The 566,728-nt window shown below is 40.7% G+C and overlaps 21 protein-coding genes, 1 long non-coding RNA gene and 1 pseudogene across 32 annotated transcripts; 11 read left to right on the top strand and 12 right to left on the bottom strand.

Moving 5' to 3' along the window:
- Positions 1-9,975: 9,975 nt before the first annotated feature.
- On the bottom strand, positions 9,976-12,510 carry LOC135705280 (putative polypeptide N-acetylgalactosaminyltransferase 9). Its single transcript, XM_065226907.1, has 5 exons — positions 12,472-12,510; positions 11,948-12,098; positions 11,319-11,874; positions 10,449-11,263; positions 9,976-10,388 (listed from the first exon to the last, which is right to left on the bottom strand). Exons 2-5 carry the CDS (start codon positions 11,948-11,950, stop codon positions 10,026-10,028), a joined length of 1,737 nt encoding a protein of 578 aa, XP_065082979.1. The 5' UTR covers positions 11,951-12,098; positions 12,472-12,510; the 3' UTR covers positions 9,976-10,025.
- Positions 12,511-31,994: 19,484 nt separating this feature from the next.
- Positions 31,995-34,091, bottom strand: LOC135705281 (putative polypeptide N-acetylgalactosaminyltransferase 9). 2 transcript variants are annotated; one of them, XM_065226908.1, is made up of 4 exons: positions 33,970-34,091; positions 33,218-33,899; positions 32,744-33,153; positions 31,995-32,685 (listed from the first exon to the last, which is right to left on the bottom strand). In XM_065226908.1, the coding sequence occupies exons 1-4, from the start codon at positions 33,973-33,975 to the stop codon at positions 32,071-32,073; spliced, it is 1,713 nt and encodes a 570-aa protein (XP_065082980.1). In that variant the 5' UTR covers positions 33,976-34,091; the 3' UTR covers positions 31,995-32,070. The 2 variants fall into 2 exon arrangements, with proteins under 2 accessions (XP_065082980.1, XP_065082981.1); XM_065226909.1 differs by having other exon boundaries at positions 31,996-32,685; positions 33,966-34,090.
- A 3,517-nt stretch (positions 34,092-37,608) lies between these two features.
- On the bottom strand, positions 37,609-55,900 carry gprs. Of its 2 annotated transcripts, none has more exons than XM_065226964.1 (7): positions 55,847-55,900; positions 55,174-55,511; positions 54,497-54,843; positions 43,627-43,902; positions 43,253-43,567; positions 43,121-43,188; positions 37,609-42,961 (listed from the first exon to the last, which is right to left on the bottom strand). In XM_065226964.1, the coding sequence occupies exons 3-7, from the start codon at positions 54,824-54,826 to the stop codon at positions 40,276-40,278; spliced, it is 3,675 nt and encodes a 1,224-aa protein (XP_065083036.1). In that variant the 5' UTR covers positions 54,827-54,843; positions 55,174-55,511; positions 55,847-55,900; the 3' UTR covers positions 37,609-40,275. The 2 variants fall into 2 exon arrangements, with proteins under 2 accessions (XP_065083036.1, XP_065083035.1); XM_065226963.1 differs by adding an exon at positions 53,994-54,032 and having other exon boundaries at positions 42,901-43,188.
- A 5,280-nt stretch (positions 55,901-61,180) lies between these two features.
- LOC135705274 (alpha-amylase 4N-like) lies at positions 61,181-62,754 on the top strand. Its single transcript, XM_065226897.1, has 2 exons — positions 61,181-61,840; positions 61,912-62,754. Exons 1-2 carry the CDS (start codon positions 61,181-61,183, stop codon positions 62,752-62,754), a joined length of 1,503 nt encoding a protein of 500 aa, XP_065082969.1.
- A 12,660-nt stretch (positions 62,755-75,414) lies between these two features.
- Positions 75,415-75,807, top strand: LOC135705273 (uncharacterized). The gene has a single exon (XM_065226896.1). The coding sequence runs from the start codon at positions 75,415-75,417 to the stop codon at positions 75,805-75,807; it is 393 nt and encodes a 130-aa protein (XP_065082968.1).
- A 4,537-nt stretch (positions 75,808-80,344) lies between these two features.
- Pgant9 (polypeptide N-acetylgalactosaminyltransferase 9) lies at positions 80,345-221,084 on the bottom strand. Of its 3 annotated transcripts, none has more exons than XM_065226959.1 (9): positions 220,836-221,084; positions 219,188-219,619; positions 97,507-98,600; positions 97,282-97,446; positions 97,020-97,213; positions 96,738-96,956; positions 96,442-96,675; positions 95,917-96,021; positions 80,345-82,324 (listed from the first exon to the last, which is right to left on the bottom strand). In XM_065226959.1, the coding sequence occupies exons 3-9, from the start codon at positions 98,279-98,281 to the stop codon at positions 82,055-82,057; spliced, it is 1,962 nt and encodes a 653-aa protein (XP_065083031.1). In that variant the 5' UTR covers positions 98,282-98,600; positions 219,188-219,619; positions 220,836-221,084; the 3' UTR covers positions 80,345-82,054. The 3 variants fall into 3 exon arrangements, with proteins under 3 accessions (XP_065083031.1, XP_065083028.1, XP_065083030.1); XM_065226956.1 differs by lacking the exon at positions 95,917-96,021 and adding an exon at positions 96,252-96,362 and having other exon boundaries at positions 220,836-221,081; XM_065226958.1 differs by lacking the exon at positions 95,917-96,021 and adding an exon at positions 96,252-96,362 and having other exon boundaries at positions 219,188-219,420; positions 220,836-221,081.
- Positions 221,085-227,506: 6,422 nt separating this feature from the next.
- Positions 227,507-330,802, bottom strand: SerT (Serotonin transporter). Of its 3 annotated transcripts, none has more exons than XM_065226943.1 (9): positions 330,274-330,802; positions 280,284-280,760; positions 274,302-274,872; positions 270,403-270,739; positions 269,941-270,214; positions 269,408-269,881; positions 229,065-229,265; positions 228,832-228,999; positions 227,507-228,762 (listed from the first exon to the last, which is right to left on the bottom strand). In XM_065226943.1, exons 3-9 carry the CDS (start codon positions 274,786-274,788, stop codon positions 228,682-228,684), a joined length of 2,022 nt encoding a protein of 673 aa, XP_065083015.1. In that variant the 5' UTR covers positions 274,789-274,872; positions 280,284-280,760; positions 330,274-330,802; the 3' UTR covers positions 227,507-228,681. The 3 variants fall into 3 exon arrangements, with proteins under 3 accessions (XP_065083015.1, XP_065083017.1, XP_065083016.1); XM_065226945.1 differs by having other exon boundaries at positions 280,710-280,760; XM_065226944.1 differs by lacking the exon at positions 280,284-280,760.
- Positions 284,590-287,752, top strand: LOC135705361 (uncharacterized). The gene is made up of 2 exons (XM_065227054.1): positions 284,590-285,776; positions 285,910-287,752. Exon 2 carries the CDS (start codon positions 285,933-285,935, stop codon positions 287,526-287,528), a length of 1,596 nt encoding a protein of 531 aa, XP_065083126.1. The 5' UTR covers positions 284,590-285,776; positions 285,910-285,932; the 3' UTR covers positions 287,529-287,752.
- LOC135705257 (coiled-coil domain-containing protein 34-like) lies at positions 298,367-299,160 on the top strand. Its single transcript, XM_065226881.1, has 4 exons — positions 298,367-298,374; positions 298,453-298,536; positions 298,597-298,859; positions 298,922-299,160. Exons 1-4 carry the CDS (start codon positions 298,367-298,369, stop codon positions 299,131-299,133), a joined length of 567 nt encoding a protein of 188 aa, XP_065082953.1. The 3' UTR covers positions 299,134-299,160.
- A 6,219-nt stretch (positions 330,803-337,021) lies between the features above and the next one.
- LOC135705360 (GTPase Era, mitochondrial) lies at positions 337,022-338,340 on the bottom strand. Its single transcript, XM_065227053.1, has 2 exons — positions 338,023-338,340; positions 337,022-337,964 (listed from the first exon to the last, which is right to left on the bottom strand). The coding sequence occupies exons 1-2, from the start codon at positions 338,227-338,229 to the stop codon at positions 337,083-337,085; spliced, it is 1,089 nt and encodes a 362-aa protein (XP_065083125.1). The 5' UTR covers positions 338,230-338,340; the 3' UTR covers positions 337,022-337,082.
- Positions 338,341-339,915: 1,575 nt separating this feature from the next.
- Xbp1 (X box binding protein 1) lies at positions 339,916-341,977 on the top strand. Its single transcript, XM_065226906.1, is given in 3 exon segments — positions 339,916-340,383; positions 340,611-340,848; positions 340,851-341,977. Coding segments are annotated over 3 exon segments (1,338 nt in total). The 5' UTR covers positions 339,916-340,186; the 3' UTR covers positions 341,754-341,977.
- A 5,569-nt stretch (positions 341,978-347,546) lies between these two features.
- LOC135705272 (cysteine desulfurase-like) lies at positions 347,547-348,233 on the top strand. The gene has a single exon (XM_065226895.1). It carries the CDS (start codon positions 347,547-347,549, stop codon positions 348,135-348,137), a length of 591 nt encoding a protein of 196 aa, XP_065082967.1. The 3' UTR covers positions 348,138-348,233.
- An 844-nt stretch (positions 348,234-349,077) lies between these two features.
- LOC135705271 (probable pre-mRNA-splicing factor ATP-dependent RNA helicase mog-4) lies at positions 349,078-351,501 on the bottom strand (annotated as a pseudogene).
- Positions 351,502-359,421: 7,920 nt separating this feature from the next.
- Positions 359,422-360,435, top strand: LOC135705359 (salivary glue protein Sgs-3-like). The gene has a single exon (XM_065227052.1). It carries the CDS (start codon positions 359,422-359,424, stop codon positions 360,409-360,411), a length of 990 nt encoding a protein of 329 aa, XP_065083124.1. The 3' UTR covers positions 360,412-360,435.
- A 31-nt stretch (positions 360,436-360,466) lies between these two features.
- 128up (GTP-binding protein 128up) lies at positions 360,467-362,010 on the bottom strand. The gene is made up of 4 exons (XM_065227051.1): positions 361,812-362,010; positions 360,908-361,743; positions 360,715-360,837; positions 360,467-360,652 (listed from the first exon to the last, which is right to left on the bottom strand). Exons 1-4 carry the CDS (start codon positions 361,851-361,853, stop codon positions 360,550-360,552), a joined length of 1,104 nt encoding a protein of 367 aa, XP_065083123.1. The 5' UTR covers positions 361,854-362,010; the 3' UTR covers positions 360,467-360,549.
- A 2,832-nt stretch (positions 362,011-364,842) lies between these two features.
- Positions 364,843-365,676, bottom strand: LOC135705357 (uncharacterized). The gene is made up of 3 exons (XR_010517837.1): positions 365,333-365,676; positions 365,113-365,278; positions 364,843-365,048 (listed from the first exon to the last, which is right to left on the bottom strand). It is a non-coding gene; the product is annotated as an uncharacterized LOC135705357 (long non-coding RNA).
- Positions 365,677-368,930: 3,254 nt separating this feature from the next.
- On the top strand, positions 368,931-370,296 carry LOC135705356 (uncharacterized). The gene is made up of 3 exons (XM_065227049.1): positions 368,931-369,031; positions 369,102-369,388; positions 369,451-370,296. Exons 1-3 carry the CDS (start codon positions 369,019-369,021, stop codon positions 370,117-370,119), a joined length of 969 nt encoding a protein of 322 aa, XP_065083121.1. The 5' UTR covers positions 368,931-369,018; the 3' UTR covers positions 370,120-370,296.
- A 633-nt stretch (positions 370,297-370,929) lies between these two features.
- On the bottom strand, positions 370,930-379,931 carry LOC135705304 (uncharacterized). 2 transcript variants are annotated; one of them, XM_065226969.1, is made up of 3 exons: positions 379,664-379,931; positions 371,449-371,719; positions 370,930-371,385 (listed from the first exon to the last, which is right to left on the bottom strand). In XM_065226969.1, the coding sequence occupies exons 1-3, from the start codon at positions 379,929-379,931 to the stop codon at positions 371,289-371,291; spliced, it is 636 nt and encodes a 211-aa protein (XP_065083041.1). In that variant the 3' UTR covers positions 370,930-371,288. The 2 variants fall into 2 exon arrangements, with proteins under 2 accessions (XP_065083041.1, XP_065083042.1); XM_065226970.1 differs by having other exon boundaries at positions 371,300-371,382; positions 371,445-371,719.
- LOC135705301 (uncharacterized) lies at positions 379,908-393,943 on the top strand. The gene is made up of 2 exons (XM_065226965.1): positions 379,908-379,985; positions 390,540-393,943. Exon 2 carries the CDS (start codon positions 390,724-390,726, stop codon positions 391,729-391,731), a length of 1,008 nt encoding a protein of 335 aa, XP_065083037.1. The 5' UTR covers positions 379,908-379,985; positions 390,540-390,723; the 3' UTR covers positions 391,732-393,943.
- A 9,133-nt stretch (positions 393,944-403,076) lies between these two features.
- On the bottom strand, positions 403,077-412,282 carry PAN2 (PAN2-PAN3 deadenylation complex catalytic subunit PAN2). The gene is made up of 5 exons (XM_065226905.1): positions 412,129-412,282; positions 410,052-412,067; positions 408,923-409,478; positions 408,698-408,870; positions 403,077-404,464 (listed from the first exon to the last, which is right to left on the bottom strand). The coding sequence occupies exons 1-5, from the start codon at positions 412,190-412,192 to the stop codon at positions 403,407-403,409; spliced, it is 3,867 nt and encodes a 1,288-aa protein (XP_065082977.1). The 5' UTR covers positions 412,193-412,282; the 3' UTR covers positions 403,077-403,406.
- A 45,251-nt stretch (positions 412,283-457,533) lies between these two features.
- Positions 457,534-480,112, top strand: dap (dacapo). Its single transcript, XM_065226968.1, has 3 exons — positions 457,534-458,422; positions 460,423-460,898; positions 477,964-480,112. Exons 1-3 carry the CDS (start codon positions 458,280-458,282, stop codon positions 478,110-478,112), a joined length of 768 nt encoding a protein of 255 aa, XP_065083040.1. The 5' UTR covers positions 457,534-458,279; the 3' UTR covers positions 478,113-480,112.
- A 6,683-nt stretch (positions 480,113-486,795) lies between these two features.
- sqa (spaghetti-squash activator) lies at positions 486,796-525,875 on the bottom strand. Of its 4 annotated transcripts, none has more exons than XM_065226902.1 (10): positions 525,562-525,875; positions 524,235-524,505; positions 504,361-504,451; positions 497,448-497,651; positions 497,046-497,387; positions 496,829-496,981; positions 496,619-496,757; positions 496,353-496,527; positions 488,437-488,912; positions 486,796-488,373 (listed from the first exon to the last, which is right to left on the bottom strand). In XM_065226902.1, exons 2-10 carry the CDS (start codon positions 524,266-524,268, stop codon positions 487,342-487,344), a joined length of 2,646 nt encoding a protein of 881 aa, XP_065082974.1. In that variant the 5' UTR covers positions 524,269-524,505; positions 525,562-525,875; the 3' UTR covers positions 486,796-487,341. The 4 variants fall into 4 exon arrangements, with proteins under 4 accessions (XP_065082974.1, XP_065082975.1, XP_065082972.1 ...); XM_065226903.1 differs by having other exon boundaries at positions 486,796-488,528; positions 488,658-488,912; XM_065226900.1 differs by having other exon boundaries at positions 486,796-488,912.
- Positions 525,876-532,636: 6,761 nt separating this feature from the next.
- Positions 532,637-561,749, top strand: trpl (transient receptor potential-like). The gene is made up of 10 exons (XM_065226917.1): positions 532,637-532,773; positions 543,666-543,900; positions 543,969-544,120; positions 557,280-557,517; positions 557,582-557,724; positions 557,783-558,933; positions 558,995-559,118; positions 559,184-559,547; positions 559,613-559,835; positions 559,940-561,749. The coding sequence occupies exons 2-10, from the start codon at positions 543,871-543,873 to the stop codon at positions 561,448-561,450; spliced, it is 3,936 nt and encodes a 1,311-aa protein (XP_065082989.1). The 5' UTR covers positions 532,637-532,773; positions 543,666-543,870; the 3' UTR covers positions 561,451-561,749.
- Positions 561,750-566,728: the final 4,979 nt, after the last annotated feature.

Genomic DNA, 566,728 nt, shown 5'->3' with positions numbered 1-566,728 from the left:
TGCCCTTGCTAATAATTCGGTCAACTCATTCGCGCTTAGGCCCGGGACGCTGTTGTCTACCCTTAGAGCTTCGATGAAGAGATCCTTATTGAATGCCTTCGTCTTCCACTTCCGCTCGCTTACTTTCGTCCTCCGCATTTCCACCGGTGTTCGTTCGCCGATACTGTACCGGATCGCCTGATGGTCACTATGGGTGTACTCCTCGCACACTGTCCAGTTCATATTTGCCATTAGCGACGTACTGCAGAAAGTAACGTCGATAATGGATTCCCTACCATCTTTGCGGAAGGTGCTGATGGTTCCTTCGTTGGCCAGACTGACGTTCAACTTTGCCAGAGCTTCCAGCAGGCTATACCCTCTTGCGTTGGTACATCTGCTCCCCCAATCCACTGCCCAAGCATTGAAGTCTCCTGCGATGACGACTGGTCTCCGTCCAATGAGCTCTTCGGTGAGCCCATCTAGCATCTGGTGGAACTGCTCAATTGTCCATCTCGGGGGTGCGTAGCAACTACATACAAAGATTCCATTGATTTTGGCGATCACGAAACCTTCATATGAGCTTGCCACCACTTGTTGTATGGGATACCTGCCCATGACTTGTATGGCCGCCATTCCTGCTCTATCCGCCACCCAGTTACCATTATCGAGAGGGACTCGGTATGGCTCTGCAATGATTGCAACGTCGCACTTTGTTTCCGTTGTTGACTGCCACAACAGTTGCTGTGCTGTGTTACAATGATTGAGATTTATTTGGGTTACCTTCATTATTGCTGGCCCACCATCGCCTTCTTGAACTCAGGGCACCTGAAACTTCCCGTCACATGGCCATTTCCGTCCTCCTTTTTGCAGAGCATGCACCTCGGTTGCTTTGTACAGTCTTTTGCAACGTGCCCCTTCTCTCCGCATTTCCTGCACAGATCAGATCTGTCAGGGCCTTTGCAGTGTCTCGCCTGGTGACCGAAGCCCATGCATTTGTAGCATCTCTCCATTTTCTTAGATACCCGAGGAATAGCTTTCAACGGGCACACTGACCACCCAACCTTGATTCGGCCAGTCTTCAGCAGCTCGTTAGCTGCGTCCGAAGAAAGTCGTATCGACGCCGTCTGCGTGCCACCATACGCCTTTCTCAACCGAATTGCCATCGGTACGTCTCCCAGGTTGCATTGCACCTTTAGCGCACTTTTCAACTCGTCTTCTGTTGTGATCTCGTCCAGATCCCTGCACTCGACCACTGACTCCTGGGATAAGGCTCTTACGTTCGCCGTCTCGCCAAGAGATTTTTCGACGAGCTCCTTAAAAGCTGAGCTCTTAACCGTAGGGTCCCTTTTCAGCTCGAATAGCATCTCGCCTTTCTGGGTTCGCCTGGTTTTCACCACATTCTCGCCTAAGTGTTTCAACTCCGGATCATCTCTCACTTTCCGGAGGAGTGCTGCGTAGGACGTTTTGTCCTTCGCCTCAACAACCAGAGCGTCACCCTTGCTTCTCTCCCTACGAGGCCTAGGATTCTCCTTATTCTTCCTGTCTTCCTTCTTCTTCTCTTCCTTCTTCCTCGCTTCTTCTTCCTTCCTCCTCGCTTCCTCTTCCTTCTTCCTCACTTCATCTTCCTTCTGTTTTTTCTTCCTCTCCTTCTGGTTCTCGACTTTACGCCACGCACCATTTTCTCCCATCTCCTTGATGCCTTCCTCGTCGTCCCTGCGTTTTTTGGGCTCCTCCTCATCTCCTGGCGTGTCCCTATCTCTCTTTTCAGGACGTGGATTTGTGGGTCCCTTCGGAGTCTCATGTGCTTGAGCCAGTCTTATGCTCTCCTTGGCCTCCAGCAGAGCCTTTTCGGCATTTTCGGCCCTTTTTCTCCACTCTTGACATTCCCGATCTGCCACTGTTATGCCGGATTTGATACCGGTCACAAGTTGCTTGATCTCTTTGTGTACGTTGTTTTTATCCTTCACGAACACATAGAGATCATCGATCTTCCTCCTGACCTCCGTCATTTTGGTTCTCCCAAGCTGCAGTTCTTGGGATTTGCTACTACTGGATATTGGTGTGAATATCTGGCTTAGCCCAACGCCTGGCTGCTCTTCTTGAAACTTACTGCTGCTGCTGGAACTCGCAGTGACCCCCAGGTTCGACACTGGTGATCTCTGCAATATCCCACTCCTTGCGAACACGTTTGCTCCTCCGTTTTCACTGTCTGGCGTATTGCCGTCGTTCTTCATATTTTTTTTGGTTTTTTCTTTTTCTTCATTTTTATTTTTTTCTCCAATTTTATCGCGTGTGTGTGTGTGTGTGTGTGTGTGTGTGTGTGTGTGTGTGTGTGTGTGTGTGTGTGTGTGTGTGCGTGTGTGTGTGTGTGTGTGTGTGTGTGTGTGTGTGTGTGTGAGTGTGTGTGTGTGTGTGTGTGTGTGTGTGTGTGTGTGTGTGTGTGTGTGTGTGTGTGTGTGTGTGTGTGTTGTGTTTGTGTATTATAATCGCTTTACCAAAACACGATCCCTGCGTGTGCGTGCAACCTTTCCCCACATCCAACATCCCAGTGATTTCTCGTGGAAGCGCAGAGGATTTCTCGGTTTCCTTCACAGCGAGTACCACGTCAACACATTCCTTCCCATTCCCTAGTTCAAGAGCCACATGTGAAAAGGGGATACAAGCTTTTTGTAAACAAAGCTTTGTAGGCCCTTTTCTCATCAACCGAGGGTCACCCACGCAAACCATCAACATCACCGATAAGGGAAGCTTTCTCCTTCCCGGCGATGTTGTTGGTTTGCGTGGGTGATCCTCGGTTGGCGAGAAAAGGGCCTACAAAGCTTTGTTTACAAAAAGCTTGTATGCCCTTTTCACATGTGGCTCTTGAGTTGACCTGCATTCGGACACGGCCGGCGCTGGTATTGCTAAATATTAGATCTCCAGTTCTTACACATTGAGGATGAATGTTAGTCCCAACATCATCTGTTGGTTCTCTGTGTAATTGCAGCTGATCTGGTAATAACAGAGCAGCAACCGTGGGCGGTCAATCTGATTTTTTTTTTTTGATTTTTTATATTAACATTAAAATATCAAAAGTTTTAGTTCACTCCGGTTGCTTTGATTTGTTTTTAGTTCCTAAAAGCTCCTAATTGAGGATTGAAATTCCATAAAAGTTTTCTTATTATGAATTGTAAATTCATTATAAGATGTATCGCAAATTGATCGAACACCCTTTAATTTTTAAATGATATTTACTACAGAACAGTCCCAGAATCCTTATAAATTTCTCTATCAGGAAGCAAGAGCGAAAGCTCTTATAAACCAATTCATTCAAGGGGCCATCAACTCTGCACACTGTACCGAACCACAGCATGATACACTGTTCGGCACATTAAGGCACACTTTGACAAGTAGGATACAAGCAATATAATATACATAAAACGGCATCACTGTTGAGTATTGAAGTTTCGCCGTTGTTTACTGCCAAATGAAGCTAGTGAGAGAGTGTCATACATAAAACTGGTGATACAAGGATTCAATCAAGAATTTAAAAACAACAAACGGATACCCACCGGGTGTTGAAGATCGTTCGAAAAATTATGTAAGTTTTGTCTGAATCATAAATCTCTTCAAACCTAGCAAAACTAGGTCCGTCTCTTCCGAATCACAGCAAAAATGCCAGCGGATCATGTTTTCATCTAGAACAGCTTCTATTCGAGCCTCACTTCAGTCGAGTTCATCTACACCATGACCGGTCCAGAGCGTCGGGTCGATACGGCAGTCAAGACGGCTAAAACGGGTTACCTCTAGACTCTAGAGACGATTCGTTTTCGATTGAGGATGAAATCATTGCGAAAAATTTCTGACGATTGCCTTTGATGATAAATTCGGAAGGCCACTTTCATCAACATCAAGCAAACGGATCCCAACTATACGACAGGGATGGCGGAACACCTACACTATGATTCGTTATGTTATTCGTACGAAAAGAAGAGTATTCCTGCGCAGATCGGATTTAATTTTGGAACGATGAGTATCGAGCATCTATGGCTTGATGAATACTCACATTCAGTATTAGAAAGTTCACCCAAAATTCACTACGAATCACAATTTTTTTCAATGATGAATGTCGTGCAATATCGCGAACTTTTCCAACGCTGCTCGCCCAAATGCCTTATTTCAAAATACAATTCTAAGTTTTTAACTCAATATTTTATACTGTCGTGGGTATTCTATCTTGAAGCGTACAACGAAGGATCACGGCAGGATCTTCCTCGAGAGTTGATGTACTTTAACAATTTTGTTATGCAGAATGATCAATAAGCAAGAAAACAAACTTATCATACGGGGCGACCAGATTTGAATCCCGATCTTGATGAGTATCTTCGGGACGGAAATCTACACATTTTCTCCTGCCTGTTTCCTCGGAAGTTCTTCCCAGTAATTTGGTATGGACTTCGATGGGGTAACCACAGGACTTTATAGGAATTTCCATAAAATTATGAAAGATTTATAAGTACTGCTATAAGCTCTTGAATCGTGAATCGCCCACGTTTGTCATCTGTGAGGAGCTGAGTGGATTAGGCGGAAACTTCTCTAGTTCTATACAGACCTACATGCGCCGGATAAAGCGCTTCCGCTGAAGTCTACGGTGGATGAGGATCCTATTTTCGAAGCATGATAGATCTTCTGGGGGAGCTGTTTAATAGTTTTCATCGGTGATTGGAAGGTACCCCAACTTAATCAGATCGTAGTTTGGTAGGCTTGAAAGGTAGGCATTACGATAGGCTTGGATTATATCTTTGAGGACACGTACTTCTGAGTCGATCAGATGATTTAAAACTGGTTCGATGGTGTTGCTCGTAGCGTGTGATTGAACTATCGCCCGTTCGAGTTATGGGTTTACTTTAGTCGGGGAAGGATTTCATTCATCATCGATCGGATTTCTCTTTTGTTTCTGAACACCTGCAAGGCGTAAAAAATTCAAAAAGACATCGCGTCAGAATATCTCGCAGAATATTATGGACGTGTTGAATTTGCATGATCCGTATTGGTATTTGTTTGATCGTTTCCAGTTCCTCTTCCACCTCCCGACCCGCTAACGTTCTAATGAGAATGAAGGTGAATGCTTGCCATGATCCATCAGATAAATTGAGATTGTAAACACAACCATAGAAGTCAAAACTTTCGGGGTTTCCAAACTCATGGAATATTGATACCTTGATAGGCATACTTTGATTGTCCTTGATAGGCACGTTCGTCACAACGCTTGGCACAGCTTTCGGCACAACTCAATCACTCGGTACGAATTAAGGTGTGCAAAGTTGAATTCCCCTTACTCGTTTTTTTAGTTTGGCAGTTAAAGAGAATTGAAAACGTTTCAGGTTGTAATATTGTAGGAAGACCTTAAAATTTAAATAAATGTTTATTGTACCTCAATTAATTTATAAGTTGATTATTTCCCTTTCCCGCAGTCGGCCTAATGACCCATCCCGCCTAAAGGAAAAAAGGTGTTTGGCCTAAATGGAATGAAATAGCTTTTTACAAGGTGGCCACTGAACCGGGAGAGTCGGGAAGAAACCGGGCATTTGATTTGAACTATAAGGTAAGTTGTTTTGTATAAGCATTTATTATTTGAATTCTGCTAATGAAGTTTCAAAACCTGACATCACATTGTTCTATTAAGTTCCCAAAATTTCTACTACGTTTCCTAAATTTCTATGATATTCCCTTAGAAGTGCTTGAATTTGGATTGCGTGTAGAAAAATATCAATATTATTTAACAGCGATACACTTCACATCCAGTGACCTATTTTAGAAACTGTAAACTAGCACTAACCTCGCAGTTTCAAACATCCAACGGCAACCGGTAGTACTATTTAGCATGTTTCATTTTCTTTTATGAGCAAACTGAAATAGGCCGTGATATGTCTCTGTCACACCCAGTTGATAACGTCTCCTATGATCGCGAGACATTCACACTCACCCACAACTTCAACTCCTGACCTTGAGTTTCAAAGTACGTGAGCAGAACCAATCGTCCGCAAAAACAGAAATCTATATTATTTGCAAATATTTTACTTACCAACTGTACATTCGACGTGCGCATCAAGAAAGGTGATAACTTCAGCCGTTGCCATCTTAAGACCCAGTATTCGCGCCCTGATGAGTCCCAGTCGCATGGGAGCTCTTACTATTCTCACTTTGGAGTACGATTGGAAGTAGTCATCCAGCTGGGTTTTTGTGTGTGCTAAATTCGAAAAAAGTTAAACATCATGACATTCAACACCACGGCATGCACTCACGAAGGTAGGAATAGTCATCAACCAGAACGATTTCCTTCACCAATTTGGGCGGACTCCTTTCCAAAATTGAATGCACCGTACGCACCAACACCGACCAGGCTTCGTTGTAGAACACAATCACGACGGAAGTTTCCGGAAGGTCTTGGAGGAATAGACCCGGCTGTTTGCACCACTCATTACGAACGTCGGGAAGTCGCCGCCGTACGGACATCAGATCCGACGCAAACTGATTCAGTCCCTGCATGTCGAAGCCCTGTTTGATGAGTTTAGGTATTTCCGAGTTGATGACATCGATCACTACAGCATTTCCCATGTCTCCCGGAGGGGGTGGAATATCGAGATCCAACGTTTGAGAGACATTTTCAAAGTCGGTGAAATTTGTCGTCGATTTCGTTGTGATTATCGATAGATCCGATTCGTTGTGGCTCTGAACGTGCCTCAATTGTATAATTTCTCCAATTAACACAGATTGATGTCTCGAATTGAGAATATTGACCACATTCAACGCAATCAGTGCTAGAAGCAGAACTCCCAGCAGCCGTTTACTGGTATTTGCCTGTTCAAAATTGAAGTTTTCAATATATTTATAAACCAAGTTGAACAATTTTCCAATCACTTATTACCCGAATCATACTGCTCACCAGAACAGTTCACGAAAAACTGCTGGGAATTGGTTCCGTATGATACAACTATCGGAAACTGATACCGTTACATTCAATATTTAGAATCTCTAGCGGATTTGCACTACTGGAGGTGTCAATTAACTTTATCGAAAATCCCATAACAAGCGGTGTTTATGCATTTAAGATTCTCAAACGAGCAAAGTTGAAGATTCGCCAATTAACACGAAGGTGTGATATTAGTACGGTTGCGGGAGCATAGTTTTAAATAAGGTTTTTCGGGTGTCTTCAGTGCATTTCTCTGTACAAATATCAATGATCTATTGATGACTGCTTTTAAATTCATTAAACTCAAACCAATCATCTATAGGGGTTAAATTTTTATACAAATGGGGATGCCATAGAATTTCCTGTATTTGTCACACGATCCTATTGCCTTCACAATTTCCAACAAATTCTTAAGCCAGTTAAATCTGGACGCAGATTTTAATTTATAGCAGCGCTCCTGGAGATCGATTCTGAATTGTTTTGACAACAATCATAGAACTAAAGGGCAGTGCAAATAATTTCAAGGAAATCGCAGAAATTCAGGGAAGTTCCGGAAAATTACTAGAACCTAAGGGAAGTTATATTAACATCAGAAGAAGACAAAATGAGCGTAATTAAAAATGATTATTATGGGAATTTCAAGAACTTCAAAACTTGGCGAAAATTCAACTAAGTTGATTAGAGAACTTCAAAGCAGTCTCATTAATTAAAAAAGCGATATCTTCAAAGGAATTTAGAAATTTTCAGATAGTTTCATGACATTCAGCAAAGTCAAGAGTACATTTAGCACTATCAGATAGCTTCAGAGCAATTCAGAGCAAAAAAATTAATTTAATAGGGAATTTGCAGAGACAGAGACAAAAAGTTCCGTGAAATTATGGGATATTGCTAGAATTCTATTTTGGAGGCGAACCAGCCCAAGGCTGAAAGCCTCCCTAATAAAGTTAAATAATAATAATAGAATTCTATTTATCCAAAAACATCATATGGGTACTATAAATATTTAGGGAAAAGTATAGAGTTTAAATATTCTAAATCGCGTTGAATTTAAATGTTCCCACATTCCACATCCGTTGAACCATTCTGAATGGCCATCCCGTAAAAGTGAAAGAAGAGCAGTAAAATAGAGCACATGCGATACGACAATGGAGTGATGCTCGATAAGAAAATACACGGAGATGGGCACTGTTTATTTTCCGCGCTGGTGTTACACTCTTATAAGACACCACTAGGAGCTCAAGATCATCATAGAATTACGTTGAAACGTCGTGGAACACATCAGAAATAACATGGGAGACTTTCGGGAGACTTTCGGGGGACTAGTAGTTATTCTGACTGGACAAATATGAAGCGTTAGAGAGATAAAGTACAAGGGTTTCCAAAAGAAGCAATTAATGGCGGCTGAAGAGCAGAAATGGTGAAGACTGTTCAACTATACTTTACCAATTAAGTATCAAAATTAAACTAAATACGTGTCCGGTTTGAAAGGAATGTTTTTGAATCTGGAAGTGTGAATGTTATACCAATATCCATTTGATAACGGTGATGCATGCATGTGGGGCTTATTCTGAGTGAAAGTGACCTCGGAATGGGCGTGACTCTCTAGACATACTGAAATAGGCAGCTGGATCTGCAATAAAGTTATCACCTTTTAACTCCCGGACTAAAGCTGTCTACAATTACCGCGAACAAGAAATTGTAACTGGCCTTTTTTTCTATAATACCACACAATGTATACATTGATTTAAGGAATGTTCCGTAAGTGTTTATAAAGTTTACAAAACTTTAGAAAAATTCAGAGCAGTCTAGAGAATTTTTAGAAAATTTTCAAATCTTTTGGATAGCTTTAATAACATCACGAAAGTCTAAACTATTGGAAAAGTTATGAACTAGTGCCGATAATTTAAAGCCACTTCCATGAACAACTTCAGGAAAGCCTCGACAACTTCAGTGAAAATAATTGATTTTAAATTTAAATTTTTGAGACAGAATGGGGTCTTAAGTACACAGACCACACCTCAGAAAGCAAGTCGAACATGGTGATCGACATGAAAACTTCGTTGAAAATCTTAGATTAATATTAATTATTTCGTTTGTATTTCAGAAAAAAAAATAAGAAAAGTTTCAGAACTTTCAAGGAAGGAAAGACATTTCAGAAAACATCAAAAGCTTCACAGAAGCCCAGACATCTTCAGAAAAAAACTTCGAGAGCTTAATTTAAGTCCATGAAACACTAAGGTAGACTCAAGATCTCCACGTATGTTTCATGAACAGGAAAATGTAGGAACATTTCAAAGAAGTTTCATAAGATACAAAAATTCTGGAACTCTGGATTCCCAAACTTAGAGGGAACTTTTGAGAAGTTCCTAAATTGTCAGGAAAATTCCCTAATTTGCAGAGACGTTAAGATATTTTTGAGATCTTCACGTAAGTTCAGTGAACTTCAAGGAAGCTTACACATTTTTGGACAGTTTGATTAAATTCATGACAGTAGAACAAGTTTCACGAGAACAGCAAAAACGTTAAAGAAGTTTCAAGAAATTCAGGAAGGAACAGAGATCTTAGCAGTTCGATAAACTTTAGAGAAATAACATAATTAAACAAAAAAGTTTCGTGAATTTCAGCGAATTGTTAAAACATCACGAGCTTCCCACATTCTAGAAAAAAAATTCGGAAACTTTACGGTCGTGAAATGAGAAAGCGCCGTAAGCGTTACCATGTTCAATTTTCACTTCTCACCATTTTAAACATTCTATTCTGCTTCGAAGCCATCACTTTAAGCTGCTCCAAAATCCTATTACCAACTTTACCATTGACTACCCATTTTAAATTAAAATTGTGGGATATGATAATATCTGTACTTGATAGTATTGATCTTCCTAACATTATGTCTAACGAGATACCCAGAATGCACATATTTTCCCCAACAAAAATAATCTTCTCAGGGTGCCCATTTTACCCCCACAACGGCTAATCAGTCAGTGACTTTGTTTGAAGACCCCCAACCTAACTTACCACGAGGAGGATAACCTTTCTCTTTTATATATGTTTATTTCCGCATCATTCCGTATTCATATATTTAAAATTTCGTCAATCAATCCAGGTTCAAAAACGGAAACTCCCACTTTTGAGATTCATTCGAAGAGTTGCACTCTTCTACAGTAAGATTCATTGATGGACCACTGCCAACAGATAAGCATTTTTTATGCTTTACACTAGAGAACTGCTTGCTACTTTTCGAATACCGCCACTCCTGATTTCCTCGACTCTTATGGCAACCAAACATTTGCAGCATATTTCCATCATAGTCGAGGCATACGTTGTTGGTACTGATTTCTCCCAACATGTTGTAAACCCAATGTTGGTAGTCTTGGTAACTACATGGCTCCAATTTGAATGTGTATCCGGCTTTTCGATACCGAGGACAATAACTGGGTCCAGCTCCGAGGTTCACGAACTAAAATAGAAGGCCTTGGTTAACCATTGATTTGGAAATTCTACACAAAATGATATTAACCTTTCCATGGCCTGCTCCGGCTGCAACAGGATCCGCCAGCTCAGGGAAGGCATTTTCGATATACCACTTGAACGATTTACAATTGAGACTTTCGCGTAGCTTAATTCTATCGGAGACATCCCCAAAGTCCCCACGAAACTCTGGACCGCCAAACATGTCGTACACCACCTGAGAGTACTGATCCAACCAGACTTCCGCCACTCGAACCGAGTTCACTCGAACCCAGTCGGTCTTCATGCCATTCAGATACGGATGCCCAGCCTTCTGGATATGACCGACCCTCGAGCAAGGTACCGTTTCCAATCGTCCACCACACATCCACGCTTTTAACGAAAGTTCCACATTTTCTCCTCCGTAGATACCGAGGCCCTCATCGTACCATCCCAAATGAGCGAAAAATTTCTGGTTGATCGAAAACAGTCCACCGGCCATGATGGGAGTAGGAAAAGGTTCGAATTTATTTGTCGGTTGAACCATCCGGTCCCATCGTCCACGCCAACCGAATTGCAGTCCCCAATCACAGGCACCGTAGAACATGTGTGATTTATTTGAAATGTAGGCCAGATTGTGCTCATCGATCCAATCGATTGCTGGGAGAGCGATGGTTGTAGGATTCCTTGCTACTCGGTCTATTTGAGGCTCGAGCCATCCAGTTGTACACTCACAGTGAGCGTCCAAGAAGGTAAGGATCTCTGTAGTGGCATTCTTAGCACCAAGTAGGCGTGCCCTGATTAACCCCAACCGCTCAGTTGATCGAAGTATGCGAACTTTTTGTTCGGTAGCAAAATAGTCCTCCAATTGAGTTTTTGTGTGTGCTGCAAGAAAATGTTCGATCAAGTTAAGAAATCAACTAACGTGATTAAAACTCACGCATAAAGGAAAAATCATCCACTAACAGCACTTCCTTGACCAACTGCGGTGGTGATCGATCCAGCACAGAGTGAACCGTTCTCACCAACACTGACCAAGGTTCGTTGTAGAACACAATAACAACTGTAGTCGGTGGCAGGTGAGTCAGTATTCTTCCCGTTTCTTTGCACCAAGCGTCTCGGTAGTCGGGCAGTCTGCGATGCACGGATATCAGAGCACTGGCATATTCATTCAGAGCGAATATTTTGAACTGTCGATCCATCACTTCCCGAACACCCATGGGCGCGTCAACCGGAACGAAAACCGGTTCACCCATATCACCGGGAGGATTCGACAAATTTTCATCCAACGGGTTCGCCGTGTAGTTGTGTAGTACTGAAGCTGTTACGGAATCTACCAAAACGTGGTGAGGATGTTCCTTCTGTTCCAATTGAAGTTGTAAGCTTTCGATACGTGCACTCATTGTCCGATGATAATAGATAAACAGCATAGTGACACTCAATACAGCAATACAGATAAGCGCTGATTGGTTATGTTTCAGGAAGCGAGTTAAATGCTACAAAAATACGATAAACATGATGCAATGGCAGTAAGCCGCAAATCACATTGCGCTGATTAATTGTACTTACCATTTTGTGTATACGACAAAAAAATCGTTTGTTGACGTTTTGTAACCGCAGCAGGCGTTTGTATCACTTTTATGGTTGAACAACGAATAATGCCGGTCGAGTAGAGTGACATCAAAACAGAAAAGATACCTTTATCATCGGCTCTTCTTATCTATACAAAGACTATAGCTCCTCAAAGCATGGTGAGCGCGAGTGGTTCCATTGATAAATTCACGCTTTTCGCTCCGGACGACGGAGAGTGAGATAAGTTTTAAATATGGTGCAATTTTGTTTATGTTTGTGTATTTTCGACTTGTGCGGTACAGAAACAGTTCGATTTCTTAGACTTAGATAAATCCCTAGTGCAACACCTGTTGCTATCTGATAGAAGTCAAAAGAGGTATTCAAGCATCTATCAACTTGGATGGTGCAGGCGAGCTCGTGCGTGAATTATGACGGTTGATATAAAGTTTACAAACTTTTTTCTTCATGATCAACGCTGTTGTTTTCTGAGAATGGTTTACAACTTTAAACCTTGCATGTACCTGTTTTTCTATAACAAACATGAGACATTGTTATGAGCTGTAGAGCAGTACGTTTGAAACAATGAAACTTTTAACTGCGTGTTTTCTTCTTGCCAGATGATGCATTTTATACATTTCTAGATAAACATTTCAAAAGGTCCTATCTGCATTCATCGATTCTCTTAATAGACTATCTCTTTCGTTAAAAACTCAATTTCAAAAGCATTCCTTACTGTGTTCAAAGTTCTAAGCGCAAGACAATAACTTCTGCTATCAAACTGTGTGGCCAAAAGAGCACGAAATATGTTTGCGTAGGCGTGGTTATCATAGAAAGTCGATGAAGAGGATCGATCAAAGCAGATAGGACCTTTTGAAATGTTCATCGAGATATAGGAATCTCAGCTAAATTTTTGTTGGTGAGTAGGCTGTGGAATTTCGACATAAGGAGTTGATTATTGTTTTGAGATGGACAGTGTTGGTGAGAACTCTATAGAATGATGTTATGAGTAAAAAGTTAGATTTTGGGGTCATCTATCCGCATTTTCCAGTTTTAGATAATAACAAAGTGATCCGATTAGAGTCATCATTCGTAAAACACTCTAGAAAAAGCATAGATGACTGTCACCACAAAACTGAAAAAAAGATGTTCCAATCGAGCAAAACAGTGCATTTTGGCTGTACGATTGGATACTTTTACTTAGAGGACTTTAATCATTCGTTGGAACTTAGCTTCATCCCATCTACCGAGTGCTGGGACGGTTTTGTCGCTATTGAACTGTAGCTTTATGATCAAAACAACTCGCAAGAAATGGGAATTAGCAATTAAATTTTCAACTATAGATTGACTCCATTTTCTGAAGAGATAAATTGCTTTTTAGTGGGGGTCTGTTCACATTCCATGTGGACATATTTTGAGAGGGATTTGACCGTGCCACCCCATGCGTGGACAATCATCCATACAAAAAAAATATATGGACTGTGGGCGTTTCCTGAGCAAAGATTTATACCAAATTGATTCAAATACCCGGTAATCATGGTTTGATATCATTTTGGTCGAATAAACAGCCAATCTAAAAGAGCAATTGCACGCCAAATTGACGAATCGGAAAATCTCGACCTTCTCCTATTTGCATGAAACTTTGCATAATTGTTTGTTCTGGGCAATGATTAACATTTTTGCTAAAGTTCGACAATTTTAGATCTTGTAAAATTTTCAAAATGGCGCCTTTGAAATTAAAAAAAAAAATTGTAGCATATAAACGGTACTTCTGATTGAAATGACGTCCTCCATTGTAAGACTCCCTCTCAAATCTTTGTAATGTTTTTCATCGAATATGTGGATGGTCTGTTTATGCTGACGTAAGATATTTTTGAGACAACGTACTCCCCCCCCCCCCTTTTTAATGTTTCTGTAATTATTGAGTGGTCTTATAAATGATAATATTGAAAATATTATAACATTACTAAACAAAAGGCAATTAATTTATGACCTATTCAACTCTGAAGTTTGTTCTTATTAGCTAATATGGTTCTAAAGCTATCGTACAACATTGCCCAAGTAACATTTTACGTTTTATGAAATACTATAAGGCTACTATAAAACAACCTTCATAAAACCCTGGTCAAGACCAGTGATGGAATTCTCACCAAAATATCATTTTCGCTTGCGATACGTTTTCTCTTGGGAACTTTCCCTCACTAGTTTCACACTCCAATATTTCCTGAGCGAACTTTCTGGGATGAGAGAATGCGATATCGCGAACTTTTTTAACTCGAATCACCAACGTGAGGATACGAAAAATATCAGATCATTTTTTCTCTCTATCTCTTTACACCACATTCGTTCTTGAAAATTGCACTGCACATTTCACAAGGGAAAGATTATAGACAGAAAGCTATCCAACGGCGCCGGTGGTGTAGTGGTAAGCGTGATTACCTCTCACCCCAGAAGGCCTGGGTTCAATCCCAGTCGGCGCCGCCGGGATGTTCTGAGGCATAACATCTCTGATCACGCCTTCCTTCGGATGGGAAGTAAAGCCGTTGGTCCCCGGTTCATGAGTTGATGGGTCGATAGGTAGGGTCCAGGTGTGGGAGCTGCCTTCCTGGCACGTCGGTAGCATTGGTGCTCAGCACGGAAAACAAGATCGACGGAAAAAACAAACCAAAGGAAAAAAAAAAGAAAGCTATCCCGAGTAAATCAATACAATCTCTAAAGACTGATAAGTCTGATACCTGGCTGTCTACTGGCGCCTGTTGTTTAAAGTAGCCGTTATCAGGATGATGTGAACAGTTTTGTGCAACTGATTGATTGGTGCATTGGTTTCTGGCAAAAAAAATGAATTAATCAGCACAAGTGTCAACGCGACATTAACGAGGAACGGGGAAGGTAGTGTAAGATTTTGTGACTAGCAATTTTTATATTAAAACCGTTCCTCAGGATAGGGGGTTGCGGAAGGAGGAGCCTAATGTATCCTCATTTTCACGAAATACAGTTAATGCATGGCTCCTCTCATCACTAGTGTTCGTAATATCGTTCCTGTAAGCTCTTATGCAATAATTATATGCAGGGGATGGTTGGGAATATAGGTGGCGGTGAACTTTTTCACTGTGCTATTACCAGTGCTGTAAATTCTCAAAATCATTTGAACATTTTTGATGAAAATTAGAAAAGTAGCTATTCGCTATCAAAGGGGACCTCCTCCGAATGGGTGATATCAGTTGGTTAGTCATTTGACGAAGGCATGGATCATTCTCATTTGAGAAACGCTATATATCATTCGATTGAGTGTAACCTACACACAAACGGAGCTCTGGTCGACATTCCGGCGAAAAAGCTAAGCCAACCCGACACCAACCTGACTTCTATCAAACCCCAACCCGATGTTGACCCGACATTCACCCGACATAAACCCAAAATTGACCCGACATTAACACGACATTGGGTCGACATCGACCTTAAATTAGCCTTACATTGATCCGACATCGGGTCGACTTGTCTGTTCGGGACCATTTTCCTGGATTTCTTCCATACTCCACTGTCGTATATCAAATGATACTGAGTGACTCAATTGACAGTGACAATGAGCTTCGAATGAGAAAGGGGCTCTTCAAATTATGGTCATGTGAGAATTCGTTTACACAATTCTGTGAATGGTTGTAGTGGTTCATCTTCAATCGAATGATATGAAAATTTACAGCACTGGTTACAAGTATCTATTATTAGCAGGTTGCATTGAGAACTAAAACTATAAATAAATCCGGAAAGCTTTGAGATTAGGGCGTAATTTCTTTTGTAAACACACACTTAATTCGCCGATTTCTCGTGAATTAAAGTTCAATCTAAAAAACTAACAACACAGACAGGTAGAGGAATGATTCATTTGGTATAGTATAGTTCGCTAGATTGTGCTTTGATTCGTGAGAAATCGCTGAATGACGTGTTTGTTTACAAAAGCAATTACGCCCAAATCTCAAAGTTCTCTGGAAATGGTATTTAATGTGAAGGATGCGAAAAATATCGGAGAACGAGAAGAAAACAAACAGACACTCTCGCATGATCATCGCCTACCTTTACTCGCTGGAAAAAAAAGAACAAAGCTGAGGGGATATTTGGTTGGTTCGAATCACGAGTACGTGTGAAATGATGTGAGATGGAGAGACGAAAGATCTTTCGCGATACGAAATGAAAATTTCTCTCGCTCTACGCTTTCATGAACTTTTTATCATCTCTCGTTCGCGAACTTTTTGTGAGAAGTTCCTTTGGGATTTATCTCTGCAATGAGCTGTGATAGAACTTTTTTTGAAAATGATTTTTCCAACACTGGTCAAGATGGTTTTGCCTTTATTACATCCACCAAAACCTCATTAAGACTAGAATCTGTCTAGTTGGCCCACCCCGAAGAAGGTTTTGAAGGGCATATTTTCGAGGCACTTCAAGATTGATTTGCTGCAAAAAGGTAATACGATGAAAGCATTGAAAACCATATGAAATCCTTATCAAAACTACAATAAAAGCCGTTTAGCATCAATACTTGTACCATTTGCCTTTGGCGCTTGCCAACCGCACTTAAAATAAAGCATCAATCAAGATAAAAAGGGATACATAAATATCATCAGATCTTGCCAAATTCATTGTTCAAAAATGAATCTTTCAAAAATCTTCTTAAATTTCCTCATCTAATGTGAAAGAATTACCAAAATTATCAAAGCAGTTCTCATTTTGTGGTCTATTTTTAGGTGACAGATTAAATCTAATGTGAAATGTACTTCGAAAGATCGAAAAAAATAAGTCCGCCTTCAGAAGTCGTTGATTAAACTTATTATTTTTTTTTAAATTTATGAAACAACGTATAGTTATGTTTTATATCAATCATTGCGTCCAGCCGAGATAATTTAATGATTTTCGGAATCTCTATTACTGCTCATTGTTGAATTTATGAGATTAAAGTTATTTTTATGGAAAAAACTTCTTGAAGAACGAAGATAGTAGAAAAACAAAACAAATGTACACGCAAATCAGAAATCTATTACAATGATTGTTAGTTCCGTTTCCTATCATCCTCTGTTCATGAACATCGCAACGAATGTTAGGAATTAACCATGCAGGCGATGTAATGGTTTTTTGTCTTTTTTTTATTTCGTGTTCTATCTACGCTCTCAACTATACCAGTAAGCTTGTAGATCGACGCACATTGTAGAACATTGTAGAACAACGCACACACTTGCCTCGAATCTCTCCAGCAGAAAAAGCATACGAAGTCGAGTATGCGAGAAAATGAGCGCTTCATGTTTGCTTTTAGCGAAGACAACAAATCAAGAAGACTGGCAACTCTTCCAATTTCTCATACGAACGCTATGAGACATGTACAATCGCGTCATCTACCGCTCAAAGGTAAATGCTTCGAACGAATTTGATAGCAAAGATTACATCCTCAGACGAAGGGTTTGTGTATTTGCTCATTTTTCTATGCGTTGCTTCCACCTTCACTCAAGCGCAGCGCTACTGTATCTGTCGCTTGGATTTTGGCAAAGTTGCCAGTCTTCTTGATTTGTTGTCTTCGTTTTTAGGCTATCCATCTTCAGAAGCATGGAGAGAGCAGTGGAGAAAGCACAGGTCTGATAATCGTAACGTTCGTGGTTCGAGTCCAGCCGACAGTCTGTTTCCAGTTTTTTTTCGACATAACTAATTTACCTCACTAATACACTCTACATTTTTCGGTCTCCAATTTTCTTGCATTGGACCGCAGCTAGGTATATCGCATCCTCGGTTCATGCGGTCTCCACTTACATCCTCTGATGATGAATCCCACATAATTGTAAGCGAATCTTACATCCACCGGTTGGGTGTAATAATAGTAATATGGCGGTGGCTTAAAAATGGATTTTCCATAGGCTAATTGTGAAAAAGCTATTTTGCTTTCATGAAATCGCGAACAAATACAAAATGTTTTAATTTTACTTTAATAAAGATAATTTACAGACTGAATTGTAATTATCTGAGGCTTGATTCTATTCCGTTTAGTTGTATGACGGCATTAATGGTGCCTGGAAAAAGTTAAACGACAAAATTTGTTTACATTTCGATAGTTTTGTTCCGCGATCATTGCCCCGAGCTTCTACTCCTGCGTTGGATCAAAAAGTTGCGTGGCATCCTTGATAAGGGCGATTATCATCCATTGGAAGCAGTTCATCAGGAAGTGTATCTGCATAACTTGGAACAGGTGGAAGCTCAATCGTTCCCAAAAAGGTTCCCTTCACCCGGACGATCCGAAGAAGTTTATGTGCGCTTGCTTGGATTTTTTGGGACAGTTGACCCTTTCGCCGAATGAAGCCACTGCAATGGTTCGGTACGCAGTCAGTTTCCAGCTGACTGACAGTTTCTGAAGTTTCCTGTCGGCAGTTTTCCTCAGTCTCAGTTTGGCACTGATGCATGTTATTTGAATCATCATCGATACCCGATTTCTCGAGAAGGTTCCCAAGTAAAATTGCATGTTTTATCGAGGTTTTAAAGCGTTCTACAAGTCTAAAACACGGTCTACAGAACCCTCATAAAACCCAAATTGTTACTTGGGTTGGTCTGTGTTTATTCATATCGTATCATAAACGCCATTGATAATATTTTGGGTATTCCCATCAATTGTAAGCGTCTAATTTGACGGCTTCCAGTGTTTCGTGAACCGAATTCACTCACTCTTCTCAGTCCGCTGTTGACCGGTTCATTCAGAGCTGCTGGGGCTCCCAGGAAGTTCTGGAATTGGAGTCCTTTTCACAGCATCGCTACAATTATTCTTCCTACTATCGCTAGTATTATTAAAAGCTCCAATCGATTTATACTTTCTCTGTCTCTAGGCGGATCCATAGTTTTAGTTTAATTTGTAAACAGTAGGGTGTTTTAAGATACACTTTATTGACACCGAAAAGCAGCAATATACATGTATGCTATTTGTTCCCGTTTGAAACCGAACGGTTTTATAATTGCTTATATAATGATAAAATACCTTTATGGAGTATTTTGTCACGGCATCAATAAAACAATACCGAGCAGGTTTATGATTGACTAACTGAACAGTTTTATACAGGGATAGATGGCTGCTTTATATTCATTTTTAAAACCAGACCCGTTTTGACTTTGTCGTCAGACTTTAAAAGGTTTTTAAAACAGCAAAATGCTGAACTATTGACCAAGAGTGTGTTGCACTTTTAAATGCTGTATTTAAACTAAAAAAAAATGCTTATTGCCATTATAAAACAACAATAAATCAGTGTGAAAGCCAAAAGGCTGCCAAATCGTTACTTGGGTGGGTATCACTGTAGATCATTTGAGAGTGCATACGTTGATCTTTTAGCTAGGTAACATTTCCTATTATTTCTTTGTTTCATACAGTATTATTCAATTTGGCTGAAATTTGTTCAATAAATTAATGAGCTATAGTTCTAATGTTGGCCTATGGATCTAACATTGGGCCCATCGCTAAAAATCTGCTATTGATCCATTTTATCTATATGATCATTGGGACGGTGTTAATGGCTATTTTTGGTCGCTATTGAAAATTTAGTCGATTGCTGAATTTATGTATGGGCCCAAATTAGGGGCATTTAGGCCAACATTACATCCATTTTCCCTATATACAAGTTGGTTTCCTGGACTCTTCGAAAAGATATCGGACTTTTTTTTCACGGGTATCATAATATTTTAGAAGTAAGTATCTAGTAAATACGAAAATTCTGCAAATTTTTGATCTGTGACTTAATGAATCTAGCGAAGGGTGCGACACATCAAAATTTCGATTTTAAATGGTCAAAAAATCTCACACAAGCGAATCAATCTACGAAAAATCTTTTTTCATCTCTTGCATCTAAACCCATCTACTTGCATCACTCTCCACCTTTTTGCAGGAAATCTTAAAAATCATTATTAATCGTGCTTCTATCTACTAAGCGCGAGTGCATCTCACAACAGCAAAGCAAAAAAATTCCTGCATCTTAGATAGAGTCGTCCCCCTCGGAATCTAGATATAAATTATATGACGGTTAACGTTTTTACGATTCATGGGCCGATTTAGCTGAAATATGACACGTTTAGAAAAATTGAATAAATTCCTGGAAGTAAAATATGCATACTTTAATAAATTTTATTTCAATATAAATTCGACCTTATTTTAAAATAAAAAAAAAAATACAATAATACAATACAATACATAATTTTGTAGCTTCCTCAATGTATGAAAATTAAAAATTATGTTCAAAATGAATGCCCGCAAAAATAATCAATCAGAGCATACTTCGTTGGTCGGATGTGTAAAACTTTAAAGATTTCTAGCAAAGAAAGGAACAGCAACTTCATGCAAACGTTGATCCAGAAAGTGTTTACTTTGATGATTGAAAATTCAACTTCGATTTGTTCTTCTTCTAATCAGTTTTATATTTGGCGTGTTTATGCCAGTTTAATCTGGTATAAAATAGTATCATTTCTGACCACGTTTTTAAATGACCTTTAGCTTAACAGTTCATCCTGCTTAATACGAACATGCTATTTGCGGCAAATGGTTAAAAGAGAAAAGGCAATCTTCTTCTTTTTCTCCTTTGGCTATTATTCCCCAACTAGAACTTTTCGCTTGCTCTCAACTGAGGGGATTAGAGGCAAAGCGATACAAGTGATTCTGATTGATTCTCTTCATAGACTTTGTCTTTCGTTAATAACTCAGCGGTCAACATATTCCTTGATCCGGTTGCTATCCTGCATGGCAGATGATAACCTCCTTTATTTAGCAGCAACAGTGTGAAATCGGTTGGTACGGCCGTGATTATGAAAAGAGAAAGTCGATGAAGAGAATCGATCAAAACAACTTGTACCTCTTTGCCTCCAACCCCCTCAACATAGTGTTCTTTGAGCACTTCCACTGTTGTTAATGGAAAGCTATCTTATTGTTTGGTAAGCGCAATCGTTTCCTAATTCCAAAGCGGTCGAGAGTTTTTCCAACCCGAACAATTCTTTGACTGCACGGCGAATGAGAACGACCCAAATTTGAGTTTAGTTTACTCATAATCGCCAAAAGTGCAGGAGCTCAGCGATTAGTAAATTTGCCTCATGTTTTCCCAGGTATTTCCAGGATTTTGAGAAAAGTAAAGATTGTATTCACTCAGTCTATTGGTACTACTCCGAGACTGAATAAAATTTTCGGGAATTTCCTCAGGTTTTCCACAGAAAAACCTTTGAGACAAATTTACTCATCGCTGAGCTCCTGCACTTTTGGCGATTATGAGTGAACTAAACTCAAATTTGGGTAGTTCTCATTCGCCGTGTGGACAAATGAGGATGAGAACACAGCCATCTCCAGCATAGTCTCCACAAATCTAAGGTACGCTCTGAAAGAGAAAATAATAAATGTTTAGAACCGAGTCTAGAAATGTAATCGTTTTCTTTGTGCAGCAAGATGTCTGTGTTCATTGTGCTTTCTTTTCATTGATGGACTGTCAGCTGCAGGGTCAGGAACCAAAACTATATGCCCAGTTATTGGTATTCTCGCAGCAAACCAGAGTAATCCAAGGAAACTATGAGTAAATTTTAGTACAAGAGACACTCTCAGGAAAGCTGACTTTCCCTCGGTAAGATCCATTAAAAATTTCACACGGAAATGGAAAATTATCAACTCAGAAAATTGTGTATGGATCGTCACAGTTTTCCACCCCGTCCTCCTCCCTAAACGTTGGACATAAATAATGTACGTTTTCAAACAGAATAATTAAATTTGATCGCATTGTAAAAAAAATCGTAACAAATCGTATAAGTTCAGAAAACTTCGCAGAAGTGAACGCAACTTTCCATCAATTCGCAGAATTTTAGTGAACTTCATAGAACCTTTGGGATAAATTAAATGGGTTGGGAATCAGGGAGCTATAAGACCACTTTTCGGCCCCGGAACCGCTGTGTCCCAGAAGGAGACCAGCCAAGACACCAAGCTACTGGTCTAGAGCCGACGGTAGCTTCCAGGGTGGGCACACAAAGCCACAAAGGTTCCGGGTCTCAGGGCGTTCGGGCGAGGGAGACCTTTCGGATGTGAGGTGACCTAGAAGAATTTTGTTACCTTACGCTTTATTCGGTCAGTGATGACAGTGGGGGCGGTGCAGAAATCGAGTGATGGTTAGATCTCGGCCCAACGTGGCTGAAGAATACCGAGGTTGGCAGCTCGGGCGGGATGACGGGCGGTAGTGCCGCTCTAGACGGTGATCGGGCGGTCGCCAGGAAGGAAATCGATTCTTGCAGCGTTGGTGGCAGTGATGGATGCGACGATGGTGGCGGCTATGGACCCAGCGCTCAACTGTGCCTGTTCACTATTCGGCGTCGTTGACCGCCGACGCTGTACCATGAGTGATGATAGCTTGGTGGATAGCGGACCAGCAGGGCGTGTTCTTGAACCGCCGGGAAGCCTGGCTATGGCAATGTGACCTTGGTTGTGGGGTCGCCCGGAGCCAGCAGAGGCCGACGTTGTCCGATGGTGTGACGAGGGACTAGCGGACCGCGCTATGGCGTCGGTGGAAGGCCGTCGGGAGGGCGACCGCGTAACGGGCAATCCGTGGAACTAGAACCGGGGATGATCGCTGTACATGGCCGGTACGTGAACGGCTTGGCCTGGTAATAGCGATGGTTGGCGGCCACAATGGTCGACTTGCTGCTGGAACTAACAGTCCGCGCTTTCACGGCAACGAGAGGCCAATCCTTACTAGGCGCTTTGGTGACGACCCGTACTGATACCGGACAGTTCACAAACCGCGTGGGTCGAAACGGGGGTCTTGATCCCGAAAACGTCTGTTTTAACTCCAAATTTCATTCGTCCTCGGCAGAGGCTCGCCACTTACTGATCCCGTCGCTCAGTCGGGATCTCTCTCCTCCGTTCTGCTTCGGCCAGTCGTTTGCGATCCTCTCCATCCGCCCACGATCGTACGTAGCGTAGAGCGCTATCAGCTACCTACTGCTATCAGACGGCACACGCGATCCACACCGTCGGGCGTTGATCGCCCCCACTTCAAATCGACCGTTAGCTACACTAACAATTTTATTTGCCCTACTTCCCACATCTAATGATGGAAAACAAAATGTTACCCACCGGTAACAGAGCTTTATTTGAGTTCATGGGATTCAATTCAAGAAACTTTGTAGAAGTACTGGCACTTTCGTTTCAGTTTTATAGGACTCAGTTGATATCTATGGATTTTCTTTATGATATCAACAATTTCTGGATGTTTTTTTTTTCCAAATCATAGCGTAACTGAATATTGAATATATTAAGCCGCTCCATTTGTGTGCATCTGATTAATCGTAAATTTACATGATTTTTTGTTGGTGTGCAGTATTATTCTAAAGATCAGAAGCACTTCTTCACAGAATTTTAAATGTTTTCAAAATTAAGACATACCTTCAATAGTAACGACCGGGTTTTGTGTGGAGTCACCTTACTGTGCACTGTACGGCGTTTGATATCAAGATAATCTATATCTTGCCATATAGACTGTTGGGAAACTGTGAGACTTATTCAGGGTTGCTGTTTTTCATTTGCTATGAAAAAATGTTTTTTGAATTATAAAATCATTATAAGTTGTGAGTAAGTTACAATAAGAGGTATGCTTAAACACACATGAAATCCGTCAATTTTGCATTTCTAGAGTCACAATGAGCGATTTTATGATCGGTCAATATTCACCCTTCACGAAGAGTGAGTATCAATTCAATATCGGTGAATATCACCGATATTGAATTCATACTCCCTGAATGTGAAATTGACAGGTTTTATGTGTTAAACACATACTTTGCTAACTGTTCTTGTAACTTTCACGTGCAAAATGTCATCATGACACTTAATGGTTTCATAATTCCAAAGAACATTTTTGTACAGCAAATGAACGACAGCAACCCTGCTTATGATAGTTCCTTAGTAACCGTACATAGCAGGCCGTTCTCTGATGTTTGTATAGTCAAGGTACAGGAAAACAAACAACGTTGTGTTAAATCGGTTCATGTCATATACAACATTTGCGCAACAGGTTTAATTCTCGTACGCACGTAATTAGACGAATGAGCTGAATGTTTGAATTACTTCTTTGTAGCTATAACATATGTTAGACTAGTCAGCATCTTGATCACAGAAGATCGTAACAAACTCTAAACCAGATGCTACTTATCCAACTTATGTTTGTTAAGTTTATTTCGTCATTGTCAATGTCAGTCAAAACAATTGTGTTCACAATTTGTTTTGTACAAAGAACCTTATTTATAGCGAATTCGTTTATTATCGGGGTTGGAACCAGTTCCAACCCAGTGCGAAACCGAACTTTTTGTCAGTGCGAACCTCAACCTGAGCAGGGTTTTTAAAACGAACGATTGAACTGACGTTTGTCAGAAAACAAGCAGGCCCAATTTTGATACCCGATCCAGGTTGGAACTGAATAATAAACGAATTCGCTATTAAATTGAGATTCAGAGATGTCTTGCAGTAAGTAGAGGGGAATGGACGTATTTGATTCCCTGTTATTATTTCAGCAAAAAATCTGTTTTCGCGTTGTCTTACGTCAGAGGGTGAATGTCGGCTTCAGCAACCATTGACAGTTTTCGGATACTAAAATTTAAACATTTATTTCACTGTTTTTTCCCATAAAACCACTGCGCTAAATGTATTCAAACAATTCAATCTGATTACATGATTACGACTGATCAGGGTACTTTGTCGCCACATCCAGCGGTAGCTCTTCGGGATGGATTTCAACGGTCACAGGAGTGGAAACGCTGGATCAACGAGTACGTTACGTCGTTGAACCACTAAATGGTTTGGTGAGACTAGACCTCTGAAAGCGGGAAATCTGGTGTACATCGTCGAGGGCTACAACCGGAAGTGCTTGGTCCGCGGAGTAGTGAAGGAACCCATCGTGGCCAGTGATGGCCGAATTCGCTAGGCATGGGTGGTTAACAATTTGTAGTGGAAGGAAAAGGCGGGCGACTGCACAGCTGGCCGTGCTTGAGATTGACGAGAGTAGTGAGCCGGTAGTGACCTCCGGAACTGGGTTACGGGCCGGGGAATGTTGCGGTCAACTGTGGCAGCCCCCATCGGGATCGTTTGTAAAATGATCGATAGGGCCGCAGCATAACTGCCATAACAATGTATGTAATGTCGGCCTAAGTGTCCCTAATTTGGGCCCATACATAAATTCAGCAATCGACTAAATTTTCAATAGCAACCAAAAATATCCATTAGAACCGTCCCAATGACGCGTTCATCTAGATACAATTGAAAAATAGCAGATTTTTAGCGATGAGCCCAATCTTAGATCCATAGGCCAACATTAGAGCCTTTTCCCCTAATAGGTAGAAACGGAAACGTTAGATTGGATTGTCATCGACAAGAATAAATGTGTGAAAAGACGGTCGTATGGTTAATGGACTTGCTAAAAATTAAAGTGATTAATTTGTTGGTAATCTAAATTAAATCTACATTATCAACTAAAAGATCAGGACTTCACAACATTGAGGTTATTTTTACGATTCGTGCACTAGGAAAAGATCCATTTGATCTAGTTTCCGGAATCAAGCAGTCGTAAGCTTACATATTTGAGGTAAAATTAGGGAGCGGAAAATCCAGGAGGAAAGAGGAAACTAAAATTGTGAGAAATGATAAAATGTAATGTTAAAACTACTGTTACAGTTTGATCTGCCGCGCCTGAACGCAGGTCAAGAAAGGAATGGGTAGGAATGTGTTGACGTGACACTCGCTTTGATGGAAGCCGAGGAGTCCTCTGCACTTCCACGAGGAATCACAGGGATGTTGGGTAAGAGGGTTGGGTTTTTAGCAGGGTTCGTTTTGGTAAACGATAAGCTGAATTGATGTCCTAACAATCGTATAACGCGAAGGAGGTTGGGATTGAACCCACGGTCTTCTGCTCAGTAAGCAAAAACGTTTGCTACTAGGCAAACGAGCTCCTTTTTAATCATCGAGTTGCTGTTATTACCATGTAGTCATATTAACAAATAAAACGATTGACGAATCTTGATGTCGATGGGATTGAGATTAGACTCAGGATGTTCTGCTCAGTAAGCAAAAACGGTTGCTCTGAGACCACCGAGCCCCTCATATCACATCATACCGTTACTCAAGTTGTTATAACTATTCAAACCCAGCACCGACGACAACGAAAGGTTTAGCAAAATACACGATAAACAAGCGATCTTACCATACATTTTTAATATGAAAGGACCTGGGACCACGTTTTTCTGCTCAGTAAGCAAGCCACTGCAACCGACGATCTTTCAAATCCGAAAACAAAAGGCTACGAAAAAGTATTTAGGCCTTGATTAAATTCCACTATCACGCGACGTTCAATGTTTTGATTTGCACTTTACGCATTGTTCAGGCAATCATAACAAGCTATGACCGACGTGACGATTGTTTAAAGTAATATGAGTAATATGAGTATTATTGTACAAATTACATTACATTGTAGAGGTTACCTCATTATTCTGCAGCGCCATTGCTTTTATTTCTGGATCTTGAGTTGTTTTGGTGATATACTTACTATGATGAGTTTTACTCGTTTGAGGTTGGAATTATTCGGAAATATTTCCGGAACCGGTTGACCGATTCCAAAAAAAAATCCTAAAGTGCTTTATGTGACCATAATACCTTTCACTCAACCTTTGATTTGGCGGCTGTTGCGTCCAATTCGGTTTAGTGGTTTCCGAGAAACATGTGTTAATAATTGTTTCGTTAAACATACGCACGCACACACCACACACACATACATACACACACGGATACCAAGACATTTCCCGATGTCGTCAAACTGTGTCGATTGGTTTATGACACCCGACCCTGCAGGCTCCCAAGCGTGCAAATGTTACTTTAAATAATAGATCCAACCATGATTCAAATTCATTGCTAAATAAAAACGTTCAATAACATCCTATTTTGAGTAAATTATTCGTTCTGTTGTATTATTAGAAACTAGAAAGGTAGACTTATTCACCAAACACATTTTCCATGTCCATATGTTTCATTCATAAAAAACACGGCATTAATTTATACCCCGTACGAACTATGGCTTATATCATGTAATATAGGCTGTCTTGCAATGAGCACTCATACATCTAGTTATAACTGGAAATCCTATGTATGAGTGCTCATTACAAGACAGCCTATATTACATGACGGGGTATTAGACGCAGTGTGAAAATTACATAATATTGATATATCCAACCAAAATCCATTACCCTACGTGTACACATTCACTGCATCGTGAGAGATAGGACCTTTTCAGGAGTGCGCAGTAGGCTCTTCCAGTGAACGGTTGACTTTTCTTTCGCCGTCTGCAAATCTTGTGTTTTACGCGTGGTTTTTAACTTTTACTAAAGCAGTATCCAATTTAGATAGTATTAACCTTCCAGCAGTCGCGATGGTGGACTGAGTAAAGCCCGATTCAAAGTAAATTTGGACGCATTCAAGTGATCATAACTCAAGAATTAAACAACATACACGGTTGGTCAATACGTCAAACAAAAGAGTATTTATTCAGCTTTCAAACGATATATAACAAGTTATTACATTTCACCGTTTCGAACAAACTGTCGCACTTTACTTGTGATCGATGGCATCATGATCTGCGCAGTCGCTGGTGACACTGTACCGGGAACTTATTCCACTTTAAACGCATTTGTTGTGCATTTGTCACTTCTTTTCTGCATCCTCGAAGTTTTCGCTTGACAATTGCCCAATATTTTTCGATCGGTCTGAACTCAGGGCAATTCGGAGGATTAATCTCTTTGGCGACGAAATTAACATTGTTTGCAGCATACCATTCTAGTACCTCCTTAGAGTAGTGGCAGCTGGCTAGATCCGGCCAAAACATAACGTTGGTCTTGTGCTGCCGAATGAAGGGTAAAATCCGCTTTTTCAGATACTCTTTAATGTAAACCTTCGACGTCATTGTGTGAGATGTGATGAAAACCTTGGTTTTAAGGCCACAACTGCAGATTCCTTGCCAAATCATTAGTTTCCGAGCAAACTTATCAGCAAAAACAAAATTATACCTGGAAGAGACATCCCCACGACCAGTTACCAGGTAAAATGTTCGTCTGGGGATTTTTTTATAATCCATTTTGACATATGTTTCGTCATCCATTAAAAAACAGCCATCAAATTTCGTCCACACTCGTTCGTATAGTAATCGTGCTCGCTTTTTGGCCACTAAATTTTGTTTTAGGGAGCGATTCGGATGTTTAGTGGCACAAAAAGACTTATATCCTTCTCTTTAAAGGATGTTACGCATGGTGGTAAAGTTGGAATCATATTTCTTTGCCAAATCACGTATGGATACACCTGGGTTACTTTACACGTACCTCAACACCTTTCTCCTCAGCTCTTTGTCCCTAGTGCCACTTTTATGATAGATGCGCTGTGCTCTATCCACACTCAGAGTATCGTTATAACGTTTGATTACAAGACTCGCCGTTGACTTTGGGAATTTTAACACTTTTGCTATTTTTGAGGCAGACCCCGAAGGGTTCTCTTGATGTTTGTGCACAATTAATTTTCTTTTCTCAAGTTCCATGATCCGTTATTTCGGGATGCGTCGATCAATCGAGAAAAACTTTTCACCAATTTCTTCGTCAATGAAACATCAACAAATGCCTGTCAAACGTTTTTTGTGCCAACCACCAGGAGCGCGGTGGTGTATTAAACCGTGCGTCCAGATTTACTTTTAATCGAGTTTTACACACGCAAAAAATATACTATTTTATCAACCATTTCCTTGAATATTTTTAAAATGTTTATATATAACAGTGTTGGCAAAATCATCAATCAAATGATATGTTTACGCTCTCAATATCACGCGTGATATTGGAACAAAATATCATGCTTGATATTGATTTTACAAGCTCCTTTGATATTGCGAGACTATTCACAACGTGCAAAAATCAAGCTGAGAGCTGACTCGACACAAAAATGATTCCGTTGCACATCGTTTTCTTAGAAGGAGAAAGTATAGTTTGCTATCTCTTTTTACTCTTCACCGATGGTAGACACAAAGTGACTGCTGCCAGCTGTTATGGAAGCTTTGGTTGCGTTCGGGTGTCAAGCCATAATCATGAAACTCAATCTCACCACAGTTTGTTGAGATTTACAGCTGGTGAATTTTGTTAGCTTGATATTCCGAGCTGCAATATCACAGCTTGCAAAATCAACCGCAGTTGTTTGCTTGCTGATTTTTGTCTACGAAAATCTTGGGCATTTACGAGATTTAATTTTTCGATATTTTCTCACCACAGATCACTAGAAAGAGGAAGATTTGGCCATGAAATACAATTAAAACACCAATCAATTAGAGCGAAAATTTCTATTTTATTCACTAGCAAAAATACCACTTATTTTTTGGTGATTTATCTGGACACATGAAAATCGATGCGTCGAATTTTATGAGTGTGGGTTATCGGACAGAAGATAGGATATGAGTTAATTGAACTTAATTTTGGGTTGTTTTATATTTCTGTGCAGGCGCGTCCCGCGTCCCACGTTGATGTTTTAATTCAGTGTTGCCATTTTTTATGCGGACCATCACTCTAAAGTTCATCAGACTCTTCTGAAGTTCTCCGGACTTCTTTGAAATATAACTTTGTATTAGACTGGCCCAAAAAAATAAAAGTTCTAACATTCCACGGGCCAACCTCTAGATTTGTGCCTTTAGGTTAAAAAACCATTCTCTGAAAGTTTTAGCTCATTTGGTTGTAGGATGATCTGGCGCAATTAGTTTGAATTTTGTATGGGGATATAAGATAAAATACATGAAAAAATAACACTCCTACACTCTATCGATCATAAAAAAGTTTCCTTACTCACGATTTGATTCAGATTTTCAAAACCTGTAGTTCAGTTAATGAGTAACAACTTTGCTGAAGATTGCATCATGAATCCAGTTAGTTTTATTGAGATATTCGTTTTTGAATGTATATGAGCATTTTGTATATGAAAATTTCAACCAAATCTCCTATATAAACAATAAACCAAAAGCATCAGTCCGTGTTACATCAAAAACAGCTGAAACATTCAGAGAGTGGTTATCGCATCTACTGACATGAGTCTGAATATTGGCATGTGGAAATATAAACTTTTATTTTAATGGTAATCTAGTTGATACGTTGTATAATCTGCCTGTATTTTGTTGCAATATACGAGCAGAATGCACATAATTAATTAATATATCCATAATACTAACTTGAATCGTGTTGATGTCTTGAGCAAAGTTGTTCCTTATGATCTACGTTCGCTGAAATTCTGAGCTTCATCGAGATTGCTGAACCAGTTCTATGCACGGAAGAGTGAAAAAATATTATTTCTCCATACATTTCAACCAATATGCCCATATGAATTTTAAATCAAAAGCGCCAGCTCGTGTTACATCCGAATGAGCTGAAATTTTCAGAAAGTGGTTTTCTCACCTAATGGCACAAACCAAGGGGTTGGATTTTTTCCCCCATATAAATGTGGGATAGTCTACTATGTATTGTGAACCAGCCTGAATATTTCACCGTTCCAAAAATACTTTTTTTTTTTAATTTGCGCTACTTCGTCGCAATCGCCTTTTTCCGTTCTATCGAGTAGATAACACCAATTATCTCAATGATTTCACTGCACACAAATCAAAAATACATTTGATCCGATACTTTAGTTCGAAAGTTACAACTTAAAGCCTATAAAAGCACAAAATAAGAGCATTAACACAAATTTTTCTCGAAAACTAACGAAGGTCTCCAAGCGCATCCATTGCTCTATCATCCGTACGACGAAGAAAATCCAATGGCATTTCAATGCGATTGGAAGGAATTGAAACCCGTATGAAGGATTTGGAATCAAGAAAATATAAGCCATGTGATATTTTTACAAATCAATATGGAAATAAAAATGGATTTAATAGTCATCTAGAGTAGAAACATTCTATTTTTTGGTCAAATCCGTTTGTATCGTGCTAAGTAGAAAGTAAATTATATCAAAACGCTTGAACTACCAGGTTTCCTTTGAAAAAATTAGTGTGGTTTATTATAGATTTTGCTCCACCAAGCTCAATCGATTTCAAATCAGGTCCTGGTAATTCTCCCAAAATTTGAGCTCATTTGATGTGAAGTTTATATGGGAATTACTATGGGCCTTCGCTGTAAAGATCTACGGCAAAGTTTACTATCTGTACTAATGAGAAATTTTCTCAGCTGCAACTTTACTGAAGACTGCATTTGAATTGAACGTTAGGATAATTAGTTACTAATTATTCAAGAAGATGATATTCTTCCGACATGCTCCATAAACTTCTCAGATAAGGCGATATGGAAAACAAAATTCAGGCTGCTATGTCATAATAGCAAGATGAAAACAGTTGATTAATCATATCAGACAATTATCGGCTTCGGAATCAATTAATAACCAATTACATTACAGCGAAGACAACATATCAACTCTTCCATTTTCTCGTACGACCGCTATGAGGAAGGCACAATCGCGTCATCTGCCGCTCAAACGGCTTCGAACGAATTTGATAACAAAGATTACATCCTCAGAAGAAAGCTTTGTGTATTTGCTCATTTTTCTATGCGTTGCTTCCACCTTCGCTCAAGTGCAGTGCTACTGTATCTGTAGCTTGGATTCTGGCAAAGTTGCCATTCTTCTTGATATGATGTCTTCGATTGTGATCTCCAGCAAATTTGTATCTGCTAAAATTTTACATAAGAGCAGGTAGCAAGATTTTCGGTAAATCATTATAGCGAAGTGCTAGCACGTTGAGAACAAAAAAAAACACTTTTCCCTCAGTAATTCCCACATAAACTATAGAAGGTCAGTGCAGTATGAGATCGCATCCAAACAAACTCAAATTTTGATCTGATTTAGAATCGATTGAGCCTGGTGGAGCAAAATCGATATTTTGAACCACTCTTGTAGACATGCAGGGCTTATTGCATGTAAAATTGGTAGAAAGATGGTTGTTAGTTTCCAAGAAATCTTGAAAATATTCTGAATTCTATAAACAATGCTCAGGTCCAAATTTTATTGCGTCTTCTTATTCAAAAAATTGTTTGTGACAGCCCTGCACTGACTTTCACGTTGCTTTCAAATTACTTGCATTATAGTACTGAATCAACCACTTCTGCTGTACTTTGGAATCACTACATTCAATAACCTTCAGCTTTTCATCACTCCACTCCAAGCATCGGTTGGTGTTTATGTGACGAAAGTGAGTCTCCTTCTCGTGATACACCCACAGTTGGTTACCACGCATCTTGTGGCACCGAATCATTTCCAGCTTACTTCCATCGTAATCCAAGCAATGATCCTCCCGAGTAACCTCTCCGTCAGCTGTGAAAAACCACAACTGATGTCCACCATGGCCATGACAATCACCAACCCCACGTTCATTTAAAGGAGGTGGCCACTCCAGGCATTGCTTGCCACCATGAAGCGCGCTTCGGAATGCCCCACGACCCACCGCTTTCGACGGATCAAACTGTTCCGGAAAGACGTTCTCCATGTACCATCGAAATGATTTACAATTCAATCGCTGCCGAAGCTTCTTCCTCGAGGACACATCTCCAAATTCTCCGCGATTCTTTGGTCCTCCGAAGGATTCGTAATAGAATAGAGCGTACTCGTCCATCCATACTTCGGCAAGGCGAACCGTGTTCCGTTTGATCGAGTTGTATCCGCCTGGAGTTTGCTGAAAAGGGAAGGGATAATTCAGTTGGCACTCAGCTAGCTCTGTAAGAATTATTTACAGATAAGTAGGGATGACCCCGCTTTTGGATATGTGCCACTCTCGAGCAGGGAACAATCTGCATCGAACCACCACACATCCACGTTTTAAAGGAGAGCTCCATATTTTCAGCCCCGTAGGTTTCAAACCCCTCGTCGTACCATCCCAAATGGGCGAAGAACGTTTTATTGATGGTAAACAAACCGCCGGCCATTATGGGAGTATCGAACGGTTCCAGAGGGTTTTCCACCTGCTTCTTCTTCTCGTGCCGTGATTTCCACTGAAAGTTGACCGTCCAGTCGAACGAGCCAAAGTACAACAGCGAGTTTTGCGCATTCAAAGCCATCGTGTCCTCGTGGATCCAGTCAATCGATGGGATCGCAATGGTTGTTGGATCACGGGTGACTCGATCCAGTTGAGCTTCCAACCAACCTTTGATGTTTTTTTTTTTTTAAATTATCTTCACATTAAATTATACATGTATTTAGTGACTTACCGACAATCACCTCGCAGTGCGCATCAAGAAATGTCACAATCTCTGCTTTTGCACTTTTTGCACCCAGAATTCTTGCACGTATCAATCCCTGCCGATGCTTTGCTCTAATTATCCGCACCTTCTGAAGCGGGCGAAAGTAATCATACAGCTGTGTTTTCAAATGTGCCAGCGTCGAGCAGTCATCCACCAGGATAATCTCTTCAACTAGCTCCGGAGGAGTTCGATTCAGAATCGAGTGTACTGTTCGCACAAGCACTGACCACGCTTCGTTATAGAATATAATGACAATCGAAGCAGGCGGTAGCTTGGGCAGAAACCGATCTGGCTCCTTACACCACTGATCTCGAATGTCTGGAAGTTTTCGGTAGACCGACACCAAATCTGAAGCATACTGATTCAATCCCTGCATGGCCCAACCGTCATTGATCTGTCTTTGAACGTCCACACTGATTGGTTTTTTCAGTTCTACAGCCTGACCCATATCGCCTGGTAGTAGCGTATCGTTTTCCTCCTTCAGTAGGCCTTGCATTTTGTTATCATCCACTGGGAGGTACCCTACAAGCTGGCTACGGGCAGATTGTACCATTGCGTGAGTTGCAGCGGAATCATAGTAGACCACGAATAATGCCACGCTCGCTAGGATCAACAGCACAACAAATACTGCTTTAATGAAACGTGGCCTCTGACATGGGGTAAAAACGATCAAATTTAATATTTAGTCTACTGTAATAGGCTTGTTTTCGCTTACTCACGCGCATTTTGCTTCTATTAATGAAGAGGTGTCACCGGTTAATAGCGATGTCAACAGGTGCGAACAGTGGAAGCATTGTGGATAGACTGATAAGCGCATTTCGTGCCGCTATCGGTGGGATATAACGCGTTGCCGTGAAGTAGTACTAGAATTCTATATAAAAAAAAAACATTCGTACCACCACCAACGGCTTACTGATTACGTAGCTTAACACACATTTTATTGTATTGAATCTGTATTATAAGGTTCTGTTTTTGTTTTCATATTTCTGCCTAATTGGTTACCCATTTCGGCAATCACCTTTACCTTTTATTGTCAGCGGGGCAAATTTGGCCAATTTGGATGCTCTGAAACATAATGTATCCTAATGCTAAAAATGAGCGCTCAGCCATCAGTTACCCTTTACATGTCAAAGTGAGCTTACCACGTAATGCGCCCATCACGTAGCTGTCTTATGGCGACTGGCGTTGGCAATGATAAATCGATCCAGTAAGTACAATTTGCGCGGTGTTGAATATAGAGCACCTTTGGCAGTATTTGTAGCTCACAGATAACGTTCCAATGGACATCGACAGTGACAGCTAAATCAATCAAATGAGTAGGGCATCGGTTCTTAATTGGTCAGGCTCGCTCAACATCGCTTCTTTTCATGTGCTTTCCGCTTAGTGGGAGTTCGCGAACCCCATTTTAAGAATTGTGGAGCCGGGGAAACAACGGCTTCGGCACTTCTTTACCTATTTTCGTCAGGGGGTAGTTGAAGAAGGCTGATCTATTGCATATAGGTCTCGATATAGGTACATCATATTCCAGAGTATCGTTTTGCTGAAAAAATATCACTCTGAGACTTCATTTATCTTCCAGACGATATAGCATTTAGATAAAAAAAAAAACTAATAGGTTGTATCCAAGACACGACCGTAGGTTTGACGTACACAGTTCGAAAAAGTAGTGTAAATTTCTGTTCAACATGATGTACATAAATGGAGCGTCACATATCATATAAGTCTACATTATATATCATGTAAAGTTCTGAGACATTTCATGCAATTTAGCAAATATAGCAAATATAATTGTATCCAAAAGCCCATTGTTGTAAACAACATTGTATACAAGTTGCTTGGTAGCGTAAAATTAAATACAAGTTGACGTGAATGAATGTTTACATCACTATTAAAATTCAGAATTTTTATCTGTGTAGGATCATTTTTTTTTGCAGAAAACCGGAGATAATTTTGATCACCATTGCAACAGTTGAACTTTTGTGTAATTTTCAATAGTGACGCTACTGGCTTTACTGAAAAAGAAACTTAAAAAAATAAAAAAAAAAATAAAAAAAACAACAACAACAACAGCAACAACAATAACAACAACAACAACAACAACAACAACAACAACAACAACAACAACTATAACAACAACAACAACAACAACTACAACAACAACAACAACAACAACAACAACAACAACAACAACAACAACAACAACAACAACAACAACAACAACAACAACAACAACAACAACAACAACAACAACAACAACAACAACAACAACAACAACAACAACAACAACAACAACAACAACAACAACAACAACAACAACAACAACAACAACAACAACAACAACAACAACAACAACAACAACAACAACAACAACAACAACAACAACAACAACAACAACAACAACAACAACAACAACAACAACAACAACAACAACAACAACAACAACAACAACAACAACAACAACAACAACAACAACAACAACAACAACAACAACAACAACAACAACAACAACAACAACAACAACAACAACAACAACAACAACAACAACAACAACAACAACAACAACAACAACAACAACAACAACAACAACAACAACAACAACAACAACAACAACAACAACAACAACAACAACAACAACAACAACAACAACAACAACAACAACAACAACAACAACAACAACAACAACAACAACAACAACAACAACAACAACAACAACAACAACAACAACAACAACAACAACAACAACAACAACAACAACAACAACAACAACAACAACAACAACAACAACAACAACAACAACAACAACAACAACAACAACAACAACAACAACAACAACAACAACAACAACAACAACAACAACAACAACAACAACAACAACAACAACAACAACAACAACAACAACAACAACAACAACAACAACAACAACAACAACAACAACAACAACAACAACAACAACAACAACAACAACAACAACAACAACAACAACAACAACAACAACAACAACAACAACAACAACAACAACAACAACAACAACAACAACAACAACAACAACAACAACAACAACAACAACAACAACAACAACAACAACAACAACAACAACAACAACAACAACAACAACAACAACAACAACAACAACAACAACAACAACAACAACAACAACAACAACAACAACAACAACAACAACAACAACAACAACAACAACAACAACAACAACAACAACAACAACAACAACAACAACAACAACAACAACAACAACAACAACAACAACAACAACAACAACAACAACAACAACAACAACAACAACAACAACAACAACAACAACAACAACAACAACAACAACAACAACAACAACAACAACAACAACAACAACAACAACAACAACAACAACAACAACAACAACAACAACAACAACAACAACAAGTGCAGGATTTCATGACCGAATTAAGGATGATTACAGGTACATTTTCAACGGAATTACGGTCGTTTGAACTATGGTTAGGGTTTCCGATATTTTCGGTTCCTTGAGAAGTGTAGTATTTTCTCCTGTATGAGCGGACAGTTTTTCATCATGTTTATGATGGTGCGTTAGATGGCCATATGATGTTCTCGATCATTCTATTACCCATGTTCAAAGAAAATTTTACTCACTCAATGAGTACCCTCACTTTCTACGATTTTGAGTAAAATCCATCTAAATTTTTAGTTAGATCGTTCATGTACTGTGTCAGTGCCCGGGGTATTTTACATTTGTCAACCCCTTATGCTTAGTATGAATCCAACATGTATTCGGTTTTGATATTCTGGTACCTACACGGTAAGAAAAAAGTACCCAACGGCCAGTTCACTTTTACCTACTTTTGACTAGTTTGTCTCGTTTTCTCCTTCTAATGTTGTCAAAAACGGAGGAGCAAAACCACCCAACAGGGGTAGTAAAGTGTGGGAACCCAACGTTGAGTATAATCATATTTACCTACTGTTGGGTACAACTAACTTACTTTTGCGTTGAAAGCTAGTGGAAAATTCCATACGAATTGCACACAAGTAAATGAAAACTACTTTGACCCGCTTTACCTATTTTTGGGTTCCTGCACTATAGTGCCGAGATGAGTGAAAATAACTTACTTTTGGGTACTTTTTTCTAACCGTGTATGGGATTTGACGTTTTAGTACAGTGGCATATTATGATTCAATGACAAAATTAACAGGTTGCTTCGATACTGCATCAACATGAAGGTTTCAAAATGTGGCTGGTAATATCCCCATGGTCGCTACAAGACTGTCAACCAAAGAACCAAGGCTTTCTCAAATAAAATAACATAATTAATAAATTAACAAACAAATAAAACTTAATCAACTGTTCCTTTTAAAGTTTTTATTCAATCAACATACACCGAATAATGGATGTGTGTGTGAGCGGAATAATAATTTTATTGATTTTCTGGAAATAATTTGATTATGTTTTGGTTTATCATCTCTCACCAAGTTCAGAATCTCTCCACTGGTAGTTTTATATCCGTTGATAAATTTTCACTTTTTATTTGTGTACTTCATGTGTAGAATAAACGTCACTTTAACGGTACATTAGTCAGTTTAGCGTTCGCTTTGCTTTCATTCTCTCGTATTCGTTTTACGTTGTAAATAAGGTTCAAGTTCGGTTCAACAACAATATATTGTAAGTTCATAGCGGTTTGCTTGAGAGTCAGGAGTATATGTTTGTAATAATACGGACTAACTGCGTCCTTGACAAATTCGAGATGACGTTCTCAAAATTGTGTATAGCTGATTTTGATTAATGGAGTTTCACCTTTCTGAGAGATAACGGAACATCAATCAATGGATTCAGTTTGGTTTTTGGCACATATGGGTTTGATTGGAGAAGGCTTTGCATTTGACTTGATGCTTTGCGTTTGGGGATTTTTTTTTTCACTATCGGACAAAATAGGCTGATAGATCTCAGAATTTTCTGAAATTTTGCCCACAGAGTAGAGTTTATGGTTATACGGGGCGATTTATTCCGGGCATCACGTACTTTGAAAGTTAATAACTCATGAACCAAGCATCGTACAAAGAATACTGTGCAGAGAACTGAAATTATTTTCACGTTCTGGTACTTATGGGATTTGACGTTTTGGTACACTGGCACATTCTGATTCAATGGAAAAATTAACGCGTTGCTTCGATATTCCATCTACATAAATGTTTCAAAATGTGGCCCCCAGGGAAAAATCTTTGTCGGATTAAGGAAATCTGTGGTCAAAATTTCATAACATTATGAGACCCTTCGGCCAAAACCTGCCGTAATTTAAAAAAAAAAACTCCATGTGTCTTGTTTATGATTGGGAAAGGAGTGAGATTTCGTAGCAACAGATAGTGTTTATAGATACTTAGATTATTGATAGACATTGAAAACAAACATCACCCCATTGCGTTGCGCATTTTGGTTATTTAAATTATGTTCTAGCCTTTATAGAAAGGGTTATATGGGTGGGTATGCGTGTTTGACATGATTTTTTTTATTATTATTTAAACTGTAGGCTACTAAAGTTAGCTATTTTTTCAATACGGCCCCATTGTCCAGCATTTTTGTTCGACGAAAATACTACCACGATCACCCACTGTCGTGTGGGTGGGTGGTATATTTCCGTGCGAATCGAAATCAGAGTGTAGACTTTTTTGATTGATTAAGGTTTGATATTTGTGTTTACCGTTTGACAGTTTTGCTTGATTTGATTGTTAGTGGTTCCGATGAAAGCTTGCTTTCAATTTTGATCCCTTGCATTTTCTCCACTGAATAGAAACGAAACTATATATAGAAACCATCAAAGTAGCTCTCTTGTAATTTTTTGAGCCAGAGTAACACGTGCCTGACGCCTATGTCATCTGTCAGCGTTTGAAAGAAAGTGTGAACAAAGTGATATAAGAATCTCCTTCCTTCCCTATGTTGCTATTTTCACACCTCAACTGGTCCGCCATTAACTAATAAAATACAATATCCATAATAATTGTGTCAAAGATTGAATCTTCATAGATGAAACTATTCCACTTTCACAACTCGGTGCACTCTTTCTATTCAACATTTCGTTTAAAATCTTGTAAATTCAATTGTTTATTTTTTAACCTCAGAGAACAGCCGTTTTGTTTGTATTTGTGTATTACTTTTTGGGGAAAATAACTAATGTTTGCTTCGCTTAAGTAAAGTACATTGATTCATGAATTCATTATTTCACTATTGTTTTTCTTACCGGTATTTATGAGTGTAATTTGAACACGATGCCTTTAAGGCTTTTGTTTGTGAGTGCATGAATTAATTTAAAACTGTTATTTGCATATGCATTCTTTTGCCGAAATTTCTAGTTTTAGAATGTTTATATTGTTTATCGTAAGGGAATTTATTTTTTAGGATAAAACTGTGTCATTATTCTGGTAGGTACTAGGACTGAAGTGAGCTTTATATGGCTAGAGCTGTTATAATATTGATTTCTGTCCAGATTTGGAACTTTTCATATTTTTCTAGGGTGAATCGAGTACTCACTACTCATTTATATTGAAGATTATGTTGAAATTGTCTTACAGTTACCAAAGTGTTATATTGATTGTTCATAAATAAGGGGAATTTGATGCTTTGCAGAAATAAGCTGGAAGGGCTGCGGATGGTGGATTCCTTTCGGCCTTACTATTAACTTCCTCAAACCACTTCCCTTACCAACTTACCCAATGCTAGCATATGTAATTGAGTATTTGTGAAGGAAATGACTGAAGAGACACAATGAATAACGATTGTTGCACTTGTACAAATAGAACTATGAAAAACGCCTCTTGATAAGTATTGTAAATCCATCCAAACATTCGAATGTAAACAATGCGCGACACAAAGAAGCATCAGAATAATCTCCCGACGCACCTTGCTACAGTGTCTGCTTCGATCCTATCTATAACTCTTCTCACAGCGTGCACTGTTTCCAGTGTCTCCTACGCTTTGTTTATTCACTCCTCCATTATTTTCTCTTCGTTCGAACGCCGCCGCCTACTTAGAAACTCTTGCCAATTTCCAGCAGCTTCTTACGGCGGCTGTCACGTCGTTTGTTTTTGTCCACCTTCTCCCGATTGCGTCGTTCAGCCGACGGGCAGATGGCATCCGGCGAGCTGTCCACCTTCTTCAACACGATCCGGAAGGTGAAGGTATGCTTGGGCGAAGCGCTGGCCGCCCGTCGAGGAGAGGGAGGCTCGAACTCGCTACCGCTGGACGTGTCCAGATGCGTGGAGGAGAGGCGAGCCGGGCGAGGTTCAAAGATTGAGGCACAACGTTTATCGGTACAGAGAAAGCGCGAGGAAGACTCGTTGGAGGTCTTGCGTGGCAGCTGAAAATGTTGCTTAGAGTCTCGTTCCGAGAACGGACTGCGAACATCGCAATGAGGCATCGATTCGAAGATCGAATCGTAACTATCCCGGGAACTGTAGTTGGACGACGTCTGATTCGAGAGGGGTGACTTGGCACGGTGAGGAGCGGAGTAGTGGGTCTTCATGCCTCCTTTGTAATCACGATTGCGACCAGGTTCGGATATTTGCTTACGAGCCTTGGGAATAACCGTGAACGCACTGCGTGGACTGGTCGGTTGGTAACCTTCAGCTAAATCAAAGTGAGTCTCCAGTGATGACTTACGACCATCCGGATACGGTCTCTGAAAAGTCTCCGCATCAACTAGTTCGATCGAGGATTTCCTGATATCAAATGGAGAAATCTTATCATCCTTCACCGATGTCCGTTGCGAGTTATCCAACTCAACTAGCTCGAAACTCGAATTCTGATCCTCATAGCTAGTGCTCTGGTATCGACTGATATCAAAACTCGTATCCATTGACGAGTGGCGATCGCTGACGCTACTCTCTCCTCGTCGATCGGTGGTATCGACCAGTTCAAAACTATCCCCACCGGAATCCAGCCGGCTGTGATGAGTTCCTTCGTGATCGGTTTCGCTCAAACTTCTCAGATTCTCTAGATACGGTGAACGAGGTGGGTCGAACGATGCCCGCCTCGATGGTGGTTCTATTTCAAACGTCGGGCACTGAATCGCCTCCGAATCTTTTCGCACATCTTCCGCCGCTTCATCGATCGGTTCCTGCCTGGTAAAGAGTGCTTCCAGTGACTTCTTGATTTCACTTACCGGCGTAATCTTCAACTTTCCATCATCGGTTTCCTCACTTTCCTGTGATCCACGAGGACTTTCTTCCTCCGTGATCTGATCGTGCTTGATATACGACTCGCCAACCTTTTCAAATTTCACATTGTCCAGCTCGAATGGAATCTCCAACGGATTGCTGACTTCAGATGAGATTTTTCCTCCATCGCTACTCTCAACATCACTGATCTCATCGCCACTCGATTTTTTATCCTTTTTATCACTGCTGAATTTTCGCAGCGATCTCAACGAAATCCTCGAGCCCATACCCTTCAGCTTCAGTGAGGTCATAATTGGTTCAAATCCTATCTCCGACATTTGCTTAGTTATTGCGTTGCGGCCAGCGCAACTCGACGAATTCTGGATGCTGGAAAATGTGCTCTGTCGCAGCAGTGGAGCTCCCGTGTTGGAATCGGCCCTGGAGAAGGCAGCTGCAAACTTGCTCGTTCTCGTGGTAACCTTCTTGGAGGGTTTCCTTACGAACGCTAGGATTTCCTTCATAACGCTTGTCTTCTCCTTTTTCTCCGGAGCAGTCGTACTCGAAGTGGCCGATCCAGGTGTAGTGGCCCCGGCACCTTGTAACTTTTGGGAAGAGGTAGACATTGGTATTGCTGGAGCATCCGGTTTCAGCGGACTACGCTCCGATTCCATCGACTTCTGTACGATCTCGTAAGTTTCCGATGGATTTGAGATGGTTATTGGAGGAATACTGCTAAGTGCTGTTGGACTGGTACGTGCTGAGCGGTCGCCGTAGAAACTTCCACTGTAGCGAGAGTGGAAACCGATCGGGCTACGGCTACGCTCTGGTGGAAGGTGCATAGTGGGACTTCGACGATCCTGAGCGGAATGACTGCTGAGTGAATTTGGACTGAACCGCTCCGTCTGGCCCTGCAGCACGTTAGAATACTCGGATTGTAGAGTGAAACCTAGTGGACTGCGCCGTCCGGAAGGGCTGCACAGGCCAGAAGGGCTTCGAAGTCCTGATGGACTACGCAATCCGGATGGACTACGCAACCCAGAAGGACTACGTAGCCCGGATGGACTTCGTAGACCCGATGGACTTCGTCGTCCGGAGAATGACATGGCAGTTGGAGACTTGCGGTCCATATGGACCTGGAAGCTTTGAGTGTACATTTGGTCGGTAATGAGAAGATTAGGGCTCTTACGTCCCTGTGGACTACGGTCGTTTAACATACTGTTTGGACTGCGGCGTCCCTGATTCAGATTCAGCGACGCACCCAAACTGCTCTTCCGGCGATGGGATGATCGCAGCGTTCCTTGGCGTGATAGAGCTGGACTTTTCTGCGAACTAATAGAACTTCGGTGCTCGAGATGAGCTGAAGCACTTCCGGGTGACCTGGGTACATGCTGCTGGATCTGCTGTTGTAAACTGTTGACGGGACTTTTGCGCTGTTCGGCATTGAAATTCCACGGCGATGGTGAACCGTGGCCTTTACGTTCCGATGGACTGCGTCGGGTACGGAAACTCTGGGACTTGGCTTTGCGTATCTTTGGGAGAGATTTTGAATGGTGGGATCTGGATGACTCTGGATTTGGAGAGGAGGGGCCGTTTAGCCTTTGTTAGTTGCTATGAGGTGGTCCACTAGCTGGATCACTGCTGCCACTAGAACTAAGCGTAGTGTTGGAACCATATGGGTCCAACGAACTCTGTACGGACATCGAACGACCATGTGACTGACGTGCCCTCCTTACTCGACTGGAGTTGGGGGAGAGCTTTCCGGGGTCCACACTTGTTGGGTCTGCCTGCAACAAAATCCGACTACTGAGAAACAGGAAGCCCACCGTACAACTACAAGCATTCACCCACCTGGAACGCCAATGCATTCATAATGATCGAATACGGCACAATCCCTAACGGGTGGACCTCTCTCATCAGCACATTCGCCGGAATCTTGTGGAATTGGATGTACTCCAAAAAGTTCCCAATCACCTCCTTCAGGGGAGTGTTCTGATTCGTGTCACAATACTTCTTGCTCCACATTAGTGCAGCTTGGAATTTGGTAAACTCATCCGCCCGAAGCTCCTCCCGAGCCAGTATCAAACGAACCACGTGCTGTGGCAGTAGAGTGAAGCTGCCCAAATTCAGCACCTCGTTGCCATGTTCGTCCACAAATTCCAGAACCTGAAAAACACGTTTCCCATCATTATTCCATATTCACATCTTGCCAACGTGCAACTCACCTTCTGCACCAAGCTCTTGGTGCATTTATACTGGATATATCGCTCGGCCGAGGCCAACAGAGCGCAAACCGTGTCCACGTTGATGCAACATTGGACGAATCCACCACAAGCACGCCGAAGCTCTTCCAACCCGTAGTAGTCGGCGGCATTCATCACCCCGAGAAGGGTACGCGGTTGCAGCGTGACACATCCCGTATGGATGTACTCGATCAACTGACGGAAAACGTCTGGTTCAAATTCTTCAATGATGAGCGTCTGGTGCTGCTGTCCCGCAGGCTGTGGAATGGATTTCGATTAGTACGTGAGGAGAAGGCAGAATCCGTTTCCGTTAAGCTAGTCTATTTTGAGAATAGATTATAGTGCTCTAGTACTATGATCAAAGTAACCTCTGTGGAAAATAGACGACATATGCAGTGTGCAGTCGCATTTGCGGGTGGCTGAAAGGTGAAGTAGCTATAGCAACAGCGGCAGTAGGCGTCGTATGAGAATGGGGAAAATAGGCGTTGAAGGTGTCTGTGATTGAGTTAGGTGAGCAAAACTACTAGTAGATTTGTTTGAAAATGCTAATTAATAGTTACGATACATTCAATAAAACTGGTTTAAGTGGCATGCATTAGAATAAGGGCACCGAGCCATTAATTTGTATTATTTATGAATTTGTCACACATCCAAAATCCCTAGATCCGTTGACTATGACTGGAGAAACAAATGTTTATTGTTTTGAATTAGCATCTCAGTAAAAATGAGCACTACGGATTCAAACCGGAATGATACTAAAATCATGATTTCAGAATATTTTCATTGAAATTTCAAAGTGACTAAAAAGGGCAATATTTATGAATATATTCTTACAGGTTGCACTTTCCAAGAAGTACGTACCATCGCGTACATGGCTCGGACTTTGTACAGAGAAATGCATAACGAATATTTGAATTTGTAATCATGAAAATGTTTGAAAGCTCTGGTAATAGAGTGCAAGCATTTTATGTAATTTAAATTTTATAGTACCGCAGCTTTCTGAATATTGTGAGACTCAGTATTTTAGATTAGAGATTCCAAAAGCTCCATGAGTTCAAAGTAATTCTGAGAGTTCTTGAAGTTCTGTGAGTCTTTGAACTTAATAGAGTTCTTGTTGGATACCACATAGCAAGAACAAATGGTAACACTCCGTAGTATGTACCACCTAATAGAAATATTAAAAAAATGTGATTCAAGAAAATATCCTAGATTCTGAGGCTTTAACATTTGTGTTGAGTCTTAGATAGCAAATCCAAACACGTAAAGCAACCAACGATACAGACAAAACGCTTGCTACTATTACCACGACAAGCTCTTTCTGCAACACAGCTCGATCGGTGTGATAGAAGAATAATGATTGTTTGCTTGCCTACTTTGTTGAAATATACATGGTTGAGGACATAGCTTGATCGGAATCGAGAAAAGACATAACAAAAAAATCCCATTAATACACGTGTATCCCCTAATATAGTAAAAATACCATAAACGAACTCTATCCCGGATGAAAGTTCAATAATAATTTTAAGTAGAATTTAAAGGATATTCTGAGTGTGGCTAGTTAGTTTTCTTTATAAAAAAGACTTTCAGCCGTGGGCTAGTTTATTTCATACTTACTAGAGTGGGAGCCCTCCCTAAAATCAGAGCTGCTTCTGTCGTGGTTGCTGTCATAACTATTCACCGGCTGTTGTTATAATAATTCGTGTGGTGTTGTCGTATAAATCATTCGTTTGTACAAGACATTATATAATTATATAATTATATAAGAAATATAAAGTAGGTCAGATATTGTCGGTCATCCATGTTCGTTTTCAGGTGCGAAGCTAAGGTTGGTCTTTGTGAGGTTGTACAAAATTCGATCGGACTCAATGGGTTAGGTGTTTTCCAGTAGTCCAACTTCTCGGATAAAATCGATTAATGCCGCGGTTCTGGTCGGATTCTCACTAAAGGCATCTCTGATACTTTCCGGTATGTCATAAAATTCGTGGGGCCTCTCATATTGTAGACAGTGGCATATGATGTGCTCTATCCTGTGTGAGACATGGCAGATGTCGCATATCCTGCGGAAAGGTCAGTTCCCGGAGAAGTTATGGGAAATGTTGGTGTGCCAGTTCTTAGGCGAGACAACACGATTAGACCTATGTGTGTCTCGCTTGATCTTTCGGATGAAAGTATCCCCTGAGCGAAGCCAATCGGCCTACCAGGAGTCCCAGATCACCTTTGAAACCCGATGGGACCTCCCGGGTGTACATAAGAACTTCTCGTCCGGAAGCTGCCAGGGTGTCGGCCTCTATATTCCCGCGGACACCGCAGTGTCCAGGGATCAAGATAAAAACGGTGTTCTTGTGTGTTTATTTCTGAATACCCTGGATCCAGGGATACTTGGAAACTTCCAGCCCGGGGGCTGCGACCACACTGACGGAATTTGTGAAAACCACGATTGGTCTGTGGGAAAGACGGAGTACTGGTCCGGTAGCAGGTGGTATACAAACATTTAAGAGTCTGTAATTCCTATAACAATACGCCCACGGGCTGCGGAGCCATTCCGACGGCTCGGAATACGGAATACGGAATACGGTTCGTTTAAGTTCTGCTACCGATTTCACTGGTGCGGGGGAATTCGGTCCTGCCCTAAACTTCTACTTAATTGCCACGTCAATTAAGAGTCTGGGCCGGTCCCAACCCCCGGCTCCTGTCTTCTCGGTGAAACTTATTACATATAATATGTGTGGTCAGTTGGTCAAATGGAAGCTTTCCGCTCTCGGATGGAGTGGACGGAAGATGACCAAAACAAATCCGGATAGCTGCTCGATACGTGTTTGGAGATTAGCAGATTGCGGGAGAGACACATGATTTCGATGCCATAGAAAAGACGTGACTCGAGAATTGCTCTGACAAAGCGGAGCCGGTGGATCGGTTACTATCTGGGGAGGCCGTCCAGCGATAGAATGGAGAAGATTCAGTATGGTTTTGCAAGCGCATTTGCCGTTGTCGAAATGTGCAGTGAAAGTCAGGTGTTGATCAAGACGAAAGGGTATTCTGAAGATAATTTTAAAGGAATACTGAGGTAGATTCAGAAAGGAATTCCGAGAAGGATATTGAAGAAATCGTATTCTGGAGATAATTCCAAAAAACAATTAAGATAAGATGAAGAGAAAAGAATATTTAGAAGAAAATTCCATGGCCACTGCTGGTAAATATCACGGCCATCATGTGACCATGAGAAAAAAAGGTTCTCTCACCTATATATCACCAATGATCAAGCACTCATTAGAATAATTTTCATCACCACCACACATTTTGACATCAAAATTATAAACTGATATAGATAAATGTATGCAAGCACAAGTATGTAATCGGTAGAGTGAATGCTCCTTAAAACTTGAAAAAATCTTACAGATGTACTGTCCTGCCCGAGATCGCAGTAAGCCGTGCTTGAAATCTAACGTGCATATTTTTGCTGCGTGTTTTTCTTCCTCGGATTTGGCATTTTTTCCATTAAAAATCATTTGTTGGTGCTGTAGTTGAGTTTTAAGTGTTCATTAAATTGTGCTATAGTGGATTGCCCCCCAGAGCCCGGTAATCCGAATTCGGATGCCAAACTTTCGGCGTGTAGTCGATAGTCTCGTCACTGTGGGCGAGTTTGAACCCGGTCCGGTTGGCGAATCAGCCCGGGAAAGTGCTGTTAATGTGTCCGTCGCGAGTTTTGGTGATGATTCGGTGTCCGACGTTGCCGGGAACCAGCAAGTTTTCCGCTTGCAAAAGTGGAAAGTGGTCTCTCGCCGGTGTCGGAGATTGCGAACAATTTGAAGGATGCCTCGCTTGATACGCCCAAGCTTAGAGGGCGGAAGCTAGTGGCCACGAATGGTTCCTGGGAAAGCACTAGACGCGAACCTCCTTACAGATGACAATTCCAAAGCAAGAAAATTTGTTTATGTTAAAAAGTCAAATTTTACTGGACAAGGCTTTGGACCGTACACAGCAAAAAAATAATTTTAATGGCACATCAATGTGGATGCACTTCAATCGCGTCGAAAATATGGTTCAATATTACTTGTCAAAAAGGAAAAAAATATCATAAATACAGTGCATGAACTGACATTACGCTGCTTTTACTGTATTTGTTTATTTTTGTGGCCATATAAATTACATGAGATTTTCGACTCGAGATTTTACATCCTCTTGGATGTAATATTAAAATTTATTTTTCGCCGTGCAGAAAGTGTAAATATTGAAGAGCTTTTGAGTGGGGTGAGTTACAGGAATCTTTCGAACAGCTCGTTTTCTGTAGGTGCACGGAGAAACGAAAGAACCCCAAATTTACATAGAGAAAGTACTTAAAAATAAGTTCTCCTCTAACAATACTGTTTTGGATACAATTCTATTATCATTGATAAGTACATTCAACTTAATCTTGAAGTAAAACCAAAACAGTTACTTTTACTTTGATGCTCGATTTTGAGTTGTTTAGTTTTCTGAGCTTTGACAGTATCTGAAATCATGATTTTAGATGAAAATTTGTAACGTGCGCCTAGAGATGAACTAACCTATGGCTAAAAATCTCTTAAATAAAGATTTAAAAAAAAAATGTAACGTGCGCCATGTTAGTTCGGCTTCGTCGGCTGCTGTAGAACGTTTTAATTAGTGAAATTCGAAGTTAAAGCCGTACGGAAGAAAGTGTATAGTAAATTAAAAAAAAAGAAGTAAAATAATTTGATAAGTAATATTAAACTTTAATTCTTCCTAGGTCTATGCAAGCATGTCTGCACCATTCACGATTCTCGGGATTTTCCCCCACATTTCCCGTGAAATGCAAGTTATCGCTCTAATAAACGAGGACCATACATCAACGATACCACAAATTGATCTACATTACCACATATCAAGCTGAACATTGCATTAGGTCCTAAGTAACATTTATCGCTTCTCTTCACCGACTTTATCTTTCGTTAATAACTTGAGCGCATAACCTTTTTTGTTGTGTTTGTCATATTAGATGCTTCTTTTATCGTTCTGTGTGCTGAAAATACCTGAGAATGTCTTTACATGGTCGTGGGGATACAAAGAGAAAGTCGACGAAGAGAATCTGTCAATGTTACTTAGGACCTAATGCAATGTTCAGTTTAATATTGTTGGGATGATAACCCGAATAGGTTGTTATGCACTCTTTTTGATTATTTTCTATGCGGGCGCTTATAATTTTAATTTGTTTGATAATTGTTATAATTTACCACATAACCGGATTAAACAGACTCTACGTTAAATATTGATTCAAATTGGAGAGGTTCTACTATCAGCTCTGTCATTATAGTTTGTTGATGTCCCAACTAACAATTTTCACGACGTAAACGCTTTACTCATTTCATTTATTCAGTCTCAAGCTGTATTCAAATGTTATACAATATGAGGAAACCTTTACTCAACCTCTATACAAGCAAATCTGGCGAACTTAGTCAGCTACTTATGACTGTTGTGACGGTTGGGACAAGCTCTTATTGCATATCTATTTACACTTCTATACAGCTTTTATCCTGCTGTTTAGTTGCGTGTGAACTTGAAATGCGCTTACCCGATTATCCAATAATCACTACACAGTTGCTTCTTGACAAACTATTATATATGTATATTATATATTAATATTGTTTACGATTTTTTTTTTGTTGAGGGAATTTATCAAGTTTATTTTACTGCGAATCAAATAAATCGAAATTAGTTATAAGCACACCACCAAATCATTTACACTGTACCGGAACCTGGAATCGAACTCGAGACCAGTCTTGTAAGCGGTCACGGTAGTCGACACATTTTCTGTGATAATTGACTGCCTTTGTCTCCGACACTTGCAAAACAAGCTATCATAGTACAGTACCAAACTAAAATGTCGTATGACAGGCTCTGTCATACGACACTGTCGCCGAAGACCGTCACGAATGTATGTATTTTAGTTTTTCTCATAATACGAGCTGCTGATGGTGTGCTTGTGTGAATTCTGAAAATAGCAAGCAATGATGTCCTAGTAATAATATTTCTGATCAGAAATGGTTTGATTTACACCAAATTGAGGAATTACAACGAAATCACACATGTCATATGATAGCTATTTTGATTATTTTCTTTTAGCTCGAATGTTATTCTACCGCTCGTGTTGTGTGAGAGAGACGACGGTAGAGCACGAGTGTTCGAATACAAACAGACTGTCGCGTACGACAACGAAGCGAGTGTAGTAAAAAACGTCAACTGTTTCAACCCCTGCTCGAGACGACACCATTGGCGAACCTTGATGCTACCAACTTCGCTACGCCAACACTATGAACTGACGTACGCCAAAATAGATGCCCTTCTTCAACAAGATCGCTGAGTAGAGGCTTTAAAATAGTGCACATTAATCACTTTTCTCGACTAGTTAATTCAGCTTTGTAAAGAAAAACTGCACACGTCTAAAAATAAACCTATTTAGTTGACAGTAAAATGGCTTCCGAAGTAGCGCTAACACAGTTTATTAGGGCAGCCCTACTTTTGCTCAATAAAACAGATGAAATTATCCTTAATAAGTAAAAAAAATCTCCTTAAAATAGATCGAATTGCTCCTTAAATGATTGACCAAAATACGTTAAAAATCTTAAAATGCTCAGTAAATATTTAAAGTACGCTCCCTAAAATAGAGCTGAAATGTTCAGTAAAAATGCACAAATGCACTCAATGATTTACTGAACATTTCAGCTGATTTCATGGTACTTATTAACCTTTCTACAGCAGCTTTTCCGATGATATATGTTACAATTACACTTCAAAATGGTGCAAAGCGGTGCATACTAAGGAGCATTTTCAAATGCTTAATGTGCAGTTGTCTCTATTTTAGGGAGCGTACTTTAAATATTTATTGAGCATTTTAAGATTTTTAACGTATTTTGATCAATCATTTAAGGAGCAACCCGATCTATTTTAAGGAGATTTTTTTTACTTTTTAAGGAACATCGTCATTGTTTAATGATTCATTTACATTTTTACCGTTTATTAGTTGAGTACAGGTTGTTAAGTTGTTGAAAAGGCACTTTTGATGTTTATGTTATTCAGCAAGAGTGGTTGGTTTAATTGAAGCCACCAAATAAGTAATATATTTGCTTTATTAGCTTTGTTTTGCAGCCAAAAGTTGCATCTTGCATCTTGCATATAAGCGACATAAGCGTTTATAAGTTGAGTAAACGCTCTCCAAAAATATTTTTCTAGCTTCTGTTTGTACAGCAAAACGCTGGCAAAGTTGGCTTATAAAGCTGAAAATATTAGTTGGGTCATTGTCACTGGGAATATTTCATTTCAAAACCTAATCAATGCTCGAAGTTATTTACGTGTTAATGGAGGAATTCTTCAACTTGCTGCTATAACAATGCAAATTTTCGAAAATAGGGTCGATAAAATCGTAAGTTTTGCAGATTTCATCTAGTAAGAGAAAAGATTTTAATTCCTTAGAAGGTTTGAAGCATTTTACCACGGCAGACAAGGCAATGTGTTTTCGTTGTGTGAAGGAGCTGAATTGCAAGGGATGCAGTTAATCCGGACTGAATCGACATCTCGAATCAACTCATAACATAAACTTGAAACGACCATCAGAATCCCAGCATCAACCGAGCTCTTTGAAAGACTTGAAAACAAGCAAAACAATCAAGTTTTGTCAGGCTACCTAAAACGCATAGAACAATCTGAGATAGTTGCGAGGCTCGCTGCTGTTGATGAATTCTCGATCGCTGGGGTCGATAAAAGTACTTTCATTCGTTAATCGCCCACTGGTAGGAAAAACGTGATGAATCTGATTCGGAACTTCCATGAAGATGCCAAAAAGCACGTAAAATGTAACAGTGTTTTAAATAAATACAATGATCAATATGTTTGTTTTGATTTGAAAACAGGTTATCGAGCAGATTGAAACTCGCCGTGCTTATAAGTTCAGTCTCACTCTATACGAGTGGACTAGTCTCAAAAACAGGAGATATCTGAATGTTAACTTACATTGTGCAGATGGAAGGACTTTCAATCTTGGATTGGCTCGAATAGAGGGGTCTTGAACGTATGGTTGATTTGATTCAGGAGAAATTGGCAGAATTCAATTTGACCAGCGCAGATGTCATTGGGTCAACCACAGATGATGCGAAAGTGATGCTCGAGTTTGGTTCTCCAACAGATTACCTGCAACAACCTTTATATGGCTGTTTCCAACGTCCTTTATAAATATGCAGTATACTGATTTCAGTTCTGATGAATTTTGCTAGTACACTCATGTGTCCAAATAACTCTCGGTGAGCAAAATCTCAAGTATCTCTCGGTCAAAGAGGATGACATAGAAGCAGTACAATCAACAATCAATACGAAACTAACGATTTTAAATTGGCTCACTACTTGACTAGCCTATTGGTCCCAAGCAAATCGATTAATGTATCCCATTCTAGTATAAATTCCAGTACTACACTATGTTTGTTTTGATTCGCTATGAAAGTTTGACAGATAAAATGAGGGGTTCGTGGATTTTATTATGTTTCGAGGGGTGCACCGATTAGCTTGGGACCGAAGATAGTACCAGAGCTGAGCCAAAAAGTTGAGCTCGTTTCTGCGGGACCTTCTAGTCTTAGAGTTACCTCTATGGTACAATCACAGTTCGTTTTGCTTCTTTATCAAGCCGTAACGCAGATCTCCTCCAAGCTGAAGGAACCCTACATTTCCTCATCAGTACTCTCAAGGACCAAACAAATCACATCGGAAAACGGTTTTTCAAGCGGTGGTCACGCGAATCTCTGAAAGACGCAACGTTGAACTTGTATCTTTGCTTCGTTTTCTGCGGAACAAGGATTGTACCGGAACAAATGAACTTCTACTGGCATCTCGGACTCAAATTCTGAAAATGGCCAAATCGGTAGCATCAAGAGTAATCGACTTGACAAGTGATGAGAATAACTTATCTTCATCGAATCATCCCGTTCCGGAGACATCTTTCTAACGGACAGAAGAAGTTTTTTTTTATTAAGGAGCCGTTGGCTGGCTCGTCTCCGAATAACAGAAGAAGTGCACACAGAGTCAAAAGTGAAGGTTGATGTACTTAGAGAAAAATTTACTCAGTGCATTGATGAACACACTTCTAAACGCAAGGTACCTAGTACAAGTAACACTGACATTGCCAGAAATAATCCAAAAAGAATTTGCATTGAATGAGCTACATGTAAAACTTTCTCCCAACATCGAGAAGCTTTTCAAAGCTTTGAAAAGCGTTAGGCCAACTTCGACCGAAAGTGAGCGAGTTTTCTCATCATCATCAAAATGTTGTGTTTCCTTAAGTCGCATTTCATGAATTAAAATTAGCCAAAGTGATATCAGCAAAAGTCAACAGACATATTTAACTTGAAGCAAGGATTAAAAGTTCATCTTGTAGTTGTTATCTGATATGCGATAAAATAATAATTAAATTAAATCGTTGTTTAGTTTGTACTACTTCAATCGGAAATTCCCGAATCCCGAGAAGTCCCGAGAAATCCTAATGTTGTATTCCCGAATCCCGGGATTCATAAAATTTCAGGAATCCTCTCTCCTTGCTCCATACATCGAGTCAACCAAGGAGGTCATATACAAGCGGAATAGCCTCCACTAGCCAGATGATAATTCCAAAGCTAGTGAAGTGTTATTCGTGCTGAATGATTTATTGTTCTCTTTTGTGTTCCTACCACATAATTTCAATGTGATTCGGATGAGAAGATCAGCTGCAGTCTGAGGAGAGAAGAGTGGAACCAACGGGATATTTGTATACATCGCAAAGAACTCTATTTCGACTAGTTGTGAGTACAAAAGACTTAATTTTGAGTTCTTCCGATTCTCCGCGTGACAAGTTTATGGTTGATTTTAATCATATTCGAAAAAATCAGTTCAATTTGATGAAAGATAGTCCAGTGGGTGGACGGGAGATTCCTGTATTTCCTTTTAAATCCGTTATAATTCGAAAAAAATCTCTACATAAGGGCTTCCGTTAAGAGGTGCGACAAAATTAAAATGTTTGTAAATATTGCCTTCATTCATTACGATTTTTCTCATTCAAACTTTGTGCTCATAGCGTGCAACAAACATTCAAGAAGAGAGGTGAAATTCAAAGAATCTAAGAAGTAACTGTTTTGGAGTTATTTTTGATCAGAATAGTAATAACAAATATAAGTATTTATCTACACAATAAATAAGAATACAGCGCATACAATCAACCACAGAATAGTGTTAGAAGTAAGTATGTCAGTCCCTTTAAATAGTATCACACCATCGACTAGGAGGAAAGCAAAGCACTACATAGGACAGTCCGGATTTTCCGTTTTCAAGGTTCTCTTTACCTCAGCGATTGGCGCCAGCTGCTGATTGAAGCCACTTCGCTAGTGTTTTTGGCGACGGTGAATTATTTGTGACAAAAGTGACAGTGGTTTTTAATTTTTTGATTTATTGACAACAATTATTTCGTGATTCGTTGCACCAAAAAAGATATGGAAAGAAGGGGGAATTGGAAAAGTGGACAATGATGAAATTTTTTCAAACACTACACTCACAACACGTACGTAGCTTTGAATGATTTTATGTACAGGATCAAATGGATGCGTTCTTGGTATGCATTTTTTTTTGCTGGATAAAAAGCTTTAAGTTTTAGCAAATCCTGACTTCGTTTATGTACAATCGCACAGTTAAATTAAAATTCGAAATTTGTTTAATCCTTTTTTTAATCTACTCTTAAAATCATATTCAAGTTTTCATTCGATGATTAGTGCATAAACTTTTCATGATTTAAAAGACATCTGCTCAAATAATAACATGTTTTAAGTTTGATAAACTTATCAAAACTTACCTGCTGGGCAGCATTCTGTAAGTTCAGCAACGGTTCCGAGGATCGTTTCAAAAACAGACGCAACTTGTTCTCCCTTGGAGGTGGTTCTTTCTTGCGCTGAGGAGACGGTGCCTGGTAGAGCATCTTTTGAAAGACACGGGACCGTGCTGCCAGGACGGCTTTTACCGCGCAAACCGGCTCCCGGGTTTCGCCCACCAGAAATGTGACATCGCATAGCTCCGGCATCGAGGCGAGGAACTTCATGTCCTCCGCCAGACCGGACTTGTTCTCGAACGTCGACAGGTCCGGCTCGGCATCAGCCATGCCAGAAAGTGGCAACACTTCAGGCATAGCTGTTATTTCTATTGCTACGAACAACAAAAAAAAAGAAGATATTATAATTGAATCTATTAAAGAGCCATCGAGCAATTTTCCATCCGACCGAATGAGGCCGATTGGTGTCTGGTTCCATCAATTTCTCATTACGTCGTCTGAGTAGGCTACGGATAAAACAGTTTCCCTTTTTCGATTCGGGTCAAACAGAAGGGTAAAAAAAAAGAAAATGGGATTTCCAGGTAGCCATGCCAACAACGCAACGAACGCTAAGAACTGATGAACTGAATGACATCATAACGCCATTTATTGGGTTATTTTTAGCGTCCACTCTCACCGAGAGTTGCAGGCAAACATAAACAAACCTGTTGCAATCTTAGTAGCTTTTCTGCGAACTGGTTACTCAGGAAAGGGGGTGGTGGATATGGTGGTGGAGTTGTTGTTTTGGATAGTTTTGCCTACTGATATTGTCGGGGCTTTCTTATCACGCGCTGTCACCCCGGGGGAGGAAATATTTGTGCTCTTGGCTTGCTCCCGTCACCGGAGAGGTGAGAGAACCAAGTGTTGCGCTTCCACACTCACACAGCTAGCGAGCGAAGCTTTCCACACGCACACTCACGCACCAACGCAGCTCCCACTGCTTTTCCAATGGCCTCCGAATTTTCCACTTTTCCACCTGGATCACTTGGATTCAAAAACTGGCCTGTAAGCGAATGAAAACGGTTGCTATGATCAAGATTTGATTTTAATCGATGGAACAGTGTTCGTTTTAGGATTGTAAGCCAACAAATTATCCCATTTCAGACGGATGCGTCCGCTTGGCATGCTAATCCCTTGAATTAGGATCCAGTGTTTCAATCAGCTAACAAATTGAAATTTCCACAAATTTCCACCAACTTCCACAAATATTACAAACTAACCCAGAACGGACAGACGTTAAAGTTAAAAAACGGACAATTTTCACAACGGAAAGTACTGCAAAAGTCCAGAAATTTTCCACTTTTGGTCCCAGCCCAAAAGCTGGTGAAAATGACCTACCTCAGCTGGTAAAGAATTTGCTGCTAACAATCCGCTGGTGATAAGAGAACTGATGGTCAGCTTTGCATCATCGATGCCTTGCAACCTCAGGGAATCGGTGGAGATAGAGGAGAGCCTTGAAATATGCACGAAAAAGCGCATGTCCGCTCAGCAACCTTCGACAGGAATCCTCTCTGTTGTCACGCTTTTTGCCTAATGTTCCATGTGATTTGTGTTCCCAGCATGAGGTATGAGGACCTAGTTGCTGCTGAGATCCTAATAAAGTGGAGCTTCAGAAATGTCAATCGTAGGAAGCGATGACGGATGCAGACGCAGACATGCTCACGTTGTTGCGAGTCAAGCGAACATGCTTTGAGAAGGGTTGCTGCACGTGTTGCATAATTTTAAGAGAGATGGGATAGTCGTTACGATCTTAGTGAAGGACGATTGGACATTTTATTATAACAGGACCTGCTTTGGGAAAATATTCATTTAAAAACTTGAATTTATTCACAACTATTATAAAGCGAGATCTGCTGATTTTTCCATCAGGTGGTATGTGAGATAGGGAATATCTAGGTAGGCTATGATTTCATACATTGCATTTCTTAACAGCTTACAAGCAGAGGTTTATGTGAAAGTGCAGATTTTTTGTTTTTAATTTTGACGCTAACATTTACAGATTTTGGAAGTTATAGATGATGATGATGATGATGATGATGGTCTCACCTCTTACCCCCACAAAGGTTTGAGCTGGACGATTTATCTTTAAGATAATTGAATATGACATTTTAACCAGGTTGGCAAACAAAATCGAACTGGTTTCAGTTACAGATATAAATTCCCTCTAGAGTTTACAGTTGCTTCACAGCGATATAAATGTGGAAAAGCTCAGGCGTCTACCTCTTAGTTCGCCTTTTTGTCCACCTAAAATATTCATAAGTATTACAAGCAATCAAGAGTTAATGAACAATCCTCAAAGCATCCTATTACACTAGCAACTCCGCAATCTGATGCTATCATAATTTTCAGCAATGTCAGGAATGCTCACGAACCCCCAACATTTGCCAGAAAACTTACTACTAACTTATGGTATCTTCCAAATAAGCTTCAAAATTGCATTTTTTTTTTATCAAATGTTAAATTCAGTCCTCTATATCCGTAATACGCGCGCTAGGCTCAAACCTTTGTAGACTACTGTTTTTTTTACTACTACTACTAATATAAAAAATCCATCATCATCCTCGTGGCGAACAAAATTTTTTGCAGTGCTACAATAATTATTAAAAAGTCGTTATAACAGCTATCCATACAAAATAATCCGTTAAAAATAACTTCGTCAAGATAGGGGAATTTACGTATTCTCGACAAACTAAGCAGTGACCTTCTTTCTATAGCCTTTTTCTCTAAGGAACGCACACATATGCAGTATTGGTTTGTTTACAATCTTTTGCTGCCAGCTGCTCTAACAATTTCAGTCGAAAGAATTGTCAAAAACTGTTTTGAAACGCTTTCACAAAGCTCCAATCTTCTCTAATGAGAGCGAGTATTGTCGGCAACCAGTTGTTCTTCGGCAACCGTTCCATTTGAACTGCATGTAAATCTGCTGTTCTATTATCGGCAACTCGAAATCAGCTACAATTTGTAGTGCGTGTGTTGCATTTCAAGAAAACCTTGCTAGATTGCTTTTTCTCAGTGATAAAAATATAGTCAAATTGAAGCTGAAAGCATAAAGAATCGTTTGCATGCATTCAGCGAAGTGTTCTCGTAAGCAAATCCAGTGAACATAGTGTTTCAATTTGGGTTGCCGAAAATAGTCTGTCATGCCGAAGCCATCATTTCCCCTACATAATTTGTCAATTCATAAAAAAAAATCACTGGATAACCGTTCAAAAGACAGTTTTAACGTGTGAAATGCAGTGTCTTTTAAATTCTGTAAGTGTTGCTAAACGTTTGATATCTCTAGGCATCGAATTGAAAACATTTATTCCTTTATAATATAATGAATTTTGTGAAGCACAAGTCAAGAAATGTAGTGTTCTTATTTCAACCGCGTTTCTAGTATTATATCTATGAAAGTCACTTCCTCTATCAATTCGATTACACAAATATCGAGGCAGCAAACCGTTAACTACTTTAAAAATGAACACCATAGTCAAATATACAATTCTTTGCTTCACCGACAACCATTGTAAGGCGTCTAACATCAAAGTTGAGGAAGTGAATCTATTACATCTCAAAATCAAACGCATTATTTTATTCTGCAAGCGCTGTAATCTCGATATTTGTGTTGCATTGGCCAAAAATAAAATGGAAGGGCAAAAATCAAGATGAGGAGAGATGATTGATTTGTATAGTTGTATTTTACTGGCAATAGTTAAATCGTTTTTCAATCGACATAGAATTCCATACTTCTTGGCAATTTTCTTGATGACATTGTCAATGTGAGAGTTGAACTTAAGTGTGTCATCAATAATCACGCCAAGATATTTAATCTCCCAAACGCGATCAATAGTCGCATCATCAATTACAACAGAGACGTTCTCATTTACTCGATTCCGCGAAATTACCATAAATTTAGTTTTACTTGTATTCAATTTTAACTGCTTATACTTCAACCATCTACTTAGAGAACGCAAATCTTCATTCAAGTGTAAAACGGCATCATCTAAATCCTTAGCTGCAATGAATAACACAGTATCATCTGCAAAAAGATCAATGTCGCAAAATCGTAAAACACGTCGCAAGTCATTAATATACATAATAAATAACAGGGGCCCTAATACACTTCACTGGGGCACTCCAAGGTTATTCCCCACGGGACTGGAAACAGAATCATTAAAAACAGTCCGTTGAGTTCTGTCAGACAAATAGCTTTCAAACCATTTATATGCAGTACTCGTAATTCCAAAGCGCTTGATTGATCTTAACAATAAGGGCCTAGAAATTGTTTCAAAAGCGCGTTTAAGATCCAAAAAAAACAGCAACAATCGTATCTTTACACTCCAAGTCATTTTTCCATTTCGCTTATACCAAATTCAACGCGGTTTCACAAGAATGACCTTCCCGATATCCCGATTGTTCTGGTATCAACAAAGAGTTGCTATTCAAATACTCCAACAGCTGGCCTTTAACAAAAAGTTCTAAGATTTTCTCTAATGTGTGCAACATGTTGATGGGACGAAACTCTTGGGCTTTAATCGTTCCAGCAACTTTTTGAATAGGAACCACTAAGGATTCCTTCCAAATTTGTGGCACATGTCCAGTTTGTAATGATTCATTAATAAGGTCCAGCAAGATGTGGCCAATGACATGAAAGCAATCTTGAATAACTCTAGCATTAACATTATTTACTCCAGCCGATTTTCCTAATGAAAAACAAATAACTCTAAGTTCATCTAATGTGATTGGGTGAAAAACTTCAAATCTACAACTATAACTGGCTGTTTTATTTCGTCAGGTTCATCGACCAATTCAATGGATTGATTAATCAATGAAACACTGTCTACAAAATAATCATTAAACTTAGCTGCAATTACTTGTTCTGACTGTTCTAATGTGCCATTAAAAGTTATGGACCGCGGTTTGCAATTACTACGTTTTAATAAAGATTTCAAAATTTTCCATAACTCTTTGCTGTTGTTTTGATTTTTGATGCTGATCAATCTTCCTTTGAACATATTCACAACGAGTTTTCTTTATCGATTGTGAATACTGATTACGCGTGATTGTGTACCTATTTTAATGATTGTCATTATTTGATCTACAAAATTTTTTGTATCATTTGTCCCTTTTCCGTTTAAGACGCAAAAGATCCAAATTGTACCAGCTGTTCGAGTTCTTCAAAGAAACAAACTTTTGCTCAACTAGTTGATTGGTACACGTTTTCAAAGCGTTATTAAGAACAGCTGTAGATTCATCTAAGTTACCGGCCGCGAATGGAAAATCCAGGCTTCTCTCAACAAGATTCGAAACAGCTTGCTTCGAATATTTCCTCCAGCACTTCAATTTTACAAAATTATAGTTATCGTTAACATGGTCTAAGACATTAATCACTAAAGTCTCATGATCGGTTATTTTCAAATCAGTATCCGTAACTGAACAAATGCAATCAAAATTGGAATAAACGTGGTCAATTAAAGTTCTACTGTGCCTGGAAATACGCGTATATTCATTTACTGTTTGCTTTAAATTAAAAAACTCAGCTAAACGCTTCAAATGATTCGAATTATGGTTATCACGCCAATTAATATTAAAATCACCAGCCAATATATTTAATTTACTAGAATCAAGGAATGTCTCGAGCCAGTTCTGTAAAACTTCAACAAAACGCTGGTCACTAGAACTGGGAGAATGATACAAAACACCATAATTACCCATCTTCATGCCACGTACAACTGTAATGCCCAAGAACCAGTTGCCATCAATAACTTCGTTGGTACGAAGGTTGAATTGAACTGATTCTTTGACATAAATAGTAACACCGCCAGTGTGTCTAGAATGTGATAAACAAGCAGTAACAATATATCCCGGAATACTATACTGATCAAAAGCTTCAGTTTCTACAATATGAGTTTCAGATAATAAAACTAAAAGAGGACGTTTTTCCTCAACAATCTGACGTAATGCTACGTAGTTTGTTGACAACCCCGCAATATTCAAGTCACACTTAATCTACTTTTTTAATAAGCATGCTTTCTAGCTGAACAATGCATTAGGTCCAAAGTATCATCGATCGACTTTCTTTTTTCTTTTTTGAAGCGAATGACGACGGATCTGAAAAATCATCTTCTCGCAGTGGCAAGCCCACAGGAACCCACCGCATAAAAGGAGGGATCACTGTATCCCCAAACCTACGATCAACACACGGCCAATCAACCCAAATTTGAGTTCAGTTTACTCATAAATCGCAAAAAGTGCAGGAACTCAGCGATGAGTAAATTAGCCAGGTTTTTCCAGGAAAAAATCCCGAATATGAAAAAAAGTGTAGATTGGATTTTCTCAGTCTATTCGTACTACTCCTAGATTGAATAAAATTTACATCAATTTTCTATTAGATTTTTAAACTTTTTCACAGGAAAACATAAGGCAAATTTGCTCATCGCTGAGTTCCACACTTTTTGCGATTTATGAGTAAACCTATCTCAAATTTGGGTTGATCCCATTGGTCGTGCACGGTTTCATTGCAATAATGCAGTTACTATTTTTTTTAAACTGTACAACGAAACAGATAATTCCATTTGTGAATGAACAGTACTTTACGCTCATTGCAGATCAAACGGAAGCGGAACATGATCTAGTCACCTTCGCCATGAAATGGCAAAACAAGCATTAGTTTCCAACGTCATTCTCGCGATGCACAGCCTACTGTTCTGTTGGCTGATACAACTTGTACTGTCACTGTCGACTCTATTGGCTCAATTTAATCCATACTTTGAGGACGGCAGTAGCGGTGCCATAGTGCAACTTTTCGAAAGGACCTTCGAGGACATCGAGACAGAGTGCGCCCTCTATCTGGGCCCGAAGGGGTTCGGTGCGGTGCAGGTGTCTCCTGTGAACGAAGTTCGCGTCATGCCAAACCGCTCCTGGCGCGAACGGTACGAGCCCATTTCGTACAAAATAGCGGGTCGTTCGGGTGATGAATCACAGCTCCGTTCGATGGTGCGGGCTTGTAACGATGCTGGTGTTCGGGTTTACGTGGAAGTGGTGCTAAATCATATGGCTGGAGGAAGCGGATCGGTGAAGGGTACCGGGGGATCAGTAGCGAATCCTGGTTATCGGGAGTATCCAGAAGTACCTTATGGTGCAGGGGATTTCAACGAAGCTTGTACGATTTTGGACGAAAGTGATCCACACGAGGTGCGAAATTGCCTGTTGGACGATTTACCTGATTTGAATCAGGGTTTGGCGAGAGTTAGACAGAGGATGATTGATTTTCTAAACAAGTTGATCCGGATAGGGGTAACAGGATTCTACATTCATGCTGCGAAGAATATTTGGCCACATGATTTGAGGGTGAGTTTTGGGTTTTATTTTGGCCTGTAGCAAATCGAACACAATAAGGTGTCAAGCTTTTATAATTTTAGGCAATTTATACGAATCTGGAGAATTTGACTACTACGGGAATTTCCCCCGGGAGCCGACCGTTCATTTACCACGATATTGCAGATTTCGATGAGGGAGGCTCACGGAAGAACGAATACACCTTAATGGGCATGGCAACAGAGTATCGCTTCGCATATGATATCGCAGATGTCATGTTCAAGCGAAGGCCTTTCCATTACATGGTCAATCTCGGTACAAGGCTTGGCTATATACCGAGGGAGCGATCGATTGTATTTCTAGATTCCCCCGCTTTACAAAGGGTTCCTGATTTGGATGAAGCACCGGCAATAGTCACTTTTAAAAATCAACGCCTTTATAAAATTGCCATGATTTTTATGTTGGCGCATCGTTATGGAACTCCGAGAATCATGAGCTCCTTTCTGTTTTTGGACATTGACGATGGACCTCCAAGCGATGGACGTGGAAAGATCACCAAAATCGCATTGGATGATAAAGATCAGTGCACTGGTGGGTGGATTTGCGAGCATCGATGGAGCGTAGTGCAGCAGATGATGAGGTTTAGAAAGGAAGTATCCGGGCAGGCTGTGATCAACTGGGTAGACAACGGACAAAACCAGGTTGCTTTTTGCCGAGGAAAAGTTGGATTCGTTGCATTCAATGCGGAAATTTCGCTTGCTTTGAAAGCGAATCTGTTTACCTGCCTCGCACCGGGAATGTATTGTGATATTATTAGTGGAAAAGCAGAAGACGGGGCCTGTACGGGAACGGCAGTGCTAGTAGATGACGATGGAAGAGCAGATATTTACGTTGGGAGTACGGTTGAAGAACCGTTTGTTGTACTGTTGGCAAGTGAAAAGGCTTAGAAGAATAAAGTTTAACTTGACCAAACAGCATTGCGTTGGAATGCAATGATCTCTCCTAGTGTCCCGCCCTCTTGGGAAATGTTCTTTAAATAATATAAAATATAAAATCGCACCGACATCTCAAAAATGTACCTGTACCGCTGACTGTCTGCATCCTCCTTTCTTTTCAGCTCAGAAACGGAAATACGCTGGAACTGATGCTGGTTTTCTAATCTCCGCAAACCAAGAGGCACACAAAATCTTTAAAAACACCACTACACATCACAAACCGTCAATTTTCCTAGTGAACCGTGCACTGAACATAGTTTTAATCCTTCAAAAATCTATTAAACGTCCACCGCGATCTTTTACCGGTCCTTGCATGGCCAATGAGAGTCACTTCTTCCCTATTGTATGAGAACTTTATAAAAACTGCAGGTACTCGGCGCTGAGTTCCTGCAGTTTTTAGAAATTTCTCCATTCTTTTGAGTAGAAGTGACTGAGTTATTTTTATTGGCAGTGTGGTCTCTGATCTCAGTAGCCTTCTTGTCGGTTACAGTAGCTCACATGTCATCGTGATCCACCTTCGGCGAATCCAGTGACTTGCTCTTCGACTTTTCCTTACGTTGACTCGTGTGTTGTGCTGCTTCTACAGGTTTGATATAAATTCACTAGGTTACTCAATTCGTTTATTTTGGTAATTCAAGACCAAGAATTTCCCCTACCTGTTCATTTTTTTGGTTTGCGTTGGCGAACTTCGGTTCGTGACAAAATGGCCTTACAAGGTTTGTTTACAAAATGGAGTTGAGGCCTTTCAGTTGTTAGTTTTGAATTTTAAATCCTCCAATTCCAGATGATGGAGGAGCTTTTTTCGAAAAGTCGCCACTGCGGTACATCTTGTCAAATTGGAATAGCTGCTCACCGAAGAGATCCTTGGCCTTCCTCTCACCTTTTTTTTCTGTTTTCTGCGACGTAGAAGGAGAATCATACTAAGTCTTGTGTGACTTCTCAGTAAATTTTGAATCCATGCGAGGCTTTTCCTTCATTACCGGAGAAAAACGTCACTCTTTCGGCGTGAAAAACTTCGTCGGTCAACTGCTTGATTCTTGCTCGGAATCATTTCTACAGTAATATTGATTTCCTCGCTTTGCTTGAGCTCCTTACTGCCCTGTTTTGGATATCCTTATCAACTTTTTCTGGACCACGATTTTTCGATTTGTTTTGATCTTTGTGGTGTTTCAGGTTGATCTATTTCTTGCGGTGGTACTCTAGGAAGGTGAGCAGTCCAGATTGTGCGTGCTGAAGTGGATTTTCATGTATTCAGTCCCAGGTGGCAAGTGCTTCCGTTGTGGATCTCTTTTAGCCGCCGAAGAAGCTTCGATGGATTGGGGAGTGACTAGGACTGGAACAGGCTGCTGAGTAGGTAGCATGGGATGTTCCGGATGCGGTGGAGGTAGCATGGGTAGTGGCATACACTGTGCAACTGGTACCGATAAGAATGGTGTTCCATGAAAAGGTTAATTATTCAGATAGATTCTCTGCTTGATCGTCAAGCAGTACAGTTCGGTTTTTGCTCGCTCTGACGAGTTGTTCGAAAGTTTCTTTTTTTTTCTTTTATTAAACGTCGGTCTCTGTTCCGCAATCTAGTGCCAATCACCGACGGACATCGATTGCCATCCATTGACGGCAATCGAATGTGCAGGAAGGCAGCTTCCACACCTGCGTAGGATCTCGCACCCATTCAACACACATGGGGCCGGGACCAACGGCTTTACTTCCCTTCCGAAGGAAGACGTGACCAGAGATTTTTATGCCTCAGAAAAATCCCACCGACCTCGGCTGGGATTGAACCCAGACCCATTGGGGTGTTAGAAAGCAGTCCCGCTTACCACTACACCACCGGCGCCGGCGTTCGAAAGTTTCTAGTTTGTTCCAAACGTTCGCAGTTTAATCGCGTCGTCAGTAGTGTCGGTCGCTTCGTGTGATGAGAAGACAGCGTTCCCGGAGCAGGCTCCGAGAGAAAGCGGAGAAGAAGAACAGCGGTAGGGTAGCTTGAGTGTACCTACTTCGAAGAGGTATGCTACTCTTCCCACCAGTGTAGGGAATCCCACCTCACCGTCAAGAAAGGAATAAAATACCACACTCTGTCCCATATCCGCACCTCTATCATCGAGGCCCTTGGTGTGGAGGTGGAGTCGTCGACTGGATTCGTCCAGTTCATCGCCGTCTACTGCCCTCGACAGTGTGCCACCAGCAGTGAACTAGCGGCTAAATTCAAGAAGGACCTGTCCACCATCACCCGTAACGGTTCCCGCTTCGTGCTCCCGCGTAGTAGGAGGAGATCTAAACGCTCGCCATGAGGCCTGGCGGAACTACCTGTTCCTGACAAATATCGGCTTGTCCAAGCCGATAGCCTTGAACGAACTCAGCTCCGACCACCAACCGCAACGTGGTTCCTGCTTCAAGCCTGCGCAAGGACTATCATCGCGTAAACTGGGCCCAGTTTGGACGCGTGGTAGACAGGCCCTTCATCGACAATCCGCCGCTTGACTCCGTGGAAGACATCGACCGAGCGTTGGAGGGACTCCACCAAGCCATAACCGTGGCTGACGAGGCGTGCGTTCGACGAGTTCCTGTGAGGGGTAAGTTTATTGCCATTAATTCCCACACCCAACTCTTGATTCATCTGAGAAATGTTCGTAGACGCCAATTTCAGAGGACTGGAGATCTAGCGAGGAAACGTGAAATGGCCGATCTGGACAAGGAGATTGCTGCCAGAATGGTCTCACTCCGGAACGAAAGTTTCGGGCGGCTTGTCCAGAATCTGGACGACCGCTGCAGACCATTCTGGAAAGTTGCCAAGGTCTTAAAGACGCACCCTAAACCCATTCCAACACGCAAAGATGAAAATGCTTGGCTCCAACATCGAAAGTCCGCTCGAATTCAGGTTGAGCAATGCGTACTCAACCTTGATTCCTTCCCTTGTGCCATCCCTCCGGAGGATAGAATCACAGTGGAACAGATTTGCTCAGCGCTGAAATGCACCAAAAACATGAAGGCCCCGAGTTTGACGGAATATTCAACCTAGTGTTGAAAAATCTCAGCATGAAGGTTCACTGCTCATTTGCTCAAGTTTGTCGAGAAGCACAACATTGTCCTACCGGAACAGTTCGGGTTCAGGAAGGGGCACTCCACAAATCATCAGCTAGTACGGAATAACATCCGAGGTAACAAAGCTGTATCCAAGTCCACAGCCATGGCATTGTTAGATGTTGAGAAAGCGTTTGACAATGTCTGGCACATTGGGCTTGTATACAAGCTTTGTAACTTCAACTTTCCTTTGCATCTTGTTAAAATCACCCGTAACTACCTTTAGCAAAGGTCGTTTAAGGTATCGTTGAATGGCTGCCTTTCAAACACTTTCTCCATCCCAGCAGGAGTTCCGCAAGGAAGTCTGTTGGGCCCTTTGCTTTACAGCATCTACACTTCAACCCTCGGAGACAGTTGCGTATACTTCCTGTTCGCAGATGATACCGCAATAACCGTCAAGGGTAAGATGCCTTCGGAAATAACAAACAAGCTCCAACGATGCCTTGACGCCTTTGCTGATTATGCAACCACGTGGAAAATCAAAATCAATGCCTCCAAAACACAAACAATCAAGTTCCTCCATCGGCAATCACCCAAACTAAAACCGGCTCCCTCTTGTACTGTAATCATGGATGGCACAAGGGTGGATTGGTCCGCCGAAGTAACCTATCTCGGGATGTTGTTTGACGAAAAGCTCCTATTCCGCTCGCATGTGGAGAAAACCGTAATCAAGTGTTCCCCCTTGGTTACGTGTCTGTATCCGCTCAAGGGTGAACAAACTGGCTGTCTACAAACAAATAATAGCACCTGCGATCCTCTACGCAGCTGCGGTGTGGGAATCATGTGCACAGACTCACAGGAAAAAAATTCAGATCGCTCAGAATAGAGTGCTGAGGATAGTACTTGATCGTCCATTCGACACTAGAATAACAAATTTACACGAAGAGGCAGGCATTGCCAAGATAGATTCCAGAATTATCGAAATTAAAACTAAATTTGCACAAAAATGTAATTTATCAGAACATCCTTTGATAAGCAATTTCTATATAGTAGATTAGGTGTATATAGTAGTTGTAGGTTAGTTGTTGTTGTAAATAGTAGTTATAAGTAGTCTCCTTTTTCCAATTCAAATCAAACCAATCCCACCAAGGTGGTCATACTTTAAAACAGGCCTGATAGGACTAGGAACTGCAAATAATAATTAAAATCTCAAATGTACTAAAGTTGAAAAGACGCATCTGTGTCATTTGAAAATTCATACACAAGAAATAAAGATCATTTAAAGTAAAAAATAAAAAAAAGTTTGATTATTTCGATTGACGTTACAATCCCCACAAATGCTCTAGCGTCGAGCCAGAAACGACCTGGGTAGCAGCATAACAGGTTCTGAAGGTAGCTTCTCGATAATTACCTGATTTGCACAAATGCTCACATGCCGTTTTGGGGCATCTTTTTGCGTAAGTCAAGGGGCAGATTCGGGCTTGGAACTACACACCGTGGCAACTTATGCGGCGAAGATTCCGGAGGAATTGGTACATTTTCACGATTCAGTAGAGAATAATTGTTTCGAGCTCAGGAGAAAGCACGTGCATGCTTTCGACGGCTTTTCTGATTTGGGGATCCTTCATGTTTACAGCTGAAGCTGCCCTACTAGGTGCTCGGTTGTCTGAAGGTGAAGAATATGTCGGAGAGATATCCAAACGATAACCATCTCTGCGACGGTACAATGGAGGCGACTGTGAAGACACCAAATGCGCACCATCGTTTGCAGAGATACGGTGGATTTTAAGGAAAATTCAGATTCCGACATTTATGTGAGTACTTGTATGGTGATGACGAATTACGAGCATGTTTGTCGAATGTAAACTTTTGGAAAATGTTTACAGTATCGTTGATAACCTTGGACAAGTTGTTACTGTTGCTGCGGCTTATCTATTCACTCGTTATCAGTCTAGTAATTTCGCCTAACGACAATGGTGGCTTGTTAGCAATACTGTTGCTATTTTTTGGTTGCAGCTCATCCCAGAGTTCATCATTTTCCGTTTCCGGACTTAGTCAAAATCGAATCAGAATTAGCAAGGTAGTCTGATTAAACCGGGGTGTCCGGTTCAGCTGATGTGTCTGATTCTGCTAGAGAAACCAGTTCAAATGAGGAAACGGGCTTTGTTGAAGTACCCTGTTCAGCTTGAAAATCCGATGGTAAGGGAGTTTCCTCTTCAGTTCGGCCAAATAGCATGTCCGATCCAGGATGTGCGTCTGGATCACCAGGAGATGCCGGACTTTCTCCTGCACTTTGATTTGTTTCATACAATTTAATCAACACCTTTTCACACTTACATAAAGATAGTTAATTTAAGCTTCGGTTGATTGGTGCATACTATTTTCCATATCTGGGACTTAAATTAAACAAACTATGCAGAACAAACAGAAAATTGACTCCGTGCAAATAGTTTTTAATCTTTTACTTTAAGAAAAGTGCTCGACGCATACCTTCAGGCGTATATATGAGCTCTCCATATTTCGATGGACCTGTGGCATCGCCCGGCAACACTGGTCAGCCTGGCTTCCATCGGGTCGTCGTCGAAGAAAAAAGTAGAAGGGTCTGTGTCTAGGGGCACGAACGGAAGCTTGACGTAGGACCACTAGTGGACGGAATAAATGTGAAGAGCATTTAGTTCTTTTATTTGATCAATTATCTATTATCTCAACTCTTTCCGTTTTTGAATTGTAGGCGTACCAAATTTGTAGTAATTTTTTTCAAAGAGAAAGTTGATGAAGAGAATCAATCAAAATCACTTGCACCCCTGCTTCCAAGTTTGGTTACAAGATGACAACTCTGGAGAGCATTTTGTGTGGTCGTTGGGGCTTGTGGTTCTGAATATGGACAAACAGGCACAGATAAATTCTATTCCAACTTTTTACTGATGTAAGCTTGATGGCCCTGAAAAGGGCCGTTTTATTGAAGAAGACATCCATGGCCACTTACGCTTGGCGTATTTGTAGGTGACAGCATCACGGACCTCATTTTCCAGGAACACCTTCAGCACACCTCGTAGATCAGACCGGAGATACGTTTCACACCACCACGGCGAGCCAGACGACCGATGGCGGTTATCTCGAAGAACTTTGCGATGACGTTTGGCGCCTCCTTTACCAGACTTTTTCCCCCTTTGCCACGAACAATCAATTGTTGCTTGTAAGGTGTGAAAGAGTGGACTAGCCACCACCTTCCTACTGCTGCTATTGCTGTTCTCCACGCCGTCCGAAGCGAAAATGAGCTAATGCCATTAGTTTAGTTTAAATGATCTTTATTTTAGTTTAACTTGGACGATTACCATATAAATTTTTTACTAAGTGATTTAATTGCTTTCTTCATCTTTAGGTATGGGCAAAATTGAAAATTTGTTTTACAGAATTAGTCCTAGACTTAGTACACGGTCGACCACCTTGGTGGGATTGGTTTGTTTTGTTTTTAGAATTTGAAGAGAAACTACTTAATACTACTATTTACAGCTTAAAACCTACTCTACTATATACACTTAACCTACTATGTACAAATTGCTTATTAAAGCATGTTCAGAAAGATTGCATTTTTGAATAAATTTAGTTGTCATATCATCAATTTTGGTATCTACTTTGGGAATTTCTGCCTCTTGATGGAGGTCTGCTATTCTTGTGTCGAATGGACGATCTAGGATCATCCTCAACACTCTATTCTGTGCAACCTGGATTTTGTTCCTGTGGGTCTGAGCGCACGATTCCCACACCGGGGCGGCATAGAAGATCGCGGGGGCTATGATCTGTTTGTAAACAGCCAGTTTGTTTTGCCTTGAGAGGCGGGATCTGCGGCAAATGAGCGGATACAAACACCTAACCAAGGCGGAGCACTTAACTAGGGTTTTCTCTATGTGCGAGCGGAACAGGAGCTTCTCATCGAACAACATCCCGAGATAAGTAACATCAGTGGACCACTCGACCCTTGTACCATCCATTTTTACGGTACAGGAGGGAGACGGTTTAAGTTTTAATGATTGTCTGTGAAGGAACATGATCGCTTGGGTTTTCGAGGCGTTGATTTTGATTTTCCACGTGGTGGCATAATCAGTAAAGGTGTCAAGGCATCGTTGGAGCTTGTTCGTAATTTCACGAGGCATCCTACCCTTGACAGCTATCGCGGTGTCATCTGCAAACAGAAAGAACACGCAACCGTCTCCTAGAGGAGGGATGTCCGACGTGTAGATACTGTAAAGCAGTGGTCCCAGCAGACTCCCTTGCGGAACACCTGCTGGGATCGGAAACTGTCCCGAAAGGGAACTATTCAACGACACCCTGAACGACCTTTGCTGGAGATAGTTACGGGTGATTTTCACAAGGTATGGTGGAAAGTTGGAGTTACAAAGCTTGTATATAAGTCCGTCGTGCCAGACATTGTCAAACGCCTTTTCGACGTCTAACAAGGCCATGGCTGTGGACTTGGATACAGCTTTGTTACTCCGGATGTTATTCATCACCCGCACTAGCTGATGATTGGTGGAATGCCCCTTACGGAACCCGAACTGTTCCGGAAGAAGAATGTCATGTTCCTCCACAAACTTGTTTAGTCGGCTGAGGATCAATTTTTCGAACAGCTTGCTCAGCGCTGAGAGCAGGCTAATCGGTCTGTAGCTTGACGGTAGTGAAGGGTCTTTCCCAGGTTTGCGGATCGGGATGATTTTTGCCACCTTCCAGATGCTTGGAAAGTAGTGCAGCTCCAAGCATCTGTTGAAACTCGCAGCTAGCAGCGAGTGCACCCTCGGGCTGAGATTTTTCAACGCTAGGTTGAAAATTCCGTCAAACCCGGGAGCCTTCATGTTCTTACTGTATTTCAGCGCTGAGCAAATTTGTTCCTCTGTAATCCGTTCTTCTGGAGGGACGGCACAAGGGGAGGCATCTAACGTCAGGACGCACTGCGCAACCTGGTTCTCGAGTGGACTTGGGATTTTAGAGCCAAGCAAATGCGACTGGGCAATGTGCTCCCCAATCGCATTGGCCTTCTCTTCGTTGGTGATAAGCCGTTCGTCATTGACTCTAAGTGGTGGAATGGGCTTGGGGTGAGACTTCAGCACCTTGGCAACCTTCCAGAATGGTCTGGAACGGTCGTCCAGGTTCTGAACGAGCCGCCCGAAACTCTCGTTCCGGATTGAGACCATTCTGGAAGCGATCTGCCGATTCAGATCGACCATTTCGTATTTACGCTGCAGATCCCCAGTCCGCTGAAACTGGCGTCTACGAACATTTCTGAGCCGAATCAAGAGTTTGGTGTGGGAATCAATTGCTTGAAACTTACCCCTCACAGGAACTCGTCGAACGCACTCTTCGTCAGCCACGGATATGGCTTGATGGAGACCCTCCAGGGCCCGGTCGATGTCATCCACTGTGTCGAGCGGTGGGTTGTCGTCGATGTGGCGGTCGACCACGCGTCGAAACTGGACCCAGTTGACTCGATGGTAGTCCTTCCGCTGGCACGGTGCAGGGGCCACGTTGTAGCCCAGCTCGGTCAGCACCGGTTGGTGGTCCGAACTCAGCTCGTTGACGGCAACCGGCTTGGCTAATCTGGTGTTTGCCAAGAACAGGTCCAGCGTCGATGGGTTGCCCGTCGGTGATGTGAAGGTTGGTTCGTCCGGAAACCAGACGGAATAGAGACCATGCTGGGAATGGTCGAATAGCAGGCGGCCGTTCTGGTTCTGCTGGTAGTTCCGCCAGGCCTCGTGCCGGGCGTTCAGGTCCCCTCCGATTACGAAGCGGGCATTGGTGCGGGTTATGATGGCAAGGTCGTTCTTGAACTGCTGTGCTGTACCATTGCTAACGGTACATTGCCGGGGACAGTAGGCGGCGATGAACCGGATGTTTCCGGTCGATGTTTCCACCTCTACGCCGACGGCCTCGATGATGGAAGTGCGGTAGTGGGGTAGGGTGCAGTACTTGATGCCTTTCTTGATGATGACCGCGACACCGCCCCCCCTGGAGCTGGTGCGATCAAGCCGGACAATGCTGTGGTCGGGCAGCCAGAAGCTGTCACCGGTCTTGAGGTGGGTCTCGGTGAGGAGGCCCACGTCGATGTCGTGCTTGCGGAGGAAGTCTGCAAGCTCAATGTTTTTCGCCCCTACGGAGCGAGCGTTCCAGTTGGCGATCTTTATGGGTTCACGGTCCATAATTAGCGACGAAGGAGATGATAGCTTGGAGCTGTTGTGTTCTTGTTGCGCAGGTGCGCTTGATGATGATGGCCTGGGCCAACAGTGTGACGATCTCATCCGTTGACAGCGGAGAATCGTCTGTAGCTTCACCGGTTGTACCGGCCAATCCCGGAGCAGGGGGATCCGTCGATGGGCCGGAGGCTTGACTAGGTACTGCAGCGGCAGCCGACTGGGCAGCAGCCAACTGTTGGTTGAGCGGGAGCGGCGCCAACACTGGAATTGGCCGTGGTTGGACCGGTGATAACGGAGGAAAGTTCTGCGCGTTGTTTTCCGGGACCTTCTTGCGACCGGGCTGGTTGTTGGACGAGGCCTTCTTCCGGATCTCGGCGTATTCGGCCCGCTTCGGACAGGCCTTACTCGTGGCCTTGTGGGCAGCACCGCAGTTGGCGCATGTGGGAGCGGCTTCCTCGATGCTGTCGCAGTCGTCGATCTTGTGGTTTTTGCCGCATTTGATGCAGCGGCTGGCCATGCGGCAGTTCCTGGTGCCGTGCCCGAACAATAGGCAGTTCGAGCACTGAGTGACGCCACGGTGGGTTGGCTTATACCGCTCCCACTTCACTACGATGTGGAACAGTGTGCGTGTCGTATGGAGATCCTTCACGGTTGTGGAGTTCTTCTGCAGATGGACCAAGTAGAGCTGGTCACGATACTTGATGGCCTTGCTGCGGGTCATCTTGTGGATTTCGACCGGCTTGAGGCCGTTCGCCTTAATCTCGTCCATTAAGGTGGTGGTGTCCATGTCGTGGAGCCCGCGCAGCACCACTTTCAGCGGCTTGGTGGCCTCGACGTCGTGGGAGAAGTACTCCAGCTTCATCCTGTCCAAGAGGGCCTGGACTGCGTTGTAGTGATTTTCGGCCGAGACCATCAGTTTGTAGCCTTCCGTGCACCGTTGAATGGTGCAGCGAAGGCCCTGCTTAATGTAGAAATCCAGCTGCTCCCATAGCCCGGGAGGGAAGCCCTTCACATAGAAGGGTGGCAACTTAACTTTTTTAGGCACCGTCTCAGGGTCCGACTGCGGCTGGGCTCCGTTCTGCAGGGCGGAGAACGGATTGTTGCTCAGCAGCTTTTTTGCTGCCGATGCGGTGGCGCTGATGTCTTCAGGTCTGGGTCGTTTAGTTCCGGGAGGCCCCGGCTGCGGGTCCGCAACGCCTGTCGGGACGGGCAATGGGGTTTTCTTCTGCTTCTTCTGAGCTGGCTCGGTGGTCGCGCCGTCTCCTGGGAGAGTCTGTTTTCCCGGTAAGCCGGCACTCGCGTTACCGCGCGATTTCTTACCCATGGCTGGGTCAGCGAGAGCGTCACTATACAACGCGGAGCTAATTCGACTTGCGAACGAACGAACGAAACTAGAGAGAATTCAAATCGACTGAACTGCTCAACAGTCTGGCAGCGAATGAGAGCTAATGCCATACAGCAGCGCTCTTTTATATCTTTTCAGATTAAAGCAGAATAATGTGCAACCAAGTGTAAAAAAAGGTACAAAGACTCCTCCCATTATGAGTAGTTTGCTATCAAGTAGCGACACTGGCTCTTTTCCTTTTGTGTACACGGCGAATGAGAACGACCCAAATTTGAGTTTAGTTCACTCGCCAAAAGTACAGGAACTCAGCGATGAGTAAATTTGTCTCATGGTTTCCTGTGGAAAACTTAAAAAATCTGCCAGAAATGAGGAAATTGACGAAAATTTTATTCAATCCCGGAGTAGTACCAATAGACTGAGTGAATCCAATCTTTACTTTTCTCAAATTCGGGAATTTTTCCCTGGGAAATCCTGGAAAAACCTGTAAAACATGAGGCAAATTTACTCATCGCTGAGTTCCTGCACTTTATTTCTTATTTCTGAGATAACTAAACTCAAATTTGGGTCGTTCTCATTCGCCGTGATATCACCTTGAAAGATATCGGCGCCGGTGGTTAGCGTGATTTCCTCTCACCCCAGCAGGCCTGGGTCCAATCTCAGTCGGTGCCACCAGCATGTTCTAAGGTATAACATCTCTGATCACGCCTTCCTCCGGGAAGTAAAGCCGTTGGTCCCCGGTTGAGTTGATGGGTCGATTGGTAGGGTCCAGGTGTGGAAGCTGCCTACCTGGCGTCGGTAGCATTAATTGGAGCTCAGTACGGAAAACAAATCTCGCATCACTTTTCAATAGGTCCTATCTTCATAGATCGATTCTCTTCATCGACACTCTCTTTCGTAAATAATTCGGCTTCACAAATGTTTCCTACCGTCTTCGTCGAATTAGATGATAGATTGTTGCTTCTTCCATCGAAAATATCCGGCCGTGGCGATTAAAAATTGATCCAAATAATTTGTACCCCTGCTTCCAGTTTGATTACATGAGCAAAAATGCTCAAAAAAAGTGTGATCGTTGGTTCTGAATATGGACAAACAGGCAGATGAATTCTATTCCTACTCTTTACTGTAAATAATAAGCTTGGTGGCTCTGAAAAGAGCCGTTTTGTTGCCAAAGTTGGTGATGATTTAACCTCCGAAACCAAACAGAGTGCGTCTCTGTCAATTCAAAACGTAGATGGCATCCATGGCCGCTTACGCTTGGCGTGTTTAGTTTAGGTGACAGCATAACGGATCTCATTTTTCATGAACACCTTCAGCACACCTCGTAAATAAGACCGGAGATACGTCAGACACCGCCACGGCGAGCTAGACGACATATGGTGGTTATTATCTTGAAGAATTTGCGTTTGGTTCTGAATATGGCGATGAGTGTGCAAAATATTACGCAATTCCATCCTCCCTATTTGCACGCGCCCGAGGATCGGAGGCGAATGCCACTTCGACTTGTTTCGTCTACTTACTAATCTCTGACGACTGTGCTGGGGAAGCAGCATATGCATGTAGGTAATTGGTGGATTTTTTAGTTGATTCGATGCTTTTGGACAATGCTGGACATTTACCAGTTTTTCAATAGTTTCTTGCTGAAAATCAACATTCGAAAGCATTGTTATCGATGCGTAGCCATATTTCTGATCGATTAGTGATAAAATTATTGAAATTGGACCAGGGGCAGCTAAGTTATTAACGTTCAAAATCTTTCTTAATTTGTTACATGTTCTATTTTCGGTTTTCACAAAGTGTACCCCCATATAGAAATCAAAGACGTAGTCCTACGTCAAAAGAACTCAAGCTGTCAATCTTTGCTACGCAGCTATCAACGCGCGAACGTGGTTGTTTTTCTATTGAAAGTAAAAATAAAGATTTTAAGTATTTCGTAACTAATCGTTCTTTATTCCGTGTCCTATCGTTACATTGGTGACCCGCGACGTCGCGAATCTAAAAGTTTCGGTCCGATTTCACGGTTATTCGCCGATATTCGATCTCAAAGCCGAAACTAACCTCAAAATGCCGGACGATTACGGGAGCAACGCAGCAGCATCTGTCGCGGTAAAACTACCGGATTTTTGGAAAACTGATCCGGCTATGTGGTTTGCGCAATCGGAAGCGCAATTCCACCTTGCGAAAATCGTCAATGATGAAACCAAGTTTTACCACATGGCCAAAGTGGATCAATCGGTTATATGTCACATAGCCGATTTGGTAGCTGTTCCTCCAGCAGAAAATAAATACAAAACAGTGAAAGATCGCCTAATTGCTCGCTTCGCCCTGTCTGCTGAAAGCCGCTTCGAACAGCTGCTGGGGGCCCACGATCTTGGCGATATGCGCCCAACGCATCTGTTAGCAAAGATGAGAGAGTTGTCGACGGGTTGGGCGTGGATAACAATCTGCTCAAAATGATTTTCATTCAACGCCTCCCGGCAAACATTCGACCAATTCTCACATGCCACGATGGTACCATCGAGAAGTTGGCTGAAATGGCAGACAAGATCACCGACGCCTCCAACGGTCAGTCCTCCGCAGTTGCCATGGTGCACAACGAACCAACGTACAGCAACAGTGGTGAAAGGAAGCTAGCAGAGCAGATCGAACTTCTCACAGCGGAAATCCGACGCCTGAAGGCTCCCAACCCTGAGCGAGGCCGTTCGTTTTCGCGAAACCGAAGTGATTCTCGTTCGTCATCACGATCCGGACTGTGCTGGTACCATAGGAAATATGGAAACGATGCTCAGCGGTGCCGAGAACCGTGTTCATGGAGCTCAAAAAACTAGCATCCTCCCCACCATCATCGGCGGTGGTGGCCGGAGTGTCGGAAAGTCGCCGAATGGTAATTTTTGACAGGACGAACAATACACGTTTTCTAATCGACACTGGATCGGACGTCACAATATTGCCTGCCTCCAGGAGAGATCGATTGAACGGTACCGTTATACAACAGCTCCACGCAGCCAACGGAAGTAGAATTCGGACATTTGGAAAGAAATTTATTCCTGTTGACCTAGGATTGAGACGAAGATTCACCTGGAATTTCCTCGTTGCTGAAGTGACGATGCCAATAATCGGTGCTGATTTTTTGGCGCACTTCGGCATACTCGTCGATTTGAAAAACCAAAAACTGATAGATGGCCAGACAGGATTGAAGTCTTCTGGAGGTATGATGACTGCTGCTCTGCACAGTGTAACACTTGTTGGTGCCGATCATCCGTTCCACGATTTGTTAATGGAGTACCGGGAAATAACTCTGCCATCGACGCTTCGTTCTGTCACGCAGTGTGACGTAACCCATCACATAGTTACTCGTGGACCACCCGTGGCGTCTAAAGTTCGACGAATGCATCCGGACAAAGTTAAAGCTGCTAAGGAAGAGTTTCGCCTTATGTGTGACCTAGGAATATGCAGACCATCGAGTAGCAGTTGGGCAAGTCCTTTGCATTGTATGCTGAAAAAGAACGGAAAATGGCGTTTCGTTGGTGACTACCGTCGCTTAAATCATATCACTACACCTGACCGTTATCCGGTACCGCACATCCACGATTTGCTGCATTCGCTTCATGGTAAGTCCGTTTTCACAACTCTTGATCTGGAGCGAGCGTATCATCAGGTTGCGGTGGAGGAAGCAAACATTCCCAAAACGGCGGTCATCACATCGTTTGGCTTGTTTGAGTTCACCCGCATGCAGTTTGGGTTATGTAACGCAAGTCAGACGTGCCAGCGCTACATGAACCGAATCTTTGGTGATCTTGATTTCGTTGTTGTCTTTATAGATGACATATGCATCGCTTCTGAATCCCTTGCTCAACAACAGGAGCATCTACGCATAGTGTTTGACCGCCTACGCCAGCACGGACTCGTTCTAAATTTGGGTAAGAGCGTGTTTGCCCAAAAGGAAGTGGAATTTTTAGGATACCTGATCAGCAGTGATGGAGTGCGGCCGCTTCCGTCACGCGTCCAAGCCATTATGGACTACGAGAAACCGACAACAGTCAAGGAACTCCGTCGCTTTCTGGCACTCGCCAACGGCTACAAACGCTTCGTTCGTCATGCATCCGACATCCAAGCTGAGTTGCAGAAGCTTATTCCCGGGAACAGGAAAAACGACATACGTAAACTACAGTGGACAGATGCAGCTTCATCAAGCTTCGAGCGTTGTAAAAAATCATTAGCGGAGACAGCACTGCTTCACTATCCTGACTCGTCGAAACCATTAGCTCTGATGATCGATGCCTCAAATATTGCTGCGGGGGCTGTCTTGCAGCAGCTAAATGGTCAGAATTGGGAACCACTCGGATTTTATTCCGAAAAATTTTCGATGTCCCAAACGAAATACTCTACTTTTGGCCGTGAGCTGACTGCGATGAAAATGTCTGTGAAATATTTTCGGCACTTCCTTGAAGGACGCAACTTCACGATCTTCACTGACCATCGCCCACTAACATACGCGCTAACAACCGATTCCAGCTCTCGGCTACCGCATGAAGAACGATACCTACGTTTCATCTCGGAATTTACTACGGATATACAACATGTCAGTGGAAGTGAAAATTACGTCGCCTGCATTGTGGAGAGTATACTAGCGCCTACTTCGGTGGACTATGAAGAAATCGGACGAAAGCAGAAAAACGACGCGGAGCTTCAGCAGTTGATGCAATCCAAATCTACTTCGCTGAAATTTGAAGCAAAACGGATGAGTGGTTGTTCTCAACCGATCTACTGTGACGTCTCGACCGGAAAACCACGACCTTTCGTTCCAAGTACTCAATGGAGAACCATCATGGAATGCCTACACGGAATTTCTCACCCAGGAGCACGAGGCAGCAGGAAGTTAATCTCCGAGCGATTCGTTTGGCCAGCTATGAACCGTGAAATAAATGAGTTTGTCAAACACTGCGTCGACTGCCAACGGTCGAAGGTGCATCGACATACCGTCTCTCCGTTGGGAAAATTTGATCTACCGAAGGCTCGTTTCCAACACCTTCATATTGATCTGGTTGGTCCTTTGCCGCCGTCACAAGTATACCGCTACCTACTGACCATGATTGACCGTTTTACCAGATGGCCCGAAGCGGTTCCACTTGTCGATATTACTGCAGCATCTGTGGCTCAAGCACTGTACTCAACATGGATAGCAAGATTTGGAGTCCCAGAAAACCTGACAACCGACCAGGGACGGCAATTTGAGTCCGATCTCTTTCGGGAGTTAACGCGAATGTTAGGTGTTCACCATATTCGTACGAATGCCTATCACCCACAAGCGAACGGCATCGTAGAACGTTTTCACCGAACATTGAAAGCATCGATAATGTGTGTAAACTCTAAGAATTGGTACGACGAACTTCCAATGATTCTTCTGGGACTAAGGGTGGCATTTAGGGACGACCTGCAGTGCTCGGTTGCGGATATGGTTTACGGTCAGGCTTTACGGATTCCTGGTGAATTCTTTCAGTCTGCACCTGGAGATATCGACCGATCGGAGTTTGCCCAAATGCTTCACCGTACGTTCGACAATATAAAACCGCACGATACTAAACGTCATGGAGAACGACAAGTTTTTGTCAACGCCAATTTGAAAACATGTGCACATGTATTTGTACGAGTGGATTCTGTGAAGCGACCGTTGCAGCATCCTTATGAAGGTTATAAGACGAGATGATAAGTTCTTCGACGTACTTATTTCTGGAAAACAGCAGCGCATTTCAGTCGACCGAATAAAAGCGGCTTTCACTTGTAATCCGGATTTGCAGAAATATCCTCAAGATGATCATCGTACGAAAGTTACACAATCTGGACATCGCGTAAGATTTTTGGTGTAAGTGGAGGGGCCCTGTGGCATCGCCCGGCAACACTGGTCAGCCTGGCTTCCATCGGGTCGTCGTCGAAGAAAAAGAACTCAAGCTGTCAATCTTTGCTACGCAGCTATCAACGCGCGAACGTGGTTGTTTTTCTATTGAAAGTAAAAATAAAGATTTTAAGTATTTCGTAACTAATCGTTCTTTATTCCGTGTCCGATCGTTACAGACCCTTCAATATCGAGAAGTGAAGAGTAGGCTGTATTCACACTTTCAGAATAAACAATTTTACACCTTTGATTTTGGCACCAAGGGGAAATGGATGTAATGTCGGCCTAAATGCCCCTTATTTGGGCCCATGCATAAATTCAGCAATCGAATAAATTTTGAATAGCGACCAAAACTATCCATTAGTACCGTCCCAATGACGCGTTCATCTAGATAAAATTGATAAATAGCAGATTTTTAGCGATGGGCCCAATCTTAGATCCATAGGCCAACATTGGAGCAATTTTCCCTATTTAGTATAAGCATAACTGGTAGGCTAAATATGAATATTCATTTTAATTTGAGACTGTCAACAACTATTTCCCTTCGCTTAGATTGAGACGACACTACCCACCAGCTAATGTTCTAGTCGTAATAATAGCGCCACTTGATTTGTGAACCTCCTCGCCTTCACTACCTACCTACGCACAAGATCCAGCATCAGCAAAATTCCGTATGAAAACTATACCATCTCCATTGCATTGTTAAAGTACCACAAATCAATTCATGTTGAAAACTTCTCGCAGTGCTTCCACAGTTGTATGCAATCGTTCAGCAACTTGTATGCAATTTTTCCACCATGCTCATAGTGGTATAATTTTTTCGAATCCTATGCAAATCTTCCATTCAACGAACATCACCATGGAGACGCACGGTCAACTACGTCGAGTGAGCGACGACGAACAGGCTTTCACAGTTAAATCACATGCACCGTTTGCTTCAATCTTTCATCGTAATTTTTATTCCATAATTGTATCATTATCCACTATGTTGTTTGTTTTCATATGTATGTGTAAGTTTTTTTTATTGCAGCGAAGAGTTCGTAGAGTTAATTTGTTTCTTTTCTTTTCACTTACTTAACCGAGGATATGTATTTACAAGTATCTTGCATTTTTCGCGCTCAAGATATAGGAGGAGTTTTAATAATGTTTATACCGTTTTTTTTTGCATCACTTTGTATAACTACAGTAAGAACAACTTGTTACAAACTACTTGTGTTTCTTGCATTTTTTTTTCTGCGTTGATATCATTTTATTATTAAAACAACTTTCTTTTCTTTTTTTCTTGTAGTCAGTTTAATTAATTGATAGACTTTTGTTGTCACTTGCATGTTTGTTTTCTCATTTTAAGATCATCAATTGTTTATGATAATATTAATAATAATAATAATTTACAAGGCACATGTAGAAATACGCTCATCCACTCTATCCATCTAACATCCGCGAACTGTTTCGTTTTTCTCTCGATCCACGATCGGATTTTCCTCCACTCACACATTCTCATTCGCATCCCTATTTTTTTTAATAAGGAAGTTTTCAACTGTTATCATCTCCTTGTGATAGTTTTGTATTAATGTTTGAGTTGTCCAGGGAAAAAAGCAGAGATAATGAATCACATTTCTACCGTTTTCAACTACTTAAAATAAAACGATTTTCATTACATAAGTAAACAGTTGTTCAATAGTCTCTTGTGGGGAGTTTTACGGTATATTTTTGATTTGTGTAAAAATTAATAACGGGAAGAATTGTATTCTCTTTCATTTGCTCTCGGATATGTCAGTTAGTTTTGTGTATGCTTGTTACGATAAGATTAAGAAAAGTCAACGAAAACATAGAGAAAAATCAGTTCATCTATATGGCAAACTTCTTCTTCGTCATTCTGAATGTCTTAATTTGATATGTTTGAACAGTACAGCTGAACGACAGCTGGCATCTTTATATACCCTACAGCTTTCGACTCAAGTTTGGCTTTACACTTTAATAAGTAATGTTAGGTAGTACATAATTGGAATGTAGATATTTTGTGGGGGAGTTTTGATCCTTCTTGTTTGAGCAACTGTATCTATATCCATTCCAGGGGGGGAAATAAAGAGAGAAAATTATCTAATTGACAAATGATAAGGGTAACGAACATCTAGGAAGGCGTGGGAGTTAAATCAGTTTCGAACCGTAGCAGGCGTAGATCTCTGATTGTTTGTGCTAACGAGCGCACAAAAATAGAAATCGACGGAAGAACGAAAACAACGCGTTTTGTTGTTGTTGTTGTTATTGTTAATGATGACGTTGACGATTGTCATTTTGTGCGAAAACGCAAGTTCGTAAGCGAAACTTGAAATCTTTCGTTTTGTTTCCAGGGATTAGGTACAAAAAAAAGAAGATAAAACAGTAGGAAGATTGTGGTCCAGATGGTCAGGAAGATATGGCAGTTTGCATGTTTGTTTTTTTTGTATTGTCTACTTGGAATGGAGCGAAAAATAATTTCTATCCTCGTTTCTTTTTGGTTCAAAATCGTTAGTAACAGGAAACCTTCACGAGGAGCATTCTTAATTTCATTGTGTCTAATAATAAATTAACGCGAAAATCACATTAAAATCATTCAACTAACTAGGACTCTTGATTTGACCTTGCGCGGGAGAAATAAGAACGATAAAAATCGGTTATTCTACCTTTTGTTTCTTGATTGCATCACTCTGAATTACTTTCTTTATACACGGTGTTTGCTTCACCAAACTCCACCAAATCAGGTTGGCAAATTGTTGCTGTTTGTTTCGATCACCAAACCGTTGACATGGCGATCAAAGAAGTAGTGGAAACTCAAAGTTTACTAGGATCGTAATTCTGGAACTGCCACTTGTGTGCCTCATTCGACGAGTCGCAGTCTACCATGATAAGCTTCTGTTTGCTCTCGTTGATGGCGAGACACTTGTCCGAGGATCCGTGCCGCAGTAGGTTCGAGTCCGGTGTGTAGTTCCAATACTGATTGCCTTTGGAGCCGTGGCATGGATACAGTATCACATCCTGGCCGGCGTAGTCCAGGCAGGCCTCATCTCGACGGATTTCACCCGTTTTGCTCAGCATCCAGTACTTTTTGGCATGGGAAAAAGAACGAAGTTAGTAAGCCGTTGGTTCATTGCTACTACAGTTAGTTTGAATACTGAAAACTCAACAAAACACGCAATTATCAGTGACATCTGTCAGTACGGTGTGTGGAAATTGCAATCTGATACGTACTTGTGTGCTCATAACGTTTAGTGTGTGTGAACCAGCCTGTAAGTGTAAGGGCAATTTGGTAGTAGATTTGTGGTAAGTGTCCAATGTTTCTCTAATAAGAATGGTTTTTGTGACATGAACAGAGCAACGACAACAATTTCACTTCCACACAGACGGACACCAACAGACGTCACCGATTTTTGTATTACAGATAGAAGCATCGTCTACTTGGGAACTTAAAAACTAAAAAAGAACATATTTACAGGAATCTGTTACCAATCATCACCACAGTTGGCTTCCGACTTTACCGAGAAAAAAAAACTCGCTCTGCAAAAAGGGTAGTAGAAAGCGGTTATCAGTTTGTAAAATTTATACAGATGATTTGTTGCCTAATCCAAGGAACCCATTACCAGATTTGTTGCTGACGGTTTATTTTTGCTGTCCGCGTCACATCGAGGACATGCATTTTGAATCAATTTGTTGTCTTTCCGATGTCCTCGGTGAATGATGGGTCTATGTCGGTCTGTTGTCCAAAGGGTATGTACGAAATTGAAGGTAATTTGCTTCGTTAGGATTAGTACCAGCACCAAAATCAGCGACTACTTCGATGAGGGAAATATCACATATGGGTTATGGTTAGTAGCAGGGGCCTACCTTGATGGTGGCGAATGCTTGTTTATGTTGTGGATTGTGATATTCTAGAAGCTTTTTTTTTACAAGAATTTGATTCAAGCTCAATCCCAAAAAAATGCTCAAAAAGGAAGCAAGTTTACTGGAACCTACATTTTAATTTTGAATTTTTTTTATCTAAAATCAGCATTTACAAGAGCATGGAATGCATCAAACAAGATCATCTAGGCGGAGATATCCATTTTATAAAACTAATTTTAAAACTGATTACTGTGCCATTACTGACGTACGACTGAATTTATCAAATTTGTAATTGTTAGTACCAGTTCTACCATGGTAAATTAAGGCATGAATACTCATTTCTTAGATTAGCACCCTGCGCTTTGGTCAGAGAGCGTATAGGGCGTCGTTGTGCCAATTTGGTCGTGGCACATTTCGAGTATGAGAGAGTGATTGCAGTTTGCTCAAAAGTGCCTGAGTAAAATGCAAGTATTTTCGATGATTACCCGTAGTTGTTACAGTGAAGATATACACACATATTCTCGTTTATGTCTGGACGTGTTTGCCATACAGAAATATTTTTATTTGATTTTGTGTGGTGGATGGGTTTCGGGCGTGGACAGGCATATGGCCGATAATATTAAGTTTACGTTAGGATAACGTTGAAACATTGAGAAATGTATCGCTTCAGTTTAAGAAGCACTTCACTTCGCAACCGATGAACCATTCTGACGGCCCACATTGCCGTGCAGGCGCCGTGTGTTGGCAGGGTCCAATATTGGACAGTTTGACGTTTATAAAGTACCATCAGTTAAAACTGTATTTTTGAACTTTATGATGTTTCTTAGTAGATTATCATGTTGGTGTAAGCTGATTCAAAGAGTAAATGGTATTAACATTGAGCTGTCCATAGTTGGGCGTTGTTGAACTTCTGGTACTTGCACAACATTTCATCTGAATACCAAAGTAACCATATAATCACAAAATAGCTTTAGGTGTGGGTTCAGAGTGGTAGAATGTCACTGAGATATGGTTAGTTGGGTATTCAGATGAAACTATTACTTTAAAAAACTAATCCTGGTTGTATCTCTTTTTCGTTTTTTCGTTTGCATGTAACACTGTTTGATATTACTAACCGCACCGAGCCTTCATTCCGGGTGGTGAGCGAACCTGACGAAGAAGAAGAAGACCATAAACCCCTTCTCGGAACGAGTGTTTTGTTAGTGGACCTGGTCTGCTATTCAAGGTTGGACTCTGTGATGATAAGTATCACATAACAGGTAAAGTAGGCAGCACCATCTTTATCGAAATGTAAGTATTATTGACAATAATCATAACTAGATTATATACAATACAATAATACAATAAGTATTATTGATAATCATTATAACTAAATGAAACATAAATGCATATTCATCAGCACTCATTCTCTACCAATTCTGTTTTTCAATACCTTTTTCTCTCCTTTCTCTTATCCTTCATCTATGCATCTACGCTTCTATGTTAAGGATCACCTAAACCCTCATTCAATATTCGGCTGATTTCAATCGACTCGCATAAGTCATTATCTAAGAGCCATCTCATCTTTATCTATCTGATTGCTGCATGGAAGGTGTATAATTGGTCACCAAAATTACACTGGCGACCAGGCTCAATGCCCCCTCCAGCATGACACAATAACAATAACAATACTCATTTCTTAGATGAGCACGCCCCGCCCACTTTAAAGCCATGCACCCCCATTCAGAAACGGAATTTATGTATATCTACACGTACATACAATTTAGTTCCCTCAAACTGACATTGAGATTAAAACTTTAACCCTTAAATACATGATTTTTTATTTTGGAATGATTTTTTTTCTTGTGATATATATTGCGCTTACTATTAAAATGTTGTTTCACTATGTTTAAAGACAAACATAGGTATGTTGCCAATTGGCAACACTATGCATTTATGGGTTAAGTAAAAGTTGTCTGCATTCAGCTCATCAAAAATTGAGACGTAGTTCGTTACTGCCCGTAAAATCTGTAAAGATTTGTGAAATTCTCTAGACTTCCTCGAAGTGCTACATTATCTGGGTTGTCTTGAAGTTCACTGGAAGTCCCTAGAACTTCTTTAAAGCTACACAATTTTCCTGAAGTTAATGGAACTGCCATGAAATTCTTCCCAAGTTTTCGAAAAAATTGGTGGGGTTGTGAACAAGACACGACCGTATGGTTGACGTAGACTACGTTAAGCTGTTTAGTGAAATTCTCGTGCATTTATCTAGAAATTGGTTTTAAATACAGTAGAAGTAACCCATGATTTCGATCGTATAAACATATTTTGGATTTCTTACTGAGTAAAACTTGATTAAATTCAGGACTTTTAAAAATGCGAATAGGGAAGAGCGCTACTTCGTCGTAATCGCCCATTTCCGTTCTATCGAGCAGAAATCATCAATAATATCAATGATTTATATGAATAATAGGTTTGTTCCGATGCGTTAGTTCATTAGCTACGACATAAATCCTATTAGAGCGCATTGTATGCATATTTACGCTTATTGTTCTCAAAACAAAAGAAGCGCTCCTAGCGCATCCCCTTTTTCTCCGTTTATCCGTAGGACGAAGAAAATCTAATGGCGTTTCAATGCGTTTGGACGGAATTGAAACGCGTAGGACGAATTTAGATTTTTAATAATATCTCAACATTGTTTGACTCTTTATCAAATCCAATGGTACGTATGGAAAGGCGGATAAATTTAGAAGTTATCTTTGATGAAAACATTCCATGTTTTGTTCAAAAGCTTTCCAAAAAGCGTGGTAAAGTGCGAGATGTCCTTAGTAGGACGGAAATTAGATCAAAAACCCTACATATTCAGTTCCATTTTGTTTCTAAATTACAAATTACAAATTGGCTAGTTAAAAGTGACGGATGGAAAGTTATCGAATAATCCTGTTGTCCGACCGTGGTTATTTCCGACCGACTAGAAGTTAAATTTTTGCAACCGTGGCTGAGTTCTGTTTGAAAACCGATCGATCGAAGTCACCGGAATTTTCTAACATGGAAAATATCTTTCGATGTTACTTCTAACCAATTACGTAGCCATTTCGAGCTAGGGAGGGGCGAAAAAAAATTTACTATGGATAATTTGTCCGAATGCCATTTGACCGCATGTCATTTCACCGAAAGCCTTTGTGTTTCTGAGTTTAGAGAGGGACAGTTGCCCCCCCCCCCTCTGCCCCCATCTGGCTACGCTTATACTTCTAACCACGAGTTAAATTTAACTCGACAATTGGGACACAGCCCAACAAGTATTTGTGAAACGCGGGATCATTATCACATCACTCAGGAAAGGTCGATCCACTTCGGAGTGCTTGCACCATCGAGGCGACGGGGTTCGCTGCCAGGCCAGTGATCTCGTCTTATCCGTCGCGCAAGGTTCGGAGTTCAAACTTGTGAACGCTGCGGTTGACAAGAACCGCTACCTTCCTACTGCTGCTATCTTCTCCCACGCCGTCCGAAGCAACAATGAGTCGAACCACGACAGCAGCGCTGTTTTATAACTTTTCAGGTTCAATCAGAACGATGTGCAACCAAGTGGTACTCGATTATGATGACTGGGTTTGGGGAGAACGTTAATTTTATGAAAATAGTGATAAAAATATAACTTTTTATTTGTACATTTTCAACGGTGTTTGTATTGAAATTTTAAGAAGCATTTATTGTGACAGATTTGAGAGTTATTTCCTATCGATTGGTGTATTTGGATTTTTGTTTCATCTATAAATGACAAAGTTATAAGCGTTCAAAGCCTTACACCTTTTCGTGACGGTCGCAATTTTAGATTTTCGATTTAGCCCCAGTACCTTCCCGTAAGACGTAGTCTACGTCAAAAAACGTTGATGCTCATGGTATTTCCCTTGACATCTTTAAATTTCCTTGGATTTCTCTGGTCTTTTCTAAACATCCCTCAAACATCCCAAACGATTTTTTTTTTCTTTAATTTTAGGAACGTCCTGAAGTGTTAAGCATTTCCATGATGTTCTCAAAACTTACATAAAATGTTTTTTATTTCCTTGAAATCAATGGAACTGTTCTAAGTGTCGGATTTCTCAAAATTTCACTTCCACAGTCGCGAGATACAACTACAATCCGTCTAACAACTGAAACTCGCTCTATGATCAGGAGACGCGGAGACTCAACTGATTCGTTCTTTTCTCCTCTTTCTTTCGAACGAGAGCTATTCATTCCTAATCTGCCCCATAATCCAAACATGCTCACCGAACGCACCGTGCTACCATTTGTCTTGCTTTTCTACTCTCGCAAGATTGCACGGATCGCGCTCAATAGAAAACACGAACAGCACCGACCGTTTGTAGTGCTATCTTTCTCCCTGCTCTCGCAAGACCGCACGGCACGATGCGCTCAATAGAAAAACCGAACAGATAAATGAGAAGTGTAGTAAAGCCGATTCCGAAACCGAATGCTAGTTCTCGCTTCAGACACTGTTCCAAACCACCGTCCTGTGTTCGAATGAAACCTCAGACCATTCAAATCGAAACATCGAAATCGCCTTTTCGAATGATAGCTGCAACCGGATGACGGTTGTTTTGAAATCAGATGATTACTCGAATACAGGATTAACATTGTTATGAAAAAGGATATGGTCCTCAATTGGAATGCGTAATGCTCTCTGCAGAATGATAGTCATCTTAAATTGAAATGCATTTGATAATGGTTCAGCCCCTTAACGCAAATCATTCAAAACCATGATGTAAATAATTCTGTCGAACGTCATTTGATGCTCTGAGTAGACAAACGAGGGTGAAGCATAGCCATCGCTATCAGAGGTGTTACGAACATTGGTAAAGCGTGGAAACCGTAAATTGTCTATTTCGCCACATTCGCTGCCAGACTGTTGAGCAGTTCAGTCGATTTGAATTCTCTCTAGTTTCGTTCGTTCGTTCGCAAGTCGAATTAGCTCCGCGTTGTGTAGTGACGCTCTCGCTGACCCAGCCATGGGTAAGAAATCGCGCGGTAACGCGAGTGCCGGTTTACCGGGAAAACAGACTCTCCCAGGAGACGGCGCGACCACCGAGCCAGCCCAGAAGAAGCAGAAGAAAACCCCATTGCCCATCCCGACAGGCGTTGCGGACCCGCAGCCGGGGCCTCCCGGAACTAAACGACCCAGACCTGAAGACAGCAGCGCCACCGTATCAGCAGCAAAAAAGCTGCTGAGCAACAATCCGTTCTCCGCCCTGCAGAACGGAGCCCAGCCGCAGTCGGACCCTGAGACGGTGCCGAAAAAAGTTAAGTTGCCACCCTTCTATGTGAAGGGCTTCCCTCCCGGGCTATGGGAGCAGCTGGATTTCTACATTAAGCAGGGCCTTCGCTGCACCATTCAACGGTGCACGGAAGGCTACAAACTGATGGTCTCAGCCGAAAAACACTTCAACGCAGTTCAGGCCCTCTTGGACAGAATGAAGCTGGAGTACTTCTCCCACGACATCGAGGCCACCAAGCCGCTGAAAGTGGTGCTGCGCGGGCTCCACGACATGGACACCACCACCTTAATGGACGAAATTAAGGCGAACGGCCTCAAGCCGGTCGAAGTCCACAAGATGACCCGCAGCAAGGCCATCAAGTATCGTGACCAGCTCTACCTGGTCCATCTGGAGAAGAACTCCACAACCGTGAAGGATCTCCAGACGACACGCACACTGTTCCACATCGTAGTGAAGTGGGAGCGGTATAAGCCCACCCACCGTGGCGTCACTCAGTGCTCGAACTGCCTATTGTTCGGGCACGGCACCAGGAATTGCCGCATGGCCAGCCGCTGCATCAAATGCGGCAAAAACCACAAGATCGACAACTGCGACAGCATCGAGGAAACCACTCCCACATGCGCCAACTGCGGTGCCGCCCACAAGGCCACGAGTAAGGCCTGTCCGAAGCGGGCCGAATACGCCGAGATCCGGAAGAAGGCCTCGTCCAACAGCCAGCCCGGTCGCAAGAAGGTTCCAGAAAACAACGCGCAGAACTTTCCTCCGTTATCACCGGTCCAATCACGGCCAATTCCAGTGTTGCCGCCGCTCCCGCTCAACCAACAGTTGGCTGCCGCTGCAGTACCCGGTCAAGCCTCCGGGCCATCGACGGATCCCCCTGCTCCGGGATTGGCCGGTACAACCGGTGAAGCTACAGACGATTCTCCGCTGTCAACGGATGAGATCGTCACACTGTTGGCCCAGGCCATCATCATCAAGCGCACCTGCGCAACAAGAACACAACAGCTCCAAGCTATCATCTCCTTCGTCGCTAATTATGGACCGTGAACCCATAAAGATCGCCAACTGGAACGCTCGCTCCGTAGGGGCGAAAAACATTGAGCTTGCAGACTTCCTCCGCAAGCACGACATCGACGTGGGCCTTCTCACCGAGACCCACCTCAAGACCGGTGACAGCTTCTGGCTACCCGACCACAGCATTGTCCGGCTTGATCGCACCAGCTCCAGGGGGGGCGGTGTCGCGGTCATCATCAAGAAAGGCATCAAGTACTGCACCCTACCCCACTACCGCACTTCCATCATCGAGGCCGTCGGCGTAGAGGTGGAAACATCGACCGGAAACGTCCGGTTCATCGCCGCCTACTGCCCCCGGCAATGTACCGTTAGCAATGGTACAGCACAGCAGTTCAAGAACGACCTTGCCATCATAACCCACACCAATGCCCGCTTTGTAATCGGAGGGGACCTGAACGCCCGGCACGAGGCCTGGCGGAACTACCAGCAGAACCAGAACGGCCGCCTGCTATTCGACCATTCCCAGCATGGTCTCTATTCCGTCTGGTTTCCGGACGAACCAACCTTCACATCACCGACGGGCAACCCATCGACGCTGGACCTGTTCTTGGCAAACACCAGATTAGCCAAGCCGGTTGCCGTCAACGACCTGAGTTCGGACCACCAACCGGTGCTGACCGAGCTGGGCTACAACGTGGCCCCTGCACCGTGCCAGCGGAAGGACTACCATCGAGTCAACTGGGTCCAGTTTCGACGCGTGGTCGACCGCCACATCGACGACAACCCACCGCTCGACACAGTGGATGACATCGACCGGGCCCTGGAGGGTCTCCATCAAGCCATATCCGTGGCTGACGAAGAGTGCGTTCGACGAGTTCCTGTGAGGGGTAAGTTTCAAGCAATTGATTCCCACACCAAACTCTTGATTCGGCTCAGAAATGTTCGTAGACGCCAGTTTCAGCGGACTGGGGATCTGCAGCGTAAATACGAAATGGTCGATCTGAATCGGCAGATCGCTTCCAGAATGGTCTCAATCCGGAACGAGAGTTTCGGGCGGCTCGTTCAGAACCTGGACGACCGTTCCAGACCATTCTGGAAGGTTGCCAAGGTGCTGAAGTCTCACCCCAAGCCCATTCCACCACTTAGAGTCAATGACGAACGGCTTATCACCAACGAAGAGAAGGCCAATGCAATTGGGGAGCACATTGCCCAGTCGCATTTGCTTGGCTCTACAATCCCAAGTCCACTCGAGAACCAGGTTGTGCAGTGCGTCCAGACGTTAGATGCCTCCCCTTGTGCCGTCCCTCCAGAAGAACGGATTACAGAGGAACAAATTTGCTCAGCGCTGAAATACAATAAGAACATGAAGGCTCCCGGGTTTGACGGAATATTCAACCTAGAGTTGAAAAATCTCAGCGCGAGGGTGCACTCGCTGCTGGCTGCCATCCTCAACAGATGCTTGGAGCTGCACTACTTTCCAAGCATCTGGAAGGTGGCAAAAATCATCCCGATCCGCAAACCTGGGAAAGACCCTTCACTACCGTCAAGCTACAGACCGATTAGCCTGCTCTCAGCGCTGAGCAAGCTGTTCGAAAAATTGATCCTCAGCCGACTAAACAAGTTTGTGGAGGAACATGACATTCTTCTTCCGGAACAGTTCGGGTTCCGTAAGGGGCATTCCACCAATCATCAGCTAGTGCGGGTGATGAATAACATCCGGAGTAACAAAGCTGTATCCAAGTCCACAGCCATGGCCTTGTTAGACGTCGAAAAGGCGTTTGACAATGTCTGGCACGACGGACTTATATACAAGCTTTGTAACTCCAACTTTCCACCATACCTTGTGAAAATCACCCGTAACTATCTCCAGCAAAGGTCGTTCAGGGTGTCGTTGAATAGTTCCCTTTCGGGACAATTTCCGATCCCAGCAGGTGTTCCGCAAGGGAGTCTGCTGGGACCACTGCTTTACAGCATCTACACGTCGGACATCCCTCCTCTAGGAGACGGTTGCGTGTTCTTTCTGTTTGCAGATGACACCGCGATAGCCGTCAAGGGTAGGATGCCTCGTGAAATTACGAACAAGCTCCAACGATGCCTTGACACCTTTACTGATTATGCCACCACGTGGAAAATCAAAATCAACGCCTCGAAAACCCAAGCGATCATGTTCCTTCACAGACAATCATTAAAACTTAAACCGTCTCCCTCCTGTACCGTAATAATGGATGGTACAAGGGTCGAGTGGTCCACTGATGTTACTTATCTCGGGATGTTGTTCGATGAGAAGCTCCTGTTCCGCTCGCACATAGAGAAAACCCTAGTTAAGTGCTCCGCCTTGGTTAGGTGTTTGTATCCGCTCATTTGCCGCAGATCCCGCCTCTCAAGGCAAAACAAACTGGCTGTCTACAAACAGATCATAGCCCCCGCGATCTTCTATGCCGCCCCGGTGTGGGAATCGTGCGCTCAGACCCACAGGAACAAAATCCAGGTTGCACAGAATAGAGTGTTGAGGATGATCCTAGATCCATTCGACATAAGGATAGCAGACCTCCATCAAGAGGCAGAAATTCCCAAAGTAGATTCCAAAATTGATGATATGACAACTAAATTTATTCAAAAATGCAATCTTTCTGAACATGCTTTAATAAGCAATTTGTACATAGTAGGTTAAGTGTATATAGTAGAGTAGGTTAGTTTTAAGCTGTAAATAGTAGTATTAAGTAGTTTCTCTTCAAATTCTAAAAACAAAACAAACCAATCCCACCAAGGTGGTCGACCGTGTACTAAGTCTAGGACTAATTCTGTAAAACAAATTTTAAATTTTGCCCATACCTAAAGATGAAGAAAGCAATTAAATCACTTAGTAAAAATTTATATGGTAATCGTCCAAGTTAAACTAAAATAAAGATCATTTAAACTAACTAACTAATTGTCTATTTCGTGGTGGAGGAAGTTTCCTCTTCCAACACTACATTTTTGTATCCATGATGAATGGCTGTTCATGGCTATTCAATATGGAAATCTATACAATCAAATAAATAATCTAATCTATAGCATTTGCAAGTCATCCTATCCTTAAATTGTTGTCCTCAAAGCCCAGTATATTTTATAGCCAATTTTCAAATAAACATCATCCTTTATTTGGAGGACAGTCATATGGATGCTCATCAGTTGATAAAGAATTCAACCATAAGGAAATCATCCGAAATTCGACAGCATATTGTTAAAGGGCCCGAGCAATACAATAATCTGTCGAAGTATTGCGGGTGTTTTCGTTAAGTGATACTAATAGCGAATTTGTTTGTTTATCAGTGTGAGACCGAACTTTTTGTCAGTGCGAACTTCAACCTGCGATAGATTTTAAAAACAAACGATCAAACTGACGTTTGCCAGAAAACAAGCAGAGCCGATCCAGGTTGGAACTGAATAATAAACAAATTCGCTATAACTTTTCATTTTTTTTAACCAAGGCGCAATGGTCCCAAAGCCGTATTTAGCCGTATATTTACCGTCTGTTTTAATTATATAGTGTCTTCGGAAAAGTTTATTCATATTTTTTGGCCGATCTTTTTATCTTAGTGAAATTAGGGTTTTTCTTAAAATTGATGTATTGAAAATAAACCTGTTCTAAAAAGTTGTAGAACAATCAATTTGAGGGAACTTTGCTTGAGGGATATTTGACATCAAGGGTACCATAGAGGTAATTCTAAGACTAGTAGGCCCTGAAGAAACGTGCTCAACTTTTTGGCTCAGCTCTGGTACTATCTTCGGTCCCAAGCTAATCGATTCACCCCTCGAAACATAGGAAAATCCACTAACCCTTCATTTTATCTGTCAAACTTTCATAGCGAATCAAAACAAACATAGTGTAGTACTAGAATTTTGACTAGAATGGGGTACGTTAATCGATTTGCTTGGGCTAGTCAAGTAGTGAACCAATTTAAAATCGTTAGTTTCGTATTGATTGTTGGTAGTACCATTTCTATCACTTATGGTTCATGAGTTATGATTGTTTTAAACTAGCTGGTTAGGGGGGCCCCTTGCAAATCAGCTTTCTTTTAATATCTTTTTTATATCTAGATAGAGCTGGAATTAGAGCCTAACAGCTTTTGTAAACAATGACTTCTCTTGATGATTTCTAGAAATTTAAGGCTCGCCCACGCAAACCAACATCCTCATCGGGTAGGGAAATACTTCTCCTATCCGATTGTTAGGTTGGTTTGCGTGAACGTGCCTTGAATTCCTAGAAATCATTGATAGAAGTCATTGTTTACAAAAGCTGTTACGCTCTAATTCCAGCTCTATCTAGATATGTTCATTTCTCGTAAAAACTTTGTTCTAGGCACTTTTAGAACTTTTTATGACGCATATTTTTGCTGCAGCAACTAAGTTGTTATATTTTTTATTTAAAAAGTTACGGCTAGTTTTTGCTGATAATTATTACTTTTTTAAATAATATTATATGCCAAAAATAAAGAAAAAACCATCTTTCAAATGAAACTAAAAGTTATAAAATCGGTTTACTCTATTTAAAAATATGGATAATTGAAAAGAGCTATTTTTTCGAAGAAAATCGCCCTTAACTTTCTAATAAAAAAGAAAGCAATCTGGTTGTTGCAGCAAAAATATGCGGGATCAAAAGTTCTAAAACTCTCTACAACAACGTTTTTGTGAGAAATTAACGTTTGAAAAGATATTCATGAACTCATGAACCATAAGAAATAAAAATTTGGTGTCTTAAGCAAAGTTGCTTCGAATTGATTGTTCTAAAACTTTTTAAAACATTGCATTGGGCTATCTCAAATAATAAAAAGGTTTGTATTTTCAATTCACCAATTCTATGGACCACCCTAATTTCACTAACATAAAAATATTGACCAAAAAATATGAAGAAACTTTCCCCAAGACACTAAAAACCTAAAAGTGGTGGTTTGGACGCAAATATTTTTGTGATCTTAAAAACGACTTTGGGACCATTGTGCAAGGAGTGTGTCAATAGGAAAACCAGCTGTCCAGCTATTGAACTCTCAATTTTATCAAATATGTAAACTCAATTTCTTGATGTTCATGTATCTTTCCAAAAAAAAATAATGAAACTATCGAACTTTATAAATTCCCTGAGCATCCCGGAAATTCTTTGAAGTTCTGCACTTAACTGCTAACATAATGATCTCTCTGCGAGCATCTCTAAAATACTTTGAATTCCCCTGAACTTCTTGGCACTGCTCTAAAATAAATGGAACTGTCCTAAAAATTCTTTAAACTTTCCTAATGATCTCTGGGCTTTTTGAAGTTCACAAATTATCAATGAACGTTTCCTAAGTTCTCTGGAAATGTCTGTACTATTTTGAAAATCACGGAACTTTTTTAGAGCTCTACACATATTCTTGAAGTTCATGGAACTTATGCTTAAAATTTCCGCGAAAGTCTGGACCTTCCTACAGTTCTCGGAAGTTCCCTGAAGTTATTGGAACTACCCATAAGATCTTTGTAGTTTCCTAAAAATCTATAGACCTAGCTTCTCTAAGGTGTTTGGAATCCATGATTTCCTTTAAGTTCACTCTACATCTGTGGAGTTCTCTTGACTTCCCTGAAGTTCTCTGGATATTTCAAAAGCCCTCAGAACTTCTCAAAAGTTTCTGCAGTTTTTTTTTGGTCTGCCTTTGCTCAGTCGGTCAAGGCGCAGCTACAAAGCAAGACCATGCTGGAGGTGGCTGGGTTCGATTCCCGATCCAGTCTAGGATTTTTTCAGATTGGGAAATATCTCGATTTTCCTGGGCATAGAGTATGACTTTACTTGAAACATAATTATACTAATGCAAAAGTGGTACAGACATCGAAAGCTCTTAATTAATAGCTGTGAAAGTGCATCTAGAACACTTGAGTTATGAGCACGCAAACGATAGTTTTTCCGAAGCAAATGGATCCACCCTAAAGTTCTTTAAGCTCCCTGAAGTTTCCAAAATATTTTAGAATTTTTCGGAACTTCCCTTATGTTCTCGCAGTTTGTTTATAAACCGTCATTAAAATTATCAGCACTTCTTCAAAGTTTCAACAATTTTTTTGAAGTTAATGGGACTGCCCTGAAAGTCTCTAGTCTCTTTCTTGAAGTTCACGAAGCATCCCTGAAGTTCTCATTAATTGCATCCGACTTAATTGGGTTTACTTATGAAATAAAAAAATTTATATATAATTGAGAAAGTTCCTACTGACGGTACGGGCAAGTTTTAGTTTTATATAAGAATCATAAAAGCTCAATTTCCTACGGATACGTTGAATTAAGCGCATGGCTGCATGTGTTTGCAGTTTATCAAACATCTGTTAGTTTGTTAGAGTGAACGATTCAATGTCTTACTGTAGCGTTTGGCCGATTGTAATGAAGCGTATCTATCCTGTGAGTTGGCAAAATCAAAACAATCTTCTAAAGGGATTTCCTCCGATCCAAACTCCCACGTCACCTTAAACGGAAAACACAACCCAAAGCGCCCGGTCACCTTTGTAAATGTCGCTAAAGTCGTCCCAACGGGGTACTGATAAGAGACTAAATACCTGATTGCCGCCTGCCTGATGGCAAGGCCAAACGCCAAGCGGAGTATGCATGTCCTCGGGCTTTGCGGCCGAATCAATACACAAACCTGACCACGGATTCGCTACCTGGATGAGATTTTCCCCAGCAAGGAAAATGAGAAGAGAAAAGAAGCGTGAAGAAGAAAGAGAAAGAAGTAAGTACTTTTCGCTGTTCCAGACAGAGTAGGCTTTGCCGAATTGAAATTCAAAACAAAAGGCCTCCAGTAGGCACGGCGACGGCGGCGGTGATGACAGCTAACAGACTCCTGCGATTGTTCTCGCTTAAGCGCTAGGGAAGAAACGCTAATTTTATTTACTTGATTTCCGCCTTGATTATGGCAAGGATAGAGTCCCACTGGTTTGCGTAGATTCTTCTTGCCTCCAGGAGCATCCAAACACGTACGATTTCCGTATCCCATGTTTCTTACCTTGATTGTAGCATTAGTTTCAAGTTGTTTCAAAATGTAAAGAAAATGTATAAACGATAAATTTTAAGCAATAATTTACCTCTCCAGAAGCAACCGCCTCGCCAGGAATGAACAGTTCCGGGAAGATGTTATCCAGATACCATCGGAAGGATTTGCAGCCCAGGTTCTCTCGAAGTTGCTTCCTTTCGGACACGTCTCCGTAGTCTCCCTTGTCGTTGCCAATCCGCTGGTAGTAGTACTTGGCATACTCATCCAACCACACTTCCGCTAACCGTACCGAGTTCCGTTTGATCACATTGACTCCCGTTCGCCACTGAAATTTTACTCATATATCCAAATACTGAATGCTTCAGAAAAAACCTGTGACATCCTCACCTTATAAGGCGAACGTTTTCGGAATATATGACCCACGTGGGAGCACGGTACGATTTCCAGCGTACCTCCGCACATCCACGATTTGAAGGAAAGCTCCAAATTTTCTCCACCCCAAATGTCAAACCCAGAGTCGTACGTTCCGAGCCGTTCGAAGAACTCTTTGTCAATCGAAAATAGACCTCCCGCCATCGTTGGGGACCACACGGGTTCAGCAGTGCTCTGCAAATATATTAAAATTTGTAAAGAATTCCATACGGCAAAAACCTGTTTTCTACTATGCACCTTGTGCCGTTTCTTTTCCCGCTCGGGCACGGCATGCCAGTTGAACTGAAGATTCCAATCGAAGCCACCTACGTTGACACCGCCCGAGTCCCGGTAATGGTACTCCATCGTGTTGTCGTCGATCACGTCGATGACGGGGCAAACGACGGTCGTAGAATTCCTTGCGATTCGATCCAACAGCGGTTCCAACCAACCTAAAAATGTACGAAGAATACGATTGACCACCAAATCACAAGAAATAATTGCTCTTCCAAAATCTTACCAGTCGTGCACTCGCAGTGTGAATCCAAGTAGGTCAGCACAGGAGCCGTTGCGTAGCGAGCACCTAGCAACCGTGCACGAATCAATCCCTCTCGCTTTGGTGCCCTGATGATCTTCACCTTCGGGTACGCCTCGAAGTAGTCTTCCAGTTGTTTTTGTGTGTGTGCTGAAGTTACGAAAATTGATTACAACCTTTCCTGTCCAGCGATTACGCTAACGAACTTACGCATATCGGAAAAGTCATCCACCAGAATCACGTCCTTCACCAAATGTTCCGGCGAGCGATCGAGCACTGAGTGAACTGTTCGCAACAGCACCGACCAGGCCTCGTTGTGGAAGCAAATGATTACCGACGTGGCCGGCAGATCCGTCATGTACCGTCCCGGTTCCTTGCACCAGGCATCACGTGGATCCGGAAGACTTCGTCGAATCGAGATCAAATCAGCCGCATACTGATTGAACGCATTCTTGGCCCAACCGTCATCGACGGTTTTCTTCATCTCCGGTGACATATCCTTCGGCAAAACAACAGGTTTTCCCATGGCACCCGGTGAATCGGGACTATCCTCGTGCGGTGGGGCTATTACACCTTCAAATTCCTGGGCATTTTCGTTACGTTTTCTACTCTTGGGAGGAATCTTCTTTTTCGTTTCCATCGTCTTGTACGCGACATCCACTCCCCGATCAATATTGTTGTCTACATAGTCTACAACACCGCCTAAACCTTCTCCATCTTGAACTAAATCGTCCTTGTTAGCGTCTTCCCGGGCATTGATGATAAACTGACTAAATCTATCCCTGATGCCCTGCAGGGGCAACCTCCTTGGCACTTCAAACGCACTCTCTCCAGCTCCTCCTCCTGCACTGGGGCCACCCACTCTACTACTGCTTCCTCCGCTGCCATCATCGGTGTACAGCACGAACACTACCATGAACCAAACTACCGCCAACAGAGCGATAATCTTCAGGAACGACGATCTCCGCCTACCTATCAGTCCCATTTTGCTATTTTTGTAAGTATATCCTTGCTGCCAGTACGTCAAGTGACTAAAACTTAAATCCTAAAATATTGCTAAAATTAATCGCAGCTCCAATGCAATCCAAGAGGGCCGCGGCTTTGCTTGTCAGAATTCATGCGCAATCTCATGGAGCACTGCTCATTTTGATCGCTTCTTCAGTTCAACTCACGACGACCACGCAGCGACGGCGCTAATGATATGACCTAATCGTGTTGCATCGCAGTCATCCAGTCAGTCGGCGCTAGGCGGTTTGTTTTCTCATCTAATCAGCCGTGTGATATGTGCGTTGTTTCTTCAATTTCTGAAATTGAAAGTGAGAAAGAATGGAAATTACAATTAATTACGTGATCACCGTTACAAATTTAATTGTTTGATTCTGCTTTTGATGCCGGGCAAAAGATCATAATTCCCTTCGTTCGTTATCGCGCAATAATATCGCTGGTGCTCTTTCTCTTTCTCGGATTGCGCATTGGTATCTGTCGGAATGGCATCACAACGCCATCCAGCACGCCGACATATCCACAACAGCAGTAGGTAGTAGGCGAGCGATGGCTGTATCAAAGGAGGCGCAAAAGTCATCACAAATGATATATGTAGGTGCGAAAACAAGCAAGAAAATGTGGTTATAGCAGAAAACGGAAAATCTTTCATTACGTCTGTAGGGTGTTGTTTTCACACTTCACTACTTTGCGGACTGTTGCGCGTGGTAAGTGGCAAAGGTTGATTAATTTCTTGATTATAAGAAGGCGAGTTCGTCGCTGAGGGTGCTAACAGTCTTCTTTGAAAACTATGACGCATTAAATATATAAATTTTAAATTTGTGCTTAACGATGCCGAATTCTGAGTTGGTTGGAAATGCTAACATGAAGCTTTAGTGTGATAATTTATTAGCTAGAGAATGATCTTTTTAGAAGAGAGTAGGTGGATAGTTCCGTTAGAGTACGGCAGCATGAAAATTGAATAGAAGTTGAAAATGAGCGAAGGGCCATTAATGCGACAGTTTTTAAAGATAGACGCACATCTTTTGCCTAACCCGTACGATGTACGCGGAGACTTGAAGTATGTATCCAAGTCTACAGGCAAAAAATGTGCGTCCCTCTTTTGCTCATAAACTGACTGCGGCTGTGGAATAGTTCTAGCGACTTTTCATCACTACCTAAAGCCCCACGTTGCGAGAGCATTTCCAGTCGATGGTGTGTTATAATGCAATTCTTCTTTACCCAACTATTGTGTTGCGAATTCTGCCTTACTCGATCTCTCCCTAACTTGATGCAAATCCAGGAATTTTCCCACCACTTTTTCCATACAAATTTCCTAAATATCTCCCTAACTTAATATCCTCCCTATCTGGATGGTCCCTTCAATACAGTGAACTCTCTACAACTCGATATTGAAGGGACCATCGAGTTATAGAACATCAATCCCATAAGAAATCGTTATCACAGTAGCCATGAAAATATTTTTTGCTATGGTTCTATAACTCGATATCGAGCTAGTGGACATCGAGTTGTGGAGAGTTGACTATCAAGTTAGGGAGAGTTAACTGTAACATATTTTTTTTTATTAGGATGATATTTAGCCACTTCTGGGTTAGTTCATCACCAAAAACTGTTACATGTTATATAGCTATCTTGATGACATTTTTCTTGTCGATAATTATTAGCTTTGCAGTCTAAACAAGGCAATACTCCCAGTTTGATTAACACTGCAGGATGGCATGACATACCAAAATCGAGAAGTGCCGAGAAATAGTCGAAAATTACCGTGCAAAATACATTTCATATGAATGCCGTGGACTTGACTTATAATATTGAATAACGGCTTATAAATGTGTATGGACCTAACCACCTATATCGGTGCTTAAACATTCTATTAAAATGCCTTAAAACTTGCACAACAGACCCAATGATCCCCAAGTCTTATGCAGATATTTTACATTTTATATTACCTTTGAATGTTTCACGAATCAACTTATTACCCAGCAATCAATTTGAAGCTTAACAAGTGTTCTTTCAACGATTTTAATTCAGTCTTAGTTTGAATAATTGTTGCACTTAATTTTGTGTCGAAGATGGATTCAGACACGTACCTAATTATTTACTTCAAAGTGTGTAATATATGTCTGATGTGGTTCTGCAAAGTCCATACTCTCCCCGATAAAACGCTACAAAAGGTTTTATCTAAGTTCACATTGATTGAATTTTATAGTACGCTACTCTTAAAGCTTTGCAAACTACTAATCTAAGGATAGTGATTTATTAGTAATACAGCTAATCATAAGCCATACCACGAAACAAATCATCCCATCCATGCAAGTTATCCAATAATTTGCGGCTACAATAGCTTAAGTAACCTCCTCACCCTACAGAGACCCTATCATCATCCATTCAATATTATTTCCAGCATTGAAAGTGAATGCAATCATCCATTCAATGGTACCTGCCTTTTGATAATAATTTCGAACCTCCAATGAAGCAAACCAACCCCGAGGAACGTCCACTCCACCCCAAAGGCACCTAATAACCTACAAAGAGAACCCCCGTTCCCCTCTCGAATCTCATTTGTTATCTATTGAATGGGTGTGTTGAAACAAAGAGACGATAGATGACTGCCTACATAGCCTACTGCCGTCCGTAGCGTCGTCGCCAGGCGCAGCTTACTGAGTTACCGACTGTGCCTGTGATCTTCATAATAATGTTGTAACTTCTTTGGCGTGGGAAAAGTTTGTCGCGTGCACGTGGATCGGGTTGCTATGATGGTATGCAGTAATAGCAGTAGCAACGAGAAAGCACTGCAAAAGGCGTCGAAGGGAAAAGTGTCAGTGGGTAATGCGAATGAAATCGAAAGGAGGAAGAACGGCCAGACTGCAGCAGAAAAAGAAACACGGGAGGGAAAACATAAGATGATGAGATAGTATAACAATTAGTCTTGCTATAGCTACCACGAAGGCGGTAGGTGTGTATGAAGGCCTATCTTTTGTCTTCGCTGTGCTAAACTGGGTAGCATTTTTACGCTCATTGCACGGATTGATGAGCGGCTTCTGTGGGTGAGAAGTATCATCTTCCGACAAATGTTGAATTATTATGGCACTGTTCGCTGACACAATGTAATTATTCAATAAGCAAGCGATTATGTCGAATTGTGACGCGATGAAATTAAGCCGGAAATGTGAGCCAATGCTCAGTTCGGCGCCCGCCACTACCTACTAGGTCAAAGGAAATCGTGGATTGCGTGTTCAACATTGACATTGAACTGGTAAATGGCTATGGTAGTTAGCCGAGTTTTCCATCCACTCATTGGATGCTGATCACCGATCGATAATTTAAAGATATATACAGTACGGGACAAAATTATATAGTATCGTAATTTTTGCAACTCTCTGAAAAAGTTTCAGGATGTGCGATTTCTCAAAGTTTGGCTGCTAGTTGAACAACTATTCATGGTTTATTTGATTTTGGTATAGCTTGGGCTTGATTGGATGTGTCTACAAAAAGTTTGAGCAAGTCTAGTAAAATGCTTCTTATTTAACTGCCCTTTTTCAAACTGTTACAATGATTCCCCAATTATGATAGCCCCTTCATAAATTTTAGGCTGAAACTGACAAAATCGGGGAATAAAATTCCCGTTGTTTTATTTTCGATCATAATTATTACAGAATAATGAAATTTTATAAAGCATAGCCCACTTAGTAATGGAACAACATCGTTTGGGTCTATTTTGGATTTGAATTAACGGATTTCAAAACGATTTTCACTCAACTGCATACTATTCCTTATATTTTAAGAACAAAATACGAAACGAACTATTCGTCGCGGTTTCGAAGAAATTCTCGAACTTTTCCCTTAATACGACTCATCAAGCGGTGCACAACGGTCTCCTCCACAGTTTTATCCCGCCCATTTTTATATGAGCTGCCGTTTTGATGACTGTACCTTTTACCTTCGATTTCCTCTTCAAAATTGCCCAGTAGTTTACAATGGGCCTGAGCTGGGGACAGTTGGGCGGATTGAGGATTTTGGAACAAATTGACTCCGCGTTGCCATTGTACCATTGTTGTATTTCCCGGCTGTAGTGACAACTCACAAGATCCGGCCAAAATTTCAGGAGACATTCGGTTTAGTCTTCTGGCCGCAGCTGTAAATTCACTGCCAAATCATATATTTGCGTGAATTTATCCACAAAACTAATTTAAATCTGCCAGGGAAAACTCCTCGAGCCTTCGTCTTGTAAAATTTTGGTCCGAAGTCGGCCTTTACATAGGTCATCCATAAGTAGGACTTGGTCAGCAAGTTGCCATACAGCATTTCGAGCACGGGTTCTAGCCTACGTGTGTCATCATACTTTTTACTCAAATCACGATCGGAAATACCTGGGTTCCTTCTGATGGTCCTCACGACCTTTCCATGGAGCTGACGGTTGGCAGTTCCACTCCTGCGTTTACTTTGAAGCTTCCGAGTCGTCGTCAAGGTTTCCCTGTACCTTTTGAGCACGCGTTATACAATGTTTCAGGAAAATTCAACACTTTAGCCAGCTTGGACGTGGACCACGATGGATTTTCCAGATGACTGTGCATGATTTTTTTTCTACGCTCCTCTTGCATGGTGACTATCTTCAAAACAAGAGCGTTTTATGAACTGAAAATACACTGTTATTGTTATTGTTGTCAACAAATAGACGTCAAAAGCTTCTGAAATCGTCCACTAGAAGCGCTGTAATCAGTAAAAGAGTTTGATCCATTACTAAGTGGACCATGGTTTAGATAATTGCGGAACTGCAAGTAAATTCGTTCGGATGTTCAGTAAATTTCATTAAAGTTCAGGAAACTTTCTTAAAGTGCTGTACATTCCGAAGAAGTTCTGGAAACATAGTAAAAGCACAGACAAACAGACATAACTCTCGCAAGTTGTTCATCGAACAATCATTTAACGGACAATTTAAAAGTATCGTAGTTAGTAGTACCACCACCTGTGGCGCGCATAGTCAATTCCCTTGCGTTTGACGTTTACACACTACCGCCATCTGTTCAGTGTAGTGCCCACCACAGTGTACTCAACAGATGGCGGTAATGTTTTAGCAACGATGTTTTACAGTAAGAAATATTAATGTGTTATGTCTGTTTGTCTGTGGTAAAAGTATATTGAACATTAAAATTTCAATTGAATTTGTAAAACTTCAGCGTAGAAGTGCTGAGAACTGCTCAGTGCATTTTGTAAAAGTTCAGTAAATTTTGTAAAAGTTCTGTAAATTTTGTAAAAGTTAAAGGATCTTTGTAAAGCTCCATAAGACTTTGTTGTAAAATAGCGGATTTTAGTTAATTTTGAAAAAAAAGTAGAAGGGTCTGTGCCTAGGGGCACGAACGGAAGCTTGACGTAGGACCGCTAGTGGACGGAACAAATGTAAACATTTAGTTCTTTTAATTGATCAATCATCAATTATCTTAACTCTATCCGTTTTTTTATTTGTAAGCGTATCAAATTTGTAGTATTTATTTCAAAGAGAAAGTTGATGAAGAGAATCCAAGGGACTATCAACTTGAGTATTTTCTAATCATCTACCCGACTTTAAAAGGTGTATTTTGAATTTTTTGTTATTTATTATTTTTTAAGTTTTGTGCATTTTGGTATTAAAGTGTATTCAATTCACCCCTCACAGGATTTCCTTCCGAATTATATGAATGGGGCTGGGCGGAAAGTATCATTTGTGCAGAATATGTAAAAAAGGAGGGACTTCGAGAGATTGAACTCGTGAGAGCTAATTTTCTCACAAATTTGATTTTGTTGGCTTTCTGGGGACTGAATATATGTACACCCAAAGCGAATTATTCCCACTTCTCTCAAATTCTATATGGATTTTTGAATTCCACACCTTATATAGAGACCAGGTTGAGCTGCCTGCGGGAACTGATGACCTTGACAAATGTTCAAATAATACTCTTAACAAATTTATGGTGGTCGTGAAAAGGACCATTTTGTAGTGATGGTTGAGTAATGCTGAGCTGAGCACGACGAGCTACTGATTCCTATCCTAGCCTAGCGGTGGGACTTCTTCCTCCTTCTCTATGGTTGCTCATATGAGCTCTTGCAGGCAACCTTTCGTTGTTGTTGTTGTTGAAAGCACTCCTGCTGCTGCTGCTGCTACTACTGCTGCTGCTGGACTGGACACCACCACTTACGGTGATTGAATGAGCACCGTTCAGTGGGACCGCATCGAGTTCGATTTTTAAGTCTGTGTTAGGGAATGCGCTGTTTTCAGACAGTCGGTGATAATTTTGATCACCATTGCAACAGTTGGACATTTGGTATTTTTCAATAGTGACCTATTGAAAATTAACTAAGTGTTCATTTTAGCAGATTGGTAGATAAATTTCCAATCGTTTGGCTTGTTTAGAATTAAAATCTTTCTGCTATTGGTCGAAACCTGCCCTCTTTTAGTAATGCTGTGCATTTTGGTTTTTTGAAATTGCGTGGATTCTATAGATCCTGTGGAGATTTATCTAGCCCTGATGTATGTGTTGGTAGAGGGAAAATGTAAGCTTTGCGGGAGACGATGTCTTAACACTCGAAAGCAATTTTGTGAAATATTCTAGTTAGTTCTGCATGATGATTTTGTTTGATTTTATTTATTTGTAAAGTCGCCGGGAAATACCCGCTTGCGATTTGTTTTTTTTTATGATAACTCCTTAATTGAAAACAGGCAAAAACTCACAAACAGGCTGGTTTTTCATGGTATACAGTGTGATAATTCAATAATCAATAAATTATCTCAACATTTAGTGGCAAACCATTCATAAATTTTGGTAACATACAAAAAATTCTATAAACCACATTAAATTTAATATGTAAGCGTCGATTGAAAGAATCTTTTCGACGTCACTACAAGGGTGATTCATTAAACGAAAGAAACGAATCGTGCGGAATGAAAGCCGAGGAAAAACTAATTGCACCAATATATTCAGGCCTACAATTCCACACCTTCTATAGACAGGTTGCGCCTTGATAGCTAGCTGCTTGCGGGAACTGATGACCTTGACCAATGTCCAAATAATACTATTTAACAAATTTTTGGTGGCCCTGAAAAGGACCGTTTTGTATTTTTTTTTCTTTATTAGAGAGATTTTTAGCCATAGGCTATTTAGTTCATCTCTTAGAACCGTTTTGTAGTGATGGTTGAGTAATTCTGAGCTGGGTGTTCAACACGGAATAGGCTGTCGAGCTGTATGTCGTTTTGAGCGAGGGTGACACGCTTGGCATAGATGACCGACCCGCAGCGACTCACGAAGAGCACAGAGAACAGACATGGAGGCTCGAACAAAATTTCTCTAAAAACTTGTGTAAAGATTCCTATTCGACTTAAGCGCCACTAACGGCGACTTCCCACTTAAAAACCCTCTTTGACAACATGATAGCGCTGGCGTTGCAAAAATTACACTAGACACTAAGTGCTAGTAGAGCCAAGTGGCAATTTTCAACAGAAAATTTATCGATACTAGCGCCAAATTGGTCGAAAGTGGAAAATTTATAGAGAAAATCAGGAGATGCTAACACCACGTAACGGCGACGTTCCCACTTATTTTACACAAGTTTCTGACCGAACTTGAACGTCTGTTCTCTGTGCGAAGAGCTACTGATTCCGATCCATAGCATAGCGGTGTAGCTTCTTCCTCCTTTGTTGGTTGCTTATGTGGGCTCTGCAGCTCGCTGCTTGCAGGCAGCCTTTCGTTGTTACTGGAGAACAATTTTCAACGCCACACGCCGAAAGCACTGCTACTGCTTCTACTAATTTCGACGACCGAAAACCATCACACAGTGGTGTGGTTGTTGGGAGCGTGTGGATCTGAGTATGGCGATGAGTGTGCAAAATATTACGCAATTCTATCTTCCCTATTCGCACGCGCCCGAGGATCGGAGGCGAATGCCACTTCGACTTGTTTCATGCCACTACTACTCTCTGATGACTGTGCTGGGGAAGCAGCATATGCATGTAGGTAATTGGTGGATTTGTAAGTTAATTCGACGCTTTTGGACAAAGCTGGACATTTACCAGTTTTTCAATAGTTTCTTGCATCGATGCGTAGCCATATTTCTGATCGATTGATGGTAAAATTATTGAAATTGGACCAGGGGCAGCTGAGTTATTAACGTTCAAAATCTTTCTTAATTTGTTACATGTTCCATTTTCGGTTTTCACAAAGTGTACCCCCATATAGAAATCAAAGACGTAGTCCTACGTCAAAAAAATCAAGGAACGTCGAAGATCACAGATATTTTATTTGATTTCAGGAAATTTCGTAAACATCGTAGAAGTTCTGGAAGCATCACTTGGTAGATATTCTGGAAAATTCATAGAGCTTCAAAAAACTTTAAAAAATGCCCGCGGCTGAAAGTCTCGAAATAATATAGAAAATTATTCTGCGAAGAAGTGGAATCTTTGTACAAGTGTAGGGAGCTTCATACAAGATCAGAAAAAATTATTTAATTTCGCGAAAACTAAAAAAAATCAGAGATCTTCTTTTAAGTTCATTTAAATTCCTTACATTTAAATGTATTAGTACTGCTTCAGGTAAATAGTGGGACTTAAAAAAAAAATCAAACCAAATTGTAGAAGAACAGTGAAATTTGTATTAGGGCAAAGAACTTAGTAGCAATCCCAGAAACTGCATATAACATCGAAAAAGTGCAGATTTTCGTAAAAGTTTATCTAACTTCGTAGTAGTTCGTCATACTGATTAGAATCTCACTAAACTTCATATAAGCTCAAAAATTTTTGGATTAGTTCAGATAACTTCTAAGGACTTCAGAAACTTCGTATTAGTTGTTCAGAGATCTTACTCTTTCTGAACTCTTCGAATAATCTTAAGCTTTCTGAATTTCTTGGAAGTTTAGAAAAAAAATCCGTTTGATTTCAGGAACGTACCCAGATGTTCAGAATATTCGTACACAATATTGAGGGTCTCTCGTATGTTTGAAGAAGCTCATAGATGTTCTGAAATCTTGTTAGAATTAAGAGAGCGTAGCAACATATGTAAGTAGAGGGAAGTAGAGAGAAAATAATGTTCTTTGTTACGTTGGTTTTCCTTTTAATTCTACAGCTATTGTATCACTTTCATTTTCACTAATTCACAATTCGTTTTCACTATTTACTTTCACTACCACTTAAAACAAAAAAAAATATAACAGATACGTATTTCGTTTACTACTTGCAAACTCCTTCAAAGTCTAGTCCTAGACTGTATAGTTTTTTAAAAGTGATAGTGAAAAGAGAAAATGAATAGTGAATTTTTGAAACTGAATGTGATACACACTTAGTTTTTTTTCTATCGAGCTCGGCTGTGCAAATCTCGGCAAAAAAAGTTTCACTGAGATCTCAGCAAAAGTAACATTTGTTGTTTGTAACAACAGTCTCGGATAATGCTTAACTGAATCTCAGCAAACAAATGAAATGCCGAGATTTGCACAGCCGAGCTCGGTAGGAAAAACTAAGTGTGTACAATAGTAGAAGAATTAAAAGGAAAAACAATATAATAAGATATACAATAGACCTGTTCATTTTAAACGAAATGTTCGGAATGTAACGGGTCAACCATGATTACTGTTCGTCATGTTAATTTGTACTTCTGTGTAAATTTTCAGCAAAATCGGTGATGATTTTGAGGTGCTTCAAGTTAATTTTATGTTTTTAAGGTAATTTACGGCTTACAATATTTGTATCTCAAGACTGAAATAACAAAAACTGCTGTAACAACTTTCATAGCAAAGTTTAATGTGTCATGTATCAACTTTGTGACCAAAGGTTGACTATTAGAAGTGATTTTATTGAATTTTCACTTAGTTTCATGCTCGAAGATATCTTAAAATGTGAAGAATTTTAAAGTATTTGTTCTACGAATTTTCCACCCGTATGATATAAAAATGTGTAGTGTACGGCATAATGTTCCTCATATTGTTCTAGAAGTTTCATTCCAACATAGTTTTCGTGTTTATTTCATAGATTGAGAGATAAAAATCAGAAAAGAGGCCGTTTTAGCTAAAATTCACAAGACAACAGAACCAATAAAAGTCAATTAGATTGACAGAACATAGTTGCATTGCTTTTCAATGACGACCGATGACTGTTTCATTGATATATGATTTTTTCATAAATATGAATCCTCAGTAGACGTGTTTTTTATCAAAGGCAAGTGTCACTCGAACCATAACAGCAATTTATAAAATAACGAATATTTTGAATGGCTCGAGTGACACTTGCCTTTGATAAAAAACACGTCTACTGAGGATTCATATTTATGAAAAAATCATATATCAATGAAACAGTCATCGGTCGTCATTGAAAAGCAATGCAACTATGTTCTGTCAATCTAATTGACTTTTATTGGCTCTGTTGTCTTGTGAATTTTAGCTAAACGGCCTCTTTTCTGATTTTTATTTCTCAATCTATGAAATATACACGAAAACTATGTTTGAACCAAACTTCTAGAACAATATGAGAAACATTATGCCGTACACTACACATTTTTATATCATACGGGTGGAAAATTCGTAGAACAAATACTTTAAAATTCTTCACTTTTTAAGATATCTTCGAGCATGAAACTAAGTCAAACTTCAATAAAATCACTTCTAATAGTCAACCTTTGGTCACAAAGTTGATACATGACACATTAAACTTTGCTATGAAAGTTGTTACAGCAGTTTTCGTTATTTCAGTCTCGAGATACAAATATTGTAAGCCGTAAATTACCTTAAAAACATAAAATTAACTTGAAGCACCTCTAAATCAACACCGATTTTGCTGAAAATTTGCACAAAAGTTCAAATTAACATGACGAACAGTAATCACGGTTGACCCGTTACATTCCGAACATTTCAATTAAAATGAACAGGTCTAATATACAATAATTCTACTAAAAGTTCATCAACCAATTTAGGGAAAAATATCTCCACAGAATTCCAAAAGTCTTCAATATGAAGACATGTCTTCAAATTTGGCATCCAAGGGGAAACTACAAGGACTTGAACTTGTAATTACCATTTGAAAGACATTGGTTTACAAGTTACAGGATCTTGTAGAATTCATTATGCTATAGACCACTGATTGTACCAGAATAGAGCACGGCCCATAACTTAGTATTATTATCAGGCTGCTAACAGTTTTGCCATCCCCATTCCGAAAATACCCATATCATAGTGGATTTGAACCTATTTTGACTAATCGATTTAGAATTGATGTTATAAATTAAATATGTTTTCAATTAAATCGCGAACAAATTTCAGTCAAATTAGATTATACACTTTAGATCAATATTTTGACTACAAATTAGCAAATTTTCAGTTAATTTGGTTCACTGTACTTCAAGAAGTAACTGTTTGAAAAAGAGCAGTCTAAACTGTAACGATTAACCCTGAGCAGTTGATCAATGAAGAGCCAAAACTTGAGAAATGTTAATGCACATCCTGAAATGTTAAGGCTTAATGAACTTTTTCAGAGCGAGAAAAAAAAAATCACGATATTATATACTTTTGTACGGTACTGTAAAAAAGCAATACAAAGTGTGATTGTACAAAACAAAATAAATCAAATTCATGAGCAGGCCGAAAATGTGAAAATATTGAACCAACATCCGCATTTCAACCATCTGTCCCGGCTATCCTGCGATTCGAATTCAAAACTAGATCAACAACGATTGCATAACTTGCGGATCCACATCGTAATTTTTTGCGATGGAGTTCAGATTTTAAAACGTTGCGTGAAAATTTACATACATATTCAGAGCAGAAGAGCGGGTGTAGGAGAGAAAACCAAAAACTCAAATGTCACATATTAGCATAAAAGCTTTTTGGTTCAGTGCATTGAACCAATTTCGGATTGATGCCACGGTTAGCTGTTGGTTGCTTTGTTTTCAAACCAAACCAAAACGTCAAAATCATCGTCACCTACTTTGATCCAACAGAGATCGACTCAGGAACAACGGGAAACGGAACGATCTCGCTTTCATTTACGTGCATGCATTTGTGATTATTTTAATTCAAAATCGTGGCCGGCGGGTTTCACATTCAATATCGCACCTGATCTCGCGGCCTAGTGTTGCTTTCTGTCTGACTAACCGATTGGCAGACATATGTATTGGCAACCTGTTGGTGGTCGGTTGGACGTTATCGAATGGCGAGATCTCGTGCTGTGTGGAACCATTTTACACGTGCTGTGAGCTGTGAGGTGAAACGCATATTGTTTTGAGACAGAGGGACAAAAAATGCTGCTAACAAGCGGATGTTCCCCAGCAGCACCGAAGCTGGTTTCATGCCGCTTCCAATGTGCGAATGACACACAAAACCGGTCAGTCCGTATCTGTCGCGAATCGAGTAGCCACAAGTTTCGCTTTTTATAACGAATCAGCGGTCGTTGGTTTGGAGTTTTGTTTTGCTAATCGCCCACTTCACCTGCGAGTGAGCGAGCGAGAGTTGCTTGGGTACGCAAAAAACATTGTACATTTTTTGTTATTTTCAGTAACATCTTTTGTTCTTCCGGTCGATGCTCACAGGTCAAACAACTGGAGCACATCGGTGTCCTTCAAAGCCAATTAAATCCAGCAAACTGGTGTGCATTGTAGTTTTGCTTTCCACCATGGCAATCGACAATTGTACAGCAGACTTTTAAAATCTATAGCAGAGAGTGAAATTCGTCATTACGTTGAGATGAATTGAACCTAGAATCGCTTCCACTTCCAGTTCCACTTTACAAAATCCTTCCGAACACAAGTAATCGGTAATCATATTAATAGGTTTCCCGTTATGAGCAGCCAATTACCCTGTTCATCTCATTCCTGGCGTTCGACCTTTTCCATCAGATTTATCATCTTCGCAGACGGTTCCCATACCCGAAAGAGAAATGGCAAAAGCAACACTCCAGTCCGGATCCAATAGGCTTCCGCCATCACGTTCGCGACGTGCAACACCAGAAGTACCCATTTATTGTTATAAGTCATCGTTTATTGCGTAACATCTTCCCCCAACAGTAAGGAGCTCTTCTCTTCTGGTGATCGTCTTTTTCGTTTCACATAACGATTCGTGACTAAAATTTCCGTATCCATAGCAAGCCAGAAATTTAATCTTCCGCTTTCGGTTCATTCGCTTCCCTCTAATAAAGCATTGAATTATAGTAGGCGGCGACGTCGTCATCTCCATCGCGTGCTTAGTTGCATTTCATAAGCCTGTTGCGATGGCTCCCAATCCCAACAGCCAGCATCCACCAGAAAACTGTCTTCTCCATGGCGGTTGGTAAAAAAACAGCGACTCACCAGCAAAGCAAATATTGAAATATGTGTAACCATAAAACACAATCGGGAATAACTCCGCTTGCGTCGCCATCCTCGTCGCCATTATTTATACGCTTTAAACAGCAGCCAACAGCTCCGAGCGTCAACACCACCTTTCACAATTTGCGGTAGACCGCAAATAAAGCTCGAGCCTCAGGACTCAGTGAAGATGATTCCAAGTTGTGGAAAGGATTACGAAATGCTCGCAACTGTCTTTCTCTTCATATGGAACCTGCTTTCGAGCTTAACGATAGTTCATTTTGTGGTTTGAAATGTCAACTGTCAATTTTGCCATTTCAGAGAACCAACTCTGTGAGACCAGGAAGTACCCATTTCACACGCCTACTATGATTGATCGGCAGTGCAGAATTCATCTCTTACTTTGAATCAACTGAAAGTGATTCTCTACTATTGTGCTATGAATAGTTAAGCACAATTTCCCAGAAAATCCGTATACCAAATCGACGAGCCACGGTCCGCATCTTGACATCAAACCATTGTAATTAATCAGTCTTTTTTGTCGTTTCTGAAGGCTCTTCCGTCCGACTCTCATTGCCTACTTGAAAAACGCTCTCCGGTTGAGCGGGAGAAGAAGCGAAGAAATACGCCAAATTTAATCACATTATAAGAAATTACACACTAAATTGCGAATCGCGTAACGAGACCACCGAATCGACGACGGCTGAAGATGGAAGTTTGCGCACAGATTCACATCATCAAAACGCAATTAATCAATTAATCGGCAAATTTGATCATCACGCCGACGGCTTCACACAAAGTTGCAGCCATTGGCTCAGGAAAACAACAACGTAGGTAATGACGGGGATAATGAAAAGCAATATAAAAAATAATAATCAAAGAAATGTGGCAGTACGCGCAAACACGCTCCTTCAATTATACGCATTGCATTGATTGCAATAAATGTGGTTGAACTTGGCCTTGGACGGTGGAGAAGTCATATTGATTGAGAAAAAATAACCCATTTTCGAGACGTTTCAAATGAGAGTGTAGTTTGCAGTGTGATTGACCTAAGCCAACGGCATATCCTTGGAAACGAATAACACGATGCATGTGGGGATAAAACGAAATAATTTCCGCCGTTTTATTAGTCAGCGATTCATCAATGCTAAGTCTGTGCGGTGCACAGGTGTGGCTCTGCCTCGCCTGTCTTTTCTCAGGTTTGTAAGCAACATCACGTCATCTTTTCGCGAGTTAAAGAGTCGTCACACGGTGTTTATAATTTGCCGATAGCCACAGGAAATGGAAAAAAATATTGACTTGATTGACTGACGTTTAAGGGAGCTAGGGGACATGTTTAAGGCGTTTTTCCCTTGTACTTGAAGCGCATTTGACATTGACTCAGTGGTGGTTCTTCGTTGATGTGAACTAAAGCGCAAAGGTCTTGAGTTCTGAGCTTTCTCAGTCTTTTTGTCATAGGTTGAGAGTGAAGAGCTGTTGGCACACAGTAAGCCTTGGATTGTGTTCTGGAATATATCTATTTAGCGCTGAAAATCATAAGGGCCTAACTTTAATGAGCGTTTTTCTTCATCAATTTTCAGCGTGAATAACATTTTTCGGTGCGTTTGACGTTGCTTTTGCTAGCTAATACAGTCAACTCTAATATAAATTGATATTTTCTATAAATTGATAGATTATGCGGTCCCTTAATTTTTCCATGAGTTTTGAAAGATTCAATCATTTGGGATTATTTTGAATGCACATGCAACTTTTTTTTGCTGACAACCTTGGGGCAAATGGCAAAATCTTATCATGAACCAGAACTTTGCATGGGACAAATTAAATTTCAAGAACTGTTCTTGTTCATGTTGGCTTAACATTATGAATTAACCACTCATAAATTCTTGAACCATTTTTCGATGGCCAAATAGGGTCAAATATTACAGTAGAATGAAGAAATCGAGATTATTCTTAATATAGATGAACTAGCCTATGGCTAAAAATCTCTTTAATAAAAAAAAAAAAAAAGATTATTCTTAAATAAATCTTATAAAATCGTCGTTTAACTGGAGATCTTTTGGAGACTTTTTCTTGTTCTTATTCGCACCTCAAGCTTATTGCTCAATGCATATTAGCTTATTGCGTGATCTCAACTTAGTGTTCTAAATGCACTTCCACAGTTATTAATTGAGAGCTTTCGATGCCAATACCAATGCATGAATTTGTATATTGAGTGGCAAGCACAATGATACCAACAATCAATACGAAACTAACGATTTTAAATTGGCTCACACTTGCCTAGCCTATTGGTCCCAAGCAAATCGACTAACGTACCCCATTCTAGTATAAATTCCAGTACTACACTATGTTTTTTTTTGATTCGCTATGAAAGTTTGACAGATAAAATGAGGGGTTAGTGGATTTTCCTATGTTTCGAGGGGCGAATCGATTAGCTTGGGACCGAAGATAATACCAGAGCTGAACCAAAAAGTTGAGCACGTTTCTTCGGGACCTTCTGGTCTATGATGATGCTCTATGCCCAGGGAATTTCAAACCGAAAAGGATTTCATGTCTTCATTAGACTGAAGAAAAATTTGACATTTTTGCTTCACAGTGCTACAACAGTTCCAAATCGGATGAAATTTGAACTCAGTTATTGAGAATCTGACTTTGCACCAACCATTTGAAGTTTACTTGTAAATTACTATCAAATCAAATAATGATTCAAGTCACTGATGTCTTATAATTATGCTCAATCAACTGTTCAGTAGGCAACATTGGTGTTTCTGGCGCGTAGAATAGAGCACAACAATCATGGCTACTATGTAGCACTGCATAATACAGTGTTGCCCACAAAACTGCTGCTTGATCGTGCCATAAGATTATCAATCTCTCAAACAATTAATTGGCTGTAAAACGATATGTATTTATTTATTGATCTATTGTTTACTGTCTTCGCTGGCACGTATAGATAATTTTAAGCTTATCCTATGAAATCTTATCGTAGTTTTAAAACAGTATTTAGTGATATTAAAATCAAATTGTTCACAGACAGAACAGAACACAGACAGCTCAAAGGCAGGAACTTAATGGACTATTGAACCCATAACTTGTTCTGTGTCCGGGACGATGAGAGTGGGATACCGTAGTTGGCGATGAGGCGTGCTTGGTGTTACTTCTTGCAGCCGGTTTAGACAGTCAATGTTGTACATCAAGATGTCGAATATAACCAGCTGTTGCAATGCCCCAGGCGTCTTGTCGAGAGTAGATCTAAATTGATCAGTTTGCATCGTGCCTGTAGTCTGGAAGATGCAAGGGATCGTTCCATGGGAGGTTGCGAAATGCGAAGCGTATGAATATTTTTTTAACTAGCTCGATGCGGATGACCTGGGACACGTGATAAGGTGCCCAAACCGGAACAGCATATTCCAGAATACTGCAACCAGAGCACAATATAGCAATTTTAACGCGTATACATCAGTAAAGTTCGATTGATACCGTGTTCTCTCGACTAGAACAAAACAACCTAGCTCTGGTATTTGGTGACTACAATCAGTCTGGGCTCTCATGGAACGTTCCTGCAAACGATCTTCCTAGCATTGATGTTCTTCTCTCGAACATACCCGCATTCTGCTGTGCTCTCCTCGATGGTTTTAACCTGCATGGCTTAAGGTGATACTCTAAGGAAGCCTTAGCGTGAAACTTTAAAGGCACAAATGTCAGCTTCCACAAAACATACAAATTTGAAATTGCTACTCTCTGTTTGTAGTAGCACAGCAAACAAGGAGTAGCAATTTCAAATTTGTATGTTTTGTGGAAGCTGACATTTGTGCCTTTAAAGTTTCACGCTAAGGCTTCCTTAGAGTATCACCTTAACGCAAATCAACTCGATACTGAATAGCAACTCTCGGCTGCTTGATCTCGTTCTGGCGAACGAAGCTGCAGGACTGGAATTTTCTATCCTAGAAGCCCCAGAGCCTTTGATTGGCATCGACACCAATCATCCTGCGTTGGAAGTTTCCATCAACCTATCTGTTCCTGTTCGCTACGATAACCTTGATGTACATGAGCTCGACTTTCGTAGAGCAGATTTCGACGCGCTGAGTCACTCGCTTGCCCAGGCAGGTCGTACTCGTAACCCATTCACCAAACGATTATTTTCAACAGCGAGCTACGAATATCGCACATATTACCGCATTCTTTACAAGAGCTACACAAGGCGTGTGCAGGCTAATTTACGGCTTAATCCAAAGCATTCTGGTCATTCGTGAATACCAAACGAAACGAGGAGGGGCTACTAGTCGAAATTCACCTGGGTGATAGAATCTCCAGCAATTCCCTTGAGAAATGTAATCTTCTGGCAGAACATTTCAAAGGCATTTTCAATGACATTACGGCTTCGTTGTCCCAAGTTGCTGAAGCGTTTGTTGCGCAGGGCACGCAGCTCAGCCGTCCACCTAGGTTTCCTGTAAATAATGCTTTCAGTATTTCGTTCAGATTGTCATAGAACACGAAAACATTTGCATCAACAGAGTGTTCGCTCAAGAATGACTCCCAATCGACAGATGAAAAAGCGTCGACCAGTGCAGCACTTGAAATCCAAGTCGATAGCATCCGGATGAGATTCTATTTGATGGAAGGCGCGACTGTGCAGATCGACTAGCAATGTAAACGGTGGATGATGATTGTCGATGGGCATGATCGGGACCGGTGGTTACGATGTTTCAATTTCATCTGGAACATTTGTGAATGCTAGATCGAGTAGTCTGCCGTTGGCTTTGCATGGGAATTCATTTGAACTAAGTCACACGCAGAGATAGAGTCGGTGAGAAGTCGGAATTCGGGAAAAGATAAATGCCAAAGATTTACAGCGATCGTTCGGGAAATATCGCCACCTCTCGTGATGTAGCTGTTAGTATCACTACGATCACATTGGAATATAGAATAGTCCGAGGTCAGTTCCGCGCTACTTATATCGGACTGGAGCCACGTCTCTGTAAAAACTACAATATCGTAATCACAGCTTGATAAACTTAATTTCAAAGCAGTCGTCTTAGTACGAAGGCCCCTGACATTCTGGTAATAGATTGATAGCAGATGATGTACTGGTTGCGCTGTGCCGTTGTTGCTATTGATCGCGTGAAGATTGGATACAGGACTAGAACCGGAAACTGATCAGAAGAAGAACTGCTCATAACTGGATTGTGCTTGTCATTTTTTTTTTTTTTTTTTTTTCCTTTATTATAGAGATTTTTAGCCATAGGCTAGTTCATCTCTTTTTAAGAGATGAACTAGCCTCAGGCTAAAAATCTCTAAAATAAAGATTTAAAAAAAAAAAAAAAAGTTCATCTCTTAGTTTGTGCTTGTCGTGAATAGCGAGTTGGAAGCACCCCACACACAGGGCCAGCACGACTGATGCACGGCGACGAGAAAAGCTCGACTGTGGTGGGGGGATTAGGGGCTTCCATGATGCCAACATCGTTGCGTCCTAGAGTTGAAGCACACTGAGTTGATAGACTTGGAAAAAGTGGGCTGAACGCAGAAACTCTGGAACCGTGGAGTGAATCAGGAATGGTACTTGCCTATATCATCGGGTTGGAAGATCACTTCTCCAGACTCACACAGGGCCGGGACGACTGTTCAACGAAGACAACAATGGCACGACTGTGGCGAGAGGATCAGTGACTTCCATAGTGCGAACGTCGATGCATCCCAGAGCAGCTAACTGTGAAGAGACAGTTGAGTTTCAATTCGTTCCACAGGACTTATCGGAGATGCGGCGTTTTTTGGCGAACGTTTACTCCATCAGGTCAGTAGAATGAATGACCTACAACTGATTCCAAGTTCGGTGATACTCACACTTTGAATGAAACAAAAGTTATCTCGCTGAGTTAAAGCTGTCACGAAGGTATTCCAGAACATCTTCCTCGGTTTTTTCAACGTGGAAAGGGGTAATGTAGAACGAATCAAGTTCTTCCGTAGGATCTGGATCTAGATTACTGGTGGTGGTGGTCGTAGTAGTAGGCATGCCAACGGAACAGGTGGATGATGAATCTGGTGCCATTGCAACGGAAGTGGTGCTAACGTTGGGTCTACTGGCGGCACTGGCATTAGGGATTGGCCATTGTGGTGGTATTTAAGGCTGCAGCTCGGCTCATCTTGATCACCGAAAATGTTCCCAAAATTAGAATGCAGTGAACTATTCATCCTATCTATGCCGAGGAGAAAGTCTGCAGGAGCATTCATTGATGCTCTGAACGACAGCTGATGTAGTCTTGCATCCACGTTTGATTCCCTTCTCACGTGAGGAAATAATAATAAACTGTTCATGGTATTCATGTTTTCAGCATAAAGTCAAATTCGAAGATCCATGGAGCACATTCGGATCATGAGATCGCGCAATGCTTTCAGATCCATGACTATTGGGTTAAAATTAACCCTACATGCATCACAGAACCAAAGCAGTCCAACATTTGACGACCAAGCCGTGAAGTTTGTAACGTTAAGTCCAGCACAATTTACGTGAAGCAGTCTGTTGCAGGCTTCGCAGTGAAGCACATATTTGTAGTTGTTATCAAATGGCTCCGCACAAGTTCTGCATGCGTTCATTTTGATTCAAACCTCTGCAACTCTAACTGATGTTCCAAAGTTGTACAAAAATACGATGATAACCAGTTACGATGAATGCACCAAGATATTTGCAAGACTTGTATGACCGTAATGTCCAAGCTTACCAAATTTGCTTCCAGATGGCACTTCAGGCGAGAGATAGCCTGCGGGTAGGAGTGAGCGATGACAATCCAGCTTTCCATGCTTCACTGTGCTTTTGCCACTAACTGGAGGGCGTATGTTGTTCCATTTTCTTCTGTTCCTGGGAGAGGGAAAGGGAGGGGTCAAAATCTGAACCTCCAGATAGCGTCAAAAATCACAGTGAAGGATAGATTTATTCATACAAACAGGCCGTAATTACCGAGCATGGAAAGCTGGATAGTCAATATGATGCCACGCGTAAATCACTCACAAGCCACTACGACACCACAGTCCGAACGAATAACATATGAATCAAGAAATAATTGTCCAAATAACGCACTCCCGACTGTGTTTGATAATTAAAAAAAAAACACAAAAACAATAATAAACAGTTATTCAAAAATGCGGCGAAAACAAAGCAGATAGTGATGATGCGGCTGTGTTGCCAATATTCCGCAAAGTTTCAGCTAAAAAAATCCCATAGGAATTTGTTGACAGAAAATGATTTTAAATGTTTCAAAAACATATTTCTGAGTATTCATTGTTGTATTACGATTTTTATCAATTTTTAAGTGTCCATAATTCTAAGCATTTCAAAAGTTTCGAATTTTTCATGAACATGTTTTATACTTTTTCAAAAATAGGACCGGGACATTTTGAGATATTTAGGTTTAAATATTTTTTTTAAACTAGCTGAGTGTGCCCGGCCTTGCTCGGGATTCAATATTAGCTTGAGTTTATGCGGGAAAAAAAGAGTGCTATATTGTACGTAGCCCCCCCCCCCCCTCTTATCTAAGGGGCTACCCCCTATGACCTACGTATGCCAAATTTGATTCCATTTGCTTGATTAGTTCTCGAGTTATGCATAAATTTATGTTTCAGTTGTGTGAGAGCCCCTCTTACAGAGGTGGGAGGGATCATAAGAACCTTTCCCTGCCGCAAAAACCCCTGCATACAAATTTTCACGCCGATCGGTACAGTACTTTCCGAGTTTATAAGGGTCAGACAGACAGACAGACAGACAGACAGACAGACAGACAGACAGACAGACAGACAGACAGACAGACAGAAATTCATTTTTATGTATATAGATTACTAAACATATTTAAATTGATTTGCTTTGCTTGCTACTCTATCCATTCCAATCGACAAATTGTCCGAAACTGTTTTGAAAACGTTCTTACAACGCTCCAAACTTCTCAAGTGAAAGGGTTTAATGTCGGCAACCTATTTTTGATCGGCAAACTTTCAATTTGAAGGCGTGCTAACCTGCTGTTCTATTATCGTGTGTATGTTCCATTTCTAATCTAATATAATCTCTAATCTAACACCTCCATCCTTTTTCTTGTCTATTTGGTATATTTTATACATCAGAGATGCGCAAAATATATCAAAACGGCCAGGCCTACTGTGCAGCATTTAAGGGGCAAGATGATTCAGAAATATCGGCCTGTTTAAATCTTTGATGACGATGCTTCAGAATCCAATAAATGGATGAAAGGTGGACATCTCGTACCGTACGTTCCGTTGTTATAAATGATTGGTCGTTGGGAGCATCTAATCTAAAAAAGTTAAATGATGCTCCATTTTCCTCGAGTGGTTGGGACATGAGCACTATATGGCTTATGGTTATAGCGCCATTACTCGCTTTCTGAAAAGAAAATGTGTATGAACTTTAAAAAAACGGGTCTCTAATCAATCTACAGGAAAAGTTCGATAAAACTCACAATGACTCGCGAACTTTTCTTTTTGTGTGCCTATATCTACCGTAGCTAGGGATAGGAACGGAAATGTTGATGTAGTACTTACTCAACGAGAGGTCACCGAATTAGTGACACCCTCATAAGTACTACGGAGTTGGGGTACGGTATTAGGTCAGGATACGCTTCAACCAGGCGATACAACCGAAAGCATATGATTGTTTTTTTTAGGAATTTGATAATAACCCCACGATCTTATGCACAGTAAGCAAACCATATATATAATTTATATGCAACATAATGTTACGAGCTAAATAAATAAAAAGGAAGGATCTCACCCGAATTATCCTTGAAGCTCCCAAATAAAGTTCAGAAAAGTTTCTTGGATCTTGATTTTGGAAAACCGCTACTCGTTGCCAGCCCTCGGAAAGAGATGTATTAAATACAACAGTCCAGCATCTCTCGGTATCACTATAAGCCTGCTGGATTCACACCATCGTGATCATCTTGGGATCTTCGTTGCCCATCAGCTAAGACAGCTCCCAACAAACACCACTCCTGGATTTTCCTTTTTCACTTATCATCCGCCATGGTCTGATCTATTTCGATCCCGTCCATGAGATTTTGAACAATTGAACAATCGGAAGTTTGTTAACATGATTAAAATGGTTAAAATCACCAAATGAAAATCAGCAGCTAAATTAAAAACGTGTCAACTTTCCAGCGCGACCTACTGCGATCTTCTATCATGTGTATGTTCAATTTCAAGAAAAACTTGGCAAAATGCATTTGCTCAGTCGTAAAAATCTAATCAGATTGATGCTGAAAGACTACGGAATCGTTATATTACATAAAAACGAAGAATTTTGGTGAGAAAATGCAGTGAAATTACCGTTTAAATATTGGTTGCCAAAAACAGTCAATGGGTGCTGAAAAAACAATGATGAGTATCTAAAAAACATAAATCAAACAAACATGCAATTGCATAATATGGTAGGGGTTTTTTTTATTGCCATTCAGAATTGAGATTTCTTTTATAATTTCTAGATCTGTTCAGAATTCTTTTAGAGGTTTCGAATCCAAGAGTTGCCTTGGAGTTCGACGTAGATTTAATCACGTCTCCGAAATTGATGATTGCTTTTCACATCAGGGGATTTTTGTTTTTACAATTCATTTATTTATCAACGCTCATCAGGGCAGTGTTAACACCTTTGCTGAATATATCAAAAGATGTTTTGAAATTTTTATTTTATAGATTTAAACTTAAAACCAAAAGTAGCCGTAAAACCAAAAATTCCATCTGTTACAAGTACATATTATTTTTTGAAAACACTTAAATATTTTCGATTATATTTAGATATGTTTGACGATATTTACAAAAGTATCCAAGTTATCTTTCCCCTTGGTATAAGCTTCACTAATGAGGGTCATGTCCCCCATTCAGTTACGCTTATTTCGCTGAGTCCAAACAAAACAGTCAAAGCCAGAACCAATCGCAGCCATCGCAACAGCCATCAAGTAGGCTCTGATGGCTCTGATTGCTGCCTTTGCGTGATCATACACATTGTCATCTTCCCGTCCATCATCGTCGAGCCCTCCGGCGGCATCAAAGTAGTCAAAGCGTAAGCCAAACGCGCTATTGGCCTGCTTCGTTGTTCCATCGAGGCGTAAAATAAATGCGAACCTATACGTGAATAATGAAATGGGAATTGATGACACTGATTATAGACTGCGGATGCGTTTATGTAAATACACCGTGCCACCTCGGTCCCGGTCCCGATTTCCCATGCATAAGTAGCATCGTAATTGCACTCATCGAGCGAATCGAACGGTATAATTGATTGCCGCTTTGGTATTAACAAGAATTGCGATACGAATGCGATGTGATGCGATGAATGTCCCTCGCAGTTACAAATTATGAGTTATGAACAACCCGGGAGCAATGATGGCAAGTTCGAACGATGCCGATTAGAATGGGAGTCGGACGATGGCGGGTGCACTGCAGTAAAGGAAAGGGTCATCATTTTGATTCGTCCAACTCTAGGTTGAAATGGAGAAGGCACGGGGCGCATAATTGGCGGTAATCATTCCAAACGGTCCTTGTTTGGGAACCAGCTCCGTGAAGAAGAGAGTCAATTAAGACAAACACCGGTACTGACCCCGGGGGTCATTAAATCCGGCAGTGTGATCTCTTGACATGCTCCTTTCGCTTCGCTAGAGTTTGGTTTGCTTTACTCTAAAGCATGATGGGAAAACAGTATTGCATTCGAAAGATGACTGCGAGTACGATACGATCTTACACATCTTGACTGCCGGTGCAGGTAAACGATTGATTGGATCGATAAAAATGACAAACAACAATTAGTGGTTCGGTTCATCAATAGCAATCGATGGCAGGTGGCTGTGGTGCGAATAAAACGACGGCGCCTGCTTTGGTTCGACTACGAAACTTGCTCTGCCAAAAATATACATAATATGCATTCATCTCTTATGCAACTCTCCATGTCACCCATTATTTACGTAACATTTTTTTCACCTCTGACATGGATGCATATCTTCCAAATTCCAAAACCCATCTCAAATACATTCACTTTTTCACATTGGCAAAAGGTTGATACATTCCGATGAGCCACTATATGCTAATAAGCGAAGAAATGAACGACTGGTCGGAGTTTGCAAATATCCTCCTCCACGTTTCGATTCATTAGTGACCAAAAAAAAAAAGATGACACCACGTTTTTATAACTTGTTGATTTTTTTTTTCTTTTCAACAAAGCGAAAGTTGAAATCTTAATTAATCGATTTTGCTTTTCATTTCGCATTGGCAAGAGAAAAAAAAATCATACCACCTATAAAACTACCATCCGATGACAACTTTCTAATCATTCCCATTTGTTATGGGGTGCTCTTCTTCATCATCCTCGACGGTGATATTCGGAAATTTGAGTAACTCGCTTGCTTTGACGGTTGATTACGCCACACACCGAAAAAAAATCAGTGGCGACATCATTAGCTGTTTACGATCCGTGGCATAACCATGAGCCATGCTGAACTGATGGAGCGCATCGCGTTGCGGCCATTAAAGGAAGTCACGGTGGAGATCTTTATCACATTGTTATAGTCTGCGGGAAAGAATCAATGGGTAACTCCATAGGGGATAGGAATCTTGCGTGCAAAATAGTGTCTTATGGGGTGTTTACACTTATGCTATTTCACTAGCGCTAATGAGCTAGCTGCTAGCAAAAAAGCTCACTAGCATAATGTAAACAGGGCATCAGCGTCTACCAGCATGAGATTTCAGGAGCAACTAAAATTCGTGCTAGTTGGCGAGTATACTAGCGCTAGCAAATCCGAACAGATGTAAACACCCCATTAAGGTGCTAGTCATCGCGCGCAGTAGGCTTGTGGGTAAAATGAAAATAAGGAAGCAAAGCCGAAAAAACGACGAGATGAGATAACACTCTCTTTCCCTATCGGAGATGCTGCTGCATGCATGCACACGATATGCATACGTTCACACATGTGTGAAGTTGCCAGTGATGGGAAACTGAAAAATGATCGTCTCAGCAGGCGCACCTGAAAAGAGACGGGCTGTTTAGATGATGTGAACATTGTTATGTCGAATAAGACAACAAGGGTTTGAATTTGACTAATTTGGTTGGGTAATCGAATCACGCTTCGATTTCAATTTCTGACAAGCACCATTCGTCGAATTTGGCACGAATTATAATTTCAGTCATTTCCCTTATGACACTTTGTAGTATCCACTTCACAGCATTCCATCTCTTACGTAAGTAGAATTCATCTTCTTTTTTTTTGCTTCTATTACTTCCGCCGTTAGTCACGAAGAGTGCCCCTCAGCCCCCGGCATTGAACCAATGATCCGAGTCTCGCCTGATCTCGAAGATACCCCAGAAAGCCTTCCCGCACCCCGGTGAACACAATGGCGGTGCATCTGACACCCTTGCCGCCGTCTATCGCTACGTTGTTGTTACCATGGTGATCCCTCGCTCTCGAAAGGTCATCCACAGCACAGCAAGCCACGACGACGATCATTGTTTTGGTTCGTCGTCAGATTACCTCTGCAGAGCTGCTTTGTGCTGCCCAACTAGATGTTTTAACTTTGCGAAAATGATGCTTTTATTACGTGTTTTTACGGGCAGACTCTTCCACCACCAAATGTCACGGCAATATAGTTGAGCTTTGTTGGGTTTGTTGATTTTTTAAATACTCATCGCAAATGGTGTCATTATCTTTACAACCTGATAGAATACGAAGCACGGGCGACCTTCGGTTGATTTTGAGGTTAGAGGTTTTTTTGGAGGCACTTAAAGCGCGAGAATTTTTCCCACCGTATTTTTTCGTTTTTGACTCTCTTGTGATTTTGAACTGCAAGCATATATTAATGATTTTTTTGGTTCCAAACAAACCGTTTCGGTAAAAAATCGGGTTTTTGAACAGCTGATAAAGTCGGTAAACGTTCAAATGACCGTTACACACACACGACAATTTTTTTTTTTATTTTAACCCTTCTAGCAAAGTGCGCACAAGTTCGGAATACATGTTCCATTCGGAAGCTTGGATTAGTGTGTATAAGTTCGCTATGCCCATCTGCTTCAGTGCTTCCGTTGGTCATGCTCTTTTTCCATGTAAAAATTCGAAATCACGGTTTACTTAGCGAATAACAGGCTTAAGTTTTGCGTGAATCGAAAGGGGACTTTGAACGAACTGGAATTCGGTGCAAATGTGCCGAGCAATATCACGTCATCGATCAAAGTTGGCACACGCGGCGTCGGTCGTCGTCGTCGTCATGTTTACCGGTCGGCAACCTAGCTACCAGCCAGTCAGTAAGCAACGGCTACTAGATCATGGCTAAACGATTTTCGTTCGCCGACTCCATGCCGGCTACGTGTACATAAGTAGATTAAGCGCACGATTTTCACTTGTTTCACATGATTCCGAGTGCAACGACGACGTGCCCCGTCATGGTCACCTGCGCAGGGCCCACTACTGACTACTGGTAGTCGCTTTTCAATGTCAAAAACCATGCTCCATGCAGCCAAGGGTGTTGCAAAATGTTTGTTTTATTTTGGCATGCATGCAACTACTGCATTAGGGCGGCCAAGCTTGAAAGCGAAATCACCGAATCATTTCTTGTGAACTGATTTCCCTACTCTGGAATGTGATGATCTTATCTGCATAAACTCATTGGATCGCGAAGGTTATGCTAACTCGCTGATTTATTAAGCGTGAAAGGCACTACCGGATAGCAAAACCACCCCTTATTAGCGATAATCAAATGCTAAATCCCATCAAACACGACCATAACATCGAACTTCAGCCATCGACACAAGGTAAAAGAGACATTTCCGCACATGATGATTATGATTTGAGTCTCCCAATTTGATCGCGTGACAGAGCGTCAGCGAAAACTAGAGCTGGTCTGTTTCACTTCTCCACACCATTCTCAAACCGGAAGAGCCAATAAAGACTCGAAACTACAGTGAAATTGCCAAACCCCAAAGGTTCGATTGTTTTTACGAGGTTCGAAAGACAGTGTCCAGACGATCTACGATCGAAAAGCTTGTTTCTTCCTCTTTCTCTCTACATGCCCCCGTGTTCGGTGATGAGATGTTTCAAGTCATGTTCAGTTCGTTTAGCAGGCTATGGGAAATCGACAGCAACTAGTTATGGCTACCACCATGTATCCTATGCAATGCATGCAAGTGTGAAATGAAACATCTTGGTCGGTCGGCAGGGCAATGCCATGGCCTACTACTGCTGCTACCACTGATGGTGATTTTGTGTTGTTTTGCTATTATTGTCAGAATGTTACAATCAACGCCGAAGTTCTGGTCATTCCAACAGCCAAGAGAGAGAGAGAGAGAGAGAGAGAGAGAGAGCGAATGAAGTGTGGATACTCTTGTGAATAAATAAATAAATAATCAAATTTTCATGATTCGTGTCTGGTGCAATTAGCCCAACCATTAGAGTTTGTGGTAAAATCATGTGCTCGATGTGAGCATGCAAAGTCACGGTTGAATCTGAAACTGCCACGGAAAATTATTTCACTCAATGCTTTGGGATGGATTATGACTGCTCTTACTTGCAGTACGTGCTTTTTGGAAGGTCTTTAAATTAATTGCGGTTTGTGGTGTATGTCTTGTTGTGAAAACAATAAATGTGATGAGTTTTTTCAAGTACAATTGACGCTTGACATGTAGGTTACATCTCTTTTCTTGTATTTATTTGATAGTTAAGAGTGAAGGATTTTATGTGCAAGTGTAATGGAATCAACGACCTTCGTAATTTTATCGATTTTTGTAGACTGTAACATAATGAAACAAGTGACACAGGACGTGCGATTGTGATGTGAATAACGGCAGTGTAGAGTTTTGTCAATCATCAACAATCTGATACATGTCGTAAAATTTTGCAGGATTACCTTAATTAATAATGGAGTGCCTTTTAGATGCTTGAGTTTGAGAATTTTCTAATTTTACAAATAAACGAAGCGACTCAGTGGGATACCTGAAAAGATGAGAAAGACACAAGAATGAGTTTGTTTATATAAATTATTAAAGGGGTTTGTTAAGTGAATTGTTGACTTTGAATGAAATTAATGGTGAATTCTTCTCAAGTAATCAAAAAGGCGGCTAATTAACCTTTATGCAATATAAGGCGAGTATAATGCTTGGTAGCCCTATTTTATCAATATATCAGCCTTATATATCTTCTTCTTCTTCCTCGCATTTTAGCTTATGGCATTTTAGATTATTGCGTGCTCTCAACTTAGTGTTCTAGATGCACTTCCTTAGTTATTGATGAATCTACGTTACGGTCGGCCAGTAGATGGAAATGATGTGAAAATGATAATGACGTTTTACTAGCTGATAAAAAAAACACGTCTACTGAGGATTCATATTTATGAAAAAATCATATATCAATGAAACAGTCATCGGTCGTCATTGAAAAGCAATGCAACTATGTTCTGTCAATCTAATTGACTTTTATTGGTTCTGTTGTCTTGTGAATTTTAGCTAAAACGGCCTCTTTTCTGATTTTTATCTCTCAATCTATGAAATAAACACGAAAACTATGTTGAAATGAAACTTCTAGAACAATATGAGGAACATTATGCCGTACACTACACATTTTTATATCATACGGGTGGAAAATTCGTAGAACAAATAATTTAAAATTCTTCACTTTTTAAGATATCTTCGAGTATGAAACTAAGTCAAACTTCAATAAAATCACTTCTAATAGTCAACCTTTGGTCACAAAGTTGATACATGACACATTAAACTTTGCTATGAAAGTTGTTACAGCAGTTTCCGTTATTTCAGTCTTGAGATACAAATATTGTAAGCCGTAAATTACCTTAAAAATATAAAATTAACTTGAAGCACCTCAAAACCATCACCGATTTTGCTGAAAATTTACACAGAAGTACAAATTAACATGACGAACAGTAATCACGGTTGACCCGTTACATTCCGAACATTTCGTTTAAAATGAACAGGTCTAATATACACTTAACCTACTATGTACAAATTGCTTATTAAAGCATGTTCAGAAAGATTGCATTTTTGGATAAATTTGGTTGTCATATCCTCAATTTTGGAATCTACTTTGGGAATTTCTGCCTCTTGATGGAGGTCTGCTATTCTTGTGTCGAATGGACAATCTAGGATCATCCTCAACACTCTATTCTGTGCAACCTGGATTTTGTTCCTGTGGGTCTGAGCGCACGATTCCCACACTGGGGCGGCATAGAAGATCGCGGGGGCTATGATCTGTTTGTAGACAGCCAGTTTGTTTTGCCTTGAGAGGCGGGATCTGCGGCAAATGAGCGGATACAAACACCTAACCAAGGCGGCGCACTTAACTAGGGTTTTCTCTATGTGCGAGCGGAACAGGAGCTTCTCATCGAACAACATCCCGAGATAAGTAACATCAGCGGACCACTCGACCATTATTACGGTACAGGAGGGAGACGGTTTAAGTTTTGGCGATTGTCTGTGAAGGAACATGATCGCTTGGGTTTTCGAGGCGTTGATTTTGATTTTCCACGTGGTGGCATAATCAGTAAAGGTGTCAAGGCATCGTTGGAGCTTGTTCGTAATTTCACGAGGCATCCTACCCTTGACGGCTATCGCGGTGTCATCTGCGAACAGGAAGAACACGCAACCGTCTCTTAGAGGAGGGATGTCCTACGTGTAGATGCTGTAAAGCAGTGGTCCCAGCAGACTCCCTTGCGGAACACCTGCTGCGATCGGAAATTGTCCCGAAAGGGAACTATTCAACGACACACTGAACGACCTTTGCTGGAGGTAGTTACGGGTGATTTTCACAAAGTATGGTGGAAAATTAGAGTTACAAAGCTTGTATAAAAGTCCGTCGTGCCAGACATTGTCAAACGCCTTTTCGACGTCTAACAAAGCCATGGCTGTGGACTTGGATACAGCTTTGTTACTTCGGATGTTATTCATCACCCGCACTAGCTGATGATTGGTGGAATGCCCCTTGCGGAACCCGAACTGTTCCGGAGGAAGAATGTCATGTTCCTCCACAAACTTGTTTAGTCGGCTGAGGATCAATTTTTCGAACAGCTTGCTCAGCGCTGAGAGCAGGCTAATCGGTCTGTAGCTTGACGGTAGTGAAGGGTCTTTCCCAGGTTTGCGGATCGGGATGATTTTTGTCACCTTCCAGATGCTTGGAAAGTAGTGCAGCTCCAGGCACCTGTTGAGGATGGCAGCCAGCAGCGAGTGCACCCTCGCGCTGAGATTTTTCAACTCTAGGTTGAATATTCCGTCAAACCCGGGAGCCTTCATGTTCTTACTGTGTTTCAACGCTGAGCAAATTTGTTCCTCTGTAATCCGTTCTTCTGGAGGGACGGCACAAGGGGAGGCATCTAACGTCTGGACGCACTGCGCAACCTGGTTCTCGAGTGGACTTGGGATTTTGGAGCCAAGCAAATGCGACTGGGCAATGTGCTCCCCAATCGCATTGGCTTTCTCTTCGTTGGTGATAAGCCGTTCGTCATTGACTCTAAGTGGTGGAATGGGCTTGGGGTGAGACTTCAGCACCTTGGAAACCTTCCAGAATGGTCTGGAAGGTCGTCCAGGTTCTGAACGAGCCGCCCGAAACTGTCGTTCCGGTTTGAGACCATTCTGGAAGCGATCTGCCGATTCAGATCGACCATTTCGTATTTACGCTGCAGATCCCCAGTCCGCTGGAACTGGCGTCTACGAACATTTCTGAGCCGAATCAAGAGTTTGGTGTGGGAATCACTGAGCTAAGGGACGTCCCACAAGCCTTATACATAATAGAGGCAAATTAACGGCACCGGAATTCTTTAAATTCTATCTCCTACCCTCTTCAGACTTTTTTCTAGCTAATAAATTACCACACTAAGGCTTCATGTTAGATAGCATTTCCAACCAACTCTGAAGAATTTCAGGTTTTAAGACTCGCCCGAGGCTTCCAAAATGCTTCAAAGGTGCTTTTGAGAAGTTTCGTGGCCCGAAAACTTTGGGGTATGTTCCAAGAGAACACAAAGTTCCGGGAGAGCCTCTTAGACAACTTCAGAGAAGTTCCAAGAGAGCTTCAGAGAAAGAACAGAAGGATCATCAGGAAAGTTCTGAGAGAACTTGAGAAAAACTTGAAGAAAAGATACGAGAGAACTTTAAGTTCCGAGAAAACTGCATGGTTGATTATAAAGAACTTCAGGGACGTTTCGAGTGTGCTGCAGGGAAATTCCAAGTTATCTTCAGAGTAGAACTCAGCGAAGTTCTGAGGAAACTTTGAATATTTTCCAGGAGCTTTAATTAAATTCGGAGAGAGCTTCAGACTTTTAGCAAAACACGGATATGTTTTTAAAACAGCTAAACTCAAAATAGAGACCAAAATGAATCACCGGTGGGAAAATGCTATGCTAAGCGAAACTAGCAACCTATAAGGAGCGGTATTATTCATTTGATAGCGATAGCGACTCCCGTGATGGTGCACTTAGTTATATAAACTGGAGCCATTCTGAGTAACGCAAGTAAGTATCGATTATCGCAAGAAACCGGATGCAGCTTTATCCTTAATGAATTTAGATATAATAGAGAGTAGTAGGCGATTGACTTTCAACGTAAGCAGTTCAGCTCATGGTGTGTTCTATGTGTGAATTTGCCCCTTAACGTGGGTAGATCACCTTTTCGTGGTACGTTACGGGATATAAGATCTACCACCGATTCCTAGTCCTGACTACTTCAAACTAGGGGAACAGGATTGTTCAGTAATCCAAGGAACACATCTTAGTCCTTGTTACTTTTTATGCCTTGTTGATAGTGATGAATCCTCGGGTTGCCTGGACCGAGGATGATCTTGTAACAAGGAAAAAATGAGTTAGTTAGCCTTCATCTATGTGATTCCTAATCTTCTATTCGTTGTTCTCTAGGTTTGAAGTGGTTAAGACTAGGGTTCTGATGCATGGTCATTATCGGTGTCATTCCTTTATTTTGTTGCTAAGGAATCCAATTTTTACTGACAAAGGGGCGTGCCCTTGTAGGGTGTTTCGACACTCTGAAGGATTTATACCCTTCGGAGTGTTGAAATTTAAAGTACGCTCCCTAAAATAGAGAAAACTGTACATTAAGCATTTTAAAATGCTCCTTAGTATGCACCGCTTTGCACTATTTTGAAGTGTAATTGTACCATATATCATCGGAAAAGATGCTGTAGAAAGATAAATAAGTACCATGAAATCAGCTGAAATGTTCAGTAAATCATTGTGTGCATTTGTGCATATATGGTACAATGACACTTCAAAATGGTGCAAAGCGGTGATTACTAAGAAGCATTTTCAAATGCTTAATGTACAGTTTTCTCTATTTTAGGGAGCGTACTTTAAATATTTACTGAGCATTTTAAGATCTTTAACGTAACGTATTGATCAATCACCAGAGACCAATTTTAAGGAGATTTTTTTTACTTATTAAGGAACATCGTCATTGTTTAATGCATCATTTACCTTTTTACCTCAAATTACTGGTCGCAGTGGTGTTAGGTCCCGAACAGAATGAAAAAAATGTGTTGATTTTTTGTCTACCATTTGCTTGCTGCGTGCTGGCGTTCCGCCTCCCGGACAGAAAGGTGCTTGTCAAATGTTGTCGTCGTCGTGTTTGTGCGTTGAGGTTGTGTTTCAGAAATGCAATCGAAGTGTGCCGCGGTCGCGTTTAGACGCGTTTGTTTTCGGTGGGAGGAGTTGTCTTTTTGATTTCGGCTTCGGCGTTGATTCAGCCGGTCAGAGGCTGGTATTACGTCTTCCAGACTGTATACTGGTGAACTGAAGCCGTTGTGTTGCGAGTTATTAGTGATGGTTAGTGGTCGCAGTCTTTTTTTTTCACTGCTGAGATCCCTCTAGTCAGAGCAGCTAGAATGTGTTTAGTGGTTGTTAGAGGGTTTCCGTGTGTGACGAAGGAACGGCGAGAGAGCTGTCTTAACACCAGTTGGAGAGTTAGCGGCACCATATCTATGGGAGCTCTTCGAAATCATCGTGATGACATGGATTCCTTTGCAAAATATCGGGTGAGATCTTTCCTTTATTTTCCATTCCATTAATATATGAAACATTATATGCTGAGTACGGGAGGATCAACCCGATTGAAGCGAAATGGGTGGGGAGAGTAGAAATGCCAACTCTCTGTCTTTAACCATTCGTGAATAAAGGGCGGGCTCTTCACCCAATCATTGGGGCATCCTCCAGTTGGGTGGCTTGTTTTTGACCGGTTGTATGACCCTGTCGTTGGAAGGAAAATCTCTTTTATCCCATGTATGCACGTGGGCGATGTTGCCCACGAATTCACACAAACCGTTGTTAGCCCTTCATACAATGGCAGGTTGAGAACAATTGGAGGTTATTAAACGTGATCATGTAGAACAGCGAGGATAGTTCACAGTCTATAGTTGTTTGGCTACAATGAGTGGTAGTTCCATATCACCATATCATCATAAGGAATTAAGATATAAGAGATAAGACAAGTAACTTGAAATATAGCTTGATCTGAATAATGTTTTGTCCCTAAAACCTTTAATGGTTATCCTGATCATATCTTCAACCTATCTTTCGTTCAGTTGAAATTTTGTCCTTACACCTTTTTTGTTCGTCCTGCCTGTTCAACTTTGCAATGATCCAATTTGTTTTCGTTTCAACCTTTTGTCCATTTGACCATTTGTCTTCTACACACTAAGAAATGATTACCGACTTCGGTAATTTGTACGGAACTTTCAACAGCTGAACAGTTCGGTAAAATCATGAATTTTAATTCATGCATTTTAAAGCTTCAAAACGAACTGTACCGCATAGGAAAGACTTGATTGTTTAAACAAGGCTGACAGTGTTCTGAAATTAAAATTTAGTGAAACCACATTTCGGTAATAATTTCTAAGTGTGTTTTTTTTTGTATTCCACCTTTCGTGTCTTCGACCTTTTGTCCCTTTGATATTTTTTCCATAGATATTTTGTCCTTAGTCCTTTATTTATATATTTGGAAAGCAGTCCTGTGACAAATTTTTCTCTTTTAGTAAAGGTTCCAAGAAATGTGTAATAAATATAAAAGGGTTGGGATGCTTTAGAAATATTTGTTCAGCTATAACTATGAAAAATCGACTTTTTAAAAAAAAGCTCATGGGAGCTACCTCTAAATCACGTTCTGCAGAGTTGGTGCTATACGAATTTTTTTTTTTTTTTGCATCTCCCTTATGATAGGGGGTGAGCCTCTGGGTTTCCAAATAATGTGTTATTTTGGGCCACCCTGCTGTTTATTCGACCACAATGATAATAACATATTCTTGATAACGGAATTACCGGAAATTAGAACAAATTTGCTCGAGTTGTTGATTGATTTATCTTTATTAAGGAGGCTTTCAGCCTGAGGCTGGTTCGCCTTCAATTTGCTCGAGTGGCTACAGAGTACGGATTTTCTGTATATCGTTCTCGCAGGTGTAAGCAGAGCATTTACGGTTAGACTACAACGAACATAAGCAGGATTCCAGGCAGCGCAACGATTGTAGTAGAGCCTTGTCCGACAACGAAACCATATTTACTTTACCAATCAGGCTAAGGCCGAGGGGCACGCAATAGCCTTTTTGACTGCGTTGGATTTAAAGTACAAGGTGTTTAACTATGTAATTAAGTAATTAAAAATGAAAATTAAGTATTTCATGTAATTAAATTTAATTTCGCGTAATCAAAGCAGTGCCAGTGTAATTACTGTAATTAAAACACGTACTTCAATTTGATTACGTAATTAATGTAATTAAAAATTAATTTTCTGTAATTAATGTAATTAAAGTTACACAAACGTACCAAAATCCGAGGGGCACGCAATAACCTTTAACTCCTACGCAAGCTTTTTTTAAGTACAATAATTACAGTTAACTACATGATTAATTACTTTAATTACGAGCGTCGGAAATTTTTTGATTTAATTACTTTTAAGTACAAATTTCAGTTTTAATTACAAGTTGCATAAATTAAGCACATTAACTCCATTAATGTACAACGAGAAATGTACTTAAATTTCCCCCAGCGTACCGTTAGACCCTTTCGTTATTGGCCCGTGAAACAAAAATTTCACAGGCCCTTTTGCTACGTTAAGGATAATGTCAGTTGGTGATTGGTGCCAATTCACATACAACGATCGGTTCGTGATTGGAAATGTAGTCGGATTTCAATACTGCCGAGGTGTTGGCAGGGCAATGAACTATATCCTGGATCACGCCCCTGTAAAAGCACCGGAGAATGCGACAATGAAAGGAATGTTTGTTTGTGCTAGGGGAAAAGTTGGCTTCGGCAATACCTTAACCTATTATCGTCAGGGGGGTAAACAAAGTCCTAGAGCACTCAAATTTGGCCAATAGTTGCTCTGAAACACAATGTATCCACATGCCAAAATTGAGCTCTCAAGGACGTTGTTTACCCCCTGATGATAATAGGTTAAGGTATTGCCGAAGAGAACTTTTCCCCTACCTGTTTCAACCTAAGAAATAACGAATTTAATTTGGAGGATGCGAACGAAAACAGAATTACAATAGAAAATTATGTTAACTTTTGCGTGCCTAACGTCTAAATTTGCATAGATTTCAAAATTCAATTAGCTATAAAAACATAATTTCTCAATATTTGTCTTTACAACAAATTGAATTTTGTCTTGAATCTATTGAAATTTCTGAATACATCTGAACATATTTTGATCAATTAATGGTTCCGGAGTTATTTCGGTTCCCGTTGGGGTCGCTTTTGGTCGGCATTCGGCTTTATTGTTCTGTAATAAGTATACACACGATGAACATCATGTTTTTTTTCTCTCAAACGATGTAATTGGACCAGTGGCAGCTATTTCGATGGTTCACAATCACATTGGGCATCCCGAAAATGTTCCGGTGCCCCGGGGAAGTGGCCAATTCTCAACAAGAACCAAAACCCATCATGCGACATATCAAACTTCATGATTTTACAAATCTTGGCCAGTAATGGCCTTATTGAGAGTTCATGGTCACACTAGCCCTCCCAGACATGTTCCGGTGCCCCCGGGGAAGTGGCCAATTCTCAACAAGAACCAAAACCCATCATGCGACATATCAAACAACATGGTTTTACAAATCTTGGCCAGTAATGGCCTTATTGAAAGTCCATGGTCACACTAGCCCTTGCGGGAATGTTCCGGTGCCCCCGGGGAAGTGGCCAATTCTCAACAAGAACGAAACCCATCGTGTGACATATCAAAATTCATGATTTTCCAAATTTTGGCTGGTAATGGCCTTAATGAGACTCGACGGTCACACTAGCTCTCTCGGGCATGTTCCTGTGTCCCCGGGCAAAAGACCGATTCTCCACAAGAACCAAAACACGTCATGCGACGTATCAAACTTTATGATTCTGCTGAACTCGGCCAGTAATGGTCTTTTTGAGAGCCCACGATCCCATTGGCCCTCCCTGGCATGTTCCGGTGTTCCCGGGTATATTTTCAATTATCGACAAGAACCAAAATCCTTCGTGCGACATATCAAACTTCATGATTCTGCACGGCTAATAATGGTCTTAGACAGTCCACAGTCACATTTAATTGTCCCCCCCCCCCGGTTAAATATCCAACTCCCAATAAGAACCGGAACCCCTCGTGTGACATATCAAACTTCATTATTGCGGATTTCACACCTGATTAGACTACTGCGCTAAAAATAAGTACACAGTAATATTTTCGCACTGGTCATAAAAGTTAATGCTTTCTAAAGCTTTAATTCAGCAGTGTAGCTTGCTAGTAATGTTCTAAAGCTATTACTGCTTTCAAATAAGTCGATTTTTAAATGTTCTGGCCTGTGCGAAAATATTACTGTGTACTTATTTTTAGCGCAGTAGTCTAATCAGGTGTGAAATCCGCAATATTTTACGAAACTCCGTCGGTAATGACCATATTAAGAGTTCAAATTTGCTATCCGAGACAGCTGAACGGACACTGGAGCTGGTGAATACTTTGGACATTCACACGCTGAGCTACTTCCGGGAAAAAATCGCAGCTGGTATGCAATTGTCTTCCCAGCACGGATAACTTGAGTGTGTCAAGTTGATCGGTAACGATCATTTCGTGTCCTGTGCACATGGGACTCATCGTTTCCTATCGGTTTGGTGTTCTGCCGATAGTATTGTTTAGTTGACTCATAAAAAGACGAATAATGGGGAGGCGAATTTCATAAGTGCTATCGCGTCAATTCTGAATACGGATGTGATCAATGTGATCATATGATGGCGATAATACAAATAAAAGCACACAATTGGTTTGAATCATCTTAGTGTCTGCAACCAAAACCTGATTATATTTTTTTTTTTGTTAATGAACTCTGCCTTAAATCTGTTAATTATTATTAGTATAATAATATTAAGTTTGAAAGAAATATTGAAATAATCGAAGAATTCACGCGTAACATCAGAAAATTAATGCAAATGCATATACATCTTCCATTGAATCTGATAATTCAGGCATAAGCTAATATCATCATATGTCGAACTGTGCTGCGAGCATGGCTTAAAATTCGAACATTTTTTGATCGGGAGGAAATTTGCTCGAGGAATTGCTTGAATTTAAGGAAATGTAAAATTTGAAGACTTGTCGTCACAACTAAGAGATTCCCATTTCATTTGTATGGCAATCACGGCCCTCATTATGAGTATCACTTCCTTTTCACTGTATATTGTCGCTAGAGTTGTAAACCGATATAACCCACTCGTGACAATCGATTTTATTCTAGTTCTGCATTAAAGTGCATTATTCAACGAATACAGTGCACTAGATACGACATTATGTTGAACGTACAAAACGAAAGTGAAATCGATTGTCGCGAGTGGATTATTTCAGTTTTCAACTCTAGCATGGTGCTCCAAGAAATTTAGTATAAGTATTCGCAGAATTTTTCATGTTTGTAGTCTAGTAAAACATTAATATGCGTATTTCAGGGTGTAAGAAGAGTTTTTTAATAAATAAATTCTCGATGAACATTTCAAATGGTCCTATCTGCTTTGATCGATTCTCTTCATCGACTTTCTCTTTTCATAACCACTGCTATGCAAACAGATTTCGCGCTAATTCTACCACATAGTTTGATAAAGGAGGTTCTTATCTAGCGTCCAAAACGTCAAATACAACAGAGAAAGGTTTTGCAGCTAAGTTATTAACGAAAGAGAAAGTCGATGAAGAGAATCGATCAAAGCAGATAGGACCATTTGAAATGTTCATCGAGAATTCATTCGAGTATGTGTTAAGGGTTTTCTTCATTTTTTTTTAAATACTTCAAGAATAAGGATTTTGGCGAGGCTAAGGCCTTGTTGTCCTCTGCTGACCGAAGAAATCGTCTCCACTCTACTCGATCCATGGCCACACTTCGCCAGCCTCGTATGGAAATTCTCAGGAAAGAGAACCTCAAAAACCTTGCCCCGATCTACAACCAAATTATAAGAATCGCTGCAGGTGCCCTTCGTACCAGCCCTATCTTGTCTCTGGCCTCTGCCTTCCAACACCTTACGGGTAAATCGTTTCCGCCATTCCAATGGTATTCTAATGGTCCATTCCAATGGTACTCATAACTATTCAGCATAGACCTTGGAACAAACGGAAACCACCAATCGATTGGACAATCAAAGCGAAAGTCAAAGCAGGACAGACGCCTCAGCTAGCAAGGGAAGCTTTCCGTGAGTTAGTAGATCACAAATACCAAGAGCACAACCGATGGTTTACAGACGGATCTTTGGCTGATGGTAAAGTTGGTTTCGGTGTAATTGGTCCTACAACTAGAATTGAAGCTAGTCTTCCTGAACAATGCTCAGTTTTCACTGCTGAAGCTGCAGCTTTGTTATGGGCAACTCGTGAAGCAAATGGCAAGTCCGTTATATTTAGCGACTCTGCTAGTTGCCTACAAGCACTAGAAGCAGGAAAGTCCAAGAACCTGTACGTTCAAGCTATCGAGAGGGAAGCAGAAGAAAAGGATATTTGCTACTGCTGGATTCCCGGTCACTCGAAAATAACCGGAAATGAAGAGGCTGACAGAGCAGCAAATAAAGGTCGACAGCAAGAGAAAGCTACAAACAATGTTCCAGCACACGATATTATCGAATGGAGTAAAAGTGAAATATGGAAAATACATCAGTCAACTTGAGATGGATCAGCAAGGAATATAACTAGGATTGTTAAACCAACAGTTTTTGGATGGATGGACCAGAAGGACGGAAGAGACCAAATAGTTCTTACGAGGCTTCGACTCGGACACACCTAGCTAACAAAACACCATTTGTTCGAAAGGAAACCGCAAGAAGTTTGCAATACCTGTAACAGGAACCAAACTGTTCATCATATCCTCATTGGCTGTCAGCAGTTCAACTCACAGCGTCAGGAAGTGGGTTTTCCCGACGACGTAGAATTTATATTAAGAAATAATAAGGATGCGGAAGTGAAAGTAATAAGTTTTTTGAAAAAAATTAGAATGTATAAGAAAATTTGAAATGTATATATTTTGTGAACACTAATTATTAAATTTTCAGAGACGAATGCCCTTGAAGGGTAAAGTCTCTTTAAACAAAAAAAAAATCCCAAAATATTGAAGGATTATGCTGGACGTAATCTTCAACTTTTTGCGTGTGTGAGATTTCGGAATTTGTTCATTTGACCTCTTATTTTTTTAATTAGGCTTTCTAAAACAATTTCTGAGATCAATCTATCACTTTTCACAATGAGGCCACCAATCCAATCAACACAGAATAAAAATAAATAAACAAAATTCTTATCCAGCTTTCCATGCTCGGTAATGGCGGCCTGTTTGTATGAATAAATGTATCCTTCACTGTGCTATTATTATTCAGGAGGTTTGGATTTTAACCCCGCCTTTTCCCTCTCCCAGGAACAGAAGAAAATGGAACAATATACGCCCTCCAGTTTGTGTCAGAAAGCACAGTGAAGGATACATTTATTCGCCACTATTACCGAGCATGGAAAGCTGAATACTGTGACGTCCAAAGCTATAGATCCCTCGATATATATTTTATTGTTTTACGACAACTATATTGGTAGTTTTCACAACAGCCTGTGGTGAACAAGCAGCTTTTATTAGGGGTCAAGTTTTTCGTACAAAACCTTCGTAAGATTATTTTCGTGGTTTCATAAAAAAAAGTAGCTACGATTAATTTTACGTAAGATCATTTCGAAACACTTCCTACTGCCACATTACAGCACCTGGTCATATTATAAATCCTTACAGATTTCGTAAATTTTTCAAACAAAACGGTATGAATATTCTACACTCCTCGATTCTAGAGAGTGGCTTAAAACCTCCCTAATAAAGATTGAAAAACAAAATATTCTCGAGAAATGGTAGCTCGATTTCATCACTATTGTTTAATGTTTCAATCGATATAGTATGTATATGGTCATGAATACTATTCTTGCGTTTGCTGTAAAAACTACATTTATATCGATAAAAAAAAATATAAATTCCCTATTGCACAATGGAATTCCCGACTTTTCCCCGAATTTCTCCAGGTATTTTTGTGATTCTCGCATTTCCCGCTTTTACCCATAAGGGAATAGCCCTGGGTATAGCTCTCATTTAATAACTGTGAAAGTGCTTCAAGAACACTATGTAAAGGCCATAGCTCCTGTATGAGCGTCAAAATCAGGAAGAAAATGGAGCATACAGAAACTCCCCCAATTTCTGTACAGCATTTAACCATCCCAATTATTTACTAAAAGTCTTTCGATTTATAAAATCCTAATATCTTTTCTGCAGAGGCAATGCTTTTTAATCCGCTCTATGGGAAACACGGAAACGGTATACACACATGTTCATCTATACCACTCTTCGCCTAGGGACAAGAATTGTGTAAAACTCATTTTCAGTAGGCTTAGCAATACGCGAGGGACAGCAAAAACTCCGAAGGCCCCCTCGCCTACTCCAACCAATTCACAACGAACGGGTCAGCATTTTCAGAGAAAATGACCATTTTCCGGAATGCTTTTGATTAAAAACTTTCTCCGATGCGTGTTCCGTGCTGTTCTGCCTTTGGCTATCTATCAGACCTTGCTTCGATCATATAAATTGACAACAAACTGTCGCAACCGGAAATGAACTTTGAAAATCAGTTCTCGCCACACGGAACAGAAAAGTATACACAGAAAGATGGGGAATATCGCTCTGAAACAATCGCAATTATCTACCTGTCAGAGAGCCATCACTGATAAAAACAAAGAAGAAGATTATTTTCATTCGGTTGTGCTATAGGGAGAATAATGTGTGTGTGTGTATGTGTATAGTAGTCAATCCAATCTTGTTCTGCCAAAAGCTGAAATAAAATGACATCGATTCGGACGAGTGAAAAAATGACATCCTCTAGATTGATAGCGTTTTCTGAGTGGCTCCATGTACGCACCAGTGCAGGTATTATGATAAATGATGATGACACCTGGTTGGAATTTTCACATCTTATATCATCGATTGAGGCGGAGGTTTTAGATTCAGGGAGCGAGGACGTGGAATGAAATTGAACGATGAAATGGAATTTCGTGCATGCCGGGTTGGAATTATGGCACCTTGGAAAGCTGGTCACGTTCCTGGGGGGGTTCTGTGGAGGCGGTCGACCGTCGGACGTGGCGGTGGGAACTTTTAGATCGATTTCTTTTCCCCCCCAACGGAGTTCGAGTTCGGAGCCAAAATTCCGTAACAAAGTTGGCTTATTTAATGAATTCCGTCAAAGTCAATGGGAAAAAATAAGACATTATTACGCCGTCTTTCCCGCTGCGTTCAAAGTTTCCTTCGACGTTCACCCTATAATTTTTCGACCGATTGCTGTACGATGGTATACGTAGCAGGCGCTGGAGCTGCCAAACCGAAACATGAGGAACTGTCAGCAGAAAACTTGAATGCTTCCTCTCACTCCTTTTTCTCTTTCATAAACAAGCCATAAAAAAGGTGGTAGCATTTGTCCGTTTATTCAAGATGTAGTGGAAAGCAAAGAAAAAAAATGAGCAGAAAAAGACCAGACGTTCACACTAAATAATGCAAGAACCTTACTGCTTGATTTCTCTCCGGTACTAGCTCGCCGAGCAAGCATTGGAATTTCGGGAACTTTTTCGTCGGAAACTTACATTACTTATTCATATCTGATCTTTATTTGATAGATGCTACTTTTTTCACTTTTTTTTTTATTTTCCTACAACGCTATTTGGAGCTGCCCGACTGACTGACTGACTAACTGAGTGCCCTCGTTTCTTTTTTGCCTGAAGAAGTACGCTCTTTACTAAAGTCAATTTCCAGCTCACGGAAGATGGGAGCAAAAACGATTGGCAGTTTTTCAAGTGCGGTTAATTTTTCATGTACACGCGCAAATTTTCGGACGCAAAAGTTGGCCATGAACTGGATGAGGGTTTTATCAGTTGCCCTGGGCAATCGATTTGACATGGTAGCTCGATTTTTAATGAGATTTTAGCACGGCGCTCATTTTGCGGTTAAATGAAATTGGAATACTTTCATGTAATTTTTCAACGCTACTGTAAACTTCATTACCACTATCAAACTTAATGGACCCTTATCGCTTTCCATACAAATTGAATCAATTTACGCTGCTCGTTTCGATTGCTTAAACCTGTAGCTGTCAATAGCGTCAATAAGAAGCGATAAATTTCCTATAGCTGAAGCAAACCCAACTAATTATGGCACTACAAATTGAGAACCGGCACAGTTCCTCTTATCACTAAACGCTTGGAAAAATAAGAACATCACAAAAAAGAAGTTACTAACTCTCAACCCGTACAAAATAAAAAGTTGCACAGAAACACTGATAACAGCCCAGCACTCCGGGAAGACCCATAAAAAGTCAACCACCACTTTAATATCTCATCACAAAAGCAAGCAAGACACATAAATTCTCGGTGTTCTTGGAAGCGTTTTTTTTTTTTTTTCAGAAACCGTATGTGTGTATGTAGTAAAGTACTTTGCCACCCACCATCATATCATGTGTAGTGCAGAGAGATTGAAACACGACAACACGAACCGCAAAGCACGTTCCACCTTTTTTACGATGTGGAAAATAGAGACATTCGGTCCTTTCGTTTGTCTTGCCAGTTGGTGTCAACGCTCCTTGATAGAGTGAAACTTCCTTGAAGCCTTTTTTTCTAGCCATATGAAAACTTTTCGTTCGATCATGATGGCCTTGCTAACAAAACAAAAAATTAGTAGGCTCTGTTTCCGCATTGTCCTGGTGTATGTTTTTCAGCTTACTGCGCGAAAGTTTGTTGAAAATTGAAACGTGTCAAAAGTGACTAGCTTCGAACGTTAAAGTCTCTATGGCATTTGTTATCAACGGGTTCTTATCAGTTGTAGATGATGTGATGACGCATACCTATTGTGTTACGTCCGTATGACAGCACTTTTCCTACCTTCATAAGCTGGCATTCTAAAAGTTGGCAGTACGTGTGCTGAAATCGAAATCGTTTATCTATGTCCAGATCGGATTACAAGTCATGGACATTTTATTCTACAGTAATGACCCGATTTTGTCAGCCCCACCGCGCATTAAACTTTTGGCTTTCAACCATTTTTTTAACTGTAATTCCAAATCTTTCTCATTCATTTTCAAAAAAGGATGCTTAAGGTATACTTTGGTGCAATAACACCACTGAAATGGCGCATGGGTTTCGTAGAACATTAGAAAAGATTTCCAAAAAAGGGGCTGATAAAATTAGATCATTACTGTATTACATATTTGCATAAGAAGCATGCAGAATTTACAATGTGGTCGTTGGATTTTTTGAAAATAATTATGTTTGCTAAATTTTTGAACAAAGTTTGTTTCTCCAAATTCACTGCTGCTTGGAAAGTCATCTTGCGTTGGTTTTATACGAAAATATTCATTCTGGAAAACTTGCTTGTATCGTACAACTCCATTGTAAGAAATGGCTTTAAATTTGTTGCAAGAAAAAATGCATAGGATGTAGGAAATCGACCCTTACATTTGATGTTCATGCCTATTGTAGAAATTGACTTCCAGCAGAAAAAGTGGAATGCGATATCGACTACCTAATAACAAGTTGATTCTTCCGAAGCAGCTTATCAGGTGCCTGTGTGTAATTGAATTAATCGGTGCGGTCGTTATCTCCACTCCCCCGATAGGTTTGCTTATCTGTACCTGTAACTGATTAATGTTGACACATCTGATAAATTAGCTTCGGATAGTGTTGGTGCACAGAAGGAAACAGGTCTACACGTTTCTTTATTTGTTTTGTGTAGATTCAGATAAAGTCGGTCCTACTCGACCAAAGGATGAAGGAATTCTTATAAAAAAAAAATAACATAGTAGCCTGGCTTACCATTGAAAATATCGAGAAAAGCTTCACCTTTTTAATCCGACAAAATCAAGGTCGGACTATCGGGGCGAACTAAGGTTTAAGAGGCGAACCAGTCAACTGCTTAAAGCCTCTAAAAGAAGAAAAAAAAAAAACTGCCAAAGAAAAACCTCGTTGCTAACATATAGTACTTTCGATATTATTGGAATACAACAAACTAGGCATCAGTTTTTACACTACGGACCCATAATATATGGCGTTTGCGTACTTTTTAATCCCGAATCGTCAGATGATTGTGTTGTTGATGTCGTGATAAAATCCGCGCCACGACGTTTGGTCATCCACGCCTTATAAAAAATATTAAATTGACAACCCAAATACCCACAAACAATTAGGAATACACTTATCATTTGTTTTTAAACAGCCTTAGACATAGAGTCGAAGTGCTTGAGTACTTGGTACTGTAGCAGTTTTTCAAATTCTGAGGGGAATTGAAAATATTTTGAAAGTCATAGCATAACGAAATTTTCAATGTCCACCCAGAAGCATGAAATATCCCAGATTGTGAACATGATTTAAATGATTTCTTAGAACAGGACAGAATGTTTAAATGTTGGCGTTGGATCATAATAAAGAGAAATGAAAATCAACTGAAATCATTTTGAAAACGAATGTTAACCTTTACTTCTAAATATTATTGTTATTCGTAATATCAATCAGAAACTTGCTGAACGACAAACTTTTAATAGTAAGTAAGACCACTTCAACAACGACGAAGTGAGGGTGTTCTGAGCCCTTGACAATCCATGAGAATGACGCCCCTTTTTTTATTTATTAAATTTAGCACCCGATTTATAAATAAGAGGGTTATATTTTGAATTCTTAATATTACTTTACGTCTGAGATTTTTAATGTTAGCTTGGTTCCAAGGGGCACTCGACATACATATTATGCGTCAACTTTTTTCTCAGTATGCCGCAGCTATGCCGGCAGTGTCAAGTGTGCCAGTTATTTGACTGACTTTGTTTGGTTGTTAATAATGGCATGTTTGGCAACCCGGTTAATTTGACAGCTCATTTCAAGGTTCATGTTTTTTTGTTATGATTTTGAACAAGCAGTGAAATTCGAAGAATCCGAACCAAGTCGTCGATACTTTTGACGAGATTGACCGTGAGCGGTCTAAGCCATCCGTCAGGAAACATCAGAGAAAAAACAACATGTCGACGATACACTCCGGCTGGACAAACTGGCCTCTCGAGAAGGCGGTCGAGTTTTTTCAACCGCTTGACGAAGACAACATTGAAACGGATCTGTATTTACAGACGCTGGGAAAATCTGCTGCTGATGTTAGGGAGTATTGGAGGCGAACCAGCCCCAGACTGAAAGCCTCCCTAATAAAGATTAATTAATTAATTAATTGATATTAGGGAGCATCCATAAATGACGTAACATATTTTGATCAAATTTAGACCCTCCCCCCTCGTAGCGTATTTTGCTATATCCAATACATGGCCGGTCACAAATTCGAAAACCTCCACCTCCCCCTCCCCCAAATGCTACGTCATTTATGCATGTTCCCTTACCTGCCATCGCCATCGCTCTTTCGGGGATCGGAGAGCATCGATGGATATCTGTCAGCGAATTGGGACAAGACGGCGCAGCAGCGGATCTAACTTGGTATTTGAGGAATCCTATGTAAAAATTAACGGTTACGGTTTTCAAAAGTTGGATTGTTTTAACAACAATCAAATGTTGACACATGCTCACTGCGCAGGCGCAGAGATAGTGCAGTGATGTCAGTTACTTCAAAAATCATACAAAATATAAGCATTGGTACCAAAAAGTGCCAAACAGTGCCAATGAATGAGCCCAGGTGTGCCCAAATATGTTTTTGGCAGACTGTGTGGAGTGACGAACCCCTTGCTTGGTTCGCGATATCATTTGTTTTCTTCTAATACTGTTTTCAGAACTGCAGTTCTCCTTGGAATTCCTTTGAAACCATCAAATTCCCATTCCCATTGAATTCTCAAAATTCACATGGATTTCCTGCCAGAATGTTTAGCGAGAATTTCTTTGAAATACGCATAAACTTACTTACTTAAAGGTCCTGTACACCACCGGAGGTGCAAAGGGCCAACGTGAAAAACTTCCATCCTGGGCGGCTGCTAGCTTTTGCCTTGACCTGGGCCCAGGTCAGATTCCTATCGATTTGCTTTATTTCCTTATTTAGGCTTCGCCGCCATGAGCCCCTGGGTCTGCATCTGATGGGATGTCCTGTCGGATTCCAACCCAGCACTTGCTTGCAGATTTCGTTTCCGCCCCGTCTAAGTGTGTAGCCGAGCCACCTCCACTTTCGCTCTTGAATTTCTGTTGCTATCGGTTTCTGATGACATCGACGATGGAGCTCTGCATTCGAGATCCAGTTGTGAAGCCACCAGACACGAATTATATACTGCAGGCATACTTCTTCTTCTTCTTCGCATTTCAAGCTTATTTCTTATGGCATATGGCACGCAATAAGCTCTCAACTTAGTGTTCTAGATGCACTTCCGCAGTTATTAATTGAGAGCTTTCGATGCCTGCTACCATTTTTGCATTAGTATAATTGTGTGGCAAGTAGAATCATACTCTATGCCCAGGGAGTCGAGAAATTTTCCAACCCGAAAAATTCCTAGACCGGACCGGGAATCGAACCCAGTCACCTCCAGCATGGTCTTGCTTTGTAGCTGTGCCTTTACCGACTGAGCTAAGGGAGGCCCGCAGGCATCCTGCAGCTTCTGAATGTTCTCCGCTCATACACACCACGTCTCGCGGGCGTATAACAACACAGATTTCACGTTCTAGTTGAAAATTCAGATTTTGGTTTGATCTCCATACGTTTCGTAAACTCGCAAAGGCAGCCCTAGCCTTCTTGATTCGTGCACTTATGTCGCTCTTGGTCCCGCCGTCCGACGCTATTTCGCTGCCAAAATATTGGAAACTTTCGACCTTCTCCACTGCTTGCCCCGCTACCGTAAAGTTGGAAGGGTTGCCCGTGTTGACATCCAACGATTTGGTCTTGTTGACGATGATGGTAAGACCCGCCGCAGAGGAGCGTTCGGCTAGGTCATTGAGCTTACTCTGTCTATCAGAGCACCGTTGTGCTAGTAGAGCAACATCATCAGTCAAATCGAAGTCGTTGAGATGATCCATGGTGATAGGCTTCAATTGTACCCACCATGAGCTCGTCGACTACGACGAGGAACAGTAGAAGTGATAGCATACATCCTTGTCTCACACCAGCGACTACCCGGATAGGGTCAGACAAGGCTCCGTTATGCAGAACTCTGCACGTGAAAACCTGATACTGCGCTTCGATTAGGTTGACGATTTTATCCGGGACTCCTTTGCGTCTCAGGGTGCCCCACAGAATCTCGTGATTGAGTCGGTCAAAAGCTTTTTCGCAGTCAATGAATACGAAATAAAGGGACTCTTGGAATTCAGTGACGTGCTCCAAAATGATGCGGGGCGTGACAATATGGTCCACACAAGATCTTTTGGCACGGAATCCTGCCTTTTGCAGCCGGAGATTCGCGTCGATCTTCTCCTGTATCCGATTCAGGATAACTTTGCACAGAACTTTGAGAATAATACACAGTAACATGATGCCTCGCCAATTGTCGCTCACAGTCAGATCCCCCTTTTTTTGGGACCTTCACTAAGACGCCCTGCATCCAGTCGGCCGGAAAAGTCACGGTGTCCCAGATATTACAGAATAGTTGATGAAACATTTGAGCGGATAGCATGGGGTCAGCTTTGGGCATCTCTGCTGATATGCGATCGACCCCTGGAGCCTTGTTGGATTTCAAGCTTCGGATAGCTGCTTCAATCTCCTGCAGTGATAGAGCCTCGGAATTGACGCGAGTGATGCGCCGCAACGTAGACAGATCCTGCCGAGATGTTGATGGCTGGTTGACCGTCAAAACTTGAAGAAGTTGTTCGAAATGCTCAAACCAGCGTTTCAGCTGGTCAGTGGGGTCGGTAAGCAACTGTCCAGTCGTGTCCTTCACTGGCATCCTCGGGTTCATCTTTGCTCCACCCAGGCGTCGTGAAATATCGTAGAGGAGGCGTATATCGCCAGTGCTTGCGGCTTTCTCCCCTTCGTAGGCCAGGGAGTTCACCCACGCTCGAGTTGACGGGCTTCGTTCTTGGCCCCTCTGGTACTCGCCCGCTCTATTACGACTTTTGCTTCTCTACGCTCTTCAATCTTCCGCCAGGTTTCATCAGTGAGCCACTCTTATATCAACTCTAGGACTTCTCTTTGACTTCCTATTCAATTTTCCTCCAAATTGCCATATAATTCATTCTCCATTGAATTCACTTGAAGTTTTCCTCGCAAAGTCCATGGCATTATTTTTAGAATTATAGACAAAAATGATGTTATGTTGGTCTAAATGCACCTAATTTGGACCTATACATAAATTCAGCAATCGACTAAATTTTCAATAGAACCAAAAATATTCATTAGTACCGTCCCAATGACGCGTTCATCTAGATAAAATTGAAAAAATAGCAGATTTTTAGCGAAGGGCCCAATCTTAGATCCATAGGCCAACATTTGAGCCATTTCCCTTATTTGATTTTTTCGCGGCATTTCCCTTGGAGTCTTCTACGAAATTCCCTTTTAAACCAATTCCCATCAAAATTCCCTGTAAAGTTCGTCCCATTAAATCATTCAACCTTCACAAGTTCCCAAGGCCCGAATTATAGAATAATTTTTCGAATATGGAATCGCTAAAATTTCAAAAGTACGAAAACTTTCTAAAAATTATATCCAGTGTTTTACGATCGTTTATGGAAGCCACAATCTGGCTGAGTTTCTGGTAAGGAACATAAGATTTGAAGTTTGGGTTGTGTCGTTAGTCATGTAAACGATCAAATTTGAACGTTTACACGTCAAACGACACCACCCAAACGTCAAATCATATATTCCCTACCAAAAACTCAGCCAGATTGTGGCGGCCATAAGCGCTCGTAAAATGCTGGATAAATTCTAAACTTTTTTTCATTTCGAAATTTCGATATTGTTTTCAGAAGGAGGTTTCTCGGCTTTTTCGCTGCAACACTGTAAAGCATCTTTCATATGTATTCCCCTGGAGAAAATCCAAGATATTTTTTAATGATTTATTTTATTTCTGAAAAATTATTTTGTTGGTGGTCGACTTGTCCCTCTGTATCTGGAATACATTTCATAGGAAAGTTGCTAAGTGAAAACTCGTTGAATTCGTCCCTGTGACATGTCACCCATACCGTTTTCGCCACCCCCTCACTACGTCTCTGCACTTAAATAAAAAGTGAATTGATATTTGCAAAATTACAATCATAACAATGGTTTCATCTTCATGATAAGCTTTCCGCACAATCAGCGCCACAGAACTTATAAAAACGCGTGAAATCCGCACGAAACGCAAATTCCGCGACAGCTGTAACAACCCCGAACATGTCATGTAAAATTAAATGTTCGCACACGAACGCGACATGAGGGCGTTTGATTGAATTGATTTTCTCGTTTCTTTCAACTGATTCTTATGTCAAAAGGGCCGCTTGCATGTGTTGATCTCAGCGTATCGAAATTCAGCTGAATGTTTCGAACTTAAAATCGAAATAACTCTAATAATAACTAAATTGAGCAATAATGCAAACCTATTGTTGCTAGTTAAAACGGCTTGAATTTCAAATTATTAAAAATTTGCGAAAGGCTTTTACTGAACCTTAGATCTTTTCATAAACCACGTAGACACTTTAGAGGGAGGAGGAGGGGGCTTCGTGAGTTTTCCCAGGTTCTTAACCATAAGAAGTGCCCAACCACCAATTTGGGATATCATCTCAACTTTATGGGAAAAGGTTGCACCATTTCTGACAATGTTCGTATGCGGTACTTGATTATTAGAGTTGTGCGGGGATGAGATTTGATCTCGTGACCTTTAACCTGCATGGTTGCCAGGTCTGTCCCGATGACTCGAGTTTATAATACAAAATTTCACTAATTTTGGCAGGATTATCGGTGATATGAATGTTTAACTATATTGCACTGTTCGAACATCGAACAGTCGATGATTGAAATGAAAGCATTATTCAAATGAAATGTTTCTCCTTGATTATTTTAAAGAGTCGCAGTAGGCACTGCCGTTCATTTTCTGCTTGCGCTATCATATTCTTCTTGTCCATCTTGTTTTTTAAATCTTGTTTTCGACTTGTGGTTTTTCGGATATTTCGCCCTCTGATCTTTAGTTTATGCATATAAAGTGATAAATTTTGTAGATAAGGTGACTTTCTGTGTGTGAATGTTGGAGGCGCGCTGATAGCTGATTTGCGGGCAGTAATGGGTTGGTGAAGGTCATTCATTTATCACTGGCTTCCTCATCACCATTGCAAAACACAGTGTGATTATTCCAATAATAAATCGAAAACATTATTTTAGAAGTGAAAGTAAAATGATCAGCAATTTCTGGACAATATCGGGTTTTGCTGAATCTGGAGAAATAAGCTGTGCCGGCGAACGGTCGGGTTTATTTTTGCTGTCAAGATTTTTTCTCGTGATTGGAATTTTTTTGTGAATAATCTGCAAGTCTTCTCGTAGTTTATAAAGAACATCAAAAACGCATCGACGCGGAAAATGAACGAAACATTGTCAATAAACCTGAAGGACGTGAAACAGGACCTACTGCTGGGCATAATCGAGTGTAACAAGCGGGGTCTGGTACAGAGTGCCAAATGGCTATCGGAGCTAAACCACGGTTTGTCTGATGTTTCTCTGAAGCATACCGGTAAATCATTCGAAAATCTGCATTCCGGCATTGCCAGCGAGGAGTACGATGACTATGTGCTGGCAAAGAGTTACTTCGACGTCCGGGAGTACGACCGGTCGGCTTACTTTACGCGAAATTGCAGCTCGACGGTTCCACGATTCTTGCACATGTATGCGACGTACATGTCCAAGGAGAAGAAGCGTTTGGACAATATTAGCGATAATTCGATTGTGAACTCCAACAGTCATGTGAAGGACTTCTCCGAACTGCTGGCCACGCTCCGGGCGGATCATGGCCAAAAGAAACTGGACGGATATTGTTTGTGGTTGTACGGGGTCATCCTGAAGAAGTTGGACCTGAATCAGATGGCGGTGCAGATCTATGTGGATGCTATCAATGCAGAACCGACGATGTGGGGTTCGTGGTTGGAGCTGGCTCCGCTGGTTACCGATAAAAATATGCTGCAAAACCTAAAACTGCCCAACCACTGGATGAAGCAGATCTTCATCGGATACACCTATATCGAGTTGTTCCTAAATGACGAAGGAATTAAGATTTTCGAACATCTACAAACCACCGGCTTTGGCAAGTGTATTTTCATACCGACGCAGCTGGCGATTGCCTTAGCACAAGAAACAAGGAAACGGGAAAAGAGACCTGAACATCAAGGTACGATGGAGACCCACTCATCACATTGGAACAACCAACTTGCTTTTTATTTTATTCTACACATATATCCCAATCTTTTTATAACTAAATACGTGCCAGAATAAAAAGTTTTTTTTTTTTTATTCTGGAAGTGAGAATACACTTGTGTATTTTTGCGGGGCTTATTGTATCAGAAAATGACCTCAGAATGTACGTGCAGAAACAGGCATTCTTGAAATGGGTCGTTTGATGTACGATAGAGCTGTCACCTTCCATCTCCAGGGCTAAAAATATTTGCACATTCGACATACAGAAAATGCAGATAAGTTTCTTCCATAAAAACTCTGCCGGTACAGAGGGCGATGGATTGTACGCACACACACACACACACACACACACACAATATCGGGTTTTGCTGAATCTATAATATCGCATCTAAAACTGCGTTCAATCATCACCAATGGCGGCCAGTAGGTTTCATCCATTACATGACAGTTAAATCGTTGCGAACTAGGGAGGGCGTATTAACTCAAAAAGCGTGTCAAAGTGCAACCAGCATAAAAATCATCGCAGTGAGCTTGAATTATTTAAAACAGGAAAATGTAGGGGGAATTTTGACAGACGATGTGGAAAACAAACGGAAGAATTGAAGTAGGTACATGATGTAGCTTCATTGTTCTCGTCAATCTAAGAAATTGGTCTAGGGGTAATTCTGATCATTTTTCGAGTTGGTGCTGTACCATCTGTTTGTGCGGCTTCGGTTTGTTTGCAGACTTGATGAGCTATTTGAATGAGACTAATATTCCCTATTATAAATATCGTAGGAGCTGCTGATCGGAACTTGAATATATTACGAGCATTACGAGAGAGCTACAGTTCAAAGATGTTGCATCGTTTGAAGCGGCGCCGGTCATTTAAAAAAAAATTGAAATGAGCCAACCCTGCACTGCACTGACACTGCACAAAAGAGAGTTCACTCTGACCATTGTTGCTGTAATCACTCCACTGTTTCGTGATAATCTTATTCGTAGGAAAACAGAAGCTAGTGCGATCCTTCCGGCTATTGCTTTCAAATCCTTTAACAGAACAATGAATTTTCGAGTAAGAAGAGAAATAGGAACACAAACTTTTACAACGCAAAGGTGAACATCATGATAGTGATAAACCGTTTGCTTTGATTGCGAAATGTGACAAACATGAAAATATTAATTGTCAAGCAAGTAGGCTTGAACATTAAAATTTTCTGAGTCCGTAATCCCTACAATGTGCTTAAAAGTGAGAAAAATCTACTCTCTATCTGTAAAAATTGAACTACTCTAAAGTGAGTAAACCTATAGTTACTCACTTTTGAGAAATGCTAGCATTTTTCAAAATCAGAGTTACTTGTACTCAGTTCTGATTTGCGGTAAGGGTTGTTTTCTAAATTTGATCCGCGAAATCCGCGATTTCTCAAAGGAAATCCGCGATTTCAAAAACTAATACGCGACAAAGAAAATGTTTTCATTGTCTAAAAATACCATTCGTATACTATTACATGGCATTTCAAGATGATTGCTTATAGCATATTAGATTTTTGCCTGCTCTCAACTTAGTGTTCTTTGAAGTACTTTCACATTTTGATTTAGAGCTTTCTATGCCTGTACCATCATATGCCCAAGAAAGTAGTGAAATTTTCCAACCCGAAAAATTAATAGACCGGACGGCAATCGAACTCAGTCGCCTCCAGTATGGACTTGCTTTGTAGCTGCGCCTTTACCGATTGAGCTAAAGGAGTATCGTTTGTAACCTTTGAAAAAAAATTAAACAAATAACAATGCATGATCTTCAGTTATTTATGTATAGTATAAATGCTGAGTAATTAGTAAACAGGGTGTTTTACCTTACATTATGAGATTCTTGAAAATCAATCTTTGCGTCTCTGACATATTTTTCGGTCCTAAATGTTGTAGGTAATTGGCTCTAGTTTTCTCAATTGTTTACCGATTCAAACCAAACACCCTGCACATAATCGAAAAACTACCAGTTTCATAAGTCACACTTGTTGGTCACGTCGCGGTTCTGTATTTACACGGATATTCCTTGGGATCTGTCCAATGGTGAGACATTTTCATGATATTTAATTTTATTTCTAATCTGATATGAACCTAGCACTTTTCGTTGTCAAATCATAACCGAATCGTATATATGTGACTTTGTGGATCATGCACAACTTATTACTATGTATACCGAAAATTATAGGTTTTCCAAATCGTCAAGGACATCAGTTGATTTGTTCTACTATATCAACCAAGACTACAATAATGTCTGTAGTATCGAAAAATGTACAATCAGATTCAAAGTGTCTATGTGGATCATGCATGATCTATTTCCGAGTAATCCAGATGTTGTAAATTCATCAAATCGTCCTGGAGTTCAGATAAGATCGACTAGATCAACCGAGATTGGGACAATGTCTTTAGTATCGAAATATTTCCAGGCAGATGTACAGTGTCTATGTGGATGATGCATGAACTATTGCCATGTATACCAGATGTTTTAAGATCTCCAAATCGTTCTGGAGTTCTGATGATTTATTCTACTCAACCATGACTGGGATAAAGTCTGTAGTATCGAAATATGTCCAGACAGATTCATAGTGTCTATATGGATAATGTTTAATTATTTCCACGTATACCAGATGATCTAGGTTCTCCAAATCGTCCTGCAGTTCAGATGATTTGATTTACTAGATCAACAAAGACTGGGATAATATTGGTAGTATCGAAATATCGATTTGGAAATCCTAGAACATTTGACATACACGGAAATAGGTTGGCATGATCCACATAGATACTGTACATTTTTTGGGCATATTTCGATACTACAGATATTGAATTAGTCTTGGGTGATCTAGTGGAAAAAAATAATCTGATCTCCAGAATGATATCAGAACCTATAACATCTTGTATACGTAGCAATAGGTCGGGTACAATCCACATAGACACTTTGAATCTGTTTGGACATATTTCGATACTACAGACATTATTGCAGTCATGGTTGATATAGTAGAACAAATCAACTGAACTCCAAGACGATTTGGAGAACCTAGAATATCTGGTATACATGGTAATTACTCGCATATATACGATTCGTTTATGGTTTGACAACGAAAAATTATATGTTCATATTGTAAAAAAAAAGGAAAATATCTCACATTGGACAGACCTCAGAGAATTTCCGTGTAAATCCGGTGTGACTTATGGAATTGAGATCATTTCTCGATTATTTGCAGGGTGTTTGGTTTGAACCGGTAAAAAATTGAAAGCCAAATGAACAACAAAATTGATGACAGCAAAATAATCCGCGACGGAAAGGTTACAATGAATTCCACAATTTTTGTGTCAGCACATCAGTCCCTTCGCGATTTTCGTGACATCATTTAATGTTTCCGCGATTTTCGAGACTGAAAGTTCAAATGCGCGACAAATCCGCGAAAATCACGAAAACCGCGAAACCCGCGCCTGTTGTAACAGCCCTGCATATCTAAGTAAATTTTACTCAGTTTTTGTTAAATTGATTGTTTTCAAAATGAGTAATAAATCTATTTGATATTGATAAAATATGTAGTATTAAAACTATTGAACAAACAATTTTATTAAAAGATAAAAGAATCTGCATTAATATAATGTCCACTTCGTCGGATGTATCTTTAACATTTTCTAGATAGCCTCTTCCGATTACGGAGGATGGTTACTAACGATGTACCGCTTTGCTTCGATGTTTTGAACCGGGTGTGTAAATACCTACATTCGGAGTATTTGAACGGTAAACCAGCATTGCTGGTATTCAAATAATGATTGATTTGGGATTTTAGATCTGCTATATATCATCATTAAACTGATGCAAAATTTGAAATTTTCGTTTCACAGTGTTCAAACGGTTTCAAATCGGGTCCTGATTAGCCTCCGAAAGTTTAAACTCATTTGATAATAAACTGACTTGGCACAAACCATTTGAAGTTTATATGGAAATTTGGGAAAACCAAACTTTTTGTTCAGTGTCTTCTAGCCTTTTTACATATTGTACTGTTAACAAATTCTATTGCTATTCTTATGGGAATTTATATCAGCTACAACTTTGCGGAAAATCGTTTTTCAGCCAAACGTCAAATTAAATAGTTATTAATTGTTTAAGAGATTGATAATCTTATGGCAAGATTAAGCAACTGTATTGTGGGCAACACTGTATTTTGCAGTGTGACATAGTAGCCATGATTTTTGTCCTCTATTCTACGCGCCATAAACACCAATTTTGCCTGCTGAACAGTTGATTGAGCATAATCATAAGACATCAGTGACTTGAATCATTAATAATTTTTGTTCCTTGCATTTGATGATCGAAAAGTGGCTTGAACAAAGTTGTAGCTGATAAAATTTTCAGGTATCATTTTCTAAAATAGAGTGAAATGGTGAATTTTGAGATCGATATGAACCGAAATTATGGTTTCTTCATAGTAATTTCCATATAAACTTCAAATGGTTTGTGCCAAGTCAGTTTCTTAATAAATGAGTTCAAATTTTGGGAGGCTAATCAGGGCCCAATTTGGAACCGTTTGAGCACTGTGGAGCGAAAATTTCAAATTTTGCATCAGTCTAATCATCATATAATCTTTGAAACACGGCAAGCTTCTAAAAGGATTTAATTGGGTGCATTTATCTTCAGGTGCTTCATTTTCTTACCTTTTCAATTCTTATCTGCAGCCACTTGACTTCCTTTCTCCTAAATTTTCAAACATGAAAGGGAAGTTCAATCACCGACCAGAATTTTCACTCTTGTCACAAGTATTTGACATAATTACTCAGAATTGAGTAAACATTTTTTTTAGACAAACAGAGTAGTAAAGGGTGTCCATGATGAAATTGCTCTAACTTTTTAACCGTTGGGTAGAATTTAATGAAAATTTGGGTGGATTTAGTTCATAGTGCATTATTAACATCCTGCAAGTTTTAAAGTCCTGTGATCAAAACTCGCGGAAATGGAGTCGAAAGAACAGCTCGTGCGTGATAAAATCTTGCGCATTCATCACGAGAACAAGGATCTCTCGCATCGTTCCATCGGTAAAACGTTGGGAATCGCGAATTCCACGGTGTCGCGAGTGATTAAGCGGTTCGAGGAACGGTTGACCACCGATCGGAAGCCCAGAAGTGAAGGAAAAAGTATTCCGTACAACACCAAAAATCACAACCGCGTAGTTGGGGCCTTCAACCGAAATCCGAACGCCTCCGTTAGGGATGTGGCTAAGAAGCTGCACCTAAGCCGAAGTTTTGTCCAGAGGGCCAAAACTAAGGCTGGGCTTCGAACGTTCAAGATACAAAAGGCCCCTAATCGCGACGAGAAGCAGAACAAGTCCGCCAAAACCCGTGCCAGGAAGTTGTACCTCAACATGCTGACGAAAGTTGAATGCTGCATCATGGACGACGAAACATATGTGAAGGCCGACTTCAAACAGATCCCCGGCAACCTGTTTTTCACGGCCAAGGATAAGTTCAGCCTTCCGGAGCATGTCCGCACTCAGAAGATGTCCAAATTTGTGAAGAAATTCCTGGTTTGGCAAGCCATCTGCACGTGCGGGAAGCGGAGTGCACCTTTCGTGACCCAGGACACGATGAACGGACAGGTGTACATAAAAGAGTGCCTCCAGAAGCGGCTGCTTCCTCTCCTGAAGGCCCACAACGTCCCAACAATCTTCTGGCCGGATTTGGCCTCATGCCACTACTCCAAGGACGTGCTGAAGTGGTATGCGGACAATAAGGTCAATTTCGTGCCGAAAATGTTCAACCCTCCCAACACTCCGGAGCTCCGCCCCATCGAGAAGTACTGGGCGATTATGAAGCAGCACCTTCTTAAACGACCTAAGGTAGTGAAGACAGTCGAGGAACTGAAGAAAGTATGGGTTTACATGCAAAAAACGGTTGATTCACAGGTTGTGCAGAATCTTATGGCCGGGGTTAAGGGCAAGGTGCGGGCATTTGCGTATGGACTGTAAATAAAATACGAGTAAAATGGTAAAATGAAGTTTAATAATTATTTCTCAATCCCTGAACATTTGATGGCAATCGGATGAAAACTCGAATTTTGCGAATCAATTTTGTGTGTGGCAATTTCATCGTGGACACCCTTTAGTTACTCACTTTGCTAAATCAATGATACTCAGATTTTGACATTTTGTACAAAAATACCAAACTGAGTAGAAATTACTCGCTTTTCAGAGCGTGTAGGAAAGATTCAAGGCACATGGTGCTTCAAAGAACACAGTCTCCTATCATCGGTCTATAGGACATTTCGTAGAAAAACCACTCGGGAGATTTTTCTGGACGAATCAGAAGCGATATTTCCCCCCTCGCGAGAACTGAATGGGGGTGACTCTTACATTTTCAACAGATTCAAGTATCAATTTGAAATACGATTCATTCCTCCCGCAATCTTTGTCACCCTGATTGGAAATCTATTCACCTCTTAATATCAGATCACTTCCAATTGCACCAATTTCCGGCATCGTCTTTACAAAACCCTACAGCGAGATCATCGCCGCATCAGTAAGCCATCTCGATTACCCAGCAATAAATGGAGAAGTAGTGTTTTTTTTTGTCTACCTACTCTCCTCCTTTGATAGCTCCATTGTTAACCATTGCTTATATCCTCTTTCGTAGCCGGAGCTACTATCGGTTGCTTAATTGAATTATCGTCGTCAATCGGTAACTCGATGGAGACCTCGGCGGGCCTTTCACTGTAGCTCTATTATTCTTCTCGTCTGTCTCTATGGTAATATAGAGCCTGCTATAACAATCACATTCTTGCACGATGTAGCAGCAGTAGCAGCAGCTTCGCCATAAATAGAAGGAAGTGGTAGAACTTGAGCAATGGCGAAAAAATCACAACATCTCATTCATTCATCTCGCCAAGCTGTTTGCTGGGTGCATTGTATAGAGAATTGTAATAGAGCAAAAAAGATGAGATACCGGCTTTTTTGTCACGATATCAGGCGCTTCTTGTTATTTGTTGCAGAAATAAAATCATTGCTGTCTGCTAGGATGGAGCCTGCTTTGACTTTCATTGATCGGAGAGAAAGATATCCAAGGTTGCAAATGCGCATTTCACATAAAAACGCTGCAACAAGCGGTTAAAAATTATGACATAAAATCGGTCAATTTTGCAATCCAAATCGCTGAAAAAGTGAGTGAGTGAGTGACTGACAATTTATAAAATCGCTGATTGTGACTCTCGGTAAGTTAAATTCACAGGTTGTGTGTGTCAAATACAATACATGCTTTGCAACCTCTTTTTGTATCTTTCAAATAAAAAATATGATCATAACAGCTAATGATTTCACAATTCCGAAAAACATTTGTTTTATCTGAAACGAGTATTTGCCACCTTGGAAAGATCAATAAACATAGAAAAGTAGCTATCACGGAGTAGGCCGGGATCAGCTTGGAGCGATTGTAAAATTTAATTAGATACGTTAACCACTTGTCAGTGTTTGTGTGTATACGCTTCAAACACGACATGGATAAATATTTAAACTCTAAACAATTTCCACCGGTTTTCGATTTCCAACCTTCGTCGCCTCTTGACCCCAATTCTTTGAAATTTGGATGCATCGAGCAAACACCAGCGCGGACAGACAGAGCAAAACTGTTTTAAACTGCATCGATACACACCGAAAATCAACATCATTTGAAGAGTCTGCTCAATGCTGCGGCAGCAATTCCGAAAATAACCAAAGTATTTGCACATTCATGGCAGAAATTGATGACGCTTTTCGGCTTCTGTTTGGACAGCAATAGTCGGCAGACCGAGAGGAGGAGAACAGATGAGATTCATGCAGAACCACTCCAGCGATTCGAATTGTGTATATTTTTACGAGCATCGTCGATTGCAGCAACCCCCATCAGCTGCAGAATGTGCGCGCTTCATTGCAGCATCGCCATAACAACAGCAATCGCCTCTGCTCCTACGGTTTTCCGTTTGATTGCAAACTTAAGTAAAAGTCCCTTAAGTATTTAAGCTGCCATTGCACGTTGCTAACTTGAGATTGCGCAGGAATTTGTCCATGTAATCGATGCCAAATGTCGACCCGGACTGTTGCCGCTGGAGGAGGCCAAGAATCGGTCACACAAATCGCGGAACAATGGGCCTTTGAGTTTTATGTTGAACAATCCGATTGAACTTCGCGGGGAGTAGGTAATTTGCATCTTTTTTCCACACTGCAGAAGAAGAAAACTGAAGAAGAGGTAGGAATCAAGCAAATAGCGGCAAATTGGTTCGTTCTATACTTGACCCTGTTTGTTTCGAACCGGCCAGCTTTTATTCAACAACCCGCACCGAGTCTCGTTAGGCTCGAGCGATTCTCGAGCACCGAACTTGCCGTGTAGGAGGAAATTGGTAATTTTCCTCCCAGTCAAAGTAGGCGCACTACTCGTTGAAGAGCAGAAGATGGGCTATTTTCGTGGAAGACAAATGATGGGTTTCGGTTGCCTGATTCTTTCGGGTTACTTTGATCGGTAGACTGACTTTTCATGAACTTCCCTACGCAGGGTGGTAATTTTTCTTCCATATTCATGGTAATAGAGTTAATATAAATTACTGCGATTCAAGAAGTAGTTCAATCAACCGTATTTTCTTCGTAAATGCAACTTTTTCCCATTAAATCGTAGTTTTTAAGCCAAGCTCCCCATGCGTAAAGTGATTAATAATTCTCTTCGAAAACTTGACGTCAATGATAAGAGCTGCATGAAGCAAGGAATGGAGAGCGGAAAAAATCACTTCTCAACATTAAATTTCCTCTACTTGCCTCCAAAATTTTCCTCCTCCCTGTCATAATCGTGCTCAACTGGTGATGCGTTTAATCTTAGCCTACTTGGACTCACATTGTTCCGATCCGAGCGATCCACGGCCACACAGTTTCCATCGTTGCTCCTCGACTTTTTTTTTCTCTGTGTATGAAAAGTAAACTTTGGTCGCACTAGAAAGCACTTCGCTCCTTGTCTCATCACGAGAAATGGGTGCGGTGAAGGAGGAAAAGTTTTGCTTTTCATATTTTCCTTGCATACGTTTATTTTTTTTTTCGCGCTTAAACTTCCTCTTTCACTCAAGCCCGTCGACACCAAGCGTTCCTCGTTTATGTCTATATAGAGAGCATCATATCAGTATCCGAGCATAGGTTCCGTTCCCATTTGCCTTCCGTCTTGCCCGTTCAGACCTCGCACCAGCAGAGCACAATGAAGGAGGCAGTGCTGGATTACTCAACAGCGTTTTGTAGTATTTTTCTTTTAGTTTCGTTTTTATCCGCTCATACAACCAGTTCCCTCCTCCCAGCAAAGCGAACGGTAAGATAGTTTTCAATTAGGCAAATTTGCGCGTTCCTTATCGTGAACAATAACAAACAAATAAAAATAAGCAGCGGCTGCGGCGCAGCAAAAGTTTGCTTTTCACTTTTCACCACCTGAGTCCAGCCCCCTGCTAGAGGCGGTACGTGAGTGGTCGTGAGATTATACTTAAATGGAAAAGGTAGGGAGACAGAAGGAGGCTCCTTTTCAAAATATGCCCATATTATGTGCATCTTGTGCTTTATGAATAGATTCCATTTTTACGTTACGTTCGCATTGTGACTGCAAAGACACTTTTTGGATGAACGAATTTTCATGTCAGATATTCGAACGAGGAGGTATTCAGTCAAATAAATATAACGAGTTTCTACAGCAAAATTGAAGGAAGTTGGAAGAATTGTATCATACTTTTCTGTCGTATTTTCTGCTATGAGTCAGATAATGTCAGCTCACCGATGTTCAACAATCTAGATTACAAACGAAAGTTGTGTTGTTCAGAGCGTCATACCTATGAAAGAAAAGAAACAAAGTGTTATTAAGATTTGAAGGAACTGAAATGTGATCAATGCTACAACAGAATAATATGCAAATAATCTGATGGTTAATGGAACAATTATGGTTGTTTGTTAAGTTGCTGATCAAAAATGCGATCTATTTGTAGTAGGCAATCAAACATTCAATGAATAAAATACTATGACCTGCTGGTTGATTGTACATTGAAAATTATTCAGAGGTAATACACTACACTTTTGAAATTAATTATTGAATTTTATTTAAGAGAACGCCTGCACCATTATAGCCAAACCATTAAACGGTCCAAGAAATCTACAACAAATAAGTTAAAGAAATTTATAGTTATGGTATATTAAAAATAATATTGTTGATTATGGTTAACTATTCACGGTGTCTCTGAAAAAAAAAATAAGTATCACTGAAGCAACCACCAACAAATTTAAAATATTAATCCATCTACATGCATCGAGATTCAAATGTTTCTGTATCTTAGATAGACTTCCACCCATTTTACTCTTTGCTGACTATATATTTACTGGAGTCCAATAATATCCAACCAATAATATAAAATGTATTCATAAATACATTCAACAAAAGAAATCACTTTTTCTTTATGATCACAGTAACCCAAGTTTTTTTTTAATGTTCATTATAGAGATTTTTAGCCGAAGGCTAGTTTATCACTTAGTAACCCAAGCGAAGTGAAGTGATTTGGATGGGGAGAGTGGAATTGCCAACTCCCTCCAAAATTTCGTGAATTGAAGGTGGGATCTTCTCCCCACTCATTTGGACATCGCGTTCTGTATCGGGTGGGAATATTTTTATCATTGGAAGGAGATTCTTCCACCACCTTCATCGAAATGTAAGTATTATTGACAATAATCATACACGTTTAGAAAAAAATATGTAAATTAAGCGAGTGCTCTGAGACTGACATATACGAGCGTCAATTTTGACATAAAATTGAGTCATAATAGACGCGAAATTCAGCTCAATTTAACGTACTTTCGAGCTTTTCAGTCTCGGAGCACCTAATTTTACATGACATGTTTGTTTACGTCTCATCCTTTATGTCAAGTGTGTAACTAGATGAAACGCAAATTTATATGATACACACTTAGAAAAATTCATGTAAATTTAGGTGTTCTGAGAGTGACATATACGAGCGTCAATTTTGACATACATTTGAGTCATAACAGACGCAAAATATAACTTAATCAAACGTACTTTTCGTCGAGCAACGAACTTTTCAGTCTCGGAGCACTTAATATTACATGAAATGTTTGTTTACGTCTAATCTTTTATGTCAAAGATGGATTCCGTAACGTGGAAAATTAGTTATTTCTAAGTGTGTAGGTAACTGAATCAACGATATTTAAACATGCGAATTCAATCTCGACGACTTCTAGTCCTGCATGTCAACATCTTCGAATTTCCTTTCGCTTATCCTTCACCTACGCTTCTAGGTTAAGAATCAACTTAGCTCTCGTTTATTTTCGATAAATTTCAATCGACTCGCATATTGTTGAATACGTTATGCTTCTGATTATCTGAGTATCATATTACATATTACTATACATCAAAATTTTGGGATCAAGAGGGACCATCAAGGCACCCAATTGAAACTATTTGGATAGGGAGAGTGAAGATGTAAACTCCCTGTTACTAAAATTTCGTGGATAAACGGCAGGCTCTTCTCCTCATTCATTGGGGCATCTTTCTGTTGGATGGCTCTTTTTCTGAACAATTGACTGATCAAGTTGTTGGAAGGAGATTCTTAACTATCCCAAGGAATGAAGAGCTTGGAGTGTGTTGGTTTATTTCCTTTCAATTCCGTTGTAATTGCTTATCTTTCGACAGATACGCGTATTTCGTCTACTACTTGCAGAATTCATCAGTGCCAAGTATTATTATTATTATTATTTAGCTTTATTAAGGAGGCTTTCAGCCTTTTGCTGGTTCGCCTCCAACAGTACCAAGTACTCAAAACCACTGGACGGAAATGAATAGGCGAATTGCCTCTCAATCCATCCATTCGTTTTTGGCCCTTCATACAGCGATTTGCTGATGACAATCAGAGGTTATTAAGATTGATCAAGCTCAACAGTGAGGAGAGCGCACTAGTTTCCGGACTAGTTTCCGTACTACACTATCCACTATCACTATCACCATCGGCGGGAGATTTTTTTTGCTCCCATAGATCACGCGTAAGTGTCTCTGCTTACGGTTCACCTTCCGTTTTTGGCCCTTCATACAATGGTAAATTGAATACAACCAGGTATCGTACTTCATCAAGTCTTACATCTAATGGCTGTGCCCTGCAATAATGACTGGTATCCTTTACATACAAAATTGCACTTTGACAGAAAACCTGGGAGCTCACCTTCCAAAGGATAGCTAAGGGTATTAGAAACAAAACTTTTGTTTGACGGCAACTTTGAGAAATGTCCCAAAGCCCAAAGAGATTTTTAAGAAGTTAATTTTTCATAGCTAACATAGAACAAATATTTTTAATTCTTCAAATTTCAGTAAAACTGAACCCTTTTCTATTTTTTACAGGCTCCTCAGGTTTCAAACTGTAAGAGAAAAATTGCGTCTGTTTGTCTGCCTGTTTTGCGTCAAATTGTCAAATTATATAAAATTTCTTAGTTGGTAGTTTTTACATTTAATCATCAAAAATGGGTATCAATCATGACTATATTATAAATCAAAAATACAAAAAAAAATGGGAATTGTTATGAAGAAAAACTTTGCCAAAGACAGCTGAGCCCTTCCTTTAATCCTTTACAATGTACATCTGTCGTTTAATTTTTCCACCTTCTAAAAACAAAAAGTTTCTGAAACGATGATTCAGCAGTTACATTAGTGAGTCAGTCAAGGGGTGTTCAACTCGGCACACCTCAATCTGTGCCGAGTGATTTAGCTGTGCCTAGCACTATGCCGAACGTGCCGAAGTAGGCCAAAGTGAGCCAATCAAGATGTCAATATCCTATGAGTTTGGCAACCCTGAAGTTTTAGCGACAATTGAGATGGTGATTAAATTTTCATTTTCGGAACGGAAGGTGGAAGATATCAAGCCTATACGGTGTTCAAGCAAGCTTGACCGTTCCACAAGATTCTGACTCGATGAAATACTGATTCAGGTGTTCAGAAACAAAGTCGTAGTGTGATCAACGGAGGAAGAAAATGCCACTTCCAGCATCCTTTGAAATCTTCTTGCATTGGAATCCGGAAAACTGTGTTGCACAATTATTACTACTACTTACTTGTCCATAATTTGGTCAACAATCTAGTGTTGATGTTGCTAGGGGTTCAGATTTGCAAATATATTTTTTATATTTAAAGCAGGATCCAGTTTTGCTTCGCCTGTGTAGGTCGATTGTAGTTTATTCATCTGCACATCCAGTCAAGCGGGAACCCCTGAGCATACCGAAACTCACTCTGCAGCGAGTCAAATTTTATGAATTCAGGCCTTAAGCTGGATTTAGACAGGGCAAGTTAATTGATCAAGTCAGTTGAATTCAACTGACTTGAACGCGAATTGAACGTGTAAACAGGGATGGAAAATCATTTACATTCATTTCGTGCATTCATTTACATTCATTTGCCTCTAACTTTTTTCATCACCAGAATTTCGAAAAATAGTCTTTGAAGCTTTTGTAGGTTTTGATATTAGCTACATATTTTGTAAACAGCTCAAATCGGTATCTCTAATGCATGATGAACCATTGTTTTTCAGTGAATGTAAATTGCATTCACTGAAAAACAATAACATGTTCTGCCAGCTCTAGTTCGTCATGCATAAGAGATTCAGATTTTAATTATTTACAAAAGTTGTAGTTTATATCAAAAGCTACAAAAGCTTCATACATCATTTTGTGGTATTCTGTTGATGGAAAAAGTTACAGGCAAATGAATGTAAATGAATGCACGAAATGAATGCACGAAATGAATGTAAATGATTTTCCATCCCTGCGTGTAAATCATGCCATTCAACTGATTTGATCAACTCACTTGAATTGAAAAACAGTTGAACCAGACTCAACTTTTCAAGCCAATTGAATTCAACTGAGTTTTACAGGGTTTAGACTAGGCAAGTCAAATGATCAACTCAGTTGAATTCAATTGGCTTGAAAAGTTGACCGATCGGTAGGCTACCCATCGCACGATGAACAAGTTGAACTAGTGAGGGGACAAAAGTCACTCAATACTGATGTGACTCTCCGTGCACATTAGACTGATGCAAAATATAAAATGTTTGCTCCACAGTGTTCAAACGGTTTCAAATCGGGTCCTGATTAGCATCCGAAAGTTTAAACTCATTTGATAAGAAACTGACTTGGCACAAACCATTTGAAGTTTATATGGAAATTACTATGGGAAAACAAAACTTTTTGTTTATTGTCTTCTAGTCTTTTTACATATTGTACTGTTAACAAATTCTATTGCTATTCTTATGGGCATTTTTATCAGCTACAACTTTGCAGAAAATCGTTTTTCAGCCAAACGTCAAATGAAATAGTTATTAATTGTTAAAGAGATTGATAATCTTATGGCAAGATTAAGCAACTGTATTGAGAGCAACACTGTATTCTGCAGTGTGACATAGTAGCCATGATTTTTGTCCTCTATTCTAAGCGCCATAAACACCAACGTTGCCTACTGAACAGTTGATTGAGCATAATCATAAGACATCAGTGACTTGAATCCTTAATAATTTTTGTTTCTTACATTTGATCGAAAAGTGGTCTTCAACAAAGTTGTAGCTGAGAAAATTTTAAACAAGCTCAGTTATCATTTTGTAAAGTAGAGTGAACTGGTAAATTTTGAGATAGATATGAACCAAAATTATGGTTTCTCCATAGTAATTCTCATATAAACTTCAAATGGTTTGTGCCAAGTCAGTTTATCAGTAAATGAGTTCAAATTTTGCGAGGCTAATCAGGGCCCAATTTGGAACCGTTTGAGCACTGTGGAGCGAAAATTTCAAATTTTGCATCAGTCTAGTGCACATCGAATGGAGATTCACCTCACACGAGGTAACTATTGTCACCTCACTAGTGACAGAGAGTTACACGTTTGGTAGAATAGGCCTAAATGACAAGCAATAATATCTGAGGAAAAACTCAGGGGAAACGAGAAAAACCGATATTAGAACCTGGCCGAAAAACCCCTATGATTAGCTTTTTATCTTTATTGATTATTCGGTGCTGGGTCATGTGTTGAAGTACGTTAGGCTGAAGGACTTTAGGCTAATGTACAATAATCAGTCATCCTACATAGCAATCTTGTAAATGTAGCTCGACTCTCTTAGAATATCCTGCCCTATCCTTTGTTCCAAATGTAAATTTGACCATCGCAGGATGCAGGATGTTCTTCTGGGAATTTCCGTTTCGATTATGGCTTTGTGGTACGCGTACCTGAGTCAGAAACCTTCACCTGTAAAAAATTCACTGCAATGCTTTTCATTATTTTCAGGGGACCGTTGAAAACAGACTTCTTCAAAAATTCTTCTGCAGCCGGCACAATTTAGTCACCGTTCAGAGGAGTTTCATCCCTACAGAGATACGTAGTGTGAACGATCCTAAACAGACGTTCAATGTCTATCGGCTTGTTTATGAATGCCATGGTCCAAGCTGTTTACACTTAAGACAAACTCAACGATTTTGCCGATCACATTTCGAACCGTACCGTCGTATTGGACAACCAGATCTTCTAGGTATTTGACCAGCCCTCGTTGGATGTAATCCGTTACGGCCGACTTGACTGCCGTATCGACAAGACCCTATCAACCAACTATGGTGTAGAAGAACTTGTAATAGAAGCTATTCTGGACAAAACCACTAGCCACAGGGATTTTCGCTGCGAATCAAATTAGATGGACTGAGTTTTGTTAGATTGAAAGGATTGATGGTTAGGTTAGGTTAGGTTATCATTTTTAGCGAGACTTTCAACCAGAGGCTGGTTCATCTCTTGACGAATATTGGGGAATCCAGAAGGGGTCCCCCCTAGTGACAGAGTTTGAAATAACGGTGGGGAGCCAACAGGGACCCTCTAGTAATAGAGTTAATGATGGTGCAGAAAATGCTTACAGATTTTCAAAATGTGGCATGTCACAATCCTTGATCTTATTGGGTGTTACATTGGAGTAAATAAAGTATTCATCGTTACCAACGATAGGCAAAACGTCAACACTCTATACTGTGTTTAACGTTAACATGCCATGCTGTGTTTCGGCACAGTGTACAGAGTTGATTACCCCTTGGAGCCAGTTATATTTATATTTAATTCTGGAGAAAATTCCAAAGATATTCTGAGGATAATTCCAAGTAGATTCTCAAGAAAGATCCAATGAAACATCCAGAATAACCAAAGGGAATTAAATTATACAAGGGAATTCTGAAGAAAGGTGCGAGCGGGATCTAAGTGGGAATTCGTGCAATTGAAAGGAAATTTCATAAGAATTCTGAGAAGAGACCAAAAATCGACAGAATTTAAAGGTCTAGTCTAAATCTAGGAAATCTTAATTAGAATCTTTAAAGAGAATAACGGAATGATGCTTCAACAAATTCTTGAAAGAATTAGTAAAAAAACATTAATCTTATGTAGTTGAAGATGCTAATTTCAAATAACAGACTGTAGTGGTAATTTTTATACGATAGATGGAGTAGATGAAAGCATAGAGTTGATAGTTCCGTTAGAGTACGGCAGTGTGAAGATTGTATATAGATATTAGACAAGCGAGCTAGGACAACTTTTAAGGAAGGTACAAATCGGTTTTTTTCATCTCTCTTTACCAAACTCCCCCTTTGGAGAGGGATGGTGAGGGGTGTCCCCCCCAGGAAAACAACCGATTTGTACCTTCCTTAAAAGTTGTCCTAGCTCGCTTGTCTAATATCTATATACAATCTTCACACTGCCGTACTCTAACGGAACTATCAACTCTATGCTTTCATCTACTCCATCTATCGTATAAAAATTACTACTACAGTCTGTTATTTGAAATTAGGATCTTCAACTAATCGTTGACTTCACGTAGAAGTAATACTAAAAACATATAGTCAAAGTATTAATCTTATGGTTAATTCAAAGTATTATGGAATTCTTAAAAAAAAAAACAAATAATTCTAAAAGAATACTTCAGAGCATTTAAACGGACTCCTGTAAAAAGAGTTCCGACCTTTTGACATAGAAATAGATTCAAGACCCAGGAAGAATGCTGCAATCGTAGTAATGACCTATTTAACCTTGTGAGCCACATCCAGCCTATAAATCCATCATCATAAAACATTGAAAAGTAATCAAAACTGGTTTTTAAGCTTTCTTCACTGAGCCGTAGGGTTTCTGCATTTGAGCTTACAATTAATGATGTATTATGAAAATGTAAGGTGACAATGAGATGACAATACTTGACGAATTTTTTAGAAGAGTAAGAGTAACTACATTTGTGGTTTCTGAATATTCGACTCCCGTTCGCGTGGCTTCCAGTTGACAAGCATATTGAGTTAGTCCGCAGTATCCAGCTAAAAAGCACTGGAAACCCAATCAAAAACAAATTAGTACTAACATAAGCGACGAACCGACGTGACATTTCAAGTTCTTGCCCAAAATTCCATATTTTAAATGCGTTAAACACTACCACCATCAACTCATCCGATCGCGTCGTATCATGAGCAAGGACACAAACAAATGATAAATTTATATTGACTTGGTTTGCGTCTCCCCTCGTTTCACAAATTTGATCACCGACAAATCGAATCGCTCTTTTAACAATTTGAATTGCCAACGAAACGAAGTGCTCTAGTTGCATGTCATTTCATCGGTGCTAAAATGTCAAACTAACTGGGCTTCAACGTATACTTGCAGCGACTGTATGATCTTATGAAGAAGCACGATTCCTATCGGATCCTTTAAATTTGTCGAACCTCTTAACGGAATCCTTTTATGAAGAGCTTTGAGTGGGTTGGTTTATTTCCTTTAAATTCCGTTATAATTGCTTATCTTTTGACAGATTTTTCGTCGCGTATTTCGTCTACTACTTGCAGACTTCATCAGTGCCAAGTACTCAACACCACTGAAGAATCCATCTTTAATCTACGAGTTATATACTAATCAATAGGTACTAAAAATCAGCAGGTATCCACTGCCATGTTAAAATTTTACCTAAATTCAGTCTCCAACAGGTAGATGCATGCTACGATGTGTTGTTTTAGGTAGCATACTAAAGAGTCTCGAGTATCCGTTTCCTTGGTCTCTATTAAGCAATGTTGATGGATTATGTTGAAATATTTCTAGACTTTCGGCTACGTCTAGTTTCCAAAGTGAAGATACAGTCCGCAGGATATTAATGTTTTCCTTAGTCAAATTGTGCCCCTTTTTAACGATATGTTCTGCAACCTTGGATTTAAATTCATGATGAAGTCCTTTATCCATCGCTTTGTTAGCCTTTGTTACCTCTGCGATGTGTTCCTTAAACCTTGTTTCCAAAGTCCTTTTCGTCTGACCAATGTAGATTTTATTGCAATCTGGACAAGAGATTTTGTAGACTCCGGCTTTCCCTAAGACATTTATTGAATCTTTAGTTGATCCTAACAGTGACTTCAGCTGATTTATCCTACTGCTGAATACTAAATCTAGGCCAAAACTTCTAAACCCTCAGTTACTGGTATAAGAGTTGTCGAAATACGCCTAAAATGATCCCTTGTTCTTTAATCGAATACTGCTTGAATTGTTTTTTCTTGATACCCATTAAGTCTAGCGATTTAAAAAATGTGAGCTATTTCCTTTGATTTGCCTGTATCGCTAAGAGGAAGAGTTTGCATCCTGTGAACCATGTGGTGAAAAGCGGCCATTTTGTGTTGATGGGAATGGTTTGAAGTCCTTGGTATTACTCTCTTTGTGTTTGTTGGTTTCCTATAGATTTCGAAATTGAACGAAGACGTTTCCCTGATGATGAGAAGATCTAAGAAGGGGAGTTTGCCGTCTCTCTCTTCTTCGTGAGTAAATTTGATGTCCTTGTGAACGTTGCTTATGGCCTCCAAAGTTTTTGATAAATCTTCCCTTTTGACAATGCTAAAGATGTCATCCACGTACCTATACCAACATTTGGGCAACAAATTCCTATCCTCCAGAGTATTTTCTAGGTTAACCATGAACAATTCACATAAAAATGGAGAAAGCGGATTGCCCATAGGAGCGCCTTTAGTTTGTTTATAGAAATTTCCTCTGAAAATGAAATAATTTTCCTCCATACAAAGACGAGTAAGCTTGAGATATGACCGAACTTTGTTTTTCCAAGTAGAATCATCACGTTGCTTCAGAAGCCAGTCCTCTAAAAGGCTGATGGCTTCCTTTACTGGTACACTCGGAAAAAGTGCTGTGACATCGAATGAAACCATGACTTCATCTTCCCGAATCTCTCCTGATGCCTGAAGCTGACTTGCGAATTCCTGTGTGCTGTTAACTGAGCGAGTGGAAAAGGGTTTAGGCATATTTTGAAATTCCTTTACTAGCCATTTGGCAAGCTTATGAGTGGGGGATCCTTCAGCCGAGATAATCTCCCTCATTTCGTTTCCTGGTTTGTGAATCTTTGGTAAACCTTTGATCCTAGGTAGAATAGGGTTTGAAACTTTCAATTGATTCGTACTGTTGCCAATATCGGATGTCAAATTCAATCTGTTTTCAAGAGCCGACTGAGTTGACAGGAAATTCAGTCCTTCCGTTGTTCGTGTTGCATTGGAATGTTGCAACTGCCGGCACTCCGGAAAGGATAATAACAAACCCCGAGGACACTAGCGGGAAGTCATCCCTACACTAGACCTTGTGTATTTTTGTTTTGGTCTGATGAGATGTCGCTGCTTTTCATGTTTTTATCAAGTACACAACATGATATGAGCTATAACAAGTACCAACTATTCGCGATATAGATTAACAGGATATCACTTAATATAGAACGTGATATTATTAAAGCTGCTAAATCACGAATAGGGTAGGTGTTCCAGTAATAGTGGTGTAGCTATAGTTGCGGTATGGAGGTTGTACCGGAAAAGTGAGGAGGATCCGGATAAGATTATTTTTCATCGGTAGCCATCCTAAAATAAAGCACATTTGCATGTTTCAAACTTAAAATATGCCCAAAAGCGATGGATAATAATTAATTTTCCTTAAGATTTTCACAGAAACCCAGTGAAACCCATAAGAAACCAACGCATTTCACTATTATAGGAACCAAAGTTAGCAACTACCACAACTACTGGAACAGTTTTCCATGGAGGACGATCTTTCTAAAATTTTATGCAATTTTATTACAATGTAATACTTTTCTATCAAAATAGAGGTTGAAAGCTATAGATTGACGTAATAACAATACGTGTGTTTGTGTGTGTGTGTGTGTGTGTGTGTGTGTGTGTGTGTGTGTGTGTGTGTGTGTGTGTGTGTGTGTGTGTGTTTGTGTATGTGTGTGTGTGTGTGTGTGTGTGTGTGTGTGTGTGTGTGTGTGTGTGTGTGTGTGTGTGTGTGTGTGTGTGTGTGTGTGTGTGTGTGTGTGTGTGTGTGTGTGTGTGTGTGTGTGTGTGTGTGTGTGTGTATGTGTGTGTGTGTGTGTGTGTGTGTGTGTGTGTGTGTGTGTGCGTGTGTGTGTGTGTGTGTGTAAAATTTATGAGATGTTAGGTTCAAGCAGGCAGTTGACAGCAGCGATGCCGATTTACGGAATATTTCGGATCCGTAGAGAAAATCTACAGAATTAATGTGTTGTTCTAAGGAATTCAACCGATTTATGCTTTTCTATGGAATTATACGAATGCACCCTTTCTCAATCCGGATGGCACCTTGCCTAATGGATTACCAGCACGGTTGATTTTCAAAATAGAAGTCGCTAGTAAAAAAATTACGGCTATTTATCTTGTATGCAGAAAATCGGAAAAAGTTGATTTTCTCTAAATTAGAACCTTTTTCGAAAAAAATATGTAGTGCACTTAATTGCTTTCATTTTTACCGAACTGTTCTCTGAATATTTTTCTGTTTTCATTTCTAAAATCAATATATTTTTGCAAAAATGTTTAAATCACCATACATTATGTTTTGAAAAACTTTTCCCCTAGGGGATGGCGCCATACTGTCAGTAATTTTGAGATCAAAACTGACAGCTTAACGGGTAATCCATTCCCACATAATTTTCAAAATTTATACTGCCCATAAAAGCAAGCCGAGAAAAACGTGGTTGAATATTTATTTTTCCACATTCATTTATGGAAGGGACAACCTAGGGACAACCTAGTTTCGGTATTTTGCACGATATTTTCTGAACAAAGCATGTAGCTTTTAGTGCACAATGTAAAATGCCGGTAGTTTACAAACGATCCTAATGTATAACTCATTTCGGTATGATAACACTTACGGAATTGACCTCGAATAAATCTGGCATCACTGGTTGCCAGCAGTGGTAGACATCTGGTTAAAGTATACTCCGATAGATATTTACTTTCCACTCACAGTAAATAACATTCACATCCAAAGATTTAAAAAAAAAAATCATGCTTCCTATTCTTCAAAACCTGCAATGGAAGCATACACAGTAAATGTAAATATATAGACCGCACTCACGGTAGTAGGTAAGTTAGGTACCATCCAGCGCCAGAATCTCCCTATCTCCCAACAAGTAGAGATGAGAAATGATTTCACCCAAGGCACCAAGTGTACTTTACTATAACAGTGCGGAGCTATGGCTGCTCAGGTAAACGAGCAAAAAAACTTACTCTCGCACTCGTAACGCGTGCACCTTTCTCGAACGACTAGCGAACGAACGAATCTTCCCAACTCGGGTCGGGGGAAACTGGTTTTCAAAATCAAATCAAACCTTCTATGTAGAAGCCAGCGAGTGTAAGAGAGCTTTGGCTCACCTCGCGTTTCTTTCACCTGTTACGATCACCGTGGGGGAAGTTCTTGCCAATGTGCAATTTGATTCTGGGAGGTCTCAGTCTCAGCTTCTTTCGATTAGGCTGCTACATTTTCAACTTTTTTTCCCTCGTTCCTCAAGGGCTTCAATGGGAAACAGGGAAGTGAACATTCAATTTGATTACAAAACTGTACGCAGCAGAAAATTAATTAAATGAAAGTGAAACAAGTGAGGATATTCTAGCTGTGGCTGACAGAGAGAAAATTTTGAATAAGAAACTTCTTCACTCATCTAGTACCCTGCGCTGGATGTAAATGTACGTTTATTCACCGCCTGCTTGGTGCGCATAATTATGAAGTGGTAGCTAATTTGAATACTGCTGTGAATTTTCCAAATAATACAGCAATTTACTTTTAGTTTACAGCATGTAATCAAAACGAAAATTTCGGGAAGAAAGCAGATTATTACTAATTGGGGCTTGGTGCGTTTCGGCGAATAAAAAAAAACCAAACCAAATTGAATGGGAGAGCAATCATCTGAGAAGCAAAGTTTGCTATTTTTTGCAAATGCTAAGTAGCCATCTCGCTTGAGTTTTGCATCAACAAGTAGTAATAGGATTTGATGATTGGTTACGCAATCCTCATAGGAGTAGCACGTAATAAAACAAAACCAAATGGCGATGAGTTGCTGCTGCGTTTTGCAACAGTTCAAGCTCGAGTAGGGAAAGCAATTAGGTAAAAATTCCCTAAATGTTAAATTCGCATAAAAGGCAAACAGCAGGCGATGATGTGAACCACTCCACCTGTTTCCCATTCGTTAAAAACAAATCTAGTTAGCTTTGCTTTACTTTGTAACGTTGAATTGGCCCAACACAGGCTGGTTATCTTATCAATAGCCTCAAGTTACTTTTCCGCTTATTTCGCACCGTTTGTGTGCTTCCTACTTCCTAACGAGCAATGCCCGCACTTTGCCGCTGAAATGCCGCATCATTGGTACACATAAATTCCATTAATTAAAAGAAATGTAATAACTTTGATCGTTTTCATTTCACCCGAACAAAAACCTGAGACCGGCTTGATGTCGTATTTGGTCTTAATTAGCGAAGACTTTACTGCACTTTGCTTTTTAGTCAAGCTTAACGTCACTGATGCGCACATTTTCCAACTCCGTCGGTTATGGGTACGGCGTTTAGCTAGGAGGCGTAATATGCAATGTCTACAAGACGCGTAGAGGCTGGTGTTGATGTTCTTCGGTAAGGTGAGCCGTATAATTGATGGGCAGATGTATCACATGCCATATCGCACCAAGTCTCCGAACACGAACGCCACAAAGAGGGGGGCTACGAGGGGTCTGCAGATAACTAATGAAACATCGCATAATAATACACCGAGTAAGCGATGGACGCGCGCGGGTGGATGGAAAACGATAAATGCCGAGGAAAAATTGCAATTTTGATTCCCATCGCAGAAGGCTAGTGCTTTCCGCGGTTTGCTTGTTTGATAAACGAAATATCAGCATGGAAAATCCAATATGCGATATGGAGATCGTACGAGGCCCTCTTCATCGAGGGAAAACGGTTTTGATATGGATGAAAAAAAATAAAAGCAAGGCTTGTGTGTACTTTCTAAACATGGTTTTGGCATGAAGAGAGAAATTTGTGTTTTATTTGTAAGCTCTTTTACCAACATGTTATTTTTTGGAGGAGGCCCTCATCACATGCTATTGATAGCTCAAAGCCAAAGTTTATTGACATGCAGAAGGATAGACGGAAGGGATGAGAATATCCTAAAATAAATCTTTCTAACCACGCACTGGTACCAGCCAGATCCCAGTGGTTTATCTTATTTCCCATGTGTTATTTTGGTTCTTGTTTGCACGAGCGATAGAGCTCCGTCCATCAAGCAGAACGCAGAATAGGCCACCATTACCCCTTTGTTACGCGAATCCGGGATTTCTTCGGATGATTTATTTGATAATAATATCAGTATCTTTAACCACAGTCAGTTTTGCATTTTTCGTAGAGCCTGCTGTGATGGCGATGAGAAAAAGCTTCTCATCTTCTCGATTGCTACGATTCCTTGCCCTTTTTTCGTTCATAGTCCTGGTTTTGCTTTGAACCCGGCGGCGGCAGCTTCGTGTGGCCACTCAGCGACGCCTTCGAGGTCGTACCTCGTCGTTCCTTGCCAACCGACGTCGTCTTGCATTGGATGTTGATGGCGACGACGGCAGCTACGTGACTTGCGCCCTCCGGGTCTAACGGTTTGGGTGCACATTAGTCGGAAAAAAAGTATCGTTTACCGATCCGGTGGGTTGATGGTTGGTATGTTTCAAAGATGTGCTTTAATCCCACGCTGATATAATGGTTTCCCGGGTAAACATGTTGACTTAAAGGAACATCAGTCTACCGTTGCCATAAGATCCTGTAGTCGCGCACCTTTCTAAAAATGTTATCAGCAGCCAATCGCCTCGAGCCAAAAATCAAAAAAAAAACGCAGTGAAAAAATTTCGACGAACGATTTGACAACAGGAAATGTTTGCGTCCGCTTAGAAGCAGGGCACACTTCGATTTCCTCTTACATATCGACAAGCGCTTGTACTCGCTTACTTAGTTCTTTGTTCTTCACGAAATGTTTCCACTTGATGCATTTTTTTTTTCTTTTATATTTCAATAACAACATTTCAACCCAAACAATGCAAAAGGTCCTATCTAAATTGATCGATTCTCTTCATCGACAATCTCTTTTGTTAATAACTCGACTACAAAAACGCCTCTGGCTGTGTTTGTCTTATTTGTTGCTATATAATAGCTTCTTCCATCGAACTGTCAAAAATAGCCAGAAATGATTTTACGTGGCCGCGGGAAAATCATTACAAGAATCGATCCGTGTAGGAGACCTGACCAGACAGTTATACTTGTTGGAACAACCCACTATTATAAAATGAGCAGGATGAGTGTCCCATACGAAAAACGAAGTGACATGATGTTTCTTGTCTTGACAATCATAGTGAGATGACCAGCAACATGCTTTGATCGTCAATACAAAATGACAGATCAGTGGTGAATGAAGCACTTGTGAAACAGTTTTTGTTTTGTCACACAACGTTTGATAGTGATTTTGCAATGGTCGTCATAGTAACTCAAACTAATACAGTGTCGGTGACAATTTTCAGCACTGGTTGGTAGCATTCTAGGAATATAATGAATAATGTCAATGTACCCAGAATATCCTAGAACCCTTTCGGAGATGAACCAGCCTGCGGCTGAAAATCTCCTAAATAGAGATAATAATAATAATAATCCTAGAACCCTGTAGTAAAAGTATGGACGACTGTCACCAGAATACTGAACAACTGTTCCCATCGAGCAAAGCATAGCTATTTAAAAGATCGATTGGAACGGCTTGTGGCAAACGTTCAAACTTTTACTAGGAACTCTTATTCTGCAAGTGCAGACAATTATTATTCTTATAACTTTTCATTATTACGCTATCTTCAAAAAATACGAACAAGATGGTCAAACAAGTTTAAATGTGCCAAAACTTGAAGTAAATTTTTGTTTGAGGTGTCACAGTGTTGAGACCAAAAAGACCCCTCTTTTTTATATTTTTATTTGAAACCTCATACTTTTCTACATAATTTACCAGCATATTAAAAATATATTATTGTACACTCCACCTCAAAGTCGCGATCAGCTAAATGTATGGTTTCAGTTCGGTTGTTTGATGTTGGGTTCGATAGTGTATAATTATATGGACGTATGCAAAGAATGCTGTCGTAATGCGTTCTCGTACCGTCTGCCCCGCGATAAAATATTTCGAAGCTCCGAGGATCCGTATCTCCGCCAGCTTCTGGGCTGAATTTTATACAGGCGTTATCCTGATAAACTTTTATACTCACCGCGAAATAGTTCGACAAGGAAGAAATACACTCAGCGCCGCCCCAATATCCAGGAGTCTTCAACATTCGTAAATACTCCTCGATTTTTTCCGCAAGTGGCAAAGGATCACGAATCAATTCGTCAGCGTAGGTAGCTAGATGATCATAATAGCTCTCTCTACGATTTCTCATCTCACGAACGGCGATTTCCCTTAACTGGTTGCTGTATGGCTTGAATAGCATGTTTTTTGGTGTAATACCGTAGATCTGGTGAACCAGAGATCCGAACAAGCAATCTCCATCTTTGGGAATGCTCAAAACCCAATAACGATTTTGCTGCAGATCAAGTATTTGCTCCATGATTTCTAAAAGTTAGTCAATAATGATGTATTTAGGCATAGGATAATAATATTTCAAAACTTACGTGATTTGAGAACGTAGGAATAAAATTTAATGGAGCAAAAGTTTCTCGAGGGATTGGAACGATAATGCAGATTGAGCTTGGTCAATGGCGAAGTGATAGTGCGTACAGTTTGGTTGAATTTTTTTTTTTTAATTCTTTATTTAAGAGATTTTTAGCCTTAGGCTAGTTCATCTCTAGAGTTTGGTTGAATGAATATCCACGCAAAGTGTTGGTTGTGTGAAAAGATCATGAAATGGGGAGAAAGGCGTGTGGGTGTAGGTGTTCATTGAAGATATAAGTGATAATGATTGTATGAGAAAGACACAAGTGTGTATAGGTGTGTTGGAAGTGAATTGAACGTAGGGTGGATGTGCCGGCCTTTGTTATGTTTATGGTGTGGTATGTGTTCTGGATGCGACCTCGAGAATTCCATGGATCTTGGGTGAAGCGCAACGTGATGGGGGAGTATGACCGTTCAAACCAAGATGACATCAAATTATAAACAGCTTTCGGGGACGCCGTTTTATTTGCATAGCTTTGTTGCGTATGCAACCACTCGACGAACACTTGAAGAAATATTATTATTAAAAAAAAATATTTTCAGCTCTTCAATGATGAAACATCTTTTGAGTTCGTTGATGACGGCACATCTTTGGATTTATAACGTAATGATTAGTTTTTTTCCAGCCTTCACTCAAGTTAGATCCGTTTTTTTTTTTTAAATAACATAAGTTTATTTTCAGCTCGTTGAATATTTGAATATGTGACATCATTAGATTTACATAATAATAAAACATTTTTTTTTTCAGTTTTCATTCATGCGGGATGTATGGATTGTAATTATCTATGCTTGCTTTCAGCTCTTCGATGATGAAACACCTCTAGGATTATATTATAATAATTCATTTATATTATTGAACTTTGCATTTATTTTATATTATAAATATTCACTTTTTCAGCTTAGAGATGAACTAGCCTACAGAAGTTAAAGTAAAGTTAATGTAAAGTTAAACTAAAATTAAACTTAAGTTAAAGTTAAGTTAAAGTTAAGTTAAAGTTAAGTTAAAGTTAAGTTAAAGTTAAGTTAAAGTTAAGTTAAAGTTAAGTTAAAGTTAAGTTAAAGTTAAGTTAAAGTTAAGTTAAAGTTAAGTTAAAGTTAAGTTAAAGTTAAGTTAAAGTTAAGTTAAAGTTAAGTTAAAGTTAAGTTAAAGTTAAGTTAAAGTTAAGTTAAAGTTAAGTTAAAGTTAAGTTAAAGTTAAGTTAAAGTTAAGTTAAAGTTAAGTTAAAGTTAAGTTAAAGTTAAGTTAAAGTTAAGTTAAAGTTAAGTTAAAGTTAAGTTAAAGTTAAGTTAAAGTTAAGTTAAAGTTAAGTTAAAGTTAAGATAAAGTTAAGTTAAAGTTAAGTTAAAGTTAAGTTAAAGTTAAGTTAAAGTTAAGTTAAAGATAAGTTAAAGATAAGTTAAAGTTAAGTTAAAGTTAAGTTAAAGTTAAGTTAAAGTTAAGTTAAAGTTGAGTTAAAGTTGAGTTAAAGTTAAGTTAAAGTTAAGTTAAAGTTAAGTTAAAGTTAATTTAAAGTTAAGTTAAATCATTTTATATTCTGATTATACTCACGAGTGCGTGTGTGTGCGTGTGTGTGTTTTTGTGTTTGTGTACCTATCATAAATCACTACAATCAGCATTAGTTTACCAAAAACGATCCCTGCTGCTGCAAACCTTTCCCCACATCCAACATCCCAGTGATTTCTCGTGGAAGCGCAGAGGATTTCTCGGTTTCCTTCACAGCGAGTATCACGTCAACACATTCCTTCCTATTCCTTATTGGACCTGCATTCGGACACGGCCGGCGCTGGTATTGCTAAATATTAGATCTTCAGTTTTTACACATTGAGGATGAATGTTAGTCCCAAACATCATCTGTTGGTTCTCTGTGTAATTGCAGCTGATCTGGCAATAACAGAGTAGCAACCGTGGGCGGTCAATAATGCTAATGCTAATGCAGCATATTAAAAATATATTATTTTTTGTTTTAGAGATATAATTTTTTTAAACGTCATATCACATCGGGATCTCATGTTTACGCAATGCGTCTCCATTGAGTCATTCTTTTTTTTATTATTATAGTCACTTTAACACTCTTGGATCATTCGTGACTTGTCCGGAGGTGAGATTTGAACTCGTGACTTTGGCGTGAGAGGTAAGGATGTTAAGCACTACGCCGGGGTCATTGAGATTATTCCATTTCTTTGCTGTAGCCGTAATTTGATATTTATCTTATTTTAAAGAGTTCTTTAAGAATATATTCTATAATTTTGAGCCCATTACCTTTATATATAACAGAATGTTGGGGTATAACACATAGGGCCAGTGTTTTACGAAAAAATAGAGCTGTGGAAAAAACATTTACTTCCAAAAATAGGTAAGAATAGTGAGTAATCGCCCAAAACACATGCATACTAAACGCATTCTGATCCCGTTATTTTCATTATGTACAGCCACGGGACATTCCACTGCACCATGCTAGATAGGTCAGAAGTGGTTCTGAACCCGTTAAGGGTGCCATTTTGATGCTACAAAAATCGCCAAAAATGCATTTATTGCACATCCGTTACACCTCAAAAATGCATACTAAACGCATTCTGATCCCGTTATTTTCATTATGTACACCCACGGGACATTCCACTGCACTATGCTAGATAGGTCAGAAGTGGTTCTGAACCCGTTAAGGGTGCCATTTTGATGCTACAAAAATCGCCAAAAATGCATTTATTGCACATCCGTTGCACCACAAAAATGCATACTAAACGCATTCTGATCCCGTTATTTTCATTATGTACATCCACGGGACATTCCACTGCACCATGCTAGTATAGTTAGAAGTGGTTCTGAACTCGTTAAGGGTGCCATTTTGATGCTACAAAAATCGCCAAAAATGCATTTATTGCACATCCGTTGCACCACAAAAATGCATACTAAACGCATTCTGATCCCGTTATTTTCATTATGTACACCCACGGGACATTCCACTGCACCATGCTAGAATGGTTAGAAGTGGTTCTGAACCCGTTAAAGGTGCCATTTTGATGCTACAAAAATCTCCGAAAATGCATCTATTGCACATCCGTTGCACCACAAAAATGCATACTAAACGCATTCTGATCCCGTTATTTTCATTATGTACACCCACGGGACATTCCACTGCACCATGCTAGAATGGTTAGAAGTGGTTCTGAACTCGTTAAGGGTGCCATTTTGATGCTACAAAAATCGCCAAAAATGCATTTATTGCACATCCGTTGCACCACAAAAATGCATACTAAACGCATTCTGATCCCATTATTTTCATTATGTACTCCCACGGGACATTTTACTGCACCATGCTAGAATGGCTAGAAGTGGTTCTGAACCCGTTAAGGGTGCCATTTTGATGCTACAAAAATCGCCAAAAATGCATTTATTGCACATCCGTTGCACCACAAAAATGCATACTAAACGCATTCTGATCCCGTTATTTTCATCATGTACACCCACGGGACATTCCACTGCACCATGCTAGAATGGTTAGAAGTGGTTCTGAACCCGTTAAGGGTGCCATTTTGAAACCACGCACAATCGATTCCCTAAACTTTTACCCTTCGGAAAAGTCCAGGATTTCAGCGTCCTTTTGAGATATAGCATTTTGGGTAATTTTGGACCCTTTTATACCCATAGTACACCGCCCGATGTAAAACAAAAGTGATGTAAACTCGACGACGCAGCTTCCCATGGGTCAGCAGATCTGTCATGATTATCGAGGGTTGGTTGGTAGCGAGAGCTGTCAAACTCAACATTTTGCACTAAGCCGAATCGCGACTCTTCCATTGTTTATTTACATTTTGATTAAATAGTTTTTACGCTAGTGCGCATTTTGATAGCATAGTTGAGGGAAGTGATGCAATATGCACTTCTTTTCATGTTTTCCATATCGGTAGAGTAATTTATCAGTTTACAGGTTTGATCTCCGCTTCCAGGTAATTCCAACTTTATTTCATTAACAATGCTGAAACACAATTTGTTTGTAACTGATCCTTGATGACTGCATGGAATTTCCGATTCTACTCATTATGTTTTACTCGGGTTGCCACTCCCATCCTTCTCGAAGCGGTTAATGATGCTGATGATGCACAAAATACACTTTTATGCATCCAAAGTGCTGCATTATTCGAGCGAGTTTGGTAAAAAGTGACGATAATGAACGCCGACAGTAAGAGCTGGGAAAGTAGGGATGTTTCCAGTAGAGTAAAAACTCGGAGAGTTTAAGCGAAGCTATTAAACATACCTAACTTTTACTTGAGATTATTTTCCCTTTTTCTACAGAACCGCATGACCCTAATGGGCATCCTTTTGCTTTAGAATAAAACTGTTGCCACTAATGAGCTTGTTGTGTGGGTAATGGTGCATTACTATTCGTCGGGCACATTTTCATCTTTATTTTTTTTCGGGAATGAGAGGTGCGCCACTCATTGAAGTTGCGTCATCGATATACACACACACACGATCGGTAGTTCGTTAGAGCTGTTGACAATCGTAATCACGAGTTGACCTGCCTACAACATGATCAATAACATGCAGTAGGCTGTTGTGGTGCGGACAGGAGGATAAAGCCTCGCCTGCTGCGAGCGCTGCGGAAATGGGATTCAATTAATCTACTCACTACGGTGTGTACGGCGTGATGTAACAAGTTGAATGCACATGGGTTGCATCGATTGGTTGTTGCATCATTTGACATAAAAGGAAGAGGCGGATTGCAATTATGCCCTAGCAAGGGGACCCTTATGCTACGAACCACATTCAAAGAAAACTCGTCGTCAACTGCGACGAGACGCAATCCTTCATTAGAGTGTTGCGTGTTTAGCAAGGACTGCACTGATTAGCACTCCGGGATTGCATCATTGTCAAAAACAAGCAATGTAGCACATTGCTCTTAATTTTTTTCCCGACATTGTTTTCGAATCAAACCCTTGCATTTCGGCCGACGAAAAAAATGACAATGGCCCACGCACTTTACCATTTTGACAGGCGAGGTAATAACAGATGCTAGTGCCATGACATCAACTTCATTAGCGGCAGTCAGACGGCAAGCGTGTGGTGGTTGGTGGTAGGAATAAAAACTCATAGCCTCCTGCATTGACTGTCTTTATTCCTTTCGCCAAATTCACCGCACCTCAGACAAGTAAAACAAAGTTGGCATGCCTCGTAAAAATTGAAACCGGCTGATGATGTTTGTGTTTCCATCGCAAACGAATGACGAGGGGTACTTGCGAGCAATATAAACAAACCAAGCAGATTCCACGCGAGCGCAAAAAATAGTTTACATTTACAAAGTTTATGTGTTTATTATAGTTGGTTACCTTTTTTCCGGCTTGATTGTTTCGTGTTGTTCGTCTGGCTTCGATCACCCCCGGCGGCGAACGCAAGGCCCCGATGGGTTTGTGTGAATGGATGAACAAAATTTGCCATCATTATACACGTCCGCGTCTTTTTTTTTTTGAAAAATTATACAACTTCTGAGTAGCAGTTAGGCCTTACATGAGTGTAGGCTGGATCCAATTGTATACAGTTGGGGGTATCATTTTCGGTACTTGAAATGTGAGTCTCTGTTTTGATTGAGAGTTGTAAACATATACTAGTTGGTCGTTTCTTCTGAATGTCATAAATTTGACATTTCAAAAGAGGTTGTACATTATTCGGAAGACGACACCCATTGACTATTCAGCGAAATGCCAAGCACGAAACCCGTTGTTAATTAATTCTTAATTGTTTGGTAATTTTCCGTATCGACCTCTATGCCTTTATTCATGACGTTCACCTTCGGTCCGAGTTCACATTGCTCTTGATGATGGAGGCGCCTAAATAGCTGTCAATTTCAGCATGCTGGTGATCTTTTTCCGTCTGCCCTCGTTCTATTCGAACCAGACCGTGCGCATGATTCAAGTTCAAGAAATCGAACTTCACACAGTTTCTCCTTTTTTGCAGTCGTTCACATTCTTGTTCCATGATTAATCACATGCTCGCCGATCGGTCGAGCGGTCGGTGTGGTTCGTGGGTATGTTGTGCGTTGAACTCTCCGCTCAACAACGTACAGCAGGCTCTGCGGTGTAAAAACCGATCGAGTGTGACTGGGCTCTAAGCGAAGCAGGCTGTGGCACTACAGCCCCATCAACCGCGATCGCAGTAAGCGGAGGGCATGTGGGTGGGAAGAGTGCACGATTCCTTCTCCTTTTTCTTCTTATGAAAGTGGTTCTCGGGATCGATAACTGTTAAAACGAGGTGTTCCCCGCCTTCAACTTCCACCGCCGTCATCGTTGTCTATACCTACTAGTTACCATGGCAAACAGTAAAGAAAGTACTGTTTGTCGATTGAAGAATTATTCTCCGCAGCTCATGAGAAGGTGTGACCCGTTCGAGCTTAGGAATATTGCTTGAATACAAATTTCCCAGACATGGATTATGCAGGAACCTAACGTTCCAAGAAAGCATCGATTAAAATCATTTGCAGTTTCGTTTTGGCACAAAAAGCAAGCAAATAATTTGCTGCAATCGCAACAATTTAAGCATTTCAACCAATCTTGTCTCTAAAGATTTGCCACAGCCAACTTAGTTGGCCGTGCACTCTCAAGGCAAAAATCATAATTTCCCATTTTTACCGCTCAACCGGACTACTTAGATGTGTTATTTTCGCGGTGAGCGGGAATCACTTCAATTAGTAAATTACCATCAGCTTTCGTAAGAACCGACAAGAGTGTGTAGGAAAAGCCACTTCCACTCAACCGAGCATCACACTTGGACGATGGATGGACCCACCGGCGGTGAAGGGTTCTCGAGTTGGCACCCGTAGAAGCAACAGCAGCACTGTTGGGTAATGATGATTGTCTCTAATTGCTGCATCTTTCTCACTCTCCTATCGACCACAACTCCACTCGATAAAAATCGATTCTCTTTTCAAGTGCTGCACTAGGCCATATCGGCCAAAGCCGACCAGCTGCCGACCGTTGTAGTTTAGCTGCTTGTGTGGAAGACTTTCGAAATAGTTTCGTATGGGAGAAATTGCAATCGATTGAATCTTCATCACGGAGATGTGACCGACTGTAGGATTAACAAAGCGAGGTTAGGTCGGTTCTGGCCGTGCTGCGGTCTACTTAATTGGAAATGATATATGTATTTATGATGATATAATGATCCACAGCGCACATTAATTTACAATTCCGGCTTAATTTTGGGATGCCTCCCATTTCAAATAGGCAATTTTTAAACAACCCTGAAAACAACCACAATGACGACGGCGAAACCCACTGACGTACGTGGTCACGGTTCGTTAATGGTCATCATTGGAACCAGAAGATAAAGCAGTACAAACCAGAAACAGCTCGGCTCTCGATTGAGCGTCTTATAAACACATGGATGGATGGATGGATGGAAGCTCACGGTAGATGAGATTGAGCAAAAAGGAAAAACAATCAAAGTAGGCACGGGAGCTTGATGCACTTTTCCGTTGGATTTTATTACCTGTAGGACAGATGGGCAATTTATTCAGTGTCAAGCCAACCGTTTCCATGAGTGTCTCATCTAGAATTGACAGATTGCCGACCATATACTATTGAAGATGATGAAGGCACACTCGACCTACTATTTATCACGTGAAATTTATTAGAAAATGCGCAATGAATTGTTTCTTCAAGAATTTTCATTTATTGGGGGTCGGTTAACAAATTATGTAACGTATTACCGGGATAGAAAAGCAGCAGCCGCATCCGAAATAGATTTGGTGCGTACGGTGATTTGATATCCTACTCGTCATTAGTTATATACTTCGAGTCTCTTAAGGTACATGTTGTATAATTGGTAATGCCGCCCTTGGTCCTTGGTATAAACATGAAATTTTAATAAACATTGTAAGCGATCCAAGAGGCAAACACCATGAAGTGATCCAAGAGATAAACCCTGAAAACTCCAGTCTAACCCTTGCGGATGTGCAATAAACATCATGATAGATGTATTTCATATAAAGGCTAAGAAATGGATGGCATCTCATGTACAACGTTACAATATTGGCGGGTTGAATTGTAGAATTAATTGCAGATCGTCACTCCGCATGTGTTGAGGGGGGTATCTCATATAAATTTATATCAAAAGATCCTCAAATCGTGCTTCATCTTTTTGCGGAAAACCTTCGTATTCTTCATCAATCTCTTTTCTATCTACTCATCATGTGCGCATCGGCATAGCGAAATCTTTCCTGTATCTTAGAAAGACGTTTCTCACAAAACCAAAGCTATCAGACTGAATCGATCGATGCATTGCGAAAACCTAAAGATTGAATTGAGAAGCTATTTTAGAAATCTTTAATATAAAACAATGTTACCTAACGAAACAAAATCAACATCAAAGGAGTTCTGGGGTTTTCCCAATTTATCTTGAATTTCAAGAGCATTCTAAGTAGAGTTATTATAATTTAAGAGACCACATATTAAAGTTTATTGCTTTTTCACGGTTCTCCCGTCGAATTCCCGAGTTTCCCCAAGGAGATGAACTAGCCAGTTGGCTAAAAATATCCATAATAAAGCTCAAAAGAAAATTGGGTTTTCCCGGATTTTCCGGTTACTTTCCAAATGTTCTATTATTTCGCGGTTTTCCCGATTCACTGGCCACTCTCTGTGGCCAAAATTCTCTTGAAAATTATGATGACATTTTTTTTCAAGAATTATGTTTGATTTCTGCCCAGGAATTAATTTACTTGACCTGAACATTCTCGTGAAATTCTCCATCAAGTTTATTTAAAATTGCTATGGAATTCTTCTCAGTATACCTTTCGAATACTCCTAGGAATTACTTTGGAATTATTCACAACATTTCCATCGAGTTCTCTTGGTATTTAAGTCAAACCTATATCCTTAGAACATACTTTGAGTTCAATTCATTGGAATTAGTATACTCCTCATCAGTGTTCGGAAAAACTCAAAAACTCAAATCTCATGTATGCGTTTATGCGCCTATGAGTTTTGCCTTGCAAAAATCACCGTTGAGTTTTCAGGTTCAAAAATTCATTGCTATTACTATTGCTTGTGCATCAGAGGTTAGACAACTAACACAACATGCATAGGCATGATATCAATTGACGTTTGAGTGGTTTTTATGAGTTTAAAGCTGGAATGATTTTTTGGCGTTGTGAGTATGAGTGCGTGAATATGCATGAGAATCTCAAGCGTGAATTTTGTTTGCTGCATTCGCACGCGTGTTTATTCTCACAGGGAGGCACAATGAATGAGATTTTAGAATGATTTTCCGAACACTGCTCTTCATAATTATCATGCAAGTCTAGTCAGAGACGAGGCTCGGTAGCTTAGTGGTTACTGTTTTTGCTTACAGGTCAGAAGGTTGGGAGTTCAATCCCAGGCACCGTCCTATTCCTTGCAAGTTTTCACTATGCCTTACTGTCCCCACAAGATTTAAATAAAAACAGTTGCTTTCATTGAGCGCATCACTTACCACATTGAATGTGAATCCTGGTCTAAAAATAACTCAACCTACTAACACAACTATCCTTTCCGGGGCAATTGTGGAGATGCAGAGGTAAATTTGATCTCAAGTAACAACGATCGAACTAATCATCCTTCTCCCTCCCCAAAGACCAACGTTGGCGTGGTTCTGATAAGTAGCGGAGTACAACTACGACGTGCATGGTCTTTAAAATAAATTGTCTTGGAAATGTAGTCGGAACTCCCTTGGAGTTTTCTTGAAAATACTTTTGAATTTTTAAAATTACTTTGACTCACCTAAAATTCTCCCCATAATTCCCATTCAATATTCGTTAGCATTTCCCAAGTGCATCACTCCCGTTGAATTTCATCTTATAATTCCCTTGCAATGCTTCAAGAACTCTCATCAAGATTATTTTGGGATTCTAGTCAGAACTACCTTGGAATAAAGCCCTTAGTATTAATTAGATGATCTTCTCGGAATTTTCCTAGCATTCTCCTTAAGTATAACCACGAATCAGGAGGTACGCAGAACTACTCTGTTTCTAGGCTATCCTTTTGTTCCACGAAGTTCTCTTCATAACTGCGTTTGAGTACTCCTCAGCAGTGCTGAGATTTGTAATCGACAGACTTTCACGCAATATTGACAAGTATGGTGGTGCAGTGGTAAGCATGATTATCTCTCACCCCAGCAGGCCTGGGTTAAATCCCAATCGGCACCGCCAGGATGTTCTGAGGCATAACATCTCTGATCACGCCTTCCTTCGGAAGGGAAGTAAAGCCGTTGTTCCCCGGTTCATGAGTTGATGGGTCGAAAGGTAGGGTCCAGGTGTGGGAGCTGCCTCCCTGTCGTCTGTTGGTGCTCAGCACGGAAAACAAGATCGACGGAAAACAAATGAAAAGAAAAAAAAGGTCTTTGATTTCGAATATTTGTGTTGCTTTTCGTGTTTAAGAATGTGGGGATATTAAGGTGATTCCTTGCAGAATCCAGGGATGGCCGTCATGATGACTGATATGCCCTATCACTTCATGACTTCCAGAGCACAAATCTCGAACACTAATCCTACATCGCTCATGAAATTAGAACTTCCAGTTTCCTTGTTTTATGTTTTGTGAAAGCTGATGTTTGTGTTTTTGAAATTTCGAGGTGAAAATGATTAATCTAATCAGAAATAACGATTCCACAGCGAATCACCTTAAACCTCAGAATTCTAAAGTCCAATTTGTCTCTGCCCAAAATATAACAGAATGGCTAAAATTTCAGTGACTTGATAAGCGTTCAAGGTCTAAGTCATCTTAAAATGATTAAATTCTACGATTTGGATAATTTGATCTAAGAGTGAAAGTGCATAAACTCATAAGTGACGATATTTTTTCGATCTTGTTGTGGAATTTTTCTAAAACCTTCCGCCATCCCCTAGTGTACGATGACTATAATAAGCATATTAAAATACCAACGGATTTGTTTTGTAATACTAGCGCTAATTTCATCTTAAGCTTTATCGTTTTAAAGTTAACGCGTTAAATTCACTGACATACTCATTAATCGTTAACGACGCTAACTTTTTGAATAACGGTGCCCATCACTGGCAACGCCACTAGGATCGTGTGTAGTGATCTCGATGCATGCACATTAACCATGCCATAAAAAAATCATCAAGTAAATCACGAGCAAAGATCAGTACTCAATGCATTAAAGTTAGTTCACCAGCCCTACTTTCATTGCCAATATTAAAATTAATAGTAGATACCGCCATCGATTGCCGAGACAACCGTTTCATCCATGTTACGGAATCGATCATCATAAAAATCATTCCCCACAAGTTCAACAACTTCAACACATACTTAAGCTTAGCTCAAACCAAACGCTTAATCACTATTTTTCCCAGCCAACCACTCCCCCCAATTGCCATATATCGGAATTCAATTACGGTTCAATGTTTGATGAAAAATGGCTATTTGTTCCGGATCTTGGCGAGTCATCGCCACTCGTTATTCACACAAACAACACAGCATGAGAGCGATCACAAAGGAAGCCCATCGAAGCCGGTTTCCATGGTACCCACCCATCACTACCACCCCGCACCGCACAACCATCTCTAAGTGCCTAGGGATTCCAGGTCACTTGGATTGCCGTTTCAAGAAGAACTGAGCAAATCGACCAAGAAAATCTAGTGAAGCGCATCCGGCATGCAGCAACAGCAGCAGCTGCTCATCAATGTCGTTGCGGTCATCTCCTGATGATGATGACTTGACGATAATGCACTTCAATACTGTGATGAGCATAATTGTTTTCAGTCCACACGTCCGGCGACATTCTCTGGACGAATCTATCTGCAGTCTCCGAGCGTGTGCCACGGATAATTGCTCCCCTATATGAGAAACCACCGTCGCCGTTGTTGTCGATCGACGACGAGACCTTGAAACCGGAGTAGGTAGCCAAGAGTTTGTACTAGATTTGTCATTCTCAGACTGGCATCCACGAACCGGAGATGGGAAATGACAATAATTGACGCGCTTGGCTCGGTTATAAACAGAAGTGATTTTAGCATAATGGCGGAAAATTGAGATTTGAATTGTACCCTGATGGTGCATAGTAGGCTCTGACGACGACGACGACTATCGATTATCGATGCACTGAAGCAAACTTTGTGTTCGCTTTTGACGTTTCATTATGAAATTATGCAGCCGAACTGGTTTGAGACGGTACGAAGTAAGTGCGAGTCGCTAATTAGAAATAGAAATTCGCTGCGCTTCCGATGGGTTTGATTACCATTTATATTATAGAGCTGCGAAAACGGAAGGTAAACGAGAAACGGGTTTCACTGTGGCAGCAGCAGCATCACCAGAAGGCTTATTATATTAACTTGTTTAAATATGCTTATCCAACGCATTCAAGCGAGAACGCGAAACTCTGATTCCTTTTTCTGATGAACGCATCGCAAACAAAAAAGGAATCTTTTGTTCAGTTGACCGCATTATATCTGTTTAATAGAATCCATCTAAAAAAATCGATTATTCAAATCAACCGAGCACCACTACCATTAAAAAGTTTTACACAGCATTATTATAAATTTCACCAAATCGTTTGATTACATATTATATTCAACTCTTTTGGTTTTCTACTACCGCATCGCCATGGGAAACGAGTTGCCAGTCGGAAGCGCTCATTCTGGCGAATCATCGAACATATGGCGCGTTGAAATTCTAGTTTATTTTTTGTAATTTGTTTCTATTTCGATTGTAATGCTTCTACCGCGGTTCATTGGAGGGGAAATTTCTCCAAAACAAAATTGATCTAATTTGCATTATCGATTTTGAAGGGTGCGAATCGACACCTGCTGCGCATAAATAACACCCGAGGAAAGATGCTTTGGGTGCCATACGTTGAAGTTTGGAGTAAGGATTTACGATTGCGTCCTCAAATAAAAAAAAAATAACAGGTTTCTCTCCCATTTGCTCAATTGGGTCAACTTTTTTACACAGTGTATGCCTAAGCCGCCCCCTTTTGGAGTTAAATTTTTAATTATAACGTGAAATTCAATGCGCTCTTGGATGTAGTTTTCCGATCGGTTCCGATCCATCTCCAATCAATTGCGATTTCCCGCACAGAGCGCTAAATTCTAATGGCTGCTCAAGCCCATTCAGCAAAACCGATTTTCACACTTTCATCGCCACTCCATTCCGCATCATCATCGATGAGCTTGGGAAATCGGTTCTTTTTATAGCTGCTTCAATCTAATCCGCATAATTATCCCGAAACTAGTTTGTGGTGCTATTGCCTCAAGCCTGCTAAAGTTTGGCAACAAATAACCCATTTCCTAACGGCTGTTCTTTTTACTAAAAGTTTTTCTTCAGTGCAAATCCCAAACACCTTTCCGGATCGCCTACTGTGATCGGTTTCGAGCGCTGCAAAAAGCTTTGATTATTTACGCTTACCAAATCATACACACGAAATAAAAACTAGAAGCACAGCACGAATTGATGACCGAGCGGAGTGAAACGAGTGTGAGATTTTTTTTTACCGAAAAACCACATTAAGCTTACAGGACCGCTATGGCACGCGCTGCATGCAGTACGGTGCTGGACCATAAACATTAATGTGTGTGGTGCTTACGGAAAACCGAACCTGGTAGCATTCTGACCACAGTTACGAGAAGAGTTCCATCACTTTGGTGTATTGCCCTAGCAGTGTCAAAAGAAAGCTTGTGATTATTTAAAAAAAAAAAGACAAGATCCTTCCATCGAAACGGAAAAGCAGGCCCTGAAAAATTTCAGCCACCTACTCTTGCTACACATTGGCATAAAAGTTGTAAATTTACCCGGCATTGGTTTTACAGAATTTTCAAGCACTTTTTTTCATCGCGCCACCATGACCATATCCATGTGGCTGTTTTGGTGGAGCTGAATTTTCACTCTTTATTTATGAGTGTTTCGGGGTGTGGGTACTGTTGCTGCGATGTGGTTCACTGCTGGATGGTCCCCCTCCACGTTCCGGTCATCCAAGCATGCCACGAGGGGGCTGTTATATTTTTTTTCAACTTGTTCTATATTTTATAGTTTTGTTATTTTTGTATCACTTCTTTCGGTGGTCGCGAGAAAGAGTCCGTTCCTGTGAAGTACGGTACACAGTGTACGATATATAGACATTGCTTTCACTGCTGCGCTGTTACGCCATAATGGTCATCGTCGTTGGTGCAAAATGGGCAGTCTGGAACGAATTCGTTAGCCCACCGAAAGTCCCTTCCTGTCAGCAGGGTGAAAAATGGAGTAATATTTATGGATTGTTTTAATTTAGGCGTGATTTTTGCACGAGGAAGGATTAGCACATTGCACAGTGGCTGTTTTTTCTGAGCTTTCCATTTCCAGTGTTGCTGATACAGTTGACTGTAATGAATATTTATTGGATCCTTTTCGGTTCACGCTTGAAGCAGTGTTTTGACAAGTACGCATTTTGCTAGCAGACAGTATGATGGGTTTAAAAGCTTTGGATCGCATCGCTGAGCTTTGACAGTTGCTACACAAATCATAGCAGCCGGTGTTTGATTGCATGGCGTGAAACAGTGAGGGATTGCTTTCATGTCTATCAATTAGTATAAGTTTGATTTCAGTTAAGTGTATCAATTCAATTACGTAACGACACGGACATATGAATTCAATACAAGAAAATGTGTTAATTTATTTCTGTTATCAAATCTATTTGGACTTTTGATGAAATCGTTTCCGTCATTATTTTGACTATTTTTGCATGAAAGAGTGAAGATTGGACTAGAAAACTTGAAAAGCAAAGTCAACCTCGTGTTCATATATCAAATCGAACAACTTTTCATAGGAAAATTATTTCGTTTGGATACTTCTGTCAACAGAGTAAACTCAAACACCATCCCAACGGCACGATTTGGAAATAATGATGTCAAAAAATAGCAACTATATCGAAGACACGTAAATTTCAGGATAAGAACACTGCATTTTTGTTGAGGCCTAAGGCCTGGGTGTCCTTTGCTGTACACATATGTCTCCATTCCGCCGTAATTCCTTGTGTATTATTTGCAACTATGTAATTCAAGACATTTCTTGATTTTCGAGTGCCCCAGATAATTCCAGAAACTGTGAAATAAAAATAATCCTGGTACACTAAGCAATATTGCATCTCCAGGATTTCTAAGACCTCCGGAACATCCGATTTACTTCGAAAATATACTCTGAAAGACACTCTGAACTTAGAATAAGGGGCCTTCGAAACTATCAACGTTTCAAAATTTCAGACTACTTCTAAAAGAGTTTCCGATGTTATTGAAGTTTTTTAACGCATCCTACTTTTTACACTACTGTGCCACAAAACTTCAATCGCCCCTATGTGACATTAGACTGGTAATCGGAAGTATGTAGCAGTATCATAGCAAGCGGAAGATTTTCTTCTATTTGACAGTTGATATTTGTGTTGATATTCAGTGATTATTTAGCAGAAATTTTTGTGTTACAACATTATAATGGCGGCGCTTTTGACTATTGATTATTATTTGACTATTTATTATTGAAGAAACCGTAGAAGACCGGATTCCAGCACTATGAATAGTGAGCAGGCACTCAAGATTTCTTCTATTTTTTGTATCCCACAGTGGCACGTGGTACCGTAAAATGGGGTAACATTGATAGTTTTAAAGTATATTCTAAATATATTGATATTTTTAAACAATTGCTGAGGAGCCTACACCGTTCGAAAAATTCATGTAAATTTATGCGAGATATAGCGCACATAAAATTAACATTTGGCATACATTTATGCGATATTTCGTGTAAATTTAAGCGCAATATCGCATAAATTTGCAATATTGTATGCAAGCTTGTAAACGATCTCACTGTGAATGCAAATCACATGTTTTTTTTTTCAATAAAATTGCATCACGGAAAAAAACGCTGTAGAAAATTACCCATTAGGTATTCTCTTGAAAATCAGGGTAGAAGTAGTTGAGAGTGTATTGTTTACACTGTATTTTTATCGCTGTCAGTTTTTCGAAAGCTGGATAAAATGGCGTCACCCGAAAAGCAACGTCGCGAATTGATTTTGCGCAAGCAGCTGGAAAATCATCAACTCTCTCATCGGTACATCGGAAACCGACTCGGAATCGTGCAGTTAACGGTGAGTCGTGTGATTAAACGTTACACTGAGCATCGAACGGAAGGAGAAATGCGGTCAGAATGCATGTTCTATTAGTGATCAGGATCACAAGCGTGTCGTGGGTGCGTTTAAACGGAATCCCAATGCTTCGGTCATGGATGTGGCCAAAAAGTTGAATCTGTCCAAGTCTTTCGTTCATAGAGTCAAGGACCGGGATGGACTGCATACGTGCAAAGTACAGATGGCTCCAAATCGTGACGAACCGCAAAATAAGGTGGGAAAGTCACGGACCCAAAAACTACACCCTGATGGTGTCGAAGCCTCATTATCTCATAATGGATGATGAGACATACGTCAAAGCGGACTTCCGGCAGCTTCCGGGGCTACTGACCTTCACCACCCAGCACAAGTTTGATGTTCCGGAGGAAGTAAGGAAACAGAAACTTTCAAAGTTTGCCAAGAAATACATGATTTGGCAAGCGATCTGCTCATGTGGCAAACGGAGTGTGCCGTTCGTGACTACCGGGACTGTACACGGGGAGATCTACCTCAAGGAGTGTCTACAGAAGCGTCTGCTTTCTCTGCAACACGAGGGCCCTACGATCTTCTGGCCGGATCTAGCTTCGTGCCACTATTCAAATGTTGTCCTGGAGCGGTACGAAGCAAACGGGGTCACTTTCGTACACAAAGAACATAAACCCCCCAACGCACCGGAACTAAGGCCCATCGAAAAATACTGGGCTATTATGAAGCAGGCACAACGGAAGCATCCCAAGGAGGTCAAATCTGAGGAAGACATGAAGAACAAGTGGGTTTCCGTACATAAGAAGCTGCTGGCAGATGTTGTACAGAACCTAATAAGTAGGGTTAAGCGTAAGATGCGAGCGTACGGTTATGGTATTGAAGTTGAATTAAATAAATAATGCCAAAAGCTTACTAATGGGTTATATTTTATCGTCTGAAAGTTTATAAAGGATCGGTCAACTAGGTTATTTTTTACAGCATTTTTTTCGTGATGCAATTTGATGTGGGACACTTGGAAACTTGAAATCCAAATCCAGAAAATCAAACGTCACAATTCTTGTTTTAATTTTCAAATCCAACGCCTCCGCTGGTATAAATGCGGATTAAGCCTAATGTCATTCCGAAGGGTGAATGATTTATATTTTAGCCATCGTTAAAAGCTGGATAAAATTCTAAGTCAGGGCTGTCATGGTGTTTTTTTCTTATTCAATACTAATCCACATCCACCATCAGTCTATTTGTTTTTCTTATAAAAGCTGTCCACCAAAATTCAAAAGGGAAGTTTTGAATTACTGTGCGCTCATATCAGCAAAATTGCACTGCAAACATACTTAACATAAAACAGGTTCAATCAGTAGCGCCCTTAAATGAAGAATTTGCTTGAAACGAATTCCACCGAATTAAAAAATATATATATATTGACTCCAGCATGCTAAATTTACATGAGAAAAAAATTAATCCTTTAGAATGTGAATGAATAAAGACTCGTAAGTCAGTTTTTAGACGTTTTGTATTCGTGGTACATGTCAGAGAATTTCAGCAAGTTCCATTAATTTCAGAAAAATTACTGGAAATTATATAGAAGCTCTGAGAAATTCAAAGGATTCCAGACAAAAAAAAAGCTTCCGAGCCCTTTTGCTCTTTAATTTCGTATACTTTAGTGATGTTTCAAACCTTTAGGGAATATCCGATACGTTCAGAGAACTTCCAGGAACTTCAGCAAACATTCGAGAAGTACTGGAAAGTTCTGAACTTTGAGGAAAATAAAAGTTCTTTATGAAAAGGTTCCGAGAACTTCAATTCAGTTCTATTACCTTCAAGAAATTTTCGTGAGCTTAGATGAAGATCAGAGAACTTCACGATAGTTCCATTGACGTCAAGAAAATTCCAGACACTTTACAAGGAACTTCCAGAAACTTCAGAAAGCTTCAGGTAAGTTAAAAAATCTTTAGGATGGTACAGAGAGCTACATAGAGATGAACTAGCCTAAGGCTAAAAATCTCTTTAATAAAGAATTAAAAAAAAAGAAAAAGAGAGCTTCGGAAAAGTTCTGAGAACTTCATGGCAGTTCCACAAACATCCATAAAATTATGGAAACTTGAGGAAAGTTCCAAAAACTTCAGGAAAATTTTGAGAACTTCAGGTCCGTTCGATTAACTTGCATAAACTTGACAGATTTCCAAGAACAAAGTCCAGAAAACTTCAACGATGTTAAGAGTCCCATGAACTTCAGAATAATTGCAGAAACTTGAATGTTGTCCAAAGAACTTCAGGAAAATTGTAATAACTTTATGTGATTTTCATAAAAATCAGAAAAAAATGTAAAAACCTTCAGAAGATCTGGGCATTTCGTGGAAATTCCAAGAATTTAAAGGATGTTCAGAACGCATCAAGATCTTTCAGAACAACATGGAAGGGTAGGTTCCGACAGTTTCAAGGAAATTCCATAGATTTCTGGAAAGTTTTGAGAACTACAGTGAAGATTAAACAGCGTCAGAGCAGATCCTTTAAATTCAGAAACTTCAGGAGCTTCAGTTGCAGAAACTTTAGTTGGCTATATGGATCTTAAGGGAAGTTACGTAATTCAGGCGGCTATGAGAATTCAGGGCAGTTTCATGATTACCATGAAAATCATGAAAGTGAATACCGAGGATATTGAAGAAGTTGCAGGAACAGACTGCGGGATAATAAGGAAACTTATGTAACAATTCAGGCACTTCAGGGAAGCTTCGAGAACTTCAACCATCAGTTTTATCGAGCTTTTAAAGTATTCTTCAAGTCCAAACCATGGTCTTCAAAAGTATGATAAACCCAAAATTTTTACTTTGGGAGAGAAACGGCAGGAACTTTTTTCTTGTATATCCAAAGAACTTCAGAAAAGTCAAGAAAACTTCAGAAAGTTCACTCGAGGAAAATTGTTAACACTTTGAAGAAGTTTCGAGATTATCAGGGGAGCTCAGAGATTTTTAGGCTGTCAATAATTTCAGGGTCGCCCAGACTTTCAGGCAAGTTTAAAGATCTATGAACGTTAGTTTCGATAAATTCAAAACAGCACCATGAACGTCAGCAAATTTTTAAGAAACTTTAAGAAGTTCCAGGAATTTAAAGGAAGTCCAAAACTTTATTAAGGGAATTTCATAGAAGTTCAGAAATGTTCAGGGAAGTTTAAAGATGTTTAGGACAGTTCCATTTGTTTCAAGTACCAAGAACTTCTGGATGGCTTCGACAACCTCAAGGTAGTTCAATAAACGTCAAGGAATACACTTGTATGATAAATTATGAACATGAGCATTATTTGTATAATCAATTATGAGCACATCCAAAACTAAACAAGTGTGACTATGGATGTGCTCATAATTTATTATCATGCTCATAGCTTGTCATATAAGTGTATCTGCGGCAAAAGTTAGTTTTCTTTATTAGAGAGACATTCACACGGTGTATTTGCAAGAATAACTTTAAAAAACAAACAAATTGGCATTGACGAAACTTTTACCATTCGAAAAAGGAAGCTTTTCTTGTAATTTTGACACTATTACTTAAATTTTACATCACTAATATATGCACATAATATTACTATTAAAATTAATGTTATATGTCTTCCCCCTTTCCCCCTAGGGTAGACTTGCAATTCAAAAGACTAATCCATAGACGGATTACCAAATATTTTCCTTTAATCGGTCAATGAAAGGAATCCAAACAAGTCAAGCGATGCCGGATTAAACAATGTCGGATAAGTTCCAAACACTTGCAATCCCATTCACCGCAACGGATGCACAGGACACCTGAATGCCAATCATGCAATCTCAATGCTGGCTTGTTCCGGAAACTCTCTCCGCAACGAGCAATTTTCGGATAATTTCCTTCCCCAACGGGGGCAATGTGAAAATCTCTGTCACCATTAGCCGAGCAATTTTCACCTTCAAACAGATGATATGTAGGAGAACAAGTTTTCTCCACCCTCTCACTTTGCCACCATCGACGAGGGGTACTTGCACTTTCAGTAGCCAACCGCAAATGATGCAGCAAAGGGTGAAAATTAGGTTTAATTCGGAAAACATGGACCAACCCCAACCCCATCGAACCTCCTGTACCCGCTCGGACCAGGTTCAACCGGACGCTCCCAAGTGCCGGAGGATGGAGCGCAAGAAAGCGCACCAAATAACTCTTGATGGCTGCTGCTGCTTTTGCTGTTGAGCTTGGTGGGATTCGAACCGGCTTTGCCGGAGGAGCACCCAAGCAAACACTAGTAGCAGCAGCACTGCACAAATAAGGTCGTAAAACATTTCCACAGAAACCGCATCATCATCATCATCATCATAGTCGCCATCGCCGACATCATAGTAGGTGATGCTTAAGTTGTTTCGATGAGAAACGGATTTGATGTGTGTTTTCTAACCTAGAAATCGGTGCTTGGCCGCCACACCAACTATAACTAACTCGTTGTACGCAATGGGGTCGTCCGTCGTCGCCGTAGTCGTCGTCATTGGTCGGTGGGTCGGGTGGGTGGATGGTTGGACGGTTGGTCTAGTGCTAGTCGACCGGAAAGGAAAGCTGTAGCCTACAGGAATTGGCGGAATTGAACAATTTATTTGCTTTTTTTTTGCACTGCGTGTAGAGCAAAACCGCGTTAGGCAGCCTACACATATACGGGGACAATCATGTCACACCGAACGAAGGAAAGTTGATTGCCTCCAAGGCTTGGTTTGTTGATTGAATTTTCACTTTTCATCTCACGAGGGATGGTTGAGGAAAAAAAAATGATTGTAGCGAGGCACATGAAGTCTGTCACCAAGTCTAGATAAATGTGTGCGAGTATAAATACCTAAATATGATGATTTTTTCGTAACGCTCGTTTCGTTTACCTGCGGATGAGAATAGAAAAGAAATCCATTAGTAAAGTTCATTTTAAAAGCTAGTTAAGATCGTACGAATGGTTAATTGTCAAAAACGAAATGGACAATTTTCACCCAAGCAAATTAACTACCTTTCGTGATACAACACAGCACAACATGGCAATCACTGGTCGCGACCCCACCGCAGGAGCTCATAACGACCGCGATGATGATGGTGCCAAATAGACAAATGACATCACGGCAGAGACATAGAGCAGGCCAAGCAGGCTGTGATTTTCGAGATTTTATCACTTTCCTTCCCTTCATTCTTTTCCTCTTCTTCTATCCATGAACAGTGGCTTGGAAAAGAGAGGAAAGTGATAATCAAATGTCTTCTTACAGTTCGCTTAGCAGCCTGACAAATGGCTCATTATTATTGTTTATTATTATTAAGTAAGATGTGAAGGGAGAAGCAGCATACGAAGCGTTAACCAAAATTACGAGCTACGTACAACAGACCACCTGTTTGAGTTGGATGTTGGCCCCAACAGAGGATGTGGAGAGATTATCGCAATTCCTTTTAAGAAAAGCTTGATTGCTTATTTTTTCCTTCTTCTGAAGTCAAGAAGAAGTTATGTCTTAATGGCTGTCCATAAAGTACGTAGACAGTTTTTGACTCCTGCCCCTAACACGAGTACGTCGCTTATCAACAGTCCCTTGAGTGTTATAATATTATTAGATTATTCGGCAGGATCATAATCATCGATTATTTATTTGATATCGATTACTTGTATATTATTTCTCGTCAATTCGAGTGCATTGTAGTCCAGGAACGAAAATTAGTGGAAATTAATATGTAGACGCACTATTACGCTTTCATTCCACCAACAAAATGTGCATTGAAACATCGCCTTTCGGTTGCTGTAAGAAGTATATCCCCGTACTTTCCCCATCTGAAGATATCAATAGTCGAAAATAGAATAAGTTTTAGAAAAAAATTATTGTAACTGTTTAAAAAGAATTGAAGGAGGTAGTTTATAAGCAAAAATAGGCCACTTAACGAATGTTTAAAAATTGTAGAAGACAACTTTCATGTAGAATTTGAAATATCATGGTAAACACTTTTTCGTGTTTGCACTGATTGAAATCTGACTGACTGACTAATTCTCGATGAACATTTCAAATGGTCCTATCTGCTTTGATCGATTCTCTTCATCGACTCTCTCTTTTCATAACCACTACTATGCAAACAGATTTCGCGCTGATTCTACCACATAGTTTGATAAAGGGGGTTCTTATCTAGCGTCCAAACCTTCAATTACAACAGGGAGAGGTTTTGCAGCTGAGTTATTAACGAAAAAGAAAGTCGATGAAGAGAATCGATCAATGCAGATAGGACCTTTTGAAATGTTTATCAAAAAAATTTTTTAGTTGATCCATAATTGTGGAGTCAAAGTAATCAAATCCAATTACTGCAATTTAGGTTAATTCTTAGATGTAACAATTCTTCCAATCAGCTATTGATTTTATATTCAAATCAATCGAAAACTAAATTGAACAGTCTTTAAGTGCCCTGAACGTGCCTCAGTTCCGTAAATTTCCTGGAATTTTCCCAACGTTTGTACTATCTAAATTTCCAACCAGAGACTGATTCGACTAAGTCGATTCAAGTCCACTTCTACTTTGAACCTCAGAAAATTTCTCTAAAACCTGAAAACTCATGTGGAGTTCACTAAACCGTTCTAATTTTCCCTGAACTGCTTAGAGCACTTCTAAGAGAGAATTTATTTTATTTATTTATTAGGAGTTAATGAAAAGAAAAAGCTGTGCAAGCAGGAAAACTTCTAAGAGGTTCAGCGAACTTCGATGGTTTTAAAATTGTTCGAGAGAGGAACTTAATTTTGAGTTAAAAGGCTTTATTTATTGTCGTCAATCAGATGTAGACCATTTTGTAAAAGTTACAAGTCATGTGTTAACATTACGAATAGAATTAAAGTAATCTGGTTTTAGTCATTTTAAAGTCATAGTTTCACTATGTGTATTGTAAGCAGTCATAATTTGATTTAGTGGACCAAATTTGACATAATTTGTGCGATAGTGATTTGTAGTAAATATATTTCGAGTTCGCAGTTGCCGAGAAGGTATGTAACAATTAAGCTTTGATAACAGTTCTACTGAGTCAATCCGATGTGATACGATATCGTTCACAAACGAAACCATCGCAAATTCACGACGCGCTTTTAATGTTTAAATGCTGATGAGCATGCAGCGTGCATCATAAGATGGAAGAGGAAATCTTGTCCAACCTAATTAACGAAGAGCAAATAATAAGAATTGCTTTTGCACTGACTCTAATCGTTCCTCATGTATGAGTGAAAAAGGTGACCAAACTATGCTGCAATATTCAAGTATTGATCTTACATATGAAATGTACAGTGATTTTATTGTATACGGGTCATGGAAGTTGAAACTAGATCGTTCGATAAAGCCAAGCATGTTATTTGCTTTGTTGATAGTTGTTTTATAATGATCAGTGAATACTAATTTTGAATCAACTATAACTCCTATATCCCTAACTCGTTCACACTTTCCTACCGCCTGTATTCCTAATACAATTGTATTGTCTGGTTTGTTTCATTTTCTACTAATAGCCATTGATTTACATTTTTGAACGTTTAGTTGCAGTAGGCTTTTGTTACACCAATAAGCTTATTTAGAATAAGCTTATTTCATTCTGGTATGTCTGTATATCTTCTTTGTTTCTTATTTCAAGAAATAGCTTCATGTCATCCGCATAGATTAAAACTTTTATATTTTCAAGAGTAAAGGGTATGTCGTTTACGAATAAAATAAACAAAACAGGGCCTAGATGCGAGCCTTGGGGGACTCCAGTACCATTCGCTCTCATGTAAACAATTCACCTATTTTAGAGTTGTTTTCATCCAAACCTTCAAACTATACATTATTATGTCCAACACTACTTACTCAGCACAGGCATGTTCCGAGTGCCAGTACCAAAATATCAAATGAAACTATTTAATATAACACGAGGATGAAAGTTATCACCAGTACAGGCTGACTAAAAGTATATTGGTGCGCACAAAAAGACCTGTAATTCGTGATTCAATATGTTTAAATAATCCATTAATGGTTGCTTTACAGTACTTTTCTTACATTTCAAAGTAACAGCATTAGATGGTTACATTTTTCCAGTTCGAACGAAATCTCGAACCTTCCTCTTGAAGGAGCCCATCAGCGCCCGCATAGTGGAAACGGACACGGAATCAGCGCATTTCTTCCATTTTACTCGCATTTGTTGGACGTCCTTGACTGCCCCGCCGCTTCGTCAAAGTCGCTGCTTTGAAATTGCCCAGTATTTTTCGATTGGTAGAAATTCCGGCCAATTCGGATGATTCATTAGTTTGGGGACAACATCGATCTTGTTGGCAGCATACCACTCCAGAACCACCTTGCAGTAGTGGCAGCTGAGCAAATCGGGCCAAAAGAAGACTTTGCCCGTATTCTTGTGGATGAACGGCAATACACGCTTTTTCAGGCATTTTTCGATGTAAACTTGGAATGTCATCATCGAGGATGTGACGAATGGTTCCGTTTTCAGGCCACAACAGAAAATCGCTTGCCTTCTTCGCAAACTTGTCGGCAAAAACGAACTTGAATCTTCCCGGCACATCCTCACGTCCATCGCGACTAAATAAAACTATTGGCCGGAAGCTGCTTAAAACTGAGTTTGACATATGATTCATCATCGATCAAAGTGCAGCCTTTTTTTCTTGATTTTGTTTTCCGTCGATCTTGTTTTCCGTGCTGAGCACCAATGCACCCATCAACTCATGAACCGGGGACCAAGGAAGGCGTGATCAAAGATGTTATACCTCAGAACATCCCGGCGGCGCCGACTGGGATTGAACCCAAGCCAACTGGGGTGAGAAGTAATAACGCTTACCACTACAATACCGGCGCCGCTATAATGCAGCCCTTGTGTTTCGCCAAAACACGGTCGTACAGGAGCCTTACATGCTTCTTGGCCTCGGAATTCTGCTTCATGTGCCGGTTCGGATGTTTACTGGCTTTGCACGACTTGTATCCTTCCCTGGAAAGGATGTTCCGCACCGTTTTAAAGTTGGCGTTGTTCCTTCTGGCCACATCTCGGATCGAAAGACCGGGGTTGGCTTTAACGCAATTCAACACCTTGCTGCGCAGCTGACGATCCCTGGCTCCAGTTTTTTTCGTTGGTCCGCTGATTCCTTTCCACACTCAGGGTTTCCTTGTAGGTTTTGAGCACTCCACAAACTGTTGTTTTCGGCATCTTCAGCACTTTAGCCAGCTTGGAACCGGACCACTCCAGATTTTCCAGGTGTGCACAACATTTTTTTTCTTCTTTCGAGTTCCATTTGACGTTATTTCTAAACGCGATCGACTACTTTGATCAAACTTGCACCAGTTGTTATCTAAAGAAGTGTAAACAAACCACTAGTGGCGCGCGATGGGCGTACCAATTTACTTTTATTGAGCCTTTAGCTGCATTAATCAGGACTATGAGATATATATACAAACAAAATGAAACCGCTTTAACTCAAATTGGTTCAGCCATCGCCGAGACCAGTGAGTGAGCATTACTGTCTAATAGAAAAAAAATCACCTTTTTGGTCATAGCTATCTCCGGAACCAGATATCTGGATAAGGTTTACGGGAGCCCAAAACACTAAAACTAGAACATGTTCCATTCAAATCACATCAACATACACAATCACAAACATTTTCTTATCTCGTAGTGCTTAGTCGAATAGTATTTGGCACTTGACTCTCCGGGCTTTAGATCGAAAATATGTTTTCAAGTGATAGTATGGTACACCTAGAAGGAAAGGAAAATCATCGTAGGACATTTAAATTTGATGTGCTTTATCACCTTATTGTGGAAAATGCAATTTCAAAATATAATCTAATTTCAAAGTTCAACTTGCAACATCAAAGCGATGTTCTAACATTGAACGCCACAGTTTGGCATTTGTTCCAAATGCCAAAAGCAAACCCATCCATGACTTCAAGAAACCTCTTGACCTTTACAGTACTACTTAGTCTAATATCTACGCGAAACCACAAATTCAATCTCCAAAGGCATGATCAGCCCAAACCGCCATGCCTTCGAAGCTCAGATCATCTCAACCGCGCAATCATCCTCCTCAGCCACAAAGTCTGATTTCCTCCAACACATTCCAGTTGCTGCTCATTTTTCACAGCTTCAATTTGATTATTGCTCCGTACGTTTACCTTGTTGTTCTTTCTTTTTTTTTCTTCCTTTCATAAGTAATAATAATGTACTAAATATTATGATCATCAACCAGCTGTTGCTCGTCTCTATCAGCAGACCAGTTCATCTTGTGGCACGTTCCGCGGTTTTCCCGATTCTCCCTCATCACGAGCGCGTTCCATTCTCAAGGCCTGCTCCAAAACAAGAACTCGTTTTCGATCCAAGTAAACAGTGCGATTGAACGTGATTTCTACCTGGTAATCACCTCTCCTCGCGCACACACAGTTATGTAGGCTATTGGCTAGTCTTTTTACCATCTAATGCTATTGGCGCTCGAGCACAAGAAGATAATCGCCCTGTTTCGCCAACCTCACAATCGTTGTAAGTGATCATCTTACCTACATTCTTCAGTTGAAAAGTCATTTGCCTCCCCTCTTCTCCACCGTTCAGTTACGGGCCTGAAATGATTGGTCCTTCCAGCAGCAATTGCTGAGGCGGGATTATTCTAACTGTATACCTATTCCACACAACATGTTTCGCCCGTCATCGCCTGGGGTCGTCCTCTTGCCGCCTGGCGACGGACGCCGAGATGATCGGAGCACTTTCTTCGCGGTATCCAAGCAACCCAAGCTCGACAGCGAGTCGCACTCACTGCGGTTGGTGATTGGTGAAAGAAACTTTCATTGGTTTACCGTTCTTGCGCGGCATGGCCAACTATATACTCCGTGCCCCGTTTGCCTGCTCCATCACCAGCTCAAGCGAGCGAGTGTTTGTGAGTTAAGTGATTCGATTGTTAGCGGTTTTTCGGGGATGTGTATAGGAACCATTTTTTTACGATCTATGATGCGATATATCTGTTTGCGTTGGATCGAGGAAAAATTAGGTCTCGCACCGTGTGCATTTCATACAACACACTCCCGTGTGGACAGGTATGAGTGTTTCTCTTTATTTATCGCGATTGATTTTGGATTGAAGGTGCTTTAAATTTAACGAGATTTTATAGAAACTGTTACGAGCAGTTTTGGATAATTCCAGTGACTACACTCAGGTAAACACTAGGGTGTCATGATTATTTTTTAAGTAGCTACATCCGAAAACCAATTTGTTTTATTTTTTATCAATTCTTCATCCAGATTCAATCAAGCACCGAATAAAAATATTACAAATAAAAAAAAATTGAAAAATATTCCGCCTACAAACGTGCTATAACAAGCACTCATCAAATTTGGAATGCTTAGCGCCCATAAAGTAAAAATATTTAGGAATACAAAACACAATGACAAAAATTATAATTTGAAAACGATTTCGTCTACAAATGCACACAAATCCCCGGTGAACGGCACATCGCACCGTGCTCATCGGGGGATTCCTGTAAACTGCTTGCGCCCATCAGATACGAAACAAATTATTTACTAGGACCGCTACGGGTACACGACGTTAGGCATACGGACGTAAGACATAATGTACGATAGGCATAAAGGACGTTAGGCATAAAGGACGTTAGGCATAATTGACGTTAGGCATAATCTACCCGATGAATTCCAGAAGGATGATAATGGGGACCGTCTATTGATTGCTGACTTCGGTGACAATAATGAAAGAGCCTTAATTTTTGGAACTCATGAAAACTTGCGACGTCTTGGACAGGCAAAGTGTTGGGTTACAGATGGTACGTTTGCCACAGTTCCTTGTTTGTTTCGGCAACTCGTCACTGTTCATGGAAGTATCGCTCCCTCACATCAGCAGACGGTTCCGCTAGTTTTCATTCTGATGATAACAAAAACAGAATCGTTGTATCGAAAAGTATGGCAGGAAATCCTGGAAGCAGCAGGTATGTTTTTTTGGTATTGAATGAAAAACCACAGAATTCACCATTCTTCATTTCATGAGCTGTTCTTTGGCATCATATTTTATTCAACCTTAGTTGTTGTTTTTTTGATATGAACTAGCCAACGGCTAAAAATCTCTCTAATAAAGTTTAAAAAAAAAATCGTTATTGAATGAAAAATCACAGAATTTACCATTCTTTATTTCATGAGCTGTTCTTTGAGGAAAACTTTTTCTTTTTTGACAATTGCAATATGTGTGTAAGAATATATTACAACAAATGTGTGATTTTTTTTTTTATTTCTAGATGCGATTGATTTCAAGATATAGTTCAAAACTATGCTGAGTTTTCATTGCCAGATTACTTAACCGCTATCGCTACTAATCTTGGATCTAAGTAAATATGTAGCTACGTCACTTATGATATGATAAATAATGGATTCCAAACTGTGCTTATTAAATAAACTATGTTTCATAACTACCATTTTTTATTCAACGCTTAGCCTAATTTAAGCATTGTTTGCCATGCTCGAAACAGGTTTCTAGAGTTTCACAACAGTAAAGAATTTTATGCCTAACGTCCATTATGCCTAACGTATATTATGCCAACGTCCATTATGCCTAATGACTTTATGCCTAACGTCCATTATGCCTAATGTCCGTATGCCTAACGTCCGTATGCCTAACGTATTTATACCTAATGGGGTACACTCGACCGCTACTAGGGTACCCTGCATCTCCAAAACCATTATGGAATTTTTGGATTCCAATTTTTGCCTGGTGCTGTGCATAAACTAGACTGTTTTCTAGAGCTTTCCAGACCCCTCTTTATAGACAATCGTAGACACACACGAACCTCTTTCCTAAAGTGTCAACGAGTTTTATTAACAGCCCCCTAGGCGCTTTCGAAAAGTTCAAATAGCATGTTCCAAAAGCTGTGGGTAATATCCGAAGTGTTCAGAGAAGTTTCAACATCTTCAGGGAAGTTCAAAGGACTCCAGAGGTCCAGAACTTTGGGAAAGTTTAGAAGTTTTTAAGGGTTAGTTCCGAGAACTTCAGGGCAGTTCCATGAACTTCAAACAAAATTCTTGAACTTAGATGGAGGTCAGAGAACTTTATGACAGTTCCATAAACTTCAAAAACATTTCGGGAACTTTAAAAGAACACCGAGAAAACTTCTAATAAGTTTGGGAAAGGTCAGTGAGCATCGGAATAGTTCTAATTACATGACTTTAGGGCAGGGACTTTAGGTAAAATCCAATTATGACAAAGTCCAGGAAACTTCAAAAAAGCTCTAAATTATTAAGAAAATTGAGAGAACTTAAAAAAAAATTTTGAACAACCGAAAAAATGCGGGAACCTTCATGAAGTTCTGAGAATTTTATGGAAATTCCATGAATTTCATGGAATATCCGAAACCTTCAGGGTAATTTCAAGTTCAAGAACGTCCAGAACTACGGAGAAGTTTTAAGATCTTTAATGTTAGATTCTGATAGTAGATTCCACGAAAATTTCAAGGACTTTAGTGAAGCTCTTAAGTCTTGAAGTCATTAATTTCAGAATTATTATTATTATTTAGCTTTATTTAGGAGGCTTTCAGCCTTAGGCTGGTTCGCCTCCAATTAATTTCAGAAAAAAAAGTAACTTTAAATAAGTTTCCAAAACTTCAATCGTTTTTAAAAATCTTAAAGGTAGTTGCGTGATTTTTGGGGCAGTTCTGAGAACTTCAGAGCAGGTCAAGAAAATCAGGAAAATTGCCAGAACTTCTGGGAAGTTCCGAGAGCTTCTGGTATATTTCGAGAACTTTAATGCAATTCAGTAAAATAATAGGATCTGTCAAGATCACAAAAAATTAAAGACACTCCAGTGAACATCAGGAAAGAAGAAGATTAAGATTTCGGAGATGAACTAGCCATAGGCTAAAAATCTCCTTAATAAAGAACTAAAAAAAAAAAAACAGGAAAGATTAAAGAACTTAAGAAAAATTTCGCAACTTCTAAAACCTCCCATAAATTCACAAAAGTGCAGAGAACCTCGGAAAGCTAAAGAGATATTCAGGGTAGATTTAATGGTTTCAGGACAGTTCTAAGAACGCCAGGAAAAATAATAGAACTTGCGGAAGTTTTTGGAACTTTAAATAAGCTTTGAGGAATGAATGGAAAACTGAGGATTTCGGGGAAGTTTTGTTGACAGACTGCGGGATAATAAGGGAAGCTCTGAAATTCTATACAGCTTCGAGCACTTCAAGGCGACATATGCTGCCAGAAAACTGCAGGAACTTTTAAGAAATTCTAACAACTTGAAAACTTGAGGAAAACTGTGGATACTTTAAAAAATTACAAGAACCTCAAGGAAGCTAAATCAAGCAATTTTCAGAGATTTTAAAAGTAGCCTCAATAACTTTAGACCACACACTTAGAGACGTAATCCATATTGGAAGTAAATCGTGAAACGTAAACAAACATTTCATGTAAAATTAAGTGTTCTCAACCCGAAACATAAGCAAATCGACGAAGAGAACGTTTCATTCAATTGATTTTTTTATTTCTTTCAACTGATTCTTATGTCAAAAGGGCTGCTTACATGTGACGGTCTCAAAGAACCGAAATTTACATGACATTTCCGTAATGTGCAGTTCCAGGCCAAATAGGATAAATAAAATAAAATTTTAAGCCTCGACCTTCTCCGATTTGCATGATGTGTTACAGGCAATCAGGTTACATTTTTCAATAAATTTTAGCACTAAAACTTCATCTCTATCACGGAGATGAACCAAGCCAGTTGGCTAAAAATATCCATAATAAACTTTAAAAAAAACGTCACTTCTGATCGAAATGACGTCTGAGACAAAGTTGTTTAGAAAAGCAAAGTAATTCTGGAAAAAAATATTCACTGTAATTTTGTTTAAGCAATTTTTACCAAACATTCAAAAAAGTGTTGAAATATATCAAAAAATATATCTTCAATATTTATAATTTAATTTTAAATTAAGCTCATGAAAAAACGTCATTCTATCCAGCGGGACAAACTTTACGAATTTCAAAGTTGATACATGTTTTTAAATGTACCAATAGCGGACCTTCAAGGATTTTCAAGGGTACCTTCAAGGATTTTGAACGTACATCCAAGCTTCCCGGAAAACCCGTGTCCCGTTGGACAGACACACATCGACCAGATTTCCATAGAAATGTGATAATTACGAATCTGTTATTCATTTTTAACGTACCTCTTATTTCCACTAATTACTTGTTAAATCGGTTTATATATGAATTCTGACCACGGAATTGGTTGCCTCGTAAAATTTTATCCTTATTTCATGTAAAAAACATTATACTTAAGTGCATTCTAGCCAATTTGAAGATCAAAAACCGTTTTTTTTTTTATTTGAAACCCTTAAAAATATACTAATTTCCAACAAAAACGTTAAAAATCTTAATGATTATGGAGACACACATGGATTGCTGTTTGGAACTCCATCATAAGATATCCCTTGAACACTTTCTGATTGGTCATGACCAACGTACCTAACTTAAATTTACTTTCAGATAGAACTTACCATTGATTTAATTATAAAATAATATTGTTTTGAATAATTCCATAAAATCGAAAGTACATTATAGAAAAAATGATCAAATGATCCGATAACTTACGATTTTTAACGTTTTTGTTCGAAATTAGTATATTTTACAGGGATGCAAATAAAAAACTGTTTTTGATCTTCAAATTCGCTAGAATGCACTTAAGTTTAATCTTTTTTAAATGAAATCAGGCTAAAATTTTCCGAGAAATCCAGTTCCGTGGTCAGAATTCATATATAAACCGATTTAACAAGTATTTTAGTGAAAATAAGAGGCACATTAAAAATGATTAACAGATTCTTCAAGTACGCATTTGGTACATCACATTTTCGTGGAAATCTGGTTTAACCAAACGGTCATTGCCGTAACCGTATCCAGCGGGACACGGGTTTTCCGGGAAGCTTTGAGGTACGATCACAATTCTTGAAGGAACGCTATGGTACGCTATTGGTACACTCCAAAACACGTATCAACTTTGAAATTCGTTAAGTTTGTACCGCTAGATAGATTGACGTCATGAAAAATACAAACTTTAGGAGTATTTAAATCCACGGACACATGAAAATTTACAAACATCATATTTTTAAACTTCTTGTTAGCTAGCTTTTTTAATGAAATTTTTTTGACAGATAACGATTTAGAATGTCTCAAATAATTTTTCCTGTTTAGAAATTACATAAAACGCGTACTAGCAAAAAGCTCAAATATATGACGAAAAGTTCTTGTTGAACGGTTTTTGTCAATTTTCAAGTGTCCATGGTTTTAAGTATTCCAAAAGATTCCATTTTAATGAGTTTAAAAAATGTTAAATTTTCCATTAAATTTTTAGCGGATTTGATGTGAAACCTCCACAATGATTTTAAAAAAATTGATTGAGTTTTTCAATAAATTCCTCTAGAAAGTCTAGCAAAACTCAACTGTTCGATTCCCTAACACTGAGTACTCCAAATGGTAAAAAGTGACGACCTTAATTTAACAACTGTATGTTGTATGCTTGAAATTGACAATACATCATTACCGTTTGTGAAAACAGGACAACCATCCCTATAAAACTAAACTCGGTACCGAGGTGGTTTCCACGGCAATCGCAGCAAGTTTAACATTCAAGCCAATCACAACCACGAACATGGCAGCTGTTTTGTCTATAGTTTGCAAAAGGGCAAACCATCAAACGCCAAAGCAATGGTTGCTTTGATGATGACAGTCTGATAAAGTTCAAAAACAACTAGTAGGCTCTTTCAAGTGTATAAAGGTAGTTGAATCAATCGCAGGAAAACAACCGATAGGTATGTCGCCCACGGCTTGCTTGGACCATCCCCAACCTCCACACTGTGGTAGAAAAGGATCCCGCTTTGTTTGGTGCGCACCCGTGTGGAACACAGAGATCGAGAGATTGGAAATTGAACCAACCGTGCGGTTTACTTTAATTTTGTTTTCTCAGATGGTGATCTTCGACGGTGGTCTTTTCTATTTACTCCCCTTGAACCAGTTGACATTTTAGCAATCGTTGAAAGATTATGAAAAACGATTTGGCTAACTACCTAAATGCCAAAAGGCCAGGAACGAATTCCCATCAATTTTCCCATTTTGGTAAATTGCGATTACTCTGCCCAAAACACAAGCTTCAAATGAATTAATTTTGAATTTATGGTCTTTCTCGTAAAACCATACCTTAACCTCACGGAACTGAGTTCCATAAATTAACCTGCCCTCCGCCAAAAAGCACATGCCGACCGACATAGGGTAGTAAACCGACGAAGACGACGACTGTGCAAGGCATTCCGTGCTACGCAGCAATTTGAACGCGTGCCGGTCAAACAGACTGGGTCAAGTAGAAGAAAAACCGCGATGGTTGGTTATAAGCCCTCCCAAGCCGATGCTGGCGGGTGGGTTGGCTCAGAATAATGGCTCTAGCGTAACGTTTACAATTCATCATTCTTTGGTTCAACATTGGATCCGGCACACCAAGCAATGCACGTACTTAACTACATATGTTTTGCTCACCCAAGAAGAGCGTAGACAGCTGTGTTAAACGTCTTCATCGCCGTCGTCGTCATAGTAACAGCACACTTTGTTGGCTCTGTAATGTCAAACATTTCGAGTCGAGTATACCTACATGGGTAAGCTCCGGTTGTTTGTGGATGGGACACGTGCGGCAGATGAGGTTTAGCTTACCGCAGACAGTACGTATAGGCAGCGAGTGGCTCAAGTTGAGCAAATTTACATACCACCGGTTTCTAACGCAGCGCAACACGAACGGTGCCATCTGCAATTTGCATAGCTGCTGAGCTGATGCCACAAGTTGCCGTGAAATGAGCCTGTAGATGGCGAATGGCTATGAAGATATCAATCTTTGATTTACCGTAGAACATTAGATGGGTGCTTTTAAGAACAAAGAATCAGGAAACTTCCAGAATGTATAAATCTGTTAATCAATCTTTAGGCGTAAGCTCTCATAATTCTTTTGTTTATTATGAATGCTGATTCAATCATTGTAAATAATAGAATTAAATATTTTTTTATTTATATTGGATTGGAAAAACTTGATCACAAACTATTCGAAAAATGGTGAATTTCAATCTAAGTAAAACAAATCTTCCTGCAATGGTGCTCTAATGACTATTGTCCCATCAAACGATTGTCGATTATAAATAACGTATGAGACAGAGCACAAACAATATATAAAATGAACACAAACACAATCAGCACAAATCCCGCTTTGATTGCCGTAGCTATTAACTTTAAACCGCTTTTCGTTGAACTAACGGTAAATGTCAGTTACCTAGATAGCAGTTTGACTGCCGTCCAACCGGGGAAACTCTTTCCCAGCATCGGTGGCGGTAGTGCATCTTAAAGATTCCGCGTGCAATAGCAGCGCATTTCTTTCGCTCAAGCTAATCTTAATTCCTTTTCGCCCGCAGCGTCGCTGAGCCTACCAGAATATCCGGTTTCTGTGCATGCACAAGCGGAGCCTCCTTTGATGGCCGACGAGCGAGCGCTAAAAGACAGATGAAACCGTTCGGAAAATGAAACTGGTTTTGCTTTTGACACTCGACACATACACAGCGAGAGCAGTAGTAGGCCTCGATTTGCATCGTCCTCACCCAGAAGACAACCTGAAAGCAGTCAGTTGATTAAAGGTCATCCCAGCCTCCCTGATGTGTCACGATTCTGCTTAAAAAGAGTGAAACAAAAATGTTCAACACACTGTGTGTGCTCCGAGTGCATGGATGGAGCAAGAACTCAGAAATGTCCGATAACGTGAAATCCTGTTTCACGATCAAGGCAGCTAACAAACGTGAGGAAAACCCCATGTTAGCTATCGTCATGCTCGGGTGTCGAGTTGAATACAGCATATAAAGGTGGATGCAGACTATGCGGGTGGAGAGCAAACATTTTGGATCTGTGTGTACATTTGTCCGATACGCCAGTCGTGCAGAAGAAAAGGCATCATTAGTTTTGCAAATTTGTAAGCTTACAAATAGAGAACCAACTGGCTGCACAAGCTTCTCTTTCGCATCGACTACATGATTGGTGACACTAGGGTTGCCAAAAGACCATGTTATATGATTTGTTTGTAGCTTATACACACGACAACTAATGTTTTACCAAGATTACTGAACTTTTTAATATTTCCTATGTCTCATTCCAAAATTTGACCAAGATCTCAGAACATCATGTCGAATTTCCCATTTACAAAACTCCCTGAATTCCACGAAATTTTCGAAAATCTAGCCGAGTTTGAAGTTCCCTGAGCTTCTACATAATACGAAGAACTTTTGCGAAGCTTCTAGATTTTCTATTTAATTCGCTCAACTTGTTCAAAGATCGATGAGCTTCTTTAAACTCGCTGCCCTTCTATGAAGCTTTCCGAACTGTTGGGAATTATCTGTTCCCTTAAGTTCAATAAAAAATGAAATTCAATGCAATTCCTTAAACTATTCAAAATTATTTTTTTAAGAAGTGCTTAAGACAAAAGAAGGTCCTGGAATTTTAATAGAGTTTCCTCAAATAAAATAAACTTCGAAGCTCTCCGAAATTATATTAGAATCCAGGCATTTTTACGATTTCACTTGAACATCTCCAAAGTCACTAAAGTTTAAAGAAACTCAATGAAGGTAAAGAAAGTGTCAAAACTTAAACGAGATGCCCCAAATTTCAATGTCTATAAAGTTTGATGAAGTGATGATGATGAGCTTTTACAATAATATCTGAACTCCTATAAAATTTGATGCACTTCTAGAAAATCTCCAGAACATCTACGCAGTTCCTGAAGTTCTAATGATAATTGATGCTATGAAATTTCAGAATATTTATGATGTTTCTTGAAGATATATAACTTTTTTGATACTTTTAAAAAGTATCCCAACAATCTACGAAGTTCGCTGAAAGTCGATGAAAGTTCGCTCTTAAGTCATATCTTGTACGAATTTTCATCGATTTCTTAGAAGGTCTCTAAGCTTCTGTAAAAACTCGGATCAAACAATTTGAAAACGAGTAAGTATTCGCATCCGTAATTTTTAAATGTAGAAGTGAAGACATTTTGTCGATCCTCCCATACTACCGAAGGTTTATGGTTTATGTTATGGCAGCTAAATTTTCTGTGTAACGTTTGATCATAATTAAAAACTGTGTAATCAGTTCAAAAACCTAAAAACCGATGAATTGTGAATACAGATTCTTGGTTTTAAAAACTCTGAAAAATCTTTAGAATCACAGATTAATCTGAACACAACAAACCAACATGACTGATCATACAAATTACAAATAAATTTCTGATCAAAGCACAAAACTGACATCTGCCGCCGTGTTCGGGGAAAATATTTATCTTAGCCACGAACACGCGTAGAAAATTTATGAGTTGGTTCGTGTCTAATCTATTTCGGACAATTTATTTTCATCTAGATAAAACATTTCTATGGTTTTGAGAGATGGAATCGCTGCACATTTGAATCGGTCGTTTTGGATTCTTGATCAAGAGTTAAGTTTATGTTTCATGTCGGTTTGTCGGTGGTTCTGGTAACCCTGGCGTGCTAGACGACAAGGGACCGATTATTTCTACTGCTGTATGCTTAAGATAAGATGGATTTTTCCCTTTCAATCAGTATGGCGAAGCATGTAGCTCGGTAGGCGCTTCCCGCAAAATTATCGAGCATCGAAGGACAACCAAGTAGGCGTTTGCTAAGTTCGACGGTTTCATATTTGACGGATTGATGTGCTTGGAGCAGCGTGTTATCAACGATGCAGCTCGAATTCCTCATTTGATTGAGGTAAACTACCCGGACCGCTGAACCCGTAGAACCGGAATGGAACACGGATATCACTCACCGAGAGCCAACACGGTTTTGGGTTATTTTTCATGGCAAAGAGAAGGGAAAAAAATGAAGAATGCAATATGTATTACCCTTTAGGTGAACGTGCTCTTCTCGCTCCTCGTTCAAGGTAGAGGTTAGCGCACACAGTTTGTTCCGTTCCGTTCTCCGCTCCTGGAGGCTATTGGCAGAAGAAGACGTGTGCACTTGCACAGTACCTACTTTATACCGACCGATATACGTACATATACGTGTGCTACTAAAAAAAAGTTGAGAGCCGAAAGAAGCTGCAGGAACTGCAAAACACGATTATAACATAAATCGAAATTGGACACCTTTAGAGCCGGTTTCGAAGATTGAGTATTTTGTTTTATTTTTTGCGGGCTCGTGTGCTCAATGTCTGAAGGTTTTGCGAAACGGAGCTGATGCGGAAGAGGAGAGATACGGGTGGTGCAAAAATATACAGAATGTACACGTTATTCCGACAAATATACGATATTGATTCAGCTTGGAAACCAATTCAATCGGAATTCTGTTTGAGAAGATGTACATTATTGATAATGCTAATCGGTGGGGAAGGTTTAAGCGTCAGAGATGTTATTGCGTATTTAGACTCCTGCGCTAAAAATAACTCCTCACAAATAGTTTCGCTCATACAGGAAAAAATAAAAAAAATAGATTTTAAAAGTTCTATCACACAGTGGGCTAGAAGGGCAAATTTCAGGAAAAAAAATATAATTAGTGCATGAAGATGAAATTTTATCAATTCGGTGTCTTGAGAGAAGATTTTAGTTCAAAGAAGATGCACCTGAGAAAAGGGTCGTCCACAAGGGGTAGGTCACTCAGCACACCCATCTTGGGTCATCTTTTTTTCCAGTGTGCCAATCAGTGTTGGCAAAATCAAGATCAAAAAATCAAATATCACGTATCATCGCGGCGAAAAATTATCATTTATATTCTGTTCCAATATCACACTGGAATATCAAAGAGTAAGCACTAGAGTGATGCAAAATTTGAAATTTTTGCTCCACAATACTTAAACGATTCCAAATCGGATCCTGACTAACCTCTCAAAATTTGAACCCATTTGGTGAAAAACTGAGATGGCACAAACCATTTGAAGTTTGTATGGAAATTACTATGGTAAAACCAAGATTTTTGTTCATGTCTATCTAATAATTCACCATATCAATCTGCTTCAAAAGTTTTCAACTGTAATTGTAGGAAATTTTCCCAGCTACAACTTTGCTGGAGACCACTTTTTGATTAAATGAAAGGATCGAAAGTTATCAATGGTTCAATGCGCTGATGTCTTATGATCATGCTCAACCAACTGCTCAGCAGGCAACATTGGTGTTTCTGGGGTGTTCAATAGGACACAAAAATCATGGCTACTATGTCACACTGCAAAATACAGTGTTGCCTACAGAGCAGCTGCTTGATCATGTCATAAGTTAACCAATCTCTTAAATAATTAATAACTTTTTTCTGTCTCGTTTTACATAGAAACGATCTTCAGTAAAGTTGTAGCTGAGAAAAATGTCTATAAGAATGGCTATCGAACTATTTTGCAGCTCAATATGGAAAAAGACAAGAAGGCAATGAACAAAAAAATGCGATTTTCCATAGTAATTTACATGTTAACTTCAAATGGCTTGTGCGAAATCTGTTTCTAACCAAATGAGTTGTTACTTTGGGAGGCTAATCAGGACCCGATTTGAAATCATTTAAGCACTGTGGAGCGAAAAAGTCAAATTTTGCATCAGTCTAGTAAGCACCCTTGATATTTGTGAGAGGCGATTTCCGAGCTCTCTCAAGTGTGATTTTATTTTTCTCAATATCAACCTCTCTCATTTCTTGCTATCCGCTGCGTAATTGAGTTTCATTGCAAGATACTCCAACCAAGCTTCCAAATAGTACAGCCTTCTCGCGAAGGCTTTTACCCAAAAATAGGTAAACTATGTTGGGAGTGACAAGTTGGCAAGTAAACAACGTCGATTGGATTCATGTGGATTCTACCCAAATTTGGGTAGTTATGAAAAAGCATGTACGGCAGAGGAGTATGGAAGAAACCCAGAAAAATTATCCCGAACAGACATGTCGGTCCGATGTCGGATCAATGTAAGGTCAATTTATGGTCGATGTCGACCAAATGTCGGGTCGATTTCGGGTCAATTATTTGTTTATGTCGAGTCAATGTTGGGCCAACATCGGGTTGGGGTTTCGTAGAAGTCAGGTTGGTGTCGGGTAGGCTAATTATAGGACTCAACACAATAAATAAATAAATTGCGGCGCTAGTCTCGCGTCAATGCTTTAGGAGCCTCAGAATGTTGGTAGTCTCTATAGGTAGCAGAGAGGCTCTAAAAAGATTGGAAACGCCGATCGGTGGTGAGATTGATATTTTGAAGTAGATGATAGAGCGAATATGTCGCTTAGTTCGAGATCAAGAGCACATTGCTCTCCAAACCTTGTGTTCACAATCCCTACCCTGCCATCTATTTGTCACAATTTGTCACCCCTAACCTCGAGATAGCCGCGAGTAATCGGCCCCCGCTTTACTAACGTTAGTTTTAAGTAATTTTGTAATCTAATCAATGAATATTGGCTCCGCAAAGCTATAGCAAATGAACCTGGAAAAATAAACGCATTATATAAAAAAAAAATAGAGCGAATACGTGCCAAACAGGAGAAGTAGAGGTTAGTGATATTGGTTGAGGGGTGAAATCATTTTCTTCTGTCTGTGGTGGTGAAAATCACTTTTGATTTTGTGTTACGTGATATTGATATCTCAATATCATTAATGAGTTTCGGCCGTTCTGATTTTTGATTTTTTGATATTTTCCCAACACTGGTGCCAATTGTGCCGGTCATAGAGCAAGCTGCGATTGTTTGTAAAATACCCATCCCGGCAACCCGGTATTTCTGACTTCTTGGATTTGGTTTGAAATCTCAAGGATAAATCGGTCTAGCGGCATTTCGGATTTAAATCTATAAGTGAACCGAAAAGTGAACTCCTATTCTGAGTTCCTCTGGTATATTTAATAAGGGGATGTTCCTGAATATACAGCCAAACAGTACGTAATTTTGTGAACAACTTCAGTGATCAGAAGTGCTCCAATCGAATGCCTACGAGATTGGGCCGAAGGTGTGACGATAGATGTGCCCATGCTGTAACGTATCTAATTGCGACAGAACGTGCTGTGTGACTTACCACTTGGTCGTCCGTAAATTGTACGTCACTCTAAAATTTATACTTTTTGAATGTCGATTTTCGATATTTAAATCAATCTTTTAAATTTGTCGAACCTCTTAACGGAATCCCTGTTTTGTAAATGTTTTACAAAATTGTAGAACTCATCATTTCCAAAAACGATTCTGAGAACACAAATTTACTAGCATATCATTTTCATTGAGATATGAAGCATTCTTTATGGAAGCTCCCTTAAAATAATTTTTCCGGCTTAAACTTTTTTATTTGATTTTTCCAAACAGCACGTAATTTTGTGAACAACTTCAGTGATTAGAAGTGCTCCCATCAAATGCCTACGAGATTGGGCCGAAGGTATGCCAATGGATCTGCCCAAGCTGTACCGAATCTAATTGCGGCACAATGTGCTGAATGACTTGCCCCTTGGTCGTCCAAAAATTGTACGCAACTTTAAAATTCATACTTTTTGAATGACGATTTTCAATATTTAAATGTTGTACAAAATTGTAGAACTCATCATTTCCATAAACGATTCTGAGAACACAAATTTATTAGCATACCATTATGAAGATATGAAGCATCCTTTATGGAAGCTCCCTTAAAATCGTTTTCCGGCTTAAACTTTTTTGTTTGATTTTGACCCTGCTTAATAGAATAATGTGAATGTTTAAATAAAATATATTGTTTGATTCTAATCCAAATGTATCAAATATACCTAAAATTATATTTATTATTTTTATAAGATATTTCTAGATAGAGCTGGAATTAGGGCGTAACAATCTTTGTATACAATGACTTCTCTCGTTGATTTCTCGGAATTCAAGGCACGCCTACACAAACCAACATATCCATCGGGTAGGAGAAGTCTTCCTCTACTCGATGGTGATGTCGATTTGCCAAGGAGAGCCATGGCTTCTGAGAAATCATCGAGAGAAATCATTGTTTACAAAAGCTGTTACGCCCTAATTCAATCTTATGTGATATTAATTTTTGTAAACCCTAAAAATAAAAGTATTGTTCTGCAAAAGATTGAATTGCCCAGAATCGATCGGCGAAAAATAATAAAAGTATTCATTTGAACGAATTTATAAAACTTAATATTAAAAATGTGAATTTCAGACAAATTTTACAAAACAACATTTATCTCAGACAGCAACTTTTCATAAAATATTACGTTCTAAAATTTTACCGAAGACTGCAACCCTCTAGCAACCTGTGGAAACTAGCGATTTTAAATTGACTCACACTGGACTACCCTATTGGTCCCAAGTACATCGATGAACGTACCCCATTCTAGTCGAAATTTGTTTTTATTCGCTATGAAAGTTTGACAGATAAAATGATTCAGTTCGTGGATTTTCCGGGATGATTCCAAGGAAATTGTTGAGAAAATTTTAAAACAAAATCATGCTAACAGTTTTTAAGGAATTATTTAGAAAATTTTAGCAACTCCATGAAACTAATGCAAATGCTAAATTCATAATCCAGTATTATCTATGATTAAATCAATCAAAGATGATTTGTCAAAAAGGACGTATCTGCGTTTGTAAATAGATATTCAAACGTCAATCGGGTTCTTTAATTTTGAAAAATATATCGGTTTTTATATATCAGTATCGGTTTATATATATCGAGCTTCGTTTTCTGAGCACATTGATATTTTTTTCGAACCCACACACTTTCATCTCGATTTTTAAATCAAGATTTAAAGCAAAATAATAACTTCACTGTTTGACACTAAACTGACAAACTGACAGCTCGCTCCCATACAAAGTGACACCGAGGGGCGCTAATAAGGTGATTTTTGCAAATGTAATCGTACTTATTTAAAATAGTTCCAGTGTGCCAAAATTGATGAAATTTTGGGTTTGGGTTCCATTTTTAATGAAGATTACGAATATGCATTTACCTCAATACCCTTAAAGAACCTTATTTGTCGAAACTCTTATCTGGTTCACAGAAGCAGATACGTCTTGTCTTGTGCAGAAACGTCTTTGTGAAAAATCATCCTTGAAATGTGAAACGTCTGTTCGATTCAACATTACTTTGTATGCAGAAGCGAAGCTAAACTAAAGTGTCCGTAATCCCACTTATGGGCTAGCGCTAGATACAGATTCCTTCGCAAAAGTATCACAATCAGTCCGACCCGTTCCGGTTTAGCTACTATTCAGGCTGATTGGATACGGTAAAACCAGTAAATAAAACAAGTTTCATCTCTCGACCCATCAGGGGAAAAGCATATCCCTCTTCCGATACGACGGGGATGAGAAAGCAAAGCGTGTATCCACTCACCACTAGTCAGTCGTTGGAAATGATTTAAGTCGATAGTTTAGCATTAATAATTTATGAGGTCTCTATCCCCTTGCTCGTCTGGCTTTTCGGCAAAACACTAAAAGTCATCAAAATTCAGTGATATATGCGTTTTCCGCGAGTTCCCCTCGTCATATTTTTCAGTTTTGTCAGTTCCAACCCATCGAGCGGTTTACATCCTATTGGGCAGCGTGCAGAAGTGTATATGGTCAGTGCCGTCTGCCATAAATTAAGAAATCATTTCGCCATTAATTAGCATTCACAAGCCCACTGTCCGCGAGATCAGCTTTCGAATCGCTTCCTGTACCAACCTACCTTGTAAAACTGCGTCCACTGCTGATTTCCCCCTTGTCGCTGTTGTCACGGCCTACTCGGTTGACATTTAGCACGTTGCACGTATGTATTTATTCACAGCAGGCCAGACGATGATGGGAAGAAGTGCATCGCCTACTCTTTTCTGCTGGCTGATGGGCACGTCACACACAGATATGAATGCACAGACAACGCTCTTCTTTCGCAACTTTTTTATGATTTGTCGACCACTGCGGCTGTAATTTCGTATTTGATATTCTTTTACACTTGTCGATATGTGCTGGTATTTTATTTTTAATATTTCTGTTGTTGCTATTCTATTTCTTTTCTGTAGTGTTCTATGTATTCACTAGTTCAATCTAAACTGGCACAGTCGTTCTAGTTCTTCATGCGTACGCACACTACTGCAAACACCTTCGGATTCGAGTTTGTTTGCTGGTGGAGAAAAATCGATAACAATATAATTTCTCCTAGAACATTTTTTTTTTCTCTATTCGCTCAAAACATACACACAGATGGAAGAAACCAGACTCTCCGAGACTGGGTAAAACTGGTTCAACATTTCTTATCTTCACACGCACGCTACATCATTGCGGATGCTAAACACACTGGCTGTATCCAAATCAAGATTGCGTCTTAATTCAAGGCAGATTTTTCATTGAAGAAAAGTGTTTCTGTAGCTACAAACTTGGATACGAACTGCCGAATTTCCCCTCGTTCAAATCATTCATATGTACGCACACCAACGAAAACGAGTGAAACCGAAAGGAGCACGAGTCTTTTTCTCACCACTACATCATCGTTAGCCATTGCCTACTACGTGTGAATGTTTATTTTCGTTGCACAAAAGGACAACTCCACCCCCACATATTCACACAGCTCAGCTCGCAGGCAGTGTGGAAATAAGTCCAATAACCCTTTTGAGGAAAAATGAGCAATAGGGAAAAGAAATGTCAAAATTAATACGACCGTTGCATTGCAAGCAATCATCGACGGCAAAACTTTATTCGATAATTATGTACGGAAAATGAAAAGATAACGGATAATGTCATTAACAACCACTTCAGGTAGCTTTTCAATAAAAATATCAAATGCGAAGAGAAGCTTGAATTGCGTGAAGCATTTAGATACAGCCATACTCACACACTCGCCCTCGCGAGTTTGACCAAACATCATCACAAGAAGTCCATGGCAGTGAATCAAAGTCAGCCAAGAATCTGGACACAACCAGACAGAAAAAAAGGCGAAAGAAGTCAAGAGAAGCAATATTGAGTAAACAAAGAAGAACCTGAAAAAGTCAGAGCTTTGAAGATTGGGATCTATAGCAGCTAACACTGCTGCGTTCAGTTCAGAGCCTCGATTCGGGTGCCCCATTTCAAGTTCAATATTCGATTTTGTACACATAGTTTTTTAGACGAATGTCTGCGCGCGTATGGTGAAGAAAGAAACAGCAAAAACACTCTACGTGATGTCATTACTAAACAGCAGCCACTTTTCTGTCATTTCCTGCATTAACACACTTGTTTTTTTTTTGTGTGTTTAATTCACATACTCCATTGCTCGAATGGAATGGAAATCACCGTTTAATTTCTTCTTCGATCCGTCTTCGAATTCCTATCACTTGCGAATCCAAGTTAATGACCAAACCCACCAAAATCAAGCAGGCGACGGTACGGTTCTAACACGAATCTCGAAACGTCATAACAACCGCCACAGTCACACAATCAGTTTTGTTGCTTTTTCGGCGGAAGAACAATTTGTGCGGGTGGTTGAGGAAAGATCCTAGATCCGTGTCCGTCGCGACGCACTGTTCCTCTACTGTGAACTGTCCTGAACTGGCGGCGGACTGAAGCTCGAACGCTGGCGACCGTGCAGAGAACCCGATTGCAACTGACATCAACATTCGGTGGGTGTAGTGAATAAAACCAACGAGAGAGTTGCTGCTGCTGGCCTGCTGCTGCTGCTGAAACGGCGCTGGAGAGGAACGCAGAGCGATGGTCATCCATCGAAGAGACCGACTCCGAAAGATACGGTGGTAACACTAACACGAGTGCGCCGTCCTCAGGCGTCGTGAAGAGAGGGTGCCTACGATGCTGGTTAGTATAGGATAAACAAACAAGTGTACAAACGATAAGCCCAAGAGCCGGTTTTCATGTGTTGGCGCCTGGCGGGTCTGATTTTTTTTACTCGGATGTTTGAAAGTGTTGAAGTGGATTGAAGGCAAAGCTTTTTCTATTTTGCAGGCAGTGGAGTCACCTAGCGGTGGATGGATAGCTTTATCTATGTTGGAAGCTTTTCTGATATCCGAGGAGAAATAGGTGAGTGCATTGCTAACGCATTGCGACGGTAAGTATTCAAAATTCTGATTCCAAAGTGTAATTGGTAATGCTTAAATCCGTCGCAGTCAACCTTTCTGGATCTGGATTGAAGCCGGTTTGGTGTCGGTACTCAACAAGGATCTAGAAAGTAGAGCTGCGACTGTGCGTCTTTTAACAAGTTTAATAGAAAATTCAGTCCGCAGGAGATTTTCTTGTGGACAAGTTATCAAAACAAACATACAGCTTAGGATTGGGCGATCTTCAGAGAAAGATCGATATTGACGGATCGATCTTATATTTGGCTCTAGAATCGATCCACTTATTAAATTGGTACCAAAGAATCGATATTTGGTAGATCGATCTTATGGTTTTTATTTTAATTGATCTTTCTTTACGTTTATAACTCACACACTTGCGTAATCCCATTTTCAAGTGCTTAGTTTGCTATCCTCACTTTCGCTTTAGCCAATTGTTTGTTATTGTTATTCTCACTATCGGACCATCAATACATATACATATCTTACATATAGAATGGACTACCGCTTGTTTACGTTGGTACCCCAAGAAATTCTTTCCTTTATAATATTCAATTAAATGTTGTCGTGGCGGTAAGAAGTAATGAGCAAAGAAGGAGGGAGATAGGAAAAACCTTCAAATGTTGCTGTATTCGTTAATATCGGAAACGCAAATAGTGACGTCATTGTAGGGAACGATGTTCGTTAAATTTACCACGCAGTCTGGGGTGAGAGTAAATCGTTTTTTCAATGTCAATAATTTTTTTATTAAGATGGAAAAGATCGAAAGAAGAGACCGATTTTTTCGATCTTTTCGTGGACAAAGAATCGATCCAAAAAATCGTAAATCGGGTTGAAAAATATCGATCTTCCAAAGATCGATCCAAGATCGCCCAATCCTAATACAGCTATCACCCGAAGAACGGCAACCATTTTTGCATGTGAGTAGTCTCCATGATGAACAATAGTCACTCGCAGAAAATCAGAGCTAATGATTGAAAAGCGGTGGGTACAATTCAGTGGGCAACGCGTGCTTCGGGGGAAAGCTGTAAATTTACTTAACATTGCAATTCCAACGGGTTCAAAGAAGAACAAAACTCTATATGCAAGTCAAATGAAGTGACTTTCTAATAGAGCATTTTACGACACGTTTCTCATCAGCTGATATTTCAATTCATGAATGAACAGGAGGCTGTTTCTTAACAACTGTGAGATGCAACTTCAATATCATCAAATGGTGTCAGGCAAATCGGCTCCTGTCATTTCGTTAAATGGACTATGGGGCCAATGCACACTAATGGCACTAACTGTTAGTGGTTGATGATCAAGAAAATAGTGATTTTAGTAACCTGACAAGTTGAAAAAGCGGCTAAATAGTGACCGCAGAATAACCACGAACACGAAGCGACCTATATTACTAATAAAGTCTGGTCCTGTAATAATCTATTTAATAGCAGTGCCCATAGTTCCACATGCAGTGTTGAAAGTTTCATCACGACTCGTGCTGATTTTAATCCATGCGCTCTTAAACTGCCGTTTTACGCATAACTGTCCCATGTTCTATGCAATCCTTATGCACCGTGGGACTCTTATGCGTATAACGGCAGTAAAATTCCGTCTAAAAAATTAGATATTGCTCCCATTTCGTCAACTCTTGACCTGTTTAGACGAAACAACTTTCAATCGATCAGGAATTGATTCTAGTTTTCGGTTTAATAATTATGGATGTGTTTCAATCCAGCTTATCAGTGTATCAGTGTAGCAATAAAGCATAATTTTAGCAATCGGAGGTTGTAAATTTGTTCTTCTTCATTGACTGTTGATAGTAGAAAAAATACAACTCATTTGTTTTGAAAAAAAACACGTTTTCATCATTGGAAGACGGTTCATTCTTGAAGAATCAGTCTTAGACCTGAACCATGGCTAATGATTAACGATGCATTTATTGTTTGCAAAAGTTGTGACCAGCCATTACATATGCATAGTAGCCTGCATATACCTAATAAAACTATTGAAATACAAGTAATAATACGACAAGTAATACGAAGAGAAGCACTTCAGAAATTGGTCAAAAACACTGCGTCATTTATATATGGCCCCTTCACACAGGCACTCAGGATTCTATTTCTGTATCCCAACTGGAAAACGGGAAGAACGGCAAGTGGATCAATACCTTTCGATTTAAACCGGTTGTTATAGGGCTGTTCGCAATACTTTTGTATTTTATATGGACTTTTTCCGAGTGGGGCGACTCTATCTAAGATGCAGGATTTTTTTTTGCTTTGCTGTTGTGAGATGCAGTCGCGCTTAATAGATAGAAACACGATTGATTATGATTTTGAAGATTTCCTGCAAAAAGGTGGAAAGCGATGCGAGTAGATGGGTTTAGATGCAAGAGATGAAAAAGATTTTTCGTAGATTGATTTGCTAGTGTGAGATTTTTCGACCATTTAAAATCGAGATTTAGATGTGTCGCACCCCTCGACTTTTTAAATTTGAATCTAGAACAGATACGCACCCCTAGCAATGCTGAGTTGCAGTTTTATTATTCGAGCACTATTTTGCTCCAGATTTTATTTATGAGCGGGTTTGAAACACGAATGGACCTCTGTTTCAATTTTCCCTGGATGTATTTGTTGATGTTTCTCGTAAAGTTTCAGAGAACTTCATAGTAATTGAGAGAATTCAATAGAAATTTGGGAAATCTGAGAAGTTTAATGATATTTCATAGAAGTTCGGAGAATTTCATAAAAATGCGAAGAGCTTCACAAAACAATCGGAGATCTTCATAGAGGACAGTAAACTTTGTGGAATTTGCATTTAAAAAAAAAGTTTCAGGGAGTTTCATTGAAGTTCAGATAATACCAAAGAAGTAAGAGGTATTTCAAGAGGATCGGATAACATCATAGTAGTACTGAAAATTTCATAGTATATATAGAACTTCATGGAAATCCATGGATCTACACAGAACTTCATGAAAGCGCTTGCGTCTTTTAAATTAAGAAGATGTTCTCTCTTATGATACAAGGCTGCTCAGAAATTATTCCAATGATCTTCATGTGTTCTAAGATCTCCATGAAGTCCTTTAGATATTTTTTCAAGACTTCACGTTGATCAGGTATCATTCTGAAAATATCAATCTACCCATCAATCTAAATCACAACTCTCAAATATAGTCCCAGGTAAATCAGAAATTTTCCATGTGTTTAAAGATGTCTATAAAGTCTTCTGGATTCTTTTCCAAGGTTCCAGATTGATCAGGTACTATTCTGATGAAGATCTCAAACCCTCCAACAATTCAAATCACTTCTCTTAGGTATTCTCTCATGATACCAAAACTTTCTCAGGATCTTCTCATGTCTTCTGGTTGATTTATTATAATTATTAAGATCTTCAAATGCCTAACAATTTAAATCACGTCTCTCAGATACCACGATACCAGATTGCTCAGAAATTGTTTCAAAGACCATCAGGTCATCAGCGATCTCCATAAATAATTATATTTTCTTTATATGTTTCGACAGCAGAATTGCCTGGGAACTCCTCTCGTGGTTGGAACTCGTTACCTGATACTGGATTACGAATCACCGAAGCAAACAAAGTTTACACACGCACCCATATGGGATGTAGGGATGAATACCAAACACCGTTCAAAAATGTGCGTTGCGCTGATCTGATCGTGTTGCAGTTTCATTTTCGACAGTTTCAAATTTTAGAACTATCGGGTAGTTTGCGAACGGTCTAAGAATGTAATGTTCTATATGTTGAAATTATTAAAAACTTGAAAATTACTGAAGAAACTACCGAATAGGACCAATAAATAAAGATAAGATAAAGTTTAGGGTAGTCTCTTTACCAATAGATTGCACAAGGAGCTTGCAAACATAGAGTGGGATAAAGAATAAATAGTATTGACTTACCTATCCTTTTCTTAAGCATCTGTTTGAATTTGTAGTGACCGCCATCTGAACGTCATTGAATATCACTTACCGTTGTCCAGCTGAACATCAACAGAACTATCACAACCTACCGTAATGTGAGACGATCGAAAGGATCGAAACAATTGAACGTACACTACATACAATTTAGTTTGTGTACTAATGTAAGATCGTCTGCTTGTAATACTGCTAGAGTCTGTCTTGAGCGATGTGGCCGCAGTTCCCCCATTGGATTATAGATAACCCAAATTGAAGCGGAAAGATCACATCACTATGACTTACCCCGTCCGTCCACTTTTCCATCAAATGGTTCTTCGAGCCAAGCTGATTCGTTAAAGTAATACGCTTTATAATTCTTGAAATGTTATCAGAAATCCAGTCATAAATACCTGACATTGTAAAGTAGTATACTTGAATCGTTTGATTAGGATACTTCAAATCGTAGATCAGAATTCTCAAAAAGATAAACAGACGTCACAATTTATATTTTGTTGAAAATCAAAGCCTCCTAGAACACTACCTTAAATTTACTAATGGTCTAGTGTCATTCCGAGGGGTGAATATGATTTATATTCTGGTACACGAAACGAAAATTCAAGACCAACAATTGAAAAGACCCCACCTTCATTTTATAAACAAACCTTGTAAGGCTATTTTGTCGCAAACCGAAGTCCGCCAACGCAAACCAACAAAATGAACAGTTTCTCCTCTTGTGTTTTCGGTTTGCGAATGTGTTTCGGGTTGCGAGAAAATGGCCTTGCAAGGTTTATTTCCAAAATGGAGTTGAGGCCTTTTCAATTATTGGATTTGAATTAATTATTTTATTCATAGATTCATAGATTTCATAAGGCAACCCACATAGGTCCTATGATGGGATTTGACGTTTTGGTACAGAGTCATATTCTGATTCAATGAAAAAAATAACAGGTTGCTTCGATATTCCATCAACATGAAGGATTAAAATGATGCTCAGTTATATCCCCCTACCCCCTGGCATAGTGTACAATACTCAAGAAAATACTGGATATAATTTCTTGAGGGTCTTTTGAGTATGTATAGTCGTTTAAAAAACCGATAGATGTTTGTCTTATGCATCCCAGCCAATGTTTAACAAAAGTAAATATTTTCTGTTCAACCTTCATCTGTCTGCCTAACTTAGATCATCTTCATCTTACACAGTTGCTGTGTCTATAAGTCTCCATTTATGACGTTCTCCAACTGCTCTAAGGCTTTTCTTCTTAATTTATTTTTTGAATCTCTAGAAGAAAAAATTTCCTATTTCGAAGCGTTCTGCGTCATTCGAAGCGTCCTGAGACTTTCCCAAAGACGTGCCCTCTCATCAATTAAAATAGTTTTCATGAGGATCCTATTTCAATTGAGATGTTCCGTATCATTTGAAGAGTTCTGGGACCTCTCCAAAGACTGATGAGAAGCAATCAAAATAGGTCTCATTCGATTCTGATGATCCGTATGTTTGGAAAATTCTGAGATCTCTTCAAAATAGGTCTGCTCAGTGAGAAAAAGAAGCGATGATACTGATATTTTACCAAACATCGAAACCCTGGACCGAACCTTTTCGTATTTCCAAGGTTCATAACCGTCAACAGGAAGAGCTTAGGGCCAAAGTTCGATGTGGTAGATCTTACATCCCATAACGTACCACGAACAGGTGATCTACCCACGTTACGGGGAAATCTCCACTAATAGTGTTTATGAAGCTCTCGTATGCTTCTCTGAGGTTCCCTGAGGCTATCCCTATACTACTATAAAGTTTCATGCACTTTTCAAAATTGCACTCAAATTCTCTAAAATACGCTGATCGTCCCTAAAATTAAGGATGCCAATCTTCTTTAAAATAAGAATCAAAGAAGCTTGGAGAGCTTCTGAGAGGCTCAGCGATCTACAAATATTATTATTATTATTATTATTATTATAGTCACTTTAACGCTCTTGGGTCATTCGTGACTTAATCTACAAATAGGTATGCAATAGCAAAACATTGTAGTACATATTCGGATAGACAAAATTAAAACAACGTGTGTAAAGGTAGCTAATAAAATCAAAGTCTTTTATTGTCTGAAAATTCCTAATAACAAAAATCATTACAGAAGAATCGGATTCCGATCATCACGCAATTCAGTGTTCAAACTTCAAATGGCTGCTTGCAATTTTAACACTTCCTGGCAGAGTCAAATTTCACAGGTACCGGTTCAACTCCATCGCTCAGATTCTTCCTTTGACAATTCTCAGGTTCAGTAAACAAAACTTACCGAATGCGTTGTACAGGTTTCCTAACGACTACAATCATTTGATTGATTTATTTATTTTTTCTAAAGCACATCTTACAAACACTAATGACTCAGCTAGGCTAGACTACCTGTTTGGCTAAATATAGAATACTCTCTAGCTTAACTCTATAAAAGCTTAATCGACTAAACAATCAATTGGATCAGTAATGGCCCCATCATCTTCTGTCAACAAAAACCCAGATGGCTTTCCTAATCCCAAACAGATAACATGGTTCCTAGACAATAAATCCTAGCAATAAATATCAACTCGTTGCATCATCTAACAGATTCTCTCCTTTTGTCAGCGTAACAAATGCGTATAATTATGAACTTAGGGCGAGCGAGGTATTGAATCTGAGGAATAGTCCGACCAGTCTGCCACATATGGCTGTTTGTGGCAGTTTGGTACAACTTATATCGATAAATTCTGATCAAAACTTATAACGACGAGACATAGTTGGCATTGGATTCTAGAAAATAGGAAGTCCTTGAACAAACAGATAAGATCTTTGGCAAATAGAATCAAACGAGCCACTCCGTGGCCAGAGGAAACGATAGCTTTTTCGTCCTGAACTCTGAATACAATCCATTATAGTTACCATTACCACCGTAGTTGTAGCTAGAATAGTAAGTACTATCAATATCACTAGGCTTCTTGCAGTAGCTTGCACCATCGACATGTAACATTTGACCAACTCTAAGCTTATCTTCATAGTTATCATTATCAGTACCACTAGGTGAACGACGTATGCTATGATTATGCTCGCTAGTACCAATGCAGAGATTAGCGGTATTGTAGTAGTTGTTGTAGTTTGGGGAACAGCTACAGTTCGTTGGTGAATCGATACGATTAAAGCAATGATAGCAGCAGTAGCCACCGCTGCAGCAACAGTAACTCGGTTGACGACGGTCTACGTCGCGATCGCTCGAGCAATCATGTCAGACGGCAGTGCCGGAGTAGATCTGTCCGGGCACAGCCGTCGGTATCAGCGGTTCGGGTTTGAATGTCTGCCGCAGGCGCTATAAACAAAATTTTCGTCAGCAATCAATGATTGTTCCCGCGTCCAATTAGATGAATGAAATACTTACACTTCTACACCCACCGTCACTAATCATGAACTTGTAGATAACGTACAGCGGAATACACAGCACCGACGACAGCGTCAGAACCCAACCGGCCGCTATGCTCCATTCGGGATATTTGTACTCTCCCTCCAGCATGGCTTCGTAACCCAAAAGCGAGAATATCAAGATGCACTGAAAAAATAACAACCATGCAATCATTCTTATTCATTTTACAACGTTAACTCCCAGTAACTTACGAACAGAAACGTTGGACTGATGTATTTCCAACAGATGCGCCAGAAGAGCGACGGCTTTTTTCCCAACATCTGCTCAATGTCGGCAGAGAAGTTGTCCACGCCGTAGAACCAGAACACACCAGCTGCTTCGACGAACACGACAAATAGGATCGCCAGGCCCGGACCGTACACGTTTAGGAAGTTTACTAGGTAGACGCCCCCCTGAGAGAAGAATGAAAAAACTTGTTACTAAAAGTACACATTAAAGCATCTACAACTTATTTGGGACCGTTTCCCTTCGATTTATTTACATTTCCTAACTCTTCTGATTCCACCGAGTTCAATGGAATCAATGGTTCGATCGAGGATATATACATGATCAGGAACAACAGATATTAACCTTAGTAAACAAATACCATAAACGAACGGCATCCAGGATGGTAGAACCACCGACAAACCGACATGACACTTAATTCTAACTTATGCCCGAAAATCGTAAACGGCCGATTCAAATGTGCAGTGATCTGAACTGTCAAAACCATAGGATTTTTTGATCTAGATAAAAATAATTTGTCCAGAATAGATCATACACGAACCAATTCATAAACTTTGTATGCGGGTTCATGGCTTAGCTAAATATTTCCCGCGAACACGGAGCCAGATGTCAGTGGTGTGCTTTGGTCAGAAATTTTATTGTTTTTGCTATGGTCATTCATGTCGGTTTGTGGGTGGTAGAACTATCCCACGAAAGGTTTGGATGATACCCCGAACGCGTCGTTAAGCTCTTTCTTATAATTATTGTTATTAGGAAAGCAAATGAATATTGTCAGCAAATGTGTGTATGTGTTTTTGCAATCCATCTCCCACTGGCCGCCAGTGCATTTATGGAAGAAACCTGTCTGCACCTATTTGTTAATGCAGTTGTTAGGTGTAAACATTTTTAGCCCTGGAGCGGGAAGGTGACAGCTCTATTGTAAATCCAACGACCTATTTCAAGAATGACTGCTCATACACTATACAATATAAAGTCGTCTTCACATACAATAAGCCCCGCATGAGATATCTTCATAGCAAATGGATACTTGGAGTGCATTCACACTTCCAATATTAAAAGTGTACACCTTTAATCCTGGCGCGTATTTAGTTTAAGCAGAAGTTGGTTGACTACAAATTAACAAATTTGAAACAATCTCACCAAAATTAGTTGCTTGTAGTTTGTTCTCTCGCTCTCTTCTGCCACCTGCTCGAGTCGGTTTGAATACATCTGTCATTGTTAATCTTGTCTTGTATTTAGAATTTCCAATACTGGAATACCGACCTGGACGCCTCAACACAGGCGAAACACGATATGATAACTTTATGAATACTAGAAATTAAATTTCAGCACACAAGTTAACAAATTTAAAACAAAAAAAGTTTAATTCGCTGACGAAATAGGGTAATTGATTCTGGTTGGACCTATCCAAAAACTGATGATGGTTGCACCTATTTTTTCAATTGCTAGTTTAGTCAATCTTCGCTAATTTTTTACTATCAAAGATCACTTTACTATCATAAAAAACTCTTTTTCTTCAATTTGCATGAATGTTTTATTGAAAACATTTAAAAACAATTGAGTTTCAATGTGTTTTGACATAGGACTACGTCTTTGATTTCTATATGGGGGTACACTTTGTGAAAACCGAAAATGAAACATGTAACAAATTAAGAAAGATTTTGAACGTTGATAACTCAGCTGCCCCTGGTCCAATTTCAATAATTTTATCACCAATCAATCAGAAATACGGCTACGCATAATGCTTTCGAATGTTGATTTTCAACAAGAAACTATTGAAAAACTGGTAAATGTCCAGCATTGTCCAAAAGCGTCGAATTAACTAACAAATCCACCGATTACCTACAAGCATATGCTGCTTCCCCAGCACAGTCGTCAGAGAGTAGTAAGTAGACGAAACAAGTCGAAGTGGCATTCGCCTCCGATCCTCGGGCGCGTGCAAATAGGGAGGATGGAATTGCGTAATATTTTGCACACTCATCGCCATATTCAGAACCAAACGCAAATTCTTCGAGATAACCACCATCCGTCGTCTGGCTCGCCGTGGCGGTGTCTGACGTATCTCCGGTCTGATTTACGAGGTGTGCTGAAGGTGTTCCTGAAAAATGAAATCCGTGATGCTGTCACCTACACTAAACACGCCAAGCGTAAGCGGCCATGGCTGTCATCTACGTTTTGAAGTGACAGAGACGCACTCTATTTAGTTTCGGAGGTTAAATCATCACCAACTTTGGCAACAAAACGGCTCTTTTCAGGGCCACCAAGCTTATTAAATTAAAGAGTAGGAATATAATTCATCTGCCTGTTTGTCCATATTAAGAACCAACGACCACACAAAATGCTCATGTAATCAAACTGGAAGCAGTGGTACAAACCTTGATCAACTTTGAATCGCCACGACCGGATATTTTCGATGGAAGAAGCAACTATCTAGCATCTAATTCGACGAAGACGGCAGGAAACCTTTGTGAAGCCGACTTATTTACGAAAGAGAGTGTCGATGAAGAGAATCGACCGTACTGAGCTCCAATGCTACCGACGCCATGGAGGCAGCTCCCACACCTGGACCCTAGCAATCGACCCATCAGCTCAACCGGGGACCAACGGCTTTACTTCCCGAAGGAAGTAAAGATCAGAGTTGTTATGCCTTAGAACATGCCGGTGGCGCCGACTGAGATTTGACCCAGGCCTACTGGGGTGAGGTAATCACGCTAACCACCGGCGCCGATATCTTTCAAGGTGAATGAGAACGACCCAAATTTGAGTTTAGTTATCTCCGAAATAAGAAATAAAGTGCAGGAACTCAGCGATGAGTAAATTTGCCTCATGTTTTCCCAGGATTTTCCAGGGAAAAATTCCCGAATTTGAGAAAAGTAAAGATTGGATTCACTCAGTCTATTGGTACTACTCCGAGACTGAATAAAATTTTCGTCAATTTCCTTATTTCCTGGCAGATTTTTTAGGTTTTCCACAGGAAACCATGAGACAAATTTACTCATCGCTGAGTTCCTGCACTTTTGGCGATTATAAGTGAACTAAACTCAAATTTGGGTCGTTCTCATTCGCCGTGTACGTAAAAGAAAAAGAGCCAGTGTCGCTACTTGATAGCAAACTACTCATAATGGGAGGAGTCTTTGTAGCCTTTATGTTTTATACCACTTGGTTGCACATCATTCTGCTTTAACCTGAAAAGATATAAAAGAGCGCTGCTGTATTGGCGTCTTGCAGTGAAACTTTTGCAAGCTTTCGCCACCTACATTTCGAAGTGAGAACTACTAGAAGGAGGATAGTTTCCAAATTCTCCAAGAAAACAGACGATTTTTAAGGCAAATCGGTACATAAAGAAAAACTAATAATTTCCGGTGGAAACTTTTGCTTGAATCGTGTAAGAAAACGTGTTTGCAAACTAACTGTTACTATTTCGGTATGGATTGGAGATGTTTTCATGGAAAATTATGCATAACAAGTTTGCACCCACAGGTAGAGGTTACCTCCTGCACAGCTGCATTTTTCGGAAAATGGTGAATATGTGCGTTTTCCACTAGGATGAAAGTGGAAATTAAGTTGATTTACTTAGGAAAGATTGTATCATGCTGGTGATAATGGAGAAATGGTTGTATAGGACGCCAATATTCAATAAATGATCTTTTTGGCCTTTTTTAGGTAAACATATTGATACTCACAATTTTCGACAGAAAACGCAACGGAACTTGATTTACTCAACACGCACCATACTGCAAAATGGTGCTCGATGGGTTATAAAGTGATAACAAGATGACAAATCATCTTTATTTTGAGTAATTGAGCAATTTACTTCTGTTTACATCACATGTACGATGCAGCATTGATGGAGCTGTGAAATGAAATGAATATATCTTATGAAAGTTCATCTAGAAAAGTCAAAGATGCACATCAGTCTGATCGCGAAAACATTTTCTTCTTCAATTCGAATGTTATATTGGAAGGATTTTACGCAGGCTTGATGAAAATTATGATTTAATGCTTATTTTCACGAATTTTATATGCAGTCTGTCAACATTATCATCATCATGCAGTGGCGACATCTGCGTCGAGCTTTTACGACAATCTCCCAATGGCATTCGCTCATTTTCGCTTCGGACGGCGTGGTGAACAGCAATAGCAGCAGTAGAAAGGTAGTGGCTAGTCCACTCTTTCACCCCTAACAAGCAACAATTGACTGATCGTGGCAAAGGAGGCGCCAAGCGTCATCGCAAAGTTCTTCGAGATAACCGCCATTGGTCGTCTGGCTCGCCGTGGTGGTGTCAAACGTATCTCGGGTCTGATCTACGAGGTGTGCTGAAGGTGTTCCTGGAAAATGAGGTCCGTGATGCTCACCTACACTAAACACGCCAAGCGTAAGTTTCCATGGATGTCCTCTTCAATAAAACGGCCCTTTTTAGGGCTATCAAGCTTACATCAGTAAAGAGTTGGAATAGAATTTATCTGTGCTTGTTTGTCCATATTCAGAACCACAAGCCCCCAACGACCACACAAAATGCTCTCCAGATTTGTAACCAAACTTGGAAGCAGAGGTGCAAGTGATTTTGATTGATTCTCTTAATCAACTTTCTCTTTGAAAAAAAAAAAACAAATTTGGTACGCCAACAATTCAAAAACGGAAAGAGTTGAGATAATAGATATTTGATCAATTGAAAGAACTAAATGCTCTTCACATTTATTCCGTCCACTAGCGGTCCTACGTCAAGCTTCCGCTCGTGCCCCTAGGCACAGACCCTTCTACTTTTTAAAACACTTCACTTTCCACGCAGTAGCTCGTCATCATGCCTTACTTTCAAACATACAAAAAAGGAATATTTTTTACATTTATTTTTGTTTTCATGCAGTAAAATACTGCTTTAAGGTGTAAACAACACGTTAGTACGCCATTTATCCATTGGTTTCACTAAAATGTTGGAATAATTGACGAAATTCGAATAGATAAATATGATCATGGTTGGACCTATGCATGATGATGGTTGGACCTATGTGTTTCCTAAGACGGCCGCTAGGTGCGCTTCGGTTTGTCTACATCCTTCATGCCCAGCTGATTTGAAATACTATTTATTTTGGCCGAGTGATCAGTTTCTTCGATTGAAAAAATGGCTAAAGAAAAGAGTTATACGGTCGAAAATCTTCAAGGGGCTGTTCTTTTAGTAAGAAATAAATTACTTACCGCGTATCAGGCACAGAAAAGGTACAATATTCCGAAAACGACACTTTACGTAAAAATTAAGGGAAGCCACGGCAAGAAATATGGAAGGGAAATAGTGTTGAGTGTTGATTTGGAGAACCAGCTAGGGGATTGGGTTTGTATGTGCGCTGCTTCTGGCAGTCCTAAGACGACCAAAAAGATCTTGGAAGCTGCTAAAGATCTTGCGTTACTAGTTGAGCGTAAATTTAAAGGAGGAATCCCATCGTCAGGTTGGCTGAAAGGGTAACCACCGATTTCCGAACTACCACGAAAGCACCGAAAGAATTAACAGATCATGGTTCGGTTCCAGTCTGCTTCATTTCATACTTTTTTTGTCAACATTATTTTTCATAAGACAAATCAGTGAAATTCTTGTGGCTAAAATTCATAAGTGGATCTTTTGGAATTCTTACGTCCATTTGCCTCAGTGCAGGACCCGTAACCTCAACGTCCGTGGTACGGTTCCAGTCTGCTCATTTTTATTATTTTTTGTCGACATTATTTTTCATAAGGCAAATCATACACTGAGGCAAAAGAACTTAAGAATACCATAAGAACCACTTATGAATTTTAGCCACAAGAAATCGGTATGAATTTCATTGATTTGCCTTATGAAAAATAATGATGACAAAAAAATAATAAAACGAAGCAGACTGACACCAAACCATGGACATTGAGATTATGGGGCCCGTGTTTTAACCACTTGTCTTTCAATGCATGGGAAAATGTAATGATTAAAGGCATTTAAGAGCTACCTCATGTTACCTGTACATCTTTCATAAGTCACGCTTATGAAATTCTTAAGTCTATTGGCTGAAATTCAAAAGTGATTTTTATGAAATTCTTACGTTCTTTTGTCTCAGTGTAAAATGACTGCCATCAAAAAGATCTCACTCTAGAGATCACTTTGGACGATCCCTGCGTTGTGGTTAACATCCATACCTCTCACGCCAAAGTCACGAGTTCAACTCTCATCTCCGACTGATTTTTCAACCCAAAATTAACTATGATAATAAAAAAACAAAAAATCACATTCTTCATTACTATCGCTCCCTAGTGAATCTATTCTCAACTAAACCAACGTTAATCTAAGAGATCTCAAATAATGCATAACTATACCGTAGATTGTATCTCTCAATGTCAATGAACTAAATTTAAACTATTCCAACCACCATCTGAGAGATCTCAATTAACTGAACAACTTAACATTTCGTTTAGTTTTCAGTTTTTGACGAAAAAATGTAATTTTTGTTTTCTGGGTTTATTTTTCCTACAACTTTGTCTCAAACACAAGAGGTAGGTCACTCCCACTCCGGTGGCAAAAAAGTCATCCAATAACGCTTTGCTTAGAGCCGATTTTTTGGTTCTTCTGGTTTGATTATACGTCAGCTTTTGATGTAAACATTAGTAGTTTCAGCTTCATTTATGCGTTTGTTTGAACGGCCATGGTAACGTTATTTATTTATTTATTTATTTAAATATTTATTTATTTATTTATTTTTTTATTTACTTATTCATCAAAATTTATTTAATTATTTATTTATTTATTAGATTATGTATTAATTTATAAATTTATTAATTTATTATTTTTTTATTTTTATTATTTTTTTTTATTTACTGATTTATGATCATGAATTTATTAATTTATTTAATAATTTATTTATATTTTATTAAATTTATTTATTTATTTAGGGGAATTTACGTATTCTCGGCAACCTAAGCAGCGACCTTCTTTCTATAGCCTTTTTCTCTAAGGAACGCACACATATGCAGTATTGGTTTGTTTACAATCTTTTGCTGCCAGCTGCTCTAACAATTTCAGTCGAAAGAATTGTCAAAAACTGTTTTGAAACGCTTTTACAAAGCTCCAATCTTCTCTAATGAGAGCGAGTATTGTCGGCAACCAGTTTTTCTTCGGCAACCGTTCCATTTGAACTGCATGTAAATCTGCTGTTCTATTATCGGCAACTCGAAATCAGCTACAATTTGTAGTGCGTGTGTTTCATTTCAAGAAAACCTTGCTAGATTGCTTTTTCTCAGTGGTAAAAATATAGTCAAATTGAAGCTGAAAGCATAAAGAATCGTTTGCATGCATTCAGCGAAGTGTTTTCGTAAGAAAATCCAGTGAAAATAGTGTTTCAATTTGTGTTGCCGAAAATAGTCTGTCATGCCGAAGCCGTCATTTCCCCTATGTCTTAATTTTCAATATAAAAAAGTTTGCTTTTAAATATCGCTTAATTTGATAACCACCCTAATGTTTACAACCACCAAAAGAAAAGACTATTTAAGCACTAAAACTTCACCGAGGACACCCAAACATCTAAATATTACTGTGCATTTGTTGCAAACGAAATGATCTTCTGTCTTGTTGATGCATTGATGTCACCCGAATATTAGCGTAGTTAGCAGGGTAAAAAAATCATCCTCGGTCCGCTCGTGCCTTAATCGCACAGTACCGAAACGTGGAACATCGTCTTTAAAATAACCGTGCTAATTTTTCCCCGCATTAAACGGCAACTGGATGAATCCCAACGACCAATCTTACTGCGAGATCAGAGCACCGTGCCAAGATAGGCAAGAATCATCCGACACCGTAACATCGAAAGTCCATCACCGGCTGTTTAGATCCATAGAGTGGAATCCCTTCACAGTGCGTCGAAGAAGAACCGACTCTGCTGATTCACTCACTTGAGACCAATCCGAGGAAGATAAAAATACGGAGAAATAAATAAAACTAAACCTCCGCACCGGTGCCTTGTTGCCAAGGGGGTGTAGGAATCAATTCATTTCACCCACTAACACCCCCTCTGCTTCCACCCTATCATTGAGAATAATAGGATGCTACTGCTTGGTTGGATTCCCACGAGAAAAAGCAACCACCGTCAGCAGCAAAACGATTTGAATTGATAACAGATAATGGGAAACTAGGGCAACTGTTGAGTGGTGGAAAGTAACCGACGACGACCATCTAAGAAGAGCTTTGCAGCCGGCGATGCGATGCCATCTAGGGGCAGGATAAACAGGGAAAAAGGGATAAATAATGTTTGCGTTAATTTAATCACTTGTGGCCACTTGATGGGAAGCAACAGTTACGTTTTACGATCGATGTCATGTTTAAATGCATGAGGCAAAGGAAGAGGACACGCATTCATGAAAGTAGGATAGGAGCTGTTTGGTGGTGCTTGATGGTGTGAAAAATCAAAGTCGTTGGTCATGATTTTCTGAGCAGAAGAGAATGCTTGCCTAATTTGCTAAGTTCAACGATTGGGTCCAGCATTACCATTCCAAAAGCGAAAATGGGAATTGTTTTTTTTTCTTTTCGCTGGATTGCGCCATGAATCTTTGAAAAACGCTTAATTAGTGCGTAGCCACACAGGTTTACAGTCTTGTCCGCTTTCTTTTAGAATAAGCTTCTGTTGGTACCTTTTTTAAGAACCTTCTGTGGAGCATAACAGTCATAACCTACAAGATGCAGAATTTGAACTAACTAGACTGATATTAGCGGCGCAACATCTCTGATCACGCCTTCCTTCGGAAAGGAAGTAAAGCCGTTGGTCCCCGGTTCATGAGTTGATGGGTCGATCCCTGGCGTTGGTAGCATTGGTGCTCAGCACGGAAAACACGATCGACGGAAAAAAATCAAGGAAAAAAATAGACAAATATTACCAACTTTTTGCTATGGTTCAAATAAAAATTCAAACAAACTCGACACAGGACATTTTCATTTTTATTACCAGAAAAACGATAAGATTAACTGTGATCAAATGCATAACAAAATAAAGCACAACATATAAAAATGTTGTCCACCGCACATCAATAGATTATTTTTCGATTTTGGTCTACTTTCTTGATTTTCTATTTTGTTTGAACTTTTTTGCGGCATTTTCCTCAACTGGCTCATCCATATTGTGACCTGATTAAAAGTGTTAATTTTGAATGTGTCACAAGTCACAATACTCACAATTGCGTGATATTCGATTGTAGCAGGCAGACAACCATGATTGCCATGGTGACGAATGCCATGATACTTAGAAATGTTCTCGATCGCGATGCAATTTGGATATGGTTTTTTCTCATCAATCTTAAACAAGGAAGATTAAAGTTTCCCAATGAATTTTCGACATTATAGTTCAATAAATCCCTTGAGAATGAAGAGATGTGCTTCACCAAGTGATGTTGTTTAGAACAGTTGCTGCAATGCTTGAGATTATGCTGATTAGACACCTTTAGGGTCTGGTTCAGTAAGATTTGCACTTGAGACTGAATCACTTCCAGATCTTTTAAACTCCGTTGTTCTTCTACAAACACCAAATATGAAGAACCACTACGAAGTAGAAAGTACGAGTCTTTAACGATATGTCCTTCCACCGTCTTTGTAGTAAATGGTAGAAAGGTCTCCTTAATCGGTATGCTGAGCAAATTCATCGCGCCACAGTTTTCCTTTAGGTTGACTCGAAACAACCACATGAATTCAAAAATTGGATTGAAGCAAGGTACACACATACCAATCATGATATCTAATGAGTCGATAACAACGACTAGAATAAGTGTATGGCATGTACTACCGAACGGTTCGAATGTTGACATGATATTTGGCATCTCTTCCTTGTTGTTTGATGCTACAAATCCAGTCAACAGCCGCATACGCATCGAGTCATTGTTCATAGCCAAACAATGTTTCGAAATTGACGCAGGGAAACATGATGAATTACCAACGGTGAATCTGAAGGAACATGATTGAGTTGGAGCGAATGCCACTAAAGGAGCGCAGTTTACTACGATCCCGAGCAGTAGAATGAACATTTTTGTACTGATGAAGAGGTGTCTTGGTAGGCCTTGGTATTCTATTTTGTTGGTTTGAGAATAAATCAGCTGCAGCTTGTTATTGCTCTGATGGCTTTTATCTGATGAAAAATTCATATGCTACCAATTTAGTTCAGACCTCACATATGGTGAAATTACCTATGGTGGTTGTCGGTTGTCTGGGAGCCAATTCAGACAGCAAATGCATAAGAATTAGGTCAAATTTCAATGGATGAGTAAAATTTCGTTCTCGCTTTTCCAGGAAAAAATGAGGAATATGAGGAAAATCGCAAATTTTTTTACTAGGTCTAGGAGTAAACTAAAAGACTGAATGGAAGATATTTCAACTGCCATCATGTTCAAGATTTTTTCCCGAGAAAATCTAAAAAAAAAAAACTCACTCACTGACAGGATGGCCACTCGTTAGCCATACGATATGACTTTCCCGGTACGTACAAAAGTTAAAATTGTATGCACAGGTGCTATTTAAAATCTATGAAAAATGCCAGTAACATCCTTGGCAACAATTTTTGTCTCATTCACAAAAAAATCATGTTTCTCAATTCAATTGATAATAAACTAACGAATCGATTAGGAATTTTGCTACAAATTTTATAAATTGAAAACTTTATTAATTTTAAATACGTCACTACTGAAAATTACACAAATGTCTTACTGTAGCAATAGTGATCAAAATTATCACCGATTACCTGCAAATAGCCCATTCCCTAACACAGATTTCAAAATCGAATTCGCGTGCTGCAGTCCACATGAGCGTCCATTCACCGAAGAAGGAGGAAGAAGCCGCACCGCTACTGATCGGGATCCATCTTCGTGAGTCGCTGTGGGCCATCTATGCCAAGCGCGTCACCCTTGTTCCAAACAACATACAGCTCGCCAGCATCATCCGTGTTGAACACCCTAATAGCTCAGTATTAGTCAACCATCACGACAAAACGGTCCCTTTCAGGACCATCATAAATTTAATAAAGAGTTTTGGACATTTTTCAATGTCATCAATCAGATGTCAGTTTCCATATGTTTAAATCTAACATAACATATATTTTTAAGACAACATTGGCAGTGCAATTTCAGAATCCAAAGTCGGTCGCGGCATGAAAGTGGTCTGATTTTGATCCAGAGATGATGGATCTAAATTCTGAATACGCAAATCGATAGGAATTTTTTCTACAAATCTGTTAAAATTAAGATTTTATAATTTTTTTAAATGTCACTATTGAAAATTGCACGAATGTGCAAGTGTTGCTATGATAATAAAATGGTCACGATTGCCTGCGAAAAGCACTTTCCCTAACACAGATTTCAAAATTGAATTCCATCCGGTCTCACCGAACGCTGTTCATTCAACCACCGCGTGTGGTGAGTGGTGGTGTTCTCCAGTATTCAACGAAAGGCTCCCCGCAAGCAGCTAGTTATCAAGTCTGCCCTCAACCGCTGATCGGATTCATTTGCCCGTCGCTCAGCAACACAAAGGCTTTCGGGGAAATGGCGTTCGGTAAAATAGCATTCGGCCAAATTTTCCATAGTAATTTTTTTTTTCGCCCCTGCCTAGCTCGAAACTTGATGACGCCCTTGAAGGCACACACAAGAATTAGAGTATAACATGTACTATCAAATGGTTCGGATGTTGACATCATATTCGGCATTCCTTTCCCGTTTGATGCTACAAATCCAGTCAGGATTCAAATACGCCATCCACTGTAAGGTCCTTGGCAGAGTGAAAGCTGGCGACCACTTTTCATAAAATGTTACGTTCTTCAACTTTGCTGAATACAGCAAACCTCTATCTTGTGAAATAACAAAGTTTGTATTGCTGCGCCATCTTTGTGGTCATAACTTGAACTATTTTTCTATGCATTCCTAAATAATCCAAGAAACTTCACTGAAGACGTTTACTCAATTGGATGTAACCCCAGAGCGTTATTATTTTAGATTTAATTCCTGGCCCACTGTGCATTGTTGCTAGCTGAACTCAGTGGTTCGAAATTAGTGCTGGAAAGCATGTTAAATTATCAACGGTGAATCTGTAGGAATGGAGTATGGTGGGTCAAGGCATTCCATTTCATTATATTGAGAATAACCTAGCTGCAACATGTTATTGCTTTGGTGATTTTTATTTGATAAAATATTTATGTGTCTCAATTCCAGCCGCGTCTGTTTAATAAAGAAATCTAATCTAATCGAATTCCAGCCGCGACCCAAATTGTGACATCAACCATGATGATCATCCATTGTCTGGCAACAAATGCAGACAGCATTAGAATTACGCCATCCTCGGCCAGACAATCGGAGGTCAAATTGCACCTCCTATGTTCATATTCACTCACTTAGAAATAATTAATTTTACACGTGACGAAATTCATCTTGGACACAAAGGATAAAACGTAAACAAACATGTCATCTAGAATTAAGTGCCCCGAGATTGGAAAATATGCTACTCGATGAAAAGTACGGCTGATTGAGCTGAATTTCGCGTTTTTCAAGATTTAATGTTATGTCACAATCAGTGCTGAGATTTGTCATTGTCACTGACAGACTTTCGCGCGATATTGACTAAATTGTTCGTCACATAGTCACTGACAGACTTGATCCTCAAAAAGAACCTTCGTCAAAATCTCATTCATTTTTTCGTCAATGACAAAGATTCACCTGGTAACAAAAAGTGTAATTTAGTACATTCTGTGTCACATTATTGTTATTTAAGTAGCTCAGGACATAGATACTTATTCACTAAAATGGATCCATGTAATTGTTTTGCTCAAGTCATTTAATTTCGTTACAAATTTAGCTAATAAATAAATCTGCACATGTTCGTCACTGACAGCATTGTCATTGACAATTGACATGGTTTGCCTTGACTATGACTGCTGGCCCCAATGAGTGACCAAAGCAGAATTGTCAATATCACCGTGTACTGTCGAGATTTTGCAGCACTGATTCACAATCGAGTTCATTAGGGGTATTGAGGTAACTGCATATTCGTAATCTGCATTACAAATCGAACCGAAATTCAAAATTTCATCAATTTTGGAGCACTGGAACTATTTTAAATAAGTGTGATTACATTAGTAAAAAATCACCATCTTCGTGCCCCTCGGTGGTATTTTGTATAGCTGGCATTTTTTTAGATTTGCGTCAAACAGTTCAGTGAGTATTTTGCTTTTAATCTTGATATAAAATATAAATCGAGTTGGAACTAAATGGAATCGGAAAAAAATATCGTTCAGGTCAGAAAACGAAACCTTTTCAGATGATGCTCGTATAGGTCAGATTCATAGCATAAATTCACATGATTTTTTTTAATGAACCAATAAGTTTCTTATTCCACTAAGTGTCCGATTTTGACAACCTAACTTTTTCTTTAACTTTAAAATTTCAGATCAGATTATGTGATCATCACGTTCAAGTATTTCCGATGTTCGGATATTTTATACATTTTACAAAGTACAGAAGCCTAGCAATTGAAACACTTTGCAGACGTCATCGATGCGGTTGAGGATTTAAGATGACTTGACTAGCATTATCAACCATTTAGAATAGACTATTGAGCATATATAGTAAAAATCAAAACAAAATTGTAAACAAACACGTCACAGAACATTTGCCATTTTTTATTATCAAGAACAGAAAAACCACACAATTAACTGACCAGCTGTAGTATCTCATTTTAGCCACCAACATCAGATCCTTATGTTGTTCTTGCAGTGTTCGGTTGTAGTAGGCACATCAACATGATCAACATGGTTGCTAAGGCGACGATAAATGCTATGATGCCTATAAAAGTTTTGGGACGTGATGCAATTTTGATAGGCGCTTTTTGCAGTATTCTCACACATGGAAGATGGAAGGATCCCAATGAATTTGTAACATCATAGTTCGGCAAACTTATTGGGAACAGAGAGAAGAGTTGCATCTGCTCTACCAAATAATGTTGTTTTGAACAGTTATTGCAATGCATGAAATTAGGTTGATTAAACACCTTAAGGGTCTGGTTCAGTAAGATTTGCACCTGAGACTGAATCGCATCAAGATCTTTTAAACTTTGATGTTCTTCTACAAATAACAAATATGATGATCCACTGCGAAGTAGAAAGAACGAGTCTTTAACTATATGTCCTTCAATCGTGTTTGCAGTAAATGGCAGATACTTCTCCTGAATCGGCAGATTGAGCATAGTAAATATGGCACAGTTTTTCTTCAGCTCGAATCGAAACAACCACATGAATTCAAAAGTTGGAATGAAACAAGGTACACACATATTAATCGTGATATCTAATGAGTCTATAACAAGGACTAGAATAAGTGTATGACATGTGCTACCAAACGGTTCGAATGTAGACATAAAATTCGGCATTTCTTTCTCGTTTGATTCTACAAATCCAGTCAGCAGTCGCATACGCCACGCACTGTAAGACTCACCATTGATCATAGCTGAACAATGGTTCGAAATTAAAGCTGGAAAACATGTTGAATTGTCTACGGTGAATCTGAAGGAACATGATTTAGTTGGAGCGACGGCCGCTAGGGGAACAAAGTATGCTGCGATTCCAAGCAGTAGATTGAACATTTTTGTACTGACGAAGAAATTTCATCGCAGGCCATGGTCATTCATTTTGTTACTTTGGGAAGGAACCAGCTGCAAAAAGCCATTACTTATTATCGAATAAAATATTCATAATCAATTTCATGCAAGTAGTCATATGAAACGTGTACAAAAGCCTACTTTGACTGTCAGAACATCGATGCTAACACACATGGCAAAATGCCACACGAGATGGACAATCGGAACAGATGCTGTAGCGGTGACAGTAAGTTAGAAATATGCTTCTTCATAAAGACTGAAGGAACACCATCCGGTCCAGGGTTGAAAGGAGGCATTGATCTAGTTTAAAATATAACCAAGTATCCTTTCTTTCGACTTGGAGATGTGAAGAAGCAACATTGGTCTCATTTAAAGCAACGATGAATGAATTAATCATTCCCACAGGGCCTTGAAGGAGCTAGAGTTGCGATCGGGAGTGCTAATAGGTATTTACTTTCATGCAAGCTTTTATTGATTATTGAGTTGCCCATATGATGAATTCTAGGATAGCTCAGATGACAAGGCAAGCGGCTGGTGATCGGAAAGTACATGGTTCGATTCCCATACAACGGCATGTATAAGTATTTAATAAATTTTCTAATATCTGTGTGGTGTGAGCCAGGTCAGCAATATTGAAATACAATACACTTAAGAAACACACAACACCCTTCCCTGTCCCCGTCTCTCTTATTTTCGGGTTAATTTTCCCACAGTTGAATAATCGTTTAATAAATGTATAATAATGTCTAATTAAACGTTACTTCACATGAGAATCAAGCGTATACAGAGCATCACTCTTAAAGCAGTGATGTCTAATAAACGCTGAATAATCAAAAATTGTATCGTATAAAAACTCTGTTACAACTCATATGAGTCGAATAAAAGCTTCTCGACATACCTTATACAACACCAAGTAGGTGGTCAATGTTGAATAAATTCTCCATATTTGTGTGAACAAAGCCTGAACAGAAGATATTATTAAAAATAGTACAAGTACTGTTAAGCATGCAGTTGAATAAAATGGCCAAGAAGTCGTTTCTTCAATAGACGATTGTTTGTTGGGCATACAGCTCGTCAGCCTTATCCGTGTTGAACACCCTAATAACTCAGCGTTACTCAACCATCACGACAAAACGGTTCTTTTCAGGACCCCATAAATTATTGTTGTTTAAGAGTTAACTTTCAATGAACGTTCGCTCGCCTTTCTGCCTGCAATGTCACCCCCAAAGTTCTTTGATAATGTACACAGCAAACAAACGTTTGTGGTTAAATGTGTCAAGTATTGAAGTGGTACATAAAAATTCTCGCAATGGCCGAATACTACATGATCATGTCAAATAACCAGAAACACTTCGTATGGTTTTCTCCAGGACGCTAGAAAAAGCAAAACAAAATCTCGATATTATATGAATATCTCGCGATTGGAAAATTTTAGCAAGAAATTCCTCCTATCAATTTTCGCTTTATTATTATCTATTGAATAAACCAAAAGTTCTGTGCGTTTTGTGCACGAAAATACGTAATTTTTACATCAGAAAACGTTGTTTCTGTGATGGGAAAAGTGGTTTCCCTAACACAGTCGCCGAATATCTGTGCCATCTGTGTAAACGCCTACACATAAAGGGTTATACGGTCAAAATTTGGTCAATAACAACTTGACGTATTTCTTTCAATTTTGCATTTAAAAAACCTGAACACCCCTCATTTTGAAGGTGTGTGTGTGTAGAATGTTGCTCCTATTTTGATTTTGGAATTCACTCTTCAGTTGTCAAAATGCCGTCCAAGCAAGAAGAGCAGCGTATCAAAATTTTGCTCGCGCATCGCGAAAATCCGAGCTAAAGGGTGATACGGTCAAAATTTGGTCAATATCAACTTGACGTATTTCTTTCAATTTTGCATTTAAAAAACCTGAACACCCCTCATTTTGAAGGTGTGTGTGTGTAGAATGTTGCTCCTATTTTGATTTTGGAATTCACTCTTCAGTTGTCAAAATGCTGTCCAAGCAAGAAGAGCAGCGTATCAAAATTTTGCTCGCGCATCGCGAAAATCCGAGCTACTCGCACGCAAAGTTGGCAAAATCGCTAAAAGTTGCCAAATCAACCGTTACAAATGTAATTAAAGTGTTTGGGGAACGTTTGTCGACAGCCAGGAAGTCTGGATCGGGGGGAAATCGAAAACCGGAAGCCGCTGAGACGACAAAGAGAGTTGCCGATAGTTTCAAGCGAAACCCTAACCTCTCTCTCCGAGATGCCGCAAATAAGCTGGGTGTATCGTCTACAACCGTGCATCGAGCCAAAAAACGAGCCGGACTATCGACTTACAAGAAGGTAGTGACTCCAAATCGCGATGATAAACAAAATACGACGGCCAAAGCGCGATCCCGGAGGCTGTACACGACGATGCTGACGAAGTTTGACTGCGTGGTAATGGACGACGAAACCTACATCAAAGCCGACTACAAGCAGCTTCCGGGACAGGAGTTTTATACGGCAAAAGGAAGGGGAAAGGTAGCAGATGTTTTCAAGCACATGAAACTGTCAAAGTTCGCAAAGAAATATGTGGTTTGGCAAGCCATCTGTACCTGTGGCTTGAAAAGCAGCATTTTCATAGCTTCCGGGACTGTCAACCAAGAAATTTACGTGAAAGAGTGTTTGAATAAACGTCTGCTGCCTTTCCTGAAGAAACACGGTTGTTCCGTACTGTTTTGGCCGGATTTGGCATCTTGCCATTACGGTAAAAAGGCCATGGAGTGGTACGCCGCCAACAACGTGCAGGTGGTTCCCAAGGACAAGAACCCTCCCAACACGCCAGAGCTCCGCACTGTTGAGAAATACTGGGCTATTGTCAAGCGGAACCTAAAGAAGACCAAAAAAACTGCTAAGGGCGAGCAGCAGTTCAAGGCAAACTGGCTTTCTGCGGCGAAGAAGGTGGACAAGGTGGCTGTACAAAATCTGATGGCAGGGGTCAAGCGTAAGGCCCGGCAATTCGGATTTGGAAAAGCGGAAGCCTAACTGAATATTTTTTCCTGAATTTTATACTAATTGAACTTGAAAAAGAAACTTAATTTGTTTTTTTTTAAATAAACGATTTCACCGATTTACACGCGTTTTCCCTTGACCAAATTTTGACCGTATCACCCTTTATAACGCTCGGCGGTATTATCAGATAAGTTTTGTTTTTTTCTTGTTTCTTTTACTCCCCCATTAGTTAAATTTTCATTTTGTATTTCTGTGTTTGTAGTGTTTTCTGTGTATTGTGTCTGTTCAAGTTTAAACATCTGTTGAGTGGGAGAGCGTTTTGCGCTCCCACTAGTAGAACAAAATAGATGTTTTGTCGGAAGACGACATGGATGACCACCATTCATCTCAGAAAACGGATGATGTCATCCCTGGTTCGTCGTCTCAGTCTGTCAATGGGCAGGCTGAGAAAAGCACCACATTGCGGGCCTACCCGAATGACTCGACTGGCCCATGGGTTGTCTATTTTCAGCCCAAAAACAAACCCTTGAATGTTGTTCAGATATCTGATGATCTGACAAAGCGATTCTCTGCCGTGACCGAAATAACGAAGGTTAGGCACAACAAACTTCGTGTGACCGTCGCTAACCTGAAACAGGCCAATGAAATTGCTGTTTCCCAGTTTTTCACACTGGAATATAGAATGTACATTCCAGCCTCTGATGTGGAGATCGAAGGCGTGGTCACTGAGGCGAGCCTGAACCCCGAGATACTGGAGAAGCAAGCGGATGGCCGATTCAAGAACCCCTTGCTTCCTCCGGTAAAGATACTGGCTGTTCATAGAATGAAGTCAGTATCGCTCAGCGAGGGTAAACAGAGACTCGTTTCGGGTGACCTTTTCTGGATCTGCCCTTCCTCAATACATTGAGCTGGGGAAACTTCGTCTTCCTGTGCGGTTGTTTGTACCTCGGGTCATGAACTGCCAGAATTGTAAGCGGTTGGGACACACGGCCTCCCACTGCGGCAACAAGGCACGCTGCTCCACATGCGGGGAGAAGCATGAGGATGGTGCCTGCGCAGCTACTGCACCAAAATGCGTGTACTGCAACGGAACTCCTCCTCATGCTCTCTCGTCGTGCCCGGCGTACAAACAGCTCGGGGACAAAATGAAACGCTCCCTTAAGGAACGTTCCAGGCGGTCTTTTGCAGAAATGCTTCCATCGACCAATGACAAAAATCCCTTTTCTCTTTTGTCAGATGACGAGACTGACTCTGACTTGGCTGAGGAGGGAACATCTTTCAGTTTTCCGGAAGGTTCTGCACGGAAACGAAAGCGCATCCGTTCGCGGATTGTTGCAAATAAAGAACCCCAAATTAGCTTTCCCCTAATCAAGGAGTGGTGGAAAAAAGGAGACTTCTACTCCTCCTGGATTCCGCAGAACTGATTATACCCAGGATTTTCCACCTCTTCCGGGGACATCCAAAACCCCTGATGCCCCAATTTTAAGAACAGAAACCCCTTCTTCATCTGGATTGTTCTCATTTCATGACATTGTGGACGGTATTCTCAAATACCTCAACATTTCTGATCCTCTGAAAAGCATTGTCCTCACATCTGTGAAATCCTTCTTGAAGCAATTGACTTCAAAATGGCCCCTTCTTGCAGCTATCATCTTCGGTGGATAATTTTCCAAACGAGGTCGGGGATTTGATCACTGTTCTACAGTGGAATTGTCGAAGTCTTATTCCGAAATTAGATTTGTTCAAGTATTTAGTCCATAACAATAATTGCGATGCATTTGCCCTCTGTGAAACATGGCTCTCTTCAGAAATTGATCTCCCTTTTTATGATTTTATGATCACATGGAGGAGGGGTACTTTTGGGGATCAAAAAGTGCCATTCCTTCTATAGAGTGAATCTTCCCGAATTCCCCGGTATTGAAGTTGTCGCATGTCAGGCTACCATTAAAGGTAAGAGCCTTTGTATTGCTTCTGTATACATTGCTCCTAGAGTCTCTGTTAATCGTAAACAACTTTTCGACATATGTGCGGTACTTCCCACTCCATGGTTCATCATGGGAGATTTTAACTCCCACGGTACAGGCTGGGGGGAGCTGTACGATGATAACCGTTCTACTTTGATTTATGATCTCTGCGACAACTTCAACATGACAATACTTAACAATGGAGAAGTAACACGTTTGGCTGGTCCATCCTCGAATGGTAGCAGATTAGACCTCACCTTTTGCTCCAATTCACTATCGTTGGATTGCACTTGGCATGTAATCCAGGATCCGCACGGTAGTGATCATCTGCCGATCAAAATTTCGATTGCCAGTGGGTTCAACTCGTCAGAATCCGTTAACGTCGCGTATGATCTAACCCGTAACATCGATTGGACTAAGTTCCAATCCGCGATAGGCGATACAGTATCGTCAGTGGAAGAGCTTCCGCCGTTGGAGGAATATAGCTTCCTCTCTAATCTCATCGTTGACAGCGCACTTCAAGCTCAAACACGACCGGTGCCGCGATCGTCAATTCGTAAGAAAACACCATCGCTCTGGTGGGATCAACAATGCACGGAGGTTTACCGTAAAAAGTCCGACGCGTTTAAACTTTTTCGGAAGCGCGGAACACGCGAGCATTTCGACGCATACACATCTCTTGAACGCGAACTCAAAAGCCTCATCAAGACCAAAAAAACGGGGTTACTGGCGGCAGTTTGTAGACGGATTGTCGCGTGAAACGTCTATGAATACGCTTTGGAGTACGGCGCGAAGAATGCGTAACCGGTCTACTAACAACGAAAGCGAGGAATGCTCGGATCAATGGATTCTTAAATTCGCGCGAAAAATGTCGCAGCCGATTCCTCGCGAAACCGCGAATTCGGTAGACGAAATCAGTCAGCCTTTTTTCAGTGGTCAAACTTTCACTCGCTCTCCTTTCGTGTGGCAATTCTGCCCCGGGATCTGATAGAATCAAGTTCAACTTGCTGTAAAACCTCCCAGACTAAGACGCTAAGAGGCGCATGTTGAACTTGTACAATCAGTTCTTGGAGCTCAATATTGTTCCCGACGATTGGAGACGAGTGAGGGTGATAGCCATTAAAAAGCCTGATAAACCCGCGTCGGATCACAATTCGTATCGGCCCATCGCGATGCTGACGTGCATTCGGAAATTGATGGAGAAAATGATCCTTTTTCGCCTCGACGAATGGGTTGAGACGAACCACCTTCTTTCAGATACTCAATTTGGTTTCCGTGGGGGTAAGGGAACGAACGACTGTCTTGCGTTGCTTTCCTCGGAAATTCAGTTGGCTTTTGCTAAGAAAGAGCAAATGGCTTCTGTGTTCTTGGATATCAAGGGGGCTTTTGATTCAGTATCCGTTGAAGTTCTTTCAGAGAAACTCCACGTTTGTGGATTGTCTCCATTAATGAATAATTTTTTGTACAATTTGCTGTCAGAAAAACATATGAGCTTTTCTCATGGAAACTCTACAGCTTTTCGATTTAGCTACATGGGTCTCCCCCAAGGCTCATGTTTAAGCCCCCTTTTGTACAATTTCTACGTCAGAGAAATTGACAATTGTCTAAGTGACAACTGCACGTTGAGACAACTTGCAGATGACGGCGTAGTGTCTATCACAGGGCCAAAAGAGGTTGACCTGCAAGGACCCTTACAGGATACCTTGGACAATTTGTCTACTTGGGCTATTCAGCTAGGTATCGAATTCTCCACGGAGAAAACTGAGTTGGTCGTTTTTTCTAGGAAGCATAGCCCAGCACAACCGAAGCTTCAACTTTTGGGTAGGCCGATCACTCATTCCATGTCTTTCAAATATCTCGGGGTCTGGTTCGATTCCAAATGCACCTGGAGATCCCACATTAAGTATCTGAGACGAAAATGCCAACTAAGGATCAATTTCCTTCGATCAATTACCGGAACGTGGTGGGGAGCCCATCCACAAGATCTTCTGACGTTGTACCGGACAACGATTTTATCGGTTTTAGAGTACGGTAGTTTTTGCTTCCAGTCGGCAGCTAAAACGCACATCATCAAGCTGGAACGGATCCAGTATCGTTGTCTTCGTATCGCGTTAGGATGCATGCACTCGACTCATACTATGAGTCTCGAAGTGCTGGCCGGCATGTTGCCACTATCCGTCCGTTTTTTCAGAGTTATCTCTGAGGCTCCTCACCCGCTGTGTGGTAATGAACCCACTGGTGATCGAAAACTTTGAGAAGCTTCTGGAGCTAAATCCTCAAACATGTTTTATGACTTTGTACTACCTATATTTAACACAGGATGTCAGCCCTTCAAGAAATATTCCCAATCGTGTAGTCTTCTCCGATTTCGGCAATTCAGTGAATTTTGATTTATCTATGACGCAGGAAATCCGCGGAATTCCAGAGTATCATCGTACTATGATTGCTCGGTCATTATACTTTGCAAAGTTTGGCCATGTAGATTCTGCAAGAACGTTTTTCACAGATGGATCTCTAATAGAGAAGTCCGCTGGTTTTGGTGTATTTAATGAATTTCATAGCGCCTCTCGAAAACTTGAAGCTTCTTGTTCTGTATATGTGGCTGAACTGGCAGCAATTCACTACACTTTGGAAACTATTGCCTCATTTCTTCCAGACCACTACTTTATTTTTACGGATAGTCTCAGTTCTGTCGAGGCTATCCGTTCCATTAGGCCGGTAAAGCACTTCTCGTACTTCGTGGAGGCGAACCAGCCCCAGGCTGAAAGCCTCCCTAATAAAGATAAATCAATCAATCAACTTCTCGTATTTTCTCTTGAAAATACGAGAGCTGCTTAGTGCTTTATCCGTGCGCTCTTTCATCATCACCTTCGCGTGGGTCCCTTCGCATTGCTCAATTTTGGACAATGAGAAGGCGGATTCACTTGCGAAGGTGAATTTTTCTCTATTTATCGTCAGCAGTCACTCGTTAGCTGGTAACATCAATGGAGTGAAGGGAGCTTGGGACGATGGCTACATTCAATTATCCCTAAGGTGTCGAAGTTTGCATGGTTCAAAGGGTTGGACTTGGGTCTGAACGCTCACTTGTTCCGTGTGGGGTTGAGAGATGTGGACAAGGTTACCAGGACGCAGATCACATTATTTGGTCATGTGTTGAGCACCGTGGAGTCAGATCCGAGTTGTACGATTCCCTTCGGGCTCAAGGTAGACAACCTAATGTTCCAGTTCGGGATATTTTGGCTAGACGCGATCTGGAGTTTATGCAACTCATATATGTTTTCTTGAAGAATATTAACCATAGATTGTAAGATTGATTAACCTTGTGTTTAGTTTGGATTTTGTATGTGTGTGAGTGTGTAATAATTGTATAATTACAGAGTTGATATAACGTCGATAAGATAAAGTATATGTTTTAGAAATAGTGAAATTTTTGAATAATAAATCATATTCCAAATCTCCTTTTCCCTCTCCCGATCCAAACAATTGTCATCCACTAACCTCGAGAAGACCACGAGTAATCGGTTCAAATCATTAAATTTTAGATTTAAGACATTTATAATGTATAAAGAAAATGATAACTTGGCTCTGTAAAGTTTATTCGATTGAGCCTGTACAAATAAAGTAATTAACAAAAAAAAAACTTTTTATTATGGTTCAAATAAAATTTCAAACAAACTCGACACAGAACATTTTTATTTTTATTAACAGAAAAACGATAAGACTAACTGTGATCAAATGCATAACAAAATAAAGCACAACATATAAAAATGTTGTCCACCGTACATCAATAGATTATTTTTCGATTTTGGTCTAGTTTCTTAATTTTCTATTTTGTTTGAGCTTTTTTGCGGCATTTTCCTCCACTGGCTCATCCATATTGAGACCTGATTAAAAGTGTTAATTTTGAAATTGTCACAAGTCACAATACTCACAATTGCGTGATATTCGATTGTAGCAGGCAGACAACCATGATTGCTATGGTGACGAATGCTATGATGCTTAGAAAAGTTCTCGGTTGCGATGCAATTTGGATATGGTTTTTTCTCATCAATCTTACACATGGAAGATTAAAGTTTCCCAATGAATTTTCGACATCATAGTTCGATAAATCCCTTGAGAATGAAGACATGTCCGTCACCAAGTGATGTTGTTTCGAACAGTTGCTGCAATGCTTAAGATTATGCTGATTAGACACCTTTAGGGTCTGGTTCAGTAAGATTTGCACTTGAGACTGAATCACTTCCAGATCTTTTAAACTCCGTTGTTCTTCTACAAACACCAAATATGAAGAACCACTACGAAGTAGAAAGTACGAGTCTTTAACGATATGTCCTTCTACCGTCTTTGTAGTAAATGGCAGAAAGGTCTCCTTAATCGGTATGCTGAGCAAATTTATCGCGGCACAGTTTTCCTTTGGGTTGAATCGAAACAACCACATGAATTCAAAAATTGGATTGAAGCAAGGTACACACATACCAATCATGATATCTAATGAGTCGATAACAACGACTAGAATAAGTGTATGGCATGTACTACCGAACGGTTCGAATGTTGACATGATATTTGGCATCCCTCCCTTGTTGTTTGATGCTACAAATCCAGTCAACAGCCGCATACGCATCGAGTCATTGTTCATAGCCAAACAATGTTTCGAAATTGACGCAGGGAAACATGATGAATTACCAACGGTGAATCTGAAGGAACATGATTGAGTTGGAGCGAATGCCACTAAAGGAGCGCAGTTTACTACGATCCCGAGCAGTAGAATGAACATTTTTGTACTGATGAAGAGGTGTCCTGGTAGGCCTTGGTATTCTATTTTGTTGGTTTGAGAATAAATCAGCTGCAGCTTGTTATTACTCTGATGGCTTTTATCTGATGAAAAATTCATATGCTACCAATTTAGTTCAGACCTCACATATGGTGAAATTAACTATGGTGGTTGTCGATTGTCTGGGAGCCGATTCAGACAGCAAATGCATAAGAATTAGGTCAAATTTCAGTGGATGAGTAAAATGTTGTTCTCGCTTTTCCAGGAAAATTCAACTCGGTCTAGGAGTAAAGTCTGAAACGCGCAAAAATTGGTCTACTTCAAATTGGTGTATTTCTGTTAGAAATGCATAAAAAACCTGAAATGCTGCATTTGGAAGTTGAGTGTTTATATACAATGGTTACTATGATGAGTTTTTACCGTTTGCTCTCCAGTTTTCAAAATGACGTCCAAGCAAGAGGAGCAGCGTGTCAAAGTTTTGCTCGCGCAGCAAGAGAATTGGTCCGACGTTCTCACACGCCAAGTTAGCTAAATTGCTGGATGTGGCCAAATCGACCGTGACAAACGTTTTAAAATTGTTCGGGGAGCGTCTGTCGACCGCCAGGAAGCCTGGAAGCGGCGGCAATCGTAATCCGGACGTGGCAGCGACGAAGAAGGTGGCGGTGAAATATAAGCGGAATCCTAACCTCTTCATCCGGGACGGCGCTGGCAAGCTCAAAGTCTCCCATACTACTGTGCAGCGGAACAAGAAACGAGCCGGGTTGTCGACGTTTAAGAAAGTGAAGGTGGCGAATCGAGATTACAAACCAAACACGTCGGCAAAGCTGTATGCGAATCTGCTCACAAAGTTCGACGAAACTTATGGGAAGGTGGATTTCAAACAGCTTCCAGGACAGGAGTTATATACCGCATCAGGAAAAGGGAAGGTGGCGGAAATTTTCAAAACCATCAAACTATCGAAGCTCCCGAAAAAAAAACTAGTCTGGCAGACCCTATGCACGTGTGGTCAAAAAAGCGACATAATAGACCTGTGCTGTTCTGGCCGGACTTGGCTAGCTGCCACTATGGGAAAAAGGCAATCAAGTGTTACGATGAGAACAACGTGGTTGTGGTACCTAAAGAACACAACCCTCCCAACAGCCCAGAACTCCGCCGTATTGAACGGTATTGGGCCTTGATCAAACGGAATCTAAAAAAAACTAGAAGATTTTTGTGAAATGATTTTTGTCTGAAAGAAACATTTTTTGTCGACCAATTTTTGCGCGTTCCAGTCTTTAAACTAAAAGACTGAGTGAAATATATTTCGATTACCCTCATATTCAAGATTTTTCCCGGAAAAAGCTAGACAAATTTTACCCATTCACTGACAGGATGACCACCCGTTAGTCTTTTTTAAATTCCCGTTCAAAAACAAAACAAAAGTTCAAATTGTATTTCGTAATTGTAAATAGGTGGGGTGAAAAGTAACCTCCTTGACTGCCAGAATGCGCTGCTACTGCAAAAAAAGGTTATGGTGGCTTGTAGTCCGTTCATATTTAAGCAGACATGTCAAATTTCAGTGCGAAACTGTCTTTAGTTTTGTTTTGACAGCTGATTGTTGTTGACGTGTTTGGCATCATGTTGAGTATGGATAAAAACGATATTCGTTCTTTAATAAAATATTATTTTTTGAGAGACAAAACGGCAAAGGAAACAAAAGAATAGTAGAATCCGTCGAGAGATAAACATCCAGGAAATTTCTGGGATCAGTTTGAAATCTCAACAGCTGAACAGTTAGGTGATTTTTCACAGATTTTCTGTGATTTTTCAGAGATATTCATTGATACCCTTTAACAGCTCTAACGGTTATGGATGATTGGAAGCTGATTGGTTTGCTGATATTTCTCTTATAGATGCTTTGGTCGAATCCATGCTTCAACATAGAGTTTTTCATGGAGTTATAAGATGCATTGTCAAATGCTTCTTCAACGTTCTTAGTGAAATTTATTTTGATTCAAAAGATTTTTCTAGTTTTGTAACAAGCATGTTATATTAGTTCCACCATTCGTTAAGTCGCAGCGTTGAACCTGACTATTGGCAACGAAAAGGTTTGTCAATGCACATCAAAAATCGAACATTTGTTTATCTTAAATCGAAGGAAGACATTCCGCGCAACTACCATAAACCGGACTAGTTCATGTTGATCTTCGTCAAGCTTCGTCTACAATTTGGACTTCTACATCAACACATGTCAGACTGGCTAAACTTGGTGAGTTCGTTCCATTTTGTAAATTTTTAAACCAGTAACGTTGGGAGATCACCTTTTTGTGGTTGCGTTACTGGTATAAGATCTACCACCGAACCCTAGTCGTGACAACTTCAAACTAGGGAATCACGATTTTCCAGTAATCAAAATGTTACTTTTTATGACTTGATAACAGTGACAAGACTCGGTGACCACCGCGCAGTTATGCATTTCTATATGTAATTTCACATAATCCTTTTCCCTTTGTTCTTCTCCTTTTCCTTTCCCTTTTCTCTTTTCAGAAAGCAAGTATTGGCGCTATATCCATTAGTCATAAAAAGCTAGGACAAGAGTTAGTGCTCATGTCCCAACCGTCAGAAGAAAATGGAGCATCACTTAACATTTCTAGCTTTGATGCTTCCAACGACCAACCAATCATATAATTACCAAAATCGGAACGTACGTACGTATTTCATCCATTCATTGGATTCTGAAGCATCGTGTTTTCTGAATCATCTTGCCCCTTAAATACTGCACAGTAGGCCTGGCCGTTTTAATATGTGTGACGCATTTTCGATGTGAAACATATATTAATTAGACAACCTTGACTTGACGCCATGTTATCGGAATATAACTTAATCTTAAGCTTGCTCTATACAAGCCTGTTAGAATAGGTGGAAAAGGGCGGAAAACGAAAACACAAATAGTAATAATCTAAACTAATTTTTTTTTATCAAACACTGGACACAGAAGCTCTGCTTTCTAATTATCATGAAAAACTATATTTAAAACTGATCCCCTAAGTGATCAGTTTTATTATAGTTTTTCATGAAAATAGAAAGCAGGCTTTCTGTGTCCAGTGTTTGTTAAAAAATTAGTTTGGATTGTTATTATTAGTGTTTCCGTCAAGGGGTAAGTAGCTCAGCACATTGTGCCGAAATTAGATTCGGCACAGCTTGGGCACATCCATCGATACACCTTCGGCACAATCTCGTAGACATTGGATTGTTGTAAATAAAATGGGAGCACTGCAGGATAGCTGTCATTGAAGTTGTTCACAACATTATGTACTGTTTGACTGTATGTTCAGGACCATCCTCTAATTGAATATACCAGAGAAACTCAGACCGGTAGTTTACTTGTAAATCTAAAAAATGTGTAAATGTAGGTTCTAGAGTGGGCTCAAGAGAAAGAGGTTGTTATTCAGACCCCATTAACACCCTTAATTCAAATAATGATGCAACTCACACAAAACAAACTAAAGAAGTCTATTCATCATCCTCTATAGTCGGTCTCCAACAATGATAGACCGTTGCTTTTCACAACACGATAGGCTAGGTTTCTGGTCTGCCTTTGAGGGCATTATAAAACCCTAAAATACAGGACTTTTATCATCCTATGAACTGATTGATTGATTTATCTTTATTAGGGAGGCTTTCAGCCTGGGGCTCGTTCGCCTCCAGAATCATCCTATGAACAAAAAACAACAACATTTCGCACACTCGCCACTTCCCGCATTCCGATTCATCCTTGCGATTTCAAACCAAAACATTCAAGGTGTCAGAAATACCGGGCTGCCGGTATGGGCATTTTACAAACAATCGCAGCTTGCTCTATGATCGGCACAATCAGCACACCTGCGGCACACTTGTGGCACACTGACAAAAAAGATGACCCAAGATTGGTGTTCGGAGTGATCTACCCCTTGGTTTCCGTACTACTTTAAATCAGAGACAAACCAGTCAACGGCTGAAAGTCTCTATAATAAAGAAATCAATCAATCAATCGTACTACTTTGTCATATGCCCAAAATGAAATGGGTATGCCGTATGACAAACTTACAAAAGTAAGGAAAAAATATCTGATTGTAGGTATTAACCAATATTTACTCTGCCGCATATGGCAATCACAAATCTGCAAGCCGAGAAAAACGCGTTTAATGTTTGCTTCGTATCATTACTTCTTATGTAATTGGGCTGCTTTTCCAAACTTTTTCCTGAAAAAAAAGTTGTTGGGGTCATCCAGTAAGAGCTATTCATAAACTACTTAGGACGTTTGTATGGACAAGTGTCTACGAAAGGTGAGAGAGACGGGGTATTTATGGACAGCCCGTATTATAAAATATGAGAGACTAGCTGCCATTTCCATTGAAAAGCTCAGTTTTGATAAATACGTAACCGACTTGCGATGAACGGCAGTACTGTCTTTTTGACTTTCGTTTGACGTTCGCATTTCACATCAAACAAGGTCATTCCATCGGTTGTGTAATTTTACAAAGAACGATGTACACATAATCTGCGAACAAATTTATACACATGGATGTAATATTACACCTGCTTTTTTTTTTAAATTACATCAATAAACTCAATTCTGTTTTCATGCGATTTTTTTCGCCTTCATTTTTGATCGTGTGATCTCAAATAATAAACAAATTTATTGGAATTAGTTTCAAAAAATCACAACAAAACTAAAGAAATATATGGTGGTATTAAAAATCCTGTAGTCATCTGGCATGTGGGCAAACTCGAAAAAATTGAATTGAGTGTATTTGACACATCAGCATGAATAACGTTTGTCAATAACAATTTTTTGTTTGCTGTGTAGTTAGTTTAAAAACAGAAACCTTCTTACTTGTACTACAAATTTAGATGCATGACTTTCTATTTGGTTAAATCTTTTGTCCGGCATTTTCATGAAACGATTGTGGTCCGTAATATCACTTGTTGTATGTTGTTAAATCTGCATAAGCCTCAACTGAATAATATTCTGTTGTAGTAGGCAGAAGAAAACACTTGGTTGCTATACAATAAGACATTGAATGATATTCGGATCCAGCAGACAAACCAACATGGTAATCGAAGTGTGCCGTGGCTTCTAATAGACGCGTTTGTTTTCGGTCGCTCGAGTTGTCGATTCTCATTTCGGCGTAGGTCGTGAGCTGATTCGGCCGGAAAGGAGTTGCCGCTGCGTCTTACAGACTGTTTACCGGCGAACTGAAGCCGTTGTGTCGTGAGTGATTTGTAATGGAAAGTGGAGCAGCTACAGTGAGTTTCGTGGTTGATCAGGTGAGAATGCTGTTTTAACGCCTCTTGAAGAAGAAGTGGTAGCATATCTATGGGAGCTCTTCGAAATCATCGTGATGTCATGGATTTCTTTGCAATATATCGGGTGAGATCTTTCCTTTATTTTTCTCTTAACTTTCAAACATTATGTGCTGGGTACGGGAGGGTCCACCAGGGCACCCGATTGAAGCAAAATGGATGGTGAGGGTGGAAATGCCAACTCCCTAACATTTCGTGAAAAGAAGGCGGGCTTTACTACCTACTCATTGGGACATCCTCATGGCTTGTTTTTTTACCGGTTGTATGACCCTGTTGTTGGAAGGAGATTCTTATTTATCCCGTGGATGTACGTGGGCGATGTTGCCCACGGATTCACCCAAACCGTTTTTGGGTGAGGATGAGTACAATTAGAGGTAATTAAACTGGATCAAAGCCGAACAGAGAGGATAGTCCACAGTCTACCGACAGTTGTCTTGCTGCAGTGAGTGGTAGTTCCATATCATCATCATCATATCATCAGTAGACACACCAACACCAACACCATGACGAAAGCTATGAAATCCATTCGATACGAAGGATACGATGATTTTCCATTTGATGTCAACACTTTGCTTACTCTACCAAGTAACGTGCTGAGTACCAATGTTACCGACGCCAGGGAGGCAGTTCCCACACCTGGACCCTACCTATCGACCCATCAACTCATGAACCGAAGAAAGTCGTGATCAGAGATGTTATGCCTCAGAACATCCCGGTGGCACCGACTGGGATTGAACCCAGGCATGCTGGGGTGAGAGGTAATCACGCTTACCACTACAGCCACCAAATATTTTAAATTTCGATGTTATTCTACAAATAACAATTATGATGATCCACTACGAAGTAGAAAGTACGATTCCACAAAAATATGCCCTTCCATACAGCTATTTTCTAGCATAATTTTAAACAACCACACGAATTCTAATGCTGGATTTACAAGGCACACACATACTAATCATAATAAATATAGGATCGATAGCAACAACGAGAAGTATACCCCGTTCACATTACAGCGTATATCACGTGATATACGCTGTCTTGCAATGAGCACTCATACATCTTTTTTTTTTTTTTAATTATTATAGTCACTTTAACACTCTTGGGTTATTCGTGACTTGTCCGGGGGTGAGATTTGAACTCGTGACTTTGGCGTGAGTGGCATGGATGTTAACCACTACGCCGGGGTCGCCACTGGAAATCCTATGTATGAGTGCTCATTGCAAGACCGCCTATATTACGTTATATAGGCTGTAATGTGAACGGGGTATTAGAGTATAACATGGTATATCAAATGGTTCGGATGTTGACATGATACTCGGCATTCCTTTCCCGTTTGATGCTACAAATCAAGTCAGCAGCCAAATACGCCACCCACTCAAGCTGGCGACCACTTTTTATAAAATGTTACGTTTTACAACTTTGCTGAAGACAACAAACCTCTATCTTGTGAAATAACAAAGAAAATGTATCGCTGCGCCATCTTTGCGGCCAAAACATTAATCCAAGAAACTTCACTGAAGACGTCAACTCGATTGGATGAAATCCCAGTGCGTTATTATTTTTTCCTGCTAGATTTAATTCCTGGCCCTCTGTGCAGCTGAACTCATTATTGCTTTGGTGATTTTTATTTGATAAAATATTCATGTGTCTCAATTCCAGCCGCGTTCTGCAAGTCTTTTTAATAAAGAAATCGAATCTAATCTAATTCCAGCCGCGATCCAAATTGTGAAATCAACCACGATGATTATCTATTGTCTGGTAGCAAATGCAGATAGCAAATTTATTAGAATTACCCCATCCGTGGCCAGACAATCAGAGGTCGAATTGCACCTCCTATGTTCATATTCACTCACATAGAAATAATTAATTTTACACGTGACGAAATTCATCTTGAACACAAAGGATAAAACGTAAACAAACATGTCATCAAGCATTAATTGCGCCGAGATTGGTAAATATGCTACTCGATGAAAAATTGGGTTCTTTAGGGGTATGGAGGTGATTGCATACTCGTAATCTGCATTACAAATGGAACCGAAATTCAAAATTCCATCAATTTTGGAGCACTGGAACTATTTTAAATAAGTGTGATTACATAAGCAAAAATCACCATCGTAGTGCCCCTTGGTGGTTGTTTGTATAACTTTATTTTTTTTTTAGTTTTGTGTCAAACAGTGCAGTGATTTTGCTTTTTATCATGGTTTAAAAATCGGGTTGGAACTAAATGGAATCGAAAACAAATATCGTTCAGGTCAGAAGACGAAACCAATATTTCACAAATTAAGGAACACTATTGACGCTCGTATATGTCAATATCAGAGAATAAATTTACGTATTTTTTTAATGAACCGGTAAGTATTACAGTTATTACACTAAGTGTCGGATTTTGACAACCTAAGTTTTTTGTTTAACATTAAAATTTCAGATCGGATTATGTGATCATCACGTTCAAGTATCTACGATATTCGATTTTTTTTACATATTATAAAGTACAGAAGCCTAGCAATTGAAAGACAGGAGTTAAGATGACTTGACTAGCATTATCAACCATATACGGTATGCGTGATAATGTTTGCACCATCGTACAAATAAGGTTCCCGTTTCACCTGTGCATACACTGCCTTGGGTTTCTTTGCATGCACGTAACCTATAGCTCATACCGTAGTAGGCTGTGTATAAAAGAAAATGATTTACTTAGTTTGACAGTTGCACCATGACGAAGTGGCAGCGTAATCGTGATTTGTCCCACGCGCAAATGTCGCAAAAACACATTTCAATCGCCGTGGGAGTGTCCCGGTGGACCGTCAAAAGGGTTTTAGACCGAGAAAAGAAAGGACACCTATCCGCGAAGGTGGCCACAGGTCGTCCGAGGTCAGCTGGGGTTCCGAGGGTTATCGCTGCTATCAAAAGGAAGATTCGGGTGAATCCAGTGCGTTCAATAAGGAAAATGGCAAAGGAACACGGGATCAGTGACTTTACGGCACGGAAGATCGTAAAGGAAGATTGCGGGGCGAAGTCGAGGGCACGGAAAAAAAACTCACGTGATTACCAACCGCATCCGGGAGCTACGAGTCGAACGATGCAAGAAAATCTTGAACATGCATGTTTACCGTCGATCCCGTATCAAATTCCAGAACCGACCGGTATATTAGTTCTCTTCCGGTAAAAGACGTGGCCGACAAGTACAAGTACAAGTACATCCTGCTAGCGTTATGGTGTTTGGATTGGTGGCTTCCGATGGCAAACCCGGTGTTCATTCCAGAAGGCGACAAGGTCAACACGGAGGTCTACATCGGGATTTTAAGTAAGTATTTTCTTCTGTGGATCAAAGAACAGTACGGTCCGAAGCCAAATGTTGTATTTCAACAAGATGGGGCTCCGTGCCATACCTCGAACCGCACTCAGCCGTTCTGGGTGAAGGATATGTGGCCGCCATCCAGCCCCGATCTTAATCCGCTGGATTACTCAATATGGCGCGTCATGAAGGCCAAGGCCTGTTCTAAACGCCACCCGAGTACAGCAAGCCTCAGACAAACATTGTCCCGTACCTGGAGAAAAATGGATCCAGACTACATTATTAGAACCAGCCGTGCATTCCGGAAGCGTGTGGAGGCCGTAATTGCAGCAAGTGGAAAAACGATCGATGATTAACATAGTTTATGACTCTGAGAAACATCCCCCCTTTGATAAATAAAAAAAAACTCAAAAACGAAATTTTTGAGATTTTTTTTTTTAATTTTGACATTGTTCAATGGTGCAAACATTATCACGCATACGGTAGCATGGACTATTGAGCATAAATAGTAATAATCAAAACAAAATGGTAAACAGACACGTCACGGAACATTTGTTAATTTTTATTATCAAGCACAGAAAAATCACACAATTAACTGACATATGTATAATAAAGCGCAGAATATCTCATTTTAGCCACCAACATCATCCTTATGTTGTTTTTACGGTGTTCTTAATGTTGCATGTGTCTGAATTGAACAATGTTCGGTTGTAGTAGGCACATCAACATGATTGCTAAGACGGCGATAAATGCTATGATGCCAATAAAAGTTTTGGGACGTGATGCTATTGCATCACGTCCCAACACTTTTATTGGCATCATAGCATTTCTCAGTATTCTTACACATGGAAGATGGAAGTATCCCAATGAATTTTCAACAATGTAGTTGGGCAAACTTATCGGGAACGGAGAGAAGAGTTCTATCTGCTCTACCAAATAATGTTGTCTTGAACAGTTATTACAATGCATGAAATTAGGTTCACTAAACCCCTTCAGGGTCTGGTTCAGTAAGATTTGCGCTTGAGACTTAATCACTTCTAGATCTTTTAAACTTCGATGTTCTTCTACAAATAACAAATATGATGATCCACTGCGAAGTAGAAAGAACGAGTCTTTAACTATATGTCCTTCTACCGTGTTTGTAGTAAATGGCAGATACTTCTCCTTAATCAGCAGATTGTGCATATTAAATATGGCACAGTTTTTCTTCAGCTCGAATCGAAACAACCACATGAATTCAAAAGTTGGAAAGAAACAAGGTACACACATATTAATCGTGATATCTAATGAGTCGATAACAGCGACTAGAATAAGTGTATGACATGTACTACCAAACGGTTCGAATGTAGACATAAAATTCGGCATTGCTTTCTCGTTTGGTTCTACAAATCCAGTGAGCAGTCGCATACGCCACGCACTGTAAGACTCACCATTGATCATAGCTGAACAATGGTTCGAAATTAAAGCTGGAAAACATGTTGAATTGTCTACGGTGAATCTGAAGGAACATGATTGAGTTGGAGCGACGGCCGCTAGGGGAACAAAGTATGCTGCGATTCCAAGCAGTAGATTGAACATTTTTGTACTGACGAAGAAATTTCATCGTAGGCCATGGTCATTCGTTTTGTTACTTTGGGAAGGAACCAGCTGCAAAAAGCCATTACTTATTGTCTAATAAAATATTCATAATCAATTTCATGCAAGTAGTCATATGAAACGTGTACAAAAGCCTACTTTGACTGTCAGAACATCGATGCTAACACACATGGCAAAATGCCACACGAGATGGACAATCGGAACAGATGCTGTAGCGGTGACAGTAAGTTAGAAATATGCTTCTTCATAAAGACTGAAGGAACACCATCCGGTCCAGGGTTGAAAGGAGGCTTTAGTTTTAGTGCGGCAGTCGTTAGCACTTCGGCGATAACAACAATTTGTTGGGTAAGCTCTCGTCAGAGCGGACACTTGCAAAATTGTTGGAGAACAAGCGGCAGACCTCCTGTGGAGTGGATGCGACTTCGCCGTTCAATATCATGGATGAAGGTAGACAGGACTCTCTGCGCTGCTCCTTCACGTACTTTCAGAAAAACTTCGGGTGCGACTTGAGTTTCATTTGAATCCCTCGCAGAAAATTACCAAGCCGGAGGCGGCGGGTTCGATTCCCGGTCTGGTCGAGGGAATCTTTCGGGTTGGACATTTTCTCGACTTCCCTGGGCATAGAGTATCATTGTGCTTGCCACACAATATACAAATTCATGCATTGGTATTGGCATCGAAAGCTCTCAATTAATAACTGTGAAAGTGCATTTAGAACACTAAGTTGAGAGCACGCAATAAGCTAATATGCGCTAAGCAATAAGCTTGAAATGCGAATTGGGCTTAACGTGGTGACGTTTCAGCCACGTCGTGCGATATTCAGTGAATTTCCTCAACGCGGTTCTCTTGATCAATTTCAGCTTCTTCAATCCGTTCGTCTGCCAAGGGAGGTGCGATACAATCTGGTGAACGCTGTTAGGGACGTGTCTGTCAAACGACATAAGCCAAGACATGTAAAAAAGTTTGAGCAGCGATTTCGACGTTATCAGAATCGAGTATGTTGTCCCAATCAATGGCTGACAACACATCAGCAATGCTACGGCTTTTCTGAAATTGTAAGACACCGTAGTGGAGATCTCTTCGAAACCCTGAATGTGATTGTCTTGAACAAAAATAACCAAAGGAGGATGATGAGGAACTTCCTTTACGGGTGGAGATGGAGCCGACGAGATGATTGGAGCGCTTAAGAAACAGAGATCTAAACTACGATTGTTCTCGTTAACAACGGCTGCGTATAGCTGTCGAAAAGGCTAACTGATCCAGAATGGAAAGCAGAACCTGCGGGGTCCGTAAAGAGAAAGCCATGAATTGGCAATATTTTGGTGGAAAAGTGTTGAAATATGTATCCAGATCTTATTCATACGCGTCATTGGAACGGTACGAATGGATATTTTTAATTACTATTGAAAATTCAGTCGATTGCTGAATTTATGTATCGGCCCAAATTAGAGGCATTTAGGCCGACATTACATCCATTCCCCTACCTAATCACATTTTATAATGTTATTTTTATTTTTCCAAAAATTTTATAATTCTTTTTTCAGTGTGTATTTTTTCCTTCAAATTCCAATAAATTTTCTACAACTTCTTTTCAGATACAGTTTGATATAATAAAAGATTTTAGAGTTCGATCTTTTTGAAAAATTCATATGTGGCCCAAGTTTAATCCCAGTCGGCGCCGCCGGGATTTGCTGAGGCATAGAATCTCTGATCACGCCTTCCTTCAAAACACCGTTGGTCCCCAATCCCCGGTAGTTTATGGGTCGATAGATTGGGTCCAGGCGTGGGAGCTGCCTCCCTGGCATCGGTAGCATTGGAACTCAGTACGGAAAACAAGATCGACGGAATACAAATCAAGAAAAAAAAGTAGAAAGGTCTGTGCCTAAGGGCACGAACGGAAGCTTGACGTAGGACCCCCGAGCAAAGCTGAAGATCAAATTGAAATCAAAATTTGCTGTTATGATGTAACTTATTTTGAATACTCTAGTTGATCTCATTTTGGTTGACTTAACGGTTAACACAGCAAAAATGAGAGCAAAATTTTACACTGTTGAAGCAAACGGAAAACTAATCCTGCTTTCAATGAAATCAATTTGATTACTCATTTTGCATTCATAATGTTTAACTGAATACGGCCCTGGCATAAATGGTTAGCATCCATGCTTCTCACGCTGAAAGACTTAAAAGTTGAATAAGTCAAATCTCTCCCCGGGCAAGTCAGGAATGATCTAAAATGTGTTAAACAAAACAAATAAACAAGAATCATTAGTTCAACAACAGATGAACTTAAATTAAATTTTAAACAAGACGTTAAGAGCAGAACTAAGTTGCTTTCATTTAAAAAGTTTTGACTGCATAATGAAATCACAATATGATATCAGACTTATGTCGCGACAATTGAAATCAAAATGAGTTTTCATTATGATAGAAACTGCAAACTTTAATATCGATTTGCTTTCATTTTGTTAACCGACTTTGCTCGGGCCGCTAGTGGACGGAATAAATGTGAAGATCATTTTTTTAATTGATCAATTATCAATTATCTCAACTTTTTCCGTTTTTGAATTGTAGGCGTACCAAATTTGTAGTAATTTTTTTCAAAGAGAAAGTTGATTAAGAGAATCAATCAAAATCACTTGCACCCCTGCTTCCAAGTTTGGTTACAAGATTACAACTCTGGAGAGCATTTTGTGTGGTCGTTGGGGGCTTGTGGTTCTGAATATGGACAAACAAGCACAGATAAATTCTATTCCAACTCTTTACTGATTTAAGCTTGATGGCCCTGAAAAGAGCCGTTTTATTGTAGAGGACATCCATGGCCACTTACGCTTGGCGTGTTTAGTGTAGGTGACAGCACCACGGACCTCATTTTCCAGGAACACCTTCAGCACACCTCGTAGATCAGACCGGAGATACGTTTGGCACCGCCACGGCGAGCCAGACGACGGATGGTGGTTATCTTGAAGAACTTTGCGATGACGCTTGGCACCTCATTTACCAGACCTTTTCCTCCTTTGCCACGACCAGTCAATTGTTGCTTGTTGGGTGTGAAGGAGTGGACTAGCCACCACCTTCCTACTGCTGCTATTGCTGCTCACTACGCCGTCCGAAGCGAAAATAAGCTAATGCCATACAGCAGGGCTCTTTTCAGGTTAAAGCAGAATGATGTGCAACCAAGTGGTATAAAAGCTACAAAGACTTCTCCCATTATGAGTAGTTTGCTATCAAGTAGCGACACTGGCTCTTTTTCTTTTGCGTACACGGCAAATGAGAACGACCCAAATTTGAGTTTAGTTCACTCATAATCGCCAAAAGTGCAGGAACTCAGCGATGAGTAAATTTGTCTCATGGTTTCCTGTGGAAAACCTAAAAAATCTGCCAGAAAATGAGGAAATAGACGAAAATTTTATTCTGTCTCGGAGTAGTACCAATAGACTGAGTGAATCCAATCTTTACTTTTCTCAAATTCGGGAGTTTTTCCCAGGAAAATCCTGGAAAAACCTGGGAAAACATGAGGCAAATTTACTCATCGCTGAGTTCCTGCACTTTATTTCTTATTTCTGAGATAACTAAACTCAAATTTGAGTCGTTCTCATTCGCCGTGATATCACCTTGAAAGATATCGGCGCCGGTGGTTAGCGTGATTACCTCTCACCCCAGCAGGCCTGGGTACAATCTCAGTCGGCGCCACCGGCATGTTCTAAGGCATAACATCTCTGATCACGCCTTCCTTCGGGAAGTAAAGCCGTTGGTCCACGGTTGAGATGATGGGTCGATTGGTAGGGTCCAGGTGTGGGAGCTGCCTCCCTGGCGTCGGTAGCATTGGAGCTCAGTACGGAAAACAAATCTCGCGTCACTTTTCAATAGGTCCTATCTATCCTATTGATCGATTCTCTTCATCTCTCTTTCGTAAATAACTCGGCTTCACAAATGTTTTCTGCCGTCTTCGTCGAATTAGATGTTAGATTGTTGCTTCTTCCATCGAAAATATCCGGCCGTGGCGATTCAAAGTTGATCAAGGTTGATCAAAATAATTTGTACCCCTGCTTCCAGTTTTATTTCATGAGCATTTTGTGTGGTCGTTGGTTCTGAATATGGACAAACAGGCAGATGAATTATATTCCTACTCTTTACTGTAATAAGCTTGGTGGCCCTGAAAAGAGCCGTTTTGTTGCCAAAGTTGGTGATGATTTAACCTCCGAAACCAAACAGAGTGTGTCTCTGTAACTTCAATACGTAGATGATATCCATGGCCGCTTACGCTTGGCGTGTTTAGTGTAGGTGACAGCATCACGGATCTCATTTTTCAGGAACACCTTCAGCACACCTCGAAAATCAGACCGGAGATACGTCAGACACCGCCACGGCGAGCCAGACGACGAATGGTGGTTATCTCGAGGAATTTGCGTTTGGTTCTGAATATGGCGATGAGTGTGCAAAATATTACGCAATTCCATCCTCCCTATTAGCACGCGCCCGAGGATCGGAGGCGAATGCCACTTCGACTTGTTTCGTCTACTTACTACTCTCTGACGACTGTGCTGGGGAAGCAGCATATGCTTGTAGGTAATTGGTGGATTTGTTAGTTAATTCGACGCTTTTGGACAATGCTGGACATTTACCAGTTTTTCAATAGTTTCTTGTTGAAAATCAACATTTGGAAGCATTGTTATCGATGCGTAGCCATATTTCTGATCGATTGGTGATAAAATTATTGAAATTGGACCAGGGGCAGCTGAGTTATTAACGTTCAAAATCTTTCTTAATTTGTTACATGTTCCATTTTCGGTTTTCACAAAGTGTACCCCCATATAGAAATCAAAGACGTAGTCCTACGTCAAAACACATACGCCCTTTTTCAAAAATTAATCTTGTGTCATGGTCTCGTGATCTGTGGAAAAATCAAAATCTCCAATGCTGAAAACATGTTGAAAGTTTTAATCAGATCGGATTAGTCGTGCCAGATTTTGACTTTTTCTGGAAGAATTCACCTGGACATGCTCATACCATAGACAATTTTGACAGTTCATTTCGGATCATATTTATCCCAATACCTAACGAAAGTTAACATATTCTAGTATGCTCTATCAATTGTCCAACACGAGTAATAGTGGGATTGGAAACCTTAAACTCTTTATGGGAGAATGTGAAAAGAGTGATCCGAGTTATTCGAGAGAATATTCAGGAGGTCGTATTTGCTGACGGATCTTACAGTCACTAAATACATAGTGTTGAAAAACGTGTTGAACTCTAAAGTGAGAGCATTGTAGTCACGTTAATGGTTCTAATCAAGATTTTTTTTTAATTCAATGGAACTTTTTGCGATGCTGAAATTTGGTGCATTTAACAGATATAACTGTGTTAAAATTAAGAAAAGATATCAATGTTTGCAAGGCTTCTTTGAAGTTCCAAAACATTATACGATTAAATATAATGTTTTTGCAGATCCTTTAAACCGTAGTTTTTACATGTTTTACAGTTCTTTTTACTAATACTACTTTAGTCATCATTCGCTTGAGGAGGGGGAGGGTTACTCATTGCAGTGGTTTTTAGCTGCGTGTTTGCTTATCGTTTGACGTCCCTAAGTAGTTATCCATCATAAGATTGCACATCAAACTAGCCATGACATTTCCCTGTTGATACTTGGAAATGATGTAGTGAGCTCTTTCGTATGAAAAACTCAAGATGAAGTTAGGATCTGTCCCAACCAACGAATGATGACTGTAAATCAAAGCGCAATCAAACATTAAGCTAATACTTACGTAAGTCATCGTCGGCAGCGCGCATATGTAGATCAACACCAGCAATATCAGCACGAACAACTCTCTCCGCCGACCGATTGTCCTCGGGTACTCATCACACAAAGCCGTTATCATCGCCTCCAGCCCTCCGAAGGTACTGTCCAACCCTAGCGTAATCAACATGAGGAAGAAAATTATCGACCAAAACACCGATCCCTTCATCATAGCGATCGCCTCCGGATAGACGATGAACACCAGTCCCGGCCCTTCCAGGCCCACATCTTCAATGGATTTATTCTGCACGTTGGCCATGTACCCTAGCACAGAGAAAATCACAAATCCGGCGAGGAAACTGGTTAGGCAGTTGATACTGCTCGTCAGTAAAGCGTCGCGATAGCAATTGTTGTTGAATTTGTTGTAGCTAGAGAGAGCCAGCAGCGTACCGAATCCCGGTCCCAGGGAGAAGAATATTTGCGAGGCGGCATCGATCCAAACCTGTCAGCGGAGTGAAATGAATTACCGTTAAAATGCGGGCCGTAAATAGATGTACTTACTCTGGAATTGCGAAGCTTATGCCACTCGGGAGTTAGGTAGTATCGAATGCCATCGGCCGCTCCGGGCAGTGTTACACCTCGTGCCAACAGGATCAGTAGGACCACATACGGCGCCAATGCCGTTACCCATACCACCTTGCCTGTACTTCGGACACCTTTCCAGAGGGAAAAATACACCAGCACGAACACCCCGAAGACACACAGCGCCAGCGAAGGCTTGACCGGTCCCATAAAATCCAATCCGTCCGATTTGTACTGCTCCAGAACCTGGCGCCTATTGGGGGAAACGAGTAACAGTATATGTATCACACGTGATTTACACCCACAAAATAATGATGAGTATCATCGTAAAAAACACGGGAGACCGTCATAAAACAGTCGATGACCATTGTCATCGGAAAGGTAGGAATTTTCAATTTTCCTTGTTCTCATAAACCATCTACAGCTACAATAAAATCTTACTCAAAGAACTCCCTCGCCGGGCTGGTCCGCACTATATCCTCGCCAAGGTTAGCGGCGGCGTTGATCACTGTGGTGCTCACATTCCCCAGTAGGCCGATAGTTCCGTTGACGCCGGTGGCAATGAGAGTTCCATTAGGTCCAACCAATGTTGCCAACATACTGGCATTCACCATTGACGTGACCGGCATGCAGGCATCCGTGTTCCATGGGTTGCCGCATTTCGTCCACGGCAGCTCGGTGGTAAATGAGGCGAAAAGATAATACACCGCCCAGCCGATAATCGTATTGTAGTACATGCCCATATAAATGTCGATCAGGCAGATTGCATAGCCGACACCTGTGGAGCAGAGAGGGAAGAGTAGAGAAACAGGTGCTTAATTGCTTACTCATTTGCGAAATCAGATAAGTAGGCTGCCGGTGGACATTGATTTACCGTAGCCTACTGGAGGGGGAAAGATTTATGTCATGCCACAAATATGGAAGCTAAACAATAAACAAATATGGACTGTCCAGCCTACTTGTGGTTGTTTATTTTTACCTGTGCAAATAAAGCGCACTGTAGACGAGTAGAATAAGTGCATGGGTGCCCACTTTTATGGGGGGGCAAGGTACAAAGTTGACCTGTCCCGTCTCCTTACATTATCCAGAAATAAAAATCGTTATTTGATGGAGCCTCGAATAAATAAAGCTAGCCAAAATGTTTCACTTAATTTCAACTTCTACAAATTTCTCTTGAAAAGATCCTATCACCAAAACGAAACATGTTAATGTTTCAAATTTGATTTCAAAATTTTGCTTGTACCCCTTATTAATTATAGCAAGTTTACGCCACTGCAGTGCACTGCTTCCATGGATACCAATATCATTTTTGAGTGTCCAATTTCCCGTGCGTTCGATGGCAATGAAAACCAACCTTTTGTAACTGCCCACACGGGAGACATTTGATCGATTTTCACACGTGGACCCTATTCCAGAAACAACCGACTAAACTGAGCTAGCTGCAATCCGTTGATTCATTCAATTGTATTCGCCACCGAGTGGCACACCATCGATGGGATAATATTTTACCCAGTGTATCATAATCCCCCACACGGATACTTAAAAAATAAGACCTCATGATAAACCACTTCAAACAAACTGATATTTTCATCAGCATTTCCTCCTTATTGTCAATCCACAAAATCCTCCAAAACAACCACGATTTTGTTTCTTTCCTATCGGTTCACCACTTGTTGAATGCCACATCCTTTATTCGCTCCCACTCCCACTCTTAGTGCCAACAAAAGAAAAAAAACCCAGCCTCATCCTCACACCGATGCCCCACACACGTACGTAAGTTCGTTTATTTGGTGCTAAGCGGCGATAAAATTGGTCAGAGTAGGCTCCGAGAACGCATTTGCTCGCCCCGCATTCCCACATCCAAGTCACCCTCGCTTGTTGTGTGATTCAGCAATGACGAATCCATGCCTACTATGATGCAGCAACCGCCTGCTGATGGGCTTGGTGTCGGGTGAAGTGCTGCTTTATTTCTCCCCATTTTTTTTCCCTGCTCAAGTGTTGAACGAGATGCTTAACGAGGGACGAGAATAAGTCCTACCAGTACAAGAGGACGCAGGCAGGGCGTAAAATGTTTGTTTGGTGTGTTTTCATGTTCTTTCGATTTTTCCGAGAACAGCGTTTAACGACTCACGACGCATTATCCTGTATGATACACAATTTCATGCAACACCGGCGAGGATTACTACCAAGATTATCGGTACTGAAAACCGCGTGTGAAGACGAAGATTTTCCTTCAATTGATCAGCAAGTTTTAGCGAAGCACATGCACATGGACATACTGCCTCATCGTGTGAGTTAGAATCCTGCACAGGGAAATCATTTTGCAAAATCAAATTAATTACTCGGAACAGTTTTACCATGCGGCACTCGTTGAGCAAAAGACGATGATTGCTGTACTAACTACTATTGAAATCTCAGCCTCCGCCTAGATACACTACAATGGGGGAAAAGGTCCTTCACTAACCCGCATAAGTTGGTCTCGGAGAAATTACGATTTGTGATTGTAGATTCAGCCGGAGCCGAGCCAGTGCTGTTGATGACGTTATCTCCGTCTACCCGGTAGCCTGTCTCTGGCCCACATTCTCCAAAAACCCGTTAGGAACGGCTCTTTAAGAAGCTTGGATGTGCGACGAGCTTTAATTTTAATTGCTTCTCATCTACGTACCGAACTTCTAATCAAGTTCACAGCCAACTGCGACGATATGACGGTTGGAGTCGATTAAAGTTTTCCTCCAATCACCAAGGCCATCTTTCAGATGGCTCTGATTTGGAACATCCGCATCATCGTCGTTCAAGACTGTATCCCTTCCGGTTTCGGCTGCCGCTCAAGCCGAGCGGAAAACGAAGAACGAGTTATCGTTCATGTGAAACATAAAATTTAATTCAATTTCTTACCATCTCAATCTGGGCAATCAATACGATCACGGCTTCCGTTCCGGCTGCTTCAGCCGGCATGGGAGGAAGGTTAAATGCAAAGTAAATTGTCTATTCATAAACAATTTAAAGTTATTATCCTTCTTGGTCTGGTTGGCAATGGAGTCAGTTGACTCCATCTCGTGCTTGTCATTTATCCATATTCCGAAGCAAGTCTCAGTAAGCGGTTTGAAGTGCTTGGAATGGCACAGGGATTCTTACAGAAACAACTTTTCATGGCCTAAGTTGCCTTGAAAATCACAATTTAAAATTATTCAGAAAATCACAATCTCAACGCCTACTTTTCAACAACTTAACTTCAAGTACTTTGTGATGGAAAGTCATCTGCAATTACACGTAAATTCAATCAATTCGAGTGAAAACCATACACACATGGTATAATTTTTTCAACTTTAGGCAGCACAGGAAAATCAAATACTTTCCAGCTTCATTCTTGAGCATTCCAATGAGAGAGAAATCGAAAACGCTGACTCTTTTTCCGGTTCGCTTGGAAATCAGCGCAACCTTTTTGCCTTTTCTCGTCGTCATCTGTTGTTCTGATCCTGCTAAGTTTTATATGGGAAACGAAAGTCAGTCAGTCAGCCAAGCAGCCACAGAGCAACCGATGATAGTAGATAGCCGATATTTGAACGTGTTTTATTACCTTGATATTTTTCCCCAACGTTCGCTCTTTTTTCATCTTTTCTCATCATTTCACCATAACGATCCGTAGCATCCCAGGTCCCGCCAAACGACGATATACCACCGACATGATTCTAAAACTGTTTACTTTTGGTATCAGTTTGGCGCCACCACACCGTCGCACTCCGTCAGTTCTCCTTGAGTGTGAGAGTGTGTGCGACTCTGACGAACCAAGCCAGATCACAAGAGTTTCAAGTTTTTACCCTTATTGATTCCTGCTAGCTTTCGTCTTTCCGGCCATCACAAAGCGAATGTGCCGAAGTGAAAATATTACGAATGACGAATTCCCCCTTGGATCGAAGCAGGCCGTGATGCAGTGTAGTAAATCATCACGTAATGAAAGCTTCTCCTTTCGGTGTCTTCGTTTCTAGGTTAGGAAAAAAAGTTGGCGTAGGTCCTAGGGAAACTTCTATCGGTAGGTTACTGAGATTTTTTTTATCTTACATTTCCAGCTTGCTAAGATGCGCTGGAATAGGAAAATGTCACGTTCACGATTGTTTTTTTCTTTTGTTACAGAAGTCCACTGATTATATCAATTAGAATGTACTAAAGTACTAAGGTCCGAGAACTGCTACCGAACGCGAACTTTGCTAAAAACTTTAAACGTAATTTGCTGATCCAAGCATTTCTCGCATTTAGAAAAAAAATCATATCTCAAGCCGAGGAAAAAGAATCCCATCCCAAAGGGACAAATCAATGGAATACAATTTTCCAATTTCACTTACCTTTCAGTGCCGGACAAATCCGTTTCCAAATCGTAAGACAACCGCACCGATGAAACTGCCCTAGGGCCAGTTCCATATAGAACAGAGGCAACCCGCCGAACAGCAACATGATGCAGTAGGGAATGAGAAATGCACCACCCCCATTTTGGTAGCAAATGTACGGAAAGCGCCACACATTGCCCAAATCCACAGCAAATCCAATGACCGCCAACAGGAATTCGGCCTTCTGGCTCCACGTCTCCCGCTCTCGCTCCCCGGTAAGCGTTACCACCAGTGCCCGTTCCTTGTTCCCCTTCGGATTTAACGAGGTCGTCTCCTTTGTCTGATCACAGCCTCCTCCACCACCAGGGTTTGAGTCCGGGTCGGTTCCATCATCCTTCTCGCCTCCCGGTGGATCCGTGGCATCGCCGTTCGTGTGCCACGATTCTCGCTTCTTACAGTTGCCCTGATCGTAGGCGGCATTCGTTGTCGCCGTATCGTTCGTCATCTTCCTCTTCTGCTGGGACTATCGGCTCAGGAGTCGGCATACAACGGTGCAGTCGTTGGACAGGTCGGCAATGAAAAGGGATATCTGCAATGGGTAGAAAGAAGACGAAGCAATGTGTTATACAAAAGTGTGGCAAATTTTTTAAATGGACAACAAATATTCACACGCAAAATAAATGACTTGTGAGCGTAGCAGGCTCTGTCAGCGGACGATTTGTTTGCCTGCAGTTGTCACGGTTTTTCATCTTCTCCACGTGTGAAAAACTTTGACAAATGAGGATTTTTTTTATATTTTCAAACAAGAAAATATTGTCAGGGGAAAAATTTCATTACATGGTTTTACTTGTTTTTCTTTAAAATTTTCATCCACTATGAACAATTTTGATTTTACTCGTTATGGATTGCTGAGGCATTTTCCTTATTATTTTTTCTAGAACGCACTGACGGTTCTTTCCATTTTTTTTATTCGCTTGGATTCTCCTTGGAATTCTCATGAAATTCACCTCAGAATAATCTTGGAGTTTACCTCTAAATTCTTCTGAAAATTCATTTGCAACTTTCCTTAAAATTCTCTCAAAACTCTTTTCAATCTCTCATAATTATCTTAAACTCTAAACTATTTTAAAATTTGTATTCTGAACTCTCACAATCGACTTGAAGTTCTAGTCAGAACTCCCTACGACATTTTCTTTTAAAAAAATCTCTTCGAAATTGCAAAAAAATCTTTTAATGTTTCTTCTAAGTGACTTTATCCTAAAAATATAGTCCAATCTAAGGATCTTGAAATTTTTCGCGGACCAACCTATTTTTTTTTTTCGAAGGCGGAATGAAGTATACGCTTTCCCGATTTGTCCTCAAAATTCACCCTGCTAGACCCAAACTAACCAAGGGTGGACATTTCGGTTTAGATACTTGTAAATAATCTAGCCCTTCCGTTGACTATTCTTAAGCACCTTGCCGAAGGTGGAAGAGCTTAATATCATGCTGTAAGCCTGCATGGGAGACCAAGACATATTCTTTCCTTAGGCCACGTTGTAGTACGTTTATATAAAGGGACTGACATCAGGTCACCTGATTCAGGTGTGATACCAGCGGGTTTTGCCGCAATTCACTCTTGAATTGGACGATACTAATTAAATTAAATAATGTACATTCTATCTCTATTCCAAATACTTTAGAAAAAACGACTAAAAAGTGCACTATTTATTGCATGACGTACTTTCATTGTTTTTCATTCATTAATTAGCATTGAATGCATGCTTGGCATGCACAGTTGTACACACCAACTGCTCATTTGTTAATAACTTTTGACTCAGTTGTTGAAATTTAGTTTTCTTTAATGTACTTGATAGATTAGGATCATAGTTTACTGTAGACATGCAAAGAGAAGGTAAATATTATCATTTGACTCAACAACGATGATTTTTGACACTTAAAGTCCGAGATGTGCAGCGAGCAGAAATTTGGTTTTGCGTTGCTAAAATGAAGTGAGAAATCACTTCATTTTTGCAACGCAAAATCAAATACAGTTTATTACTATAGTTAAAATTTCCTATTTTTTTTTCATATCTTTAAAAAGCTTAAACTCTATTCTATCGACTGCTTCAAACAGAACCATGTTTCGTCAAATCTGTGCAAAGTTATTAGCAAATGAGCAGTTCGTGAGCAAAGCTGTGTATGCCAAGCATGATTCAATTTACCGTTCCGATTCAAATTTCGGACGATTCAAATTTCGGACACTTTCATTTTTAATTAAATATTACATCCAATTAGAAACAAAGTAATAATGTTAGATGATCGTGGAGGGCACTAGTCAAAAAAATTTAAAATTTACAAGACATGTGGATCATATTCGACCGAGATAATCAACTTTTAAAAGTGTCCGAAATTCGAGTTTAAGTGTCCGAAATTTGAATCGGCACGGTATAACCAAAAATACCTATACTGCAATTGTTATCATAAATAATGTATGTATAGCTTCATTTTCGTAAAAGGTGAATGCTTCCATTATGGTTGTGTGTTTTGTTGTGTGTTCGGATGTGGCATTTGGGAATACCATTTCACATGACGGGGTGCTTTGGGATGGAATTAGGCGATCGTGATGAAAGTTTTAGGGTGAGCAATATATACAAAATATACTTTAGATAGGAAACTAATCTCGGAATGAAGCATTTTATCACAGAAAAGTGTTACTTAAGACGGACAAAGACAAGTTTAATTTTGAAGATTATTGTAGAAAGGTAGCATAATAAGGAGATAGAGAGAAATTTTACATTTAGGCTGGTCTCGGGGGAAGAATAGGACGCGGGGGGTCCGCATAGGACGGCAACTAGGCCTTAAATATGTTTCGGCACAGCTTGGGCACATCTATCGGCACACTTTTGGCATACTTTCGGCTCAATCTTCTAGGCATTGGATTATTGTAAATAAACTGCGAGTACCGCTGGACAACTGTCATTGAAGTTATTCACAAAATTACGTGCTGTTTGACTGTATATTCAGAAACATCCTCTAATTGAATATACCAGAGGAACTCAGACCAGCAGTTCACTTAGCCGATCTAAATACGAAATGTAGGTTCTAGAGTGGGCTCAAGAGAAAGAGGCAGTTAATAAGACCCCATAAGTACCTTTAATTAAAATAATCCTGCAACCCTTACCAAATAAACTACAGAAGTCTATTCAACATCCTCTATAGTCGTTGCTTTTCACATCACAAAAGTCTAGATTTTTAGTCTGCTTTTGAGGGCATTATAAAACCCTGTGTTTTAGGACTTTTATTATAATATGAACACAAAAAACAAAAAAAAGTAGAAGGGTCTGTGCCTAGGGGCACGAACGGAAGCTTGACGTAGGACCGCTAGTGGACGGAATAAATGTGAAGAGCATCAAGTTCTTTTAATTGATCAAATCAGGCATAACATTTGATAACGGCACAAAAGCATTTGTAAACAAACATTCTAAGGCCCTTTACACGCGAACTAAAGTACGCCCACGCAAACCAATACCACTTTCGGAAAGGTGACAGTTGCCCCTATGCGATGATGTTGTTGGTTTGCGTGGGCGTACTTTGGTTCGCGTGTAACCTGGGAAAACATGAGGCAAATTTACTCATCGCTGAGTTCCTGATAGATATCGACGTCTGTGGTTAGCGTGATTATCTCTCACCACAGCAGGCCTGGGTCCAATCTCAGTCGGCGCCATCGGCATGTTCTAAGGCATAACATCTCTGGGAGCTGCCTCCCTGGCGTCGGTAGCATTGGAGCTCAGTACGGAAAACAAATCTCGCGTCACTTTTCAATAGGTCCTATCTACATTGATCGATTCTCTTCATCGACACTCTCTTTCGTAAATAACTCGGCTTCACAAATCTGGATCAACAATAGAAAAGAGCCCATCAGCATTTGTAAACAAACCGTTCCAAAGCCCTTTACTCACAAAGCTAAGGCCACCCACACAAACCAACACCATCATCGGATAGGGGAAACTTCTACCTACAAGATGTTGGTGTTGGTTTGTGTGAGCGGCCTTCGATTTGTGAGGCTTTGGAACGGTTTGTTTACAAATGCTGATGGGCCCTATTCTATTGTTGATCCAGAAATGTTTCCTGACGTCTTCGTCGAATTAGATGCTAGATTGTTGCTTCTTCCATCGAAAATATCCGGCCGTGGCGATTCAAAGTTGATCAAGGTTGATCAAAATAATTTGTATCCCTGCTTCCAGTTTGATTACATGAGCATTTTGTGTGGTCGGTGGTTCTGAATATGGACAAACAGGCAGATGAATTCTATTCCTACTCTTTTCTGTAATAAGTTTGGTGGCCTTGAAAAGAGCCGTTTTGTTTCCAATGTTGGTGATGATTTAACCTCCGAAACCAAACAGAGTGCGTCTCTGTCACTTCAAAAACGTAGATGACATCCATGGCCGCTTACGCTTGGCGTGTTTAGTGTAGGTGACAGCATCACGGATCTCATTTTTCAGGAACACCTTCAGCACACCTCGTAAATCAAACCGGAGATACGTCAGACACCGCCACGGCGAGCCAGACGACGGATGGTGGTTATCTCGAAGAATTTGCGTTTGGTTCTGAACATGGCGATGAGTGTGTAAAGTATCACGCAATTCCATTCTCCCTATTCGCACGCGCCCGAGGATCGGAGGCAAATGCCACTTCGACTTGTTTCGTCTACTTACTACTCTCTGACGACTGTGCTGGGGAAGCAGCATATGCATGTAGGTAATTGGTGGATTTGTTAGTTAATTCGACGCTTTTGGACAATGCTGAACATTTACCAGGTTTTCAATAGTTTCTTGTTGAAAATCAACATTTGGAAGCATTTTTATCAATGCGTAGCCATATTTCTGATCGATTGGTGATAAAATTATTGAAATTGGACGAGGGGCAGCTGAGTTATTAACGTTCAAAATCTTTCTTAATTTGTTACATGTTCCATTTTCGGTTTTCACAAAGTGTACCCCCATATAGAAATCAAAGACGTAGTCCTACGTCAAAATTCACACCCGCCACTTCCCGCGTCATCTTCAATCCTTGCAATTTCAAACCAAAACATTCAAGGTGTCAAAAATACCGGGCTGCCGGGATGGGTATGACCGGCACAATCGACACACCTGCGGCACACTGACAAAAAAGATGACCCAAGATTGGTGTATGGAGTGACCTTCCCCTTGGGAAGTTGTCATTTTAACCTTCTTCTTCTTCTTCTTCGCATTTCAAGCTTATTGTATATCGCATATTAGCTTATTGCGTGCTCTCAACTTAGTGTTCTAGATGCACTTCCACAGTTATTAATTGAGAGCTTTCGATGCCTGTACCATTTTTGCATTGGTATAATTGTGTGGCAAGTCCAATCATACTTCTATGCCCAGGGAAGTCGAGAAATTTTCCAATCCGAAAAATTCCTAGACCGAACCGGGAATTGAACCCAGCCACCTCCAGCATGGTCTTGCTTTGTAGCTGCGCCTTTACCGACTGAGCTAAGGGAGGCCTTTTAACCAATTCCATTAGTAATCAGATCTTCGATCATATGTTGGCTAACAAGTGAATTTTAGAGCAGAAAGAGTTAAGTAAAATTCAAAAGGTAATTAAAGGATGAGGCTAGTCTGGTCAGGAATTTGTTGATTGTTTGTAGTGGCTGTTTGAATTTTTATGCAATTGTCTGTATCTGGTAGGGGGATATTATAGCTTCTCACTGGTATTAGCATTATGATGTGTGCCGCTAAGCGTAAATTGCATAGAAGGTGGGGGACAGTGGAATTTTGTTTAATTTATAGATACTGGTTAAAAATATCGTACAATTGCTAGAACGCCTAGGCCTAGGCGTATTCTAGCAACACTGCTAATGAAATCAAGATAGGCGCTGCTCGATTGTATCTGGCTTTGACAGTTTGTTTGGTTCAACATCAGACGCTAATATGCACTCACCCCTAAATAAGCGTCAAACAAAGTTTCCCAAATCCAAAAAGATCGCCTACTTACCTAGATAGCTAACAAAAGACGACAGTTGACCTCGTTCACCCGAGCGTACACGGCTGTAATCCTTAAAGCAATGAACCCTTTTGTCAGCCTTGATACATTTGAACTCAAAAGGCAAGTGTGAATATACTGGCGAAAAAAACGACGACGACCGGGAAATGAGAAACTACCTTCCTTTGCAGTTGCTCTATAGCCTTAACTCTTTTTTTTTTATCCTGAACGCGTCTAATTTTCGTCGCTTGCTGCGATCCACCCAGGAAGCACTGACCAAATACCACGAACAACGGTGGTTGCGCTGCACGACCACGACGACGATGGCACGGCTATGCTGATGGCGAAGGGCGTCGTGACAACGGGAACGGCCACCGCAGACCACTTCAAGATTCTAATCTCAACGTGTACAATTGTTCCCGGTGCTCTCATTATTACCTGACGATGTCATTGCGGACAAATGGCCAACGGATGTAGCCGCGGTAGCATCTGCGGGGAGAACGGAAAGGAAAAAAAAAGAATCAACAATGCCATGTTGTACTTAAGTACCGATTTTTTTTCGTGTGCATTTAAACCGCTTCTCGTAAAAAGACCCATGAAAACCGCGAATAAAAAAGTGAAATAAACAAGGTTCTTTCTGTCGTTTAACAAAAATGCTCTCCGGTAACTTTTTTCGGATGTTCCAAAGTCGCTAATGACAGAAGCCATCGGTTTCGTCTAGCGTCTAGGCCAAGAGCAGGCATCGAGTGGGAGGCAATTGTGCGTTCAAATGGAAAATTGTTTGTCTGACTGTGCCCTATGTCGTGCGCCGTGCGACAAGGAATGTACAAAATGGGGAAAACAATACAACAACAAAACACAACATTCAGCATAAACCACAATAAAGAGTAGGCTTTGCTATAAGCGGGGAAAAGTAGCGTTTTTCCGCTGGAGTAAGTTGTCAATGGAGAACGCTTGGTGGCTCACTTTGATGTGTATATGCTTTTTCCCTCCCCATCGAAGTCGGCGCTGATCAAGCAAAGAGAAACACGTTGAATTCGTTCTAAATTAGTGGAGACGTTGGAAAAAAGTTATCAAAAAAAGAGATTAAGCATTTCAAATATTTACTTTTCCTAGGGGATTAAAAGCTCGTACTGATGCGATGTATTTATACATCGAAGTAAAAACAAATTCTGCTTCCCCAAACTAAAACTCGTGCTAAAGTAAACGAAGGTGATCCAATATCATTCCCATCACTATCGGCACCAATGTGTACACATGTTGAATCCGGTAAACTCTGTAATCACGCATTTTTAAAACGTAAGTATATCATCGCTCTCGAAGCAAAAGAAAAACAGCAGATAGACAGTAAATAAGCGGCAACAGGTCCAATGTAAACTCGTTTAGAGAACCCTTCCACCGGTGGATTGCCACTCCCTGCTTTTCGGAGTGATGAAAACACGATTAAATTTCTAGATATTTATTTCTTGTCGCTTTGCGGTGGGAATCTACGCCAAGAACTTGATTATCCGTAAATATTTGAGCAAAGAAAAGAAGCAAATTCCAAACACAGGACGCGAATGGAAATGGTGGGGTAATGCAAAGTTTACTTGCAAATCTGCGGATTCCAGTGCTCTGTAAACACATCCGTTGAACTTGACCGTACAAATAGAATGTGGTTAGTGACTAGTTGTTCGCATCGCATCACATCGCTAGATGGGTGATCGAGGTAGACTGAGCTACGTAAATGACGTTATTGTGTTTTGCTGTGTAGCGTTTGCTTGTGAAAATATATTTCCGATATTAATTAGCATGGATTATTGAAACAGTGTTAAAAAGTTAAGATACTTGTCCGCAATCAAAAATAACCACACTCCATTCCTTTATATTGAGAAAGGGTCTCGAAAGACAGCACTTTGTTCTATTCGATACTCAGCTTATTATTTTTATATAGGGGAACATGAGGTAAAATGTACCCCGGGGAAAAATGACCCGCAAAAAATATCTTAAGAAGTGCCTAACCACAAATTCGGGGTATCATCCCAACTCTATGCGGTATGGTCGCACCATTTATGATATCGTTTATGTATGGTACCCGTGTATTATGGATTGAAATAAAAACGCATTTTTTGTCAAAGAAACTTATATACAGACCCGATTTTCTACGTTGTGTTTTGATTTTGACGATGATGATTTGGGCCGTCTTGACCTGTCGGAGGCAGATGATACTCTAACGTGTACAGAGAACCAGTAACAATATAGTACGAACTAGTGGTGATATCTATCCATTATTACGGTTGATATTTTCTACTTAAGGTCAAGGTGGTAAATGTCGCTGGCACGAACAATAAATATTTCATAAATTCCTCTAATTTTATCAAATGTCCTAACGGAATTCCCTATAAACGGCTTTTGAAGTGAGTTTAGTAATTTCCTTTTTTATATATTATAACATGATGTATTTTGACAATTTCCCGGGATTATTCTGTGATGTAATCGGAGTTTTGGAAAATTTACTCGTTGAGCGATATACATTAACATAACGCATAACATTGATAACGATTGAAGCGAAGAACCACTAGGTTAAATGGGTAATTACTACGACAGCAGTATTTTCCTAAATCTTGAATTTGTTACATTTTACACACTCCTTGTGTTTGACTAGTACCTTCGCTCAATTTCAATTTCCATTCAATTTAGCACTTCCGTACTGTAACGGAACTATCAACCTATCCTCTTCAGAACTTTCTCTAGTTAATAAATTATCACAGTAAAGCTTCATGCTTATTTTAAAGACTGTACTAAAGTGTGACTCATTGATTAGTTTGTAACTTTTTAGATTGATGAAATTGATGAAATTTCGACTGAAACTAGCTAAGAGTGGAATGTTTACGCTGGCAGAATTTCACCACAATCTGTCTAGAGGTTATCGAGATGGTATCGGAGCAAGAGCAGATCCACCAAAAAATCTTGTGCGCCGTCGGGAAACGCCTGGAAATCCATCATTCGACGAATTCCCGGGTGGTGAAGTCATTCAATGAGACCCAGACGACCCAGCGGCGGGCAGACTGCGATGGAAAACCGTAGACAGCTGACCTGGTGAAGGCCAGCAAGGTGATTAGTCCGTTCAAATGTCGGCCGAACTTTCGATCCGTGATGCGGCGCAGAAGGCGGATGTTTCCATCTGGTGTCTGGCACGGTGGCCAAAACCCGGACCGGGAGTGGCTGACGAAACCGAGGTGCGGACACAAGGCGGTTGCCAGGGCAGGAGTTTTACATTACCACATCTTGGTTTCCCATTCCTGGGTAAGGTAAGGTAAGGAAGAATAAGGTGGACAAATTCACCAAAAAGTTATGGCTTTGGCATACCATCTGTGGGTGCGGCAAGATGAGCCAGCCAAACATCACGACGGGTACTATCAACGGGTAAAACTACTGGGACTAGTGCCTCCAGAAGCGCCAACTAACCTTCCCGCAGTCTCACGGAGGCGAGACGATGTTTTGGCCGGATTTAGCATCCTGCCACTACGCGCGGTCGGTATTAGACTGGTACAGAGACAACAATGTTGTTTTTGTATCAAAAGACATCTACCCACCGAACTCGCCGGTTGTTTAAGTAATTTCAAGTCAAACTTTTAAAAATGTTAAATGTTAAATATTTCGAAATATCAAGATTAAAAAAATTCTTATGAAAATTGAAAACTTTTGAAAAGTTAAAAACCATGGACTCTTATACATACAAAAATCGTAGGAAAAGAACTTGTGATAAAATTTCTTTTTATTAGTACGCCATAATTTCCAATTTTTTGCAAAAATGATTGCCCATACCAAACAATTACGTCTAGAATTACGTTAACTTTCATACAAAAAGGAGAAGGTCGATTCAAGAATTTATTTCTTTTCGGTATTTTGGCTGGAACTGCCAATGCTCAGTTATGCAGTTTAGGACCAGGCGAAAATGGTCGGAGAATGAACACGGTGCATAAAAAGGTGTGTTTTTCAAGAAAATCTAATTTTTTATTGGTCATTGGTCTGAGCTCTACATTTTCGTAGCTCTAAAATGAACTCGAGTTTTGTTTCTTTTATAAAACGTGTTTAACTTATAATTTCTACAACGCCTAGTAAGACTATCTGCACGAAACCGAAAAGAAAAAGAATCACGCTTAAAACGAAAGGCTGGTTGTGGATTTTCTCGTCGTTGATTTGCTCTCTCCTTTCTATGAAAGTAACGTCGACTTTTGTGTTGAAACTAAGCCTCATTATGACTTTCAATCCCTTTCACTGACACTGTCACTCATCTATGAGCTGGCTCTCATACAGACTTGTTGAGTTTGTTTTGCTCCGTTTTTAAATCGTTTAATTGTATCTACGTTGTACGTTTTAACCGTTAACAGTGATATTTTTAACTCGTAGTTGTTGTCAGTTGTGACTAGTGTTAATTATAATCTGTATTATTTACGTAATTAAGCGTCGCGAGTGCTTTTAAGGCGATAAATTTCGCGATATTCCTCCCTTTTGTCCCTTTATGGGCGAGGGGGATGAGTGATCTTTTCGCTATCTGAAAAGCGATTAACACAAGTGATTAAGTGTCAAACTCCGTCTAGTGCGACTACTAGGCGTTGAGCATTAGTTTTTCCTGTAAAATAAAAGTGAATCCGGAAAAGCTATACAGGAAAATCGGAAGAAAAGTGGCAATTTAAACCCCCTTTCGACCTGCAGGGACGGGCGAGGGGGTTTTCTTCATTGTGCAGTGATCTCCTGTTGTGTTATCTCGTGGTCCGTATACCCCTACGGATATTAGGGGCTTTTGCTGGTTTCGTCCCATACGAAAGGATAGTGGTGTTAGCTTAAGTGTGTCGTGTAACTGAGAGCTGCTACCGTTGAATTGTACCGGCGGCATTAACAGGAGTGAGTGTTAGTGCGGGAGAATTTTTCTCTTTTGCGTTTCCCCCTCCGCCGCGTGCGTATTTCGTGTGTGAAACTTTCGCTAGTGTGTGACCGACCCGTGGTTTTCGAGAATAGAGCTTCTCTCCTTTTACCGGGCGGTCCGTTGTGGTGTGTGGTTTACGGCGGCCCGTATACCTTTTCAAGGATTACACGGGTAATCGCACTGTGAAGAACGATCTGGGAAGTGAACGAGGGTTGGGTGGGAGAAAATTATTCTCTTTCTCACGCTTCCCATCTACGACGAACGCTATACGTGTGTGAAACAGCCACTAGTGTGTGACCATCAGTCGTATTGGAGAATCGAGTCTCTCTACCCCCACCGGGTTGTTTACATTGGCGACTGGATAGCGGTGGCCCGTATACCTTTTCGGGGATTATACGTGGAATCGACCAGCGAAAAACAGCCCGAAAAGTTTTCGTGCGGGAGAGGGATTCCCTTTAACATTCCCTCTGTGGCGTTGACATACGGCTTTGTCACCGAATTGTTAAAAACAATATAGTAGTGCGCGTTTTTACCCCGGAAGATTCCCCTCCAAAGAGGGTTGAAAAAACTTTTGTGTTTTGAGTAAAAACAGTAGTGTACGTGGCCGATAGCAGAACATTCTCTCTGCGCCGTCTGTGCACGGTATTCCATTGTGGTTGTCGCTGACGGTGGTATTGAGATATCCGCAAACAAACAGCGTTTAATTCTGGTGAGTGGTTTTCGTTTTAGGGAACTGGGCTGGGGTCGCCGTGATGGCGACTGACATGGGTGACCCACCGTCATGGTGGGATCAACCCGATCCTGGAGGCAGCATGAGAAACCAACGAGGACCAACGTTACCCAACTATATGGATCCAGAAGGGAACCATGGTGGAATCAGGATCCTACGGATTCAAGGAGCAGGCGGAGCCAACGGGCAACCGCTGCCGAATCGCCCATTCATCATTCGTAAGTCCATTCAACAATTCGTTAATGGCAAAATAGAGAGCGCTTTTCCGGAGGGCCAGGGTCGTTCCTACGCCCTAAAAGTACGCAGTGCGCAACAGTACATTAAGTTGCAAGAACTCAAAGTACTAACTGACGGAACAAAGGTGGAAGTTATCCCGCACCCTATCCTGAACTCCACGCGTTTCGTCGTCAGTTGTAGGGACGTCATCCGGGACTCCGAGGAAGAATTAGTTGAAGACCTGAAAGACCAAGGCATCAAAGAGGTTAGGAGAATCACCAGACGTGAGGGTGGAGGCAGGGTCAACACGGCGACCCTGATTATCACCTGTCATGGCACTTATGCTCCCGAATATATCGACTTTGGATACTTGCGTTGCCGAACCCGTCCGTACTACCCATCGCCCATGCAGTGCTTCAGTTGCTGGGCTTTTGGACACACGCGGATGCGTTGTAAAGCACCAAAACCGATTTGTGGGAAATGCTCCGGGGATCATCCGATTCCTGAGGACAGATCGTGTCCAAATGGCAAGTTCTGCGCCAGATGCCAAACCGATCAGCATTCGCTATCCGATCGATCCTGCCCGAGCTACATCCGGGAAAACTCGATACAAAAAATCAAGGTAGACAGAGATCTATCCTACCCCGAAGCGCGTCGGCTTTTTGACCAGAGCAACGGAACAAGGACCTTTGCAGGAGTTACATCCGCCAGCCTTGAAGGCAAGCTCGACCAAATGAACCGGAAGATCGAAGAACTGGCCAACCTAGTGAAGGAGAAAGACCGCACCATTTTGCAACTGCAAGCGGCTTTGCAAATGCAAGGTGCACCGAACACCATCGAACAAGCAATTCCCGCTCCAACCAATCCTTTACCGACTGACTTCACTGCGCTGTTCCAACTGCAGATGGAGCAGAACAACCACCTAATGCTCCAAATGCAGGACCGCTTCGAAAAGTCCATCAAAGCCTTGATGGCCACGGAAGTACAAACGCAACGAAGACTGCTTAACGTTGAAGCTTCTCTTCCGAGTACCGCTGCTACTGCACCTAAACTCGGAGACAGCCAACCAAGCGTCTCACCACCGCTTACCTCTATCGAAACACCTGCAAACAAACCCGCATCAGCCTCATCCAGTCCGAAGGATTCCTGCGACTTATCCTTTTCGTCGGATGCAGCCAGTGACGCAACCATCACGCCGGACAATAGCCCGAATCCCGCCACGAAGGTAGACACACCTCTACCGACCTTCCTCACGCCAAAAACCCACAAGCGCCCAATAACGGAACTGGACCACTCTCGGCGACCCCCCCGCTCAGCCCAAGTTCCCAAAATACTTAAGCCGTGGGAAACCTCGCCAGAATCACCGGATAAAAAGGATGTACCCAAAAAGAAGCGGACCTAGCAGCCTCCTCTTTTTCGTCATCCAATGTCCACACCACCCACGCCATCCACCCGGACTACTCTTACGGACCACACTACATACCACGATACGAACACACCAAGAACAGAAACCAGCCATCACCACCAACCGTGTCTGCGACTGGCCTCGGGTAGCCGGGGCCCCATTGGACTGGAAGCCACACCCCAACCAGAACCTTTGGTAACCCCCCGGTGCCCAGGTCATCCAGATGAAGATGTCTGTGCCTTGGGTACGCGGGGCACCGACAGTGCGGACGCTAGGACCCCACCGGAACTGGCGGACACCCTCTGCGACCAAAGGACGAAGAAGATGAAGAAGAACCCAGCACTCGGTCCCGGTATTCGGGGCCCCATCGGTGCGGACGTCTTTCCCACACCGGAACTGATGGTAACCCCCCGGAGCCGGAGCCTGCCTGGAAGAGGGACGGATAAGGGTGGTAACACCCATACCCCTGAGGACAGCGAGGGACCATTTTCAAGCGTGAAGATCGGGACGGACAAGGGACGTCTTTCCCATTCCCCGAAGGAAATGAAGGTACCGCAAAATATCGGGACGGACAAGGGAAGTTACGCCCATTCCCCGAAGGACTTCGAGGGAACCAGGCCAAGCGACATGACACGCAACACATTTTTTTCCGTTGCTGGGACATCCATGCCTCGGACGGGCGGAACGCTTCCGCCTGTTCGGGGTGTGGCTCCGTCTCATTCAACAGCGTCACCGAGCACCCTAGCGGAGCCTTTCAACAACCTACACACACCAGAAGCAACCTCCTCCTACTCAGCCGTTGGGACATCCCTGCCCGAGGTGGGCGGAACGCCTCCGCTTGCCCCCGGTGGGGCTCTGTTTTATTCCGGGCACAGCGAACAGCTTAACCCTGTACACACGGTCAACGACACACTCGATACCAGTCGCGTGGACCTAAACACGGAACGGGAGTCGACTAGCAATACCAGCGTGGACAACACCGATCACACCGCCGTTGGGACATCCCTGCCTTGGGTGGGCGAAACGCCTCCGCCTGCCCCCGGTGGGGCCCCGTCTCATTCTGGACGTAGTGAGTCACCAAGCAGTAGCGTAAGTCTTACCGAACCCTCTTACATTTTCGACATCAGCGAAACGGCAGAATCGAGCTGCCCCTCCGCAGATGAAAACACCAACAGGCATCCTGTTCCCGCCTTACCAGTTCCTATCAACTTCACTCTCCAGTGGAACATCAACGGGTTTCTAAGCCACCTTAGCGATTTGGAGCTGCTCTGTCACAGCAATCCACCCTGGGTCATAGCCCTCCAGGAAGTCAACAAGGTGACGGTGGACCAGATGAACCGCTCGCTTGGCGGAAAATACACATGGGTCCTAAAAAGAGGAAGGAACTTTCGGCATTCTGTGGCCATCGGAGTCCTGAAGAATATACCATTCAGCGAAATCCACCTAGGGGACGATCTTCCAATCATCGCCGTTCAACTGGAAGAGCCAGCGAACATTGCGGTGGCCTGTGCGTATCTGCCATGCGGGAGAACGTACGTGTCAAATCTTGCCAACAAAATGACAGATGTTTTCAGGAAGTTGCCCGAACCGAGGATGTTCGTTGGTGACCTCAATGGGCACCACCCGTCCTGGGGCTGCCCTCGCTCGGATCCCAGAGGAAGCCTCCTTATGGATACTTTCGAGCAGGAGGACATGACGGTCCTTAACCATGGAAACCCGACGTTCTTTAATGGGAGACACGCCACCGCTATCGATGTTTCTACGGTCAGCCGTTCCATGGCTGGAAAGGTTACGTGGTGTTCCAACGCTGACCTGTACGGCAGCGATCACTACCCGATCCAGATCCAACTCTCATCTGCCACAGCCCCAGAAACCACCCGTAGACCACGCTGGATGTATGACAAAGCCGAATGGGAGGTGTACAGGAACGCCATTCTCACCGGTATCCAGGAGCAGAATCCAGGCAATATCCCCGACCTTACGAAACTAATCCTCGAAGCAGCCGTCGCCTCAATACCCAAAACCAGCAGCATCCCCGGACGGAAGGCTCTCAGATGGTGGTCCGACGAAACCAAGGCAGCGGTGAAGGCCCGACGAAAGGCCCTCCGTAAGTTGAGAAAGACTAGACCAGACGACCCTGACAGAGACGGCATCCTCGAACGTTACCGTGAACTTCACATCCAATGCCGGAAAACGATTCGAAGTGCCAAGCAAGAGAGCTGGACGAACTTTCTCGACAGCATCGACGCTTCCCAGTCCTCGGCAGACATTTGGAACCGGGTAAATGCGCTAAGCGGAAAGAGACGTTCAGCCCCACTGCAAGTGCAGTCCGGTGGCATCACCGTATCAGAGCCAACAGCCGTAGCCGATGAGTTAGGCAAATACTTCGCGGAGCTTTCGGCTATTCCCGGATACAGCGAGAACTTCCGTCGCCGCAACAACGCCACACCGACCTCCATAGGTAACTTCAACGTTCCGAATGATAACAATAACACCAGGATAAATGGGGTTTTCTCATGGGAGGAGCTGAAATTTGCACTCAGCAAGAGCAAGGGGAAATCAGCGGGTCCCGACGAACTCGGGTACCCCCTACTATCACACCTACCGATCGAAGGGCAAGTCCTGATGCTCGACCTGTTCAACAAGCTCTGGACCACCGACTCCTATCCAGCATCCTGGAGGGAGAGCCTGGTTATTCCAATCCCGAAGACGAGTGAAAACACGAAGGACACGACGAAGTTCCGGCCCATCGCACTCACTTCCTGCATGAGCAAGGTCTTCGAGCGGATGGTTAATCGCAGACTCAGGACATTCCTGGAGACCAACAATCTTCTCGACCATCGACAACACGCCTTTAGGTCACCTATTTCGCCACACTGGGAGACGTGCTGAAAGACGCCTTCGACCAGGGACACCACACTGAAATGGTCTCACTAGACATCTCTAAGGCTTTTAACAGGACCTGGACTCCGGCTGTACTTGCCAAACTCGTCAGCTGGGGACTTAACGGACACATGGTCCACTTCGTTCGGAACTTCCTCACTGACCGTATTTTCCATGTTGCTATCGGAAATGCCAAATCCAGGAGCTTTCAGGAGGAAACGGGGGTCCCCCAGGGATCAGTGATCTCCGTCACACTCTTCCTTATCGCGATGAACGGAATCTTCCGCCAGTTACCAAAGAACATCCGCATCTTTGTGTACGCCGACGATGTCCTCATCGTGGTAACGGGGCCCACCACAACACGCACCCGGAACCTCACGCAAGCCGCGGTCTCAGCCGTAGTAAAATGGGCCCAAACTGCCGGTTATCAGCTCTCTGCCAAAAAAAGCATCAGATGCCACGTCTGCCCTTCAAGACACCGGGTCAACGGGACCGCCATTAAGATTGGCGACCAGGCTATCCCCATCAAGAAATCCATTCGTATCCTGGGGGTACTTGTGGACCGCACCCTCTCCTTCGTGCCGCACTTCAACCAGGTCAAAAAAGACTGCCGAAGCAGAGTTAACCTGATCCGGACCATCTCCAGGCCCCATCGCACTAATAATCGGGCAGTTCGCTTCCGGGTAGCGCAAGCTATCATCGATAGCAGGCTGCTGTATGGAACAGAGCTCACGTGTATCAACTCTGAGAAGCAGGTTGAGATCCTCGGTCCAACCTTCAACAGCAGCATCAGGATAATCTCTGGCCTTCTACCTTCCACCCCCGCTGATTCCGCTTGTGTTGAAGCAGGGGTTCTACCCTTTCGGTACCGCATCATTAACGCTACCATCTTCAAAGCTGCATCCTTCGCCGCCAAGACAGCAGGAAACGGCAGAATCTTCCTCCTCGACGAGGGGGACAGAATCCTGCAGACGATCGCCAGCATTGACCTCCCCCCAGTGGCTAGGACCCACTGGAACGGAGAGAAGAACTGGCTCTCTTCCAGCATTCATATTGACTATCACATAAAAAATCGATTTAAAGCAGGAGACAACTCCGCGGCCCTCCGTCGCACAGTAATCGAACGCCTCCGAACCCATTACGCCGAACACACTCACCGGTACACCGATGGTTCCCGATCCAACACGGGCGTTGGCATCGGAGTATCCGGAAGTGGCATACTCGCTAGCAGCAGCTTACCACAACAATGCTCCGTTTACTCGGCCGAAGCGGCCGCAATCTTCCATGCGGCCACGTCACCAGCAAACCAGCCAATCGTAATACTAACTGATTCCTTCAGTGCTATCCAAGAGCTAGCTTCAGCAGTTCCCACCCACCCGTGGATTCAAGCTACCATCGAATACGCCCCGAGCAGCACCATTTTTACATGGATCCCCAGTCATTGCGGAATACCTGGTAATGAAGCAGCAGACAAACTTGCTGGAACTGGACCGGCGGGTCCGAGATTCACGGACAAAGTCCCCCTTCCAGATCTCCGGCGATGGATCAAAACAACCGTACAGAAAGCCTGGGCCGACCAGTGGTTCAGCACTCGAGAGCCTTTCATCCGGAAGATCAAAGGAACCACGGAGGCATGGACGGACCTCCCAAACCTCCGGGATCAGAGAGTGCTCTCAAGGCTGAGGACTGGCCACTGTCGGTTTTACTATAATTTCGGCGGCGGAGGTCCCTTCCGCAAAAGCTGTGCCATCTGCCATCTCCCGGCCACCGTTGAACACGTCCTCTGCATCTGTCCTGAATTCCAGGACCTCAGGGAATCCTATGAGATCACCTCCAGCATCCAGAACCTACTCGGAGAGGATTCAGCCGCTGCAGACGCCCTGCTAGTTTTCCTCAGGGAAGCTAACCTATACCATGAGATCTAGGAAAGCCATAGCTGTTATATTCGTTTGTATACTCGTTCATTTGTTTATATGTTTAATTTCTTCTGACTGTCGGGACGGCACCGCACGGGATGAGCCTTTGGACCTCGTCACGGTGTCGTCTCGTTCAGTTTTGTGTTATTCATTTTGAACTTGTTGTCGTCTTCGTGAAGAGCCAGGAGAGCTGTCACCTTACAGCCTCAGCAGCCGGAGGGGCATCACATGGGATGAGTCTTCTGGCCCTCATGAAGGTGTTCCCCCCAGGCATTGTCAGGAGAAACTCATTTTAAGCCTACTATGTCCAACAACTCCGTAGGAGGTTCTCCTTCTGAGACCTCAACAACTGACTAGAGATGAACTAGCCTAAGGCTAAAAATCTCTTAAATAAAGAATTAAAAAAAAAAAAAAATGACACTGTCACTCCTCAGTCAACTTGTTTAATATGGGTTACGTACCATTTTCGATAGTTTTTGTTTTTTAGGCTCTGAACCATTTGGTGGATTTTTTTAACTTTTGGTTAAAATTTGACAGATGGATAGTTATCGATTAACCCTGCTATCCGAGCATGGTTATTTCTGACAGACAAGAAGTTAAATTTTGACGACCGTGGCTCGAAAACCGGTCGATCGACAGCACGGGGATTTTCGAACATAAGAAATAACTTTCGAAATGTCACTTTTAACCACGAGTTAAATTTAACTCGGCAAATGGTTCACAGCCTTAGATAAATATGTGGATGGAAGATAAATTCGAAGAATGGTTGTGTTTTGCTGTGGCAAGCTACGTGCACGCTGAGTAGAAAGAATGAAGATTGATGACGATTCTCAAGATTTCCTGCAAAATCATGCGCTGCATCGGTAGACGCGAGTAGATGCGAGAAATGAAAGAAGATTTTTCGAAGATGAGATTTCGAAGATTGATCTCACACAAGGATTTTTTGAGCATCTTGAATTGACATTTTGATGTGTCGTCCCCCTCGGATATATTAAACATAATATTACGCCTAGTATACAGATCGAAGCGAAACGAAATTTGAAGCACGCGAAAAATCATGAAATTTCGCTAGCGAAAAAGGTTGTGAAAAAATGTGTGTGGAACATTTTGCAGTTTCCTTTTTTCGCAGTTTACAGTTCATGTGAAACGAAATCGATCAGTTTACACCTCCGGTGAAGTGAAAATCTGACAGATACGCTCTCCCGAAACGTCAACTTTTCGCTTAGCTGCTGCTCTTTTCGCGAGCGCTGCATGCGCGAAAAAAAATTAACGTAAGCGAAAAAAATGCGATCCACAACATTAGATTTCGCTGGTTCGTATCTGTTTACAGTTCAAAGCGAAGTGAAGAATTTGCCAATTGCGTTTTTCACGCTGGTGAAAAATTTAGTATTTTGTATGAGATTATCGTTTCGCTTCGATCTCTATACAGGCCTTTACGTGTACTCTTCTTGTTGATGTGTTTCATGAAAGACGAAACTATCAAAGTCGAGCGCTCTTTCACTCGTCCGTTTCACTGAAGCTTGAAAGAAAGACGAATGAAGCGACGGGAGAAAGGGAGACAAACGATTGAAAATTTGTTTGTAGACGCCGACTGAGGTGATAAAATGCTGCGAAGCTACTCGACTTCAACAGAAAAATAAAGCTAGCAGTCCCTTCGTCGCATCAATGTTGTCGATTGAAGCTGATATTGTGGTCATGACTTTCGTATTTAGCAACCTTTTTTACTTCGGTCAAAAGAAAAGAAAACCATTTGCTGACCAAAAACTGAAAAACGGCTTTGTGCAAAATCAAACTGACTTCTTTATATCAGAAAATTGCTCAATTCAAAATGAAGCCTAGATACATTACATTTATTTGTACAACATCACATTTAAGATAATACCGAAGACAACAAATCAAGAAGACTGGCAACTTTGCCAGAATCCAAGCGACAGATACAGTAGCGCTGCGCTTGAGTGAAGGTGGAAGCAACGCATAGAAAATGAGCAAATACACAAACCCTTCGTCTGAGGATGTAATCTTTGCTATCAAATTCGTTCGAAGCATTTACCTTTGAGCGGCAGATGACGCGATTGTACCTATTTCATAGCGTTCGTATGATAAAATGGAAGAGTCGCCAGTCTTCTTGATTTGTTGTCTTCGATAATACATAATCAACAATAGTACGCCACAATACTCGGTTTGCGGCTGCCGCTCTCCATCCTCGGTCATGCCCAATGCTCGCTAAATCACGCTCTACCTGGTCCGCCCATCGTGCTCTCTGCGCTCCACGCCTTCTTGTGCCAACCCGATCAGTAGCGAACACCAACTTTGCAGGGTTGTTGTCCGCGCAGGTGGGGGAAAGGTCATAGAATCGTTTCTGAAAGCCTTTTGCTTTAACGTTTGCTTCACTGCAATTATTTTATTTCATTAGATACATCATTATAATAATTTTCATTTTACTCACAAATTTGGTGATTCTTTGTAGCGTGTGGCCTCTCCCTGCGCTTTAAGTTTTAGGTTAGCTTCTAGGTCCTAGGAGTTTAGAATTAGTTTCGTTTTAAGTTTAGATTTAATAGTTTGAACTTTTTACCTCCTTTACTAGATTTTAATAAACTCCAGCACTCCCTAATACAAGTAATATAACAGTAAAATAATTTTAACTGTAGCGGTAAGAAACACTACCGACCACGCCGCGAACTTTTATCCAAAAAGAAATATTCTTCCCCGTTTCACTGTCGCTGCCGTTGACAGCTCGAGCCACCAGCGTTGACGTCTGTCAATATTATTGCAGCGACGCTTTAACAGCCTTTGGAAACGTCGGTTGACAGGGTGGGCAGCTCATCGAATCCTGCATCGACAGTTGTTGTGCGGCATTCTTGCAACATGCCCTGCCCACCGCATCCTTCCGGCTTTGGCCACCTTCTGGATGCTGGGTTCGCCGTAGAGTGCAGCTAGCTCGTGGTTCATTCTTCGCCGCCACTCACCGTTCTCCTGCACACCGCCGAAGATCGTCCTTAGCACACGTCGCTCGAAAACTCCGAGTGCTTGCAGGTCCTCCTCGAGCATAGTCCATGTCTCGTGTCCATAGAGGACCACCGGTCTTATTAGCGTTCTGTACATGGTACATTTGGTCCGGGGGTGAATCTTTTTTGACCGTAGTTTCTTCTGGAGCCCGTAGTAGGCACGACTTCCACTGATGATGCGCCTTCGTATTTCACGACTCACATTGTTGTCAGCCGTCATTAAGGATCCAAGGTAAACGAATTCCTCCACTACCTCGAAAGTATCCCCGTCTATCGTGACATTACTTCCTAGACGAATCCTGTCATGTTCGGTTCCGCCTACTAGCATGTACTTTGTTTTTGACGCACTCACCACCAATCCGACCTATGCTGCTTCGTGTTTCAGGCGAGTGTATAGTTCTGCCACCGTTCCAAATGTTCTTGCGATAATGTCCATGTCGTCCGCAAAGCACACAAATTGACCGGATTTCGTGAAAATCGTACCCCGGCTGTTGAGCCCGGCTCGTCGCATTACACCTTCTAGAGCAATGTTGAAGAGTAGGCATGAGAGTCCGTCACCTTGGCGCAGTCCCCGGCGCGATTCGAATGAACTGGATAGTTCACCCGAAACCCTTACGCAGTTTTGCACACCGTCCATCGTTGCTTTGATCAGTCTGATCAGCTTCCCAGGAAAGCCGTTCTCGTCCATGATTTTCCATAGCTCTGTGCGGTCGATACTGTCGTATGCCGCCTTAAAGTCGATGAACAAATGATGCGTTGGGACCTGGTATTCACGGCATTTCTGGAGGATTTGCCGTACGGTGAAGATCTGGTCCGTTTGTCGATCGGCCGTCAATGAAGCCGGCTTGATAACTTCCCACGAACTCGGTCATTTTAGGTGATAGACGACGGAACATGATCTGGGATAGCACTTTGTAGGCGGCATTCAAAATGTTGATCGCTCTGAAGTTCTCACATTCCAAATGGTCGCCTTTCTTGTGAATGGGGCAGATTACCCCCTCCTTCCACTCCTCCGGTAGCTGTTCTGTTTCCCAGATCCTGACTATCATCCGGTGCAGGCAGGTGGCCAAGATACGATGGCTCAATGATGACAATGTGTTGGCAACATGATATCCATCAAGGTAGGGAAGGTTGTTTTGCAGCATTATTTTTGAAGCGATTTTTCTCATGACCAATTTATGTCTTATATACCTTAATACGTTGTTTTCCCTTTTAATTCTACTACTATTGTATCACCTTCACTTTCACTATATCTGTTATAGTATTGTTTAAAGTTGTAGCCGGCACGGGTCGGTCCGTCAAAAACTAGCAGCTTAAGCGCCATTCCTTACGGAGACTGCACGTCGCGTTATGTTCGCCTGGATGAGACTCCCACAAAGAGCGAGTCCAAGAAGATTACTTGATAAGAAATTAGGACCGATCCTGCCAGATTGAGCTCAATTAACTAAACACAGCGGAACCCACCTATTCCCAGACTGATGCAAAATTTGAAATTTTCGCTCCACAGTGCTCAAATGGTTTCAAATCAGGTCCTGATTAGCCTCCCAACATTTAAACTCATTTGGTAAGAAACTGGCTATTCGAAGTTTGTATAGAAATTACTATGGGAAAACTTAACTTTTTGTTCATTATCTTCTACCCATTTTCCATATTGCTTTTTTCGAAAATTTCTATAACTATTCTTACGGGAAATTTCCTAAGCTACAACTTTGCCGAATATCGTTTTTCAGCCAAATGTCTAATTAAATTGTTGTTAATTGTTTAAGAGATTGATAATCTTATGGCATGATCAGGCAGCTGTTCTGTGGGCAACACTGTATTCTGCAGTGTGACATAGTAGCCATGATATTTGTGCTCTATTCTTCGCGCCAGAAACACCAATGTTGCCTGCTGAACAGTAAAATGAGCATAATCATAAGACATCAGTGACTTGTATCATTAATAACTTTTGTTCCTTACATTTGATTGAAAAGTGGTTTTGAACCAAATTGTAGCTGAGAAAATTTACTACAATCACTGCTACCATTTTCAAAAGCATATTGATGTGGTGAATTGTTAGATAGATATGAACAAAAACATAAGTTTTCCCATAGTAATTCCCATATAAACTTGAAATGGTTTGTGCCAAGTCAGTTTCTTACTAAAGTAGTTCAAATGTTGGGAGGCTAAGCAGGACCCAATTTGGAGCCGTTTAAGCACTGTGGAGCGAAAATTTCATATTTTGCATCGGTCTACTACGCACACATTATGAATCACTATTGAACGACTATAGAAAGAACTAATTGAAAGAAATGAAACCATGTTACTTTTTCTAGCTTACTTTAAAAACTACTTCACGACCTCGCTTAAATTCGCACACTTCACTTCGAGAAAATCTTCTTCGCGATTTAATTTTTTAAATTTGCAAATTTGTGACATCTTATTTGCATAAGCAAATTTCATTTCGATTGATGCATTATTATTTAGAAGTATATCGATAGGCGATTTTTAATACGGTTGGATTGGACTATGAAAAACTGACAGTAATTTCATTCTTCTTAAGTATTGTAGTTTGAATTCAATTTTAATATATTTGCAAAATACTACAATTTACCTAATAATTTAAGATTGAACAACATCGAGTTACTTTTTTACTCAACTGGGTAATTTACAATAATGTTTGCGTAGTTTAAAATAATGTAGGTTGGATCCGTAAGCAAAGTAGGCTATGAAAAACAATCACTTTCAACCAGACACTTTTCAAAACTGTTCAACATCTGTAAAGTGGACAAAAGTTAAATCGCAACAGCATAATGGAGAGCCTGTTCCAGTCATCCAATCGCGATTTCAATGAAAATATCCGGTAAGTTCAATTGACTTAAATTCGAAACCTGTCGTAGAACTTTCCATTTCAGTCGAGTCAACAACGCCATATTCATCTCCAAGGATCGGAGCAGCTCGGAAGAAAGTGAAGCAGAGGATACTGATTCGTGTTCCATCGTATCAAACCTGACCGATGGAACTCTGAAATCATGGAGTGGACTGGTTGGAGATGATTATGTAATACAACCATTCAATTTTAGTCAATGTTTTCTACTCCCTCTAACATGCCGAATGTTTTCAGAACTCGGATTCAAGTAGCAGCACCCTTATTGCGAAACTTTTACCCAAACGTAAAGAATATGACCCGGAAGCGTACCAAAATTGGTTGGAGGCTAAAAAGTAAGAAGACTTCATTTCATTCCGGTGATTGATAAAGAACAATATTTTTTTGTGCAACAGTGAAGCCGAGTGCAAGCGAAAAGAGAAAGAACTCAAGCGAAAGAAACTCGATGAAATTAAGAAGAAACTTGCAGAAGAAAAGCGAAGGCAGGAAAGTGAAGAGAAGTTGAAACGATGGATGGAGCGTAAGGAACTGGAGACGCAGAAGATGAAAAACCAAGCAGAAAACGGGAATGAGAAAGTCAGGAAGAAGTGGATACCAAATGAAGTAAGTGAAACAACTTTCAAGGCTTGGAAGAATCGAGTAAAGCAACTGGAGGAAGGTGAGATAGAATTTGTAAGAATATTTGTCAAAAGCTTATCCAACCATCATCATCAATTTCAGATAGAAAACTCCGCCAGCTAGCGGAGCAACGAATGCAAGAAGAACTCAAACAGGAACGGCAGTATGTTTCGAAGCTATTCTACGAGGGTTGGCTGAAGTCGTCTTCATCGAAGCCGAAACCGGTACCACTGAACCAGGGAATCGACAGCTTTCGGGGTTCCATCTCCAAGATGTTCATCAATCCCGTCCCTTGGAAAAATAACATTGACTAAACAGAGTGCGGCAGTTGTCTAATGGCCTTCTTCGCAGCCGCGACCTTCACCGCATACCTAGATACATATAGCACTAGCAATTTGCTTTGTTTGTGAGAGATAATAAATTTCCTGTTACTGCCAATGTTTAGCGAATGAAACACTTCCTTCTATTCTGTATGATTGTGGCCTTAGCTAGAACTAGGTTGCACAATAGTTGCAATTGAAAATGGTTTTTATTATCGATTTCGACATAATTCATTTTGCTTCCTTTGTAACCTAATTGTGTTTTCCAACACGAACCGAACCTGCATACAATACCAACCGAGACCGAATGCAACCTGTTGTTCTTGGATTGGTTGATGGTGTTCGGTGCTAATAAACAAGTTCCGGCTGTAGGTATACGAGAGGCGAGCTCCGAGGGGAAGTGAAAGCAGACGGCAATAAACTTGCCAGTAAAGAGTTCCTCCGCGCGCCCGTGAAAAATAGCGTAAAATGCAGAAAATTTCCTAGGGGTTGGACTGCGGCTATAAATATACATACCACGAACGCGAGTGAGATGATTTATGCCATTCCAGCTCAATGCCAAATTGCACCAATCCCTAACCATTTTGCTCATTCAATAATCGATTGCACTCATTGACTGAAATTTAAATTCCTCGATTAAGTACGCCGGATAATCCCAGCGTCGTGAAAATGTAGAACAATGCCGCCTTAATTGGTTGTAATTTTTTGGCGGGAAAGAGCAATTTCAGAAAAAGGGATGAATGCAATTTCGGGAAAAGCTTCAGCCGGATGTGCGTGGGAAAAAAAACGATTGCAAATTGGATGGTCGTCGTCGTTGGCACAGCGGAGTACTTAGTACCACCGACCGACCGATGGCCACCACCACCATCATCATCAAGTGGGTTGTCATTTATTTTCCTCCTCGGTGTTTATGCTGGCAGCGTTTGGTTGTTTATCACCGGGTAGGGTACTCGAATCAGATTAAATATTTTATTTTAGCAGACCGGTCCCGGTTCAGTCACCGCAGTTTCTGCTGAAAACTGAAGCCGAGATTACGGGTATAAAACCCAGAATAAGTAGGATGAAATAGAATAAGGACTCTGGGTTGCCCTAGCAATGATTACTGCAGGACAGGTTTAATAAGGACAGACTGTAAGAAGAATATGAATACACGTAATACTTTAAATTCCTGGCAAAACTTTGTGGCAGTGTGAATACTACAAGGTCCCAGGGCTGATCTGGGTCTTTACCTCAATGGAAAGATACTCACTAGTGTTGCCAGATTAATGATGATGCGGACCACCATAGGGCGATTCAAATAGGACGATTCTATAGTGGTGCGAGCACTACTCTAGACTAGCGACTTCCGACGTCATTAGCGACATTAGTGACATAGCGAGGCCAGTGATGCCAGCGAGAAATATTGCAACGATTTTCAGTCGTACCCGTAATGAAACATTTCGCGGGCTACCGTTTTGCGGTCTGCACCATTTCGCGGTTATCATATTTGCGGTTTATACTATATCGCGGTTTACCATTACGCGGTATATAAATTTGTGGTCTAAAAAAAATGCAGTTAACTCTCCACAACTAGATGTCCACTAACTCGATATCGAGTTATAGAACCATAGTAAAAATTAATTTTACGGCTTCTGTCATTGTGATTTCATTCCCTCAACTCGAAAGTTCTCTGTATTTGCATCTCAAAATATACTAACAAAAGAAATATTCACGATGCCGGATTATTAGACCGAAGGTCGTTACGGCAAACGGTCACTCCAGACCAACCATTCTTGAAACATCTTCAAAGTTCTTTAGATAAGAATAAAGATATCGGTAATAATTCTACACTTTTAAGTTTCTTGATTTCGATGTATACATTTAAAAATCTTTTTTGATCGATACTTACATTTAAGATAATTACTGTATCGGTCGTATGATAGTAATCTAGAAAGGTGCCATACTTAATTTCGTTCAATTTCGATATGTCACATGGACTTTAGTATTCTTTACAACTATTCATCTAAAAGTATGTAAATATCTATGGGTAAATAGAGTTTAATACACACCAGATGACAGATGGCAATGTTTATATTATTTATTGGCATGGCACTTCATCGGAAGAAGCATGATTTAACGGTAAATCAACGGAAAGACAGATCGATGGCCGCGCCGAAGCAAATGTGTGTCATTGTAGTTCTTCAAGTTTACGCTTATATACTTCATGACCCGTCATAGCAAGCGTGGTAGGATTCTCGGCATTTTAAACCCAATGAGGAAATTTGATACCTTTTTGTCCTCTATAGAGATTAGTGACGTTAAATGCAGGCATACTAGCGGGAGCATCGCCGTGTAAAGTTGTTTCTTATTTTCCTCTGACTAATCTAAAAAATGTATGGAATTAGATATGTCAAAATGAGTTTGACAGCGATTTGTTATTTATTTTCGTCGGATTCCCACTAACACGCTCTCATATTGAAAGCTTATTAGAGCCGTAAATATTATTTGATTGATGATGTTGCCAACACACTAAAAATCACCTTAAACCCCAACTTGCACTATCCTGCTTAAAACGCTGTGCAGACTGGACATGTTATAACGGTTGTCAAATAATTGTAACCATCCCACTGCGTCCTAGCAAGAAGTACGGTCGACTTGTTTCGCGCTCCGTTAATTTGGAAGTTTTCTCGCTATTATCTGACGTAAATAATCAGTTTTTTCTCGCTTAGTGATTCCTGGCATAATTCCCGATAAATTTATAAAAAAGTGAGTTTTTTTGTTATGAGAAGAAAGTGTGTTTTCGGCATCATCGGAAGGGAAATTGTTTTTGCGATTGCCAATTCGCCAACCATTTTGCGCACCATCGGTGCGTGGTAACACATACCTGCACACGGATCATCGTCATCGAGTGTCAGCATCTGCCTCCACATTTAAACCGCTCATCCATCATCGTGTGTTCAGCTGAGTGCCGAGCTTCATACAAGCACACACCAACGAAGACCGCCCGCACACGCGGATCGAAGATCATCCAAGCTGCGCGTCGCTCCGCTGCTGCTGTGTAAACGCTCGGTGGTAGTAGTATAGGATTATCAGATAAGTTTTTGTTCTTGATTCTTTCTTTCTCCCATCAGTTAATTTTTAAGTTTGTGTTTCTGTGTTAGTATTTTTTTTTTCTCGTGTATTGTGTCAGAGTAATTTTGATTATCGTTGCAGTGGTAGAGCGTTTTTCGCTCCCACTAGTACGGCAAAATGGACATTTTGTCGGAAGACGAAATGGACGTTTTGTCAGAAGATGACACCACTTTGCCACACGATAGCAAGAAGGGTCGAAAACGTCTGTCATCCCAGAAATCAGTTGATGCCATCCCTGGTTCGTCATCTCAGTCTGGTAATGGACAGGGACAGATAAGCCCCCGATCGCGAGCCTACCCAGAAGACTCGACTGGCCCATGGGTTGTTTACTTTCAGCCCAAAAAGAAACCTTTGAATGTAATGCAAATTACTCATTATCTGACGAAGCGGTTCTCGGCCGTGGCCGAAATCTCGAAGGTGAGGTACAATAAACTTCGCGTTGTTGTCTCTAACCTGAAACAAGCTAACGAGATTGCTGCCTCCCAGCTCTTTACACTCGAGTATAGAGTGTACATCCCAGCTCGTAATGTGGAGATCGAAGGTGTGGTCACCGAAGCGAGTCTGACCCCCGAGATCTTGGCGAAGCAAGCGGTTGGCCGTTTCAAGAACCCCTTGCTTCCCACGGTTGAGATACTGGAAGTCCAGAAGCTGAACTCAGTATCATTCAGCGAGGGTAAAAAGAGCTTTACCCCCACAGACTCGTTCCTCGGGTCATAAACTGCCAAAACTACAAACAGTTGGGACATACGGCCTCTCACTGTGGCAGCAAGGCACGCTGTTCCAAATGCGGGGAGAAGCACGAGGATGGCGCCTGCACAGTCACTGCACCAAAATGCGTGTACTGTAAGGGAACTCCTCATGGTCTCTCATCGTGCCCGGCGTACAAACAACGCGGGGAAAAACTAGAACGCTCTCTTAAGGAGCGTTCCAGGCAGTCTTTTGCAGCAATACTAAAAACAGCCACACCATCAACCAACGACAAAAATCCCTTTGCTGTTTTGTCTGATGACGAGTCTGACTCTGACTTGGCTGAGGAGGGAGTTTCTTTCAGTCTTCCGGAAGGTTCTGCACGGAAACGAAAACGCATCCGTTCGCGGAAAGTTGCAGATAAGGAACCCCAAATCAGCTTGCCCAAATCAAGGAGTGATGGAAAAAAGGAAGTTTCAACTCCTCCTGGTTTCCGCAGAACTGACTATAACCAGAATTTTCCATCTCTCCCGGGGACATCAAAAACCCCTGATGGCCCATTTTTAAGAACAGAAGCCCCTTCTTCATCCGGGTTGTTCTCATTTGATAAAATTGTGGACGATATTCTCAAGTACCTCAATATTTCTGATCCTCTCAAAAGCATTGTTCTGGCAATGCTTCCTTCTGTGAAGACCCTCTTGAAGCAATTGACATTGAAGTGGCCCCTCATTGCAGCAATCATTTCCTTCGATGGATAATTTTCCAAACGAGGTCGGGGATTTGATCACTGTTCTACAGTGGAATTGTCGAAGTCTCATTCCTAAATTAGATTCTTTTAAGTTTTTAATTCACAATAATGATTGTGATGCATTTGCTGTTTGTGAAACTTGGCTCTCTTCCTTTTTATGATTTTAACATTATTCGACTGGATCGTGAGGATTCGCGTGGAGGAGGGGTACTTTTGGGGATCAAAAAGTGCCATTCCTTCTATAGAGTGAATCTTCCACAATTTCCAGGTATTGAAGTTGTCGCATGTCAGGCTATTATTAAAGGTAAGAGCCTTTGTATTGCTTCTGTTTATATTCCTCCTAGAGCCGTTGTTAATCGCAAAAAAACTTTCAGATATCTGTTCAGTACTTCCTGCTCCACGGTTGATTATGGGAGATTTTAATTCCCACGGTACAGGCTAGGGGGAACTGTATGATGACAACCGTTCTACTTTGATATATGACCTCTGCGACAGCTTTAATATGACAATTCTTAACAATGGAGAAGTAACACGTTTGGCTGGCCCATCCTCGAATGGAAGTAGATTAGACCTCACACTTTGCTCTAACTCATTATCGTTGGATTGCACGTGGAATGTGATCCAAGATCCCCACGGTAGTGATCACTTGCCGATCAAAGTTTCAGTTGTTGTCAAAGTTCCACCGTTGGAGGAATATAACTTCCTCTCCAATCTGATCTTGGACAGTGCGCTTCAAGCTCAAACTCGGCCGGTTCCAGGAACGTCTTTCCGTAGGAAACCTCCTTCCCCTTGGTGGGACCAGCAATGCACTGAGGTTTATCGTAAAAAGTCCGACGCGTTTAAGCTTTTCCGGAAACGTGGAACACCCGTACATTTCGAAGCGTACTCGGCTCTTGAACGCGAACTCAAGAGCCTCATCAAAGCCAAGAAACGTGGATACTGGCGGCAATTCGTGGACGGATTATCGCGCGAAACGTCGATGAATACGCTTTGGAATGCGGCGCGAAGGATGCGTAGCCGGTCTTCAAACAACGAGAGCGAGGAGTACTCGGATAGTTGGATTCTCAAGTTCGCGCGAAAAGTATGTCCTGATTCTGTACCGGCACAGATGATTCCTCGCGAAACGACGAATTCGGTAGACGAGATCAGCCAGCCTTTTTCAATGCTGGAGCTCTCACTCGCGCTCCTTTCGTGTGGCAATTCGGCTCCGGGGGCTGATAGAATCAAGTTCAACTTGTTGAAGAACCTCCCACACGTCGCTAAGAGGCGCATGTTGAACTTGTTTGGTCAGTTCCTGGAGCTTAATATTGTTCCGGATGATTGGAGGCGGGCGAGAGTTATAGCCATTAAAAGCCTGAAAAACCCGCGTCAGATCACAACTCGTATCGTCCCATTGCGATGTTATCGTGTATTCGAAAATTGTTGGAGAAAATGATCCTTTTTCGCCTGGACAAATGGGCTGAGTTGAACCACCTACTCTCAGATACTCAATTTGGTTTCCGTAGGGGCAAGGGAACGACCGACTGTCTCGCGTTGCTTTCCACTGAAATTCAGTTGACTTTTGCTAAAAAAGAGCAAATGGCTTCTGTCTTCTTGGATATTAAGGGGGCTTTTGATTCAGTATCGGTTGAACTCCTTTCAGACAAACTCCACGCTTGTGGCCTTTCTCCATTAATTAATAACTTTTTGTACAATTTGCTGTCAGAGAAACATATGAGCTTTTCTCATGGAAACTCTACAGCTTCACGATTTAGCTACATGGGTCTCCCCCAGGGCTCATGTTTAAGCCCCCTTCTGTATAATTTATACGTCAGAGAAATTGACAATTGTCTAAGTGACAACTGCACGTTGAGACAACTTGCAGATGACGGAGTAGTGTCTATGACAGGGCCCGACCTGCAAGGACCCTTACAGGATACCTTAGACAATTTGTCTACTTGGGCTATCCAGCTAGGTATCGAATTCTCCACGGAGAAAACTAAGTTGGTCGTTTTTTCTAGGAAGCATAGCCCAGCACAACCGAAGCTTCAACTTTTGGGTAAGCCGATCACTCATTCCATGTCTTTCAAATATCTTGGGGTCTGGTTCGATTCCAAATGCACCTGGAGATCCCACATTGAGTATCTGAGACGAAAATGCCAACAAAGGATCAATTTTCTCCGAACAATTACCGGAACGTGGTGGGGAGCCCATCCGCAAGATCTTCTAACGTTGTACCGGACAACGATTTTATCGGTTTTAGAATACGGTAGTTTTTGCTTCCAGTCGGTGGCTAAAACACACATCATCAAACTTAGAGATGAACTAGCCTAAGGCTAAAAATCTCTTAAATAAAGAATTAAAAAAAAAAAAAAAAAAACATCATCAAACTGGAACGGATCCAGTATCGCTGTCTTCGTATCGCGTTAGGATGCATGCACTCGACTCATACGATGAGTCTCGAAGTGTTGCCACTCTCTGATCGGTTTTCGGAATTATCCCTCAGGCTCCTCACCCGTTGTGAAATTATGAACCCACTGGTGATTGCAAACTTTGAGAAGCTTCTTGAGCTGAACCCTCAAACTCGTTTTATGTCATTGTACTACGTGTACATAACACAGGATATCAGCCCTTCGCAGCATAATCCCTATCGTGTTTGCTTCTCCGACTTCGTCAATTCTGTTCATTTTGATTTATCCATGACGCAAGAGATTCGCGGAATCCCAGAGCATCATCGTTCCATGATTGCTCCGTCAATTTTCGCTGCAAAGTTTGGCCAAGTTGATTCCGCAAGATAGTTCTTCACAGATGGATCACTAATAGAGGCGTCCGCAGGTTTTGGTATTTATAACGAATTTCATAGCGCCTCTCGAATGCTTCATGCTCCTTGTTCCGTATATGTTGCTGAACTGGCGGCAATACATTATACGCTAGAAACTATCGCCTCACTTGCACCAGATCATTATTTTATTTTTACGGATAGTCTCAGTTCTGTCGAGGCTATTCGCTCCATGAGGCCGGTAAAGCACTCCTCGTATTTTCTCATGAAAATACGAGAGCTTCTAAGTGCTTTATCTTTAAGATCTTTTGTCATCACCTTTGCATGGGTCCCATCTCATTGCTCGATTGCGGGCAATGAGAAGGCGGACTCGCTTGCAAAGGTGGGCGCTATGGAAGGCGATATTTACGATCGACAAATCGCCTACGACGAATTTTTCTTCATTTATCGTCAACAGTCCCTCGCCAGCTGGTAAAATAAATGGAGTGAAGGGAGTTTGGGACGATGGTTATATTCAATCATCCCTAAGGTGTCGAAGTGTCCTTGGTTCAAGGGGTTGGATGTGGGTCGAGACTTCATTCGTATGATGTCTCGCCTCATGTCCAATCACTACTCGTTAAACGCTCACTTGTTCCGTGTTGGGCTGGGGGACAGTAATCTCTGTGAATGTGGACAAGGTTACCAGGACGCAGATCACATTATTTGGTCATGTGCTTAGCACCGTGGAGTCAGATCCGAGTTGTACGATTCCCTTCGGGCTCGAGGTAGACAACCTAATGCTCCAGTTCGGGATATTTTGGCTAGACGCGATCTGGAGTTTATGCAACTCATATACGTTTTCTTGAAGAATATTAACCATAGATTGTAAGTTTGATTAACCTTGTGTTTAGTTTGTATTTTGTATGTGTGTGTGTTTTTTTTTTTTTGTAGATTTGTTTCTGTAATAATTGTATAATTACAGAGTTGATATAACGTCGATAGGATTAAGTATATGTTTTAGAAATAGTGAAATTTTTGAATCATAAATCATATTCCAAATCTCCTTTTCCCTCTCCCTATCCAAACAATTGTCATCCACTAACCTCGAGAAGACCGCGAGTAATCGGTTCAAATCCTTTAATTTTAGATTTAAGACATTTATAATGTATAAAGAAAATGATAACTTGGCTCTGTAAAGTTAATTCGATTGAACCTGTACAAATAAAGTAATTAACAAAAAAAAAATTGTAACACAGAAACCACCATCAAGCTAGCGCTATAACATGTTATAACTCTGTAGTCTGAACGTACTATAAGATGAAACCAGTTCTATTCGATCCCTGGGACTTTTTCCTGTAAGTACGACTATATTTGATCAAGTTCCTTCAGCGCGAACAGGAGTTATTGAAGTTTGATATATTTTTAGGTTTTTGTCCCCAGTTTGCAACGCTAGTTCAATAAGCTTCCGTTAAGCCCCGTCTATATGTATACAGATTTCTGTATAAATTATTATGGTGCTTTCACTGAAGACTCCAATGATGGCCGTCATGATGGTTGATATGCAGCCTATCACCTCAAGTTTTCTAGAGCACAAATCTAGGACACTGTTGCGACACCACTCATGAAATTTGACTTCCCTGTTTGCTGCACTGTTAAGTTCCAGTTTTCTTATTGTATGTTTCGTGAGAGCCGATATTTGTGCTCTTAGAATGTGCAAATGAGATTAATAAGAAAACAAGCTTCCACGGCGATTCACCATAAAATCACAGACAAACAGACGTAACTCTTTGAAAAACTTGTTCTTGAAAACATAGTATCTCAAAACATATAACCTCAGTAGCGACATCTCTCTGGCTTCTCGCGGAAAACAAGCTTGCTCGCTAACTCGTAAACAATATTGCATAAATGTTCTATAGAATATATAGAAACGTCAAAGTGATTCGATGCCAGCGCTGCGGCGAGTTGTTCGCGGAACTGATAATATTCAAATCAACCGTTAAATGCATGAACGAAGATACACAATGAAGAGTTACGTCTGTTTGTCTGTGATAAAATATTCTTAAATTACATTTTCCGGTTGGATGTACTGCTGGTCGTCTGGCTATTAAGGTGATCGTGATGGCTAGGGTGGTCCCCACTGACATTTACCACTCAAACGCCAGCGCCGTCATCGGCAAGTAATCATTTTTAGGAAACGAACCAGCCCAGGGCTGAAAGTCTCCTTAAAGTAATCATTTCACTAAAATTAATAAATTTTCACCTCCACCATAATTCCATCAGAATCAGGAACTTTAAGCCTGGTATGTTTTGGCGGCATCAATTCTGTGCCATTAAACAATGGAAATTATCACAACGATAAATTCATGGAATGGAACTCATCGAATACTTCAAGAGCGATATCAATGTAAGCCTTTCAGCATGACTTCGGCCCAGTGTTTAAGTAATTTACTGCAAAAAAAAAATAATCGGTTTACCAACGGCGGCGCAGGAAAATATGTAAAACAAAACTCGAAAATCAATCCTCTTTGTAATGCACGATTGAACGTCGAACATTGAACCGAAACCAACAACCAGTCAAGGTCATTTTTAGGAAAATATATTTCACTGGAGTTCACTTTAGTGTAGCTAGTAAAGGCGCGTTTTATAAGGCATATTATATAGGAAGCAATGGATTCGATTGCAGATTCATTCCAGATTTATAAATTTCCTTGGACACATATAATTCTGAATTGAAAACAGCCATGAGTTCCGGAAAGAACGTAATGAGTCGGGAGGAACAAGATTTCAATTAGTGTATACAGTTGTTCGCAAATCGAGAGGAAACTGGTTGGACCGAGTTTCGTCCGACCGAGCTCAATTAAGTCGGCATTATTTATTCGATTGATATTGGTTAAGTTGTCCTGTGATTTGATTACATCCCGCGGGGAAATTCACGCCAGCAAAGCACGTGGAATCGATGACAGCGATAGTGGCTAGTGTGGTCGTCCATTGTGCAAGTCCAATCGAAGTTAATTACCCATCACCACCGCCACTTTCACTATCACATCTCTTTGATGCGTGCTTGTCACTCGATGAGACAAAAGCACCGGAATGAGTCGAAGCTAATATCAAATGACAGAAAACTAGGTAGGTACATCAATTTCGCATTTGTTTGTGTCTTGTTGTGCAAGCTGATATCACTGATTTTGGTGTGCAGTTTGTCACCATCCGAATCGACCTCCGCTAGCGGGGATTGGCGGTGCTTGATTGATTGGGGATTCATATGGTATGCAAAATACGCGAATAGATTGGGCCATCGTGAGCGCGCCTTTGACTAGGTTGGGCTCGCATAGCCAGACGCAACAGGTTTGTCTCGTGCTTTGATCCCAATTCCCCATCAGTTATGATGGATGGGGTTTGAATGCCACCAACCGCGATCAAAAACAATACCTTCTGACGCAGACGGCTTCTTCTTCTTCTAGGTTTTTTACGCTTCTGTGGCGAGTGTTTTGCCTTAGTGTTCTACTAGATGCACTTTCACAGTTATTAATTGAGAGCTTTCTAAGCCAACCAATGCATGAATTTGTATATTGTGTGGCAAGCTCAATGATACTCTTGCCCAGGGAAGTCGTGAAAATTTCCAGTCCGAAATATTTCCTCGACCGGACCCGGGAATCGAACCCACCGCCTTCATCGTGTCTTTACTGACTAGGCTATCTGAGGTCCCATTGCTATCTGACGCAGAAGGCTGTTGTTGAATTATAAAAAAAGCACTCCTCACCGTATGAATCATGGTCCAAGCGATCCAAGTAAGCGATTATTTCTTTCGGTTTTTGCACTAAGCCACTGCGATGACTAAAAGTATGATTGATCAATTATTGGTTGCTTGCACTATATCAATTGTAGCCAAAACAATCGAGCCCCCGTGGAACTTCTTCAAAGCATCTCCGTAGAAGCAAGTGAAGAAATTTTACCGCACAAACCCACATCGCTAACGGGTATCAAATTAGCAGTGATTGAACGACACAAAAACCCGAAAAGTGCATCCCGTGTGTAACGTCATCAACGTGGTTCGGTATGTTCGCCATTATTCGACTATTGATGATGGTGGCATATTGTTCTAAGCACACAAACAACAATCCGCTAAAAATACGCTCGGATACGGTCGCTTTGTCCGATCTTACTGTAAATCTCCCCAGCCCAGTTCTAGAGGAAAATGCAATCTCTCTTTCCAGTTGCCCGCTCGCCGGCGGCCGTCTGCTCGCAGTTTTGTGCGGTTTGTAGTTTATTTCGCGCGCGCTTTTACTATAGGTAGGGTAAACGCTACTAGTTGTGGGTGCTCCTATAGTTGCGGTACTGGAATTAATGATGATTTTCTATATTAATGGTGGGGCTTTGGACGAAGGCAAATCGATGCTGAACGATCGTTTCCATCTTCATCTTCATCTTCCTCGCATTTCAAGCTTATTGCTTATCGCATATTAGCTTACTGCGTGCTCTCAACTTATTGTTCTAGATGCACTTCCACAGTTGTTTATTAAGAACTTTCGATGCCTGTATTATTTGCTTTGTGAATTGTGGTATTCTCATGATCTACGAATGTCAACTGCGAGTCAAGAATTACTCCTAAGTCCCTAATTTTATCGCACCTTACAACCAGATGGTTTCCTAGAGTACATGTAAAATCTAGAGTAGTGTGTTTTCTGTAATATTGCATTTAATAACATTAATATCCAGCAGACTTTTAACGCACCAATTGTAGAAAACATCAATTTCATTTTTTAAATGTAGCAAATCAGAATTGTTAAAGATTTCCATGTACAGTTTCATATCGTCAGCATATATGAGCACATTTAAGTGATTCAACACAAACTTCACGTCATCCACAAATAAAATAAATAATAAAGGACCTAAATGAGACCCTGTGGAACTCCCGAGGTAACATTAACTGGCGAGGACCAGTATTACCTCTATACATTGCTTCCTCTGTAAAGCTTCCCGAGATTCGCTTGCCTACCTTTAGTGGATCGCTCAAGGAATGGGTAACGTTTCGAGATACTTTCCGGAGCTTGATCCATAATAATCCACAGCTAACGGACATGGACAAGTTTACGTACCTTCGATCGTCGTTGAATGGAGAAGCGTTACAGGAAATCAACTCGGTGGAAATGTCGGACGTGAACTATGTTGTTGCCTGGGAAACGCTGGAGAAACGGTACGAGAATAGGAAACTAATCGTCAAGGCACATCTTGATGCACTTTTCGCTGTGGGACCCATCAAAAGGGAGAGCTATGAATCGCTTAACCGGCTCATCAGCGACTTCGACAAAAATCTGCTGATGTTGGAAAAGGTAGGAGAAAAGACGAATAACTGGAGCACCATTCTGGTTCACATGGTGCGTTGCCGCCTGGATTCAGCGACGCTTCGGAACTGGGAAGCGCATTATAATTCGAAGGATGTGCCCAAGTATGAAAACCTCATCCACTTCCTACGAGATCATTGCTCCGTGTTGCAGTCCGTTGCTCCTGCCAAATCTACGCCGAGTCCAGAGAAACGATTGAACCCGTCTGTCAGCAACTCAGCAATCAAGTCGTTGAACAAGTGTCCGTTTTGTGGGGACGGATTCCATTCCGCTTTCCGCTGCGTAAAATGTCTGAAGCTGAAAGTAATTGAACGCAGTGAAGCTGTGAAAAGAGGCAGACTCTGCTTGAACTGTCTATCGCCAGGACATCAGGCACGATTTTGCAGCAAGGGCGTGTGCTACCACTGTAATCAGAAGCATCACTCCCTGTTGCACCCAGATTCACAGCAGTCAAGCGCTATTAGAAACACATTCTCCGTCCCACAAGAGCAAAGTAGACCTCCAGCTGGTAATCAGCAACAACCAGAGACACAAATACCAAACCAGAACCAACAAACACACGCTCACAGCGCTCACCAGTCTACAAGTTCTCTTCCCGTATTACACTCGCATAACACTGCACCACTGTCCACCACAAACCAACCATGCACAACTCAGAACACTATCGCTCTTCCAACCAATACACTATTCACACAAGATATTCTACTGTCCACCGCTATCGTGTGTGATAGTTACGGCAATTCACGACTAGCTTGAGCGTTACTAGATTCGTGCTCGCAATTCTGCTTCATGACGACAAACTTCTCCAGTAAACTCAAGCTTCGAGCTTCACCTGAACACCTGTCAGTCCAAGGAATCGGTGGTTCAGTCGTCGTTGCGCGGAAGGTAGTTAAGGCAGCTGTTCTGCCTCGCTCTCAGGAAATATCATCGTACCGTGAGGAAATGAATTTCTACGTTTTTCCGGAGTTAACGGCAACCTTGCCTGCACGAAGAATCAACGTGAACCACTGGACGCTCCCGACTAACATCAGCTTCGCGGATCCCCAGTTCGACGTAGTAGTCAATCGGTAGAGGAGACGGCGTGTGAAGCATTCTTCGATCAAACAACCACTCGTGATGATGCAGGCAGATTTATCGTCGCACTTCCAAAGCGTGAATTCATCATCACTCAGCTCGGCGAGTCCAGAAATATAGCGACAAGGAGATTTTTGGGCTTGGAGAGGCGGTTCCAGTTGAATCCCGGCCGATTTCATCCACGAGTACGAGCGACTTGGTCACATGGTGCAAATTCCGAACGTCAAAGAGAAGTTTCCCGTGATCTATCTTCCCCACCATACAGTTTTTAAACTGGATAGTACAACAACGAAGCTACGTGTCGTTTTCGATGCGTCCTGTAAGACCAGCAGCGGTGTATCGCTCAACGATGCGCTAATGGTTGGACCTGTAGTTCAGTAGGATTTGATCGCCATCACACTCCGATTCAGTTTGTTCCGCATTGCCATTGTAGCGGATGTGGATAAAATGTATCGGATGATACTCATCATACGAGTTAGCAACTGTCACTTACGGGACTGCATCTGCACCATACTTATCTCTCGCTTATCCTCGCGCAGCTAAGGTGTTGAATGAAGATTTTTACGTCGATGACATGCTGACTGGAGCGGACAACGTCGACGAAGAGAAGCAGCTGGCAAAGGAAATGATCACGCTAACTTCATCAGGTGGATTCAACCTGCGAAAGTGGAACTCCAACTGCAAGGAATTGTTAGCCGAATGCCATCCGATCTCCTCGATGATCGTGCCACTTTAGAGCTTGATTCCTCAACTTCACCAGTGAAAACTTTGGGGTTACTGTGGGAGCCGCATTCAGACAATTTCCGATACCATTCTCCTAAGTGGGACAACGAAGCAGTGCTCACGAAACGCGTCGTTCTCGCAGAAGCAGCTCGCCTGTTTGACCCGTTAGGATTCATGGGTCCAGTTGTCGTCATTGCCAAGATATTTCTCCAAAAATTGTGGCTCCATTGCCCGAAGCGATGCAGCACTTTTGGCAGGAGTATAGGATGAATTTGACAGCTCTCTCGTCGTTTTCAATTCCTCGGTGGATAGGATACACATCTGATGCAATTTCAGTCGTGTTGCACGGTTTCTGGGACGCATAAGACAAGGCATACGGTGCATGCCTCTACATGCGTTGTACGCTGTCGGATGGCTCAGTAGAAGTTCGGCTGCTGATTTCCTAATCGAGAGTAGCACCACTGTACGTCATCTGTACGAGAAGGTCAAGCACAGCATTCGTATTCCGCACACCGCAAGTTTCTGGACAGACTCGACAATCGTAATGCATTCGTTATCTTCGCTGCCATCGAGGTGGCAGATGTTCGTAGCGAATCGCGTGTCCGAGATTCAACACATTACGAAGGGTTTCGATTGGAATCATGTCGCTGGCTTGGAGAACCCAGCTGACATCATTTCACGAGGGATGATACCGGCTCAGCTTCAGTATAGCACGATCCGGTTCGAAGGACCAAAAATGTTCGACACTGGGATGGACTGTATCACCGGACGGACAGTTTCTTCGGATTTCGGTACTTTGCACACGCGACGTTTGATAAAACACAGAAAACACTTTTATTGCGGTCAAGTGGTAAAATATATCGGACACTGTTTATTCCTAAATTGGTTTTTGGATAGACGGACGAACAGAATAACCTTGTGCACCGCGGATTGTTTATTACTACTGGTAAATACTAATCGGTGATCTTCTCCTACCTACTGCTTGCGATCGTGTAATGAATGAGAGAAATGAGAGTGAGTGCCTATTGTTTGTGTGTAGTGTGATAACAGAGATAGTGTGCTTATGTGCTATGGGAAACGAGCTGATTGTTGGGTAGCTGTAAAATAAATTAGGATAGGGTGACCAACTTCTTATTTTGTGCCAACAGCTTCAATAGAAAAGTTTACAAATTCCAACAGATTAGTAAACGTTGACCGACCTTTAAAAAACCATGTTGATTATTTGAAATGCGATGCACCTGGTTAAATATTCTATGGTTAACAATTGCTTCAAACATTTTAGGAATACATGACATAATTACAATACCTATAGTTTTTAATGTCTGACCGTTTGCCAGATTTAAATATTGGGACTAAAAATGATTTCTTCCATATTTTTGGAAAATCACCTGTTTTGAGAGATAAATTGTAAAGCCAAAACAATGGTTTAACAAAACTAGTTGGTATTGGTGGAGGTTTTTCATCAGGACCAGGTCCTTTGGCGGCATCGAGACTTTCAATAGTCATAAAAATTTCTTTAACAGGGATATTATTACTTGTTACGTCATTTTCCCCTTCATTTAGGTAAGAAAAATAGTTCAAATCGAGAGCATTACTGGATTTCTTATATGAGTTTTGGAAAAAACGAGCAAATAGGTTACAAATATCCTCACTATCAGTGCTATCACACTCTTCAAACTGTATGCGTGATGGGAATGTACATGACTTCATTTTTTCGTTCGCGAAGTTAAAGAACGTTTTATGATCAGATTTTATATTGTACTCTACTCTGACGATTTTTCTGCCTCTCCGCAAATTTCAACGTATTTTTCTAAATTTTTTATACGACTTGTGTGCATTTTGCTTCCTGTTTTTAATATTTATGATTTCTTGTGTATACCACACAGGATGTTTGGTGCTGTTCATTATTCTCTTTAGTCTTAGTTAGTATAAAATATGTCAACAGCCTTGTCCATGTCGTTTTCATCTTTTAAAAGGTTTTGCCAATTTATGTTATTCAGTCTGCTGTGAAATTGGAAACAATTGCATTTTTAAAATCATTAACTAATTCAAAATCAACAACGCTTGGGCGTGACCGATGCAAGTCTGTGAACAGTGAGTATTCAATAGCCGTATGAAATTTTTCATTCTTCCATAATGGAACTTCTGCGTCTACAATTCAAAAATCTTCTGTACAATTAGTAAACATAAAATCCAAATACGAATTGAGCTGGTTACGAACATGGTTAATTTGATGAAGTCCTAAGTGGCTGCTTTTATCAAAGATGAATTGCAAAGTATCGTTTTCACCTACAATTGATAACAGCAGAGAATCATTATCACTATCCTGTAGAAAATTAACAGTATTCTGGTTAAAATCTCCATAAATATGAAATTTGGTTCTTGGATCTTCTCTTTGAATTTTTAGTTCTGCAGTAGTGAAAAACTTTTCGTAAGCTGGTTTTTTGGAAAAGTGTGGAGGAAAGTAGACAGAAGCGAAAAGATGTTCTTCACCGTTTATTAAAATTTTAACCCACACATACACTGCACACTGCATACTGTCCGAAATCCCTCAAGTTATGTGAGATGTCATGATCCTCGGGCTCAGCTGTGTTGTCATATTCTACCTCAGGTGAGTCAATTTTGACATAAATTTGAGTCATAACAGACGCAAAATTCAGTTCAATCAAACGTACTTTTCGTCGAGTAACGAACGAACTGTCTAAATGTGCAGGTCAGATTCCTATCTTCTTGCTTTATTTGCTTGTTGAGGCTCCACCGTCATGAGCCCCTGGGTCTGCCTCTGCCCCGATGTCTTACCGAGATCAAATATAGCGCTTGCTTGCTGATTTCGATACCACCCCTTCATTGGAGTTCTCCCATTTTCGAATACTCTTTAGGAGCTCTCTTTATAATTCCTTCGAAATACTCCATAGAATTATTTTGGAATATTTCTCAGCATTTAAATCGAGTCCTCCTCAGAATTGCATTACCCTGCAATTTTACTTAGAACATATTTGATTTCTTTCAGGTCGTTTGAATTAGAAATCTACTCATATTTATCTTGGAATAGTATTTCAAATGTTCTTGGAGTTCTCCACAGAATTCTTTTGAAATTTTCTTTAAATTTCACTACAATGGCTCCTCACAATTCCCATTCAATTTTTCTTAGCACTTCATAAAAATCTTAAAGCATGATTTAAGCTCCAGTGGTTTTTAGAATTTACTTGGAATCCTCCTATAATATCTTTGGTATTCTCCTCAGACCATGAATTTCCCCTTAGCATTAATTTGGTGCTCTCCCTTCTTCAAAATTATCCATAGGATTCACCAGGAATCAGGAGGTTCTAGGAAATACCTTGGGAGCAATTCTTACACACATAGTTAAGCATAGTGAACACTTGTGTTCTTTTTTTTTCAAGTGTAGTGCTTAGTATTGCAAGGTTTAGACTTATTGCCGCGGTCTGAAATAGTAAAAAAGGTGTGGCGTAGAATTAGACGGTCGGTACCGCCACTGTAGGAACACGAAGTATCGAATACCACAACTATGGAAACACATTACCTACAGATGGAGGAGAATTAATCAATTATGTAATAACTTCAACTGCAAAATAAACATTTTTCCCATAATTTTACGAAGAAAAGCAACTTGTGGGATTTAACAAGTTGGTTCATCGACTATTGGGTCACTTACCCTAATAGCCGTTTGTTTGGTCCTCGCAGGCCATTTACTTGAAGAAGATTCGCGCGACGCGCACAAGGCCTGCTGCACAAAATACGGGTGCAATATATTAGGTGCATTCCTAAAGGTTTACGTGCTTCATGGGCGGTGCTGTACACTGACTGGAGCACCACAACTATGCAGCATGGTGTAGTTTTATTTTTATTATTCGCTTTTTTATTCCGTTGCAACGGGTTGCGTTATGCTGTGACCCATTGGCACCCAACAAAGTAGGCGCCTACGGAACTAATATTTAAATTGTCGGCATGCTTTGGAGATTATTTTTCCCGGTTGACTAGCAGGAAATGATGGCTCGTGTTTTGGAAAAATACGAACTTTTTAAAATATATATAACAAACTAAAAAATAAATAAAATTACATGCAAAGTAATCTGTTACAAAATATTAAAAAAAATTGAGCATTTATTGAAATAGTACATGTAATATTACAGCTTGTGTGATGCAATTTTACAGCCTGTCGTGTAAACTTACATGGTAATCATTTGTACTGTAAATTTACATGTTTTTTACATTGGCAAACAGTTTACAATAAGATGGAATTTCACAACACTTTTCGGTTGTGAGATCTGACTCAAGGCAAATTCAATATCGATATTCACAATTATCTTCAAATATTTTTTTTTGTTCTACGATCATGCTCGTTTTCAAAGTTAACTTTAGAAAAGATAAATACGGGAAGTGCCTCTAATGTTGGCCTATGGATCTAAGATTGGACCCATCGCTAAAAATCTGATATTTATCAATTTTATCTAGATGAACGCGTCATTAGGACGGTACTAACAACAATCAATTTGAAACTAACGATTTTAAATTGGCTCACTACTTGACTAGCCTATTGGTTCCAAGCAAATCGACTAACGTACCCCATTCTAGTATAAATTCCAGTACTACACTATGTTTGTTTTGATTCGCTATGAAAGTTTGACTGATAAAATGAGGGGTTAGTGGATTTTCCTATGTTTCGAGGGGTGAATCGATTAGCTTGGGACCGAAGATAGTACCAGAGCTGAGCCAAAAAGTTGAGCTCGTTTCTTCGGGACCTGCTGGTCTTAGAGTTACCTCTTTGGTACTAATGGATATTTTTGATCGCTGTTGAAAATTTAGTCGATTGCTGACCCATGCGTCACACTTGTTCTATAATAGCTTATATAACCTTTTTATGACTCGTTTTGGTTGTATAGAAGTTTACTCAACATGATTCTATGAATTTGTGTTACTTGGGGAATTTATGTATGGGCTCAAATTAGGAGCATTTAGGCCGACATTACATCCATTTCCCCTATCAAAAAAGTTGTCCCGCGTATGGGTCCCAACGTTTTAATGTCGCGGGCCAAATGTCGTTAGCAGTAACGCCACACACATAGAAAAAATCATGTAAATTTAGGTGCTCTGAGAGTGACACATACGGGCGTCAATTTTGACATTAATTTGAGTCATAATAGACGCGAAATATAGCTCAATCAAACGTAATTTTCGTGGAGCAACGAACTTTTCAATCGGAGCACTTGATATTAAATGACATGTTTGTTTACGATTCATCTTTTATGTCAAAGATGGATTCCGTCACGGGTAAAATTAGTTATTTCTAAGTATGCAGTAATTGAATACCCTCGAGGCCCACGGAAGACAATACTATATTCCTATCAGAGACGTGTTGGGAACTCACGATAGCTGCTATCTGCAGTCGGTTTATGTGTTTCTTCAAACGTTGGCGCTGGTGTTGTAGTGGTAAGCGTGACTGCTTTCACACCCTAATGGGTCTGAGTTCAATCCCAGCCGAGGTCGGTGGGAAGTAAAGCCGTTGGTCCCGGCCCATGTGTGTTGAGTGGGTTCGATATCCTACGCAGGTGTAGAAGCTGCTTTCCTGCACATTCGATTGCCGTCAATGGATGGCAATCGATGTCCGTCGGTGATTGGCACTAGATTGCGGAACAGAGACCGACGTTAAATAAAGGAATGAAGAATGAAGAAGTTTCTTCAAATGTCTAATATAAGAATTTAATTACTTTATCTTTATTAGCTTTTTTGCCTTGTCCCACCGTCTCGATGAGTCTCATCGTCGCCCACTGGTCACCCACCGTAGTCGGTCGAACTCCAGAAGAATCTATAACCGATCTACCGTTCATACTGGCGACAACGCAAACCCACCTCTAAGCTCCTCCCCTGATCCTATCCTTCGACAATGTACCCTTCTAAGCTCGAGTAAGCCGGGAATATTCGGCCCAACCCCTACTAGACATAGGATTAAGTGAATTTTGTTACAAACAGTGAACGATGAATTATCGGCTCCGTAAAGCTAACACGATTGAGCCTTCCAAATAAACGAACTGAATAAAAAAGTGTGCAGTGATATTTCATTTTGAAATTCCCGGTTTGAATCACACAAATTTCCCGGTTGTTGATATTCACCAAAAAAACGAATGTTTCGGAATGTTTGGAAGACCCCGTTATTTTCGAGATAGAGGAAATGACGGTTTTGGAAATTCTTTACCTATTATCGTCGGAGGGGTAAATGAAGTCTTAGAGTGTTATTTTTTTTTGCGAAAAGATGCTCTGGAATATGATACAACTTCATGCCAAAAATCAGCGCTCAAGAATTTAATTTGCCACCTGAAGGTGAAGAGGTGTGACATAGTCTTATAGTGACAATCATCAATCAATCAGTCAAGTATCATAAAGCAATATAAAACTCAGGCGACGAAAATTCGTATTGACAACTAAGCAGCCGGCGCCGGTGGTGTAGTGGTAAGAGTGACTGCTTTCTCACCCCAATGTGTCTGGGTTCAATCCCAGCCGAGGTCGGTGGGATTTTTCTGAGGCATAAAAATCTCTGTCCTTCGGAAGGGAAGTAAAGCCGTTGGTCCCGACCTGTTGTGTGTTGAATGGGTGCGATATCCTACGCAGGTGTGGAAGCTGCCTTCCTGCACATTCGATTGCTGTCAAATATATAACGTCCGTCGGTGATTGGCACTAGATTGTGGAACAGAGACCGACGTTAAATAAATGAAAGAAGAAGAAGAAGAATACAACTAAACATTTTGTATGCTGTTCACGAGGCACATCATTGTGCACCGGGCCCGGGGCTTCCGCGATACAGTGCAGCGGTCAGATTGTTGGTGATTTTGGTGATTGTTCAGGTTTGGCAGAAGTGATTAATAATTGATCCATCGCGTCTGGTACTCATTTGGTAGCTCACGATCCCAACTCCAAAGTGCTCCCTTTTCGTCTTTCAAGGCCCAAAGGTTTTGCATGAAAACTTTAGCGGTCGTAACAACTGGACCCACTAAGCAAGCGGGTCAAAGAGACGTGCAATAAGCGAGAGGGCGAGCCGTTTGGTGAGTAGGTTTTCTGAGTCCGACGGCAATTCAATTTTGTAGCGCAGGCAGTCTGTTGATATCTCCCAGTAAAGGCCGAGTGTTTTGATTACCTGGTCACGGTAAAGGTCTACTAATGTCTGCACGGCACGGTTTTCAGGTGGAATTCCGTCAAGAACAGCTTCATCATTTAAAGCCCACTTACGTAGCTGGAAACCACCATTAGCTAGGAGCCCTTCTAGCTGGTTTCGCAGCTCAATTACTTCCGCTGCGGTTTTGCCTCTGGAAAAGAGATCGTCCCCGTAGAAGTCTTTCTTCAGAACTGAACCTGCTAAAGGGAAATTAGAGCCTTCGTCATTGGCCAACTGAATTAATACCCGCGTGACGGTCTTTAACCTGTAACTTTCCATCGGCTGGTCTGGAGATGGCTTCCATACGATGAGCTGGACTGACATGTCTCGAGGATCGACAAGAGCATCATTTTAACATCTGCGACTATCATGACCTGGTGCTTCCGAGAACGCATTGTGATTGACCGTATGCCTTCTTGAACCAAAGCAAGGGATCGCGGGGCAATTTGCAAATCTGCAATATTTTGGAAAAACGTCCTTACTCCAGTTTTCTCTCGCTCTACCCAACATGCAACAAATTGTAGAGTTCAACTTTGTGTAGATTTGTGAGCCCACGGCAATTTCCAAATAAATCAGTTGTGTTCTGAAGTCTATTCAGTACAAGTACTTATAGCCTCAACGCTCTTATTGGGGATCCCTCTGGTTAGTCCCCGTTTAGGTTCCCTATCTAACTGTCCAGTAGACTGATGCAAAATTTGAAATTTTCGCTCCACAGTGCTTAAACGGTTCCAAATTGGGTCCTGCTTAGCCTCCCAAAATTTGAACTACTTTAGTAAGAAACTGACTTCGCACAAACCATTTCAAGTTTATATGGGAATTACTATGGGAAAACTTATGTTTTTGTTCATATGTATCTAACAATTCACCACATCACTATGCTTTTAAAAATGATACCAGTGATTGTAGAAAATTTTCCCAGCTACAACTTTGTTGAAACCTTTTCAATCAAATCTAGATAGAGCTGGAATTAGGGCGTAACAGCCTTTGTAAACAATGACTTATCTCGTTGATTTCTCGAAATTCAAGGCAAGCCTACACAAACCAACATATCCATCGGGTAGGAGAAGTCTTCCTCTACTCGATGGTGATGTCGATTTGCCAGGGAGAGCCATGGTTTCCGAGAAATCATCGAGAGAAGTCATTGTTTACAAAAGCTGTTACGCCCTAATTCCAGCTCTATCTAGAAATGTAAGGAACAAAAGTTATTGATGATTCAAGTCACTGATGTCTTATGATTATGCTCATTCAACTGTTCAGCAGGCAACATTGGTGTTTCTGGTGAGAAGAATATAGCACAAATATCATGGCTACTATGTCAGACTGCAGAATACAGTGTTGCTAACAGAACAGCTGCTTGATCATGCTATAAGATTATCAAGACATTTGGCTGACAAACGATATTCAGCAAAGTTGTAGCTTAGGAAAATTCCCATAAGAATAGTTATAGAACTTTTCGAAAAAGCAATATGGAAAATGGGTAGTAGACAATGAACAAAAAGTTTGGTTTTCCCATAGTAATTTCCATATAAACTTCGAATAGTTTGTGTCAAGTCAGTTTCTTACCAAATGAGTTTAAATTTTGGGAGGCTAATCAGGACCTGATTTGAAACCGTTTGAGCACTGTGGAGCGAAAATTTCAAATTTTGCATCAGTCTACTGTCCAGTCTCTCTCTTTCCGGAGACTGTTTAAAACTACAGTCTAATATTTAAGTCCGCCGGAGGTACACCGCCGTCGAAGCCGATCTTCGTGAAGACGGATTTTCAGTACTATTCCGTTCCTACGACGTGAATCTACGGTTGAATCCAGCATATTCGGGAATCACCAAGAGTAAAGCTGGGTTTAGATAGGGCAAGTCAAATGATCAACTCAGTTGAATTCAATTGGCTTGAAAAGTTGAGCCTGGTTCAACTTTTTTCAATTCAAGTGAGTTGATCAAGTCAGTTGAATGGCATGGTTTACACGTTCAATTCGCGTTCAAGTCAGTTGAATTCAACTGACTTGATCAATTGACTTGCGCTATCTAAACCCAGCTTAACAGAAATAAGTGAATAACATACTTTCTATTACAAGTGCTGAAGCCGTCGTTTCCCCTATTTAGAATCAGTTTGAACACCTTTTTTAAGCTCGAGTTCTTTTATTACGTAGGCGAACCAGCCAATGGCTGAAAGCCTTGTAAATAAAGGAAAAAAAAAAAAAAAAAAAAAATTTATTACGTAACAGAGTCATGGATGGTTGGAAATGCTTTTTACCATGAAGCTTTAGTGTGATAATTTATTAGCTAGATAATGGTCTTAAAATAGAGTAGGTAGATAGTTCCGTTAGAGTACGGCAGTATGAAAATTTAATAGAAATTGAATATGAGTGAAGGGCCATTATTGCGACAATGCAATAGTTGGGTAAAGAAGAATTGCATTATAATACACCATCGACTGGAAATGCTTTCGGCAACGTGGGGTTGGTAGTGATGAAACGTCGCTAGAACTATTCCACAGCCGCAGGCAGTATTTGAGCAAAGTCGGGCGCACACTTTTTGCATGTAGATTTGAAGACATACTTCAAATCTCCGCGTACATCGTACGGGTTAGACAGAGAGTGTGCGTTTGACTTGCACTGCCGCATTAATGGCCCTTCGCTCATTTTCAACTTATATTCAATGTTCATACTACCGTACTCTAACGGAACTATCCGCCTACCCTCTTCTAAGACCATTCTCTAGCTAATAAATAATCACACTAAAGCTCCATGTTAGATAGCATTTCCAACCAACTCTGAAAATCGAAAACTTAACGTATGAAGTATCATAAAAACACTTTGAAAGAGTCATGGAATTTTGCCGAACGCTATCAGGCATAATAGGTCAGTTGATGTTTTTAGATTTTGATTAAGAGAACTTGATACAAAGATCCCCGAACAAGAAAATGTTTTAACAAATCGTGATGTGTAAAAATCTTTTAGAAACAAATTATGGAAATTTTAAAGATTCTGAGTCATTGACATTTATTTATTTATTTATTCGTTTCTTTATTTATTTATTTATTCATCTGATTTTTAGTAGTCTTAATGAATGTGATAGGGAAAAGCCAATTTAACTGGCCTAAAAACTCCATTTATTTTCACACCTTTCCATAGAGGCTTCACATATCAACTGTAGTCAAATCATAAAAACTTATAATTCAATCAGCCCCATTGGGCATCCATCATCCGACGCAATCCTCGTCGGCAGTGGTGAATCGAGAAAAAAGATACAGGTAGCATAATTCAAGATAGAGCTGGAATTAGCAACAATCAATACGAAACTAACGATTTTAAATTGGCTCACTACTTGACTAGCCTATTGGTCCCAAGCAAATCGTTTAACGTACCCCACTCTAGTCAAAATTCTAGTACTATACAATGTTTGTTTTGATTCGCTATGAAAGTTTGACAGATAAAATGAGGGGTTATTGGATTTTCCTATGTTTCGAGGGGTGAATCGATTAGCTTGGGACCGAAGAGAGTACCAGAGCTGAGCCAAAAAGTTGAGCACGTTTCTTCGGAATCTTCTAGTCTTAGAGTTACCTCTATGGAATTAGGACGTAACAGCTTTTGTAAACAATGACTTCTCTTGATGATTTCCAAAAAGTCAAGGCTCGCCCACGCAAATCATCATCTTCATCGGATAGGGGAAGACATACCCTACCCGATGGTTTTGTTGGTTTGCGTGGGCGTGCCGTGAATTCCTAGAAATCATCCCGAGAAGTCATTGTTTACAAAAGCTGTTACGCCCTAATTCCAGCTCTATCTAGAATTGTTACAATATAGGAGTAATGGAATATTACTCACCTTTCAGAATAACGAATCTCACTCGATCCATTAATACAATTCAGTCAGTCTACGCATAGATGTTGCCATAGTAGAATTGAAGTCGAAGAGGATGTAGACTTCGTTGAACCTAGCCGACATGAAGCAGACAGGATCATGAAGGCCACACAAGGAGTTCCGGGGCTCAAGCAGCAAAAAGGCAAAAAACACTGCTTGGGCATCATTCCGTATCTGCTAAAGTGTCTGTAGTCTCAGTGATAAGTTCAACGGATCTCGCCACGGAAGGCGTCGTAGGGCATATATCACAAATTTTCTCTGAATTGCTTCGATCCTACCAGTCCAGGTTGACTGGTACGGGCGCCATACTACAGAGTTGGATTCCAGAATCGATCGCACCACAGCGCAGTACAGAGACCGGAGGCAGAGAGGATTCCTAAATTCGCAGGATATTTTAAACATTAATCCCAGCTGTCGGTTGGCTCTACAGATAATATCGGAAGGTCAGCGATGAATCCAGGATGACGCCAAGATCACGAACTTGAAGAACACGCTCATTGGACTAACCATTAATTGAATAATCGTACGTAATCGGGTTGAGCTTGCGATGAAACGATACAATGTTACATTTGTGGATGCTCAACCCGGAACATGGGGTGCACCAATCAGCAAAACTATTCAGCAGTAGTTGTAGAGCATAGCAGTCCTCGATACCGATAATGGTCAGTTTGACGTCATCAACGTAAAACACACAGCAGGCAGATGGTAGAATGAAGAAAAGCTCGTTGATGAAGAGTGAGAATAACAAAGGACCCAGGTTGCTGCCTTGTTGGCATTCCATGGCGTATCGAACGCTGATTTAAAATCAGTTTATGCGGTGTCGATCTGAGCAACGTATGCAAAACGAAGCAAATTTGTAGGTGTTGATCTTTCGTGGTAGACACCCTACTTATCCGTAGAAATGTAATTCTTGCAGTAGTCGAAAAGTACATAATTTATTATGATTTCGAAAACCTTTGAACAAGCACACAACGAAGTTATTCCTCTGTAATTCTCAGTGTTCTGTCGATACCCTATTTTAAACACGAGGAACATGCTTGTGGGAAAACTGCTTCCGTAATGATATTTTGAAAAGTGCATTAAAAGGGAAAATCAAATCTTCGCCTCAATTTTTCAGGATGCATGACGGTATGCCATCTGGACTGAACACAGAGTATTTCAATTTGTTTATTGCGCAGTCCACCTGATTCGACGTGATTGTAAAGCTTCTCAGAGAACAGACACCACTAGGTGTATCCCTACAAGCTCCCGTGATTTGACGTGCAGACGACGTAGAATCATTGAATGACCTTCTAACGTGAGTGGCAAACAAATGCACTTTTCCGAAGCGGAAGTGGTGACTTCATTGACCAGAAACATCTCAACGGGTAACCCATACTTCTTCCGTTTATAGTTGACAAATTTCCAAAAATGTCGTTGATGTTTGACTAGATTTTCCTGAGTTCGTTTGCAGTAGCGTTTGTGCAGATAACGACTATACGTGCGATAATTGCTACTAGCACGTGCGAAATGTTGCATGGCAAAAGCACAACAAGACTGGCATAAGGCTAGGAGTGCTTTGGATCTTAGACGTTTGAGTCGTCGTAAATGTGTATTTCCCCAAGGGGGTTTCGAAGATGGCCTGCGCAGTGGAACAAAATCAACCAAGTAACTCTTTAACACACTGATGAAATACTCTACAGCAATGTCAATATCTTCAGCGGATTCAAGGATGTGCCTTTTTCCGAGTTCGTGGTTTATAGAAAAATGTCAAAGACAGAATTTTGAAAAAAAAAATACAAAATGAATTAGTTCATTTATTGAATTTAGGTTTCTTGTTCACAATACAAAACATCTTAAAACTATAGACAAAAGGTGCAACACAATAAACACTTCATCTTCCGCTATCCAAGAAGCCTCCTTCATCAGAACGGGAGCCACTTCCAGTGGTTTCATTGTATGGTAGTATCGCCAACGGGGGGCAGAGCGCTTCTATTGCAGCAATGGACGCAAAACGTGGTCAGCACTCACACACTCACTAAACGGTTGCTTTCCAAAGTCGACCGAAAGAACTATTGATGAAGAACAATAAGGAGGATCCGACGGGTGCGATACATTCAAATCTCAATTTAGATGGCGTGCATGCATCTCACAACAACAAAGCAAACACAATTCAAACTGCCGTAGCTAACATAAATCAAGTGCCTGAGGCTTCGATGATTCTCCCTGGAATTATTCAGAAAAAAAAATCAAGATCTTGGATTTGACAAATTTATGAAGCTCTGGGACATTGCTAATTCATTTTTATCTCAGACTTATTTTGGTATCTCGTACTAAGAGAAAGTTAAGAATTGCGAGCTTGAAACAATATTCAAGTTATCGAACTTAGAATTTGTATCAACAGAATTCGATTAATAAATGCACATCATTTTATTTTAAGGTTCATATAAAATTCCTGGTTATTTCCCGGTGTTTCCCGCTTGTTTTAGATTCCCGGTTCTACAGGTTGCCATTCTGAATTAATCACGGAGTAGCAACCATTGTCAGCCTAAGCTAAGCTGAAAAGATCTTCCTTGCCTGACCTGATGAATACCCGCCAGAAGCATAAAACAGTTAAACAATTACTGAAAATTCTACTAAGAAAGATTATGCAAAATTTCCCATAATGCGAGAAATACAACAAGGTTTCTCTGAATGAATTTATTTTTAAATCAGTATCGCTGAAACACGGAACAAACGAAAGAAAGCTAAGGTACGTTCCTTTCATATGAGGCTAGAATCGAAATGTTCTATCCGGGTCTGGAACAATTTTAATTTTTTTCTCAGTGTGAATCAAATAAAAAACTTGAATCAATCCACCTACCGTGAAACCTGACCCTTCTTCCTTATAAAAATTTCAACAAAAGTGCTGATATGGTGTGATTCAATAGATGAATTCTGATGTAATTTAAGGTATCGATGTATATGATGGATTTTGACCCAAGCCGGGGGTTCCTAAAACATGGCTACTGTGTTACCTGAATTAGTTCGTATAATTTTATATTGCAAATGCTATGCAAAATTAGACGAGTATTCGGGGTACTCGTATACAACGTATATTCGTTATAAGTCAGGTAACACAGAAGATGTGGCTAGTGTGGTCCTGGGCACTTCAAATGACTACCATTGAACTGGATATGTTTTCCTTGATTTGTTTTCCGTCGATCTTGTTTTCCATACTGAGTACCGATGCTACCGACGCCAGGGAGGCTGCTCCCACACCTGGGCCCAACCTATCGACCCATCAACTCAACCAACGGCTTTACTTCCCTTGCGAAGGAAGGCGTGATCAGAGATTTTATGCCTCAGAAAATCCCGGTGGCGCCGACTGGGATTGAACCCAGGCATTTTGGGGTGAGAGACAATCACGCTTACCTCTATACCACCGGCGCTGCTAGAACTTGATATTGAATTCTCATTTCATTTGAGGTGTCACTTGATGGAATTTATTCGTTTTAGGACGGATTTAATCTCATATATTACGTTCTAAAATCTAGGTACCTTTCATTTGGTGGTTGTTGTGTCCTTTTCAGTCCAGTGGTTGTCGAGAAAGACGACTTAGTTCCCAAAATCATGCCTAGAAACACGTCTTAGATTTTGTTTCCTTACATGCGCACACACAGACATTTTCCGATCTCGTCGAGCTGAGTCGATCAGTATATGCCAATCGGCCCTTCAAGCCTCGGTTCAAAAGTCCGTTTTCCAAGCGATATCTATACCCTTCTTTGTAAGAAGGGTAAAAATATGTGTTAAGCCCTAAAAATTACCCCCGATAGAACATTTTGAAACTAGTCTCAAATAAAAGAGGGCCACCTAATATTTCAGTTGGTGGGTGTTTCAGTGTTACTGATTTTTTTTTTATAATAATGTTATTCTACCAGACACCGTGACGAGTTTTAACTCAAAAACGACCACACATTTGGATTCAGCACCACAAAATTACATCAGTAATATGTGTTTTTATTGATTTCAAAACGTTTGGAATCGCATGTAATTTAAAAACGCTTGGCCAGCATTTGTTTGGAACCGCCCCTTTGTGGGATGTGGCCAGATTACATCAGAATTCAATAACAAGACTACCCAACAAACATTGGAAGCCGCTTAAGAGCTTAATCAAGCAAAAATATGCGTCTTCAGCTAAAAAATGACTTATTCAGCCTTTAATCAGTTCAAATTGTTTGTTGGGTAATGACGATCAAGGTAAGTACTCAGAATCACATTGGTTACACCCGTATATTCTCCGAGTTCCTTCGGAGAAGTGACCAGCATCTGACGTGAAGAATAGCCATGCGACACTCCAAATCACATGAAGATTCAAGAACAATATCATTAGTGGGCGAGTTGGTCACTCCTGGACTCGCTAAGAAGTGGATGGATTCCGGCACTAAAACCCATCATGCAACACACACACACCCAAGTGGTCAAAATCCGATATGAGTCAAAACTTATCATAAGACAAAGTGAATCACATGATATTTATTATATGATTTATTGGCAGTCAAAAATATCAACTAGCGAACAGGCCTTGAAATCAGAATTGAGCCAAATCAAATCACTTCGTTCTTTGATGGAAAATTCGATTTGCTTTTCTTGTCCCACCTCTTTGAATTTAGGCCACCAAAACGCCTGGCTTCGGAAAAGATTCAAAATCACATGACTTCACATAGCTTCATGGTTGATATTTATTTAATATTCACATATTTTAATCATCTGAAATTATCTTAAATCCGAAGAAATGTTGTTGCATATATTTGTAACAGCTACACTGAACCCTCTATAGACCAAGCCTGCCGTTTAGTGGGACAAAAAAAATCATTAATCATTCACATGAACGTTTAGAATAAATCGGTTACAAAATCACTCTATGAAGTTATCTTGAAAACATATAATTGAAAAAAAAACCGTCATAACTTCAACAAGATAATTGCTTCTTAATTGCATTAAGACTGAACAGATTTTTCGGAAATTTGAAGCAGAACTTTCTCGTGAGTTCTAGTTTCAGCTGGCCAAGCTGGTTAAAATTGGTGCAATCGCTCGTGAATAAAACTAAAAAATTATTGCCTTGGAGGCCTTTCGAAAGCAGGCAGAGTTTAAAAAAAAAATTGCAGTAAAGAGTTAAACAAGAATTTACTATGCAATTGCTTAATTGCTCTTATTCAGGCACTTTTGAGCATTATGCTGATAGCCATCCCAACTAGACTAATAGCTAAACACTTAACGCTTACAGTAATGATCATGGACATAATTTCTCCAATTTCCTGTAGACAAACTTCCTCACAGAGCTCAGAATGCGATAATTGCACCCATTTATTGTGGCCTGCTAGAAAAACCAAAAAATGCGCTCAAAGTTCTGTGCTCGCCATCCCCATCAAAGCAGGCTGCGGTGACGACGGCAGCAAATCGATTACTATCACCAATTAGGCAATTAGCGAGCGCACAGAGCAACGATCTCGGCTCACGAGCCGCCCATTGGAATGACTCGCTTATGCATAAGTCAGTTTAACCGTTTAACCGTTTTTATTGTCACTTTTATACTTGCTAAATTGTCATCTGCCCCGAGCGCGGTCACCCGGCGGCACTTTCAGGACTAAACGATTATAGTTCGGTTTACACTGGATGCCAAAAACAAAATTTAAAGAGGTTTATGCTTATTTCTACAATTGTATTTACTTTTCAATTAAACTTGCCCGGTCCGGATGGATGTTGAATCAGCTGATGGGGAAATTTGGTGGCGCCTATCGAAGAACGTCACGGATCAATCACCAACGGCACTTAAAGCAAATTTGTAGACGATTGAACGTAATTGGTGTTCCCCCGAGGTCGCAGTAGACCGTTGAAAGAAGAGCAAACAAAATGCCGAAAAAAAAAACAAATCGAGCCGGTCCTAATTCACCAAACTATCAATTTCGATTAATTTCACACCAGTTAATGTATGCATGTTTGAACTATGATCAGCGTTGATCATCACGTTAGTGCGGTTTCAATTCACAATCTTCTTTTTGTTTAGTTTAGGTAAAAATGCTCTACCAGGAATTTTCCAAATGAATGAATTCAAATTTATGGAACCCACTCTGAGCAGAAACAATAGTCCAACTGTTGAATTTCACTAAAAGCCAACTATTCCAATGGCTCCCTGAGGAGGGCCTCTGGATTGCTCTCGAGCCAAGAGGAGAGAAGAGCCAAGTCCAAACAGTTTGGCTGCACGTCGACGACTGACTGAAATCTGTGCGAAACGATGACTTAAAAGCTCCCCCGAATCGGTCGACAGTGGGCAATGAAAATTCTGCCGCTTGTTGCTTCTGCCACCTTTTGCTCCAATCGAGGAAAAAGGGAGCAGAATTTTCCTCGCATTCGTTCTTCTTCATCTTATTCCCGATTGCTTTGATTCTATGCGCTCCTTCGGGGGCCTGTTTCAAGCGCCAGGCGCCAAACCATCGAAGCAAACCATCAAACAATAACCATCGTCGTATCACAAACTGTGTATGCTGGGAGAAAGGCATAGAGACGCTCCTCTGCTCTATGTCGACGGTTACCAACCGTAACAGTTGACTTTGTCCGAGAGGCCTACTGCCACCCTCACCTCGTTCTGCCTACTGCGATCTGGGTGATGGGTAGGCACCAGCCTTCGGAGAGTGCTGGAACAGATATTGTGGTAATTTTTCTTCTTCTCCTACCGACGGCCTGCTCCTCAGCACGTGCATATTCATGATTTGAAGACTTACTGATCAGAAGCGAATTGATGAGAGCTGAGAAGCGAAATGATTACAATGAATTAATTCTAACAGTTGCTAGTGATTTGCGGTGCGAAAATGTTTACAATTAATTGTTCGTAGGACACTGCCCAATTAACAAATTTAGCTGCTGTATAGCTTATAGAGGCAAAAATTGGCTTATACAGCTAATTTTTATCTGTTTGTTTTGTGATGATTGATGTGTGTTGAATCTTGTTACATGCATTGGAATAAACGGCCTAATCATCAATGATTATGTTCAAATTTGTTTAAACATAATAAAGGGCTACACTGGGCCATAGCATGGTAGGGGCGAGAGGGGCGGTCCGCTCTATGTGCGGTATTTTGAATAATAAATCTATGTTCAAGATATTTGGGCCTATTCTATTCAAAATTAGTAAACAAAAAATACCATGTATATTTTTCCCAGAAGGACTTTATTTTTCTCTGCAAGTTTGTCTTAAACGTCATTTCGATCAGGAACTGCGTTTTCGTGCTACAATTTATTGAAAAATGACAAAGACGCCATATTGAATAAAATACAACATTCAAAATGCACCCCAAAGGACCTGGGCCAGTCGGCGCCGCCGGGATTTTCTGATGCATAGAATCTCTATGAGTTGATGGGTCGATAGGTACGGAAAACCATAGGTATCATTATTTTATTATAGCCGGCTTCGGTTGTGTAGTGGTAAGCGGAACTGATTTCTCACCCCAATGGGTCTGAGTTCAATTCCAGCCGAGGTCGGTGGGATTTTTCTGAGGCATAAATAAAAAAACGTCTTCCTTCGGAAGAGAAGCAAAGCCGTTGGTCCCGGCCCATGTGTGTTATTGAATGGGTACGCATGACAATCGATATCCGTCGGTGATTGGCACTAGATTGCGGAACAGAGACCGACGTTCAATAAAGGAATGAAGATAATTTTTTATATCCAGAATTTCGAATAAGTTTGAGTCTCAGAACCGTTAAGTTTTTTTTAAACGGGGAGCTAAAATAATACCCATGCAAAAGAACTAAATTTCTGGATTACTAAGGGGCTGTTCATGAACTACGTAGACACTTTTTTGGGATTATTGACCCCTCCTCTCCCTGTACAGACAATTGTCCATACACAATTTTATGGGCCGTGGATAATCGAGATAGAGAGCGTTGTTTGAGGACGGTCGTGGACGGACAAATTTACCACCATTTGAAAGCTCTTTTAATGTAGTTTTAGATGCATTTGATTTCATCTACACCTTCCTGCACCTAAGAAAGATACGCAAGTCCAAAATATGAGGAAAATAGAAGAAAATTTATCAATAACTTATCCTATTAAAATGATGCAGGTATAGTATGTTCTAGAACGATGTGTATTTTAGTATACCAATCAACTTTGTTGAACATAATGAGGACCTAAAATTAAAGAAAATATGTGTTTTGATGAAAAACGTGTTCTTGGGGGTCCGTCCTCAAACAACGCTCTCTATCTCGATTTGAGTGAAATTTAGGACTTTTATGTCATCAGCAAAGTTGTTTGTAATCATTTTTGCGTCATTACTCTAAATCCGCTCTCCATGGTGCTATTAATTAAGAGCGTCAAAATGGATTTTTCAACCACTATGCATCTGCCAGAAACAACACAGAATGAATTACATCATTCGATCAGTTCAAAATGACATTTGCTACATAAACTATGTGGTAAAATTAACACGAAATCTGTCTGCTAAGCAATGGCAGGGCTGGAAGTGCTGATGCGATATAATAGTAGTAACTTTAGTGGTTAAAATTACGGGAATAGTGACCAAATACTGACTTGTAAATACTAAATAAATAACCAATTATACGGAAACTTAAAAATTCAAATACGGTTTGATATTGAAATAAACTTTTTATGTAATGGAACTTAAAATCTAATTTAATAAATTTCTTTAATTTAATCGAATCTCACAACGAAATCTCCTGTGAAGAGCATGTGAAGTGATTTGAATAATTTACTTTTGTTTGCGTTATGATGACTAGCAAATAGTAATTCCCGTTTTTTATGATCTTGAATTTGATTCTGCGTTCGAAATCTTTAAAATGTTGATGTATCTAGGTAGATAACTTTGATAATTCGCTAAGAACTTTTCACAGAATTTCTTTAGAATGATCTCAAGAACATTTTTTAGAATAATTCCTTAGAGGCAAATAATCTTTTGCAAAAATAATATTACATTCTTGAAATTCTTTGCAGAACAATCAACAAAATTCTTGAAAATATATTATTTTAGTTGTTGAAAATGCTTAACTTGATATCAGAATTAAAGTGGACATTTTATACGCTAGATGAGAAGATGAAAGTAAAGAGTTGATAGTTCCGTTATAGTACGGCAGTGTGAAATTTGTATACAGAAAGTAGAAAGTGAACAACGGTCAATTTTGAGGAAGGTACGAATCGGGTAGAGCACCTCCTTTACCAAGCTCATCCGTTAATGAGGGATGGTGAGGGTTGTTTCCCACTGCCACCACTGGCAAAAGGGATGATCGCTGATTAGCTCATTTGGCTACCTCCGATGTGCGGAAACAGTTCTATCGATTGTTTTACACTCAAGTCGCCATCAGACGTAAACAACTACCCGATTCGTACCTTCCTCAAAATTGTCCTTTGCTCGCTTTCTTCTTTGTATATACAATTTTCAAACTGCCGTACGGTAAACGCTCTTATAGTTGCGTTAGACGCGTTAGGTCCCTGTAGTCCTATAGTTGTGTATTGAGTCTCCATGCACAACTATAGGAACCTAACGCTTCTAACGTACCGCAACTATAGGAGCGTTTCCTCTATAAAGGGTGTCCACGATGAAATTGCCACACACAAAATTGATTCGCAAAATTCGAGTTTTCATCCGATTGCCATCAAATTTTCAGGGATTGAGAAATAACTATTAAACTTCATTTTACCATTTTACTTGTATTTTATTTACAGTCCATACGCAAATGCCCGCACCTTGGCCTTAACCCCGGCCATAAGATTCTGCACAACCTGTGAATCAACCGTTTTTTGCATGTAAACCCATACTTTCTTCAGTTCCTCGACTGTCTTCACTACCTTAGGTCGTTTAAGAAGGTGCTGCTTCATAATCGCCCAGTACTTCTCGATGGGGCGGAGCTCCGGAGTGTTGGGAGGGTTGAACATTTTCGGCACGAAATTGACCTTATTGTCCGCATACCACTTCAGCACGTCCTTGGAGTAGTGGCATGAGGCCAAATCCAGCCAGAAGATTGTTGGGACGTTGTGGGCCTTCAGGAGAGGAAGCAGCCGCTTCTGGAGGCACTTTTTTATGTACACCTGTCCGTTCATCGTGTCCTGGGTCACGAAAGGTGCACTCCGCTTCCCGCACGTGCAGATGGCTTGCCAAACCAGGAATTTCTTCGCAAATTTGGACATCTTCTGAGTGCGGACATGCTCCGGAACGCTGAACTTATCCTTGGCCGTGAAAAACAGGTTGCCGGGGATCTGTTTGAAGTCGGCCTTCACATATGTTTCGTCGTCCATGATGCAGCATTCAACTTTCGTCAGCATGTTGAGGTACAACTTCCTGGCACGGGTTTTGGCGGACTTGTTCTGCTTCTCGTCGCGATTAGGGGCCTTTTGTACCTTGAACGTTCGAAGCCCAGCCTTAGTTTTGGCCTTCTGGACAAAACTTCGGCTTAGGTGCAGCTTCTTAGCCACATCCCTAACGGAGGCGTTCGGATTTCGGTTGAAGGCCCCAACTACGCGGTTGTGATTTTTGGTGTTGTACGGAATACTTTTTCCTTCACTTCTGGGCTTCCAATCGGTGGTCAACCGTTCCTCGAACCGCTTAATCACTCGCGACACCGTGAAATTCGCGATTCCCAACGTTTTAGCGATGGAACAATGCGAGAGATCCTTGTTCTCGTGATGAATGCGCAAGATTTTATCACGCACGAGCTGTTCTTTCGACTCCATTTCCGCGAGTTTTGATCACAGGACTTTAAAACTTGCAGGATGTAAATAATGCACTATGAACTAAATCCACCCAAATTTTCATTAAATTCTACCCAACGGTTAAAAAGTTAGAGCAATTTCATAGTGTGGCATTTCATCGTGGACACCCTTTAGTGACCAAGTCACTAAAAAGTGACCTACTGCTAGCCCTGCAATGGTTATCAAATGTAACCGTTCTGTTACTAAGGTGCAATACAATATTTTAAATATGCACCATGTGATCGAGCATTCCAGTAAATTAGTATAACACTTGCGGTGAAACCCACTGGGCAGACGATACGACCATGTTTAACGGCCGACTGCTGAATAAGGCGTGCATGGCCGCGGCAAAATGGTGACACCATAGAGTTAACTCTAAGACTAGAAGGTCCCGAAATAGCGTGCTCAGCTTTTTGGCTCAGCCCTGGTACTCTCTTCGGTCCCAAGCTGATTGATTCACCCCTCGAAACATAGGAAAAACCAATAACCCCTCATTTTATCTGTCAAACTTTCATAGCGAATCAAAACAAACAGTGCGTAGTACTAGAATTTCGACTAGAATGGGGTACGTTAATCGTTTGCTTGGGACCAATAGGCTAGTCAAGTAGTGAGCCAATTTAAAATCGTTAGTTTCGTATTGATTGATTGTACCTATTTTAGTTCGGTGAAATTCCGACTTGCTGGTCTGCAGTCGTCGTAGTCACCATCGTCGTCAAGGGTATGTGCCAGAAAATCGATCACAACACCACACAATTCTTTGGTACAAACAACGTAAATATTTACCGTTTTTGACAAAACCCAGGTAATCATGACGTTTGATTATTGAAAACAATATGAATGAAGAAAAGAGACCAACTGCTGTCATGATTACCTGAGATTTGTCAAATAATGTAAATATTTACATCGATTGTATCGAAGAATCCACACTTTAATTGGAAAAACAAAAATACAGTGTTTAAGTTGATCCGCGCTGTGTTTCAGTTCATTTGAAAGCTTGAGTGCCTTTTCGCCCAGTAGTGCGCCAACTCTGAGACTCAAGGAGTCTCGTGCTGCTGAGTTGTTGTCGGGCAGAACATTAGTTTCACAAAAGAGAAAGTCGATGAATAGAATCGTTCAAACCAGATAGGACCATTTGAAATGTTGAAATGGTTGAGATTTAGGTCTGCTTTGGTTAAAACTTTGATTAAAACACTTCGAAGGTGAGAAGAATCTAGCCTGGACCTGGGGAAGGCCGAAATTTGTGGTTAAATTTTCCCCTTATTCTGCGAGTCACGTAACTCTGTCTCTCTCTCTCTCTCCCACCGGTGAGGTGACTCTCCTAACCGGAGACAGAGAGTCACGTGACTCACAGAATAAGGGGGCTTATCTCAGGGCGAAAGTTTAACGCATAAGTGACATCTTTTTTATCCTCCAATGACTACTTCTCCGAAGGTGAGAGGAAAATAGTTTGGAACTGAGAAATGCCGAAATGTTTAACGGCTACATTAATAAAAATTCAATGCTAAATTTTATGTGTATGATATGACACAAATGATATATATATATGAGTCGGACACATCGACAGTGTATGCATAAAATTCATGTGTAACCACACATACTATTCATTTGACTACTAAATTTTATGTGTACTTCTGACTACTAAATTTTATGTGTACCGACTGAGCCAAGGGAGGCTCCGATCTATGGAATTCGTATCATAATGAAGAAATAAAAACACTGTTTACTATTAATTGCAAATACCACGTAGATAGCATTGTTTTATTCCAACCTCGTTTCTGCATTACTTCTCCTTGCTCTTAATCCTAGTGACTATCGTCAATGAAATCGGCACCGTAAACGTCTCAATCAAATCCGACGTAACGCGTTCCGTAATCTGTCTCAGTTTCCCGTTGCCTTCTCCACAAACCAACCGTTCCAGTCGCTCACTCGGACAGGTCACCACTGCACTGGCAAAGATCTTTCCATTCATATTCTCGAAGAATTCCAGCTCTGTATTCAGCGAGTACGGAATCTCCTGTGGAAGATAGTCCAACAGGCGAGCCCGAACGCTTTGCACGATCAATTGTTCCGGGGTCTGATCCGTTGTTTCCGACGCCAAGTGCTCCCACGGTCCACTCTTTGCATGGGAATAGATGAAATTCATCACCTCCTTCAATCCATCCCCGGTGACAGCTGATACCATGAAAATTTCAGAAAAGTGAGGCCATCCTTCCACATCCACTGCCTGGGATTTCACTTCTGCTGGTGCATTCTCCAAGCTCTTGCGCTTTTTGATGCGATAGTTCTTTATGCTTTCCAACTGGTTGTTTGTGATACTCTTCACGATATCCAGCAGAATTCGCTTCGACTTCAGTGTATCGATCTTGTTCAGTATCAGGAAGCTGGGAATATGACTGTAACTCTTTAGCACATCCACCATAATAGGATTGAGTGTATTCCTGTTCCATGAATTGGAAATGTCGTGAACCACACCGATCAGGTTTGAGTTTTGTACCGCATGTCGACAGGACGACAGGAAATTCGAATCAATATGGTGCTTTTTGACTTCGCGGTCTCCAACCAAACCAGGAGTGTCGAACAGTATCATCTGCGAGTTGGCACGGCTTTGGATTGCCCTTGCAGTGCTTCGCGTCGTATGCACCTTCATCGATGTAGGGCAAACCTACATGGACAATAGATACATGTTACATCTCATACTACTATCGCTTACAATGACTTACCCGATGATCAATCAGGTGATTGATCAATGTACTTTTGCCGGCATTGGGCACGCCAATGATTGCCACTTTTATCAGCTTTTCGTTTGACTGTGGATCCTTTTTGTCCGAGACGTTTTCCGATGTTTTTGCACTGAAATTCCGAGCCCAGTACTGCGGCGACCGGGGAACACCTTGGCGTACCAATACAAGCAGAGCTCTGTCTAACATCTTCCTGATTCAGTTCGCAAACTTACACAGAACTAATAATCGAATTATCGAATTAAACAACGAAATTCAGAAGAACTGGATCATATTACATTTAATGATGTGAGCTTGTTTTGATTTGCAAAATGTTATGTCACGCGTGCAGCGCAAATAACGATGAGAGAAACGTCAAAATATGTCACTGTCGTTCACCGCTACAGTGTCTCATTATTTTGTGGGAACGGGTATGATTATTGACTGCAAGGTTTGATGAAAAGTATCCCATTAAAATTCTATTTTTTTAAAGATTACTTTTTGAAATAAACTAATGGTGATTAACCGAGCTGTTTTGTTGTCGACATCGATGTTAATAAATACCTATTTTTTTCTGCTCAGGAGTCTAAACTGCCCCGCATTAACAAAAACCATAAGAAGCGCCTAACCACCAATCCGGAATATCATCCCAACTCTATGCGGTATGGTCGCACCATCTATGATATCGTTTGTGTATGGTACCCGTTGCTTTGGAGGCGAACCAGCCCAAGGCTGAAAGCCTCCTTAATAAAGCTAAATAATAATAATAATAATATGGTACCCGTTTATAAGGGGCACACGTGGCAAGATGTTTTGAAATTGATATTAAGTGAATCATCTTTTGAAATGAGCACACTCAGCTACGTTTGGCTTGTTAGGTAGTTTTTTAACGAAAATAATCGGTTAACGAAAATATTACAGATTTTTCGGTAATGCCTTGTTCAGACTACAGAGTTATAACATGTTATAGCGCTATCTTGATGGTGGTTTCTGTGTTGCAATTATTTGACAACCGTTATAACATGTTATAACTGCTCAGTCTGGCCAGCGTTTAAATCATAAAAAAATACCAAAATAACGGTGGTCTGATTTTTTAAATGACGAACTCCCTTAAAAAAGATTACAGTACGAACTGTAAAATGGGATAATCGCCGAGTTCGGTAAAAAAAATACAGAACAAACCGTAAAACATAAATCAGATTACCGAACTTCGGTTTGTACAAACTGTCAAAACGTGAAGAAACTTTATAACGATCGTTCGGTAGTTATTTCGTTTACCGAACTGTTTACCGAACGTTCAGCTGTTGAAAGTTCGGTAAAAACCAACTCTATTATCATTTCAGTTAAAGTTCAGCGGGGATTATAAACCAGTTTCAATCATTTTTGAGTCTTTGGTAGGTTCAAGTAATGGTTCGCGTTTATGCGGTTAATTTTTCTCTGAATTAGCAATATTAAAAACTGGAAAAAAATAAGTTGAACTTTTTATTTGAATACAAAATAGCCACCCTAATATATAGCATCTGGGTTGTCCCTCGTAAATTGACAACGCGACACAATCCGGCAGTGTTGGCGAAGTGATCAAGATCATGTTTTACACTACTTCCACTTTTAATTTAAATTTGAGCCTATTCGGAACGTCACTAACAAATAATTGAAGTCCAATAAATTGAAAATTATATCAGAAAAATTATCATTACCAAAAACATCGCCGTTTATCAACAATTGCAGTGGAATTCATCGAAATTAATTCCAACTTCCGTTAGCTCCTCCCACAAAAGCGACTGGCAGCCCTCCTCTTTGACCAATCAGCGACGACCACATCCTCTTGAGACGTCATCCAGAGTGGTGGGCTGATCCCTGTGTACAGTTCTTCATTTGGTTGCAAACTTTCATAGTGGTTTCATCAGACTTTTCTGAGGTTCAAAAGAGAATCAAAATCCGTGACCGCAGCCCAAACCTACGGAGCGATGAACCAGTTCCAACATTGCTCGAAAGTGATTCCAACGGGAAGGATCAACAACTATCGTCCGCGGAAGTAGTTTATTGTGAAGATGCTGATACAAGTTCAGTGATGCACAGTGCAAACAACTAAGGATAAACGAGCCTTGTTTTGCATTATTGTTAAGAAGTTTTTAGAAAAAAAAGGAGTTATTCAAAGGAAGTCAACATGAGTGCACCGATCGTCATCACCGTGCCTACGAAGTTCATCCCAATCAACCTGGCCCCAGTGGCAATAAAAACCGAAATCATGCCAGCTCCCTCCTCGGATGGAGACGAGTCCACTTCGTCGATGGATGAGTTCCTGGTGCGCGGCAAGAAGCGCCGCCTGGACCATCTCACATGGGAGGAGAAGCTTCAGAGGAAGTGAGTTTCATACATTTAGCATTTTTGTGATGGTTCAGGGGAGTCCCATAGCGATAACCTTCGGGGTGTATGGCGTAGTATAATCGCTTCTAGAAATTTCATCATTTGTGATGACGTGTCATTAATGATAGTGGGAAACGTGGGAAATAGCAGCTATGGTTGGAGTTATGAAATCGATTGGCATGAATTATTCAAAAACTATAAAGACTATTTTTCTTCTATTACAGAAAATTGAAAAACCGTGTCGCGGCTCAAACCTCCCGCGACCGCAAAAAGGCCAAAATGGAAGAGATGGATTATACCATCCAACAGCAAACAGATCAAATAAGCGAGTTGCAAATGAAATGTGACGCGCTCCAGTCAGAAAAAGAAGCCATCCACAGCAAGTATCTCGATCTGGAAAGCCGCTTCGAAGAGCTGAAGCGAAGACTCGATGAGCAGCAGCAGCAAATGAACACGCCCTCTATCACGATCAAGTCAGAACCGATCGCCCCAGTAGCCTCACACAGTGTTGGCTCTGCTTCCACCCTACTAGGATCAGCAGCATCCGCCCCAACCCCTCAGCAGCAGGGAACTATTTCAATGGAAGCACAGACGACACTGAGTCAGGACGAGACGGGTCTGGAGACCAACGACGAAAAGGTAACAGCCTTGTGGAAGATAATTGCTCTTTGCCTGCTCTACAGGACATGCTCGAAGACTTCGATGTGTCCAAGCTCGAAGAGCTTGCCGAAAGCCTACTGGCCAATGTCACAAGCGAGCTGGAGGGCACTGATCGCGGAAGCAGCCCGGCAGATGCCCAAGATGCAGGCACCAGCTGCGGAATGCTTGAACCAATGGTGGGGTCCCCATCAGAACAGCTGGAATCCAGCGAAGAAACTGGTCAAGGAAGCAGCCTAATTCTGACAACCCACAACTATTCCAAGTCACCCTTTCACGTAGAAAAACTGCACAGCAGTCGGCAATCTGACTCGGAGCATCAGCAGACGGTCTATGGAACCTACGACAACGAAAGCAACTGCATCACCATCGTCATTGACGAGGACGAACTTCCACTGGAGGAGGAAATTATTTGCGAAGAACCGACCGACGACGACGAACAGGAGTTCAAAGTCAAGCTGGAACCGGTTCAGGACCTACTTTCCCCTATCCCGAGCACCTGCTCCAACTACTCTGAAGATCTCAAACCCATGCAGGAGGACGACGAACTACAGAATGTGTTCAAATGTCCCCTGACGCCGGTATCGTTCATCTCGGACGGAGGTTACGAATCGTTGGGTTCGCCCACCGGTTCGACCGATTTCAACATGACCACCAGCTCTTTTGACGAATTCTGGAATCTGGATCTGTTCCCCATATTGAACAATTAAGAATAGCCAGTTGTAAATATTTTTCGTTCCTTCAGTGATGTACAAAGTTGATGTAAGACCGTTGTTAAAAGTTTAAATTAGTTACAATGAGGTACCTAATATGACCTGCTTGATATTTAAGTTAACGTTAGGCTTCGTGTGCTGATAAGTTTAAGCCAGATTGCTGTAAATATTAGAGTTCTATTTGCTATTTAACGTTCTCTCTAGTTAGAGAAAATTTAGCACTGTACACTGGAGTCGCTTTTTACGCGGGTAATACGTCCCGCGTAAAAAAAAACCGCGTAAAAAAAAACCGCGTAAATTCCGGAATCCGCGTAAAAAAAAACCGCGTAAATTCCGGAATCCGCGTAAAAAAAAACCGAGTAAAAAAAGACCGTGTAAGAAAAAAACGCGTAAAAAGCGATATACCGCGTAAATTCTGAAATCCGCGTAAAAAAAAACCAAAATCCGCGTAAAAAAAAACCGCGTAAATTCCGGAATCCGCGTAAAAAAAAACCGCGTAAATTCCGAAATCCGCGTAAAAAAAAACCGCGTAAAAAAAAACCGTGTAAAAAAAAACCGCGTAAAAAGCGACTCCAGTGTACTATTTTAATGCTGTGTAGTTGTCCCATAATGTTAGATCTAATTTCTTTATTTTGTGCACAAAATAAACATTAATCTATCATTTAAGTACCGTAAATCTAAACGGTGGAAAATTATAAAATAAGTAATTATGATCATTATTACCGATTTCGTGAATTTTCCACTTCGGATCACTCTATGAAAGGATGATTTTGGAAAAAATATACTGAACAAAAATTTGACAAACAAATCGACTAGGTATTCCAGATGGGTTCATTCCACAAGATGACACTCCCAGTAGAATTAAAAGTACATACGTGATTTCCCATCGGTTACACATAAACACGAAAAAAAACCTTTCTAGCGTTCAGAATCATAAGGGCCTAACTGCGACGATTGATTCTCTTCCCATTACTACAGTAAGTTATGTTGTTAAGTAAACCAATTTTCCGAAATTGTTCCAGTACAGTGTACTGTAAAGATGTCTCAGGGCTGGTAGTGGGCATGTGATATACAGCCATATTCTTGTTTTCGTTGATTACGACCCACTTAGAGAAATAATTAAAAAAAAATCAACCGATCATGAGCATTTTGCAAGCTTTTTTAGAATTAAACAAATCAAGCTAGACATTGGTGCAGATTCTTTTCGTTGTTTTTCTCTTTGCATCCTCACGGCCATGTTAAGACATTCCTTGCTCACAGATCGATGAAACAAGCTATTATATAGCTTCTAATACGACAAACAAGACACGAAACGGTTCTGCATCCAAGTTATTAACGAAAGAGAAAGCCGATGAAGAGAATCAATCAATGTTACTTAGGACGTAAGGCATTGTTCAGCTTGAAATGGTTTAAGGATCACATAAATGTGTTCTTAAAAAATCAGTATTAAACGAATAAGTAATGGTAGTAAGCTCTTACCGTTATTATCTTCGGATGAAATCCAAATCAAGAATGTCCGGCTGCTTTGATGTCGACATCAGATTTAATCACTGGCCTGTTGGCTTCAGTATTATTGGACATTAAGGGGGCTTTTGATTCAGTTTCCATTGAAATTCTGTCAGAAAATCTGCACAGATGTGGACGTTCTGGAATTTTAAATAATTTCTTGTGCAATTTGTAATTGTAGTTGTTCACTACAAAGGATGTGCCTTCTGCTAAGAAGGCTTATCTAGGGACCAACCCCCTAGTCTATACACCTACTATACTTCCCGTTGCACTCGTCAGCTCGTGCGATACTCTAAGACACACATGGGTGATCGTATCCGGGTCCTCCCCTGGGTAGGCTTGTGTCCGTCCAGGTTCTGGTACATTAACTTATCTCTATGCATGGTAATTATACTTTTTTAAACTAACCTTTTGATTATAATGTCGAAAATGCTGAAACTAAATGAAGGTTAGCGATCAATATAAGGTGTGTGCTGCGACGGAGTAGCATTTGAAGGAAATGACGTTCTGATGTGGATTATAGGTAATTCCTTTATTCATTGTTACTGTCCGACGGTATCATTTTTGAAATTCATTCAGCTACTGCCTCCCTACGATTCAGAGAGCTTGTGAGATATATCCCTAGGTATCTCATCATCCGTGCGTATACCACCCGTATGTTGTAACGCCCAACAGTGCCTTGCCGTGGGGGGTCCCGAGCAACTGTTATTGATGGATCACGTATTAGAACTTCGGTTTTGGATACATTGAGTTCCAAACCGAACGCCTCTAAGGCAGGAGTGAGGCTTGCAATTGGCTCCTTTCGATCTGCGATGGATGAGTTAGCAATCCAATTATATCATCGGTATATACCCGCAGACAGGGAAGTCGAATGCTGCTGGATTGTTCCAACAATAACTTCGGCATTTCGCGTTGTAGTTGGATGAGAGCTTGATCCAGAAGGTATACAAACAACTTTGGCGATAGTGGACATCCTTGCTTGATTCCGCGCACCTTGGGATATTCCTCCGTTCTTTGACCAAACCATTGAAGTGAGGTGCGTTCCGTTAAGCAACATTTTACGATCCGATTTATTAGGTACACCGGTACTCCTAGCGCACGAAGTACTTCTGGCACTCGGTTCAGGTCTATGCGGTCGAAGGCTTTACAGATATCCAGCGATAGAACATATGTCACTACAAGGGCGTAGCCAGGTTTCGAGCTAGGGAGGGGCGAAAAAAAAATTACTATGTTAAATTTGGCCGAATGCCATTTCACCGAACGCCATTTCACCGAAAGCCTTTGTGTTGCTGAGTTTAGAGGGGGCAGTTGCAAACTCTGGCTACACCTATGTGTCACTACCTTTTCTCCATTGCTCATCTAGTATCCGTCTTACTATGAAAACTTGATCTTCAGCGGAGCGGTTTCGGTGGTATGCAAACTGATAATTAGGAACATCACCTAAAAATAGTTCCAACTGCTCTAACAAAAACCGTGCGTATATTTTGTACACTGCCTGGCAAAGTGTTATGCGACGATATTCTTCCGGGCGTTCGGGGTTAGGTGTCTTCGGAATCGGTACTTGAAAGGTTTCAATTATACCGCGCGGAATTTCATTTTTATTCCACATCATTGCGAGCAACCGATGCATGTGCTGATGTAAGGACTCCGGGCCATATCGGATCAGTTCCGGTTGCACTCCATCTGTTCTCGCTGCTGTGTTATTTTTCAGTTGCGCGGCAGGTTGCCCAGGGACTTTTTATGTTGAAATAACCGGTTTTTTCCCGGTTTTCCCGGTTCAAATCTTAAAAATTTCCCGTATGTTGATATTCAACAAAAAACGAAACTGTACGCAATTTTTAAAACATGGCCAACTGTAAATTTTCAGTGGTTATTTGCAGGGTTACTTCCACTCACTAGCTATAAAAAAATGTTTTTCGGAATTATGGAATCATGAAATAGTATAATGCTAAATTAGTACTTGTAAGTTACAAGAAGAGGTCATTAAGTATATGTTTGACACATAAAATCTGTCAAAATTGCTTTCAGTGCGTCACAATCAGCGATTTTACGACTCGTGAGCGCTCACTCTGAGTGAACGCTCACGAATCATAAGATCGCTGATTGTGACGCTCTGAAAGCGAAATTGACAGGTTTTATGAGTCAAACACATACTTTACACCCTCTTATTGTTAGTTACTAGTACAACATATCATTATAACATCTAATGATTGCATGATTCCGAAAAGTATTTTTTTATAGCAAGTGAGTGGAAGCAACCCTGGTTATTTGTAGGAAAAATGAAAGCCAAATTACAGAAAGTGTTTTCTAAAGCTATGGGAAAAATTCAACTCAATGAGGCACTTAATGTATTCAAAACAATTAATTGATCTTTCGAGATACTTTCATAAATCGAATTCTACCACTTTTTATGATCGATACATCTTATGATTCAAGCCCTAGAATTTATTGAGTGACAGAGATTAAGGTTACAGGGCCAAATGCTATCTGGATGAATAGGTTGGTTATCCCACAAACGAAGTTACAGACGACTTTCTCCGAAGAAATTAATTAAAATAAGGTGGTTCTCTGTAATAGAATTTTAGACCACTTTCCGCCGCTCACCGCCAGGTTCGCTAGTATTTTTGATTTGAATTAATTCAAGTTGGTTTTGTGTGCAATGATCTGGCAACTCGCGTTCTCACTCGCGTTGACGGGGTGCTGTTTTCTCACTCATCGAAGGAAATTTTGATTAGAGTGAGAAAGTAAGGAACAGTCAGCGCGGGAACCGTGTGCGGAACTATACTGCCGTTCTACGCATAACTGTCCCATGTTCTATGCAATCCTTATGCACCGTGGGACTCTTATGCGTATAACGGCAGTATAGGTGCGGCAGAAAGAATGTAGTCGACTCCTTCGTTCTCACGGTGTTCTTACGCATGATCCAACGTTACGTCACACTAGATTATGCATAAGAACGTCGTGATAAAGGGTGTCCACGATGAAATTGCCACACTATGAAATTGCTCTAACTTTTTAACCGTTGGGTAGAATTTAATGAAAATTTGGGTGGATTTAGTTCATAGTCCATTATTTACATCCTGCAAGTTTTAAAGTCCTGTGATCAAAACTCGCGGAAATGGAGTCGAAAGAACAGCTCGTGCGTGATAAAATCTTGCGCATTCATCACGAGAACAAGGATCTCTCGCATCGTTCCATCGCTAAAACGTTGGGAATCGCGAATTCCACGGTGTCGCGAGTGATTAGGCGGTTCGAGGAACGGTTGACCACCGATCGGAAGCCCAGAAGTGAAGGAAAAAGTATTCCGTACAACACCAAAAATCACAACCGCGTAGTTGGGGCCTTCAACCGAAATCCGAACGCCTCCGTAAGGGATGTGGCTAAGAAGCTGCATCTAAGCCGAAGTTTTGTCCAGAAGGCCAAAACTAAAGCTGGGCTTCGAACGTTCAAGGTACAAAAGGCCCCTAATCGCGACGAGAAGCAGAACAAGTCCGCCAAAACCCGTGCCAGGAAGTTGTACCTCAACATGCTGACGAAAGTTGAATTCTGCATTATGGACGACGAAACATATGTGAAGGCCGACTTCAAACAGATCCCCGGCAACCTGTTTTTCACGGCCAAGGATAAGTTCAGCGTTCCGGAGCATGTCCGCACTCAGAAGATGTCCAAATTTGCGAAGAAATTCCTGGTTTGGCAAGCCATCTGCACGTGCGGGAAGCGGAGTGCACCTTTCGTGACCCAGGACACGATGAACGGACAGGTGTACATAAAAGAGTGCCTCCAGAAGCGGCTGCTTCCTCTCCTGAAGGCCCACAACGTCCCAACAATCTTCTGGCCGGATTTGGCCTCATGCCACTACTCCAAGGACGTGCTGAAGTGGTATGCGGACAATAAGGTCAATTTCGTGCCGAAAATGTTCAACCCTCCCAACACTCCGGAGCTCCGCCCCATCGAGAAGTACTGGGCGATTATGAAGCAGCACCTTCTTAAACGACCTAAGGTAGTGAAGACAGTCGAGGAACTGAAGAAAGTATGGGTTTACATGCAAAAAACGGTTGATTCACAGGTTGTGCAGAATCTTATGGCCGGGGTTAAGGCCAAGGTGCGGGCATTTGCGTATGGACTGTAAATAAAATACGAGTAAAATGGTAAAATGAAGTTTAATAGTTATTTCTCAATCCCTGAAAATTTGATGGCAATCGGATGAAAACTCGAATTTTGCGAATCAATTTTGTGTGTGGCAATTTCATCGTGGACACCCTTTAATGAAAGAGCAAAGTTTGTATGTTTGGGAGCCTCTCGCATTCAACTCGCATTCGTCCTCGAGTTCGTGTGGAAGCCATTCAGAGCGGAGGTGGCCAGGAGCGTGGCATTCGAAGTGGAACCGTTCCGACTCCACTGGTCGTTGGATTGGGGGAAGCCTGTGAAATCGCTAGCCGTGAAATGGAGTACGATCACAAATGGATGGAGTTCCTCTCGAAACGCCTGATGGACCAAATCTTCGCATCGCTACCGAAAGTCATCCGCAATGGCGATCCAGTTCATTCTTATCCCGGATGTATCAATCTGTCGTTTGCATACGTTGAGGGTGAATCGCTGTTGATGGCGCTGAAAGACGTTGCCCTCTCGAGTGGGTCGGCTTGCACTTCGGCTTCGCTGGAACCGTCGTATGTGCTGCGTGCGATTGGTGCAGACGAAGATCTGGCTCACAGCTCGATTCGCTTTGGCATCGGACGGTTTACCACCATCGAGGAAATCGACTACATAGCTGAAAAGTGCATCAAGCACGTGACTCGACTCCGAGAGATGTCCCCGCTGTGGGAGATGGTCCAGGAAGGTATCGACATCAAGTCGATCCAGTGGTCGCAGCATTAGAGCGGACGGGTCGGGGCATATTTTAAAGAGAGATTTGATTTTGTATGTTCTGCTGTGTATGGTTGAATTCAGTGAGGGTTTTTTTTTTAATTGTTAATCATTGATTGTTTTATTAACACATCCACTTTTGGTAGTAAGTAGGTATTGAGACGAGAGACAAATAATGTATAGCTTTGCTACATATGCTATTAGAGACAGCAATAAATCTTAGACAGTGAAATCATTGTGAGTATTTCATCATTCACTTGGCGAAAAAACTTCCTATCAGCGATTGTTTGAAATAGTATAAACTTTGTTAGTTCCCGTCAAGGACGGCGTTGTTACGACTACGCTAAATTCGCAAATCTGAGGTATTCGTGGACTGCCATCTCAGATTTGCTTTGGCGCGAATTAGTTCCACTTAGGGTTAATTCAACTAAGTTTCGATTCTAATTATTTGAAGACTCCAGGAAAATCTACGTTTAGAAAGACCTTCTATTATTTAATAAAGAAGTAAAGCAGTAAAGTTATTAATAGTTGGTTGGGCAAGCTAAAAAATCATTTAAAAAAATGTGTTCAATGTCGATAAGCTTTCCGCAAAATCCGCACTTCAAAAGCTATAAAACCGCACAAAATTTGCGACACTTGTAACAGCCCTGCAGTTGGCTTCGGCGTGCCAGAGAATACCTAAATCCACCTAACCGGACCTGAAGAAACGGAAAGGAGCGCGACTGGGATTAGACGGGCTAGCCTTATGAAGCTCTCTACTGACATACCCCCCTATTCTGCGAGTCACGTGACTCTCTCTCACCGGTGAGGTGACAATAGTCACCTCGTGTGAGGTGACTCTCCATTTGATTTGCATGGAGAGTCACCTCACACGAGGTGACAATTGTCACCTCACCGGTGAGAGAGAGTCATGTGACTCGCAGAATAAGGGGGACAATATAGCATGGTTGCAGCAACCTTATATTTCACCTATTTGTCCCTAAAGATCACTAATTTACACCCGACACCCTAGGTAGGATAATGTCATCGCAAATAACAACAATTCCCGTTGAATACATAGTGCGAAAAATGCTCTTGAATTACCTCAAACCGTCTCATCACAACCTACGCCTCGGTCAGCGTGGCCCGACCGATCGTTTTCGGCATCTTTTTATTGGTGGAATCCTCGAGCTCCTTCGGTTTGTAGTAATGCGGTGCCGCCTCCAGCAGCCACTTGCTTTTGATTTCAATCACCGACCGCATGTACTCCTTCGTCGTAAACACCAGCTCGTGGTACAGCACCCAACGAGGCAGTTCTTCGAACAGTGCCGAATTCGGATGGATCATCACCGTCTGATTGTGCTTGGCCGTTTTGTAGTGACCCCCCCTTGGAGAGCCGAGCGACGTGATAAAAGTACCCGGCTGTAATAGCCTTCCGGATGTTGGTCGTTTCCGGCAGACTGGAAACCATTTCGATTTCGACTCGCTGCATTAACCCAACCAGCTGCTCCCGGACATCGCGAGCTCGTTTCATCGAACGGAACTGAATGAAATTTTCGTAACACCACTGAGTGTTGTAGTCCGATTCGGCCCATTGGTTGTAGCAAACTCAAGTGGTCCCCGTGCATGTGGTTGAAGTTCTTCCGGGCCGTATCTGCGTGGATGATTTTATCTTTCGGTCGGTAGAAGATGGCTCCATTCACCGATAGCATTGCAGCGATGGCCACCACCTCCTCGGAACATTTGTACTTTTCACTAGCAAGCAGCATTTTTGCCATCATGGGATCGACCGGAAATTCCGCCATCCGTCGTCCAAGTTTGGTCAGTTCACCGTGGTGATTCAATGCCCCTAGGGCGTAAAGTTGCTCCAATGCCAAAACCAACGTTTCATGTGGTGGAGGATCGAGGAAATCGAAATGAAGCAAATCGTTGATTCCAAGAGCTTTGAGCATTAGCACGGCATTGCCCAGGTTTATGCGCTGAATTTCCGGGACGGTGTTGTCTTCCAGCTCGTGTTTGTATGCCCAGGCTGTGTACAGACGAAAGCACTTGCCAGGGGCAACGCGCCCTGCTCGACCTGCACGTTGATTGGCAGACGCTTTCGAAATGGGCACGACCATCAGGGTCTCCATCCCGGTTCTGGAGTTAAAATTATTTTGCTTTGCAAAGCCCGGATCGATCACGTACATTATGTTATCGATGGTTAGTGATGTCTCGGCGATGTTGGTGGCCAGTACGACTTTCCGGGCGTTCGGTGGAGTTGGATCGAAAATTTTCGCCTGCATGTCCGACGGCAGATTGGCATAAATGGGAAGGATGAGTAGTTCCTTGAGTTTGGAACCCAACCGCTTGACGCGATCCTGGAGCATCTCCTGGCAGGCTTCGATTTCCTCTTGTCCTGGAACGAAAAAAAAAATGTAATTTTTTAACATCGCATAGAAATAGACCCACTTACCAGTTAAAAATACAAGAATGTCTCCAAGAGGCTGAGTGGCATGAATCTGTAGAACCGACACCACACATGCATCGATATAATCTGCTTCCGGTGCTTTGGTGTAGAAGACATCAACCTAGAAGAGAAAAAGTTAGATTTTACAGCAAAACACAAAGCAAGTCAAATCTAACTACGTACCGGAAAACGACGACCAGGAATACGGAATATGTTCGCATCATCGAAGAAATCCGAAAACTTTTCCGCATCCAACGTGGCACTGGAAATCAGTAGTTTCAAATCCAACCGAAACCGCGCAATGTCCTTCACCAATCCAAACAGAATGTCCGTGTGCAACGTACGCTCGTGAGCTTCATCGATAATCATCACACTATACGAAGCTAGGTCCGGTTCCGAAAGAAACTCCCTGTGCAACGTACCATCTGTCATGTATTTAATGACAGTCCGCTCGGATGTGCAATCCTCGAAACGAATACTATAACCAACTTCGTTGCCCAACTTGACGCCCATTTCCTGTGCAACACGTGCCGCCACGGACATCGCTGCCACGCGACGAGGCTGAGTACATCCAATCTTCTTGCCGTCGTTTGTAAACCCAGCTTCATAGAGATACTGTGGAATCTGTGTCGTTTTTCCCGAACCCGTTTCTCCTTCGATAATAAGAATCTGGTGTTCTTTTATAGCGGCTATGAGATCCTCCTTGAATGGAAAAACTGGGAGTGATTTCTTCGTTTCCTCAATGTCCATCTTCTTCCTTTCCGCCTCAGATACCGGTGCTTTCCGGTCCTTTTCTTTAGTTCCATCCAGTCGGAGTGCCTGGACGAAATCAATCTGATCATCCCAACAGCAGTTCATACTCTTCAGCACCAGCACCACTTGCGAACCTCTTCGTTTTTGAAAGTAAATTTCACGCACAGTCTGACGTTTGCTTACGGATTTTACCATAGGAGTAAAGAGCTATAGATTCGCCGTGAAGGCCAATAGCATCAACTATATACTTTAAGCTAGTACATATGAGTAGATAGTGTTGCCGTGAGGTACACTTGAAAATTTCAAACGTAAGTGCGTCAAATCACTTCGTTTGTGGTTATACTAAGTATAATAGGTGAACTGTGAAGAATAAGAGATTTAATTTTAAAAAATGTTTCAGAAAAATGAACTTGGTACAAATGAGAATTAGAGCAAATTGATAGTGATATCATTTATATATAGCAGGTAATTCTTATTGGATTACTATCCTATTTTTGAAAAGTTACCCGATTTTTCAGGTGAAGCTTACGTTTCTCGTTAGTGCAGTGTAATTATTCTAACTCGATTTTTTTTTTAAACAAAAAAAGTACTAAGTTGATTTTAGATTCAGGTGATCAGAATTGGTGATTACTGGATTAACAATAGAAAAGGGCCCATCAGCAACAAACCGTTCTAAAACCCTTTCCCCACAAAGCGAAGGCCGCCCACGCAAACCAATACCATCATCGTGTAGGGGAAACTTTCCCTGGTTTGGTTTGCGTAGGAGGCCTTCGATTTATGATGAAAGGGCTTTTGAATGGTTTGTTTACAAATGCTGATGGGCCGTTTTCTATTGTTGATCCAGATTAGATCGAAAATAAGAAACACACATAAAAAAATTTCAATTTATCGGACAGATAAACAATTACAAATCAAGAGCAAAAACTTTCATTTCGTCGAAAGTAACAAAGGAACTCAAATTCGAGCTGTCAGTGTCAATCGATGCTCCTGCTATTACATTACTGTCCGATTATAGGATCACATCCCATTTTTGAATTTATTTACCAGTCAAATTGCTTTTTGACGTAATCACCTTCCGATCAAAATATTTTTCGATGTTACTTAAGTCACCCGATTTCTATGGAGATGTCGTTTGTCTTAAGTAACAGCGCAGAGAAACTCGGTGGTCCTAAAATGATAAATGGGCTGCCCGTAGGGAGACGTGATTGGCCCAAATATCCTGGTAAATACACTTTTGACTCAAAAATCAGTATTTATTAGCATGAAAGCTAGCGATCTGCTCTTTTCTTTTTTTTTTTTAATTCTTTATTTAAATCTCTTATCACTATGAGATTATATGTGTTTAATTGGAAATAGGAATAACTTTTCAGTCATCAAAACAAAACTTTATTTTTTCTCGGATCGGTGCGAATGTTACTTTCGACATAATGAAAATTGGCTCTTGAATTTTAAAATAACTAGACAACTTTGCTAGATCACAGTCTAAGAAAACATCGCATTATTCTGGAACTAGGAAAATTTTCCAAGGTGGAAAAAGATTTCGGATATAAAACAATTTTGCATGCGTCCAGACTCAAAATTCGAGATATCTTAGACAAACTGTTACCTTCTCATATGTTCATGCTGAAAGACTACACGGATAGAGATCTCCTTATACCTTTTGGCAAATTTCCATTGCTGATTATTCATAAATTGTATAAGTCAACTAATAAGCAGACGCCTTGCAAAAAGTTAATGAAGATCATGTGTCAAATGAAATGTATAAGTGTTCACTAGAGTGATGCAAAATTTGAAATTTTTGCTCCACAATACTTAAACTATTCCAAACCGGATCCTGACTAACCTCTCAAAATTTGAACCCATTTGGTGAGAAACTGAGATGGCACAAACCATTTGAAGTTTGTATGGGAATTACTATGGTAAAACCAAGATTTTTGTTCATGTCTATCTAATAATTCACCATATTGGTCTGCTTCAAAAACTTTCAACTGTACTTGTAGGAATTTTTCCCAGCTACAACTTTACTCAAGGCCACTTTTTGATTAAATGCAAGGATCGAAAGTTATCAATGGTTCAATGCGCTGATGTCTTATGATTATGCTCAATCAACTACTCAGCAGGCAACATTGGTGTTTCAGGGGTGTTGAATAGGACACAAAAATCATGACTACTATGTCACACTGCAAAATACAGTGTTGCCTACAGAGCAGCTGCTTGATCATGTCATAAGTTTACCAATCTCTTAAATAATTAATAACTTTTTCCTGTCTCGTTTTACATAGAAACGATCTTCAGCAAAGTTGTAGCTGAGAAAATTTTCTATAAGAATGGTTGTTGAGCTATTTCGCAGCTCAATATGGAAAAACACTAGAAGGCAATGAACAAAAAGTTGAGATTTCCCATAGTAATTTACATGTAAACTTCAAATGGCTTGTGCGAAGTCTGTTTCTAACCAAATGAGTTGTAACTTTACGAGGCTAATCAGGACACGATTTGAAACCATTTAAGCACTGTGGAGCGAAAAAGTCAAATTTTGCATCAGTCTAGTGTTCACACATACCTTTTATGAATTCTAATAGGACCTATGTGGTTTGTCTTATGGAATGTATAAGGCTGATGCTTTGGCAAAAATGTATAAGCGAAACACATGAATTAAATAATTGATTTTCGTTTCGTGTAAAGCTTGAGTTTTAAGATTTTTATTTCTTGGAAGGTAATTCGTCCCACTGCTTTTATTTTATCATGGCTACCTTGTTAATAATTTAGTCATGCTGGCATGTCCCTCGCTAATTTGATAACAGTGAAAATCTTGAAATCTGATTGACGGTCGGGTTGACCGGCCGGCACGTTGCAATACACTTTGCATAGGTGTTGATGACTGGATTGGCTGGGAACTATCCGTCGGCAACAGTCACTCGACAAAGTGTCTTCAAGTATCTCGGCTGGCTCAATGGATTCTTCGACACATGTGAACATGCTTGTTGATCGGAGTTCAGGATCGATTCGTTTGAGTTTGTATTTCGCTGGGGTGTTGGTTCGGCTGGGGTGAGTCCGAAATCGTCTATCAGGATGGACAGTGGTGCTAGTGCAGGAACAACTTATTCCATTCTCGATCGGAGCTGGTCGACTTGCGTCGGTCCACATGACACCTAAACCTTAACGAAAACTCGAGAAACAGCTGGAAAACTCCGCTTACCTGGCTGTCTTCAAATCTACAGGCAAAAAAGTGTGCGTCTGCCTTTTCTCAAATACCTTTAGAATTATTTTGGCTAGAATTTTGATGTCTACCCCCGCTGCAATAGCAGCATAGGTAGCCCCCTTTACTCGCTGAACATTGTTAGCAGCGAGGGGAAAAGGTATAGATGAAGAATTTGAAGCAGGGGTGATGTTTTCGATGTTGCTAACTAAATAAAAATCATTGGAAATCCCGTTGCGCGAATCGCCAGGACGTGATTTCATTTTCATTTTGATTACTTCGACAGGCTCAACTCCAAGTAATTTTGCCAGTTCATCTTTGATCTGTTCCAGGGATTCACCATTGGGCAGACCTTTCAAGACATGCTCAGTTTTGGTGTCGTATGTAAAAAATAGGTGCTGCTTTTCAGTAAGATACTTGAGAAGACGTTTGAATTCGTCAAGGTTTCAGCCAATACACGGCATTCACCCCGACGGCCAATTTTCAGTGAAAACTTGAATTTCACGAAGTTCAAAAGTTCCGTGCGAAGAGCGTGGAAACCGGAAGTGGTTGTCACAATAGGGGGAATCTTTTCCTTCTTGGCATTAGGCCGGGAAAATTTACTAGAATTATTCTTGGATGATTCTCATTATGCGTAAGCATATCAAATTGATTGCTCAATTGAATTTCATCAGAAGGGGGATCAAGTGATTGTCCTTTTATTTTGCGCGTAGGCGCCATGGCAGCAGAACCAAGTTTCTCCAAATCGACTTCCAAACAGATTACTGTAAGAATCTGAAGGATCGAATAGGAATTTTCTAAATCGATATCCAAGCAGGATTACTTCCGGTAGGGTCCAAACAAGGATCGAAGAGGAATAAGAATAGAAAAAGGTAGAAATTTTACAGGTAATATTGAGCACTGAAAAGTGCTGTTTAAATTTGTTGCAAATAGATCCGCACGGCAAGAGATCACGATGCGGACTGAACGGGAAATTTATGATTTTCTTAATTGGTAGTACAGCGTTTGACATTTACACACTACCGCCATATGTTAAGAGTACTGCCCGTGACTGTTAGTTGCCCGTGACTGTAGAAATTAGCTTATTGCGTGCTCTCAACTTAGTGTTGATGCACTTCCACAGTTTTTTTTTTTTAAATACGTTTATTTTTCCAGGCTTATTTGCCGTAGCTTTGCGGAGCCGATATTCATCGTTTGGGTTACAAAATTACTTAAACTTAACGTTAGTAAAGCGGGGGCCGATTACTCGCGGCTATCTCTAGGTTAGGGGTAACAAATTGTAACAAACGGATGGCAGGGTAGGGATTGAGAACACAAGGTTTTTTCGAGCAATGTGCTCTTGATCTAGAACTAAGCGACATACTGGAGGAAAAGACGAACATGGGGGTACACCGATGGGGACCTAGCAACTTTAGAGAACACAAGATGACACTAACTACTAAATCCTCAGATCGATCCGTTTTAAAAACACATAAATTAAATTAAAATAATCGAGTCTCGGCTCACCAAGATGTCTCTAACGGGCCGCAAAGGTTGTTTTCCTCGGGCCCTGAGGGATGCGGATAACTCGGATCTAGCAACACAATGGAGGGTGCATGACCAAAGCACGTGGTCGATATCGTGATAGCCACTACCACAAGCGCACAAATTGCTGTCTGCGAGCCCGATTCGGAAGAAATGCGAGCCTAACGAGTAGTGATTGGACATGAGCCTTGATATGACACGTATAAAGTCACGGCTCATGTCCAATCCTTTGAACCATGGCTTGTTCGATACCTGTGGGTGAATAGAATGTAACCATCTTCCCAGATCACTCTCATTCCGTTTTTGTTGCCAGTTGGTGAGGACGTGCTAACGGGTAATTGAAAAAAATTCCGCAAAGGCGATTTGTCGATCAAAACTATTGCCTTCCATAGCGCCCACCTTAGCTAGCGAGTCCGCTTTCTCATTACCCGGAATTGAGCAATGAGATGGGACCCAAACTAAGGTGATAGTATAGGAGCAGTTAGATAAAGTACTCAATTTAGCTCGGATTTCGGTAAGGAAATACGAGGAGTGCTTCATCGGCCTCATTGATCGAAAAGCCTCCAACGCGCTAAGCCTATCTGTAAAGATAAAATAGTGATCAGATGGTAGTGAGGCAATTTGCTCTACTGCTAGTTCCGCAACGTATACGGAACAAAGTTTTTGCAGTTGATATGAGGCGCTATGAAATTCGTTGAATACTCCAAATCCAGTGAAAGCGTTTATAGTTGACCCATATGTGAATAAAAACTCTTATTGTTACTGACATGATGGTACCTGTTTGCAAAAATTAAGGGAACAACCATCGACCAATTGTGATCGGTATTCCACGGATTTCTTGCAACATGGTCAGATCAAAATTTACAGCGGAACTATAAAAGCCTTAGAGGTAAACAGGAGAGGAATTGAATGAAGAAGGGCCCATCTCCAGCGTCATGTGCTCGTAATAGAGACTCATGAATCTTGTTTGAGTGTTTCTGTCGAACAGCTTCTCAAAGTTTTCTATTACCAATGGGTTGAACTTCCTCAGTTATCAATTGAAAGATGCCTGTACCATTTCTGCATTAGTATTATTGTGTGGCAAGTACTGGCAATCATACTCTATGCCCAGGGAAGTCAACAAATTATCCAACCCGAAAAATTCCCAGACCAGACCGGGAATCGAACCCAGCCACCTTCAGCAAGGTCTTGCTATGTAGCTGCGCCTTTACCAACTGAGCCAATGGAGGCCCCTCAACAGATGGCGGTGATGTTTTAGCGATGATGTCAAAATATTCAAAGAGTTATGTCTGTTTGTCTGTGATACAAGATTTGGTCTAGACACTGTCCTCTAATTTATTATTAATTGCAGTATTTTTTTTGTAATGTTATGCAGATATGTAATACCAAATAATCATCGTGATTATTCCCTAAAAATGTTTTACAATGCATTTTTTGATTTCATTTTGATTTTACGAGACAGAAGAGGGTCTTATGAAGGCCGGATCTCAAGTCTAAAAAAAATTTTACAATGCATTGGTAATATATGTTCGTTTTACTTACATTGCCAAATTTCCCTTGTGCTTTGGTGCTAATTCGACAGCTCTTTCTATTCCTCTACGATTAAGCTCGGTACAGCGCCGCGTTCCGGAAAATATAGAAAGTTTTCTAGATAACGTCTCAGTAAAGCATGATTCACGCAAATTGCGCTCGCCAATTCGAAAACAGCTAAATCAATTGTTTGCCACCTTGCCGCATGTTAAATGATTGGAGCTTAAATATGTTTTGGAGCAGCAGCGCTGCTGATGTTTTCGGCAGCTTCAAGAACTGGATATCATTGCAGGTGGTTCACAACGTATCGTCCACCTTGATGAAGTCGTGTTTATTCTCGATTAATGAGAAAGGTGGATGTCGTACATTTTACAAAAACTTAACTCTTTAGACCAATTGCTGGTGGTTGAAATGACAATTTCAGCCATTCGATACTTAGAAGTAAGACATAAAATGTAACTATCGTTGTATCAAAACGGTTGATTGACAACAACGAAATCAAGGAAAATAAAATACAATCCGAATAAAATATAACAAATAATGACAAGACTCATGAGCAGGCATGGAAAATCATTTGCATTCATTTCATGCATTCATTTACATTCATTTGTCCCTAACTTTTTTAATCAACAGAATTCCGCAAAATGATGTATGGAGTTTTTATAGGCTTTGTTATTAGCTACAACTTTTGAAAACAATTCAAATCCGTATCTCTTATGCGTGACGAACCAGAGCGAACAGAAGCCACTACTGTTTTTCAGTGAATGTATTTTACATTCACTGAAAAACAGTAGCAAGTTCTGCTCACTCTAGTTCGTAATGCATAAAAGATACAGATTTGAGTTATGGGAAAAAGTTGTAGTTAATAACAAAACCTACAAAAGCTCTATACATTATTTTGCGGAATGCTGTTGATGAAAAAAGTTAGAGACAAATGAATGTAAATGAATGCATGTAAATGATTTTCCATGCCTGCTCATGAGGTTGATCCTGAAACAGGGGAAAACTAAGTTAGTTAGCCTTCATCTACGTGATTCCTATTCTTTTATTCGTTGTCCTCTTGTCGTAAGTGGTAAGACTAGGTTTCTGATGCATGGTCAATATCGTTGCCATTGTTTGATTTGGTTGCTAAAGAATCCGATTTTGACTGACAAAGGGGCGCGCGGAGGGTATAAATAGCGGGACCTATCAATTAGAAACAGTTCCTTGTGATAAAGGCACTAGTACAATGCAGACGGGCCTCGACTTTTCAAAACTATTTCTCGGGAGGTTCCAGTTTGCTCATGAACTGATCTTGCCGTTAATATTCAGATTGGTTCGCTTCGAGTACAAAGAGAAGTGTAGGCACCGTCCATCAAAGAATAAATACCGGTCTTTCGAGATTCATTAGAACAACATAAAACAAACAAAACTCGAAACGATAGCAACACAACAATTTCTTGTCAAGACCATTCACAGCCACAGTCTGTTCCATATGGAAGAATGAAGAAGGTATGCGAACCGAAATATTCACCCTCAGGCACTTCAATGCACCGTATCTACGTACCTACATGCATCGCGCCACGATCGTTGAACTTCGACGATACTTTTATGCAACAGCAGCAATTGGAAATCCAGTTTTTGCCAAACTAAGCAGAACCTGACCGTCCTTAGCTCAGATCGATAGACTTTGATCATGATGTGCTAGCTGACGGCTAGCTGACCCTCCCGAAAAATTATTTAAAGCAGTGCCAAGCGCCAGCTGCGGCTTAATGTTGAGAGTCCAGTGATGAGTGTGTTTCTGTGCTATTGTTAGGTAAGGTGGAAATTGATTACTGTGAATAAACGGGGTTTGAGTTCAAGTTGAAGTATGTTTGTTTTAGAATATGGCATTGGATAGAATAGTTACGGTTGTTGGTTTGCTGCTGCCGCTGATTCAGTCGGCAACCATTCCAGTGGATCAGACGTTGATGTTCAAAGAGATTGATTCGCTACTGCGGCGATGTCCTTGCGTCCCTATCAACACCTGCTACAGCCAAGGAGTTAACCTGAACGAGCAAACGTTCCTCAACTTGCACTTTCATTGCCCGGATCATACGTTCAATCACTGCTGTGGACCGTACTTTCCGACGCTTGGCAGTGAAGACTTCTATTTTGATGAAGGATCAAAGCATAAAAATGAATCGCGAAGATCAGCGGTAAACACGGAGGATTCAATGATGATTGTAATGGCTCAGAATTCCACGACCGAAAGACCGGAAATACTTACTAAGGTGGTCCTAGTCTATCCCGAATCAACGACGACGAAAACGACAACTATGGAAGTTCCTGAGGAGACGACCACTGAGTTCACTACTCTGGATTCAACAAGCAGTAACACTGAGACTACGATGATGGACGAGGAAACCACTACGGAGCCAGTCACAACTACGACGGTACCTTCTACTACAGAGTCAACGACAACAACGACGACCACTGCCAAGAGTGCGCTATCGACGCAATCCCAACGGAAGGCAAGGCTACAGAATCGTCCACCCTTGCTGAAGAAAGATCTGCAAAAAATCAGATCTACAAAAGCTCCAAGAACAAGCACCTCAACTACTACTAGTACTACGACGACTACGACTACAAGCACAACTTTGTCACCAGTAGCACGGAGATTTCCCACGCGGAAAGCCCTCAACGACTCGGAGTTCCATCGACAATTCGTGATGTCCCGATTGAGGATGCTTGCCAAATCATCGACCACAACGACTACGGAGCAGCCCATGCCCATGCCGATGTATATGCCAATGCCCATGCCCATGCCTATGCCTGTTATGTACTACGACGATGACTATGACGACGAAGAAGATGACTCTTACGAAGACCGATAAACAAGAATTTCTCAACTGATCAATCCAGAAACACACACACAAAACGATATGCCTGTTGTCGTTATCAAAAAGAAACTTTTGAATAAATGATTTAATAGTAATAGACTTACACAATTTTTGCTGATTTCGCGGAAAAGCTCAAACCTTCTTCACAATCTGTACGACATCCTCGTCATTCAGCACATGGTCGATACCGACCTTTTGCGGTTGATGCTTAACGGAGGAACCCCACACCAAGGCGCTGAAATCAAAGTACCGTTAGGTCCAACTACTTAGCAATAGCGATTATTTCCGATGACTTACTATTTGAACTCCTTAGCGATGGTGCGATGCAACTTGTTACAGAAATTCTCGATGCTCGTATGCTCGTTATGCAACACAATCGGTGAACTGTAATCCGGCAGCTGTCCCTTGGGTTTCGTGTAACTGAAATCGATAATCATTCAATCAAACCTTTACAATTCCTGAAAAAATAATCCCAGAAAGTCAATCTTACATTCGCACCAGCCTCAAGTACAGCCACATCATTTCGAGCAGATCGTCAAAGTTCCAATGGTGATGGGCGGAAATGGGCACGCAGTGCGGAATCTTGTAGATCACATCCAACTCCTCAATGCTGATCTGATCGATCTTGTTCAACAGGTAAATGCAGGGAATATAGATCCGATTGCCTTCGATAACGTCGATCAAATCGTCCGTCGTGGCATCGTACTTCAGCGTAATGTCCGCATTATGAATCTTGTACTCCGACAGAATCGACTTGACCGTATCCAAATCCAGCTCCGATTGGGTGACCGTTGTGTTCAAATTCACTCCACCCTTGTCCTTCCTTCGGAAGCTGATATTCGGCGGTTGCTGATTCAGTCGCAAACCAAACCCTTCCAATTCATGCTCCAGCAGCTGCTTATGCGTCAACGGCTTCAACACGTCCAGCACCATGAAAATCAAGTTGCACGTCCGAGCCACGGCAATGACCTGTCTACCTCTACCCTTGCCATCCTTGGCTCCCTCAATGATTCCAGGCAAATCCAGCAGCTGAATCTTTGCACCCTTATATTTGATACAGCCGGGAACGGTCGTAAGCGTTGTGAACTCGTATGCTGCCACTTCCGAATAAACACCGGCCAAATTTGACAGTAACGTTGACTTGCCGACCGACGGGAACCCGACGAATCCAACCCGGGCATCTCCGGTTTTCGATACTTCGAATCCCTGCTCGGTCGCACTGCCGCCACCCTTCGGGGTGATCAACTCGCGCCGCAGCTTAGCCAGCCGCGCCTTCAGCAGGCCCAAATGACCAGCTGTGGCCTTGTTCCTTTGAGTACGGGCCATCTATTCATCCAAATTAAAAAAAAATCGTCATAACCTTATCCATCCAAATGCAGAATCATTTTACCCACCTCGGCCTCGATTTGGGAGATCTTTTCCAAAATCGTACTCATGGTTCACGCTTGGCCCGGGTCGCCAGGAACAGTTCTACACAACAAAAATCCGTATTTTCACGTAGAAAATACGAAAACAATTCGCTTGAAAATTGCAATAATCCAGGAAATGTGTCCGCACGGGTAGCAGCGCAAAAAGACTTTGAAGTTTTGCACGTCAACAGGCCGAAGCCGACACGGGGATCGGTGGATTTGACAGCTTCGCGGTTCGTGCGAGCCGAATCATTTTACCGAACGTTTTAGAACAAAATTCAGCAATTTTACCGCATATTGATACAGTATCCCCCCGCTAATTCAAATAAGGTGTATACACACCAAATTTAAGTGTGCAATATTAGTAAAACGGATTGCTGGATCAGTTTATTCCGAGGTTTAATCTGAGTGATGCGGAGAAACACGAAATGGTTGTCAAAAAGAATCCAACTGGTGCTGTCAAAAAGAATCCAACAATCGAGAGCTGCTAAAAGTGTTACTGTTCTAAAACAATCTCCGTCGGCAGAGGAAGTATTGTGGTCAATGTTAAAAATGTTGTCATTTAATTCAACAAAAAAGTCTTTATTTTTAATACTCTTTGTTCAATAATTTTTTTACACGTTTGTATTAACAGTACATAATATTTATTGATCACATTCAAATAAACATGCTTCGACTATCGTATTTAGTTTTTCGCATTTTCCATACTTTTTTGCGCATTTAATCTATGTCGTATCAACGATTTTATAAGACAGCTTTTCAATTCGTGGCAGTTTGGTAACATTACTGGGAAAGGAACAGAATGTAGGTATGTTGAAAACTCTTTCCCTGAATTTTCAATACCATCCTCTCTCAGCTGTGTATAACAGTAGTCCAACGTCGCATAGTAATAGAAGATTTGTTCTGAAGGATAATCAGGTAGACTGTCTGTTGATTTTTGTAGCAAAATAGTATAGCGGCCAATTTCCAAATCAAAAGGAACTCGGGTTGTGCACATTGAAAGACATTCATTACACGCTTTATTAGTAATTAATGAATTTAGTAGTATATTTCTACAATTGTGAAACAGGGCACGAACAATACAACGAACAAACGAACTTGAACGAACTGCTGAAGGAAGAATGTAAACAAGCTTTGTAAGAGTCATGTGGGTAGGTGCACTCCCAACACCATGTACACGTTATTTATGGAGCAAACGATGAACTTTTGACAGCATGTATATGCAATTTGAGAGCAGTGCATTAGCAAAACAATATGTTTCATCGGAAAATTTTCAAGTTGTTTCCTGCTGACTTGCAAAATAAAATCGACTGTGTTCGCAATACCCAGGGTTTAATCATGGTTTGTTATTAGACTGATGCAAAATTTGACTTTTTCGCTCCACAGTGCTTAAATGGTTTCAAATCGGGTCTTGATTAGCCTCGCAGAGTTACAACTCATTTGGTTAGAAACAGACTTCGCACAAGCCATTTGAAGTTTACATGTAAATTACTATGGGAAATCTCAACTTTTTGTTCATTGCCTTCTAGTATTTTTCCATATTGAGCTGCGAGACAGTTCGATAGCCATTCTTGTAGAAAATTTTCTCAGGTACAACTTTGCTCAAGGTCGTTTCTATGTAAAACGAGACAGGAAAATGTTATTCATTATTTAAGAGATTGGTAAACTTATGACATGATCAAGCAGCTGCTCTGTAGGCAACACTGTATTTTGCAGTGTTGCATAGTAGCCATGATTGTTGTGCCCTATTCAACGCCCATGAAACACCAATGTTGCCTGCTGAGCAGTTGATTGAGCATGATCGTAAGACATCAGCGCATTGAACCATTGATCCTTGTATTTAATCAAAAAGTGGTCTTCAGCAAAGTTGCAACTCAGAAAATTTCCTACAACTACAGTTGAAAGCTTACCGATATGGTGAATTATTAGATAGACATGAACAAAAATCTTGGTTTTACCATAGTAATTCCCATACAAACTTCAAATGGTGTGTGCCATCTCAGTTTCTCACCAAATTTGTTCAAATTTTGAGAGGTGAGTCAGGATCCGATTTGGAATCGTTTAAGTATTGTGGAGCGAAAATTTCAAATTTTGCATCACTCTATTGGTTATATTGAAAGTTATCTTGTTTGAATAAATTTAAAAAAATTTTCAATCATTTTTGTTTGAATTTTATTCTTTTTAGATTGTATATTAATATTCTAAAATATTAAGATGTAATTCTGAAGAGATACATTTTTATCACAAGTGATTATTTAGAATTTAATCATGCATGACTACTGCCGAAGTAATCATGACTCTGACTCAACAAGATGAAGCGGGAATTCACATACTTTTTAATCTTTTTTGATTTTCCCAAGGCGAACCAGCCAATGGCTGAAAGCCTTGTAAATAAAGGAAAAAAAAAAAAAAAAAATTTTTTTGATTTAATTTATTTTTGACTGTACTGAAAAACAGCAATCGATATTTTGACCTAAAAATTCAGATATAACCAGGGCACTCGTCAACTTTCCTTGCTACCGATGCTTGCTAAACGTTTCCAATCTTGTTTCCAATGGATTATGCAAATAAAATAAATTTAAGAAATTGTATGATAATATCACACAAAGAAAAATCGTTGATAAATTTAAAAAAACCATTGGTAGAATTGAAAGTTTGCATTGGTTCTTTTTGGTAGAAAGCGGTTAGCTTTCAAAACGATAGTCAGCAAACTGTCAAATCAAAAGTTGCTCGCTAGCCATTTTTAAAAGTTAAAACTTTCAAAAAGAATTGTACTTCTGTCAAATTAAAAGCGTGACTGTATTAAAATTAAAGGCGGAATATTGTTCATATAAAACACATTTTTGACTTGAAAATATGGTATAGTTGAAATGACATATGTGTAATTTTGAATTAAAAATACAATATTTTCAAAAGCAAAATAAGCTTTTTACAAAATAATAAAATTTATTTACTTTTCATAAATATTAAATGGTGTTTTTTTATAAAAAAAAAATAAATCGAGATAACAATATAAAAAGATCCAAGAATATGTGATATCGATGGTGATGCTTTCTTTTACGTTTTGGCCTCGGTATTGGAGCTGTCTCCACTTTGAGAGGAACCACAATGTTCAAGTGCGATAGCGATAGGTGCATGGATAGGTACAGAAGAAGATGACCCAACAAATAGCATCATGATCGGTTCCCGGTACATTTTCATCAGATATTAAATCGGACGGTCCTTGGCGAGAAAAATTTATAAAAATAAGTTATACACTTTGCATCTACAGTTGATGATTACTCACTTGCATTCTGAGCCGTTCCATCATACTTGCAGGAGATGATGATTTCCAGCGCTCGCTTTTGATCTTCAGCGGGTTGAGTTGAATGATTCCGTTCAATTGAGGATCACGTTGCTTTCGTTGAGGAAATCGATGAGCTGTACTGATGGCATTGCTCTTACTTTGGATTCTGCAAAAATATCCAAATTGTATTCTCAAAATTGTACTTTCAAATAAAACTCACCTCGATTAGAACAGCTCAACACTGTCTTTCCCGGGGAGATATTTTGTTATATCCGTCTTCTCGATGCTTTCTTCTACAAAATTTAATAGTATTTGTTTCCGTTTTACCTGAAATTAATCAGTTTCTTATTAAATTCCAATGCTCTATATGTATTTTCATTTCATCTCTTACCTGAAGCAAATGTTTTCCGCGGAACCTGCTTAAATTAAGTACTTGTGATTGATGAATTGAAATTGATCAAAATTCCGTCCCAGCTTTTTCTACCTCTTTGTCTGAGTGACGTCAAGTCAAATTTAGCGGCAAAAGAAGGCACCGTGTTGCCAAATACTTTGTTATGATTTGGTATTTTTGACAATTTAACAACTTTTAATTAAAAATATGAGCTTTTAAAATTACAAGTCAAAGGTGAAAGAAACATTTTTAAACAAACAAAATTACTTTCATTCAGAATATTTTCGTAGTTGAAACTACGAAATTCGGGAAACTTTTAATTTGAAATGGCAAAATTTTTATAAGAACCATTTTTGTTTTTTGTGTGTATGCACAATTTTATTTTCAGCGAAGTTCCCTTACGTTTTATTTAAAAAAAATTTGAAATTTACGGAATTCCCTTAACTATTCCAAGTCCAATACAAGAGCGGCGCCGGTGGTGTAGTGGTAAGCGTGATTGCCTCTCACCCCAGCAGCCCTGGGTTAAATACCAGTAGACGCCACTGGAATGTTCTGAGGCATAACATCTCTGATCCCGCCTTCCTTCGGCAGGGAAGTAAAGCCGTTGGTCCCCGGTTCATGAGTTCATGGGTCGATAGGTAGGGTCCAGGTGTGGGAGCTGCCTCCCTGGTGTCGGTAGCATTGGTGATCAGCACGGAAAACAAGATCGACGGAAAACAAATCAAGGAAAAAGAAAGTCCACTACAGGGTCATACGTCTATTTTATCCTCAAATACGCATTCTCATCCACATCAACGAATAAAAGTCAGATTTTTTATTTCTATTGCAGACAATTCCTGGTCTTATATTCAAAGAAGTCTCGTACAGTTAAAAGAAGATCCCAGAATTTTAATAAAGTGCAGTGAAGTAACCGAGACGTCACTGATTTTAATTCTACCTAAGTGCCCGTAGGGATCCATAAGTGCCCTCATTTTGTCTCCAATTCATATAAATTTTAAAGACCAACAACACTACTTAACGTCTGGAGATCGAACCCTCGATCCAACCAGATAAGTTAACGCACAAGGTGAAAGTGTGTTTGGAGCAAGGATTGGAGTGTGTCGAACTGTGTTTTTGGAGTGTTAAACACAAGGTAGCAGAGTGAGTTACCCCTTGAGATGCCCCGTAACGTGGGTAGATCACCTTTTCATGGTACGTTACGGGATGTAAGATCTACCACCGATTGCTAGTCCTGATTACTTCAAACTAGGGGAACAGGATTTTTCAGTAATCCAAGGAACACATCTTAGTCCTTGTTACTTTTTATGCCTTGTTGATGTGACAAGACTCGGCTTTGTCCACCGAGGATGATCTTGAAACAAAGAAAAAATGAATTAGTTAGTCTTCATCTATGTGATTCCTACACAGCAAAAAAAGTTGTTGAATATTACATCGAAACTGCTGCAACCAGGTTAATCCATCGAATGTGTAATATCACATTGTACGATGTACATCGATTTTGCGAACAAAATTACATCCATTGATATAATATCAACAATCAATACGAAACTAACGATTTTAAATTGGCTCACCACTTTAGTAGCCTATTGGTCCCAAGCAAACGATTAACGTACCCTATTCTAGTTGAAATTCTATTACTACACTATGTTTGTTTTGATTCGCTATGAAAGTTTGACAGATAACATCAGGGGTGTGTGGATTCATGCAGAACATGCAGGGGTGAGTGAAATAGCTTGGGACTGCTTGGGACCGTTGTTCTGGTACTGAGTGAGCCAAAAATAATAATGATTTTCTTCGGGACCCAGTGGTCTTAGAGTTACCTCTATGATAATATTGTATCTGTTTTTTGCTATTACATCTTTATTTCATACATCAGCTTGAATTACGTTATTATTACATTTTTTTTTGCTGTGTGATCTTCTATTCGTTGTTCCCTAGTTTGAAGTGATTAAGACAACACAGAAAAAAAAGTTGTTGAATATTACATCCAAACTGCTGCAACCAGGTCAATCCATCGGTTGTGTAATATAACGTTGTACGATGTACATCGATTTTGCGAACAAAATTACATCCATTGATGTAATATTGTATCTGCTTTTTGCTATTACATCATTATTTCATACATCAGCTTGAATTACATCGAACTATATTACATTTTTTTTTGCTGTGTAGGGTTCTGATGCATGGTTTTTTTTTTTAAAGCTTTATTAAAGAGATTTTTAGCCTTAGGCTAGTTCATCTCTAAGGATTCTGATGCATGGTCATTATCGGTGTCATTCCTTAATTTTGTTGCTAAGGAATCCAATTTTGACTGAAAAGGGTGTTTCAACACTCCGAAGGGTATAAATAGTGGGACCTTTCAATTAGAATCGATTCCTTGAGATGAAGACAAGAATGACAACTGTATCAAAATCGAACACTTCATCATTTCTCAATAGTGATGGAGTAATATCATAGAGGTAACTCTAAGACCACTGGGTCCCGAAGAAAATCATTATTATTTTTGGCTCACTCAGTACCAGAACAACGGTCCCAAGGAGTCCCAAGCTATTTCACTCACCCCTGCATGTTATGCATGAATCCACACACCCCTGATGTTATCTGTCAAACTTTCATAGCGAATCAAAACAAACATAGTGTAGTAATAGAATTTCAACTAGAATAGGGTACGTTAATCGTTTGCTTGGGACCAATAGGCTACTAAAGTGGTGAGCCAATTTAAAATCGTTAGTTTCGTATTGATTGTTGGTAATATCACCGACAAACCGACATGAAACTAAAACTTAACTCTTGATCGAGAATCCATAACGGCGGATTCAAATGTGCAGCGATTCCATCTGTCAAAACCATAGAAATTTGTTACCTAAATAAAAATAATTTGCCCGGAATAGATTAGACACGAACCAACTCAAACATTTAGTATGTGTGATCGTGGCTAGGATACACATTTTTCGCGAACACGACGGCAGATGTCAGTTTTGTGCTTTGATCAGAAATTTGATGATACTTTGTATGATCATTCATGTCGGTTTGTCGGTGGTAATACGACATGCACACGACACGGATAAGGACACGGGATTTACTACAATAGATCAAGCTCGAGATCAAGGTACTGGTCGCAGTGGTGTTAGGTCCCGAACAGAGGAAAAAAATACCCCTTGAGATTGTCGAAAAAGCTACTAATCATATAAACGAGATCAGTAGTTTTAAACCGCGATTAAGTGTGATAGTACTTACCATATTCTGAGTTTGTCCGGACTGCGTACAATGTCTTTGAGCAATCTGGATAAACTGATCTTAGCGTGTAGACTACCTTAAATTTGTGTGGCGTAATTTATAGACGACTTTGCATGCATTTCGATTGTTTCGTTTTCTTGTTGTACTAAAACGAAATGTTCTAAAATTGTCGTTGCTGTCTTCCGAGATGAATTAAAATTAGTTTTCTCAGTGAAATTAAATCATACATTGTGATTTTTAAGTCAAACACAAGTTAGGATGATTCCTCCCAAATAATCATGAATAGAAACTGTAAGAAATTCTTAGCCTACAAATTAATTCTCATTTCAAGTCTCAACTAGCCATGTACTTTTTTTTTAAGTCATGGTAAACTGCCCCCGCACTCCGGCTCCGGTGAGAAACTCTAGTTTTCTCACATCCGCTGCAGCCGTCCTGGAAACACCAACCCTGCTAAGGAAACCTGCGTCATCCTCCACCAATAACAACGAGAATGTTGCCAGTAGCACTCCTACCCTTCAGCCACCATCAGCTGCCTCCACAGCAGCGATGCAGTTTCTGATGTTCAATCAAATGCAGTCCGCCGCATTTACCAACAGCTCGAACGGGGGAACACCATTCCTGCGTAATGTGGCGAACAAAAATGGAGTGGTAAGTTTTTAGGAACGGCGGCGTAATTTTGTGCAGGAAACTAAAAGCTTTTATTTATTCAGATAAACAGTACTTCCGGTTTCAATTTTGCCATCCCAAATATTCCGGATAGTACCACAACCGTGGCAACGCGAATTATAGAGAACTTGCAAATATCTAGCAGTGATGCTTCCCTCAAAAGAAAACACGAGGATGGCTACGGGAATTCGAAGATACATGCCAAACGTGTTCAGTTTGAACCCCTTCCATTGAAACCTAGAAACCAAGTGAATGGAAACAGATGGTCCTCGAAAACTGCCTTCCCAGCCTTAACGTCTGGACCATCGAAACAGACATCGCCACCCTCCAAGTCGACCAATTCGGATGTGAAGAAACTTCGCATTCTGACTGGCTCGGTGGAACATATTATGAAACTTTCGAAAACTAGTCCAGGCGGTTCCCCGCTGGTGGAGGTATTTGCCAACGTGTTAACCATTAAAGCCGGGGCGTACGAATGTGAAAAGATACTGCTACTGCGGAACCGCACCGGTCCGGTCATGCAAGGTGTATTTTATGAGATTGACTTCCACATGCCTGCGGTAAGTGTGGGGGATTTGGTGCGATGCGTGGGGAGGCTGACCGGTGGCAGTCGCTTGCAGATTCTGAAGATAACGCTTGCCACTCCGGAGGAGGACCGGATGGGACAGCGACTGCAAACGGTAAGTGGTTTTGTGGTGTCGGTTAAACGATAGGAACCAGTCGAATATCTGGTTCTAATGATTAGATTGTATCCTCATTATCGATAGATATCCAAAATTGTGTTAAAAATAATACTAGTTAACTACATATACATACCAAACATGAATTATGAAGCTATTATTTTTGCAAATCAAATGAATTTAACTGGCTAGTTAATGTGTCTGATGTTTTAATCTCGTCACTCTGTTGGCAACTTTCACTTCTCTTCCCGTTATTTCCGTCACACGTTTCATCCATTTATTGGATTCTGAACCATCGTCTTGCCCCTTAAATGCTGCACAGCAGGCCTAGCCGTTTTGGTATGTGTGACGCATCTTCGATGTGAAACATGTATCAAATAGACAAGTTTCCGTCGACTCGTAACCGTTTAGCACTCAAGTAACATTTTCGGTTTTAGCATGATTTTCAAGAGCCTTCTAGAATGCACTTAAAAACCTTAATACGAAAATGTTGCTTGGGCATTCCTGGTAGCTTACTATTTTCGAGCTCATCCGATTCACATATAGAACATCTGTTTAACCCGTTTCTTCCCAGAAGGTTTTTTGTGGCTGTTTTGAGATGTAAATATGTATTTTTGTGGTAGAACAAAAGATGTTCCATACAGTCTAAAACTATCGAAGCCATTAAACACTCAGTTGAATTCTTAAGAATATATATATATGGACGAGAATAATGAGCACGCGAATGGGATGATGACACACACACGCACAGATAAAAAATACCATCATTCAAATTACATAGTTACTTACTATTTATATTTGTACCAAAAATAGGATTTTATTTAAAACTAAAAATGCTTACTTCCTTGACATGAAACGTAAATAGTAAAAAATGTTAGTCTTATGTATTCTTAAGATTTGCAGTTATTTACAAATTCAGACTAAAACCATAAACTTTTTTATTCCAATCTTCTGAAGCAAACCGTCATGGGACTTGAAAATGCATTCCTAATTCTGCTGTTTTAGTACCTACTGCAATAAATAGCCATCCAATAAGCTAAGCCTGCTACTAGTCTGCTGACACAAAAAGCGTCTTTTATCTAAAATTATTGTTCCTATAAATCTACTGTTAAGAATGTGGTGAATAAGGCTGTCCTCTGTCCAAAAAAAACGAGATACAAATTACGATTTTCAAGAGCGCACGAAGACTAGAATATAGGAAGTTAATCGACCAGCACGATTATCATGAAAACAGTAAGTCCACTCAGCAGTGCCGTGACGTACCCGAGGTGGAATCGTCGCTCTTTGTCGGAAAATCTCCTGCAAATGGACACAAATCACCATGAATGCATAATCAAGCTACATACACTAGTTCGTACTTACTTTTTCTTACTCGCCGAAAACGGCGTTGGCGGATTGACGCCGGGGATGCTACTGTCCAGGTAGACCACATAGTAGGTGAACCACGTAACGACCGCAGCGAACACCGTGGCAAACACCACCAACGAGGGATCTTGGATGCCCTGGGTTCCTTCGTAGGCATCCTTCATCGTGGCTTGCAGGGTGGCGTATCCACGGCTGTAATCCACCACGACCCGATCCGTGACGGCCTGGCGACCCCGTTCGAGTGCGGCGAGTGCTGCCTTGAATGACCCTGAAACGAACAGTTCGAGAGCGCTCATCAATTCGAGTGTGACGACGACGACGACGACTATTGAATTCCCTAGGTGTGCATTGTATTCATAGCTTCCTCGCTGACGGTGGAATGTGATTATTGGATTTTCGCGTGAGCGTGAAAACAGATTTTATAATCGGCTAAGCACATAGAACGGCGACTGCCGGTTAGTGCAAAGACAGCTTGTAAGAAATGATGATTTCATTATTACTCAATTCACGTTCCTCTCGCGATTGCGTTTATGGCGAAAATTCTCTCCATGCATCTGTTAGCTAGTTATATCTAGTGTTGGTATAATTGATGTGTACTGCGCTTGTTGGGGGCTGTCCATATACCATGTGGTGGTGGGGGGTGGGGGGTGTGGGAGTTTAAATGTCCACGAATCGTTTAAATGGACCACGATACATACAAGAAGGGTGGTGGTCTAAAACATCTCAATAACTGTCCACGTGGTATATGGACAGCCCCTTGGTGGGTGCAACTGCTTTCTACAACAGTGGTCAACAAAAATGTGTAGGCACACATCATTAGCGTTCACTTAAAAACATCCACTACAAGCATTATGTAGCGCAACCCACAATAGCCAAAAAAGCCCACCACTGGATACTGTATCTAAGGTTTCATCTATAAATAAAAAATGCCTGTAACTTGGTAAGATTCGCTTTGACCTTCCACTTTTTCTTACTCCTGAATCGAGGTCTGCGCAATTGGGCTCTTTAAGGGTATTGAGGTAAATGCATATTCGTAATCTGCATTAAAAATTAAACCGTGATCCAAAATTTCATCAAATTTTGTGAACTGGAACTATTTTAAATAAGTGTGATTACTTTAGCAAAAATTTGTATGGGAGTGAGTTGTCAATGTGCTAATTTATTGTCAAAAAACGAAGTTATTCAGTGACGACGCGTGACAATTTCAGACACCTGTTCATCATTTTTACTAAAACAAGATGTTTGGTATATTTTCGATTTTCTTCACAACGGTTGGCCTATCGATACAAAAGTGGAATTTTCCTATTAATTTTGCTCGAAAATGCGTCAATAATGGCCTTTTCATGATTTCATTCAGCAACTGTACCTCTACAGCAATCATCATCAATTTAACAGTTGAGTTTCACCCGTCGTCCTTAAATAATTTTTCAGACGCCGTAGAACTGAAAACGACCGCTCGATGGATGCTGTTGTGTTTGTGATGCCGAAAGGTAATTCAGATCATTTGGACCATACACTTTTTACATTGGGGCTTCGGAACAGCAAACATGACCAGCAATAGAATTTGTTCAATTTCGTCGAACCACAAAGCCATTGTTGATCGTATGATGACATATTAAAGTTACGTGACATTGTGTTTCTTTTCAATTAGTACGAAGAATTCAATTGTTCCATAGGTGGGCAAGGAACCGGACTTTTCACAAGTGCCATTTTCTCCTCTATTGTACGGGCGGAAAAAGGGCGTTTTAGGATTTGCTCGATTATGCAATTTTCAGCTTTATCCTCAATTTGAAAGATTCATTCAAAAGCATTTTAGTCCGTTGTGATCAATGACATTTATATAAGGTCTGGGCCAACAGGCAGCTTGCTGGTGTTAGAAGCAAAAATGTTGTAAACATTGCTGAACATCTGCGAACAGATAGAAATACGTCACTGCCAACATACTGCGTTTAGCATCATCAATCCTTTCCTTTCCTTCATTATTATAGTAATATTATTAATTAATTAATAAATATAAGACATTTTTTTTTTAAATCCTACTAACAATTCTCTTGACTCTTCCGAACACATCGCGCCACTTTCCGCTTGAATTCTGGATACGCCTCTCGCCACTCTTTGGCCGCATAGACATTCGCTGGCGATTCGTCGTTGGGATCAGCCAGCATCGAGATCACCGATATCATAATCGTTTCCACGGTGTCATTGGCGTAGCTAATGGGGGTGCCAGGGGGGCCAGGCCCCCTCCATAATTATCTAGCCCTCCATCCAGAATTATTTAGGCCCCCTCCAGATTAATTATCTAGCTACGCCAATGCACGGTGTGCACCGGCAGCCAGCGGTCGGAGGCCTTCTCGTAGCCCCACTTGTCATCGTCAGGTTCGTGCAGAATGCTGATACAGACATCGCCGTTGCGTTCGATGTTCGGGTGCCAGATCTCTGTGAGGAACTTCATGCGCGGCGGCCTCAAGGGATATTCCTTTGGGAAGTGCAAGTGTGCCTTGAAGAAACCACCCTCATAGAGAGTATCTGGAGACCCGATGATAAGTACTTCCCAGTCTTCACGTAAACATGCACGGCGCTGAGCGTGAGCTCAAATTTCAGAAGTACAAGTTCATTCAGAGCGCGTGTTCTCTCTCAGGCTCATGTTTACACACGCACATCGAACTTGAGAGAAATGAACAACACCTGTGGATGCAATGAGCTGGATTACCGAGGTGAAGCAGTCGGTTAAGTTGTGTGAGTAAAACCCCTGTACGATACAAGCAATTAGTGACGTCACTAATTGCGTTTACGTTGATTTTTTGGATTACTAATACAACCATATTTCACGATATGCTTCACCTCTCTCTGTACCTCATTGCTGTGGATGAGCGCAGCGTAAATGAACTCAGGCTTGATGTTTCGTGCTTGCGCCTGTGCTCGAACATCGAGGTTGCACTCGGAGGTTTTACGTGAATGGTTGGTTGGTGTTGGCGAGTGACTAGATGTTAATAGGGGTTTAACGTGTGTAATTTAAACAGAAATTTTGTCCAGTTTTGCGACAATCGTCAACACCAATATCTTTTTGGCTGCGCGCAGTTGCCAGTAATTCCATTAATTAAAGATTGCTTTTTAAAGACTTAAAGTCAGTCAAGCATTGCGCAATGTTTATAATGTAGTTCAATTTTAATTTAGTAATAAAGAAGGATTGATAAAGGAAGTGGATGCAGTATTCCGAAATAAAGGAATGTTGGACAAAAGCTGCACACAAATTTGGAAAATGGTTGGTGGGTTTTTTTTCTATTATTGCTAAGTAATATGCTCATTTTATAGTTTCTATTTATTTAACCACATAAAAAATAAAACAACAAATCGAATCTATCAATTGAAAATCAAAATAACAAATAACGACTGAACCGAATAGTCATCAAATCATTGAGCATTTGTGAGGACATTCGCAGCCAATGTTGCTCCAGCTTGATTGCCGAGAAGCACCGCTCAACTGAGACTTGCGTAGCTGATCCGGACAATACAATCATTGATAGTGTATACAATTCTTCTTCTTTTTCGCATTCCAAGCAAACTAGTGTTCTAGATGCATTTTTATAGTTATTAATTTTGAGGTTTAAATGCCAGTCCCGCTAACATTTCGAGAATTTTCCCTACTTAAAATCACATGCTGTTCTTTCCATAAAATAAACATAATGTATATAGTGTAAAGTTAAATATAACTATGGAAATAAGTAAGCAGGTGCTGAAAACATTTAGAATAATACTAGGCTATCTGAGGCCCCTGCAGTCCCTGTGTCCCAGCTGGTATCGCATAAGAATGTTATATGTTTGCCTCCGTAAATCGATGTTCCTACGTACCTCAATGGTTGTATTTGTCATTAAAATAAGTATATCCATTCACACAAGAAATATATAGTGAATTTCAAATAAGTCTGACCAAAATACAAATACGACCTATAAAGAGCTTTCTTATATAAATAAGCATTCTTTTAGAAATCACCCCCATCAAGAAATTGTGCGAACAATACAACACAAAACTTTTTTTTTAGTTGCAATTTGCTTTGAGAATTTTTGGATGGAAATGGCTGCCATACGACGTAGTGCGCGGATTACTACACTAAATATGTTTCTGCTGAAATATATATTTTTTTAACTTTACAGTCTTACTTACCAATGATTACTTCTTGTGATAAAAGATATCTGAAAATGAAGAGCTTTGAGTGGGTTGGTTTATTTCCTTTAAATTCCGTTATAATTGCTTATCTTTTGACAGATACGCGTATTTCATCCACTACTTGCGGACTTCATCAGTGCCAACTACTCAACACCACTGTTGTTAGGTACTTGGCACTGCAAGTAGTGACGAAATACGCGTATCTGTCAAAATATAAGCAATTCTAACGGAATTTAAAGGAAATAAACCAACCCACTCAAAGCTCTTCATAAAGTGATTCCTTTAAGAGGTTCGACAAATTTAAAGGATATCTGAATAGGTAACGCTACTAAATCACCACTAAAATATTTCGCGTTTGTCACACACACCACACGTTTACTCGAAAACAAAATGTTGAAAAAGAAACCAGCGTCTGCGCTTGGGTGCAAACATTGATGTTCGAGCGCTGAAGAAAACGAAGTGCGCGCATGAACTTTAAACATACGCTCGGGCTCATGTTCATTTGGCTGGGTGCATGCGTGAGCACAGAATGAATGTTCTTGTGAGTACAAAAACCTATTTGCTCACAAGCGCGATGCTGCACCTTGAAGACTGGTACATCCCATCGGAATATGTCATTATCGTCAATGAGGCCAGCCGGGGTTTTTGCTTAATTCTACCAACTGTTTCTTCAGCAGCAACGAAGACTGTGGTTCTTTTATTTTGCTCCGTAAAGTTACCGTTTCCACCATTGTATTTAGGATACAAAACTGCGGACAGATAGAAATACGTCACTGTCAACAGCTGTTTCATGTAAAAAGATAAACATTGCAATGAAATACGAACACCAATAGACATTTGTACATTTCACTAACACCAATAAGCCCTTTGGCCCAGACCTTACATAAACGTCATTGCGTTGTGGTAAACTCGCGCGCAATGTAAATTTATTCACCACGTCGACCACAGTTCAATCCCTAATAAAATAACCATAAAAGAGAGCTTAACGACGTGGTCGGGGTATCATCCAAACCATTTGTGGGATAGTTTACCCATCCGGGATACAGTTCGTTTATGGTATTTGTTTATTAGGGATGTAAGGTGATCCAAGAGACGTTTTTCAGTGGAACTGACTGCTATAAATCTATAGTGTGTGAGTGATCTGGTGTTAATGGTGCTGAATGTAAACATAAATAAAGCAGAAATTCATATGAGAATAAACTGCGAGTTCTACTGTGATCAGTCAGTTCTTTATAAACAAAAAAGTCAGCTGATCGCAACTGTCTCGTGGACAGCCTTATTGTACCAGACTTATTTTTGATACACCAGGAATCAATTTTGACAAACAGCTTCTCGAAAATTGGAAGATCAACAACAGAAGGGTTTTCGAACATTATTATTTATTTTCGAAGCGTCAAATTTAAGTGAAAATTCAATTGGTGAACAACAGCCTTTACAAGTTTTCTGAAAACAAATATTTTAAAATTTCCAAATTTTCATTCGACAGCCATTACACTAAAGTCTTTTTTTACACGGTTTTTTTTACGCGGTTTTTTTTACACGGTTTTTTTTACACGGTTTTCCACGATTTACACGGTACGTTTTTAACGATTTCTCGACAACGATACAACCTATCGACTTGATTCCAATCACATTATCCGTTTCAAGCTATTTGTAACCGAATGGCATACTTAAAAAAAAAAATCACAATTTTTGGTGTAAATACAGAAATTTTTAAAATATGGCTATATGGACCATATCATGCTTTAATTACAAATGGCATCAAAATCCGATTTTTTAAAAACATTTAAGCATGCGAAAAATCAAAATCTCGTAGGTTTTTTTTACACGGTTTTTTTTTTTACACGGACCGTATCCCCCGTGTAAAAAAAGACCTGAGTGTACTCGTATTCATCGGACGTGTTCTCTTTCTGCTCTGCTTAACTTGGTGAAATATTGTAGCGAAAATGAGTGTAGTTCGTAAAAACACACTTGTTGTTGACTTCAGTGTCCTTCCAGTTCGTCCCAATGCGGGAAAAGGGCAAAAATTCTTCGAGAACAATATTAAGCTTCAATATTCGGACGTTAGATGCATTCAGTTTCATAACGTCCGAAATTGTGTTTTTGTTGAGATGATAGACAATGAAGTTGCCTTGCGCTATGAAAAGGCGCACAACTATAAACACGCGATTCTCTGTGCGAAGAGTGAGTTCAAAATCCCGGTATATGTGGATTGTGAAGCAGTGACCGTTCGAGTGCATGATCTTCCTCTGGCATGGCCACAAGCCACTGTTATGAACCACATAGTACGGGACAGTGATTTCCAGTCGACATGAGAAATGGAAGCACTCAGGCCTATTCTGCGCGGCGTGTGAGGTGAGGTGACACGCTCTCACTTGTGAAGTGACAATTGTCACCCCGGGTGAGGTGACTCTCCGTACAAATCAAATGGAGAGTCACCTCACCCGAGGTGACAAGAGTCACTTCACCATCAGTTCACTGTCACCTCACCTCACCTCACACGCCGCGCAGAATAGCCCTGACTACTTCCCAGGATTCATGAGCGGTGTTCGAGTTTTACGAATGCGACTCGAAAGCGCCATTCCATCGTACATCACGGTCGACAACCAAACAACGTTGGTAACGTATGACAAGCAACCAAAAACGTGCCGCCATTGTGGCCGAGCAGCACATCACAAACAGAAATGTTTGGATGTAGCCACATCGAACAATAGCACCGCTCCAGCAGCTCCACCAACCGAGGGGGTATTCAGTCTCGATGATTTCCCGTCGATTGATATCGAACAAAACCAGCCAACGACATCGGGTCAATCATCTCCTGCTTTCACCGGGTTCTCAGCAGAAGAACAACAGCGAAACACCGACAATCAAACCGAGGATCATCACACTTCAAGCAACGACGAAAACTCTAGCACCAGCTCATCAAACGCAACAAAGGATTTCAATGAAAATACCAACAAACGCCGGCTGTCGAAACACAAGGAGAACGAAAAAAAGAAAGTTCGTACTGATCAGTGCACCCAGAAGACTGGTCAGCAAATAGATCGTTTAGATGAAAATAATGCAACTTATCAAATAGGGGATAATACGTTTTATTTGAAAAATAAAAGCGGCAAGGGATCTCATTGTAAATAATGGTCATCGGCCCAAGCAATGCCTAATAGGCGAGGGGGCCTTATAAATAAACGCAATAAAAAAAAAATAAATAAATCCAAATTTTAATATGAAAATTGTCGAGGACATGCGCAGTGAAAGGTTGTTGCTCGCGGACACTGCAGAAGTGTGGTTTACATCTCAATGCAGTCTGAAAAATCATCGAAAGAATCTACCTAAGAATAAATCGTAAGTAATATAATGTGTTTTAAATTTTGGTCAACCCGTCTTATGAACAGGTTGAACAAGGCAGACGAGACGCCACTGAGTAAATGTACCTTTTTGATGTTTTTCAAAATTTTCTTCAAACGCTATGCTGAGTCCCCGGTTTATTAAATAATGTGTAGAATTGTTCGATTGAAGTTTCTATTCAAAGAATTATTTTATATTTCGTGCAAAATTTCGTCCTATGAATCATTTTTGACATGAAAAATACAAAAGAAAAATCTTTAAACAAAGTTTAAAACAGTGCCAACTATTTCGAGCGACACTGTATTTCAGCCAGCGTCAATGTAAACAATCTGCAATGTTGTTTTGCTCACCATCGCTGCGCATTCCGAAAATCATCCTAACGTTCAACCACAACCACTGCGAGCAATGTTTAGGGAACATGCATGAATGCCGTAATATTTGAGAAGGGGAGGTTTACAAAAGTTGTGACCAGTCATGTATTAGGTATAGCAAAACGCGGTACGAGAGGGGAGGGAGGTCTAAAATTGGACAAACATATGCTACGTCATTAATGGCTCGTCCCTTACGATACCTATTACCTACAAGCACTCACAAGAAACGATTGGCCGAATGACCTTTCGGTCGCATAGTAAACATTGAAATGGGTGGACTGCATGTAAATTAGGAACTCTTCCATCATCAACTTCCCACAAACGTACTCACCAGAATCGAATGGCAGCAGGTACCGTACGAGCAGACTAACTATGGCACATGCAGCGGTTGCAGTTAGTATCCTCGAAGCTGGAAAGCGATGTACGGCCGCTCCGAGTTTCAGCTTCGTCAGCTCCATGTCACTATCGTCGAAGGACAGTTTTCGAGGTCGCTGTTGCTGATCGGGGCTCTGCACCATCAAGGGGGCCCCTGTTTCTTTGGGTATGGCATTTCCATTGACCACCGCGGATTGTGTCTCTACGCTAGTTGCCGATTCCATTGGGATTACTCACTGCGATTTACAACTGACACTCGCTATCTCTGACCCTGAGGAGTGAAACAAAACAGCAGACGGAAAATTAGACACTATTTATAGCAGGATTTTATTTTGTAAACATTCACAAAATCATCTGCACTGTCAGTGACGTGTAGGAGAGAATGCGAGAGCATTATAATGCACTGTAGATACGTTCTCACGAAATTAAGGTCATTCAAATGCGCTTGCGTGGGAGTTCTGTAGGTTCGCCCAAAGCCAGCATGCGTACGTGTTCAAAGTCTTCATCACATTTACCCTATTCAAATTGAAGGTAACGTCGCCAGCCTGAAGCTAACAAGCCTTATCAACGGTTGCTGAAAAGATGCTGCCACTTTACTCACCCTTTCCTGCGTGTATGGCTACTTGTTGAAGAGATGTTAATTCATAAAGCAGAAGTATCAACAGATTGCTATACGTTTTTGCTTTTGAATAGTCACTGAAATATTATACAAATGACGAAAGTTGCACTACACCAACTGTGTCGATAGGAGAGCACAGCGACAATGCGTTATTTCGACGGCGAGAGTGAGAATGCGGCAATGTTATATCAACAATCAAGCTATGCATGCAGTTTTGGACCAACGACCAACGACAACCGGTTCGATGCATTGGTGTGTGTGATTTATTTACAGTTCGAGAGAGAAAAACCGTCATTCCCGTTTTTTTTTGAACGCACACTCATGCATGTTCATTTACTGTGCGGGCTCAACAGGTTGCATACCTTTTGGGCGTTTGAATTTGAATTATCGTGAGCCACGTGCTCGATGCATACATTTAACAATTTCAAATCCGAAGCCGATAGAGGTGAGTGCAAAGCACAGTGGTTCCCCTTAGAACAAAAGTTGGCCAAAACCTCAAAATTGTTGCAAATAGGCAAAAGAAAACAGTTGAATAAATGTTTTTTAGATGTACGAAGAAAACTTGACAATCAAGACGTCACACCAATGCACAATGGTCCCAAAGTCGTATTAAGGAAAACAAAAATGTTTGCGCCTAAACCGTCAGTTTTAGGTACACGGCGAATAAGAACGACTCAAATTTAAGTTTAGTTCACTCATAATCGCCAAAAGTGCAGGAACTCAGCGATGATTAAAATTTGTGTCATGGTTTCCTGTGGAAAATCTAAAATATCTGCCGGAAAATGAGGAAATTGACAAAAAAATTATTCAGTCTCGGAGTAGTACCAATAGACTGAGTGAATCCAATCTTTACTTTTCTCAAATTCAGGAATTTTTCCCTGGAAAATCCTGGAAAAGCCTGGGAAAACATGAGGCAAATTAACTCATCGCTGAGTTCCTGCACTTTTGGCGATTATGAGTGAACTAAACTCAAATTTGAGTCGTTCTCATTCGCCGTGTATATGGTTTCTTAGGAAAAGTTGTTTCATATTTTTTTGTTGATTCTTTTTTATGTTCCTAAAATTAGGTTGGTCCTTACAATTGGTGAATTAAATATACAAACTTTTTTTATTATTTGATATAGACCAAAGCAGTGTTCTAAACAGTTGTAGAACAATAAATTCAAAGCAACTTTGTTGAAGGCACAACGTTTTTATCTCTTATCTCTTTTATCGTAGATATTTAAAGAATGCCAATTGTCTAGGGGCCACCCTTGCTTGTTAAAAAAAATCATAACTCATGAACCATAAGAGATAGATATATGGTGCGTGTGTGTATGTGTGTGCGTGCTGGTGTGCTTTGAAAAAGGCATTGTGAAGCTTGCTACAGTATACACCGCAGATTATATAACTTAGAAACGGATATTTTCCAAAGAACACTTTACTTGTTATTCCTAATTTCAACATCTTTCGCAAAAAATCGCAAAACACATTTAAGCCTATCTGAAAGCTTTTCTAGCTATCTTTTGGTTACTAAAGGATAGTGGGTGAATGTTTCCGTCATATGTTTTGCTTAGTCTAAATATGAAAAAAGTATGTTTTTGCTAATTTTTTTTATTAGTAACTGGCACTGTGCAAAGGAGTGCTTAGAAGAGCAACCAAAGCTACACTGAAACGAAAGATAAAGCTTAACAAATCAAACAACTGGTGTTTAGCGCTGTGACGAGGTCGTATTTATCGATAATATCGATATCATTTCGATATCGGATTTTGAGTATCGATAACGAGTCCGATATCCAATATTCAATGGAAAATATATTAAACATATGTCATTCCCTTCCAACTTCATAATGCATATGGAAAATCAAAAACATCGATATTATATAAAACAAAAATATTCTGTCCTCTCTTCGAGACTACATCTCTCAAAATTTGCCATCTTTTCGAAAACAAATGCTCCGAGGTTGTGATATTTGAGGCACCTGGAAAAAACATGGAAACGTACTCTTCTTACTTGTCCTAAGTAAGTTAAATATCGAAAAATAGCTCATGTCATTAGTTCGAATCACTCCTCACGTACCTACATATAAATTTCCTTCCGTACGAAGTAAGCCGTCCACTTGGTTATCCTTCGGTTCTTATTGCGATGAACCATTCCCTCGTGCTAACTCCCATACCAAATTAGCGGTAGAGATCTTTCTCATTAGCTTTTCACGAACAAATTCTTCGTTACCAGATCCTTTAACTGGAGATATGCTCACCGACGGTAGAACCATAGAGGTAACTCTACACACTAAGATTTTTTTGCCGAGATGGGCACCACCGAGCAGCTCGGCATTTTATTTTGCTGGAAATTCAGCAAAAAATAGGTTTGTTAGCTGAGATCTCGGCAAAACACCCGTTTGTTAGCTGAATCTTGGCAAGTTTTTCACTGAGATCCAGCAAAATAAAATGCCGAGCTGCTCGGTGGTGCCCATCTCGGCGAAAAAATCTAAGTGTGTAAGACTAGAAGATCCCGAAGAAACGTGCTCAACTTTTTGGCTCAGCTCTGGTACTCTCTTCGGTCCCAAGCTAATCGATTCACCCCTCGAAACATAGGAAAATCCACTAACCCCTCATTTTATCTGTCAAACTTTCATAGCGAATCAAAACAAACATTGTGTAGTACTAGAATTTCGACTAGAATGGGGTACGTTAATCATTTGCTTGGGACCAATAGGCTAGTCAAGTAGTGAGCCAATTTAAAATCGTTAGTTTCGTATTGATTGTTGGTAGAACCATGTCGATGATTATTAAAATCAAACCAATATCGATTATATTAGATTTAGATTTTTAAACATCGTACCCGATATTTACTAAACACCGCCACTTATCGATATCGTCACAGTACTAGTTGCGAAACACCCTCTAAAGTGACGCATATCGAGTTGCGATAGCATAAATCAGGGGCCCAATGACACCCTCCAAAATATACCCAGCCTGGAACGTAGTGCATAGGAGGAAGTTGCGTTCTTCCCCCCTAATTCAAAATATCAAGTATCAAGTATTAAAATCTATCTATCTTCTATCTATCTTCTATAGGGTTACGGTATGTAATGTGGGTCTAGTCCTTTCATTCGGCCTATCACGCAAATAAATAATTAATTAAGGAATATTACACAAAAAATAAGGAAAATATTGATCACTGATGATTGATAAATGTGTACCACACACAAATCAATTTATATCACAACATTTCAATACATTTTCAGCTCTCGTAAGTAATAAAACTGGTTGAGAATATCACTTTGTTCGGAGTTTTTAGCCGCCATGACTTCTAAGGTTAAGATGGGAAGGTTGCACTGACGATCATCAAATGGCCTGATTATGGCATTTATTGAATGGAATTACCTGATAATACACACTAGACGTAAAACTCACAGTTACTGTTTGAATATTTTATGTTTATTTTAATTGTTTAACAACGTTTTCACAAGTAAATCATGGACCCAACTTTAGGGACACATTTCTTTTCTATGTTCCTAACTTTGGCCCATGAAATTCATTTGACAGCATATAGCAATAAGAGTAACGTCAACAATGTGGTTTGCATTTGGATGATAAGGAACGAACAGGAAGGGAGATTTTTTCTGCCAAATCTGTATAATGAACATCACAATGTTTTGATTTAGATATTCTGCGGTCGAAAGACGATAAGCGAAATTTTTAATTTTTAATTTTTAACTTGAGTGATTTAATGTAGTTTTCGTAAAATTTTCTCTAAGAAATGTTTTGAGGAATGAAGAGTATTAAGTTAACAGTGATAGTGATAAAAAAAAATACATAAGAAAACGTTACCAAGAGCGTTTTTTTTGAGAATCAAACAGGATAGGACGAAGTTGCATCCATAAATAGACCCAATTTGGGGACAATAGACCGATATTACATACATTTCCCTGGTGAGTTTTTGTCTTAAAAAAAGTAAGTTTTTCAACTTTTTGCGGTTCCTGATAGCAAACGACATGATAAGCATATCTAAGCATACCATTTAGCAGTAGAATATCGTTTGCAGGTAAATTAATTGATGAGTTATGATTAAAAACGTAATCTATGGCTGCATATTAGACCGAGGTTAGGGACGTATACCCTATATATATAAATGAATTTCTGTCTGTCTGACCCTTATAGACTCGGAAACTACTGAACCGATTGGCGTGAAAATTTGTATACAGGGGTTTTTGGGGCCGTGGAAGGTTCTTATGATGGTTCGAGACCCCTCCCCCTTCTGTAAGAGGGGGCTCCCATACAAATGAAACAGAAATTTCTGCATAACTCGAGAACTAATCTAGCAAATGGAACCAAATTAGGCATGTGGGGGCGAGTGTGGGGGTATAAGGAGATAATCATAGGGGGTAGCCCCTTAGATAATAGGGGGGGGGGGGCTACGTACAATATAGCATGCTTTTTTTTAAATCGGCGCATAAACTCAAGCTAATATTGAATCCCGAGCAAGACCGGGCACACTCAGCTAGTAAATTATAAGAATATTGAAAATTCTGTAAGTTGTAAATCTTTTGTTTCAAGCATTTCAAGGGGTAAGTACTCAGAGAATGTTGAATAGAATGTTGTAGTAGTGGTAGTTTTGAGCAAAATTTAAAGATAGCTCTGATTCAAATATGCTGAAGAATTGTGACGATTTTTTTAAAGAGAAATTATACCGACATTTTGCGGAAAGTTCCTACGGATTTATAAGGATAATTGCAAGGAAACTCTGAGGATGATTCTGAAGAAACTCTGAAATGAAATCAAAAAGAATCTGAATCTGATTAATTTAGAGACCAATTTCAAGGGAGCGGAATGAAAAAAAAAACCTTTAGGAGCTTCACAAAGAAAGGTTGCAGGAGAAACTATATGTGTCCTTGGCAGGAAATTTAGAAGAAGATACCATGTAAATTTCGGAATAGTTTCTTAGGAGTTTACAGGAGAATTCTGAAAATAATTAAAATATTTCTGATCAGAATTCTTTGGCAATTCTAAGAAAAATTCCATGAATATTGTTAAATCACAGACAAAGTTACATGTTTTGTAAAGGAATTCAAAGGAATATTGCAAGAGAATTAGATAACAAAAGGATATCCACTAAGCCACCTGGAGATCACCTGACCAACACACAGAAAACCAAATCGATCACGTTCTAATCGACGGGAAATTCTTCTCCGACATTATAAACGTCCGCACGTACCGCAGTGCGAACATAGATTCGGACCATTACCTAGTTGCAGTATGCATGCGCTCAAAATTCTCGACGGTTCATAACACCCGTCGAAGTCGAACGCCGCGACCCAACATTGAGCAACTACGGGACGCCGGAGTTGCCCAGGACTACGCGCAGCAGCTGGAAGTTGCACTACCCACGGAAGGGCAGCTTGGCGCAGCTTTTCTTGAAGATGGCTGGAGGGACATCCGTTCCGCCATAGGTAGTACTGCTGCAGCGGCACTAGGCACTGCAATCCCGGACCTAAGAAATGACTGGTTTGACGGCGAATGCAAACTGTTAGTAAAGGAGAAGAATGCAGCACGGGCGAGAATGCTGCAACACCGCACGAGATTGAATGTGGAGCAATACAGACAAACGCGGAACAAACAAAACTCGGTTTTCCGAAGGAAAAAGCGGCGATGGAAAATCTGTACTGCGTAAACGACAGTCGGAAGTTCTACGAGAAGCTTAATAGTTCGCGCAAAGGCTACGTGCCGCAAGCCGATATGTGCAAGGACTTGGACGGTAACCTTCTCACGAACGAGTGTGAGGTGATTGAGAGGTGGAAGCAGTACTGTGACGAGCACCTCAACGGTGAAGCAGCAGAAAACGAAGGTGGCACGGCAACAGACCTTGGAGCACGCGCAGAAGACGACAGGCTATTGGCCCCTGATCTTCAAGAAGTTGAGGAGGAGATCGGTCGGCTGAAGAACAACAAAGCAACTGGTGTAGATCAACTACCAAGTGAGCTATTAAAATACGGTGGTGAAGCACTGGCTAGATCGCTGCACTGGGTAATTGCCAAGATTTAGGAGAGGGAGATATTACCAGAGGAGTGGATGGAAGGTGTCGTATGCCCAATCTACAAAAAGGGCGACAAGTTGGATTGCTGCAACTACCGCGCGATCACACTGGTGAGTGCCGCCTACAAGGTACTCTCCCAAATTCTATGCCGATGCCTGTCACCATTTGCAAGAGAGTTCGTGGGGCAATACCAGGCGGGATTCATAGGTGCCACCATGGACCAAATTTTCGTGATTCGGCATTTGTACATCGATTTCAAATCCGCATACGACACAATCGATCGAGATCAGCTATGGCAGATTATGCACGAATACGGATTTCCGGATAAACTGATGCGATTGGTCAAGGCGACGATGGATCGAGTGATGTGCGTTGTTCGAGTATCGGGGACACTCTCGAGTCCCTTTGAATCTCGAAGGGGATTACGGCAAGCTGATGGACTTAGAAGAAGATCGCGTTAGAAGGTGTGATCAGAAGAGTTGGGATAGACACGAGTGGTACGATCTTCAGGAAGTCCATGCAACTTCTTGGCTTCGCCAATGACATTGACATCATGGCACGGAACTTTTAGACGATGGCGGAAACGTACATCAGACTGAAGGCTGAAGCTAGGCGGATTGGACTTGCCATCAACGCATCAATGACAAAATACATGAAAGGAAGAGGTTCTAGGGAAGATAACGTTAGCCTCCGACCCCGAATTCAGATTGACGGTGAAGAAATCGAGGTGGTCCATGAGTTCGTGTATTTCGGCTCACTGGTGACCGCCGAAAATGATACCAGCACAGAAATTCAAAGACGCATTATGGCAGGGAATCGTGTCTACTTTGGACTCCGGAGGACGCTCCGATCGAATAAAATTCGCCGCCGCACGAAGTTGACTGTCTACAAGACGCTGATTAGACCGGTTGTCCTCTACGGCCACGAGACCTGGACTATGCTCGTGGACGACCAACGCGCCCTTGGTGTTTTCGAACGGAAGTTGTTGCGTACCATCATGCTTGGCATGCACAGTTGTGCACACCAACTGCTCATTTGGTAATAACTTTTCACTCAGATGTTGAAATTTATTTTTCTTTAAAATAATTGATAGATTAGGCTCACAGTTTACTATCGATATGCGAAGATTAAGTAAACTTAACATTTGAATCAACACTAATCAATTTAACACTTAAATTCCGAGATGTGTAGTGAGCATTTCTCACCTCATTTTTACAACGCAAAAACAAATACAGTTTACTACTAGCATTAAAATCTACTTTTTTTACATATCTATAACAAGCCTATACTCTATTCTATCTACTGCTTCAAAAAGAAGTATGTTCCGCCAACTGTGTGCAAATGAGCAATTCGTGACCAAAACTGTGTATGCCAAGCATGCGTACCATCTACGGTGGAGTGCAGATAGATGACGGAACCTGGAGGAGGCGAATGAACCACGAATTGCACCAGCTGCTGGGAGAACCATCCATCGTGCACATTGCAAAAATTGGGCGTCTGCGGTGGGCCAGCACGACCACCCAGTGAAAATGGTTCTAGAAAGCGACCCAACAGGAACAAGAAGAAGAGGCGTGCAGCGGGGAAGGTGGATCGACCAAGTAGAAGGCGCCTGCGGACCCTTCGCAGACTACGAGGCTGGCGAAGTGTGGCCATGGATCGAGTAGAGTGGAGACGACTTCTTTGGACAGCAGAGGACAACAAGGCCTTAGCCTGATTGGTAAGGTAAGGTAAGGTAAGTAAGTAGATAACAAAAAATGTAAAACATTCAAGCGAATAATTGTAGGACAGATTAAGCATTCGGAAAGAATTGTAGAGATATCATTTTATATTAGAATCTGTCAGCAGCGAGATCGATCATTGCCATGTGGAACTCACTATTGACTACCCGGGTGTCCTGCAAACCATAAGAATTGCATTGATCGTGAGATCGTTGTGCTTGTGACGGTTTTGTTCTAACAATTATTAATTAAACGCTTTTGGAGATGTTAATACAAACCTTTAAATAATCTAAGTTTCAAGTCATCATGACTAGCGAACAGTTTCGGAACTAACTGTAGTCCTTCATACCACATCCGTCGAGCCATACTGAATGGCCATTTTGTTCTAAGGACATCACTCATTAAAACTCTATTTGTCTTTTCTTTTCTTTTTTACGGTGTGATTGAGTTGAGGTGCAGCTTACTTTGGTGCGTTTTCCGGGGCTTCGTGATGTTTGGCCCGTCGTTTTGGATTGCGGAAGGTTTTCGTCATTACCCCTTTAATTTTGCATTAGAAGACAATAACTTTTTATAGTCTGGAGTGGTGCATCGATGAGAGCCGGATTTACATTTTTGAGGGATGTAGTGGAGTGAATTGCACCTTAACAATGAAATGATGTATCAGACGAAACAAGTGCTGGATTCGAGTCCGGCAGAACATCGCAGGAGAGGCAAACCGATTTTGTGCTGATTGACGACTCAGAAGCACATGCAAGGGATGTGCATATTGTTTACTTATTTTAAAGTCCTTGGTACTTCTGCAGACCTTTGCCTCCTTCACAGCTTTAATGGTCCCTAAGAACAGTCATGGATAGGTAAGAATTTTCAATCTAAATCTCAATATGTGAAACGTGCTAGCAGAGCATTTTAAACCGCCATTGGTTGTCTCTTCTGACGTGCGAGTAGTGGATCTATTGGTTCAGATTCAGGCCCAGACAACAGAGCCCCCAACAGGCTACAACCTGCAATATTAGAAAAATAATCCCTCGACTAGAACTCCGAATAAATTGAGACATGATTCAAAGCGAATTATTGAAAAAACTCTCAAAGGAAACCGGCGAAGAGTTCCAACCAGACTCGAATTTACGGGAGGGACAGTGATAGTTGAAAAAAGCGTCGCTGAGATGAACGCATACAACCTTGTAATGGCTTGTTCTACAGAGTTATAACATGTTGAGGGTGTTATAATAATTATGGACAAAAAAAAAGTCATCAAGATAGTCTTGTAACATGTTATAACTCCGTAGTCTGAACATAGCATAACATCAAATGCGGCAAGGTGGCAACAAATGTAATGCCCTAAAAACCATTCTTATTTTCCTGCAATGGTAAATTAAAAACTGATTTAGCTGTTTTCGAATTAACGAGCAAAATTTGCGTGAATCATGCTTTACTACAACGTTAAATCGTAAAGTAAAAGATGAGCTATCCAATTAGCACCAGAGAAATTTGGCTTCACTCGAGTTGTTCGCAGATGACAGGCGTTTCAGTCGTGTGGTATTAACTAGCAAAATCAACAGCAAACGCACCGAGAAGGTTTAAACCAGGCGAGCTATTAACTAAATGAAACATTAATTTAGAGAATCAATCATTGCCGGTAGATGTCATTTTAGCAAACGCTTTCAGTCTGTTATTTTCCATCATGATTATGTGAGAATGAGTTGATTATGTGTGGGCGTAACTTTTTTGTCAATCCTAAAATAATTTGCTTTCTCGAAACGACACAAATTCTATGATTACGAATCATTATGTATACCCATCAAAGATTGGATGAAGTTTAATAGCTAGTTTAATAAAAACGAACTGTTGAACTCTCTTATCTCTTTGAAACCATTTGAACTGAAACTCACTCCATTGGAAAATTAATAGCGATAAGTTGTTTCCGTGATCGATCTGCTAATTAACTCTCCAATAGCGGCGTAACAGCTGGCAAGTATCAGTCCGTCTGAATTGGAGCTCACCTTAGAAAGCCTTGAAGAAGCGTTCCAAAAACTTGAAATTCTGACTGGAAAACGGAGTCGAGGACGTAACCCTTTGTCTGTAGCTCAAAAGAAAATCTAAGTTCATTGGGAAAATCCTTCAAGTTCAAAATATGTATAAGAGTTCACCCCTGTCCTTTGAAGGATACTCACAGTCCCCGCGCATGCTCCCTACCGTCCATTCATACACCTTCATCGGCAAGTCGTAAATAAGCACAACAAAAACAGAACACAAACACCTGTTCCATTGGCATTATCCTTCTCACGCCGCCCACTACAAATTATCACCCCCAACCTGGATGGAGGAAGGTTATCGTCTCCTAAGACCAGCTCGTTTTCCATCAGAAAAAAAGAAGAACTCTATCACATTAATATTGCATCAGACACGGTTAGATCGCTTCTATTGTGTCGCTCAGTTAAGTGCTCCCTCTTTATCGTATCGTACTTACCTAACTAGAGCGGAAGAAGAAGACTCATTCGTGTTTCGACCTTATCAATCTGCGGAGTGATATCGATTTTTGTCCTCTGTACTGTTCCTGACTTTTTTTTTGCGACCGAACAAGGAAGATTTCAAGTTCATGCTCATCGATTAGAGCAGTGATACGGACTGAGATACCGACAACGAATCAACCGACCGACCGGGATGTCGTCCGGCTACAAGCACCTGTATTCCTGTGTGACCTTCATTTTGTTCATGGTGGTGGTAAATTTTTACAAGAATAAAATCCATCAAGCTCGGGAACGAGAGGCCTTTGTCCGTACCAAGACCCGAGGCAACATTCCCGTGAAGCATTCGATGCAGCTGATGAAACACCGTCCGGTGGCGATGTTCGAGGATGAAGAAGATGATGATAGTTGGTTCAGTGGTGGTAAGGGTGTTGGAAGGACAAACGATGGACACGAAATGACGTACCGGGAATCCGTACTGGAGCGAATGAAGGAATTTCCAGATGAATGTAAAGATATGGAAGTGTTCTGTTTCACCAAGGAAAGAGTAGATGGAGAGCAGACCGGTGCAAAGGGTTATGAACCACCTGTCGGAGGCCCCCAGCAGAAGACAACTACCAACAACACGCGTCAGCAAGACACCTCACAAAATTCGTCGGTGTACGTGTTCTTATCGGTGCTGATAATTCTGCTGATTGCCGCAGGTGTAGATATCGCCAAGCATATCAGAGCCAATCCGAGACAAGATAACATTCGACGTCTGTCGCTTCAAAACTATCAAGCGCTAATTCGTGAGAAGCAGAAACAATTTCGTATGATGAAACAGCATTACTCACAACCGTCGATGTCGATTAGTCGATCGATTGATGAGTCAAACTTTCCCCTGCCACCGCCCTGCTTGACAGCAAACTTCACCACTCGCACTAAAGAGGACCTCGAAAGCCACGATTCGAAGGCACCACCACTGCTTCAACGACGTCAATCCGTTCCGGCACTGATGAGACCGAGCAGCTCGTTGCTAAGCAAGAACGGCAGCACTTATTCAAGGCAAATGTGTCGGCGTCCTTCGGTGGATTCGTACGGCGGATTCGGAGGTGGCGCCGAACGGGAAGTGGTTGATTTGGCTAGCTTCAACACCAACAAGGCGCCCAACGGATCACCGACCGAAATGCGACGAAGGGTAAGGATGCTGCACAGACATTGAACGTCCCTGAGAGGGAAGGTCAACTTGTTTTCGGTGCACAAAACAAATTCTCATTTAGCGGGATAGTTGGGCGGTTAGCAGTTTGACTGCGGGGTTTGTGATTATCTAGGAAAAGATTTGTGACGCATTCTGCCAAAAGAAACAAAACGAAAAATGTGTAAACGTAAATGTGATCTTTATAAAGAGTACACACACAGAAATTACTTTCAGATGTATTTTAAATGTAAGATAAAATGGAACTATTTATGTGCTGGTTAATGGATCATATCAATGTTGTTTTTAGAACGGATAATTATCACTATTTTTTAAGCAGATCTACTCTTAATGATAAGTAATTATGAAGACATTTCATTCACATTGCGTGGGCGATAATTCCTCAAATAAGTAACTAAATATAAACAATCCGTGATGAATAATGGATTTAGTCAAAAAGTTTTGGATGTGCTATTACACTGTACTGCTGATTGAAGTTATTTATGTCTGCACTAATTTAGTAGAATGAACGGCAGACTGATGCAAATTTTGAAGCTTTTGCTTGATAGGACTCACCAGTAACAGCCCCAATTTGGGTTCTCAACAACCTCCAAAAATTTGAACTTATTTAGTAGAGAACTGACTTGGCACAAACCATATGAAGTTTATATGAAAATTACTATGAAAAATCAAACCATTACCGTATTGTTCTGAGGAAAAGATTGAAAGCTTAATTTAAGAAAATTTTATCAGCTACGACTTTTTTGTTCATTTTTCATTTTTCAATGAACAAGATTGTCGGAATCCTTTCACTTCACGTTTCAAAGGCATCAATCTCTACATCAAGGAGTCGTACAGATCCAGAATTAAATTCAGTGCTTGCTTCTCAGCAAGTAGGGTAAATTATATAAAGAAAGAGAGAATGAATAGTAATTTTCATTTAATTCCACTACCTTGATTGCTTATCTTTGACAGATACGTGTATTTTGTCAACAACGTGCAGACTTCTTGAGTGTCTTGTACTAATAGTTGTCGAGTATTAGTACAAGACATTGTAGACGAAATACACGTATCTATCAATGGTAAGTAGTTCAGGTAGTGGAATTAAATGGAAATTCTAATCCTTTCTCTATGGGGAATCGTTGTGGAAACCTTATTTCTGATTAATCTCACTATCATCTAGATATTTCAAGACCACAAATTTCAGCTCTCACAAAAATGAACTGTGAAACGTTTGCTGCAGTGGCCGCAGGGAGTTCCAATTTCATGAGTGATGTTACAACAATGCCCGAGATTGTGCTCTTGAAAACTCAAAGTGATAGGACATATGAGTCATCATGACTCTTCAAGGAATCATCTTATACAATTATTCCTCTATATACGCCCACATTCATCAGGTTTCAGGAAAAAATGGCTTATTATGAACCCCCTAGTAGCTGTTTTAGCCATTTACACTAAACTCATGACCTTTTAATAATTGTTTCAGCTATGCTTAGGTTGCGTTATGTTTTTCACTTCCTATGCTTAGAATGGTTGAGACGTAAAATAAGTAAATTACCTAATTTTAGCCATGCACATCTGCATTACAAGTTGAAGGCAGCATCAACATTTCATGAACCAGCCGGGGTCCATTATTGGGGTGGATGGATGATGGGATGATGGACCGTCTAGAAGACAATAGAGAATCATCTCAAATTTATGAATTCAGCTTATATACAAGGTAGAATCGATGGATGGCGTCCCTAATAAACAAATACCATATACGAACGATCACCGAATGTAAAAACTATTCAACAAATGATTTATTTCTGTTGGTTATGATTTTACATTGATTTAACACTTCAATTGATTAGACAATCTGGCTCTTCATCTTTGTTTAATTTGTTATTCTAATTTACGTATTCACCAGAGACGATGTGTAATAAGACACGGCCAACTAAGTTATGTTGTCTGCAAGGTTTGGCAACCCGCAATTTCGTGTTAGCTTCGAGTGACTTTTAATTTAAGCTACTGTCGTCTGCTATACTATTTTGATCGAGTACTTTTGTAGTCATTATTTGAAAAATTCCATTGTAATGCACGGCATCCTTCTGTAAAAATACACCGAATAAAATGTGGCAAAATGTAAGTTTCTGGTTTCCCAAAGATAGCGACGCACAGTGGGACTAAATTAAAAAAGAGGGACATGGTCATTTGCGACGAAACTATTGAGTGTAGCAGTTTGATGTCTTCTAGAATGCTTCTTCAATTTTTAAATACTTTATTGCAGTGGTAAAATTATTTAAAAAAAATAGCTTTTTTATGCCTTGTTGAAATTGATGATCATCTATGGAAACATTGTAGATGAACTCATTTTAAGGAACTTTGTCCAAGACGTCAATTATCCATCTCTCAAGTGGACGAAGTTATAGGGTTAAAATGGAGTACAAACGGTAGTACCAACAATCAATACGAAACTAACGATTTTAAATTGGCTCACCACTTTAGTAGCCTATTGGTCCCAAGCAAACGATTAACGTACCCTATTCTACTCGAAATTCTAGTACTACGCAATGTTTGTTTTGATTCGCTATGAAAGTTTGACAGATAAAATGAGGGGTTATTGGTTTTTCCAATGTTTCGAGGGGTGAATCGATTAGCTTGGGACCGAAGAGAGTACCAGAGCTGAGCCAAAAAGTTGAGTACGTTATTTCGGGACCTTCTAGTCTTAGAGTTACCTCTATGGTAGTACCCCCTTAAAAACCGTTTTTTTAGTTCGAATTTTACAATTTTCTCATTGATCTACAAAGTTGTAAGTGCTCTAAACTGCACATTTTTGCTCAAAAAAAAATCGCTATCTCTTTGTTTTAAGGATTTAAGTCCCTTTTAATAATTTTTAAACGCTATCTGTAAGGGGGTGTATTTTGCATGTTAGCAGGTATTAGCAGCTAATCTCAACGTTATTTTATTCAGCATCTTCTAGTCTACCAAATATACAATTCATAGGGGGATCCAAGGAGATGCATAATGAATTTTCTAAAAAAGTACCTCAATGTTTTGTTGAGTTTTAAGGAGGTACTACACGGTAAAAATACATCACGTTCATGTAAAGTGATTTGCTGTTGAATTTGCACTACTTGCCAAACATTGCAATTCGATGTGCAACTCCCTTGGAAGAGATCATATCGAAGCACGATTAAATCAACAGCAAATCACTTCATTTTAGATTGTACTGCACATCGTTGTTGATGTGCTGTGCTTTGAACTCGAAATGTGTTGGATAAAAATAATTTATCCTTGGATTAAATTTTTGCTGAAAATGGGTTTAAATAAATATATAGCCTTGTTCATACTGCAAGCCTTGTTATATGTTATTCAAAATATGACCATATCATATTAATACCCAGATCACATGTTTCCAAGTGATATTGTAAAATATCGCAAGGCTTTTAGTAGTAGTAAAACGAGACATTGAGTAATAAATTTGATAAGTTTGACAATCAAACTTTTCTGAATAAAACACTTTTATTGAAAACAGCAACAATTCCGTATTACTCACGCTCTAGAACGCAAATTATTTAGGACGGAGAGGGAGAATTATCGCTTCTCTCACTTGACTTCATTTATTGTTGACTTGCCATCTTCACGAGTAATGTTTGTCATTTGCGTTTTTGACATTTGCTTCCAAAAGCAAAACTAATCAAATTCAATTGATGAAAACACTGGTGCCGATTCAAATGATAATCATTTTGATTTATAGGTTTTATACGGTACATATTTTTCAACGACAAATCACTTTGTTTCAAAACGCAAATAACTTGAAAATCAATGATAAATCACTTCGATTCATAGTACCGCATAACAGACTGAGTCAAGTGCAAGATCATTTGGATTAGATGTGATAACTTTTTACCGTGTACCGTTAGTACTCCATTTCAGCCCATAACTTCGTCCACTTGAGAGATAGAAAATGGACGTCTTTGACAAAGTTTCTTGAAATGGCTTCATCTACACATAAAAAAGTTTTTTTTTATCTCGGTGTATACCCCCCTTAATCAAAAATTTTCAGTTCTCAATTAAAGTACTCAAAAAATAAAGAAGCATTCTTGAAGACATCAAAATGCTACACTCAATAGTTTCGTCGCAAATAGCCATGTCTCACTATTTTTGATTTCGTCCCACTGTGCGACGTCAGAAAAAAGTGGTTTCAATTCTGTCGGTTTCATTCATATCAAAGCGTAACGGAATACTCTCGATTATGTAGCGTAAGCAATCTACCATATTGATAACTGAATTTTCGTGTAGAAGAAAGTCGATGTTAAGCTGATTTATTATATTTCACATTTCAATTACGGTTGAAATTTATACGTGACACTGGATAGCGGAAAATTAATAGCGGGTACAATTTCTGTTTTTGTAATTATTGAAGATTTGGACGAGGGAACAGATAACGAAATCTATGATGATGTAATCGATTATAATAGACCTGACTTGGTAGATGATTTATACTTTTCAAACGCAAACTTATTTATAATTAAATTTCAACCTCAATCTCAATACTACCTACACTTTTCCTCGTGTATTGCATTGCTCGATTGGAACATCGTGCGTCTCTTATCTAACATTGGAGATGAACAAGCCAATGGCTAAAAATCTCCCTAACAAAGATTTAAAAAAAAAAAATCTTATCTAACATCGTCTCTGGTATTCACGTGTTTCAACTAATATACAGAATATCTCTTTGGGTGCGTTTTGATTGAATTGAAACAAAAATTTGGTAACCTACCTAACTACGAATAATTTAACCTAATACAAGATCGCGTATGATCTTTCGAGAATGAGCGTACTTCGCTCCTCGAGTGTCTGGCGGTGGGACTGTTGAGGATCATCCTAAGGAGATTGTTTTGGATCCTTTGTAGTCTGAGGTGATGGCACTTAGCACAGCTTTCCCAGATTGGCGTTCCGTACTCAATGGTGGGGGGGATGATTTGGTTGTGGACGGGTGGACTTTCTGTTGATAAGTGGATAAAGCAACCTAATCAATATGTTGCATTTGGATGTTTTGTCCCCATGGAAACGGAATAGCAACCAAGGTAGACGACTTCACTCCACCATTCAATGGGAGTATTATCAAGGTGGAATTTTATGTTACCAGGCGAGGTGAATTGAAGTGCGGAAATAGTATGGTCTGTGTTTTAGCTGCATTGATACAAATCTTCCAGCTTTTGAATTAGTTGGACAAAACATCCAGACTTGATTGGAGTTTTCTCGTCAGAGCACGGATTACTCGACCCTTCTTCTTCTTATTCGCATTTCAAGCTTATTGCTTATTACGTGCCCTCAACTTAGTGTTCTAGGTGCACTTCCACAGTTATTAATTCCACTGACATGGAGTCCACTAACTGGCTAAAGTCCACTGGCATGGAGAGAAGAGTTGGCGATGAAACGTCGTCAAAATAGATAAGCGGATTAAGAGTGGATTCCAAGCCGGAGATAACTCTGTAGCTTTGAGACGTTCTGTTGCAGAGCTTCTCGGGTCGGTTTATCCGGGGCACGTTCATCGTTTTACGGACGGATCGCGGTCGCGGGCTGGAGTTTGACTCGGAGTGGCAGGACCGAACACTGCAACGAGTCAAAGTCTACCGGAGGAGGGTTCCGTCTTTTCCGCTGAAGCCGCAGCTATTCTAGACGCAGCTATCATTCCGGCAGATCAACCGATCCTCGTATTAACTGACTCACACAGCGTCATCCAAGCGCTGGAAGCCGAAGCCCCCAGCCACCCCTGGATACGCCCCACCTTCAACCGTCTTTACGTGGATCCCCGGACACTGCGGTGTTCCCGGAAACGAGGCTGCGAAAAGACTGGCGGGATCTGGCGCATCCCGTCCTCGCTACACCAGGAACGTACCCCTCCTCGATGTCAGGCGTTAGATTGTGAATACCATTATGGAAGCCTGGCAGCAGGAATGGTTCCAGTCGCGGACAACTTTCCTGAGGAAGATCAAGGGAACCGTACGCTCCTGGCCGGACAGCCAAACGTACAAGGACCAGCGGATCATCTCAAGACTCCGGACAGGCCATGCAAGGATTTCCTGTAATTTCGGTGGGACACCTTTCCGCAAGGTCTGTTCAATCTGCAGCATCCGTGCTGTGTGTCTGCCCGGAGTTCCAGAAGCTACGCGAACAACATGGACTCCCGGAGAACGTCAGTAATCTGCTTGGTTACGACCCCTCGACGTTGGCTGCGCTGATCGCCTTTCTGAAAGAAGCCCACTTGTATGACCAAATCTAGCCCCCCGTCGGTGGCTGCACTGATCGTGTGTTCCTCACGTTTCTATTTTTTTCTGCCGTCGGGGTTTCTCCGCCGGACCGGGCACTGTCTCCTACGGTGGAGCTCTACCTTGTTCGCGCACCCAGTCCTCACCACAGCCCCGATCTAATCCTCACCTTACATTAAGTTTTTAAAATGTTGTCTGTCTCATTCGTTGGGTAATCAGAGCCGGTTATACGTCACGTTCATGTCAAATTTAAACCTATTTTTTAGGCAGGATCTAGCCTGATCATCTGCTGTATAACGTGATGAACTAGCCTACGGCCAAAAATCACGGTGATAAATAAAAAAAAAGTTATTAATTGAGAGCTTTCGATGCCTGTATCATTTTTGCATTAGTATAATTGTATGGCAAGTACAATCATACTCTATGCCCAGAGAAGTCGTGAAATTTTCCAACCCGAAAAATTCCTGACGTGTAGATGTTGAAGATAATAGGACCATGGAGGCTACCCTGGGAAACCCCCAGCATCAACCGTTGAACGTATCAGAAGGTGAATTTCTCTAAAAGACCTGGAATGATCTACCCGACAAGTAATTTTTGATGATCTTAACAAGGAAAATCGGGATGTATCGCTACCAGCGTTTCTCAATCTATGGGTCGTGACCCACCGGTAGGTCGCAAGCTGCCTTAGCTGGTTCGCGGAAATTCAGACAACTTGGTTAGAAGCAATTGAAATTTTCATATACTATTTTGAATCTCTAAACGGAATCTTACTCAATTATATATTTTGGCGTACTAAAATCAGTCACGGATTTCTGTGCCTTTTTAGCGTATTTTTTAAGGTCAGTTCTATAATTTAATTTTAAGTCTCTTTTGACAATTCAAAGTCATTTTGTAAAGTCTAAATTTTACTTCGTTAAGTAATTTTTAGCGTTTTTAGAACGATTATAATGTTTCAAGATTATTATGAGAGTTGTCGTTTGCATGTGATGATCATTATAAAAATTGTCAATCCGTTTTATACATTTTAGGGCTATTCTAGACAATTTTAGCGTTTTAAAGCCATTTTGGTAGTTCAAGGCTAATTTAACGATTGTAAGGCTATTTTTGGCGATTTTAAGTTTGACATTACATTTTTTTTAATCTTGGCAAAATACATAAATTTTGGCGTTTCGATGTCATTTTATTTTTCTGCTTCAGTCAATCTATAGAAGCCATTTTGGAGTTAGAACATCTGTCATTTTGCCCTTAGAACATTTGTATTAGAATTCCTCATAGTGGGTCGCAATCAACAAAGGATTCAGAACCACTGCACTAGGCCATCATGCCAGACATTGTCGAACGCCTTTTCAACGTCCAACAATGCCATGACAGATGTCTTGGAAACGGACTTGTTCCGCTTGATGATGTTAGCAAACCGTGCGAGTTGGTGGATTGTGAAGTGGCCTTTCCTAAACCCGAATTGCTCTTTGAGAAAGATGTAATTATGTAAAACACAAGCAGACGGCTGAGTATTAACTTTTCTAACAGCTTCGAGATGGATGACAAGAGACTGATGGGGCGATAGCTTTTGGCACTGGAATGGCTTTGGGTAACTTCCAGAAAACACTTCTTGAAGACCGCTGCAATGTGCTCGAAGAAGTCAACACTCAAGTTTTTCAACTCGAGGTTGACCACTCCATCCAGTTGAATTACTGTGTGGTGCAAGACGTGAATACGTCCGTTGTCCGGATACAAATAGGGCTTCGGCTTGTTTCGTTTAATATCAACGATATGATATCTGTGTTAGGTAAGACACCTCGTGATCTAAGCAAGTGTATGGGAAATTTTGAAGTTCAAATTTTCGTTGAATTTCTTAATTGTTTAACTATGTTCACTATTTGTACTAGGGGAAAAGTTGGCTTCGGCAATACCTTAACCTATTATCGTCAGGGGGTAAAAAACGTCATTGAGAGCTCAATTTTGGCATGTGGATACATTGTGTTTCAGAGCAACTATTGGCCAAATTTGAGTGCTCTAGGACTTTGTTTACCCCCTGAAGATAATAGGTTAAGGTATTGCCGAAGCCGACATTTCCCCTATATACCAAAAAATTGCTTGATCTATTTCCTGTTGAATGACATCTTGCTTGAAATATTTCGTATTCAGGGTTTTTAGAAAATTGTGTTTGAAAACTCTACCATTTCGCTACATTTCCCTGGATTGGCACCAAGGTTGGTATACTTTAATTTATTTTAAAGCTTTACATAAAATTAAAAAAAAACATGTTTTGTTTATTTTTCTCTAAAACTTTGTTTCAGACATCATTTCGATCAGAAAGACCGTTTCCGTGCTAAAATTTGTTGGAAAATTTAGGGGACACTATTTTGAAAATTTTATGAGAAGGGGGCAATCCCGGCGTAGTGGTTAACATCCATACCTCTCACGCCAAAGTCATGAGTTGAAATCTCACCCCCGGACAAGTCACGAATGACACAAGAGTGTTAAAGTGACTATAATAAAAAAAAATATATGAGATCCAAAATGGTACAATTATAGCATGAATCATTGCCCATAACAAACAATTACGCAAACTGCCATACAAATCGAAGGTCAATTCTAAAATTAAATTTTCGCTAGTTCGCCTCTAATAGAAGTATTAAAAACCTGAATTTATCCACCTATGGTGAGATCTGCCCCTTCTTACTTATTTAAATTCCGACAAAACTGCTCAAGAAAAAAAAAGATAAGTAAGCTAATTTCTGGATAATATGTGGGTCTGTGTCTAAATTGTCATACGATATGACTTTCTGCGTGCCAATGCCACTTTCGGCGTTCAAATGGCCACAAATGATCATACACTTGAACTTTGATGTGATTTAATGAGACTTTAGTTTACGCCAACCGTGGGTACTCAATATTCTTGTTATTGAACTTTCAAGCGGTTGCAAGATAAATTCGGGTCACTTCCAGGTCGGGTATAGTGACTGTTGTGGTTTCTGGTATCTCTGTTTTTCGTCCTGTTGTTGTTTTGCATCATCCTGTTTTAGCTCTTCGTCTTATTGTTACATCAATAATTCATCCGATACCCCTCCATCATCTTGCACAAGATACACTTATTCTTGATGCCTTCATAAATATTCCCCTTTCGATTGAGAAAATGAAGTGTGGTTGGGATTTCCATTTTCACTGTGGTGTGCATGTCGAGCAGTGTTCGGAACATCATTGTTAAATATTATTCATTGAGCTCTCCTGAGCAGCGAATCCAAACACATAAAGCAACCAACGATACAGACAAAACGGTTGCTACGACTACCATGACAAACTCGCTCTGTAACAAAGCTCGATCCGAGTGGTAAAAGGATAATGATATATTGCTTGCCTGCTTTGTTGCAATATACACGGATGAGGACATAGCTTGATATGAATCGGGAAAAGACATAACAAAAAAAATCCCATTAACACACGTGTATCATCTTCGGCTTTACTTCGTGAAGCAGCTTGCCAACAATTTGCTCGTTTCCTTCTACCGCCTCGAATGAGTTGGGTCGCACGAGCTGCTTGTCATGAAAAAGAACGGTGATGATTATATCATTATTGTTTTCCACTTCTGACATAGCGTTATTATTCGGTTCGTTGATCGCTTGTTATTTTGTCATTTGGAGAGATTTTTGATTCCTTGCTCCTGAGAGAATAAGCTCGCATGCAAATATGGCAAACAAATGTCCAATTGAGATTATCATTCATTTTCACGCACTCACACTCACAACATTAAATATTCATTCCAAAAACAAATAAAAACCGCTTGGATGTAAAATGCTTATGCAAGATGTGTTACTTTTCCATCCACTGATACAGAAACAAGTTAAGTTAAGTATTCTTTATTAGCCTGGGGCTGGTTCGCCTCCAAATATAAAAACAACAGTAATAGCAATTAATAACGTCAAAATATATTGCAATAAATTGTCGAACCTGAAAACTCATCGGTGATTTGTGCAGTTGAATTTTGCAAGGCAAAACTCGTAGTCGAATAATCTCAAGCGTGAGATTTGAATTTTTGAGATTTTCCAAACACTGATGTCGAGACCCAGATGGAATTTCTCACGGACGACACACCTCGCGATACGCTTAACTTTTTCGTACTTTCCCAGCACCAACGCAAGATCTTGATCCGCGGATTCAGGTGCCAAATCGTATGGTCGCACGTATTAAATGTTGCTTCGCGCAGGCGACATACGAACCTTCACCCCTCCACTGCCTTCCTATCCGCATAACGGAAAATTAATTCATCACTATTGTTCAGTAAAGCATCAAGCATAGCATTGTTCCAATTGGACTTAATGAAAACCGCATTCCCCTTCGGAATCCGGTATGTTGCTTCCATCTCAGCAGCATTCGCATCCGCAGTGTCTTGGCAAAATTAGCAATCTAGATCCATGTAGGCCTCGCACATCCATTTCCAAAGCCGAAACAAAGAGGGTTCTTTATTTCTAGATGTAAGGAGAAAATCGATGAAGAGAATCGATCATCCTCGCACTTACGTATGCATTTATGATTCTGAACGCAAGACATAATATATTTAAAAATACAATTTAAATAATTTTTTGTAGAAATTTCACATTTTCTTTTTTCATTTCGGTAACACTCAGATATAAACCAGAAAGTATTAATTATTATAAAATTTAATAGGCAGCTTCAACGTGTTATATTTTTTTTACCGCGAAGGGGTATTTTTTAATATAGCCGAAAGTTGTCGAGCTTATTTTTTTAGCATAACTTTATGAAATGTTTTTTCACCAATGTATCCCAAATTTTTCTGGAAACGGTGGATAAATGGTGTATCTTTCCATACATTTTCAAAAAAATTGTTGAAATAATCGACTGTTTATGTCACAGCTTATTAAATTTACTCCGTCAAAAGGTGAGCTTGGGCATCAGAGGGTTAAGTAGATTTCGCCTGATCAATCCGAAAAGAGAACCTACTTACAAAATGCTATTACAGGGTAATGTTTAAGAGAAACTAGTTCTTGTACCTAATAAAAAGTACTAACAAAGTACTGACGAAATAAAATGCATCCTTTGGTTATGACTTATGATACGATTCTAACTACAAATAAATGATAATCAATGAAACACCCGTTTTGCGTGTACAATCATCATGTATGTGTGACGTGTGACAACTATTAATTGAATTAGATCATGTATTTATTGAACAAACCTTTCTACACAGATTTTGACATGCTGTTTATTAAAAAAATATAATAGTTGTAGATGTGTAAACCCAAAGTGGGTGACAAAATGGAATACATATTTAAAAAAAAATCACTAATATATTATGATTGATGAATAATAAAAGACGAAACAAATCTCAGTTTATCTTAAACCAAACACGGATAGCATCATTTTCCATTGCAAAGGGAAATACTGATATCACCATCCTTCTTCTTTTAAAATCAGAGATCTACCCTTCTAGTCCGGTACCTTCCACTGCAGCTTCTTGCCCGTTTCGTACAAATTGGACAGCGCCATTGTGAATTCATCCTTCGAGTGCAGTTTTAGATAGTGCTTGTACAGTAGCAGTGCAGTTCGAGCATCTTCCACCGAATCGTGCGTTTCGGATTGAATCTTTATGCCGAGAAATTGCCACGCCAGGAAGCGAAGCGATACCATCCGGTGGTGGGGCAGATGAAAAAGGTATACGGTATCGACGATCTGCTCCGGTGGAACGATAATGTTGATCACACGGAAGTCGTTCTTGAGCCCGTGGCCGACAAAGATCACTCCACTGTCCACCAGGTAGCGCAGCTTCTGGTAAGAGTTTTTCAGTGTGGTGAGACGTTTGTTGCTGAAGTTGGCATCCAAATCTCCTGGTTTGATTCCGGAGAATTTCGTCAGGTAATCGACGACTTGCTCTTGAGTGGAGATGTAATCATCGACGAAGGGTACCGCTTCGTCCGCTCCTTGCCCGCGGATACAAGTGATTCGAGCGACACTCATGTGACTTGGTTTCACGGTAGAAAGTTTGCCATCGGATCGGATTTCGCTTTCCTCCGGGTTGAGGGTTACAAATTCAGCGTCCATTGCCACCAGATCACCCGATTGGAAGATTTCTTCCTGCCCCAGTGGTTTGAAGTTCTTGTCTTCTACTACGGGTCTTGCTTCCATGAACAGATCGTTTGTGAAAGGATTCACGTACTGTGTGAGGCATTCTTTGTTGTCGCCTACCTCTTCCCGAAGGGTAGTGCTGGTGTAGAACAGGACACAGGGAACCTTCCAGTCCAGGGTAAACCAAACCGCTTCCTGGACCGAGACGGGTGAGATGCTAAAATCGTTGAAGATGTACCAGCTGCCATCGGTGAAGTCGATTCCCGAGGATGCACCGGGGGCCTCACCCGTGCGGTGCTGCTTTAGATCGTGATAGCTCTTCGGGACGTGAATCAAAGCCACCAGATTGCGCTGGGCACCATCGTTGATGTAGCACACGGCTGCAGAGAGACTGTATCGTTTCGATTTGCGGAAAGGTTTGTCTGGATAGATGGACGGTGGGTTCGTTAGATGGTTTAATTGAGACAATGCACAGTGGTCCAGAATGCAGATTTAGGTAGAATGATATGTTTTGAGCCTGAAATTGAATCTTTAGACTAAAAGTCTCTTCTACAAAGTTGTTCCTTATAGTTAGGCCCTCATTTTTATGACAATGAATTCTAGGGTGGTTCCTATTATCATTAAAATCAAAAATCTAACTTTTTTGTTTGAATAAATTAAGGTATACATTCTTCGACAAAGTTATAGTTAAGCTAATTTCAAGCAACTTTGTTGAAAATAACTTTTTTGTATTTCTTAAATTGGCCGATTTAGAGCTATTTTCTTGAATTGAGTTAGGGTGGCTCTTAAAAAAACAGTTTTTTTGCTCTAGTTTTCTTATTTCGAATTTCTCAGCAAAAGCGTCTTCAGATAACATTTAGATCTTAAGAAGGCGCAAGTTTTTGCTGCACAAAGCTTGTCAATATCTTTCGCCGATCAAGAGTTATTGAAGTTTTTATACTAAAACTATGCAGTTTTCAAATGTTAATATCTCTGGTTGGGGCAAACAAAAAAAAGTTTTTTTGCAGCATTTGAAAGGGCGTATATTATTCTCAATAATATGAAAAAATTGGAGGTATGTTATTTTTTAAACTCGTATAAAATCAATTTGAATTTATTCATATTTTTTACTATATTTGAGTATATCTTTTTTATTAGAAGAGATAGAGGCAACAAATTCAGCTATAAAACATTCGTCTTAAAGAGTTTTAAAAGTCTCTAGAAGATGACTTTCATGATAAATTTCAAATAAAAAAGTTATTGGCAAAAGATGGATTTCATAGGACCACTCTAATGACAAATTTATATAAAATATGCTAGTACATTTGTTTCAATATTTGGACATTTAGTGTCTTCAAAGAAGTTTTTGTTCTTAAAAATTCCCTTCTTTTGGTGTTTGCAAACGTAAGGGTGGTCCTCAAATTAGGGAATTTTTAAAACTAACTTTTTTGTTTTACAAAATATAAACATGTGTTGTTCAAAAAAGTTGTAGTTAAGTTACTTGCAAGCAACTTTGTCGAAGAAATTTTTTTTCTATCTCTCAACGTTCTCATTTTAGAGTAATTTTTCGGAGTTGACTTAGGGTGTTCCTGGAAAAAATAGTTTTGTAGCAATAACATTTTTATTTGAAAATTCTCATGAAAGTTATCTTCTAGAGACTTTTAAAACTCTTTAAGACGAATGTTTTATAGCTGAATTTGTTGCCTGTATCTCTTCTAATAAAAAAGATATACTCAAATATAGTAAAAAATATGAATAAATTCAAATTGATTTTATACGAGTTAAAAAAATAACATACCTCCAATTTTTTCATATTATTGAGAATAACATACGCCCTTTCAAATGCTGCAAAAAAACTTTTTTTTTGTTTGCCCCAACCAGAGCTATTAACATTTGAAAAGTGCATATTTTTAGTAAACAAACGTCAATAACTCTTGATCGGCGAAAGATATTGACAAGCTTTGTGCAGCAAAAATTTGCGCCTTCTTAAGATCTAAAAGTTATCTGAAGACGCTTTTGCAGAAAAATTCGAAATAAGAAAAATAGAGCAAAAAAACTGTTTTTTTTAAGAGCCACCCTAACTTAATTCAAGAAAATAGCTCTAAATCAGCCAATTTAAGAGATACAAAAAAGTTATTTTCAACAAAGTTGCTTGAAATTAGCTCAGCTATAACTTTGCCGAAGAATGTATACCTTAATTTATTCAAACAAAAAAGTTAGATTTTTGATTTTAATGATAATAGGAACCACCCTAGAATTCATTGTAATAAAAATGAGGGCCTAACTATAAGGAACAACTTTGTAGAAGAGACTTTTAGTCTAAAGTTTCAATTTCAGGCTCAAAACATATCATTCCACCTAAATCTGCATTCTGTACCACTGTGCAATGCACAATGGTCGCAAGCCGTATTTAGGAAGAGAAAAATGTTTGCACCTAAACCGTTTGTTTTAGTTATATGGTGTCATCGGGAAAGGTTTTATATATTTTTTACACATTTTTTTTAGGTCAGTAATAGGGTGGTCCCTATAGTTAGGGAGTTCAAAATATCTCACTTTCCGGCTGGTGCTTCCAAAAGTTTGGTATTTTGTAATTGTAAAATTGAACATATTTTTAGTTCTGTGGCGAACGTTTCAGCTCAATTGATCTTAAGAGAACAAAGTTACAACATGTCAAAGTCGTCAATTGTGTATGAAAACCGGCATGCGCTGCTATTATATTGAACAGCACTCTACGTCCATGTATGTCATGGTGGTTACTAATGGTTACTCCAATAGTAACCAGCTCCAAAAACCTTATTTTTTTTTACTTGGCCCAGAAATATCAACCTACGATGTACCAAGAACTTTAGGGAATATTCAAAGTATTCAGAAAAGTTTCAAAACTAAGGACTTGAAGAATAGTTGGAAATGCTTAACGTCAATAGCAGACTTAAAGTGTCCATTGTATACGATAAATGTGCAGATGTAAATATTGGATTGATAATTCCGCGTTAAGCATCTCGAACTATGTAAATCGTTAACTTCACGCATGAAGTAATAAAAACATGATTAGTAAAGGACTACAGGAAGTCCAGAACTTTGGAGAAAGGTAAAGATCTTTGAGGGTAAGTTCTGAGTACGTAAGGGCAGTTGCATAAACTTCAAGAATATTTCGTGATCTTGATGAAGATTGCAAAACTTCATGACTGTTCCAATAACTTCAAGAACATTTCAGAAACTTTACAGGATCTTCAAGTAAACTTCTGGCAAGTTTAAAGATCTTTGAAAAAGGTCAGATAAATTTTAGAAAATTCTGATAACTACAGGACAGTTCCATGAACATCCGAAAAATTGTATAAACTTAAGGGAAATTCCTAAAACTTTGAAACTTTTGAGATTTCAAGAAGCAACCCAATAAATTCACGAAAATTGCAGGAATTTTACAGAGGTTTCCAAAACTTCAATTAAGTTTAAAGATTTTAAGGGAAGAAACGTGAACTTTGGGCAGTTCTACAAACTTCAAAGTTGTCCATGAATATCAGGAAAATTGCTGGAATTTCAGGAAAGTTCTGAGAGCTTGGGATAAATTTCGAGAGTTATAAGGTAGGAAAATAGCGGGAAATATCAAGAAATTTAAAAAAATAAAAATTTCAGAGATCATCAGAGAAGTTAAAAAAAAACTTGAGAAAAAATCCGGTAACTTCACAGAAGTTGACGAAGTCTACAGAACTTGACAAAAACTGTGAATACTTCAAAGAAAGTTCAAGAACCTCAGTCCCGATTACGTCAGTCCTTTTGAACGCTATTTCGGGGAAGTTTAAAGATCTGTAAGGGTTAGTTTCGATTAGTTCTGGACAGCTCCATGAACTCCAGGAACATTTCGAGAAACTTTGAGAGTTCTGGGAATCTCAGGAAAGGCCATGCAACTCAACTTCATACATATTTTGGAAACTTTACAGATGTCCAGAAACTTTCAGGAACAATCTTCGGGGAAAATCTTCAGGTGAAGAACTATGAGAATTGCGCGAAGCTCCGGGTAGCTTCAAGAACATCAGAGATGGTCAATGAATCTCAGTTTAGTTCACTTTACTTAACTAGAAACTCAGGAAATTTCCGAAAACTGCAGTTCTGAGATCCTCAGGGAATTCTAGAGAAATTCAGACAAGTTTTGAGATTTATAAGCAATTTAATAATTTTCAGGGATGTTCCGATTACTTGAAAAGATGATCGAAGAACTTCAGAGCAGTACCATTAATTATTTGCAGGTAGTTCCAAAAATATATGCTAAATCAGTTAGTAACCAGCTCTATATTTACCGCGACAGCACTGGATACGTCCTTTTGAACAAGTAACCGTGAACTGTTTGAATACATGATAGAACAAAATACGATAAACAAATCACATTGAAGTATTTATTCTTAAGAGCAACTGCTTTGTGAACAAATGCTTTTGATTTGAAAAAAAAAAATATTCTTATATTTTTCGCTAATGAATAGGAAAATATTTCAAATATTCGAAAAAATTTAACTACGTGAACTTTGTCAAATTTTGAACTCCCTAACCATAGAGACCACCCCAATGTCACTGACCAAATATATAAAAACTTTTCCTAAGACACCATACAAACGTATTAAGCGCAAAAATGTGTATCTTCCTAAATACGCCTTTGGGACCATTGTGAAATGGTTACATGTTACCTTCTTTGATTTCCTTGCCATCAGTGCTTTCGCTGCAACTGGAAGCACTCTTCATTGAACCGATTTCGAGATTCTCCTTCTCATCGAGACTCATCTGCAAGCTCAGCGGGAACCAGGACTTCTGCTGTGCTGGCGTGGGAGCGCTCGAGATAATAACCGCTGGGGAGGATTTCCTAGAAATGTGAGGTCAAGCTTGTGTTCGGAGAAAAAATATACTTCACCTACCTGGGATGCGAAAAGTGGCAATCCACACGGGAACAGTTCATTCCATAGCGGCACATCTTTCCATTGCCCACGTTTCCATTACGAGGTTCACTTTCCGACGTGGATGATCCACCGACTTGGGCCGATGGACGACTTATCTGCCTTTTCAGATATTCCAGCTCCTTATCCGTCTCCAGGCCACAGTTGATGGAAAGAATCTCCGGCAAATCGGTGACGCGACTCTTCTGATTGGTGGGTGTGAACTTGTTACACTTCTCGCACCAAGCAGGAGTGGTCTTTTCCACGGTCAGCGAGTTCTTCAAGATCGAAGCGAATGTGCCATCCACGTTACGGTTGGTCGTGTTGACGGGATAGAGTAGGTTGCAAACGAGAAGGATGTTGTTCTTGACCCGTTCGGTGTTGCACTTCAAGCAACGCTGGGTTGTCTTCTGTTGGGTTCCGAAGAGGCGGCTGATTTCGGTTTCGTCTTTGTTGTAGCTTCTGCTAGCCGATGGTGGTGTTTGCTCCGCCGGATCCGGATAGGGTTCGCACTCCGGAATCAGCGTCACGTCGTAGTCTGAAAGGTCAATGTAATGTTATCCAACATATATGGTCCTATTAAGGTGCAATTTACTTTGGTGCGTTTCCTAGATGCATCATTTTAGATTGCAAAAAACTTTCGTCATCGTATGTAAAATAGCAAGGCGGTTTTAATTTTTGGGAAAAGCATCAAACGAAACCAAATCAATGACTATAATATTCCGGATTGAAAAAGCCAGCTCATCCAAACTAAAGGACGCTTCAATCACACTCCAAACCAGGCCTGCAGAATTTTGTTTATTTCTCATAGATCCTGGACTAAAATGCATAATGATGAATAAAATTGGTTTCGAATGATATCATTGCTGATATCCAGGACCACGTCCAGCAGTCGTCCTAAATGAACTATATCCACCTCTTCAAGGTGGTTTGTTTAAAAGGACGTTAATAGATGGAAGCACGTCCAGCAGCGCTGCTCTGAACCAAACGTGTCTTGAATAATTTCATCGGCATTTTTTTCTTGAAAGCTCTAATGCAAAGCCCAATCCTATCCTGAGGAAACTTCTCAGCACCCCTACTTAAAACTGTCTCAAAAATACAATCCACTCACCGCTACTCGCCTCCAGGAACAGGAACTTTTCATTGTTCGAATCGTACTGCTGCACCTCACTGTCCAAGCTTTCCTGATAGTCCTCCGGTTGTTGCACATGCATCTCAGCTCCGGGAATGAACGGTCTCTGCGTAGCCGACAGTTGCATTCTTCTTCCCACGCCGACCGGTTCGCTGGCGGCCATCATATCTTCATTCTTCTTGATTGCCTCCAACAGCTCGTAGTGTATCTGGTGCAGAATGAATCGATTCCAGTTCTGAATCAAGCTTATCAAATTGATGCTGGCATTGTTGTTCCGATCGGAAGACAGAATCAACCCGAGAGCAGCCGCTTCCGGAACCGTGCGGAACGAACGTAGAAAATTGCTCGCCTGGCACGGTTGATTCGAAGTTCCGACGTCCAGCATGTGAAACAGGAAGCCCAACTCACACGCCAAGCAAAATTCTTTCGAACAGCAATGCGACAAGATTGCCTTTCGCAACGGAACAACAAAGTACAGGGCCTGAAGCATAGCATTGCAATAGGCATTCGGAAGGTTTGCTTCCAACCCGACGAAACCCGTCTGGTTGTACTGTTCAAAATCGAAATCCTGACAGCCCAATTTGCTGTACTTGACTTCCACTTTCCGATAGCGACGGGGTACAAGCTTCATTCCCTGGTCCCCACTTCCTTTCTGCGAACTACTAACCGGTGCGGAACTCTGATTGGATGCAGAATTTTTGTCCATAGCGTAGGGAATTTGATTCCGAAGGGAAGCCTTCGGATTGGGAGCGTATCCAATCGGTCCCTGCATCTTCATGGTGGATGTAATCTCTGGACTTATCGGCTTCGGTTTGAGGTATTCATAGGTGTTCATAAACGCTGGCCAGTCACTGAGCCAGCGATTGCCGGTCGTTAGATGTGGCAGTAGAATCGACGACAGAGGGAAGTTCTTATCAGTGATTGAAACCATTGGCAGCGGTTCTACTGTATCGGCAAATTCTGTATCCCTAGAGTACGGATTGAACTGCAGAGTTGGAGTATTGATTTTAACAGCAGCAATAAGATTGATATGACCAGACTGATCACCGAACGCCATCGCTTGATTGGAAGCACTAATGTCGAAAGTGAGACACTGTGATCCGGTAGTGTTAATCTGAAACATCTGCACCCGTGGTTCGCTCAGTTCCACAGTATCCACAAGCTGAAGCTGTCCCAGTGGAGAAACGACTGCTAGGCGCGAACAAGGTGACGGCAGGAATTTCAACAGCTGAGGTTCAACCAGCACCTGAATCGGCGACACTAGTCTCAACATTCGCATATCGTGAACCATCAAGAACCGATCAATTGCCAGATTTCCCTGTCTTCCACTGTAGCCACAGGAAATCAAATAGTTCCCCTGTAGATCAAAGTCTGACAAACTTCCAGTATGCGTAGTCAACTCATGCTCAATCGACAGGCTATTTGGGTCACGTAGTGTAATCTTTCCAAGTGGATCTCCCTCGCATAGGTACCGAGAATGGTTCCTCAATATCGCGCATCCATTCTGTCCACCCGGAACGCATCCCACCTCCTGATACGTAGCTACATCAAAATCAATCAACTCGCTCTGATGACCTCCCATCAACAGTCGATTTGGTTGATGCTCAATCATACACAGCATAGCGACCATCTTCTCCGATCGGTATGTAAATTTCGGAATACCTCTCCGTATCTGATGCCGTAGCGTTGTACTCGTCAAGGCCAATATTCCCGCGTCGATGGTGTGGATCTGCCGAACAATCTCATTGGCGTGTACCTGAAACGACGTATACTTCTGCATCGTCCCACCGTAGTACGACGTTACATGTCCACCCTGGTTTCCCATCCAAATCAACTCCTCTTGTCTGTCGAACGAAATTGTCGACACGCCGAAGCGATCTCCACCATCTGCCAGCACCATTCCATGTTCCATGAACTCCGGCTCCCCGAAACCGATGTTGAACGCCCCAAAGTCTCCTTCCGGATATTCACCCGCTGGCGGACCGTTGTCATACACTGGAATTTCGTAAATAAACTAAATTTTTCACCAGCATAAATCACACGAAAACAAACTTACTCGTCAGGGTGATGATGTCCTCGGCTCGATTAACCGGATCGCCGCTCATATAAACGTAATCCATTTTTCAATTTTCCCAACGATGAGCATTACAGTTTCAGCAAAAACTTGAAACCCGCAAAATCGTTCAGGAGATTCACAACAAACAGACAACTTTCTACCACTTTTTTTTCGAACGATTTATGTTAATGTTTTGACAGCTCTCGACGGACGACGACTTTCGCTTGCGTAGGTATAGCGTTTTTCGTCGAGCCGAACGTGGAACGAAGTGGCGTCGCAAGGAAAACAAAACAACGATCAGCTGTTGCACGAATCAATGTTGCCCGACGGGCCCCGACTTCGGTAGAAGGGGTGGTTTTCATTGCTTTGGGTGGTACGCTCGATTTCGGTTTATGCTGATTGGAGGAGTTCTGCATTGTGATGATGTTTTATGCTCAATTGATAGGGTGGTTCTACGTGTTTCTGGAGGGTTTCTTACAATATGCTCGGTTTACACTTGAGCTGTTGAGCCTGTCGTTCGCAAAAATGGTTATTCAGGAAAATGAAAGCAGTGTTTTGCAGCTAATTGGCGCATCTATTATAGGTACAAACTTGGCTGGGTTACACCAATTTAGGTTCATCAGCATTATGAACCAGCACTTGTATAAACCGGGCATGAGTATTTAGATTTAGTGAGCAGCAGGGCACGAGGAGAGAAGTTGTTGTGATGCACAGCAGAATCCAGATCTAGATCGACAAGCCATCTGCTATTTCATCACTGCAGTACAAAACGTCGCGCGTTGGCTTATTTATTATTACCGTACTCAGTCAGCAACGTTTACCAAACGTATCCTGTGGCTTTACCTTCTCCACTAACACTTTCATAAACTCCTGTACAGTGTGCAAAACAGTCAGGTTCATTGAGTCATTTTGATATGAATGTGAACTGCCATCCGCCTCATCGTTCACTGCCTCGTGAGAGTCTGAATGATTGAAAGGTAAACGAGTCACTGACAGCCGAGCACTCAGTCAGTAGCTCAGTGATCAGTCAACACGTTTATTCTGCCGTGATGGTACTCAATATTTGTTTTGAATGACTGAGCGTACATTTTCTATGGAAAAATGACTCAATTACATGCTGTGTGAGTGAAGGCAAGCGGTGTGCATCGCCTGCTCGTGAGTGACTGAATGTAAAGAGCCTGAATTTATAAAGAGACGACATCTTATCTATTTGACAGGTCTTCTGCTCGATTGGAATGACTTTTCCTATGACTTTGACCGACAATCGATTGTTCCAATTTTGACATGTTGCCTCTTTATAAATTTAGGCTCTTTAACTGAATGTTTTTGTTGGCTCTTTCATTGCCTCGTCCTTTACCGTTTGGTACAAACGGTCTGCACAGAGCAATGGATTGAATAGTGCAGTGCTTTCACACTCAGCCTTAGGCAGTCAATAATTTTAAGCTCTGCTTATGAGAGGTCTTAGAATTCTCCGCATCTCTCTTAAGTATGTGGTCAACTAATAATCCTTTCTCATCCCCAGCAGTAGCAAAGACGTTGCCAGGATAGTTCTAGATTGTTGGAGAGAGTAACACCTCCTTTTAAGGGGCCGAGATTAACTATTTTCATACAATGGTCTAGAACTTGTACCACCTGTTTCGAATCTTGTACCTGCAAGCTGTTTCGAATCTTGTTGAGAGGAGCGTGGATTTTCCATTCGCGGCCGGTAACTTAGATGAATCTACAGCTGTTCTTAATAACGCTTTGAAAACGTGTACTAATCAACTAGTTGAGCAAAAGTTTGTTTCTTTGAAGAACTCGAACAGCTGGTACAATTTGCATCTTTTGCGTCTTAAACGGAAAAGGGACAAATGGTACAAAAAGTTTTGTAGATCAAATAATGACAATCATTGGAATAGGTACACAATCGCGCGTAATAAGTATTCACAATCGATAAAGGAAACTCGTTGTGAATATGTTTAAAGGAAGATTGATCAGCATCAAAACAACAGCAAAGAGTTATGGAAAATTTTGAAATCTTTATTCTTTAATGGCACATTAGAACAGTCAGAACAAGTAATTGCAGCTAAGTTTAATGATTATTTTGTAAACAGTGTTTCATTGATTAATCAATCCATTGAATTGGTCGATGAACCTGACGAAATAAAACAGCCAGTTAATAGTAGTTGTAGATTTGAAGTTTTTCACCCAATTACATTAGATGAACTTAGAGTTATTTGTTTTTCATAAGGGAACTCGGCTGGAGTAGATAATGTTAATGCTAGAGTTATTCAAGATTGCTTTCATGTCATTGGCCACATCTTGCTGGACCTTATTAATGAATCATTACAAACTGGACATTTGCCACAAATTTGAAAGGAATCCTTAGTGGTCCCTATTCAAAAAGTTGCTGGAACGATTCAAGCCGAAGTGTTTCGTCCCATCAACATGTTGCACACATTAGAGAAAACTTTAGAACTTGTTGTTAAAGGCCAGCTGTTGGAGTATTTAAATAGCAATAGTTTGTTGATACCAGAATAATCGGGATATCGGGAAGGTCATTCTTGTGAAACCGCGTTGAATTTGGTATTAGCGAAGTGGAAAAATAACTTGGAGTGTAAAGATACGATTGTTGCTGTTTTTTTGGATCTTAAACGCGCTTTTGAAACAATTTCTAGGCACTTATTGTTAAGATCAATCAAGCGCTTTGGAATTACGAGTACTGCATATAAATGGTTTGAAAGCTATTTGTCTGACAGAACTCAACGGACTGTTTTTAATGATTCTGTTTCCAGTCCCGTGGGGAATAACCTTGGAGTGCCCCAGGGAAGTGTATTAGGGCCCCTGTTATTTATTATGTATATAAATGACTTGCGACGTGTTTTACGATTTTGCGACATTAATCTTTTTGCAGATGATACTGTGTTATTCATTGCAGCTAAGGATTTAGATGATGCCGTTTTACACTTGAATGAAGATTTGCGTTCTCTAAGTAGATGGTTGAAGTATAAGCAGTTAAAATTGAATACAAGTAAAACTAAATTTATGGTAATTTTGCGGAATCGAGTAAATGAGAACGTTTCTGTTGTAATTGATGATGAGACTATTGATCGCGTTCGGGAGATTAAATATCTTGGCGTGATTATTGATGACACACTTAAGTTCAACTCTCACATTGACAATGTCATAAAGAAAATTGCCAAGAAGTATGGAATCCTATGTCGACTGAAAAACGATTTAAATATTGCCAGTAAAATACAGGTATACAAATCAATTATCTCTCCCATCTTGACTTTTGCCCTTCCATTTTATTTCTGGCCAATGCAACACAAATATCGAGATTACAGCGCTTGCAGAATAAAATAATGCGTTTGGACTAAATTTAACATTTGATAAAAAAAAATGCAATTTTGAAGCTTATTTGGAAGAAACCTTGAGTTAGTAGTAAGTTTTCTGGCAAATGTTGGGGGTTCGTGAACATTCCTGACATTGCTGAAAATTATGATAGCATCAGATTGCGAGGTTGCTAGTGTAATAAAGGGTGATACGGTCAAAATTTGGTCAATATCAACTTGACGTATTTCTTTCAATTTTGCATTTAAAAAACCTGAACACCCCTCATTTTGAAGGTGTGTGTGTGTAGAATGTTGCTCCTATTTTGATTTTGGAATTCACTCTTCAGTTGTCAAAATGCCGACCAAGCAAGAAGAGCAGCGTATCAAAATTTTGCTCGCGCATCGCGAAAATCCGAGCTACTCGCACGCAAAGTTGGCAAAATCGCTAAAAGTTGCCAAATCAACCGTTACAAATGTAATTAAAGTGTTTGGGGAACGTTTGTCGACAGCCAGGAAGTCTGGATCGGGGGGAAATCGAAAACCGGAAGCCGCTGAGACGACAAAGAGAGTTGCCGCTAGTTTCAAGCGAAACCCTAACCTCTCTCTCCGAGATGCCGCAAATAAGCTGGGTGTATCGTCTACAACCGTGCATCGAGCCAAAAAACGAGCCGGACTATCGACTTACAAGAAGGTAGTGACTCCAAATCGCGATGATAAACAAAATACGACGGCCAAAGCGCGATCCCGGAGGCTGTACACGACGATGCTGACGAAGTTTGACTGCGTGGTAATGGACGACGAAACCTACGTCAAAGCCGACTACAAGCAGCTTCCGGGACAGGAGTTTTATACGGCAAAAGGAAGGGGAAAGGTAGCAGATGTTTTCAAGCACATGAAACTGTCAAAGTTCGCAAATAAATATCTGGTTTGGCAAGCCATCTGTACCTGTGGCTTGAAAAGCAGCATTTTCATAGCTTCCGGGACTGTCAACCAAGAAATTTACGTGAAAGAGTGTTTGAATAAACGTCTGCTGCCTTTCCTGAAGAAACACGGTTGTTCCGTACTGTTTTGGCCGGATTTGGCATCTTGCCATTACGGTAAAAAGGCCATGGAGTGGTACGCCGCCAACAACGTGCAGGTGGTTCCCAAGGACAAGAACCCTTCCAACACGCCAGAGCTCCGCCCAATTGAGAAATACTGGGCTATTGTCAAGCGGAAGACCAAAAAGAAGAAAGACCAAAAAAACTGCTAAGGGCGAGCTGCAGTTCAAGGCAAACTGGCTTTCTGCGGCGAAGAAGGTGGACAAGGTGGCTGTACAAAATCTGATGGCAGGGGTCAAGCGTAAGGCCCGGCAATTCGGATTTGGAAAAGCGGAAGCCTAACTGAATATTTTTCCTGAATTTTATACTAATTGAACTTGAAAAAGAAATTTAATTTGATTTTTTAAATAAACGATTTCACCGATTTACACGCGTTTTCCCTTGACCAAATTTTGACCGTATCACCCTTTAGGATGCTTTGAGGATTGTTCATTAACTCTTGATTGCTTGTAAAACTTATGAATATTTTAGGTGGACAAATAGGCGAACTAAGAGGTGGACGCCTGAGCTTTTCAACATTTATATCGCTGTGAAGCAACTGTAAACTCTAGAGGGAATTTATATCTGTAACTGAAACCAGTTCGATTTTGTTTGCCAACCTGGTTAAAATGTCATATTTAATTATCTTAAAGATAAATCGTCCAGCTCAAACCTTTGTAGGGGTAAAAGGTGGGACCATCATCATCATCATCATCACCTATGCATTTGTGCAACTAGCTTAACCTTCCTAGTGCATTAGGGTCTTTTTTTGACCCGGCATCACTTTAAAAAAGATGTAACTTTGTAACGAAATTATAATTTCTATTGGCGAACGAACTATTCTTGATCTATTGGCCTCAAATGAAAGATAAAGAGTCCTATAATGTGGTATCCTGCCCAAGATTTCTCCAATTTGGCCATTTAGGTTACATCATGCTATGGACCAACAGGTGGATATAGTCACATCTGGATACCCAGCACCGTTTCTGGCAGTATGATAATGATAATAATAAATTATGAGCCGTCGAACGGTACCAGTACATAAGGGTTTTCGAAGTGTCCTTTTGTGCCCTATCGGAACCGGAGCCAGGTAACCTAAATGATCAAATTTGAGAAATCCTGAACAGGATACCATTTTAGGAACCATCATCTTTCATTTAAGGCCAATCGTTATGACTCAGAAATGTGATGTAGGTTTCAATTTTATCAACCTATGTGCTTCTTTTTCAATTGGTTTAATACTAACCAATTTCAATTATAAAAATGAAAATTGTTTAATCGAAACTAAGATTAACTTCCGGTGAAACTAATGCAATGTTAAAACAGGGAGTTGTAACAAAAACTGTTAACAAGATTTAAGAACAAATTGTGAAACATTATTCTTGCTGTTGCATCTCGTAATTCTAGCTCAACACTTCCCAACATTCCATTGGATCTTAAACGAAACTTTTGCACAATCCGCCTCCAATCAGAACTATTGGGACAGCCAATCGCCTAATAACTGTTCTGACGAAAAGGATGCTAATAAAAAAAAAACAATTTGGAATGCATTTCTCCCGATTACTTGCACTTGCATTCGTGAATTTTTACTTAAATTTGATGCTTCGAAAATAAATTATAATGTTCGAAAACCGTTCTGTTGTTGATCGTCTGATTTTCGAAAAAGTGTTTGTGAAAATTGATTCATGGTCTATAAGAAATAAACCTGGTAGGTTTAATATCAGGTTTCAAATGACAGATACTGTTTGTTGACAAATTGATGGACAAACACAAATTCGTCGCTTCCAACGAACTTTTCACACGAACCAAGATTCCCAAGATGTTGTCGCATTTGATAATGACCTTTAACCCTATGCTTTGCGCTACAATTTTGTGCAATCATAAATTCGAAGGCCTGTAACACATTTGCTCAAATCAATGCCGACACATAAAATCATCTAATTTACGACACCCATCAGCAATCAAAACATACAGAACCAGAAATGCTCGCGCAGTGCACCCTTCAACACTTCATTCTGGGTCCGGGATCGCCACACCGGAAAAACCGTCAACAAACCGTCATATCCACTTCAAATGCAAACCGTTTCTCTCTCCTCCTCTCACCGCTTGCTTGGTTTCCTGCACCGAACGAACGAACGAATGAACGAATGCACGCATCTCACAAATGTAAGAGGTGTCACTCAGCACAGCCTGCTATCTCTGTCGAGAAATTTATGACAATTGTTAAAAGTGTTAATGTTCAATCTTCGAAAGGATTCTCATCAACAAGCAAGCCTTTCTTCCTACCCATACCTTTTTAACCATATCAAGAATAATTCATTTAATAAAAAAAGTCAAAAGTCCAGGGACAGATACCTTCAACTCTCAGGAAAACGAAGGGAAAGTGCCAAGAGGAGGGGGAAAAGTCACCTTCCCCGTTCCCTCGAATGTTTATATTTATTTTCTTTTACGACACTCTACCGTTGTTGTTTTCCAAACCAGCCTGCATGATTGGGTTATTGCACTTTGAGAATCCTTCAAACCAAGAGAAGCGAAAAAAAAAAATTAAAACAAATAAATTAGTTGAGGCACGAACGAAGGCTGTTCAGGGAAAAAGGCAAAAACCGGTCCATTTGCCCAAACAAAACAGGCAGTCAGGAAAGTGACGAAAGTGTGCGATCCTTTCGGGCTTAATAGAGCAATTGTTGTAATCCGATCTTTCGCTTCGTACAGGACATGGAGGAAGCCGGCTGAGTGTTAAGGCTACGATGACCTACTCTCCGGTGCGGTGTTGTCCCTTGGGATGCCTGCAAACCGGAATTGCATCCGATTGTTTTAAGAGGATGGGTACTCTCGGGACGATTAATCATTTTCTCTCCATTTTTCGGATGCAATGACCGTTGGTGATCCCAGCAACGGGTCTGGGAAAGTGTCCCTCCGGTGGAAAATTGCATAATTTAGGGACTAATGAAGCGTCGCCAACCCTTTCGCTTATTCGGATGCGATGCGACTGACTGATGGACATCTGTTGGGTTGATTTCCAAAAAGTTTGGATTAAAGTCCAATCTGTCACGTCGGTCAGGTACGTACGTATCATGATGAGTCGTGCAGTTTTTCTGGTAATCGTGACAAATGTGGATCATTTGTATTTGGGTGGTTGGTTGATTAATGGAAGTTTGACGTTAAGATTTGTCCGGCTCGGTGATTTGCATTAGCTTCAGAATGCAAACAGTCATTTATCATAAACGCATGATCGGAAAGTGTAGTTGTGTAGTGGTGTAGTTTTACACAGAACTATCTTGAAATTGTGCTCTGAATTCTCTTGTAAATTTCTTTGGAATGCTCCCAGATATTGCTTGAAATTCTCCTCTCAGTGTCAGATAGGAGTAAATTGAGCTGGGAGACGGCCCCAGCGTAGTGGTTAGCATTCATACCTCTCACGCCAAAGTTACGAGTTCAAATCTCATCCTTGGACATGCCACGAATGACGCAAGACAATCATCATCGAAACTTGGCTAATCGAAAACCCATCCTCAGGGAAACTATCAAGCAGAACAACCAGCTACATGACAATCGTTAGACTATTAAGATAGGGAATTAGAGAGAGGCAAAAAAAATGTAATGGGCAATTACTACTAACTAACTACTTGGAACTAATCATAGATTAGAATCCTCGTAGTTCCATTGAACCTATTCTCGAGAATTCCCCTTGGGATTTCTTTGAAACCATCTTATGAATGCCCTTTGAATTCTCTACAAAATTATCATTAAAGTATTCTCAGAATTCCCTAACAATTGATCAATGGAATTCCGTGAAATTCGCCAGTAAATTGCTTTGAAAATGTCCTTAGAACAAGGGGTTGGTCACTCTACACAGTGTGCCAAAATCAAACTGGGGCACATCGGGGTGCAGTAATTGACGTTGTTTGGCACCCATGGTTACAATTTTTAAGATCTTCAAAGTTACTGGCAATACTGAACTTTTTCTGCGCCTGCGCAGTGTGCATGTGTCAAAATTTGTTATTGACGTTGCCACTCCTAGTCAAATTATTTTCAAAACAACCGTGAATCTCCACCAAGTCTCGCCGTGGATTCTCAAAATCGTTACACCTGTGACGGCAGTCGCATCCACATTTCCTCGTATGCGAAGAACAGCTGACAGCGGTATCTTGACCTAACCGAGGTTTCCGGTCATGGCTACACGAACTAGCGATGCAACTCCCACGGCTGCGGCTGCTTCCAATGCTCTTGGTGGTGAATGCAGTCAGCAGCAGATCCTCGGACGGCATACGGGTGGGTTATTGAAGAAGTGGAGAATTGGGAAGCGATTGTTCTTGGAGGCGCTGTAGACCTTGAAGCTGATCGAATTGTCCTGCAGGGTGTACGGGTTGGAGGACTCTGACAAGTAGTTCAGCTTGGAAAATTGGCTGGTCCGTTTCGGGTCAGCGGTGCGTCCTTCATCAGTCCGACGTGTGTTCTGGCCGGTGTTGGTTTCCAGCTTTCCGACGGATGATACTCGGGCGGTGAAAAATTCGGTGCAAATCCATTTCCACCGCCGGCTCCCAGAAGGATTGGTTGACTAATGATTGATGTTCGTTGTGCGGGGTCGGCCTTCCGCCAAAGATGGAAGGATTGTGTAGCAACGGAGCTCGTCCGTTGCAGGCATCCTTGGAGATGGATGCATCCAGTGTGTAGTCCCAACTGGAATCCGTGTCGTTTTTGAAAACATTGAAAAACAAAACAAAAATAAAAGCTGTTAAAATACCGGGTTGCCAAACAAGGCATTATTCACAAGCAATCAAAAGTCAGTTCAATGACTTCTTGACACTGCTGGTACAACTGCGGCACACTGAGGTACACTGAGAAAAAAGTTGGCGCAAAACAAGTGTGTAGAGTGACCACCCCTTGCCTTAGAATTAATTTACTTTCCTTGTTCTTGTCATTATAGTTTTCACAGAACTCTCGTTGGAATTCTATAGGTTACTTCCTAACATTTATTTGAAATTCTCCTCAGAATGCTCTTTGAAATCTCATCAGGAAAAGAGATGAACTAGCCTATGGTTAAAAATCTCTCAAATAAAGAATTAAAAAAAAAAATCTCATCAGAATTGGATCTCTCGGTTGAATTTATACTTTCACATACAATGAGTAACGCCTTAAGCAAGTGCAGATGAATTACATTTGTTCTGAAAATCAGTGATGTCGCATATAGATCACATACTAATGGAATGAACAATTAACTTTATTGTCAGCTATAATAGCATACTGTGGCTGTCAGTTGCGTCAAATTATTTTCCCTAAAAGAGCAATATATTATCGTACATTTTACTTAAGGTAATAATTACCCATTGATCTGAGTATGAAAATCAATGAAAAGCGTTCTACATCATTAAAATTGTGTCCGGTGAAAATCAATGTATTACTTTTGATACTCATAATCATCCCCTCCAAGATGAAAATGAAAACTGATATTGAAATCACTCACGAATGAATGAAAACAAACGTTGACTTCGAAAATCAACGGTTGCCCTGATCAAAAGAATGTTTTCTTGTAAAAATTTAAACTCCCGCAGCTTGTGGGTTTGTCTTTTCTAATTCAACCAAGGGGTGGTCATTCTATACACATATTTTGCGCCAACTTTTTTCTCAGTGTGCCGCAGCTGTGCCAGCAGTGCCGATTGTGCCAGTAATTAAACTGGCTTTCTGGTGACCCGGTTACCAGCTCAATTCAAGGCTCATTTTTTGTTGTTTTGAAGTAACTAACACAACAAGCAGTGAAATACGAAGAATCCGAACCAAAATGACGATACTTTTGGCGAGATTGACCGTGAGGACACAACACAGAAGCTGATACCGGACAAATTGGCTCGACCGGAGGATCCACTCGAGAAGGCCGTCGAGTTCTTCATACCGCTTGACGAAGGTAATATTGAAACGGATCTGATTGTATTTAAAATTTACAGACGCTGAAACAATCTGCTGCTGATGTTACCTTTCATCGCTGGAATGGCTCACGCTATCGATGCCAGAGGAAGATGCTTTTCCGGGGATCGAAATTGGCTTTGGAGATGAACGATGGTTATCTGGCAGCCAAGTGGGACAAGGCCGAGCAGCAACTGACGATGCCATTTAAATGATCTTTATTTTTTGTGATTGTGTGGTTTACATGTATGATTTTTTTAAGTGACACAGATGCGTCTTTTCAACTTTAGTACATTTGAGATTTTAATTATAATTTACAGTTCCTAGACCTATCAGGCCTATTTTAAAGTATGACCACCTTGGTGGGATTGGTTTGTTTTAAATTTGAAAAAGGAGACTACTTATAACTACTATTTACAACTATAACTAACCTACAACTACTATATACACCTAATCTACTATATACAAATTGCTTATCAAAGCATGTTCTGATAAAATACATTTTTGTGCAAATTTAGTCTTAACTTCGTTAATTCGGGAATCTATTTTGGCAATGCGTGCCTCTTCATGTAAATTTGTTATTCTAGTGTCGAAAGGACGATCAAGAACCATCCTCAGCACTCTATTCTGAGCGACCTGAATTTTGTTCCTGTGAGTCTGTGCACATGATTCCCACACCGGAGCTGCGTAGAGGATCGCAGGTGCTATGATTTGTTTGTAGACGGCCAGTTTGTTCACCCTTGAGAGGCGGGATCTGTGGCAAATCAGCGGATACAGACACCTAACCAAGGCGGAACACTTGACTACGGTTTTCTCCACATGCGAGCGGAATAGAAGCTTTTCGTCAAACAACATCACGAGATAGGTTACTTCGGCGGACCACTCAACCCTTGTGCCATCCATGATTACAGTACAAGAAGGAGCCGGTTTTAGTTTGGGTGATTGTCGATGGAGGAACATGATTGTTTGTGTTTTGGAAGCATTGATTTTGATTTTCCACGTGGTGGCATAATCAGCAAAGGCATTAAGGCATCGTTGAAGTTTGTTCGTTATTTCGCGAGGCATCCTTCCTTTGACGGCTATTGCGGTATCATCTGCGAACAGGAAAAACACGCAACCGTCACCGAGGGGAGGAATGTCGGAAGTGTAAATGCTGTAAAGCAATTTGCTCAGCGCTGAAAGGAGGCTGATTGGTCTGTAGCTTGAAGCTAGCGTTGGGTCCTTCCCGGGTTTGCGGATAGGTATGATTTTCGCTGTCTTCCAGATACTTGGAAAGTAGTGCAGTTCCAAGCATCTGTTGAAGACAGCAGCCAGCAGAGAGTGAACCTTCATGCTGAGATTTTTCAACACTAGGTTGAATATTCCGTCAAACCCATGTTTTTGGTGCATTTCAGCGCTGAGCAAATCTGTTCCACTGTGATTCTATCCTCCGGAGGGATGGCACAAGGGGAGGAATCGAGGTTGAGTACGCATTGCTCAACCTGAACTTCGAGCGGACTTTGGATGTTGGAGCCAAGCAAGTGCGATTTGGCAATATGCTCACCAATCGCATTTGCTTTCTCCTGAGGGGTGATTATGAGCCGATCGTCATCATTTTCATCTTTTAGTGGCGGAATGGGTTTAGGGTGCGTCTTTAAGACCTTGGCAACTTTCCAGAATGGTCTGGAGCGGTCGTCCAGATTCTGAACAAGCCGCCCGAAACTTTCGTTCCGGAGTGAGACCATTCTGGAAGCAATCTCCTTGTTCACGTTTCACCGCTTGATCTCCAGTCCTCTGAAACTGGCGTCTACGAACATTTCTCAGGCGAATTAAGAGTTGGGTGTGGGAATCAATAGCAATAAACTTACCCCTCACAGGAACTCGTCGGACGCACGCCTCGTCAGCCACGGTTATGGCTTGGTGGAGTCCCTCCAACGCTCGGACGATGTCCTCCACGGTGTCAAGCGGCGGGTTGTCGATGATGTGCCTGTCTACCACGCGTCCAAACTGGGCCCAGTTTACGCGATGATAGTCCTTGCGCAGGCTTGAAGCAGGAGCCACGTTGCAGCCCATCTCAGACACCACCGGTTGGTGGTCGGAACTGAGTTCGTTCAAGGCTGGACAAGCCGATATTTGTCAGGAACAGGTCTAGCGTCGATGGGTTGCCCGCCGGTGAGATAAATGTTGGCTCATCCGAAAACCAAACGGAGTACAGCCCATGCTGTGAGTGGTCGAACAGCAGACGACCGTTCTGGTTCTGCCTGTAGTTAAGCCAGGCCTCATGGCGAGCGTTTAGATCTCCTCCTACTACGAAGCGGGAACCGTTACGGGTGATGGTGGAAAGGTTCTTCTTTAATTTAGCCGCTAGTCCACTGCTGGCGGCACACTGTCGAGAGCAGTAGACGGCGATGAACTGGACGTATCCAGTCGACGACTCCACCTCCACACCAAGGGCCTCGATGATAGTGGTGCGGATGTGGGACAGAGTGTCGTATTTTATTCCTTTCTTGACGACGACGACCCAACACCACCCCCCCCTGGAGCTGGTGCGATCAAGCCGGATAATGTTGTGGTCAGGCAACCAGAAGCTGTCGCCGGACTTTAGATGGGTCTCGGTTAGAAGGCCCACGTCGATGCTGTGCTTGCGGAAGAAGTCGGCAAGCTCAATCTCTTTTGCTCTTACAGAGCAAGCATTTCAGGTGACGATAGTTAGCGGTTTAGACGCCATACTGGATGATGAACTTACCGAGCACTTGGATCTGTTCGGGCTTATTGCGGCACTTACGAAGAGCACCGGACATGTTGACGAAGATTTCCATCAGTTCATCCGCTGATAACAGATCGGGGTTGTTGTTTTGCGCTGTTGGTTGTCTCCAGAATCCAGGGGGGGATGGAGAGCTTTGGCCAGCAGAATCACCGGAAGTTGCTGGAGCGGAATGCACCCGCGAATTCACTTGCCTTTGCTGAGGAGCACGAAGGGGCGGGAAACCCTCCGTTCGAAATGCCGGGACTTTGTCCTTCTTGCGTCCTGATTGGTTGTTAGTTGCCGCCTGTTTTCGGATGCGTTTGAAGTCCTCGCGTTTGGAGCACTGTCTGTCGGAACCTTGATGAACACCACCACAGTTGGCGCATTTTAACGCCACGGCTCCATCCGCAGGGCAGTTGGAAGTGGCGTGTTCTTGAGCGCAGTTGCTACAGCGTGGCTTGATGTTGCAGTTGCGAGTGCCGTGTCCAAAGTTCAGACATCGTTGGCACTGGGTCACATCGCGATGGCCTCCACGGTATGGCTCCCATCGTACGATTATGGAGAAGATTGAGCGGACAGCCTGCAGCGCATTCAGCGTCACCGTTCCCTTCTGGAAGTGCACCAGGAAAAGACAATCCGGGTACGTCTTCACGTTTTCGTCTCGCCTCGTCATCCGAAAGACAGCGATTGGGGCCAGCTTGTACCGGTCCTTGAGTTCTTCTTCGATCGCTTTGGGATCAACATCCGGTAGACCCCTGATGACTACCTTGAAGGGCTTTTCACCGGGGATGTCGTGCGTGAAGTATTCCGCATTGGAATCCTTCAGGAATTTGAGTGCGATTTCGTATTCCGCTTTCGTCCGGAGCATCACCTTAGTGCCGATCCTGCTGATCTTGCAGCAACTGACGAGCAGGTAGACGCATTCAAAAGGTTATGGGGTTGCTACTTTTACCACCACCCACTCGTTGTCACCGGTGTCTATAGTGACCGTCACTACCAGACCGACACACAACACAGAGTATAGATAGTGGAGAGCACGGTTCTGTCCATTTCTCAACCTTGGGCTTCGTAGTCGTACGGTTAGCGGCGTCACCCATCATTCAGGCGTATTGTGAGTGCCACGAAGTTAGGACTCGATTCCCGCTCCAGCCGATGGAAAGGGAGTTGTCCGTTGTCTAGTGTTAAGTGTTCAGTCTGTGGAACCCCTTGTTGAAGACGGTGTCAATTGTCTTTTACTTCGTCATCTTCCACTCGAAGCTTTGGACGGACGGAGCATACAATAATATTTTTTTTTTATATATTTTAGATAGTAAGAAACTCATCTGCATAGACGGCACCAAAATCTATCTTTTACTCTGACATTGTGGAGATTTGATGTCTACGAAAAAGTGGTTTATCCAAGGGGTAAGTCACTCAGCACATTGTGCCGGAATTATATTCTACACAGCTTGGGCACATACATCGGCACATTTTCAGCATACCTTCGGCACAATCTCGTAGGCATTAGATTGTTGTAAATAAAATGGGAGCACTGCTGGACAACTGTCATTGAAGTTGTTCAGAACATTACGTGTTGTTTGACTATATGTTCAGGAACATCTTCTAATTGAATATACCAGAGAAACCTCGAGAGAAACTCATACCAGCAGTTCACTTATAGATCTAAATACGAAATGTAGGTTCTAGAGTGGACTCAAGAGGAAGAGGCAGTTAATCAGACTTCATTAGTACCCTTAATTCAAATAATGCTGCAACTCACAGAACACAAAATAAAGAAGTCTATTCCCCTTTATAGTCCGTATCCAACAATACTCCCCACTGGTTCAAACTCTTTCCGGCCGAAAGGCTAGGTTTCTGGTCTGCCTTTGAGGGCATTATAAAACACTTAAACACAGGACATTTATTACCCTATGGATCACAAAACATCGAAATTTCGCACACAAGCTACTTCCCGCGTCATCCTCAATCTGATTTATCCTTGCGATTTCAAACCAAAACATTCAAGGTGTCAGAAATACCGGGTTGCCAGGATGGGTATTTTACAAACAATCGCAGCTTGCTCTATGACCGGCACAATCAGCATACTTGCGGCACACTGACAAAAAAGTGAGCGTTGTAAGTTATTATTTACCTTATGCTAGGAATAGGGTCTCGGAGGGCCAAAGCCGCTTTCAACCGTATTCCGTCAGCGTCAAATAGTGAAGAAGAAGAATGTGTAAAAATATGAATAAAAAAAGGTAGTAGTAAGAGAAAGACTACTGAACATTTGAATAAGTTGTTTATTAGCTAATAGGTTGACAAAATAAACCGCCGATTGATTGTTGTTGACAGGGATCTCGTAAATTTGCATAATCAACGTTGAATTTCCGTTCAAAGAGTCACATTACTCATAACAGGAACCCGGTGACACTTTTTCCCGTTTCGCAGCCTACCTCGTTCATTATAGATATTTTTGCGCCTCTGACACCCATCCCATTTATAAAAAGATGGCACAACATCAAAAGTCTATTATAACGACGCTCTGTAGAAATATTATCTGCTTCTCAATAGATAATATTTCAATTGGCGAGGAGTCACTTTCTCAACTATTTCCCGCTGCTGTGTGTATGCAAACAGTTCGCTGTTACAAAACAACAAACCGACAGGCCTTTCGTTCTGTAGAAAGGATATCAACTTTCTTCCTTTTTTCGTGACCCTAACTCGAGAGATCTGCGCCAGTAAGGTTGTTTTATGCATATTTTATTCAAATTTCTCCCCAGTCCGTGCATGGATATAATTGACATATTTTGTAATCCCATTCGTATCTGAATGTAATTTAAGTGCTATTCGCAGCAGGAAACGCGACACAGCGTAGAAAAGGATCAAAGATATTTGTGAAAGGAGAAAGGGCGGAAGAAGTCATCGCTGTTCTCTGATTTCAATATTTCTCCCATAAATCTATCATTTTTTCCTCGTTCACAGCTGGTGGAACTGTGTTGAGTGCATTCAGATGCAATTACCATTATTGGAGCGCTTAGGGCGCGTTTTTCATAAGCATAATGTGGGATTCGGGTTGTTCACAGCCATTTTCGATGATTTTAACTGGTTCGCTGTTCATTTGTCGCTTCCTTTTATGAGCAATTTATCTGCACTTGAAGTGATTTATTTCCATTCCCACAGATTTACTGGTGAGAAGTACAGATTTACTTACAAAGCGATGCACTCAAAAAGTGCACTTGAAATGACATTTGAAACACTTTTTCTTTGAGCTGAAGCTAAGGAGACATGGCATATTCGAAATGCGGCGCTGTTGGCTGTATCCGTTGGAAACCCAGCAACTATACAGAATCAAAGAAGCTTATGCTTTCCAGCCAAAAACAAAACTATTATAAACTATCGAAAATTTATTATGTTAGAGTGCAGTAACTTCGTAACTCCGTTGAACGAACCCTAATTTATCAACTACTGAAGTACATTAATATTTTAATGACGTTATGACAATCGATAGGTCTACTTTTTCGTCAGAAAGTCAAGAAAAAATAAATTTAATGCTTCGGTCATCAACACACTAATGGCCCATTTTGAGTGCAATAAAAGCATCCGCATCTCATTTATTAGCGCCGAAAAAGGAAACCGTACTCGAACAAATGAACAGTAGAAGTTTTTTTTTCCTTCTTCGTTCCTCAAAATGAGACTAAATTTATTATAAACATATCCCTCAGCTCAGTTCAGCTCGTGACAGCTGTGTTTGACTTTTGATGTGTGATTTTTCCTCATGTCCCTGTCCGTTGCGTAGGAAAAAATAATACAAACTGCAGGACGAATCTCCATATCTAATCATAAATAAACTCTCTTTAGCGAGATCTGCTGATGGAAAAGCTCTTCTGAAACACATCCTTACAAATTGCGACCCATTGTATACTGCGTCGCCGAGCATGATGATGGAAAAGAACCGAGACGAAATGCACCCGGTGGTGATGCGTTTGTTATCTCCCGAGTCTGACTGCACATTGTCTTCTCCGTTTTGTGGATTTGAAAAGTGTGAATCTAATAAAAATCACAATAAATTGTAATAAATAGCGCCATAAAAATCAATATCAATCAAAGCAACCCGTGATCGGCTTCGCAACGGAAAAGGGAGATACAACTATGATGTCCTTTTTTTTTTTGAGAAATCGCATCAATTTTGTGACACGATACAAAAGGGTGTGGAATGAATGACGGAAGGAAAGGCGAAGATCGATTTGTACTAAGGATTTTACGGATTGCATTTAATAAAAATGACTTTTAATCGTGGCTCACACGAAAGGCTGCACTTTTTCGGTAGATAAAACTATTTCTTCGTCGCATAGTGTGCCATGCTAACTCAAAATCAGCCATTATTTCGAAACACGTACAATGTAAACATTGTGATATTTGATACGTACATCAGCCTACTATTGTCACTAACCACCCAAAATTTCAAAATCGGTACTCCTTCCAGCCGAAAATTTATGAGGGAGTACAGAAACAGGATAATTCCTACTGGTTGTATAGATTTCTGGTTTCAGATAAAAATAGCACCCTCGGTTGCCGACGCGTTAGTGCATTTGTGTAGCACCAGCGCCCCTCTACACTCGACTACTAGGGCGGTCGTAAGGCAAAATGCGTGTGAGGGTAAAGACCTATTTGCGTGCGCATCTATCCACCCGATTTACTGCCTACAGAGTCGCATCCAGGATCCGTTTCCCAGCTTAATAAAATCGTCAACCCATCCTGGATTCGATCCCTTGAAAAGTTGCATCCCCTACCTCTATATTTGCACCGACGGCAACCCGAAATGAGGATGCCTCTTTTTTGTAACCATCAGTCCCAAGGCCTGCTGCGCTAAGCCGATGACGGAGTTTGGTTTCACGTGCTGCCTGCAGATGAGCAATTGACAGCGGTGCGCGGCGCACGGATGATAAACATATGGCGCTTCCACTTTTTGTTTTTCCTTTATATGTTTTTGGGGTACTTTACAAATATTAGCTGCTGTTGACAAGCGGATTTTATTAGTTGTTAGAACTGTGGGCTATTTTCGGTGATGCACGTGCCTTTTGGGTGTTTATGATAACATTTTTGTAGCAGATGGTCTAAGGCTAAGATCCTGACTAATATCAAATTTTTTGGACATAGTGCAGAGCTGATGTTGTGACACTCGTAATTTTAAGTTTAAATGTGCACCCAAAAAAAAAACTTTAAGAGAGGGGCGAGCCCGGCGTAATGGTTAGCATCCATGACAAATTCACGAGTTCAAATCTCACCCCCGGACAAATCACGAATGACCCAAGAGCGTTAAAGTGACTATAAAAGAAAAAAAAAGAGTTTAAGAGAGCTGTAACATTTCTGTATGTTCATTGTTCATTACCTTTCCAATCAGACTAAGGTATATTTCAAGCTTAATCCATTAACGCCCAAGTTGCTGCCATTATACATACCACGTGTACCAACCTCCGCTGTAAAGTACATGGGTTTCAAAGGAAAATATTGAAGATGCTGGTTGGGAAGAAAACAAAACATTTGTAAGCATCGAAACATAACGAAACTTTTCGTGTTTTAAATTTTTGGATTCCATTCGACTATTTTGATGATCATGCAATTTTATGCACAATTCCCATGACATGACTTCCTAAAATACCTTGGGCTTCTGCACTGAATTATCGTGCAATTCTTCGTAAACTCCAATAAACTATTCAGTCAACCAAAAACTTAAAATTACCATTGAATTTTATTTTAAATTTCCTAGATACCCCTTCTAAGTATTCGATTAAAATCCTTCTGAGAATTTGATTCCTTTGCAATTTTTGAGAAAATTTTCATTTAATTCTAACAATAATAATACTTAGTGTTAGTGTTAGGAAATCCAAAACTGAAAGCATCTCTTCCCCTAATGACCTCGACGCCATATTGAATAACTTTTTCATACATGTAAATCACGTAAACCCATTTCACGTAAGCACTTTCATCATCAGCTCCAGTGAACATTACATGGTATGTTTTTCAATTTTACTACCAACATGTAAAATGGAATTTGAATTGATCGAAATGGCTACTTGATTTTTCACGTGTATACTTTGTAAAGTGTAGATGCTTATCACATACATTTTTACGTGAAATTTCCGTAGTATCAACCGACATGAAAATCACGTAAATTATAACAAAATTCCATTTGCCATTGATCTGCGGCACGTGAAAATGATTGAAGTGGGGTGTTTAATGGGTTACGTGATTTTTCACGTAGCATCAACGTGAAGATATTTTGGAGTGTACTTTTTTTTTAATTTGTGTTTGTACCTACAGATAACGAAGTGACGACACATTTTCTTGAACCTAGATCTCCAACAATTTTCTCTAAATTTTATTTGTATTAAGTTCACTTTTTCTAACACAATTTCTTAATTCAATCTCCCATTCCTAACAATTTTGTCTTATGACCCATTCAGCCAGAAGCATTTGACCTAGTGACCTTAATCCATGCCTCTTTTATTCAGTAAATTTTAGGGTGGGTGAACCAGTAGTGCAGGTACTAAGCCAATTTATCAATTAATAAACAAATATACGATGTACACACAATTTTTATACGTCAATCTATAGCTTTCAACCTCTATTTTGATAGGAAAGTATTACATTGTAATAAAATTGCATACAATTTTAGAAAGATCGTCCTCCATTAATAGAAACACTGTTCCAGTAGTTGTGCTAGTTGCTAACTTTGGTTCCTATAATAGTGGAATGCGTTGGTTTCTTATGGATTCCACTATTATAGGAACACTACCGCAACTATAGGAGTGAAAATCTTAAGGAGCAAAGGAGTGAACATTTTAAGGAAAATTAATTATTTTTCGTCACTTTTGGGCATATGTTAAGTTTGAAATATGCAAATATGCTTTATTTTAGGGGAGCTACAGATGAAAAATAATCTTATCCGGGTCCTCCTCACTATTTCGGCACAACCTCCATACCGCAACTATAGGTACACCACTATTACTGGAACCCCAACCCTATAGGAGTAAATTCACATTTTTTTTAAACAGGATTGGAATTAAAATTGAGGGGCTCGGCTAGCTTGACGGCTACCGCTTTTGCTTAATGAGTAGAAGATCGTGGGTTTATTTCCAAGCTCCTCCAGAACAAATCAATTTCTATGGTCGCATCGCCTGCTTAAGCGAATCCTGACCCATCTCCTACACAACTATCCAACTCCGTAGCATCTATGAAGGTGTCGGTGAGCTGCTGGGCTTCCGTTAAGTAGATTTTGCATCAACCATAACCTTCCTTTCCCCGTAACGGAGAAGATGGGCGTGGCCGGCAATGTTCTGAACTCTGATTGTAGAGCTATTCATTCCCAAATAGTTTTCCTTAAGCAATTAGAATAAGAAAGTTAAAGTAGATACACATCTTGCATACATCAATTCACAAAACTGATTCAAATGGTGTTGGTAAATATTTTAGTGAACTTTCAAAATAGAAGGTAAGAGTTTCTGAAGCATGTCCTATTTTATTTAAAACTCGCGGTGACGCTTTACAAGGCAGCGCTGCGTCAGCTGTCAATGCAGTGACATCGATGCCGAGAAACGTCATAGCCCATGGAAACGTCAAACCACAGGAAAAGAGAATGTCAAAACAGTGATAATTTCACAGCCTCAGTGCCCAATTTACTATTCTAAGGTATAATATTATCATTTGTTAATTCCTACTTAGCTCTAACTATTGCTAACTAATTACTGTTTCTAAATCTAGTTTCTTGTATTATCTACTAAGCGATGCTGAATTATAAACGTAAGTTCAAAATATTGTAAAATCAATAAAAATTAATGCGATTGAAGTGAATTTAACTAAATGCTAATATCAAATTATAGATAGTACGAAGTGAAAGCAGTTAAGACAATGGGGAATCAAAGCCAATACCATTTTCAGAATTGTTACACCATATTTGAAAATTATTTAACTAGTAAGTGATATAAAATTATCCTATATAAAATCTATTTGTAGCATACACACCACAAAAATGTGTTGCTCACCTAGACTTGGTGATCCTAACCCAACACTGAGTATTTTAGTAATTCTAGGTTTCCAGATCCCAAGCTTAGTAAAATTTTACGATCCGGGTATATTTATTTATTTTTTGACATGTCACCAGTGCTGATAAAAATCATTTCTTCGACACTCAACTTAGCTGAAAATGTCTTCAGCATGTCTTAACAGATAGAACTACCTGCATGAATTGATCAAGGCGACGATTTCGGTGGAGATTTTAGATGCAGTCAACGAAAGTGCATGACGTGTTTCTCTTTTGCTGCGTGTTTTCGTCAGCGAATTAAACATTTTTTGCTTTAAATTTGTTCATTTGTGTGCTGAAATTTAGTTTCAAGTGTTCATAAAGTTATCATTTAGTGATATATCGTTTACCTGTGTTTGCCTTGAGTGACTCGTTTGACCTTGAATCTAACCTCTAAAATCTACGACGCAGCTTCAGTTCCATTGTTCGGTGCCGGTTTTCATTGCCTCCCGGGAGCCCGGTTCTCCGAGTTCGGATGCCACACTTTCGGCGTGTAGTTCTATTGAGAGATTGATCAGCGTGGGCGAGTTTGAACCCGGTCCGGTTGATGAATTAACCCGGGAATGTGCTGATAATGTGTTCGTCGCGAGTTTTGGTGCCGTGAATCAGCAAGTTTTCCGCTTTCCGCAAATGCTCGGCTGCTCGTCTCTCGCCGGTGTCGGGGATTGCGAACAATCTGAAAGATGCCCGCTGGATACGCTCAAGACTGAACGGGTGGTAGCTGGTGGCCGCGAACGGTTTCTGGGGAAAGCACTAGACGCGAACCTCCTCTTAGATGATCATGGCAATGCAAGAAAATTTATGTTCGTTGAAGGAAGTATTACCTAAGAGAAAGAGGAGACAACTGGCTTCTTACTCTTTAATCTCTATTATATTATATCTATCTCTATCTCTATCTTACGGACTTCAAATCGGCCAATCACGAGCTGGTTTGTGTTTGACAGAAAAGTGGTTCGTTTTCGCCCCCGTATTGTCTCCTCTTCCTCTTAGAGTATTACGACAAAGGTGAATCACGAAATGAGATGCAAAGCGTAGAGAAACACAACACTACGGAACCCTTGGATTGGAGGATCAAATTAACATGGATCAGTCCAAATACTTTTTCCAATTTTAAAATAATTAACTAAATACGTGCCAGGATTCAAAAGAACATTTTGAAACTGGAAGTGTGCGTGTAATACTAACATCCAATTGATAGAGGTAATACATACATGCGGGACTTATTGCAAGTCAAAGTAACCTCGGAATGGGCGTGACTCTCCAGACATTTTGAGATGGGTTGCTGAATCTGCAAAAGAGCTATCACCTTCTAACTCCCGGACTAAAGCTGTCTAAAATGACCGTAATTGCAACATTGTAGGGATAGTTGTTGCAGAATAACACTGACGGCCAATGGGGGTTAGAGAGAATACACACACACACACACACACACACACACACACACACACACACACACACACACACACACACACACACACACACACACACACACACACACACACACACACACACACACACACACACACACACACACACACACACACACACACACGCACACGCACACGCACACACACACACATACATACACACACACACACACACACACACACACACACACACACACACACACACACACACACACACACACCAGCATTATCTTGATCAAGGCAACTTCTGAGTAACGAAGTCAACACTGCAGTGCTTTTTGAATAGGTCGTATGTAACAAACGTAAATTGATATTTTAATGCTACCAGACACTACTCTGCTTACTCTTTCTAAAGGCCAAATTTGGGCAAGCTACCTCATTTCTGTTTCATTTGCTCATCAAAAAACTATTTGTCGTATGTGCCAACTGATCATAACATAGCTCCATGTTACATACAACACCTAACTTCTATGAGGGTGTCAATCGTCGCATGTAACAAATTTGACAGAAGCGTAAAAACTGGTTTTTCCTAATAAAAATGCAAATTATGCAAATCTTCAATGTAAAACGGTTGTAGGTGGTCTGTAAAATGATAACTATACGCTATCCGTGAGATATTATTCATTATGCTGAGATATATCATCATTATGCTGAGATATTCTTATTTGAAGTTAGTGGTTTGAAAAAAACGGGTCCTACTAGTGATGACTGCTTTGACCAAATCGGCTAATTTTTGGGGTGAAGACTCGTTAAAAAGTTCTTATGTGCATGACGAAGGCCGATTTTTGAAAAGGGGATTTAAAAAAAGCTAATATTAAAAAGCGTCAGTTTTTTATTTTTGCATTTAAAAAAAAATTCAAAATTCGCCTTCATCATGCACACGGGATACATATTGTGAGTCTTAACCCCAAATTTCAGACAATTTGGTGTTTCGAGAAAATCCAATTATTTACTAACAGCAATATTTCACCTCAGCACGTGTTTACTAATAATATTAATACTAACACGTGCTTACTACTACGAATCGAATAAGACCATTTTTGAAGGGTTGATTTATATATGTAAACCCCTTAAAAATGAAGTTTTTTTTGCAGAGAAAATGCAGCTTGCTATCAAATAAAAATAGATTTTAATAACTTTAGGAGATGTGTCCTTCTTTTAAACGTGAGCAGTTCTTTTGAGTTTTGTTGTTCTAGTTTCTTTTTGAACGGCAAATGCAGCTTGTCATAAAATCAGGAGAAATAATAATAATAATTATAATTATTCTTTTTTTTCCTTTAGTCAAGGTACTCAGCATGTAAATAAATGAGACCGCATAAATCTTCGTTTATCAATTTGCAAACAATCAGTATTTGGCCAAACGGCATTCGGTCAAACGAGCCGGAACCTTTATAATGAAGTGTGCAAAATTTTCAGAAAGTTGTTAAATGTATAGCCCAACAAACATTGGAAGCATAACAAGAGCATATTCAGTCAAAAATTTGCTTCTTCAGTTAAAAAATAGCTTATTCAGCCTTTAAGCTGCTCAAACTGTTTGTTGGGAGGCTTATCAACAAACAGTTTAATGTGGAAATCAACAAACTGTTTAATATTTATGTTAAACTATTTGAAAACTATACTAAAATATGTGAATTTTCACAATGTTTTTTCTTCTTCTTTGTATTATTTTTTTTAAAGTTCGAAGTTGCTTTTCTATACACACCTTTACAAATTTAAGTACAATCTCACCGAATGTGAACAACTGCATAAATCTAAATATAGGCTGCTGCTCAGCGCATCGCATCAAAAGACATGTTCTAGTTCTAGTTGACAGACTAAATAATAATTACGATTTCCTGGTCTAAATCAAATCAGAAGTTAAATTTAATACAGTATAAACCTATAAAACCAATATAAATCTGCAACGCGATGTCTAGGGCCGTACAAACTTTGTCACTTCCCTTTCCAACCAAAATGATCGATTACATTTTAAAGATTGATTATTGCCCGCCTTGGCGTCGATGTACTCGCGCTCATAATAAAACTGTTTCCCCAACATATTGTACCAACTATGTCTCTCATATCATTGTCCAACCTCGATCAGTCAGTTATGACAGCAAAAAAAAGTTGACTTCATAAAAACTACATTTACACATTTTACGTGATGCTAAACGACGTATCGCACCTTTGTTAGATTTTTTCCCGTACTTCCACTCCTCTTGTTCGCTAGAGGACAGTTTTATCTTGTTTAAGAAATCTTGCCTTTCTTCCCTTTGCGGTGTATTTCTCAAAAATTATAGAAAAAAAATCTGATAGATGTATCAAAACTGCATTTCAATCACGTGAAATGAACCGCTTTCTCTCATCCGCTCTGCTTTCCTCCAAACACAATAAGTAACGAGGAGCAACAACATTTTGACGTCATTGTGTTGATGTCTTTTTGATGATGAATTTATTTCATGCCTCAGAATTGATTATATCACTAGTAACTGGCATTTTGCCCTGGCACAAATCCGTTGTAGTCACTCTCGGTTATGAGGGATAACTGTCACATCGCGCTTTATCGACGCTCCAGCTGGTGTTCTAACCCTCTTCTCCAGCAGAACCCGAAGCAAACGAATGTTTTGGTCTATCGACCAACTTTGTTACCTCGAAATGGCTGCGGGACTTTCTCCTTTGCATTTCGGTCCCGAATCCCGACAGAGCAGGCGAAATCCGCTCTCGATAGGAGAGTACTTTTATGCGTTATTAATGATTAGATTATGCATCGAGACACTAGTCACGGTTGTCCATCAAGACGATGGCAGAAGGACAAAATTTGAACTTGTTTCCTATGCACTCTGCTGCGTACGCTTCAAACTGATAAGCGTAGCGAATTGTTACATCAATTTCACCAACAGCTAGAGGGAAAGGGTTAACAATCTGGTGCAAGGCAAAATCCCGTTGCGATGGGAAATTATGGGAATGCAGTAAAGTAACTGAGAAATCGATTCTACTCACAACATTCGTCTTTTCGATACATGCAGTTGAGTGGCTTGAAAGTTTTACATTGCCAGTTTTACATAAACAGTGTGTGAATGGTAATGTTTAGGTTTGGTGGGAAATCTTGGTGTCTCCAAAATGATTTATCTTATAACAAGTAGGGTAGGTGTTACAGTTATGGCTATACGCCATAACTGAAACAGCTACCCTACATATTCAAAAACATATGAATTTAAATCAGTCATATAGCTAGTAAATATTTTTTTTTTTTCAACAAATTCAGTATTTTTTTATTAAAAACATAATGTTTATTCTTCAAAAAACGTCAATGAATATTGGAGAAGGGGCCCTGGTCAGCCGTACGACGCAACTTAGTCGCGATGCTCTCACAAGAGCGCTGGACGGCACTGAAATCATTCTCATTTATTATTGAACACCCGTTAGTCATTCAATGAGATCGTTGTGGTATCAACGCTGAAAAGGCTAAATGGAGCTGCATAAAAGCGAAGACATCTAATCAAGAAGACTGGCAACTTTTCCTGAATCCAAGCGAAAGATACAACAGCGCTGCGCTGGGGTGAAGGTGAAAGCAACGCATAGAAAAATTAACAAGTACACAAACTTTTCTTCTGAGGATGTAATCTTTGCTATCAAATTCATTCGAAGCATTTACCTTGACAGATGACGCGATTATACCTGTCTCATAACGTTCGTATGAGAAAATGGAAGAGTTTCCAGTCTTCTTGATTTGTTGTCTTTTATAAAAGGCTATCTTATCTCGGCTGGGATCGCGTTGTTTTTTTTAAATTCGTTTAGAGTAAGTTTTTTTTTAATTTTTTCAAAATTTATTTCGATTCATTTGCTTAAATGCTACCTAAACCTGAGCGTAACGCAAGCTTCCAAAAGATGGCTCTCACAGATGCCTCCGCAACAAAATTATAATGGTGGCAAGCTCCAAACAGTATTATCCTCGGATTTCAATTAAAGCAAATAGTTGTGACTTCATGGCTATGAATGTTTGAATCAATTAGTGTGATAGACATTATTTGGAAATACAAAAATACTTATTTATGGTGCCAAATAATTATATTTCAAACAAAATTTTCCAGAAGCCAATACTCTTTTAGTAGAGAAGTTAAAAATTTTACTTTGTAGCATTCTAGGGTAATGGATTTTGGTTGGACCTATTTATGTAATTTTCACACTGCGTCTAAATGTACGGCGTAATTTTTCTATGAATATAACATATGGACATGAAAAATGTGGTGAAAACAGTTTACCTTTCTAGTTTCTAATAATACTGAAGAATGTTTAATTTACTCAAAACAGGATTTTATTGAACGTTTTTATTCAAAAATGAATTTGTATCATGGCTGGACCTACATATGTAAGTCATGGTTGGACCTAAAAATGCATCATGGTTGGAAATATTATTTAAAGTACCATTTGTACGCTTGGGAGCCGAGTGTCATAAACCAAACGACGCAGTTTGACAACATAGAAAAATGTCTTGTTATCCGTATGTGTATATGTATGTATGTATGTGTGTGTGTGCGTGTGTATGTATCGAAATATTTATCAAAACATGTTTCTCGGCAACCACTAAACCGAATTTGACGTAACAGCCGCCAAATGAAAGGTATTATGGTCACATAGAGCTTTGAAAATTTGAAATCTATCAGCCGGTTTCGGAAATATGGCCGCAACATGCTACGGTTTATATGGGGTATGAGGTTAATTTTGACCTCAAATGAATAAAACTCATCATGTCATTGGTAGTATTTTGGCACCTGGCTATGTTTTGATACCCCCGGAAAAGTGGCCAGTTTCTGACTTGGATCAAAATCCATCATGCGATGCTTCAAATCACATGAGAGTTCATCTATTTCCGCTATGCCCTATGTTTAATAAAGTTGTGACTAGGAATGTTCGGAATATCGTGATGATCCCTGTACCGCCAAGCCCAGCGACAAGCCTGTGGGAGATTCGGAAAGGTACGGTAACGGTCGCTGTCAGAAATGACAGACGTCAGGTTCGGTTCAACGGATCAAGTTTTCTCTATGAAACCCCAGACAACTGGCCACAACAAAAGTTGTCTCCTACAAACACCAAATCCGAACTACGAGCCGTGCACTTAATCCACGACGTGGCGTTTACGGCAAAGCTGATCGATAAAAGCCGATTTTCCAAGTGGAATATTCTTGTGAGGTCGGTGGCTTGCGTGCTTCGGTTTATCTCGAATTTTCAACCGAAAGTACGTGGAGATCTTATTGAAACTCTCAAGCCGACGGTGAAACTACGGAACCTGATAATCTCAGCTGTTCCATCGGTTAGGGTGCCCTGAAACAAGATGAGTACCTACAATCGTTGACCCCTTATCAGCGACACATTCGTAGGTATTGACTACCTTTGATCTGTAGAAGGGTCGGTAGGGCGTCGCAAGGAAAAAAGATGGATGTTGTACCTCACCGCCAAATCCTGTGCTATGGCAATATGAATATTTCTCGGACAACGGAACCAACCTTAAAGCCGTGAGCAAGGAGTTTGTTCAGCAAGTGCAGAATATTAGATACGTGTGTGCAGATGCATTCCCACCACTGGATCCCCATATGGGGAGCAATTGGGAGCGCATGGTCAGGACAGTAAAAAACGTTATGGAGGCCCTGGACGACGGGCGTAAACTAACACACGAGATCCTTTTGACCACCGTGGCTGAAACCGGGGACATGATCAACAGTCGCCCACTAGTCTCCGCAAGGCTCACGTCAGGAAGGGCTTACTCGCAATCACTTATTATATATTATAGCTGCAAATGAACCTCAGGAACGTTCAGTGGAGCTTGCGAACAACTTGTGCCAAAGGAGGATGAAACAAAAACTTGTTGTAAGTTTATTAAACTAATATAAAATCTAAATTAATCTTAATGCTTATAATAAAACCTATTTCAGCTTCAAGCTGTCCAAAACGAGACTGATCTGAGGAAGTTGCTTTCATTCATCCGAACAGTAATAACAAATCATGTTTTTTGTTTAGCCTACTAGTTTTGTTTACCTGTTTTTATTTATTTTAGGAAAAAAATTCTAAAGAGAATTCAAGTTATTTGTAAATAGAATTATGGAAGGAAGCTTCAGTGGACTGCTTTAAAAAAAAGTAGAAGGGTCTGTGCCTAGGGGCACGAACGGAAGCTTGACGTAGGACCGCTAGTGGACGGAATAAATGTGAAGAGCATTTAGTTCTTTTATTTTATCAATTGTCTATTATCTCAACTCTTTCCGTTTTTGAATTGTAGGCGTACCAAATTTGTAGTATTTTTTTTTTCAAAGAGAAAGTTGATTAAGAGAATCAATCAAAATCACTTGCATCCCTGCTTCCAAGTTTGGTTACAAGATTACAACTCTGGAGAGCTATTTGTGTGGTCGTTGGGGGCTTGTGATTCTGAATATGGGCAAACAAGCACAGATAAATTCTATTCCAACTCTTTACTGATGTAAGCTTGATGGCCCTGAAAAGGGCCGTTTTATTGAAGATTATTGGCGTGTTTAGTGTAGATAACAGCATCACGGACCTCATTTTCCAGGAACACCTTCAGCACACCTCGTAGATCAGACCCGAGATACGTTTGACACCACCACGGCGAGCCAGACGACCGATGGCAGTTATCTCGAAGGACTTTGAGATGACGCTTGGCGCCTCCTTTACCAGACCTTTTCCTCCTTTGCCACGACCAGTCAATTGTTGCTTGTTAGGTGTGAAGGAGTGGACTAGCCACCACCTTCCTACTGCTGCTATTGCTGTTCATCACGCCGTCCGAAGCGAAAATGAGCTAATGCCTTTTTTGACTTTTTTTTTTTTTGACTTAAATGATCTTAAATGATCTATATTTCTTGAATTTGTGTGGTTTACATGTATAGCTTATCAAGTGACACAGATGCGTCTTTTCAACTTTAGTTCCTGTGAAATTTCAATTATTATTAATTACAGTTCCTAGTCGTATCAGGCCTGTTTTAGAGAATGACCACCTTGGTGGGATTGGTTTGTTTGAAAATTTGAAAAAGGAGACTACTTATAACTACTATTTACAACTACAACTAACCTACAACTACTATATACACCTAATCTACTATATACAAATTGCTTATCAAAGCATGTTCTGATAAATCACATTTTTGTGCAAATTTAGTCTTAATTTCGTTAATTTTGGAATCTATATTGGCAATGCCTGCCTCTTCGTGTAAATTTGTTATTCTAGTGTCAAAAGGACGATCAAGTACCATCCTCAGTACTCTATTCTGAGCGACCTGGATTTTGTTCCTGTGAGTCTGTGCACATGATTCCCACACCGGAGCTGCGTAGAGGATCGCAGGTGCTATGATTTGTTTGTAGACGGCCAGTTTGTTCACCCTTGAGAGGCGGGATCTGCGGCAAATCAGCGGATACAGACACCTAACCAAGGTAGAACACTTGACTACAGTTTTCTCTACATGCGAACGGAAGAGAAGCTTTTCATCGATCAACATCCCGAGATAGGTTACTTCGGCGGACCACTCAACCCTTGTGCCATCCATGATTACAGTACAAGATGGAGCCGGTTTCAGTTTGGGCGATTGCCGATGGAGGAACATGATCGCTTGTGTTTTGGTGGCATTGATTTTGATTTTCCACGTGGTGGCATAATCAGCAAAGGCGTTAAGGCATCGTTGAAGTTTGTTCGTTATTTCGCGAGGCATCCTTCCTTTGACGGCTATTGCGGTATCATCTGCGAACAGAAAAAACACGCAACCGTCACCGAGGGGAGGAATGTCGGAAGTGTAAATGCTGTAAAGCAAGGCGCCCAGCAGACTACCTTGCGGGACTCCTGCTGGGATCGAAAACGTGTCTGAGAGACAACCATTCAACGATACCTTAAACGACCTTTGCTGGAGGTAGTTACGGGTGATTTTAATAAGATGTAAAGGAAAGTTGAAGTTACAAAGCTTGTACACAAGTCCATCATGCCAAACATTGTCAAACGCCTTTTCAACGTCTAACAAGGCCATGGCTGTGGACTTGGATACAGCTTTGTTACTTCGGATGTTATTTAACACCCGTACTAGCTGATGATTGGTGGAGTGCCCCTTTCTGAATCCAAACTGTTCCGGAAGGAGAATGTTGCTTTCCTCGACAAACTTGAGCAAACGATTGAGAATGAGTTTCTCGAACAATTTGCCCAGTGCTGAAAGGAGGCTGATTGGTCTGTAGCTTGAAGACAATGTTGGATCCTTACCGGGTTTGCGGATCGGTATGATTTTTGCTACTTTCCAGATGCTTGGAAAGTAGTGCAGTTCCAAACATCTGTTGAAGATAGCAGTTAGAAGAGACTGCACTTTCATGCTGAGTCTCTTCAAGATCAAGTTGAATATACCGTCAAACCCGGGAGCCTTCATGTTCTTGGTGCATTTCAGCGCTGAGCAAATTTGTTGTACTGTAATCATATCCGCCGGAGGCACGACACAAGGGGAGGCATCTAGGTTTTGAACGCATTGCGCAACCTGATCATCGAGCGGACTTTGGATAGTCGAGCCAAGCAAATGCGATGAAGCGACATGCTCGCCGATCGCATTTGCTTTCTCCTGTGGGGTAATTAAAAGCCGATCGTCATCATTTTCGACTTTGAGAGGTGGAACGGGTTTGGGATGATTTTTCAGGACCTTGGCTACCTTCCAGAATGGTCTGGAGCGGTCGTCCAGATTCTGGACAACACGCCCGAAACTTTCATTTCGGAGTGAGTCCATTCTGGAAGCAATCTGCCTGTTCAGATCGGCCATTTCACGTTTTTTGCCCAGGTCTCCAGTCCTCTGAAACTGGCGTCTACGCACATTTCTCAATCGAATCAATAATTGGGTGTGGGAATCAATAGCAACAAACTTACCCCTCACAGGAACTTGTCGAACGCATGTCTCGTCAGCCTCGGATATGGCCTGTTGGAGTCCTTCCAACGCCTGGTCGATGTCATCTACGGTGTCGAGCAGTGGATTTTCATCGATGTTGCTGTCCACCATTCGACCGTACTGCACCCAGTTGATATGGTGGTAGTCTTTACGCAGGCAGCCTCTAGCAGGAACCACGTTGACACCGACTTCAGTCACCACCGGTTGGTGGTCGGAGCTGAGATCGTTGTGCGCCTCCGGCTTGGATAGTCCGATGTTTGACAGGAAAAAGTCTAGCGTGGAGGGATTTCCCGCCGGAGAGATGAAAGTTGGTTCGTCCGGAAATTGCACTGTGTACAGTCCACGTTGTGCGTGGTCGAACAATAGACATCCGTTTCGGTTCCTCTGGTAGTTCCGCCAAGCTTCATGGCGGGCGTTCAGGTCGCCCCCAACGATGAATCGGGAGCTAGTACGGGTGATGGCGGTCAGGTCTTTCTTGAATTGGATTCCTAATCCGTTGCTTGCGGTACACTGGCGTGGGCAGTAAACAGCGATGAACCGGACGTTTCCAGTTGGTGATTCCACCTCCACACTAATGGCCTCGATGATAGAAGTGCGGATGTGGGGCAGAGTGCAAAACTTGATTCCCTTTCTGACGATGACCGCTACACCACCCCCCCTGGAGCTGGTGCGATCAAGCCGGATAATGTTGTGGTCAGGCAACCAGAAGCTGTCACCGAACTTTAGGTGGGTTTCGGTTAGAAGACCCACGTCGATGCTATGCTTGCGGAGGAAGTCGGCAAGCTCAATCTGTTTAGCTCTTACAGAGCAAGCGTTCCAGGTAGCGATGGTTAGCGGTTTAGACACCATATTGGATGATGAACTTACCGAGCACTTGGATTTGTTCGGGCTTATTGCGGCACTTACGTAGAGCACCGGTCATGTTGATAAAAATCTCCATCAGTTCGTCTGCTGAGAACAGATCGGGATTGTTTGTTTGAGCTGTTGGTTGCCTCCAGAATCCAGGGGGGGATGGAGAGCTTTGTCCAGCAGAGGATCCAGACGTTTCTTGAGGGGGCGCGGATCGCACCCTGGGATTCGCTTGTCCACGAAGAGGTGGAAAGTCCTCTGTCCTGAAAGCCGGGGCCTTATCCTTCCTTCGTGCTGGTTGATTGTTGGTGGACGCTTGATTTCGGATGCGCTTGAAATCCTCGCGTTTAGGGCACTGCTTGTTGGATCCTTGGTGAGCACCACCACAGTTGGCGCATTTGGACGCCACAGCTTCATCCGCAGCACATTCGGAGGTGGCATGGTCTTGAGCGCAATTTCCGCAATTTCCGAAGTTCAGACACCGCTGGCACTGAGTCACATCGCGATGGCCGCCACGGTATGGCTCCCAGCGAACGATGATGGAATTGATGGACCGGATGGCTTTCAGTGCGTTGAGCGTCACCGTTCCCTTCTGGAAGTGTACCAGGAAAAGGCTATCCGGATACGCCTTCACATTCTCGTCTCTTCTTGTCATTCGATACACGGCACTTGGGGCCAGCTTGTACCGGTCCCTGATTTCTGATTCGATAAACTTCGGGTCGAAGTTTGGTAGGCCCCTGATGACGACCTTGAACGGCTTCTCACCGGGAATGTCGTGGGTAAAGAATTCCACCTTGGAACTCCTCAGGTGGGCGACGACCACGTCAAACTCCGTTTTGGTACGGAGCATCACTTTAGTGCCGACTCTGCCCAACTTGTATTCGGCTTTAACACCCAGCGTCGCTAGATCCGCAATGAGCACATTAAGATGGGCATTTTTCACTACCAATGGAGGTAGCTTCACTTTTGCCGAGCTCATTTCGTCAGTATTCACGGTTTCGGCAGCGTCACCGAAATCTCCAACATCGCTGTTGTTCGTCGCAGTGACATCGGACTGGCCTCGATTCTTCTTCCTCTTCTTACTGCGTTTTTCCAACACAGCTGGCTGGATATTCCCATCCATGGGGAGAACAGCAAACCTGTTCGAGGTAGGCACACCAGAGCTTCCTTCTCCGGGGTTCTGGACCTTCGCCGGGCTTCGCGACCGATGCTTCCCCATTACGGGGCACACACACACGCACGACAAACCGCGAAAGAGAGAGCGCGAACACTATCGCAATGAACTTTTCAAACAACTCGAGAGAGCGAGCTAACACCGAACTGAACTGCTTGACGATCAAGCAGAGAATGTGATGAGCTAATGCCATACAGCAGCGCTCTTTTATATCTTTTCAGGTTAAAGCAGAATGATGTGCAACCAAGTGGTATAAAAGCTACAAAGACTCCTCCCATTATGAGAAGTTTGCTATCAAGTAGCGACACTGGCTCTTTTCCTTTTGCGTACACGGCGAATGAGAACGACCCAAAATTTGAGTTTAGTTCACTCATAATCGCCAAAAGTGGAGGAACTCAGCGATGAGTAAATTTGTCTCATGGTTTCCTGTGGAAAACCTAAAAAATCTGCCAGGAAATAAGGAAATTGACGAAAAATTTATTCAGTCTCGGAGTAGTACCAATAGACTGAGTGAATCCAATCTTTACTTTTCTCAAATTCGGGAATTTTTCCCTGGAAAATCCTGGGAAAACATGAGGCAAATCTACTCATCGCTGAGTTCCTGCACTTTATTTCTTATTTCTGAGATAACTAAACTCAAATTTGGGTCGATCTAATTCGCCGTGATATCACCTTGAAAGATATCGGCGCTGGTGGTTAGCGTGATTACCTCTCACCCCAGCAGGCCTGGGTCCAATCTCAGTCGACGCCACCGGCATGTTCTAAGGCATAACATCTATGATCACGCCTTCGTTCGGGAAGTAAAGCCGTTGGTCCCCGATTGAGTTGATGCGTCGATTGGTAGGGTCCAGGTGTGGGAGCTGCCTAACTGGCGTCGGTAGCATTGGAGCTCAGTACGGAAAACAAATCTCGCGTCACTTTTCAATAGGTCCTATCTACATTGATCGATTCTCTTAATCGACACTCTCTTTCGTAAATAACTCGGCTTAACAAATGTTTCCTGCCGTCTTCGTCGAATTAGATGCTAGATTGTTGCTTCTTCCATCGAAAATATCCGGCCGTGGCGATTCAAAGTTGATCAAGGTTAATCCAAATAATTTGTACCCCTGCTTCCAGTTTGATTACATGAGCATTTTGTGTGGTCGTTGGTTCTGAATATGGACAAATAGGCAGATGTCTTACGCTAGGCGTGTTTAGTGTAGGTGACAGCATCACGGATCTCATTTTCCAGGAACACCTTCAGCTCACCTCGAAAATCAGACCGGAGATACGTCAGACACCGCCACGGCGAGCCAGACGACGAATGGTGGTTATCTCGAGGAATTTGCGTTTGGTTCTGAATATGGCGATGAGTGTGCAAAATATTACGCAATTCCATCCTCCCTTTTCGCACGCGCCCGAGGATCGGAGGCGAATGCCACTTCGACTTGTTTCGTCTACTTACTACTATCTGACGACTGTGCTGGGGAAGCAGCATATGCTTGTAGGTAATTGGTGGATTTGTTAGTTAATTCGACGCTTTTGGACAATGCTGGACATTTACCAGTTTTTCAATAGTTTCTTGTTGAAAATCAACATTCGGAAGCATTGTTATCGATGCGTAGCCATATTTCTGATCGATTGGTGATAAAATTATTGAAATTGGACCAGGGGCAGCTGAGTTATTAACGTTCAAAATCTTTCTTAATTTGTTACATGTTCCATTTTCGGTTTTTACCAAGTGTACCCCCATATAGAAATCAAAGACGTAGTCCTACGTCAAAACCTTTAAAAATCGTTGAAAATCTAAGAATGAATGATTATGATTTTTTAAATGAACTTCAGAAAATGTCTAGGCTGTTATAGAGAAATGTTCAAGGGGCTCCCAGAGAGAATATCAAACTCATTTGAGAAGAATTCTGCAGTACAATTTGTTAAGGGAAATGATTCCAAACGAGTTTTTACAAATTTTGAAGAATTCAAACGCAAAACCAAATTTGACCCAGGAATAATACTTCTGTATTAGTAATGACCCATTTAGCCTTGTGATCCCGGTTTTGGTTTTATGCTTACTTATAATGCATATCACACAACCGAGACAATTCCCAAAAAAATGGGAAATTGCTAATTGGGATCCACTGGTCACCATGGCCAGATGACAGTTCTGGTGTGATTTTATAAACTTTCTCGAAGTGAGCCACAATCAACGAAAGATCGGAACCATACCTTTCCGTTCAATAAATGTCACTTGATCACTTTTTTATTGTTTTAAAGTCACTCTTTAGTCACTATTTTCGTTATTTTAGTCAGTAAAGTCACTTCTATTATATGACACACCCACTAAAAGCCCTGTTCCTCAAAAATGTCAACCCTCTAATCGCAAGTAAAACCGCCAGTATTCAGTCCCATCCATACTACACGTACACACTCAATCTTGATCGGTAAAATCTCCAACAGCCGATTAGCTCGGCATTTACTTTTACTCGAATTTCTGCAAACTGTCTATTTGTTAGCTGAAATCTCTGCAAAATTCTGATTTGTTAGCTGATACTCGGCAGTTTGTTCACTGAGTCCCAGCAAAATAAAATTCAGAACTAATCGGCTGTTAGATTCTGGGCACTAAAAATTAAGTGTGTAGATTCAAGCAACATTTGTAATGTGACATCATTGAATTATCGACTCCGTAAATCTAACGCGATTGAGCCTTTCAAATAACCGAACTAGATAATGAAATTTCCCACTCTAGCTTATTGTAACCTTGTCAATTTTGTAAGATGGCGTTAACCTGTTGTAATTTATTTGGTACACGCAAACCAAAAATTTATTACAATTAATGTTGGTTTCACTTCCTATCATCCTCTGTTCATGAACATCCCAGCGAATGTTAGAAGTTGACCTTACAGGCGATGTAATGGTTTTTTGTCTTTTTTATTTCGTGTTCTATCTACGCTTTCGACTATACCAGTAAACTTGTAGAACGACGCACATTGTAGAACATTGTACAACGACGCACATACTTGCCTCGAATCTCTCCAGCAGAAAAAGCATACGAAGTCGAGTATGCGAGAAAATGAGCGCTTCATGTTTGCTTTTAGGCTATCCATATTCAGAAGCATGTAGAAAGCAGTGGAGAAAGCACAGGTCTGATAATCGCAACGTTCCTGGTTCGAGTCCAGGCGGCAGTCTGTTTTCAATTTTTTTCGACATAACTAATTTACCTCACTAATACACTCACATTTTTCGGTCTCCAATTTTCTTGCATTGGACCGCAGCTAGGTATATCGCATCCTCGGTTCATGCGGTCTCCACTAACATCCTCTGATGATGAATCCCACATAATTGTAAGAGAATCTTACATCCCCCGGTTCGGTGTAGTAACGGAACGGATGTGCAAACACGATTTTTCAAAATGATGAACCTAATGCATCATCTAGTAACGTATTTATGAATATCCGCGTACCCCTATACTTATTACATGGTAACCGCAAAATACCCAATAATGACTATAAAAGGCTCAATTGTTAATCATAAATCAATACTTAATACTAATTTTTATAGTTGCAATTACTCATAACTGGGTAAAATTTTACTCATTTAATTAGTAGTCCCAGTTTCGCTCGAAAATGCTTATTTTGTAGTCATTATTTGGTATTTTGGAGTTGCCGTGTACTGAGCTTAGTGTTATGTAATTTATGAATGGGCCTTTCGCTCTTTCTTTTCACGAATGCTGGACAACGTTAAACAAACCGTAAACCCATAATGCTCGGGGAAGTGAAAAAATTATTCAACCGAAAGTGTTCTAACCAAATAGTCTCCAAATCTAGCATGTCTGAATATAACTTAGCAAATGATCTGCCAAAAGAATGGGTTATGTTCGTTCATATTCCGATGCATTTCTACCTCATTAAATTGATAAGATTAATCGGTAAATCCTTTTAACAGCATTTACTTCTTTCCTCTATCCCTAGCGCTCATAAACCTGTAGAAATTCTTCACACCTCGTCTAAAAACGAAGAACATAATTTCTACGATGACGGAAGATAGCCATATAATCCTATTACTGCCAGCAAAAATTACAACATCACACGAACGGAGAGTCCCTGCTAAAAGGATTGCAGTAATAAAACATCGTTCCGAACAGGATTCATGATTGCATAACATACCTCCTAATAATTATGTGGACGATGGAAAAGGAAGCTGCAATCAATATGGGAATTATTCAAACGAATAAAAACCGATGATCGAGCAGAAATGAGCACCGCTGTGCGTCCATTTGCTATGGTGCATAAAATGTTGGGTTTTATTGCATGGCTTACTGGGATAGTTATACGCAGAAAAGGGGCTTTGCCTAGTCCAGTCCTGTATATACGAAGTAGGCTTTGCGTATGCGTGTAGCTTCAAAAGTGTTTTACCTCAGATTTGGGAAGACAGGATTTTCCTATACAGTTGCGAAGCATGGAACGGAATTTTATCAATTTTTGGGTTTCCGTTTTTGGTATTTGTTCTTAAGATACCTAGCTGAGAAACGAGGTTTGAGACTAATTTATTGATTGTTGCTTTTCCGAAACAAAAGCCGCCTATGATTCAACAAGTTTACCTTATCAGCTACACTGGAAAGCGTGAGGAAATTTATTAGGGTAGGATTTTTGTTTTTTTTTTACTGGCTTAAGAATGCGTTTACGTAAAATACTCGTTTTGATACGTCCTACGATGGGAATAATGTTCGCTTCTAGCTAATAATCGTTAAAAAGAAATACCGACCAGCAACCGCTCAATTAGAACCCCCAAGGGGCAGTAAGAAATACGATAATTAAAAATTACACACACGGCTACCATCCTACGCTGCTTCATCGAGGCGGAAGGAATCCTGCCGAGTGCATATAAGGAGGAGGATGAGTACGAGTCGAGTGCAAGTGAAGGAAACAAGAAATGAGCATTAATAGTCAGCCAGTAACTGTAGAAGAGGGCTCCGCCGGAAAGGAGTTGCGTAAAAGGAAAGAAACCTTTCGTTTGGACGCTCGAAGATCCATGCGGGTTTAATGCAGCCTATGAAAAAAGTGTGAGAAAATGATAGAAAGGAAACAGACCGCAAGGAGATTGGTTACATCCTTTGGTTAAGTCCATCCGTTTTGTTTGTTCGTTCCTTCAAAGCGGACCAGGCAACTCTTTCACCTTGAGATTGTGATAATTAACTCAGTAAAATGCGGCTAAAGCAACGTTTCGTGCAGGATTGATTGTTGCATTGGAGTTTCCATAATGATGAAATGTGATGCAGCAATGTAGGTAGTTAAGCGTAGTAGGTCATGAATATGTAGGAAGCACTGGGTTTTGTCAAAGCTTGCTATGATGTATTCGATTCCTATTCAGCTTTTTCGAAGCAAACTTATTCAATTATGTTTCTTCTTTGGCTAACACGACTCAACTGAAGCTTTACGCCTGCTCTCGAATCCACGGTCGTTAAGTGAGAAGTTTTAAGCCTGTACGATTTTTGCAACCGTTTATTGTGTGGCAAACTCCATGCACATATTTTCCAACTTGTAAAATTCGTTGACTAGACCGAAAATTGAACCCACCGCCTCTAGTAGACTAAGCCATGCCTCTGCAGACTAGGTTATCGAGAAGCCCGGCACACTCAATCAAGACAACATAATTACTGCTGGTTCTCACTGAATTGATTATACACAACTCTTCTTCGCCAAACACCTTGCGGTTGGTGGGTAAGCATTGTAACTTAATCACCACTTTATAGATTTTCCCATTCTCACAGAGCTCAGCTGAGCGTGACCGTTTCAAGCGCTTGCACTTGCCATGCCGGTCTGTCGAAACCCGTAGGAGATTTTGGGAAAATTCTCAGCCACTAGCTTCCGTCATCGTTAGACATGACAGTGCTGCTCACTACGGCGCATCATATTTATTTAATGAGATAAGATACGATCTTGATTTCGTTCTTCCTTCCTTCCTCGGGAAGCCGTTGGATCTAAAAAAAAAGTTCGTTACAAATTTGATAACCACCACCATAGTCTGATAGTAGCGCGCAACCATCATGTGGGTCCATTGTTTGAGACCGCAACGAAGCGTACTGACCCTGACCGTCCTGGTTTGTGCTATGGAAGCCCATGTAGAAAGACCTTGAGCAGGAGTGATTTGCAACACGGGCTACGAGTGCACCCATTTCCGGTCCCCTCTGACACTTGTGTGACTTGCGAACCTTTCAGGTGACCGTTGAAGACCCGGACATTGCTCACGCTCCCAGAACGATTCACATGGCGGCGGGAAATAACGTTTCTCCCACGGTTTTCATCTGACGAGGCCCGCGCGTCACGGTTCAAAGGATTCAACGTGTGTTCCCCGCTTGCCACGATTGAGCGTAGAATTCAATAATTCACACAATTATCGAGTCGCTTTTTACGTTGTTTACGATCGTGATCGAAAATTGCTTGCAACCGACCCCAATGCTTGAGCGGAAGTTTCCCTCAAGCGGAAAATATTGTTTGATTTCGTTCTTCGGTCGGACGGTTGGTGAAATTGGAATTAGTCGAATGGAATCGAAATTTGGTTGACCGTGCAAAAATCCGTTGCAACCACAGTTGGAACATATTGCACCAGCCGTTCAATTATTACCATCCTGGTAGCCATGTAATAAAATAATGAAATGGGGAACAAAGTACTCCGTCTTAGTATAAATAAAGACATCTTTTCACACAGCAATATGGCAATGAAAAATGATACCCAGCGTCATTAAACGTAACTAATCGAGCGCTTAGAAGGGCATTTTCTTCTTGAGCAGACTTCATTTATCATGTTGCAAAAAGGGAACTGCTCCTCCAAGCACTACCATCCGACAGGATCACCCAAATATTTCAACACTTTCGACAAAAACAAAACTGCGCATCAGATGGCAAGACAAGGCGCATCACCAATTTATCATATGGGCCAACTGGCTGTCATAAAGTAGAAAGGGACCGGAGTTTTTGCCCTTTTTCGTTTGGCAAATTTCCATCCATCACATGCCTTCGATACGATGTATATTTTACAGCGATACTTACATCATGATCAGAAATCAGATATCGTTTATCCTCTTCGCCCCACTCGTGATCGCAGTAGGCTGACGATGACGACGACGACGTGCACTTGAATGCATGTAGTTCATTAATCAGCTGACACAATCGAAGGACTCAGGCTGTACCATGTTGTTCCATCTTCAATATGTGCCTTTCTGTCCCGGCACTTGAAGGGCTTCATCGATCTTGTGGGTCTCTTACTTGAGCAAGGATCGAAGATTGAGATCCCTATCAGATGGTTGATTTCGATCCCGTCTGGTGTATGATAGATTCGCTTGGAAATTTATGTTCTAGGAGTGATAAAAAATGACAATCATTGGCACTCCCACCTGTGAGCGATAACCAACTACGATCCAACGTCGTAGGTGGTATCCTGCTAGGATTTCGTATAGTAAAAGTTAGTAATGAACTATTTTTCAATATACCGATTGTCAGGATGGGATGGCAATCACCATTCTAAAAATTAATTTATCATTCATCGATCCTTCCGCGGGTACATCCTACTTAAAGCCTCTTAATCGGTTCATCCGTTTCGCTGTTGCAAGCTTCAACTCGCGTCACGTCCAAAAGAGACACGATTCGAAATGGACATGAAGCGACTTGTCGACGCAGGCTAAACGTTATCAGAAAAATTCAACAACAAAGGAGCTCAGAAAAATCGAAGAAGTAGTCGCATAGCAAAGATGAGTCAGACGAAACCAAAAAGAACACTCTCTATTCAAACTTGGACATGCGTTGTAGAATCCTAACGTGAGCTGGGAACGCGTAAATAAGATTAATAAAATAGAAGAAAGAATTCAACGTGATGAAGGCAGCGGATTGGCCTAAGTTAGATGATGTGTATTGTCGTCGCTTTAAATTTTCATAACAAGAGACTTTCAAAATCGAGAAACCACAAAGAAGACTACTAAAGGTAGGACGGTTTAGCTGTTGACTCGACAGGTTTCTTGTTTTTTTTTTGGTCAAGATAAAAAGAAGAGGCATCAAAGCGTGGTTTGCTCTCTAGTAGGATTCGAGGGATTCGTATTTGAATTCTACACGCCATCCAAAGCCAAAGGGAACGAAACAACACCACGCGGTTGCGCAAACGTGTTTTTCGATGCTTTCTCGTTTATATTGCTTTCATTGCTTGCACACTATCATGGGCGATCAGAGTTGGCGTGGTTTTGTCCAGGAAGGGTGCACAAATCGCATGACTTTGTTAAGGTGATGAATTTGCAATATGCTAAATAGCAACCTAAATTAAGAAAATTGGCCACAGCACCTAAATTATACAAATCGAACCCATAAACACATGGTGCGGAGCCATCGTCATTGCTTCTCTTCCTAAGTGTCGTTATGTTTGAATGGGGTGGAGGTAATAAACAACCTTCTGCATTTAGAGATCCAAGGAAAACAAGCTGGGATCAGTGCTTAGATTCAGATATATTTACAAATGACGTAAAGATTGATTCAATATAACAATTAGAATCAGTTTCACAAAAGGTAAACGAAAGAATTATAAATTCCTACAACATCAGCTGTCCTATCAAACGGTCGGCTTCTAACAGGGATGTGCCGTGTTGGAGTTTGAAATTGGAACGCCTTAGGAAAGTTTCACGTAAGATGTTCAATAAGGTGAAAATCTCTTCTGATAAGATAATCCTATCTGAAGAAATACGGAAATCTAAGAGGCAGTCTTGGATTCAAATGTGTGAAAATATAAACATATAGTCGTGGAACCGGCAAATTCTGATTCTGTTGGTGAAAGATGTTCTAAGGAGACCTTTCCAGTGTCTCAGAGATCAGAAAAACGCACTAGATATAGCTGAAATTTTCACAACTGATAGAGTGGAGAATGCTGTGTGATCTTTTCAGCCTTTTAAATCTGCGGATGTGGATGGAAGATTCGCTCTAACTACGATTTTTAGGACAAGTTTAAAATTAAGCTACATGAAAATGGAGATTGATAAAAGCCCACGCACATTAGATCCGGATCGGACACGTTGCGGAAAAGTGGCAGCTAAATCTATTGTCTAACTGTCAAATGTACGTCAAAGCAACGCAAACGGATCTAATGTGTCCCTTAAGAGTTATAGTCATACCGAAAAATGGGAAGCATGATAAAATGCAGTCAGAAGCATTTAGGCCCATTAGTTTCGCATCAATTTTACTGAAGACTTTGGAAACGGTGTTGAATGACTTCATCAATTCAACTTACATGTTAACACCTCCCTTAGCTCAGTCAGTAAAGGCATAGCTACAAAGCAAAACCATGCTGGAGGTTGCTGGGTTTGATTCCCGGTCCGGTCTAGGAATTTTTCGGGTTGGAAAATTTCTCAACTTCCCTGGGCATAAAGTATGATTGTACTTGCCACACAATTATACTAAGGCATCGAAAGCTCTCAATTAATAACTGGAGAAGTGCATCTAGAACACTAAGTTGAGAGCACGCAATAAGCTAATATGCGATACGCAATAAGCTTGAAATGCGAAGAAGATGAAGAATGTTAACTCATCCATTATCTTATTTCCAGTTTGCGTATCAATCTGAAAAATCAACAGTTACTGCTCTCCATTCTTTGGTATTTAAAATCGAGAAATCACTTTCAGTTAAAGAAATCGCACTTTGTTCTTTCGTGGATATTGAAGAAGCTTTGACGCAATGAAGAGAAGGAACTTCGACGTGCACATCGTCAAATGAATTCATACTATGCTTGCAAAAAGAAAAATCACTTGGAAGGGGGACAGCTCATCTTTCGCAGTAAAGGCTGGGAGTCCTCTCACCACTAATGTGCACACTAATCCTCCTTGATTGTGTTGATCCGTTCAATAATTTCTATCGCGAACTGAGCGGTGGGTTTGCATCAGCATTCAATCAAAAGTTCGAAGATTAGTGAATCATGTTAATAGATTTTTTGATCGACAAATGGATATGGGACCTCTTCAAAATGTTATCGAGAATTCATAAATGTGCTACAAAATTACAACATTTAATATTCACATCGAGCAGCGCTGCATAATTTGTTTATTATATTCATCGACGAACTATTATTACAATACTTTCCCCGTGCATATATCATTGTTCTACTATACATTGTGCAACATCCGACGAGCACAAGCCAGGCGATTTAAATCCTTCGCTTTCCTCGCTTTCCTCGAATCGAACGAAAGGGCCGAATAGAGAGGGTCTAGTATAAGAGAGGAGTGGATTCAAAACAAACTGCCTTGGCAGCCTATGCCTAGGTGATTTCTAGCAACACTGGCATAGATAGGTAGGTAGCATAGATAGGCGCTGCTCGATTGGCTCTGGCTTTGACAGTTTGTTTGGCTTAAAACCAGCCAGTCCGCTCCTCTCTTATACTAGACCCTCTCTAGGGTCGAAAGCCGATCCACGCCCGTCTACGCCATCGAAGAGTGCCTGGCGAGGTGGCGATCATGCTGCAGCGCCAGCAACACAACAACGAACCACAAGAAGAAGATCGGTCTCGATGTTTACCGTGTTTACCGACCAGACAGACACAGACACAGCCTTCCATCGAAGCAGAATGTCCCGTTGCCAGACTGGTGTGTGTTTGCCTTCAATGGGCAGTCGAACAGAGGGCGATTTAAATCATTTAAACACAACCACACACATACGAAGAGTCGCTGAGGGGTGTATGGAAGCATAGCACTGGTGTAGTTTTGTTCGGAATAGCATACATTTTACATTGGAGCTCCCCTAGGCAGACCGTTGTTTTTCTATGCGAACGAATACTTTGTGGTGGGGTGGGTGAGTTGTAAATGTAGCTGTGTCACCAGTCGCCGTCCACGATGGAAAATGAACAGGTGGGCAGGAACTCACAGTCTCCCAGTGTTGGTGAGTTCTTTGCCGTTAATGTTCACGAAAAGTTCACTATTTTGCTATACAGAAATTCAAAACAAAAATTTTATCTGCGGATTTGAACAGTTTTTGACCTGTTTCATACTACCGGAAGGTGTATGCTGGTCACAAATGCCGTGCCAAACTGATTTCCTACTCAATTAATCAATCTTTGATGTGAAATTCGCTAATAAACACGAGGCGCATTTCGTATAGCAAACATGCCATAACAAAATGGGCATGGTTCATTTAAGTAAACAAACTAACACTTCTTCCGACTGTTACACCTATGTATTAGCCGTCTCGGTCTCGGTCCACGATGGAAAATGAACAGGTGGGCAGGAACTCACAGTCTCCCAGTGTTGGTGAGTTCTTTGCCGTTAATGTTCACGAAAAGTTCACTATTTTGCTATACAGAAATTCAAAACAAAAATTTTATCTGCGGATTTGAACAGTTTTTGACCTGTTTCATACTACCGGAAGGTGTATGCTGGTCACAAATGCCGTGCCAAACTGATTTCCTACTCAATTAATCAATCTTTGATGTGAAATTCGCTAATAAACACGAGGCGCATTTCGTATAGCAAACATGCCATAACAAAATGGGCATGGTTCATTTAAGTAAACAAACTAACACTTCTTCCGACTGTTACACCTATGTATTAGCCGTCTCGGTCTCGGTCGCCGTCCACGATGGAAAATGAACAGGTGGGCAGGAACTCACAGTCTCCCAGTGTTGGTGAGTTCTTTGCCGTTAATGTTCACGAAAAGTTCACTATTTTGCTATACAGAAATTCAAAACAAAAATTTTATCTGCGGATTTGAACAGTTTTTGACCTGTTTCATACTACCGGAAGGTGTATGCTGGTCACAAATGCCGTGCCAAACTGATTTCCTACTCAATTAATCAATCTTTGATGTGAAATTCGCTAATAAACACGAGGCGCATTTCGTATAGCAAACATGCCATAACAAAATGGGCATGGTTCATTTAAGTAAACAAACTAACACTTCTTCCGACTGTTACACCTATGTATTAGCCGTCTCGGTCGCCGTCGATCGGTTTGCCTTCTAGCTGAATTCCAACTGTACCTCGGCAATAGTCTCATCGGAAGCGTCAGTTGAGTCGAAGGTGTTCGCCGGTTTCTCCCGTTCATACTGCGACGGTATCGACCTTGTTTCCAAGAGTAGTGTTGTGCAAATTGGAGTGGATTGTTCCCGGAAAATTTGGGCGATTGTTCGCTGTTTTGGAGTTTGGAAATGCGATTTTTCCAGTGACTTATAGTGTGAAGTGACGTTCTGAACGTGGATAAAGTGAAATTCTTGGCAAAATATCGAGATTTTGTTGCGTAAATACAATCTACTAGAGGTTACAGCAGTGACAAAAAAGTGACGTCACGTTCGAGAGTAATTATATTTTGGTATAAATTCGGCCGAAAAAGGGTTTTGAATTGACGAAAACTATTCGTAACAAGTGTGGATGCATGAATTCTAGTTGCTGGTTCGACAAATTATATGGAAAACGGAGTTTTGTGAACGAAAATCTGTGATTTTCTCCTGCAACGAACATAACCTCAAACATAAATATAAATACACGAAGCCTAGTTGGTGGTGTTCGTCAGCAAACGAGTGAGCGAAGAAGCGAATCAACTCCCTTGCTTTGTGTCGAGTTCGGTGTGTATCGCATCAAAATATTTTTATTTTTCCGACCCTCGGTTGCGAAGACAAGTGGGAGCAAAATAAGAAAATAAATTAGAGTGTGAATTTTGTACGCACACCTCGGAAAGGGGAATCAATTATTACAAACAGTAACACAATTCCAATTTGACTTTTCGAGAAGATTCAGAAGCAAACATGAGTGCCAAAGTGTGTAATCCGATGGCGATGTCGGAGCTACGAACTCTGGCCACTGTCCGGAAGCCGCTTTCCAGCAGTATATCCGTGGCCAGAGTCAAGAGGGACCTTTTCGGTCCGGTTGACAAGCAGGAATCGAAGAAGTGAGTATTTTTTTCAGAGTAATAATCATTTTTGCTGGCGTTTCTTGAAAGTTTGTACGTAAGTGATTAGGTATGTACGCTTTTTCAAACTTCTGGGTTTAGACTAGGCAAGTGAGTTGAATTCAACTCACCCCCAATCTGGTAGTCGACGTTCAAGTGACTTAATGGCGAATAGAATAAGTTGGACATCAAACAACTTTCTGGTCGTTCGATTGAGTTGAATGTCGAATTGGAACATTTAAAACTGGGCTAAGGGTGGCTTGAATAACCGCATCGAGTTGAAATTGGTCTCGTTACTATTAAGTTTTCTACCACAAAGTTAAACACCCCTATTCCCTATTTCGTTCAAAGCGGATTTTCCATACAAATAAAAAAATGCATGGGACATCCGTTTCCTACGCGAAATATGGGTGAAAGTTTGAGATGTCTAGACGAACATTTCAAAAGGTTCTACATGGCCAATGAGAATAATTCAGAGGAAGAGTCATTTCTAAAAACTGCAGCGCTGAGTACCTGCATTTGTATGGAAGCCCCCTCTTACAGAGGAGGGGTCTCAAATCATCATAAGAACCTTTCCCGGCCCCAAAAACTCCTGCATACAAATTTTCACGCCGATCGGTTCAGTAGTTTCCGAGTTTACAAGGGAGAGGGATACGACAGACTGAAATTCATTATATATATAGATTAAAAATTAAAAATTGGCTGCACGTCGAGATTTTAGAGAACTGTTAAAAATTTATGCATAAATCTGTATACAAAATGTATACAAAATTATTGATTGACCTAGATTTTCTTTCCGATAACAGAAGAACTGGTACAGACTGTGTTGCAATAGTGTTACAAAAATAGCATGTAATTTCAACAAGTTATAGCACACAATGTATAAAAAAAAATCATGGTGCTCGAGTAATCGTGGGCGGGAAAAAGAGTTAAGAGGGTTCAATATATTTCAGTGGTTTGTCAGAATGTTTAATAGACCAGGGTTGTTTATAAAATCAATTTATCGGATTTTAAAATCATGTTGTGATCAACATTGTGCTTCAATAAGATCATTTTGGTTGCAGCAAGACTAAATCGAATAGGGTTTTAATTATTAAAAAATCGTGGAAAATTTAAACGGATTTACAAATAAATTGATAGCAGCTTTGAGGTGTTTCCTTGTAGAGTCCTTTATCATATCACACTTATTAATTTTAGGAACGTAAAACTCAAGGTTCGTAGATCTATAAATTTCAGACATTACTTGCTTCTCCGCAGCAAACAACAAGTCTTGGTTTCAGCGCAGGGTGGCAAGTGAACCAGGAAAACCGGGAAAAAAGTCGGGAATTTATTTTCACCTGGAAAAACCGGGAAAAAACCAGGAATTTCATAAGTCCACCAGGAAAATAATCTTGTTTGTATAATTTAAATATGTTTTAAATTTTATGTATGTTAATGTTTCTTTTAATAATCAGGTCAAAACTAACCATTTTGTTCAAGCTAAATCTTTCACACAACTAAAGATTGATAAACAAAATTTACCCTGTGAACTTAGTAAATATATTTTGTATTCATTTTTAATTTAATTTTTTTTCTCGAATCAATTGCATGATTAATTACCACCAACCACCAATACCTGTTCAACATGTTCAATAAAAAGTTCTGGCATTATATTTGTTGTATGAAACATATGCAGAGGATGTAATAAATCCAATCTTACATTATATGTAAGAGAAATTGCCTGTGGTATTGGAGAAAATACACGAAATCATCAGCAAATACAGATGATGAACGGTACTCCCAAGAACCATATTGGTTATCTGTGTGATTACAGCTGATCTTTGCTCTAACCAAGCAGCAATCGTAAGCGGTCAATCATGGTGATGGTCATGCTAAACTGGACCTACCTACATGGATCGATTTTACTATCTTCTACTTAAATATATTACAGTCATTACACAAATCATCTTTACTTCTCAGAGAACTAATTTTACCGAAATCTCCAAATTCCATCATTCCAGTTTCATCGATCGCGAGCTGGCTGCTCACACCGAAGCCCTCAGCAAAAAGTGGGGCTTCGACTTTGGCGCCGGTCAACCGCTGAAGAACCACGAGAAGTATCAGTGGGAACGTGTTCCGCCGACTTTGGTTCCGACTTGTTTCACCGCAATGATGACCATATCGCGAGAGGCCCACGTAATGCCACCAAGCTCCACAGCCTCCGAGGATTTGCTGGATCAGCGTGCCGAGCGGGAAAATGGCAACGTCTATCAGCGATCGATCATGGGCTTACCTGCCTCCGTTTCTGGATCAGACTCCGAATCAGACTGTAGTTTCGATACGGTTAGGACATATCCTCTGGTTCTACGCAGCGAGACCTCTGCCCTCACCGCTACAGCTGCAGTGACCACCTCCACCACCACCGCCACCAGCAGTAACAGTAGCTCGTCCTTCCCAGCGTCGGCCAACCGAGCGAAGCGGCAACAACGAATCACAGGTGAGCATTCTCATTATTCCTCTTCCCTTGCCTCACAGTATGCAACTCACCGAAAGACAGAAAATTATGAAACGTAACGTCAATAATTAACCAGAAAAACACTTCCAATTTGAGCACGATGACGGCTTTCCTCCCTGATGCGTGAAATATTGGTTCTCTTCCTTTGAACGAGGAAGACGTTCGACTACTTGCTTCCTTCTAATGCCTGATCTTCCTGCAAAGCCTGCATTTCTTCTGCTGCAACAGTACATCACTCAGCGCTATGTGGGGGTGCAGCCGTTTCTTCCATAAAGCTATTCGGTCACGGCTGCGCGAGTTTTTCAACGGTTTTTTGTTCCACTAGTGATCATATGTTCCAGTATGGTTTAGTTACCCCCAACTAACCTGAAACGACCGGCGACGACTACGCTTTCATTACCCATACGGAACGAAACGAATTTCCATATTCCACCCTCTGGATTTTTTTTTCCTTTTACTTCCTTGTTCTGCGTTTCGGGAACGAGACGGTTGAAATTAATACCTTTCCGTCTCGTGTTGTAGAGAGTGCCAGACAAAAAGATATCTATTTTCTGGCATTTTAGTTGTTAACTCTCGCGAGGTTGCTTTTGTTCTGCGGTGCTCGCGGTGTGGATTTATCGTCCGTCGATCGAAAGAAGAGGAAAGGTTTGGCGAAAGTTCCCCTGTTCTGCTCTCTCTCTCTCTCTCTGTGTACTGTTGTAGTACTTCAGAATAACAATAATTGGAAGGAATTTTCTGCATTATTCCAGTAAACAATGTTATAATTATTGGTTTCCTCCAGTTCGATTGTTAAGCTGCGGTGGCTTTTGTTGGGGTTGCACAAACTGTTGGAAGAATCAGAAACAAGCTGAATGAATGGCGCAGCGCTGCGGTTTTTATTGGTTTATTGACGGTCGCGAAGCGGGACGAAATTCATACCGAAAGTTGTGTGTAGCTAGCTAGGAGCTGATTTAGGAGCAGAGGGCGCCATAGACTGACTGGGTTTTGTTCTACGATTTCTGCGAATGGCGTGTGCCCTTTGTGGTCCTACTGCTACCTTTATGCAGTGTAATTGGAGCAGATGGCAGGAACTGATTTCTCCGCTGCGTGTGGTTTTTGCGGACGTTTCGTATGGCATTCTTGTAAATCAACAGACGTATGGAGTAGCTTTTGACAACGGTCGTTGGATTGGATTGATGCATTATGTCATATGTTTCATAGCTTCTAAATTCAACTCATGCAGAGAAATATTTCACAGAAGGGAGTTAGTATTCTCGGCAACCAGAAATTATTTCATTTGTTGGAGAAAATCTATGCGAATTGTCTAGCCCAGCGTTTCCTTATCTATGACTCCCGAACCAGCAGTGGGTCGCTGAGTATATAATTGTATATTTATGTAGCAGGATTACACAGGGAAAATGTCTGGATTTTATGTTTGCCATAACAAACTTGAAAATTATTGAGAGTTCAAAAATTGCACAATTAGAAACACACTATTTTTGACTTTTTAGTACAGTAACCCTTTCTATACATGCGGTACCATCCACCGCACTAAGGGGTTACTGTAATTGCAAATCTGCATATCTTATCACGATTGCTTAATGCTTCACTATTTCACGAAAAATCCTTGACATTGCTTTTCAACACTCATTGTTTGTCATCGCGCACGGTATGACCCGATTTTCTAAGTTGTTTGATAATTAATTTCAAAGAGGCCGATTGATTTATTGGTTGTCGCCTGAACACGCACTGTAACAACAAAATTTTCGGAAATTGCATACCTATAATTGAGATAAAACTGTAAAACCATGTCTGGATATTAATGGAATTTATGTTTAAATAGCTCTCACCTAATCGGGAGACAGCTGACAGTTCTTCCCGAAAATTCCCGGGATTCGGGAAATATTTGTATTTGGAAAAAATACGGGAAAACCCAAATCGCACCGGGAAAGATCTTGTATAGAATAACCTTGTAGGCCTATGGCCCCAATTATGTAAGTCGAGTTGAGCGTCGAGTGTCGAGTAACTCGACACTCTCGTCGAGTAGCTCGACACTCTCGTCGAGTAACTCGACACTCGATGCCGTCGAGTGGCTGTCGAGTGTAGCAAAAATAGGCATTATGGAAGTCGACTGAATCAGATTGAATTGGCCATAAAACGCTAGCGTCATGTCATTTTTGACAGATAACGATCAATATTTTTAATGATTAATAATATTCAAGTTTGTTTTTGTTGTTCCGTTGAAGATTTTTTTGTAACAATATTGAAGTTCGTGTAATTTTTGTTGTTAACGAAGTTGAGGTTTCATGGTGGATTTCAAGTATTTTAATGGCATTTAGCTTGTGTTTCAACTGTTGTCGTAAGTTGTCGAATCTTTGGTCCTAGTTGTGATTCTTTATCCTGTATTGAAACCACGATTAAAATAAGTCTCAGTAGTCTTCCAGTTAGTCGCAATCTGCTTTGACTACCAGAGAACGATGTGGACAAGTGTTGATTTTTTCTACGAAGACGAGGATAACCAAGAGGAGCTGGTTAATATTTCTATAATGCGTAGAAATATTCGCGATACTTCAAATCCAATGTCGTTATCAGACAATGAGTAAGTAAATACTAGTGTAGCAGATTTGATCATTGAGCATTTTAGCCCAAATCGCAAATCGGTTGAATATGACGATTTCCGATTTGCATGAATGTTTGCGTATATGTTCTTTACCACCCAATGCTGCATTTTTCATTGAGATCTTTTTACCCTTCTTTCAGAAGGTTAAGGTACACCTGGGCAAGTGAGAATAGGTAGTTATTAAGGATTGTTACCGCAATTTCTCGCTTGGCCTAGTTCAGGGAATGTGAAGGTATAGCCCATACCTTCAATTGCCCTGAACGAGGTCAGGCGGGAATCTGCAGTAACAATCCTTAATAACTACTTATTCTCACTTGCCCCGGTGTACCTTAACCCTTTCCTTCCCACACGGTTTTTGATAGTTTTGACATACAAATATGCGTTCCTAAGAAAAGTGCTGGAATAAAAAATGTTGCATATAACCTTAAAATATCAAATCCATAAAAAAAAGTTTTTGGTTAAAATCAATAGTATTTTAATTGTATTTCAATAGTTGACCAGTTGGATTCCAAAAACCATGTATGGTCGAATATAATGGCCATACGAATAGGGTTAGATAAGTATTGCCTATTTAATGGCACGCTGACAAACATGAGGAAGTCAAAAAAGTTGTGGATCACCTGTGCTACCATGGGAAGGAAAGGGTTAACCTTCTTTGGAAGAAGGGTAAGAAGATCTCAATGAAAAATGCAGCATTGGGTGATAACGAACATCTGCGCAACGTTTTACTGTAAATCAGTTGTCATCTTTAACCGTACTTCTGGAAGTAGTGTTTTTTTTATACAATTGATATTTTTCAGTAATGTAATTGGTAGTTTTAATGGGTTTTAATTAAAACTCTTACCTCGTTAAGAAAATTTGTAGAAAAAACACTACAATGTCTCACACCAAGCAAGCTAACGCGGGAAAATAACAACAAACTCAACTCGACAGAATGTGAGTGAGAGATGAGTCACTACCTGTCGAGTGACTGATTCAGTCGAGCTACTCGACAGCATCGCGTCGACTCGACAGCGTCGCGTCGAGTCGACTGCTGCATAATACCAAAATAGTCCTCGACGCTCGACTCGACTTACATAATTGGGGCCATAATTTGGTCTTGAAGAATCATTTAATCCTTTATACCATATGCATATATCGTTCAGTTCATCTTTCTAGGGATAATCATCATTATCTTTATTTCAAATCTAACCGGGATAAGTCACGAATGATCCAATAGTGTTAAAGTGACTATAATAATAAAAAAGAATAAAGATCTGAACTCTGGGCATTTTGAAAAACCTAATAATCCAAACCAATGCCATTAAGGGGCTTCCCGAAGGTTTTTTTAAACACAATTGATAATTTTAAATGATGTTATGAACGGAGACTCAAAATGCTCAAAAGTGGAAATCGAACAAGATTTCGATTAACCTGTAAATATTTCCAAGACAATTTGGAGGATAATAAATATGTTGATAAAACATCTTTGTATCCCACAAAATGTTGTTTGACTTATAGAACTTCTAAACTCCAGGAAGATTTGAAGAACTAAAGGGCGAACACGAAATTATTGCGACACCGAAAATGTCATGCCAATTTTCTTATAATGTTTAGAATCAAACCAAAATTTTAGGGTAGTTTTATACATATATTTACTTCAAAAATCAAAAGAAAAGTTAATCGATGGAGCCTTGCGTGTAAAATTGAACGCATTTTCGCTTGATGCCCTCCATCAAAGTCTTTACAGTGTCATCCGGTACCAGTTTCTCAGTTTTTTTTTCCATTTTCTTAACATGTGCTTCTCGTCTTTGACTGTCTTCTTGCTCTTCCGAAGTTCCCGCTTCATTATTGCCCAGTACTGCTCCACCGGGCGCAGCTCCGGACAGTTTAGCGGATTCATGTCCTTTGGAACAAAATGGACAGAATTGGCCTCATACCACTCCAGGACACTTTTAGAATAGTGGCATGATGCCAAATCTGGCCAAAATAGCGGAGCTTCGTCGTGCTGCTGCAAGAACGGCAAAAGGCGCTTCTCGAGGCACTCAGATTTGTAGATCTCGCCATTTACTGTGCCCTTTGTCATGAAAGGCTCACTCCTCAGTCCGCAAGAGCAGATGGCCTGTCAAATGAGATATTTGGAGGCGAACTTCGACATTTTCTTCTTCTTAAATTTGTCGTCCACATCGAACTTGCTCTTGCCGGTGAAAAACTCCAACCCCGGAATTTGCTTAAAATCGGCTTTTATATACGTTTCGTCGTCCATCACACAGCAGCCATATTCTGTTAGCATCTTCTCGTAGAGCTTCCGTGCCCGAGTTTTAGCCGTCGATTGTTACCGCTCATCGCGGTTTGGGAAGTTCTGTATCTTGTATGTATGTAGTCCAGCTCTCTTCTTTGCATTCTGGACGTAGCTCTGCGACATGCCGATCTTTTTAGCCAAATCACGGCTTGAGACGTTGGGATTTGCTTTAATCATCCGCTTCACCTTTCCCTCTGCCTTTTTGTTCTCCGGTCCCGGTTTTCTTCCAGCTCCTTTGCCGTAGTCCAACGTCAACCGCTCCTGGAACCGCTTCAACACTCTGGAGATGGTGGAATGGTGAATGTTTAACATTTTTCCCAACTGCCGGTGCGACAGGTCAGGAAATTCCAGGTGTTTGGAAAGAATTTGTTCTCTCAACTCGCGTTGGTTCACCTCCATTTTCGTTGAATCGAAAAACACGACTTCGAGTTTGACAGCATGTACACAATACACATCAATGAGAAAGTGTGCAAAATTTGGTTGATTTTTACCCAATGGTAAAAAAGTTATGCCCTGTTGAATGTGTCGCAATAATTTCGTGTTCGCCCTTTATTAATACTGCGTTCAGGTACCTTGATGCTTTTTTCGACATACCAATACAACATTTAGGTTATTTTTTTGCAGGAGACTCTTTGATTTCATACGAATTCATGATTCCATGAGATTTTGGAGATCTAGTTCATCAACATATTAATGAAAGCCTATCCGTATTGTAGAGCAGTTATGCTGAAATAAATATATGGTTATCTATAAATCTAGAGTAACATCTGAAATGGGCCTATGTCCAAAACGTAAACAAACCAGAAAATTAATTTTAAAATTAATTCATATTTAAGAAAATTGAAATATTTTAGGCATTTATATTGTTCACAATAACATTAGTAACTGTATCTCAGTATACAACATCCAAAATATGCGAAAAGCTTTCAAAAATATATGTAAATCGATAACAATTTAATTTCATAAATTAATAAGCCTTTTTTGTGAATCATTCAATGGATAGGCCCTTTTTGTTAAGCCGTTGTGCTTGTCATCAGAAATGGTACGCCCTTTGCTAAGCCTTTTCGCAACGCCAAATAAATTCAAAACAAATCATCGGCCCTGTCTCAAGCAGTAGGGCCTAGCTTTGGTTTGAAATTTTTCAATCATCGGCCCTTCTACGTCACTAGGCCTATCAATGAAATGAAATAAATGAATGGTTGGCCGTTTTAGCGTGTGGGCCTATTAATGAATCAAAAAATTTCGTTGATCGGTCGTTTCGAAAATCAAGTTATTTTTAATGATTTTTCTCGAATATGCGGAACTTTCCTACACGATTAGTAGCTATTAAGCGGTGCTAAAGAATGGTATCAAAACTTGATTTGTTTACGTTTTGGACATAGGCCCATTTCAAATGTTACTCTAGAAATGATTACTTTTGAACGCCTTTTTTTTTGTTTAAGGCAGAGGTGTTTTTTTTAATAACCGGAAAAAAAAACCGAGAATTGAAAAATGTATTTGAATGGACACTCTGGTCAACATAACAAGCCCATGCTTCCCATTGCTTTTGCGGTCTGTACATCAATTGTACTAAATTTGATCAAATTTGGTTACGATCTGGATTTGCGAAAGAATTTTAAAATTTGTATGGGAACCGGAAAAAGACTGTACAGAAGCTTGTTAAAAATAAAAAAAAAAACTGCTAATTTTTTACCAAACCTGGGACTTAAATTATAAAAACTGTGGAGAACAACTTTATCGAAGATTGCAAATTTATTCGACTTCTGTGCAAAAAGTTATTTATCTTCTTCTTTATTCCAAGTAGTCCGCGCATAACAACAGGCGTATTTATAAGCCTATAGTTTAAAAATAACAACTTTTAGCACAGAAGTTGAATCAATTAGCTTGCGGTCTTGGACAAAGATGTTCTGCTAAATCTCAGGTTTGGTCAAAATTTAGATATTTTTGATGTTTTGACAAGTTTGTGAACAGTTTTGTTCCGTTTCCCATACAAACTTTAAAATTCTTCCGCAAATCTAGACCGTAACCAATTTCGTTCAAATTAAGCACCATTTTTGGGGATGTCAAAACAGATCGAAACAGGGATAAAAGGAGCAGAGGGTTGTGATCCACCCTAATGTACATATATTGATTGAAATCTTTTATGATATTTTAAGTCCGATATCTCTAATATTTCACTTAAGAGTATTGAATATTTGTACAAACTCGGAATTCTTAACTTTTCCGGAATATCCAAATTTAAGTTTGATATCTTAAAATAGTAGCAGTCCAAGCGAGTGATAATTTTCCTAAGTGAAAAAAGTGAGTATCGTAAGTAATTGCTAAGCCTTGTACACTTGACCTTTTGTCAACTTTTACAATCTCCAATGTTGCCACTCAAAATGTTTTGGAAATAATGTTCACAATTCCATTTGAAACGCACCCGGAAATCTATTTGAATACTCCCAGAAATTTCCTTAAAACCATTTTGTGCTTTAAATTCAGCAATGATTGTTTTAGTTATAATCAGCATTAGAATCTGTTGGAATTATAATCGGCATTTCCTTGGACTTGTCCATAAAATTATCTTTGATTGATTGATTAACATGTATTTAAGAGATTTTCCAGGCTCCTGGGGATATTTAGGGGGTAGTGTCGGAATTGTATCCATATCATCATTATATTTGTCCTAGGGCTAACATTGGATTCTCCTCCCGAATTCCTTTAGAATGCTCCCTGCCAAATCCTTTAGCGTTGTTTTAGAATTGCCTGAAATTCTGCTTATAATCTCCATAATAGTATCTTCAAACCCACCTTGGAATTCACCTTTAATTCTCCCTACAGTTTTCTTGAAATGCTTTTCAAAATAACCTGTAACTTCTAGTCAAATTACTATGGAATTGTTCTCTGAATTATTTAAGAATTATTCCTAAAGAGAAAGCATTGTAGAAGACTAAAATTGTCATCAAAACTCAGTTAGAACTCTCATTAAAATTCTCTAGACAATTCTTCGAAGTGTCAACATTCTTAAATTTTGTATAAGTCCAAGAGTCACGATTTTTTTTTTAAATATGGAATCTTGAAAATTATTCTTCTATTTAAAAATAATCAAAGGAACACCGCCTTGATAATAGTGACCACCCGAATAGAGAGAATTTGTATAGTGTATTTCATATCTCTTTGTCCTTCTCCTATTGCTTTCATTATTCTCTTTTCAGAAAACGAGTAATGGCGCTAGAAGCATAAACCATTTAAGGCTAGGACAAGAATTAGTGCCCATTTCCTAACCGTCAGAGGAAAATAAAGCATCACTTGACCTTTCTAGCCTAGATGCTTCTAAAGATCAACCAATCATATAACTACCAAAAAGGGAACGTACGGTACGAGATGTCCACGTTTCATCCATTTATTGGATTCTGAAGCATCGTTTTTAAATCTTCGATTTAAACAGACCGGATGTTTTTTGAATCATCTTGCCCCTTAAATGCTGCCCAGTAGGCCTGGCCATTTTGGCAACTCTTTGCTTCACCGAAAACCATTGTAAGGCGTCCAGCATCAAAGTTGAGGAAGTGAATCTGTTACATCTCAAAATCAAACGCATTATTTTATTCTGCAAGGTCTTTCATCTCGATATTTGTATTTCATTAGCCAGAAATAAAATGGAAAGACAAAAGTCTAGATGAGGAGAGATGGTTGATTTTTAAAGCTGTATTTTACTGGCAATAGTTAATTTTTTTTTCAAACGAATAGAATCCCATACTTCTTGGCAATTTTCTTGATGTCATTTTTAAATGTGTGCATTTTCCAGAATGCTTTCAAGACTATATTAGATTAGACGTATTTTACAATCATTTCAAAACTTTTTCAAAACGGGAAATTTTTAAGATTTATACCGGGAAAAAATCAGAAATTTCAAAATAAAAATTCAGAGGCCACTCTGTGTTTGGTTAGCAAGAAGTAAACCTTTAAATCCTATCTGCCTTCTATATTAAGAAATGTATCGAAGTCAATGAACGATTTCTAACCACTGCTCTAGTCAGTTCGTTGCATTTGGTTTTAAAATACTCAAAATCTCAAAAACAATCTTTACAGACAATATCAAAACCAACAGATTCGCAAACAATTATAAATTCTTAAACTATACCTAATGAATCACACCGTTGACGCGTCTACTTCATGCGGTTTTAGAGAAGACTGTTACATGAATCATCCAAACGCGTGTTTAGCTACCGTCCACTATGGAACTGCAACCGATGACCTAATTCTCTGTTCTCTTTCCAAGGCGTACGAAGCAAATAAAGGCAAGCAATGAAATAACAACCAAAGCAGCAATAACAATGTGCAAGACCAAACCAGTTACATCGAAAAGAAAAAGAAAAATATGAAGCGACTTGCATCGAAATCAATAAAAATTGGATGATTCATCAGTAACCAAGCTCCTGTTGTTGTGGTGTGGGGACTTGTTCAGCCAGGTGGATTGGTCGAAGCACGTCCAAGCAGGACCGATCACGAAGCAAGTGCCCGAAATTCGAAATGTACACGTAAGGACGTAAACAACTGAACCAAGATAAGCAATGAAAAAGAGAAAGGGGGTATTTATGCGGTCTTGTGACAGCTGCTGTATGTTACATCTGCTCCCCCTCATATTCTGTTCGGCTTCAGATCCAGGATATGCTGGGGTAGCTACTGATTGATTAAATCAATATTTGAGTGACGCAAACACCAAAAACACGCATCAGGACGCTTGTTTTTCTAATGGCAGCGCAAACAACGTGCTTGTTTCGCGCCAAAACAGCTAGGCTCAGATTTGCAACTTCTGAACAAACAAGCATTCCCTTTGCTGGGGCCATTACCGCGAAAACAGAAAAGGTATTCCCCACCAAAAACACACAAAAAACAAGAGCCAGGTAAAAATGCCGTGATTTAAAAATCCGCCGGCTCACTGGCATAGAAAAACAAACCACTACTAGGGGAGACGGACAACACACATGTGTAAATCATCGAGTGCCTCGCGACTTTTATTGGCCCAAAGCGATTCGTAACAAGATCATTGGGTGACCTTCAGCGCGGAACAGACACGCATAAAATTCACCGATCGCGATCGCGATTGAAAGACGGAGCCCACAAACAACCATATGGCATATGGCCTACTACTGTGGCACGTCATTAATATTCATAAAAGGAATGTGCTCGGAAAGATCAATCTAGTAGTTTGCGCGAAATTACCCTCTAACTTCTACGCCACATATAGCAAACCGAGTAGGCCTCGGTTTTCGAAACACATGTTGGTACCCTAAAAAAAAGTTTTATTCAAAATGCCCACCATTTCACCTACAATACATACAATGCAACTGAATAACGCATTATTAATGAGGACCGTCAGCTGGCTGGGGATCGCGAATGACCCGTGCGCGATCAGGGCTTTTCATCTCATGCATAATGGATGAGACTACTGGACCGAGAGCATAACAAACCAAACGATCTTTATGGTACTTTTCCGAGTGTGACATATTGTACGTAGGCCGGCAGGAATAGAGTGAAAGGGGTGCAATACATTCGACAACATCTGCCCACCCGATCCGATCGGTCTGTGGCACATGCCGAGGTGGCAAAATCCATAAATTAATACGTATTTTCCGACGGCGAAAGGTCCTCAACATGCAGGCAGGGACATATGTTGCACCAATTGCTATCTCGGTTCATTCATCTCTGTCTTTTCGACACAATATGAACAGGCAAAAACATATTTCGCATTCTTTCGTCGGGTGTCCTCTATTTTTACGAGGGTTCATAAGTGGTCATCAGATTACAACGGGAAGGACAACAAACTACACGGATGGCAGCTAGTAGAAGTCAAGAAGGACCAAACAAAGTGAAGTGACAGCAAGGAGAAAGTTACACAACCAGCGGCACTTTATCATAAATTATCTCCGCCCGTCTGGTTCTGGTTTGTTTCCTTCGGTTTTAGGCCAGATAAGATCTAATCTTCCGGAAGAATGGAAACGGAAAAGAAATAGTCAAGATCCCTTTCTAATGAGTCAGCTACAGGTAGGGTAGGGTGTAGGGAGAGGGAACCGCAAGAATGCGAAATTGGACACGGGCAGTTCGGTTTGAGTAGTGATCCTAATTTGTAAACAAAGCGTATCGAATAAATCACTTTAGAGCACTGTGAATGGTCAGTTTTTCTTTCTTTTCCGTTGCTTTGGATAATGGACAATATTTATCATATGAAGTTGCTGAATAGATAACGAGAGATTCTTTCTTTGAAGAGATTAGTTTCGGATTGGTTAGATTGAATAGAATCTATGCGTTCATGTTGTTAACTAGTAATTACAGGATTGCTTATTTTCAAAATCCGATGGATCTAAAGGTGTTGCACATCGATAAATGTCTCCTGTTCTTCAATTTATCTTGGAATAATATGCTTACTCCGCTGACTTTTAGCAGTTTCTAATAAAAACTTGATCAAAACGGTTTCATGTTGCATCTTAGACATGAGCTCAGTTCTGGGTCAATTGGGCGAACGCCGTTTGGCCCAATATGTCATTTGGTCGACAATTGATAAAAATTCAAATAGTTCAACCACATTTCGATTTCATTAAGATACAAAAGGATTATAAGCATATTAAGGCATGCACCAGACAAAAGCGTTCGCCAAAAATTTATTTTAAGTTGGATTTTCTTGAAACTTTCAGGGAATGAACTTATACATATGGATTATGTTTCGGCATAATTACTTTATTCAATTTCCTTTCCATCGCTGGAAGCCCGCACCTTTTCCTTAAGACCCCTCATTACATTTTGTGCAATGGTGGAGCCAACGTTTTTAGTCACCTTCATCCATTCTTTCTTCAACTCCAGCTCGTTTTCAACACCTTGGACGATTTTCGAACTTTGGCCTTCATTATTGCCCAAAATCTTTCCACCGGACGAATCTCTGGTGAATTTGGTGGGTTGGCGGTTATTGGTACACAAACAACGTTATTGTCTCTGTACCAATCCAACATCGATCGCGCGTAATGGCATGATGCCAGGTCCGGCCAAAATAATGTCTCGCCTCCGTGGGACCGCAGGAAGGGCAACAGACGCTTCTGGAGGCACTCGGTGCGGTAAATTTCGCTGTTGATGGTACCCATTGTGATGTACAGTTTACTCAGTTTACGGATCGGCATATGGCCTGCCAGAGCAAGTATTTTTTGGCGAATTTGTCCACTTTCTTCTTCCTTATGTCTTTCGGAACATCAAACCGTGATTTGGCAACGTAGAACTCCAGCCCCGGTATCTGCTTTGCGTCTGCCTTGATGTAGGTTTCGTCATCCATAACCACACACATCGGTTTCGTTAACCACTCTCGATACAGCTTCCTTGCGCGGGATTTGGCCGCCGTGTTTTGTTGATCACGCCGGTTCGGTGCCTTCCGGACCTTGAATATACGAAGCCCAGCTCGTTTCATGGTTTGCTGAACGAACCAGGCGGAACACTTTGTCTTCAGAGCCGCGTCGCGAATCGAAAGGTCCGGATTACGCTTGAAATAATCCAACACCTTCCGGGCCTTCACAGGGTCAGCGGTCTTCGATTACCTTCCACTTCCAGCCCGCCGCTCGGTCGTCTGGGACTCCTTAAACGATTTTACCACCCGAGACACAGTTGTATGGGTGATTCCCAGTTGTCTTCCGATCCATCTCATGGTCGCAGTCGGATTTTCCATGACGGCGCACAAAATTCTCCGGCGATTTTCTTCTTGTTTCGATGACAGCTCAATAACCACTGAACCGATTGTTATGAAATTCTGCACATGTAAAAAATTCACTCCAAACTAGTTATACCCAGAATTTCATCAATTTTTACCCACGGATAAAAATTGTGCATTTTTTTCGAGTACAAGCCTAATATCCAATTCGAGAGAAAAAGAATGCAACAACATAAAAAAGGGAAAGTGAAATATATGATGCTTTATCAGGGAATGAAAATCTCCGAATTCGATGAATACAGTGTTATTTTCATTTTTGTTAAACTAACCAAAGAATCGCAATGGACAATTCTGTAAACGATAATGCGTTTATAATTTTTGTTTACACGGCATGATCAGAAACATTAGCGATAAACTTCGATAATCACCAACAATCGTCACTGAAGGTTGACCATACCAGGCACAGGGCTGGTAGCAGGTCACTTTTTAGAGGTTAGGTCACTATTTTCAAGTCAGTCACCATTCCTCCCAAAAGTCACTGAAGTCACTATTTCTTAAAATTTAGTAACTTTTCTCTAGTCACTAGTCACCTCAAATAATTAAAAATCAGCGTGTAAAGTTCGACGAGAAGAGTTCTGAACAGACCAGAACTGTCCATTTGCTGCTGATGGAATCACTAACATTTTGATTTTTTTTTTCAACTCCGTGATCTAGACATTCAAGTCCGTTTTCCTTCAAAGTTTGTCCGGACCAGATTATACAATTTCTAATTGTTTCGCTTGCCTGTGATCTCGAAATAGCATAGACAATTGCATCACTAATTTTCTATGTTTGTAAAAAATAATCTGGTCCAAATATTCTGGCTTTTTGAAAGTTTTCCAAGCCTTAGATTTTCCAAAATGGTCTAGGAAAATTTTCATGCTCTGGCCATTTTTTCAAAGACTAGAATTTTGAAAATTGTTGGAGCTCGGTAGCTTTAGTATTCTTTCAAACATCCAGCAAAAATCATGTAGCACAATCTTTAGCTCTTTTCTTAGTCCATTAAATTGTATTGTACTTTTTTCCGTACTTGTAATATGGAATCAAAAAAATTTCAAACCCAGATTTTGAAAAAAAAAATCTATGTTCAATATTTTAAAATGTTATTTTCATTTAATTTTACATTTAATTTTTTCTAGGACTGTAATCTTACTTTAAATATATTCAAAATATGAAAATTGTTCCATTTATCTCAGATCGAGATGTTAAGTCCTAGACGCATGCAACGTTTTCTATGTCCTTGATCTTTCCATAACAAGAGCCACATGTGACAAGGGCATACAAGCTTTTTGTAAACAAACCTTTGTAGGCCTTTTTTTTCGAAAACCGAGAGTCGCCCACGCAAACCAATAACATCATCGGGAAGGGGAAAGTTTCCACTACCCGTTGATGTTGATGATTTGCGTTGGTGTCATATGGGTGACGAAAAAAAGGTATATGAAGGTTTGTTTACAAAAAGCTTGTATGCCCTTTTCACATGTTGTTCTTGAATATTGGAAATTTTTCTTCATTCCAGAACAATTAGATTTTTTCTTAGACTGCTATCTAGAAAAGTTGTGTAGGTCCCAGGGTTATGAAAATTTGAGGTGCTACACAAGTTTCTGTATCCGAAATATAGAGATGAACTAGCCCAAAGGCTAAAAAAAAAAAAAATGTATCCGAAATCTTTGAAATTGATTGTCTAAAAATTGTCAAAATTTGTCTATGGCCGAGACTTTGAACATTTTTCTCTGTGCCTCAAAATCGATCGATCTGAATTTGAAATCATCTTACAACCGGAAAAACAGGAAACCGGGAATACCGGGAAATATCCGGGAATTTAAAAAGTAATCGGGAAAAACCCGGGAATTCGACAAGAGAACCGGGAAAAATAAATTAACCATATCATAGGAAAAAAAATTTACACCAGAATTTCGGAATAAACCATTAAAACAGAGTAATTTTTTACCAAATGAATGTCTTGCTCTATTTGCTGCATAATTTTTTCAGTTTCCCGTCTTATTGTTTTTAGAACTTAATCACTCAGCAATATTGAAAATTTATTTTTGTCGTTTCAATGCACTTTGCATCGTCCTTAAAAGAAAATATTGAAGATGCTGGACTTTGGAAACAAATATTTGTAAAAACCGAAACTGAATTATTCTTTTCCGGGGTTTTAATTTTTCGTTGTTCAGAAGAATTAACTTGTAATTCTACTCTGAATTATTTTGAAATCATTCTGAAAAAAACCAGAAAACACTCCGCGTAATAATTACCGTTGAATTCTTTTTGGAATTTCCTTGAGTCTACCCGGAGGCTTTGATTCCTTTGAAAATCTATTGTAGCAATTTTCCGAAAACTTTTGTTTTTCACAACTCCTTTTTAAGTCTTCAAGAGATGAACTAGCCTTCGGCTAAAAATCTCTTAAATAAAGAATTAAAAAATATAAATCTTCTAAAATTACCTAACAATTTAATTTAGAACTTGCGTTCTTCTCCAGGCGTTAGCCTGATTGGTAAGGTGAGTAAATTCTTCTCCAAATTCATCGAACACTTTCTAAGGATTTCATGCCAGAATAATTCTGGAATTCTGCTCAGAACTCCTCCTTCGAAAACTGTGTGGGAATCCTTCTTAATAATTGTTTGAAATCAACACTTTGAATTCTTTTAAATTTTATTAAAAACTCCAGGGTTTGTCCACTAGATTCTATAGATTGTTCTGTAATTTGTTATAACCCTTAAATGCTTCCAAGTCTCAGAGCGTGACAATTATGACTCCACGACTCATAAGTAATTCTTATAATGATCATAATGATATTGTTTTAATCAAATCTGTGATCTTGGAAAATTTTCAAAATCTCACATTTTAATTATTTTTGCTCCAAATCTTGCATCACGAAGATTGTTATGACTCTAGACAAATTTGAAAGCTCCGGAATCTTGGGAATCTTCTTAAGTCACATTTTTTTCTCTTCAGTAAATTCTTTTCAGCACGTTCTTAAAAATGCGTTCAATTTCATTTTCAATTTTCAATCGGGAATTTCTTAAGATTTGAACCGGGAAAAACCGGGAATTCCTAAATGAAAATTCACTGGCCACCCTGATCTTAATAAATGGTTTGTTGCCATAAATCGAGTCAGAGAAAAATAGTACAGGGTGAGAAAATGGACAATACGCTGCCATTTGATTGCCTAATAATAATTAAACAAATAATAATTTTTCGAGGTCACTATTTTCGTTATTTTATTCACTTAAATCACTACTATTATATTACATACCCACTACCAGCCCTGCAGGCAAGAATAATGTGCTTATCTCGAGATTCAGTCCATTTAAAACGTAGCAGTCTTCGGCAAAGTTGGTTAGGTAGCTAATGGCTTTCGGATGGTGAAGATATTAGTTGAAAATTAATTTACTACGTGGCGCTAGTGTTGATTTCAGTATGTGCTATGTCTCGCAATCCTGATCAGTTGGGAATGGTGTGAATGTAAGTTCTGGATTTTGCCACCACGTGGCGCTGGTGTGCATATTAGGGTGGGTCAAGTTTATATGGTGGATCACAACCTTATGCTCCCCACTGCTCTTTCGATGCGTATTGAGGTCCCCAACAACTCTGCAAAATTTAAGCGAATCTGGTTATGATCTGTCCGAGGTTTAGTTAAAATTGAGCAATTTTTGAATTTTAAGCAAGCAAATGAATAGTTTCGTGCCATTTCCATACATTTGCCCATACAAAATTTAAAATGTTCCCGCAAATTCAGATGATAATAAAAATTGCTCAAATTTAGCATAGTTGTTGGGAGCCTTAATACGCATCGAAAGAGCTGTGGGAAACATGGGGTTGTAATGTTGACCCACCCTAGTGTACATGCAATTTCAAAATGTACTAGGGGAAATGGCTAAAATGTTGGCCTATGAGCCCATCGCTAAAAATCTGCTATTTATCAATTTGATTTAAGTGAACGCGTCATTGGGACGGTACTTATGGATATTTTTGGTCGATTGCTGAATTTATGTATTGGGCCCATGTTAGGGGCATTTAGGTCGACATTACATCCATTTCGCCTATATAGCCAGATTTGCGCTACCGTTTGTTGGGAAAGTTGTTCAACTAAATGAACCCATTTGAGCTTCCAAAATGCGCTACAACTCGAAATTCTGACCACCTGGGAAGCCTCTGTTGTCGAAAAAGTTATTTAAGTAACCAGAGCCTTACGAACTTTCAGTGATCTTGTAGCTAAATCTAGAGTACCCTGAGCGTCCAGAAAGCTCAAGGGAATCTTTGTAAAAAGGTGGGAAAATTCTAAACCCTCAGCAGGTAACTAATTTCTAGGTGAAGTAATCAGTAAATGAGTAAGAGTTACCATAACAGTTCTGAAATGTTCATGTTTTGAGTTGCATTCTGTATTATTCTTCCCTTAACTAATCACCAACCGCAGTGAATCATATTTTCTAACCATCACGTCTCTCTATATTTGCAGACTACCTGAAAGAACGCAAACGCCTATCGACCAGCTCTCCGAAGTCGAGCGTAGCCAAGAAGGCCCGCCACATGCTAGCGTCCTCCTCCTCCGCCACCGCCTCCAGTATGACATCGAGTGCAGCAGCTGCCCAACAGGATCACCAGTAGAACAACGGGAACAAACATTGCACCGGACTATTGTACAACTATCTGAGAATGTTGACTTTGTCGCAGTTTTTTGTGCTGCGATAATTGGCAATGTCCGATCTCAATCAGACATACAACCACTCTTTTTTTTTCGTGTTAGAGTTAGTAAATCTAAATCGTATAAGTATTTTTATACGAATATTTTAGCAAGTGGTAAGATTTTCGGCTAGACAAACAAAAAGCATCAAAAAGATAACATTTTATGGAAGGCAAACTGAAAGACCGCAGAGCTACTCCAGTTCTGGGTTTTCAAGAGCAAAATGCCATTCATTTTTATATTTAATTGTATTATGATAGGCATAACGATATCAATTGTAAGCTGGTTTTTTTCTTCTTCTTTCTTTTGTTTCGATTTGTAACATCGAACTGGAAGCGGTCTTGGAGGGAATGATTCACTATAGGGAAAGGCGATGAGCTTTTCAAGAGAGAGATATATGTGTATTGAATTAAACACAACCATGGAAAGGATTTTGAGTATACTTATCTCTGTGATTGCATTCCTGGCGGTAGAAATCTTGGAATTTTATTTTTGTACATATTTAACCTAGAAAAAGAACTTAAAATATATGTTTAATTGTTATATATTTCCTTCAATTTATGTAGGGTAACGTGAGGCACGATGGGTCAGCTAGTAAATGTATTAATTCATTTGTCAAAATCAACAGGTTAAATGCAACCCCAATGATAGTTTGCTTTTTTTGGGGCTACATTGAGCCTGTTGATGTTGACAATCAAAAACAAAATCAAGTAGATGACCCGTGTTGCCCCGTCATCCTTCGTATCCCACCTTATACTACATGGAAAGTTGTATCGCTTATCTGCTTTAGAAACTCAATAATTGAATATGTAAAACTGTTAGGTGATACAACTGCTGACCATGGTAAGGTTTTTCTTATTTCGAATGATGTATGTAAATATGTTCGCGTAATTTAAAACTCTTAACTTTCCTGAAGTTGTGATTTTTCTCGCAAACTACCGTTAGTTATTTATGGCTTAAGAAAATTGAAGCTCTAGGATTATCGTCGCTTTGCATGATAATATTGTCATTTTAGTTTTCGATTCTAGTTGGCCATCATTCTAACGTTGCAAGAATGGATTGCAGCTTCAAATAAGTTTTGTGTTCCATCATCAACAAGGTCAAAAACTCTTAAGAATGCTTCCACCTCAACGTCCCAGCTCGGCGTTCATCACTCGGAACGATCTCAAAAAGATGCCTGTTGCAATACCATTTTTTCTCCGGACTAGACCAATACCCACTCTGCAATAAACGATTTTGAGTGCAATACCACCGTTTGATAGCGCAGCGGTATGGTTGGTTGTACTTCGGAAGCATTCGAAAGACTTTTTGATTAATTAGGTGGGTTAGCCAACACTCTTCTGGTTTGGTGAGCAATCCGCCGTGAAAAAAAAAACTTATTTTGTGAGTGTGCCAAATGTCACGCGGGTTGTCCCAACCGGAGGAGGTTACATCGCATTTGTCGTTAGTATATAAGTACCTACTAAAATAAAAGCCCTTCAAAGCAAAAAGTCAAGCTGTGTCGTTCGACTTTCGGATTTCCGGAGAATCGAAGTTTGAAATTCGCGTTAAATAAGTTTTCTTTTATGTTTGCTTTCCGTACATTACCAACTAGTAAACCGTACTAGAAAAGCGACGCAGATAATCAACCTTATTCTGTATTCGGTTCGAAACGTATTTACCATACAAACAAAATTATGGGAAATCCGTCCGAATGGAATTGAGGATAGGGGTGAGTATTGGACCGAGCTCCAAACAAATAATCTTATTTATTTTTTCTCTACATCTGAAAAGTTTTTTTTTTTACTTTATTTTAATCAACGAAATAATAAGGTCGTAAGTTATATCTTTTAAGAAAATCGAAATTGATTTAAAAATCGGATAGTAGATAAATCCATATTAAACACAACAACTTGAGCAACAAAGATTTTTCAACAATAAAGCTTCTTTAGAAACGTAAAGCAGGACTGCAATTACTATAACTGTCCGAAATCCTGGAAGCAGTCAACTGAACGCCCCGCCGTAGTGGTTAACATCCATTCATCCATTAACGCCAAAGTCACGAGTTCAAATCTCATCCCGGAAAAGTCACGCGTTAAAGTAACTATAACAGTAAATTAATTGAAACAAATAAATTTGACAATCCCGACGCCACCACCATTCGGAACAGTAGACTTTTCCCGTCATTTTCAGACTACTAATGAAATGTTTCATTGGTTAATATTTGAAAAACATTTTTTTCTCGAATTATAGAAAATAAAAATAATAGAAGATTTTTTTTATCGAATATACACGGTTCGCACTTAAACGAGAATATGGATGCTTGTTAACTCTCAGTAGGTAACTACTCCCATATCGGTACACCTGTAGATCACCATAACAGACCGAATCACAAATCGACCACGTTTTGATTGATGGAAGGTACTTCTCGGATATTATCAACGTCAGGACCTATCGCGGTGCGCAGACATCTATTCGATAAAAGTGCGTCAAAGACTTTCCTTTGTTTGCAACATTCGGTACCGACGTCCACCAAGGTACAATCTGGAGCGACCCGAAGTCTCGAAGCAGCGTTGCCAGAAGAGCCCCTTTTGAAGACTGTTGGAGTATTGTTTAAGCAGTCATCAACAACGCTGCAGAAGGTGCCATTGGGTTCGTGAAGAAATATCGACGAAACGATTGGCTTGACGAGGAGTGTCAGGCGGTTTTAGACGAGACTGGGTGACTATGCTGCAACAAGGGGCCCGTCAAATAGTGGAGCGATACAAACAGAAGCGAAGACAGCAAACTCATCCTTTGCGGGATAAAAAGCGCCAACTGGAAGAGTTCGAGTGCGAAGAAATGGCTTTGTGCAGCTAGCCGAAATGTGTCGGGATAAGTATGGAGGTATCTTGAGGGATGAATGTGCGATGATTGGAAGCAGCACGATGAACACCTGAATGGTGCCGAGGCAAAGTACCAAGTCAGCAGGAGGAATGGCTTCATTGGTACGGCGGACGAAAGAGGCATGCCAACTCCCACGATAAGTAAAGTTAAGAATGCTATCAAACAGCTTAAGAACAACAAGGCAGCTGGGAAGGATGGTACCGGAGCGGAACTTATTAAAATGGGCCATGATAAGTTGGCTACTTGTCTGCACCAACTGGATAGTCAGGATCCGGGACAGTTACCGGAGAAGTGTGGAAAGAGGGAGTAATATGCCCAATGTACAAAAAGGGCGACAAGTTAGAATGTGAGAACTATCCAGTGATCACTATTCTCAACGCAGCCTACAAAGGGAAGAAAGGGGTTACCTCGTTTGACATAAAGTCGTTCGGCATACAATCGTTTGGCAAAACAGTCGGTTTGGATAATGCTCCCTTATTCTGCGCCGCGAGTGAGGTGACTATCCATTTGATTTGCAGGGAGAGGCACCTCATTCGTAGTGACTTTTGTCACCTTACTAGTGACAGCGAGTCACCTCACGTCACTCGCGGCATTGTAGTATCATCTCAAAAGTGTAGTTTTTGCTTTATTTATGTTTTATTCATTAAGACAATAGGTGGTATCACATTTCCCGAAGTGACATTTCCTGGAATGTGTTGTTGCCTGAAATGCCATTCCCTAGAATGATACTTTTCCGGGAATTTATTTTTATAGAACTCCCTCATCTATTTTTCTAAAAATATAATAATCATAAGCATCAAAAAAATATCAGGTTTTTTTTCCTTAGATTTCTACTAAAGTGGTGAGCCAATTTAAAATCGTTAGTTTCGTATTGATTGTTGCTAATAGGCTAGTCAAGTAGTGAGCCAATTTAAAATCGTTATTTTCGTATTAATTGTTGGTTATATCACTGCATTACTAATAATGTCTATATCTATACCTTTTCCAGTACCATGAGGTCAACAGAGTAAAATTTAAAGAAGAGCTGCAAAATGGAGCTCATGCAATACGACAATAGAGTGATGCTGGTTAAAAAAAATACCCGGAGACACTGTCTATTTTCCGCACCGGTGTTACGGTTTTATAAGACGCAACTAGGCATGATCATCATACAAAGATAATGGACGTCGAAATGTCGCACAACACATCAGAAATAACATGCGAGACTTTCGGGAGGCAGAGATGCAGAGAAGGACAAGGAGTTCACGAATAGGCACGAAAATTGAACAGAAGGGTGAAGAAACAGCAAAGCCAACTCCCTGTTGATAACATTTCGTGGATAAAGGACAGGCTCTTCTCCTCGTTCACTTGGGTAATCTTCCTGTTTGAGGCCTCGTCTTTTTGACCAATTGTGCGATCATGTTGCTTGAAGCGAGGCTTGAAGGAGATTCTGTACTGTCCCTTAGATGCGTATATAATCCGTTTTTGGAACTTCATACAGTTGAGGATAATCAGAGGTTATTAAGCTTGATCAAAACAAACAGAGAAGATAACCTGCTATCGGACTTAGTTTCCGTGCTACAATTGGTGATAGACCACTGTCATGCATCATGCGAAGGATGCGACGTAAACAAACGTAAAATTATGTGCTCCGGAACTGAAAAGTTTGTTAGTCGACAAAAAGAGGTAGTTGTCCTTTCTTCTTCAGAATTGTCTCCAAATAAGCCATCAAAGTTACCTCGAAAAGAGAACTAGTTCTCTTCCATACAAAGGCGGGTCAGCATGAGGTACGTCCGAACCTTGTTTCTCCATGCTGCATTCTCTTGTTGTGTTAAAAGCCAGGGGTCTCATTGCGTTTTGTATGAAATGAGGCCCCAGTCCTTAAAATGGTTGATCGATGGTTTCTTCAGTCGAGATTTAGTAAAAGACACTTAGACCTATTCTGCGCGGCGTGAGGAGACAGCCCCTTATTCTGCGAGTCACGTGACTCTCTCTCACCGGTGAGGTGACAATTGTCACCTCGTGTGAGGTGACTCTCCATGCAAATCAAATGGAGAGTCACCTCACCGGTGAGAGAGAGTCACGTGACTCGCAGAATAGTGGGGAGTGAGGGGATGGTGAAGTGACAATTGTCACCTTGGGTGAAGTGACTCTTCATTTGATTTGCACGGAAGGCCCACGCACATTAGATCCGGATCGGACGCCTAGTGACAGCTAAATCTATTGTCTAACTGTCAAATTTACGTCAACGCAACGCAAACGGATCTAATGCGGGTGGCCCTGGAGAGTCACCTCACCCGAGGTGACAATTGTCACTTCACATGACTTCACTGTCGCCTCACCTCACACGTCGCGCAGAATAGGCCTAACTGAAGAAGTCTGCACACTGTAGACGAAATACGCGTATCTGTCAAGAATAAGCAATTTAGGTCGTTGAATTAAATGGAAATTACAAATCCTTCTCTCTTTCTTTATACAGGTATTCCACTATAGACACTCACATTCATCAGGATGAATCACTAACAAAGTTATTTTGAATCTGAACGTCTATGGCCTCCACTTTTGTAGGTAGGTTTAAGCCATTTTTTACATTATATACGATTTGTTTATAGATATACATAGGCCTATACTGCGCTGCGTGTGAGGTGAGGTGAGGTGACTCACTGTCACTAGTGAAGTGACAATTGTCACCTCGGGTGAGGTAACTCTCCATTTGATTTGCATGGAGAGTCACCTCACTCGAGGTGACAATTGTCACTTCACCATCACTTCACTGTCACCTCACCTCACACGCCGCGCGGAATAGGCCTAACAGTCAACTCTCCACAACACGATATTTTCTATCAGTCGAAGGATTTTGCGGGTAGGTGACAGTGAAGTGACAATTGTCACTTCGCGTAAGGTGAGTCTCCGTGCAAATCAAATAGAGAGTCACCTCACCTGAGGTGACAATTGTCCCGTCACTAGTGACAGCTAGTCACCTCACCTCACACGCCACGCAGAATAGGCCTAATAGAAAAAAGTGGTCACATATCGCGATACATGCATTCTGGTTGCCTGGGTAGTACCAACAATCAATACGAAACTAACGATTTTAAATTGGCTCACTACTTGAGTAGCCTATTGGTCCCAAGCAAATCGTTTAACGTACCCTATTCTAGTCAAAATTCTAGTACTACACAATGTTTGTTTTGATTCGCTATGAAAGTTTGACAGATAAAATGAGGGGTTATTGGATTTTCCTATGTTTCGAGGGGTGAATCGTTTAGCTTGGGACCGAAGATAGTACCAGAGCTGAGCCAAAAAGTTGAGCACATTTCTTCGGGACCTTCTAGTCTTAGAGTTACCTCTATGGTAGTACCATTATGTTTGTCACAGCTACCAGACGTACGGCCCATGATATGAATGAAACTAACTCGGCACAGTTTCTTGTTGAACCAATCGGCTTATATCCTTCAGATTACTGAGAGGCAACATGGGTCAAGCGAAGCCATTAAGGCTGAAAATGGGTTAAAACAGACTGTTATTTAATGTTTAATAAGCTTAACATCGAAATTATTACTACGTGAAAATTAGGGGCTGTCCAGATACCTGCCACGTGAAGAGTTGGCGAGTGTCCAATGTCCATATTTATTTTCGAAAACATCAATTGTCCACGTATTGCGAGTTGTTGTAGTTTGGGTTCCAAACCACTGAACAATAGTTAAGCGTCGATCGAACAAGCGAACAATAGAAAGATTTTAGACAGTAGATGTCGGTGAAGTTTTTAGCAATCCTGAAAATGAACCCTAAAATTCTAGACGTTTTATCGACGTTTCATATGAATCATGGACCTCATAATATTCATGTGATTTTGTGGTGGGATTTGCTTCTATGTGATCATATGAAAGCTATGTGAAAATTACATAGATTTCATCCATTAGATAGGTGATAAATTTTTTGAGTGCGTCTTTCACCTGATTCACGCGTTCGATTGTCTAGCCAAGCAAACATTATCGGTTGTTGTTTTCGTGAGAACGTAATAGCGGAGCGTTTGGCTGGGTTCATTACCATTCCGTTTAAACTGCACCAACTAGCTAATACATTCAGCTGACGTTGAAGAAAGTTACAGTCAGCGATCGAGCGGATTCTTAGGAAGATTTTGAGGTCATCTGCATATGATAACAGAGGAGCTTCGATGCCCAAATGCACGTCGTTGAAGTACAGTAGAAAAATCTACGGTCCCAGGTGACTTCCCAGAGGTATACCTGATGTGGCGAAGAAGCTAGCTAATCTGCAATCTCCTATGGCAATCATTAGTCGGCGACCGTTAAGATACGATCGAACCCAACTCAGAGTATTACCGCATACACCGAGCCTGCTGAGTTTAGCAATAGGTCTGAATAAATAACGTCCGTTTGAACCCGATCTGACGTGCTTTCGGTAATATACGATGTGAAACACAGCAGATTGGTGGTTGTAAAGCGGCCGGCAGTAAACCCATGTTTAGCAGCACTCAAATACTGTTTGAAATGGGACAGCAACGGTTCCATAATCACAAGCTGGAATAGCTTCGAAACGGTACAATGTAAGTCCTCGATAGTTATCCACAGCTCGTTTGCTTTCCTTTTTGTGGACGGGAAACATTTGTGCAAATTTCCAGCAGGATAGAAATATGTCACTGGAGAGAGACATGCGGAACAGACGATGAAGCGGAAATAACAAGCTAGCAATATGCCTCTTCAAAAATACACATGGAACTCCATCAGGTCTAGGATTGAAGGATGACTTGAGCAGAGTCGGGGGACCTTGGAAATCATCTCAGCGTTAACATCAATTGCACTCAGCTTTTGATCATTTACTGGAACGTTTCTGGCAGCCAGGGTAATATGATCGTCACTTAGTATCTCATTAGTGAATACACTATTATTATTTATCTTTATTAGGGAGGCTTTCAGCCTGGGCCTCCAACTGAATACACTAGAAAAAAGGCGGCAGCAACTTCTCCGTTGAATTCCACAGACGATGGGAGGCCGAGCTCCCTGAGATGCTCGTTCACGTAGTTCCAAAGGATTTCGTGGTAGCTTTAGTTTCCGCTGGATGCCTCGTTGGAAATTTGAAAAGCATTCGCGACTGACTCGCTGGTACATGTGATTGAGCATCACATAATTAAGTTTCAGAGGAAGCGTGTAATACTTCGTAAATCTTCTCAATGCTGCTCTGTTGATTGACTTCAACCTACGTAGCTCTCTCGTCTGCCAGGGACGGTGAGTTCTTTTCGGGACGTGTCTGTCAATGACATATACCAAGATATGTGAAAAGGAATGCGCTACAGCCTCAACGTCACCAGGATCAAAGATCCCATTCCATGCTAGACAATACATCTATGATGATCGTCGAGTTTGTCCTCAACAGTGACAATTAGAGGAGCGTAATGGGAACGGGCTAGTTAGTGCACAAGGAGTCGAAAAAAGTAATGGAGCCCTGTCCTGAGTGCTCACGAAGCAGAGGTCCAAACTAGGATTATTTTCGTTAACTACATGATTTAAGAAAGCGTTGCTGCGCTGTAGTTGTCGAGAAGACTAATAGCTTCTGTGCGAAATGTAAAGGATAAATCAATCCGCTCTAAGATGGATTCCACGAAGAATTCGGAAGAGTTTTGAAGAGTGCATTTCACTACATATCATGGGTCAAAAGGATGGAATCAAGCACGTACCAAGTAAGTGAGGACATTCTTTCGCTATAAAACATCAATCAATCAATTTTTATTGTATTTTATTACTGTTTTATCAAGCCTGAATGATACTTTGAGTATATACATTTCAGCTGCATGCTTCATGACGGTTGATGAAATTTTCATTGATTTACTCGTTAAACATTAACATAAACACTGTACTAACATCTCTTTCTTCTTTTTCATGCTTGCTTCTCTCACAACGTTTCTTCGCTAATCGCGGTAACATTTGAATGTAAATTTCTAACATTTTGTTCGGTTCCCTCCTCATTTCTTTATACCTATTACAATTGTGCTTTTTAATAAATATCATTAAATTGTAGACCAGGCATTGTTGTGATACATATAGGTAGTGAGTGTGAACAGATAGTGGAAGGAGGGGAAAGTGATGATAACTGGAAACGAAATGGCCCACTACATTTAACAAATGAAGTGATATTCGACTAGAGTTGTTGTTTTGAAAAGGATATGAATAGTGTCTTTCACATTACACCGTATTGTTAAACAGATGCGCACACGTACAAATTGGTGAAAACGATGACAATTGAATGGAATTTAAGCGTAACATTAGAAAACGACTCGAGTTGCAGCGTGACTTATTTGTGAATACCAGCCTCGATTTGTGCTTGGATTTGTTTGACCGCCGAGCTGGCAGTGGATGCCGATGTGCGCCTCAGGAAGGAATTGATCGTTTTCATCGATCGGTTTTCCACCGCATTTACGGCATCCCAATCGACGGAAATGCTGCGAGTTTTCATCGAATTTTTCAAATTGTTGGTGGTTTCCGTTTGCGATGTTGTTTGCTGTTGGAAATGGTTGAGGCTGGTTTTGTGGTGAATCTTCTTGACAATGCAGTCATCCTTGGGAACGGTGGCAGACTCGGTGCTGATTAATCGGTTCTGTTCGAGATACCGCTTGGCCACGTTGTTGATCGCGACGGGAACGTCACGGCTGCTCATTTGGTTGACACGGAACTTGGTTCGTTTCACGGTGGCTGCAGGCTGTGGTTGGTCCTGCTTGCTAAGATTGCCTTGGGTCTTGAGCTTGCCCTTGTCGGTGTCTTCGTCGGTGATCTTCTTCTGTTTGACGATCGTCTTCCGAACGGTAACGGTTTTCGTTCCGTCGGGTCCCGTTTTGGTAGTCTTGGTTGTTTTAGTTACGGTCACCTTGGTGCCCTCGGAGACTTCGGTTGTCGTGGTGGTGTTGCTGGAAGTCACTTCCTCGGAGGACGTCGTGGACGGTTCTGATTCTTGAAGGTGAGGAGGTTTCAAAATTGCATTGCGATCACAGAACTTGGTGTAGTTATCTTTGAATACTGAATCGTCGTTGCATAGACTGATCGATTTCGGTAGGAACTTGAACGTCTGCAGTTTGAAGGTTTCGTTCGAGAGGAACTCTGGTTGCTGCGCTAGTTCGTTTAACTTGATCTGCGCCTTGGACGTTTTGGTTTTCACCTTGGATTTAATACTCTCCAGGTCCGTGTCCAGTTCGGCCGTGCTGAGAGTGGTAGGGCTTAGTGGGGTGACAGGTGTGCTTGATCCATTATTCAGTGTAGTATTGTTCTGTGTCTGTGGTTGTTGGGATTCTTGTAGGGGTGATTGTTTCGGGTGGGTTTCGGGCACGGGTTCCTTCGATTGGATAGTGGTAGATAGTTTTAGTAAATCGGAGAGCATTCGTAACTCATGACATACCTTGACCTTGGTTGGCATAACCACCATCTCCATCGGTGTCGTTTGGCTACCGATGGTGGTCGGCTGGGCTTGCTGGGATTGTGAGTGATGATCTGAGAAAAATGAACGAGAATGGTGATCAGATGGTGACGACATTCCGTGTTGTGGTGATTGAACTGCAGGTGGTGCTCGCTCAAAGCTACTAAAAGTACTTATGCTATTGCTACTATTATTGCAATTACGGCTGCTAGTGTTGGAGGTAATTTCGCTACCGCAGATGATGGTACCCCCGGCACTCGGCTCTGTGATGTTAGATACTACTTCTAGCGGTACTAGTGCAGGGCGAGATGAGACAGGGGTTGGTGGCGGGGAATTGATGAAACTCTCACTATTTGGTTGTTGCATGTTAGTAGCGCTCACTTCCGATGAGAGTGGTGACGAAGACGAACAGCAGGAAGTTGACGATGATGGGGACAATAGCAACGGGTCTTCGTCGCCTGCGAAATAGAACGAGAAAGAATGATTTTCGTTTTGGCGATGCCTGCGCTTGTGGCTGTTTGGCCAATTAGAGATTTATCCTGGAACGTCCCTGTTATGGATCGGGCGAAAGCCTCTTCTTTTTGTAGACTTTTGAAGTTTTGAGGTTAGGAATGTCGAAACAAAGGAAAGGGCCGTTTATGTAATAGAAATAAAGAAGAAAGCGTGTTAATTAAAGTCTCAACATTTAGAACAGTTTTCAGCTTTTATTACTTAGTATGTATCAGTTGCACGTGCTTATAACTCTAATATCACTTATAATACCATTGCCATATTTACACTGGTTGGGGCCCTATTAGCTAGCTCTAGTGGGTAGGTTGTACTTATTAGTAATTCTAGTCCTTAGGTTTGGTACGTCGAATCAACAGACACACACACACTCTCTCGTTCAATTCTCTACTGTGGTTTGTAGATTGTCGGGGGCTGTTGTTGTGGTGGTTGTTGTTGTTGTTGTTGTTGGTTCGAAGTTCCGGAAGTCTTCGGAGCTAGGCTGTTTGGCCGTCGATTCGGTTGGGGGTAGTCGGTTCGGGCGAGATGTGAAATACAAATATATACAAAACGAGGCACTTCATAAGTGGAAGGTTTTTTTCAAGAACTTATTTTACAAATGAGTGCGAAAGAGTTAAATCTTGAAATTGATGAAATTGAGAATTGATTGATCATCGAGTTAGGTATGGATTTTTACGAAAAGCGAATTATGTGGTGTTAAAACAATACTTTGTTGTTCACCGAATTACCAAAAAGACGATATACGCATCGAATAGTGGAAGATTGACTATTGAAAACTCATGAAAATAGTATGGAACATCATGGAGCAGTAAACACTAGGGTGGTAATGAATGTATGGGAAAAAAGTAACCAACGATTTTTTTCCTTGATTTGTTTGCCGTACTGAGTACCAATGCTCCCGACGCCAGGACCCTACATATCGACCCATCAACTCATGGACCGGGGATGTTTGCACCATCGTACAAGTAAGGTTCCCGTTTCACCTGTGCATACAATGCCTTGGTTTTCTTTGCACACACGTAACCTATAGCTCATACCGTAGTATGCTGTATGCTGATTTACTTAGTTTGACAGTTGCACCATGACGAAGTGGCAGCGTATTCGTGATTTGTCTCACGCGCAAATGACGCAAAAAGACATTTCAATCGCCGTGGGAGTGTCCCGGTGGACCGTCAAAAGGGTTTCAGACCGAGAAAAGAAAGGACAACTATCCGCGAAGGTGGCCACAGGTCGTCCGAGGTCAAGTTCCGAGGGTTATCGCTGCTATCAAAAGGAAGATTCGGGTGAATCCAGTGCGTTCAATAAGGAAAATGGCAAAGGAACACGGAATCAGTGACTTTAGGGCACGGAAGATCATAAAGGAAGATTGCGGGGCGAAGTCGAGGGCACGGAAAAAAAAAACTCACATGATTACCAACCGCATCCGGGGAGCTACGAGTCGAACGATTCAAGAAAATCTTGAACTTCCTATAGCGAAAAAATCCGGTAATACTGTTCATCGACGAGAGCATGTTTACCGTCGAACCCGTATCAAATTCCAGAACCAACCGGTATATTAGTTCTCTTCCGGTAAAAGACGTGGCCGACGAGCACAAGAACGTGTATCTGACCAAGCATCCTGCTAGCGTTATGGTGTTCGGATTGGTGGCTTCTGATGGCAAAAAAATGAACCCGGTGTTCATTCCAGAAGGCGACAAGGTCAACACGGAGGTCTACATCGGGATTTTAAGTAAGTATGTTCTTCCGTGGATCAAAGAACAGTCGGTCCGAAGCCAAATGTTGTATTTCAACAAGATGGGGCTCCGTGCAGCTCCGATGGGGCACACCTCGAACCGCACTCAGAAGTGTTTGCAGGAACATCTTTCGTTCTGAGCGAAGGATATGTGGCCGCCATCCAGCCCCGATCTTAATCCGCTGGATTACTCAATATAGCGCGTCATGAAGGCCAATGCCTGTTCTAAACGCCACCCGAGTACAGCAAGCCTCAGACAAACATTGACCCGTACCTGCAGAGAAATGGATCCAGACTACATTATTAGAACCTGCCGTGCATTCCGGAAGCGTGTGGAGGCCGTATTGCAGCAAGTAGAAACTCGATCGATGATTAACATAGTTTAAGACTCTGAGAAACATCCCCCCTTTGAATAAATAAAAAAAAAAACTCGAAAACGAATTTTTTAAGAATTTTGAGAATTTTGACATTGCTTAATGGTGCAAACATTATCACGCATACAAGGGTAGGGGAATTGAGGGTAAACCCGGCCCTTTAAGCATAACGATCATTTTAAAATAATAGAGAGCTAATTTGGTTATTTTTTCCCATGCAGAGTCCATCTCTAGAATGTTTTGAATAGAAATTGTACGGTAGCAATGTAAGAATAGGTTATGTTGTTAATTACTGTTTATTACAAAAAAGCTGCACTCTTTACCGAGGCTTAATGAATAATGATGGTATTCATGATGATTGAGAAAGCATTCATTAGAAAAATTATACTTTAAACTGGTAACTTTTTAGAATTCATAATTCATCAGTGCTCCTCCGTCTCTGGCTCGTTAATCTTATATATCGCCTGTAGGTATGTGCATAGAATTTGATTCATATTTATTCAACAATAGTCGAATTGATTTGCAGTGTTCAAAACAGTTATTCTGCATGAGTTGCCAAATCTAAATCTCAAACATATTCGATGTTGAGAAAAATGTGAATTATTGACAAGCAAATTAATATTTGCATTCCGTTTCCCTTTATGTATTTTTTTTTGTATAACGTTGAACTGAACTCTATCCAAACGAAAAAAAAAATTAAAATATTGCGCATTTCACACCAAATTGGACTAATAAGCGCGTTTTCACTTATTAAAAAGTGTGATAAAATTGCAAGTTTACGTCTAATCGTCTTGGTGTCTTCGGTGCACTTATTCCTTATGATGCAAGCAATAAGACATCAAAACGATTTGACGGAAACGTGCACTTTTATCACACTTTTTGCATTTTTGGGACAGTCCAGTTTGAGATGCAATCAGCAATATTTACCTGGAGAAAATAATGTCACGTCCATCTTCGAGCACAGCACACTTCGATCTTCGAGAAAATTTCAGAATTATTCCAACATAAATTTGAGATTCTCTCTGAGAGTCTCTTAAAAATTTCATTATAACAGTTCAGAAATTCTCTGTAGAGCACTCAACAAAGTTCATAAAACTCTTCCTTAAATTCACTTTTTTTTTCAAAATAGATGTAAAACCATTAGTTTGCGCTAAATGTACCTGTAGTCATCTTACTTAACCTTCGTTACATATTATTATTTAATACAAAGTTTTATGTACCTATAGTCTCTCATACAGTAAACACCATTTATGCATACAACATAAACTTTTTTTAATATCATTTTCAGTTTTTGGTGTTACTATCCTGACATTCCTAACCGATTATAGTGTAAACAAATCGTGCCCCAATGATTTGGCGATCGAGGCAGTCCAAAGGAATAGCTTCCTCAAACCATTAATCATTTGTTTTAACTTCTATTTGCAGACTACAAGGTTGCCGACGTGTGGCCATGGATCGAGTAGAATGGAGACGATTTCGGACAGTAGAGGACATCAAGGCCTTAGAACATGTATGTATGTAATTACTTTTTGAGAGCTCGGGTTTGACCGATTATTTTGCAATTCACAGATATTCCTCTTCGCGTGATTGAATGGTCGTTTACGAGAAATCGATGATAGGAATGCTATTTATTACAAAGAATATCCCAATGTAAAAAAATAAAGGACCACCCTTGGGAAATTTTGCAAAGAAAGTTCCAGAGAAGGATCCAAATGGAAATGCAGCATTGCGCTTATCAGTTATGGTGAGTAGATATTAAATATATAAATTGTGTATTCCAGACTGATTTTAAGATGTATGATCAGTAGGGTGGGTCAAGTTTGGTGCCATACAAATTCGCGATCTTCGACAAAGTTGTTTGGCATAGTTTTCCCTGGTTTGGTAAAAATTGAGCATTTTTTTTTAATTTGAAGGCCGAAAACAAAGGGGACTCAATGGCCATCAGCTCGATTTTTGTGCTACCAAAATAAAATCGCAAGATTTGGCGTGTGCATTTTTTCCCAAAATGTACTGCTTTGAGTGTATGGAGAGAAGTTGATGATAATTGGGATTATAGGAGCATTCCATGGAACTATTCAAACTATTCAAATGCTGAGAATAGTTCCAACGAAATTGTACGGGAAAGTCGTAGGGTTTTCTGAGGGGAGTGTCACTCGAATAATATCAAGAGAAACGACAGCTGAAAAAAGTTTTGAAAACCTGAATTTATCGCCCTATGGGGGACCGTTATTTAAATCCCTGCAAAAGTGCTGGGAGATTTAAATTAGACGTCACTCACATTTATACTGATTTCTGCTCGCCTGTTCTTACATTTATACTGATCAAAATATCTAGGACCACTCTTCTTTCAATAATGGTCATAATCACCTCTCTGCACATTGATCTAAACGGCAAAAAACCTGCCAAAACCTTTACTGCTTGATTCCTCAAGTAACCACCAAGCCCGTTAATAGTCCTCTACTCGCCCTATTTGCCATATAAGGTTGTTATAAAGCTTTAAAACTTTATATCAGCCATATGTCAGTATTATATTGCAAAAATAACGATTAGTTTGTTGGTTACTTGGGTAATACGCCTACAAGTGAGACTCAAAATTCAATTTTGACTAAAGTCGAGAGATGGTGTCTTCGGAAAAGTTGTATTAAATATTAATACAATGAACTTTGCTAAAGACACTAACTACATGAACATTTCAAAAGTTCCTATCTGCATTGATTGATTCTCTTCATCAACTTTTTCTTTCGTTAATAATTCAGTTGCAAAAACATTTCCTGTTGTGTTTGACGTTTTTGTGGTAAAAATAGCATACAATCTGTTTACACCCAGGGCCTGTCTGTATCTTTACAATTTGAAAGATGCACACTAGTGTTGGAATTTAACTACTAGCCAAAATTAAATAATTGTTTTTCTTAATAAAACTTCTGGAATGCGACATCACCTTTGAATTTGGTTTGATCGAGTGGCGATTTTCTTTTCTTTAGATCAAGACGATTAAGTTTTGAAGAAGGAAGCGATATTAACTATCTGCATGCTGCATCAACAATTAGTCATGATAGAGGGATAGAACATCATTTTATTTTCATAAAAAACAGAACCATCAACAGATCATCAGAAAAGCTCTTTAGTATGGGATCCCGGAGAAGAAGAAAATTGGAAGACCAGCGCAAGGCACAATGTAGAAGGAAGCGGTCGATTGGTGGATTACTGGCAAGAGGTGGCTAATAACTGAAGCGAGTTTAAAACAGCCACGACCAGATTGTTCACTGAAATGGTGGAATCATAATACGAAGACTCGGAAGATACTCTCAGTGATTTAAGTAGCGATTATCAACTGAACATCCTGGATTTCAGAGGTTTCTTTAACAACGAGGATGATTTCTTGCATGCATTCTTTATGTTGAAATACTTATCCTCCATTTGTATTATCCTCGTAGATATCGCAAGTTTTTAGCAAAATATCTTAAACAAAATCAACCATCCAATCTTCATAAGGTTTATGAGATCTACACACCAAAAAATTATGAATTTTAATGGAGATCTAAATATCCATGCATGCTAAAATTGAAGCATGTAAACTTCCTTTTCACGTAAACTAGCAACTTGCAAGAAATATTGCTTACAAAGATGGATGGTTGCACACAATATTTCATTAAATGACTCATAAATTTACACGATCTGTAATGTGAATTTGTATGATATGTGCCGCTCCATTTATGTGCATCATAGTGACAGAAATTTACACTACTTTTTCGAACTGTGTAGTTCATCAATCTGGTTGTAAACTATCATATTTTCCTGTATAACTACAGTAATACCTCTATTTATGCGATGGGTGTTACTTCCCACCCACCGCTATTTCTCAGCTATCCTACATCAGGAAGTACAACTTTGCTGAAGAAAATATTGTAGCTATTATGCTATGATATAGGGTTAATTTCCCAAATGTCGGTCTAAGTGTCTATAATATTGGGCCCGAAAAAAAGCATTTTTTGCCAATTTTTCACTAGCAAACTAAAAATATACATTTGTATTGTCCATTGAAAAACAGGAGATTTTTATCGATGGGCCCAATCTTTAGATCCATAGGCCAACATTAGAGCCCTTTCCCATGTAACTAATCATAGTAGGTGGGCATTAGAGATGGTCCAGTATAAGAGAGGAGCGGATTCAAAACAAACTGCCTTGGCAACCTATGTCTAGGTGATTTCTAGCAACACTGCCAATGCAATCAAGATAGGCGCTGTTCGATTGGCTCTGGCTTTGACAGTTCGTTTGGCTCTCTCTAGTGAGCATATATGACCGTATGATCCCGATAGGGAAAGGATTGCAAGGAAACACTAAGGAGAGCTCCAAGGGAATACCGAGAATAATTCCAAGGAATTCAAATTATGCGCACAGTTTCAAACGAATTGCGAAGAGAATTCTAAGTGAATTCTAAGGAATACAAAGGAAAACTCCAATCATTGAACTGTACTTGAAAAGTTGTAGAACTGCTTATTAATAGTATGTTCAGACTATAGCTCATTTCGCGTGATAAAGGCTAGCTTGATGTGAAAAGAAATATCTACGATTTCCGGTAAAAATTTAACGTATAAGTGCTCCATGCAAGACAGCCTATATTACGTGATATCTGCCATAGCTAATATATACGATACGATCTTCCCCTCTCCTGTTCGGAGCATAAATTCACTGCACCCAGTAATTGACCTGCTGTGGTAATGCATGATTTGTTTTTATTGAAAACATAATTAGCAATCACAAAATGAGATGTGTAGTTATCTTACGATCGTCGGTTCAATGTTGTTATTATTATTATTTAGCTTTATTAAGGAGGCTTTCAGCCTTGGGCTGGTTCGCCTCCAATACAATGTTGTTAGTAACATATTGAATTTTAGACTCAAGCCATCATAACCTGTACACAAAAGCTCACATTTTGCTTATTTATAAAAGCGTGGCACTTAGTTTTCAACCAAAACGGGCAAATGTATATCTCGAGGTATGTCTCGATCTGTGGGAGGAAATATACAAGAAAACATATAGCAGGAACAAGAAAACGAAAAAGGGTCAATATAGGTTCGTTCGTTCGTTCTTTCTTCTCTCTGTCTTCTGTCTTCAGTGTTTGTTTTATTTGGCTGACTGCGTAATTTAGTATTTGCTAAGCATCGCTCACAACTAATATTACTAAGCATTTACCAATTGGGAAAGGGGTTGTTTTTTTTCTTTGTGTGTGTGTTTTAGGTGTTGAAGGGTGTGGTTCACATTGAACCACAGCCCCTCGGACTTACCTCTAGCTAAGCTGCCCCTCCGGCTGCCAGCATCTGGGCGTCTGATTTGAACCGTTTCTCCACTGGGCGAGATGACATTCTCCGTTGCCTGTTCGAAGGCGTAGCGATTGTTCGGGTTCTCGTTCCACTTGGAGACCAGTTCCTTGAGGTTCTCTTTGTCGATTTCGGCGTCGGACTGCAAACGAAACCAAGATGAATCAAAGTCAACCATGCTGCGTCTCCATGGAAATAGAGCGCTTGAAGAATGAAGATTGATATGAACAAACCGTGTTGTTGTTGTTATTGTTGGTTTCTAACAGCACTGGCTTGAAGGTGGTGATTGAAGGTCGTCGATTTGTCGGATAGTATTGCGGTTTTCGTTTGATCCATTTGTGCTTCAGCGCTTGCTCTGCGGTGAGTCGTTCCCTGAAATATTCGAATGGGTTATAAAATTTTGATCAAGCATGTCAGTGTGCGATAATAAAAACGACGCCTACTTCTGGTCTTTGACCAAACAGCGGTTGATGAAATCTATCGCTTCTTCAGAAACGGTGTCAAATGCTTCATCCAGGAAATCATATCGGCCTATCGTGATGTTTGCCATGGTTTGAATATCATCTTCGCCAGCGAAGGGAGAAAGGCCGGACACCCTGTTGGAAGAAAAGAAATTATGCATAACTTTTTTTTCACCTATTATATGCAAATTCAACTCACAGCACATAAGCGATAACGCCCACACTCCACATGTCGGTCGCGAAGGAGATCGCCTCAAAGTTTACCACTTCCGGTGCTACGAATTCCGGCGTACCGAACAGCACTTGCAACTTATTGTCTGGATCGTACTCACGAGCCAGACCAAAATCGATAATCTTTATCCGGTTCCCACTCTCCGTGAGACAGAGGATATTTTCCGGCTTCAGATCCAAGTGCACAATGTTGTTGCTATGGATGTACTGAATGGCGTCGCAAATCTGTCGCATGAAGATGGAACAAGCCTTCTCCGTTAGGATGAACTTATCGTCCAGTACGCGATCGAACAGCTCGCCTCCCTCAACTCTGTAAGAAATAAGATTTACTTTCAATAATTACACCAATAAACTAACCAAACGAACTTACAATTCCATAACCATGCAGAAGGTGCGGTCGAATTCGTAGGCTCCGTACAGCTGAGCAATTTTTGGATGACGCAGGACATTCATCATGTGAACTTCGCGGTCAATGTTCCGTCGATCACCTTTTTTGACGATCTGAATGAATTTGGCCGCCAGCCGAGTGCCGGTGGATTTTTCCTTGCAGATATGTACGACTCCGAATTTGCCTCTGTGGAAGAAATGGGAAGGGGGTGAACGTTTATTTATTTATTATTTGTATAAATTAACGTATTTTCAAAAAAAAAAACGCGAGACGAACGCGGAACTCACTCGCAATTTATACGGTACGTTTTTAACGATTTCTCGATAACATTAGAAAAAATCACCATCTTAGCACCGTTCCGGTGGGACTTTGTATGGGAGCGTGCTGTCAATTAGCTTAAAAGAAAATATTTTGCTTTAAATCTTGATTTAAAAAATCGAGATGAAAGTGCTCAGAAAACGATTATTTGAAAAAAATCAAGATCAAGGTTCTTGCCCAATTTTATGAGAATTTTCATGGAACTTTAAGAGTAAACTAAGGATTACTTTAAATGTAGTTCTGAGGAACTTCACATACCAGGTGAATCCTAACCGTATAATTCCAATGTAGTTCTGAGTAGAATTCCGAGGGAATACTGAATATTAATTAAAGGAAATTTCGTAATGAATTCTGATGATAATTTCACGATAATTAGGAGGTTCTCCTCCTTTCAAGAAATTTTTGGGAGCATAGATAAGGAATTATACGTATAATTCCGTGGGACTTTTAGAAGAATACTAAAGGTATTCAAAGGATGATTACAATTAAAGTAAAGATCAATTTCAGGAGAACTTCAAAGAAATTAGGAGGATTCCAAAGGAGTTTTGACTTGAATTCCAAACTTATTTTGAAGAGAATTCTTGGGACTTGTGAGAAGGATTGCAAGTTTATTCTATGGGAAATTCGTTGTGAGTACCAAGGCAAAAAGGAGAATTCAAAATCTGATGAACATTACAATGGAATTCTTATTAGTATTCCATAGAAATTATGAGGACAATATGATAGGGATTGCGATGAAAATTTCAAGGTAATTTTATTTCCGAGAAAAATTCTGATGAATTCTGGTGTCTATATATTGAAACTACACACTTAGAAAGAATCATGCAAATTTAGGTGCTAAGGGACTGACATATATGAACATCAATTTTGACTTTGACTATATGTTTTGTATTACTTCTGCGTGAAGGCATCCAGTCGTAGGTTTGGAAATGCTTGCTTTTTACTCTCTATATACAATTTTCACACTGCCGTACTCTAACGGAACTATCAACTCTATACTTTCATCTCCTCATCTCAGTGCTAACATTTGAAAACGGCGCAAAAGCCATTTGTAAACAAATGGTTTGTGGGCCCTTTACTCGCTACCCGAAGAACGCCCACGCAAACCAACAGCATCGTCAGGAAGGGGAAAATTTCCCCTACCCGATGTTGCTGTTGTGTCGCGTGGGTGTACTTCAAGTAGTGAGTAAAGGGCCCACAAACCATTTGTTTACAAATGGCTTTTGTGCCGTTTTCAAATGTTAGCACTGATCTATCGTATAAAAATTACCACTTAAGTCTGTTATTTGAAATCAGCATCTTCAACTATCAATTTTGACATAAAATTGAGTCATAACAGTCGACAGTTTCAAGAGAGTTTCTGTGTATTCCATTTCAAGGAATTCTTTGGGGAAATATAAGTAATAGCCAATGAAACAACCCGTAAAGCTAGCCAGTTCCGGCCAATATTCCGTTTCTGGAGCGAATGGTTAACAGGAGGCTAAAGCATTTCCTTGAAGCCGAAAACCTGCTAGACCATCGACAGCACGCCTTCCGTCAAGGGTACGGAACGTCAACTTATTTTGCAACATTAGGTTAGGTTAGGTTTTCTTTATTAAGGAGGTTTTCAGCCTTGGGCTGGTTCGCCTCCGGCCTAGCAACATTAGGGAGGTCCTCAAGAGTGCCAACGATAGCGGTCTCCACACCGAGATCGTCTCGATGGATATATCGAAGGCCTTCAACAGGACGTGGACGCCCCTCGTCTTAGAGCAGCTTGTCAACTTGGAACTGTGAGGACCCATGGTCCACTTCATCAAAAATTTCCTAACCGATCGCTCTTTCAGAGTCGCAGTTGGCAACACGAGGTCCCAGCTTTTCAGAGAAGAGACGGGCGTCCCACAAGGTTCAGTTATCGCCGTTACCCTCTTCCTTGTGGCCATGAACGGAGTTTTCGGAGGACTGCCGAAAAATGTTTACATTTTCGTGTATGCAGACGATGTACTTATCATAACTACCGGCCCAACAGCAGCACGTAACAGGATCAAGGCCCAGGCAGCAGTCTCCGCTGTAGCCAGATGGGCCAGCGCGGTAGGTTTCCAGCTTTCGGCCACCAAAAGCGTCAGGTACCACGTGTGTCCATCCCGGCACCGTGGCACCGGGCCACCTATTAAAGTTCAAAGCCAGCCCATACCACTGAAGAAGACGGTCCGTATTCTGGGGGTACTTGTTGACCGGTCCCTCAACTTCGAGCAGCACTTTAAGGCGATCAAGAACGACTGCCGCAGTAGGATCAACTTGATCCGCACTATCTCCCGCCCCCACCGGTCTAACAATCGCGACACTCGTTTCCGGGTTGCAAGAGCCGTCATCGATAGTCGCCTACTGTACGGTCTTGAGATGACGTGCATCGCCACCGAAAAGCTCGTGCAGATACTAGCACCAACTTTTAACACCTACGTTCGGATTGTCTCCGGTCTTCTTCCGTCAACGCCCGCCGATGCCGCATGCATCGAAACGGGTATTCTGCCCTTCCGCCATCGTATAACCGCAGCAATTGCAACGAAAGCCGCTGCCTTTACCGCAATGACCTCCGGAAATGACAGGATCTTTCTCCTCGATGAGGGGAACAGACTCCTCCGCATGACTGCCAATGCGGAGCTCCCCCAGTGGCCAAGGTCCACTGGTACGAAGACAAAATTGGCGCAGACCTCCACCAAAAATCGAGAGTCGGATAAAAAGCAGGTTCAAGGCTGGAGATAACTCTGCAGCGCTCAAGAGAATAATAGCCGAACTGCTAGGCTCGGACTACCCAACCCATGCCCACATATACACAGACGGATCGCTTTCCCGAGCCGGGGTCGAAATAGGAGTAGTCGGAATTTCAGCACCGATGAGCAGCACACAATGCTCGGTTTTCTCCGCCGAAGCTGCGGCCATCTTTGTTGCCGTGACAACACCCTCGGACCGACCCATACTGGTGCTATCCGATTCGTACAGTGTGATACAAGCCCTTACATCGGAGACCATGACTCACCCCTGGATACAGGGTATTGTGGAGGCCACACCTCCGAACACGGTGTTTTCCTGGATCCCTGGGCACTGCGGTATCCCAGGAAACAGCGAAGCCGACAGCCTGGCAGGGTCTGGACCAGCTGGCTCCCGTTACACCGACGAAGTGCCACTACAGGACATAAAGCGATGGATAGTCAGCAAAATGTGGGAAGCCTGGGAAGCAGAGTGGTGCCAATCCCAATCCCTATTCATCCGAAGAATCAAAGGAACGACGAGCAAGTGGACGGATATGTCGAAACTACGGGACCAGAAGATGGTTTCTCGTCTTAGGACAGGCCATACAAGGATCTCACATAGTTTTGGTGGGACGCAGTTCCACAGAATGTGCTACGTTTGCGGAACCACAGCATCGGTGGAACACATCCTATGCCTGTGTCCGCAATACCAACAACTATGGGAGCAGTACGCACTTCCCAACAGCATTAGGGACATACTGGGCGACGAACCTTCCACTTTAGCGACAGTTATTTATTTCCTCAAGGACGCTGGGTTATACAACAACATTTAGGTCCTTTTAACTTTCTTTTAGCTGACGGTACATCTCTACCGGACGGGGGATTACCCCTCCTACGGTGGAGCTCCGATCTCTTTCAAAACCCTACCTAACTTTGATGTACCAGATTGTTTTTTTTTTTTCTCGTTGCCTGTATTGTTAGTCTTTTTACTGGAATCTGTTTTAATTGCTTCTATTTGAGTACATGTGAATTGTAAGCCAACTCCGTAACAAAATTTGCTGGCAGAACCCCCCTCTGGGGCCTCCCATTTTATACAGATGAACTAGCCAACGGCTAAAAACCTCTCTAATAAAGCTTTAAAAAAAATAAGTAATACTGCAAAAGTTATTACGAATTTGAAGAGAAGTGCAGGGTGAATTGTTAGCTTAGAGAGAGTTCTAATGAACTCTGTAAAAATTCTGAGAATGTTTTATGGAAATTCTTGGGAAAATTCTTCAGATATCCTGTGCAGAGTTCAAATGGTATCAAGATAATTCAAACATAGATTTATATTCAAAATTCTGGACACTAAAATAAACCAAGATGCAGAATTAAAAAAAAAAGTTATAAGACTTTATTTTTTTTTATTTGTCGTGCTTAGAAAAGTTTTAATGATCCTGGATTAAGAAAAGTTTTCAAGATTCAGCGAATATTTTTGTCATTTGGGGTCTTAAGACAATGTGAGTTCTCAGATCATTGATCTGGTTATAAAGAAATAAACTTGTTAGTTTTTATTGTAAAGCTGTTCTTTTAAAACTAATTGCCATGCCTTAAAAACGTTTGTGGCACTCAAGTTGTTGTTTTCCCAAAACTAACATATTTGTTAACGCTTTAAAAAAAAGGTGTGTTTAAACATCTAGAAATTTTACGTTGGGTCGTGGAAAAACCTGGAAAACTTTGGGACTTCCAGAATAAAAAAAAAAACGTCGTTGATCTTGGTGCGTCCTTATTATAAGCACTAATTCTAGAGTAACATTTGAAATAGGCCTATGTCCAAAACGTAAACAAACCAGAAAATGAATTTAAAATTTTTCCGCCACTATTCAACTCATATTTAAGAAAATTGAAGTATTTTAGGCATTTATATTGTTCACAATAACAATAGTAACTGTATCTCAGTATACAACATCCAAAATATGTGAAAACCTTTCAAAAATATATGAAAATCGATAACATTTTAATTTCATAAATTAATAAGCCTTTTTGTGAATCTTTCAATTGATAGGCCCTTTTTGTTAAGCCGTTGTGCTTGTCATCAGGAATGGTACGCCCTTTGCTAAACCTTTTCGCAACGTCAAATAAATTCAAAACAAATCATCGGCCCTGCCTCAAGCAGTAGGACCTAACTTTGGTTTGAAAATTTTCAATCATCGGCCCTTCTACGGCACTAGGCCTATCAATGAAATTTAATAAATGAAAGGTTGGCCGTTTTAGCGTGCGGGCCTATTAATGAATTGAAAAATTTCGTTGATCGGCCGTTTCGATAATCGAGTTATTTTTAATGATTTTTCTCAATTATGAGGAACTTTCCTACACGATTAGTAGCTATCAAACAGTGCTAAATAATGGTATCAAAACCCGATTTGTTTACGTTTTCGACATAGCAAGACCAATAATTGAAAAGGCCTCAACTCCATTTTGTAAACAAACCTTGTAAGGCCATTTTCTCGCAAACCGAAACCTACATTCGAAAACCTAACACACAATCGGGTAGAGGAGAATTTCCCCTACCTGTTCAGTATGTTGGTTTGCGTTGGCGGCCTTTGGTTCGCGAGAAAATGGCCTTACAATGTTTGTTTATAAAATGGAGTTAGGGCCATTTCAATTGTTGGTCTTGATAGGCCCATTTCAAATGTTACTCGAGAATTGTGGATTTGAAGCTTTTTCATAAAAACTTATTGTTTGTAACATTTTTCTACTCTCAATGCACCAGATTCAATAAAGTTCACAAATTCTTATCACGAACTAAAAACTATTACCAGTGTTCTGCCATTTAATCCGTGGAACAAACGCAGCACCAAAAAAAAACACTTAATTTTTTCAGTGTGACCTACATACTTCGATCTATCTGTTATGAAGCTAAAATTGAAAAATAAACCAGTGCGGTTTTCAACATTCTAATTTATCTGTTCGATAGGGGAAATGGATGTAATGTCGGCCTAAATGCCCCTAATTTGGGCCCATACATAAATGCAGCAATCGACTAAATTTTCAATAATATAATATCCATTAGTACCGTCGCAATGACGCGCTCTTCTAGATTTTTAGCGATGGACCCAATCTTAGATCCATAGGCCAACATTAGAGCCATTTCACCTATTCGACAATTTTATAACATGCTTTAGAAAAGTGATTGAGATAATGCGATTAACTGGACATTATGCTCTCTTTAATTATCTTTCTATGTACAGGTATTCCTCTACAGACATCAACGGTCATCGAGATTCTAAATTTTCAATTTGAATGGGACAACATTGCACAATCTCGTAGGAAAATCAGCAATTTGTTTCAAATCTGATAAGTTCTGGTAATTGGTAATTTCCATAACTTAATATCCACCAGTTTCCGACGGTTTTTAGGGTTGATCACCTGCGTCCCATTCATTCCAAGTGTTGCTGGGTTACCATTTTTCATCGATTTTATAATTAGCGACAGCGAAAGTAACGTAGCAATAACAGCTGTTTCTGTGCCGGTAATGCAATAAATCAAGCTTCTACGCGCCCTCCCCATCGGATCGCCGGCCGGCGCGCGGGAAATGCACAACAAACACGTGAGTTGGGATCCACCAGGTGAAAGCAAATCGCGAATAATGCCATCGTTGTCACTGCATTAGTGTCCTGTTCCCAGCCCTGGCATATTTAGTGACAATTTGCCACATTGTAAGGACCGTGCGAGACAATAGGTCTGTTTCCGTACTTGCTTTTTGCTGTAGCTTTAAGTTGCTGTAAGAAAACGGGATCAGTCCTAATGACCACCACCACCATCCATACCCGGTGGTGAACTCATTAGCCACGTGAACGGATGAAGCTTACCTTCCAATTTCGGTACTCAGCTCGTACAGCTGTTTGGCATCGACGCCGCGCTCAATCTGAACCTCACGATAAGGAAATGGCGGTGGCACATCTGTGAAAAAGCGGAAAACAGAGACAGCAGTTAATTTTCATTATCATACTCATAGTTTCATCATTGCGTCCCTGCACAGTACCATATGGGTTACATTAGGCCAAACGATCGTCAGAGAGCAAATGATCCAAAACGGCCGCGGTGAAAAATTTCGCGCAACTACACAAATCTCGAAGTCGAACCAAAACAACACGACGAGACGTTTTAATTAAACAAATTAAATCTTCCGAAACGGTGCCCCCCAAGACAACCACCCACCCCTATGGCATGGCACCTTTACTGCCAACCACGATCGCGGTCACTCAGCGAACCAAACGGAAAGGCGGAAGGGCAGTGAATTCTCTTGACCGTCAAATGTACGAAAAGAGGAAGAAGAGCGAAAGGAACAGCAACATAAATAAGAATGCACTTCCCGTCTTTCGACCCCGGTCTGTGCACAGTCCGAAAACATTTGGTGGTTGCCAAAAAAAAAAAAGTTCGATTTACTTCACACGTCGTCGTAGACGGACATCTGCCCTGTGACGGCTTAGCTCAGCGACCGGTCGATGCTATCTTTATCCCACGAGGATGCAGCAATAATAAACAACTAGATTGTGTGGACTGCAATCCGGTGTGGTAGCGGTCGATCGAGTTCGAGCTTAGCTTCGTTGCTGTCCGACAGTTTTATTGGACGTTGTCAATTTCGTTTTAGGGCGTTGAACATGAAATATGTGCTCATTAAGTGACTGTAGAATTGTGTAATTACAGGGAACCTTGTTAATCCAATCATCTTATTTCACAAGTGACATCGTAAAGCGGGGCATGCACGGCCATGAGGACAGTACTGAGCTCCACATGCTGGGGGTGATGGATTCGATGCTATGGTGTAAAATTTGTCGATTTTCGATGTTGTCTGTTGGTGAATGCCTTCCTTAGCTCAGTCGGTAAAGGCGCAGCTACAAAGCAAGACCATGTTGTGTTGGATTCCCAGTCCGGTCTAGGATTTTTTCGGGTTGGAAAACTTCTCGACTCCGCTGGGCATATAGAGTATGACTGTACTTGCCACACAATTATACGAATGCAGAAATGGTACAAGCTTCGAAAGCTTTCAATTAGAACCCTAAGTTGAAAGCATGCAATAAGCTAATATTTTTTTTTTTTTCCTTTGGTTTGTTTTTTCCGTCGATCTTGTTTTCCGTGCTGACCACCAATGCTACCGACGTGCCAGGAAGGCAGCTCCCACACCTGGACCCTACCTATCGTCCCATCAACTCATGAACCGGGGACCAACGGCTTTACTTCCCATCCGAAGGAAGGCGTGATCAGAGATGTTATGCCTCAGAACATCCCGGCGGCGCCGACTGGGATTGAACCCAGGCCTGCTGGGGTGAGAGGTAATCACGCTTACCACTACACCACCGACGTAATAAGCTAATATGCGATAAGCAATAAGCTTGAAATCCGAAGAAGTATTGGTGAATGCATGAACATGAAACTCCAGATGTAAACCTAATCAGGAGAGGACCAAGAGGTTAGAAGATCCACCTGAGAAACCTTGGAAACGTGGAGAATTCTGTTACGTAGGGGTAAGAGGAGAATAGTGAACAGGTGGGGCATAGTGAGCATCCCGTGCACCAGCTTGGACTTCCAGCCGTTGGTCGGTGGTAGGATCAATATCATAAAGATATTAAACCTACTACCAGTTGATTTGTTTCATGCAGCTGGAGATCCAGAGCCCGCAGTTTGGCTTGCGGATGCTCACTGCGCCCCTCCTCCCCCTACGAATTATACAAATTGTTGATGCTAATCACCGGTTTCAGGATTATTAGAGCATATCATCGCTCTAATAATCTTGAAGCCATTGATTAGTATCAACAAGTGGTACAAGGAATAAATGACACACAATGAACATTGCCATACGAGTTGTTCCATTGTAGGGGAAAGTGTGGCAGGGCTAGGATAAATTCAACCAGAGTAAAAATTAATTCTCTCTATAGTCTTCAAATGTTGGTCTATGACAGGGTTGGTAGCAGGTCACGTTTTAGTGGCTAGATAACTCTTTTGAAGTAAGCGTTACCAAAAGTCACTATTTTCCTAAAATATAGTCACTTTCACAAACAATAGAATTTGTTTAACTGGTACCCCTACACTGTTGCATAACGCCATTGGGCTCCTCTGTAGGGGTATCAGTTAAACAAATTTCAAACGAGTGCCGTTTAATTTCGATTCGATCTATTCAAACTAACGGGGTCCAGTGAACTGAAAAAAATCAAAGAATTTTAAAACACCAGGGAAAAACTGGGAAAATATAGTTCCTGTTCCCGAAATTAACTCTGAACCTTGAAAATATTTCAAGGATATTGACCTGTGCAAGATTTTCAGAAGTCTTTAAAGAATGACCACGATATTTTAATCAAAATTCCAAAGGAAATTTGAAGATAATTTCATAGGAATTCTAGGCATGAGAGAAGAATACCAAAGTACACACTACAAAAGTCTCATGTAAATTTAGGTGCTCTACACACTTAGAAATTATCGCCGACTTCGGTAATTTTTACCGAAATCCGAACAGCTGAACTGTTCGGTAAAATTTATGCAATTCAATTCAATTGCTTTTCAGCATCTTTGAAACTAAATCTCCACTAAAATGACAAGATTTGATCATTTAAACAAGGTTGAACATATTTTGAAACTATTTTCAAATTCAATTGCCTTTAAAATGAAGGTCAAAGTTTTACCGAACGTTCAGCTGTTCTGATTTCGGTAAAATTTACCGAACACGGAAACAAAATGTGTGTAAGGGTCGGTTTCTTCACTTCCGTTTAATTCTTAAACCAGGTTTACCCATATATTCATAGCCGGTTTAAGGCTAAACCGGAGGTGAAAAAATCGGTCCTGGGACTAACACATACGGGTGTCACTTTTGATATTAAATTTTTAAAGACGCAAAATTCATTTCCAAAGCATTTTTTGTGAGAAATCCAATATAATTTAAAGAAGAGCTTCAGGTGCATTTTAACGAGAGTTCTGATAAGAATTCTACGCCTATTGGATGAGGGGTCCTGGTCCAAATTAAGTATTTAAAATTTCTGAAATTTTTTTAAAGATAGCTCTGTTGAGAATTCCAATGAAATCCTATGAACTCCAAAGGTCTCCAAATCCTGCGGATAGTTTTAACGGAATTCTGGGCGATTTCTGAGGCTGATTTCAAGAGAATTTTAAGGATTTTGAAAGAAATTCTAAGAAGAGTTCCAAGGGTATTCTGAGACGGATTTTTGTTTTGAGAATTCTGAGGAGATCCATGGGAACACGGAGGAGAAGAAATATTCAGGGGGAAAGTCCAAAATTATTCTGAGCAGAGATTTAAGACATTTCTGATGTTAATTGCATAGGAAATTCCTATTAAGGATTCTAAGGAGAATTCAAGTAAAGATAAAATGGATGTATGGAAGGAACCTTCGGAAAATTCTTGAAAGAATTATTAAAAATTTGAAGAGACATAATCTGTTTCCAATTTGGTGAATTATTCTGCAATCCAATATGAAAAATTCAATATTATTTACGTTAAGCTTATTTCAGAGGCAAGTTCAAAGAAGGGGAATGGTTCTAAAAAAGTTCTGGAAAATGTTCAAGGTTAACGTATTTTTTGTAAGAATTCGAACTCAGAAACAAATTCAAGATCTACGAAAAATGCTGCTCTTGTAGTAATGATCTATTTAACCCATATTGAAGCTGCTGGCTTCATTGGCTTATGCATTTAAATGTATATCGCACAACCAGGGACATCTACAAAACACCGGGATAATCCGGAAAATTGCAGATTGCTATTTGGTGGCATCATGTGTAACGTAATAAGTAAGAACCTACCAGCCCTGTCTATGATGCTGCGCTTGAATATCAATCATAGAAATATGCTAAACTTCGAAAAATTTGTATCACCACAGAACAGAATTAATAAGTTAATCATTATTTTTGGATTACCAATGCTCAAATCACAAAGAAAAAAAATCTATTTTTGAACACTTACTTACTTAACGATCCTGCGCACCTCCAGGGGTGCAAAGGGCCTTTGTGAAAATTTTCCATCCTGGGCGATAACTAGCTTTGGCCTTGACCTGTGCCCAAGTCAAATTTCGGTCAACGTTCTTAATTTCACTGTTTAGGCTCCGCCGCCACGAGCCTCTGGGTCTGCCTCTGCTGCGATGTCCTGCTGGATTCCAGTCCAGTGCTTGCTTGCAGATTTCGTTTCCACTTCCGTTCACGAATTTCTGTCTCTATCGGCTTCTGATGGCACAAACGATGAAGCTCGGAATTTTAGAAATCCAATTGTGGGGCCACCAGGCACAAATTATGTACCGCAGGCATCGGTTGATAAACACCTGCAGCTTCTGAGTGTTCTCCGCTGATACACACCATGTTTCACTGGCGTATAGCAGAACAGACTTCACGTTCTTATAAAAAATTCGGATTTTGGTGCGTCGACTGATCTTGACTTTAAATGATCTTTATTTCTTGTGTTTGTGTGGTTTACATGTATCAATTTTTCAAGTGACACAGATGCGTCTTTTCAACTTCAGTATAGTGAGATTTTAATTATTATTTACAGTTTCTAGTCCTATCAGACCTATTTTAAAGTATGACCACCTTGGTGGGATTGGTTTGATTTTAATTGGAAAAAAGGATACTTATAACTACTATTTACAACTACAACTAACCTACAACTACTATGTACACCTAACCTACTATATACAAATTACATTTTTGTGCAAATTTAGTCTTAATTTCGTTAATTTTGGAATCTATTTTGGCAATGCCTGCCTCTTCATGTAAATTTGTTATTCTAGTACCGAAAGGACGATCAAGAACCATCCTCAGCACTCTATTCTGACGTCGACTGATCTGATTTGCTCTCCATACATTTCGCACACTGTCAAAAGCAGCCCTCGCCTTCTTAACCGTGCACCCATGTCGCTCTTGGTGCCACCGTCCGACACTATCTGGCTGCCAAGATATTGGAAGCTTTCGACTTTCTCCACTGCCTGCCCAGCTACCGTGAAATTGGAACGGTTTTCCGTGTTGACATCCAACGTCATAAAGACCAACGTTGATGGTTAGACCTGCTTCAGAGGAGCGTTCCACAAGGACGTCGAGCTTACTCTGCATGTCAGAGCGCCGTTGTGCTAATAACGCAACATCATCAGCCAAATCGAAGTCGTTGAGATGCTTCATAGTAATAGGTCCGGCTCCAACCATGATCTCGTCGATTACGTTGAGGAACAATAGCGGCGATAATAAACATCCTTGCCTCACACCCGCTATTACCCGAATCGGGTTAGACAAAGCTCCGTTGTGCAACACTCTGCATGAGAAAGCCTCGTACTGCGCTTTGATGAGGTTGACGATCTTATCAGGGACTCCCTTGCGTCTCAGAGTACCCCACAAGTTTTCGTGGTTTAGTCGGTTGAAAGCTTTTTCGTAGTCAATGAATACCAAGTACAGGGACTCTTGGAACTCATTGATCTGCTCCAAGATGATGCGGAGCGTGACAATATGGTCCACACAGGATCTTCCAGCACGGAATCCTGCCTGCTGTCGTCGGAGAGTCGCGTCGATCTTCTCCTGTATCCGATTGAGGATAACTTTACACAGAACTTTGAGAACAATACTCAGTAACATGATGCCTCGCCAGTTCTCGCATATAGTTCGATCCCCCTTCTTGAGGACTTTTACCAAGACGCCTGCATCCAGTCGGCCGGAAAAGTCGCGGTGTCCCAGATATTGACGAATAGTTGATGCAACATTTGTGAGGATAGCATGGGGTCAGCTTTGAAAATCTCTGCTGATATGCGATCGACCCCCGGGGCTTTGTTGGACTTCATTCTTTGGATGGCTGCTTCTATCTCCTGCAATGATGGAGCTTCAGTGTTGACGCGAGTAACGCACCTCACCCTTGGCGGATCATGCCGAGATGTTGATGGTTGGTTGACCGTTGAAACTTCGAGAAGTTGTTCAAAGTGCTCGAACCAACGTTTCAACTGGTCAGTGGGGTCGGTGAGCAACTGTCCAGTCACGTCTTTCACAGCATCCTTGGGTTCATCCTTGTCCCGCTCAGGCGTCGTGAAACAAGATGCGGATATCGCCAGTTGCTGCGGCTTTCTCCCCGATTTTTGAACAGCATATAACTATAATTTTTTCACAGTTATCCCAGTGCATAAAGCACCGAACTGTTTATTTTTTTTCTCAGATGTTTTCCAGAAGAGCGTGAAGATAGAGAAGTGGCTCACATCCAGTTAACCAGTTTCAAAATCGGTGGTTTCCGAACATTGTTTGCCTGGCCTAAAATGGCAACCTGGCTTGCCTAATCTTTTGCCAAATGAGCAAACGACTCAGCTCTGCTCTCTCCAATCTGGATGAAACTTTCGACATGTCTTCGGTATAGGAGATCATGTTATTTCCACAGGATAAGCACTAGCCTATTGGTCCCAAGCAAATCGATTAACGTACCCCATTCTAGTCATAATTCTAGTACTACACAATGTTTGTTTTGATTCGCTATGAAAGTTTGACAGATAAAATGAGGGGTTCGTGGATTTTCCTATGTTTCGAGGGGTGAATCGATTAGCTTGGGACCGAAGATAGTACCAGAGCTGAGCCAAAAAGTTGAGCACGTTTCTTTGGGATCTACTAGTCTTAGAGTTACTTAGAGGGTCTCCCTCCCAGGTAACACATACTAATAGGGTTAGTATAGCAACACCTAGAATAAGTGTATGACAAGTACTATCAAAAGGTTCGAATGTTGACATAAAATTCGGCATTTTTTTCTTGCTTGATACCACAAATCCAGTCAGCAGCCGCGTACGGCACGAACTGTAAAATTTACGATTGTTCATGACCGAAAAATTTCCCGAATTTAAAGCTGGAAAACACTGTGAAGAATCAACGGTGAGCCTGGGTTGAGACTCATTCAAGCAAACCAGCAGCAACATGTACAGTCAAAGTAGGTTTTTAAATTAGTCCATCCTTGGCCGGAATATCAAAGTTAAAATTCACGTTCAATATTCAAATTTACTACCTCTAGTCTAGACAGAAGTAGTGCTGATGAAGCAACATGATTGACTTGGAGCAATCGCCGCTGAAGCAATGAAGTGTCCAGCGATCCCGACCAGTAGCATGAACATTAGTACTGATTATTAATTAATTGCTTTTAGGTAAAATAACAAATTTCTCATACATCCAATGTAAGGTTGGATTTATTACATCATGTGCATATGTTTCATATAACAGGCGATTGACTGCGGTACAAACCAATTTTAACAATGTTGGGTGGACAATGGTCTACATATGGGGAGGGGGGTCTAGATTTAAAAAAAATATCTACGTAATTTATCAACGGTCCTAGTCATGGGTCATAATCTCTGCAAATATCTTGCCCCTTCCCCTAAAATGTTACATCATTTATGCATGCTCCCTGCAAAAAATGAGAAAGGTAGATCGATTTTAATGTCATCGATCCGTATCATCTTAGATGGGATGAAATTGTGTCTCAATCTGTCAATCTTGTCTGTAAAGGCCGATCCGAACATAATATTGTCCTTCAGCTCAGGGTTCGATGATAATGATAATCCCTTAAATTAAATTAAATATGTTCATTCCTGAACACTCACTCAGGAATTCGCAATCCATTACAAAGACGACCTACTTCAACGACTTTTCTCTAACGAACCTAATTGTCCACAGAAAATAAAAACAAACAAGACTACTTTTAAACACAACCAACAGGACATAAAAACAAGTCAGCAACGGGGCAGCTTCGGTGAAGAAAAGACGTCCACGTCGGACAACTGACGGGGGGTGGTATATGGTATTTTTACTTATAAACAAATTGTCTATCGCTTTGTATTTTTTTCTGCTTCAAAGTCTCACCACACTGGTTTTTATTTTTAGCGACCACTGGTTTCTTCCTTTGGCAGACAGTGTCCATTTTCCCCTCGTCGATCTTTTTCTTGTGTAGTTCTATCAACACTGCTGCTTCTCGACTCATCGATTTGGCTTCTGGTTGAGCGACGACAGCAGGGTAGCTGAGGATGGGGAACATATTTTCAAGTTTGTTTTCCTCTCGCTAGCAGCGTCCAACTTAGTGGCATCATTCAGAAGTAGAAAAATCGAATCTGACACGGGATTCACATGTGTGTAGGGAAGGTGCAAGTGAAAAAAGGTGTCTAAGAGCCACATGTACTGTCGGAGCAGATGTCTGGCAACACGGGCAAACGCGAACCTAAGGCCAGAGTTTGACCTTGCACTTTTACCGAAATACACTGTTTTTTACTCGTTAATCGTCATGTTACAACTGACGGGGTGAGTGAGCATAGACTACAACCGGGATCGATTGAACACATTGACCAGCTCCGCCCAACACGCGGGTACACCTCGAAGCGTTTCTCTACTATAGTATAACGCCAAACACGATCGATCGACCAAGCGACGACGGTTTGCTAGGATAAAAATATGTTTCATCGCATTCCTCTTCTAGCTTTACCTCGCGATCCAAGTAGTCTGACGATTAATTAGCATTTTCCTGGTGGTCATGGTATTAAAAATACTCTAGCGCACTGCACTAGCATTGGTGAAATATCGGTGTCGATCTCAAACTGCTGCCGTAGCGTTATTAATCAGATAACCAACCTCCATCCAAACGAGCCTGGGCGAACAAGCTGGTCTCCGGATCTACAAATAGGATGGACATATTTTTAGCACGTCTCTTTCCGAAGTAAACCGTCGTCCAGCAGATTCCGGACTGCCCAACAAGAGACAGCAATTTGGCACCAGCTTTGTGAGAAATATTTTTCCTTTTTTTTAGGACGCCACCAAATTTTGTTTTGTAAGCGGATACGGAACGTCGTAAAAATTGTGGAATATTAATTCATGTTTTTTTTTCTATCGCGGTACATTAACTCTTTTTAACGATGCCGGCCCTCCCGCGATTTACGGACTATCATTTCCTTGATAATCTTAGCTAGCGTCGCCGCCAGCAGTCATTTTCCATCGAAGAAGACAGTGTCTTCTTGGAATTTCACCCACCCACCTACCGTGATGCGGTCACTCATACAAGCAAACACACAACAGAGTTTGGATTAGAATCGACATAGCATTGATGGCGGTGTCAATTCGTCACTTGTCGCCTTCCTACTTCTTGCTGTCATTGGTGGTTGTCGTGGTTGATCGAAGCGTGTTACTATTTTGGTCAACTGTTTGGCTGGTTATTTGCCCATCCCGGTCGTTGGCTAATAATTTTTGGCATGTTTTCTGCATTCCTCACGGCTCTTGTGGTGCATTATAGATGAGATAATTATATGAGAGGTGCATCATGATTTTACCCAAAGTGATCGGGGCTAATGAGCGGCTAATTGATGGAAATGCCACAGGTAACTTTTAATGTGAATGAATTCTAGAAACAATGTTTCCGTTATGGTTTCTAGAGAAGTTTACGTAATTATTTACATCCGCTTCAATGTACCCCTTAGACAGTGATGAAATCACCAATTCCAACTATTTTCTGGAATGCGTACAAAAGAATACAATTCTAATGCTGAAGAATAGATGATCACATCAGGTAATCAGGTGTGACAGGCTTATGATGATACCTGGCTATTATCAAGAGTAACAGATTATAAAACTAACGCTTTTTGAGAGTAAATTTTGTTTTTGGTCAACTAAATCATTTTTTTTTCTTGATTTGTTTTCCGTCGATCTTGTTTTCCGTACTGAGCACCAATGCTACCAACGCCAGGGAGGCAGCTCCCACACCTGGACCCTACCTATCGACCCATCAACTCATAGACCGGGGCCAATGACTTTACTGCCCTTTCGAAGGAAGGCGGGATCATAGATTTTATACCTCAGAAAATCCCGGCGGTGCCGACTGGGATTGAACCCAGGCCTTTTGGGGTGAGAGGCACAACCGGTGCCGCTGATTCAACTAATGTCGTTTTCGTTTTTGGGGTGTACCTACACCGGCGAACACCGAAAAAATTCAGGGTGTATATATCGGTTGCATCTTTGTTTACAAACAAATGATGATGAGCTGTCAATGACTCGCGCTTATTGCTGCTTACACTACACCGGTGTAGTGTAGCAAAATCGAAAACGACATAAATCTGTTCGATTAACCATAAGAGCTAAAAGTCGTTACCGTTAAATCACATCGTTGTTTTTTCTCTGTTTGTTTATGTAGCAATTAGTTGATTTCGGAAACAGTGAAAAAAAAATTACAAAATTGGACTCAATTGCAATATAAGTTGGACACATCTTCAAATGAAACTTATCGCAGCTTCTATTGAAACGAAAATACTTCCAATGTAGTTGATCTCACTTACCAATAAAAATGGACAGACATTTGAACAAATATTTTTACTATTTTTAATGAAAATAGTCACAATTTTTAAAGGAAACTTGGTACAAGATCTAACGGAAATTTAAAAAAAAACTTGTTGGTCATTGAAAATTTACAAAACTTTTGAAGAAACTGATTCCAAATAATTGCAGTTTAAATGAAATTGGTCACATTCTTGAAGACAATTGGTCCCAACTGATATAGATTTTTTTTAAATTCTGTAGTCAATGTTTAATTGTTTTGTTGTAAATTTTAAGTTTTTCAAAGCTCTTCCTCACTTCTGTACCTTTTCCACCTTTCAATGTATCAAATCGAAATTTACAGACATGTAAATGAAATTATGTTTTGTTTTTCTTCGAGACATATTGCGATTATCTGTCATTTTTCCTGCACTGTATAACGTTCAATAGTTATAGCTCTGCTACACTTGACACTTAAATAAATAAAATAAAACGTACTTCGGAACCATACAGTTGACCTTTGTTAGATCGAAATCAATAGTTAAGCCGTTAGTTAAGGCTCATGTTAGTTTTTAGGATGGACACTCAAAACAATCGAATTTTGAAAGTCTAAAATAGCTATTTAAATAAGATTTTGTCAGCACGAGTCGTCGAGATAAACATCCAATGAGGCTCGACGTTTTGGAGTTATGATTTGTTAAATAATATCGAATAGGCCATATTGATTTTTTAGCAAGATTCAAATTAGCCGAATTTTAGCAGAAACGTACTGTACAAAACAAACAATTGTGCGAAGTTTCCTGCAAATCGGGGAAAGTCGCGTCTGATAGATTCGTCATTTTGCGTGGAAATGCTCAATATCATAAAATATTTCAGAACATCATCAACAAAATTGAAGTATTTTCGAAAACTAACACATGAAAATCTAACACATTTAAAAATTAAATTCCCCTCAGTTTCCCCTGAAGAAGGCCCTAATCAGTGCCGAAACGTAGGGACAAATTACAAAATAAATTTGTTCTGATTGAGTGATTGCCAGACTGCCAAGTCGAAACTGATTATTGTAACACATGAAGATTACGATTTTCAGAGTTGGGAGGCAATGCTATACTTATATCAACACGAAGCTTTTAAAGCTTTTAGTGCGATAATTTATTAGCTAGAGAAAGTTCTGAAGACGATAGATTGATAGTTCCGCTAGAGTACGGCAGTTTGAATATTGAACAGAAGTTGAAATTGAGTGAAGGGCCATTAATGTGACAACACTAATCAAATGCGCACTCCTTTACCTATCTCATGCATTGATGGATGAGGGGATTTGAGGGATGTCCTCAAATCCACAAGCAGAAGAGTGCGCGTTTGGCTTGTCTGCGAATGTGGAATAGTTCTAGCGACGTTTATCAGTACGTAAAGCCCCCCATTTCCAAGTGATGGTGTGTTTTTATGCAATTTTTCTTTACCCAAGGGGTTGGTCACTCCGCACAGTGTGCCTAAAACAAACTTGGACACATCTGGGCACTCTCATTGACACAATTTGGCACCCTTGGTAAGAAACTTTAATCTTTAAAGTTACTGGCAACACTGACCTTTCTCTTCCCTTGCGCATGTGTCAAAGCATTATTGTTGACAAACTGTTTTTTTTTTTGCATCTGGAAACGCAACCTAGAATTTTTGCTTTATTCTCGAAAACTGAGTTGGATTCCCCCACAGCGCAAATCCTTATTTTCCTGTCCGAAGCAGTAATTCATTCCTCGCAATGCAGACCAAAACCAGAGTAATCGCCAAAATTTCGTTCGGTTCACTGTATATGTGGCAGAAAATAAACGCCCAAGGAAGGAAAAAGGAAGCAAAACGGCCCTTCACTGAACAGTTTGAAATCGGCTAGGCTAGTTTCAGTTGACTTTTATTTTACTTCGTTTCACTAGTGATAAAAGTCACTTCGACTCTCGGTATAACTCCCAATATCTGGGCACAAACATGTGATTTCTTTGTCCTACACACCATCATGGATGCGGTATTTAAAGATTTGTAGGGGAAAAACTTCTCAAAAACTGCCATAAAGTTTGCGAACTTTTACCCCATTGCTGACACGAACTTTTGTCCTACCAGTTGGGCAAATGTTTAATGTTAAATGGAGGTGACTCAGAATTTATAGTGGGCTGGATGCTTCTTCAAAAGTACTTATATTTGCGTAGAATAAACCCTGATTGGTCAAAACTGAACCTACCCAAAAATAGGCAAACTAAATTGCAAATAACAAGTCGACAAATTAACAACATCCTACTCTAAACTTTTATCAATATCTAGGATACCTGGGAAAATTTAAAAATTCTGCACAATCAAACATTGCGCTCCAAGTTTTTTCCTCTAGTTATACCATTGACCGTACAAATGATTTTTGTCATGTTCCAGTAGAAAGAGAAATTAATTTTGAGCAACAAAAGTACACTACACGTGCGCTAGCTGGAAGAGATAGAGGTAGGCCGTGCATTGAAACTGACGTGTTTTGAATTTGCTGCTGCTTTATTTTCCGAGATGTTTATTGAAAATTTAGTTTTCTAGTCCTTTAGCTGGTGCATTTTGGACACCTGAACACTTTTTCAATCATTTCGCGTGTGTTTATTAGTGCGGTGTTTGGTTATTTTAAAAAATCACGATCGATAGAGTTTTTAAGATTACAGCGAGTGAACAAACCGAGTTTTTTCTTCCTTCGCCGCCGCCGTGAAACGTTGCAAAAAAGCAGATCTCCGCTGAATTTTCTAATGTAGGGTAGGATGGTGCAAAACGCACCGTTTAAGCAAAATCGTCAATTGCTGGCGTATGGAAGCTAAAATCAAGAAGAAAGTAATGGTGTATGGTTCATTACCATGTTTTCTACGAAGATCAAGTGATTTCAAACTACAAAATGATGAATTTTCATGGTTTTCAAGGTATTTTATAAATTGGTTCCAAAATGATAGCGGGGCAAAACGCCTGATTCATGGTGCAATATGCACCATAACATTGGGGCAAGACGCACGACAACAATGGCCAAAACGCACCACAACATTGGGGTAAAATGCACCGCATGATAGACAAACCATAACCCCTGCAAGTAGGGATGAGGTATTTCAAATGATTATTCACGGCGAATGAGAATGTACAAATTTGAGTTTAGTTCACTCATAAGCGCCAAAAGTGCAGGAACTCAGCGATGAGTAAATTTTTCTCATGGTTTCCTTTGGAAAACCTAAAAAATCTGCCGGAAAATGAGGAAATTGATGAAAATTTTATTCAGTCTCGGAGTAGTACCAATAGACTGAGTGAATCCAATCTTTACTTTTCTCAAATTCAGGAATTTTTCCCCGGAAAATCCTGGGAAAACATGAGGCAAATTTACTCATCGCTGAGTTCCTGCACTTTATGTGATTTATGAGTTGACTAAACTCAAATTTGGGTCGTTCTCATTCGCCGTGTTCTTTTATGTTACATTAAATAAGGTCTCAATAGACTGTTAAACTGTGATTCATGAAGTAAAACATCTAAAAAATATACGGAAAGTGAATTCGTTCAATGTTTTGCGATACATGCTGTTAAAAGCTTAATTTGCAGTCGACGATTTTAACAACTGTGTCATATTTTACACAAAATGCTATTTTCAAGGGAATCTGTTGGCCAATATATGATTTTATGATCAAGAATTATTTGTGAAACCTCCAGTTGAAAACAAACACAATCCGTTTCCCGGAAAATGCATCTGAGGAAAAGTTATCGCTGTTTTTCTATAAGTGGGCATTTTACCGCAGGGGTGCATTATGGGCTGTTCTCCCTTACGCTGTTGAATCCTGTCCGTTTGGGTTTAGTTACAAGTGCATAATGATCCCGAAGCCGGAAGCCGGAAGTTACAAAATAAGTCCAATAGGTAACGGTGATATCCAGTGGAAGTAGGTTAAAATCGAACGTGCAAATTTTCTCCTGCAAAGTGCTGCTGCCTGCAAGCCAAAAAGGGCGCGTATCTATCGGAACCATTCACAACGAAGGATTCGAGCGAGGAGGCAATTGATTTGCTTGCTTGCGGTTCCAGCTCGATGCAAGGCTGGCGGATCAGCCAGGAGTAGTAGTTTCTAGTGAAAGAAATGATCTCTATCACATCACTAAACATAACCACGAGCAATGACGAGGAACTGCATCCCAAACCCCATGATAAACAAGGAGCGGATGCATCCAACGAAACTTTTAAGCGCAAAAGAATCATTACCAACATAGGAAAAAAATCGGTAACATCCTTCCATTGCATTATTTTATGATTCTTCAATATTGTACAAATATTTACACATAACACACATCTACACATAGTTGGAGCGTTTGGTACGGTATGTCCACACATCTTTCCACCCCTGTAGATTCAAGAAATGTTCTCATTCATTACCAAGAATCATCTTTGCGGCAAATACAACGCAGTAGGCCTGGCCGTATTGATGTTTATATCATATCTCAGATATGCTGTAAACATCAATTAGACAAGAAAAATTATTAGACCTCATCTAACCTAATCATTTTCCAGGATGCTTTCTCATACTGGCTGCGTTTGTATTAGATTAGATTAGATTAGACTTAACGTGCGCTAGCTGAAAGGGATTTTTTGGTCTGAAATAAGTCCGAAATAAGTTGCCATGTTTGGCAGTGGTTAACATTTGGCTACGATATAGTTGGGATTTTTTTTAAGTATTTCAATAGACCAACTTTTGGATCGAGGAATTGATCGAGTTTCACCATGTAGTTTGTACAACTTCTTCTAGCACTATTACTACTAACACAATGAATCGGTAAATTTTGGTATCTTTTCGGAAGCAGAGGAGGACACATCCCCGTTTAATGCAAAGGATTTATCCATTCAGATCCTTGTCGAGTCCCTGATTAAATATGAAACAAATGTCTAGAAATGACTTGACGGAGCAAACAACAACAAACAACTACACTAGCAACCCGAGCGGGGCGACACATCTAAATCTCAAGTTTAGATGCTTAACAAATCTCCAACTAGGGAATCAATCTTCGAAAAATCTTCTTTCATTTCTCGCATCTACTTACATCGCGCATCATCTTTTTGCAGGAAATCTTCAGAATCATCGTCAATCTTCTTTCTATCTACTCAGCGTGCACGCAGCTAGTCACAGCAAAACACAATCTTTCCTGCATCGTAGATAGAGTCGTCCCCCTCGTAGCAACCGGTAACTACGTTATATTTAATTTTTACCAGAACTATTTTTTTTTTTTTTTTTTTTTTTTTTTTTTTTTTTTTTTTTGAATTATAGTCACTTTAACGCTCTTGGGTCATTCGTGACTTGTCCGGGGGTGAGATTTGAACTCGTGACTTTGGCGTGAGAGGTATGAATGCTAACCACTACGCCGGGGTCGCCCCCTAATTACCAGAACTAAAGTTTAGAGCTAAGAGGAAGAGGAGACTACTGGCTTCTTTTTGTCTTTGACGTGTTCTTCTTCTCTCGCGGAAACGACAGTGCAAAAACTATTTAATGATGGGCGACATAGTCGGTTGGCAAAATACAAGAAAATAAATTTGCTGTTGTAAAAATTCTCGCGTTTCTATACGTTCGCCCGACCAATCAGGTGCTGGTTCGCGTTTGACAGAAAGTTGGTTCATAAGAGTCCCCCTATTGTCTCCTCTTCCTCTGAGGTTTAGAGTGGGTTGCCCAAGATGTTTTTCATTTGTCGACTTGTCACTCCCAACTTACTTTATCCATTTTGGGTAGTTTGAAATAGCGTGAAGCGTAAAAAGCTGAATAGAGTTCGGGTCGCAATGATACAATCACACCACATTCAGAGGGTTTTAGTGATTTATCTAACTACTTGATGCATTGTTTTCCTTATTAAAACGAGAAAAGCTTCTCGTAATTGCTGAAACTTCACCAAAATTAACCCAATAATTTTCAGTAAAGAAATCACTGATTTTCCAGCAATCTTCTGTTATAAAATAATCGCTGAAAAAATTTAGCTGGTTTCCATCAATAAAAAAATGGTTGTGTACGGTCATCATGCATGCTTAATGGGTTATCCAAATTTTTTTATAATCCGATCGCTGCCAAAAAAAAATCTCAGCAGTTTCGGTTTGTACTTGCTACAGGATCTTTTTCAGCAGTGAACTGGACAACGTTCGGACCCAAAATGAGCAAAGTTATGTAAAATATAGTGCTGTTTGAAATTTCAGTAATTTTGATGAACTTTTGGAAATGCTACAACTTTCAAAAAATATGTATTTGGAGATTTTTTCCACTCAGGATGTAGCGTGGTTAAAGGCGAACCAGCCCAAGGCTGAAAGCCTCCCTAATAAAGATAAATTAATTAATTGTAGCGTGGTTAAATTTACCAATTTTTCTCCTTTCATTCGACTTCAAATCAGGTGCTGATCGATCTAAACAACCTTTAGCTCATTTGGTTGCAACATTAGACTGCATTGGTCATTTGAAGTTTATATGAGATTTGATACAGTATGATTTTTTGACGTAGGACTACGTCTATGATTTCTATATGGGGGTACGCTTTGTGAAAACGGAAATGGAAAATGTAACGAAATTATGAAAGATTTTGAATGTTAATAACTCAGCTGCCCCTGCACCAATTTCAAGCATTTTATCATCAATCGATCATAAATGTTTTTAAGCATCAATAGCAATCCGACTGTTGATTTTCAACAAGAAACTATTGAAAAGTGGTAAATTTCAAGCATTGTCCAAAAGCGTCGAAATACCTAACAAATCCACCAATTACGTGCATGCATATGCTGCTTCCCCAACACCGTCATCAGAGAATCGTCTCTAGACGAAACATGTCGATGTAGCATTGATGCTTCCCCAACACAGTCATCAGAAAATCGTTAGTAAACGAAACAAGTCGAAGTGACATTCTCCTCCGATCTTCGGGCGTGTGCGAAAAGGGAGGATTCAATTGCGTAACATCGCCATATTCAGAAACACACGCCCCCAACGACCACACAAAATGCTTTCCAGATTTGTAATCTTGTAACCAAACTTGGAAGCAACCCCTGCTAACTTGCACCCCGCAAGTGATTTTGATCGATTCTCTTCATCGACTTTCTGTTTCGTTAATAACTCGACGGCAAACACATTCATTGATACGTTTGTTGTTCTGGATGATAGAAGAGCATAGTAGAAATAGTGCGAAATAGGTTAGTGAAGCCATGGTCATCAAAAGAGAAAATCGATGAAGAGAATTGAAAGCAGAGGGGTGCTTTTTAATCCCTTAATTCAGTAGTCATCATAGCAATGAAAACTAGCATCGCACCGCTTTTGGTTCTTGGGTTACACTTGCTGGTTGCAATTCTGCTGTTAGACATTTTCGAAGGACCACCAAAAACATGAAATTGTACTATTTTCTAGGGATGCCTAAAAGTCCAATCATTCGTTTAACGATTAATCGTAAAGATTTGTCCAGCTATTCGATTAAATATTTATCGAATTTTCAATTATTCGAGCGCGTAACCGACGTCCCTTCATATTTCTATTCGTTTGATTTAGCGCAGTAGAGAAATTAAATAAAAGTACTAATTTATCAGAACAAGCATAGAGAAGAACAATGACGTGAAACAGGATCATACATTCGCCGAAAAAAGTGTTAAGCGTCTTCCTGCTAAAGGCTAAGATTTACCAACTTGTTGAGAACCCGTGTCCAGCAGCAGCCGTGCCGAGACTCTTCCAAGTGCCCATTCGTAGTAGCACCTTCACAACCAACAAGCCGTGCCCTACTTCATGCAATTATTTTTTATTTAATCATCAAGTAACCGTAGGTAAACACTAAACCTCAATGACATATTCGAAAATATCTGATGTAATTTTCATTTTCACTCATTTAGTCACATAACAAATAAAGTAACTACCCCTGTGTGGAAGTAGAAGCATCGCGACGATCAGCAAAAGGAACCAGCAAGACGTTAGCAATCAAGCTTCCAATCCTGAAGCAACCTGGCCGAGACTTTTCTGAGTGCCCATTTTTCGTAGTGAAGTTGAGGTATCCTTCGCTGCGCCTTTCCAACCACCAGGTCAACCCCTGTCCAGGAGTAGACGGGCCGAAACTCTTGCCTTTAAACGAAGAATATGGGATTGCCCGGTCCGATTTGCTCATCCAGCTGCTTACACGTCATCATCATCTTCCAAAGGCTTTAAGCCTGTACTACCATCGGCCCAAAAGAGTTAAATTTCTGAACGTGTTCCAACTAAAATTCATATCAAAAGGTTCTTTTCAGGACAATCAGTCATACTAAAGAGTATAAACAGAGAGAATTCCACTCAAATTCCTATTCCTACACAAAACGCAAGCTCCTGCTGCAGTTAACAAATAACATTTATTATATAAGGTCACGTAGTTCTACGTCACCATTGCGTACAACCTCATAGGACTGTCCCTTGTAGTTTTTTATTAAATAAATTCGGATTATACGTAATGTTAGTTTTTACTAGAAGCAAATATAAAACATCTATCTCAATATAAATAATAGAAAAGTGTATGCTGGTGATACCATATTTCATCCTGCCATCATGATGAAAAAAGCAAAATGTTTAGCATATCAAAATTGAACCTTGACTTCGACCTCGGTAAAACACGACCTCAATCTAATACTGCGTCAGCTCAACAACAAGTAATACCGTTAGCACATTCAATTCGCTGCTCCTGTTTTTAAATGGCAACTACTACACAATTTGATGGAAATTTACCCGAAAAAGTTGCCTACTCTTCATTCATCGTCGACCGAGGATCATCAAACAAGATCATTATCCCCATTCAACCCACGTGCCAATCGACAGACATAGCCAGAGAAGCGTGACGACCTGGAATGTTTGCATGCCCTCATAAACCAAATATTCTGACGCACCACTAATCCTACTTGTACGTCAAGTGCTTATTACTAACCAACCGTAGCCTCCAGCCCCCCGATTTTCTACGTTGCATCCCGGCATCACTGCGAATGCAATGATGTCCCAGGAAGAGAATGGTGGTGTCTGGTGGAGACGCACAGTACTTTTCCAATTACCGATATGTAGACTGCTAGTGCTGTTCGAGATCATAAATTAAAATTCCACTTGAATGGTTCGCTTTCGCCGCCGGTCTTCGGCCTGCATGAGTTGGGTAGTGAAAACTTGACAGAAATATTTTGCGCTGTTTTTGTTTATTCACTCGCTTTCCACAGGAGCATACCTACTTACGAAAAAGTTGATGAGAAAAAAAAAACCTTGTAGACACTCTCGCCTAAATGCTAAATGAAAACGCAAACTACACGATCGGGCGGAGTTGAAGGGAGGGAAAGTGAGTCTAGCTACCCTAGAGAATCCGTGAGCTACTACCATCGTCATAACGACGACGATGACGATGGCGACCATGATGATCTAGTTAGCCCGGAGGTGGGTCACGCATACAAAAAAAAAACAATTCTAAAACAACTTACCACCAACGGGGTCGGTTTCGTCCACGTGAATCATTTTTACGTGAGTTTTGTTTTTATTGTTGTTGTTGTTGTTAATCTCTTTTCAGACGAAACTGAAAACTGGTGCTGCTGCTGCCTTGGCGCTGAACGAAGGTGCTAAAATATATAAATATTTCCACCGACGTCCTGGTCTTTGTCGAAATGCCTCGGTAACTATGTAGCGTTTATGTACGGGACTAAAGCTATCACTTCACTTCCGGTTCTATACGACTTGGTTTGGCACTTATTTGGGCTGTGGAATCAAGGGTTTGAAGTTAGATCTACCGGGTTCTGATAGGAAGTAAATGATTCACCAACTTCGATTTCTAGTTTCATTTTGTTTCGCCGTTTATGCTTCGTTGGGGATGGGTTGAAATGTGGTTCTGAGTAAGATGATAATAGGAACAGTGACAATCAATTGTTTCGGGCAGTTGCTATAGGAATGCAGTTTCACTCCTTATTATGAATTGGAAAGTCTTCGTTTATACCCATATAGATGGGTATTTATTTTTGGAAATAAAAACAACGGAAAACCGTTGGGGTAGAACTGATTTTTGCACGCAAAATATCAGCTTGACCAGCTAACAGCGGCAAGCCAAAATGAACAGCTTCGAAAACACATGCTTTGCTCCTGTCATTCCAATTTTAAACAACACAAATTCCTTTAGCATTATTTTGGTGGACACACTCGGCGTGATCAGTTGTAGTGACATTGATTTTCGTTCCTAGGTGATGTAACCACCAGTCACCAAACCAAATCAAACACTGCTGCCGTTTGCTGATGAACGGATCAAAGACAATTTTTCATTTGCTAGACCAACTGCGTAGCGATATCGAAATCGTTATGGATAAGGAAAATTCAAGAAATCTAGTGAGCCAAGGATTTTCTGTTAGATTGGACAGATGGATTAAGGTTTCTTCGTTGTCCCATAGAAGAAGTAATCGCAACGTGGCCTGCTGCGTTTTAAAATCTCCACTGTGATCGTTCTTTCTTCTCGCATTCTGGCATGTATTGCGGTTACCGTCGCTGCAAGATCTTCCCCACGAAGCACAGACGGTGATGGGAAAATAAACGTTTGCGAAATTGGTGAATTCCTCTACTCCACTCTTGTGGAGCGTAAGCGTGTGTGCGTGTGCACGTGCGCTGTGTCTGTACGAGGTGTGCACATTTTTTACGCAATTATCTCTTATTTCTCACAATCACAACAACGTTCGCTCTACAACCACTATCAACATAATTTTTCATTTTTTCTCTTCGCCAAAAAATGTGCACTTTCGAAACATCCTTGCAATAAAAGAAATTACGCACTTTTCAATTGATGAAAACCCAGTCTTCTCGGCTCTTTTTAACGCCGCTATGTAGATCCACTAATCGCAATGTTGCCCACAGATTCCGGTTTTTTCCTATATCGATAATAGCAAGTATGATTTTTCCCCAAACGAGAAGCAAAAATTTTCTTCGCTCTTTCTCTTTCTCGCTCGCTAGATCACACAGTTGCACTTTAGATTCTTCTTCGTTTATTTCCTATTTTCCACCGTCGAAACTCGCGATCATCTTATTTTTCACGCGCTAGTTCTCGGGCTCCTGTGGTTTGCGTCCGCCAGGCAACAATATCGAATGATCACTGACTGGCTGAACGTGGACAGCCGCGCCTGCTTCTATGGGATCATGTCCGAAAATTTCACTGAGCGAAGGGAAAGCGACATCCTTGGCTGCTGGTTGGTTGGGACGGTCAGCAGAGCTCTCGCTCTCACGCGCGCACAGCAGGCGGGCGATCGTTCGCGGGAAAATGAGTGGCCTGCTGTGCTGAGTGAATCCGTTCATGAATGCATAGCTGACAAACGGGCTACCATGCTGCTCCATGATGGGAGGGAAATTTTCAAATTGCCCGCCATTCGTACTGGTGAATGACTTTGTTTACGGAGGAAGTTGTTGTTTACAGGGAAATTCTGTTGGTGGTTGTCGGGCCTGTAGAAATGATTTTCAAAACGGAAGTGACAATGACGTCGCGTTGCTGCGTTGGCTGAGCGACGGCGCGCCGAACGTAATTTGACGTCATTTTTTCATTCATAAATGTTGTGTTGATCGACGAAATTTGTAGCAAAGGCTGCGAACCTTTTTTGGGGTTGATTCATGACGGATTTATTTGCATGATGTCATATGTTGTTGGCTAATTTACAAAATTATTGATGATTTTTTTTTTCATGTTGTATAATGTACTGTGGAGTGCATATTCGGGGAAATATTTTTCAACAATCAGTTCTAATACAGTTGAAAATTTGATTAAACCTTGTCCTTGTCCAATAGTAGAATACAAATGCAAGGGTGGGTGTTCCACCATTACAACACGGCGAAAATAAAATGAACGAACATAAAATGAACATCTTTTCCCAAACATCAAATCCTACTGCGCATGTCTGCTTAGTCAGCATCCGACAGTGATCACACAAACCGTGAGGCAGCTGAAGTGTAAGTTTGAACACTTGTGCCATTGACAATGAAAATGTAACGGATCACTTGTAGCCTTTGCCATAAAAATATCCCCCCTTTGATGTGATTGGGCAATGTCACCTTTTGGGAATATGCCGCTTAGCTTCCTGATTTGTTTTTTTTTGTTTGTAAGGTTCAGGCGAATTTAAGAAATTTGGGAAAAGTTGAGCATGATGATTGATACAATCGATTCCAAAGAACGCGATTGAATGTTTCTGAAGTTCACCGCTCTGAAAAAAAAATAATTACGTTTTGATTTTTCTAAAAATATTGGGGAAAGATAGCAAAAATCTAAAAAAAATCACATTTTTTTCTAATTTTCCAAAGAAAATTCACATGCAAAAACATTTTTTATAAGTCAACATGGCATAAAGTTGGACTCAACAAAGCACAAAACATCGACTTTTCGGTTTTATTGAGGGTCCAATTTTTTAATGATAATTAAGACCAGAAGTGACCTGAAGCGTGCCAAACATAATGACGATTGAATAAATGTGAATTCTAAAACAAGATCAATTGTGGTCATACCCAGGGCAGGGTAGAGTACCCAGGACCACATTGGCAACAACCAGATATGTTCTAGGTGTCCTCGTGGAAGTTTACAGTTTCTGTATCCAAAACCCTAGACTAACATGAGATTTCCAAATCAGGATCATTAGTGGCCACATTTTGTGCACTTGGATATGATCCGGGAGCCCTGGGGAATTGGCCAGCTTCTGACTAGGGCCAAAACCAGTCAACACATAAAAACTAATGAGAATTCGAAATCAAGATCAATAGTGGCAAAATTGTTTGTCCAGGACCACATAATTCATAACTCCGAAACGAAGCATTTCCGAGACTTCATGTCTTCAGCATAGTTTCTTATTATAATGCGGGACCGTCAAAAAAGATGATCGAAACACTTTGTAACAGTAGGGTAGATGGCAAGGCGGAAATAGCAGAAAACAGCGGATATATTCACTAAACCATAGTTATTTTTACAGCAGAATGTTTTCGAACTATGTCCGCAAAATCGGCAAGCTCCTCAACGAACTACCCTTTCGAAAACCCTTTCGCTTAAGCGCCAGTACGATAAATCGTACTACGAGAGGGCGTGTTCAAATACCGTACCTGGCTAGTCCTCTCAGGGCAGGTCAGGTAAGAACTACCAAAAATTACCGGCAAAACCCAAAACGCGAACAAAACCAAAATCTCCTGATATAGGCTAGATTCTTCCACAGATCAACCCAGCGGTCGACAAGAAAATGTGAAGCAAGGACTAAAGGGTGATACGGTCAAAATTTGGTCAAGGGAAAACGCGTGTAAATCGGTGAAATCGTTTATTTAAAAAAATCAAATTAAATTTCTTTTTCAAGTTCAATTAGTATAAAATTCAGGAAAAATATTCAGTTAGGCTTCCGCTTTTCCAAATCCGAATTGCCGGGCCTTACGCTTGACCCCTGCCATCAGATTTTGTACAGCCACTTTGTCCACCTTCTTCGCCGCAGAAAGCCAGTTTGCCTTGAACTGCTGCTCGCCCTTAGCAGTTTTTTTGGTCTTCTTTAGGTTCCGCTTGACAATAGCCCAGTATTTCTCAATTGGGCGGAGCTCTGGCGTGTTGGGAGGGTTCTTGTCCTTGGGAACCACCTGCACGTTGTTGGCGGCGTACCACTCCATGGCCTTTTTACCGTAATGGCAAGATGCCAAATCCGGCCAAAACAGTACGGAACAACCGTGTTTCTTCAGGAAAGGCAGCAGACGTTTATTCAAACACTCTTTCACGTAAATTTCTTGGTTGACAGTCCCGGAAGCTATGAAAATGCTGCTTTTCAAGCCACAGGTACAGATGGCTTGCCAAACCAGATATTTCTTTGCGAACTTTGACAGTTTCATGTGCTTGAAAACATCTGCTACCTTTCCCCTTCCTTTTGCCGTATAAAACTCCTGTCCCGGAAGCTGCTTGTAGTCGGCTTTGACGTAGGTTTCGTCGTCCATTACCACGCAGTCAAACTTCGTCAGCATCGTCGTGTACAGCCTCCGGGATCGCGCTTTGGCCGTCGTATTTTGTTTATCATCGCGATTTGGAGTCACTACCTTCTTGTAAGTCGATAGTCCGGCTCGTTTTTTGGCTCGATGCACGGTTGTAGACGATACACCCAGCTTATTTGCGGCATCTCGGAGAGAGAGGTTAGGGTTTCGCTTGAAACTACCGGCAACTCTCTTTGTCGTCTCAGCGGCTTCCGGTTTTCGATTTCCCCCCGATCCAGACTTCCTGGCTGTCGACAAACGTTCCCCAAACACTTTAATTACATTTGTAACGGTTGATTTGGCAACTTTTAGCGATTTTGCCAACTTTGCGTGCGAGTAGCTCGGATTTTCGCGATGCGCGAGCAAAATTTTGATACGCTGCTCTTCTTGCTTGGACGGCATTTTGACAACTGAAGAGTGAATTCCAAAATCAAAATAGGAGCAACATTCTACACACACACACCTTCAAAATGAGGGGGGTTCAGGTTTTTTAAATGCAAAATTGAAAGAAATACGTCAAGTTGATATTGACCAAATTTTGACCGTATCACCCTTTAAACTTTGACACTCAATTTATTCTGGGGGTTTTTGTCCTAAGGCCCTAAACGTGCACGTAATATAAAATTGGCTCGATCTAACCTGGTCTTTTCTGCTGCAGTTACCGTTGCCGACGGTGCTCGCTGTTGACGCCGCGATCGCCGACGTAGATGCACTCGATGAAACACGTGGGCCTAGTTCGACTTGGTCGCCGCCAAGGAACTACTCGGAGCAACCACGTTTCAAACGCTAGTCTGGGAGCGCAGTCGACGGTGCTGTTATCGACGCCGTTCACTGTAGTCGTTACACGGCCGGTCGATGATGACGGTGAAACAACTCCACTCGTGGGCCTACTTCGACTTAGCCACCGCCAAGGAATTACTCGGAGCCACACGGGGCACGCGCAGATCTTGAAGCGTGGGGTGCCTGGTATGCTTTCGTTTCCCACGCTGGTCTGTGGTCTGGAAGCGTAGCGTTCCGGTTACCACACAGTCGCAACTGCTCGATTTCGTCGTCACACAAAAGGTCGATGGTGGACAAGTCGACACGTGGGTCTAGTTCGACTCGGACGCTGCCGAGGAACTACTCGGAGCCGCACGTGGCACGCGCAGATCTGGGAGCGCAGGGTGCTCGGTATGACCGCGAAGATGGTGACTTCTAGAACCCAATAAAAAAAACCTTCGCCTTTTTGCCTATAGCCTTTTAGGCTTCACTTAATCGCACTATACTACACTTGTGGCAAATTTCTCAAGCACACACGGTATTTTCTTCTGACTTAAGAAAATCTGCTTAACGATCCGATCGCTCGCACAGGTCTCACAGGAATGAAATGTAGCTCACATCAGGGTAATTATCTTCCACTTCGGGGGTACGAGAATTGAATAGAATTCTTACGTGTTCTGCTCTGATTGGGTAAAAAAACATCATACGATGTTGCGCTTCACAAATTTAAATTGTGAAACAATCATATTTAGCGAAGACTAATCTACGAGAGTTCTCAATTTCGGTTGTACCTGTTTATATGTGTTCAGTTTCAACACCGACCGCTCTGCTCGTAGCGGCGCTACCATCACTTATCGGTTACAACTTCGGCTTAGATGGGTCCAAAATCGAACTTGTCACTCTTACATTTTAGAAGAGGCTTAATGTCTTCAACAAAGTAGTTCATATTTAGAAAATAGACAACTCTTTTGAAGACGTCAAAATTCCACAGCCTACTGTTTTCGAGCTATTTGGAAAACATTAAAAATTAGTGATACAAATATTTCTGATTTTTTTTTTATATTTTCAGTAATAACCATGTAAATTAATATATTTTTCTAATGTAAATTAACAGAGAAGACAGAAGGAAGCAATTCCATGTATAATAGCGATACAAAAATTTAAATTTGAATCGACTTTCTCCGACTTGCATGAAATTTTGCGTATTTGTTTGTTATGGGCAATGATTCACATTTTTCTAAAATTCGGCCATTTTGGATCTTGTAAAATTTTCAAAATGGCGTCCTTTATATTAAAAAAAAAATGCACGAAAAAATAAACAAATATTTTTTTATTCATTTTAAGTTAAATTTAAAAAAAAAATAAATTGTCCTCGAAGCACTTAAACACCCAAAATCCCATTGTTCGAGTGTGGACATTAGACTGATACAACATTTGAAATTTTCGCTCCACGGTGTTCAAACGGTTTCAAATCGGGTCCTGATTAGCCTCCGAAAGTTTAAACTCATTTGATAAGAAACTGACTTGGCACAAACCATTTGAAGTTTATATTCAAATTACTATGGGAACTTTTTGTTCATTGTCTTCTAGCCTTTTAACATATTGTACTGTTAACAAATTCTATTGCTATTTTTATGGGAATTTTTATCAGCTACAACTTTGCAGAAAATCATTTTTCAGCCAAACGTCAAATTAAATAGTTATTAATTGTTAAGAGATTGATAATCTTATGGCAAGATTAAGCAACTGTATTTTGGGCAACACTGTATTCTGCAGTGTGACATAGTAGCCATGATTTTGTCCTCTATTCTACGCGCCATAAACACCAATGTTGCCTGCTGAACAGTTGATTGAGCATAATCATAAGACATCAGTGACTTGAATCATTAATAATTTTGGTTCTTTACATTTGATTGAAATGTGGTATTCAACAAAGTTGTAGCTGAGAAAATTATCAACAAGCTCAGCTTTCATTTTCTAAAGTAGAGTGAACTGGTGAATTCTGAGATAGATATGAACCGAAATTATGGTTTCTCCATAGTCTAGTGGACATGTTGCAGGTGCTTCCTGTGCAGTGGCCAATATATGTTATAATTGTATGTTGTACTTTTAAGTAACAGGAAGAGGGTGTAAAGTATGTGTATGACTCATAAGACCTGTCAATTTCGCTTTCAGAGCGTCACAATTGGCGATCTTATGATTCGTGAGCGTTCACTCTGAGTGAGCGCTCACGAGTCGTATTGTCGTATCAATATTGACAGATTTTATGTGTCAAACATATACTTCATGACCTCTTCTTGTAACTTACAAGTACTAATGGGCATTATACTATTTCATGATTTCATAATTCCCAAAAACATCTTTTTATAGCAAGTGAGTGGAAGCAACCCTGGTTTCCTTATGACCTTATTAGCTTATTACATCAAGAAGTTCGGAAAAAGCAATACCTGTAAAAAGTCATCCATGAATCAGGATTCCTTTCTGCATAGGCCCGCAAATCATTCAGAAATTATTTTCATTCTCCCAAATGCGACTAGAGCATTTTTATAGGAATTTTAATAAGTAAGAAGGGTCAGATCTCACCATAGGTAGATAAACTAGGGTTTTTACTTCTGATTACGCAATTGTTGTCATATTACAGCACTCCAAGTCATGTTGATTGCATACGGTGTAAATAAAAGTGAATCAATACTTGGAAATCAATCGGCAACGTGAATGGCAACAGCCTACTGCGATTGAAAACCATTCCGTCTAAGTAGGAATAAATCGAAAATAGAACCACTTACCTTGGCCAAGAACGAACCCACGGTAAAATGTAAATATGGAAGAATTTACCGAGCGGGCATCTGACTGAAACCACAATAATTCCAAACGATTACTTGCAACTTACACTCACACGCGAAGACAGGCCATCACATCACGTTGGTTCCTTTCGACAGGTTTTGTCCGTTCACCGGACGCAAGCTTATCGATTGCACAGGAGGATGCAAACATAATTCTAGTATTAAATACTAGTAAAATCGAGTACATACATTAAGGTGCCGCGAGACTAGAACAGCTGTGGCGCAACGGCCAAATTTAATTAGGACCATGGTGGAAGTCTATAAAACTCTCTCCAGCGGTGGTCACCATTTTTGATGGCTATTGACAGTCATAGTGTGCGGTCAATTATTTCCTATCGACTTCATTTGCTTTTTATCGGTTAGTGCAAATCGCACTGTGCGATACTACGCCTACTTCGGTAGCATTGGATTTTCTAAGGTATTTGGCAGTTTTTCTTTCTGAGAATTTTTAGTGTTTTTGGTGATGGGCAAATATTGTCTGCGAGATATAAAACTACAAGAAAATGCTATATTAGTGGATTAATATGTCACCGTTCGTGAGATGTGAAGCTGCAAAATGTGAACTGTCATGTGAAAATCTACACCTTGGAAGATTGTTGTGCTAAAATAAAAAAAAAAACAACAAAGACTATTTTAAGGGAATAATTTCATACAACCGTTACTAAGATGTTAATGTGTGAAAACTTGGTTTGTACGGTGATTCAAAAGTCATAGCCTAAGTCATCCCCAAGCTGTAGGCGTTGTGTTCGCTTCCCGGTCCCATCCAGGAGTTTTTCGGGTTGTAAAAATTCTGGGCTTCTTTGGACAAAGATATATGCTTAGCAGACACTCAATCAACAAATATGGAGGGCAGGTGTAAAGTTTTAGTTGGAACGTAATAGCCATTAGGTAGGGGAATTTACGTATTCTCGGCAACCTAAGCAGCGACCTTCTTTCTATAGCCTTTTTCTCTATGGAACGCACACATATGCAGTATTGGTTTGTTTACAAACATTTGCTGCCAGCTGCTCTAACAATTTCAGTCGAAAGAATTGTCAAAAACTGTTTTGAAACGCTTTTACAAAGCTTCAATCTTCTCTAGTGAGAGCGAGTATTGTCAGCAACCAGTTTTTCTTCGGCAACCGTTCCATTTGAACTGCATGTAAATCTGCTGTTCTATTATCGGCAACTCGAAATCAGCTACAATTTGTAGTGCGTGTGTTTCATTTCAAGAAAACCCTGCTAGATTGCTTTTTCTCAGTGGTAAAAATATAGTCAAATTGAAGCTGAAAGCATAAAGAATCGTTTGCATGCATTCAGCGAAGTGTTTTCGTAAGAAAATCCAGTGAAAATAGTGTTTCAATTTGGGTTGCCGAAAATAGTCTGTCATGCCGAAGCCGTCATTTCCCCTAGTAGAAGAAGAATCTATCCGCACTTGATTTAAAGTCCTACAGTAAAAGTATGGACGTCTTCCAAAAGTAGTTCCAATCGAACCGTCAAAATCCACCACTTTGCTAGATTGGAACAGCTTTTTTTCAGTTTTGTGGTGACAGTCGTCCATACTTTAACTAGAGGGCTTTACAGTTGATTGGGCTGATAATCCTATTAGAAGTCGCTGGTTGCAGTGGTGTTGCATAGTGGTGGCGTAGAGGCCGTCCACTCCGGCCGTTGAATATGACTCATATGAGAAACATTTAGTCATATGACTCATATGAGAAACATTTAGTACGTTTTTGCGAACTTGAGTAAACGGAACTGTAATATGAGTCGCAGACTCAACAGCCGTGTACGAGTACTGGAGATCCCAAATTGCTTCCATTTCATCATTGTAGAACCTCCAAACGATCACAAATTAATGCAAAGTTTCATTACAGTAGATGGCAAACACGAAATCCTTTATTTTTTCGGGACTAATTCGACATCTACTTTTCTCTTTTGCGTTCAAACCCGCCAATGTTCAATCATAAATATAACAAAATCGTCAAATCACGTCTCTATAATATAATTCCACATAAATACGGGTTCTGGATCATTGTGCATTGGCTACACACTCAAGGAATTATCAAACAACCTATTTTGAGTGTTGTCATAATAATTTATCCGTATTTATGTGGAGTAAATTTATTGGTACTGTCAGAAAGTAAATTTTCTCAAAAATCACATCCTTAAGTTTCGAAATCTTTCGAAACTTATCGATAAATTATGCTTTTTTGTTATCGATTCTTATCAACAGTACAAACCGCTTCGACAACAAAACAAGCGTAGCATCAAAGTAGGCTATGACCTTAGTAGCCTATGAACATCGGTAACTAGGTTTTTAAACAAATTATAACAATAAAAATGGTACAAATTTGGCACTCAAAATAGGTTGTTTGCCAATTCCTTGACGGTGTAGCCAATGCACAGTGGTCCAGAATGCGTATTTATGTGGAATAAATTGATTGTGCCTAAATCATTAGAGTAAGGTGTATAGTATGTTCAGGAAAGTTTTGTTCATTTATTTTAGCCAATCTTTTGATGATCAATACATTAGGGTGGTTCTGATGAGTGATGAGTTCTAAATATCAAGTTTTTATTTATTCGTGTTTCGTGATAAACCGGCCTGATGTTCGACAAAATGGTAGAACAAGTTATTTAAAACAACTTTGCTGAAGTAATCAATTTTGTATCTCCCGTTCACGATTTATACTGATTTTTAAGAAATAACTTAGGGTGGCCCTCCAAAATTCGGTTTTTTAACAGTAACTAAGGTTTGGTAAAAACAGAGCGATTTATAAATTTTTGACAAGTAATTTATTAGTTTTGGACCGTTTTGTATACATTTACCCATACAAATCACAAAATTCTCCCGCAAATCCAGATCGTAACCAGGTTCGGGGACCTCAATACGAATCGATAGAGCTATGGGGAGTTGAGGGTTTTTAAGTTGATCCACCCTAATGTATACCCTTCTCTGTAAGAAGGGTAAAAATCACGATGTCTCGAATCCCAAGATCCCAAATAAGGATTTTTTTTTTGAAAATTGACTTAGACTTTGAAGAAATCTGAAGATGTCGATTTTCACAAAATGTTATATACTTAGACTGTGTTCCATTTGGAAATTTTTCACTTAAATTTGACACTTCGAAAATAAATTATGATGTTCGAAAATCCCTCTGTTGTTGAACGGCCGATTTTCGAGAAAGCATCTGTCAAAGTTGATTTCTTGTTTGTCAGAAATAAGTCTGCTGTAATAGCAGGTTTATTTGAAACTTTTCCATCTGTCAAATTTCAGTGAAAATTCACCAAATGGAATACAGCCTTAGAAAATATATGTAAACGGTGTTACGGTCAAAATTTGGTCATACAAGAATGCGTGTAAATTGATTAAATTTTTTATTAAATATTCATTTTTTTTTAAGTTCAATTAGTATAAAATACAGAAAATTTTCTGTTGAGCTTCCGGTTGACCCGAGGTTGACCGAATCCGGGCCTTTCGGTTAACTCCTGCTATCAGATTCTTTACAGCCACCTCACTTCGTTCACTTTGTTCGCCGCAGAACGCCAGTTTGCCTTAAACTGCTTCTCGCTTCCAAGAGTTTTTTTTTTTAATCTTCTTCAGGTTCCGCTTGACGACGGTCCAATATTTATCGATCGGGTGGAGCTCTGGCGTATTGGTATTGTTGTCCTTGGGCACTAACTGCACGTTGTTGGCGGCATACCACTTCATGGTGTTTTTCCCATAATGACAGGATGTCAAATACGGCCAAAACAGCACGGAACAATCGTGTTGTTTCAGGAAAGGCAGCAGGCGGTTATCGTATAAAACTCCTGCCCAGGAAGCTGTTTGACGTCTGCTTTGACGTATTCAGCGTGCGATGCGTGCATTATTCTGATGCGTTGCTTCTCTTGCTTGGACGCCATTTTGATAACTGAAGAGCAAATGTCAAAATCAAAAAGAGGCACCATTCTTCACGCACACACCTACAAAATGAGGGGTGCTCGGATTTTTTTTAAATGCTCAATTTAAAGAAATGTTTAAGTCGACCAAATTTTAATCGTAACTAATTTTAATGTTCACGATCTGGAACGCAAAGAAAGTTTTATGATTTTGGGTTCGAATTTTAATGCTGGTGTATGAAGCTTTTGAAAAACTTTCAAGATCGCGGTCTAACAGCTTTTTGATATTCTGGGAAATAAATAGCAAAAAGATCATGGACATGGAAAAATACTGTTGGACACACCTGGGCTTTTTATTGGCACCCATGGTTAGAAATGTGCATGATCTTTAAAGTTACAGGCAACACTGCTCTATATCTGCGCCTGCGCTGTGTATGTGTCAAAATTTTAATCATTGCTGTTGACGCAATCCAATTTTTGGTTTCATAACTGCAACTGTGAACTTCCGGCCAAGTTTCGCCATGGACTCCAGCTAGCTGAAGCAAGGGAACATTTTCGTCGCATTCTGAAATTAACCGCTTCGTCCCGTTTCTTGTCGTCTAGTTAGTACATGACCTTGGCCTCTTAGACCCGTTTATCCGTGTTGTCCTGGTCGGGTGGTTGGCATCGAGAACTCGTTTCAGCGATTCTAGATTTCGGATGCCATCAGATGTGCTTAGATGTTGTCTTTGTCGTGCTCGTTGTCCAGCGGACAGGGGAACTCGATCACGTTCTTGAAGGGATCCTCCTGTCGGGCCAGTTTGTCCGGTATCAGCTTGTCCAGCTGGAGTGCCTCTGGAGCATCGTATTGGTTAGGATCTGGGATAGGATTCCACTCTCAATTCCACTGCTTGTTTTGTTTCTTAAAAAAACTTTGTTTGAACTGTAAAATTAACCGGGTTGCCAAACAATCGATTATACAAGCAAACAAATTCAGTCTGATGACTGACAGTCTCGTCACTGCCAGCACAGTTGCAGCACACATGAGGCACACTGAGAAAAATGTTGGCACAAAATACGTGTGTAGAGCGAGGGGGGCGACACATCTAAATCTCAAGTTTAGATGCTCAACAAATTTCACACTAGTCAATATTCGAACAATCTTCTTTCATTTGTCGCATCTACTTGCATCGCTCATAAATCTTTTGCAGGAAATCTTCAGAATTGTCTTCAATCTTCTTTCTATCTACTCAGCGTGCGCACAGGTAGCTACAGCAAAACACAATCTTTTTTGCATCGTAGATAGAGTCGTCCCCCTCGGTGTAGAGTGACATCCCCTTGAGAATTTTGCAACATTTTCCAGAACTCGTACTTAGACAAATTTTTAAGCTCTGACTCGGCAAACATTTGAAAGATTTCGGAACTCTAAAAATATTTCGAGATCTTGAGCTAATACAAAAAAAAACAATGGCCTAAAATTATATTTTCAAGATTTGAATTGCAGAAAATTAAGATTCCTGATTTGAAAGAAATCATAATTCTGATCTTTGCAAATTTTGTGATCGTTTATTTTTTTGAAGATATGAAGTATTTGTACTTGCTGGATGGAAATACCAAGTGAAATATAAACCCAATATTATTCCAATATATCATCCGGTATATTCTGGAATATCATAATATTTTTCAAATAAAATTTACATAAAAGAGATTTATTCTCTAATAAAAAATACTTACTTTATGGAATCACCAAGTGAAACACCATTCAAATAATTTATCCAGCGTACTTATCTTACCAATCAGGCTAAGGCCTTGATATCCTCTGCTGTCCGAAGAAGTCGTCACCAATCTACTCGATCCATGGCCACTAGACTGATGCAAAATTTGACTTTTTCGCTTCACAGTGCTTAAATGGTTTCAAATCGGGTCCTGATTAGCCTCCCAAAGTAACAACTCATTTGGTTAGAAACAGACTGCGCAAAAACCACTTGAAGATTACATGTAAATTACTATGGGAAATCTCAACTTTTTGTTAATTGCCCAAGTAACCAAAAGTTCTGATAAAAGGCCATTTGTGGCTTAAGCAGCTTAGTTGGTGATGGTCTTTAGAGTTCTAAGCAGCCTCATTTTTAAGTCGTTATAAGAACTTGAAAGTTCCGGTATCATAATTGAAGAGAATTCTAAGCAGCTTCTGACGGAACTTGAACGGAACTTTTAGAAAATAAATTAAAAAAGGTTTTTGCCCTCTACACCAAATTATTTGTTTAGTTCGCACTTTTATGAAAGTTATTTCTAAAGGCAGGTATTTATGTGTATTGATTTATCAGCATTAGTAGTTTTGGAGCTGTTTGAAGAATTAAACCCAGTCCTTCTGCGTGAGAGCCCCAGCACGAACCGCTGCGTCATCTGAAATATATTAAAGCGAGCTGTTGTCCCGCCTACTGTTGGAGTTTTCAGTGCCAGCTGACTGACTTGCATACGAAACACAATACCTTGATGAATTTGAAATTGGTATTTGCCCGCATGGTATTCCAACACATTTGTGGCGCAGTGGTTAGCGTTAGTAGATCGCATGCCGAATACACGGGTTCGAATCCAGGAAATTACTTTTTAATTTTTTTTATGTTTTAATAGAATGTTGATGCACTGCATAAATATAAGAATTATGATTTATTCGGACCACTGATCATTTAATATTTACGTACATTAAATTTTGTTACTAATAAAGACTTGTGCGGATTGCTTCATGTGGCTTGAAAGTTCTGTCGGAACTTTATTTGAACTTTATGGAACTTGAAAGTTCTGTCGGAACTTTATTTGAACTTTATGGAACTTGAAAGTTCTGTCGAAACTTTATTTGAACTTTATGGAACTGGAAGGTTTGGTTGGAACTTTATTTGAACTTTATGAAACTTGAAAGTTCTGTCGGATCTTTATTTGAACTTTATGGAACTTCTGTCGGAACTTTATTTGAACTTTATGGAACTTGAAAGTTCGGTCGGAACTTTATTTAAACTTTATGGAACTTGATGGTTCGGTTGGAACTTTATTTGAACTTTATGGAACTTGAAAGTTCTGTCGGAACTTTATTTGAACTTTATGGAACTTGAAGGTTCGGTCGGAACTTTATTTGAACTTTACGGAACTTGAAAGTGATTTCAATCGTTGAATGCGGAACTTTTGGTTACTTGGGTGTCTTCTAGTGTTTTTCCATATTGAGCTGTGAAACAGTTCGATAGCCATTCTTATAGAAAATTTTTTCAGCTACAACTTTGCTCAAGACCGTTTCTATGTAAAACGAGACAGGAAAAAGTTATTAATTATTTAAGAGATTGGTAAACTTATGACATGATCAAGCAGCTGCTCTGTAGGCAACACTGTAATTTGCAGTGTGACATAGTAGCCATGATTTTTGTGTCATATTCAACGCTCCAGAAACACCAATGTTGCCTGCTGAGCAGTTGATTGAGCATGATCATAAGACATCAGCGCATTGAACCATTGATAACTTTCGATCCTTGCATTTAATCTTCAGCAAAGTTGTAGCTGAGAAAATTTTCTACAAGTACAGTTGAAAGCTGTTGAGGAAGACCGATATGGTGAATTATTAGATAGACATGAACAAACATCTTAATTTTACCATAGTAATTCCCATACAAACTTCAAATGGTTTGTGCCATCTCATTGTGGAGCGAAAATTTCAAATTTTGCATCACTCTAATGGCCACACGTCGCCAGCCTCGTAGTCCGCAGATCGCCTTCTACTTAGTCGGACCACCTTGCCCTCTGTGCGCTTCTTCTTCTTCTTCTTCTTCTTCTTCATGTTCCTGTTGGGTCGCTTTCAAGAACCGTTTTCACTGCGTCGTCGTCCGATATTCTTACGACGTGCCCAGTCCACCGTAGTTGCCAACTTTTTGCAGTGTGGACGATGGATGGTTCTCCCAGCAGCTAGTGCAATTCGTTGCTCATTCGCCTCCTTCACGTTCCGTTTTTCATCTGCATTCCACCGTAGATGGTCCGCAAAACTTTCCGATCAAAAACTTGTAGATAGTCAACTTCGTGCGGCGGCGAATTCTATCCGATTAAACAAGCAAACAAATTCAGTATGATGACTGACACTCTCGTCACTGCCGGCACAGCTGCAGCACACATGAGGCACACTGAGAAAAATGTTGGCACAAAATACGTGTGTAGAGTGACATCCCCTTGAGAATTTTGCAACATTTTCCAGAACTCGTACTTAGACAAATGTTTAAGCTCTGACTCGGCAAATTAAAGATTTCGGAACTCTAAAAATATTTCGAGATCTTGAGCTAATACAAAAAAAACGATGGCCTATAATTATCACTTCAAGATTTGAAGTGCAGAAAATTAAGATTCCTGATTTGAAAGAAATCATAATTCTGATCTTTGAAAATTTTGTGATCGTTTATTTTTTTGAAGATATTAAGTTTTTGTACTTGCTGGATGGAAATACCAAGTGAAATATAAACCCAATATTATTCCAATATATCATCCGGTATATTCTGGAATATCATATTATTTTTTCAAATAAAATTTACATAAAAGAGATTTATTCTCTAATAAAAATACTTACTGTATGGAATTACCAAGTGAAACACCATTCAAATAATTTATCCAGCGTACTTATCTTACCAATCAGGCTAAGGCCTTGATATCCTCTGCTGTCCGAAGAAGTCGTCACCAATCTACTCGATCCATGGCCACTAGACTGATGCAAAATTTGACTTTTTCGCTTCACAGTGCTTAAATGGTTTCAAATCGGGTCCTGATTAGCCTCCCAAAGTTACAACGCATTTGGTTAGAAACAGACTGCGCAAAAACCACTTGAAGATTACATGTAAATTACTATGGGAAATCTCAACTTTTTGTTAATTGTCTTCTAGTGTTTTTCCATATTGAGCTGTGAAACAGTTCGTTAGCCATTCTTATAGAAAATTTTTTCAGCTACAACTTTGCTGAAGACCGTTTCTATGTAAAACGAGACAGGAAAAAGTTATTAATTATTTAAGAGATTGGTAAACTTATGACATGATCAAGCAGCTGCTCTGTAGGCAACACTGTAATTTGCAGTGTGACATAGTAGCCATGATTTTTGTGTCATATTCAACGCTCCAGAAACACCAATGTTGCCTGCTGAGCAGTTGATTGAGCATGATCATAAGACATCAGCGCATTGAACCATTGATAACTTTCGATCCTTGCATTTAATCAAAAAGTGATCTTCAGCAAAGTTGTAGGTGGGAAAATTTTCTACAAGTAGGGTTTTCGATCTAATTTCCGTCCTACTAAGCACAACCCGCGCTTTACCTCTCTTTTCTGAACGAGTTTAAACAAAAAATGGAATATTTCTATCAAAGATGACTTGCAAATTTATTCACCTTTCCATACGTACCGTTGGATTTGATAAAGAGTCACACATTGTTGAGATATTGTCTAAAATCTAACACTGCTTCTTGATTCTAAATTCGTTCTAACGCATTGAAACGCCATTAGATTTTTTTCGTCCTACGGATAAACGTAGAAAAAGGGGATTCGCTAGGAGCTCTTCTTTTGTTTTGAGAACAATGAGCGTAAATATTCATATTCATATTCGCTCTAACAGGATTTATGTTGTAGCTATTGAACTAACGCATCGGAACAAACCTATTATTCATTTGTGCACGGTGAAATCATTGATATTATTGATCTTTTCTGATCGATAGAACGGAAATGGGCAATTACGACGAAGTAGCGCTCTACCCTTCAGTTGAAAGTTTTTGAGGAAGACCGATATGGTGAATTATTAGATAGACATGAACAAAAATCTTGGTTTTACCATAGTAATTCCCATACAAACTTCTAATGGTTTGCGCCATCTCATTGTGGAGCGAAAATTTCAAATTTTGCATCACTCTAACGGCCACACGTCGCCAGCCTCGTAGTCCGCAGATCGCCTTCTACTTGGTCGGACCACCTTGCCCTCTGTGCGCTTCTTCTTCTTTTTCTTCATGTTGCTGTTGGGTCGCTTTCAAGAAGCATTTTCACTGCGTCGTCGTCCGACATTCTTACGACGTGCCCAGCCCACCGTAGTTGCCAACTTTTTGCAGTGTGGACGATGGATGGTTCTCCCAGCAGCTAGTGCAATTCGATGCTCATTCGGCTCCTTCACGTTACGTTTTTCATCTGCATTCCATCGTAGATGGTCCGCAACACCTTCCGTTCGAAAACTTGGAGATAGTCAACTTCGTGCGGCGGCGAATTCTATTCGATCGGAGCGTTGTTACGACTCTCTTAAAACTACAATAAATCAATGAAGCAAAATTCTCTTTGGCACTTTGAAACTTTATTGAGTTGCCCCATTACAAATTGGGCACTCAAATCCCTAGGCCTGACCCTACTCTAACCTCAAACTGCTTTTAGCTACACTAGTTCTGGTGTATACTCACGACCTCTTAATCACCGTGGCATGGGTCAGGCGTATAGTGACCACCGAACGCGACCAGCCGACCTCCGTCCATATCCGCTCACAGCCGTCCCTGGATCGCAAAACGAAGAACCTCGATTCGTAATGGCTAACGAGCCTCTCGGCCTCGTTCCCGTCGTCTTCTGAAGGACTATCTAACCTGTCGTTACACGTCTCTTCATGCGCCAGTTCGACCCTTTCGTCGATCCAGATGACCAAACCAGAGTTTGCTACATCGTCTACTCGATCACCGCTCGGAGCCAGCGTGAACGAGATCATTGCGGAACCAAGATAAAAAGAAAGGGATCCTGTGTGGAGAACAGGTATTAGATACTGGGAATGACGGTACTATCCAGTTAACTTACGAGCTTGTCGATAAATAATTGAATAAAATGCCTTGTTAGTCGGTACAGCAATATGCCGTCCCAAACTCATAAAACTGTCCGTTAGTGAATGAAGGTGATGGCACAACACTTTATTATAGATATTGACATTTCTGTCATGTGTCATCATTTTCCATTTTCCGATTTTTCGTAATTGGATCACGACATGATTGTTGTGCTTACTCATCGAGCCAAACTCGTCACGTGTTGCATCCGCCAACATTCCCTTGAAAATAAAGCACAAGCCCTGCAAGTGTTTACATTCTCTCTACAGGTAATTTGCCGATTATAATTGGCATATGTCGTGGCAGTGGGAAAACGGGGAAAACACAATATGACTGTTTTACTGGACCACGACCGGCAGGTACGCCAAACCGGACGAGGCATGTAAAAATCGATTGCACATGGTGCACAACCCCAACAGGCAAAATCCACAAATTTCCGAAATGGCAGATACAGTAGCCAGATCTCGGAAATCAATTTACGCTTACGTACTTACTTACATTCACGTATTTAGGAACGTAGGTCATAATTCATCTTCGTCTGCATGTTTTCCAACATTTTTGTATCGGTCGGTCGGTCAAAAGTTGCAAATACTAATTCGTTGATCTTCGTATTTCATTTCAGTCGTTCCTGCAGGGACCAACGTTGAACACGTGTGCTAAGGTCCAGTGCCAACGACATCTTCGTTGTATTTCAGGTGCACATTGCTTCATCTTTCGTTTGTTTTTAGTGTTATGACTGAGAGATCGCAATTATTTTCGTAAGAATTTGACGAAAACTATAGCAAAGGCAGTTTTTGACAAAACAGCAAAGTTGACACTCGACCAGAATGTCCAATGAGAAAAAGGACCCCGGAGGGGTGAGTAACTTTTTGGACAACGAGGTGATGATGTGGCAGTTTATTGAAATTTTCAATTGGTATTGCAGGTCGGCCTGCAGATTGAGGCACCCTCACCGGTGCCATGCAACTCGATACTCAACATGACTGTGAACAGCATCAACTTGCCGGTTCCTTTGACCATGGAGGAAAAGAAGTACCTACTAGCGGTGGAGAGGGGTGATGCAGCTACTGTCAAGAGGTGAGGTTATGCTCATGGTATGAGATTGATTGTTGTTGGCTTCGGTAATTACTATAGTTTTATTCAATGTGAGCTCTAAACTAGTGATGGTCGAAGTGCGACCCGTGGGCAGCACGTGGTGCTTAAATCTATATGATGCAACAACCTTAGCTTGAATTTATGAATGCACTAGATTGGATTAGAATTCCAAGGTAATTCCAAAGCTTTTTTAAGTGTTTTCCTGCCTCATGTGTCTGATGAAAATTATAGGGGATTGTGAATATTTTAGGAAAATTCTGAGGAAAATTCCATATATATTCTGAGAATCCTTGAAGCATAATCCGAAAAGAGGAGAATTCCTAGGAAGTTCAAGATAACATCCCAGAGGAATTCTGAGTTGAACGTTAGTGTTAAGGATTCGCTATCATCCACACCTGATAGTCAAGCCAAGCAATTAAGTTTGATAACTATTCAATAGCAATTAAGTTTGATAATTATTCAATAGTAGATTCTGGGACTAGAATAAGATTTTTCAATTCAGATTTCTCCTCCTTTTTAAATATGATCAGTTCATTTAGTTGAGGATCCTTAACGTCAAATACTAGGCTTAAAGTGGACATTTTATACGATAGATGAGGGGATGAAAGTATAGAGTTGATAGTTCCGTTCAACTCTATACTTTCATCTCCTCATCTATCGTATCGTATGTCCACTTTAAGCCTGGTATTTGACGTTAAGCATCTCCAACTATGTAAATCGTTAACTTCACGCATGAAGTACGATTAGTTAATGTTCATTTAAGATTGTGTCCTCTCTATTTGGAAATAGCTTGTGTCGCGGCCAAAAGCTATTTTCTTCTCCGGTTGGGGAGAGTCTTTTGCTTAGGGGAACTAGGGGCAAGAAGGAGGTCACCCGGAGCAAGAGTGCCACCCTCAATATATATTGAAAATGAAATCATTTCAATTTTATCTCACGATGAACCTATGCACGGTATTCCTATGAAGCATTCTAAAAAGTTCTGTCCGAATCAAAGTCGTAAAAAAAAATGCAAAAAATCATTTTGTGTTGATGCATTGAAAAGCTAGTTTTTTTTATAAGAATAAGGCATCATAAAATAAGGTTTTCGGAATTTCCAATTTATTTTTTTCACAATTTCTGTATTGAGACATCACTACTGATGGTTGTTTGATACATTAATAACAATAAATTATTAAATATTTTGTTTAATTAATCAAAAATTATATTCCTAAAAATAAACTTTATACGGGGCAAGAGTGCCACCCCTACATTTATGTATTAAATTGTACAAAAATGTTCAGAAATTAACACAATTTTTTTTTATAATATCTTCATGTTTTATTGTCAGTTATGTTAATAAAGTTACATACATTCTATAAAAATTCTAAAGTTTTCGACGCTTACATCTGCAAAATTTGTATTAACTAAATAAAGGAACACTTTGCCTAACTGTTTAATCAAAGATTGTTTTGTTGCTCTTGTAAATGTTGAGAAGACTGGATACATAAACTTTTCTGGTTCCATGCGACGAAGCCTACACACAAAATCACGGCCTCCCTGTTCGGTAATTTTTTACTGGGTTTTTGAACAGCTGAAAAAGTCAGTAAACTTAAAAAAATTGTAAAAAATTGTATAAAAGTGATTTTTTCTTGAAATTTATACAGACTGTGTTCTTATTACATTTATTTGATGATAAAAATAAAATATGTTAAAATTGTTCGTTGCATTACGTGTGACCGTTATTTTCAGTTTACTGACTTTTTCAGCTGTTTGAAAACCCAGTAAAAAATTACTGACCCCAGTAAAATAATCTCTGTGTGTAGGGTCTAGATGAGCTAATAAAGACTTCTGATAGAACCAGACATTACGACTCCTTGTGCACTTGAAAATGCGATGAACGATAGTGTCAATTTCTCCTGGACATAAGGCACAAAATGGGTCGATTGTTGGATTTTGGCGATGAAGAAGCTAGTTGTGGGGAATCCTCTCATGTATCATGAGATACCACGCTGACCGTTGCTCAGCTGGAAGCAGGCTGGAGTGAATGTTTTTAAAGACCGCTTTCCAGTTTATCTGCGAGTCGGTGAAGGTCGGTGGATCCGGAAGCAGCGAAAGGTAATGTTGGTACAAACCACTCGCCGTCAGGTTCTCCAAAAGATTGGAGGAGAGATATGACATTTCCTGCAATGCCAACCTAGCGTGCTGAAATTCTGCAGGGATACTTGGGACGTTCGGTGGATTACCAGATCCTTCCAGAAAATCGGCTAGCAGTGTAAGTTGATCCAATGACTTTACCAATCGATTCAGTAGAAGAGGTTTTGATTTCAACGCTGGCGAGTGTAGGTTTAAACCACCACGGTTTTTGGGAAGCGTAAGATCTTGAAAGGAGATCTTGAACTGTTGAGGGTGCCCCATCCACAGGAACTTTCTCAGCTCAGTTATAATGCGAGCTTCGTAGTTTTTTGGCAAGTACACGATAGAGGCCACGTACCACATTTTTGAGCACACATACGTGTTTAGTAGTGTCACTCTTAGAGTAAGTGGCAAGTTTCTGGGACTTTGTTCCCAAATCCGCTGTTTCATACCCGATAAGATCGAATTCCAGTTGAGATCTCTGGCAGTTCGGGTATTCTCGCAATAAAAGATACCTAGGATCTTGACGTGGTTCTCAATTGAGAACCACTCGGTAGCTTCAGTTAAGTTGATGTTGCCTATCATTAAACCCACAGTTTTGCTTCGGTTGAGAATTGCTCCTGCTTCTTCACCAAAGTTTGTGAACAGCTCAGAGACTTGCACTAACATTCCTTCGTTTTCCAGGAACATCGATATGTCATCTGCGTAAGCATTAATTATCACACCAGGAAAAGCTCGCCTTAATACGTCCAATAGAGGTTGCATATACAGTACAAAAAGTAACATTGACAAGGGATCTCCTTGACGGACCGAACGCTGGATGTGGATTTCGGGAGTTAGATGACCATTCACTAATATCCTCGAAAAAGAATTCTCCATGAACTTTTTGATGAGTTCTACTAGTGCCGGATTGAAATTCATTCTTAACATTGTTTGCTGAAGAAATGAATGATCAACGCGATCAAACGCGTGGTCCAGATCAAACGAAACTAGCAGCGCGTTCTGATGCCGGTGCTTCAATTCTAATATCCTATCCCAGATTTTTGTCGTTGCTTCGAAGATAGTTTTGGAGCCATTCGAACACTTCTGATCCGCGGATAGCACCAGTGGAACAAGTTTTTCCATGCGCTGCTTCAGGATACGCGAGACGGTTTTGAAGTCAAAATTTAACAAAGAAATGGGACGAAAGGCGGACATATCTTTTTTGTTACCCCTTTTCCGTACAAGAACTAATATACCTTCAAGAAAGTTTTTGGGAGCGTTACCTGACAAGGCGTCGTTTATTACAAGTGTGAATTCCCTCGAAATTATTCTCCAGCATTTCAGGTAAAATTCCTTGGGTAATCCGTCAATGCCTGGGGATTTTTTTGAGCAGCTCGATTTAATTACAGCGAAGACCTCCTCCTCCTCAGCATTTCTCATGATCGATATGTTTTCCTCGATATCATTTGGGATACTCCTAGTCGGCAAAAACCTCGCAGTATTAGTATTATTTCACCAGCAGCATACAGTTGATTGAAGAAACGGGAGACTTCAGCATGAATTTCATTTATATCCTTGGTAACGTTGCCATCTCGAAGTTCGAGCAATGATGCTTGTTCGTGCTTTGCGTGTTGACCGCTCGTTTAGATGAAACAGGCTTGTCTGCTCACCACCTATATAAGATGAATTGTTCCTTCGGAGCTTTGTTGAGAAATTCCGCTGTAGTTGAAGAATTTGTCCCTTGATGCGATTGATGTTAGAACGTTCGTGTGGATTTCCAGGAAGTCGATTAACCACGTGCGAAAGCTGAGTTTGATAAATTTCCATGGTTCCACGAAAATCGTTGAAGAGCAGCGATGTTTTCCATTTAAGAAAGGAAATCAGTTTCGGCTTACAAAAAGTGATCCACCAATCCATCCATGTTGCATAAAGGGTGATACGGTCAAAATTTGGTCAAGGGAAAACGCGTGTAAATCGGTGAAATCGTTTATTTAAAAAATCAAATTAAATTTCTTTTTCAAGTTCAATTAGTATAAAATTCAGGAAAAATATTCAGTTAGGCTTCCGCTTTTCCAAATCCGAATTGCCGGGCCTTACGCTCAAGCGTAACCCCTGCCATCAGATTTTGTACAGCCACCTTGTCCACCTTCTTCGCCGCAGAAAGCCAGTTTGCCTTGAACTGCTGCTCGCCCTTAGCAGTTTTTTTGGTCTTCTTTAGGTTCCGCTTGACAATAGCCCAGTATTTCTCAATTGGGCGGAGCTCTGGCGTGTTGGGAGGGTTCTTGTCCTTGGGAACCACCTGCACGTTGTTGGCGGCGTACCACTCCATGGACTTTTTACCGTAATGGCAAGATGCCAAATCCGGCCAAAACAGTACGGAACAACCGTGTTTCTTCAGGAAAGGCAGCAGACGTTTATTCAAACACTCTTTCACGTAAATTTCTTGGTTGACAGTCCCGGAAGCTATGAAAATGCTGCTTTTCAAGCCACAGGTACAGATGGCTTGCCAAACCAGATATTTCTTTGCGAACTTTGACAGTTTCATGTGCTTGAAAACATCTGCTACCTTTCCCCTTCCTTTTGCCGTATAAAACTCCTGTCCCGGAAGCTGCTTGTAGTCGGCTTTGACGTAGGTTTCGTCGTCCATTACCACGCAGTCAAACTTCGTCAGCATCGTCGTGTACAGCCTCCGGGATCGCGCTTTGGCCGTCGTATTTTGTTTATCATCGCGATTTGGAGTCACTACCTTCTTGTAAGTCGATAGTCCGGCTCGTTTTTTGGCTCGATGCACGGTTGTAGACGATACACCCAGCTTATTTGCGGCATCTCGGAGAGAGAGGTTAGGGTTTCGCTTGAAACTACCGGCAACTCTCTTTGTCGTCTCAGCGGCTTCCGGTTTTCGATTTCCCCCCGATCCAGACTTCCTGGCTGTCGACAAACGTTCCCCAAACACTTTAATTACATTTGTAACGGTTGATTTGGCAACTTTTAGCGATTTTGCCAACTTTGCGTGCGAGTAGCTCGGATTTTCGCGATGCGCGAGCAAAATTTTGATACGCTGCTCTTCTTGCTTGGACGGCATTTTGACAACTGAAGAGTGAATTCCAAAATCAAAATAGGAGCAACATTCTACACACACACACCTTCAAAACGAGGGGTGTTCAGGTTTTTTAAATGCAAAATTGAAAGAAATACGTCAAGTTGATATTGACCAAATTTTGACCGTATAACCCTTTAATGTCTTCTGTTTCGGACCCAGTATATCCATTTTCGTTCAAGTTCGGGGAGTGCTTCAGGTTCATCCAGAACTTTCGTAAAAAGACTCCACACACCTCTACCAGCTGATGTGTCAAGGTCCGGTAAAACTATCCGTACGATGTAAGCCTTGTGATCGGTGAAAGCAGTAGTGCAGAAGTAAGCATTCCTTAGCCATCCCCGCATGGTTGCGCCTACCAGAATCCTGTCCAATCGTGACGCAGAATCGTGTCGCAGTAATGAATATTCTACTCGAGTTCCATTCAGATGTGTCCACGTATCGGTGAGTTTCATTGAAGTCATCAATCGTTTCAACGTTGGACTCTGGTTACCTCTGGTTATTATATAATTAGATGCCCGTTGCAAGTAAAATGGCACGATGGAATTAAAGAAGCTTTCACGGTTACTTCTGTTTTGTGAACCAGATGGAGCATAAACATTCACAAAGGTGACCTGCCCTATCTGGAGAGAGATCAAACGGGAATCTAGACTACGATGCACATTTTGGTATTAGAGCAGCTGCTTGACTGCAATTCCAGTTCCCCTTCGTCGCTCATCCACATTGAAAATCATGTCAAATCCAGGTAACTCCAACAGCATATTTTCCACCTCCTGCAGGAATATTACGTCAAGGTCAGCTGATCGTATAAATGTTCGCAAAGCAGCGAGTTTCGTGGGGTTTGTAATATTGTTTATATTGATGGTACAAATGTTGTAGCTTTTTAGATCCATTTTAATGACGATTTTTAGACCTGGAAGACCTCTTGCTTTCGGTAGTCTTGGGTGATCCCGGTCGTTTGAATGCAGATTCCGAATTATGGTTACGGGTGCGTTGATTTTCATTGGAGATCTCTCGCTGGTCCCGGTTAGGTGACTTGAGAATTTTCTCACTCACATCAATCACTTCTTGGACGAGTTGAGATGACCGCTGTCCCGTTGGGGAGGCAGCAACAGCAGTAGCGGAGTGAGCAGTAACAGCAGCAACGAAATTATCAACAACAGCAGTAGCAGCAGCGGAGCCCGTCTCAGCATCAGTTTCGGTGTTGGCTGGAGTGAGGACTGGCATTGGAATTTCGTCCTCGATCGAAACGAAACGTTCACTTGGCGATATGTTCTTCGAAATACTTATTGCAGTTGTTGGATGTCCAGTTTCAATTGGTGCCTTCGGTGAATTCAGTTTTTTTCCCTCACGCAATGATTTTGATATTTTAGTGGAATAAACAATAAAAGCAGTTGCTGTTATACCTAAGAATAGTAATTTGTTGTTTAGAAATGAACATTTATCAGTTTCACTTCATTTTAGACATATGGTCTTTTTGCTCCATAAGAGTGGCCCTCTTGCCAGGTATCATTTTTTAGAGCAGGTTCGACATGACATTTTGAAAAAAATCATTAACATTTTTTATGGGGTTTAATTTTAATTTCAATGATGATACATGGAGACAAGGTTATAAACTTACAATTCGATTCACAAACTCCTATAAATATTCACGGAATCACATATAAAAACGCGCTATCGTTAGGGTGACCTTCTTGCCCCTAGTTCCCCTACTAAGTCAGACACTGTTTTTGATTCTAGGAGCTACTTTTATTCTCCGGTTGAGGAGCGAAGTGTTCACTTCTAGGCCGATAGTTCTTTCGGATTCAAAAAAAGAAATCTGGAGTAACCTACGAAACTTAATTTTATTCCAAAATTTTGTACAAAGTGATCTTATAATTATGTAAAACTTTTACTTGGTTTGTCCAGGGTTTTACATATCCCTTTCAATACCGGACTTTTGGCTAATTTTGCCTATTCTATTAGCTAGGATGTTGTTTATTTTGTAAATTTATTTCTTTTTGTAACTCAGATCTGATATGGCCCTACAAATAAGAATGTGAACATTTGTAACGTTTAAACATTTTAACTATATCCTTCGTTTAGGATAAACAGAGAGGGAAAGCGTAACTTAACCTAGATGCGCAAACATGCCGTGCATGGGCGTGTTTATCCTACTTGAACCAAGGGGGGGGAGGTGGGTGTCAAATACGAACAATCGTCGCCTACCTCTCATGCCTCGCATAACTGGTTCCAAAGGTAAACAAGCCATAAGAAACCTACAGCGATTGTTTACGTTTGGAGCCAGTTTCATACAAGAATGATCAGTAGGCTGATGTGACAGCACGTCCCCCCCAGACTTGAACGCATATACATTCCTTAGTAAATACTGTGCAGTAAGATTATGTAAAACGAGCCTTCATTCCTTTTTCCCTGCTTTTCATTTAATTTTCTTGGCCTTGGTATCGACGTCAGCTATGGCTATGCAAACGAGATGCAACTATGTGGTTATCTTATGGTTTTGGTATCAGTCTGACGTATCAGATGAAATCCAGATTAAGCACCGCTAATATAGTAACCAGGGCCGTACTCAGGATATTTTTTAATTGGCGAAATCTCACTTTTTCGCTCTCCCCTTGATCTTTCATTATTACGATGATTTCATCACATTCCATAAGAGTAGCGTAACAAATAAAGAGATTTCGCAACAGATTCTCCCTATCATACCTGTTTTCTCTGATATGGTGTGGGAGTTGTTCCACTGACGACTTGGTAAGACAGTTCATAGAAACTACATTCAAATTCAAATCCCTGTTCATAATTTTGGAGTTCTTTCCTGGTGTTCTTAGAACTTCTTTTAATTTTGCAGAACGTCTCTGAATTTGTCAAATTTTTTTTCCTGAAATCCGTAGATATTATAATAAAATCTTGCTAAAGTTCACGTAACTTTTTTGACGTTCGTCCCAGGAGGAATCAAACTTCCCTGATGCTCGCAAAACCTCCCTGAAGTTGCAGAATTTTCCTGAAGTTTGTGGAAGTTTGCAGAAGATCGAAGTGATTTTCTGAAGATTGCAGTACTTTTCTAAAAATATTTAAAGAACTTCTCTGAAGTTCAAAGCACGTTTTTAAAGTTTCAGGATTTTCCTGAAGTTTGAAGTTTGTAGAACTTCTCTGAAGTCCAATGAACTTCTCTGTAGTCACTCAAGGGGGAGGCTATACTTAAACTCATTGAGGCAAGAGCAGCTATATAACCTCATGTTGGTGTGAGGAGTTCCATTATTCTCTGCTTGAACGTCAAGCAGTACAGTTCGGTCTTTGCTCGCTCTGTCGAGTTGTTCTAAAGTTTCTAGTTTGTTCCAAACATTCGCAGTTTAATCGCGTCGTCAGTAGTGTCGGTCGCTTCGTGTGATGGGAAGACAGCGCTCCCGGAGCAGGCTCCGAGAGAAAACGGAGAAGAAGAACAGCGGTGAGGGTAGCTTGAGTGTACCTATTTCGAATAGGTACGCTACTCTTCCCACCGATGTTGGAAATACCAACCCAGTCCCGGTGAAGCGGACGAAAAAGAGGAAGAAGAATCAAGGACAGTCCGATGGTACGAGCGGACGCGACGATGTTACCGCGACGAACGCCAGCGACATCGGTGATTTCGGCGACGCCGTCGAAACCGAGAATTCTGCCGGCCCGAGTGCGGTGAAAATCAAGCTTCCTCCACTGGTGGTGAAGCAAGTACCACTCAACACGCTGATTGGCGATCTCTCATCGCTGGGCGTTGCCGCTGAGTTTAAGCTCGGCAGGATCGGCACCAAGGTGATGCTGCGAACAAAAGCGGAGTACGAAGTGGCCGTGAAATATCTGAAGGATACCAAGGCGGAATTCTTCACGCACGACATCCCCGGTGAGAAGCCCTTCAAGGTAGTCATCAGGGGTCTACCAAATTTCGACCCCAAGATGGTCGAAGCTGAAATCAACCGGTACAAGCTAGCCCCAATCGCTGTATTCCGAATGACAAGGAGAGACGAAAACGTGAAGACATACCCGGATTGCCTCTTCCTGGTGCACTTCCAGAAAGGGACGGTGACTCTCAATGCGCTGCAAGCCATCCGATCGATCTACTCCATCATCGTACGGTGGGAGCCATACCGTGGCGGCCATCGTGACGTAACGCAGTGTATGAGGTGCCTCAATTTTGGACACGGTACCCGCAACTGCAACATCAAGCCACGCTGCAGCAACTGCGCTCAAGAACACGCCACTTCCAACTGCCCTGCGGATGGAGCCGTGGCGATAAAATGCGCTAACTGTGGTGGTGCACATCAAGGTTCCGACAGACAGTGCTCCAAACGCGAGGACTTCAAACGCATCCGAAAGCAGGCGTCAAGCAACAATCAACCAGGACGCAAGAAGGACAAAACCCCATCATTCAGGACGGAGGATTTTCCGCCTCTTCGTGCTCCCCAGCAAAGGCAAGCGAATTCGCGGGTGCAACCCGCCCCCCCTCAAGAAGCTTCCGGTGATTTTGCTGGCCAAAGCTCTCCATCCCCCCCTGGATTCTGGAGACAACCAACAGCGCAAAACAACAACCCCGATCTGTTCTCAGCGGATGAACTGATGGAAATTTTCGTCAACATGTCCGGTGCTCTTCGTAAGTGCCGCAATAAGCCCGAACAGATCCAGGTGCTCGGTAAGTTCATCATCCAGTATGGCGTCTAAACCGCTAACTATCGTCACCTGGAATGCTTGCTCTGTAAGAGCAAAAGAGATTGAGCTTGCCGACTTCCTCCGCAAGCACAGCATCGACGTGGGCCTTCTAACCGAGACCCATCTAAAGTCCGGCGACAGCTTCTGGTTGCCTGACCACAACATTATCCGGCTTGATCGCACCAGCTCCAGGGGGGGGTAGTGTTGCGGTCGTCGTCAAGAAAGGAATAAAATACCACACTCTGTCCCATATCCGCACCTCTATCATCGAGGCCCTTGGTGTGGAGGTGGAGTCGTCGACTGGATACGTCCAGTTCATCGCCGTCTACTGCCCTCGACAGTGTGCCGCCAGCAGTGGACTAGCGGCTAAATTTAAGAAGGACCTGTCCACCATCACCCGTACCGGTTCCCGCTTCGTTGTTGGAGGAGATCTGAATGCTCGTCATGAGGCATGGCGGAACTACCAGCAGAACCAGAACGGTCGTCTGCTGTTCGACCATTCGCAGCATGGGCTGTACTCCGTTTGGTTCTCGGACGAGCCAACATTCATCTCACCGGCAGGCAACCCATCGACGCTAGACCTGTTTCTTTCAAATACCGGCTTGTCCAAGCCGGTAGCCTTAAACGAACTCAGCTCCGACCATCAACCGGTGGTGGCTGAACTGGGATACAACGTAGCTGCTGCTCCAAGCCTGCGCAAGGACTACCATCGCGTAAACTGGGCCCAGTTTGGACGCGTGGTAGACAGGCACATCATCGACAACCCACCGCTTGACTCCGTGGAGGACATCGACCGAGCGTTGGAAGTACTCCACCAAGCCATAACCGTGGCTGACGAGGCGTGCGTCCGACGAGTTCCTGTGAGGGGTAAGTTTATTGCTATTGATTCCCACACCCAACTCTTAATTCGCCTGAGAAATGTTCGTAGACGCCAGTTTCAGAGGACTGGAGATCTAGCGAGGAAACGTGAAATGGCCAATCTGAACAAGGAGATTGCTTCCAGAATGGTCTCACTCCGTAACGAAAGTTTCGGGCGGCTTGTCCAGAATCTGGACGACCGCTCCAGACCATTCTGGAAAGTTGCCAAGGTCTTAAAGACGCACCCTAAACCCATTCCGCCACTAAAAGATGAAAATGATGACGATCGGCTCATAATTACCCCTCAGGAGAAAGCAAATGCGATTGGTGAGCATATTGCCAAATCGCACTTGCTTGGCTCCAACATCCAAAGTCCGCTCGAAGTTCAGGTTGAGCAATGCGTACTCAACCTTGATTCCTCCCCTTGTGCCATCCCTCCGGAGGATAGAATCACAGTGGAACAGATTTGCTCGGCGCTGAAATGCACCAAAAACATGAAGGCCCCCGGGTTTGACGGAATATTCAACCTAGTGTTGAAAAATCTCAGCATGAAGGTTCACTCTCTGCTGGCTGCTGTCTTCAACAGATGCTTGGAACTGCACTACTTTCCAAGTATCTGGAAGACAGCGAAAATCATACCTATCCGCAAACCCGGGAAGAACCCAACGCTAGCTTCAAGCTACAGACCAATCAGCCTCCTTTCAGCGCTGAGCAAATTGTTCGAGAAACTCATTCTCAATTGTTTGCTCAAGTTTGTCGAGGAAAATAACATTCTCCTTCCGGAACAGTTTGGGTTCAGAAAGGGGCACTCCACCAATCACCAACTAGTGCGGGTGATGAATAACATCCGAAGTAACAAAGATGTATCCAAGTCCACAGCCATGGCATTGTTAGACGTTGAGAAAGCGTTTGATAATGTCTGGCACAATGATGTCACAGGAACAACATTCAGGTAGCTCAGAATAGAGTGCTGAGGATGGTTCTTGATCGTCCTTTCGACACTAGAATAACAAATTTACATGAAGAGGCAGGCATTGCCAAAATAGATTCCAAAATTAACGAAATTAAGACTAAATTTACACAAAAATGTAATTTATCAGAACATGCTTTGATAAGCAATTTGTATATAGTAGGTTAGGTGTATATAGTAGTTGTAGGTTAGTTGTAGTTGCAAATAGTAGTTATAAGTAGTCTCCTTTTTCCAATTCAAATCAAACCAATCCCACCAAGGTGGTCATACTTTAAAATAGGCCTGATAGGACTAGGAACTGTAAATAATAATTAAAATCTCAAATGTACCAAAGTTGAAAAGACGCATCTGTGTCACTTAACAAATTCATACATGTAAACCACACAATCACAAGAAATAAAGATCATTTAAATGGAGGAGTTCCATTAAGCCTGTGCTCCGGAATCATGTCGGTTCGTCGGTGGTTGTTCAGCTTCTTAGTGACAGTTCAAAAATTAACCCCAAACATTCCCGGTGGGAGGAGCACTACTTTGGGACCCATTTACTTCATACACCTCAAAACCAATTAAGACATTCAGCTACGTCTAACATTGATGCATCAAATTCTAAGAGATGAACTAGCCTCAGGCTAAAAATCTCTAAAATAAAGACAAAAAAAAAAAAAAAAAGCATCAAATTCTTTGCTCAACAGTAATTTCTACATGGATGTCTAATTATCCATTTTAGGGGGGTGTGTCGATGCGAAGTGAAGCATGACGAAGTAGTTCCATACCCTATTATCGACATTATCGATCAAATTATTTTCGAACAGAAATTCATCATGTTTGCCAAAATTTATTTTCGATCTGTGTATTAGTTTTGTAAAATCCAAGCTATTTTTCCGCCCCTCAAGCTGTGAACCATTTGCTGAGTTAAATTTAACTCGTGGTTAAAAGTGACATTTCGAAAGTTATTATTTGTGTTCGAAAATCCTCGTGCTGTCGGTCGACATGATTTCGAGTCACGGTTGTCAAAATTTAACTTCTTGTTTGTCAGAAATAACCATGCTCGGATAGCAGGGTTAATCGATAACTTTCCATCTGTCAAATTTTAACCAAAAGTTGAAATAATCCATCAAATGGTTCAGAGCATAGGTAGACTTGGCTTCACTCTTGGCGTGACTCATTATACACCGACTCCAGGCAGTAACTGCAACGTAACATTCTACTTGTTCACAATAATAGTATCCATTTGATTTTGGTAACACTTCTCCAAAAAATCTTAATCTTTCTTTAATATTTTTCTTAAAATGTCCGGATAGTTGTGATACTTCGGACATGTCCAGATAATCGATTTTGCAATTATTAAAATTTGTGGAAAGCAAAGAAGTCAAAACCAGAGAGTGGTCAAAATCAAGGGGTACAAATGCGCCAACTTCAATACGAGCCTTTTGGATATATTTTTTCCAGGATCCTCCAGCGTTCCCACCGCCGTCACCACATCAACATCAACTGTGTGGACCCGTTGGGCCGTGGTGCCCTCACTTTGGCCATCGATGGCGAAAACCTGGAGATGGTCGAACTGCTCATCATCATGCAGGTGGAGACGAAGGACGGTTTGCTGCATGCGATAAACGCCGAGTTTGTCGAAGCCGTTGAGCTACTCCTGGAGCACGAGGAACTAATCCACAAGGACGGTGAACCTTATGTAAGAATGTCTGCCAATCAGATAATGAGAAAATGTATTAATCTAAAGGTGTTGATTCGTACAGAGCTGGCAAAAAGTGGACATCAATACGGCCCTTTTCACCCCGGATATCACCCCTCTGATGCTGGCTGCCCACAAGAATAACTACGAAATTTTAAAGATCCTCCTGGATCGTGGCGCAACGCTCCCGATGCCTCACGATGTCAAGTAAGATCATCAAGTTCATGTATTTCAAGCTGATAATTCTGAACAACTATTCGCCTAGGTGCGGTTGCGACGAGTGTATCCGTCGCTCGACGGAGGATTCGCTTCGCCACTCGTTGGCCCGTGTCAACGAGTATCGTGCCTTGGCTAGTCCTTCCTTGATCGCGCTCAGCTCTCAGGATCCTCTGCTCACGGCTTTCCAACTGTCTTGGGAGCTCCGGAACTTGGCCTTCGCCGAACAGGAGTGCAAAGCTCAATACCTAGAGCTTCGTCGCCAGTGTCAGGGCTTTGCTGTGGATCTGCTGGATCAATCACGAAGCTCTCAGGAACTGGCCATCATTCTGAACTACGACCCGGAATCACCTCCTTACATGGACGGTGATCACATGAAACTGACCCGACTGGAGCTGGCTATCGACTACAAGCAGAAGAAATTTGTGGCTCACGCAAACATTCAGCAACTGCTGGCCGCTATGTGGTATGAAGGCGTTCCCGGCTTCCGACGAAAAACCGCAATGGAGAAGATTGGGATCATTTTAAAAGTGGCCATTCTGTTCCCATTCTACTGCATGATGTACATGATTGCACCGACATGTGAAACGGCCATGTTTTTGAGAAAACCATTCATGAAGTTCTTGATCCACGCCTCATCGTATCTATTTTTCTTGTTCCTATTGATTCTGGTATCTCAACGAGCGGAAGTACAAGTGGTACTTTTATTCGGAACGGATAGTATGAAACGAGCGCTACAGGAGGAGTTGGCCCGACAGCGAGGCAACGGTCCAACTTACCTGGAGTGCCTCGTGGTGGTCTACGTGATGGGCTTCATATGGGAAGAAACGCAGGAAATCTTCGTCGAAGGCATCCGCAACTACCTCAAGAACATGTGGAACTTTATCGATTTCTCCAGGAACTTCTTGTATTGCTGTGTCACATTGCTTCGAGTGATCGCTTACATTCAGCAGACTTCGGAAATCAACAACGACCCAAGCACGGCTTACATCGCTCGAGAACACTGGGATGACTTCGATCCTCAACTGATCGCGGAAGGTTTGTTTGCTGCGGCCAACATCTTCTCGGCACTGAAGCTGATTCATCTGTTCTCAATCAATCCACATCTTGGGCCACTGCAGATCTCGCTAGGCCGAATGGTTATCGACATTGTCAAGTTCTTCTTTATCTACTCGTTGGTTCTGTTTGCGTTCGCCTGTGGTATGTATGGAGATTTAGTAAAATGCTTGCCCTCGATCTCAGGTCGGCTGTTCTTTTTAAGGTCTGAACCAGCTGCTGTGGTACTTTGCCGATTTGGAAAAGGTGAAATGTTACAGCTTAAAGGGAGGACTACCGGATTGGGATAATCAAGGGGACGCTTGCATGAAATGGAGACGTTTTGGAAAGTATGATCGATTGTGCTATGAAGGATTCTCGTTTTCTCGTTCTGACTTTAGAATTTCAATTTCAGCCTATTTGAATCATCGCAGTCACTGTTCTGGGCCAGTTTCGGTATGGTTGGGCTGGAGAGCTTCGAACTGACAGGCATCAAGTCGTACACTCGGTTCTGGGGTCTGCTCATGTTTGGATCATACAGTGTGATCAACGTAATTGTTCTATTGAACCTGCTTATCGCTATGATGTCCAACTCGTATGCCATGATTGATGAACACTCAGACACGGAGTGGAAGTTTGCTCGCACCCGGCTCTGGATGAGCTACTTTGAAGAAAGTTCTACACTTCCGCCACCGTTCAACATCTTCCCGAACATGAAGCACCTGATGCGGCTGTGTGGCAAGAAGAAGAAGCGGGACATCAAGCGGGAGTCGACTATTGTGAGTATAGTTACAGGGGAAATCGTTATCAAGGTTATTTTAAACGGTGATTCTATCAACATTAGCGCCGCAGAGAGGACAAGGAACGCGCCGAGCGGTACACCAATGTGATGCGATCGCTCGTCTGGCGGTATGTATCGGCCATGCATCGCAAGATGGAGGAGAATGCCGTCACCGAGGATGACATCAACGAAGTGAAGGGCGAAATCTCGGCGATGCGTTACGAGCTGCTGGAAATCTTCGAGAAGAACGGCATGGATGTTTCGGCGGCTGATCGTAAGGAGAAGGGTAAGTTGTGCGCTCTGGGTTCCGCATGACGTCGGAGTTATTACGCTTTTTTAGAGGATAGGTATTTATTGTATTGTACATTGATCATTATTTGCTATTCGCAGCCGTGCTCGCCAAGCGCATGAAGATCTGGGAGCGTCGTCTGATGAAGGACTTCCACGTGGCGCCGGTTGATATGCAAGAAAACGTTCTCGAAGAGGAAGACGAGGAAGAAGATGCCAACCCGTTGGCTAGATTCCGTCGTGTGGCCAAAAAGGTTGCCAATCAAACGACCTCGGCCAAGTGGGGTCAGGTCATGTCCGGCGTAGGAATAGAAACCAATTCACAGATTGGTCGGTGCAAGAACCGTGATAGCTTCCGCCAGCAGCAAAATCTGCAAAAGGCTATGAACGAAGCTCGTCGTCTGGTAGAACGCAGCCCTGTGGCTCGCTCGCGAAGTGCCTCTCCCATGATCGATAGTTACGAAGATGAGACCACCAATACACTGTTGCAGTTGATTAACCAACTTGCAGAGGAAACTGGAGGTGCTGTCTCACCGGGAAATACACTGCATACCATGGGCATGAATAGTCGTGCGGCGACTCCTTTGAATATGCTAACTGCTCAGTTACAGGCTGTTCTCAGCAAGAGTCCATCTCCGATGATGATGAAGTCGACTAAGGCAGGAGATGGCAAATCAGCCGGCAGTCTGAGCCATAATAGATCGCCAGCTCCTCGGCATGAAAGCAAGACTCCATTGGCTTCCATAAACGATAGCATGTCACCGTCTCCCGAGCCGTCTACTCCGATTGAAAAGAAAACTTCCCTGGAGATAAGCTCTCCTCCACGCATCATGTCTCCCAAACCAGCCAAGTCTCCCATTCCACCAATTCAGTCCCCACCGCCAGTGATCCGTGTCACCCGTACCGAATCGCAGCTGGTTAAGAAATCCGATTCCAAGGAAAGTGCTGTTGATGTGCCACCATCCATCGAGATCAAACCACCAACTCCTCTAACTTCGAAGCCCTCTTCACCGATTCTACCAAAATCAGATAAATCTGAGGTGAAACCAGACGAAGCTGTGGTTCATTCTGACGATCCTTCCCCTCTTGTTGCCGGAGTCAACTCACCACCAAAGGTCATCAAACGTAAGTCTCCTGCACCGTCTACTCCGGATGCTTCACAAGCTGGAGACATTACCGTATCTCGCCCGGTTGCTGCCAAGCCCCAGCCGGGTCAGGGAATGCTTCCCCCTCCTCCAAGCAAGGAAGAGCCTCCATCTGCACCAGCAGTATCCATCCCAGCACTTTCCACCACCCCGGCAACTCCACTTCCCGTGCCCAAGAACCTCGGTGCCACTCCCAAAAAGTCTCCACCTCCGATTGCCGCTAAACCTCAATCACCTCCTCTCCCACCAAAGACGACATCACCAACACCCCCCGCGGTGAAAGTGGAGCTCATGTCCGAACAGTTGACCGATGTGACTTCGAGCACCGAGCAGCTCATCGGCAGTGGCGACAAGGATCCATCGGCGGACGCTGCCCGGGCTGCGTCTTCGCCTGTATGTCTGCGCCCGGTCCATAGGATCGCCGATGTAAAGACGGTCAAGCGGCAGCCGAAGACTGGTTGGCTGTAAGGAAAGTGCGAAACGGTCAAAATCAAAAAAAGTGGTGGTTGTGGACGTTGCTCGTGAAAAATCTGCTTTTTTATTTTATTCAATATTCGATAGCATTATTGTAATCGTTAACTCATTATAATTGGTAATTGAATTTTAGCTTGGGGAAAAAGTGATAACATCATGGAAACGTTGCCAAAGAAGTGGAATCTATATCTAATAACATGTTATCAAAAACTACATATTCAAAATCAAACATAGATAAGGATGGATATTGTGATACGTTGCAGTAAATATTAAACTTTACCATCTTTTGAACATATTCGCATCTTGTTTTAGAGAAATCCATACCTATAGTAATACAGCTAAACATTTTAAACTGTGTTTTTTAAGCTTCATTATGGAGATTTTGAGCCAACTGACTACTTCAACTCCGATTTTAATCTGTGGAATAGCTTTATACCCCATACAGACTATGGCTTATATCATGTAATATAGGCTGTCTTACAATGAACACTCATACATCTAGTTTTCACTGGAAATGCTATGTATTAGTGCTCATTGCAAGACAGCCTATATTACATGATATAAGCCATAGTCTGTATGGGGTATAAAATTGCTAGTCTATCCCATTTGCAAATGTGGAAATGTCAGTTGTAGTAGCATACAATTCTGGAGCAACAATAGAAAAGGTCCCATCAGTATTTGTAAACAGACCGTTCTAAAGCCCGTTCTTCAGAAATAGAAGGCCACCCACACGAACCAACATCATCATTGTATAGGAGAAACTTCCGATCCGATGGTGATGTTAGTTTGCGTGGGCGCCCTTCGTTTTGCGAACAAAGAGCTTCGGATCGTTTTGTTTTCAAATGCTGGTGTGCCCTTTTCTATTGTTGCTTCAGAATTAAATTCGAAATATTTTTTGCCGTTCACTTGATTGAACTGAATGCTTGCAAATTGCCAGAGAGTAAAATTATTGACTGCTTAGGCTGAGTGTGAAAGCATTCAGTCACTCACGAACAGGCGACTTACAACGCTTGCCTTCGCTTACACAACATGTAATTGAGGCATTTCTCCATAGAAAATGTACGCTCAGTTATTCAAAACAAGGATTGGGTACCAGACTTGGTAAAAACACCGCTCGATGCGGCTCGGTGGCAACCTACCCATGTATGCACAGCACTGGGTTTCTTCGATAAAGCACCCGGTGTCGGTGCAACATGATGGCACGCCACCGAACCAAAAGAGAAACCCGAACGTGGTGCTATGGGCTTCGGCTCGCCACCGTGCGGTACAGAGCCAACGAACCCCGCACATGATTTCGTATCGTTCGTTTTTGGTGCGCTACTCAGCAAAAAAAGTTGTTGAATATTACATCAAAACTGATGCAACCACATCAATCCATCGGTTGTGTAATATCACATTGTACGATGTATATCGATTTTGCGAACAAAATTACATCCATTGATGTAATATTGTATCTGCTTTTTGCTATTACATCATTATTTCATACATCAGCTTGAATTACGTTGATCGATATTACATTTTTTTTTTTTGCTGTGTCCCATTTGTGTTTTTGTCAAAACTGAGTTTTTCAATGGAAGTGGTAGCAAGTAGCTCATAGTTTAATTATATTCGATGAACTCAAAAAAATTTGTTCTGAAATAGTTTAGAAAAATGGGCAAGCAGGTTTTCCCTTTACATAAGAATCCATGGTGCGAAGCAAACTTAAAACGCGATCTTAATTCCGTCTGTCATTTCTCTCGACAGGAACAGGGTCCGTTCGGATACGGATGTGTTGACCATTTTCGAAATGTTGAAAATTATTGTCCACGGTCCATACAAATTTTAAAATTTGTATACGTAGTTAATGAACAACCCCATTGAGATTTTTCATTTGAGCGACAGAGTACGGGACAGCCCGCCATGCTTCACGCACAGAATGACAGTTTTTTGTGGGGTTTTCCCATAGGAGTAAAGAGGTACAGTATCACCGGAAAGGTCAATCAGAAAAGGAACGAAAAAAAAATAGCTACAAGTAGACTGCGATAATGAAAAAAAAGAAGAAGCACGGTATTCTGTCTGACACCGGACCCTGGGACGGAGCCGCACGGAGCGCACCGAATAACGATAGCACGGCACCAAGCCGAATAAAACGGCTCCGGGTTCAGGTTTCTTGTTCGTATCGGTGGCGAGCCGACAAGAGGTACCGAAACCGAGTGCGTGTTAGCTTTGAATGGGGAGCAATATTCTTGCACGGCTCGCAGTGCCGGTGGGTGTTTTTCCAAGTCTGTTGGGTACCATCACGGAAGAATAAACGTGCTCACTGAGTGCTCGGCTGTGATTCGTTTTCTTCTCAATCATTCAGACTCTCACGAGGCAGTGAATGATTAGGCAGATGGCAGTTTATATTCATATGAAAATGACTCATTGAACTGACTTTTTTGCGCACTGCTTGCAATAGGTATTTGTTTCGATCCGAGAAAAGATCAAAGTGTGCTGTGGTCGAAAAAGGATGCAAAAATTTGTCCTCCCGTAATGGACGTATGACTCTACCTACGCTGCACAATGGTCCCAAAGCCGTATTTAGGAAGACAAAAATGTTTGCGCTAAAACCGTTGATTTTAGTAATATGGTGTCTTCCAGAAAGTTTCTTCATATTTTTTGGCCATTTTTTTATGTTATGTAATTAGGGTGGTCCATAAAATTGGTGAATTGAAAATGGGATTTTTTTTTATTATGTGAGATAAACTAGTGCAATATTCTAGAAAGTTGCAAAACTATCAATTTGCGGCACCTTTGCTCAAGCCACCAAACTTCCATCTCTTATGGTTCATGAGTTATGATGTTTTTAAACAAGCAAGTTAGGGTGGCCCCTGAAAAATTGGTTTTCTATGAATATCTTTTCATACGTTCATTCCTCGGAAAACAAATGTTCTAGACACTTTTAGAACTTTCAATGGCAAATATTTTTGCTGAAGCAACCAAGTTGCTATCTTTTTTTTTTTATTGGAAAATTAAAGGCGATTTTCTTAAAAAAAACTGGCCTTTTTCAATTGTCAATATCTCTAAAAGGAGCAAACCGATTTTCAAGTTTTTAATTCCATTTGAAAGATCATTATTTTGTTCATTTACGGTGGGAAAACTGCGAGAGCAATTTTAGTTGTTTTTCGAGAAATGAACGTATGAAAAGATATCCATAGAAAACCAATTTTTCATGGGCCACCCTAACTTAATTGTTTAAAAAAAAAATAACTCATGAACCATAAGAGATGAAAGTTTGGTGGCTTGAGCAAAGGTGCCGCAAATTGATTGTTCTGCAACTTTCTAGAACATTGCACTGGTCTATCTCACATAATAAAAAAGTTCCCATTTTCAATTCACCAATTTTATGGACCACCCTAATTTCACTAACATAAAAAAAATTGGCCAAAAAAATGAAGAAACTTTCCCCAAGACACCATATGCCTAAAATCAACGGTTTTAGCGCAAACATTTTTGTCTTCCTAAATACGGCTTTTGGACCATTGTGCGCTGCAGGAAAGATTTGTTTTGCTGTGGCTAGCTGCACGCACGCTGAGTAGATAGAAAGAAGATTGATAACGATTTTGAAGATTTCCTGCAAAAAGATGATGCGCGCTGCAAGTAGATGCCAGAAACGAAAGAAGATTTTTCGAAGATTGATTCGCTAGTGTGAGATTGTTTGAGCCTCTAGAAATAAGATTTAGATGTGTCGTGCTCCGTGCTACAACCCCCCTCGTGTACGCTTTACTAACTACAGTTCCTTTGCTGACTACGATCTCTCCATGAAACAGGCTATTCAAGGAGTTCCAACTTCGACCTATCTCAATTCCCCGTATTTTTGCTGAAAAGTACCAACAAGTCAATTGCAATAGAAGATTTTTCACTGATGGATCACGCATTGATGGATCCAATGACTTCTGTGTATTCAATGAATACTCAACTGCCTTCCGGAAACTTCAGGAACCTTGTTCCGTTTATGTTACTGAGCTAGCAGCAATGAACTTCGCATTGGGGATGATTTCCGACATGCCCACAGACCATTACTTCATCTTCTCGGATAATCTCAGTTCGATTGAGGCTATTCGGCCGATGAAACAAGGTAGGCACTCATCTTATTTTCTTTCAAAGGTAATGGAGCAGATGAGTTTGCTGGTCGAAAGATCATATATCTAGATAGAGCTGGAATTAGGGCGTAGCAGCTTTTGTAAACAATGAATTATCTCAATGATTTCTAGGAATTCAAGGTACGCCTACACAAACCAACATATCCATCAGGTAGGGGAAGTCTTCCCCTAATCGATGGTGTTGTAGATTTTCGAGAAATCATGAAGAGAAGTCAAAAGCTGTTAAGCCCTAATTCCAGCTCTATCTATATATGATTACCTTTGTGTGGGTCCCCCAACCCGGGGGCAACTTGACAAGTCCAGTACATTTCCAGTGTACTCCGAAAATTTGGTGCTGGTGGTTCTGTCAAACTCACAAATTTCAGAAGTGTTATCTGAATAGGGCGAATGCAGATATGTAAATAAAGTAAATAAAATACTGAACATAAAAACAGATAGCCTCATCTGTTTCTTGAAACTTCAAGTTGGTGGGGAACAATGTTAATTAAACGGACGGGTGTAACAAAAGACAATCACTGAAATTTATTTGTTTTAGAAGCTCATTATGAATATCTTTTTTTATTTTATTTATTTCTTCATGTTTGAATGAATATACGAAATGTTAGTGTTCACACAGCAAACCTGCTACTCACCGCGAATAAGAATAAATTTTGTATTATTTTTTTTTCACCCCTCAATAGAAAGATGGGGAAGTAAACTGTTTTTAATAATACGGCTTTTTATTGCAAGTCTTCACCGCACAAGTATGCTCAGAAACATTATTCTCAAGACTGATAATATTCAAGAGCAAAATATAATAGAATCAACCAATGTGTTTTTATTTCTATTTGATTATATAAGAAAAACTTCCATCAATCTGTTCCAATTTGTTTGGATTTATTTCATTTCACCACGAAAATCATAAATCGCTCTTTTCACATGGCATTCTTGCTTGTTGCTTGACATCCACACATGGTGAAACAAAAAGTTGCCTTCCCATAGAGAAATACCATTGCGGCGGTGAAGGGCAGTCCCTTTGTTTACGTTGTGTGGCGACATCTACTATTTGCAAGTGGGTACGTGAAACTAAGATTATCTGTCACCTTGCCGGGGAGTTGGGGTCCCCTCACATTGCTCAATCCCAGGCAAAGAGAAGGCAGACTCTCTCGCAA

This window comes from Ochlerotatus camptorhynchus, unplaced genomic scaffold (assembly GCF_037179485.1).
Source record: "Ochlerotatus camptorhynchus isolate MF236.1 unplaced genomic scaffold, CSIRO-AGI_Acam_v1.1 ptg000265l, whole genome shotgun sequence".
In the NCBI taxonomy this organism is placed as follows: Eukaryota; Metazoa; Arthropoda; class Insecta; order Diptera; family Culicidae; genus Ochlerotatus; species Ochlerotatus camptorhynchus.
This window is presented reverse-complemented; position numbering and strand designations above follow the sequence as displayed.

Coding starts and splice junctions, on each gene's coding strand:
- LOC135705280 (XM_065226907.1), bottom strand. Junction 11,264..11,318: donor GGATGATTTTTCCTTTATGC/GTGAGTTTTAAT, acceptor ATTTTCTTGCAG/CACACACAAAAACTCAATTG. Junction 10,389..10,448: donor CCGGAGCAGGCCATGGAAAG/GTTAATATCATT, acceptor CTTCTATTTTAG/TTCGTGAACCTCGGAGCTGG.
- LOC135705281 (XM_065226908.1), bottom strand. Junction 33,154..33,217: donor GCACTGCGAGGTGATTGTCG/GTAAGTCACTAA, acceptor AAAACATCAAAG/GTTGGTTGGAAGCTCAACTG. Junction 32,686..32,743: donor GGGGTCATCCCTACTTATCT/GTAAATAATTCT, acceptor TTCCCTTTTCAG/CAAACTCCAGGCGGATACAA.
- gprs (XM_065226964.1), bottom strand. CDS start 54,826: ATGCCTGAAGTGTTGCCACTTTCTGGCATGGCTGATGCCGAGCCGGAC. Junction 43,189..43,252: donor TGAATGCATTGGCGTTCCAG/GTGGGTGAATGC, acceptor ATTTTGTTGCAG/GCAGACCCAACAAGTGTGGA. Junction 42,962..43,120: donor CGAGTAAGGAGGGCACGTCA/GTCACATGGTCG, acceptor AGAGTCATCCAG/ATCCCACCATTCAAAATCTC.
- LOC135705274 (XM_065226897.1), top strand. CDS start 61,181: ATGCACAGCCTACTGTTCTGTTGGCTGATACAACTTGTACTGTCACTG. Junction 61,841..61,911: donor TTTGGCCACATGATTTGAGG/GTGAGTTTTGGG, acceptor TTATAATTTTAG/GCAATTTATACGAATCTGGA.
- LOC135705273 (XM_065226896.1), top strand. CDS start 75,415: ATGCCGGACGATTACGGGAGCAACGCAGCAGCATCTGTCGCGGTAAAA.
- Pgant9 (XM_065226956.1), bottom strand. CDS start 98,281: ATGGGACTGATAGGTAGGCGGAGATCGTCGTTCCTGAAGATTATCGCT. Junction 96,957..97,019: donor GGGAAAAGAAACGGCACAAG/GTGCATAGTAGA, acceptor ATATATTTGCAG/AGCACTGCTGAACCCGTGTG. Junction 96,676..96,737: donor GAAAACGTTCGCCTTATAAG/GTGAGGATGTCA, acceptor GTAAAATTTCAG/TGGCGAACGGGAGTCAATGT.
- SerT (XM_065226943.1), bottom strand. CDS start 274,788: ATGACGAACGATACGGCGACAACGAATGCCGCCTACGATCAGGGCAAC. Junction 270,740..274,301: donor GATTTGTCCGGCACTGAAAG/GTAAGTGAAATT, acceptor TCTGCTCCACAG/GTGTCGGCTATGCAATCTGC. Junction 229,266..269,407: donor CGCTGCCGACGATGACTTAC/GTAAGTATTAGC, acceptor TTCTTCTCTCAG/GGGGGCGTCTACCTAGTAAA.
- LOC135705361 (XM_065227054.1), top strand. CDS start 285,933: ATGGCGACTGACATGGGTGACCCACCGTCATGGTGGGATCAACCCGAT.
- LOC135705257 (XM_065226881.1), top strand. Junction 298,537..298,596: donor AATTGGTTGGAGGCTAAAAA/GTAAGAAGACTT, acceptor TTTGTGCAACAG/TGAAGCCGAGTGCAAGCGAA. Junction 298,860..298,921: donor AGTAAAGCAACTGGAGGAAG/GTGAGATAGAAT, acceptor CATCAATTTCAG/ATAGAAAACTCCGCCAGCTA.
- LOC135705360 (XM_065227053.1), bottom strand. CDS start 338,229: ATGTTAGACAGAGCTCTGCTTGTATTGGTACGCCAAGGTGTTCCCCGG. Junction 337,965..338,022: donor ATCACCTGATTGATCATCGG/GTAAGTCATTGT, acceptor TTGTCCATGTAG/GTTTGCCCTACATCGATGAA.
- LOC135705272 (XM_065226895.1), top strand. CDS start 347,547: ATGTTTGGGAGCCTCTCGCATTCAACTCGCATTCGTCCTCGAGTTCGT.
- LOC135705359 (XM_065227052.1), top strand. CDS start 359,422: ATGGCATTGGATAGAATAGTTACGGTTGTTGGTTTGCTGCTGCCGCTG.
- 128up (XM_065227051.1), bottom strand. CDS start 361,853: ATGAGTACGATTTTGGAAAAGATCTCCCAAATCGAGGCCGAG. Junction 361,744..361,811: donor TCTCCCAAATCGAGGCCGAG/GTGGGTAAAATG, acceptor TTGGATGAATAG/ATGGCCCGTACTCAAAGGAA. Junction 360,838..360,907: donor TACTTGAGGCTGGTGCGAAT/GTAAGATTGACT, acceptor TATCGATTTCAG/TTACACGAAACCCAAGGGAC.
- LOC135705356 (XM_065227049.1), top strand. Junction 369,389..369,450: donor TGGCGAACAAAAATGGAGTG/GTAAGTTTTTAG, acceptor TTATTTATTCAG/ATAAACAGTACTTCCGGTTT.
- LOC135705304 (XM_065226969.1), bottom strand. CDS start 379,931: ATGGAATCGGCAACTAGCGTAGAGACACAATCCGCGGTGGTCAATGGA. Junction 371,720..379,663: donor CCTGCTGCCATTCGATTCTG/GTGAGTACGTTT, acceptor TGTTCGTTTCAG/GGTCATTCAAGGCAGCACTC. Junction 371,386..371,448: donor TTTTCGGCGAGTAAGAAAAA/GTAAGTACGAAC, acceptor GTCCATTTGCAG/GAGATTTTCCGACAAAGAGC.
- LOC135705301 (XM_065226965.1), top strand. CDS start 390,724: ATGTCGTCCGGCTACAAGCACCTGTATTCCTGTGTGACCTTCATTTTG.
- PAN2 (XM_065226905.1), bottom strand. CDS start 412,192: ATGGATTACGTTTATATGAGCGGCGATCCGGTTAATCGAGCCGAGGAC. Junction 409,479..410,051: donor GTTCCTGGAGGCGAGTAGCG/GTGAGTGGATTG, acceptor TTGACCTTTCAG/ACTACGACGTGACGCTGATT. Junction 408,871..408,922: donor TGCCACTTTTCGCATCCCAG/GTAGGTGAAGTA, acceptor TCACATTTCTAG/GAAATCCTCCCCAGCGGTTA.
- dap (XM_065226968.1), top strand. CDS start 458,280: ATGAGTGCCAAAGTGTGTAATCCGATGGCGATGTCGGAGCTACGAACT. Junction 458,423..460,422: donor GACAAGCAGGAATCGAAGAA/GTGAGTATTTTT, acceptor CCATCATTCCAG/TTTCATCGATCGCGAGCTGG. Junction 460,899..477,963: donor GCGGCAACAACGAATCACAG/GTGAGCATTCTC, acceptor CTATATTTGCAG/ACTACCTGAAAGAACGCAAA.
- sqa (XM_065226900.1), bottom strand. CDS start 524,268: ATGATTCACGTGGACGAAACCGACCCCGTTGGTG. Junction 497,388..497,447: donor TTCTGCATGGTTATGGAATT/GTAAGTTCGTTT, acceptor TATTTCTTACAG/AGTTGAGGGAGGCGAGCTGT. Junction 496,982..497,045: donor GGCGTTATCGCTTATGTGCT/GTGAGTTGAATT, acceptor TTCTTCCAACAG/GGTGTCCGGCCTTTCTCCCT.
- trpl (XM_065226917.1), top strand. CDS start 543,871: ATGTCCAATGAGAAAAAGGACCCCGGAGGG. Junction 543,901..543,968: donor AGAAAAAGGACCCCGGAGGG/GTGAGTAACTTT, acceptor TTGGTATTGCAG/GTCGGCCTGCAGATTGAGGC. Junction 559,836..559,939: donor GGCTGATCGTAAGGAGAAGG/GTAAGTTGTGCG, acceptor TGCTATTCGCAG/CCGTGCTCGCCAAGCGCATG.